The 486,342-nt window shown below is 39.0% G+C and overlaps 14 protein-coding genes and 4 long non-coding RNA genes across 29 annotated transcripts; 11 read left to right on the plus strand and 7 right to left on the minus strand.

Moving 5' to 3' along the window:
* Window positions 1-16,864: 16,864 nt before the first annotated feature.
* On the minus strand, window positions 16,865-35,752 carry kiss1ra (KISS1 receptor a). Its single transcript, XM_031733576.2, has 5 exons — window positions 35,481-35,752; window positions 29,524-29,648; window positions 20,730-20,865; window positions 20,391-20,629; window positions 16,865-17,382 (listed from the first exon to the last, which is right to left on the minus strand). The coding sequence occupies exons 1-5, from the start codon at window positions 35,731-35,733 to the stop codon at window positions 17,002-17,004; spliced, it is 1,134 nt and encodes a 377-aa protein (XP_031589436.1). The 5' UTR covers window positions 35,734-35,752; the 3' UTR covers window positions 16,865-17,001.
* Window positions 19,178-23,768, plus strand: LOC120434245. 3 transcript variants are annotated; one of them, XR_005609015.1, is made up of 4 exons: window positions 19,178-19,203; window positions 20,411-20,483; window positions 21,885-22,058; window positions 23,526-23,768. It is a non-coding gene; the product is annotated as an uncharacterized LOC120434245 (long non-coding RNA). The 3 variants fall into 3 exon arrangements; XR_005609016.1 differs by lacking the exon at window positions 23,526-23,768 and adding an exon at window positions 22,558-22,955; XR_005609014.1 differs by lacking the exon at window positions 23,526-23,768 and having other exon boundaries at window positions 21,885-22,548.
* A 32,812-nt stretch (window positions 35,753-68,564) lies between the features above and the next one.
* Window positions 68,565-79,961, plus strand: atp6v0b (ATPase H+ transporting V0 subunit b). The gene is made up of 8 exons (XM_031733588.2): window positions 68,565-68,859; window positions 69,649-69,697; window positions 71,468-71,551; window positions 72,761-72,838; window positions 73,020-73,089; window positions 73,274-73,325; window positions 75,107-75,297; window positions 78,130-79,961. The coding sequence occupies exons 1-8, from the start codon at window positions 68,775-68,777 to the stop codon at window positions 78,154-78,156; spliced, it is 636 nt and encodes a 211-aa protein (XP_031589448.1). The 5' UTR covers window positions 68,565-68,774; the 3' UTR covers window positions 78,157-79,961.
* Window positions 79,962-81,110: 1,149 nt separating this feature from the next.
* On the plus strand, window positions 81,111-295,377 carry b4galt2 (UDP-Gal:betaGlcNAc beta 1,4- galactosyltransferase, polypeptide 2). 2 transcript variants are annotated; one of them, XM_031733580.2, is made up of 8 exons: window positions 81,111-81,529; window positions 112,594-113,610; window positions 187,556-187,674; window positions 189,414-189,530; window positions 242,950-243,137; window positions 251,108-251,230; window positions 278,397-278,501; window positions 289,597-295,377. In XM_031733580.2, the coding sequence occupies exons 2-8, from the start codon at window positions 113,265-113,267 to the stop codon at window positions 289,745-289,747; spliced, it is 1,149 nt and encodes a 382-aa protein (XP_031589440.1). In that variant the 5' UTR covers window positions 81,111-81,529; window positions 112,594-113,264; the 3' UTR covers window positions 289,748-295,377. The 2 variants fall into 2 exon arrangements, with proteins under 2 accessions (XP_031589440.1, XP_039457584.1); XM_039601650.1 differs by lacking the exons at window positions 278,397-278,501; window positions 289,597-295,377 and adding an exon at window positions 254,365-254,887.
* LOC120434122 lies at window positions 164,115-176,897 on the plus strand. Its single transcript, XR_005608955.1, has 3 exons — window positions 164,115-164,183; window positions 176,522-176,565; window positions 176,811-176,897. It is a non-coding gene; the product is annotated as an uncharacterized LOC120434122 (long non-coding RNA).
* Window positions 295,378-295,943: 566 nt separating the features above from the next.
* Window positions 295,944-300,355, minus strand: zgc:113531 (uncharacterized protein LOC541359 homolog). The gene is made up of 3 exons (XM_031733583.2): window positions 299,441-300,355; window positions 298,433-298,562; window positions 295,944-298,158 (listed from the first exon to the last, which is right to left on the minus strand). The coding sequence occupies exons 1-3, from the start codon at window positions 299,795-299,797 to the stop codon at window positions 297,968-297,970; spliced, it is 678 nt and encodes a 225-aa protein (XP_031589443.2). The 5' UTR covers window positions 299,798-300,355; the 3' UTR covers window positions 295,944-297,967.
* Window positions 300,356-300,471: 116 nt separating this feature from the next.
* ccdc24 (coiled-coil domain containing 24) lies at window positions 300,472-320,097 on the plus strand. 2 transcript variants are annotated; one of them, XM_031733582.2, is made up of 10 exons: window positions 300,472-300,548; window positions 302,493-302,654; window positions 306,876-307,063; window positions 312,129-312,245; window positions 312,345-312,449; window positions 313,978-314,032; window positions 318,212-318,269; window positions 318,588-318,684; window positions 318,911-319,059; window positions 319,201-320,097. In XM_031733582.2, the coding sequence occupies exons 2-10, from the start codon at window positions 302,505-302,507 to the stop codon at window positions 319,905-319,907; spliced, it is 1,626 nt and encodes a 541-aa protein (XP_031589442.2). In that variant the 5' UTR covers window positions 300,472-300,548; window positions 302,493-302,504; the 3' UTR covers window positions 319,908-320,097. The 2 variants fall into 2 exon arrangements, with proteins under 2 accessions (XP_031589442.2, XP_031589441.2); XM_031733581.2 differs by having other exon boundaries at window positions 318,911-320,097.
* A 2,386-nt stretch (window positions 320,098-322,483) lies between these two features.
* On the plus strand, window positions 322,484-338,418 carry LOC116315329. Its single transcript, XM_031733601.2, has 26 exons — window positions 322,484-322,633; window positions 324,147-324,228; window positions 324,331-324,460; window positions 324,689-324,856; window positions 324,949-325,086; window positions 326,458-326,609; window positions 326,973-327,076; window positions 327,463-327,655; window positions 328,420-328,548; window positions 329,084-329,227; window positions 329,341-329,476; window positions 329,859-330,009; window positions 331,330-331,466; window positions 332,185-332,296; window positions 333,518-333,581; window positions 333,668-333,871; window positions 334,216-334,361; window positions 334,452-334,570; window positions 335,196-335,317; window positions 335,413-335,510; window positions 336,077-336,213; window positions 336,571-336,695; window positions 336,840-336,985; window positions 337,337-337,439; window positions 337,535-337,671; window positions 337,818-338,418. The coding sequence occupies exons 3-26, from the start codon at window positions 324,331-324,333 to the stop codon at window positions 337,930-337,932; spliced, it is 3,210 nt and encodes a 1,069-aa protein (XP_031589461.2). The 5' UTR covers window positions 322,484-322,633; window positions 324,147-324,228; the 3' UTR covers window positions 337,933-338,418.
* A 783-nt stretch (window positions 338,419-339,201) lies between these two features.
* On the plus strand, window positions 339,202-342,008 carry LOC116315305 (protein THEM6-like). Of its 3 annotated transcripts, none has more exons than XM_031733571.2 (3): window positions 339,202-339,302; window positions 341,003-341,510; window positions 341,594-342,008. In XM_031733571.2, exons 2-3 carry the CDS (start codon window positions 341,007-341,009, stop codon window positions 341,699-341,701), a joined length of 612 nt encoding a protein of 203 aa, XP_031589431.1. In that variant the 5' UTR covers window positions 339,202-339,302; window positions 341,003-341,006; the 3' UTR covers window positions 341,702-342,008. The 3 variants fall into 3 exon arrangements, with proteins under 3 accessions (XP_031589431.1, XP_039458332.1, XP_031589432.1); XM_039602398.1 differs by lacking the exon at window positions 339,202-339,302 and adding an exon at window positions 339,737-339,829; XM_031733572.2 differs by lacking the exon at window positions 339,202-339,302 and adding an exon at window positions 340,321-340,432.
* Window positions 342,009-343,895: 1,887 nt separating this feature from the next.
* LOC116315307 (protein THEM6-like) lies at window positions 343,896-346,355 on the plus strand. Its single transcript, XM_031733574.2, has 3 exons — window positions 343,896-343,978; window positions 344,503-345,007; window positions 345,152-346,355. Exons 2-3 carry the CDS (start codon window positions 344,507-344,509, stop codon window positions 345,257-345,259), a joined length of 609 nt encoding a protein of 202 aa, XP_031589434.1. The 5' UTR covers window positions 343,896-343,978; window positions 344,503-344,506; the 3' UTR covers window positions 345,260-346,355.
* A 1,873-nt stretch (window positions 346,356-348,228) lies between these two features.
* LOC120434167 lies at window positions 348,229-352,016 on the minus strand. The gene is made up of 4 exons (XR_005608963.1): window positions 351,954-352,016; window positions 351,502-351,629; window positions 350,919-351,406; window positions 348,229-348,334 (listed from the first exon to the last, which is right to left on the minus strand). It is a non-coding gene; the product is annotated as an uncharacterized LOC120434167 (long non-coding RNA).
* A 1,334-nt stretch (window positions 352,017-353,350) lies between these two features.
* Window positions 353,351-362,003, plus strand: LOC116315316 (E3 ubiquitin-protein ligase TRIM47-like). 2 transcript variants are annotated; one of them, XR_005609169.1, is made up of 8 exons: window positions 353,351-354,052; window positions 357,528-357,623; window positions 357,774-358,007; window positions 358,473-358,632; window positions 358,729-358,836; window positions 359,324-359,434; window positions 360,322-360,414; window positions 361,573-361,597. XR_005609169.1 is itself a non-coding variant. In XM_031733584.2 (7 exons), the coding sequence occupies exons 1-7, from the start codon at window positions 353,453-353,455 to the stop codon at window positions 361,638-361,640; spliced, it is 1,359 nt and encodes a 452-aa protein (XP_031589444.2). In that variant the 5' UTR covers window positions 353,359-353,452; the 3' UTR covers window positions 361,641-362,003. The 2 variants fall into 2 exon arrangements, 1 of the variants encoding a protein (XP_031589444.2); XM_031733584.2 differs by lacking the exon at window positions 359,324-359,434 and having other exon boundaries at window positions 353,359-354,052; window positions 361,573-362,003.
* A 257-nt stretch (window positions 362,004-362,260) lies between these two features.
* Window positions 362,261-366,711, plus strand: LOC116315303 (E3 ubiquitin/ISG15 ligase TRIM25-like). The gene is made up of 7 exons (XM_039602799.1): window positions 362,261-362,918; window positions 364,224-364,310; window positions 364,416-364,649; window positions 365,614-365,773; window positions 365,884-365,931; window positions 366,020-366,079; window positions 366,158-366,711. The coding sequence occupies exons 1-7, from the start codon at window positions 362,334-362,336 to the stop codon at window positions 366,682-366,684; spliced, it is 1,701 nt and encodes a 566-aa protein (XP_039458733.1). The 5' UTR covers window positions 362,261-362,333; the 3' UTR covers window positions 366,685-366,711.
* Window positions 366,712-366,745: 34 nt separating this feature from the next.
* Window positions 366,746-375,725, minus strand: eef1da (eukaryotic translation elongation factor 1 delta a (guanine nucleotide exchange protein)). 3 transcript variants are annotated; one of them, XM_039602804.1, is made up of 8 exons: window positions 375,600-375,725; window positions 371,938-372,061; window positions 370,349-370,384; window positions 369,450-369,528; window positions 368,503-368,597; window positions 367,952-368,140; window positions 367,465-367,659; window positions 366,746-366,890 (listed from the first exon to the last, which is right to left on the minus strand). In XM_039602804.1, the coding sequence occupies exons 2-8, from the start codon at window positions 372,052-372,054 to the stop codon at window positions 366,852-366,854; spliced, it is 750 nt and encodes a 249-aa protein (XP_039458738.1). In that variant the 5' UTR covers window positions 372,055-372,061; window positions 375,600-375,725; the 3' UTR covers window positions 366,746-366,851. The 3 variants fall into 3 exon arrangements, with proteins under 3 accessions (XP_039458738.1, XP_031589445.2, XP_031589447.2); XM_031733585.2 differs by having other exon boundaries at window positions 370,349-370,387; XM_031733587.2 differs by lacking the exon at window positions 370,349-370,384 and having other exon boundaries at window positions 375,600-375,724.
* Window positions 372,074-375,197, minus strand: LOC116315302. The gene is made up of 3 exons (XM_031733569.2): window positions 375,184-375,197; window positions 374,202-374,236; window positions 372,074-373,763 (listed from the first exon to the last, which is right to left on the minus strand). The coding sequence occupies exons 2-3, from the start codon at window positions 374,213-374,215 to the stop codon at window positions 373,160-373,162; spliced, it is 618 nt and encodes a 205-aa protein (XP_031589429.2). The 5' UTR covers window positions 374,216-374,236; window positions 375,184-375,197; the 3' UTR covers window positions 372,074-373,159.
* Window positions 375,726-382,663: 6,938 nt separating the features above from the next.
* Window positions 382,664-430,024, plus strand: ghrhra (growth hormone releasing hormone receptor a). The gene is made up of 13 exons (XM_039602803.1): window positions 382,664-382,839; window positions 383,602-383,710; window positions 406,607-406,714; window positions 409,209-409,309; window positions 409,705-409,802; window positions 410,088-410,220; window positions 411,761-411,914; window positions 418,346-418,406; window positions 418,533-418,602; window positions 421,415-421,509; window positions 425,581-425,710; window positions 427,388-427,429; window positions 427,662-430,024. The coding sequence occupies exons 1-13, from the start codon at window positions 382,732-382,734 to the stop codon at window positions 427,806-427,808; spliced, it is 1,356 nt and encodes a 451-aa protein (XP_039458737.1). The 5' UTR covers window positions 382,664-382,731; the 3' UTR covers window positions 427,809-430,024.
* LOC120434553 lies at window positions 411,702-413,772 on the minus strand. The gene is made up of 3 exons (XR_005609170.1): window positions 413,720-413,772; window positions 412,946-413,018; window positions 411,702-411,901 (listed from the first exon to the last, which is right to left on the minus strand). It is a non-coding gene; the product is annotated as an uncharacterized LOC120434553 (long non-coding RNA).
* Window positions 430,025-433,094: 3,070 nt separating the features above from the next.
* On the minus strand, window positions 433,095-462,084 carry LOC116315306 (pituitary adenylate cyclase-activating polypeptide type I receptor-like). Of its 3 annotated transcripts, XM_031733573.2 has the most exons (16): window positions 461,764-462,084; window positions 458,667-458,836; window positions 454,014-454,107; window positions 450,079-450,189; window positions 449,883-449,983; window positions 449,706-449,803; window positions 448,032-448,164; window positions 446,677-446,830; window positions 444,461-444,521; window positions 443,345-443,414; window positions 442,941-443,032; window positions 442,194-442,277; window positions 440,270-440,399; window positions 438,704-438,745; window positions 437,089-437,321; window positions 433,095-436,369 (listed from the first exon to the last, which is right to left on the minus strand). In XM_031733573.2, exons 2-15 carry the CDS (start codon window positions 458,706-458,708, stop codon window positions 437,118-437,120), a joined length of 1,416 nt encoding a protein of 471 aa, XP_031589433.2. In that variant the 5' UTR covers window positions 458,709-458,836; window positions 461,764-462,084; the 3' UTR covers window positions 433,095-436,369; window positions 437,089-437,117. The 3 variants fall into 3 exon arrangements, with proteins under 3 accessions (XP_031589433.2, XP_039458736.1, XP_039458735.1); XM_039602802.1 differs by lacking the exon at window positions 442,194-442,277 and having other exon boundaries at window positions 433,095-437,321; XM_039602801.1 differs by lacking the exon at window positions 442,194-442,277 and having other exon boundaries at window positions 433,095-437,334.
* Window positions 462,085-486,342: the final 24,258 nt, after the last annotated feature.

The following is a 486,342-nucleotide window of genomic DNA, read 5'->3' on the forward strand; positions in this document are numbered from 1 at the left end:
TTATTTCCACCAGCTCATATTTGATCAGTGTAAAAGATTAAAAAAAATACCCCCATTTCATCCTGATCGGGTTATGCCATCCCACTGCCCTTTTGTTTATGTTGTGGCGGACTTCAGAGCAAAAAAGGTCGAGTGTTTATATGCTGACTGGGTGTTTACGCTCTCCCACACGTTCTTATCTGAACAGCGGTCTGTTGAAATCAGTTAAATGTGGAGCTCATGTTTGTTGTGTAAACTCTTCTGTTTTTTTTTTTTACATACAGTCACATTATACATTTCATATTTATGCCCCTCCTGCTATGTTAGCTTTAGTCAATTAAAGTGATTTGTGCCCGGACTTCAAAGTATTTTTTATTTGACAGCATGTTTTGTTGATTCATGATACAATAAACTGTTAATATAACAGCAAACATTCAGAGCTGAAGATACTTTATAGTGCATTTCATTTCTTTCAAATGGAAAATCTCCAAATAACAAAAGTCATTTGGGGTCACTCGCTGAGAAATGACGCCTCGGTGACTGTATGCGAGCTGCAGAGTACAAACAGAACGGCACTTTTTACTGCAAACCAAACGTTAAGCTCACACTCGCGCCGTTCACGTATCTTTGTGTGAGCGGTGTAACGTCTGTATTTTGGATGGCGGCCGTATGCCTGGATTTATTAGAAGATGGCAGGGGCTGTTTAAAGGGTCAGCCTTACCAAATTGCTAACAGTCTCACTATAAGCACATTTACTTTATATACCCACGGGTGAAGGAAATGAAATTTGAAAGCACTCACTGATATGACCTCTGCTGCCGCTCCAGAGAAAAATGAAATTATGTTTTGTGAAGTGTTTGCAAATGTTTTTCATTTTTAAGATTTTCAAACGCAGCAGCAAAGCGCTGCTTGTAAGAATGCGCTCACTTGATATCACTTATGTAATAATATTTTCCAAATATAATTTTGTGACCGACATCTTAGCTGGTTAGATATATTTCAAATCCAGATGTTTTCATGTAATATTTTTTAATATTTATTTTAAACATTATATACATTGATGTTTAGGCATTTCTGAAGCAAATCCAGATGAAGACGCTTCCTCTTACAGCAGGTCTATGAAAAACGGGACCTTCATTTGAATGGTGAGGCCGGCACAATGAAAACAGGGTTACAGTATCTATGGCGGTTGATCTATTGTGTGCACTGCGTTTTTAATACACTGCATTATAATCACGTTGAACATGCCCCAGGTGACTTGGCTCAGATAACCTAACCCCTCTAAGTGCATGCAATGAAAAAGGAAAAACATTGCTATCATTACTTTCTCTATTAACACTGTTAAATATGCAGAGACACCATGTTTCAGAATAAAATGCCTGGCTGGGCTTGCTGCACCAAGAAGACCATTTGGTTGTGTCTTACACCACCCTGAGGTGAACCGTTTAAATTAGTGTGTGTGTGTGTGGTCACTCTGTGGAATTTGAGTGCACCACAGAAAATCTTTGTTTCCAGGTTACGTATCTCAAAATCTTGACTTTTACTGACTCAAACTTCAGAGTATGTCAAAATTTTAAGATTCCCAGCTCAGAATTTTGACTTGCGGATATATTTTTTCACAGTGATGGAAACAAGCTTGGATAAAAAAGACCCGTATCTGCTTCTTTCAGCTTCTTATTTCAGTAACTCTAAGGGTACAAGCCCTTTCATAACTGTTTGTATTCTATAAATTAAAATTATATATAATCATGTATAAGTATTATTATTATTGACACACTGATAAATGCTTTATAATAATGCACTGAGCTTATAATATTTAGTCACAGGATTATCTCTACCTGCAGCTATAATAGAATTAGTACATAATGTAGTGTAGTTGTGTAATTACTGTTGTGTAATTCATGAGTCACCGTTAAGTTAAAATATATATTTTTCAAACTTTTCACAATTGTACTTACATTTTTCCCTAAAATCCCCTAAAATCTTTTAAGTATGTATTTATTTTTTGCAAATTTGCCCACTACTTTAATTGTTCTTATTAAAGCATAATAATTCCATTTATGTAATTCTGTATGTTTAAAATTTAGAATTTAAAATGTATACTCTAGTTTTCAGTTTCATGCATTGTATAGGAAATATGTTAAACAGTTAGACTCCCTATAAAAACATGCGTTAAATGATTGACTATACCTTTAAATATCTCTTCTTAAATCTGACATCATGGCATCATGGTCTTAAAATACCACTCTTGCCACTGGCACTCCTCTACAACCCAGTCATTTCTTTTAGCCTCTTAACTGCCAAATAGAAGAAAAAAAAATCTTCATTTCTGCCTCCTCAAATTCATTATTACTTGAAAGTCGACACCTCAGCCGGGGCACACCGAGAACAACGTGTTCGACACGTCTTTTGATGTAAAATACACCCAGTGTATCAAATTAATGGCAACTAAACAAATGAAGCAGTTTACAAAGACCACCCTGATGAATTACACAAAACGGGACATACCTGCAAATGAACAGTTACAACTCGCAAACACAAATGAGCTGTGACAGAAAGCTCGAGGAGAGAGCACAACGCTGGATGAACCCAGATAGTGTGAAGTACTTTCTCTTTCTCTCACTTTTTTTTCTGTTTTCTTTTTTCAATCGCACACGTTTGGCTCTCCACAGAGATTTACGGACATGCTGCATTTCCTCCTCACATACTTTAATCTTAGGTATCACCACTAAGCGCCTAACAAAGCCAATGCCAACCCTAACCTTCACCTGATTTTAACCTTAGGCCTAGGTTAACCCTTGGACAGGCTTGTAAAGTGGTGTGCGTGTGTGTGTGAGACGACTGGCTCTGCTCTGATGTCAAACTGGTTCTCACGCAGATAGTTGTACAGGTATATGTGCACCTACACACACTCGTCTGATCTGAGCTCAGACAGGCGTGTTTGCACTAGACAGAGTGGCTGCATCTTAAGTGTGTCTTGGCACCATCACTAATCATACCTGCCCCGCTCCAGGTGGCTGGGCACCTCCTACAAACTCACACACACACACATATATACGCACACACCGTATCACAGTATGGTTACCTGTCTCATTCAAGGGCAACCAGGAGGGATTTACGAGGGATTTTGTGGGTGTGAGCTGATTGTTAATAAAGATGTAACTGTCACAGTATTATTTTCTCTTTTGTCTCATCAGCGTGATTTATCCATGCAGCATTGTTCTGTTTGTGCATGTTTGCTTAAGAATATATTCTGAACTTGTGAACGTAATGGAAGTCATGACCAGTGGATTCTTTCTCAGCTCCACCTTCGCGCCAGCGTGATGTGAATGCTACACCCTTCTGGGTCAGGATGGACAAGCAGTGTAGACAGCAAGTTAAACCTTCACAGCCAACACAAAATATCACCACTTAGCATTCAGGGTGTCAGATGACAGAGACAAATGGGGGCAAGAAATCTTTTTATTTAAACGCAAGTAACAAAGTGACTGAAATATGAATAAGATGGCTCAATATTTTTAGTTTTAGAGATTCACAAACTAATTTTTAACCACTGAAAAACAAACACTAAAAAACACAGTTTTTTAGTACAAAAAGTACAAAAATCTGATACTGATAACATGCTATTATTCCCTGTGTAAATAAAGAAATACGCTATTCCTTTTTTTTCTAACTAACTATAATTGACAGCATATACAAACAATAATATATTTCCTTTAATGCAAATTCTTTATATTCATGATAAAATCAAACTTTCTTTAAAAAAGTAGTGAGTTACAGAATCTTCGTTCATTCATAAAGTGATCTGTTACTGAAAAGAGATACAAATAATGAGCCCTAAATGAATTGCTTTACACCCACCTTTACTTTCCACTTAGGTAGTTTACCTCACCAAACAAAGGAGCTGCAACACATTAATATAACTAAACAAGTGTACTTGTATCAATATCCAGCATATTTCGAAATTCACCACATAATAGGAGATTAATCCTTTTCTCTTTTTCACTTGTTGCTCATACCGAGGCTGCTGGCTTGTGGCTGGGTCTGGGCTCTGGATAGCTTTAGCTGCTTCCTTGTTAGCTACTTCAAACTGGGCACGTTCAGTTGAGTAAAGGTCATTAAAGTGTCTAATTACGTTTGTTGTACAGAATTTGTGGGGAACTTTGGAGAACTTTGTTTCTTCCTCATTCACAGTGAGGATTTTGGCTGAACAAAAGATTGGTAGCATTCTCAAAGTCAAGAGTGTCATTTAAAAACCAGAAAATCCCACCACTCAATCATAAATCTAAAAATCTCAAAATACAAGAGAGAGTGATGTATTTACTTGTATTTTAAAAAAAACATAAACAACACAGGCTGTTGGTTATAAATTGCTACCCAGTCATGTGCAACGTGTTGAAGACGATGTGTAACCCATCTGCCACTGGGAAACAAACTTCACTACAAGATATGTAAAGCTAGTTCAAAGTAATGAGTAATATCAGAAACTAAATATGTATAAAGATGTAACTGTAAGCAATTTCAAGCTGAATTTCTGTTGAATTGCTGTGGCTCACTTCCTCCCACCAGGGGACCCCAGCCCACTATTATGCAACTATTTGTGCAGGCATGACATGGACTGGCTCATACTCTGTTACATGTGAGACTTAATGGCTAATCATCGTCCTAGACAGAGTATGCAGAAAATCAGCCAATTCCAGTCCCTTGCTTGTCGATCAGTGCATCTCTACTACACCAGTGTTACCCTAAATTACCAACAATTGGTCAGTGCAAACAAGGAATTCAAGCTAAGACTGACGTAAACTTTTATATTAATACAGCATGGGGCTGCTGCCCTTTTCTTGAAATCCACGCAATCAGCCAGAAGGCAAATCACTGAGGCATTAAGGACATCTTCTGCTCTGAATACAAAGAAACAAGAGTAGCTGCAATGTTATACATATTTATGGCATACAGAGGACTTCAGACAAAAAGACATCAAAACTGCCTGGAGAAGCTCATCTTCCTTAAGGTTATTCGAGTCGTTCTCAGAGGCTTCCTGAATCCAAACCTTGGCCCTAAATGACCAAACTGGGAAACAATGTCATGACTACTATCGATAATCCACAGTTTTGATAACTGTATTTTTTTGCACTGAAGGAGCAAATATGTGGAAACTCGAGCAAATAAACTCCAAAGTAATGAGCCTAGATACTATTAGAAGTAGTGAGGTCTGCCACAGGCTGCGATTTCTTAAAAACAGAAAAATGTAATGTTGAAATGTGTGCAGTTTGGTGAGCGGCTTCCCACACCTGCATCATTTTAACCATATATGTATATTGTGCTTGGCAGGCCTGTCATGCTATAAAGATTTTACGAAATTTTATTTCAGCAGGGCGAAAAACTTTAATGGAGACATAGTTTCTCTGACTAATTAGTAATTATTAGAAGTCACATACTCTTAGAATAACACTGCGGAAAATATGCAGCAGTAAAGTTTCAGCTCACTATTTAATTACTTGCACCCACTCTACCATTTAATTGCATATACAGCAGCGAGTCGACGGTCTGTAGTTCCTGTAATCAAATTGACTTTTCCCCTCTACATGCTGTTGTGTGTGTGCTATAACAGGGTAACGGGGTCAGCGGGGGGCAAACAACATTCGTTTTCAGCTCAAATAAGCAAGGCAAATCAATACAGTTCACTCACACCTCTGCACTGCACTGCTGGGCCTATACGTCACACAAACAGACAAAACACACACACATATTTTTTTTTTGTTTATGTGCTCGTTGCTCCATTTATTTTTAGACCAGAGGCAGGATATTTAGTTTCATTAAACATTCCAGCCTCCTTGATTTCCTTTTCCCCTCCTTTTTCCTAGTGTTCCTCCAGCCCCCTCACCAATCTCTCTCCCACACACACACACACACACACACACACACACACACACACACACACACACACACACACACACATACACATACAGTAAGTCCCAGGGGCAAGTTGGTGGTGCTGGTGTTGGTATGGCTTCCTGCTAGTGTTGTGACGTGAGGCACTTGTGCTCACTGGTAGAAAGGCCTCTTTGTATACAGCCGTCTGCCTCGGCGCTCTTTCCACCACTGACAATTATTTTCCCCTCCAACCTTCAGCTGACTGCTTGGTGTGTTGAGTCACCGTCATCATTCGACTTCATATATGAGCAAGAAAGACTGAAAAAGACATAAAGAAAGAAGGAGAGCTGCGGGCTTAGATTTCAGCAGCTGTAACGTTCACAACTTTAAGTGTGACGACGACTCCAGGGACTCACAAACTGAGCAGCCTCAGACATTTTGGGCTTATGTGTTGTATTTATTTTGCAGTGTCCAGGCTGCTGAGAGTTATATGACTTTCTTTTTCAATATATCTTTTATTTTAGATGAATCACAACACCATCTCTGCATGAGAATGAAAATCTTGAGTATATAGGACCCAAATTTAAATCTCTCATTTGTGTCCAGTTGCTCCATTACACATCCCAGGCCCCGTCTCACGCCCCCCACCCACTGGATGATCTGATGTGGTTCTTGGGGCCAGAGCAGAAGCAGTGGTGTCAACAGTCATACATGTTTTTCTGCTGCAATTCAAGTGAAACACTATTTTTCTGTCTTCACAAACACACTCGATACATGCTCAACAGTTTTCTTCCAAAGAGCGTGAAGCACTGCCAAGAAACCATACCACGGGTCATTAGCCATCTGTCAGACATCCTTTTTTCTCAGTTTTTCTCACAGTGATTTGCTGCTTTGCTACCAAACGTCTTTCCTCAAGTGAGTCTGACTCTCTGTCTCCCTCTTCAGGAATGACAGGTTTCTCTCAGGAGATCATCGCACTGATAATTGCGTCACGCCCCTCTTGGCTCAGTGGTATCTCTGACAGATTCTGCCTTAAATATTTTTGCTGCCTGTTGGTTTAAATTTACAGCTGCATTCCCATCATGTACCGCAGAGGTGAGGACCTCCAATGATGGAAAAACTCCCCAGCTTTTTGAACGAGCTTAAATATGGCACCGCCACACTCATCCTGGTGGCAGGGAAGAGACTCGAGATCAGTGGTCCTAATAAGATACGCCTCTCTCCAAATTCCCGCTGCGAGAAAGGCTCTGACCTACCTGATGCTTAACTCGATGCAGCCCATAAATTTGAGCGATTGCTATTGATTTTGACTTATCTCCGTAATAAGATCCAAGCAGTAATTTGTCATGCAGGACCACGTTTGGTCTCACGCTGCAAGAAAAATATTGCAGAGAGAATGCACTTCACTGTGCCTCTCTGCATCCACTATAGGTAAACAGAGACCCCTTATGAAAATAATTCATAATATAAAACTTAAAAGAAGCCTTGAAGAGACATATTTGTTTAACCTAAGTGAGCCCTGAAACCTATGAGGGATGTCACAGGTAATGAGTGCTTGAGCATGAGTAGTATAACCAATAACACACTTTTTATAAAGGACTACTTGGTACATAAATAAGAAGTCTCTGGTGCTCTCTTTGAGCTAAGTGAAGGTCATCTTATCATATCTCGAAACACTTTTGGGCGCTGAGACTGACTCAGTAATAATAAATCCAAGGGCACATTTGATAAAAGTGTTGCTATTACTACAAAAGAGCTGCACTGCTTGTTTTTAAACAGAAACCTGACTTAATTTTCAAGTTTCAGCTTTCTAATCAGGTCATCAGAATGACTTTTGGAAAAAAAAAAAAATCTTTTTCCTCAAACTAGACACCCTAGACACACGGCATGTTTTAATATGAGCCTCAAACTTTTCATTTAAGCATATAAACATTATGAGTTACTAAATCGCTGTAATGTAACAGAGTTCAACAGGATTAAAAGAGTTGAACTAGCACTTTTATTTTTTTTTTTTGTAATAATTTGAAGAATGTGTCTGATTGCTCCCCATATCATATATCTTGATGTGGTCTCTCCTGTCATGTTATACTTTCCTTTAGACCTTAGCCAAATGTATTTTTTAATGGATTTTCCACACATAAAACCAGACCGTCACATTCAGTCACACCAAATCATGTCTATAAGAAAAAAACTATGAAAATGCTGCATCATCAAATGGCAAAGTAAACGGGAGGAAATCATTGGTTGCTTTTGTCGCTATACTTTAAGGAGGGAAGACATAGGGGGAAAATACTTGTTTGGAAGAAGTTTCTTCTTAACAGCTGAATCGATCTGTCGGCTTTCATTCTTCTACAGATCTTATACTGTGTTGTCAAGATAGCGGAAGTCAGGCACAAATGGGAGTTTGAAAATTTGATTGATTGTCTGTGTCTTCCCTTGTGGGTAGTGAATTACCTCTGTTCACAAAATGAGCCCTCAGAAGTCATTTAGGCATCAATACGACTCCACTTAGCAGGCAGCATAGCAGGAAAATAATGGCCGTGTCAGTTTGACATTAACATAATCTTTATGCTCTACAACATTTGCGGTTTAATGTGAAGTGGTGAGGCTACAAACAGGTTGGTAAATAGAAACTCACGAGCCTCTCGTGGCTTTTCCTCACTGTTGGGGTAACGTGTTCCAATTCAGAAATTAATTTCCTCTGGGAGCTGAACGTTGAGCCAGGTGATATTATTAATCATGTAGTACCGTCTGTGTTATATTGAAAGGTTGGTCAACAGCTTAACACTTTTACAGGCTGGATAATGTTACAGATCAACTTTATGTTTTTGTTTACTTGCTTGAAAAGCTGCTGCCAAATGAAGCGCTTTAACACAAGTGAGGTTTCTAAGTTGAAGGAAAGCACACAAAAACCTAACAGGAGCTATTTGTCAGTTGCAGACATGGTCAGACTGCTAGGCAGGCAAATGGCGGGCAGCAGGGATGCTGGTCAATAATTTACTTTTTAGGTTTTGGGCTGTTGAATGTTCAATGTTGAACTTGAATATTTACTTTTCAATACCAAATGTTATGTGGACGACCTAAATTAAGACATCTATTCAGTCACCCACGCTGTATCACCTTGGGTTCTAGCATTAGAAAGATAGGCTGTCATTTGCAAGTTATATTTAAAAAAATGCATTTTTAATGCAGGTTAAGTAGTTTTTAGCGCATTAATACAAGTGAAAAATGTATAGGCTTTTCAGACTATATGACCGCTACCCCTTGTTGGTGAAATCATACTAATAAAAACAGTGATTGGAGAAAGCGTGACAACCAAAATTATTGCCGTCTTGTTGCCTTTAAAATTGTTGCTTTGAAGTTGGGGACCAGGTCTGCAATCACTTGCAGTCAGTCGATGTCTTCAAAGAGATTTTGGAGCATCGCAACAACAATAAAATAGCAACAGTAAGTGTCAGGGGTGGGAGTTGGACCCAAGTGCAGGACTCAGAAAAAAGAGAGGTAAACTATAAAGCAGCTTTATTGTTGAAACTTTAACTAAATACAAAATAATGCAGGTAACAAAACAATGTAAACAAAAACTACAAGTCTAGAGGGAAAACATACTGCAAGGTAAGACACGACCATAAAGGAGAACACAACAAAGGATAACGGGAGACTGAGAAGATATGTAGCACAGACAGGTTGAAGAGAGAACAGGCAACAGGTGGGTTGCAGGACTTGACTTAATACAACCTTTTAAGTCGAGTCCCCTAATGCAAAGATATGCATTACAGTGCTCATGGGTGCACACAGACTCAAACTGATTGCATATTGGCAAGCTCTAGTATAGTTAAGCATGGAATAAGTGACCTTGAATCCTCCCTTCGTTATGCTGCAATAGGTGTAGGCTGCTGGGGTCTTCCCATGATGCCCTGAGTGTTTCTTCTTCACTCACCTTTTTCACTCACTGTGTTTATGCACCTCTCTGCATTTAACCATTGGTTGTTATTAATCTCTTCCTCTCTTCCATAGCATGTACTTGTCCTGTCTTCCTCTCCTCACTCCCAACAGGTTGTGGCAGATGGTCGCCCCTTCCTGAGCCTGGTTCTGCAGGAGGTTTCTTCCTGTGTAAATGGAGTTTTTCCTTCCCGCTGTCACCAAAGGGCTTACTCATACAGGGTCATATGATTGTTGGGGTTTTCAACATTTTAGAGTCTTTACCTTATAATATAAAGTGTCTTGAAACAACTGCTGTTGTGATTTGGTGCTGTATAATTAAAACTGAATTGAATTAAACTGATGCTGCACTGATATTGACAAATGTCTTGCTATGCTGCCTTTTTCTAATTTAAAATGGTGTAGTGCACAAGTCACAGAGGTAATCTAAAATAGTCACAGAGGTAATCTAAAATAGTGTTGTCTGAAGTCTAGGTATGTGTTCAGATATGCTGTAAGAGAATCCAGCAGGGTGAGTGCATGAGAGTGCATAAGATTTGTCCTAGAAGAACATATACAGTACATACATGTCGTGTGACCTCTGTGTTCCAGCTTTAGACCTTTTCAGTGAATCGTGCCTCCCACATTCTGATTGCATGCTGTTTCGTTCAACCTTTGTTGAGATTCATCTGAAAATAAGATGACTAAAAGCCACCTGTCAGTTAACCTATTGCCAAATGGACCAAGGTCATCATGACCAGCTGCAATGATACACAGAAGGCAGATCTGTTAGTGGCTGTTCTTACATTTTTGTTGCATCTGAAAAGCAACAATAAACTGTTCTTCTGTGAACTTTTCCATTAGGACTGACCTCTGTTGTCTGTACTGGAAAGCTATAAACTAACCAGACGCTACCGCTCCTGTGACATTTCAATCTCTGACATTTGAAGATAACGATTTTCTTTATTATATTCTTCAGACCATCCTGCGGTCAACAGTTAATGGTCAGGTGATGAGCAAATTTGGAGCCCTTCTCTCACCACAGCAGCAGTGATTCCTCTTCACATTTTGGGGGCCTTAAAGTCTATCCAGGTTATTTATAGGAAGCAGAAATACCTGTACCAAATTTTATGACAATCCATCCAGGGGTAACTGAGATATTTCTGAGAGGATTCAATGTGGTGGTTTTAAGAATCTGCCAGTGCATTGTCAGGACAAAACAACTTTATGACCTGATTATTTCTGAGTCATTTACAGGTAGTGGTAGACTGCACATCAGGAGCACTGGTGGCCTGATAGTTATTTTCACCCTGCTGTGAACTGTCAGCTTGTTCAGTGACATTGTAGCAAGCAGTATTGAGTTGACAGACCTTTCAGACCTCTCAGGGGTGACGGATGTGTGGAGACTGTTTGCTCTTCTGTGTGCATAACAGACTTCCAAAGAAGCCACTTTGCAGCCTCTTTCTCTTTCACTCTCTCTGGGTAAGACAGTCAACATGCACCCACTATATAGATAGATGATCAATAAAACAAGAAAAAGTACATTTGGAGGAGAAATGCACCAGTCAGAGACCAGGCCAGTCCATTTATGGTTATAGAGTCTCTTCACCCCTGTAAACTTATATGTTAATTTGCTAATGAAACATGAATTTCACTAAGCATTACTGATCAACTGATATAGCATTAATATTATGAAAAGGAATTCTTTAGGTTAGGATGATTCTGTAGTGAATATCTGACAACCAGTGTTGAGTTTGTCGGGTGACAAAGAAATGCTTCACTGTAGTCACATGACATTTATCAGTAACACAGTAATGTAACACATTACTGTACTGAATTCAGTTGTAGTTACAGTTATGTCATTACTTGCGTCACAAAGGTTCTTCAGTTATCTGAATGCCAAGCAGATTGGTGTTAACATTAGTTTTATTTTGACTGCATAAAAGGACAAGAACATGACGGTAAAGTGCAAACTGCATCCAGGACAGAAACAACTGCATTATAATGCTTACAGAACCTCCACTCTTTAACAAATACCTACATGCTAATGTAAAACTGACCCGAGCCCAGCAGTCAAAGCCTGAACTCCAACAGGTAACACCAGCAGTGATGTGACGCTCGCCCTAAAATCTCTTTGTGCTTGTTTGTTGCTGTCTTTGTGTTCACATGTGAACACTAAAAGATAGATCATATTTGTAGCTTCATTAGGATGGAGATTTGTGTTACCATGTGGAAACGTATTCAAGGGTTCATATTCTTAACTGGTAATTATGTGACAATATGTTTCAGGCCATTTTATGGAGTAACAAGAAAGTAATGTAACAATAACGTAACAAATAAATAATAAGTAAAAACGTAACGTACTGCATTGCATTTAAGAAAGGTAATAATCAATGTGATAGATTCCTTTTTTGAGAAACGACCCTAACACTGCTGATAACTGTAAAGAAGCCATAGGGTTAGGTTATAAAATTGAGTGGCCTGGGATGATATCAAATTCCCAACCTAAGTTATTGTTTCAGTCTGGCCTGGGCTAACCATGCCGGAAGATCAAATCGTTTTTAAAAGGGAGATGTGATCTTATAAACTGAAAATATGTTAAATATGTATATATATTAAAGATTTAATGTGTCTTCAATACTTAAGAGGCAAAAAAACCCCAAAAACCTTTGTCAGCATTTATTTTTTTTCTTGCTTGTCCTCTAATCTTACCTGCAGGTAATTATTTTACTAATTTTGCTAATTTACTCACAACACAAGCCAATAACCTGTTCTTCATTTGTTTAATGACCAAAGAAAACAATGTTTCCAGAAGCTGTCCGGTACAACTGTTGACCTTCTATCTTCTAAAATTATACAGACACTACAGCAACATCTCTACAGTATAGAGCAATGCATGGCTGGCACCAACAAAATGATTAGATTCAATGTTTTATTTACATTACTACCTCTGTTCAAAAGTTAGAATTAATCTCACTGCAGGCAGGATTCTTCAAAACCCTGAGAAATTCTGAAATCATTTGTTTGTTTCACTACAATCATTTCTTTAAACAAAGCAGCTTACAGGTACATCTAAAGCTGAACATATTTCATTGCACAAAACAGTTCAAGCTGAACCCAAGCAGAATATATTTTTCAAACCAGACAGACATAAAAAGTAACAATCTCATGAGAATGTGTGCAAAACATTGCTGCGCAAAGGAAAGAATTAAAATAATAATACCATGAAAAGTTTTCCATCATTTAACCTCAGACAAACTACAGAAAAAATTTAAAATACAGGTCTTTACGCTTCTTTTTATATAGGATGGCTCAGTGTCTTCTGTCTCTACATAATCCAAGATTTCACGATGATTTCATGATGTTGGAGCTCTGTGGGCTCTGTGCTGCAGGATTTCTCGTTTTTTCTTGTCAGTGAAGAGCTTTCATGCCTCGGCCTGCATGTTTGAAGCCGTCAAGGCTGCACAGTGAATTACATCATGGTGTGGTATAAGTAATGAAAATTTTATTCATGACTTTTGCCTTAATGGATATATACATTCATGTGGAGGATTATTAAAGAGCAATATGCAGCCATTAGGCAGAACTCGAACATGTTAAGACATGTTTTAGAGCAGTGCTCATGGAAATCAAATGCCTCACAATGCACTCCATGCCATACCCCTTTTTCTGTTCTAATTAGTGGGTGACACTAAGTGACACTTTCTTTAGTTGGCTGCTTTTTGTACAATTTGAATTGCAAATGGAGGACTAATTACTTGCCGCTAAAACAGTGCAGCTCAAATTGTTTCAACAAAACTCAAAGTGCTTTTTTTAGCACGAGTACAAACACTTTGACACACGGCTGCAAGATGCATGTTCTGCTGTGTTCTACTCTATTCTTGCAAGCATGTAATTAGCATCTACTAATGACCAGTATAATGTAAGGTTACATTATCTATAGCTGCATTAAGGTGGACATACTGCAGTTCAACCTGTGTTAGAAAAATGTTCCTGCATGTTTTTTCCCTAATTAATGAGAACTCTCGATCAGCCATTGATGATTAATAAAAACACTACGATTTTCATTTCAAGACACTTTGATGTGATTCAAAGGCAGCCTGGGCGAGAAGTTCTGCATTATGTATAATTCGAATGAAAATTGCATAAACAGATTTTCTGTGGGTCACAATGGGAGTCCTGATTTTGAATGTCACTGTGTGGGATGTGCAGAAGAACTGCATCCAGACAGTGAAGCGCTGACAGCAGCTTTATAGATTTATTAACTATGATAGGCTGCATTTCTACAGCTGCTCCCTCATCAGCTTCTTCTTCAGAATGCGCTCTCACAATGGAGCAGGCCATATGGGTCGTCTCCGCCGCTGGGAATTCAGTCTGTCTGACAAGATCGTGCAAGGGTGTTTTTTTCTGAGAAGATGTAACAACTGATACCACTAACGAAAAAAGCAAAACAAAAACTAGATGCAGTGGGCGAAATGTGGATGCATGCTTGTATTTGCCTGTGTACATGCGTGCATGTTTCTATAGTGTTTGTGAATGCACATTTGAGTAAGGTGTGAATGTTTGTGCATGAGACACAAAAGCAAAGTAAACACTGTCTACGCTTCACTGACTATAACCCCCGGCTTAGCCATCACACCACTCATCATACTGCCAGCAACGGAAACGTCCATTCAGCTAGATTTTGTTTTTTTTTAAACAAACAAAATAGCACAGCTTTAACTTCTGTTGCCTCAAGAAACCATCTGATTCCCTTGTATTTTAACTTATAATACCATGGATGTATGTAGTAACCTGTAGTGAAGTATATAAAATTGATGAATCTTTGTGTTGGTCATGTGGATCCTGATCCATCACACACAAAAATTAACAGAAGTGAGATAAACTCGTAATTTTTAAACAAACAATTTGATATTTGAGGAGTTTTGCATATTTGCTGTCTTCCTTAGAGATTGATAAGAACCTCAACACGGCTGTATGATAAGAGAGCTGGTGAAAGCTGACAAATTTGGCATTACAGTGGTCAGCGTACCGGTATGAGGCATTCATGGCTGTTTGTTTAAACAGTGTTGTCAAATGTGTAATAACAAGTATACCTCGCTACGCAAAATTCGTGAGTCACCCCTCATTTCTTTATATTTTGCTTCCAAGGATTCGAGCATGAAAAAGCCAACTAACTCACTATTGTGTCAACACATAACAGATATTTTAGTAAAGAATCCATTTAAAATTTCTATATATGGGAACTTTGCTACTACCTGTAGCAAAAACAGATCAATTGTTCTCATTTCTTTAGTTGAATCTATGACGAATGCTAAAGATAACACAGGTTCACAGGCATAAAATAGTCTTTTTTGCACCAACAAGGTAATTTCCAAAGAACTATTAGCTGAAAACTTGCCATATCTTGCAATGGTGTTTGGTGTGTTCTGAAAACTGAGAGTTAGGGCAGAGAAGAAAATAAAAAATTGCAGACCTGAAAAAAAGTAGAGTCCTATCATGTCCTAAGAAATGACCTGACAGAGGACATTAAAGAGATGCATCTGACCCTTAAGTTGACCCATCTACTGTTCACTGAAGCCTCATTAGAAATGGTCTAAGTGGAAGGGAAGCTGTCAAGTAACCATTACCAAAGTGTGTCTACAACCGTCTGTAAAACATTGCGGAGACTTTCTCTTGGTGTGGTGCTACATTTCAGTCAGGGGTGTTGGGGATCTTGTCAAAATTGATGCAATTATGAACAAAGAAAAGTATTATCAGATATTAATCCGCTATAAAGTAACACCTGACTGAAAACAGCTTCATTTTTTCATCTTTACAATGATCCCAAACATGCTGCCAGTCCATTCAAAGCACACTTCGATAGAAAAACACACAATGAAACACCATCAGTCATGGATTGGCCTCCCAGAGCCTGGACATCAACACTATTGAAACAGTATGAGATCATTTTGACAGAAAATGGAACAAAAGGCAGCGAACATCCAAAGAAGTGCTTTGAATGTCCTGTGAGAAGCCAGGAGAACTATTCCTGAAGACTACTTAAAGAAATTATAAGAACGCTTGCCTCAGAGAGCTCAAGCTGTGGTCATACCAAATATTGGCTTTAATTTTGTTAGAATTGTCCAAACTTATTTCCATGTATTTTTCAATAATTCTCTGCAACTATTTCCGAATTTCCTATCAAAATATAAAGAAATGAGCTAGTCTATAAAATAGAAAACTACAGTCAGGGGGTCAAATTATGTAGCATTAACACTGAGACTGAAATCAGACCATCGGCGCCTTTTAAACAAGAAATTAACATGTGGTACTTAAAATCAATTCAAAATTTGAAAACAGCACTCTGGTCATTCAGGAGTTATGTTCTCTAAGGATTTTCTAGTGAACACTCACTGGTTTAAACATCAAGACATATGTAACCTCAGAGGATTTAGGGATATTCTTTTTTGTTTGACTTTAATCACCTTGAGCTTCATGGTAACAAAACAGGAGATTGCATTTTCACCTTGACATGAACAAAGAAACTCAATAAAATGTCAAACTGTACCTTTTGAACATTTACACAGTGTCACAGTGTTCGCTGTTCCTCGGAGTGACGCATACACGAAGTGCTAAATTATTCTCTTTTTCTCCAACGAAGACGCAAATGTCAACCACATAAAAACTAGCAAAAAAAAAAAAAAAAACAAGCCAACTGACATTTAGTCAAGAGCGTTAAATTCAAATCTACATTCAGTGTTGTTTCATTTCCAAAACATCATATTCGCATATGATATCTATAATCATTACTGTCCTCAGTCCAGTTTATTCTAGTGCTGCAGACCTCATCAGATCAAACAGGGATTAAATGCCCTGCCTGCAGCTTTCAGGCCAAACGCTCCTCTTTTGTCATCTGATGTGTTCGGCTTTGTGTTATTCAGACCTGGTGTTTGGCAGACATGTGCCAGCATTGCCAGCCTTGGCAGTTGGAACAAGTAAAATACTGTGCCAAATACTGTTAGTGCCCATCTGTTTTATGTGTCTGAGTTTCCCCACATCATTTCATTAATTAGTTATATTCACTGATATAAATACATCCCGGCTGCCAAACAGTGTCTCTTTCAGATCAGTTGCTCTTTGAGGACTTTTACACAATGAACTCATGACTTTTATTCATCACTAGTGTTATTTTTTTCAGGGTTCTCATTAGAAAACTGTCCCTATCCTTCTTATGTTAAATGATCGGGATCAGTTCACCGCGTTATTATTGTTGCCTTCCTCCGCAGCAACAAACTTAATCTCAGCATTGGCAGTCCTTGAAGCCATGCTGCTGTCTCTGACCTTGTGCTTGAACAGGAAGGGAAAAGTTTTCCTGAAAGACTTTTGGAAACTAGCTCCCATGAAGCCATAAACTATGGGGTTGACAGAGGAGTTGGCGTAGGACATGCAGTTGGCCCACGTCTTGATCTTGTATGTGGCGTAGTTAGGCTGGTAGTTAGGATAGAAAGACTGGAAGAGGACAAAGATCTGGATGGGCCCCCAGCAGATGGCAAAGAGAAGCACAATCACTACCACCATCTTGGAAACTTTGCTCCGGATGCTGATTGTTCTCTCAGACAGGAGATTCACCTGAAGAGACAAAAGAAGGAACCCTCTTTGTAATGTTTTTGACAATATTTAGAATATGTAACAATGTTACCAGAGTGATAACAGTCAATCAAAGTTATCAAAAGAAAGAACTAAAGGACACAGAAACGCTCCTTTGGGTAGCTACAGAAACTCTTATTAGAGTAAGTAAGAATGTAACTTCCTCAGGACCTAGAATAACCATCAGTGGTTGCCAGGTGATTGCGCTTTTTTTCACTTGGTGACTCGGTGAGTAAGTGAGGTTGAGCAACACAAAGTTCTGGGCAACCACTACCCTGAGGTTTGTTCCTGTTAAAAGGGAGTTTGTCATTCCTACTGTCACCAAGTACTTGCTCACAGGGGATCAGATAAAATTAAACTGAATCATTGTAACTGGAGACTCAACTCATCCGGTTGCCAGTTTGTTGTATCCTGGTAATACTCAGTTCATTTTGAAGATAAAACTCTGACCTGCAGCAACTACATCACTGTTTCTGTGGACATTTCTTAATTTCTGTTTCAAATCTGTGACGTTCTGGCTGGACACTGAATATAAGCAGTGAATGAGATTTTCTCTTTATGGTGATTTTCTGTGTACATAGACTGCATCAGATCCACAGGTTAGCGGTTTTCACCGATTTCACAGAGTTAATTGGTGTATTATCGCAGATAGATTGCATGTAATCAGTAGCGGTTTTAGATACGGGCGACACGGGCGGTTGCCCGGGGCGGCATCGTGGTGGGGGGCGGCATCAGGGCATCGGCAAAAAAAAATAAAAAATTGCTCGTACTCATGCTGCCCCGACATCATGCCAGCGCATATTGGGGATGGCATAGGCACCGATCGGTTTTCTATCGCCCAATTGCTGGGAGTAAGGGCGCCCTCCGTTTGCGGGGTACGCCTGCTGCTTGCGGCACAGGGAGGAGAGGGCGGGGCGGCGGGGGGTTCTCTGGCTGGCTGGAGCAGCATCTAATAACCAACTCGCAAAATAAAAACAAAGCAACAACACAAAAACACCAGACATTATGATACAGACTTATAATTTGCACCGATGTTTTTCTATATTTCCCTCGGGATGAATAAAGCATAATCAATCAATCAATCAATACACGAAAAGTGAGCGCGAGAGCCCTCGGCCTGCTCGCTGCTGAAGTCAAAGTAAACTTTATTGTTATCTCCGCTACATACAGTCCAGTATAGAGAGAGACGAGACGACGAGGCTCCAGTTACAGCAGTGCAAGTAAACGAACAATAAATATTTAAAAAAATAAATATACACTTTAGGACCAGGAGTAAAGGGATCAATAACAATTTAAAATGTATATTTTATATTTTGTTGATTTAAAGTCTCACACACAACCCGTTTTTAAAGTTTAAAAAAAGAGAAATGAAGAGGAGTGTAGCGACTTCCACAGTCGCTAGAGGCCGGGGGACTGAGCCTGCCTATTTGCCTGACGCGCTGTGAACTTTACGCAATAATGCGAGAGGTGGAATTGCTTGCTTGTTTATTAAAGTGCTTGAAAAGTTTACAGAGCAATGTGATCGGCTCGCGATTCAAACTCTTAAAACATCACAGGCTCTAATGCAACAAGGGGAAACTCGTTGTGTTGCGGTCAACAAAAAATACAGCTACCCAGCCCTGCTCTGTCAAAATCAAACCAGTGAAAGACAGACTGACAACGCCCTCTTAATGTCACCGCTACCACCCACGTGACTCCCGTTACACATCACCATAGCAACCAAACAAATGAAAACCCAGTGATCATTAAAATTCAATACATTTAATTATGGCTCCTACAAGGAGAAACGAGCAAAAGATACAGGTAAGCAGATGTGTCATTGGATAATGGCAGGTCATGTATCCTAAAACATTAAGAATCAGAATACTTTCTTAATTATGTGGGTTACAGTTCCTCCAAGAAGAAATGGTAAAAATAGTTACAGTAACAGACTAAACTCCAAACAATATATACAATAATATAATATTAATATAATAGTAATTAGTCAGTGTCAATTGTTGATTTGTCCTGTTCTCATTGTATGACGAATTATGATGTCTGTTTAGTAGCCGTTTGCATACTATATTTTCTCTGTCTTCATATGTGTGTGTGTGGGGGGGGGCGCCAGAGGGAGTGTTCGCCCAGGGCGCCAAATAGGCTAGGACCGCCACTGCATGTAATTGCCAGCTTGACCCCTTTAGTGTCTTAGCAAGTCGATTCTATCTTGTTGTGGTTTTATTTCATGTATTCATGCACCAAAGTTGCTTTAGAGACAGCAACTGACTAAGAGTGGTTGCAGACCTCTGTCATGCTGGGTCACCAACCACTACTTTTCCTAGTGTGACTGTATTAAAGGCTATATTTCCCCTTGAAGTTGTGAATACTTTGCAACCTTGTTATCCATTGATATTAGGGGATATTTGTTTGCTCTCTCTTTCCTATATTGGTGGAAATTATTGATCAGGGCATTAGTGCATAAAAAATCACTCCCACACTGAGCGAGAATATTTGGCTACAAGCTGCAGATGTACTTGTTTGTGCTCATAATTGTTTTCTACCTTATCCTGTCACACTTTTGATATAACACCTGTAGTGATGAACATTACTCCCATTCTGTTCACAGCAGGTCTATCTGCTCATGTTCCCAAAATGTAGTGAAGTGTAAGATCTCTTTGTGTTGACACAAAGGCAATAATTTGTCTTCCTGTAACACTCATGTGCAGAAGTTGCCAGTTATAATGCAGTTGCTCTTTTTTATGAATAGCTTCCACATTGAAAAAGGAAGCCACAATAAAAAATTATAAAATAAAGAGTTGACTGCAGCCACTTTAAAGGAGTTTTAAAGCACATTTTCAAAGACGGGGACATGAAGAGAAGAGAAGAGAAGAGAAGAGAAGAGATTTTAAACTTTTAATTGGCTGAAAATTAGCAGCAGCTGGTGACAGTAATATCTCTGTGCATTAGTGGCTGTGCACTTGTGAAGCCCAGGCCGATATAACGCCTGCCCTTACCTGATAATTATTGTCTACAGGTTCTACAGTGGGCTGGCCAACCCTCTTAACCATCAGAGTGTAGCAGAAAGAGATAGTGAGCACAGGCAGCAGGTAGGCAGCAATGAACTGGTACAGGATGAAAGCCCTCTCATGCGTCTTAGAGGGAAATCTCTCCATGCAGTATTGCCTCGGGCCGTACCAGTAGCCCTCCTCTATACGCTGGTACATTAAAATTGGTGTAGAGAGGATGAAAGAACCTGAAGAGGAGAAACATGGTTAGGTGAAATGATGGCATTTTAAATTTTATACATATACGCAACTATTTTTAATGAGTCAGTCGATAATGACACGACGTACCGATCCAAATGCAAATGCTGACAATCATGGCTACTTTGGGGGTTCGGTGCCGAAGAGATTTCAGGGGGTAGACTGTCACGTAACAGCGGTCTCCACTCATAGCAGTCAGGGTGATGCAGGTGGCTTGCACCGTCACCTAACAAAGGAAGACGATGCTCATTTCACTTACATGTAAATTCAAAGTGCTTAACGTAAATGACAAAAACATGAAAAGATAATAGAATAAAAGATAGATTATGAAGCTGTCTTATTCAGATTAGTTTGTGTGAGCAAAAACTGTAGTTTTGGAGAAGAAAAGTGATCATGCAGAGATTATTTTTTATTATTTTATGAAATAATCAAATATTACTCAGAGGATGGGATAATCGGGGGTCACCTGACCATGAAACAGCTTGTGAGTCAAATTTCCAAATAATTTTGACCCACTGAAAATGGGGGCTATGTATACAAAGGGATGTAATTCTTAAACTGTTAATACTTTTGTTAAATCCCTTGAATGAAAGCTGAAAGTCTGCACTTCAGCTGTGGTGTACAGATGTGAAATTACAAAATGTGTCACTGTCCAAATAATAATGGACGTGATTCTAGGTACATAAGCTATTGTGCTTTAGGAAAGGAGAAGAAATATTATTTATGACTCTCGGATGTTTAACAGTACAACTGTGAACCAAGAAAATTGAAAAGCAGAAATATATTTAATAAAGTCTATTTAGCTTGACTAACAAAAATAATAGCTTTAGACAGCTGAGTCCTCACTCTGCTCCATCTGTGCTGTATAATGTTACATCACCCACAAGAAAGAAGAAAAACAACTAAACAGTGAGTAAGCATACAAAGGGAAAACAGGCTAGCAAACAAAAAATGGGGAAAATGACCAAAAAATAAATTAAAATGTAATCTTTGTAGTCTACTTTCATAAAAGATATCCAGGCAGTGGTGGTGTCTCAAAGAAAGATGCCATGGTCTGATTGGTCTAACAGAATAGGAGGGGAAGAAATTGGCTTTACACTGGATCCATTGACCAAACAGAGGTATTAAAATGCAAATGCACCTGAAATATATTTATTTTAAACAGTCAAACATACAAATTGCCATGGCCTCCAGGATCTCTAGGATGTTGTTGTTGTTTTTTGCTGTTTCACCATTTCTCGCCAGGGCGGAGTCGGACTATGCTCCCCACCTCTGTCCTCGCCTACTCAGCTCTACTCACCTGTCACCCATCTGCTGTAATCACTCACCTGCCAATCATCACGGATTATTACCCTGTGGAGTCTGCTCCCTTGCTGAATCGTTGTGCTGACTTGTGTCAGTGTAGACCCGGCTTGGCTAGTGAGTTCCTTGTGTTTCCTAATGCGTCTCCCTAATCTGTTCTTCTTGTGCAGACTTCTCTATCCCTACCTGTTTCTCCTGCCCTGTGGACCCTGAGTGGGTGTGAGTGAGTGTGAGTGAACTTTCTTGGATTGGATTTGGAGTTTTTGTGACTCGTGGACTGTGTGAAGAGGAGTGTGAAGGTTTCCCTGCCCTGGACATTCTCCCCCTAGATTCCCTGGAGCCCCCTTTCCCTGCTGCTGTATATATTTCACCTGGTGTGCATCTGTAAATAAACCCCTTTCACTTTTCACCAGTTTTGAGTCCTGCACCCAACTAACTTTGACACAAATGTGTTTCTTACAAGAGCTCTTACAGTGTGCTGCCAAGCTATTAGAGGAAGCGCTTTTCTTATAGTGTCTTGCAAGCTTGTTTTTGTTTTTTTGTTTTTTGCTTTATATTTTAATCGCTGCTCTCTAGAAAGCAGACGTTCAAGCAGCTTTTTTGTCCTTTATTTCAGACTCCCTCTCCAGTTTTTACTAATGAGCTTGCATGCTTTTAAGCTGCAGATCATTCAGGATGGTAAAGAGCGAGGGATAGAACCGGAGAGGACGCGTACAGAGGAAGTGCAGAGGTGGCAGCATTTGTGATGAGTGTTTTTCATTAGCATATGAAGCAATCATCCAATTTCATTTTTAATGGAGTTCAACGATGCTTGATTCAATTAAACTTGAGCTAATCAGAAGAATTGTAATTGAAGACCAAATATAGAATTTTACTCGCACATTAAAGTTTGACAAACTTTTCCATCTTACACAAAATTAAAAATGACTGCATTTAATCATTACTTATTATTAACCTCTGGCTCTCATCCACAGTGTGCCTTTTATCCTGTCTTCCTCCTCTCACTAACAACCGGTTGCAGCAGATGGCTGCACCTCCCTCAGCCTGGTCCTGTCAGAGGTTTCTTCCTGTTAAAAGGGAGTTTTTCCCTCCCACTGTTACCAAGTGCTTGCTCACAGGGGGGCGTTAGCGTTTAACTTTTCGGGGGGGGGGGGTTCTCTATATAATTGAAGGTTCTTACAGTATAAAGCACATTGAGAAATTAAGTGAACTGAATTGAATCAATATTTCCACTAGGACTTACAGTTGTAGTGTTCTAGAGTAAAAACAAAAGGCCTCAAACAGATGCTTTTCTTGTTTTATATGCAACTGTGCATTGATGTTCAATGGAGCAGGATGACACAGAAAGCAAGCCAAACACTTTCTACCGTCTTTGTTCCTTTTGGATACATCACCTCTGTGGGTCTTAGTGGGTTGTATGTAGGCAAACTAATCCACTTTTGTTTTGAAATATGTGGAGCAGGGTGAAAAATGAGGGGTCTGGAGTTCCCTCTATGCTCTTTTACAATTAGGATCTAATTTTGTCCCTCTTTTGTCTCTGTGTCTGCCTCTTTCTCTCGCCACCTCTCATCTGCGACATTGAAGCCAGCACACATTACCCTCCAGAGGTTTCGAGCATCAGGACTACAGGATTTCAAAAGACATGATGAGAGAGAGAGAAAGGGGTCATCATGAGTTCAGTGTTGAGGCGGCTGAGGAAATGGATACCATTTTTCCTATGTTTTTTTTTTTTTTTTAAGATGTCTGGTATATTAGTAGCACATCAGTTCAATTCATAATTTCTATTCTACTGTAGTTTTATTTCTTTTTAATGACGGAAGAAAATGAGGGAGGAATAAATAATAAGAATGTCTTTTCTTTAAGCTTCCTAATCTTTTTTATTTATTCAGTCTAAACATGGTAATTAAAATCATAGGGCTACACGGGGGATATTCTCCTGACATTCAGCCATAAACTTCAGATAACGCTGTTTACATCAGTGTCTTAAAGTATTTGAGATCTGCAGCCTTATATTTATATATAAGATACATTTAAAGGGACAGCTTACTTTTATTCACCTGAAAAAAATCATCAATACCAGTCCTTTTTGTGATTTTAGCTTCTCAAATATCCATCTGTCCATCAGCTGGGGCCTGTGCAAAATAGAAATAGACCAAGAGGCAGTTCCACGCCCTTGAGAGCTCACCAGTTCATCTCAGGGTTCTCATAGAGACAAGCACACACTCTCATATCCACACCTCAGTCAGTGTAGAAACACCCAGAACTTAATGTGCATGCCTTTGGACTGTGGGAGGAAACCACATTAACCAGAGGGAAACCCCTGCAGACACATGGAGAATCCCACAGAGAAACGCCCAGCCAACAAGGAGGTTTGAACCCAAGCGGTGCTAACCACTGCACCGCTGTACCTCCCAACAACAGTTTTCAGTATTTTTTTAATCTTCTCCAGATTTAAAACACATAAAACGTCTGAAGATCACATACAGCTTGGAATTATTCAAGAAAATAACAGGCAAAATGTTGACTAAAGTCTGTCTGTGAAGTCTGTGAAGAGCTAAAAGTTGCCTGCAGAGATCTTTGATTTAACGTAATCAATTCTCCTCTCAGACTAATCTTCAGCTTGGTAATAACTGGACACGAAAATACATCCGCTAATTAGACTGGAAAGATGAAGGAGCAGTATCCCACCCTACTAATGTAATCTTGCTTCCTTAATTTAGTTTCAAACAGCACAACAGGGCAGAACCCTCTGATGAAGCGTGATGGTATTTTTACACAAACCTTCTCCTAAGTGGGCAATAACACGAAGTAACTAACAGGTGCTTTACAATACTTGCTAAAGAGACAATGTGATTATTAATATGCATGCTTAAAAAAGCAGCTAGTTAATGGGTAAACACGTGCATCTTAATATAAAGTGTTACCACAATATTTACCTACAGCTCAATAATTATCCAAAATGCACCAGCAGCAGCTTTTTGTTAAAAACAGGAGCTTAAATCAAATTACTGTAAGAACAGAACAAAAAGAAATTCATGAATCCAATTATTCTTTTGATCCTTTACCATTATTAAAATTATTATATAGTTTTTTAGTCAACTCTCTTTAAACACTGTTTTTTCTTTGGGCTGTTCCAAAATACACACAGTAGTAAAAGAGAAACTGTCTGTCCTTGAAATTTCTCACATCAAGGATAAGATCAGACTGATACCAAATGTTCTCTCTCAGAATTGAAGGAAGGAGTAAAAGGCAGCAATCACTGTCTTTGATTCATTTGATGGGGAAAAAAAGTCTTCCAAGAACACAAGTAAAAGAAGCAAAAGTAAGAGATGACATGCAGCTCCTCGCTTTTAAAGAAACGGCGTGTGTCCCTGAGCCGTTTACATCTTTAGCCGACTCGGTGCAGGTTAAATTAAAAATCTGTCAAATAGTCAAACATCAGCCAGTTATCCGTGCACGTATTAAACACATACACCTGTCTTTTTCTCATAGCTGGAGATCAGAGTGGAAGGGTCATTTTCAGGAAGGGCTTTTGTCACATGAGGTTCAAAAGTGGAGACTGCTGAGCTTTAGGTTGCTTAGATAAGCCCATTTTGCTTATTTGATGCCTAATCACCCCAACTTATCTGAAGCCTGGGTTGATGAGTAAGCGCTTAAATATAAAAGACTAATTAAACTGCAAAGCACACTCACCGGCCACTTCATTAGTTACACCTTGCATGTACTGGGTTGTACTGGTATGTACCCTTTTTGGTGTGGGTCTTGACATCTTGGCATCTCACAGTTCTAATACATGATGGGATTCATTTCGCCACATCCCAAAAGCCATTGTCATCATGTGCAAGAAAGCAGGTGGAGATGATTTGGGTACTTTGGTCTCAGGTTTAAATCCACCACCCACAGTCCAAAGACATGTGGTTAGTGGGTTTGGGTTAATTTGTGGTTTGGAATTGGTGAATGTAAGTGTGAATGGTCGTCTGTAACTCCATCTTAGCCTTTTGTGAGACTTGTGGCCTGTCCAGTGTGTACCCTGCCTATCACCTTATGGCAGCTGGGATCGGCTCCAGGCTCCTGGATTAGATAAGCGAAAGAAAATGAATGGCTGGTTGGATGGAATTGGTATTGAGCAGTAATCCTATAAAGCCCTTAGACATTCCCTGCTATTCTACAATATAACTGTACTATCTGACAAGCAGTAGTTGGGTAATCTGTCATCACAATCCTTTAACAGAGGCTGGATGTAAACACAGCAGGAATGCGTCACCCACTGTTTCCCTTCGGCTGTTTTTTTTTTTTATTGAACTGTGGAAATTTTAACACACTAATAACGCTAACGGCTCTTATTTCTTGGAGAAATTTGAGAGATTGAGGCAAAGAGAGCGGTCACTTCTCTTATCTCGTTACAGTCATTAAAAAACCTAATTACCTTTCTCCCGTGAATGCAATAATAAATGATGGTAGGCTAGCTTAATAGAAGCTGACTTGAAGGTTTCGGATGAGAAAATGGTTGTCTGATAAGAGAGGAAAACGAGACAGACAGTCTTGTTTGACAGACACCTTCTGCTTTCAGAATAAAAAGCTTGGACTTAGTCATCATTTGGCCAAAGACACGCTCACAGACCATGTACCCTGATTGTTCACATCCATTAATCAAATCATGCCTACTTTTTTCTTGACGTTTTTTTGAGGCCGACATCTAAGAATGTGAAAGTGTTTCTTTTTTAAGTTTGACAGAACGTCCCCTGCATGTCGAATGAGATGAAATTTAGTCAAATCGCCCCACGAAATAGAAAACTAAATACATTTGCTGCATACTTTATCAGCCTTTGATATTGAACATAAAAAAAATATTGGGGAAAGTGATTTTGCTTCTAATGACAAAGTGCTTATTAACTGAACAGGAGCTGTGGGTCTCTCTGAGTGATTGTATCTGGTTCGCGGTTGACCTTGTCATTAGAGTAGTCAGAGAACTGGTTATTAGTGCAAGGCTGAGTGTAATTAAAGCGTAGCCACTTAAGATCTGACTACACGTCTGCTCGTTGTCAGACACTATGCATTTAAGCTTGTTTTTAACATCTTTTCTCTTTTCTGAATAAGCCGGGTGATGCTAATGTACATGTACCTTGGACAGCCTCCCCTCGTGATGCACTTGTACAAGGAAAGAAAACAAACATGGCACATTCAAAAATTTCCACAAAAAAGGGAAACATTATCTTAAACTGGCCATTATTCCTCTTCAGTCATCTCTTTGTGTAGCTCTGCATCACTCACTGTGCTCCAGCTGTTTTTAGATCCTAACCCCTGTAGCTCTTCAATATAAGTCCTGTGGACCTGATACACTTCATTTAACTCAACTTCTATTCTAGCCCTACTTTCCTACATCTCTCAGTTTGTTGATTTGTGCTGGATATACACCGATCAGGCAGAACATTATGATTACCTGCCAAAATAGCCTTGGCTAATCAAAGCAGGGATTCCAATAGAGCCCTGAAGGTGCGTTGTGGTATCTGGGATCAAGATGTTAGTAACAGATCCTTTAAGTCCTGTAAGCTGAGAGGTGGGGGCTCCATGGATCAGATTTGTTTGTCCAGGTGGTACATATCAAAGTAACATCCACATAGATGGCAGGACCCAAAGTTTCCCAGTAGATCATTACATAAAGCATCACACTGCCTCCACTGGCTGCTTCCCATAGTGCATCCTGGTGTCAGGTGTTCCCCAGATAAGCGATGGACATGCAGCCGGCCATCCACATGATGTAAAACAAAACGTGATTCATCAGACCAGGTCACCTTCTTCCGTTGCTCCGTGGTCCAGTTCTGATGCTCACGTGCTCATTTTTGGCACTTTTGGCAGTGGATGGGGATCCGTTTGGGCACCCTGACTGGTCTTTGGCTGAGCCCCATACGCAGCCAACTGCAATGCACTGACATTGTTCTATCAGAGCCAGCATCATCTTTTACAGCAATCTGAGCTGCAGTAGCATCTGTTCGATCGAACCACACGGGTCAGCCTTCTCTCCCCACGTGCATCAGTGAGTCTTTGCTGCCCTGTCACTGGTTCACCACTGCTCCTTCCTTTACCACATTTGATAGATGCTGACCACTGCAGACCAGGAACACCCCACAAGAGCTGCAGTTTTTGAAGATGCTCTAACCCAGACGTCTAGCCATCATAATTTGGCCCTTGTCAGACTCAATGTTTAAAATCCTCGTTCCCATTTTTCCTGCCTCTAACATTCTTCCTGCTTCAGTGTATCATGTGTTAGTGTATCAAGTTAGATATTTCCCTCGGGGGAGGCTTTTGTGCAAACTAGAATTAAAAGAGAACAATTATCAACTGCCTGGAAATATGATTCCAAACAAAAAGTATTTCTGTCTAGTGAGTGCAAAACTAGACACTTGATATGTTAATGGTGTTTGTAGCTATTTGCACTTCTACTAAGTGGCAGAATAGTTTAGTAATATTCTCCAACACTGAATTCACAGGTTGTTTTCACACAGTTTTCATTAGTGACTATGTGTCAATAACAGATGAGTTCAAAGCTGAATCTGACTGATTTGGCACCATCTTATTATTAGCCAACAAAGTCTGACGGATGACACTTTCAAGTTAAGGATTGTTGTGCTATTCCATCTACGTTTCCAAATGTAGAGTACCACTTTTACAGTGCAGCTGAAGCCATGACAGGTAGCTTTTGTCGTACTGTCTACAGGCCATTTTCCTTTTTGTTTCTTTAGGTGGTTTGTCTGCTGCACAGGCTTTTAGTTGTGGGTTGTTCCATGCATGAAAGGTGAAAATGGCTTTTTACCCAGTTTGCAGCTCCTCACCGTCAGTCAGGGCCTTTGATAATTCCAACAAACGGCAGCTGTGCAAACCTATTTTATTATGACACTCTGAATATTTGTTATCCTTTTTTTGGCTTCTCACTAATCAAACAAAACAACTGAGAGGCATTATTGATTTAAGTGGCTGAAATCTGATTTAGATATTATGTTCCCTTAAAGGGTCCCACGAAAAATTATGTTTTTTTCATTGGCACGCGGTGTTCAGTAGCCCCTTTAAATCTTGATTAATGTCTGGCTCTATGGAAGCATCGTATCACGTAACATTTTCATCTCCTCACTTAACAGAAGATTCTGTTATTCTCTTTTGTGTCTCCTCCTTCTTGTGACTGATGCTGATTACTGTTATTATTCTCTGTCAGCTGTGTATGACACATCTTGACACGTTTGACTTTTAAAGCTGCAGAGTTCGACCTACTTTCATTGTCATTTTTGAAGAAACTATATAAAGGCAACAATGGCTTATTTTGGATTAGCTTTCTTGAGAACTGTAATTTTATGAGGATGAACTGTGACCACCTTCACAGGATTATATAGATTGATTTTTCTGTGACAACGCCGAGCTGGCTCACTGTTCTCATGGGAGTGGGAGTGTTAAAGCCCTGAGTGCTGTTACTGTGAGAAAAGTTAAAGAATCCAAGATCATTTTAAGGGAAGTGTTGAAAATATAATATTCACATGAAAGCACATTTCTGAGCTGAGAAACAGAATAGTTGAAGTGGTTCAAAAGATATTACCTGCTGCAGAAAGGCGACAAATTTGCACATGAAGTTGCCAAAGATCCATCCAGGGAGGGGGTAAAGGGTGGCGGTGAAGGGGACGCAGCACACCAAGAAGATGATGTCAGTGGCAGCCAGGTTTGCTGCACAGGGAGAAAAGATAAGGCTGTATTTGATGAATGTTGTACAGTCTGCAGAACAGTGTTTAACTGAAAACGCTTGGAGGCAGTGGCATGGATTCTTCAACAATCCTGGAAAAAGCGAAGGACTTCTAACTATCATCCCACCTTTCTTCTTTTGCATAACAAGTCTTTTTAAACTGTCTGTGGCAAAATTGATATAGAGGCATGCAGTCCTGTTTGCAGTAACACGAACTACTGGAACCAACAGCAGCATTGTAAAGTTTAGTGCAATCTAATGCAAGTTTGCAGTCTCGCAGGCGTGTACAGTCATGGCCATCCAAAAAGGAAAAGTTTTCACAGTCCTGTAAACATTCTGATAAAACTGAGTACATCCTTACTGCTTGCATAGGAATTAAGAGGATAAGCAGCAACCAGGTGCTGCTATTCAACACTCACTTGATTAAGTGATCATCAGGACGTGTGACAACCTCTATAAAAGCTGAAGTTTTCACAGTGTGCCAATCTGAAGCATTCAGGCTGTGTTGCCAGGAGTGGGCACCACAACAAATTCACCCCAAGGTCAGATCATGTTAGAAAACCCAAGAACTACATCTTGAACTCAGTTAGCATTTTAAATGTTCAAGTCCACACAATGCAATTAGACAAATACTGACTAGATTCAAGTTGTTTTGAAGGCTTGCCAGATGACGTCTTCTCTACAAAAAGAACAAGGCAGCACAGCTTTTTTTTCCTTTTTTCTTTTTTGCAGAGTTGTATCTGAAGAAACTACAAGACTTCTGGAATAACATCCTTTGGACAGACGACACCAAAGATGCACATGGCCACATCTGGCAAGACCCAAAACGCAGCATCAGCACAAATACCTTATTCCAATTGTGAAGGATGGTGATTATATTGGCTTGTTTTGCAGCTGCGGGACCTCGGTACCTTGCAGTCATTGAGTCAGTCATGAACTCCTCTGTATGCCAAAGTATTCTTGAGTCAAACACAAAGCCACCTGTCTGACAGCTAAAGCTTGGCTAAAATTTGGTCGTGCAACAAGACTGATCACCATGAAATCATGAAATGCTGTGGAGGGGCTTTAAGAGAGCTGTACATGCAAACCTCAATGAATTGAAATAACGTTGCAAACATGAGTGAGCTAAAATTCCTCCACAATCATGTGAGAGATTTATAAAGAAAATTAATACTTTAATTTATTGCTACTAAAGGTGGTTCCACAGGTTGGGGTTTTGCTGTATTGAGTCATTTAAAAAAATGTTAATTCTTGAACACTAGATCAGCTTAGCAAGTTTTCATAATCCAAAATAATCTTTATGCTGCACCGTGATGCAGCACACAAATTTATTTACTTTCTGACATAAATCAGAATTTCTGGCTCATATAACAAACATATGCACTGACCTTAAAACACATGCCAGAAACAGGAAAATGCATAAAACTTCCAATTTAAAGGTAAGAAATATAAAACTGGCACATTTTTTCCGGTACTGATAGTCTGCTTCAGAAGGAAAATGTATTTACATGATGATGCCTTTAGAAAATCAAGACTCAAGCTGTTGCTTGACTGCCGGCAGGTCGTACAGTACACCTACACACACACACACCAAGCAGAAGTTAGAGCATAAACCTTTATAGCCCGCTTCTGGTGTTGTCTTCATTTATTCATCATTCCAATATGCCACACACTACTTCCTTTTGTTTTAGTTGATCTAATCATGGTGTAGCTACTGGACCATTATGTCGAGAGGATAGGCAGATGGTGCAGGCCCTAATGAAATGTTGCTGAATATTAAGCTGTTTCCATGCTGCGGTCTTGAGGTATATTATCCGACATGAAATTCTTGTCATATCCACAATGCACTGTGCAAAGAGAGACGCAAATCATTTCTGCAGTAAATCGCCAAACTGCAACATTTACACAACAAATGAGCTCATTTCTGTGAATGCCTGTGACAAGCCATTTTTGAAATTATACTTTGTTTGTTTGTTCTGTGTGCTCATCCAGTAAATCAATCACCTTTGCATTTCTCTTCAAGCGACAGTAGACATCAGCTCTAGCAGACGTGCTGACTTAAACAGTAAAAAAATAATCACACAGGTTGCAAGTCTCTCTGCTTTAAGGACCAGATGAGGTAGCAGATCGGAGCATGATTGGAACACTCTTATGATTTATGTTACTTTATTTGACACATTGAAAATCTGTGCAACTCTCAATATAAAATATTTATGCATGTGTCCATTGTGCCTGTCTGGCTCGTCTACAAAGGAGCATATCATTAGTGTCCCCTCACTGTAAAAGCTCCACACTTCCTCAGTCCCAGTGGAGGTTTTCTTTCACAGGCATTTCTGTGATTTGTTTCATTTGCCACACAGTACCAAGCACTTACAGTGGGGGGAAAGAGTAATTTGAGCCCCTGCTGAATGTGTAAGTTTGTTGACTTACAAAGAAATGAACATTCTCTGATTTCTAATTGTCTCTCTCATTTTAATGGACAGACACAGAATGACAGAATGATTTGCATGTTATTAAGTGAAATAAGTATTTGAACCCCTAAAAAGCGGTCAGAATTGTGGATCCCACTGATTGGCTGTGTACCACATCAATCAACCAATTAAAGATATATTCCCAATCCCAACTCATCCCAACCTCCTTCCCTCAGCCAGAACACTGAAGATGGGTTTTCCAGCATTTAAAAAAGGCAATCAAGGCAACAAAGGGGTGACTAAAGAAGAAGCACATAAAGATGATGGAGTGGCCTATCCCGTCTCCAGACAGTCTCCAGAACTCAGCCCTGCAGAAAATATGTGGAGGGCGCTGAAGCTTCCAGTTGTCATGTGTTGGCCAAGACAGCTAAAGGATTTAGAGAGTTTTTGTAAACTGGTGACCAAATACAAGAAAGGTCTTACTGCTGTGGTTGTCAACGAGGGTTTCCCACCGAGTACAAAATCATGTTCTTCTCGGGGATCAAATACTTATCTCACTAAGTGGCATGAAAATGAATGTATAACTTTTATGTAATGTGTGTTTTTCTTGAATTTTGGTTGATATTCTATGTCTTTTGAAAATGAAGCTACCATAAAATTGGAGACGGTTCATTTTAAAGTTACACCTTCGGCAGAGGCTGAATTATTTCCCCCAGTCTATCTTACTTTATATGACATTTAAAATAAAATATTTACACTCATGTCCTTTGGGATAATCTGCTTGCCTGTCTGCCTCGTCCACTTCGAGTGCATCATTTGTGTCCCCCAGCTGTAAAGCTCCACACTTCCTCAGTCCCAGTGGAGCTTTTCTTTCACAGGCATTTCTGTATGACTTGTTTCATTCTCCACACAGTACCAAGTACTTACCCACTCACACACCCTCACCACTAATGATATCGAATGCCACTGACTTTGTCTGCTTCATGATTAATTCGTGTTTTTGCAAAACAAGTACTTATATTTTGACTTTTTCCTCCATCTCACTCAACTTGTCATGTCACTTCTGAGCTGTTTCAGGCAAAGTTAACTGTTACAATTGTGACAAAGCACAATTAAACACTTAGCATTACATAAATCATGTGGTTTAAATGTCCACCGAAGCTTTGACTACACTGGAGACAGCAAACACGTAGTAAGAAATCTTTTTTCTTTGATTCCTTTCATATCATGAATCCCCTGAGCATTATCTGCTAAGAAGAAAACCTTTTGCAAACACGCACAGAAAAGGGAAGCAGATTTTAAGCTACGAGGTCTACTGAACCATGAAAACTGCTTGCTTGCAGAAATTAATAATTCCAACCTGTATGCAATGAGGATCCCAAAGCACCTCCAACAGATCATTATTATACCCCTTTAATTAGATTTTCTTCTCATAATGTGGATGGTCTTAGAAATAATCTGCACTCAGTTGGGACTCAGGACATGTCTGAACACCTGCACCTTCCATTAACGTGTGTTTGTCTCATTTGTTTTCATAAGTACAGTTAATGCTGGCTTTAGTGTGAGTGCAAATGCCTGCTTGGCTGAGTTGACGAACCAGCAAAAAGAAATTTCACCAGTCAAATCGCAGACTAAGCAATAATAATGATGTACTTGTGAAGAAGGTGATTCAAATGAAGGGTTAACTTCACAAAAGAGCAGAGGTATTGTAGCCGATAAAAACATCAGCAGCGTTGTTTAATTAAACATCCTTATCGACAGACTTAATCTGGTGTATGGCTTAAGCAGAAAACCATGCATATGTGGTTATCTTTGAAATCTTGCCCTGACTTGATTTTCTTGCTGGTCATGTAGGGGCATTGCAGTCTGGGACATTTAAGCATCCAAGCCCCTGGTTTCGTCTTTCTTCTCAGCCATATTCACTGCAGTAGTGTCTCATTTCCCAAACTGCACATCCTCAACTCCTCTCCTTGGGCGGTAGTCCCTCCCATCAGAGCTGAGAGTGGAGAAGGCGAGTCAACAGGCCTCGGAGCGATCACGTTCAAGCAACCTCAAGTAAATAAGACATCTGACACACTGTAACACACACTGGAAAGGTTTGATCATATTAAATAACAGAAACAACACAAACAATGCCTCCTCTCTCCTTTGTCCACCGTATTCTTTATTTTAGGACTTAAAGCATCATTCAGCATGGCGTTTTGTGTTTGACTTCCGGGTCACAGGCAGGAGGACAGAGGAAAGTTTTGTTGTGTGATTGTGTCCCCTGCTCTCTCCCTGACTCAGATACCACCCCTTGTGTCCTGTGGAGCCAGTGTACAGCTGTCTCCACTTGGCAGTCAGCACTGGCTACTGCACTGAAGAGAGGACTTGGCTAGCCCAGTGCTGGACCAGCTTGGCAGTGTTATATCAGTGAGTGGTTCTGTTGTGTCTCTTGTTGAAAGGAGAGTGTACTTTACATTTAATGATCACACTTGGCTTTTTCCAACTTTCCAGATTTGCCGCTGACTTTCTTTTGTTTCAGTCTTTTGGCACAGCGGATTTGCCATCTCTTTAATTTGAATGTTTTAACAACATTCCCCTCGTTTCCCTCCCAGACCCCCAGCCCTTTTTTGTGGAACGCAGCATCCGCTGAATACTACCTGTTGCCATGACCTCGTCCTTCATAATGTTTGGTTAATGGTAGATGGGAACACACCTACCTCCTTTTGCCAGCATTTTTAAAATTTCAAATTTACATTTAAAGGTAGATTTCAGTTTTAAGTTGATGTCTCTCGAGGATAGATATTTTTGCTGTTAAATGAAACACACTGAAGTAAAAATATAATTCATGATTTGCTCTTTTGTATTGATGAATTTAATATCATGAATCCTTGGAGCTTTATTTGCAAATAACCTCTGCACATAGCCACAAATAACTGATGTATATTTCAAACCATGAACCACTGAGTGAGATAAATATTTACCGGTGCAGATAAATTTTAGATTCCATGTTGCACTGGTCCCAAAACAGCAGATAATTATTTTTAAAAAATGTTTAATTTGCTCTTGAGCAAAGAAAGACATTTGCATTAAGTTAAAGGACACGTTTGAGCACCTGTCTTTGTCGTTAATAGTTAAAGTGAAATCTTTAATCAGCACATACATTTTCCAATGAGCTGTGCACTCAAACTGTCAAATGGATATTCAGGGAAATTGCACTTAGCTTTCTTGTGATCCCCATTTGAGCATGCAATGAAATTTTACAGGATAAACAAAAGAGATGTTTAATAACATAGCTGATGGTTATCTACCTCCTGTCCATGTGATTCACATCTCCTGTGCTTGAATCATTATCTTCTTCTAGTCTTTGTCCATTCACCAGAAATCATAAATACAAACTTGCACATGGAAGTTTTTGCTTACCTATGTAGAAGTTGGTTGCTGTCCTCATCTGTCTGTGTTTTGAAATGACATAAATGACCAGAGAGTTGCCCACCAGTCCGACCAGCATGATGAGAGAGAAGAACAGAGGGACCAGCCAGGCATCCGTGAAGAAAGGATGCTTGTCTCCTTCCTCCTCCTCATCGTCCTCGTGTCTTCCTAGAGAGAAGTTTGTTCCGGATCCGTTGATCCAGACCTGCTCGGTGGAGTTCCACAGCTCCTCGGAGGAGTACATCGTGACAGGAGAGGGGGAATAATTGTGACGGACGCGAGCGGGTAAGTGAGCAGGTTGTATGAGGTCTAGAGCCAATTTGAAGAGAGAGAGTGTGCAGTATGCAGTCCTCTCTGCCCTCAGGCAAAGAAAATGAGAGAAAAGCAAATAATAAGGAGGGAAAAAGTCTGGCAGGAAGACTGCATGAGAGAAAAGTTCAGCAGTGAGAGGTCTATGGGGTGGCAGATTGTAGGAAAAACACCAGATAAGAGATGAGGCAAAATTGAAGTGAATAGCAAGCAGTTTAATCAAAGTGAAAAGGGTAGCAAGGTAAATTAAAAGGTGGAGGGATGTAATTCAGGAGAGAAGGGGGTCAGGCAAGATGGAAAAAGACTTCTTAAGCTGCTCAAGTGTCGGGACCCAAAGTAGGATCATAGTGAGAGAGAAATTATGTGAACAGGTCACAAAACAATAGGAGGTGAGCAGGAGTGGATAAAGGGCTTCTTTTCTTTGAAGCAGGTTGGATGAAAACTGCCACTGCCAACACTGCTGAGCTTTAAAGCTTGCTGTTTTTCTGACTCGAGAGATAAGCGCCCGTCTCGATAGCCCTGGGAAATTATTAACAACCGAGGTTATGCTGACAGGCAGACGGATGTCTTCTCCAAGCTTGGTCATCAAATACTCAGAAGCAAACCCAGTGTACTTGCAACTCCCTTTTCTTTTCTTTGAGTTGGTTTTCAGCTGATTTGTCCCCACTGTTCCACTTCTTTGTAGTAAGGTCCACAATTCAATCCATCACCTAACCTTCCATCCAGGGATTTTCCTTTAGAGGAAAGGATAGTAACTTGACTAAAAGATAGAATACAGGCTAGTAAATGAGTTGATATTTGCTCTCTAACCTTGACAAAACTGTGTCTGACAAAATGGTTTGTTTTTTAAAAAAGAACTGGGAACAAACAAAAAACAAACCTCATGCATCATCTGCTGTGCATCCTCTAAGCAGAGCTGAGTTGAATAGAAATCACGCTTCGCGGAGACGGCAGCGAGCAGAGTGAAAGAGGTGCTTGCAGCTTTATAGTATGAGCAAGAACGCACAGACGCAGTGGGAAGAGGAGATACACACGCACACACACACTGAATCCGTGTCAGTGTGTTTTTGTGTGGGTTTCTACATGACTTTGGGATAAATAGCTGATGTCAGGGTCTCCTAGCAACGTTATCCCTAAATCTTTTAGTAACAATTGCCAAAAACACCCTCCAACTGATTTCACCGTGCTCCACGGGGAGTTACAATAAGATAGCATTTTAAAATACCTTTACAGAGGCAGAGCTCTGACAGGAAACACCAAGAATATCACTGTTTGGTTAAAATTACCAGCAAATATCAAAGAAGCCGTTTCTAAAGATATTGATGTTAAATTTCCTAACCATGTGTTCTCTCTGAGGACCATCTATGGACAAAATCCCTTTTATTCCACACCAGAAAAATAAATTATCATCAGAAAAGATGAATCTGCAAATAATTTACAGATTTTCCCTCTCACTTAGCTACAATCTGGTTATCCAAAGGTTTATTTTCAAATGTAAAACTGGGTCTTAAAACGTCATATTTGATATGAAAACCTTTTTTAATGTTAAATCCTAATGCAAGCAGTGTGACAACCAGTGATAACACTGTACAAATTGCAAAGCTAATGAATCCTCCAAAGAAAACACACCACTGATCATGCCAGCAGGACTGCTGCCCAGTACAAATGGACAATTTACAAATCTACATTATGCACACACTACTAGCCCAGCATGCACTGCCAGATGCAGGTGCTGCTGTCTGAAGCCCAGGAAACCCAACCATGCCAGGCTTGAAAAATGCTAACACGTACCTGGAGAAATAGAGAGGCACACAGGAGGCTTGTCACCCTACGGGGGAAAAGTATGATTCACCTCATATCTGGGAGCACTATACACACTATAAATTGTTGTTTCCACAGTTTCTGATAAATTGAGTCAGAATGAACAGAAATGGTCTCATTGAGATTATTCTGAATCCCCCTGGATTTCTTGTTACAATCCAATTGAATAAAAAACTATTCTCTAGTCTTCTTCACACAACTGGCATTGCTCATTTTGGAAAGGCTTCAGTGGTAGCTGTCAGTCTCCTGAGGAGTCTTGGTGGTGGTCTCTGGCTCACCCTTAATGTCTCAGTGAAATGCAGTATGATCTGCTACCAGTGTGAACAAAGTGTAAATTATTTAAGGGAAGAAGTTTGAATACTTTAGGGAGATGAAGAAAGTAGGCGGAAGTACTGAGAGACTATGCAAAAGGGGTTGAGAAAAAGATTTGATTGGCAAGACTGGAAAGGATGTGCTGCAGGTTATACAGATGGTGATGTATCATCAAGTGAAGAGAGTGTGCTGAGAAGATGAAGGGAGTACTTTGTGGAGCTGAATGAAGAAAATGTGCAAAAATGGGGTTATGGATGGAGGACAGTTAGTGAATTAGGAAGTGCAGAAGTGCAGAAGAAGTGAGGGCAGATGTGAAAACAATACAGAGTGGAAAGGCAGTTTGTCCACATGACAAACCTGTGAAGGTGTGGAGATGTCTAGGAGAGAGGACACAGTCCTAGAGAGTGAGGATGCTTGAGGAATGAAGAAGAAGCTTACTGAACAATAGCAGAGCTGCACCAACTACTGAGGGATAAAGCCGAAAAGCCATTACATGAAGATATGGGAAAGTTAAGAAAGACAGGTGACATTCAGGGAGCAGCAGTTTGGCTGGATAGCCAGACAATAGCTGAATAGTGTTGCCCACACACACACACACACACACACACACACACACACACACACACACACACACACACACACACACGCACGCACGCACGCACGCACGCACGCACACACACACACACACACACACAATCAGACAGGAGAGAGAACAAGAAAGCAAATTAGTGTAGAGACAGATGGAAAGGCAGGTTGACACAGAAGGACATGGGGTCCATGACAGAAACAGGGAGGGAAGAAACAATAACCTGCCAGCATGTGAGTGTAATGACACCACAATTACAGCGACCACTTGAACACGCAGCATCAGCCTCTCAGGGATGCAGCTTCTCCAGCCAGCTGTGTCCACATCTACAACCTACTGGCCATCTTAGAGTGAGGCAGCAGAGAGCTACACTACTATGCTAACCTCCTGGCCAGGTGTTCATTGTGTTTTTGTTAAACATGTTGTAAAGTGACACCTTTTCGATGCTTTGTCATCTGACAGCTTAACAGGGAACCTGAAGCTCAGAGAGCACAATTGGAGTTCTAGGAAAAATACAACAAGTACAGTAACATAAAATCTAGATTCCCCTCTTTCCCTGATAATAAACAGTGAAATTCATCTTTCAGTGCTGCTTTGAGTACAAATACAGGCAGACTTTTATTTTTTTTAAAAAGAGTCTTCTGAGCAGCCATTTGGTGTGTTTGTCTAATTCATGCATAACTAGGGCCAGGTTAATCAATGCTTGTCATCATTTATAAAAGATTTCAGGCTGTAATTGCAGTTTCAGACATGAAGAACTGCAAAACTGCAGAGGAGTTACAGTACATCAGTGAAAAATAATAGATCTTTGGGTGTCAGTTATCTTTTAATGACCCCTGTTAGCCTTTTTCTTCATTTTGTTTTTCTTCTATGACCTCCAAAGGCTGTTAATGATTCACGTATCAGTGTAATTACACAAACTTCCGAAGCAAGTCTGAAAGGAGCATGAATGATCTAATGAGTAGGAGTTTGAGCATTATTCTTGAATTGTGTGTCCTCTAAATCTGAGTTTATCCAGAGTAACTCAAAGCTCCTGCTGCTTTGTCTCCATCAGAAGCTGCTGTGACCGCCTGAGGAGAAGCCTTGCTGGTGCTGATGACTAACGATTCATGCTAGTAAGAACAATACCACAATCCCAGCGCTGGTGCGCCTAAATGCAGCTATTTTTAATGTCGTTAGTTACATAAGGGGACACTTTGGAAAGTAACTTTCAAATCGTTTAGAAATCGCTTTAGAAAGTGACTGATGTCCTACTTCTGAACATTTCATTTGGGCCTCAGTAAATAATTACAGTGAATTATTACTTGAAACCATCTCATTTCAAGCATTGTTATTACATGAAAACAAAAACAATGATGCACCAGAGTAGCAGTAAGCTGCAGCGATAAAGGGACCAGACAACCACAGGTGAAGTGGAGCCTCTTGTCAGATCAGGTGGGTGTTTCGTATAGTGTTCAACAACTGCTCACCAATAATTACTTGTACAGCGTAAAAGAGGAAAACAATAAAACAGATTTGATTTTATTTATTTCAATGTTGACTAATGGTGATATTGTAACAATAAATCACTGGAGCGTGAGTCACCCTCAGGGTCTTGAATTGCGTAGAGGAGCCTCTGAAAGCAAGACACAAGTTAAATTGGCCTGCTCAAATCCAGTTCTTAAGAAATGTAATTTCCTGAGACCCTGTGGTCGATAAATAAAGGATATTGAAACTGTTTACAGAATATTAGCAATATTAAACTGAATGCCATGCACAACAAAACATGCCTTACGGCTGATTAAATAAAAATGTTGCATTATGAAAAAACAAAAGGTTGTCTGCATTTTTTGTCTATATCTCCACTGTATGTGTCTGATTATGATGTTTACTTCATCATCATCATCATTATTTATAAAGCACTTTAAAAACAACCACAGCTGACACAAAGTGCTGTACATTAGATCTAAATGATACAATTACATAAGATATAAATAAAAGCCAAATAAAAGAAGAAAAAAAGTAAAATAAGTAATTAATTAATTAATAGATAGATAGATAGATAGATAGATAGATAGATAGATAGATAGATAGATAGATAGATAGATAGATAGATAGATAGATAGATAGATAGATAGATAGATAGATAGATAGATAGATAGATAGATAGATAGATAGATAGATAGATAGATAGATGTAAAAATAGCAGAAGGTGGCCACATGTCCCTTTGAGTTTTCAAATTCATTTGAAATTGCTGATGTATAACTCCAGTAGGACGAATATAGGATCCCGTTTCAAATAGACATCTAATATTTCCTCAGGTTTGCAGGATTATTTGCTAGGATAGAATTTTGATCCAATATCACAACAATAATCAGTCAAACAAGAAGATCCTGCACACAAATCCACACGCTGCTAGAAACATGGAATGTGGACATTACATCTTGCAGATGTTAAAACAAACAAACAAACAAACAAACAAACAAAGGCACTTCATGAAAATGTATTGCTTTTTTAGTATATTCACAAAAATTAGACCCGTGCATAAAAAGCAATGAGAACCACCTCTGTGAGTAGTATGCGAAATCTGTATTATTTAACTGTCAGATATTAATGACTGCTACAGGACATAAAAGGTCTCTAAATTATTTAAAATTATCATTCAAAAGGGAAAATCATCTGTAAGTGGTGTGGTTTTAAATAAATGGCTTGTTCCAGCAATCTCTGACAAGCCCAACCTGCTGTCACATGACAATCACATCATATGCAGTGAAATTTTTTTTAATAGTTAAAAGAATATTTGAAGCTAAATATAACTAAGTTTTAAAAAAAAGCCAGTGGTTGACGTCTCCTCCATGACTCCTGCTTAATTCAGTTGAGTCTAATTGGTTAGTGCCTGCTGTGTGGGGAGTGAGGACGTACATGCAGGCACAGGGGCTTGCGTCATCAGCACTTTGACTAATCTCTATGAGCAGATACCTGCAGACAGCCTTTGGCTGAAGCACTGCAGTGGGTGGCTAGATACAATATGTATTGTAACTATCACTCAAACAGTTCTTCATGGCCAAAGTGAAAGTTTCAAATATTCACAATGACATTCTTCTTTGGACAAATGTCACTTTGGGACCAACAAAACTGTCAAAATGAGTGCAGACACATGGCACCATGTACATTACATATTCAGTGTCCACCAGGAAGCACAGATGAAAATGTCTGTCCGTATGTTGGCCACAATCCATTTAAAAAGCCTCATTGGTCAGACTCCATTAACCGGCACTCTAATAGCTGGAGTTTATTTTATCTCCGCATGATTTCCAGATGGATAATTTAACAATTTTCTTTTTAAAGTGCTTCATTCTTACCTATTTTCCTTAACTCGTGGCTAAACATTGGCACTATGGTTTTGCTGTGGTGGCTCTGAGCTGTGCTTGCTTTGGGGCAGTATCTACACTGTTTGACATTCCAAGGGCTGAGAAATTGAACTTTAGGATCCATCAATAGAAGACGACGGGGAAGAAATGGAAAGCGAAGAGAGTAAACTGAGACAGTGGGGAAGAGGGAGTGAGACAAGGGGAGAATAAAAGAGCAGAGAGAAGTGAGGGGAGTGAGAGAGGTGAGAGGAGACTGAGGAGAATAAGACAGACAAGCAGTGGAGGTGCACAGGAGGAAGGTGGCTGACTTTTAATGGTTTCCTGCAGGATTGTTTTTTGAGCTGAGAAACACCAGCAGCCTGCTGATAAAGGTCCGAGAACAAATAACACAATGTACAGAGAACAAAATGTGCACTAAGAAGTCTTTTCCATAAGGCTATAAATTAATGCCACTGCATGCATTTGTATTTAGCTTTCAGCTGTCTTGTATGTTTCTGTAACTTCATCCAGAACATGAGTGAAAGGAAAACCAATTCAATTAACTAAAACATGAACTATTGATGGACCTTTAATCAAAGCTGCACTAATCAATAGTTTTACATTAAAAATAGATCAGAGAATAATTATCCTCTGTATTCTGCTCATGTATTTAGCACCTAAAATGCTGCTTACTTGTCTCCACAACAGAGTGAACGGTGCAAATAAATTCTTATAATGCATCATGTTTCAGCATAAGACAAATTAGGCACATAGTTGCACATCTGTAAATAATAAAGAGTAATAGGATGCTGACAGATGTAGATCTGCTGCTGCACTGAGTATTGCCTATCTGCTGTGTTGCTGTCTTGCGTGATTGTCAGCCAGTGTGGAATAATGGAGCTCGATGACTATGGTCTCATAATGGCTGCTGTGTTTATGTATTTTTTTAGGTCTATGAATAAAATACACAGGTATGCAATCATCACATAACAAAATAAGAGACTCTGAGCGACAGTTGTGGTAACATACGCTGACTGTGTCCTTCTGACCGTGACGGGAGAGAGGAGAAGACACTTTGTCACACTTAAAATTTGTAATCATTCAGAAGGACCACCACCTGCCAAGTGCTGCGCACATCCCCCTAGTGCCACCACAACACATCTGAACACTGGGGTCTCCTGTGGTGTCTCACAAAGTGTCGTTAGCAGGGGAGGGGCCTCCACAGATTGGGTTCGGGGACTCTGTGGTATTTTCTCCTCTTTTCTCTGTCTCTCTTTACTTTCCTCATTCACAGCTGGAGTTGTGGGCTGGTGTTTCCTCGTTGGCTCGCCTGTGGGTGGAGCATCTCTTTCCCAGGCTCTCTCGTCTGCACTTTCTCTGGTAACTCATCCGCTCATGATATTTAAAGGCTGATGTTCTCCACCAGCTTGTTGTTGTCGTTATGCTGGTAGTTAGGCCTCCCATACGTCCTGCTAGTTTTTATGTTTCTGAAACTCTGCTTTCTCACCTGTTCTTCAGTTTCCCACCCAAAACCAAAGGGACAAACCGCAGTTTTCTTCAGATCAATGTTACCCTGTGTGGTTTTACGGACACCCAGCCGGTCGCCGCTACTACACAGGAAAATGCTTACCTGTAACTCACCTGTGTGCCAACTCTCCACCAGATCCCTCTCTCTCTGCCTCTCTGGAATCTCACCTGCCTACCAGATCACCTACCCAAGGTGCAAACAAGCAAGGTCTCAAAGTCAAATCACCGCTAAATCTTATCATACCCACTTCAGCTCCTGCTAACATCTCTTCTTCTCTCCGGCAGAAGCTCCTGCTGAGAAACCTCCCTCTATGTCACCTTCCTTTTCTCAATAAAGTTGTTCTTATTTCATAATAAAAAACTGTAACACTGCTGTCAGTCTCCTGAATGCAGCTTATGCTTAAACATGCTGCTGTGCTGTGTTCCTTCAGATAAGTAGTTTTCGTCTGTGTGGGAGGGTGCAGTGTCCTGTCTGGGGGAGTTTGCTGCTATCAGGCAGCCCCATTACCTTTGAGCTTTGTCTTCAAGAATTCAGTAGGTGGTGCCTGTGCATAACTTTCAGTGAGTGCCAGAATGAAAGTATGCCAGCAGTTTGAAAAGCCGAATTGTGTAGAACGAAAAAAATTCAACACAGCCAAGCTCTTATTGAGTTAGCTGGCATGAAAAAACCTAAAATACCAGTCAGAGATGTCGGGTATCACCTTGGTAGTTATGAACTTCGTTTGTTAGGCTGAGCTTTCTGCTTCCAGCTCTGTGAGTTGTTTCTTAAAAGTGGATGTTTTATGAATCACATGACCAGAGATGGGCAGTAACGCGTTACTTGTAACGCGTTACTGTAATCTGATTACTTTTTTCAAGTAACGAGTAATGTAAGGGATTACTATTGCAAAAACGGTAATTAGATTACCGTTACTTTTCGTAGGAACGCTGCGTTACTGCGTTACTAAAACCGTGATTTTTTTGAGAAGCGTCTCATGACAGTGGCGTGAGCGAGTGCGACGTTCGTGACAACAGCTGTCTGCAGATCATAATATATCGAGTGCGGGACAGAGTGTAGCATGCAGCGTTTAAAGCGTGGAAGTACTGACCTTATTTTGAGTTTGAGTCCATAAAAGTGACAAAACATTAGTGTCCGTTGTGCGTGGGAAGAAAACTTCTTTTACAGCGAAAAAACCCTAAACTTCCAAGCAAGCGCCGAGTGTACTACGACGTAATGTGAAATTCACAGAGAAACTCGCGGATTCTTCCACTGACCGCTGCAGCACACCTGCACCAGGGTAAACCTCCTCCGCCTACCCCAGTCCTGCTTTACAGGTGAAAATAGAGCAACAGGACCGCTAGTCTTTGATTTTATTTATTTTCTGCTGTGTTTTACTTGCATCTATTTGAAAGAGTGAGTGTAAACACAAAAAATATTTTATGTGCTGGAATGTGCAGAAAATAGGTTTAAATGTTAAACAAATTTCTTCCAGTCAGAGAATGTTGCATATAATTTAATTTTGCTTGATGCATAAAGTTAAAAGATTAAAACTAATAAAACAAGTTTTAAAAGAGACTTTTCCATTTGATTACATTTTGTATGATGGATTATGCAGAAAAAGTAGAATTGGGCTGAAAAATCTATCGCTTTATCACCTATTCAGGTTGTAAATCGTGTTTTTAAAAAGTAACTAAGTAACTAAGTAACTAAGTAATTGATTACTTTTGAAAATAAGTAATCAGTAAAGTAACGGGATTACTTTTTGGGGGAAGTAATCAGTAATTAGTAACTGATTACTTTTTTCAAGTAACTTGACCAACACTGCACATGACTCTTCTACTGCACACAATGTTCTCCATGCATCCCCCCTACTCCAATCAGACAAACGATCACGTGATGATGATTAAATGGTGATAAAAATCTATAAAAATATAAAAACATAAGTATAAAATTCAACACTGCAGCAACAAAGATCCTATTAATCCTGAAGAAAATTGATAACCCTGGGATTTAGCACAGAAAGCAAATTATTAGAATAGTCAGTTATTTTAAGGCTGTTGTTTCTAACATGAGTCCTGCTTATTACAGCTCTGAAACTTTAAACTGGATGTATTTAAATGTTAAAGGTTACTGTTCAGCTGTTTACAGAAAGAGATACAGAAAATGTCTTAGTTTTTTGCCAGATGAAATTAAAATTAATTTTATTGACTAAATAGGCATGAATAGGTAACCTTGAATATATCAAACATAAATGTGGTGCTTCCAGATGATTTTAAACCAAAACTCTAAATATAACCTTCTCCCAGCCAGGTCATGTGTTCAGCAAAAGTTATAATGGTGATTTAGTCAGGTAAAAGGAAAGCCACTTTTATCTCACAAAACCCTGACTTTAAGGTCAACTTAGCTAAGCCCGTAATGTTGGCTGGTAGTACGCCCCTCTGATGTATGTAATTCACTTCATATGTCAGTGGTTAAAATTATTTATTTATTCCAAGATTTTTAAGTCCTGCAGCCGAAATTTAAAGCTAGAGACCTGCTGTTGGCTCAGACTGGCCGTGCCTCCCTAAAGTGTCTTTACATTAGCACTCATAAATAGTAAGTTGTCTTTAGTACATAAGTACATACATACATGAGGCTGGCCTTCACACTAAGCCTATTAAAACTTCTACATAGTTTAATGACTGTATATTTCCTGGTTTTGCTGTTGTTATGTTAACAAACTCCTTCCACGGATAACTGAAAGCCCAAACAAAATCACCTCTGTGTTAATTCCTAGCGCTGGACTGTGTAATGCAAGCAAGTAAATAACATATCCAAGGCAGCTTTCAGTTATCTGCTTTTTCTTAGCCTGACACTGGCAGTCAGGATAATTGGTCACATGAAGCTAGTTGCTAAGTTGCTAAGTGGTCCCAGTCTAGCTATGAGTGCATTCACATGCCACAGGAAGCATCTGATCAATCAGAAACATGGATAAGTCTACTAGCAGCAGAGCGGCTGGTTTCACAAATGAAGATAAAACTGTAATTTTACCCCAAAATATGATGAGGTTACAGAAATAACACAGACTGAAGCCAACACAGCTGCTGCCAATGAATCAGCAGTATGTCTGTGACAGGAAATACACTGCACAGTAGGCTTGTATAGTGTTAAAGGCGCTGTGTAAATGTGCATGCACTTTAAACATGTTGGTCATTAACACTGGCAAAGAGCTGATTAAGATTTTCCTATTTGAGGACAAAAAAGAAAACAGGCAAAATGATGAAACAAGACAACAATTTAGCACACTTTTTCACTTGTCTGAGGAGTTTTATTTGGAGGGAAAACTGAAACTGTGCACAGTGGCCTCTCACCCACCCACTTTCTGTGAAAAGCAGCAGAAAGTGCTTTTTCAGTTTCTCATTTCAGGACTCCATGGGATTTACGGCACTCTTAACAGCTGACACTGCCTATTCACGGTCCCATAGGAAGTGCCACTGTGTTGGAAAATGGTGATTGTAGGGGTCCATTGCTCGAGAGGGCCTGCAATTTTCCCAGTAGAAGCTCAGAGGGATCAAAAATCCAAGTAACAAGCAAGGGAGAAGATATATTAATGCAAATGAATGCAAATGTAACTACTTAAAATATATATATTATATATCCAGATACAGCCGAAAACCTCACCGCCTTGTTAAAGAGTAAGTGGGGAAAAATAGTGAGCTAGCACAAAAAGAAGAGCGAGGCACCAGGGTGTTGACCAGGTGGTAACACGGCTCTGTCAGGTTTGTACTCTGGCTGCCTTCGCTCAGCAATGATCAGTTAGTAGAAGGTCCCAATTATTGGGTCACACTCCATCAAATGTGCTTATCAGTAGGTGGAACAGGCTTGGAAATGCCCCCATCTCTGGAAAGGTGTGAAGGGGAGCAGTTCTGATGGGATGTACGGGCCCTTTGTGTCTGGTAATTCTGAAACTTTCTGAAAATGCTGATCAGGTATGCAAAGCTATTTCACACATGATTAGCTGTACAGAAATGAGGGACGGAGCCAGGGTTTGAATTTCTCTTTATAGCTCTTTTTTCCTCCTTTTGAAACAACTGTTTATGTCTTGTTTGTGTGATCAGTCGAGGACGACACTACGAATGCCTTTCACGAGTGACAATCTGAAAATGTGCCTCGTTTTCTCCACATTTAAGCAGTGTTTCATCTCCACCTTCAAGTGTAGCTGTTCAGAATTTTGCTTTTGGTTTCTGACTTTACAACCAATTCCTGATTTTTTGCACTTAAATCAAATATTAAATTGCACTCTCGACTTCGCTGCCACATACTCAGAAACAGATATAACCCATTTTTTTCGTAGGTTTTCTTCATCCACAGTAAACACGAGACACTATTCATGGATATTTATATTTATAAAGGTATAAAATATGGATTTAGTGTAATTGCTGTGGTCAACCATGTGTGTATTGACCTTGTACCCAACACACTGTTTCTGACTTTAAATAAAGGAGGTCCTCTGATAGTGTGCGAGAGAGTGAAAGAGTTTAAATTTTAAATTGCGATAGACAGTATAGAGTTTGTAGTTGAACCTCAGATTCAGGAGGAATAATATAGATTTCCTTTTTTTTTGTGGAACACTAGATCACCTGTTTATAGTCTAGAGCAGGGGTGTTAAAAGTAAAGGCCGGTGGCCAGAACAAGTCCGGCAAGGAAAGTGCTTTGGGAAGAAAATGAGGGCATACATTTTGGACTTTTAACTGTATTTTCATAGATTTTACAGGTTTTCCTGCTGATAAGGACCTCAACCATGACCATTTATATTACACCAAAATAATAGATGAACAAAAGTTCAAGAAGAAGAATATATTCTTCAATATCTTCTACAAAATCTCTGGGTTTTTTGTTGTTGTGTTTTTACAATGGGTCCACAGTAAATTCTTTCTTTTCTTTTTTATTTAAAAAAAGGATATTTTCTGTGAATAACTGAAAAGTTCTGTTTTATAAATACAGGACAGTATTGCAAATGAGCTACCACAGCTTTTTTTTTAAGATTACACATTCTCAGATTCTCACATGCTGTATGTGCCCCACAAGGTAAAACTAGTTTGACATCCTGCTCTGGATATTCATGGGTACATCGCAATTTGTTTGACAAGTCCCTGTTTGTTTTTAAGATCTTGATAAGGCATTCAGGTTTCCTGTGGTGAGTGCTTCGGGAGTATAGGGTATTGGGCTTGTTGCTTTGGGCTATTCGGTCCCTGTAAAACCATAGTGAGATCTTGGCCGGATGTTGGTAAGTCAGACTGACAGTGAGCCCAGAAAGTATTCACAAAGGCTCTGAATATAACGTATATCCTTTTTAAAATGAATTTATTTTAATGCATTGAATTAAAATATTTAATAAACTTTAATTACTTTTGGAATAATACTGTAACACAACAAAGTGTGGAAGTAGTGAAGCACTGTGAATACTTTCCAAATGAACTGTTTATCCAATCGGTGTCGGGCTCTGCCAGGACTGCTTTTTGTCAGAGATTCTGTTCGTAATTTTTCTGGACAGAATTTCTAGATGCAGCCAAGAGGTGGAGGGCGTCACATTTGGTGAGCTCAAGATTTCGTCTCTGCTTTTAGCCGATGATGTGGTTCCGTCGGCTTCATCAACCAACAACCGCCAGCTTGCATTAAGACAGTTTGCAGCCAAGTGTGAAGCAACAAGTCTGAGGCCATGGCTCTCGGTCAGAAAAGGCTGGAGCGCCACTTCAGATTGGGAATGTTTGGATGCAGAAATGTGTGAATGATGTTAAACGTAACAAGCAGATACAGCACCAACTGTTCAGTTCAATTTAAATTAAAACCGACATTTCTTTTTCTTAAACACACAGAATGAGCAGAAATTATGATTCCTAAAAAAACATTCAATTCATTTCAATGTATTTCACTGAGTACCAGTTATTTAATTCTTGCAGTATCTGTGTGATCAAGCATAAAAAGCATTGTGTTACATCCTCCAGTGCTCTTTACTCCTGGTTGTGCGAGTTTTAATGATTATTCTCAGAGCTTTATGTCCTTCAGTTATTTTTAGCACTTCACAGAACATGTTAAGTGTAAGGTGCAGATCTTTACATGAGAGATATGTATGTGCACTAAGAAACTATTTATAATGAAGGAAGCACAGATGTGTTTCTTTGTACAGTCATTCCAACACCAGCAGATTATTTTGCCATGTGGTACAGGTACATAACACTGCGTGAGGGTGGTGTGTTTCTGCAGTTCTACACAGTGTACGTGCTCTTCTTGGGACCTACAGTGTTTTAAACAAAAAACTTTCCTCAGCTCTATATATAGTGATAGGACCCTAGGGGCATGGCTTCTGTCTTTGTTGATCACACACACACACACGTAGGTAATCAACAGGACTAAGCACTAGTGAAAGGCATGATAAATGACAGAAACATGTATGCAGCTACATAATCAACCTGTCTCTGTATAAAACAATTCATCATAAGAATTATAATCTGTAAGAGTACGAACAGAGCAGATGACAGAGTCTAAACTGAAGAGTCTGCTCTACGGTCTGCAGTGGTTGAAACTGTCTACCTTTGTTTATTCTCTTCGTGTTAGTACTCACAAAGGAATGATTCAGTGCCATTCAGACTAAACACAAAGACCTCAATACTTGCATCTCATCGGCCAAGCATAAATAACTGTGTGCTTAATACGCTGCTAACAAAAGGGCTTGTTTGGTTGTCAAACTGCATCTGAAAACATTTCATCCCACACTTTTCCAGCCCTGGAAATAACAGGAGTGTCTGGCAATTTTTAGAGTCTTTCAAAAATCTGACAACAATGACATTTGTCATTTGTCATGTATTAAATTATCATCTAGGTTAAAATGAGAAAGTAGTCATCTTAAATGCCCAGCCCATTTTTTATTTGTTACATTTCAGATTTTGCTCCTTAATCCGGTTAATAAAGGAATATCAGCCTTGATCACTCCAGCTGATTCAGATTAATCATGAGCAGTAAGTGCGTCTATCCAACATAACCGCCTCATATTTCTGCTGCAGACAAGGAGTAAAAATACAAAACAGCAACACTGCAAGTGTTCCGCCTTTGTGAGACGCCTTTGTGGTTACTTGATGTTAAAACACATTTGACATTTTTTAGTTTATGGTCTCAATCACTAGTTACAAGTTACAGTTTATTCATTAGAGCATGGTACATTTACATCCCATTTAAAGTAAATAGTAATAATCAGCTCTTTAAACCAGCTGTAAGAGCAGTCAGTTTTTACTTTAGAATTCAAAATCTTTTAGCAAGGAATGAAATTATTTAACCGTGCCATGGTATATTTAAGAAAAGCTCAAACTTGCTTTAAACAACTGGCTTACTGATATGCCTGTAATTCTGAAAATGATCATTTAAACTGTATGAACGTTCTGTAATGTTTGGCCTTTCCACTTAACACAACTAATTGGAGGCTTTTAATCCTCGTAAGGCAATTTGTGCTCAGGGATGCACATTAATTATATAGTGAGCCTGATTCGGATTCATTATGTAGCTGATTATCCTGATAAAATATGGTGAAAAATGGCACAAAGACACTCTTGATGAGTTTACACATCCTTGAAATGTAAAGTCAGTCAATTGTGGGCCAGCAATTCTTCTTCTTTATAGAAGAAGTTAATGATTGCGGTAAGTAACCAGCGCAGCAGTGCATCTGTCCCCAGGCAGTCATCACAAGCGTAAAGGAAGACTCCCATTGACGCCCATTGAATCAATCATGACTGATGGAGTACTTCACGGCATCACTGCCTGCTGAAACCAACAGTCACAAAAGTGCAGGAAGAAGACAAAACTGACAATAGAGGCTGCCGAGTCTTCTCGTGTTTCTTGCAATTAAGGTTTGTCCCTTTTGTCTGAACTTTCACAGCAGATTCATTATCTGCTTTTATTCGTGTATCTCTGCAGACACTCGTTTTTTAATGGCAGCACTTTTTAAAAAGCATTTTTAAAACAAGCACATTGACATCAACTAGGCAGATGGCAGGCAGGTGATGGCACAGAATATACACAAATTAATACTAGGATGATAGGATGCAGTTTTACAAGTACTTGAATAGCACTTTTTGAAAAACACGCGATGATCCAAAAGATTACCCATTCAACAAGAATACATTTACACGGAACATTTAAGCTTTAACATCCCAGACAGATCAATACCGCCAAGTCCTTTGTGCCTGCTGTTCTATAACACCAGCACTCAGATTGATGATATATATCGAACAAGTGTCCAAGCCTCAGGGAGCCCATAATTGATTACCCTTTCAAAATATTTATAAATGATACATGATATGCAGTTCGTTACAGTATTTATTTATAATGGTGACTTGGTGGTTGATTATACCATCAAATGTGTGGAACAAGTTTATGATTAAACACAGGTGAGCACAATTTCATTTGTCAACATTTACAACTAGAGTTTCTCCAATTAGGTGTCAAAGACCGCAGCTAGCAAAGAATCAAAGCAACTTCTTCTCAGTTTAGTTCAGTTTAGTTTTATTTATAAAGTACAAAATAACAGTTGCCTCAATGCACAACTGTTGTGAATTGCTGCACTGTAGGAACAATCAGAAAGAGATTTTTAATAAGCAAAAAACCTTTAAAAAATTAAAAATATTGACCTAAAGACTGATTTAAAACAAAATTGCATTAAGGACAATGTGTCAATTTGGAGCTTGTTTTTGATGATATAAGATATTTTTACAATTATAATTCTTAATGTTAGGCATAAAAGTCATACCAAAAACAACAAAACAACACGATGATTCAATAGCTCAGAACCACATTTTACAGTGTAGTTGTGACTTTTCTTAACAACATCAGTTCAGTTCATTTGCCTTGTTGTTGTTGTTTTTTGTTTTTGCATTTCTTTGTCCACAGCTTTCTTAAGGACTGGATCATTGCAGCACTATGATTCCTTTCCTTTTCAGCCATTCTGTTATAGATTTGCTGCTGTGCTTGGAATCATTGTCATATTGTATGAGTTGGTGTGGGCCAAGCTTTAGCCATTGCACATATAGCCTCACATTTGACTCTAGAATACTTTGGAAAAAAGAGGATTTAATGGTGGTCACAATGACTGCAAGGTGCCCACGTCCTGAAGTTGCAAAACGAGCCCAAATCATCATCATCCACCACAGTGCTGAGGTGTTTTCCCTGATATGCTGTGTTTGGCTTTCTCCAAACATAGTGCTGTGCATTCTGGTCAAACATCTTCACTTTGGTCTCATGTCCAAAGTACTTTGGTCTAGAAGTATTTTGGTTTGTTGAGATGTAACTTCCTATCCTAAGCCATGCTGCCACAGTCTTTTAGAGTGAGTAAGTAAGTAAAGTTTATTTATATAGCACATTTCACAGACATGTGTCACAAAGTGCTGTACAAGAAAGGTAAGAAAACACAATATAGTCATAAATACGTCATAAAAACCCTGGTCTAACTAAAAGCTTTTTGAAATAAAAATGTCTTTAGCTGCTTTTTGAAGGTCTCCACCGAGTCCAGACACCGTAGAAATAGAGGAAGTGCATTCCACAGTCTGGGTGCAACAGTCCCCTCGAGTTCTAAAACGAGTGTTGGGGACCACTAAAAGGTTTTGATTTGGAGAGATGGGGCTTTCTCATGAAGCTTGAGCTTTAACGTTTAATATACTGAAGGGTGTACAGTCTGAGATGTAGCTCTTGGGTGTGAGCTACATAGATACTGTCTTAACCATAAGACAGTTTCTATGAAAGTCAATACTAATCATTCTGCCTGAACATATTTTTATGGTTTACTTATTTTACAAAAGGCAAGAAGAGAAAGAAAACCGAACAAGAACCATTTTGACAGGTTTTAACTTGGTTATGACTCACTGGTTGGACGCGTTATAGAGAGGAGTGAAATCATATCACACTTGACACTGAAACTGTCTTTCCTGAATGGAGAAAGTGTGACTGGCCAACAGAAATGTACCTGGATGCTGAAATACACCGTGATGGTTCACTGGCACACAGTCCAAGACAAAACAAGGTTTTCAACATACTTAAATTGAAAAAGTTTTGTATTTACCTCAGCCGAGCGAAGGAATGGACAAACAAAAGGCCCGATTTGAACAGAATAATTCATTCCAACTTACATGAGCACAGCTGATAAACCATTAAGTAATGTAAAAACATGTTTTTTTCAGCCTATTATTGAGACTCTGTGTACTTTTCTAAAGATGGTTAATTTGTGTGGCTGGGAGAACATGGATGCATTATTAGGTCTGCAGAGGAGAACTGCATCTGCAGCATCCACAGACAGAATTACACAGAACTGTAATTCATGTGCACACAGTCGGGATGAAAGCTTACATCCTGATTAGAGCCTAATTAAACCTAACTAGCAATACTGTGTACCTTATATCCCCAACAGTTGGTTTGTATTAAATATTAATATCATAGCTCATTACTCAGTCTTTTTTTCTAAATCTGGATTCTGTAAGATCTTTATAAATGTACAAACTGTAAAAGGCAAAACACATCCCAGAGAATAACAAGGTATTAGTGTGCATGTAAACATCCTCAGTGGAGCTTAGTTAATGGAGCTTGATGATTTTGAATGGAACATTATGCTTTCTGTCCTATCTCTTTTATTAACCCTTGGTGTTTGTTATCATCTTAAGAAGGCCCGTTTGTATTTAGAGTGTGTCTGTGTGACGGAAACGAAGTGGGATAAAAGACAGAGACTGGATAAGAGATCATTATGCGAACATAACGTGCTTTCTCCAATATCAAATGCATCACTCGGGACTGCTTAGTTGTGCAGTGGTCGCTGTGATTTGCTTTTTTATTGTTTCGAGCAGCTTTACCACCTGAAAGAAAAACATAAAGGAAGAAAGATCTTAAACTAATAAAAAAAGATATGTTTTGTACCACTTAACCACAGTTCTGGGGGTCTTAAAAGTAAGATTTAGATAATATCAAGATGATGGTTATTTAACCTGATACATGTGTGCACTCTGTAGGATTGGTTTGGTTTTTATACATATATATATTTATAGCGTGTACATAATCTGCTTCCATGGCAAAACTGGAGTCGGTTAACTTATATTTGACAGGCATGTGGAAACAACCCAACACAAATAGGCCTTTTGGTTATGGCTGTTTTACAGAATACTTAGGTCTGTGTAAACACATTTATAGACACAAAGGAGCTGGGGCCACTGATAGGGAGATTTGTGCTTTGAATTGGCTTCAGCCATTTAAGCCAATAAAGTAATGCCTTTCTGGTTGCATGTGTAAACGTTATTGCTGATAGGGTCAGTTATGAAATAACAGGAGGTTCTGTTTTCATGATCTGTTTTCAATCAGGAGGTGGGGGGTGGGGGGATCAGACTGTTGTCCAATAGGTTTGTATTGTGGAGGAAAATCATTGGTGGGGGTTGGCTGGGCCCTTTCTGTACTGACTTTTCAACTTCCTTGCATTAGTTTTCTCCAGGGACTCCTTCCCACAGTCCAAAGGCATGCTTGGTAAGTTAATTGGTGGTGCTAAATTGCCCTTAAGTGTGGATAAGAGAGGGAATAGTTCTTTCTTTCTCTGGGTTGTATGGGCTCCAAGCCCACCCACGCCCACCTGGTGACCAGGAATTGGATAAGTTGTTGGTTGAAACGGATGGTTAAACCAAGCCGTTACACAGTGTGTTCAGATGCTACAGAGGAAACTTAACCATGTCACACATATTGTTGAGTCGTTGTGCATCTTATTTTAAATTCATGGAAAGCAGCAGAAGGCTTAAATCTAGAAAAGGCTAAAACACACACGCACACACTCCTTTTGCACTCTGGCTAACCCACTGCATCACCATATTTTACTTCCTATGCAGATTCTCACACAGTTTGTCGTCTGAAAAGACCTGTGATTAGCCAGTCTCGCTTGATTTTCTAAAGCCTCAAAGCAGAGCCTAGAGGAGGTGCAAGCACCCGGTTCCATCTCAGACCCTTTAGAATATGCTGAAAGGTTATTAAAGGTTTTTTTGTTGTTGTTCACTGACTTTAAAAATATGATGCTAAAGTCCAGCTTTCATCTTCTGCTGTAGTAGCTTCCACATCTCGGTAAAAAGACTCTCCACAAGATTTTGAATCTGGGAATACCGATTTCTTTTTTGCTACTCAGTGAAAAGAGCAGTGGTGAGGTTGATGATAATGGTTAGACTGACAAGTGTAGTCTAAGTGAGGTTAGACTGATACGTTTAATGGGAACAGGGTGTGTAAACAGGCGGTTGTTTTCATTAAAGCTGGTCGTCTCAGCTTTAAGTGTCAGTGTGAAATACTTAGGGAGATTAATCAGCAGAAATTGGATAATATATTCATAATTCTTTGTTTTAATGTATAATTATCTGGAAATTACTGTGTACTGGTGCAGTGGGTAGTACTGTTGCCTGACCTGGGATCTTTCTGTGTGTACTTTGCATGTTCTCCCCGTGTCTGTGTGGGTTTTCTCTGGTACTCCAGCTTTTTTCCACATACCAAAGACGTGCATGTTAGCTTAGTTGTTGATTCTAAATTGGCCATAAATGTGCATCTGAGTGAGGCTGGTTTTCTGGTCCTTTGTGTTAGCCTGCTGGTAGACCGCTGACCTGTCTGTGATGTAGACACCTCTCGCCCTATTATAGCTGAGATAGACTACGGATGGATGAATGGACGATGGATGTTCCTTTTTGACTTTAGAGGAAGCTCTTTATACCTTCAGTGGTAGGAGGTCCACCACCACGCTGCCATTTTTTTCCTACAGTCAGTATAACAGATGAACTTTGCCAACTTCACCCACTGGATGTTACAGTGAAACCACATGCTCACTATATAAGGACAGTCATAGATGAGCATGACCAAATTCTGATGAATCCTCTTTCTGAAAATGAGGATATTTTACCAAATGGACCATCCAGTATAACCTGAAATTTTTAATCAAGCCCACATAGTCATGAGGAAAGTGTTCAATGACGTGAGGGAGCTGAGGACCATTTTCACAGGTGTTGCCCGATACTGGCTATTTAAAGGAATGCAGATTTGATGTACTTCTACACTGACTTCACTTTTCAGAAACTTAAACCATCTTTTAAACTGTCTATGGTTTCATTACAAAGTTCTTACCATTCCCCAGAATGAACAAAATGTTTAAAATATGCTTCTACTTACCACTCAAGTACCAATTTTCAAAAATCTCTTCTGCTAAAATGCCAAAAAGTATATAAAGTCACAGCGAAGATGATCTTTAAATTTTTTGGATTTCAAATCTCATCACTTCCTCACTGACCAAAAATCCTAACACACAACCCCTTTGACGATAGTTATGGCTGGTCTAGAAGAATAAAAATTGATCCTGCAAGCTCATTTGTAATTAGTCCAGTGTAATGTGTTAAGGACCATTTGTCCATCTGGCAATGATCAACCAGTCTGAGTTGTGCTGAGAGATCTGCAATCATTTTTAAACTGTATATTTCAGATGGGTTGTTTTCAAGTTTTTGGGACATTTACATCATCGGTATGATGGGGGTTTTTTTCTTGAAAAACCTGAGGTATGCAATCAGACACATGCCGTGCTACTGTGCCACATGTTTATTTGTCAGGAAGATCAATAAATGATCCAGTTAAAAAAAAAAATCTGAGCCTGAGAGACGTCTGTTTTGTCTGATTTCATGAAGGTAGACCTTGCTTACAAAACATTCTACATTTCTACAGAAGAAGCAGAAATTCAGTGTAAAGAAAAGAAAACAGTGGCAACATGTCAAATGAACAATTTTTGTCATCTTTGTTTCCTCAGCATTGAGAATACAGTAAATGTTTCCCCATAAGACATCTGAGTCTTCTGGAATGAATCATAAATATAGCAGTGTGTTTAGGTGGTAGGTTCCAGTAACCAAATACACTTTTAGACACAGATCAAGCTGATAAACACATTTTCAGGGTTTCAAATTAATGAAAATGTCTTAGAAATGTGTCCTTCTACTTGCATGGAATACAGCTGCCAAGAAGATTTTCTCCTTTGTTATATTTGAATAAAACTTTAATAGATTTCATTCTTGGATGGCCGCTGTATTATTCCTAACCAGCTTCATTCTCTTATTAAAAGGCTGTACTGTTGCAATCCAGCAATGCTTCACAATGAGTCAAGAAATTACTACAAAAACCGGTGAATGCGACTAACATGCGTTAGTTAAACGAGGTCTTACATGTTGCAGGTAAATTCTTTTTCTTGCATTAAAATTCTAACATGGAGCAAAGGTCTTGCTATTTAATTTGTGTCCAGGGTAATTTTAGCACTACATTTTAGAATTTAAAACAGTAACGGGAATCAAAACACTACTCTGCTGGAGTTGAACAGTGCTTCAGGTCCAATAAACCAACTAACCACTGAAAAAGAAGAAGAAGAAAAAAAGAACGAAGGCCAAAATGACCCTGAAGGGTCTAACAAGCAAAATGAGACCGCTGTGTGTTAACAGAAGACCTCTGAGTCAGATTTAAACTCAGCACATGTGTCGAGATGGTCAATTCCACAGGCTCGCTACTGAAACTGAGCAGTTCAATAATATTTACGCAGTCTCGTCTCATTCCAGCATACAAACTAATGGCATCGATTTTTCATCACATTTCCAACTGCCTTCATTTTTAGTTATTAAATTAAATGTTAATAAAAAAGTATCTTTTTGGTGCCTCAATTAAACATCCCTCCTTTTTGTTCCTTTAATCTCTTCAGAAAATGCAAAAAGATTTTATTTCTCTCTATTCTGCAAACTCAAGGATGTTCAATCTGTGTTGAAGTACATGAGGAAACTCGTACTCCCTAAGTGAACAGACGTGTCTGAAACCAGAAGTTAGCGGCTCGTGTGGTGGCACAGCAGAGAAGTGTTTGCTCTGGATAATTAATAAACAGTATGGTGTAACAGCGACAGCATTAAAGACAGCTACAAGTGATTTATCAACAGCAGCAGCTTGATGAAAGACACAGATTAATCTAAAACAAAATTAATTTTTAATACCACTTGGATATGTTCGTGCTGAGGAAAGAAATTAGAAACCTCTAGACAAGTAAAATATTAAAATTTAAGTATTCATAAGAGCTCCTACCAGTAATAATATGTAATAATACATTGTGACTCCAATTTACATGAGATATATTCCAGTGAGCTCAATTTTTACATGTTAGTATCTGTATCTAAGTCACCCAAAGTTACAGTATCATGCAGTCCTGGGGAAAAGTTCTAAGGTTTTATATATCAGGATATAAAAATTACCCAGACCTAACGGGTGGGTAAATACAACCTCAGACAAATAATAACACACGACATATTACACTGTGTCCTTTATTTAACAAAATCTAGGCCAAAATGTAGACGCAGTGCACCCCATGATTGGTTGCTTGTAGAACTACATTTAGCGGGAATTGCTTCAAGTAACTGATTTCTGTATGATTCACATCATTGTGGAGGAATCTTGGCCCATTCCTCTTTACAATGTTGCTTTAGCTCATTAAAGTATACGGGCATTTGTTTATCCACAGGTCCCTACACAAGTCAGGTTACGGTCTGGACTTTGAAATACTTTGATTCTTTTCTTTTTCAACCATTCTGTTGTAGATTTGCGGGATCATTGTCGGTGTTGCGTGACCCAGTTTTGGCCAAGCTTTAGTCTTGGTATACAGAGGAGTTGATGGTCTACTCTACTCAATGACTGCAAGGTGCCCCAGTCCTTCAAATCATCACCCCTCCACCACCATGCTTGTGTCCTTTGTCTGTCCAGAGGTCATTGTTCAGATTCTTTCCTTATCCTGGAAATGCTTCCAAACCAGCCATACTTGTCCAGTTTTTTTTGTATATAAACTTTCATGAACTTTAACATTTAAAACACCAACTGAGGTTGTAGAGTCTGAGATGTAGCTCTTGGGTTTTTTGCAGTTTCTCTGAGCATTGCACAGTCTGACATTTGGGTGAATTTGCTGGGAAATCAACTCCAGGGAATATTGGCAAATGTTTTGAATGTTTTCCACTTGTGAATAATCTGTACCTCTGTAGAATTATGGGCTTCACATTGTTTGGAAATGGCTCTATAACCCTTCACAAATTGATCGGCAGCAACAATAACTTCTCTAAGCTCACTGCTGAAGTCATTTTTGTCTTTGGAACTGGACACACACCTGAATGCTCTCAATCAGCAAACTGCCAAAACATCTGTTTTATAGAGGTGCTCACACCTGCTGATAATTAGTTAATCAAGTGCATATGATCAGCAGCACCTGGCTGCTACTTTCCCTCTTAATTTCTATAGAAACAATGAGTCTGGGCTTAGTTTTGCACAAACTGCTTCACATTTTGCCTTATTTTTTGATAAATAAACAATGACACAGTGTAATGTGTTGTATTTATCCAGGTAAATACAATCTGTTAATCACCAGATTTTTATTATGTTCTGTAAAACATCAGAACTGAGAAAATGTATATCTTTTTTCTTTTTTTTTTTTACCATGCCTGGATCCTGGATGTATATGTCAGATATATTAAATGCACAGAAAACAGATACACATTATATGTGAAAGCACTGTGTCGTTAAAGTTCTTTTTTGCTTATAGGAGTCAGCTATGAAAATCTGCAGCATAAGTCCATTTGAGCTGAAAGACTCCATTCCCCTCGCTTCCCTGTTTGTTATTGCTGTACGTCGCTATGTCAACCAGCCTAACGAAAAGAAAGGGGCTAGTAATGTGACGTCTCTGTCTAGTAAAGGGGGCGTGTTCAAATGAAGCCCTATCGAGGCCGGTTATCAGAACATCACGTGACCAAAGATCTCTGAAATGACGTCGCTGAGTTATGTGATTCGAGCTGTGGAAAAGACGCTGGAATTAGATTTTAGCGTGACTTTTTTGTAATTTATTTATTGTTTTATATTCCTTTGTGCACTTTGGGAGGCCGGCATAAATAAATGACTCTCAGAACCTCTTCTGACTACGCCCGCCTTTGTTTGTGAGCAGTTTATGACAACTTTTGTTTAAGTCTGACTCAAGTGGAGGGCCGGTTACTGAGGCAAATATGTGTCTGTTTCTGAAAGTTCAGCGCTTATATACTTACTGGTAAACTTTATAAGCCCTAAATATCGTTCAGAAAAGTCACGTGAGCTACACTAATCTCAGAATTTGCCTCTCGTCTCATCTCCTATTTGTAAAGTTTCTATGTGGGGGAGGTTTTCTGTCTATTTATTTTTTTGCTACCATCATATTATTCCTAACTAGTTATTGTGTTTTGTTGTTTTTGTTGTTGATCCTACCAGGCTTTCATTTAAAAAAAAAAAAAAAAAAACTTTGGCTTGTTATATTTAGAATTTAGCAAACTGGAATATTTATTAAGTAAATATTAAATTTATGTAGGAGCTGGTGCTGGTCTCCCTGTCTCATTTATTATTCATAGAAAGGGTCTGTTTTGTTTTTTTGTTTTTTCTTGCTTGTCCTTGTCAGAATGAACAAAGTTAACACCACCTTATTTTTAATCGACACTACTCAGACTCTCATTACACTAATATGATCAAAGTGAATAGGCAGGATTGGATATGTTTTAATTGCGGTTGTATTTCCCAAACACTGTAAAACACATTAGTTTGTGGTTACACTGTGGCTTTTTCCACAGTATTATTCTATTTCAAGTGTTGTTGGTTGGTTTGCATTTTAGAGCCTGAAATGTCTGATTCAGTAGCACTGATTTCCAGAGATGTGAATTGTATTCCAATGAGACACATGCACTTTTATGCCATTTAGTTAAAGTTCAAGACTGTTGAGACAAAAAATGAACAGGACAAGAGAACCTGGCAGATAGGGAGTAAAACCTTGCGCAAAATACAAAGTGCTATTTTTGATGCCATATTTAATGCATGAACATGTACAGTACATGTTTTGGCAGTTTGCTGGTCTGGAGGGTTCAGGTGTGCATAGATACAATGTCACATTCTTCCTAGTAGTGGGTGTATCAGCAAATTCACCCCAAGGTCAGATTGTGCAATGCTCAAAGAAACTGCAAAAAATGACAGTACAATTCAAAAAAACACTGAACACGTTTGGCTTGTTTGGAAGGGTTTCCAGGAGAAAGTCTCATTTCTCAAAAAAGAAAACAAAACAAAACACAGCACTGCTTAGGTTTGCAAGGTTGTATCTGAACAAACCATAAGACTTCTGGAACAATGTCCTTCAGACAGAGAAGTGCAGCTTTCGTGCTAACAGTAACACTTTTGGAGAAAAGCGAACACGGTGGTGGAGGCGTGATGATTTGGGTTTGTTTTGCAGCCACAGGACCTGGACACCTTGCAGTTGACCATTAACTCCTCTGTACACTGAAGTATTCTAGAAACAAATGTGAGGTCATCAGGCCTTACATTTGTCCGAAAGCTTGGACGAAACTGGGGTATGCAACAGGATAATATTCTTAGAATATGTATAATAGAATAGCTGAAAAATAAAATAATTAAGGTGTTTTAATGGCCCACTGAACCTGACTGAAATCCTGAGGCAGAGCTGTGCATGAGCATATGCAAATTTAAATGTGGTACAGAAGAGTGGACAAAAATTCCTCCACAACCATGTGACAGAGTGATGGAGTCATGCAGGAAGCAATTGTTTCAAGTTATTGCTGCTAAAGGTCATTGAACAGGTTACCAAGTCACGGGGTATATTAAGTTTTTCACAGGACATCACAGAGTCCAGTAAAACCTTTATGTCACATGACTTAGAGTACTTAATTTCTACATTTTTGGCTTAGCTGTTGTTAAAAAACAACGATAGAGTGTAACATATTTCACAGTTGATCTGAGGTTGTATTTACCATGGTTTAAGGCTTCTTAACGACCAGATGATCTTTATTATGTTATATTTAAGTGAATAATAACATTATTTGTCTGTGGAGGTTTTCAGTCATCCAGGTCATTGTAGTCTAAGGAGCTTGAAAAGAAAAGCATCTAGACTTCTTTAAGTTTCCTTGAAGATGTTTAACCTCTCATCTGAGAAGCTTCTTCAGTTCGTTATTCTTTCTTTCTTTCTTTCTTTCTTTCTTTATTCTCAGTTTTCATTCATCTGAGGTTGTATTTAATTTATTTTAAGACTTACTAAGACTTACCAAAGTATTTTTTTCATTTTATCCTGATATGTAAAACCTTACAAGTGAAGGAGGCTGTACTTTCTGTAAGTAATTAGTTAATAGTCCACACATGCTAAAATCATGGTCAGGAGTTGGAGGGGGTGAAAATCATTTTGTTTGGACTACTTTAAAGGAGAAATCATGATAACATGTCAGAAACTGCACAAAATGTAAGCAATTATAAAGTCCGGGCATTTTTAGCAATTTGTTTTTCCACTTCACAGGATTTTTGTTGGATAAGAACAAAACATCCCGGGGTTATGTTAAAAACGTGTTCAACAGCTGTAAATAAACATAGAGTGAACTTTAGTATTCCCAGTTTCAACAGCTAGTACTAAACCTTCTCTCTAGAAAATGATGCTTCTTGCATGCTCAATGCTACCATATAAGTAGATTTCTGGGAGAAATAGGAGTTGTTGTTTTTTCCCTCATAACTTTCATGGCAGACACTGTTAGAAGAGGCTTTTTATCTTTCAATGATTACAAAGCAGTCTCTTAAGCAGCATTAAAGTAAAACATTTATAGATCTTAAATGAGGAGAAATGCAGAATGAGGCTTTATTTTCTGCTGAAAAGAAATGTTTTAGAGATGTTCACAGATTCAAAAAGTAATGCATTCCACTTTATTATAATCAATCCAGGGAACAAAACCAGACAATTGAAGTTCAAAAGCCTCATTTCAGGGGAAATGCAGTGGTAGCTTGACAGTTAAACACAATGGTGATGATACAAAAGAGAGGAAACAGTTACAGGTTGTAGCTGCCTCCCCTGTATACTTGGAAAGCTGGTGTAATTAAGTTGGCTTCAGGGTCTCTGGCCCTCATTAAAACCCTTTCAGATATGTGATAGAACGGCTTTTATTGGTGACTGACTTTTTTGGTCTCAGGGATGAAATCTGCCACAGACTGTCCAGAATTATAAAAAACAGGATGGAGACAACATCCTCAGAGGTGATACGCACTGTCTGGAAGCCCATGCGGAAATTAATGAAAAGGGAGAATCAGACTTCTGAATTGCTTTTGGCTCCGAGCTGTCAGTCACATGGAAAACTGGTTTATGGGGGGGTTCTTCTTTTCATGTTGCTGAGAGACATGTTTGACATGACACACTTTATGTTATCACACATGCAAATGTCATTTTGTTATCAATGGGGTAGCTTCCCAAATCTTAGCTATAGGCCTGCTTTGATGGAGTTTGTCATAAAAGCACACTTGATGTGCAGTTCATGCATCTGCATTTTAATGAGGATGAGTCTAGAAGAGTAACAGATAAAGAACTGGTGGCTCATCACTAAAAAGAAGTTCGACATTAATTCAAAAACTCCACATAGAGATATAACTGTGCTTCAATATTGCATTTTGATAGTTTTTTGAAGATGTATAGCTCAATAAAAAAAAGTATACAGATCAGTGAAAATAAAAGAAACAATTCAAGAAAAATAACTTTTATACATAATGAGTAACCCAGTGTCATGGCATTTTCATTTGATGCAAGGTTGGTTTTTTCTAAATTTCACAGTAGTTGAAAAAAACAAACAAAAAAAGGATTACTAGGATTAACTTCAAAACTTCAAAACTTTCATTTAAGGCTTTGGTGATATATGCTTCATACGTTCTTGTATACTATTGTATTTCAGCCGAATCACACAGGAAATCTTTTATACAGTTCTAAAAGGATGAGCAGACATACCTCAACAAATAAACCTGGAGAAGTCTGGTGTATATTGAGAGTACACTGAGAGCATCAAAGCACAGTGTCTAGCTTTTTCAAAGAATGTAAGAATTAGTAATCTGTGGCAGAACACTTGCAACAAGGCAGATAGTCCTTGCAAATGGAAATGTGTTTTATTTTATATACATATGCACAATACTGTATACAATTCTAATAAGTTTGAAGGTCAGTATTTGGTATGACCATCTCTCCCCTCTGGGTAGGCCAGTCCATGACTGATAGTGTTTCATTGTGTGGTTTTCTATCGAGGTATGTTTTTACTGCATTTGAAGTACGTTTAGGATCACTGCATTGCTGAACACTGAAAGTACTGACAATTTTATTTTTCAGATGTTACTACATAGTGGATGTGATGGTTCCTTTCTGCATTTATAATTCCATCCAAGTCTGAAACATCTTCTTTTGTCCCCCAATTGTTTAGCTCCCTCAATTTTTGCCATGCTAATATATACCAAGTTTTCAGCCAATAGATCTTTGGCTTTATATATATAGTTTTATATATATTGCCAATATTTATAAAACTGTGTTATATTTTGCATTTTTTGTAGATTCAACCTAAGAAATGTTGTGCTTTTGCAACAGGCTGCTAGAAGCAATGTGCTTGAATATACAACTGTTAAATCTGTTCTTTGCTAAGTATCATGTGTGAATGAAACACCAGTTGGAGTTAAGTGCCATTTTCATGCTTGAATTATTTACAGGTTGTTGTTAAGTAGCTTAGCAAACAAATGAAGTTTCAAACAGGCAATGAAGTGTCTTAGTGTTGTGTTTCACTACCGTGTGCTATGGGAACAGCTTTCCTGCCCCCTGGCCTTGATTTGACATCTTAATAGAATTAGAATAGAATAGAATAGAGTAGAATAGAATAGAATAGAATAGCCCTTTATTGTCATTGCACATGTCACAGGTACAGGGCAACGAAATGCAGTTTGCATCCATCCAGAAGTGCTTTAGCCATGATATAGATATATTACAATATATATTAGCAATAATATAGATATGTAAGTATATTACAGAAATGGGTCTATTATGGTATGTTATAATGTACACGGTATGAAGTATGTTATGAATATGCTATAACTATAAGTATGTACAGGCTGTAGTGAGTACAAGCTATGTACAAGCTATGAACAGGATATAAATATGAAAAAAACTATACAGAATATGAAATAAAAAAACTATACAGAAATATGAGATATACAGTTATACAGAAATGTGAACTATGCAAGTTATAAACAGTTGTAGGATTAAAAATTATTGTATGTACAGAATGATTATTTACACAGAACTATACAGCAGTGCAGTTAAGATAAGTGAGATATGTGGATAATTTCTAAAGAGGCTATATAAAGTGCTAGTGGTTGTGGGTGTGTGTATGTTCAGTCCATGAGTTTAACGTGGGTCAGATGTCAGGAGGCAGAGTTCAGGAGTCTGACAGCTGTGGGGAAGAAGCTGTTCCGGTACCTGGTGGTCTTAGTCCGGAGGCTCCTGTAGCGCCTCCCAGAGGGCAGGACGGTGAAGAGTCTATGTGATGGGTGACTGGGGTCTTTGATGATTTTCCCAGCCCTTTTCAGACACCGCTTCCTGTAGATGTCCTTTATGGCAGGAAGTGGTGCTCGGCGATGCGCTGGGCAGTTTTCACGACCCTCTGCAACGCCTTCCGTCCGAGGCAGAGCAGTTCCCGCACCAGACTGTTATACAGTTGGTCAGGATGCTCTCGATGGTGCAGCGATACAAGTTCACCAGGATGTCTGAGGACAGGTGGTTTTTCCTCAGCGTCCTCAAGAAGAAGAGGCGCTGGTGAGCCTTCTTGACCAGCTTGGAGCAGTTGGTCGTCCAGATGAGATCTCGGAGATGTGGACTCCCAGGAACTTGAAGCTGTTCACACACTCCACAGCCGCCCCTTAATGTGGATGGGTGGATGTGGGTCAGCATTCCTCCTGTAGTCCACGATGAGCTCCTTAGTCTTCTTGGTGTTAAGCAGCAGGTTGTTTGTGTCGCACCACTCAGCCAGACGATCCACCTCCTCCCTGTAGGCGGTCTCATCGTTGTCACTGATGAGGCCAATCACCGTGGTGTCATCTGCAAACTTAATGATGGTGTTGGAACCATCAGCAGGTCTGCAGTCGTGGGTGAAGAGGGAGTAGAGGAAAGGGCTCATCACACAGCCTTGTGGTACACCGGTGTTCATTGTGATTGTAGATGAGCAGCGGTTATCCAGCCGGACATGTTGGGGCGGTTGGTCAGGAAGTCCAGTAACCATTTGCAGATGAGGGAACTGATGCCCAGGTCTGTCAGTTTCCTGATGAGTTGTGAGGGTGGATTGTATTGAATGCTGAACTGAAGTCTATAAACAGCATTCTGGCGTAGGTGTTGTTGTTGTCCAGGTGTGAGAGGACAGAGTGCAGTGCGATGGAGACTGCATCCTCTGTGCTCCTGTTCTGGCGGTATGCGAATTGGTGGGGTCCAGGGTGGGGGAGACAGGATTTGAAGTGTGACCAGCTAAGACCAGCTGCTCTAAGCACTTAGTGATGATGGGGTGAGTGCTACTGGGCGGTAGTCATTGAGGCTAGATGGGTTGGAGTTTTTGGGTACCGGGACGATGGAGGTGGATTTGAAGCAGGCCGGTACCACAGCGTGGAGCCAAGGACAGACTGAATATGTCTGTGAGCACTCCTGCAAGCTCCCCAGAACATGCTCTGAGAACACGCCTGGGATGCCATCAGGACCTGCAGCCTTGTGGACATTGATCCTGCTCAGCACCGCTCCTACATCGGTGGGGGGAGAGAGTCAGAGGTTGGTGGTCTGGCGTCATGTCTGTTTTGGTTGTGGTTGTGGGGTTCCTCGCTCAAAACGAGCATAAAAGTTGTTGAGCTCGTTGAGGAAGGAGACATCAGAGGATGTGGGGAGGGTTTGGTGGTCCTGTAGTCTGTAATGGTCTGGAGTCCTTGCCACATGCGTCAGGGGTTTGAGTTGGAGAAGTGTTCTTCTACCTTCTTTTGTAATGGTGTTTGGCTTTTTGATGCCCTTCTTTAGATTAGCCCTGGCTGTACTGTAGGCGTGTGCATCTCCTGACCTAAAGGCGGTGTTGCGGGCCTTCAGGAGGAGACGAACATCCTGGTTCATCCAAGGCTTCTGGTTGGGGTACATGGTGATCCGTTTCTGGGTGGTGACACTGTCTGTGGTTTCGAGATGTAATCCAGTACAGATGAGGCGTACTGGTCCAGGTCTGTGTGGGTGAACATATTCCAGTCTGTGTTTTTAAATCTGTCCTGAGCACTGCGTCTGTCCCCTCTGGCCACACTTTAATTGTCCTCACAGCAAGTTTCACACGTTGGATGAGTGGTGAATACCTAGGTGTGAGGAACAGGGAGAGATGGTCCGATTGTCCAGCCAAGTTGGAATAAACATGGTCTAAAGTCTTGTCTCCTCTGGTGTGGCAGGAGACATGTTGGTGGAATCTGGGGAGGACTGTCTTTAAGTTGGTGTGGTTGAAGTCGCCAGCAACAATAAAAGCAGCCTCGGGGTGTTTATTCTGGTGTTTGTTAATGGCTGCAGAAAGTTCTTTCATGGCCAACCTAGCATTAGCGTCAGGGGGGATATACACTGCAGTGAGTATGATAGAAGTGAGTTCTCTGGGGAGATAATAAGGTCTGCATTTGACCATTAAAAACTCCGCATTGGTGAGCAGTGACTCTCAGTAGTAGTGGAGTTCATGCACCAAGCATTGTTAATATAAATGCACAAACCTCTAAGTACTGTAAGAGGAAAAATATGTAACATTTATCCAAAACACAACTGCTCAACATGTTGGTCCCAAATCTCCCATAATTGTTCAGATGGTATCAGGTGATTACAAAGACCATAACATTTCCTTCACAACATTTTTGCACTTAAAATAATACAGTGTACCTCGTGGTCTAAGGATGAGGTTATTGTCCTGCACAAGTCCTATCAAGATAACTATATTTAATTATAGGATAAAGATGCTCAGTCAAATAGACTTAGTATTGATTGGGTTTTTCCTTTATAAATAGTGTACACCGCAGTCTTGTTGCCTTTGTGGCATATATATTTCAACAGGGACATCTATCGGCCACTGTGCGCGCTGCAGTTAACACTCCAGTTTTGTATGCTATCTTCGAGGATATTTATACCTCTTTTGGCTTGTTTGGCTGTTGTTTTGTTTTGTTTATACTCTAGATCCAAGTCTATATTTGTGTAAATTACGGTGGAATAATTACCGAGTAAATTAAACACAAAGAGTGCTTTAAACGCTTGTTGCAAGACGGCAGTGGGTAAAGTAAAAACATAAGCGAACGCAGCCCTCCCTCCCTTCCTTCCTGGGTCACATGCTTGTCGAGCCGGATCAGCTGACATCACCCAGCTTCTCTTTTTGATTCTCTTCTTCCTCCATCGACTGATAGCGCTTCGTAAAACTGCATTATATCGCTACCTGGGCTGTACTGGCATCAGATTTGAAATTTGGGCCAAGTATATCTTGCTAATCCAGCAGGTTAACCCGGTGGGTAGATGCTACTAGAGTGGATGATGAACGGACACGCCATTCTTTACACGGGGGTCACTTTGGCCTTCTGGAGCACCATACTAATCGTTGGTAAGGTTTTATTTTACAGGAAAATGCCTAATAATAGCAAACTGAATGAATGAAAATATATATTTCATGTAATTTGCAGTAATGGTTGTGTACTTAATTGTTGTCTCTTCGTGACATTGTGATTTTTTTGATATGTTTGATAGCTGTACTTCAGGACCTGTCTAAATACTGGGGTACTTGCGGCTCTGGTCGATAGGTTAGTTAGCACATGGAAAATTGATTTACTAATACATGATAAGAGGAATATATGAAAACCCAATTCGCTGTTGAATAAATTAAAAAATCGCTGTGTGCTCACATAACATAAACAACACGGTTTAAGTTAGCATCTGGCTAGCATGCTGTTAGCTAAGGGTAGTTAGCTTACAGCGTTCTCTCATAGCAGAAATTTTCAGAGGTTTTAACATTGGATGCTAGTGACTGTATTTTATTTTGATTAGTGTCACACCTTGTATGATTTGGAAATATTTTAACATGCTAGGATCGCTTTTCTTATAGTAGTTTGAAGTCGTCTGTTTGCGCCGTGCTAAGGTTAGCCGTCTAGGTGTTTGTGTGTCCAGCTGACTGTGCTGAGTAGGAACTACAGCGGTTTTCACGTGAGTGTGAGTGAGTGGTCACACCGAAGCTGCAGCTTCTTTTAGAACATAAGTGTGACTGTGTTTCACGCAACCTGCAAAATACACGATTACTCACGCAGAAATACACACGCGTGGACTAAATGGCTCATTTTTAAAGTGTTACCGTGTTTTCCACAAATATGCTTTAAAATGACCGTCACTGTTTCCACAGGGATCTGCTACACTATATTTGACCTGGGATTCCGCTTTGATGTGGCATGGTAAGTATTCTTTGCACACAGCTGCTGTCTGCAGGTAAAGATTCATATCTACTCTAAACTCATTAGTATCAGAGGGATAAAGTTAACGTGCCACACCATTATTCTATAGGAAAGAGTTGTTGAAGGTAGGTTAAGAAGAGACGTGATGATCAGTTAGTAGTAGTATGACTTAATGCTGAGAAAGAGCTGTACAGATGTTTGCTTTGTGACTGTTGATGGTCAGAATGAGGTTCACTGTGTCATAGTGGATCTCGAGAAAGCATATGATGGGATGCCAAGAGAGGAACTGTGTACTGCATGAGGAAGTCAGGGTGGTGTAGAACATGTTTTAGGACAACTAGACAGTGGTGAGGTGTGTCTGGTAGGAGTGACAGATGGCTAAGGTGGGATCAGGGATCCGCTCTGAGATCCTTCTTGTTTGCAGTGACAGATGAGGTCAGACAGGAGTCTCTGTCGACTAGAATACATATGAGTGAATGAGAGGGAAATGGGTGTAACACTGAAGAGGTAACAAAGGTCGATGAGTTTAAATACCTGGGATCAACCATACAATGCAATGGAGTGTACACAAGAGAGATGATTAAGAGAATGCAGAAAGGATGAAGCAGGCGGGCAGGAGTGTCAGAGGTGATCTGTGACAGAAGGATAGCAGCACAAATGAAAGGGAAGATTTACAAGATGGTAGTAAGACCTTTTTTAAAAAAGACAGGTGGCAGAGTAGAAGATGTTAAGATTTTCATTGGGAGTGACCAGAATGGACATGATTAGAAATGAGTACATCAGAGGAAAAGCTCAGGTCAAGCAGTTTGGAGATGAAGTTAGAGAGGCAAGGCTGAGATGGTTTGAAAAAGGGGAAAATGGGGGATATATTGGACAAAGGATGTTGACTATGGAGCTGCCAGGCAGGAGGAAAAGAGGAAGACTGCAGAGAAGATTTCATGGATGGAGACATGCAGAGGGCTGGTGTAACAGATGAGGATCCTAGGGATAGGGTGAAATAGAGGCAGGTGATCCACCTAAATTGGGCAACTGAAAGAATTAATAAAGTGATGATTTTTGACCTTGTTTGACATCTAGTCTGTTGTTTTAGTTATATTTTTTTAAGTGGTTCCACCAGGAAAAATATAATATTGACGTTCTGGCCAATTAAAGTTATAAAACAGCACTGACTTTTCCCACATTGCATCATTTTAAGTGTACAGAGACGTGCCTTACAACATAAGCTAGTGTACGTTGCCTGTTTCCTCTTTGACAGATTCAGGGCCCGCCTTTTCCCTTTTTGCAGAGTGATAGTGAGGCACCAATCCGTTTCACTTGGCTGATCAGACATTTTCAAAGATACTTTCACTTCCAACATATAAAAATTAACAGTGATTGTGTCACTTTGTTTTCAAACTTACTTTTACTATAGGTATAATGCTAACCAATGGCTCCCTTAAAATCTGTTTTAAAGTACAAAAACAATACTCATAATGCGTTCAGTACATTTATGCTGTAAGTGAGCCATGGAGACATTTTTTTGAGGTCTGTCTGTACTTTCCCCAAACAAATTTGGGATGTGAAAGAAACACCCGTGCATGAAGTGGTTTCCATCTACTACTTGAAGAGGGCATAGCTTGGATTTATCCACTACAGTTATTTATTTTAACAGAGTGTTGAGAAAAAGGTTCGACGTTAAAACAGAGCGTACGTCGTGTTTTTAAAAGGTATTGCAAACAATGATGTTGTTATAAAATTGAGCCTGAGTGAGCTTTACTTCTTTACTCACAGGTTCCTGACAGAGACTTCTCCTTTCATGTGGGCCAATCTGGGCATTGGTTTGGCCATCTCGTTGTCTGTGGTGGGAGCTGCCTGGTAAGTAAGACTTCTTTAAGTACATACTACTGTCCATAGCTGGCTATGTTTGATTAGAAAACATGAGAATAAGTTTACACAAAATGCTAAACTCTACTGTCAGTTGTCTTGTTTCAACATAAGAGGAGTAAAAGGAAAAATGTGCTGTTCCCTAAAACCTTTGACCTTACTTTTTAAAACAACAGGTGTAAATGTAGAACTGTAAAGTCTTAAACTGTTTGAAAGGGAAAATAGATGTTTCTTGTTTTGTTTTTGTTTTTTTTAGGATATTGTGTTCAGAGTTTGTGAAATAATAAACTGCAGAAATTACACATAAAATGCTCTAAAAAGACTGATGTTTATAAAGGGCTTGTAGCCTCTTCTAGTCTCACTTATGCATTTTAAAACCACATTCACCCACTTAGACCACACTTTATTTTATGGACTTTATGCACCTATATATTTCACACACTAATAACGATCCGTTTTTTCGGGGCAGTTTGGGGTTCGTTATCTTAAAGAAGAATTCAAAATGTAGACTAGAGGACTCGGGAATCGAACCACAGATCTTCTGAGAACTCTAACTGAATTCCTTTGATATAGATTCAGCTGCAGGGAAAGGCCAGCTACAGCCAGTGGTCTGTGGGAAAAACCGCCACCTGTCGATCCACAGGTTGCTGGATTACAAAATAATTCCTGTGTTTGCTTAATAATTTTGATTTGCACACTGAATAACTTATCTCTTCTGCATGAGATTGTCCTACACATTCCTATCATTTGAAATTAATGAGAAATACATCGTCTTATTTGTTTCCACACACATTACCTACAAGTCTCTGGGCTGGCTGCTTATTTTGGATCAGTGTTCAGAAGATTTATTTTCATTTAATTGCCTACCTTGAGCTCCTTTTTATTGTTTAGTATTTTATCCCATTAAGTGCATTAGATGAAAAATGTGCTGCCACTGTGTGTTGAAACGGATCCTTTTTACCTTGTTTTTGCATCATTACAAGTCTTGAGTGCATTGAAAACCATTTGGATCACAGAAGATGTGTATTTATACTACGTGTAAATGGGTCGTTTTAGAGTGAAGCTGAATAATGGTAGTCATTTAACTCGTGCTTTGTTTTTATGCTTCTCCTGTTTCCATTTATATCGATTGTTGACTTTTCTGTAACATTAAAATGTTTTTGTAAGTGATGTTGTTTTTCTTTCCGTTTGTTTTCCCAGGGGGATCTACGTCACTGGCTCTAGCATTATTGGTGGTGGTGTCAAGGCTCCACGAATCAAAACCAAAAATTTGGTCAGGTAAGCCCCGTCAAAGAGAGCACTTGTCTGTTTTGTTCCCGTCAACAGCTATACGTGGCTAAGAAGGGCATTCAGTGAATTATGGTTCCATCTAGCACCAGTAACATCAGTTTATTACTGCAGGTCCAAAGCAGTGTTTTGCAGAGACGGTGACCCTTGCTTATTCTGTTTCTCCCTCTAGCATTATCTTCTGTGAAGCTGTTGCAATCTATGGAATCATCATGGCTATTGTCATCAGCAATATGGCCGAGGTAAGGAACAAGTTTTTGATGATTGAGGAAGCCTTTTTTAAAAACTCATAAATAATGCAAGGAAGGCTGCACAGAGGAGAGCGTAGCCTTGAAATTAAGCTGCAGTTGTAAGAGACAAAAACAAGTGAAATGTCATTGTAGAGCCTGGAATAAGGATTCTGAAATGATTTATTTCGTCTTACAGAACTTCAGTGGAACGACTCCTGAGACTATTGGGGCACGAAACTACCAAGCTGGTAAGAAAAGAGACTCCTGACTGAAATAGGAAATTCCCACTTGTAATTCTAGGGTTTTAAAAATAAATAATAATAACAATAATAGAATTTCAGCCCTGTTTATACATAGCCCCCCATTTTCAGAGGCTCAAAATTAACTGGACTGACAAGCAGTCAGTGCCCAGGTGAGGCCTGTGCTCTTTTAATTTCATGAAGGACAAAAGATCCAGAGTCGATTTCAAGTGTTGACCTTGTATTTGGTAGCTGTTTACTGGAGATCTCAATATTCTGTTCAAAGAGAATCTATGCAAGCGAGGGTGTCATCATTAGGCTGAAAACAACCCCAAGCCAAAATAAACATGTCATAGACGGAAAATTTTAGTGGCCAATTCTACAGTCTGGTTGATTCTTAAAAATGGTAAATGGACTGGTTCTTATATAGCGCTTTTCTACTCTATCTGAGCACTCAAAGCACTTTTACACAACTTGTTCATTCACCCAATCACACCAGCACTTTTTCTAAGCACTTCCTGTCTAACATTCACACATCCAATCATACTCTGATGGATGCATCTGAGAGCAGCATGGGGTTAGTATCTTGCCCAAGGATATTTGGCATGCAGGCTGGAGCAGACTGGGATTGAACCTTCCGGTTAGTAGGTGACCTGCTCCTGAGTTACAGCACTGAGCCCAATGCACTGACCAGCTCAGCAAAGGTCAGGAAGGTCTCACAAGAAGTGGATGATCACAGAATTATTTCCATGTTTAAGATAAACAGTGTACCGGTGTTACAGTCTACAATCCAGACATACCTTTATGAATATACAGAGGGTTTACAACAAGATGCAGGAACAGGAAGGTCAGAAAACAACTAAAAGAGTCTGCACAGTTGTGGGGGAAAATATTCGTTGTACAGATTAAACTAAGATGAAGGCCTATCAGATGAATGTGGTGGTGTGAAACTGCTCATGATCTGAAGCATATCACATTATCTGTCAAACAGTGTTATCAGTGTTATTGCATGGCCACGGGTAACTAATACTTATTGATGATGTGACTGCTGATAGAAGAAGCAGGATGAATTGTGAAGTGCACAGGGTTATACCCTCTTCTCAGATTCAGCCAAATACTTCAAAAGTGATCGAACAGGGCTTCAAAGTGCAAACGGATAATGACCCAAAGCAAACTGCAAAAGCACCCCAAGAGTTTATCAAAGAAAAGAAATGAGATATTCTTCAGTAGCACATGCTTGAGTTATTCAGTACAAAACTGGATGCAGAGACCCACAAACGAGCAGCAACTAAAGGTGGCTTCTCAGTTCTAGCCTTAATGAGGTTTCCTGCAACGGACTTTTATCAAAATATTAAAAACCATCCTTACATTTAAAATGATAAAATGACAAAACTGTTAAAGTGGTAAAAAATGTGTTAAACCTGTGAATGAAAACTGAAAGTCTGTACTTTAATGACATATTGGTTGCTTGATTTGCTTGAAGTCCACTGTGGGGATGCACAGATTTGAAATTACTAAAACCTTTGGACCTATACTGTTGACAACAGTAAAGAAAAAATGTTTGTTGCATTCACTACATAAATGTTTAGTTTTTATATCCATGTTTTGAATAGTTTTACAAAATTTAACAGATACAGAAACTTAAATATGTTGACTAACTGTGAAGATGCTTCACAATAAACTCTTACAGACTTATTTCAGAATCAAACAGGGAGCATGAATCTCGTAGACGACTCCATTGTGAGTTACTCAGGTTGAACTGTGACTCATTTTGTTTTCTGTCCTATTAGGTTACTCCATGTTTGGAGCTGGTCTGACTGTGGGCTTTTCCAACCTCTTCTGTGGCATCTGTGTTGGCATCGTGGGCAGCGGAGCCGCTTTGGCAGATGCCCAGAACGCCAGCCTCTTCGTGAAGATCCTCATTGTGGAAATCTTTGGAAGCGCCATCGGCCTGTTTGGTGTCATTGTAGCTATTCTGCAGGTAAGTACGGTTTTTTGAAAGCCTTTACACTTCATCTTTTGCCCCACAGGAGGAAAATGGGCACATAGCACAAACTGAAGTTTTTAATTTCACTTTAGTTATGATTTTAGGTGAGAAACTGTCAATCATCACAATCTTATCATAAAGCTTTATCGGTTTTAGCCTCACTCTAATCTGAGCAAGGCTAAAACAGTTTTTTCTACAGGGTTCGTACGGGTGCTTGAAATCCTTGAAAGTGCTTGAATTCTGATGTCCTCTTTTCAAGGTTGTGAAAGTGCTTGAATTTCAGATGTGGTGCTTAAAAGTGCTTGAAAATGTAACTTATCAGATAGAGAAATAAAATGAGTCACAAAAAGCAAAAGCAATTTTCCCTCGCCTGGGCTGCCTTGCGTCTGTTTTAATATGTGACCCGCCTCCCTCGGACAGTTGGGGATGAGTGCGCTAACATACCTGTAGGTTGCTGTTTTAATGCTTTTAATGTTTTTAATGATGGAAAACAACAATGGCGGAGTTTGCGCTCTCTGGTCGCATGATAGGTGAGTCCTAGTAAATAATTTTCCAGTACGCGACGCGTACGTTACACATGCTATTTAAAAAAAAAAAAAAGATTATTATTTTGCTAGCTGTCAAACTCGCTGGAGACATGATTGAAATGCACTGAGTGTGATGCAGTATGGCAGCGCTATTATGGAATATACTGTGAACTTAGCTAACATTACTTAGCAGTAATATGAGTTAATTTACTGAAGTGAAAGCTTTAAACATTAGCCCGATACATAACTAGCTAACTTAAGGCTTTCTGATTAACCCTCTGGGGTCGACGGACCCAGAGTCTCCATTTCAACTTGGGTCAAATGTGCGGACTTCAAACTATATACCAGTTTTTTTAAATTGTGTTGATAGGTCACGTAAAACCAATGTTTTTTGTTTTTTGTTTTGTTTTGTTTTGGGGGGGGGGGGGTCTGAATACAACAGTGGCGTTTACTCCAGGAAGAAACGGTAAAAACTGTTTTTTATGGAGAGCGCTAGCAAACACGCTTTGCTTGTGAGTGAAAAAAGAAAAACACTCCTTCCCTATTGGTGGGAAAATGTACCATGTCGACCAATCAAAAAATGACACGGCAACATGTGGTATTTGGTTGTTGGGAAGAGAGGAAGAGAGAGAGCGATAAAAGAGAGAGTTTTGATACGAGATTTGTGATGTTTGTCGTGTTTGGAGTCTCAAATTAGTGTGTTGTCTTGTGTAGTTAGTGTGTGTAGTGTAGTAGTTTTGTTTTGTGTGTCAGTTCTACTAGTGAACGTCACAGTTGCTGCAAAAAAGCCACCAAAGGCAGGTTGCAGTGTAAACGCTGAGTGACACACCTGCTGTCAAACCTGCAGGTTTATCCCTGTGCTGTTCTCATCTGTCTTATAGTGACACAAACTATGTTTTGGAGTTGCATAAATAATTTGTGTGCCTTCTTATTTGATGCAGAGCACCTGATTGTTCTGTAAATAGTTTTAAATGGTTATATGAAAAAACGTCTGAGCCTTGGCTGCATTTTTAGGTAAATAGTACCATATAACTTTGTTGTTTGCAAAACTTGTTCATATTTTTAAAAAATGTCCAATTTCTATTACTAAGTTGTGAAAATGATTCCTTAAACATGCTTGTGGTTTTTACAGTCAAAAATATCACTTTCTACTTGTATTTTAAATTTTGTCTGAATTTAGATCAATTGTACTGACACATTATGTCAAAATGAGATAATACAGATTGGCAAGATAAACAGTTTTAAAGGTGAAATATAGAGGCCAAATCAAAAGTAGTCGAAAACGGCCAATTATACCCTGGACACCTGAGGGTTAACGGCTAAAGGCAAAGTTGTCACCAAGTACTGTTTATATTTGTGTGTATTGCTGCAGCTTTTTTGAGTATTAACTTGGTACCTTTGGGTGAAATAATGGTAATATGAGTGATCCATATGGTCACAAAGAATAGCCACTTGTTTCTGTGCTACCAAAGTTCCCCGGCTTTCATTCAAAATATGTTTATCGCCACCGACACATTAAACTACTTAAACAGTCAGTCCTGTTCTCCATGCCTGACTGACTTGATGTTATTAGCACAAACACTTTAAAGGTGATCATTTAGGACTTCAGCAATAATACACACAGCAATGTAGTTAGCAATAAAACAGTTTTATTGGGAAATAACTTAAAAATTAAGATGTGCAAATGTGAACAAATCAACTTGTTAGAGATATTCTTCTCCTGTTGAAAAAAACCCAAAAATAAAGAAGTCTAGATATTGATGTTTCTTTCCTGTGTGCCAAAAAAAATAGGAGACAGATGTTTGTTTGTTTTTTAAGTGAAATGTGCTTTTTGAGTTTATACACTAAGTATAAAAGGTGACCGTTCCTTTTGCAGTATTTTTGTGTGGTGCTTTTTTCTGAGTCCTAACAAAAGGGGAGCTAAGGTGTCTTTTCACATGGTCTTACTGAGGTGATGCGAATTGAAACATGCATTCTTTTTTGGGGGACGGGTAGCGGGGGTGCTGGAAAAGCTTAAAAACGGATCTTGAAAGTGCTTAAAAGGTGCTTGAATTTGACCCTGAAAAAAGCGTACGAACCCTGTTTCTAAATATGTGATATAATTTCACGTTTTTTAACATTTATTTCAGTTTACAATTTTTTTTGCAAACTTTAAGTTTTTAGTTTAGTTTTGGTTAGTTATAACAATCTTTCCACAACATAGTTGTTTAGACAAAGGCCCAGATTTTGTTGCAGAGACTTAAAAATTCTAACTCGTTACAGTAAACGTTTATAAAAACTGCTTTTTGTTTCTCCTCAGACGTCGAAAGTAAAGATGGGTGACTAGAAGGTGCATTCAAACGCTGAGAAGACAGAGACACTGCTGAAACAAAACAAAAAAAGATGGATTATTGTGTAAATACATCGTAAATTATTTAAATGTCTCTATTTGCCTGGTATTTTTTTTTTTTTTAACTACCATTCATACAAGAGTTAGTGCTGCTCTTAATTCTTAACGGAAGAATGAAAGTTAAAGAAAACAGCATATTTTGCATTTTATACCTTTTTTTTTTTCTTTTCTTTTTTTTTTCCTGTAAATCAATATACAACATAAATGAGTGAACTCTGATGATTTAGCCTGATGAACAGTAGAAGTAAACGGGGCAGTCTGAAGAGCGGCTGCATGGACAGATTGACTCTGCAGGAGAGGTTTACATCGATAACTCTGTTTAATTTGCATCATTTTTATCTGACCGCTCTCGTTGAATGGTAGCTAAAAATTAGACTGGAGTATTTGAAAATATTTGTGTGTGTGTTTTTGTGTGTGTGTGTGTGTGTGTGCGCGTGCAGGACATGTGATCTTTTTTTCCTGTGAAGCATGAGGATGTTTGTCATTGTGTTTGTAGCCTGGTCTGTCAGATCTGTTTCTTTTTGTTTTTAATCTGTTCTTTGCTGATAGGCTGATGGTCCTAACGCACACAGCAGCCATAATACTGTATTTATCAGGCTTCCTATTGTGAAAGTAATGGGAAATATGTGAAGTCTAAAAATTGATTACTTAACTGAAATAATCACTAAGGTTAGGTTGGCTCAGTGGGAGGTCAAATATGGTAAAATCACATACAGATTTCCTGCAGTCTTTAAAAATGTCTTTAAAAAAAGAGTCTTGCAGTCGATCCTTTCCTGTAGTTAGGATGTAGGATATAGTGTTTGCTTGAAGTAAAACAAAAGAAGTCTTTTAAGAGACCATTTGTTTAAAATGTTGTGCACTAACAAGGAAACGCACACACAACCCCCCCCAATAATACGCTTCCATAAAAATAAAAAAATCCAATTGATATCCTGGGTTTTTTATTTTATGGTATTACTGTCATTTAGTAAGGGTCCCAAACTCTGACTCTGTTGTATTTGTTGCTTCATGATAATAAAACATCCAAATTTTACACCCAAATTTTCGTCCACATAGCTTCATATGACCTTTTCATTGAAACTTTTCTTTTGAATGTTAGTTTTGTCTTGTGTGAAAATGTCAACTCTTCTCATTTATGTTCAACATTCCTTAAAGTTTCAATCATTTATTTTTTAAATCTCAGTTGTCTGTGGGTAGATGTTGAAAAGCAGCCTTTTGGATGGTGTAACTGATTATTTTCTAAGCTACCAGTAAAATAAAAGTGAGTTTAGCCTAAAATGAGAAAATGCTGTAATGGTGGTGTGTGTGTAAACATAGCATAGAAACGTCTTATGTTTTTGATCATCATTCCACAGAGCTGACAGACCATGGGTTTTTTGTGAATTGTGTCCTGTTTTTGGTTTTTGTTTCTTTTGTTTCTTGAAATTTTCCCTCCACATACTCAAGAGTTTAAACACTGAAGTAAGTCTGGCCTCACAAAGGTGTCGGAGCAGTGAGATGGTGTTTGTGCTCATAAATGATAATAATCAGATGTGACTCCAAGATGCCTTTGGAGAACCAGGCTGTGTACCAAATCCCGGGCTTTCAGTGACTGTAGATGGTACTGTGTGTACATTATGTTGATGTGATGGTGACTTGGAAAATAACTCAGTTTTCAAAATTGTGTATAATAAAAACAGAATCTGATTTTTGTTTCTGCCTTCATAAATGTCCTTGAGGAAAATAAAATGATTCAATCGAGATCTCTGTTTTTTTCTGTGTGTTTGTCTTCATTAAATGTGAGTGTATTGTCACCCAGGCCAATAAAAAGGCTGCTTTACTCTTTGCAGTTTGCAGTTGTTTCCACTAGATGGCCCTGAAATCCACAACATCTGCGTTGATTAAACAGCTGCTGAAAACTTTCTTGACAAAATAGTTTTTTGTCCTGTTAACCTCTCAGCAAATCGTTAATATTCATCTTGTTTGTGCAGTTTAAGTCTTATGTTTTCATCGCAATGAAAGCCTTATAATCGTCGCGTAATATACTGTAATATTTTAAACCCACAAGCGCCTTACAATCAGTTTGCTGACCTCTAAAATGTGCCCATCAAAGCTGATTTTGAAAACAAAAACAAAAACTGGATCCAATAATCTTCTCGCTGGTCTTCCTCTGTTCCTGAGATCTTCATCATCAACATCTTTTGTCCAATATATCCAATATCCCTCCCCTGCACATGTCCAAACCATCTCAGCTTTGCCTCTTAAAAAATGTCACCAAAGTGAAAAATAAAATACGATTACAAGTATGTAGTAACATTTTAAATAGACCATGTGGTCAATTAAAGTCTTTGAACACCACAATCTAAGTGTCAAAAAGAAGTAAAAAATAGAAAACAACAACAAAACAACCTATTAAACTTTGGATCTTTAGAGTTAAAGATAATCTTGTAAAAGGTCTCTATTAGGCTAAACACACGTGGGGCGGAGTTAGCCTGTTTGTAATTGTCTAACCTTTAGCAACATTTAATTTTGTTGTATTTATACGGTAATACCGAACTTGTAGAAAATGGGTTTAAAACAATTTTTAAAGGGTTTTAACAAAATTGTTGTTGTTATTATTTTACTTTATTTTTTGTGGTATATAACTGTCTCTCTGTAAATTTAAATTTAAATTTAGACCTTATCACTTTTTTTAACTTAACTTGCATTGGGTATCGTTCAAAAAATCTTACAATTATTATTTTGCTCATGACTGCAGTGTAATAATAATAATAATTATAATAATAATGATAATAATAATAATAATAGCTGGCAAAAGCTGAAAAGAGAAAAAAAGCGAAGGAAAAGCCGGAGCGCTCAGGCTTCCGTAGGCAGCAGGAGCGAAAGGACCTGCTTGCTGCCACATCCCGAGAGCATCCTTTCTCTGCTTTCTTAACATCATCATCAAAACACAGCGGGATGACGGGAAATCACGAGCAGAGCATCTCTCTTCTTCCCGGTTTGCGGTAGAATATCGTCAGCGCTTGCGTTAGCGTTTGACTAGCGTAATGCTACAACATGAAGCTTTTTCCCTGATGAAGAGCAGACATAATAGCCAGTCTGTGGGAAAACAGTGTAGTTATCCCGAGCAGAGTCGAGCTGAGCTGAGCTTCTAGCTTTTTGTGTTTTCTTTTTCCAAACAGATTTTTCAAACTAAACGCTTATTGAGAGTTTTTTTTTATTTTAATTTTTTTTTATTATTTTTTTCTCTCTCCCTTGGATGATGTGAACAGTTAGTAGTGCTCCAGCAGAGAAGATGCACAGATACAAGTATCCGCCTGACAACATCAAGGTAGGTGCTCCATCTGCTTTCTGGGATGCATTGTTTCATAAAGCATCGTTCACACGCTTTTTCCTTTGTTGCCATTTGCACACTTAATTCCGCATAATTCCTGCAGCTTTTCAGCATTTCACTGAGTTTGTGGGTATTGTGGAAATATTCTCGCAATGCAATGCCCCTTACCCCTCTTTTGTTATCATGCACATTCCCACAAACCAGAAGCATCTTTACACCCGCCATACTAGGCTTCACTGAGCCTCCCATCACTGATCTTCTACAGTAAATGAACCATCTCAGCGTACAGCATTTCTGTTTAGTTGGATGGGCTCCGGAGCTCTAAAAATCCACTCTGAAAGTGCAATTTTTTGCAGAATTGCCGGTGCTGTTATAATAATATCTCGTGCACTGGTAGCGTTACACTAGGGGAATGTGAGTGAGGAAGAGGAGGAGGGGGTGTCTCCATAGCCTAACTAGGCGTTTTACACAGAAGCACTGGACCTAGATTGTAATCCAGTCTGACATCTCTCTCATGTATGACACGGTGTCTCTTTAGTGCTGCTGTTACAGACCCTATACTAGCCAATGAAGTACAAGTACCAGAACTGCAGTACTTGTACTTTTTAGTAGTTTGGTGCTGTATATTTAGGCTTTAGAAGTACTTATTTTTAAATCATGTTCAGTTTAGTCTACAAGTGACACATGTGCTTGACTTCAAGGCTATTTTGTTCCTGGATAAACAACATGTTAAAATGCCGGAACAAAGTTAGATTTATCCACCAAGATTTCTTCACACCTGAAGAAATCTTTATGTTTACATAATAAACATAAAGTCTACTGAGTAAATAATACACAAATGATTTATGTGTTACATTTTAAAAGAAAGCTTGCTTTTGGTCACGTCATGCAGGCAGTTTCCCTGAAGCTTTTTTGGCGGAGCACTTGTATAGAGTAGAATTACCCCTTTAAGCGGTAGTTTATCACTGTTTTGTGAAAGCATCTTTTGACACTCGGTGCGAGCCTGTGACTTTACTCAAAGCTTATCTGATGGCAGAGAGGGGACTGTGGCACTGGGACGTTTAATTACACTGGACAGGGTTTTCTATGTCTCCACCCTCAGGATATGAAGATGTAAACAGCAGAGTAGTTATTTAGAAAATGTCAGAGATGAATCAAGAGGGCCGGCTTCTTTTTACTACTACAATATGAATATGAAGTATGCATTCATACAACTGGTTATTTTTTTGGTAGCAGGCATCTCTACTGCACGCGCTGACACACACTAACACACACACAGACACACACACACACACCTACCTTACTCAGCAATGGGATAGCATTTCCTGTCTGACCTGTCCCATGGTGTGTCAGAAAGAACAAAGCGACCGCGTCCAACATGAGGTTGCTTTTTTTTCTTGAAACGTCTGAAAAGCAAGAACATTTTGAGCCACTGTTTTACCAGGTTGATAAGTTAAAGTGAATTAATTTATCATTCACAAACATAGGTAACGTACACATAATAATAAGCAGATTACTTTCTCAAACAACTGACAAAAAAATAGCCTGATATCTAGAAAAATCAACCCTTTGCACTCTTGAGTTTCTTTATCCTGGCACACACAAAAGAGGAGGGAGGACTAAATCGTACCTGTATGTGTGTTGAATCAGCAGAAACTATATTAAGTGAGAAAATAAGCAATAACAATTATTTGCAAGCATCACTGCCTGAGAGCGTCACTGCGTATATTCTACTGTATGCTGAGCTGTTACCTGCTGCTTGATTTTTGTGTTTTCCTTTTTATGTAAATAGACTTTTCTTTGATAAACTGATGCAGAAAAAGTTGCAAATTGATGCATAAAATTCACCTCAGCTCAGGAAATGAAGTGTGTGATGCTCAGACATCCCCACTTTTGTCAGCACCAGTTATTCATCATTAGTGGCTGAATAAGTCAGCTGAATAGGCAAAATGGAATTAAGTCATAGCATTTGCTTGATATTTTATACTTTCTGAAACCTTTTTTATGGTTTTACTACCTCTTTAGAGTTTTTTTTACAGGTGTAAAAACTATTAACGGGAACATTAAAAAGATAGATTTTCAATTGTTTGAATTGCCAGGTCACAGATTTCGACCAAATCTGTTCAACCTAAACAGGTGACATGGTGTCGACAGGTGAATGGATTTTCTTGTGTATCTGTTTCCTGAGTCCAGAGTAACATTTGCTTTCAGACTCTTGCTTGATTTCTTATGTATATTTGATATATAAAAGGCATTTTTCTTTTCAGTCAAGAGCCTCTTGTTAGCCTCGCTGGCTGCGGCATGTTGCATCACTGTTACAGTGTTTGGATCAGCCTTGCGTAAACACTCCGAGTTTTTCTATTTTTTTTTATTTTTTAATGTCCTGTCCTGCGTAAAGGAATTTGCGTCTGTTTCCAGGAATGGACAATAAGCAGGTTACGCTGCCACAGATAAACTTAATCCTTAATGTCTCTTACAAAAACTCTACAGAATGAAGCAGTGAAGAGCGGGCAGCTTGTTTCACGTTGGTAACCTCTGGTTCACTCATTATCTTCACCTTTCCGATTCTAGCTGCCTTAACAGCGACTGCTACTGATTCATTCTTCTGATCGCTCTTTCATGTTGGGATTTGTTGTCATGGGAACTAATCAGGCCATTCCAGAGTTGCCGAAGGGGGGAATTCAGAGTGTGTGTGTGTGTGTGTGTGTGTGTGTGAGTGTCATTTGTGGTCTATTTTTTTTTCTTTTTTCTTTAGGGAGTAAAGTAAAGGTTAAGTTATCATCTTTAATTTATTATTAAGTATTATCTTCCGTTATATTCAGCCTGTGAGGACAGCACTGTTTGCACGAGTGTCCCTGCGGACTGAGAGGGTGTTAAGCTCATTAAATCACAGTGTCCTCAGTCTCAAATATGATCGCTGACCATAATTTTTTTTTGCACAGTTTCTTGCATCTCTTGCCATTTAATATAAGGCACAAATTGCCCCGCATAACCATGGGGGGACAGTGCTGCTGTTTCACTGAACACTTTGACCCTTTAGGGAGGTGCTTGGCTGGTTGCTCGGCAACCTAACAAAAATGCTCTGGAACAAACAATAATACTGCAATTAGAGATTAGCAAAGAAACGTTTGTGCAGATTAAAGAAAGCCCAAATAACTCTCAAATATATATTTATATTTTTGATGATTTTGAATATTTATTGAAGTATTTTTCTAAATGATCTTCCGAAGTATTATTTCCAGCTGAACTGTCTCTTTCTCTTCTATCACAACGAGTTTCAGTGTGCTGAGCTGCACTACCCGCGCTGTTTATTCCATTTCAATCAAACTCCTGATTGTTTTTACCCTTGGTGCGATTTGTTTGGACAGATATGAACATGCTAATCAGATTTGGGTGTGGACCAAAACAATTGCATCAAGACCCTTTGGAAGAGGTGGTCTTGGTCCAGTTCCCAATAAAGCGGTTCTTTTACAGTGAGAATATAATCTCAAATCCGACCCAACTAATAGGTGCAGCAGTTAGCCTGCTGCATACAGTTTTCCCTAAAGTATATCCCAGATAAATCCAAATGTTTGCAATAACTTTTCTATTCTCCAGACTAGTCTAAAATTCCTTCTTCCTGTATTTACTTTTGTTCCTCATCTGGGCAATAAGCAAAGTGAATGTTCTTACGTTGTTTTTAGTGATACATTTTGGTTTGCTATGGGTTTTCTTGGAGTTTTGTCTGTGCAAAGATAATAAAGGTGTATGTGTGAAACTCTCCAACTATGGAGACATAGTTCTGGACTCTTTGACTCTTTACTTTTTGGTTTTAGACCTAAAGAAGCTTCTCGGATGAGAGGTGATCTTCAAAAAAAACGTAAAGAAGTTCAGATGCCATGCATGACAGAAAGCATACTGTATGATGCATTGTGTGCAGTTCTCACTGCGCTACACCTCCTCTCTGTCTTTTTTTCAACATTTGTCTTATTATCTCGGGTTGAATAGTCTGTTGTTTTGCTGTTGTAAAGATGATAACTGAAAAAGTTGAAATTGTGTAAGATTGCACTGTTCAGTTTTGTACTTGCACTTTGCATTTGACTGTATGACATATGAAAGTCTTATTTTTGAGGACTACGTGTCTGGTTGTCCTGATGGACTATGGTCTCTGGAGATTAACTACGGTGAGAGTGCTTTTAGTTCAGTTTGGCTTCCATTATTGTATTGATTTTAAATGGTCATTGTTATCAGATTTGTGTTTAATTTCATTTGCTTGGCTATAGTTTCTTGTTACACAGACAAGTACGCCTGGAGAGTTGGCCTCTTACCTCAGCTCTCTGTAATGAATGCACGTATGGGGAGCATGCATCATTTCAAAACGAGAAAAAAAAAAAAGACCAGAATGGTGCTTCTTCCTTCTGCTGCCTTGATTTTAAAATAGAACTTACTTTAATTGTAATTTTGCAGAGATGCTAGATTGTCTCTTCTCTTTCCTGCATAACTTTCTGCGTTGCTGGTTGTTTGTGTGTTTGAAAGAGTGTGCTGTATATGTGTCGGATATAGTAATGACTGACATGGAGACAGGTGAGCCATTTTCAATTTTAGGAAAAGAAACTAAATACTTAAAAAGAACAGCAGACTAAAAGTAGAAAAAAGTCAAACGGAGCCAAAAAGGGCAAATGTTATGATTCCATGTCTTTTTTAGCTATTCACCTGATATTCTTCCACTTATGGTCACTAGTTATGGGACTCCAAACCAGTCATTACCCAAAAGCTCAAAGTGTAGCAAGAAAATACCCCCTCGCCACTGTCCCACCACAAGGATTGACCTGTGCTTTCATGTTGCCGCCATCCAAATGTTGCAGCAGAGATTGAGACTCATCAAACCTGGCAACATTTTCACTCTTCTGTTGTTCAATTTTGATGAGCCAGTGGGAATTACAGTCTCAGTTTCCTGTTGTTAACTGGCAGGACTGGCATGGTGTGGTCTTTTCTGCTGTAGCCAATCTGCTTCAAGGTACAATGTGTTGTGTGTTCAAAGATGCTTTTCCCCAGCACACATGCCACGTGGCCCACAGTGAGCAGCCCACAGAATCCTCTCTCGGGGGCCCAGATAGACAAAACTGCTCTGGACATGATTGGGGTAGCCTATATGGGTAAGTCCATATTGGGGTTGCCCAAAGGAACTCCATGTAGGTAAAAGGGTAAAAGGAAAGATTCTTATATAGAACTTTTATACTCTACTTGAACACTCAAAGTAATTTATATAACATGTGTCACACTCACACAAGCAGTATCGTGCTTTCTGTCTACCATTGAAACTCCAGTGAACACATTAGGAGCAACTCAGGGTTCAGTATCTTGCCCAGGGATACTTTGGCATGCAGACTGGAACAGCTAGGGCTCAAACTGCCAACTTTCCAATTGGTAGATGACCTGCTCTATCTCCCCTTCCCACACGGCCCAACAGCTTACCCACAAATGCCCAATCTAGACCCCAATGGGCATTTTTACTTGCTCTCCATATCTTGGTCATAAAATATGGTTATTTATGTTACTGTTGCCTTTCTGTCAGCTCAAAGGAGTCTGTCCATTCAGTGTCAACAAGGCATTTTCACCCAGAGAACTGCTGTTATCTGGATATTTTCTATTTTCCGGATTATTCTTTGTAAACTCTGGATATGGCTCTGTGGGACAATCCCAGTAGATCAGACCAGCTCAGACCAGCCCGTCTGGCACTTACAACCATGCCGCGTTCAAAGTCACTTAAATCACCTTTGTTCCCCCTTCTGATACTCAGTTTGAACTTAAGCAAGTCGTCTTGACCATGTCTACATACCTAATGCGTTGAGTTGCTGCCATGTGATCGGCTGATTAGAGATTTACATGAACAAGCTGATGAGCAGGTGTTTCTTACAAAGTGGCCACCGACTGGCTGTAACGATACTCCATAGTGTTTGAAGAACAACTGTGTTATCCAGTAACTAACAACAGATTTCCTTTCACTTAGTTTCTTAGGTTTATCCTTTCCTTCTGTTCAGTGTGACTACAGACTCTGTTGTTTGTACATGTTGTTTTCTTTTGCACTTAAAAAGAATAAACGCCGCTTTTCAAATTGTTTACAAAATCCAAACACCCAAGGACACAGGTTGATTGGAAAGTGGTGGCCTTAAGCCAAAAGTCCCACTAATGTTTTAAGCCAAAAAGACACTCATTTAAGTAAACTGTCTTTAAACCCCCCCTCACCAAATCCTCATCTCACTCCTTCTGCCCACAATCCCTCTCGCAGTGAAGCTTTCCTTCCGCTGAAGCACTTCATTTATTTCTTTGCTCTGTTGCCAAATGAGCAGCTGGATCAGACAGTGAGGGGGGGAAGAAAACAGAGAAAGAGGATGGAGAGGGAGAGAGAGGGAGAGAAAGAGAGGGAGATGATGATGTTTCCAATGTTGTCTATGCATTGTAACTACAGACGGGGCTTTGTTGTATTTGCATAATGCGGGTGCAGCCCTGCCTGCTGAGAAACAGTGAAAAGCAGCATCAAATACTTTTTCCCACTGTGATATCTCATTGATTTCTCTGTTGCTTGTCAATTTCATCTGGAAAAACAAATTTACGAATATATGAGCGGGAGTGGACCTTTAAAACAAAGCGGCGCGCTTGTTCTTCGATGGGAGACAGCAGGAAGAGGAGCAGAGAGGCAATGTGATATCAGACTTTTAAACAGTTCAGCCTCCTTGAGATCAGAGACAGCTGAGAGGCAATTTAATATCCGCATGGGCAGAGCTGAGAAGAGGAAGTTTTAGACAAGAGAACACTAGAGTTTTGTTCTGATTTGGTCGGCTTTTATTCCCCTCTGTTCAACCTCGTCCCACTCAGCTTCTTTCATCTTCTTCTCTCTTTTTTTTATATATTTACCCGGATCTGTTTGTTCTATTATGTTTTTGTTGTAGCCGGGGTGCAATTTATTTTACGCTCCAAGTAAAAGTAAAAATCTCATTGTCACAATATTAAAATAGCTGATACTGATCCATCGTTCTCTATTCCATAATCTCAAATTGGTAATTCTATATTAGGCAGTAAGGATGCTTTAGAGTCATGTTACTTAGAGGTTCTGTCAATAGCTTTATTTATTTATTTATTCATTTATTGAGGTGAAATTTAAAAGAGTAGATAATCATCCCTCCATTTATGGACTTTATTCCATCTCTCCTAGGAGAAAAGCCGGGATACACCTGGATAGGTCCTCCAGGGACCGCCTGTCTGCCTGCAGGGAGCTCTGTTGTCAGATGGAGGCAGTGTATGTGGTACAGCCGGTCTTTGGGCCACTCTTACTCGTGTTGTTGTTGATCTGTTAGCCACCAGCTGAGAAAAGCAAAGTTATAACGTACAAAGTGCAGAAGTAAAACTGAGTGTCAAAAACAATGAAAAGTACCCACTGCAATCACTCTCTGTGTTTTTCATACTTGATTTTTTCGTCTTTAAAGTTTTTTTGCAGTTCTCCCGTTGCTGGTGAACTCTGCTATCGCTATCGCTATTCCTGTGAGGCGACAGTGCTAACCACTCTACCCTTTGCCACCAGGCTAAATGTAATTTTTGTTCCACCATTAGAAAAAAATAATATATGAGGCAAGGATGTGAGAACTGGACAGTCTTATGATTAAATTTAATTAATGGATGCTTAACGTTTAGCCAAAGAAGTGGCCTTGCTCTGGGTACCTCCCTGGTTGGTGTTGGGTGGCAGGTGAGATTAAGGTAATGCCTATCACAAAACACAATGCGTGGCCCAAACAACTGAGAAAAACTCTATAGTTCACGGGAAACACAACCCGGGTGGGGTTGCTACATGCTACATGCAATAATTTTAAAGTGTGCCGAAGTACAAGCAAGAATTTATTCACGCAGATGTAACATGGAAATAAATCAAGGGAGATTTGATTTATTGTGAATCTCATGATCTTAATTTAATCATAATAAGATAAATAAATAAGATAAAAATGTCCTTGACATCCATCTGTGGAACCATAATTCAGTCATTTGTTCCACTAGTTAGTTTTGTTCCACAGATTTGGATTTGGTGTTTTTTAGTGAAATTATTAGTTGGATTGCGATTAAATTAGGTAAAGACAGTGCAGTCACCTTCTTAGGATGATTTGCATTTATTTTCACGATCCCAATTATTTATTTATTTTTATTCAGCACCTCTTAGTGTTTCATATTGATCGTAAATTTAGCTGTAAATTTCTGGCTTTCCTCTCAGCCTCAGCTGTGTGAAAACCTGCTAAATTAAGATGGTGAACATGGTGAACTTTTATTTAACCTATTAGGATTGTCATTGTGAGCACATTAGCCTGCTGATGTTGCCATTTAGCTCACAGCATGACAGCTTCTACAGCCTTACACAGCCACTAGTGTAGTTGTATTATGGAGAGCTGGATACTGTATGCCAAAGATAAGGCCAATACTTTTGTACCTTCTGTGTTTATTTTGGAGTTGAGTGGCCTACTGCAGCCTCCCACTGGATTTCACTCAGTGTGTAGACTAGGCACAGGGGAGGTTATTAAAAAAAGCCATAACACAAGATTAAAAGCTGATGTTGTTTATAGTTATAGGTGTGCTTCACAAGTTTCACAAACTAAATATTTTTTCTTTTTATGTTTTTATTACATAGGTAAAATATATGTTGGGCTGCAGGGGATTTTTTGTTGTTGTCGTTATTGTTTTGTATACCTCGAGTTGCTACAAAGAAAGACTGATAAAGTTTTAGACTGGAAAGTTTTAGAGATAGTTGATACTAGAGGGTAAATAATGAGATAGCTAATATAGTGCAGAAGTCTTGAGACACTCCTCTTTTCTTTATATTTTGCTACCAAGGAGCAAGCTTTCTTGTTTTGTTTTGGGTTTTTTCTGCCTTTTTTGAAGTGGTCTTGAGGAATATTTCTCCAGGCTTTCTGAAGGTCTATCAAGGTTTTTCAAGTGTTGTGTCTATACACAACAGAAAACTTAGCAAAGAACCATTTTTACATTATAAACATACATTATATACATTATACATATACATTATATTTTACACAATTCTTGAGTCGAGAAAGATGATACAGTCTGACAGGGATACAAAAGGGTTTTTAGACCAACAAGGTGATACCCAACAATGTATTAGCCAAACCCGCAGCACATTTCAGCTTTATGTGTCTTTAAAAATTTGAGGAAACTAGACAAGTGGAAGACAAAAGAAGAAGTGCTGAGACTAAAAGGCTATCTATTACATACAGCAGGTGAACAGTTTTTGAAAGTCTTGTCTGTAAGAAATGGGAAAAAAAGAATCAAACAAAGACCTGATGCAGGACCTGAGAGATGCATCTGACCCTTCAGTTGATCCATCAAGAAGCCATTCTTAAGGAAGGGAAATACAAAAGGCTGAGTTATGCCAAATTACACAAGAACTCAACTGAAAATCTTGGCAACATGTCTGATTGAGTAATAAATCTAAAAATTAGAAATATTTGGTCTGAATCACTATCAATATGTATGGAGAGAGTTACTGTGAGGATCTACATTAAAACATGGTGGAGCCTCTGTTTGATTTAAGGCAGCATTTCAGCCTGTGGTGTTAGGGATGTTGTCAAAATTATTGGAATTACAAAGACAACAAAGTACCATCAGATCCCAAACACAATGTAGTGAAAGTATACCTGGATAAAAAAACACCCAGTAAAACACTATTAGTCTTGGACTGGCCTCCCCATAGCCCAGACCTCAATATTATTGAAGTACTGTGGAATCATCCTGACAAACAACAGAACAAAGGGCAGCCATCATCCAAATAAGAGCTTTGAATGTCCTTCATGAAGCTTGGAGAACTTTTCCTGAAGACTACTTAAAAAAATGACGGGAAATCTTGCTTTAGAGAGGCAAACTTTCAGCGTTTTAGCTGTTTTGAAGAATAAAGGTGAATAAGACGGACTTCTCAGGTGACTGTACAAACTTTTTTCTTTATATACTGGATTTCCATTTATGTCAGCATGTTGCTTGAATAAGTCTGTGCACCAATTTCCTATTTTTCTAGTAAAATAAAAAAATGAGGGATGATTTTTGCATAGTGCTGTATTTTTATTCATTTTAAAGTGTACGATGAAAACATTTAGTAAATGAGATGCTGATAGTGAGAGAAAGGCCAAGATCCAACAGTATCGCTATCAGTCCTTGTTTCAGTTCTATTATTTCCACTATTCATCCGACCCTTAATCTCTGTCACTCTCTCGAAGCTCTAAAACTTCACTCCTCGAATTTCTTAGTGCGTGTTGTAATCGCAGGTAAAAATAGAGGCCTACATATCTGCAACAATAAACATCTGTCAAAGTGACACACAACACTGTATAAGTCATGAAGAAGTGCCTTTATAAACCTAGCTCAGGCTAGACACTGTTGTCAGTCCTACCTTCAGGCAGGAGAACTTCGTGATTGTATGACAGCTTGTACATTAATAATGTAATTCACATTTGAGCCTGGACTTATCACAACCATAAGGTGGGTCAACTGTAGAGTTCTCATGTGACATTGTTCTGCTGCAGGCAGAGAAATATTCTCTTTACCTTTTATTTTCTATTAAATACACCGTTTCAATGAAAAGATCATAAACATACAGATACAGTGTTTTCATTTTGTGAATGACTTGATTTAATTAACGGCTGAGTAGTTGCAGCACTTTACTTCAGGGTTAGCAGTATATTTATGAATTGATGATTATGATTTTCCTGTAGCTTCATCTTTGACTATTTAATATGCTACATGTCAAATAACAGGCTTCCTGAGAACAAACAAGATGACACCTGATGTGTAATGACATTGTAATTACACCTCGTGTTTTTTAGAAAATTAACAAAAAGTATAAGAAAAGTGTATTATTATCATTATTCTGGTCATTTGTGAGCAGTTTGTGTTTTTTTCAAGAGTAATGTTACTATGCTGATGAAGAAGTTAATGATGCGCTGATTGTGGATGTACTTTTTCACTAATGATTCACTTTGGATTCGCCTACCTTTAGATTGTTTTCTTTTTGTTATACCACTCATGAGGGACGTAGTATGTGAGATGAACTCTGTGAACTTAAACTGAATGAACTTTGCTGATGAACACCGAAAGGTCATTGCTGTGTTGACGTGGAGTGGCTGATTCACCCATGATGTTTTGTCATTTCCCATCATGACAGTGAGGTTGAAGCTCAGTCACTGAGCTTACGTGCTCTCAGACAAACTGGGTTTGACTGGCTGCTTGATCCTTTGATAAAACTGAAAGTGACCTTTAACGTGTGCACATGTCGGTTGTTTCACTAATGATGCTCAAAAATCAGGGGTTTGAAATGGACAAAATTACATAAACAAGAACCGTAAACAAAAAGGCTGAAATGAAGTGAGAAGTTGGAATGTACCACTCCTTGTTTTAGTTTCTCATAAAGTCCCAGATTAAGGCTGGATTATGGTTCTGCCAGCTACTAGAACTAGAACTAGAAACAGCAGCAGCCTACCTTAACAACTCTGTCTGACCAGCATTGAAATACAAAATTTAAAAAAATAAAACAAAACTCCCCCAAAACCTAGTTCTCTTCTTTTGTTTTTTTGCACTTTCGAACAACATCTTAAAATATGTCACATATACTTTATATTTACTGTGTGATCATCACACAATGTAACATTGGTGTTGCTCTTAATGTTATTTTGGTATTTTCCTATCTACATTTAAAAAAGATCAGATTTTTTCGGTCATTTTTATTATGATATTTAAAATTCAGGTTTCAGGTACCTTTCTGGGTATTGGTATTGACTTTGAAATTCTATTATTCTCACAATCTTATATCTCAGTATATATTTTTATGAGCACATCAGTCTGCCATAATCTTAATACAGTATTTGCATTTTAAATATGCAGGTGTACAGCTAGTGTTTTGGTTTTTTTTTAAACTGCTGCAACAGTCATTTACCACATCTGGAAAACATAAAGTATGACTGTCACTGTCTGTCACTTGGTGTTCGCTCGCTTTGTGGTATAGTATCACTTCCTGTTCCTGCTCAAACACAGTGGTGTTTCTGAGTAGCTTTTCTGCTTAGCAATTTAATTTAAATCTTTTGATACATCCCTTTTTCATAGTATAATCTTAACGTGCTTCATCTGAATCACCCTTTCTGTGTACTCACTACCTAATTTATAGCCAAAGTATTCACTCACTGTCTCTTTACTGTTTCGCTAGCTTAGCTTAGCTCGTAGCCGACTCGTTAGCACCATGGCTACTTCACCTGTCCCTCCTGCACTTTCCTGCTCATTGTGTCAGATGTTTAGTTACTCCTCGGCCTCCTTTAGCAGTAATGATACCTGTAATAAATGTAGCATATTTGCAGCTCTGGAGGCCAGGATTACTGAATTGGAGACTCGGCCGCACCCTTCATTCACCCGTAGCTAGCCAGGCCCCTGTAGCTGGTGCAGCCGAAGATAGCGTGAGGCCCGCTAGCTGTTCCCCGGCAGACCCCAAGCAGCTGGGGAAAGAGGGCGGCTGGGTGACGGTGAGGAGGAAGCATAGTCTTAAACTGAAGCCCCAGGTACACCACCAACCTGTTCATGTGTCTCAACTTTTTCCCCACTCGGCGACACATCCGCCGGGGTCAAACTCTGGTAATTGGTGATTCTGTTCTCAGACATGTGAAGCTAGAGACACCGGCAACCATAGTCAATTGTCTTCCAGGGGCCAGAGCAGGCGACATTGAAGGAAATTTAAAACTGCTGGCTAAGGGTAAACGTAAATACAGTAAGATCATAATTCACGTCGGCAGTAATGACACCCGGTTACGCCAATCGGAGGTCACTAAAATCAATATTGAATCGGTGTGTAACTTTGCCAAAACAATGTCGGACTCTGTAGTTTCTCTGGTCCCTCCCCAATCAGACCAGGAGTGACATGTTTAGCCGCATGTTCTCCTTAAATTGCTGGCTGTCTGAGTGGTGTCCCAGAAACGATGTGGGCTTCATAGATAATTGGCAAACCTTCTGGAGGAAACCTGGTCTTGTTAGGAGAGGCGGCATCCATCCCACTTTGGATGGAGCAGCTCTCATTTCTAGAAATATGGACAAATTTATTAAACCCCCAAAATATGACTATCCAGAGTTGGGACCAGGAAGCAGAGTTGCAGTCTTACACGCCTCTCTGCAGCTTCTCTCCTCCTGCTACCCCCAAAACCCATCTCCATTGAGACTGTGTCAGCTCCCAAAAAGACAAAAAAAAACAAACCAAAACCAGCAATAAACAACTTAAACACAAAAATCACAAAGAAAGAACAATACAGTATCCACATCTGAACCAAAGAGTAAAACAGTGAAATGTGGATTATTAAATATTAGGTCTCTCTCCTCCAAGTCTCTGTTAGTACATGACTTAATAATTGATCAACAAATCGATTTACTCTGCCTTACAGAAACCTGGTTGCAGCAGGATGAGTATGTTAGTTTAAATGAATCAACACCCCGAGTCATTCTAACTACCAGAAACCTCGAAGCACAGGCCGAGGGGGCGGTGTGGCAGCAATTTTTCACACCAGCCTATTAATTAACGAAAGACCAAGACAGACTTTTAATTCATTTGAAAGCCTGATGCTTAGCCTCGTCCACCCCAGCTGTAAAACTCAGAAACCAGTCTTACTTGTTATCATCTATCGTCCACCTGGGCCTTACACAGAGTTTCTCTCTGATTTCTCAGACTTTTTATCTGATTTAGTGCTCAGCTCAGATAAAATAATTATTGTGGGTGATTTTAACATCCATGTAGATGCTAAAATGACAGCCTCAACATCGCATTTAATCTGTTATTAGACTCAATTGGCTTCTCTCAAAATGTAAAAGAACCCACCCACCACTTTAATCACACTCTAGATCTTGTTTTAACATATGGCATAGAAACTGAACATTTAACAGTGTTTCCTGAAAACCCTCTGCTGTCTGATCATTTCCTGATAACATTTACATTTACAATAATTGATTACACAGCAGTGGAGAGTAGACTTTATCAAAGTAGATGTCTTTCTGAAAGCGCTGTAACTAAGTTTAAGAATATAATCCACCCACTGTTATCTTCTTCAGTGCCCTGTACCAACATAGAGCAGAGCAGCTACCTGAACGCTACTCCAACAGAGGTTGATTATCTTGTTAATAATTTTACCTCCTCACTACGCACGACTCTGGATACTGTAGCTCCTGTGAAAACTAAGGCCTCAAATCCAAAGTCCCTGACTCCGTGGTATAATTCTCAAACACGTAGCCTAAAGCAGATAACTCGTAAGCTGGAGAGGAAATGGCGTGTCACAAATTTAGAGGATCATCATTTAGCCTGGAGAAATAGTTTGCTGCTTTATAAGAAAGCCCTCCGCAAAGCCAGAACATCTTACTATTCGTCACTGATTGAAGAAAATAAGAACAACCCTAGGTTTCTCTTCAGCACTGTAGCCAGGCTGACAAAAAGTCAGAGCTCTACTGAGCCAACAATCCCTTTAACATTAACTAGTAATGACTTCATGAACTTCTTCACAAATAAAATTTTTATCATTAGAGAAAAAATTACCAATAATCATCCCACAGATGTAATATTATCTACAGCTACTTTTAGTACCATCAATGTTAAGTTAGACTCTTTTTCTCCAATTGATCTTTCTGAGTTAACTTCAATAATTACTTCCTCCAAACCATCAACGTGTCTTTTAGACCCCATTCCTACAAAACTGCTCAAAGAAGTCCTGCCATTAATTAATTCTTCGATCTTAAATATGATCAACCTATCTCTAATAATCGGCTATGTACCACAGGCCTTCAAGGTGGCTGTAGTTAAACCTTTACTTAAAAAGCCATCTCTAGACCCAGCTGTCTTAGCTAATTATAGGCCAATCTCCAACCTTCCTTTCATATCAAAAATCCTTGAAAGAGTAGTTGTCAAACAGCTAACAGATCATCTGCAGAGGAATGGCTTATTTGAAGAGTTTCAGTCAGGTTTCAGAGCTCAGCACAGCACAGAAACAGCTTTAGTGAAGGTTACAAATGATCTTCTTATGGCCTCTGACAGTGGACTCATCTCTGTGCTTGTCCTGCTAGACCTCAGTGCTGCGTTTGATACTGTTGATCATAATATCCTATTAGAGCGATTAGAACATGCTGTAGGTATTACAGGTACTGCACTGCAGTGGTTTGTATCATATCTATCTAATAGACTCCAATTTGTACATGTAAATGGAGAGTCCTCTTCAGACACTAAGGTCAATTATGGTGTTCCACAGGGTTCAGTGCTAGGACCAATTCTATTTACATTATACATGCTTCCCTAGGCAGCATCATTAGAAGACATAGCATAAATTTTCACTGCTATGCAGATGACACGCAGCTCTATCTATCCATGAAGCCAGGTAACACACACCAATTAGTTAAACTGCAGGAATGTCTTAAAGACATAAAGACCTGGATGGCCGCTAACTTTCTGCTTCTTAATTCAGATAAAACTGAGGTTATTGTACTCGGCCCTGAAAATCTGAGAAATATGGTATCTAAGCAGATTCTTACTCTGGATGGCATTACCTTGGCCTCCAGTAACACTGTGAGAAACCTTGAGTCATTTTTGACCAGGACATGTCCTTCAACGCACATATTAAACAAATATGTAAGACTGCTTTCTTCCATTTGCGCAACATCTCTAAAATTAGAAATATCCTGTCTCAGAGTGATGCTGAAAAACTAGTTCATGCATTTATTACTTCCAGGCTGGACTACTGTAATTCACTATTATCAGGAAGTCCTAAAACTCGCTGAAAAGCCTTCAGCTAATCCAAAATGCTGCAGCAAGAGTACTGACAGGGACTAGAAAGAGAGAGCATATTTCTCCTGTTTTGGCTTCCTTCATTGGCTTCCTGTTAAATCCAGAATTGAATTCAAAATCCTGCTCCTCACATACAAGGTCTTAAATAATCAGGCCCCATCTTATCTTAATGACCTTGTAGTACCATATCACCCTATTAGAGCACTTCGCTCTCGCTCTGCAGGCCTACTTGTTGTTCCTAGAGTATTTAAAAGTAGAATGGGAGGCAGAGCCTTCAGTTTTCAGGCCCCTCTTCTGTGGAACCAACTTCCAGTTTGGATTCGGGAGACAGACACTATCTCTACTTTCAAGATTAGGCTTAAAACTTTCCTTTTGCTAAAGCATATAGTTAGGGCTGGACCAGGTGACCCTGAATCCTCCCTTAGTTATGCTGCAATAGACGTGAGGCTGCCGGGATTCCCATGATGCATTGAGTTTTCCTTCCAGTCACCTTTCTCACTCACTATGTGCTAATAGACCTCTCTGCATCGAATCATATCTGTTATTAATCTCTGTCTCTCTTCCACAGCATGTCTTTCATCCTGTTTTCCTTCTTTCACCCCAACCGGTCGCAGCAGATGGCCGCCCCTCCCTGAGCCTGGTTCTGCCGGAGGTTTCTTCCTGTTAAAAGGGAGTTTTTCCTTCCCACTGTCGCCAAAGTGCTTGCTCATAGGGGGCCATATGATTGTTGGGTTTTTCTCTGTATTTATTATTGTGCTATCTACTGTACAATATAAAGCGCCTTGAGGCGACTTTTGTTGTGATTTGGCGCTATATAAATAAAATTGAATTGAATTGAATTGAACTTTATTTTAAAACGTTGGTTAGCACAAAGACTATAAACAGGTGGAAACAGCTAACCAGGCTCAGAATAAGTCAAATAATAAATAAATCACCATATTCCTACCAGGACCTCTAAAGCTTACAGACTATTACGATTTGTGTGTTAATCCTTACAAAAAAGAATGTAAAACACGTTAGTGTTACAGGGGATTATGGGTTTGTGTGTTTCTTAAAGTCAAGAATATTTAAGTACTAATTACATAAATCAATTTATAAAATAGCCATACATCCATAGATCATAAATATGGACAAGGTGTTTGTAGGAGAACCTACAGTTTGTGAGTATTCTAAATAATATAATGCGATCAAAGAGAAATAGCTATACCACTGGAACTAGGATTGTACATGTAAACTCAATCAGTGAGAATTTGTTGTTTTTCTTTGACTTCCTTTAATGATAACGGAAGAAAGTGGAAGTCAGGTATTTAGATCTCTGAAATATTTTACCTTAAGTTCAGTTTTTTGGGGGTTATTATTATGCATGTATTTCATGATCAGACAATTTTAAAATATTGCAGCAAGCTATTTTCTTAACTCTGTGCAATATGTTGTATTGTTGCCATCATACCCTGCGTCTTAGGGACGTGACCCAGATCCTTCACAATGACAGTGTGTTCTCTGTCGCTCTATTTCCACCATCTACCCCTCCCCCCTCTCTCTCCCTTTTTTTTTATATCATTCACTGGTTTTAGATTTCATCACGGGGATCAAATTTTCAGCAAAGACACAGCTACTCTGTGGTTTTCTTTGAAAATTGAATTATAGTTTTGAAAAAGCCTTTTTGGTTGACTTTAGATGTGGTGCAATACCTCTGACTGGATTCCAAATCTGTAATTTCGTCAGATATGCACCTTTAAGTGACCTCCTTTTGTGTGGTGTGAATGAAAGATTTAGCTCCTTTTCCTAATACATGAGACTCACACTGTACAGGCTGCTTGTGCCAAGCCATAGATAACTTCTGTCTGTCTCACTGTGTGCTGGTTGGTTTGTGGGAGATGAACTTGCCTACAGCAAGATGTGTTGGTGCCACGAGAGACCTCTGAGGCTCTATACTATTAAGTGTAGCATGGCTAATTCATTTTTGATAAGACTGAGAGGGCTGACTTGTAGGTTAAAACTCAAGAGGCTGGAGGCTCAAGAGGCAGAAGCGATGGAGGGTGGAAGAAGAAAAGAGAGAGAGACACTCGGACTGTGATCTTCATCCAGCTTTCATCCTGCCTTTACACTCAAACTTCACACTTAAACTTAGGCTTATTTACCTTTGAGCGTCTTTGTTTTGAGTCGCAGTCAATATATGAAGAAATATAACAGCCCCGAGTTTTTATGACCACTTGGGGGCAGCAGAAGCAAACTGTGAGGTCAATAATTACATATTTAGGTTGACATGGTGAATTTGTTAGTAAATGGTTTCTTATTCACCCACTTTCTGGAGCATTTTCAGGTAATCTGATGAATGAGCTCTAGCTCTTTTTGTGCTCTGCCTAGCTCAGTAAAACACCTTGTGCATTAGTTAATAAAGCTGTTTGCCAGCTTTTGTGAGTCCACGGTGGTTTTATTAAAAACACTTAAAAAACAGCAGCCTTCTGCAGTTGAAAATGTGAGAAGTGTCGGTGCAGTGGGGAAAACCAGAACAGTGAAGTTATGGCCTAGAAAACGATGACTTTAAATTTGTTATTAGAGAAAATGCCAGATGTTAAGGTTAGAGATCAGTTAACTAAGTTTAGAACTTCAGACTAAAAACAGTGCAAAAACCTAGCCTTGTACTATGAGTACCAAGTAACCTGATATACTGTATTGGTGTCTGTAAAAAACAACCCCCAAATCTTCTGGTTCTAAGCAGGAAGTAGGTTTTTCCTGGCTTGGTTTTCATTTGATTCATGACTTTATGAATATCTTGCTGGACGTGTGTGTATCCGCTTGTATGTCTGTCTTTGTAAGAACCAGTGTGAACTTCAAATATTGGGAGTGAGGGTGTTTTGGGCCGTACAGAACTTTGTTTTTGTTTTAGGGTTAAGATTTGGTTTTAAGTTTAAAAGTAATGTATTTATGATGGGGTGAGAAGGTGAGTCATGCATTATATCAATAGGTTTTCTAGTACAAACTGTAAATGTGTTTATGGATGTGTGCAGTGGTGAAAAAGCTCTCTGCTGGGAAAAGAAAGTCTTATTCTTTGTTGCATTAAATCAGCTATGTACCGATGAGGCCTTCAAGCTGAAAGTAGTTGAATCGTTACTTAAAAAGCCATCACTTGCCCCTGTCTTAGCTAATTATAGGCCAATCTCCAACTTCCTTTGTTCATGTAAATGGAGAGTCCTCTTTACACACTAAGGGTAGTTATGGAGTTCCACAGGGTTCTGTGTTAGTACCACTTCTGTGCACATTGTACACGCCTCCCTTAGCCAGTGTCATTAGAAGACATAGCATACATTTTCACTGCTATGCAGATGATACCCAACTTTATCTATCCAGATAACACACATCAATTATTTAAACTGTAGGGCTGTCTTACAGACATGACCTCTAATTTTCTCCTTCTGAATTCAGATAAAACGGAGGTTATTGTACTCGGCCTTCAAAATCTTAGAAATGTGCTATGTAACCAGATTCTTGCTCTAGATGGCATTACCTAGGCCTCTAGTAACACAGTGAGGAATCTTGCAGTTATTTTGGACCAGTTTACGTCTTTCAATATGCATATTAAACAAATATGTAGGGCTGCTTTTTTTCCATTTGCACGGTATCTCTAAAATTAGTAGCATCCTGTTCTGCAGAAAAACTTGTTCATGCATTTAGTACTTCTAGGCTGGACTAATGTAATTTGTTAATATCAGGATGTCCTAAAAACTTCCTGAAAAACCTATAGTTGATCTAAAATTCTAGTGCAAGATTACAGGCAGGGACTAGAGAAAGAGAGCATGTGTCTTCTATATTGGCTTCTCTTCATTGGCTCCCTGTTAAATCCAGAATCAAATTTAAAATCCTTCTCATCAAATACAAGATCTTGAATAATAAGGCCCCATCTTATCCTAAAGCCCTCAGAGTACTGTATCACTGCAATAGAGCACTTCTCTCTCAGACTACAGGATTACTTGTGATTCGTAGATTGTTTAAAAGTAGGATTGGAGGCACAGCCGTCAGCTTCCAGGCCCCTCTTCTGTGCAACCAGCTCCCAGTTTGGATTGTTGCTATGACTTGGCGCTATATAAATAAGACTGAATTGAACAGATAATTAAAAAAATAACTATAGCCACTTTGATGACAAAGAAAATGTTTTTATGAGGCAACAGTGAGAGTCCTCTATCTGTTGTCTGCCTCATCAGTTGGTTAAGATGAGTATATAAAATAAACTAAACAAGGCATACAGCCTGAGGGCTGCACTGAGAACATCTGCTAAAGAGCTGGAGACTCATGATGCTGGGAGCGAGTGTGTATGCGCTTGTATGTCTGTGTGTGTATGTCTTTGTGAGGACCAGTGTGAACTTCAAATATCGGGAGTGAGGACTTTTTGGGCAGTACAACCTTTTTTGTGTGTTTTAAGTTTAAGACTTAGTTTTTGGTTTAAAGTAAAGTATTTATGATGAGGAGGTGGGTCATGCATTATATCAATAAGTTTTCCAGTACAAACTCTAAATGTGTTTATGGATGTGTGTAGTGGTGAAAAAGCTCTCTGCTGGGAAAAGAAAGTTTTATTCTTTGTTGCATTAAACCCTGTTAGAAATGATCAATGGTGATTGGACTGACGGGAAGATCAAGGCGTGTATACAATACGATCTCATATCCTTAATTTATTTGATATGTTCAGCTCAATTATGGCAAATGGATAGAAGTACAGGATGTGGAGAAGAACTGTTTCAGATGGTTTACAGTACTGTGCAAAACTCTCGATGACACCCCTCATATCTTTATATTTTTATTGTAGGAGCCAGACTTTTTTATCGTGTTTAAAATGTTTTGTCTTTGTTGTTGTTTGTTTTTGTTGGGTTTTTTTTCAAATTTGAAGCCACTTCACACTGACCTTTTGAATTATTCATGCAATAAAAGGCACCTCTCTAGGGATGAATCAGTGTTGTGTCTACACATAACATACATCTTACCAAACAGCCCATTTTAATTTGTATCTTTAGGCACTTTGTTACTAGCAGCCTGTTACAAAAACACATTTTTTCCCTATGTATTTGAAAATGGAAGAAAATACCAAAAGTAATTCTTGATACATCTCAGCATTGTGTGTCCCAATAAACTATCTGCAGTAGATGAACAGTGAAGAGTGAAAGTTGGGCCATCTACTGTTCACCAAAGCCTCATCAGAAACGGTCTCAGTTGAACGGTGGCTGTCAGGAAGTCATTCATAAGGAAGGGAAACCAGGAGAAAGGGCCAAGCAATGCCAAATTACATAAGAACTGGACTGAAAATCAGAGTCAACAGGTCAAATGGAATAATGAAACCAGATGCTTGAAATCATCACAAATATATACAGAGGACGTCAGGAGAGAGGTACAACAGCGAGTGTCTACAGCCATCTATAAAGCATGGTGGAGGCTCTGTCATGATTTTGGGCTTTGGGCCCTTCAGACAGTGGTGTTGGAGATCTTGTCAAAATTGATGGAACTGTGAAGGCAGAAAGTTATCATGAAAGTTTTGCCCACCGTGAAGTGTCTGATTTGCAACTGCTTCATTTGCCTATCATGACTACAGAAAATACAGAATTCTAAATAAGTAGTGATGTTTTATTATAATAAAAATAATCATTATGGCCACTTTGATGACAAAGAAAATCTTTGCATGTGACAAAAATGGCAGTCCTCTATCTGTTGTCTGCCTCATCAGTTGGTTGAGTATATAAAATAAACTAAACAAGGCATACAGCCTGAGGCTTTAGCAGATGTTCTCAGCCTGCACTGAGAACATCTGCTAAAGAGCTTGAGACTCATGATGCTGGACGTGTGTGTATCCGCTTGTATGTCTGTCTTTGTAAGAACCAGTGTGAACTTCAAATATTGGGAGTGAGGGTGTTTTGGGCCGTACAGTTGTTTTAGGGTTAAGACTTGGTTTTAGGTTTAAAAGTAAAGTATTTATGATGGGGTGAGAAGGTGGGTCATGCATTATATCAATAGGTTTTCTAGTACAAACTGTAAATGTGTTTATGGATGTGTGCAGTGGTGAAAAAGCTCTCTGCTGGGAAAAGAAAGTCTTATTCTTTGTTGCATTAAACTCTGTTAGAAATGATCAATGGTGATTGGACTGACGGGAAGATCAAGGCGTGTATACAATACGATCTCATATCCTTAATTTATTTGATATGTTCAGCTCAATTATGGCAAATGGATAGAAGTACAGGATGTGGAGAAGAACAATTTATTATTATAGCTTGTTTTCAGTTTTGAAGGACCTTTTGAAAGCCTGAAGAGTTATCACTTTTGCACTACAAAAAATTGCAAGTCTCTCTCCTTGAAAGCAAAACATCAAGAAATAATGGGTAACTCGGTACTTTATCTGCCCCTGGTGGACAGCTTTTACTTACCCTAATATTTCACTCGCCATCTTTCTATCCTTCTTGAAACTTCCATATGTTTCAGCAAGTTGAACTTGTGTCCATCCTGATGTACCCTCAAGTTTGACTCTCACTGTAGCTCAGCGTTGAATACAAATTAAAATGTTCTTTTTCAAATAGTTTTTTTCCCCACGCTATCTAACAGTGAAGGTAATTCCATGTTGGATTGTGTGTTACTGCTGCACCTCTGAAACGCATCTGGTAGGAACACAGCTTGAAGCAATTAGAGGTGTGAGGAAGGCTGAGAGAACAGGTAGAAGTTGTTGCAGTGACAACAGCGATTGCATGTGTATGAAGAAGAGAACATCCAGGGGTTTTTATTATGATTATACAAAAATCATGTTGTGGTAAATTATATAAAATCACCACAATCGGGTTGTACTAGTAAAAAGTAATCTCAGTGTTGTGTTTAAATAATCCTTTTTTATGATGGGGTGTTGTGTTTGCTATGCTTTTTTTATCTTTTATTTTTATTTAAATTGCAACATTGACTCTTTAGTTTTATTTCATAAATATTTTAAACAGTGGATTTTGATTTTCATTTGTTAACATGTCACAGAAAATTTGACATTTTGTTAATTTTTGGTAACCTACACTTACACCTGACACTGACATGCAAAGCGTAGTTAGAAAATAAGCCGTGTTAACTGCTCACTCTTGCACACACGGCCCTGTGCTGTGAGAGCACTCGGGTGAAGGACAACGAAAATGTCACTTCTCACATTTTCGAATGAAATAATTGATGTTTGAAAATAACATTCCTTTTGTCTTTTTGTGGGGAACGTGATGCATGGCTGCATTCTGGAATAACCGACAAGTCAGGATGCTTAGTTTGAAAGTGGCACGGCACAGTGAAGACAATCTGCTAAAAAGGAACAGACAAACTATCGTGTGAGTCAAAGGAAGAATTTAGATATCCTCTCATTTACACTCAAACCACTCAAACTGACATTTATCAAATCTAAACCCTGCTCTGGGACTAAGTTTGGAAAATCATCACATTTTAAATTCCCTCTGCACTTACTTTTGACCCTTCGTTCCTGAATATGGTGTAACTGAGTCTAACTTCAAACCACAAATTTCCCATCGGAGGTGACCAGTGGTTAACGGCGGAGAATAAAAAGCAGGTCTTTCCTCCAAACTTTGAATTGGTGGTTTATTGTGGCTCTCAACGTTTGGATAAAGACATTCATCTGAAACTGTGCAACAGTGATGTGATGTTTTGTTTTGAGTTATCTCTTCGCATTAAAAGCCCCCTGTTCAGTCAGAGACCATCTCTCCTTCCAGCATATGCTTGGCCTCTACTTGATGAATTATGTACCCTCACAAATTACCAGTCTTGCCACCCGTCTGGCAGCCAATTAAAATTTTAAGATACAGATGTTGTCGACATTCTGCTAGCTTTAGTTGGCACTTCATCTAAATGTGCTTTTTGATATGTGTGTGTAGTGAGTGTGTAACATTTGAAAGAGGAATCCATTACGTTAATGTGACAGAACCGGAAAATTAAAGAAGTTTAGTATCTTGAAATTCCTTTAAAGGCTGCCAACGTTAGTGTAGCCACACAGAAAGTTTTAACCTCGTCTCGTACCCATCGATACATTTTCTTCTGCTCATCCGTGTCACTGGGGCAATAGTCTAAGCAGAGCTGCCCACACCTCCCTCTCCCCAGCCACCTCTCCCTGCAGCCAAGAGACATGTTTTCCCCAGCAAGTCGGTTTGTGCCAGCATCTCCTCCAAGTTGGATATGCCTGAAACACCTCACCTAGAATGCATCCTAGTCAGATGCCCATGCCAATCAGGTCCTTTCGATGTGGAGGGATAGCGACACTACTCTGAACCCCTCCTGAGTGACCTAGCTCCTCACCCTATCTCTCGACACCCACCGTTTCTGTCTGCAGTCTCTTTTTTTTGGTCACTTCCCAGAGCTGAAGCCCATAGATGAGCGAGGAACGTAGATCGACCAGTTAATCAACAGTTTTGCTTTCACACTCAGCTCTCTCTTTACTACAATAGACAGGTGTCTGATATATTACAACTTAATGGCTTGACTGCCACAATCCCTGATTCATGCATATTTACTTATTTCTCTCTTTATCTTTCATTCATGTTCTTGAGTCTAACCCCGCAGCGTTTCTGTGCTAAGATGACATACATTTCCAGTTACTTCATGGGTACACATGCAGTTTGCTCTCCAGTGTGTGCCTTTCTTTTGTTTTGTATATATTCCTCTTGACTGTACACACCTCTTCTGTTTGTTATTTATTCCTGATGTCTTAACCATTTATATTTTTCTTTACTCATGCACAGTTGCCGTGGACCACCCATAATTCCGTAGTACATGTACAATGACAATAAAGGGCTATTCTATTCTATTCTATTCTAGGCATTACTCTGGGCTATAAATGTGTACATGAATAGGTCTCTTGCAATGGCAGGCACCAAAGTGCAATAGCTAAGCTCTACAGTATTATTTAAATGTAAATTTCAGTGTTGCATGTGAAAAGATTAACAGCTGAGCATTATAATTCAGAAATTAAAACTATATATATAGTTTATAGTATAGTTTTTTCTTTTTTTAATGACTACCCACCACTGAGTTTCACATATGCATATACATGCTTGTTTTGTATACTTGCATATGTGTCCACGGAAGTGCCAGCACAAAAATATCAGCTTCAAATTATTTACCCGTTTTAAACTGTGTGGATAGGCCAAGTAAAACCAGACTTGTGATAATTAATTTACAACAGGCTTTTTGTGAATACTTTCTTTGAGTCAGGTTTCTTCTGATTCACTGCTCCTCACAAACTTAAGGTTGGAATGGAAGGTGGGGCTACTGCTCATCTGCCTGAGATGAACATATTACTCAGGTACTTCTTTAAAGAAAGGTCAGTTGAGAGAAACGTTAGCAAACAAATATGCTGATGTCTAAATGATTTAGCACCCATGAACTTTATTTTGTACCCCACGTGAGAGAAAAAGCACTCATGTGTACATTATTTACATTGATCTTTGATAAATGCTGTACAACCCGTCATCCAGAAGAAAACAGAATCTCAATCCTGGCTCCCCAAATCATACAGGTCGAAAACAAAAAGAAAACCTGTGTGAAACTGAACACTGTAGTGTACTTGTGCATACACTGTCCTTGTTATTTGAAATTTTGGACATGTATAACACAAGCATCTAACATTGTGTCAGTATATGTATATATAACATAAGCTGAAGGAAGGTAGTAGTCTGATTGGCTGCGTATACTGTATATCTAATGAAAAGCGAGTTCTGCTTTATTGTCCCCCAGTAGTTGTGGTATACCGCTCTACTGATTGATACCATAACATAGAATTCAATTTCTGTTATGAATAGGCCCTTTGGAAATGGCTGCTGTGCCTTCTGTTACTGTTGCTGCTGTTGCTGACAAGGCTTTTCAAAATACAGTTTCTAAATTGCACAATAAAGTGTTACTACCCAGGTGAAACAAGAATTCTGAGGTCTTTATATTCTGATACCAAATCATTCTTCAAACAATGAAGAATGATGCTAAACAATTTTTAGCATTGAGATCTAATTTGGAACTGCATAAAGTTTGCTGAAAAGTATTAAAGGTTGTTGGAGCTGATATCTGGCGAGGCATAGTGTTAAAAGGGTAGCGTTGTACCAGTGGTCTGTATGTACGTCCATTAATCCATTTTAAATGACAACGTTCAAAGTTCAAAGAAAGAGAGCACGTTGTACTTGCTTTATTTAAATAACTACCACCTGACCACTTACTCCAATCATAATCATGTAGTTGTACAGTACATTACAAGATGCTATTATCATTGGTACTTATCCATCCATCCATCCATTTATTTTCTTAATCACTTGTACAATTCACGCTTGCAGATAGCTGACATTAGCTGAGATATGTTTCAACCCAAACAGGTTGCCAGGTTACCATATGTGTAAAACAGAGAGACAGTCATTCACACTCACATTCACAGCGACTGCCTATTTAGAATTACTAATTAACCTAACAAGCATGGCTTTGGACTGTTGGAGGAAGCATTTAAATCCCATACCTAATGCATATGATTTAGCCTGTAATTACACCAGTGAGTGGATATTGTGTTGTTTTTGGAATTAAAAAAAAGACTCAGGAATGTATTTGCTTTATGAGCCAGAGACAACTTATGGTACTAACATCTCTATTAACATTTTAGCAACGTCACAGCAGAGGTGTTGGAAGTTTGCCTTTCTTGAACGCATCTCTTAATCCAATAAGCTTACTGTAGCTACACCCTCTTTCAGAGATGCAGTATCATAATTAATCCACAACCCATTTAACAGTGAGTTGTACTTTTTGCAGCTTCACATAGAGATTAGTGAACCTGCTAATCTCCAGTAAGAGACAAACTGTAATAAAAACTAGCCACATTGGGCCAAACCTCAGAGAAACTAGAAGCCATAAGGCAGAACACTGGGTCCATGACTGGCCTACAAAAGTGCATTGACCGATCACGTGGTCATTTATCATTTTCACCTGTCCTAATCATTGTTTTCATTTCCAATCTCTTTGACCGTCTGTGGCCCATCCCCTCTTTGATTTCATTATAGCAGAATTGGTGATCTTCATGTTCCCCTCCTCCTCATCTGCAGTATCTTTCTCAGCCTTGAAACTTAACAGAGATGGAAACAAGCAGTTATATTCCACTTCACATATTTTAACAGCATTTCTCTGTGGGTTCCTTGGCAGACGTGATATGATCAGGGACTGTTATGAAATTTATTGCTGCTGTTAAAAAGGGAGTTTCAGGGATCCTTGAATAAACTACACAAACTACATAAAAGATCTATGTCTCTACCTTTATCTGTCTCTTCTCTCTCTGCCTGCTGCATCGCCATACTCTGAGATTTATGAGTTTTAGAGATGTAATTAATTAATTCCTGGACATCTTATTCCTCCCTAGTTTACATTTACATATTAAATTGAAGGTGAGCACTTTGTCTGCCATCTATGCAATCTCTGCTCCCAGAGAGAGAGATAGATAATAAGGGCTGAGTGGGAGAGACAAGCGCTAAAAAGAGGCCGAAAGACACACATTTCCTCTTTTGTTTCGCTCTGCTGACCTTTTTCAAAACAAACTTATACTTCTTTAAAGAAAAGTCAGTTGAGCGAAATGTTAGCAAATAAATAAGCCGATGTCTTGATGGATTTAGCACCCATGGACTTTGTTTTGTACCCCACAAGAGAGCAACAGCAGTGATGTGTACGCTATCTACATTGATCTTTGATAAATGCTGTGCAGCCGGTCATCCAAGGGAAAACTGAATCTCAGTCCTGTCTCCCGATTTATTTCTTTTGTTTTGCTGCTGATGATTTTCAGTAGCGCTACACTTGACTCTCAAATGCTTTAATACCTGCTCGACACCAGTGGCAACCTTTTTGTCCCTGGGCTCTGCAGCTGAAGCAGAAAATGGGGCAAAAACTCTTCAGTCTGTCTGACTGATTATCTGTCTGACTGCCTGACTGCATGTTTGAAAAATTTACCCCGATACATTACGTGCCGGCCTGTTTAGCCACTGAAGAGCAGCACGACTGGGAACTAAATCCTAGCTCGCACAAGCATTATGGTGTGACTGACATGCAGTGTCCGGGTCCTTCGGTCAGCAGAAATCCATCTCATTAACTGGCAAGTTGCGCACACTCACACATTCGCAGACACATCATTCACACACGCACCCTCGAGGCTCGGTCTTGGCAGTTTTAACACTGCTGCCCACAGACAAAAGGCAGCCAGCTTTCGGACAGGCCACGACTATCAGCTCAGTCACCCAACATGTGTTGAAATTTATTACATTTTGCCTCAAGAGTCAGCATCAGAACGCAGAGTAAAGCAGATGGTACAGCATCGTACCCAAAAGCCTGGAAACTTTGTCAGTTGGACAGGTCATTATTTGAAAATTTCTGGCTGTAAAAGTTTTTCTTGTAGAAAGTTAGAGATCTTTCTTTTTCTTCCATTTTATAGAAAGAGAAAACAGTAGAATTCAAAAGAATACAAACATAAAACTCAACAAAATTGGATCCTGTTTTAAAGCCAATCTCAGGATGCAATATATTCCTACTGCTGAATTCAGCAGACCATTTAAGGGGGCCACAAAGGACAAAACAAGTTAGGTATAGTTTTTAAAACATAGTGGGGTTTAGTCAATGCTATAATAAAATAGTATGTATAAAATTGTACATCTTTTGCCTTACAAAGCTCTAAATATCCTATGGAAGTGTGGGAGGAGTGAATAACATACAGCTACCTAACTGCTAAAATACACACTTAAAAATGATTCTTGGCCCTCGTAAACATGAACCGATAATTTGAGTAAAATGTTACTTAAATATATCAAATCAAAAGCTTATTTATCCAAATATTTAATCAGTAAAATATACTTGGTATAAGCTTACCAATCAAATATATTACATTTGATTCCATTTAATGTAACATTTTAATTTGTACTTACGTAAAAAAAGGTTTTTTTTTTACATGTCATCAAAGTACTGTTTAGGGAAACATAAACATTTATGGGAGTGCAGACTTGTCTTTTTGGATTGAAGCCTTTTTCCAGGAAAGGGTTTTCCTCTTAAGGTCTTTATACACAAGTCATATCATTCAGAGAAACCATTTTGCCTTCCCTGCCTGCCGCCGCATGGATTTTTTACTAGCCATGTGTGCATTCGTCACAGCGTGAAGTGCTCCAACCTCAGCTGAAGTTTGACTGGACAAATTACTGAGTGCTGCACTGTGCTCTGCTTAGTGCAAGCCATTGGAAATAATGGCTTTCAGAGCACAGCAGTGCCTTTGTCATTTCCTGTCTGAAAGCCTCATTAGACTTGAAAGGATTAGTTGCTCAATCAAGAGAAACTCAGTCAGATATGCTGATAATTAATAATTCAAGTAGTTTCGCTTGTAAAAAATGACAACTCATTTGCAAACTGAGAACTTTAGATGTTTTTTTTTATTATTTAATGTTAAGTTAATGGCCCTGAGTTATTGTTCAGCCGAAAGAGAATTTCCAAAAGCCATCTTGTGCCTTTGGAAATCACTGTGGTCATTTTTTATTAGAATCATTTGATGACATTTCAATGACCAGTTAGTCACCTTGAATGAAATTGCCGGATTTAAGTTCTGATTTAAACCAATATGCATCTGAGTAAGTAATGTTTTTAATGCCACATGTAAGTTTTACACAGGTTTCTACACTTACTGGAAACTAGTAGGAACACCAGTTCTGGTTTGGACTCCCTATTGCCAGTGCAAAATGTAAGCATCAGCCCATCTGCTTTAATGTTTGATGTGTTGTGTGTTCAGAGATGTTCTTCTGCACGGTTGTAACAATTATTTGAGGTATTCTTTGCTTCCTATCAGCTCAAAGCAGTCTTGCCATTCTCTCTGCACCCTTGTATCAACAAGGCATTTTTGCCAAGAGAACTACCAGTCACTGGATATATTCTCTTTTTATTCTCATTTTTCAAGATGTCTATCTACCAAAGTGGTACCTGAGTGTATATGTTGTGTTGGATTGGATTTTAAAAACTGACATGGTCGCCTGGATTTATTTTGTAATTTTGGCTCTGAAATGACAAAGTAATTCTCATCTTTCAGGAACCATTTGAAATTTCTCTCTAGCCCAAAATGGTTGAGGAGCTGGTAATGTGAAGTGCACATGGTTTCTGTGTCCAGTCAGCAGTGTGCTGTGAATGCTTTGTGCTACAGTAATGCTTATCTTCTCTTCTTTACAAAACCTTTTTGTCTTTAGCACAGATGCTAACATAGTTACGGCCATTTAAAGAGCACTTGTAAAACGAGCCCGCCGGACAGATAATTAAAAAAAAACAAAATTCCCATTTCTTTAAGTGACGTCTTCACTTAAAGATGGTCTTGCTTTCGCTTGTATTTGAAGACAGAGTTGTTAGGACAACAATAATTTTTCCAGGTATGCAAAACCTCCTCTGATTGTCTAGTGTGCCTGTCTTTTTAACCTGTAGAGAAACTATGAGCTGATATTCACTCAGAATACCAGCATTCATAAACAGATATCTATTACTGCCTCTGTGTTTCCCTCGAATTCTTTTTCTTTTCATCAGAAAGTCTCGTGCCTTTCAGGGTTTTTATCATCATCTTCAACCTCATCTCCTCCTTTTCTCTCATTGATTGGAAAAGCTATAAACCTTCAGTACGATTCGCCTGTGGGAATGCTCTAAGTGCTCCCTCTCTCTCTCTCTCTCTCCTTTTGCTCGCATGTTCATTGCATTGTGTATTCCCACTTGCCTTCTCATTCTATCATAAATGCTTTTTAAATCACTTGACTGGAAAATTGACTTGGCATGTCAATTTGGCTGAACCGCCCCAGTCAAGGCTCGGTGTTTGTTTGCGCCTGTAGATGCTTTTATTGTTGATTCTGTTTTTGCCAAATCCTCATGTGTACTTCTTTCTCTGGAGAGAGAGAACTCCTAAATTTATTTCACTGCTATTAAACCAGGCATTTCAAATACGAACAAGGTCACAGAATACTGCAAATGCCAGTGGAAGATCGATGATGCCCAGTTTGATTTTATGCAGCGAAAAGTCACTGCACGGAGTCGAAATGCACAGCTTCAATTAATAACACTTCACCTGTTCCTGTTTAAATAAGAAGCCAAAATATTAATGTTATTTAACAGCACAAAGCCATTATTTTAATGAAAAAAAAAGATTTATTAGTGTAATTAAAACAAACTTAAGATGATTTGGCTTCTTCCTAAAGTATCTCTTTCTTATCTAACTTCTATCTTCCAGGTTGCTGAGGCTTTCCACATTTAACGCTGTGAGACTAAAGAGGACCGTGTTCACCATCCAACAGACATGTGAGAAGAGATCAACCCAACAGACATGTCAGCTGACGCTTTACACGTTTCTTCTTTACACTGATGAACGTCTGTGCCATCACTGGTATCGGCACTTATTTAGAGGTTTGCAGCACTAGCTACTGAAGTGGACTGCCTTTTAATTCTGGCATCAGCCATAGTTTGATATTTTGATGATGGCCAACTAAACCCTTTACCACATTTCCATATGAGTATGTTCACAAAGCCACCTTATTTTATAGTGTAAATTGATCTTATCCATGCTTTTCACCAGGATCAAGGAGTGCTGTGATAAATAGAAACTATAGCATTTAGTCCTTTTTGTCATGCAGGGAATCTCAGGACATGCCAGAAACAAGCTGGCAGATCACATTTTGGGAAAAGCAGGCGTAGGTGATGGTGTACCTTGCCCCTTCTCATCAGTAATCCCATGACCCCTGCTGAAGTCAGATAGTTGAGTATGAACTAACCACATGTCCTCATCAGAGATCTAACAGTAGCCTGATTTTACCCACATGTCCGTCGGGATGAGCGCATGCCCCTAACCTGGCCACGTCAGCGTTGTCGTGGCTGGCCGTCGCAGGACGGTCGTCTTCCTCTGCCATGACCCGGCTGATGTTGGGCCGGACTCTGGAGCGCATCTGTAAAGGCGTGCTGCTGCTCTGCCTGCTCCATTTCCTCATCATGATGATCCTGTACTTCGATGTGTACTCGCAGCGCTTCGACCTCTTCAGTCGCTTTAACAATGGCCGCAACGGATCCAGGAGCAATGTTAGTGGGGCAGGGAGCGGACATCATTATTACTATTACAACCTCTCCAGGCCCAACACCACATTAGCCAGCTACCTGGCCACAGGCGAGCAGCTGGTGCCAAGTGTGCAGCCGGAGAACACTCAGACACCGTCTCCCAAACCACTGCCACCGTGTCCTGAAAACCCGCCTGGCCTTGGTGAGTAATAATGTCCCAGACTTCTCCTCTGCTTCCCTCGCTTTTTTCCAATTCTTTTGTAGTTACAATAACATAATGAGTTGTTTTCACACACACACACACACACACACACACACACACACACACACACACACACACACACACACACACACACACACACACACACACACATGTGTTTGAGAAAGAAGGAAAAATGTGAATTGATAGACAGAGCGAGAGAGACCCTTAATATGTTTTCACAGTTTTTCTGTGTAGTCGCTCCTCACATGTGCATTATGTACAACACGTAGATTTTTTGTCTTTATTGTCAAGCTGTTGGTGGTGACTTTAAATATGGTGGAGCTACCCGGGAGAAATTTCACAGTTGCCTTTAACAGAAATGTGGCATTTAAAACAACATTCCTGTCTGTATATCGTGTTTGTCTGTGACACTTCCTCTTGGGAGACGAAACCATGGGATCTGACGCAGCGGTCTGCCGATTCTGCTTTATCTGGTCTGTCTTTGTCATGTAGCCAGCAAGCTAACTGTAGATAGACAGGATTCTGCATATATCAGGGGATGTCTTGTGAAAACAGCGATGACACGAACAGATGTGAAGCAGACGTCTGTGTGCATCTCTGTTTGATCTGACTTTTAATGCAAAATGAATCTTTTGAAGATGTGAATTTTTTGGCTGAGAACAAGAAAGATTTAATGATCATATTTTCTAGGAGAAGCTTTTCCCTTGTAACTCCTGCTTTTACTATAATATGTGTGGACTAGCATTTAGCCTTTGTTATGCTTGCACTGTACTCTTTAGTTCCTATTACAACTCACTTTAGCTCAAGTCAGATCTAAGTTACAGTGTACACAAGTTTGAGGTTTAATTTTCTGCTTTTACAGTTCTTTCTCATTTAGCTTTTTCTGATAATACATAGTTTATTTATTTATTCTTCATCCAGTTTGCTTGCACTGTATACTGAGTAATTGTATAACTAAACCAGGAGGATTTGCACATCATTCATTAGAGTAATGTTAGATGCAGATGTAGTTAGATTAGCCTTCGATCGGAGCTTAAAGCTGTGTAGGTTCTACTTTATATTCTGTAAATAAATGCATCTCCAATTAGCAAAAGAGCAAGTGTAACCATAATTTTGTTTTTCTGGGTCAGCCTGCAACATAAAATGGATTTAATGTCAACAATTTACAATGTGGTATTTCAACCTTATAGACTCACAGTGGAGCTATTAACGGAGATTCATGCAGTGAGACACGTGAGCTGACTTCTGCACAAACACACAGCAGCACAGATGAAAGCGGAGGGTGCAGGTATGGGTAGGTGCAGGATCAGTTTTAAAAGAGTCCTGCATTTTTTTAGTTGTTTAGTGTTCTTAGTGTTATAATAGAAATGTTAATATAATATATAAAGTAGTAATGTTTCTTGTAAGGCAAATGTGTTAGAAAGAGAATGTGGGCTCATTACCCTGAAACTTAAAAAAATGGGAAGTCTCTATCTTAACATTATTTTAACCCCATTTACTCAACCTAGTTAGTTAGCAGCTTTGGTTTCTTATGGCTCAGTCACAGTAGAGTTAAAACAGAGGGGCAGGCTCCTTGCGAGAACAAATTACTGTTTGCCTGGTGGTTGCATTAAATGTTTCTGCTGTCAAATACTAAATGCAAGTACTTGTAGTGATTGCACAAGTGGTGGGAGGTAACCAGTCACATAACAACTGTGGTCTGGTGACTGGTCGGACTGTCTGCAGTCATTTTCAGACAGGTTGTCTAAGGTTTGCAAATGTATTTCTATAAATATCAACAGGTTGCCAGCACTTTGCAGTTGATCTGAATCAGTGTGAACCGATGTGCACAACCTGTCTGCGATCTGTCCCTTTGCGATAGAGGACTCGACTGAACTTGTTGCCAGCTATCTGTCATTTTGTAGTTGAATCTCTATGAAATGGGAATTTCTGTGTATGTACATAGCAAGTGGTTTGCTACAGCCACAGACTTGTAATTTGTGCTGATTTTTCATGGTTAATTGCTACCTTGATGCCGTTTAAATGCAAACTGATAGCAGACTGACTCTATCTTATTTCCATTTTATCGCCACGTTGCCACACTAAAGTCAGTTTAAGGATGCCATACTCATTATCTCCATTTTTAAAGCAGTTAATTCAAAGCTAACATGAGACCTTCATTGAAAACATGGTTACAGTAATTTTTGTCATGTTGAGATCATAAACCGCTGTTTTCTCTAGTGTAACTGCAGAATTATCCATCTAAGAAAAACAGAATTTAAAAGTTAAAAAAAGAAAACTGAAACTCAGTGAAGAGATCGTCTGATGGGAAGACGGCTTCTTGGTTCCCAACCTTCTGACTTGCATATCAGTGAATTCAGTTTAGAGCCAGTATGTTTTTTAGGAGACTGGCCGGGTTGCCCTGTGAATGCACCGTGGGACTGTAAACAGTGTGGACTTCGTAAGACTTCCCATCGTCAGCAAAAAGATTTTAAGACACACATGCACACACACGGAAGCAGTAACGCTTAGACGAATAACTTTGGGAATAGGTGGAAAATTTTCGATATGTATGTAAAACAAGCTGCACAAAGGGCACCTTCACTTGCTTACACACACATATCATCATTATGTATCCACCCAACAAATCTGAGGTCGATAGAGTCACACTAAGCCTGGGGTTCACTAAATCCATAATTACATAGTGGCCACACACTTACTTCACACCCACATGCAGACACACACACACACCCTTTCTGTCATGAATACTTACTGATAAATAGAGCTCAGGAAGGAACTCCGACTGTCATTATTTCACATTAGCTAAAGAAGGCTTGACCTGCAATCTGAGTGCTGCTTATCTCAGCATCGTTCAATTCATCCTAATGAGTCAAAACAAAAACTGCTATTAGGCTCAGCTCTGTTTGAATATTTACTTTAAAGTCCCTTTCCTGTCAAAAAGACTAAGGACTATTTGTTGTGCTGGTTGTTGGATGTTTGTTCTTCACTATCCAGTTTCATACGGCAACGTTTCTTTAAAATCATCATCATCAGAAAGAAAACTTTCATTGTGCTGAAAGTCAGTCTCAGTTTAAGTGCGTTAATGTGTCTTTTTTGTGGTTTCTTTTCTTTCTTTGCATATTTGTTACACTTACTTGTTTTTGATCGTCAGCCTCTATCCTCTATCATTCTCTGTATTATTGTTGGGTCTTCACCTTACAATATAAAGGGCCTTGAGGCAACTGTTGTTGGGATTTGGTGCTATATAAATTAGATTTAATTGAAATCAACCACATTTTAAGTTTAAATATAAGTTTAAAAAAGCTATGATCTGAAATACATCACTGTGACAAATATTCAAAAAAGAGAAATCAGGAAGTGGGTCAACACTTTTTTGCAGCACTCTGTTCATACAGTAAAAACAGACTTTTCCAGCAGTTTTTAAGTTTTTATATGAGAATCTTCTTTTCTTCATAGTTCAGTGAGGGAGAAAGAGTAGGTGGACTTTTTAAATATTTACCCTGAAATGAAAATGTGTTATTTGATATTACTCTTTTAAACTTGCTGTCTTTCATGTGGTTTAAGTTAAGCCTGCAGTTCAGAGAAAGGTAAAAAAAGTTTACTTTTCGTTCTAAACTTTGAATGGAAGCAGTTGGTTTCCACTTTATGCAAACTCTTTATTTTTAATTCTGTTTGTAATCGATGTTTGTCTTTATCAGGTGTATATTTATTATAATTACGAGTTAAGCATTGAGAGTTTTAGACTGTGCACATAGTCACAACGCAAAAATTAACACTGAACAATGACTAAATGTATAGAGACAGTTTAATTAGTGAATTATGTCACTTTTAATTAGTGCTGGATCGCACCCTTTTCTTCCAGGAAACATTGGCGGTGATAGTTTGGATTATTTTGTCCTCCATTTCAAAGTATTGCCCTAAATCCCGAGTTGCTGCAGCCACACAATCCTGAAAATGAAGTTAATATACAACATTGTATATTTATATTTCTTTTGTTAAAAAACCTCAAAATATCTTCAGGTGAAATAAAAAAACACGTCTCTTTTTCTTTCCCACCTGTTCCATTTGTAAATGAGCTTAGTAAACTTAATCCCTCGTGAACAGTGGGGGGTGGGGGAGTGAACATCTTTCTCTTTTTTTCACTGATTGCTTTTCTCATTTGATAATGAGGTTTGTAACGTGCTTTGAAATTGGGAGTGAGAGATAAAGCTGTCAGGCTGATTTGTCTGAAGCTGAGGTTTGCTGATTCCATTATTTGGCCTGGAATTGGCTGTCACTGACACTGGATTTGGCATTCATACCAGGCACAGGTGTACTCTTGTAGCTTATCTCTGCCTTTTCTCAGTGATGAAGTGGCTGCCTTGGGGCTGTAATGAGCAGGAAGGCATAGAAAGACTGAGTGAGTCTGTTTTTCAGTCACAGGTGCACAGAAAGCGTGAGAGTGATCTAATGGATGGCGGTATGATGGTTTGTATGAAGTACGACAGAAAGAGAGGCGGGATGGACTGAAGGAAGGAACAGCAGGTGGAGAGGTGAGGGGGTGTAGAGCGAGAAAGGGAGATGTTGGACAGTGGTATACACAAACACACACACACACACACACACACACACACACACACACACACACACACACACACACACACACAAACTCACATAGAAAGTGAGTGAAAGGGGGGAGAAACAAACAAGCAAGTCCTTGGCTGTCCCACAACACCAGCTGACAGGTGCTGCCTGTATGAGTGGCTAGCATCCACAGTTTATATCCTGAATGTGTGCATTTCTGTTTGTGGCTGTGTGTTTGTGTTTATTAGGGTTTAGCTGACTTGTGGATTTGCAAACCACCAGTTCCTTATGAAAATTCTTATATAGATATTAAGAAAATGCAGATTAAGGAGTTCACGTTTGTCACTTAAATGCAATTTCTCTGTAAAAATGAAGAAAAAATATGTGGATATAATATGAAAATCAAAACACTGTTTTTTAGTTCACATGTAATGTTTTTGGTTTTGAGTATAAGTGAGAGTTGATGGTGAGCTCACTTTGATTCTTGTCTGTATTATTTTAGGATCTTTACGTTACCTTAAAGCACCTTGAGATGACTGTTGTGATTTGGCACAAAAAACAAGTCAGTCAGGTTTTTGTACAACATGTACGCTACTTGGCCCACTGATGCCTGGTCTGTTATTTGAGCCTGTTGCTATGTGGTAACTATGCAATTTGATAACATCATGTTATGCACATGGCATGTTGCCGTCAGGATATTAAAGTGACACTATCTCACTATACGTGTTACAGGTGACTAAATCCTAAAGTCTGGTAATTGGCGAGAATTTCAATAGACTGAAATATGACATCTGACAAATTAGTAGGAGTTAACCTGAAACTTGGAGGCTGTATGTAAGTGATGGTTGTGTAAATGAGGATGAATCTATTTACACTAAATGCATTTTTTAAATTTGTAATTATGATGTTTTTTATAATAACAAAATTTAATAATAAATTAATCTTTTTATTTATATTTAAGATAGCTTTATGGTCTTGTGCTGTATTTAGTTTTCTATTTTTACTGCTTTTCAATGCTCTTCTCTTCTTATTTATCTCAGTTTCGCCACTGATCTTTTTCTGCTGCTTCTTGATTATTTGATGAGAGACTAGCCTCAGATTAAAAATAGGTGTCTTTTCGCTGCATATTGATATGCACTGTCACGTTTTTAGTTTTGATTTGTGGGTTTTAAATTCCATATGCATTTTTCTTTGTGCACAAGTTAAGTTCAGACAAGTTCATGTATGTGAATTCTCCTCACGTCCCTGCATTTATTCCTGCTATTACTCATGATGTCCCACGTACAAGACATGAGGATGCTTGAGCACACACCCAGACCACACACACATGCACTGAGAGCTCAGTGGGAGGTTAAAAGCTATTTCCCAGGCCTTGTTTTATTTGGATGCTCCATTGGGTTTTTTCAATCAAATGTAATTAGCAGGAATTAGCCATCTACTTCTGCATCGTGCAGAACTGCAGTTGATCCAAAACAGGATGCACCTGAGTTGCAGTTGTCCACCAAGACATAAATACTAAAGTCACTAAAATCTGCACTGTTAGCATCATAAACGTACAAATACAGACATTTCACTATGTCTTCCTGGAGGTAGGTGATTTAGTATTGAATGGCATGCCAGAATTGTAGTGGTATTGCCTAGCAACGGGTTTCTGGATATTGGTCAGACCATTAAGAACGGTGGATCAAGGACATTGGTACCAATACTTGCTACGTTTAATCAGTGTATGTGAGTGTAATTAATAGTTCTTTCATTTTCTTCCACAGTTTTCTTAGTTTCTCCTCATTTTTGTTCTATTTTAATGGTTTAGGTTATGTCATTAAGTTTTAATGTTTGTTTTTGTTCTTATTTATGCATTATGTTGTCAAAAGACCTGTTCTTTCTTCTTTAAATGCTTTGTGTTTCTCTACATTGTAATTTCCACATCTGTCTGATGCTACTTTTTTCAGTTTTTACTTGTCACATGACTAAAAAACCTATTTAAAAATTGAGAAAATATATTACTTTGTTAAGAATTTTTATACTTCTTTGTCCTGGATGTTGCCAGACAGCAGGAAAAGAGAAAGACCCCAGAGATGAGTCATGGATGTAGCTAAGGAAGACAAGCAGAGGGTTGGTGTGACAGAAGAGGGATAGTGTGAGATTAAGGCAGGTGGTCCACTGTGGCAACTGCTAAAGGGAGCAGCTGAAAGAGAAGACGTAGGTTAGCTCATTTACCTCATCTTAGTGTCTACAAGTACAGGGGGTTGCTCTATTTGATTTGCAAGTTAGTGCAAAAAAAGCTGTGAATCACTGAGCTGCTTAATGTAAAAAGACTAATGTAAAAGTGTTAAATATAAGCAGAAATCCTATCTTGGACAATTGTATTTGATTCATTTAGTTGCTGTCCGAAGGCTGGGACAAGGATTGTCTAACTGAGACCTTTTCTTTATATATTCTGCATCTGAATAGGATGATTCTTTGATGCATCGTAGCTGAAGAGTTTTGGGCATATCCTACATAGAGGAGGCTGTGGGACAGACATACTGGAGAGATTCTCAGCTGACTTGGGAATGCCTTGGTCTCTGGATGATTTGGAGGAGAGGCTGGGGAGAGGATAGTTAGTGCATATCTGCTTAGACTGCTGCCCCAGCAACCTGGATAAGAGCGGATGGATGGATGCATTACTAACATTAACATATAACCCTCTGAAGTTCTTTGTTCAATTTACCCCATCAAAATGAAATAAATGTAAAATGTTTTCCATTTGCTTTGTAAATAACAATTATTAAACAGCCTCAGGAAAGAACATGTTATTGCCTATTATATTCATACTGATTCATTTTTGAATGGTGAGATGTGATCTGTACAACAAAAGGCTGGATCAGTAGATCTGCTAATGACTAGAGATGGACCGATCCGATATTAGGTATTGGTATCGGTCCGATACTGACCTAAATTACTGGATCGGATATCGGCGAGAAATAAAAAATGTAATCCGATCCATTAAATATCAAAAAAAACACCTCACAAAACTTGCGACACGGCGTAACTCGGCTCATAACCGTAGCACGTCGGAGCAGTGTGCGTCATGTGATAGAGCGGCTGTGTGTATTTGTAGCCTCGCTAGCAATCCAGCATTTCATCTCCGAGGAAGTTATCCCAGAGAGAAGTAAAGCAAGTGTGTAAGTTCATCTCTGAATGTTTGTAAAGCATTCCCACGTTAAGCTTAACAACCGATATATGGAGCGACTGCCTCTCTCTCTCCCTCACCTTCCTGCTGCTACTTCAGTCGTGAAACTGATCAATGATCAGCTGATCGGCTTTTCTGTCTCGAGTCCGTCTCTCTTCTTTGTTTTTGGCCCACTTTGCACCAGAAAGAGGAAACCAGCGGCGGAACAACAGCAGCACGTTTAAGCTTGATAAGCTGTTGTTAGAATTTATTTAATATTACTTTCTACACCAGGATCCTTTTCTACGTAGCTGACGGCTGGTAACTGTGCAGGGGCGGATCTAGCAAAGTTAGCCAGGGGCCGATAGGGCATTAACAGGAAAAGGGGCACAAAGACATACTTTTCTTTCTTATTCTCATTTGTCTAGCTTTTAATAAATAATTATCTGAATCTTACACCCAAAGTTTTAATCTGATGTAAAATGTATAGAAGTCCATTACTGTATATAGTAACTGTTAAGTCTAATATACCCTAGTAAGCTATAGTACTTTTTCCTTTGGGAAGGTACCTTCTGTGCAGTCTGCAACTCTGTTGAAGAAAGATGTTGAATCTATTTCATTATTCTTGAAAAATAATTTGTTTCTGTGCATTTTTTTTCACCCTGCATCAAATTAAAGTTGATTACATCAATTAAGCATCATGAGGTGGAGGGTGGGGGGGTGGTTCCCCATTTTTTTTTTGCTGGGAGTTTGCAACCCTATTAGTTAGGTTGCTTAATATTTCTGCTAAGTACTCTTTAGAATACCAGAATAGGGAGGATGGAGTAGGTTTAAGTTTATTAGATTGATCAGTATTGCTGAACTATGAAATATTTTGGGTGCAGTGTATTTTTTACATGCAGGTATAACAGAATAGCTTTAGTGTTGTTGTTTATTTAAACTTGAGTATGAACTTATACAAAATGCAGCAAGATATTAAAAAGTTTTATTGATTAAAAAACACACTATATCGGATTCATATCGGTATCGGCAGATATCCAAATTTATGATATCGGTATCGGTATCGGACATAAAAAAGTGGTATCGTGCCATCTCTACTAATGACACAGAAAAATGCAGAAATTGAAGATTTTTCCATTCAAATTCTTGAGCACCAACCCAAACATCAAGTTAAAAATTCAATTGAGACACCATATTAATTTGTGAAAAAAAGTTAGGGTTAGGTAACCCACATCAGACCTCTGCTGTGGTCATAGGAATGCCACCACCTTTGTACCGAGTGTCTGCTCCCTCTACAGAAGAGAGATTCAGGAGATCCTTGGAGTATTCCTTCCACTGGCCAACTATATCACACTGAGGTCAACAGCCCACTATGCCCACGACTCTTTACTCTGCTCTGCAGTACAGCTACAGACACTCTACAGAGAACATGGCTTAAATGAGATGGAATTGTATATGTCATTTGAAACACTGATTAGATGAATTCTGGTTACATCCAGCGGAGAGTGCTTATATGTGTTTGTATGCATGAAATAAAACAGATATAAAATATAGATAGAAGCTTATAAGCACTATTGAACATGCAAAAATGCACAATCAAGCATATTTATAATAACTGACAAGCTCAAACTGTTTGCAGAAACAAATACATTTGTACATTATGCAGACCCCCTTTCCCACTTCTGAACCACAAATGCTTATTTTATTCATAGCCAGCGAGTAATTTCAGCAGAATGACATGTCCCTTGTAACTTTGACTTATGTATGTCCACTGTGGGGAAAGCCCATCAGGCAGGCTTGAATAATTTTTCACCCTCCCTCATTTTTTTAAAGCCAGGTTTGAATCCAGGGAGGTCCTTATGCCCTTACCTTCCTGCTGCTCAGTGAACAGTGGGTTTGTAGCACAGCATGTTTTATTACCTTTCTCCTACATTTTTAATGGAGGGTTTAAATAGAAATGCTTAGGTTTAGAACAATGCCCTGTGTTAGCACAGTCAGTGGAGCTCTGGAAACATACATTATGTTTTTTAAGTAAACCTTGCAGGGAGACAAAATTCTTTTATACTAGACAATTTGATCTGACCTGTGAGGCAAATAAAAGATATGAAAGAACCCATGAAATGAATAATTCTCCACACGTCATCATCCTTTGGATTAAAAGGAAGAGGAAATAATAGACTCAAAGTTCCTTCTGATTGGTCGTTCTTGGCTGTTCACATGTTTATGTTAAGGTGACTGTAACATCATGTTTGGATGAGTCATAGAGACTACACAGAAAAGAACTGTAGATGGTGAATGTGACACTTTAGAAGATTTTTGTTTTTTTCTTAAGTAAAACCAATGTGCAGTGTTTGTGGGGATGAAGTTGCAGTGAAATCATGGGATGATTAGGATTCTGTAGATGCTGATATATGTACTGATTTTGTTTATTGATTAGAGGTTACCAGTCCAGCTTTTTCCCTTTCTTATCTGGATTTGACCTGCAGTACACAATCATTCCTTAATGTCTGTTCAATTTCAGACGTAAGGCCGTTATACACCAAAAGCATTGGGTAAAACCAACACATTATCCTGAATTTTCCAAGTTTGAGCTTGATGTGTACCCTATAAAAAACCAATTGAGTTGTGTTATTGCAAAAAATTTGTCCTCGTTTAATGCACTGTGAAAAAAATGGAGTTTACATCAAGCAATAATGAACTGGTGTCTGATTTTACTAAACCAAAAAAGGAAGAAACAGAGATTCTGAGTCCATCCCATTCAAGAGAAAACAGCAGCAAGGAGAATTTTATGGTTTGATCCAGGAGTTGAAGGTGTATCATGATTGCTTTCGTGCATATTTTAAAATGCCAGTTGGGCAGTTTAAGATCTTGTTGGAAGAACTGGGACCATATCTGAAGAAGCAGAGAAACCATTTCAGAGAGCCAATTGTGAGCCGTTCTGTGACACAACAACAATCAAATGTTCCGCCATGTTGGACGCTTTAATTGTGCTCCGCTACAATCTGAAAAAATAAATCTCGTAAATTCGTCCTGCATAAATATGGATTCAGTGTGAACAGCTGCATTAATAGGAGAAAAAGGGGAGTCAGAAAAAAGATTTTTAACAAATGTAATATTTGCATAGATTTTACACATCTGGTGTGTAAAGGCCTTTATTGTGATGCTGGCGATTGGATAACTTGTTTTAAGCTTTAAAAATTTAGAGTTAACAGCCATGTGGTGTTCCTCTGCTTTTCCCTGTCATTTCTCCTTATTAAGGGATTGATAATGTTATGACGTTGCTACACTGAACACTTCTAGATTTATTTTTGTAACACTAGCAAGAGTTGCCTCGAGGTTAAGACTGTTTCTTGTGGTCGTTGGGTTGTTTTTCTTTTTTCCTCTGGTCTGTTCCATCAGCATTGGATCTGTAAGGTTGCACAGAAGCCCGTGCACCACCTGCTTTCGTACGGTGGTCTAAAAAGCTGCAGAATTTTATAACATTTTTCTTGTATTTTTCTTGAGTCACATGATTCGTTGCTTTTGGATGGTTTGTTGAATTTTTATGCAGCAAGAGATTCTGATAGGGAAATTATTTTTGTTTGTTTCTCTGTAGCCTGCAGTGAACTATCAGACAGACAAACAAAGGTGAGGGTTTCCAAAGACTTAGTTTCGCTCAAACTTGACTCACTCAAAGCTGGAAAATCATCACTAAGAAACATTATCATCATCATCATCATTAACATCTGAAAATAAGACACTGTGTCACAGAGGAGCAATTCCAGTCATCATAATACAGAGTTTAGTGTCTACTAATTAAGCTATTATAGCCCTCAGTGGATTTTATAAAAAAATGAAATGGGCTGTAAAAAAAAAAAAAGTTGTTAGTGCGTGGGTGTTTTTTGTTTTATTTTTTGTTTTCCTTTTCGTAAAAGTTATTCTATCAAAAATAGGAAACAAGGAAACAGTGGAAGAAAATAATGCGATGGTTGATGATGTGTGAAAGGGCTGCAAGGCATTGTTGGTATTGATTTTCTTTTCTGTAAATGGCATTTTTCTCAAAGACAATGAATGACTTCAGTCTCATGTCAGGGTGGATGGTTGCGTTTGGATAAAGATGGAAAAGGTTTTTAAATCTATTGATACCAATTCAGTTCAATTTTATTTATATTGCACCAAATCACAACAACAACAGCTGCCTCAAGGCACTTTAAGATAAAGACCCTACAGTAAAGAAACCGAAACAATCAAATGACCCCCTTGAACAAGCACTTGGCAACAGTGGGAAGGAAAAACTCCCTTTTAACAGGAAGAAACTTCTGGCAGGAATCTTTCAAAATGCGGATCACATCTGGATAATAGGGTGAAGAGTTTAGATATATGCAGGGTCCTTCTAAAACTAAGTCTTGTAACTCTGCATCCATCTTGTTAACAGCTTTGGGCAAGCCATATCTGTAATGTCAGTGGTCAGAGGGACTCTTACATGTACAGAATTAAGAGTCAGGAAAAGTTTGGCAATCTTGCCAAAGAGATATGGGTTAAAAAGACCTAAGTTATACTACTACTCAAGATGTGCACAATTTCAGGACATAAAAGCTTCATTCAGGATCATTCTACAGTGACATTTCATTCACAACGCCCTTTATGGAAACAATAATCCAAAAAAAGTACACTTGCCTTCACCTTCAGTATAATAACAAGTAGAAATGCCTTTAAAACATATGAATTTGAACTTCATCAGTGTGCATGTATCAGTGCAACTGACTAGGTCATATGTTTCTTGGTTTGGCTGCTGATTGGCTCTTTGGAGACAGGTTCTTTCATCAAAGAGTTTAATTTCTATTCAGTATTTTATGAGAGCCTCATCCCTCTCTTATAGTATCGCTAGTACAACGTGTTTTGGTTCAAACATATATACATGTTACCATCAAATGATCCTTCATAAACTGTGTGTTATAAGCTCTTTCACATACAAGAGAGGTTTCTCACTGAGCATACACAGACGGTCATCTATCTGGTCTGCTTCGCTGTCACAACAACAGAGAGGTTAATATGATTAAAACCCATTATTTGGTTGTCTGATCCACACCAGAGTGCAACAGGTGACAAATTGAACTGGAAAATTCACTGGAATTTATATTCCACCAAACCAGGTGTTAAGCTTTGATCATCAAAACCACACTGAGGAACCTTAGTGGGGTTTTTTATTTTTCATGGTAAAAGTTTTTGACACATTTAAAACAACCTCTGCAAACAAAGTTCAATATATTTATCCTCGAACTCTCTTAAAATTTTTACTCTTCTTTGTTTACTCATTTGCAGTTGCCAATTCTAATTACATTGTGCTGCCTCTTATTGATAAAAAATGGCAGGAAGTAGTTAATGCCAAGCGCATTTTCATGCGGCTTTGTGTTTACTTAAACCGTTGAACCTTTTAAAACCTGAAAATAAGATTAGAGAACAACCTCGAGGTTGTCTTGTGTTTCCTCGCCTATCGCTGTGTTCATTAGGGAAGGAAATAACATCAGTCGAGTGAGAAAGGAAAACTGCCTGTTTTCCTCAGTGGTTTCAATCAAGCCAATAAACAAGGCTGGTCTCTTCAGAAACATATTGCTATGCACTCCCACACAGCCAGGAAGCTAACGCAGCCATGGCCGTGGAGGCAAAGGGCTCTTGACAACATAATGACTGCCATAACTTCATTAAAATGGCCCTGCTTCCGTTCCTCTGTGCCATTCATGTTTTTTCCACAGGACCGTTGTGCTGCGTGTGTGACTTTCATCCGCATGTGGATGCATAATTTATTTTCACTAGCCAGTTCTGTCTCTTCATCAGTCTAACTCCGTATTTATTCTTGACTTCCCTATTTTCCCATCATTATTTTTCTGTCACTGTCCTGTTTTTCTGATTTAAAACATGAGATGATTTTTGAGCTTTTACACAGTAAAATGCAAGCTGAGACTCACCTGCTTTGAACGGTGTAACAATAAGAGCTTGACTGTCTCAGCAGGCTCATCACCGGCAAAGATCTTTTTAATTAACAGAGGGCAGAATCACAGTTGGTGCTTTACCTACATGCAAGAATCAGACCAGGAAACGTGATGTGTAGCGAGAGAACTACACCGGTGGATTAGTCACCTCGTGCTTGAACTGCCGGTTTCAGGTAAGTGTCTATTGACAGGGATGAATAGCTAAAGGACAATAAATGCTTTTATGATGAGAGATTCTAGACTGCACAAATAACACCTGTGGTTTACACTGATTTCCATTACACCGCTGTGACCAGTGACTGTAGGTGCACAAATAAGCTTCATCATATTTATATTTAATCTGATTTATTCTAATCTGATGTTAAATTCCTTGATGGGTTGGCAACACCATATCTTGGTTATGTCCCTTCCAGGACACTGAGATCTGCTGACCTCTGTGTTCCAAAGACGAGACTAAACTGTGGAATGAGTTGTTTTTCTCGTGGTTTCCACTTTGCACATTTGTAAACTATGCCTTAAAACTAATTTTTATTCTTTGTCTTTCAACCAAGAGTGAGACTTGTAGGAATTCAGGCTATCTGTAAGGATAATTTTATCAATGCACATGGGCATGTGTCTTTTAATTTAAAATGTAACCCACTTTTTTATATACAGAACTTTTTAAATGTGCTTTATAAATAAAATTGGATAAATTAATTCAAAGAATGAATTCAAATAATTACCGAGGAGAAAATAAATGTGCATTATGTAATTGTTTAAACCATACAGTATATCAAGCAAAACAATCTCCATGGAAATATTTGTTTAGGTTGTAGAAAGTTGCACGTTTTCACAGTTTTATCACATTTTCTAGAACGAACACTATAAGATAAACATTAAATGACTGTTAAAATTATTTTACACCAAACTGCAAAAGCCAGCAATAAAAACGCGCAGAAACAAAATCGAATGTGCAGTAGAAAGCCGCAGATTATTTTTCAGTGTGCTTGTCAACAGGCGGATCTGTTTTGCGTCTGTGTATGTTTATACTAAATGTGCTGTTGCAGCCGTACGTCTGTCTTTGTGCTCTCACATTATACTGTATGCTGCATGTGTTTGTAGTGTTGACATGGCAATGAAATGCCTCCTCTCATCTCAGTTCTCCCAGTTCAGAATGACTATTAAGGTATGTGTGCTCTAACAAGCAAGCTCTCCAAGTGATAAATGACAAAACACGCTGCCTCCACACTGCTGTCATCTGGTAAAACACTGTCGGTTATTCTCTGTCACACACAATCACAAACACACTCGAGCTCACTGCTCACCTTCTCTCTCTCAATATCTCACTCAATTATTTCTTTCTCACCTGCCTCATTTTGCTTTTCTCCCTCAGATGTTGGACTGTTTCTATCACTCACATGTCTACACTGTAAGAAAAAGTCCTAATATAAAAGTATTTTACTGTGTATTTTACAGTTTTGTTCTGTTCTTCTAGAATATCATTAAATTTACATAAATAGACAGTGATTTCACATTTCAAATGTAAATTAACGTAAAATCACTGTAATGTAATAAAACATAATTTTCTTGTTTTTTAAATGTATTTGTGTGTACATATGCATATTTAGATTGTTAAAATACATTCACAAATGTATCATGATTTCACAAATATGTGTCCGTTATTTGAAAGATTGAACTGTTAAATTCAAATGTAATGCTATGGAAAAATATATGAAATGATTCTCATAAACTTTTTTAGCATCAAATAATTATTATTATTGTTGCTATTTAGGGCGATCGTGGCTCAAGAGTTGGCAGTTCGCCTTGTAATCAGAAGGTTGCCGGTTCGAGCCCCGGCTCAGACACTCTCGGTTGTTGTGTCCTTGGTCAAGACGCTTCACCTACCGCCTACTGGTGATGGCCAGAGGGGCCGATGGTGCGATATGGCAGCCTCGCCTCTGTCAGTCTGTCCCAGGGCATGCAATCCATTATTATGTAAACCAACTGTTAACTGTATATTTCTGTACATTTAAGTATTATTATTCATATTGCCACATTCATTGACCTTGTTTATAGGTAATTTCATTGTTTAATCACATTAAAATGTTCCTAATTTAATGTTTAAAAGCACTTGAAAAAGGCAAAATCCCATGTAAAATTAGGGCAACAAACTGTATTGTCATTACTGAAAATAACCGTGTTTTTATGAGAAAGTTATTTTCTGTTATTTTCTGGTATTATTTTGGCGCCACAGCTGCTGGAATATTACTGTTTTTCTAGGATTTTTTTTTTTTAACAGTGTACAAAAACAGCAAAATAAAGTAAATAAAGAAGATGAAACAAAAAGTAATATGAATATGGTCCTTCAGAAGAAAACAAATTATTAAGGGAACAAATAAATAAAACATAACAGTATTTAACATGAAGAATAAAAAACAGATCTACAGTGACAATAGGTTGGAGGTGCATCGCAGTGACAGTTTGGGGTCAGGTGAAGTCAATGAATAAACTGCAGAAAATGTCATTTCTTATTTTTAAAATAAATATTAGTCAACCCAATCTAAGCATGGAAACCACCTGCATACTTGGTGAACAACAGTTTACCGCTGATAGATGGTGGTGACTGTTTTGATTGGCTGCCAGGCTCAATGCAGTGGTCTGGGTTTGAGTCCAACCCCCGGCTCTTTCACCCCTATAATCTTCACTGCCCTATAAAGTAAAGGCAACAATGGCCAAAAGATAATGTTTCAAAAAAAATAAAAATAGCAGCCTTCTTCCAACTAGGAGAATTTAATGAATGAATTAATTAATTCTTTAAACATTCAGAGACCTATTGCAAATAGTTGTGTTGACCAACTGGTCACCCAGAGGTTAAATATGCAAAACCTCCAACCTCTGGGCAACCAAAGCAGTTGTTCAGATCACTTGATGGGAGCCAGACAATCACAGTTAGACCTGCACTGACTGCAGTCACTCTCAGACAGATTGGCGAAGGTTTGCAAATAGTTGCCATCTAATTTATGAACGCAGATAGATTTACATGTGCTAACAATCTGAGTCAGTCTTTGCCAACCACTGCAATTCACCTGTAATTTTTCTCTTTGCAATAGGGCACTTGACCTAATTGGTAGCACACTGGTGGTATTCTGGTTGTGTAGCACTAAGGTTGCTGAGAGTCTGTGGCATTTTTCTGTAAAATCCTTCAGCAATTATGTCACTACTTGTGGAGGAATGTGTGAATTTCTGTGTCAAATCAATGATGTTCTGACTACAAATTTCTGTATAGAATCAATTTCTGTGTATTTTGATGACAACCGATTTGTGACAGTTTATCGAAGATAAACTGAGTCAGTCTTATTGCCGTATCATCGCTGTGGTGCATTAAAGTTTTTTCGATATAGACAGCTGACCACAAATGGTAGTAGACCTGTTCCCCTAATAGACCTGTCTCATAGTGTGACTGCAGTAGGAATCTTTTGCTATGGATTTAGATTCAGTTCAGTTTTATTTATATATCGCCAAATCACAACAGTTGCCTAAAGGCGCTTAATTTGGGGTACGTTTTGATTGGCCTTTGCTATAGAGAATGGCAGTTTGCCTTCAAAGCTTTACACCAAGCAGTCATTCAGCAGAAAAGCTTTCTTTTGTTTTAAATATCTTTTTCAGTTTTCTGTTACAGCTTGGGTTGATTAAGGTGATAAACTACTAAAACTGATTTAAAAAAGATCAAGGTTTCAGTAAAAACAGTTTTCAACAGCATTAACAACGTTATAGAGCACCTGTCTGGCAGAAAGCTCTGAACACACACTCTTCATGTATTTAAACCTATAATACCACCGAGTGTCCTTCACTCCAACAGGAAACCTTCCTTGAGATGTTGAGAGTTAAAAGAATATTTTACCTGTAAAAATCAAGCAAAGATGATAAAGACGCTTATTGAACCCTGGATACCAGAATACTGAAATCACACCACAAATGACAGTTTTGTTTTTTTCTTTTTGTCAGCAGACTTAAAAAATATTTACCATAGAGAACAAGCAGGTCTTAGATTTCATTTTGTTGTGGTTGGCTCATCGCTTTGTAGCTGACAGTTAATTGCTAGTAGTCATTGCAGACTCTTGTTGTGTAAGCATCTGTCTTTTATATTTTGAGCCAGCATCATTCTTTGATTACACTGGACGTTTTTCAATGGCTTGCTGCAAAGCTAAGATTGGATTAACTTGTTATGTGCCCACTTTGCTTTGTCAACAGTTGTTTGGCCCGTCATCAGAACAAGTTGGCAAATTTCTTTGGCTTTTGCATGGTACTACCCATGGTGACCTCATGGCTAGTACCTTACTGAGCGAGTCTTTTGAATCTAAGTTGCATAAGAGCAATTTAAGAGCCTAACAGTCAGAATCAGTCAAAATGGTCTAGTGGACTTAAAGATGTTTACAGCAGGTCAAGCTGGAGTGAGTTGTTGATCAGACCTTCTTCTCCACATTTCCAAACAATCTTTTCATGTTTTTTCCTCTCTATGTTCAACTTTCGGTAGGAATTGGTCAATGCTGAGCCCTCAGCAACCCTTACCATGACCCTTGAAGTGTTCAGCATTGGAGCTTGCCTATCGTCAATGACTTGGAACTTTTATGAGAGGTTTTTTTTTTTTTTTTTTGACAAACAGGTTTTGTTTCAGTTGCACTTTCATGGTCACATTCAAGTATGTGATGCTCTTAATTCATGAAGGTTTGAAGTAGAAAAATAAGATAGCAAATAGGACCTGAGAAAAATGACTTTTACCAGAAACCAACAGTATTGCTGTGTATTGTCATGAGTCTTTTTTTGTTTTGTTTTTTATAAAGAATTTCTGACTGGCTAATATAATATATTCTTGTATATTCAATCAGATAGATAATCCGATTTTTGTGTTTTTACTTTTTCCTTGTGTTCGTTTCGGTTTTGTTAATGCGTGTCTTGGTTGTTGGTGTCTTTTTACTGTTATTTCTCTGCTGTTATTATTATTATCATTATTTTAGTTTATCCTTTGATTTTTCTTTCTCAAGGCCACCCTAAAACACAAAGCTTTCTGTACACCCTCACTATGAAATTTGTAGAAGCTATTATTTCTGGTGAAAATATAGTTTCCCTTTGAGTCCACTGAGTATTAATGGTTCTAGTGAGGGAAATGTAGGCCAACTAAACTCATTACTAATGATTTACGTGTTCTATTGTGAGATGTCTTCCTTAGTCTATGCCTGAGTGTTCTCCTTTAAACATTTGTAAATGTGGGACTATGTTCACAGCTGTAATACTTGTTCTTGTGCATATGTGTGTCCACTAACAGTGGATCGAAGGGAGAGATTATAGGGATTTTAAATGCAAACTGCTTCTCTGATTGGTCGCGGAGAATAATAAAGGGACCAATCTTTCATCATTGAGTAATGACTATCCCACAGTACCAAGAACGGCGTGTATGTTTGGGTGCCTGCAGATTTCTCTGGCTGTGTATCCTAAAGTGCAAAGATTCAAAGAACATGTTGGATTTGAGTGAATCACAGATGCACAGACCTGCAAGGTTAGCTTTTGAGATTCTTAAAATGTCCTGTGAGTTAGATACAGTTTAAAGCCGTTTATTTAGACTTTTAAAAGTGTTACCGGTTCATTTTTTGATGAGGTGTATGTATCAGTGCTACATTTGCATGAATCCAAGGACTCACAGTTTGACAGCAGTATGTTTTATTACTATAAAACTAAATTACCTGACATTTAGTTGTCTTGATTAGTATACAAAGTTGGTGATAATATAACAAGAGGTTTTTAAGTTGATCTTGATCCTGACTTCATTAATTAGACCACTAATCCGAGGTGAAAGCAAACACCAGGAAACTAAGAGCCATGTAAGCAATTAGTTATGAAGCTGAAAAATTCAAGCAATAATTTCCAGTCATCAGTGCTAAAATCTGTTTAGAGTTTAAATTAAATGTGCAACTAATTTGTTTTCTCCTTTTATAGACAGGTCTGTTCTGTTTCCCTTCTTCCGCCAGGATCTGATAATACCTCCCAAAATCTGTAAAAGCTCTCATTAAGCTGAGTGGGTGGTGGGAGACAATTGATTTATGTTGTTGTTGTTAACAACAGCTGATGACTCGGTTCAGAAAAACTTGACATCACTTGTTTGTCACCCAACAGCTACAATATGCATCAAATCATTTGTGTAGGTGATGATTTACTGTATGCTCAGTCTAGATGCACAGAATTTTCACACATGAACAGACTAAAGGTTAAATAAATAAAAGGTTTTTACCTCGAGTAGTTGGATGGATCACAAGGCCCATCTGGTGGAGAGTTGACTGCTTTGGTCCATTTCTTGAATTAATGCAAAGATTTGCTTTGAAATGTTGTTCAGACATTTATGCCACATGTTTGTGTTTTTAATGCCTCGATAACTTTCTGATTTAAAGGGATAAAATTTGGTACAGAAAGACCAAAATTTCCATGTGCAATACTTTATATATGAAAGTTATAGTTAGCAAATGATTGCATTAAATTAAGCCTATTTGAGTGGTCATAATCCAAAAAAAGAAGAATTCTGACACAAATACCACTGAATTTTTTTTAACATAACATTTGATACTACAAAGATCTAATCAGACTAATTCAATAAGAAACTGCTAGTGGAGCAAACTCGTGCAGGTTATACTTTAACATGCGGACAGGTCGTTACGGTACCTTACTAACATCATAAGCAGCACCCAGCTCTTAATCTAAGCCTTTGCACTTTTTCATACCATTTTGACACTAATAAGTAGGTACACAGATGTTACTAATGACATTAGTAAATGTTCTGCTGCATTTAGGCACAGGCCTTCAATTAATGTGATTGGTAACATCTGTGTTTACATGCTGTTTCACATCAAAATGTCCCTTGTGAAAAGTGACAGATTCAGCTGTCAAGGATATTTTGATGATGTTAATATGAAGTTAACAACTGATACTTGCTCACCTTGAATTCAGGATGCCTCTCTTTAGGACTTTTGATGTGTTTATGTGTTTTTCATTTAGCTTTCGCTGTCTGTAACTTATTTCTCACTCGTCCTTGAGCATTAAAACTATGTGTTCAGTTTCCCGTAGCGCAAAGTGGATGTGTTGGTTCACCTGCAGTTGCCACTGCCGTTCCTCCTGTTGTTGTTATTGTGCAGGATCTTTTCAGTATCTACTGCATCGCAGCTACATCTGAGAGAAAAATACTTATTTTGAGAATTTTAGATATAAATTTGGTACTTAAGTGATGTATTTTATGCCAATTATTGGGGGTGTGATAATGCTGCGGTTTACGCTGAACTCAAAACACTTAAGTAAATGTCAACTCTATTAGTAAAACTCTAGTCTCATTAGTGAAACTATGTAGAGTAAACTGATTATAATGTTAGAAGGCCTTTGACATGGAGATATACAGTACACGCCATTGTATGACAGAATATATGTAATATGCATAAAACTGTAAAATAAGGCTTAAAGTACTGCAGAAAAAAGAATCTCACACATTTATGCCCTGAACTTTTTTTTGATTAGGATGATATTAAAGAGGCTGCCAGAACACCAGCAGGAAAGAAACAGCACTTTGAAAAATCAAAACTTGTGTTCAGATCAATCACGGCACATCACGATGCTGAATCCCCTGAGCTCTCATGCTGTTACAGTGAGAGAGGATGAATACAGTGTGTGGGCTGACTTTTTGTCATATTCGCCACTCTGCTAGGTTAGTTTTTAATGTGTCTAAGTAGGTGGATCTCAGGATATTAAACAAGGGACTATCAGTGCCTTAAAAGATCATTCATTCACAGTGCTTTGTGCATATATTAATTAGCGGTGCAGAGGTTGCCGTTTCAGCCGCTTAGCAATGGAAATCTCTCAGTGTAACAACTGATTAGTGCCTTGAAATGATTCATAAAGCAAATGCTTGTGGGAAAATTACACCGACTGAACAGAAAAGGATTTATCAATATTTCTACCTGTAGGTCTATAATATGAAATAATTATAAGCCTGAGAAGCAGTACCACAAAAGACTCAAGACCTTTAATTAGAGGAGCAAGGTCAGAGAGCAGTTGATATAATATATGTGTAGGGGTATGCAGATTGATTCAGTGCAGTTTGGCTGTATCAATTCAGAGAAGCAGTTCTGCTACAGATTTTTGTTTTTCATTTTTTATCACTGAACATTCAATTAGTCTCTTGTAATGTAAGAAATTTTAGAACAATTGACAGCTGATGATAGCAGGAAATTAACTGACCTTATTAGTCTACAGGGCTGATGTTTATAAAGTCTTTATGCTGATGTTAGAGCTGGTTGGTATTGCCTTGAGTTTCATTAATTAGCCCACTAATCAGAGATGAGAGTAATCACTGGCATCAAGCAAACAGCCCACTATAATTTATGTGAAAGTGGATGGAGATATCCCAACCAATTCGCTGTTAATCCCTGAGAGTCAACATTTAAATATTTAGTCATAGAAATGATTATGTTTACCATTAACCCAAGAGCTGATTTCTTTTCCTTCTCAGTCCAAAGCAGTATGCACTCCTCCATTTCATAACTTGAGATGGTGGGCATTGACACTAACGATACTCAGGTAGGCTGTGGCGTTTCAACACTGGTCAGTTGAATAAGGAGAGCTCATTAGACGGAACTGAACATGATTTATGGATGTACATAATTTGGTACTTTAGCCGGTTAGAGTCCGATGGCCCGCCTTGGTGGAACGGAATCACAGCAGTGATCTGGAGTCTAGATGCTGGTGGTGGAGATGAAGATGGAGGCTTGAATGGAGCCAGCCAGTGAGAGGCAGTGATGGGGAGGAAGTGGGTTGCACAAAGGCTTCTGCAAGGGAGAATGACAGATGTGCAGTGAAATTTAAAGTACGCGGGGTGAATGCAGATTGGAATGAAGAAGGCTGGCAGAAAGATGACTGGACTAGACCACTGATGTCACGATCAGCTTGACAGCGTGGAAAAGTGGAACTGATGTGAATCTTAGGCTACGTACACGGGTATTTTTTGAAAACTCAGATTTTTCTATGCGTTTGCACCTTTCACAAACTCCTGCCAGGGGGGAGATTTTCGAAAACTCCATTTTTGCCTTTACGTGTGGACGCAGCGTCATAGGTGTGCGCCTTTTTTGACGTCACACTGTGCGCCACGTTATTGTTTCGGTGAAATGAATTTCTACAATGGCAGACTTAGACAAAATACTGTTACTGTTAATTTTACTCTCTGCAGTGTTTAACTGCTTACACACACAGTTACTGTCCCTCCACACATAGGACTCAGTTCTACTTCTATGCGCCATCTTTGTTTACTCTTTCCCACCCAGGCTTCGAGACTTCTGATTGGCCAACATTTCTACACGGTTAGGAATATATCGCCACCTGTTGCTTTGGCATGTTCCTGGCAGTGTTTTCCTTTGTGACGTGGACGGGATTATTTTTTAAAATGAAAACGGAAAATCTCAGTTTTCAAAATACCCGTGTACGTGTGGACGTAGCCTTACATTTAGCCGGCAACACCTGGGAAGCGGACAGATGTGAGACCATAGACTTCACTTGATACGAAGGGTTACAACATTACCACCAGTAGCATGCTGAGCTTTTGATAAAAGGCAAGATGGTTTATGTCAAACAACATGAACAGGCATGTGGTCTGCTGTTCAGACGTAAGCTATCCACCAGAGCTAAAATACATCTTGGAATGATGAACACAAATTGTCATCCAAGGCACAAACTTGCAAAAACAAGCTTTTAGGACAAGTTAAACAAGACTGAGTAACTTTATTTAACACAGCCTCAACTTTCTGAGGCAGCTTTCTGCTAACAACAAAGTACCTTCATATACAGTTAAACATTGATTCTTTGCTAAGTTGTCTGTTATGTGTAGTTTGATTCCTCAGACTGAAATCGAGTGAAAAAGCATCCAATAAATAAAAAAAAGAAAACTTTGAAAAACCTTCAGAAAACCTGGAAAACTATTGCTCAAGATCACTTTTAAAAAATAAAATAAAGTCGGGATCCTTGGAAGAAAAATATAGAGAAATAAAGGCTGGCTCAAGATTTTTGCACAGGACTGTAAATACTTACTTTGTATTCGTTTATTTTGACAGCATCCGAGTATAAAAGATGGCTGAAGCTTCTGGGTCTGTAAAATGAAGTCTCTTACTCGTGATTGCAAAAATATTTCCGGTGCTATAAAGGTCTGCCGTTGTAAACACCATTGAGTTAATGGTGTCACTCACTCATTTCAGGTACTGAATAAAAATTTAAGTCCATTTTGTAAATCTTGGTCATATTAAGTGTCAGAAAGGAGGATTATCTGGGATATCATTGGCTAATGACTGGTGGTTAACAAGTTGTTAGCAAATGAGCATGCAGTTTTACAGCCAGAACACCAAAATAGCAATGCCCATGAATGCTAAACTAGAATATGTTAAAACTATCAGTTACAGTATTTTAAATTATATGTCTTAATATTGACTGTCAAAAAAATGAATGTATTTATTTTCTCGGTACTGGATGTAATTTCTGTGTACAAAAGTTATAACATTCATAAAAGTACATGATGGGGGCAGGAAAAATAAAATTAGTATCTGTTACAATACAGCGCAGGTTAAAATTGATTTAATGTGACACCGATTCAAAGACTGATTTTAACTGGTTGATTCAACAGAGCTTTCCAAATGGAGTGAGTGAAAATCCTACATGTGGCGACTTTGACAAACTTAACATTTGTCTACAGTTTTTGTGTGCTCACAAATTGTTAATTGTTCATGTTATTTAATTCTGATTCACCCCTTTTAGCACATAAAGTCACCCCTCCACCGAACAGAGAGCAATAATGGAAACAAATCTGCGACAGGGTTAAAGATCATTGGCACAAAATGACCTTTAATTAATCCTGTGGCTTGTGGGATGGACACAGCAATTGAAGAAAGATTAGCACACGACAGAGGTGTTAAAGGAGGAAGAACTAGTTATATTATTATTATTATTATTATTATATATATGTAATGTTGGTTGCAGAAAACAGACAAAATGTTACATTTCTTTGGATGTGCTAATAATGTAATTTATCTGTGGTAAACTTTGTTATCTAAATAACTGAAACAACGAGATTAGTATTCATAAAATTTTCTAACAGTTTATTAATTCATTCAACAAGACTGACACTTACACTTACACACTTACACAAAGTACATAATAGTTGATATAACAAGGCAACATGTTGTTACTCTGAGGTATTTGATTGATGCTTCGGAAACTAACATAAATTTTGTTGGATTTGGTAAAGCTCAATATTTGTACACAACGAATGATTAATAAATTAAAGCTACATAATTGAATGAAATTTAACTGATGCATGTATGTCACGTTCATAGAACTTAATCAACAGACGTTAAGCAAACTTTAGTTTTTAGATGGAAATATGGTGGCATGATAAAATTACATTACAATTTAATTCAATAAACCTTAGACGTGGTTTTGTGGGAAAATCTCAGTAGAGCTTCTGAAAATCCTCATAATAATAATAATAACTGTGCTGTGAAAGTGTACCCAGGTAGCCAGTGGGTGCATGTACTGTTAATATAGATTCCAATCTTCTATATGCCATCTCTGCATATATTTAATTATTTGTTTTATTCATGTGTTGTAATGACTTCTTTAATATGGCATGCTGTAATTTTCTATTTTCCTCTTTCACGTCATTCTTGTCTTGTACATAATGGAAAACCGCTTCACATCCCACCCCATTATGTATAAGTGTGAACCCCCAGCACATGAATAGTTAAGACGCTGCCAAGCCCAGCAATACAAAAAAATTACCATTACAATTTAATTATGCATGCCAGAGTTAGAAGTGTGCACAGATGAATGGCTGTGGTGGAACATCATGACTAACGGATTAGCATTGTCAGAGATTTGATGTGGATTAGTTAAAAGGATTATTACTAGTTGCGCAGCACCGGCGGACTACGAATAAGGGGTTTGGATATTTTTGGAATTTGAATGAATGGCATGAGCACTTGCTGCCGTACCACTGAGGAAAATGATCTAAAGAATTCACATATGAATAGAAATGTCACCTCGTCCTACTTAATTCTATTTCTGTTGTGCTGCATGTGGTGTCATTGTCTTACCACCACCTACTGCAGACACTGTAGCTCCTTTAAATTTATACCCAACACATCCATGAGATCTTTTATCAAACATTGCAGTTCTACAACAATGACAGTTACACAGTGGTGATTTAAAAGTCTCATCCTAAATGATGTCAGTTTTAATTAAATGCACTTTAATGCCTCATGTTATTTGAAATAAGCCCAGCAAGATAGAATTAATTTGTCTAATGACTTTTAGAATATATACATAGATTTTATATTTGCACAATAAATGTTGAAAATTTATTTCATCAAATATCTACAATCTGGGACTAAAGGGGACTATTAGAATTACGCTTTTTATGGCTCAGTGCATGGAGACGTGAAGTTCAAACAGCATCATAATGGGGAAGAAAGAGGATTTATGTGACTTTCAACGTTGCATGGTTGTTGGAATGTTCCAAAGAAGATCCAGTACCCAGCTGTTGGCAGTTCTCTGGGAAATCACTGCATCAAGCTGATTGGAAGGTAGCAGTAATTCGAATAACCATGATTATACAAGTTTCTTGGCACACTGCACCCTTTACTACCAATTGAGCATTGTTTACCGCCCCCAACATGTCCGGCTGGATAACCGCTGCTCATCTACAATCACAATGAACACCGGTGTACCACAAGGCTGTGTGATGAGCCCTTTCCTCTACTCCCTCTTCACCCACGACTGCAGACCTGCTGATGGTTCCAACACCATCATTAAGTTTGCAGATGACACCACGGTGATTGGCCTCATCAGTGACAACGATGAGACCGCCTACAGGGAGGAGGTGGATCGTCTGGCTGAGTGATGCGACACAAACAACCTGCTGCTTAACACCGAGAAGACTAAGGAGCTCATCGTGGACTACAGGAGGAATGCTGACCCACATCCACCCATCCACATTAAGGGGACGGCTGTGGAGCGTGTGAACAGCTTCAAGTTCCTGGGAGTCCACATCTCCGAGGATCTCATCTGGACGACCAACTGCTCCAAGCTTGTCAAGAAGGCTCACCAGCGCCTCTTCTTCTTGAGGACTCTGAGGAAGAACCACCTGTCCTCAGACATCCTGGTGAACTTGTATCGCTGCACCATCGAGAGCATCCTGACCAACTGTATAACAGTCTGGTACGGAACTGCTCTGCCTCGGACCGGAAGGCGTTGCAGAGGGTCGTGAAAACTGCCCAGCGCATCGCCGAGCACCACTTCCTGCCATAAAGGACATCTACAGGAAGCGGTGTCTGAAAAGGGCTGGGAAAATCATCAAAGACCCCAGTCACCCATCACATGGACTCTTCACCCTCCTGCCCTCTGGGAGGCGCTACAGGAGCCTCCGGACTAAGACCACCAGGTACCGGAACAGCTTCTTCCCCACAGCTGTCAGACTCCTGAACTCTGCCTCCTGACATCTGACCCACGTTAAACTCATGGACTGAACATGCACACACCCACAACCACTAGCACTTTATATAGCCTCTGTAGAAATTATCCACATATCTCACTTATCTTAACTGCACTGCTGTATAGTTCTGTGTAAATAATCATTCTGTACATACAATAATTTTTAATCCTACAACTGTTCATAACTTGCATAGTTCACATTTCTGTATAACTGTATATCTCATATTTCTGTATAGTTTTTTATTTCATATTCTGTATAGTTTTTTTCATATTTATATCCTGTTCATAGCTTGTACATAGCTTGTACTCACTACAGCCTGTACATACTTATAGTTATAGCATATTTATAACATAGCATATTGGGCGATCGTGGCTCAAGAGTTGGGAGTTCGCCTTGTAATCGGAAGGTTGCCGGTTCGAGCCCTGGCTTGGACAGTCTTGGTCGTTGTGTCCTTGGGCAAGACACTTCACCCGTTGCCTACTGGTGGTGGTCAGAGGGCCCAGTGGCGCCAGTGTCCGGCAGCCTCGCCTCTGTCAGTGCGCCCCAGGGTGGCTGTGGCTACAACGTAGCTTGCCATCACCAGTGTGTGAATGTGTGTGTGAATGGGTGAATGACTGGATATGTAAAGCGCTTTGGGGTCCTTAGGGACTAGTAAAGCGCTATATAAATACAGGCCATTTACCATTTATTTATTTACCATAACATACTTCATACTGTGTACATTATAACATACCATAATAGACCCATTTCTGTAATATACTTACATGTCTATATTATTGCTAATATATATTGTAATATATCTATATCATGGCTAAAGCACTTCTGGATGGATGCAAACTGCATTTCGTTGCCCTGTACCTGTGACATGTGCAATGTCAATAAAGTTGAATTCTGTTCTATTCTATTTAAATACTATAATCTAACCATTTTCTGATGGGTACTTCCAGCAGTATAACGCATCATGGCACTAAGCTCAAATCATCTCAAACTTGAACATGATAGTGAGTTCAGTGTCCCCCACATCTCAATTCAAGCCGACAAATCTGCAGTAACTGTGTGATGCTATCATGTCAATATGGACGAAAATCTCTGAGAAATCTTTCCAGCAGCTTGTTGAATTTCTTGCCATAAAGGAAAAAACAGGGGTCCAAACCAGTCCTAGCAGGATATACCAGTCAGTATATTTTTGCACTATATTTGGATAGTTTGTGGCTGTAATGTGTGCACAGTTCTGGGCTTTCCATGCTGGTTTTCGATCCTAACTGCATATGATGTATGAGATAAGATAATTTATCATATCATTTGACTATTTGTGTTTCATGTTAGGTGTAAGGAAGAATAAAGGCCTCTCAGGTTAATAATCACCATAGACCAATAGGGGTTTTCAGAGGAACAGACAGAACAAATGAGCGTGGGGAGCACGAAACGAGCGAGGAAAAACGAAAAGATAAGTAGTGGAAGGTTGGGGGAGAGAGATGAGCTGATGATGAACAGATTAAAGTCAAATAAAGGAGGTGGTGTGGAGGAAAAAGAGGTGGGGGGATTCTGAGAAGAAAGGGAGGGTGGATTGAAGAAGAGTTTAGTATGCTAGAGGCAACAGCAGTGTGGAGTCTGCGGAGAAGCCACATCCTCTTTGGGATGAATAGATCCATTTAGAGGGTCAGGAGGACACACACACATACGCAGATAAGACGCTAAGTGGATATTTGTTCCAATTGATAACTACTGTGGGTTCATATTCACAACCAGGCTCTTTTCCCTCTTTAATGAGCAGCTGTATTACATAGAAAAAAGAATGAGAGTGTACACGAGACTCCCCTGTGTCAAAAAACTTTTAATTGGACCATTTCGTGGTGAGATTGTCAATTTAAAAAGTACGCATAAAATTTTGAGTTAAGAAAATTTATCTGGCAGCATGCCCACATAGCTTAATCTTCTTTTTCATCTGTTTTTAATATAAAAGATTCCATGTTACTTTTTTCTGTTTGGAATATTTTGCTTTCAGTCCTGTGATGCCATTTGATGATTCATCTTAATAGAGCTGGCTAATGCATCCGCTAACACCTCTATTCAGGCTATTAGGTGACTCACACAATGCCATGGCAAGGGGAAAGAGGCTAAAAGATGATTTATTTAACATGGCACTGCAAATATTTGGACAGCAACGCCATTGTTTGATGTGTCATCTTCCATATGCTTTGAAGGTTTGAAGTTTACTCAGCAGGTCAAACAGACGTCTGGCAGAATAGTTGGATAGCAGTCGAAGTTGTTGTATGAGCCAAAGATGGGAGAAAGCTGGTAATTGAGTAACTTTGAACATCTGCAGAGGAAATGCTGTTTGAGTAAATGTTCAGGATCATTTTGCAGGTTATGTTTGGGTTTCTTTTGGATTCCTGATTCTTTTCAACATGATAGCGCAAAGCAAAAAAAATCAGTCCATCCATCCTCGCTCTTCTGCTTATCCTTCTCAGGGTTGGGAGGGGACTGGAGCCTATCCCAGCTGTCTTAGGGCAAGAGGCAGGGTACACCCTGGACAGGTCGCCAGTCTGTCGCAGTGCTAACACATAGAGACAGACATTCACGGCCGGTGTCCTGCAGGTTTTAGATGTGTCCTTGATCCAACACAGCTGATGCAAATGGCTAAATGTCTTGAAGAATACGCTTGCTGTGCAGTTAATTCTGTTAATTGCTTACATTACCCAACATGCCTGTGGTCCAGTTTTGGTTTGTATAATTCTATAATAATGATTATCTGTCGGTTAATACATTTTTTTAATCTTTGTTTAGAATACATCAACATACTTGGAGCTGTTTTTGGTTCTGGTTGATTGGTTTCATTGAGGCAGTGTTGGGTATGACTGTTTTGGGGGGGGTTGTCCATGAAGAACATAAAGAAACTCACTTGTAAGCTTCAGAATTAGTTCAGTATACTGCATTCTCAAGCCAGTGAGAATGCACACAAAATGGCAAAGCATGAGTGCACAGCTTTGGTGTCATCATTGCCACCATGTCGTGATTGACTGGAGTTTACAGAAGCAATGCTATTGGGATGCGAGATGCTGACATGCATGTCAAACGTGTTGTTGCGGACCTGCATGCTTATAAGAGCGCAACCTCTGATCTAATTGGTCTTGGTAAAAATCTGACTGGACAGAGGTACTATTTGGTCCTCCAACCTGTAATTGTGCCATTCTTGTGCCAGCATCTTTCCCTGCAGCTGTTTCAGCAGGACTGTGCCCACTGCCAGAGTAGTAGAGCATATCCAGAGACTTCCTTGGTCAGGGTTGACTTGTTCATCAGAAGCAGCCACACCCAATCATCTCTGCACAGCTGCAGGCTGCAATCACCCATAAATGGAGAGCTTTTCCTCCATGAACAGAATACTTGCACAATTCTTGTGCAGATGAGTGATTGCTTACATTGCATCCAGAGGAAGGCATATCCTATACTAATTATCTTGTATATGCATACATTATAGTACTGGTTTAAAAATATATGTAAAACACAAACTTACATTTGTTTTTTGATTAGAATATTTTATATGTTATTTAACACTAATTACCATATATCTATGTGTAGACATATCAGGTTCAGCTTGCTTCCTGATTACATTTAAAATTCTTGAGGGATGAAGCTCTCCAACTTTTAGTTATGGTTTGAGAATATTTAGACTTTTCAGACAATCTTATAACGTTAAAAGCCTCCTGTGATTTTCACTGGTCCATTTCTGTCTTTTGAAAAGCTTTGCTAGCTCCTGTCATACTGCAAAGATTCTACTTGTATGCTGACCCGAGGGAATCAGCTTTCATAGCTGAGAGGAATGAGAGAAAAGCATGCTATTAAATGTGCCCCCAGTTTGTGCAGATATAGGCCCATTTTCCATTTCAGAGCTCATAATGCCCAACCCCAAGGTGCTTATGTCATTAAGCTTTAATTGTAGTTGACAGGCCATACTTGATACACACAACCGTCAAGAAAATTCAGGTTTGTCTTATAAACCGATTTGTGAGAGAGTTACATCAATATTAAAACAATACGTAAATAAATGAAACATCAAATCTGATAACAAGTTATCAGTCTGTTCTTTTTTTATTTATCCAAAACAAACCAAAAAAAACGTGCAGTTATTTAAGCAGGAAATAATCACCTCACTGTTGAATTTTACAGACTCAAAGTACTTGTTGGTGCTCGTTTTCTCTCAAGGTACTTTGTTCACAAGCATATTTAAGAGCTACAGGTGCTGACCAAAGTGCCGTGCATCTCAAAGGTAATAATAATTACATGTAAAAATAAACCAATAAGTGTCCTGAAAATATTAAATAAAACCACAAGTGAAAAATAATAATAATAATGCCCACTCTGTCTGGTTTTAACCTCTAAAAATACATTTTAAAAATAGCAGCTGTGAGGTCCTGATGTGAAGATGTAGGCTGGTCCACAATTTGGAATACAGTTATTTAAAAACAAATGAGTAACAAAATCAACTCTAAAACTGTCATGCAGTATGGATGATAATTGGATTTTCTTGCTTTTACTAGGTCAGGAGCCAGAGCCAGCATTATTTTGAAGCAGATGCTGTTGAATAAAGACTTCTACATGAGCCCAGATCAGAGTAATGAATAGCAATTTCAATCTTTGAAGCAAAGAACTGGTTTCACCTTTAGAAGTACATTAAGTTGAAGAAAGCTAACTTTGACTACAGTCTGTCATCGTCATGATAGCATCACAGAGTTGCTGCACATCCATGATACCAACCTCCCATTACACCACACCCACAGGTACAGGTAGAGATCTGGTGACTGTGGAGGTCATTTCAGTACAGTGGACTCACTGTCATGTTCAAGAAACCAGTTTGAAGTGATCTGAGCTTTGTGACATGGTGAATTAGCCATCAGAAGATGGATACACTGCAGTCATAAAAGGATGGACATGGACAGCAACAATACTCAGGTACAATACTCAGCTTAAAGTGTTGCTAGAAAATATTCACATACTATTACATCACCACCAGCAACTTGAACAAGTGATGCAGCACGATGGATCCATTCTGTCGTGTAGTTTGTGCAGAAATCGAGAGTCATCAGACCAGGCAACATTTTTCCAATCTTCTATTGCTTAATTTTGATGAGCCAAATAACAACTGTGGCCTCGACTTCCTGTTTGTAACTGACAGGACTGAGAGCCGGTGTGATCGCCGCTGCTGTAGCCAATCTGCTTCAAGGTTCAAAGGGATGCTTGTTCAGATGCTCTTCCCCAGCAAACACGCCCCACTGGGATCCATTCTACAGAAATCCCTCTTGGGTGCCCAAAAGGGCAAAACTGCTGTTGGCCCTGTATGGACAAATGCAATGGGGATGTTGGATAAGTGTGGGTTTGCCCTGCCCGCACAGCCCCACAGTTCACCCACAGCTCCCCAATGTTGGCCCACATTGGAATATTTTCTGGGTCTGCATACTTTGGTAGAAACATGAGGTTATCTATGTTACTGTTGCCTCTCTGTCAGCTCAAATGAGTCTGTCCATTTTCCTCTGACCCCTGGTGTCAACAAGGCATTTTCACCCAGAGAACTCCTGCTTACTGGATATTTTCTCTTTTTCTGGCCATTATCTGTAAACCTTAGAAATGCCTGTTTGGGAAATCCCAGTAGATCAGCAGTTACTCAGACCAGCCCATCTGGAACCCATGATGTCACATTCAAAGTCACTTAAATCACGAAATCTTGATTTGAACTTCAGAAGGTCACCTTAACCTTATCTACATACTGCACCTGAATGAACTGAGTTGCTTCTTTGTAACTGTACTATAAAATGTATATATGTACTATACTAATAACATGGCCTGTGAGAGTAGATTTGCATAGTTGGTGAATAAAGTATGTTCTTTTTCTAAAAGGTAGTGTAATGTGTTTGAAGACTTAGAAATTGTGGCCCTCTAGAGGATCCTGCATGTCTGTATAATAATCAGTCAAATGGAACAGTGCTAGTGTAAGGGAGGTAATGATAATAAATGGTTACTGTTTGTAGTGGTGATAAAGATGACAAAGAAGGAGTTACATAAAGTTAATGACACGTTTTATTCCTCATTTGAATGATGCAGTACCCTCAAAAATACATGTTTTCAGCTAAATGTGTTTTTCTTCGTGGCTCTTCTGTCAACAACATTCAAATATATTTGGAGAGCCTGAAATTCCACCAAGAAATAAATTATTAAAATCTAGCAAAAATTCTTGCTTTTTTTGTACTTGAACACAACCAATAAACACCACTTTCCTCTTGATATCTCAGCTTATTTGTCAAGTTCCTTTCCAGCCTTTTTATGTTGGACTGTATCTTTATGAGGATTTGGATTGGGATATGACTCCCCAGGGGTGCTGAATTACTGTTAGACAGCATTGCCTACATGATTAGCTGAAGGAGTGTACGGCTGTGTGATTCATCAAACCTGTTTCCATCCCCCATGTTGCTGCCTGAGTGCCTGAAAGGAAGGCAAGTAACGCTTCATCTGCTCTGGATGAAATCACAATTCATTAATGAAATGACAGGAGACACAAACGTTTCATCATTTCAGATCCACAACGGAGAAGATCTACCTCCCCAAAAAATTCAAACATGAAGATACCAGATCTTTTTTTCTTTTTTTTAGATTTTTGACTGTCTCAAAAATAGCAATTAAAAGATGACTTCTGTACCTGTAATCAGTATCTGTTCTAGTTTGATGAATCAAGAAGAAATTAACGTATAAGGTACAAAGCTGATGCAACAAAGTTTGGTGCCTACAGATGTATTATGTCAATTTATTGTCTTTTTTAATATATTTACTAAAAGTGTGACCATGTAGGGTTTTTGTTGTGAGGTTTGTTGTTGTCTTTTTTGTTGAAATGCTACAGTTGCCTTGTGTGGATTTCTCTTATAGTAGGCAATAAAGCAATCGCACAATACTTTACAAACAATACAACAGAATATCACATGCTGCTGCACACTTCTGACAATATGGATGTTGGGATGTCATTTTTAAAATCACTATATTTTGGAATTCATATTATCTATAATTCTGTGTGAAGTAGGAAGTCAAGAAAAATCTCTATATGGTGAATTAAAGAGAGACTAAGAGTTTTGACAGCCCGATAGGAAAGCAGTCACCACAAATTAAGTGTATCCAGGGTTAAGAGCCAATTTCTAAATGTAACCATATACTAACTCCAGGACACCAAATCCTGTGAATAAAATAAAATGTAAGCTAGCCATAATCAAAGAATGTAACACTCCTGCTGATCATGTGTTTCTACCCAGCGTGAACGGCTCTTTTCAATTCGCCTCAATGATGTTTTGAATGTCGAACTTCAATCAAACTTATGCAAGCTGCTGTAACTGGAGTGTATAGCAATTCTAATTAAGTAGTTTATTATGGCTGCTCCATCTTTTGGCATTCTTCCTTGAAAATATTTAAAACTGACCTGTACCACGCTGTCTGCTCTGATCTTCACTGCATATCAAGCATTTTGTCACCAGCAGTCGCTGTCTGTGGTATGTGTGCCTTTATGTTCAGCTTTATATAAGAGCACAGCCAATTCTTCCTCTGGAGATAGCCTCATTACCCACTCTGCCAATCATGCAAAGACACACATACAGGGATACAGCGCATACTGTAGCTGCAGACATGCTGTCATGCTTGGCATGCGCACAAAAACAGGCTCATGCATGTAAACACGCTTGCTTTTACAGATGCGCAGTTTGCATTTGGATCATCTTAATGGCGTAGGCACACACAGACACGCCATTGTCAGTCGACCTCAATTTAGCAAAGAGGTATTTTGGAGCTGTTCACTTTCCACATAATAGCTGAAGTCCTGAGACCCAACTTCCACTTTTACCCTCTTACCTTGGCTGCTCCCAGGGTCCCTTCTGTGTGTGTGTGTGTGTGTGTGTGTGTGTGTGTGTGTGTGAAAGTGTCAGCTAGACACACTGAGATCCAATTACAACTCCTCAGTCTCTCTTCAGTTACCTGTGAGAAGTTCATATAGGCCATTCTTTCTTTCCCCAAGACAAATGCACAAACACACACACACGTGCTCTCACACACAGACAGTGAAAAATCAATGCACTGAACAATCCAGATAGTTCCCCTGAGCTCTTGTAGGCTTCAGGTTCAGGTAGTTGTTATTTAAAAGTTTGGTCTCTTGTTAATAAAAGCTTTGCATGTTTGTGCTTTCCTTTATTTATTTCCTTATTTTCCCACCAGCTGAGATTTTTCTGCATTTAGTCTTAACCCTGAAGCATAACCAAAGAAACAAGCATTACCCCCTCATGACTTCAGGACTATATATATTCTTCTCGCAGGTAGAAGCTAAAGGAGCATTTAAACATTAGTGCTGTTGTTATGCTGCACTGTTGCATAATCTTGAAGTAACACACATAGAAGCTTGATGTTTTACTAAGCCTAATCTGAAAGTATATTGCTAGTTTTCTGCTTAAATTGAAGAACAGGTTTAATTTTCCTAATAACCCAGAATTCATTGCAAACATTCAGCCTCCTCTGATACCATGTGACCCCCCCATTTTCACACATGGGCAACAGAATATAAGATGCACATTAGCTGGCCACAGTAAAACTCCCTGAGCGATGCTGCTGCACACCAGTGTGGCAGCTCAGACTGTATCATCCTCATTACTGATGCTGGTTTATAATGCCCTGCCACGTACTTCTTTTTCATTACAGCATCTTTCAGATCTGCTGGCTCATACAGCTTTGCTTTGTCTCTGGCATAAAGTGGTAAATTTTCACATATTCTACTTTATTAGTTACTTTATCGACCTTTAAAGTCCAGCGCTTGTTTCAGCCTGTCTGTGGTTTAACTGTTTTTCCTTGTCTTATTCTATGACAGTAAATTTAAAATCAACCTCTTTGTGGACTAAAAAGTTACTCCAAAGTAGAATCCCCCCCAAAAACAGCATTTTCTCCAGTGGCCACTTGAAGTTGACTCAAAAAGAGAGTCAGCGCATATTGAGTCCTATGTTAAAACGGCCAGTTTCATGGAAGAAATAAACATGTTTATATCTGGTACAATAATGTTCTTTATAGCTAATTTCCTTCTACATAGCAGGCATTATTTTTAAATAATGCTTTGCAGTTCACACGTTTAATAAACTAGTACATGCCCATGCTACAGTGCCTAAATACAGTAGATATGATTGCGTAATTTGATGTAATGTAATCTTGATAGTTTAAACATCGCAATTTGGAAATATCAAAAGTTAGTATATTCTATGTTTGATAAATTAGATGTTCCTGATGTTAAATTAAAATTATATTGTGCTTTTATAGGATGACATGAGTCAGGAGTCAGCCCCTGTTAGAGTGCCTAAATTTATTTATAAAATTAATTTATTAATTTATAAAAGAATTTTAGCCTATTGGTATGTGGTTGCTAGTCAACATGATGACATCATAATATATCATGCATAATTTATGGTTTGTGAATATAAATTAGACTTTACTGTCATTAAATAATAGATGTTATAGGTGCATACATGGTATAAATGGGTCACCTTTGCCCATGGGTAGGTGGTTGCTAAGCAACATGGTGCATTAAAATATTTGATATAGATAAGAACCTTCACAGGCTCATTAGGGGTCTCTCTGATCTGAGCAGCAGGTGGAAATAGACACCTATGTATCTCCACTGTATTTATGCCTTTGACAACATTTTTTTATGCAATTACTTTACATTAAAAATATTGTTTTTTATTTATGTTAGCACTAATTAGCAGTTATCTATGTCTGTGTGCATTGTACCACTACTGTCTATGGATGCAGCTTGCTAATCAAGTTCCAATAATTAGCTCAAAACATAGTGTGCCACCCTGTTGTCCAAATAAATCACTTCTGACTCAAATCAAAATACTCAAGGCTTCAAAACAGGAGTGCATAGTAATAGGATGGAGTGGTAATCGTCTGTCAAGCTTACAATGTACTTTTTTAAATATAACTAAAAACAACTGTATAAATGAAATAGTTAAAAAGTTAAATTAGTGTAAATTAGTGTGTAAGACACCTGGACAAATTATTCTCATTGATATGAAACAAACATTCTGTTAATGTAAGTAACATTTCTTCAACTTCTCCTGCAACTATCAGTTTAAACTAACTAAAGATCATCATGAACTAATCAATACAGCAGCACCAGTTCCAACAACATATGCTCTCATCTCATCTCATCCCATCTGATCTCCTAACAAGGGAAATTAAAACTCTGTTTGCCCTTCATGCTCCAGTTTGGAAAGACGATCTGCATTAGGTGCATTTCATCATAATGACATCATCTGACCGTGCTTTGTATGAATGTGTCAGAGTAAATTAGAGCTCACATAACTAAGCAGTCATCTCAGAGATAAAATCAAAAGTTGAGGCAGTTTAATGCGCCGTATTCCTGAAATCTCTGATCTGTCAGAGCTTGTAGCTGCCATGTAGACAGTTTTTTTTTTATAGGACCTTATCTCTTTCTGTTTAAGACACCTGATACTCATGCAAATTATCTCAGCTGTATCTTGTACTTTAAAATATATGTTGTATCTCATGTCATCAAGTTTCAAGCCATTGTCAGCTGTTAGGGCGTAGCTAGATGGAGCGACTGCATCCAAACTATCTCTTAAACTGCTTAAGTTTTCTGTACCCCTGCCAACAAAATTCACTTTCCCTCCTGCTGGGCCTCGAGCCTTGTTTTTTTTTAATTTTCTGAAGCCTTCATGTTCCCTGTGGATGATCAGCCACTGTTGTTTGACAGTTGCCTCTGACATGTGCAACATTGTTTAATCTGAAATTAGCCCATAACATGCTGGCAGCTGGGGGTGGCGGTTGTTGTTGTCATATTAAAATTTTTACCACCATGAGCAGAGCAGTTCAGACAGCAGGTCCGGCTGGTCTGGCATTTGAGTTGATGAGAAGTGATAAAGCTTAATGAGTGCAATTTGGAAATAGCTTTCCAAAGCCTTCGATGGTAGCTAAAATGTAATATTGAAATTGGATTTGTTTAGAATTTAAAGTTTTAGAAATGGGCAAACATTTGTTCAGTGATAAGCACCAATATGTGCAGAGGACCTGCATCTCCTTTTGGGAGTCAGCCTACGGGTTCAGTGAAAGGAAAAAAATTATCTGCTGTATCAGTAACTGCGCTGTTTCTAGGAAAATGAGCCTGAATAACAAAGAAAATGAATAACTGGTCACTTTATTATCACTGCTGGAAAAATAGTCAAACAACTTCTTAGACATTAGGATGATAAGTTCTGATTACTTTCTTCCTACACTGAAAAAAGGCCATGTTGGATTTACTTGATTCAATAGTGGACATCGGTTGCACACAAATGTTTTGCTTTGGCAGAAACTTAAACAATTGAGTTCAATCAACACAACTTTTTCATATTCAATAAACCTGTGAATTTTGTGTTCATAAAACGCGATTGAAACATGTTTAGATGAAGTAAGTTGAGCTCTTGGAATATTTTAATCCTTCACAATTTTGTCATTTTATTTCAACACTATTCAATAACTTTTACCCCAATACTACTTGGTCACTTTAATACTACATGTTCTCTTCATATTATATAATGTTCAACAAAGTCTAGAGTCTGGTTACCATAAAAATTGAATGGATCTAAACAACTACCATCCTCCTATCTTTATCCTGGTTGCAGGGGGGGCTGGGAAATAACCCTGAAGTGATAGGTTACAAGGCAGGGTACACCCTGGACAACTCATAAGTCTATCACAAACAACCATTTGCAGTTACATTGACAGGTAATTTAGAATCACCAATTAACCTAACCTAACTCTAACAACTGCATGACTTTTAACTGTGGGAAGAAACCAGAATACCCAGAAAGAAACCAGTGCAAACTAGCCAGACTGTGGATTTGAACCCAGGATCTTCTTACTGTGAAGCAACAGCACTAACCACCATGCCAACAATCCAGAGTTAACAAAAGCAGGAAAGCTATGATTTCAAGGCTTGATGCAGAATTTTTTTGTACGTTTTTGTCCTTGACAGGTTAAACCACAATAAATAGTGATAGCATACACGTGGTGTGTGTGTAGTTGTCTGCCTCTTATAACTCCAGTGATTTTCCTGCAGTTTGACATCTCGTGCGATCTTGTGAATTTCATGAGTTCAGCAACTAACCACTCTGACTAGATTGTATCATGTCATCTCAACAAGAACAAGTTGTTGGATTTCATACAGATCCTTCATGATTTAATTACGTTTATAGAAACATGATATTATTGTGTTTAAATTACAAGTTAGACTTTTTTAATGTAACAACCACCCAATTTGCTCGATTTGACTGAGATGGATGCCTTCCTGAAACCACGATCCAAAGCGTACGAGACTGAAAGTTATTGACTTACTTCACTCGAACATGATATGAACAATTTAATCTAGCCTCTCTGCATATCATGTAGTTTCTACACTATATAGTTACACTTAACTTTAAAGCATGAGGCAATTGTGTTAAATACACGCAAGTTGCTTACATAAATCCAAGAGCTGGCCAATCCCTTTTTTTCAGTGTATTACTAGTTTAACTTGTTTTGTTGAATCAATTGTGTCAAACCTCTAAATATTCATTTTATTGTTATGCATGAAAAAGTAAAGCCATCAAGGTTTATATTTGACGAGCTAAAAAAGCTCATGTTTTAAATTTGAATGACATATGAATTTAAAAAATGGCAATGAATGGGTTATTTAAATGAATTTCATATAAATTAGTATATGTCACTCAACTAATTGCTTTGAATTATGTTATGCATTTTCCTCCCATTAATTAGCATCTATGCCCATGTGTGTTGCATTCACAGTCCCCAAACAGACTGCTTTAATTAAAAATAAATAAATCAATCAATATATATATATATATATATATATATATATATATATATATATATATATGTACATAAAATTGGTTAATCAGCTAATTGCTTCCACAGCAATTCCCATAAAACTATATACACAGACAGGTTGCCTTTACAAATTCAGAAGCAAAAAAGAGTAAGACTGTCTTATTGCTGTCACTTTATGTAGGTTAGATATGCACAATGTTGTGTGAAAACTTTGTATTCATTGGAAGTATTTCCATCTTTCCAATAAACATGAGCCTCACATGTTTTTAGGCCATGTCTGCACCGCACTGCCATCTCCTCCTAAAGGAGGACTTAATGTGTCAAGTAATTTGACTGTTTGCATGATGCAAAAAATAAAAACGAAATCCAAAAAAGCAATGTAAAAAAGCACAAAAAAGCACAAAGGCTGAATATGACATTTTTATATTATATTATATCAAAGATTTGCAATTGCACCGTTCGAAAAACTTTGGAAACCCAGACTATCGAGAGGGGTGGTCATTTGAAGCTCTCCACATCATCGCAGGCAAAGCTCAGGCTGCCAGGCTGATTAAGGCCTCATTTAAATATAAATGCTATATACTGGACATCTGTTAAAGCCAGTACATTTAAAGGATTTGTTGGCACCCTCCAGGCACCCTGTTAAAACCGTCTCTTTTGATGAGCCCTTTAAAATTCAGCTGAGTTGTGGATAAAATGAGTCTTTGTATGAGTGTGTGTTAGTGTGGGTCAGAGGAATAAAAGGGTGAACTAGCTTTCGAAACAAACCGTAACATTTGATAGACCTGCAGTTTCTGTTATTATTATTTGTTCTGTTTTTACATCTCTGTTTTGTTTAATGGTTATTTTTCATTTTTGAAACCAGTAAAGACTACAAAATTTTTTTTTTTTTTGTAGTCTAAAATGTTAGACCACTAGCGCTTTTCTTGATAAACGATGTAATGCTTCTTAATGACAGTGAATTCAATAATAAAAACAATAACTGACAGACAAAGATAAAACTCCCATATTGAGATGTTGTCTTTTTTATGATCTGTTTTATTCAAACATTCAGCTCATCGACTGACGTGTTTGTGTTAGAGAGTAGAGAGGAGATCTGAAACGACACACACAGATGATATGCCGGGCCTTGTGACATTATTATGATCTTCTTATACATTTCATCCAGCTTTAGGTAATTAAACTTAATCTTTTTTATTCATCCTGTCTGGCTGCCCTATCAATTCTTACATTTATGCAGTAAGAAAAACAACAACAAAAATATGGGCTGAACCTAAAGATACAATTCTTTATTAAAAAGTCATTTTAAATCACTGAGAGGTTGCTGGTGGGCTGTTTATTTTTAATGTCACCATGTATTTTGTTAACTGGACATGCACAGACTGAAGTGTTAATATTGAGTAACCTACTAATATTATGGCGACATTAGCATAAGCATTCATATCATTTAAACTAGTGTAAACATTCTAGCCTATGGAACATAACTGATTTCACAATGGTCATAGTAGCTGTCTTAAAAAAAAGTAGAAATTAAAGTAAATAAATAAAAGGCAACATATATTTAAAAAATAGCAAAGCAAAGCATCTCCATCCTCGACACTTATTTCCTTTTTTTATCAATGAGCTAGACTGGAGCTATCAGGGCACTAGTTGCCATCATCCCATGTCAGGGATATAAATACCCACGAAAATACCATAGCATCTATTAGGTAGAGCAAAAAACTGTATTTTTAAGTAATGCTGTCCTTCTGGCAACTTATCGTCATATTTTTTTGTCAGGGTTCTGGGTCTTTGTGACCCAGCATTTTGAGTTCTTGTATTTTTATATTATGGTTTATGTTCTGAGTCCTTGGTTGTACTGTTTTGATTATTGTCCCTTCCCTAGGTTTCAGTTATGGCTGTCAAGGGTTTAGTTCTTAGGTTTTGTGTGATGGCTTCCCTGTGTTCCGTGTTGTGTCTACTGTGCCTTTCTCTCCCATGTTTCAGGTCCCTATGCTCTGTCTCCCCAGTCTGTTAAGTTTACATGTCTAGAGTTCAGTCGGTGTGTTTCCTGTTTTACTTTGAAGGTACGGGTCTCATGTCATTGTTTCTAGTTTTGCTTCCCTTGTCTCGTCCAATCTAATTACTCTCAGCTGTGCTCTCCTTCTGTGTCTCATTTCCCTCGTTATCCCTCAGTGTATTTAAGTCCTGTGTTTCTCTTTGTTAGTGTCGTGTCCTTCTGTCACAAAACGGCTGTGTGCAGGCAGGAAAAGGACCCAAACAAAAAGCTCACCGAGACAAACGTGAACTCCAAAACACTGCTTTATTGCAGGTGTGGAGGTAAAACAAAGAACAAAACTAAACTGGGAAACTAATAATAACACACTCATAGAAGACGCAGGGAGAATAAAACACAGCTATGAGGGAGGACGCGAAAGTTAGGAGTGGCAGAAAAGTATGTGAGGGTGGTGCAGGACATCAGCGATCTGCTCTCAGCCCTCTATTGTTTCCCTGGTGATGGACAGGTTGACTGATGAGGTCAGGCAGGAGTGCCTGTGGATTATGATGTTTGCAGACGACACTGTGATTTTACGTAAGAGTGTTGAGCAAGCAAAGACAGTACCGTAAGTATCAGTACAAGTATTTAAACAAATATCTAATCCAATCATTTTAATATCGATGTCAGTATCAACATTTTTTGACAGCCTTAGTAAGAATAGACTACAACACTCGTAGGCCTATCCTGCCCCCTTCTGTTCTGGAAGAATTGCAGCTAATGTACTGTAAGTATATGTTCTGGTGACATTCCTACTCTGCTTCTGTGTAAGATTGTAACTTTATCTGTAATGTGAGTATATTCCCTTTCCCATATTGCTGCTTACAGGGTTTGACTACGCACAACAAGCATTCAACGCGATATAAAAATTTCAGGGATCCTTTTGTGGTGTAAAAAAGTGTAGGAATTTGCTTGTATATTGTCTGTTGAGAATAAAATAATGGCAAGCTGGAATCCTTTTCAGCTTTCTTTTTTAGTTTTGGTAAATATGAAAGATTAAAAAGAACATTTAAGAAGCATTAAAATTTCATAATTCCAATGGTAAGACTTCTCTATATACTAAATTAGCCCCAAAAAGATGATATTCATCAAAATATACATCCAAAAAACTTTTGTTTTTATTATGTGCTTGAGAGCTTTGTCACTTTTGCTAAAAATGACTAATGTTGGCTTTCTTGGGGCTCAACATATTGGCTTAATAGTAGCATTGTTTAGGCGCACTTTTTGCTTCCTTTTAATATGCTGCAGAACAAAGGCAAAGTCCAAATGAAAGGGCTTACAGTGCTGCAGGGTTGACGTCTCTGTGTCTTTGAGATATTCCCAATTTATGTTGCATATATTTGGCAGCATTTTAAAAGGCACCATATTTTCCCCACTATTGTCATGGTGTTCAATGCTTTTCACATATGGCCAGGTCTACATTGTTCTGCAGTGTGGGCAGGCAGCAGAAGCTTAAGTGATGATTTGTCACCTCGTCCTACGTCTCATTGTGCTCTATATCTCTCTCTATTGACAGAGGGGCTGGCAGATTTAGCTTCACACATAATTTAAACCTGACAAACAGCATGTTGTAATTCTTGAGGTTTTTTTCATCTTGGCTGTAGATTCACCTGCATACATGTTATTATTTATTATTTTTCAATCATTTTAGGGTTAATATTGCAGTATTAAAGCAGATGTTTGTGTTCTAATCTCTAAATAAAAATGCTGTGGGATGAGAAATATTCTCCACTTAAGCATGTGGAAACCATCCTATCACTGCAAAATGCACTGAGCACTAAAGGATACTGGATCTAAAGGATTTTTTTTTTCCCAAAAGCTGTTTTTCAGGCTATTGAGAGAAGATCCAGTGTGGTATATTACCATGGTACCTGTATTTAGGTCACTGCTTTGAACTGTAAAATACCTCTCTTTCCCTCTGTTTCACTCCTGTGCACGCATATACTGCACATATGTACAGCATACATACAGATTCACATGTGTTGTTTCATGCCATGGGGGGATAGACTCTGTGGAGGCCTCCCTGAGCGGTAGCTCCAGTAATCAGTAGCAACAGCAGCAGCAGGCAGGATGAAACTGTTTAAGAGTCTTAACCACAGTTCCAAACCAGTGACTGTATATACAGAATATATATTCATAATCTGCAGCACCATCCCTCTTCTTGTCTTGCATTTTGTGACACAAACCATGAGCAGCATCCATTCACCTGTAAAATAAAAGTTGCACTATTGGAAATTTGTTGATTTCAGAAGTTTCACTGCTGTTCCATGGACAAGTTGGACACTTGCAAGCTACAGGTGAGTGTGGCAGTCTGGTGGCAACCACAGAAATCACTCACTAAGTGGTTGGGGAACACACATCTTTTTTTCCCCGTTACTGAAGTCTTAGTTGACTGATCAGTGAATGTAAGCTGTCGGTGCAGCATAATCACACTGTCTCACAGCTGCACCAGCTGACACTCATTATCGCATACAGTAGATGGAAAACGTGATTCTTCATAAATCAATCAAGACAGACCATCCTGCTGCTGTAGTTACTAGTTGGAGTCCAAACATATTTAAAAATAGTCAAAGAACAGTTCTAGACAATAGTACTGCTTATCAGCACTTATTGTAGGATGAAACATTAACTTCTTCCCTGCTTTTTGAAATTCATAGCTTCAGTAAGAGTGATTGAGCTAGAGTTGAGTGTGACAAACAGAGCAGGGAATCCAAAAAGTGTGGAGACATGTACCACAATGTTGGGGTTTGGCTTCTCTGTATGTTTTATGATTTTGCATTAGGATGAAACACAGAGGATAAGAAGGCTACTGAGTTAGCAGTTTATTTACACATTAAAAAGGTGCCACGGGGCCAAAACTAATAACAGATGCTACTGAGTTATAACTGAGCTAAATATACTGAATTGAATAGATGATATTTAGTTGAGGATGGAATGAGACTGGGGCTCTGGACTTTTGGGCTTGGGACTTGTCGACACGCGAGCCAAAAATGTCTAGTTTGGAAATAATTCTCGTTTCCTCTGCTCCAGTTAGGCAGAGATACTGGATGAGCCTTGTAGCATTTGGACTGGGACTTAGCCATCTGTGTGTGCAGCACTGTTGTTACTGTGCCATGACTCCTCTGCCTGAGTCTGCATATTGTCTGCTCTGGTGTATTGTGTTCTGGTGCTCTGTGTTGCCTCATGTATCTTTTCTACAATCCGGTAAATACAAAGCTTTAAGTTCAAACTGAGTTGTGAATAATTAAAATCAAATAATAAAAGAGCTTAATTCAAACAAACATCCAAAGAACTGAAGCAGACCTGCAAAAATCAGTCATGTAGTTGATCGAAAGAACATAAACCCAGTAATAATTTGTTAATTAAAAAGTGATAAACGTTTATTTGGTTTCCGCTTGGCAAATGTCACTCTGTGCTGCAGTTATTTGCCAAGTATTTGTGGCTTTTTCAGCAAAAAGTAAAAGCCCAAAGCAGGATAAGAGATGCTGGTCAACAACGGGTTTGTTGATAAAGGTGAAAGAAGGTGGATTTGCAGGCTGACTAAGCCGTGCTTTGCAGTGAATGCAAAAAGTGGAGCGGAGATGGAGCAGGTGGTCAAGCAATAGAGTCAGACTGACAGTTGGAGGTTGGAAGTGAACTTGACAGAAGAAGAGTGGGCAGGCACACTGATGAAGTCGAGCAACCGGGAAGGCCGGGAAAACTTTGACACTGAGAGAATCAAGTTAACACATGGAGAATAAATCATCCAAGTCCCTTCAGACGCTGCAAAGCAAAATTTTGTTTTGGGACTGTACACAAAACATTGACTTGATTTGGGTGAGACAAAGCAGTCGAAAACGTTTCTGTTTTTTTTTTTATCTTGAGACCATCGAGAGCAATAATAATGTCAGGGTTCCTATAAGATGAATTCACACAGTTAAGAAAATAAATACCATCTTGTGCACTGTGGCTGTTTAGACAGTCCATTTATGATCTCTCAGCAGTTAACTTATACTCAAGATAAAATACTCAAAAAGACTAATGTGCAAAAATGGTTTTCATCATGAAGTGAAAAGTGTTTCCGTGCTCGCTGTGAACTGCGACTTCCTGCTTGTTGACACCCTGCTATTACATAAGGATGATTATCTGTCATTTTAAGTAATCCTAGCGAGTATCGATATCATAAGCTCCTTAAAAGGCTACAAACTGTGTCCACCGCTGAGACGAAGCATATAAATTGTGAACTGTGTGCTCAGCTGTATTTATTCTTCAAAATACAGGAAATTTTCCCCATTTTACTTGGAAGGTAATGAGGCTGAGCTTTTATTCATGGACCGACAAACTCAGATTTTCATTTATAACAGTCTACAACATGAATTGAACAGAGGGAGAGAGAAAAATCTCAGAGGATTGGCTGTAATATTTTAATAAAACTTAACCACCAAAGTGTGATTCTGCTAATGTTGAACTGTCGAAAGAGAGGGAAAATTAAGCAGCAGCATAACTACTCGAATATTGTTTTTCTTTTTTTTTCTGTTTTGAGTGAAGCAGCATATCAAATATGAACACCAGTGACAGTGTGGTGGATGTGATCCTTGCAGTTGGGCCATGTAATCCCACAGAGAGACTTTCACTGAGATAAAACTGTCACTTCTGCCAGTCTCTTTGGCAGAAGGAATCCAGCTGGACGAAGCTCTGAAATGTAATTTAGCTACTTGCACACAAAAAAAGTTATTAAATTGTGGAGTCAAGAAGCCGTGATGGCATATGGAGGCTAGCAGTTAATTTGAAGGACTGCTGTAGTTTTTCAAGGTTAATTAATTGTATTTCACATCATAAAAAGAACGCATGATAATCTGGCATATATGATCACACCAACACTGCGTGGTTGCAAAATGATGATGCCAACAGTACACAGTTCTTCTTTTCTTATTATCATTACTAATAACCATGAGTCCATCCATCGATCTATTTTCTTAATCACTTATTCAACCTGGATCTAAAGCCCATCTCAGCTGTCACTGGGTGACCAACACAATGTTATTATTATTATTATTAGTAGTAGTAGTAGCAGTAGCAGTAGTAGTAGTAGTAGCAGTAGTAATAGTAATGCATTGCAAAGGTGTTGTGTGCCCAACCTCTGAATTGCAAGGTGGTTGCACAGGTTGCCTGGTGGGAAGCAACCTGTCTCCAAAGAATCACAGTCTGACTCAGTCAGCAGTTGATTTGCCATCACACTGCAATCAGTCCGACTCTGTGCCGATAAGCACAACTCATCTGCGATGTATCTCTACAGTAGGGAACTCGTCTGAACTGGTTTCCAACTGATTGGATTTTGGTTAAATTCATATATTAAAGAAAGGCTGTGGAGTGTTTATATCATTTTGCCATCCTGCAGTTATTATGTGACTATTTGGATTTCTGTTTCAAATCAATTAGTTTTTGATTAGATTTTTGGTTAGTGTGAATTTCTGTGTACGCTGATGGCAACAGAAAGCAACAAATCAATGATTTATCAAGTGATCGCCATGTTATCACAAACAGACTGGATGCAATTGTCAGCTTAACCCCTTCAATCACCAACTGATTGCAGAGTGATTGCAGAGTGCTTCTGTCTTTTTGCTGTTTAATGGCTGTCCTGATGCACCAAAGTCCTTTTATGAACCGCAACTGACTGCAAGAGTTTGTAGACCTGGTCACCGTTTTCAAAAGCAACCATTTCAAAGGCAACAAGATTACAAGCTCATCGCTCACATTTGCAATAATTTGGTTTTGTCACGGTCTCCACTGTTTTCACTAGTGTGTCTGTAGCATTAGCTGTCTTACCTCTAACTGCTCACAAATCAGGATATCCTGGGGTTAGCAGTAGATGACCACAACTAACTAAAAAATTAAAGCAGATTTAATTGACTAATTTAGTTTGTGGGTATTTAAGGTGTTCAGATTTTGAGTAGTCGTTCATTTATACTTTAAATCTTGTCATTTGCTCGCTTGTCTTTTATGTAACGCTTCTTGTAATTTTTACCCTCTCCAATCCCCTTTTACTTTATTTTCTTGCTTGCCGGTCTCATTTTCCTTCCATCTGTCCATCAATCCATCCGTCCATCATTTGCAATGCAGTCAGTGTCTGCCACATAGCTTATCAAGTCTCGCAGAGCTCGGGCTATGCTAATGTGGAGCTTGTGCTGACATAAACAGTCTGTGTTCCCTGTTTGCATGGCTTAGCAGACAAAGAGTGATGCCCCTTTACCAACCTCGGCACATGTCTGGCATCTGTTTTCCTCCAACCTACAGCTCTGGTTTAGCTTTTCACATGAGTGGTTACATTTCCAGTCCATATGCAAATGTTTCTCCACTAACTGTTTATAAAGTGAAGAAAGCCTCGCAGCTTTAACAAGTTCACTTCTGTGTCTAAATCTGTTTAGCTTTCCTTCAACAAGACCCTGCTATTTCCTATTTGTTTGGACTCGGCATTAGCCACAGTGACCCCTGTTTACAATGAAGTCAAGCTGTCAAAAAGCTTTATGCGACACCAGACGCACTACTAAAACAAACAGCAATATCCTTTTGCTGCAAGATTTTACTGAATGATGTATTCTAGCAGCGGCACATAGCAGCCGGGCCTTTGAATATCAGCCACAGAACACCTGCATCAGCAAATATGTAGCAATACATCACATTCAGATTTTCCTTCTTGCTGATATTACTTTCATGGAGCTGCCTGGGATATTTTACACAACAATAGAAACTTGTTTCTTTCATAATGCAGATGACTGGCTATCTGAATCAAATAACAAGCAATACAGGTATAAAAAACAGACTAATATATATGTGTGTATGTGTACATCTTTTCTTAAATCCTTTCTGATTTTCAAATTTTTGCCTCGTGTTTCTACTTTTCATATTTTTTCAGTTCATGGAGTGCTGGCTGTCCATGAATTAATGATTTTTTCAAAATAAGGCTACAATGTATTCAGCAAGTTTCACATGAACATTTTATTGCATGTGTTGTATGCATTCAAAGAAAGTACAAGAAACAATATTAATAATTCATCCAAATCATGAGAAGGGAAGAAGAAGAAGAAACAAAAGGAGCAAAGTCTCTGATAAACAAACCCTCTCACTGTGTGTCTGAAAGGAGTTTTTGTGCTAACAAGAGGGGCCCGAGACCTGCAGGCTTTGTATTCAGTGAGCGGAGCAACTGTAGCTCAAAGCACAGAGGGCAGAAAGATCAGATTGCCACGAGATGTGCTCCTCTCTTATCCTCTCCTCTTCTTTTATTTCTCACTTTCTCCCATTTCTTCTCCTCACTCTGCCTTCTGTCGCTCTTATCCTATCCGCAGCACAATGATGATAAATATTTCAGACATGGCTGTCCAAATATATTCACACTGATTTCCTGCTTGATAAAGTTTTGGTCATATTTTTAATACAAAAAGCTGTGCAGAGAAAAATCGTTCGTGAAGCACATTTCACAGAGTAAATTAAGGCCCCACTGTCAATTGTGGCACTGTCAGTTACAAATGGGAGAAAGTTAAAACTTTAAAACTGCTCTAATTAATTGTGCTGTCAGTAATTATTTTTTTTATAGATTATTTAGCAGAAAAAAGGGATATCGTACTTATAAAAATAAATGGATTAGTATGTAATTATGTCTTCCAACAAATTAAGAGGCTTTCATGAACATAAACACAATTAAAACATTAAAAATATATAGGTGTGGGTTTTAATGTTGTTTTAATGTGGAACAACCTCCTTTCACATTTTTCTTACGTTGCTAGAGACTGGCCACATACATAAAATAAAGGAAGAGGAGAGAAGTTGTAGGCATTCACGTGCCATGGTGGGACATTTACATTTGTATCTTTATCTTAAGACTGAAGATATGAAGCACCATTAGAATCTGTAAACAATAACAGGAGCTGGTTATAAGCTAATGTTAGCTCAGCAAATGCTAGGCTCAAGTATCCTAAAAATCACACTCTTACCTTTGATAAATAAATAATAAATAAAAATTACATTTTTACATTATATGCGAGTTTATTCATGAAGTTTTAGAGTCTAACAAAGCTACATTCACTTCAAAGACAGTAACAGCGGCTATCGTCCACTAGCAGTGCCTAACAGCAAGTAACTGTGGCTAACGGAGGCTAACAGGGGTAAAAATAAGTTTTACCAACAGAAAAGTTAAGCATAACCTCAGTGTTTCTATCATTGATCAGAAATGACCTGAATCATTGATCCCTATCACACTTCTTTCACAAAGTTTTTACAGCCTCTTCCACAGTGAAAAGACGCTAACATTTCTCACTCATCATGGACAGCTGAGGTAAACAGTGGACTGACAGCCTTCCACAGACAGGGAAAAACGGATATGGTCCAAACGGTAGCAGAAACATGGCGGCAGGCCGCGACCTTTATAGGGTAAAGTTTAAATGTAATGTTTTTGATCTCATTTAGCTGAATAAAATGTATTTGTCCTACAGCGGCCACTGTAGCTAGGATTATGCACTTTGGAGGATATTGGATATTGTTCATTAACAGTAAATCTAGTACATATCAAATGTAGTTCAGGTATTTAGCATCCAACCCTGCTCTGCGATGCATTTTAGAGTCTTTCAGCTCATTGTTTTGGTTTTTGCATTTTACTGTCATGATGCATTTCTATAGCTATCAACGGTGCCATTTCTAGTAACTGGTTTCAACTAAATTCCTCTGATAAACGGTCGACTATAGACCTGCTTACTATCAAACTGCGAGCAAAATTCAGCACTAGTTGGAAAAGTTCCAGATATTTCCCTCAGGAGGATGTGGAGACAAAAACAGATTTTAATGGAGAGTGAGTATTATATTGCACCACAGCTTCTGATGAATGCTAATGGTGCTCCATGTCTATTAGAAGAAAAAAAGAACTAATTATGCAGCCCCCAAGTGGCCAAAAGTGCAGATTGTGCTGCATCAATTGTAGATATGTTTCCATCTAAAAGAGCTCTTTTAAATTATTCATAAAAGGAAAAAAATTGCCAGTAAACTCTCATCATCTTGGAAATTATTCACAGTGTATATTACATGATACAAATAGATCTTAAAAGGAAGTGATAGAGAACTGTTTCTGTTACTGATGTATTTTGTTTCCTATTGATTATTGGGGCATTAAAAAAACTCTTTCATGTTTATGTTTAGGAAACTTTGGTTATGGGGTGGGTCTCAGTCGTGTAAATTTATCAAATGAAACGCAGAGTGAAAGCTGTGACTGTTCCCTAACTAACCCTAAACTTGTACAACATGTTGGATACCAGACCCAGCGTCCTCCCCCCACCATCACTACTGTGCGTATGAGAATGGACAGTGATTGTAACAAATGCTGCCAATGATCAGAATCCAAGCAGCAATTAAACCTCATCCAAATTGCGTTTGGCAAAGCAAATTACTGGAATCTAAACAGATTTGTAGGAAGCCAACGAGTATGTGTAGTGCTATTACGATTTCTCAAGAGGAAACAACAAGATTAAAATATTACACTGCATTAAAGGAGTGGCAGCAAGCTCTTCTGTTACTTTGGGATGTCACTGCTGCTTCAGAAGACATTTAGGGGTTTGGGAGTACATGGAGAGACAGAAGAGGTCGATTCAGTCCACAGAAGGAGAGAACGGGTACTTTTTCTTTTCAAAATAAAAGGTGATTTGATTGAATTTTTCCACATTTTCTACACTTTTTATTGCATGTTTGTATATGGGATTATGTTGGTGCCTAAAGTCTCACTCCACATTAATGTACATTTCAACATAGTATGCACGAATCACAGGTTCTTTCGAAAGGTGGCATCACACCAACATGGTGGCAGCAGAAAACGCACTCAGGTTTCCAGAGGAGAGAATAAAGCCAGTGGAGAGCAGATAGAAATATCAGATTACTTGGAGAGAGCTCCTCTCCTCTTTGTTTCCCTCTACCTCTGAATGGCTGGAGATGAAATAGCATGTTGAGCAGAGAGGAGAGTGCAGCTGCTGATGGAGAGGAAACAAAAGGAACCTTCTGTCCTTCCTCTCTCCCACTCCACCTCTTCCATGCCAAATGGGTCTCTCTCTCAGTCGCTGGGTCGCCGTCTGCCCCACCTCCTCCCTCTTTCCTGTCCATTCATTTTTATCAATCTTGTGTTATCGCTTTCTTTCCCTCTCTTCCACTTTTCTCAGCTCTGTACTTCTCCTTCTCTCACTCCCCTACAGCTTTCTCACAATCCCTCTCTTCTTTCAGGACGGTCAGAGCACTCTGTTGAAATCGGATCTGTCACTGTGTCTTTGGAGACTGATAGAGTCTGGTTGCCAGGGGTTTCAGCCCAGCAGAAGAGCAAAACTGCAGTTACATCAGTTAAAAGCTCTTATTTGAGCCACAGCCAAAGTCCGAGCGTGTGCGTGCGGTCGTGTAGGCAGTTATTTTGTGAATGTGGCTTTGAGAGACTTTCTGCCTGTCTGTGGATCTGCTTACATCCTGGTATAATAATTATTTCTATAGATCTTAACTTTCTCAGCTGATTTGAGTGCAGAATGTCTGGCCTGGTCCACAAAGGGACTGCTGCTGGAAAGTAAATGAATCCATGTTTCTGTGTGATGTGGTTATCTTTTCTGAGCTGCACTTTATGAGCGTCATTGCCCTTTAGTGGAAGTGGCTGCTACAGGCGGACTAAGAGAACCGCTGCCCAGCCAGGAGACACGTTAGGCAGACTATAGAGTGAAGATGCCCTCTGAGCTAGCATATCAACTTATCTCTACAGTTCCTTGGTGAAATCACACACAAACACAAGTTCACTCAAACTGTGTACATAGTAAATGTGTTTTGCCACTAGTTGCATTTTTTTCCCTGCCAAAAACTTTATTTACCATTTTATATGATTGCTCATATATCCAGCTCATATACTCAGTTATCACTGTTCCAACTGCAGGAGAGTAGTAAATGAGGGGAAGGCTGCTAGGCCTCTGTTACAATACAAATTAGGCTCCATGAATTTGAAGATGAACATCCTGAGCCACCCCTCATTTCTATAATAGTTTGCTATGAAAATGGGAAATGGGTGGAGAAATGTATTCAAACATGTCAAAACATGCATGGAAATACAGCTTGAAAATCAATATTTGGTGCCACCACCTTTATTCTTCAACACAGCCTAAACACTCTTAGGCAGCTTTTTTGTAATTTCTTGATGCAGTCTTCAGGAATAGTTCTCCAGGCTTCTTGAAGGACAATCAAAGCTCTTCTTTGGATGTTGGCTGCCTTTTGTTTCATTATCTGTCACGATGATCCCACACTGCTTCAGTAACGTTGAGTCCTAGGATCTGGGGAGGCCCATCCATGACTGATGTGTGCTTTTCTATCCAGGTTTGCTTTTAAATTGGCAGTGTGTTTGGGATCATTGTCATGCTGAAAAGCTGTTCCCAATCAGATGCTTTCCATGTGGACCAAAATCTGACTGTACTTTTCTGTGTTTATAATTCCATGAATTTTGATGAGATCTCCAACTCCACTGCCTGAAATGCAGCTCCAAACCATGACAGAGCCTCCACCATGTTTTACAGATGAATGTAGACACTCTCTGTTGTGCCAGTCTCATGTACATACTGATGATGAATTGAACCCAAAAATTGATAAATTGGATTTGTGAGTCCATAAGATCGGTTGTCAATGATTTTCATTTCAGTTCTGTTATAATTTAGCACACCACAGCCTTTTCTCCTTTGTTCATTTCAGTAAATTTAAAGTGTGTAAAAACTCACTGCTAAATGTCAGTAGATGACTCATTGCAGTCACGAGATGCTGAGATGGACATCTTGGTTGCTGGGCAAGGACTGGACTGAAAATGAGTGAAAAACCAGTCACAATCTGAAGAGAAACTTTGAAAGGCCTTCAAAAAACCTGAAGACCACTTTAAAAAACGTACAACAATGTCTGGCTCTTTGGAAGAGAAATATGAATAAATGAGGGCTGTACCGCACTTAATCTGTTCAGTATCGCACATGCACACGTAGAGTCACTAGTTGCTGGGATGATTTTATTATGAAGCTGAAAAAAATTTATGAAAGGTAACTTTTATCCTATTCTAACAAAGGTGAGCGTTCATATTCAGAGCCTACTCTAATGCGAGAGGATAAAAACTATCAGGTAATTAGGTTAGACGCTTTTGCACGCCACTGTATACATCAACTCTTTTTATTTGATTTTTTTCATTCTCGTCATCTAAGAATAAAAAAAGCCGCAAACATTGCATGCAATACAGAAAATAATTTACAGCTAATATCTTACGTACAGTACAAAAGCACTGTGGAGTGAAATATTATGTCATCATGCTCATGATGATCAAATATTAAGTTTTAGTTTGATTTCAATGAAAACTTAAAAATAATTCAAAACAACTAGTTCCTCACTATTGGAAAATATTAAAATCTGAATTTTTATACGTTTATATGGTTTTTTTGTATTGCTGTAACTTCATGATAGTCCTATTAGCTCAGACTGCAGTGATTTCGTGATTGTATTTTCTTCTGTCGAATCAGTGTTTGCTGTGCAGGGCACAACGTACAAGAACAGGAGGTGAAAATAGCTCATTTGTTATGAGGGCTATGATATATTGCTATTGAGCGGTTCACTCGTGCGTGTGTGTGTGTGTGTGCGTTCTTGTGAGTATATATCTGTAATTGAATTGGCTTAGGTGTGTGTTTCTTCAGAAATGAAAGGAATGACACGTTGTCTCTTCTCATTCCTACAGATAGATGATATATATCATCATCGGCTGCAGACATGTTTATACAGACACACAAGCTGTGATTTGTGTGTGTGTGTTTGGTGCTGTAAATGTTGATACTTTGTGTTATTTTGCTGTGAACATCATATGCCTCTGTACAAGATTATAGCTGTAGCTGATGATGAATATAAATTGGACCGTGCCTGTTCCAATCTTTGTTATTTGCTGGCATGTAAAATCATTCAGGTTTAATAATTGTGACTGATATTTGTGCGCTCTCCAAGGCAGACGTGGGTATATAAACACCTTTAAACTTCTCTCTCCTTGAGTTTTCCCTGTAAGCTGTGCCAGCATGTTGCCCAGGTTTTTTCCTGCACATAAAATTGCAACCTGCTGTTTGTTTTGGTACATGACCCTGAACTCAATCAGTGAATTGTCTGTGTATTTTTACGGTCATAACTAATGCTCATTATAAGTTAGCACTTCACCCTCTTGGTCGTGAAGGTTAAAGCTAAAGCTGGAGCGTCAAAATTCAGAGGGTCATGTCATGGTGGCTGTATTGATCTTTTATATTGTCTGACATTTTAAGTAACTCTCATTTTTAACACTTTAACTAACAGTGGTTTGTTTTTTTGTTATTAACTTTGAAACAGCATTTTTACAAATTAGTTAGGCTGCAGTCACACAAGCTTAGGGGCCGGTCGACACCCCAAGCAACCTCTGGTCATTAGAGAATAACATGTATTCCCCAACATGTTGCAACTTTTCAAACGTGTTGGTTGCAAGGCACAACTTTTACTTTGAAGGCAAATGTTTCCAGGGAACTGGGATTTATGCTTCGGTGGGAAATCTATGCTGCAGCTATGTCATAACTACAAAACCTACAGTGTAACTTCACATGCGCCTTTCAAGAAATGTAACTACACATGTTGGCCAATGACATTAGTTGCAGATGGCAACTAACTGGCAACTGTGGCAATCTGCTTGTGACCAAAGCAATCACTAGGAGGCTTTTGGTGCTGCACCTCATACCTCTTTGTGATTGATTTTACCAAGCAACTCCCAGCCACCTCCAGCAACAACTGGCCTGCTGATCAAGGAAAACACATTTTTCCCTAGTGACCCGCGGTTGCCAGGGTGTCTCTGTCTCTAGGCCTGTTTGACTGGGGCCACGACAACCTATTGCTTGAGTTTATATACTCCAATGCATGTGCTGCAGACATTTCTGCAGAGACTGTAAGTAATAAGGAAAATACTGTAATAAATAATAAAATGTAATAAAAGCCTCTATTAACTTAGTCATAGTTTGGGTTTTTGGGGGGTTGCCTTAAAATTTCATGGCCAAGAAAATGAGTTTTGGTTGAGGGAACATTTTCACAAGGTTTTATATTAATAAAAGTCGAGTATAAATGCTGAAGGACTACAAACAATCGAAACAGGTTCTAAGGGCAGCTGCTGAGCTCTGGTTTACATTGCTGGTAAAACATAAATAATTAACGTGCACAGGTATGCTGCAGGTGATCTTTGTTGAATAGGAGAAATTTACCATGTTTTATCCTAGAAGTCAGGGTTATAAGAGGAGAGAGGAAAGCAGCATAGACCCCAGGTGTGGGAAAAGTCTGCACTAGCCTGTCAGGGCCTCCGGCTGGGTAAACACCACCAGGTGGAGAGATTGAAAGCATTACCTTCTCCCTTTCACTCTGTCTCGGTTTTTCTAACGGCCTGCATTTTCCTTCATACCTCAGGGTGTTTTCAGCCACCCTCTGTCAACTCTCGGTTTTCCTCTCTGTCTTATGTGCACCTCCACTGTTTTATTTCCTGTTGTGAGTTGGGGCCATGTACTCTTTAAATGGCTCATTTAAACTCATTAGCCTCTTTGCTCCATATCCATTATAAAGGATACCCATTACTTATTAAAATCTTTTTCTTTAAGTCAAAATAGCTCTTATTAGGCAGAAAGGCCTTAATCTGATTTCCACAGTAATTTAAAAACAGTCACTGTATGGCTTTTAGTGAATCTGTTATTCTATTTTAGGCTGCCAGTGTTTGAACAGATTAAGGCTGCTTTTAAACGAAGAATATTTGATCTTACTATTATACTATATGTAGAGCCCCTTAGATTGTGAATAAATGTTTGTATAGGCATAAATGTACTGTAGAACAGGTCAACTAACAAATCAAACATATGAAGCAATCCATATTTTGGTTCAGAAGACATAGCTGATGAGTTCTGCCTATACCTCTGCAACATTTAGCACTAGCCACCATCCACCACAATATTGCAGACAGATCAGAAAATTCACAGGTGAGCAAATCCAGACATATCATACACATTGTTTAAAGCCAGTAAGCTTTTTGCAGAGCAAGCAAAAACTAGGGCCAAGAAATTTTTTTTTTCCTCCCACAAGACAGTGGGAACCAGTTTAATATATCTGCTTCCTAAACAATCCCTGAAAGCAGGGAAATATTAATAATAATAATGCCACCCTGCAGCTTTAAAGCAGCTTTTCTAGACTCAAAAAGGATATGGAGTTAGGAAGCTTTCTCCGGCAGGCCACATGCTCCTTGTGAGCAGCAAGGAGCTTATAGGAAGTTGAGTCATGCAGAAATTCAGAAAATACTGTATAAGTAATAATGCTAATTATAATAATAAAAATGACACTCTAAAAATCTTGTTCTTACACAGAAAACTCAATTTTCTACTTCAACTATTTTCTGGGGGAATTCATGCATGACTTCCTGTGGCTCCTAATTATGGTGATGCACTCCGGAGTAAACGAGGGTCTGACTTATCAAGCTGCTTTGATTCATTGTGCTGCTGCGGCTGATGTAGCTGGGACCGTAAGGACAAGCACAGATGACTTCCATGGTAGTTTTTCACTGCTTGTTTCACTAATTGAGGCAACTTTAAAAAAAGGAAAAAAGAAGCCATATGGTGCAAAAACACAGTAGCTGTTCTGTTCTTTTCTTGATGCTGCAAGTCATTTAAATTTAAACATATAGCTCACACTTCACCCCTCCATTCATTAAGTTATTTTACAGCTAATGTAATTACAATAGAGTGTAATTCAGGAAATAATGAGCCACAGCAAAACCACTTTTAGAGGTCAAATTAAGTTTTCCTTTTTTCAGTGATGTGATAATTCAATGAAAAATAAATATACTTCTGTAGGTTTTATTGCAGTTTTTTAAGAGGATACCACCAGACTTTAAGATATAAATAACTTCATATGAAAACTGTGTTTGTGTAAAATGAAAACTGATTTTCATCTTCATTCTTTTTTCCTGCCTTGATTCAATAGAAACAGTAGGAAGTTAATAGAAAATTATTCTTTTTATTAATATTATTATTTGTAGTAGTATTAGTATCATTATTTGGATGATTAACAATTATGTCCAGAGTTTGATGATATTGATGTGGTGGAAATAATTTAGTTATAAACTATTAATTAATAGTAATAATCTGCAGATTCATGTCTTATTTGGTGCCTTGAATTTGGTGATTCTTTAGCGTTGCGGTCCCCAACCTTTTTTGCGCCACGGACCGGTTTATGTCCGACAATATTTTCACAGACCGGCCTTTAAGGTGTCGCGGGTAAATACAATAAAATAAAACCAATACCGGTACCACAAAAAAGAAGATTTATTCATAACACATGGGAAAAGACCCAGGGAAACCGGGTTAAGGCAAAAAACGATAAAAAAAAATAACAATAAAAACCCTGAAAAACATAAATTTCACACCCGAGCCTCGACTCTCGTGGCCTGGGGGTTGGGGACTGCTGCTTTAGAGTGAACATTGGTTTAATTTTCAAAAACAAGTTTCAAACTTTTTGACAAAATTTTGAGATAATAACTCAAATTTTCTACTTAGCTCTGGCTGGAAATTTACTTTTTTTTCAGTGGCAGCAAGCTTCCATACAAGGCTGTTTACACACTGACCACTCACCGAGGATTAGAAACAGGAGGGAACGAGACTCAGGTGAAAGCAATCAAGCAATCAGACTAACAGAATCAGACAATCAGTAATAACAGAAAGTAATAGCAGAAATTAAATACTAACATCATAATACCACCAGTCATTCCAAAAAACCTCAAACACTACAATTAAACTAAACTTAACCTAAACCGAACCCAAATTCAGACATATTGATTAAACATTCAAAGCTGTAATAGTTACGTAGAATGATTTTCTTTCTCAAATTTTAAATGTAAATATTTCATGATTATTCTTAAATATTCTTATGAGCCCTCCAACTGTTTGCCCATCTGCCACCTTGCTCTTTTCAGATCGGCATGACTTTTTGATTGATGTCTGTGCGCATTTTAGTGTGTACGTGTGTGGTATGTGATTTGAGTCCAAACACAGTTGGACGTATGTGGATGGCCTTTAATGGTGATGGACAGAAAAAAAAGAAATTCCAGGGAGAAAAGAAGGAAAGAAGATTAAAGCTGAGGAAGATCAAGACAGACGTGAACACGGGGACACTGATACTCTCAGATGGGTTTAAGTGTGTCTGTCTGTAGGTGTCTGCGTGTGTTTCCGCACACATACATACAAACGCACACATCCGTGCAAGAAGTGTCAAAGCGTGGCCTTCAGAAGTGTCAAATGTCACATTCGGCTCAGCTAGAAATATTTACTTGACACGACCTGCTCCATGAAAAAGAGATTTACTTCTTTCTCTGTTTAAAGTACTGCTAAAAATACTAGCAGCTCTCTGTGCATTTGCTGGTATTTGGGAAACACAGTTGATCTAGTAAGACTGACACCTGTTAGGATTTTCACAGCTGAGCCAAAAGGGGTTTTTTTGGGTTTTTTTTTTAATTAATTTAGTGAGTATGAGTATGTCCTCAGTTGAAAACACTTCCTTTGTGTCTCTGAACTTCTTTATATATGTGTTGGATATATTTTTTTCAAAATAGTCCTACGTGTGGGAGAATTATGGTGTGGATGTAGTTACAGATTATAATTTACACTGTGTCCAGGACGTTATTAGTGTTGGATCTCAAGGAACTAGAGGCACAGCCAGATTGTTATTGAAGTGTTCAAATCATAAACACTATACATGCAACTCTTAGTTACGTTAGCTTGCAAATGCTGTGTATACTGTTACTATGGTGATGGACTGTAGATGACTGCAGCTGTCTTTTCACATGAGCCTGCATCTATTAGAGTGAATTTTGTTAACATGCTATTGAATAAAAGCTTCTTCTAAAGTGCCAATCACGAGATTTTGGCCTGGGCTGATCTTTTGACTCCCGTTGTTACCGTGGTAGCAGTACATCTGGCTTAATATTACAGGTCACGACTTCTCTGGGCAGCAACGCAACCTCTTGTTGTTTTTAATAAAGAAGTCATGCAATAATTGGCTCTTTTCCAGCATTCTGTGAGCAACTGTGATCTTTTCATGCTGCACACGGCATGAGTCCACAAACAGCAGGGCACAGTGAAAGCAGTTGGTCACCTCCCTGTGAAGCTGGAGGTGTGCAGCCTGTCACCTGCAGCGCTTCATCTAACAGCTCGCTCTGGCTGCTCCTTCTTGTTTCATTTCTCTGTATTTCAAATGAAATAATAAATGCAGCTTTGATTAACAGTAGCAGGGAACGCTTAGCTCACTGACAAAGACACTGCGTTTCTTGTCATTAGTTTGTAATCAGAGTCATCTCTTCCGTCGCCAATTAAATGTTTTAATTCATAAAACTGCAGCACAAGAAAGTGTTCTGTTTGCTGATAATAGATTTTGTATGATCAATCGCTGATTGGATTGTATCCTCCACTAGAGTGCCTGGTAATGTTGAGAGGAAGATTTCAAATTAAAACTCGTGGATTTAAAAATACACAACCTCTTGAATTGAAGCGAAGGAACAAGCACTTGACAGGAAATCATTATTGCAAGAAGAGGTATTTCATATTTGACATCATGTTCATCAAAACATGTAGACTAAATCGATGGTAGTTTCTACGCTACTAGTTCATCTTCAAGGTCAACCAAGGATAAACATTATACCACCTAAATGATCTTCTTCCTGTGTTTGTTCTCAATACTCACAAAGTCCTTGCAACTAGGAGCCTGTCATGGTGTGGTTTTTATGTTTATTTTTGGTTGTTTTGTTATATCATTTCTATGTATTTCTTTATTTTACTCCAATAACTTTAATAGTTTATTTCTTCTAGTTATTTGTGTTTGTACAGATATTTGATCCTTTAGTTTATTCCAGCCTCATTTGTGTCTTCTTGTGTTTTGGCTTTCGTCTCTATGTGAGTCCCATTTAGCTATTTCCTGTTTAATTTGGTCATTCCTGTTTCTTGTGCCTTGCTATTAATTTAATTTCCTTTGTTACGTTCTTAAAGCTAATTCTTTTAATTAGTTTCAGCTGTGTTTTGATACCCTGGTGTTTCCATGCTCCCTGATTACCTCCTGTGTGTATTTAAGGCCTCGGTTTCCTCCTGTTCCTTGTTGTGAGTCATACTGGGTTCCTGTCTGTCCTCCCTTCTGTGTGCTCTGTGGAATTTATGGTGTTTTTTGCTGCCTTTTGGATTACCTGCATCACCTCAATAAGGGTTTGTTTATGAAGTCTGCATTTGGGTCTGCAACCCTTGACAGGACGAGCAATTTAAATGAATAAAATGGCCTTCCTTTGATTGTAGAATCCTTACAGGGGCTTAGTCTTACTCCTGCCTGCAATATAATAAAGTGTCATCTTTCTCTGTGTGAAGAAATCAACATTTGAGAGCTTGTGAAAAGTTTTTGTGCAAGATATTTTATAGCCTTGGAAAGAGAAGACACTCTGGTCCTTTTTTTAGTCTTTTTGGCTTAAAGTTTGCAGGACAGTGTAGCTCGTCATCTATGTTAGTTTGGCAGCTACTATTAACATAGACATAAGGAACTTATAACTGAGTTAGGGGACAGAGGATGTCGTATTGACAGGTTAGTTAGTTCAAATAAGTTCCTGTGTTAACAAAGCAGGATGCTGCAGAGGTCTCCTCTTTAAACTTTTTGACTCAGTGCTGTGTTTAAATGGAATGACTGGTGCAGTGGTTAACACATTTGCTTAACTGTGAAAAATCCCTGATTTAAGACCAGGAGGAGAGACAAATCCCTGCATCACAAAAGGTGTCTGGGATAAAAGTCTGCCAAATCAAACATGGCTGTTCATCTACTGTGAACCTACTGTGAGCTGAGAGAATGCTTGCATAGAAAGGGATAGATACTGTATGTTTTCCACATCATTAAACATGCAGATACTCTCTAAAAAAATAAAGTGATGATTTTGATGTGATCTCAGTGTTTTCAGTTAGATTTTAGAAAAAGTTGCTTTTAGCTGCTACACGTTATTTCACACCTCAGCTTTGACTTAAACTCAATACTCAATAATTATATATTTTGCCATTTTATTTTATTCCTGGATGATGTGTCCTGGCATCAGGAACAGTTGTGTCTGCGTTGTAATTCTCTGGCAGCCTGATTCGAGCTCCCTGCACCGTTTCATGTCTGTCCCAACGACCACTCCAAACACAGTGCTCTGACAGTTTCATGGCCTTGAAGTCATCATGACTTTGGCTCTGGTTGTTTCGGGATACTCATTCTTGTTAGTAGTGTTGTGCATGGCTGTGTGTGTGTGTCGAGGTCAGCACATGTGCCAACTAGCACGTCAGTGTGCCAGCTGGACAGTGGCAGTGGGACCTGTAGTTGTACTGCCAAAAACACACACATATGCTTATACAAGGGACACATGCTGGCGTGCCACTCTTAATTCATCTGCCAGTCATGCAGATTTGATATCGAGCAATAGGGAGAATAAGCCAAATTGTGCCAAAACAACATTTGGGGAAAAGTAACACAAGAACACTTAGGTTTCTGTGATTGGTAGTGAACATTTTCACTGTGCCTGCGTTCCCTTGATTACTTGAAATAGGTTAATTCCAGATTAACAGGATAATGATAATCAAGTTACATTTGTATAATTGTCTGTCTAGAACAAGAGTTGAATGATTATAAACACATTGCTTTGTCTTTTCTTCTGATAGAGGAAGACTTACAGTTTTCAGGAGTTCCAGGAAACCTCAGACGGGTGAGCAAGTTCAGCCTAGCTAGCTAGCTTTCTTTGAATTAGCTAACTGTCAAAACCTAAAACACCATTCAAAGACTACGGGGATCAATATAGTGGTTACTAACATCAAAATTACTGTTTTGACTAAAGTAACCCCGATATTAAATGGGATAAAAAGAAACATTCCTCCCATATGTGCTTCATACATCACATTTTTATTTTACACGAAGTGTTTATGCAAGGATTCTTTCTCCCTTATTATTCAGACAGATATTACTTGCCACTAATTAAAGGATCATTCTGTTAGCAAGAGCAGTCCAAGTCTACATCCCTCCGCCAAGGCTGAAAATTCCCTCCATACCAAGCACAAACTGAGATTCTGGATCCTGGGTACGGATTACTTTGTGATATTTTTGTGAGAACATCAAATCTCACAAATTTTTATTTCAATTAGGATTTAATATATTTATTTGTTAGTAGTGAATATGTGGAACATAATGTCTTGCTAAGAAAAAAGAATGCGTGGCTCCGACTTGAAAGGTTAATCACGTCTAATTTGCACCAAACCCCCACCTCTGGTCACATTTTCATGCTAATCCATCTGCAACTTTTTGATTAATCCTGCTAGCAAACAAACAAACAGAGAAATGAAAGCAATCACATGACCTCCGTGTTAATTAAAGGCTGTTGTGATGAATCAAAGAGGCAACAACAGGGTTTCTGTATCAATTGTAGCGCACTAGTCTCTGTGTTATAATGTAAATGGCTCTTGATATTTGGTGTATGACAGCCTGTGACACAGAGGAAATTACAAAAGCAACAACTACAGTAGCAGAACTGCAGTGCAGTCTGTGGAGTGGTGTTGCTTAGCATCTGGCTCACAGGCTTACACGATCTGTCACTCCCCATCACTTTGTGTTTCCTGTGTTATTACTGTTTTCATCTTCTTTCTTTTTTTTTGTCTGTGTTTGTTCTCCAACTGCCGTCCTTCAGCATCTGAACCTGTATCGCTCATCTTTCTGTGCTTTTATTTTCTTACCTCTATTCTTTCTTATGATCTTTTTGTTTGTCTCTTTTCTCCCCCCCTGCCAGGAAACGTTGTTGTGTTACATGCATCCTCCATCTGTTTCATGCACCCTACTTTCAGCTTCTTCCGTCTCAGAGCAAAAACAGTCAGTGAACATACTGTGCGCGTGGATTTGAGCCATTAAGTGTTTTTATTTTTGTTTTTGCTTTTTTACTTTGCTTGTTTGGGTGATGATCTGCAGCTCTGCTGCTGATAATTAGGACTTTACACTGATAAAAGTATTGTTACGAGATGTAAGAAACAGCACTACAAAAAAACCCCAACCTTTTGTACAATCAGTACTTGTATCTGCAGCTTTTCACACTGTAATTACTTTCATCAGCCTGCTTAAAATTCACGCTCATTAATGAAATCTCTTGTTAAGGCTCGTTTGCTTACACATTGTTTTTCTTGCATCACACCAGACGGTAAATAAAGAAAACATTTCCTGATGAGGAAAAAAAATCTCCCAGTTCACGGCTGCTAACACGTCTGAACATGAGAGCAAAACAAATGCAAAGGAAGATGCTTCTGGCGGCGTTTTTGTTTTTGATTATACTTCATGACAAGTTTTAGTAGAATTGTGAGAACAGATAAAATAAAGGATGCGTGTAAAATAACTTACACATATCCAAACTTCTTAAACAGCCACATTCAGTCCTGCTTATTATTCAGCAAGCTCTCACTTTTTATCATGATACTGCTGAAGGTGTTTTGGGGTCCTAACTGGTTTATTGATAATGTTCTCAGTGTTTGTCCTTAGATAATATCGCACGTCTTCTCTATGATACAGCATTTCTCAAACTGTAAGCAGGCTTCTCTGGAGCCACTGGGGTTTGAGCAGCCAATGGCTAAAATGTTGAGTAAAGCTAAGCAGAATAAATTTGATTTATGTTGAAATAACAGCAAACAAAAGCTTCTGTTGCCATCCTGGTGGTCTTTATTGCACCAGATTTCAGCTTACCTGTTTAATTTCTAATGATTGCTAGAAGAAAAGTGGAGGGTTTTTTTGCTTTCTGACGCTGCTTTTATGCTCATTGCTTACACCCTGCCCTGCACGGCAGACATGATACCACATCTGCTGGCATGTAATGCCACTTTGGTATCACTTGGCCAGTCATGCAACCCTCGATTTTTGTACCACTGCCGCCACACCTGGGTTGAAGACAGTGTATGATCGTGTTGGTTTTTACGGCTGTGTTAAAGATATATCAGCTCAGAGATTCACAGATTATACAGCGGGAGATGTTGCAACAGTTTGAAAACTTGAAATTTTGTGGAAAAAACTTTGAAGAAAACACAGAAAACACAAAGAAAATACTTTCCAGTTCTGACTTCTTCTCTACTTATATCAGCGCTGATCTGGCACTTGGATCTCACGTGTAGTTGGACGGGTCTAAGATTTGGCAGCTACGCAGATGTCTGCACAGTCACCCCACAGTTTACTGTCTGTTGGTGGAATTTGCTTCACTCAGACCCGAGTCAATCCTGACTAACCCGCAAAAACTATCATCCCTGTTTAGCTTGTGGCCTTATGTTGGATTTATACTCGTATAGTAAATCTACTCCATAGGTGCGCCGTAACCCCAAACACTTCTCAAAACCTACACCGTAACTTTTCCTGAAGCGTATGTCATAATTTATGCCCTAACCTGACATGCACTTGCCTACAGATGTAAACACATGTGTTGATGCAGCCCAGATGGATCTAAATGCTGGCTTTGGTCCTAATTTAAGCTCCATGCTGGAATTTGCGACCGACTTTTTCCTTTTGCTTCGTTGTGCGCAGGTTTGAGACTTTGAAGCACTCATCAACCAAACAAAGAGAACATTTACAGCACGCCTGTTTCTGAAATCACTGCATTTTTTATGTCCCTCTAATGGCTACATTATATTATATATTCTGTAGGAAAGTATTAACAGTATTTCCTGGCATTTTTGAAGCACGTTATTTTTTTTGGTTTCAAGACAGCAGTTCATTTCCCTGCAAAAGATAAGCTCAATTTTTTTTTCTCTCTCTCTGTCTGTCAAGGTCGCTTGGAAATTATTTCGTCTTGAAAATTCTGTCTCTTGTGGTCTGACACATGCTGTTTGAAAGACAGCGGCAGAACATCAACCTTTTTTTAATCCAAAACAGTCCAGTTTCACATTATCCTTTGCTTGAGATTCATGTTTTCCTTTTTGTCTGGTGGATTTCATTTTCCAGCAACATGACTTGCGACAACAAGGCTATCAGTTTGTGAATGCTGTAGCTTTCTCTTCATCCTTTTGTGCTTGTTGTTGGTGCGGTGTAAATACACCACGGTTAACCCTTTATCTCGTCTGTTTGGGTGCACGCTGGGTGTTCTACATAGATACACACCCACACGACCAGATAATGTGTTTCTTGCATGTCGAGGAGATTCTCAGATACCTGTAATCCTCTGATCCAATAAATTTACCCGAACATGCAGACACAGAAACACGGGCGGGATTTCACAGCTGAGCATAGCCTTTGCCATCGATGATTTTCACAATCCACAGTAATGAGTCTTGGAAGAGGGTGTAAAATCACTAACACAAGGACAAAGTGTGCTGAAGATAAACAAAATGAACGCTATGTTAGCAGAAGTAGGTACCTGACGTGAAGACTTGACTCTTTCCCCTTTTCTCTCCTCCACACCCATTTGTACCTCGTACTCTTTTCTCTCTTTCATCAAAATAGAAAGAATCGCAATTATGGCCTGCGCTCGGTGGAGGCACTTGTAAATGATTCAAAGAAAAGCGATTGAGAGAGTGGACAGGCTAATAAGATTCAGAGAGCTGAAAGTCTCTATTGTCACAGAGTGTGTCAGTGGGAAGCAGGAGGGAGAGGAACAACCTCTTCCTCCAGCTTTCGCTCTCCTTTCTGTCCTTTTTTCTTCTCATTTATTCACTTTCTCTAACTTTCATTTCCCTCCCCTTCCTGAGGCCAAAGAGCCAAACTCAATTATAAACTCAGAACTGCTCTCAGAAATCTGACCCTGGCGCTGCTTCAGTTGTCACTTAAGTAACACAAAGGCACAGAAACTCTCAGAACAGGGCTGCTGATTAACAGGCAGCCTGTCGTACAGTTTTGCATGGTCAGATGGCCCGACCAGTGACTCTGTGAGGACAAACCAATTCACAGCCTTATTGACACGAACTCATTCTTTAAGAGAAAGACAAAGAAAGCTACTGAGTCAGTGCGCAAGGGTATCAAACTGCTTTTATTCACTTTATTAGCCTTTTGCAATCAGCTACATAAGAGTAAACACAGGATTAAACAAGTTAATTGGTTTTCATTGATAATTTATTTGTCAGATCCATGAAAATCTGTTATATTTTGCATGTTTTGTTTTCCTACAAGAGCCCAGTCACACAAGCTAGCGATGCTCAGTAACCTGGCGGGGGAAAAAATGTGTATTTCTCTTCTTATATCTTTATATCTGATGGATATTTATTCAATTTTTGGGTCTTATATAAATGATTGATGTTTCCACCATGTCATACAAACCATTAAACTGTAATCATTCACATTTTGGTCATGGCCATTTTGGTCTTCTTTTTGCTTGTTTTGTTTTTTGGCAAACTGTCCATTGCAAAGAAGCGCAGCCTTGCAATGATCTGTTTTATTCTAAAGAAGGTCAGAATTTACAAAATGTGCATCATATTGTATCCTGTAAGATAAAATGAGCAATTGAGACCATAAAGTCAGTTTTCTCATACCCTTCTATACAATCAGACTTCTTTTTTAAACCACAGTTGTTAAAGGTATTTCTGCATTTTTTTTTATACACAGTCTAGATAGACCAGATAATAAGAGAACTCTGTTAGTATTCTAACTAATATTATAGGTATCATAGACATGCAACCTTTACACCGTATGTAGCAACACTGGGGTCTGTACGGGGTCTTGGCAGAGCTAGATTAAACTGATCTGTTTCATCTTAGGGCCCACGGATCCTAGGTTCAGTGGAGGGGGAATAGGAGCAACAATGGCAGGAAGGGAGGAAGAGAAAGGGAGTGCTGTGGCTAATATTTCATTGGTCTGTAAGCTTTGATGTGTGAGTTATGTGGTGAGAAGGGCGGTCAACAACATATTATAGAGAGGAGAGGAGCAGAAGCTCGGAGTACGGACAATCTGTGAATGGATGCCACGTCACACAAAGCCCTCAGAACCAACAAAACACCTGAGTGCTCCCATTTTTACCCTGTTTCTGTTTTCTCACCCTGTGTGTGTGTGTGTGTGTGTGTGTGTGTGTGTGTGTGTGTGTGTGTGTGTGTGTGTGTGTGTGTGTGTGTGTGTGTGTGTGTGTGTGTGTGTGTGTGTGTGTGTACTTACACTGCATCCAGCCTCAGGTGTGCTCCCAGTTTATTGTGTTGTTACATGTCCTGCTAATCTAATAGCTCTGCCGTTTGTTTCATTACGGTTGTGAGGGGAAAATTTGGTTGTCATATAGAGTGTGTGTGTGTGTGTGTGTGTGTGTGTGTGTGTGTGTGTGTGTGTGTGTGTGTGTGTGTGTTATGTGTATATATCTGCAGACAAAGCAGTTCTGCATCCCCCAAAGTGCAGCAGGTGTCCCAGATAGAGTGATCAAAGAGTGTGATTATAATGTATTACTGTAATATCGTCACTTAGATAAGCATGTTAGGGGTCTGTGGCTGTTGCGTGTGTATCTGTGTGTTAGATAATTCCACTGCTATCATTGTACAACACATTACTGTCTGTTGAAGTCTATTTTATACGCAAACCTGCACATTTCTGCATCACACATGCACAAACACAAAAATGCTCTCTTTCTATTATTTGTGTGTTCTGTGCCGGCTCGACACAGTCTGTATATCTTTAAAAGTTTTCCTCTACCTATGTCACCATGCTTTTTCAAGATTACTGAATTGTACCTGTACATTTTCACCATGTGGTAATGACAATGGAAATTTATTTTATTTTCTGATTATGTTTTTAAGCTCTTTCGATATCATGCTTTATAAATCTCTGAGACAAATCACCCCTCAAATATCCAGATCTAAATGCTGCAGATACCGTTCTGTGCATTTTAGCAGTAAATCAAAGACAATGTGCATTAATTAGACTGCTTTTGTTGACCCTTGCAAGCCACTTTGGACCCCAGCTTCTAATCCATCATCAGTGTCTTGTTTGTTGTCATTCATTACCTACTGTGTGCTGTTTTGGTGGTCTTGATATTGCTCTTAGAGCCAAACCACCAACTTTAAATTGCTACACATGAAATCCTTTTAACAAGTGGTTGTGACCAAGAGGTTCTACACAATGCTCATATATACAATATACATGCAATAGCCACATTGTCAAGTATACCTGTTCAATTGTTCATTAACACAAATACCTTATCTAATCAGCCCATCACGTGCTGCCATGTGCATTTAGATATGGTAAAAACAACCTGCTGAAATTCAAACTGGGCATCAGAATAACAAAGAAAGGGAACTTTGAACGTGGCGTGGTTATTGGTGCCAGATGGGCTGTTCTGAGCACTTCAGAAACTGCTGATCTACTGGGATTCTCCTGCACGTCCATCTCATGAGTTTACAGAGAATGGTTTGAAGAAGAGAAAATGTCCAGTAAGCAGCAGTTCTCTGGGTAGAAATGCCTTGTTGATGCCAGAGGCCAGAGGAAAATGGAAATACTGCTTTAAGTGATGGGACGGCAACAGTAACTCAAATAACCACGTGTTACAAGCAAAGTATGGAGAAGACCATATCTGCTTCACATGAGCTCACCGAAATTGGACAACAGAAGATTGAGAAATATTGCCTGGGCTGATGAGTCTTGATTTCTGCTACGACGTTCAGATTGTGTGGCGTAAACCGCATAAAAGCATCGATCTATTCTGTCATGTATTAACAGCTCAGGATGACGGTGTAATGGTACGAGCACCTTAATAGCAGTCGAGTATAGTTTGCAACAATCCTCAGGTAGGCTGTGGTGTTTAGACCGAGATGTACCTAATAAAATGTCCAGTGAATGTATACATCCCAGTGTTTAAACAGTTCATATTTGGAAATGTAAAGAAGGTGAAGTTGAAATTGTAGCAGTATCAGTTTGAGTCACACTTGGACCAGCTGTGCTGCAATGATGTTAATATATATTTATTGGGGGGATTTTTTCCCATAAACCCCAGCTTCTATCCTCAAGAGGAACAACTAAAACCTTGCCCAATGTTTTCTTGTGTTTTCAGAAAACCTAATACACAGTATACTATGTTATGCTACATCCAGTAAGCTCCCCGTTTTGTTTTAGCTGTCTGAAAACTAAGTTTGGGGAAAAAAAAAAATCAGAGAGAGAAGATGAAAACACCATGTTCCACTTTCTGTCTCATTAGTGTGAGAGAGGGAAGGAGGAAGAAAAGACCCGAGTGTGGAGGGGATGGAGGGCGATGGGTAGAAGTGGTCAGGGGCTGCTGGGACTGTTTGCATTCAGCTCTTGTGGTGTGATAAAGAGGTGTGTTATGGACACGTAACCTTGTTTCCATTGATTACACTCCTCACCTGCACGGTGTTGATTGGAGCAGACCTCTCAACACGGAGCTCATGCATCAATGTTAAGCCCATTATCGTCTAGTGGGCTTCTCTGAGCCACACCTCTCTTTCCTGTGCTCTGTGATGCTGCGAATACTGTCTGTTCATACTCACATAATACAACACAAGACACACCTTGGCCACCAAAAGTATGTTGACAGTAGATTGTATATTTACTGTGCAGTAAACATACTTTCAGATGGGAATCATACAGTCCATGTACACTGATGCATAATCACTGGTGTAGCTGTAATTATCTAAATGTTTGAGAAGTTCCAGTCTAGCAAAACTTTGTGTTGTACTGTCGTTTCTCATCACTTACCTGCTCTGCTTTAAGCACTCAACACACCAATGCACTCCACCAAACACAGTCGAATCCCTCTCACATGTACGTTTTTGATGAGTTAATTTTTGTAACTGTCTGAAACTGACAGTCCAACGTTCACAGTGATTAAGCAGGAGGCAAGACGCTCCCGGTAAAACACCTTAAATGGGTTTTGCGGCGAGACTGTAAAGTGTGCACCCGCATTTCGTCTTAATCCTTTTGTTACGACCCGGCTCATAGCCGCAACATAAAAGAAGATGGATACCGGATTGTGGGTGAGAAGAGGCTTTATCTTAAAATGGACAACCAGGTTAGCTAAAAATGGCTGGTGCCACTAAGGCAAAAACAACAAAAGAGAGGGACAAAATGGTGAACGGAGAACTAAACTACACTGGGAAAACTAAACTACTGACCCTGAACAGAAACACAAACCTGAACACGAATAACAGCGAGCAGAAAACAGATGACGGTTGGGCAGCAGGGAAACACACGGATGAGACACGGTGGATACACAGACGGACCAGCCAGAGAAAAAAAAAAAAAAAAAGACAGAGGACGCGACTTAAATACACACAGGGAGATTGCACACAGGTGGGGAACACAGCTGGGAATAATCAACAAGACGAGACAGAGGTAAAACTGAACACACTCACATGAGACGCAGACCTTCACAATAAAACAGGAAACGAGAACAAATCCTTAAACATAACATAAAACAAAACACTGACAACATTAAATCGTAACACTTTCTAAGAGGACAGACCTTTTCCGTGGCCTTCAAGCGTAGCCGCTTTTAAAACATGGTTTCAAACGGTTTCTGGAAATTCCCTTAATTTTTTTCTTGTAGTGTTGTCGAGGAAAAGATGGATGGATTTTAGATAAATTCAAAGCTTAAAAAGGTAAATGGTTTCGTAATAAACAACCATCTGAATAGTACAGGTGGGATGATGTAGTCTAAAATTATGTCGTGGTGATGTAGGAAAAAAATAAAATCAACAGCAATGTTTTATTGGTGATTACAGTTTGAAGGCAGCAGCATTTATACGTGTAAGTAAATGAAGGACGTTTTCCATCCTTCTTGTCATCGATGACAGACTACCTAATTCAAAGTGTGAAGTCATTGCCACAAGGTGCCAGCAGCAGTATTATAGTGCAAAAGCGACACAGCAAGTCATATATAAGCACAATAGTATTAGTTTCAATGGGAACTGTAACTCTTTAACGCCTAAATTATAAAATAATTGCCAGAAAATTCAATTTTGGGGGGGAAATGGGGTCTTTATTGAACCTTCTGCTATTTCTGTGAATAATTAAATATGAATTTGCATATATGAGTTTTAATTTGTATCAGATTTGGTAAATCTGGCACTTTATTGCTTAAAAATGTATTGTGCGACTTATTTAGGTTTTTCAGTGGGAAAATATCAGATGATGTAAAAGTCTCAAAGTAGATAACATAACCGCTTAACATTTCAGTAACTTAAACTTGTAACTTCTCAGCAGGTGCACAACATTGTCACATAATAAAATTAACATTTTTCAGTCTGGGTCGAGCTTTTTAACCTGTTGTTTACGGTTCTGTTTTTCTGCAGTCGCACATCATCATGCTGCTCGTGTCTCATCATCTGTCCTCGTGTCCTGGTTGTACTCAATGGTGGGTTTTTTTGCCTCAAGTGGTGAAACAAGTTTGTTTTTTCCACCATTGGAAAAATATGCACTAAAACTGTTCCCTGTAGTTTGTTGGAGGTTGGTTTATTTTGTGTACTAAATTCTCATCTGAGAATCACTTGCGGCTCTTTCTCTCTGAGACGTCTGCTTGTCTCCTTATACGAGCTAGGGAACGTGGGAACTTAAACACATGGTGCCACAATATCAGGTAACAATTTACTCCAGATTTATCGTGTACGAAATGATATGCCACGGCCCTGCTGAAGTTTTTTTTGTGTTAACTGTGAGAACAGGTTAAAATACTTCATGTTAATGGTAGACTGTAAGCTTTTCATGCCAAAAATCTGAAAGAACAAGTCAGAAATATAGAGATTATTTAAACAAACATAAGAAGTGCATTTTTTCGTGTATTATTTTCTTCTGCAGACTGAAACACATTTGATATTGTTGAAAACATTCATGGCTGCTCGCTGTGCTTCTCTCCTCTGTAGTGCAGTGACAATGTTCACCGTAATACAGATAATGAAGAACGAGTCACCGACTGTCCTTTTTTTATTTAAAGATTTCAGTCACGTATACATAAACTGCATTAAGATACATAAGCAGGGCTTGTTTTTGTTGCCTTAAATGATAAAAATCATGTAATACTTTTATTTAATACTACTTAATATTTTGGGTGAATCAAATGATGCGTGATGATTTGAGCTAATGAGTTCCCGGCCACTGAAGAAAGACATGCACTAATGAGTGACATTTTGCAGTTTGGGGAATGAGTGCTGAGAGTCTGGTTTGTTAAAATGAGGTCCGTGGTTGCGGGGCTTTGGTCGGAGCCCAAACAGCGAAGCTTGCTCGGGTGTTTTAATGATGGTGGTTCTCAGAGCAAGGGGCTGGATTTCTCATCCAGGCCAGAGATTTAAAGCATATCTTTCTTTTAATTTGGTCTCATGCACATAAACACACTTGCACACTGATAGTATTTGACTCATCAGTACTCAAAGGATTGATTTGCAGAGATATAACATACTGTATGATGTGGGTTTATCACTAAGCTGCATAATTACTTTCCATGTGTTTACACATCTGACTTCAAAGTCTTTGTTTGTTTTTTTTTAGGAGTATGGGTTTTCCAAAGCCTGTGCATCTTATTAAATGCTGCATTATGCAAAAAATATCCCTTGAAATCGTTATTTCTGCACACATCACTTTGATACACGTATAGTGTTGCTTTGAAGCTAAAAGTGTTTGCTCCGTGTCCCTCATTCCCTCTCTTGTTTTCTTTTCCCCCTATCATGTCTTTTTTCTTTCACTTCTTTCACGCCCTGTCTAGTCTGTTACCCAACTCATCCCACTAATGCTTTTCTCTTCACTTTCTCTTTCTCTTTTCTTTTCCTCAGTGGGGCGTTTGTTGATCGAGTTCAGTTCCCAGATGACGATGGAACGAGTGCAGAAAGAAAATCCCAATGTGACCGAAGGAGGCCGATACACGCCTCCAGACTGTCGGCCCAGATGGAAGGTCTGTAGATGCATCGCTATTTGTATTTCACTACATTTGAATAAACTATATTTCACATTGTAAATATATTCTAGCAGAAGTCAGTTTCTCCCAGTATAAAAATAAAAGATGAGATTTAGTGCCTGATAAAGTGCCTGAGACTTAGACGAAGTCACAGTGATGAGGTACTAAAACAAAAATGTTGAAATAGACAAAATTATGAAAAGCTAACACAATACAACATACCCAATTAAAAATAGTACAGATTGTTATTTTATTTTTTTATGAGGCGTTGGCTGAGAGTTCATAGTTTGCATTGAAGGCGGAGAATTGTCTGGAACCTCACTGAGCGATACTGAAACTTGAATAAGTGTGATGCAAGACAGAAATAGAGAATGTTCTCCTTCAAATTAAAAATCACGTTTTAGCGCCGTAACAAATGCGTTTTAAATGGTGCAACTTTTATTTTGAAGGTGAAAGTTCTTCGTTTGGGCTCAGTGAGTGTTTGTAGAGGAGTTGACAACCTTGTTGCAAACTACAGGCAACCGCAGCAGTTTGTTTTTTGGGTTTTTTTGGTGCCCCAATTTCTATGCAAACCTATATTTACCCTTAGCAACCAACTGGTGAGTGAATACACATTTTCCCAAGTAACCAGTGGTTACCAGGGGATCACCATCTGGTCTCCAGGTCTGCATGACTTAGTCCATACTATAGCCAGGCTTTCTTTGCGTTACCTTGTTAAATAAAACGTTAAACCGCAGTCTGAGATAACTGCTTTCATATTGGGTGTTATCAACTTTCTCTGTTAACTCAGGTTTTCTGCTTCAGGGTCTCTGTGAGCGCACATAAAATGAGGTGCTTGATGCTTTCAAAAAGAATGGGTGATACATTTTATTTCATAGCATTTATAGATTTTCTGACAGCCAAGGTAACACTGGTCAAAACTAACCTTTCAAACTTTAAAGTTAATATCTTTATTTTACCATCTGTTTGTTCCTAATGTGATAGTTGTATGTTACAGATTTGAACCTTTAAACATTACAGGCTACAGACTCACCTTTTCTTTACTGATTTAACTTTGATTGATCAGCTCTCTTTTACTGGCGTTTTTCTGGATTTAAATTAACAAAGACAAAAGAAACATTGCTATATTGGTTTGGAGGGCAGCTTTTTTGAGAACTTCCTAATTTCAGCATTTTCAGTGTTTGACTTTCTCCTCTGCATGACACCTCTTTGAGTTCCTGGGCAATTTCGGTGCTCAACTATACAGAAACCAAGGTTAGCTTTCTGCCAATCTTCATCTGAACACAAAATTACCATGAACTCACAGAGGAGATTACGGTTCAACCTTGGACACCTGAAAATGACTCGCTTCAAGTTCAGAGACACGGCCCCTTAATTTGTCTCAAATATGTGATGCCATTGAGCTCTGCTTACTTGGCGTGCTTTATTCATTATGGATAAGAAGCAGCTTTATGTTCACTGTGACATTAACAGGAGCTACGGAAATGACAATTCACTTGTGTAAGAGATTTAGTTGGTGTGTGTTTGTGGTTATTCCGTTTGATTCAGTATATATTGTGTCACATTACAAGAACAGTGACCTCAAGGTGCTCAAGGAAAACTTCCATTTGAACAGGAAGAAACCTCCAACAGAACCAGGTTCTGGTAGTGGCAGTGGTTATGTCTGGGATATAATCTATAATAAATCTACACATTCAGTAATGAGGTAATGAGCTGAAACTGTCCCTGTTGTGTAGGTGGCCATCATCATCCCGTTTCGTCACAGAGAGAATCACCTAAAGTACTGGCTCCACTACCTCCACCCTATTCTCAGACGCCAGAAGATTGATTACGGCATCTACATCATCAACCAGGTAGGATGTGACCTGGTGGCTTCTTGGTGTAGTGGTTAAGAAATTTGCCTTTCACATGAAGGATTTCTGGTTTGAGACTGTGAGGAAATACAAACCTCAGGAGGTCACAAGCCAGGATAAATGTGAGAGTGGGCATCTGGCCATATCAAACATGCAGATCTGTGACCTCCTGGGAAGCAGCTGAACAGACCTCCCGTTTATTTTTAACTGACCAGCAGTTGCATATTTAAGAGTCTGCAGCTTCATGTAAGTTTGAGAGAGAAACAGAAGAGACAATGGAAGAAAATTGACGCTGATGATCTGAAACTGAAAGACAATGATTTGTTTTCCATGTGAGTAATTTATCAGACTATTAATGAAAATAAATAAAGGTGGGGTTATTTTTTGTATGTTTAAGTTTCGGCTTAGGTCAACAGAAAAACAGGCTATGGACCGACCTTGCTATTGCCAATAAGTTGCTGACTTCTTTGTGTTTCTCACTCTGTTTTCATTTTCATAAATGAGTAATGAAGTGCAGCTCTTCATTTTCTGATTATGTATTCCTAAATTTATTTTAAAGGAGGAATTAATTATTTGTTATTTATAGCTGTGGGATGTCTATAAATCACTTGTTCAAACTCTAAACTGTTCATTCTAAGCATGCCAGCAGTTTTGCTTGATAAATTATATTAATGCTTAATTAGTTATTATTATTGATCCGTGGACTGATTATTCACAATACTGCACTGTGAGCAAAAGTCACAATCTTGAATTTGTGGTCATATTCCTGGTTAAGTTCTGGTGTGAGCGAAAAAAACAATGTTTTTAACTCTTTCCCCTCGATTGGGGATGACTCTTCTGAACTGAGTGGTTTCTTTCTTATTTCATTGCTTCTCATTAGGTGTTAAAGTAAACATATCACAAATATTTTGGTGGGGTTAGGTTAATTGATATTTCTGAATTTCCCATAGGTATGAATGGTTATGCGTCTCTGTGTGTTAGCCCTGCGATGGGCTGCGACCTGTCCATGGTACCCCACCTCTCACCCTGTGGTAGCTGCGATAGGCTCCAGCCAATGGTTAAGCAGAGGAGAATGCTCCGAGAGCCTGACCTGTAAAACTCAAAATACACCATGACAAGAGCAACGAAGTACATCTGTCTTGTATTAAGCTGTAAAAAATAATTGGAACACAACATTAAGTTTTTTAATCTATTAATACAGTCAAATTCATTACTGCATGCAACCGAGAACAAGTCATCTTCCAGTCCCTAACGGCTGCTTTCCCCCCTCTTACATCCCAAACTTCTTCATCGACTGTCTTTAACCCAAATAACAGCCCATCTCCAGAGCAACATATTTACTTTCACTCAGTTCAGAAGATGGATTTTTAAGTAATATTGCGAGAGTGTGTGACTCTGTGGCGAGAGTAACTCTTCTTCCACATTATGGATAATGAGCTCTCTTTTCTGCCCTTTTGCTCCCTGTGGGCCTTGTGCAACGCCTTAATCACTTCCCCTGTGGAACAGGCCTTTGGTTTCGCCTGCCCTGCTGCGCTCTGCTCTTGATGTGGCTATGTTCCAGTGTCTTACTCCTTTGCTCTCGTCCTCTCTCTCTCTCTCTCTCTCTCTCTCTCTCTCCCTTACAATTATGCGCACAAACACACACACGTAAACACACATATTCTATCTGAACGGTTTTTAATCTTTCTTATATCAAAAGTAAAGCTGTTAGTGAGGGTAAGAGCTGTTAGAGTGGGTGCAACATCTGAAGCATTTTTAACCTAACCTCCTCCTTTCCTTCCAGCCCATCTCTCATTGGCATTTCCATCACAAGACTGTAAATACTTTGACTTCACCTTCAGTTTTATCTCCGGGCGATGTTGCAGGCACAGAAGTCTTATGTCATGCAGTTTCTGTCTATCTTTTGACTTGTGATTGTTACACGAATCTCCTTTTTTATGTTTTGTTTAACTGAAAAGTTGGACTTTTTTGAAAAAGCGAACATGTCATGAATAATAATAATGACGACGACAATGAAAGTTTCAGTGTTGCTAGTGAATCTAGCTTCCCAAGTTTGGTCTGAAACATAATCATGCTCCTTTTTTTTCCTCTCTATTATCTCAAAACCTCTGTTGATGCTGCCGTACAGTGACCCACAGTGCTGAAGAATTAAGCCAATGCATAAGGGCCAAAGTCTGCAGTTAATCAGAAGCAAGTTTAGCTCCTACAGCATAAAGCTTTATAGCAAAAACAAACACATTTACTGCCTAGTAGATAAAATCGTTTTGTTCTGTAATTTCCACTTTTGTAACACTTCCACATATTTAGAATGAAACTTATGAGTTTAAACTAATGCAAGTTTAAACATGTGTGAATTATCATTATCCCCTCCCATTGCTGGGCTTCACCTAGACTAATTAAATCACTGGACTTGTCAGGTTGTCCAGTGATGTGGTTTATTTGGGACTAATTTATAAGTATGTTTGTCAATTCAGTTCAATTCAATTCAATTCAGTTTTATTTATATAGCACCAAATCAGAACAACAGTCGCCTCAAGATGAGGTGAAGTAAATACCCTAGAGTAATACAGAGAAAACCCAAACAATCAGGTGACCCCCGTTAGCAAACACTTGATGACGGTGGGGAAGAAAAGCCTGATTTTAACAGGAAGAAGCCTCTGGCAGAACCAGGCTCAGGCTTTTATCTATTAACCAGTAACTTAGTACTTCATCCACTGGTTACTTAAAGCTAAAGTTATAAAAACTGAACCTTCAAAATGAAGTCCAGTAACCAACCAACCAACCAGTCAACAGGTGATTTCATGTTTATGTCCATCTTTAATATACAGTCTATGATTCTATCTGGTCTAATATTTTGACTGACAGCTGATCAGCTGATTCATTTTTTTAAAAACTCGACCTCTGATTAAAATAAGAGCTCCCAATCTTCATTCTTGAGGCTTCCACAATGTTTGTCTGAACAATTCAATTGGTAACGTTGTTTCTTCCAACTATTATGTGTTTCTGTTAAAGAGGTCAGTCAGGACACATGAGTGCTCTGATTGCTGGAACACCTCTAAGAAAGTCACAAGAAAAGATGCTAAAACGAGGCAGAGATGAGGAACAAGCAGGCAGATTGAGTGGAAGCGAATCAAAGCGACAGAGGTGGGACTCTGATGACAAGAAGCCCTGATGTATCTGACACGGTGGGCGATTAAACCTTTACACCCGGCGTCACTTTCCAAAAGGATAGTGGAGAGCACTTTGCTATCATGCTCGCTCAAGTGTTGAAAGAGTGAAAATCTGTAACCTTTTAACACGGAGTTAAAAGGTTGGAGTGGGGGTGTTGCACTGGTGTGTGTGTGTCAGGGATGGAGGTCGTGCTGTGATAATTTCCACCCTCCGGGCTCATCTTGGCTAACAGAAAATGGCTGTCATGTCCTTCGAGTCAAAACAGGCTTTTTGTGGAAAGAAGGCCATGTTTGGTGATTAAAAGTATGTGTCACTCACACGCACATTCAGCACTGTGCAAAACACCCCTCATTTCTTTGTGTTTTGCTAGGAAAATGGGAAATAGATGCACTGATTTCTTGAAACATCTGCAAAAATAGATGGACATGCAATATATGAGGCAAAAATTTTGTTTGTACACTTTTAACAAGATCTGAAAATCAATATTTGCTGTGACCACCTTTATTCTTCTACACAATGCGTCCTTTTTTTTTTTTTAAGTCATCTGACTTCTGATCTCAGGCTTCACTAAATCTTCAATAATGTGCTCTGAGGAGGCCAATACATGACTTATATAGTTTCATTATTATTGTAGAGCACTGTCATGTTGAAAAGTGAAGCTCTAGATAATCAGATGCCTTTCAGATACTGTCGCATGGTGGATGAATATCTGATAGCACTTTTATGCATTTACAATTATAGAATTATGACATCGGATACATATCCCCAACACTGCTGGTAAAAATCGCATAAGAGTCGTGCAATCACTCAATCAAAAAAAGATTGATACTCGCTGGCTTTCTTTGAGCACCATATCCAGGCTTTTACTGTGAAGAACTTTTGTCAACTGAGGTTATTTTAAATGTGCTACACAAATACATTGTTACTTTATTTGGTTCATCTCTCGGGTTAGGTGCTTTTTTATGCTTGAATAATTCATAATAATCAATAATCCACATCAGTGTTAAGTGGCTCAATAAACACTCCTCATAAAACGATCTATTACAAGGGCAGGACTGAAAGTGAGTGAAAAGGCAGCCAATGTCCAAAGAAAACTGTGAAAGACCGAAGAAAGCATGAATTATTGCAAAAGATCACTTTTAAAAAATTACAAGAAAAGCAGGCTTCTTGGTAGCAAAATATACAGAAATGAGGGGTGACTCAAGACTTTTGCACAGTGCTGAATATGAATCTTAGTCCTTCAAACAGATATTATATAACCTCTTTATTTTATTAAAGGTCAGCTAACAGATAAGCACTGGAAATACAACCCTTTACAATCACCAAGTCTATTTCACATCAGTGGGAAACAGGAAGGCTGTGTTGTCTGGTGTGATTTTCACCTACAGAGTTTAAGCATCAAATTTGGCCCAAGCATCCTCACAAACATCATCAGCATATATGCTCACCTGCCTGTTTTTAAGCACACAGAGCAGTCTAGTGCAAGAGTCCTGCAACAAATCTTACTTTCACAGATGTCATAATTTCGTGTTTTTGTTGAAACTGCAGCACCACAAGCCACAGGACTGAGTGAACCAGCAGCTAATGAATGATAGATGTATTCTCAGATCAGATCGTATTTTGTACATTATTGTTCATCATTTAAATAAACTTTTCAAGCTTTTGAATGTTGTTGGCCTAAGAAAATCTGTTATGTCCTTCATTGCGCTTCATTTACACAAAGGAATTTTGATCTTTTGGAATTAAATTAGTCCATTTATCGTCGCATATCTACTCCAATAATAACCATTTATCTGTAACTTTGCAGTCCTCTCTGCTGACTGGAAACATTTTTTTAACCCACCAGATTCTATATGTTTAGAATATTTCACTACAAAACACATTTCAACCTCCTGCCACCTCATAGCGGTGACCAGGTAGGAGTGCTGTGCAAGAGCAATGATTTATCCATAAGAGCAAAAGTCAGAGGTCATTTAACTTTTCATAAACTTAAGAGTGGTTTCCCTGCTTGCTGCACCATGTCACTGCCCTCAACTGAAAATTTTTAAGCAGCTATCATCTCGCTCTGAAAAGCGGTGGTGCAGCTGGTGAGGTACAGTGAGTAGGCGTTGCAGAGGGATCATGCGGAAAGTGATATAGCAACCTTGCTGTTCTGCCCTGCTGCTCTGTGTCCTCTCTGCCTGCCGAGGACCGGGGCCAATGTTTGTTTGTTGGCCATCAGCTCATCGCGTAAAACTGGAGGAAAGCCCAGAGAGAAGCAGAGAGCGGGACAGAACAAAAAGAAAAGAGGGTGAGAAAGAGGGTGAGCGACAGAAGTGATGAAGGAGGAAGAGCCATCTGCTGTTAGGACTTTTTGTAAGAGCTTAAGGTCACTTGAAAACTGGACATATTTATGTATTTCTATGAGGAATAATCCTGCATTAAAATCACACCGAAGCAAAAATACAAATTCTAAGCAAAATCACTATTAAAACCAAAAGCACTTATCCTGCAGAACAAATGACCTCTGTGACTGTGTGACGTTATTCAGCTGTTAATACTAATGCACCAAGCAATATTTTATTGTTGATGTCAAGTTAGCTTTAGTAAGAGTTATGTATAATCTAGTGGTTCTCAACTGTGGCGTCAGGCTTCCTCCTAAAGGTCGTGAAATAAATATGTCAGATTTAAAATTTGTACTTAAGAGGAAAAGGAAATGTTCTGCTACACAAGACTGTCTTTGGACTTTTTTCTGTTCTTATGTTACTAACATAAGAGTAATTTTATATAGATTTAGTTTTTTCTAACAAAGCTTCAGGTAGCCAGCTGAGATGAACCACGTGAGGCTCCAGAGCCTCAGGTTTGCAACCCCTGACCTTGACATTTGATTAGCAGCTCGAACTTTAGCAAGACATTACATTTTCATAGCTCACCTTGTTATGAATGTAAAACTGTATGCCAAATGGACTACACCTTTCAAATAAATGTAAAGCAAATAGAGTAAAAATGAAGAGGTAGAGTAGAATAAAATAGAAATAAAGAAAGTTCAAATAGAGATATTCCCACTGTTTGTTGTTTGCATTCACGTCTTCACCTCAGCTCCAGCAGTGTCCGTCTCTGAGTGGACACCAAAGGATCAGGAAGGATTAAACGGTGTGTATTCCTGTTTGTATTTGTTTGGACTTTAAAGTGAAGGTCACATTAAGGCAGACTAGACGGTTCGTTGGTCTGGGAGCAGCCAGACAGGCAGTGAGTGTGGGTTTATAGTGGCTGGTACGTTTCACCGGGTGACATTTGTTTTTTTTGTTTTTGTGCTTTCATTTCATTAAATTTCAAGAGAGCAAAAACTCGTATCCATCTATGCTCGCTGGTAAATTTGCCCATAATCATCAGTCGCTTTCCTTTTTGTCTTCACTTTTGTTTTGAGAGTCCTGAGTTTTCTCGACTTTGACTCTGCCAAGTCACACGTAGAAGAGGACACAGTATCCAGTCAGTAGTATGGTAAAAATTAAAGATGACATACATCGATTATAGCTGCAGCTAATTTTCATTATTAATAAGGTGACATTTTTTGGGCTGTAAAATGTCAGAGAATAATGAACAACATCCCTCACTTCCCTATTCATTCAAGAAGGACTGAACCAGTTTCATCCATCAAAGTGTAAAGACCTCTAATCATATCAGAGGATGATGTGGAAAAAAATGTACTAATTTTAATATAAAAAGTGCAATATCTGCTTAACTGCATCAAGCGATACAGTGGACAACAGATAAAAATGCTTTTAAAGTTTAAACAAATATGTTTCTTTCTTTGCTCCCCGCCATATGAAAAATGCTAGCTCATTTTGGTGCCTGCAACATGCATCAACATCAACATGTCAAAGTTTGGATCGGGCAACAAGACGCTGAAAAAGTAAGCAGTAATAAAAAGAAACTGCTGGAAGAACATTTTGCATTTGATTTTTTTTCTCAGTTCCCGGATTCATACAGACTATAAGAGGATGTCTATGTAGCAATAAGGTCCTCAGGTGCCACTGCATTATAAACAAGCATGGCTCTGTCATGGAAATCACTGCACAGGCTCAGGAACACTTTTAGAAATCACTGTGTGAACATGGTATACCGTGCCATCTACAGATGCAGGTTGAAGCTCTGTTGTTCAAATAAGAAACCACATGTGAACATGATCCAGAAATGGTGCCATCTTATCTGGGTCTATGCTCTTTTAAAATATATTGAAACAAAGTCGAAAACTGTTCTGAGGTTGGATGAATCAAAATTTCAGGGTTTTTTTGGAAAACATGGACGCCCCGGACCACAGAGGAGAAGGGCCATCCAGACTTTTATCAGTGCTCAGTTCAAAAGCCTGCAGTAATGTACCTCCATCATATGGAGGTACATTAGTGTCGATTGAACTAGTGGCTCATCTGGACATCTAAAAAGATTTACACAGTTTTTGGAGCAGCATTGCACCCATCCAGATGATGTCTTTTTCTAAAAGTGATGCATATTTCAGCCAAACAACGATGAACTGCAAACTCCAGCTATTAGTAGAAGAGTTCAGGTGCTGAACTGCCCTGCCTGCAGTCCAGACCTTTCAATATCTGAAAACACTTGGAGCATCACAAAAGAAAATGGTACAATTTTCTATATATTTTCTATGTTCAATTGTGAATAAAATATAGGTGCATGAAATTTGCAGTTTTTGTCTTTATTTACATTTTACACAGCAGGCTAACTTTTTTAAGACTGTGGTTGTATTTAGTTGTTCTTTTCTTTATATACTTGGAAGGGGCGCAGTTGAGTGAGATATTTGGACATAAGGGCTTATAGTCTTGATCTTATAAAGTTGTTGTTTGCTTGGGCTTTGCATGCATGGTTAATGCACTTCAGTGCTTCTCTGCTATCCGAACTGTAAATGTAAAAAATAGAAGGAAAATGAAGAAAAGGGAAATATGTGCAGCTGACCATGGAATAGGATATTGATCTTATAAAAACAACTGTGTTCCTTTTCCTCCTCCACCTTGCCCTCCTGCAACTTTATGTTCCGGTGTTTGCTGGAGCGCTGTTGCTCTTTTGAACTGCACTAATGTTCTCGTTCGCTCCTGTACCCTTAGACCCCATTAAGTCCCAGGTGCAAAGTGCTTGATGCGATAGCACTTGCCTGCGCTTTGATAAATTATAGATTTAGCTGCAAGGTTCTTCTCTTCTGTCCTGAAGTTTTCAGAGAGCTAGTTGTCAAACATAAAAGTAGCAAAATGTACCATGTCTACATGACTTTAGGTCTAGAGATCCACCTAAAGTGGATCGTAGTGAGACGCATAAAAAAAAAAAATCGAATCCAGAAAAATATCAAATAAAGAGAAATAACCCAAAAGCTTTTTCACGTTTGCTTTCAGACCGTCACTGTCTGTAAAATTAGTTGATCACTGGCTTGGTTTTTAAGATTTCATCAAAGTAATTCAGTTACAAGCACATCGAGTATCACTGAGTATGAAGACATCTGATAAATCTTCGAAATCTAAACTAATGTCGCAGCCCGAACAAGTAAAGACTCAACGTGACATTTCCCAAAGTAATCATATTTTAAAAATCGCCTATTTTCATTAACCTTTTCTTATAGTTACTAGGTAGTTATTTATAATCACCAGGTAATGAGTCATGATTTATTTTCTTTTGCGCATGCAGTGTTCTTCTTTAGAAATAAGATAGAATTATTCAAATTATGCCACCATTGCAGATTTTAATGTTTTGTAGAACAAAAATGTTTTTTGGGGGGTTTTTTTTTAGCCTTTTTGTGGAAAACTTAAACCATCCGAGCTTCTACAAAAGAAAACGTCTCAGTCTTAGTTCCCCCAATTTCTTTATAATTTGCCAAACTGTGCGGTCATAAAAGGAACAGCTGCTACTATTTTGCAGGTGTTCCTTTCTCCAATTTTAATTGTTTTTACATTCAAATCATGTGATGTTCATTGAAACAAATTTTTCTGAAGGTCTATGTTGCACCTGCCTGTGTGTTTACTTAATGCGCACAGACATAATTTGAAGCCTGGTGCAACCATGAATTCAAATTTTTGCATTTTAGTGATGCATAATTAAATGTGTGGGTCCCATCACATCAGTTTCTGCTTGAATCAAGGAAGCATTAACACCAAGCTGTGGAGACAGAAGTAAAACATCAAGCTAAAGAATAATGTCATCTTCACTGTGCAGTACAGTTGTGAGGCTTTTATTTTGCTTCTGGAGTTTTGTTTCACTTTTACACTCCGTTGCAAGTTCAAGCCATTTTTATTGTCCCAAATGGCCAATGTGAGCTGCAGCAGGTGTATAAAATAAACAGTGTTTCTCGTAGACACTGGAGTAAACAGTACAAGAAGTACAAATACCAAAGGAAGAGACTTGAACCTAGTTTTAGTATATACAACCACCTTTCTGGAATTACAGACAAAAGTACATGCTGATACACACGATCGATATGATTCATATGTCGCCATCATTTGAAGAGTTAGTAGGAAATGCAACGTACCCTGGAGTCATCAGAAATCCTCCCCCCGGTGATCCAGCTGTGATTTATCAGAACAAAGCTTTTCTTAAGGGAGTCTTTTTTTTCTCCCCAAGGAGTTCCAGCTTGGTCTGAAATTCTACCTGAACAGGCCACCTTAAGGCCACCAGGGTTTTGGAACATATTGTTACCATATATTCCTTACTGGAAAAAAATCCCAACTACCAAAGCAGAAGTTAGCGTTGCAGATTAGATTGCTAGTAAGGTGGCTTGGGCACGCAAGTTTGTGAATGCAGTAACTCAAGAACAAGGCAACATAGGAGCTTGGGTCTACTGGGAGGCTTAAAGCAGGGGTCTCGAACTCCAGGCCTCGAGAGCTGGTGTCCTGCAGGTTTTAGATCTCACCCTGGGTCAGCACATGTGAATCAAATGATTAGTTCATTACCAGGCCTCTGGAGACATGCTGAGGAGGTCATTTAGCCATTTAAATCAGCTGTGTTGGATCAAGGACACATCTAAAGCCTGCAGGACACCAGCCCTCTAGGCCTGGAGTTTGAGATCCCTGCCTTAAAGGTATTCTTTTGGATGAGAGGTGAAGAACCTGAAAAAGAAGTCCAGCTCCCTTCAAGTCAAGATGCCTTATACTGAAAATACGTGACTTGTCAGCAGCTTTTAGAAAGCTATTCGGCTGCTAGTAGGTTATTTCAATTAATTATATGCCTTTAAGACTACTATTGAACATCTTGCCAAGGCTGTTCACTGATTTCTCTTAAAATATGTGTCAGTTTAGCGAATTGCTAAAGAAAGAATCACTGCAACACAAAATGCATTTTAAGCTTTAATCAGTGAAATGTCAGCCAAGCTGAATACAGTTATACAAATAAAAGTGGTAACATTCTTACAGTGAGTTATTTGAAGCAAAACTACTGACACACCTGAAGAGGAGAGTTTGATCTCTTCCTGGTATTCTGACTTCTTGGCAGCAAATCAGAAGTTGCATGTCTGTGCAGGGAGCTGGATCTGGTGACCAAGTTTGAAGACTTGATTAACATTTAACATGACTTGATTAACATGGTAATTAGTATGTTCAAGCTGTTGCCCAGGATTGGTGTCTCCAGTTGCCTTTTCTGCTGCTGTGCCTGACTGGACCGGCATCTCAGTCTTTGCTCCAATCAAGCTGCGCCAACAATTGCACCATCTGCTTACTTGGGCCGGCTGTGATTTATTGTGCCTGCTGATGTGCATTGTGGTTGTGGTTGTTTTGGTCACTGTTTTCTAGGTTAGATTTTACCTTTTTACTTGCTGCTGTGGTTACGTTGCAGTAAGTTTTTACTGATGCCTTCTTGTTTTTGCTTAACACATTCGCTGCACCTTGACGCTGGGCAGGGGATTCATTTTTTACCACTTGGGTTTAAAGGTGCTACTCACTAAAGATTATTGGTGTGGTTAGTTGGGTAAGATAGAGGAGGATTTTTTATTTTTAAGACATCAGGCAGGAAGTACAATATAATATAAAAAATTTTTATTTCCTCATTTTAAATAGCACTCATTGTCTGTTAGTTCTTTTATTGTTTATAAAGACTTGTCATTTACTGAGAAATTATAATTTTGGCTTTACCTCCTTCTGCCTGGTCATTAATGTTATTTCCCTTCCCCTCTAAGCAGCTGGGGTCATAACAAAGCTCAGCAGCAGTTCTACGTTATAGAAACACACAGGTGTACGTTAACAGAAAGACAGAGAGGACAAAACACTGTAAAGTTGTTTGGGTTTTTTGTTTGTTACTGTTTGATTTTTTTTTAACAGTAAAGATGATATCTAAGAGGTATTTGGCAACAAAGCCATGTGAAGCAAAAAAGTACGTTATCAAATGCACTAAAGTTTCAACTTCTAGTAGCATGCCATGCACCTGGGTGCTACTTTATCTGCTTTATCTGTTTCTACCTTCATTTGAATTAGAGAATGTAGCGGTATAGAGGCTAGCCCAGATGTGGTGTCAGGAAATCAGTGTCAGACCTAAATCAGCTACTTTTTTAAAGTCAGATAAACAACAGAGATGCTTACAGGCTTTTGGTTTCCTCATATAAACTTTATGCGTGACTGGTTGTGTTGACTCTCTTTTAAAATCATGTTGCTGATGTTTGTTAGTCTTTGAAAGCCTGAAATCACCTCTTTCTTTTCTTTTTTCACCTCCACTCAGGGCTAAAGTATTTTGATGTTTGAATAGTGGGCCTTCACTGTTCACACGTTCCACTGCAGATATCAGACACACAGCCAAACTTCATAACCTTGCTACTCAGAGAGCTGAGAACAGCTGTATGAAACCTTCTAACTGCTTTGACAGGGCCTCGTTAAAACGGCCCGAAAATGTCACTCTGGTTCAGACCCATTCGGTGCTCTGCTGTTTCCCCAACAGCGCTTACCTCAGTCTCTCGCTGAAACCGTCCGGAGTTTGACTTCATTTCCCTGCAGCACACAGAGCTGACAGAAAAGGCCAGATAAATAAAAGTTTTTATTTTTTCCTTCTTGCTCACAAAGGTTGTGGGAGAGGATTAATAATGCACCTTTAGTAGTGGAGAGGCCTTGGATCAGGTGGTAGAGCGCGTTGTCCACTAATCACTGGCTTCGAGGGTCTCTGACCCCTCCAGCTGCCACAGTGTCCTGGGGCAAGACTCCAAACCCATAGCTTGCCTCATTGGCTGCAGTGAGTGTATGTTAATAAATACATGTCTTACATATTTATTAAAAAATGCAGTTTAAAAATAATTATATTCACCAGTTGTTCATATCCATTTCATACAATATTACTTGTCCTGTTATTTCTGTTGGTATGTTCAGATATTCCACCAGATTAGCCATACTCTTCAGAACGTCGGTTGGTCTTATTAAGCGTTGGTCTTATCAAGAAGATCAAACTGTCAGCATTTGTAAATAAATGCAGTTCTGGTGATTGTTATGACCACTAACCGTCAGGTAGATCCATCATTTTAAAGGCAAATCAAATGCAAAGCCACAGCACAACTATTTTTAACATTATAGGGCATAACTATTAGTTTTTATGGTATTCTTTAGAATAACACAATCACTTTGATTACATCTGGGAGACTGATGAGGTAAACAGAAACACTACTTCACTGCTGTTTGATTAAACCGCCTGTTCGATTGGCCAGGACAGAGCGTTGCAAGACATCGCATTGTGTTGTGAAGTCAAACAAGGTTCTCCTGTGCAGATGATATCGCTGCTTTTTTGTGACTTGAATGAGTTTACTGCATTTATTTTATCTCTATTTAAACAAGGCCACATATTTAAAGCTGCACTTTGCTTCATTCTGTCTTTAATTATTGATAATTAAATATTGCATTAATTATCCCGTTCAGACAGTTGACTCTTTTTTTCCCACGGAGCACACATCAAATGATTGTCCAGTATTGTGTTTTATATGCGCTACTGTGACAAAGTGGCTAGGACAGAAATCATTTTGCCATTTGTCACTTGCATATATTGTTATTTTGTGTTCTGTCATCCTATAGTCCATCATAATGCTTTAATGTAAACATAGCACATGTAACCTTGGCTCTACATACTATCCCGGGTCTGTTTGTAGTAGCATTGGTTATATTCATTTCATCTGTGCAAATTACTTAAAGCTGAATGTCACTTCATCACTAATTCATTCAATTTTTCATTTGTTTATGTAGTTTGGTTATACTTACCATTGGGTGTTCCTTTGAGCAGGTCCTATGTGTAAACCAGGTATGTGGAAAGGGCCGCCCCAGTACTTCCTGATTTTATAGGATATGATGTCACTGGTCATGTCAATTGGGTGTAGCCAAATGAAGGGGTGTTTCTTTTGTGTAAAATTGTTTATTTAATTTAAAATAACCTCATTAGTCAGATTAAGTAAAGAGACTGACTTTTCAAACTGTTTAGTTGGGTGAATGAGTTTGTTAAGTGGAAAAGTGATTTTGTTCCTGTTTCTTTGTCTAGACTGTGTTATGTAGTCTACCCTGTTTTCCCAATGGTAGGGGTTAATGAGATCCAGGTGTGAGTGCAATTCTGTATAAAGCAGGTGAGATTTTGACTGAGAGGTTCTTATGTTTGTGATGCAAATTGTTGAAGGCGACGCCAGAAAATAAAGAAGACTTAAAAGAAACTTGAACCGGCCGCAGATGCTGTCTTTCTATCATTTTACATGCTGCTCATGTTATGCTACTTCACAGCTACATAATAACTTCATTTTTGTGCAGGCCATTTCTGCAAAGGATTTAAATAATGCCGCTACTGTCGAGGAAACACGAATAACAATCTGATTTCACTCAGGAAATCAGTGTTAATGTAGTATGGATATGACCCACATGCAAATCTCGGGTAAGTGACCTCAGATAGAAAGATACCTTTCAGTGAGAGCTACTTCAGTAATAACTATCATAATAACCCACAGGTTTTTAATATTCTGCAACCTTCTTGTCTCTTAATGCATTTTATGACAAAGGCAGGCATACCTATTTATTTATCTCTCTGTCTCCTCTCTTTGTTTCCTCCTGCCCTGCCGCTGCACTTCATCTTTTGAGCCTACTACTCGCATAAACACGGAGACGAGTTGTAATAATGTCAGCAGTATTAGAGATCACCGGCGGGGATAAGACCATTGTGTAAAACATACTGTGGTGAGCTATGAAGCACAAAAACTAGACAAGGGAGGAAAAAATACTGTTAGTAATAATTGCTTAGAAAATTGCTTCAAAGTGCTTCCCATTCATTCGTGTTTCCATCTAATGGCTGTGCAGAGATCAGTGAGACATCCTGTAACTTGGACTTGTCTGTGGTATGAGAGGGCCACTTTGTTTCTTCTCTCTCCTTCTAGACAAACCTTTATCATTAGTTTGTGCGCGCGTGCGCGTGTGCGTGCGCGTGTGCGTGTGCGTGCGTGCGTGCGTGCGTATTCCCACTTCTCAAGCACATCAAGTTCTGCAAACAGCGTCTCATTTGCGTGACAGGGTTGCTTGTGCTCCAGCATGCCAGATGAGGCTTATAAGGACACAACAGTTTGCATTAGTTGATGAAAAGCTGCTAATGCACATAATTATTGCACATTAATGTACCGCTTTTGCTTTATTATGCAATGTTTGATCATCAGATCTTAATCGTGATGCTGCAAAACTGAGTTTATTACCTGAAAACGGCAGAACTAAGCAAAACTAATCTGTTACAACAAAGATGTTACTGCTTGTAGTTTACATGGAAGACGTGTCTGCAGACTGACTACTGAGCGGTAGTGAAACTTGACAAAATGCAATACATTTTCTCATAGTTTCGGTGCAGCACAGTAAACTGCACATCTTTGCAGTGAGTTTCACCTAAAGACTTCCAGCAACCAGTCACCAACCAGATGGGGAATCGCATTTATCCCTAGCTTCTGTGGCTATGACCTAATTTCTTCTACTGTACATGCACAGAATCTGTCTAGGTTAATATTTCAAAGGTTTTATAATCTTTTCAATCACATAAATTAAAGTTCTAGATTGTCGAGCTGCCTGTTGTAGCGACTCATTGTGGATAATGTAGCAGCTGAAAGTGGCTTCTGTCGAAGTCCTTATTTATCAAGAGAGAAAATGCCCTTCTTTTTAAAGAAACTGAGATAAGGGGCATAAATCTTAATAATTAATATAATAAATATTTTTATTATTATTTATGAATAAAAAGTACTCCAACTAGAAGCTTTCTGAAAGTGGGATTCTCTTGTCATTGCAGTCCCACTTAAGTTTGAAAACCTGCTAATAAGGGAATATTTTTGACTCTGTATTCAAACTGATTTATGTTCATATTTCTATACATTAGAGGGAACATTTACAACAGACCACTTGCCTCTTAATTTTAGTATTAATTCATACTTTTGTCTTTAAAGATAACATGAGGGTTACTTCGTAGCTCATCTCACTGATCCTGACAATGTTGCCAGGTGCAGTCATATCATGGAAAAACTTTGAAAAAAAGTAGTTGTGATCTGTTTCCAGGACCTGATAAACAGCCGAGGATGTCGGCTGTTAGTCGGGTGGTTGGCAGGTTGACTACTGTGTTAGAAGTGCCACCACTGAAGCACTTGGACAGCACAGGTCTTTCCTCTCCCACATCAGATTCCCATCTTTATCTGCTTAGTTAGGTTTTTGGTGACAAACACAACTTGTTTGTCATAGTTTGCTGTTGGGTTTTTCACACCTGAGCTCAGTTATGTTGATTGGGCAGTTATAGAAAGTGCTGTGCACACACCTCACAGATGGGCACTACAGGACACTGAGATGAATGTCAGTACAGCTTAACTGCACCATCATTGCTTATCAATGAAAAGCAGTCCTAAGCATTTTTCAATGAAAGAAAAAGAGGAAGGAAAATCGGCTATCAATCCCAACATGAGGCTGTTACACGCTCAGCATTTTAGCTTTCAGGAAAGAGCTGCTATTACTCCTAAAACAAGACCAAATTTGTAATAAATTCTCAGTTATTCTTGAGTAGTCTGCAGGTTTATTCAGGTTTAAACTCAAACGTAGAGGTGGAAGAGACACTTCCACCTCAATAATTCTTTATGTAAATCACAAATTACAACCAAGTTGTAGCTTGTGGCAGCAGCCTGTGCATTAGTCCCACCCTCCAGCAGCCATGCCTGTTCCACCTTCATCCCTGCGATCTGCTGAATGCTTCTGAAAAAAAACTTTGAGGCAGTAGTTTGACATCAAGGACGGTGTTTCCTGTGTTTGTGATGGATGTTAAAGCGGTCAGTAATGCAGCGATCGCATGATGGGCCACGGGATGTGGTGTGATAGCTGGTGTTACATCAGGCCATCTAAAACCGCCTCTCTGAGCCGACTGACCTTCAACTTGTTTATTTTTGCCTTTGTGCCAGCAGCCCAGCAGCAAGGAGAGGACGTCTGGGTAACAAGAAAGGCATTCGACATCTCGATGAGGAAACCCATTCGACCGAAGCGCCATGTTAAATCCACTAGGAGAAAAACAATCTCTGTCAATAGCAGCTAACACATCTTTGAAAATCATACGTATTGATTTGGCAAAATGAATCTGACATTGTTCTCCTCAAGGTCTCAGCAGGAGAAGCATGTTGTACTCTGAGGATCGGCACAGCAAAAGCTTCCTTCTGAAAAATTAAACAAGTGGAGGTTGGACTGTGTGCTGGGAAATGGAAGCAAGCTGTCAAGATATTTGATATGACCTTCGATCCCTGTTTTTTTTTTTTTTTCTGTTATTCTGCATTTCCTGTGAGCGTGTGTGTCGGTGGTATGGCTTTAGACAAAGAGAAATAAGATGGAAGAATGAAAAAATGAAATTAATTTAATATTCGAGAAAAAAAAAGTCTGAATATGTTCTTCGTTTTTCATCTTTTGTGCACAAAAAAAAATGGAGTAACTGAATTTTGTATGTAGTCTGTTGAGGAAAAGGGTTTGAACAGTTCCACAGTTACTCTGATATTCAAAAAAATAATCCTAATTTCAATGCATTCAAGGTTTTTAGGTGTTGAACTGATCTTTAATGAGCTCTTTCAGACATGATTTCAGAGTTAGATTAATTTTGCTGCTAAGCGGAGAAGATGCAGATCTGAACTGTATCCATTGCTCTTCAATCCTGGGAAATAATATCAGAAAAGACAAAGGAAGCATGTTATAAAATTAACAGTCTGATTCTTGCTTTTCAACTTCCATAGCATAAACTATACAAACATTTAAAATTGCTGTGAAAGGATTTGAGGTAGAAAGCAGGCAGGGTGCAAGCTCAGAAGTTTGCAGGAAAATTAAACTTGTTGAGTAGTCAGATGTTCTCAAAACAAGATAAGAAAGATCAACAAAGGAGATAAGATATAGAAAAACAACAATGTTTAAAGACAGCTGAAAGTTAGCTTTGACCTCATATTTAGCTCCGTCTCCATCCATCCATTCATTTTCTTAACTGCTTTTAAAATTTAGGGTTGCTGGAGCCTATCCCTGCCATCAGGGGGGCAAAAAGCAAAACTAGGTGATAAGGAGAGAGCAATGATCTGTGGCCAATACCTGCAAAACCATTCTCTTTATGGAGGTTGTCTTGTTGTTGCCTCTCCAGTGCACCTGTTGTCACTTTCAATTGCACCATAGCCGATGAAAGTGATTGATGGTTTATGTTTCTGAAAAGACAAAAATGTCCTTTCTTCAAAAGTAGTCTGGATTATATTCATAAATCCCCCAATATCCCCGTTTCCCATCCTGTGCTCCAGCTAGCGTGGCTCTAAGCTTATCCATGTATGGATGGTGGGATGTGATGTTAACGTGTGCAAACACCCATCACTTCAAAAACTCAGATGTAAGTGGGATTCTCCTGTCCATCCAATCCCACTCAAGCTTGAAAACATCCTAATAAGAAAAAAAAACAACTCTGCATTGGAACTCATTTGTATTCATATTTTTAATACTTAAAAATTAACAGACCTTATGGTGAAATAACATTGCATTAAAGAGGCTTGCACTTTAACCTTTCCGTTCCATTCAGTAATTATTGTGCTTATTAGCTCTGCAGTTGTGTCATCTTCTAAATACCAGTGGCGCTCTCCATTAGAGTTCAGTTCAGAAGCAGAAGGAAAGCTTTGCATTCGTTGCATCAGCTTCCAATACTTAGACCATTAATTAAATCTAATGATAGGTTGCCAGCCACCCACAAGCTGGTTGCTGACAGTTGTTGATAAAGACATTAAATTATGCAATAAATGTCTGTAGCTTTAAAGTGAGACATGTCCTTATGCTGAAACATTTTCATTCCCGTTTCTTTTTCACTTTTTTAGCAGATTTTTTTTTTTTACATCGATATTTGGCATAAACTGATAGTAGAACACCAACAAAAACAACTACAAGAGTGTAATCAATTGTGTAATCAAATTAATAGCAATAATTAGTAGCAAAAAAAGGTTAGAAGACAGAACGCAATAGAATAAAGTCAGATTATTAAAAAATAGTTTCAATGAGAATCTCAACACAAGGTCTCATTTAAAGGAGTCTACAGTGTCAGCTACACATAGAGACTATTCCAAAGTCTTGTTGCCACAGACTGAAAGCATCCTTCCATCTCTAGTCCTCAGTCTCATATGAGGAACAACCATTAGGATAAACGGGATAACTAGTGTGGAGCTAGTGTCCATTTAGTATTCTCTATGCAAGTATGAGAGTCTTAAAATAAGTCCTATAATTTACTGTGAAAAGATGTATGGGGCATAAGTTATGTGTAATGTGTGTTTAGTAGAATGCGTTCTGTATCACTAGGAGGTGTGAAAGAGATGATTGAGCTTGTAAAAGGAGCATTGCAGGAATCTGGGGTGAGTTCAGCTCAGGAAACTCAAAATGTAAAAATGTTTCAGAAAGTAAAGCAACAGGAATGTGAAATAGATTTTATATAAGAGTCAAAGACCATAAAAGAATCATATACTACACCGAGAGTGTGATTGCTGATGAGCAGAAAGAAGCAAGCCCTGGATTGATTCTTGGATTTATTTCAGGAGGAGCTGTTATGGTTGGCTTCAGTCTTGTAGAAATTAAAACTAACGTAATTCTTGGAGAGCCAGTCACTAATCTAGTGACCGGTGTGCAGCATATTGAGCTGGGAAAGCTTAAATGGCATGTATTGCTGAATGTCATCTGTATAAAAATGATCAATAATGCCACCTAAAAGAAAAATGTAGAAAGAAAATAATGATGAACTCAGGATTGATCCTTGTGGAACCCCTCCGATCAGTGAAGCAGTGATAGAAGGGAACATGCTCACCCAAAAACAGAGAAGGTGCTGTCAGATTAATAGGAAAACCAGTCTAACGCAGAGCCAGAGATACCAGCTAAAACCTTAATCCTGTTAACATGCTGTGGTCAGCGTTACCAAAGTACAATGAGTCCAGAACAATTCCCTGAATCAGATGCTATTAAAAGATCATTATAGACCTTTAAAAGAGCAGTCTCAGTGGAGCGCTGCTTTGGAAAGCCAGATTGAAAAGGGTCAGACATTTTTAATTTGAATAATAAGGATCTGAATGGACGTTCCACAACTTTTTTCCAATCATTTGCTAATAAATGGTAATTTTGAAGTAATTGCAAGTGGAACCTTTATCAAGATTAGATACTAGAGATATGACAAAATGGCAGCTGTAACATTGTACAGGTTCACTGTAAAAGCAAGGTGCTTTGCTGATAATTGAAACAGGAAATGGAGTCATTACTGGGGTAGAAATGGGAAGGCCAGGAACTTTCAGCTGGTTAGACTCTTCATGAACTCAGGCGACTAATCTGCATTTCCAGCCTCTGCAGCATAAAAGAGTATTTTAAAGAGAAGAACAGTGTGTTTCCACAGCCTTTAGTTGTTTTAACAAATGCATAATCAAAATGTTCCGTTGTGCTGTTTGGTTTTTAGTCATCTCACACTCTGCTGTTTTGGTCTTCCCACATTAACCAAAGTCAAGCAACAGGCTTTGGTTAGTGTTTGTTTTCTTTTCTCCTTATCATGGAACATAACTAATAGATAATTTTTTAATTGGTAACTGTAATGTGATTAGTAAATTCATGTGGAATAATGCTCTAGATTACTGTGTTTCAGACACATGTGCTCCCCTTCTTATAGTATTCATCGGCAGAAATGAAGAAAAATGTTTTTCTGCTTTACTGTGTGTTGCTCCAGCAGCCTGAATTACTCCAAAAAACGAGGTATTTCTACTACAGACTTCCCTCTGTGTGTTTATTCATTACCTGTTGAAGAAATTCATCATGTGTGTGCCCACAAAGGCAGCATAGCATGCTTTCTCGCTCATATTGCAAACGCCCCAGCACAATACTATAACAAATTAGACTCACACCTGGGCGTGGAGCAGAGCTAATGGGGAGTTAAATCAGGAAAAGCACCTTGACCATTTCTTTCACCTTGTAGCTCATAAAGACATGCTGCAGACTGAAATGTAATGTTCACAGTGACATGCGTGTACATACAGAGAATAAGCGCTGGGGTGCAGATTTGTGGGAAGGTGTCTATTTCAGCAACTTGCAGCAATTTAAGTCGGTTTGGCAGTTGCGAAGGGAGCGAGCATTCGAACCTGACTACTGTGTTTCACAGCCTGATGCGTCTCTGCTCTTCCTGCTGCCCTTTTTCTCCTGCGCTTTTCTGTACATTTCTTTCTGTACACTCTCCCTGTTCCTTGTCCTTCTTCACCTCATCTTTTCTCCTCGCTTTCACCACCTGGCAACTCCCAGAGAGACTGTGGTGGCTGCTGATGACTCAGGGGAATATGTGTGTGTGTGTGTCGGAGGAGGAGGTAATTCAGGGAATCATTGGCATTCTTCCTCATCCTCCCGCATGATGGATCACCCAGCTGGGGAGAGACCTCATAGAGCCCGAATAGCTACAGAACAGTACTATCGGTCCATAAAATGAGCATTTTAATAAACTAAAAGAAAATATTTGGAGTTAACATACAAAAAATATCAGCAATGTTTGTATGTACTCTTAATTTAAGATGCAGAATACATTACTATGCAAATTGCTTGACTTTCTCATCATTTTTTAAAGTGCTCTTGAGCAGTAGTTCTTCATGCTAGCTGAATCTCTTTGGACATTGCCTGCTTTTCACTCACTAATTATCACCCTCATTGTTTGTTTGTTTGTTTGTTTGTTTTTCAGCCAGGTTCGTCAAAGTAGTATTTTTGCACTACTGGACAAGTGGAGGACAAAAATAAATAAGTACCAGGCCTGCAAAAGTATCGGCAGATAATGAACACTGAGAATGAAGACTGAGGTGTTATGAAGTAATGAATCCGAATTTTTAATTTTTGGTTCAAATCATCATCCTTGTGTACGGAGAAATGTACAACAGTGAGTGTCTACAGTAAAACATGGCGGATGCTCTGTCGTATTTCTGTGGTGTTGGAGATATTTTTAGAATTGAACATAGAAAATACGGTGAGATTTTGGACCACATCTGGCTTCATTTTTAGGCAGGACAGTCAGTTTACAGGCAGATGTGGAGGTGTAACTAAAACAGGTGGATGTCCTGAGTGCAGAACTTTCTAAACCCACAGTTCATCAAAGTTTCATGGTTCCTCATGGAGATGTTTTTTTCCTGTTTAATACAGCCGACAGCAGGTAATGATTTAAGTGCAGGGCTTTCAAAAGATGACGTGAGCAATAATGGAAGATGACAGTGAAACAGAAATAAAACATTTATCTATTATATATACCATTATTCTTCCTGGAGATAGAAAATCCTCTCTTGACCCCAGCTGCCACAATAATCACACACTGCAATCATTTATTGAAAAACTAAATTTACTCAAAAGTTTATATTTAATTACAGACAAATCTGACCAAACCGATATGAAATATTAAAAAAAACACGTAAAAGACTTGAAATGAGATTAATAATATTTTTTTTTAAAACTGAGAAAGCTGCAGAGGACATTATATTGACAGATGTTATTTTACTTTTAGCTTATTATTCACAACTTACAGTACGTCACGAGTGCAAGTTAAATTTTTTTTAAGAACTTAATGAGATTTTTCATCCCTCTTAGTTTAAAGATTGTCTGCGTTTTCCCTTCAGGAGTGAACGCCAATGTTTAAAAATCCACACTTACCGATTAAATTAGGAGGAAAGATTATGACTGATGAGCTTACAAGAAACTAATCCTATGCGCCATTCAGAGGATATACAAAGTTTAACAATGCAAGTTTCATTCCTCTGAGTTTTTTCTCCTTTTCCTTTTTTGTTTTTCTTCTAATCCAATCAGAAGATTTACTTGCTTTTTAGAGAATAAAATCATATAGCGCCTGTGAGGAACGTTTTATATCGCGCATCATTTCGGTGCTCTCAGAAAAACAAGATAAACGATGCCCAAAGCAAAACTTCAAATTGGATTAATGCTTATTTGCTTCCACTTTATATGCACGCAAAACTATTGGAAAGTTTAAAAGAGAAATGTTTAGCTTACCGCCTGATAACTATTTATCCATGAACGCTTATGTTTCTGCCTTTCTCAGCCCACATGTTTCTGTTTTATTTTTATTTTTTGAGTCATATGTGATTAAGACACATTTCAAGTTAAGCTGAGATAAAGACATTTCATATGGCCTTACAGCACTTTCTTTCCCCCCGAGCTCCCGCTGCCACGTACTGTGCAATCCTCTGAAAGATCCTAATTTGTGGTAAATATGCACTGGGGAGAAGGAGGTCACAGGCCACGTTAGCCCGCTCAGTGGGAGATTTCTTTCTCCATCCCTTTTTATTATTTTTCCCTCATCATGTGCACGACCTTTAAAACGTAGCAAAAATGAAGGGCAGCTTCTGTTGGGGGTTTAATTATAAACAGGCCCAAGGTCACATCCTATCACTGAGGGCCTTTGCATATTATTCAAGGATTTGAGGCCAGTGGTGTCTGGGCAAAGCGATACTGCGAGTGGATAAATAACGACACATCGTAGTACAACAGTGAGAGAGAAAAAAGAGGATTGCTTTTTATCTTAGGTGCTTTAAATCAGGCCAGTAGAGTAAATAGGCTGTCCGGTCTAGTGGTTTGGTTTCAAGCTTGTGTACAGTATCCAAATTTAAAAAATTCTCTCAGTGAGGCTAAAAAAGAAGGTTCTACTACTAGGATTAAATAATTTAATCCTCTTATGATCAAACCAATTCTGACTCTGTGACTCCAAAACAAAGATATTAAATCAAATCCATTAATCCACTGCAAACAAACTTGGTGATTAAAAATCTCAGGTTCAAAAGTCACTCTGACTCTGGTTGGATCCTCTGGAGGCTGCTATTTTTAATTTCATGGTTAAAGTAAATTGAATTGTTTAGTAGATGTTTCTGGAGCTATAAAACACTTTGCACCTTCTGCCACAGTAATATTTTAACAACGAATCTGTGACGCTGGAGGAAAGGAATATGTAACCATTTATTTAATGGTTATAAATGATACAAAATGTGAATTATTCAATGCTTAAAATGAGTTTCTTCTAATTTCAGAACCTCATTCAACAACAGATGGTAAGCTTGGTTGACCAATTCAGGTTGAGATCTTAATTAAAAATGATCTTAAAAGGATATTAAATATATTGTTGACCTTACATGACTAACTTGGCTGTGAAGTCATCAGGTCAGGTGCTGATTTGTTCTGATCTCTCAGTGGAGGACTGACCCTTCAGTCTAGGCTCTAAAATCATAAACTAGCGGGACTGCAGTACAAGTATTTGTTTACGCTCAAACAAGCATGCAACCTTATAGTTCTTGGTTACCTTCACCAAGGAGCTTGTGTTTTTAGTAGCATTTGCATGTCATTCTGTCTGTACACACGATAGCTCAAAATGTTTTGAATTAATCCTGTTAAAACTTTGTAGGGGCGACGGGTGGGGTCATGTTAGCAATCCATTCAAATTGCCTTTAAGGTCAGCTTAATGATTTATTTGTTGAAAATGGACAAAAACCTTATAACTTAGAAACTATGATTCATACAAGTGCTGTCTGTGGTGGCTTTCATAGAAAGCACCATATAAAGATTTAAAATATCATGTCACATTTGACCTCTGACCTCTGCTTAGAGGTCAATACACTGAACTGAGGGTCAAAGTGATAAAAATTCTATATAGAGCTTTTTAAAACCTAGGTTTCTGACTGCCAGTGTTCGTGCTGACAACATATACAGTAGGTATATGTGATGTGATGGAGTGACACAGGGAATTCAAAAATATCATGTTACTTTGGACCTCTGACCTCTTCTTTAAGGTCATTTGGTCGAAGTGTCATAAAATGTCTTTTATATTTTAAAACTATGGATAAAAGTATCCAGCTGTTTTTGTATTTGGTAACATTTAGAAAATAAGGCTGGTATATGAAGTGTCTAAATATCAAATTATATCACACTTGACCTCTGACCTCACTTTTACATTTCATATATTCTGTTGCCCATTCCCAAAAAGTTGATTCTGTTCATCTTTAAAACCTTTAACGGATCAGCACCACCGTACATATCTGAGCTGCTGTCGCCATATGTTCCCCTTAAGCTGAGGTCCATGGACCAGCTGCTCCTGGCATTCACGAAAAAGCCATCATATTATAGCCATAATATACTAATATGTGGAATGATCCCCCTGTCCGTGTTAGGATTTTCCCTCTCACTACCTGTTTTTAAAATATCTCTTAAAACTAATTTTTTATTCCTTGGTTTTTAACTCAGGATGAGATTGGCATGCTCTTACCTTCTGTTCATTATTGTGTTTTGTCATCGTCTTATTGGTTTGCTATGTGGTGTTTCTGTTTATCAAGCAATTTATCAAATGCTTATTTCTAATTAAAGAAAAAAAAAAGTGCCTTATAAATAAAATTGGATTGGAATCAGATTGAATGGGACCAAATTGTATTTGACACGTAACCCTATTAAATATCTGTCATTATCAATGACAATAAAAGTGAAAAATCGCGTTGTTGTGAAAATTTAAAAACACTGTTGGTTTAATTTCTTCTCCACAATGAGTGTCAGAAAACCTTTTCAGGGCGAATTGATGTCTATATAAACAATAAGTTTACAATGATTTACTCTGTCATCAGGTATATTCTTATTCCTGCTGCTGAAAAACTACAAAATGTTCGAGCTCTTAAGGCTTTTATTGTTTGTGGTTTGTCCAGATTTTCCATTTTTAGTCTTCAGCAGCGTCCCAACCTGCTGCATCTGAGCTTTCTGTCTCCAAATGTCGTGGAAACAGTGGCAGATTGAACTCAGAAACCACTGTGATTTATTTCATGCTAAAAAGCTGAGTCTCAAATCGACTTTGACTGATAATCAAATAGGAGTGCATCATTTTGACTATATTAAATAATCTTTTCAGTTTTGCAAACTCTCCTGAGCAGAGATTGTTTCTCCTGCTACGTATTCTGAGAAAATACCTTCAAATGCTTAAAACTATGTTCTTTTCCTTAGTTTTTTCCATCTGTTTGGTATTCTCGTTTTCATTTATGATCTCCAACTGCATGGGATTAATTAGGCTCTGAATGGATCGAATTCACTCCCCACATTTTCGAACATATTGAGACACAAGCAGGCAGATGGTCGCAAACTTATTTCTCCTGGCATTCTGATCATATTCCAAGACTCCAACCCTACTGGGACCAGTGCTCTAATTTTCTACATCAAGTTTAATAACACAAGCTTCTTCAACGTCCACTTACAAGGTGTGAAACGGCCTGGAAAACACTGGAGCGGCTGACCTTAATGACAAGCTTGTGAATTATTAATTGAATCACATTTGGTGCATTTACATATCAAACTGCAGCGCATAGGAATGTATAGCTGATTTTATGAGGACAAAAAAAATAAGGTTGGCTCATGATTTCCGGTCGGGAGCTTGTTATTGTAGATTGATTCAAAAGTGGGTGTCCAAACCAGTTTATTTAATAAGTTCCAGTTTATCTTTCCCCAAACTGTGCTAAATATTCGTAAAAGCAGCATGTGAAACGTCTGCCTCTCTCTCATCATTGCAGGAAATTTGGACCACATTTTTTAAAGTCCAGTACCCACGGGGGATGGTGACATTTATCTTAAAATAACCTTTCGTCAAACGGCCTTCAGTATCTCACGGCACTGGCTCAGTCCTATTTGGCTTATCATATAGACAGGGTATAATGAGGACAGCAGATAGGCGCGCGCTTAAGGAGGCGCCTTAAAAAGCCACAAAGATCCAGTGGCATTGAATGAGCTGCTCTCAGTTTGTAACGAGGTGGAACCAGGTTTGTTTAAGGATAAAGGCTGGTTGGTGTGTGCCTCGCTTCCTTTTTCTTTAGAAAAATTACAGATTTTCATGTGGTAGCAGAGAAAAGCTTTTTTGGTGACATTTCAAACTGAATTTGTAATATTCTTTCAGGTAATTTGTAACATTTTCACGGTTTTACCAGCTAATTCTTAGCGCCGCTCTATGATTTTCCTCTCAGCGTGTATTTTAAGTCAAATTTTCTGTGCAAGTAGCTGCAGAATGACTGTTTTCAAATACCCAGGTCTGCTGTAAATGCTGTACTGCTCATTCACTCGTCAACACTCTCTCCTTTACTGTTTCCTGTTTTATTCATTTTTCCTTTTCCCCAATATTTTTCTTTCTTCCTCTAGCTAAACTTTTTTTTTTTTTACCCCTCACCACAGTCTTCATTATTGGGTTGGTAAACTGATGTTGATACCTGGAGTTCAAAGTCCAACCGTGACACTTGACTGAACAATCCTTTAGGACATTTCGGCACCCTAATGCAACTGTCGTCTCATAGCTGAAACACAAAACATCAGAGTGCAGTGGAGCTTGTGTGCAGCTCGTTGCCGAGCGCTCCTCAAACTAATCGAATCACAATGGGGTACTCCCTTTGAAGGAGCACGTCAGTCCAAGAGAGATATATGCCCAGCCTAGCCGCTGTGCAGTATGGAGCATCTGTTTGAGGTGGTTTATGGTTCAGCTGACTTATTTGAAACTAGAGACTCTAGCAGGTTGATTGTCCATACAAGAGAGAAGGTGAAGCTCACACCCTGACCGACAGTACCCTACTGCAGTCTGCAGACATGAATTTCTAGTGTAATATTCCAGTGCATATTTCATACACTTCTTGGTATATATTTATCTGTAACAAAACGGCCCTGCTAGGGCCGTAACAGCTGGTAAAGAAAAACTGCACTGTGATGTCTTCCTTAAACTAAATTTAATTCTTTGACCTAATTTATCATTATTTTGTTATACAATCAGCTGTTCCAGCATAGGCATAGAGACAGACACTCTCTGGGAAACAGTTATCTTGTTTATCAATTCTTTTCATAACACTCATGGACAAAATTTCAAGGTAAAGCCAGGGGACAGGTCAGGTTCAGTGTTCCTGTTGGCTTCATCAAGCAGTAATCTCCATCTTGCAGTGGAGCACTTTGCAGCCGAACGAGAAGTAGCTGGGACGAGAATTAGCACCTTGGCGTCCGAAACCATGGTTCTCATCTGGAAAAGAGTGGGATTGAGTTACTCCCTCAAGTGGAGGAGTTTAAATGGGTATTGAAGTATTTAAGTATCGCTCTCTTCATGAGTGGAAAAACAGGGTGGAAGATGGACAGATGTTTGCAGTGACATGGATGCTGTAGCAGTAAAAAGAGAGCCACAGGAAGACGAAGCTGTTGTTTTATTGGGCCAGCTACATTCCTATCCTCACCTGTTGTCACAACACACTGGACTGGGTAGTGGCTGAAAGTACCCCTAGCCGGTTCTGCCGGAGGGTTCTTCCTGTTATAAGAGTTTTTTTTCTTCCCACTGTCGTCAAGTGCTTGCTGATAGGGGTGTCGTCTGATTTTTGAGGTTTTCTTTGTATTATTGTAGTCTTTGCCATACAATATATAAAGGACATTTTCGTTGTGATTTGGCTCTATATAAATAATGTTGAATTGAGAAGTATAGGATTGTCAAGATGGGCTTACTCCAAGGGGTGTGTGCACTCAACCGTTCATGAGACGCTCAGAGTAGAACTGCTCCCCCTAGACATCAAAAGGAGACAGTTGAGGTGGTTAGGGCATCTAACTAGGACGCCTTCTAATTGAGGTGTTTCAGGAAGGAAACCCAGGGATAGACCAATGATATGCTGGAGAGAATGTCTCGGCTCGCTTGGAAAATGCCTCTGTTAGAGCTGGAGGAGGCTGGAGGCTGACTGAGAGGCATCTTTGCTTAGACTGCTTTTGCAACCCAGATATGGGGTTGAATATGGATAGGTGGATGGCTTGGAGATAATCATTAATGACTGGAGTTAATCCATGCAGACAATCTGCATTATATAATAATACTAATACTACTACTACTAATAATAATGATATGACAAATAAAATCAAAATTGTCAGCACAGAACCAACTCTCTTTTCTCAAACTCGATTTATGTGTGGTTTCTTCCTGTCCAGTCTTAGTGTTAAGTTGCTGTCATAGCATGTCGTCGCCTCACAGACGTCCCTGAAAAAAAGTCTTAACAGTTGCTGGCTCCACCCCCTGCGTACATCCGTAAACATCTGCCTCCCTACATGAAAGCGTCCTTCACCAATATTCTGTGATCAGTTGAACTAAATGATCTTATGAACCTCCTGATTAAAGAAACATTTGCATTTCACACCATATGCATACAGTAATCCATCCCTCTGCATCTGCAGCTCTTTGATCATGTGCCAATCATAAAAGTTGATTTCCATCATCTGCATCATTACATCGCTGCTCTCTAACTCAGCAGATGAAGTGAGCTGATTACATAAAGAGGCAATAAAAACCACAGATTTCTCTGAGTATTTTTTTCCACTCTCTTCTAAGCATGTGTTTGTACTGTAGTGGGGTATTTTGATGTGAGAAGCAAGAGTCTGCTTAGTTATTAAGCACTTGAAGGTTCTTCAAAGCAAGCTGAGTGGTGCTAAATGTCTTTATTTTAAAAAAACACTGAGAGAACTTGAGAATCACAATACTTAACGACATGAATGTGGTGAAAAAGCCAGTGTAGTTGCACAATGATGTTTTACGTGCATAAATGGACAACTGGTTGTTGTTTCCTATCAATCAAAGAAAGTAAAATTCAAATCAAAGTTATATCCACCCAGAGTACATGCTTTATTCTCGACTCAGAAGTGAAATATAACAGTTTCTTTTTTCAAAACTCTGTATTTATTAATAGTTGTTTCTGATTAAACATTTAGTATTTGTGTGACAACAACACTAGTTGAACAAATCCCCCAAGTAGCATCTTCAGTTTAATTGCAAAAGCTATTACCAAAGAGAACTCTTTTTATTTGGTTTAGATTTACCACTTTATGGTGGGCCCTTGCTGTTACTCTATGATGATAAAAATCTGCTCTTCTTATTTTTTCCCTGCATCATTACCTTTAATACACATAAGCACACACTCCCTTCCAGACACACATACCATTCCTGCTGTGCAGTAAGCTGGCTGGCCAAATTCTGGGCTTGTGTGCCCCATGGGGCTCTATCCTCGCAATGCTTAGTCTGAAAACGGTACCTCTGCTCAGCGCTCAGCTATGACAAGGCCAAACCACGGGCATATCACTTTATTGGATGATGGAAGAACATGCTTTCATCTAGTTATGAGTCAAAGGTTAGTGCCTGTGATTCAGTTAAAAATAAATCTTCTCCCTCTGACTGCTTTCTTGTTGTGACCTGTCTTGGTATTTTCTGTAATAACCTACAGCTGGATGCATATTTGTTAAAAGGGCAGCCATTCATTTGAACAGAACAGCATTTTGTATAGCACAGCGCACACAACCGTTGATCCTAAAGTAGTGTATCCTCCGAACAGAATGTAAACAACGAGCTTTTATAGTGGTTTCCAGTGATTGCAGTGTTCAGCTTCAGTAACTTGTTGTAGTAACGGTTGAGGAAGAGGTTGAGCATGCAGCACCTTCAACCTCTGGGTGAACACTTTCGATCACAAGGTGATTTCACAGGATGCCTGATGGAAACTGTTGGGAAATCAGTTTTACCCCGGTTCTTTTTTATTCCTCGGGCCTCCAGAGATGGCACCGGACCCAGTAGTCATTTTTACAAAACCTTTATTCATCTTTATTCATCTTCATTTAAGCATGCACTTCTAGAAGGGAAGACGAGGCCGGTGTCCCTCTGCAACAATCTTCACCTCTTTGTTAGTTACACCCAGCTTTATAGCAGCGACCCCATCATAAATCCCCCACAATGTGCTGCAAACTCTGTGTCTGTGTCTATGTGCACGAGCACGTGAGTGCCTGTGTGTGCGCGTACCCGCGTGTCTATGTGAGTGCACGTGAGTGAGTGTGCATGTGGATGTGTGAGTGTATCAGTTAAAACACTGTGGGTATGTGTCTCTTCCTAGGGGTCATAAAAAACCCCTCTCCCTTCCAGACCACAGTTATCAAGTTAAATGTTGAGACCCCCACACAGGTATCCTCTGGGGAATTTCCACTCAGCATTAACTCCTCTTTGTCTTACTTTCACAGTTCAACTGGGGAGGGTCTCCTAAGATCTACTCCTAAGTTCATGACACAGTCAGACCTTTATTTATATCCAGGGCAGTGTCAGTGTCTCTACCATAATTCTACATTCTATCTTAACACATTTCTAAACTCTAAAACAAACTAAACATTCCTACATGTCTAAACTCTAAAATAAGCTAAACATTTCTACAGAAGTAACCTGTCACTAAACAATTGTATTCTGCCTCGAACTAACCAACTGTCGTCATGACAGAATAGCCAAGGTGTGCAAATTATTTATAAAGGGGAGAAGACACAAACCTGACATCAGGGGGTCAGTCCCAAGCCGAAGTTGCATTAGGAAGGGAAGCTGGCTGTTCCTAAGGGGTCGACCGATTGGGAAATAATGGAGCAGCTGAAAGTACTCTATCTGCAAAACTAATGACACTGTCTCAGACTGAAATGATGAACATAGCTCACCATCTGATGCACAAACCTGAAAGTAGTTCTAAGTAGAGCTTCACAGAGCTTCTACTAGGATTGTTTGGTGTTACAGGTCCTAGTTTTAGCATCTGCCATTTGGTGTAAATTGTAACCCTAACCCTTTTGCAGCTAATTTTGCTAATATAACATGAAATGTCTTTGTTTCTAAAGAAAAGCATTGTAAGGTGATTGAAACTCTCACAGCCTTGTTATTAATTCATGTCACATTGCAACATTTTCTGCCACTTTTGACCGAGTTAAAATGAAAGAATATAAGACTATAACATGGACAAAATTAAATGCTGTATAAAAGTAATTTTCACAAAATATATTTGAAAAAAACTGAGCAATAAATGGCTTTACTCGTGGTGAAAGGTTAAAAAATGAAATCATATAATGCAACAATCAAACACATACAGAACTTAGTAGCTCCTTTGGGTCACATACAAGCAAAGAAGGTACGGATAGATGTACACAACTCACACCAATCTAAATATTCAGCAGACGTTATCCTGCATATAAAGCTTTATCATCCAACATGCATGCTCCACATCAGCTAAACACTCATCTAGCTATAGAGGCATAGAGGTATGAAACCCTTTGGCCTTCTGCAGACATCAAGCTAACGTATTAGACATAATTCACTTGGATGAAATTCAGCTGAGGGCTGTAAAATTTATCTATAATGATACAGTGCTTTTAGACCTCTCATTCCCAAAGCAGCCATGTTGTTGACCCCAGCTATACATGGCTGTGAATAATATAGGGCAGCCTTAACGTCTCAATAGATCACGCTGCATATCTCTGCAGACTACATCCACCGCACATTTGTTTTAAGAGTCTGATTTATGTTTCTTTGCTCCGTGAGGACCTTATCTCCATCCAGTGGAATACTGATAATAGGTAAAGCAAATGGCACCTTAATCACTTGAAGTAAAAAAAAGGAAAGAAATGGGGGAGAGGGGGGCGTCATGGTGATGCAAACAGCTGGTATGTCTTAAACTATTTTAATTAGAGCACATTTATGACAAGTCATGTTACCGAAAGACTGATATTACTCGGGCTCTTTTTGCATCCCTCCTTTCATACCACTAATTAATAAATCCTCATTGGACATGTATTGGCTCTGATTAGGTCTTCATACACCCTCACACTTACAGCTTATGGAAGCTTAATTTATTTGTCTATAAGTACTAAGACTTTCACTGGCTTCAAAAAGTAAAAATGATACTGTATATGAACATATGGACTTCTTATTTATTTAAAATGTTGGCTGGCAAAATTTGGAAGGAAGCAGTGCCAAACAGTTTTATTTTTTTTTTAAGATTGAAAGATGAGAGGATGTGAAAAACCCACACTATAAAAAAATTCAAATGTCTGCTGCCCAATTAGTGACCCTTTGAACAAAATAATTAACGAGGTATCTTCATCATCCATAATTATTAACAGTTTAGCTGCTGACACAGGACAGGCAGGCTAAATGAATCTCTCTGATACTAGATCATCTGTTTCTGCTGTGTGTGTGTCAGGATTTCTTCACATTGGCGATTCCTTCAGGAAACATGATTTCTCACTGCTGGCCCACCTTTCACGCTGACAGCATTAACAGTAAGTTTTCATGCCACTGAATCCTGAAGAGCTTCAAAGTTTGAGTCTAAGAGTGAGACTAAAGCTCTAATATTAGACTGACAAACATGAAGATGCTTCACAGGGTTTTCACTGACTGGTTGGCTTTTCGTTATAAAAATTACCGCAGAGGTTTGAGACGAATCCTGAGAGGAGCCCCACGGCAAACGTGCTCTTGAACAGGGTGCTTCAGGAAATGCGATCTCCCGTAAATGGTAAATGGACCAATTCTTATATAGCGCTTTTCTACTTGAGCACTCAAAGCACTTTATCATTCACTCAAGCACTTTTTTCTAGTGATTTCTAACTAAAATTCACACTCTGATGACTGCATCAGAGAACAACTTGAGTTGTTGGATTCAGAATATTACCTGAGGATGCTTTGGCATGGAGACTGGAGCAGCCAGGGATCGAAGTACCAGGCTTCAGATCAGTAGATGACGTGCTCTGCCTCATAAGCTACAGTCACCCCGAAAGCATGCAGGTTTAGTCAGTAAAGAAAACAGCTGATCACAAATACCAAGCCTCACTAAACCCAATCCTTCAGTTCTATTCAGCCTTTTAACATCTTGTTTAAATTTGATCTAAAGGCTGATTTGTCTGACTACAAAGAAAAATGAAACATTATAAACCCATAATCTTAACATTTGTTAAGCTAAAACTGTTTGCTAATACTTCTATGCACACACAGCAGAAACAGACCAGCATTGTGATATTTTGATATTAAATAATATATCAGGTTACGCAGCCATCGAGAAGGGTCGGTAACCTCATGGCAACAGATCGCTAGAGAAAAAATGTTTATTCCCAAGTGGTGTTGAAACTGTGCCTTTTGAAGTGCTGGTTGCAGCACTAAGGCGCAGAGTTGTTACAGTTTTGTATTCTGCAATTAGTTTCTATTTTTATTTCGTGCTGACGTCTTTCTCTTTAGTTTCCAGAATGGAGCTGCTTATTTTATTATTGGAAAATGTTTCATTTTTATTCAGTTCATCATTAGTTCAGCGTTAGCTTTGGTCGTTTTAAGTATCATAGTATTTACAGGAAAGGTGTTTTTAGCAAAAACAGTATAGCTATTAGAATATAAACACAGAAAGTAGAAACACAGGTTTGTAAATATCCAAAGTCTAAATAAAAATGTTCACTACAGTCAGTTTAGTTATAGTTAAGTGTATTATCCTCAGTAAGGCAGAACTTTGAAGGTAAACTGTTTCACTACCCCTCAGCAAACAGTTTGGGAATGATTGCAGACAAGCTGGTGTCTTCCATGCAAACTCTGGGCAACCACACCAATCTGCTGCCAACCAAAGCAATCACAATTAGGTTTTTGGGGCAGCGTCTGATTTGCAGCCAATTTCTTCCAGTAACAGCCTGCAACCTGTCTGACATACATATTTAGTGACCACAGGTTGACTGGGGGTGAGTCACCCATAAAAAATTTTTAATATAATGAGAATTGTTTATGCTATATAATGTAATACTGTTTACTTTCATAGTTGCTCTCTTTCCATCTACAGTCTGAGAGTGCTAACATAATGAAGTGTGAGATTGCTCATACACTGTCAACCACACCTCAGATGTTGGCTCTTAAACCAAAACAATTGAGGCTAAAATAGAGTTCCATCAAAGTCAGCCACATCGCCTCATACATACTGTAATCCACCTGTAGCATCTCTGAAACCTTGAACCTTTTTTGTCATTTGAAACTCAGCTGAGAATTGTGTCGAAACGCGCAGTGAAGCGGGAGGAAATCTGTTGATTTTCGACGCAGCACGTTTTAAAGAAACTCTCTTTTTCACGCTTTCCTACTTTCATTCACCAGAAACAATTCCAAGAAGAGAATCATTACACCATTATTAGCTCGTCTTATGACTGCGTGTCTTTGTCTATTCACTCACTGAGCAATGCTTCCGGATTCTTCCGGTGAGATTGGAGATTGACTCATTCCTTATTTGCTTGAGTAAAAACTCGGGCTGAGCAATATCTCAAAGTGATGGGGAAAGAAGAGAAGGCTCAGTCATTATTAGGGTGAGGCAGATGGCGTCCCATATTGGTCCTGATGGGAAATGGGGAAGGATGAGTCATCTCGAGCTGTAGGTTTGCATGTAATCCAGCCTCTGTGTGTTTGTGTCGTACCTGGAAGAGCTGTATAGATTTAGCCGCGACTGATCAGGAGAATAGAGATATGATGAAACATCAGAGCAAGAAAAAAGTTTCTAATTTGCTGAAAGGTTACAGAAATTTGACCTGAGATTTTAAGCATACAGATTAAATTAGTATACATGTCTCTCAGTTAAATTCATTCGAATATGACAAGATCACCCCTCTAACAGGTACTCGTCTCATATGGTGGCATTTCACTGGAGTTTTGTAACTAAAGGTGTCGTTGGAGTTTTTTGGTTTTTTTCTGTGGAAGCGAGCAGATTTTTCAGTCTTCATCCTGCTCTGCACAAGTCACCTGCTTAGGTATGAAAAGACCTTTGATTGCCTGTAGGCTGTCATCACAGGCAAAACCTCAAAATAGAGAACATGCAGGAGTATTATAGTCCTTTCAGACAACTTGAAATGCCTGAAATTCTAATGATGCCCAACAAAATGTTTCCTGTCACTTCTAATCATTAGCAGCATAAATTGTCGTAACACACTGTGTGGTAGGCAAGACTAGACCAAATGCAGGACTCAGCATTAAAGCTGGTCTTTAGTTTAGACCTCTGAGTTTACAGGACATAAAGCAAACTAAAGCAGGAACTCAGGAATATTAAATCAGGTGACAGGGAAAAGTCCAAACAGATGGATCACACAGCGAGAGGGGATAAGATGACAATGACATGACAAAGAAGTAAGAAAACTGAGGGCTCAGTTATACACAAGGAAATTAGGGAGATTAAACACATCGGGGAACACAGATGAACTAAGTCTGTCTAACGAGACAGGCGAAGGAAAACTGAACACGATGCACACAGAACAAGTGGCTGTCACAATAAAACAGGAAATCCCTAACGCTGAGACACGGACACAGTGACACGACAGAGGCAAGAGAGAGACAGAGTGAAAGAGGGAAACTGTTTCAGGGAAACACAAAATACTGTCACGGTCAAACCCGACACCGTGACAAAAATGACCCCACCGAGACCGTCTGGAGGAGATGATCTCGGTCAAGTTTCAAATAAACTCTAGCACGGTTTGTTTTTGGTGAAAATGTCATGTGATTTCAATCTAATCCAACTAGCAGGGCCTTGCTGCTTTTAAAACATGTTTTCGAGTCACGCACTTCTTTTCGTTATTTGACATTTGAATGGGTTTTATTTATATTTAATGTATCTTCATCCTTTAGTTCTAGTTTACACTACTTTATATCAGCAGTGGTTGTTTTAAAGTGCTTTATAAATAAAGATAGTGTGGTATTGTAAGTCTGAGCTAAAAGGCTTGCAGTAGCAAGGTTTGCTTTACATTCTGGGATATGACTCAGTATTATAGACATAGAGTACACAAACTGAAGCAGCTAGCCATAAGATGGATGGAAATCTTTCATTTTATCTACTAGCCCAGAAAACACCAGCTTCTTCCTGTGTTTATGTTTGTTGCTCCTGCTCCAGACCCATCTGGCCACGAAGCGCAATGAACATTTGTACTGATGCATTTTGGTTTCCAGAACCACGAACGGATTCAGACCAGAGTAAATGAACTATAGGTGCAAAAATGCACTGAGAGGCCGTAGAGAGTGCAAATATTGATAAAATATTTGTGTACGATGCAATGCACAAGATACCAAGTACTTTCAAGTGTTATTTACCTCTTTTTGATAAATTTTTACCAATGCTTCTAACGCTCTCATCAAGCTTGTGTGTAGTGAAAGTGGTACCTGCTGCACTGTGGATATTATGTTCCCTGCAGTAAAGGTGTTTTGGAGGAAAATAGTTTCCAGCTGAATGTGTACTAAGTGCCCTTGATGCTGGAGAGCCCAGATGTAATGAGGAGCTCTAGGGCTTTAATGCCCAAGAGAGAAAGGTGCTTCTGGAAAGCACACCTCTTTTATTTTGGGGATTTTTTTTTTGTTTTGCTTTGTTTTTTTTTACAGCATCACAGGGTGTTAGAATCAGAGTCCCATATGTCTGTGAGAGCAGGTCTGACACAGCAGGTCAAAGCTACAAGTCACAGCAAGCATCTGTCCGTATTTGTCAAAATGTCAGGTGGGTTTGATTCTCATCCCTTCACCTCCCTGCCACTCTCCTTTCGCTTGCCAGTCCCACATGTCAGGTGGTAACTCCTGAGTATAGGATCTGTTTATGTGTGTTTCTTGTTACTAGACCATCACAGTGTTTTTTACTCACAACCAAAGCCCCATATGTTTACAAGAGCAGGTCCATATGGCACAGTTGTCTTAGTGAGGACAAGTTTGAGGTTTAGTCCATCAGAGTGAGGACATTTCGATGTGTTAGTGTGTCCATGCATGCGTGTGTGCATTTTCTGCACGAGTCTGCTTTTTCTCTGAGTGACACATGTCAGCCAACCCCTACAGGGCAGCTCTAACCTTTGCTGTCATTTCTCTTGGCAGCTACTCTGTTATTATCATCATCATATTTTTCTTTTCTCTTCCTCTCCCGCTCCCTTTATTTCATCATTTCTTCTCTCTGTCAGACTTCCTCTCTCTTTCTTACCCTCGTCCTCTTTGGCTTAATCCGTCATGTTGATGAATCTGGTTCAGTGCCAGTCATTCTTTGGTCTGCTCACTCACTTATACTGTCATCGCAGGGCACTGCTAACTGTACTGTGGTTTGTCAATCACATGGTATTTTTATGTTTCACCATATTTCCGCCAAGCTAAATGTTGTCTGGTAATTTTCTTGGTGTCTCTGCAGGAAAACAAATCTAGCCTAAATTGAATTACAGCTTAGGTCTCACAGAGCCAGGCAATCCACAGAAAAATGTGCATTCCCCGACTAGCTGGCGAGTGGTAGCGGGCTGTAGACAGGTGAAATCAGCTGCAAAGGGAGTGTCGCACCAAAAAAGACATTTTTGATTGCTTTGGTTGCCAGGAGATTGTCACGGTCACCTACAGTTTGCACGAAAATGCCGACTTTTCTGTGCTCACCAACTGCCCAGTGAGCGGTAGTGAACCTTGAAAACATGCGACCGAAAATGTAAATCATTTGTTTTCAAAGTAAAAGTTGTGCCTTACCACTGCAACCAACTCGTTTAGAGAGGATCCACTCTGACTTTGAAGGTCAAACTTCCAAGTTTCACTACTGTAGTTGGCACTGTGCTTGCATACAAGTTGACTTTTGTCTTTTATGCAAACTACAGGCGACCATTTTTAATCTGCTATTGACCATTGTGTTCGCAAGGAGGCTTTTGCAACCCCTTTCACCTAATAACTTCCAGGAACCACTCATCATTAACCTAGCTAGCCACTCACAAGTTTCTCGGCCTGCAAGCCTAAGTTAACAAGGCAGAATCATTGTTTTCAAGACATCTAGTTTCCCTGACAGAGATAAAGAATTAAGATAAATATCCCATAAGTATGAATTCTAGAGAAAAGTGTGTAAATCTACCTGTTAATTTACATTGTTAGCGGTGTAAAAAAAGACAGTCAATCTTTGGGATGCACGGGTTCATAGTCTGATGATAGAACTGATGTCACATGGACCTTTTCTAAATTGCAGATGCACAAACCAGGAGCTGGTGTTTACAGTGTACATGTCAGAAACAGCTTCTTATGTACACATTCAGCAGATGAGGAGGAACATTGGGAGATTTAGATTTAATGTTTTATTACAAACACTCTCTCCATGGTTGTTTTCCTGCTTTTTGGCGATGACTTTGTAGCATACAGGATCCTGAGAGGTTTTTTGGGGGGGATGGCTAAAAACAGAAAAGTTGGGTGGTGTAATCCCAAAACAATGAGCAGAAAGAAATGCCAAGAGCTGAAAATAACAGCAAAGTCAAATGATAATTATTTGTGTGTGAATTTGGGGTCACACTATCCAGTATTATTTTATCCATTATTAATATGATAATTTTTTTATTCGGGCAAATTAAAGGAAGGCGGAGAGCTGAAAAATATTCTGGAGCAGCTGAGGGACTTCTTTGACGTAGTGTGATCTACTTTTTTGTTCAGACTTGGGATCATTTTGGCTGTGCCAAATATAATTCATGATTGTTTGAGCACTGGAGGAATGGGACTTTACGAGGAATCAAATGTGTCTTTTTTTTTTAACTGATTTGAGCTCCCTGTTTTAATTTCCATTGCCAATTTCGGCTTTGTCCTCTTGAGGATTTTTGACCTTTGCTGTGAACATTTCGAATGATTTGAACGTTTAATTAGGAATAAAAGTATAACACTTACTTTGTGCCAGATCGAGGGAAGAATAATTCTTATTTCTCAGTCTCTTTTTGCACATAAAATATACCAAAAAAAGAGTACAGCATGTCCTCATCTAGTCAGAAATAAAAAATATATAGTGGGGTGCAGTTTGACTTTTGATTTCCATATGGACGACTTGGTCCACATTTCTGCAACAAAACAACCAAAAGTTCCTGTGCGGGATATTAGAGATGTGTCCTGTATTTATTTACCGGGGAAAAAAGCATTACCTGCTTCATTGTTTCGGCCCGGCAGTGTAGCGTATCATCGCCGGCTGTCGTGTTGATGTTGCCCTGATCTGCGACTATCGGCTACTGTGACGGAATCGTAATTGAATTGCCTATCGTGGCCCGGCCTCTCACTTTATGTGGGAGCTCCTCTGTGTCAGAACTGCCAGAAAGTCATTACAGCAAATTAGTTATTCTGGCCCCACGCCAACTCTGTCACGCTCTTCTCTCCTCAGTCTTTGTGTTCTCTGCCAAGCTCTCATAAAGCAGAAAACACACTGCTGCGGATATGATTGAAGACTGTAAGGTTATGAATTAGATATACATAGGCCGGCCATGTTTGTGTTTCTGTGTGCATGGCTGACTGCAGTATCTAATCAAGCTTTGATGAGCTTCCTGTTTCCCAGGTGGCGGTGAAATGAAGGGATCATCATCTTTTATTAAGAACGCATGGCCGAGTGCATTTAGTGTTCATGCAGGCTCTAATGAACATGGTAGCTCTCTTTATCATTCTCTCGCTTTCGTCTTTCTCTCTCATATGTACTTTTTAAATAATAATTTAGTGGTTAATTCTGTCAAACTGTCACTTTTTAGCTTCAGATTTGAATCTTTGTAGATTTACCACTTAAAATGAATAATGTTTAAACAGTAAATCCACTTCACATAGAGCAAATAAAAGCACCCGCTTTATAGCTGGCAGCGCTCAAATTTGAAGAGTTGAAATGACGGCCGTTCACTAGCTGATATTTTTAGCGATAACCAGCTCGTTAATTAAATGAGCTCAGTGAGTGACTGAAAGCAGTGTAACAGGCTTTTTTTTTTTAATGTTTCACATGTCTTGTTTTATGGATACAGCCAACTGGTCTCAAGCTAAAGCCATGCTCACCAGAGTGAAACTGTGGAAAAATCCACTCACTGGCCACTTTATTAATTACTCCTTGCTAATGCTAAGTTGGACCCCTTGTGCCTTAAATCTTCATGGCATAGATTCAACAAGGTGCTGGAAACTTTCCTCAGAGATTTCAGTCTGTATTGACATGACAGCATCACACAGTTGTAGATTTGTCAGCTGCACATCCAATATGTGAATCTCCTGTTCCATTAGATCCCAAAGATGATCTTTTTGGTTGAGATGTGGTATCCATGCAGGCCATTTTAGTACACTGAACTCACTGTCATGTTCAAGAAACCAGTTGGAGATTTTTTGGGGCTTTGTGACCACGGTGTGTTATCCTGCTGGAAACAGCCATTAGAAGATGGACACACTGCTCACTACAGGATGGACATGGTAAAAACAGTACTCAGGTGGCATTTAAATAATGCTCAACTGGTACTAAAGGGCCAGGGTGTGCCAAGAAAATATCCTAAACACTAATACACCAGCACCAGCAGCCTCAACTGTCATAGCTTAGTACAGCAGGATGAAACCATGTTTTTGTGTTTTTTAGATTTCGAATCTCGTAACAGAGCTTGAGACTGATCTAACCAGGCCTCAGTTCACACTTGAGTCTGTGTGAACTGTAGCCTCAGTTTCTTGTTCTTAGCAGTGGCACCCGGTGTGGCCTTCTGCCGCTGTAGGCCATCCGCTTCAAGGTTTGATATGTTGTCCTTGGTTTTGCGGGAAAATCCCAGTAGTTTCTGAAACACTCAGACCAGCCTGTCTGTCACTATCAACCATGCCACATTCAAAGTCACTTAAATGACCTTTCTTCCCGGTGCTGGTATTGAGCAGTTCATCTTGTCAACATGCCTGAATGCGTTGCTGCCATATGACTGGATGACTGAGTAGGTTGAGTATGTATAACTAATAAAGTGGCTAGTGAGTGTAGTAATTTGGATTGTCTAACATCATGTTTTTACTGGAAATTTACAAAAAGTGTTTGTAGTGTGAAGACTAACAAGTGTGTTTGGCCTTTGTAACATTTTTAAGCTAATTAATTTTTCCAAAAATACAAAAAAAGATGAGTAAGCTCATGCTCGCTCATTTCATTCCAGCATGATCACCCCTGTCCTGAAATAGCAATAAATAATAACAATGTTAACCTTTTTTACATCAAAGCAAGTAAATGTTCTTTTGTACACTTGCACTGTTTTTTTTTATATAAAAAAATCAAACACACACACACACACACACACACCCACACACACACACACACACACACACACACACACACACAGGAAAACTTGAGCATGTTCAGCTAAATCTCCATTAAGTGAGATAAAATGAATTCTCTGTACATCTCCTGTGGTTGCTCTTTCCCTGCACTGGTCGACTGGCCAAATAATAGGACACGAGTCCCCACCTACGTGTCTCCAAAGGAGCCTGAAATCCTGTCACACTCACTTGCGTGCACATAGACACTTGGAGGTTGTGCATGGACTTACACACACGTACCATTCAGAAACACCCACGTTAGGTCTGACGATCTGCTGACAGACATCCAGGCAGAGCACTGATTGTACCTTAATCCCTCTCCATGGCAACAACAATAGGTGCGTGTGCAATGACCAGGTTCTGGGAGAAAGTTACAGTATATATTTGTCTTCATCACACACGCACACACACGTTCTCTCTCTCTCTTTCATAGAGGCAGCAGCACTGGATTTATCTGGTGATACTCAGATATGGCTGATAGGGTTAATTGGTTTTCCGAGGGCATGTAGGGGGAGAATGGCTGACACTGACCAGATTACTGCAGACACACCAGGGAAGACCTGCCAGAGACAGACAGAGCAAGGAGCCCGAGAGGAGCAGAGAGAAAATAAATGTAACTGATGACCCGAGAGCAGGAAGTGCAGGCAGTTGGAGAGGTGGAAGAAGATTTACCTTTCTCCCTTTAGAGCTGAGAAGTCAAAGAGTGAATACAAGAGGCAGTGAAAGCTGTGAAGTTAAAGCAAAGTTTGAGGGCAAACAGAAGCTAAATTAGATTGGATATGGCAAATGTTAATTCCCTTAATTTCTTTCGTTGTTATTGTATTGCTGTTTTATATTGTATTTTTCTAACTGAAGGGCCTGAAGGCATTTTTAATTAATTATCCTGCCGCTTTATCTGAAACCATAATTTCACGCTATATTGAATTGAGTTTGGATGCAAAGTGTTTGAATTGCAGCCCCACCATTATATTGCATCACTTAACTAAGCAACTTTTCCCCATTAAAGGTGAATATCACTGATTTTATACTTTTTGGAGAATATTATGTGTTATATAAATATAATATAGAAGTTGGATTTGACCACAGTCGTGCAGATCTAGAGTCCAGTCTGCAACCTCTTTGTAACTCTCTAGGGAAGAATGTGATTCCCCAACCAGCTGGCAACTGGTTGCTGGAAGTTGTTAGTTGGCATTGGTTGCAAACAGGTATGTTGTTTTGCACATGACACCAATTGCAAACACTCACCAACTACTTACCAAATGGTAGTTGAACTGTGAAAAGTGCAATGGAAACCCGAAACGAAGACCATTCACCTTCAAAGTAAGCGCTGTGGCTTTAGAAATATGTTGGTTGCATTTTGAAAGGCATCACTTTTACTTTGATATTCTGTTTTCATCACATTTTTTCATGTTTCCCTACCTCTTTGTGGTTAGTTAGCGAGTGTTTGCAGACAGTTCAGCATCGTCCATGCAAACTACAGGTGACTGTGGCAGTCTGCTAGCAACCAAAGCATTCACAAAGAAATGTGTGGTGCAGCACCATGTCCCTCTCTTAGACCGATATTACATAGCAACAGCCAGCAACCACTCCCTACCCAACTGATTGGGAAATACACATTTTTCCTTAGCAACTGGTAGTTGCCACGAGGTCGCCAAGCTGTCTCCAGGCCTGTGTGACTGAGGCCTTAGCTGACTTGTTTTACCTACCCCTTTACCTCTGTTTATAAGACTAATACTTCAACACTATAACTGTTATTAGTGTAACGTGCCATATGGTAAATGTCAGTTTACCATATATAGCAAGCATAAATTCACAATATGAAAAACATATTTCTGCTTTGCTGCATCTGTTAAATGGGCTGCAATGCTCTTTGAAGGTTCATTAACTGGTTGCTCTGGATTTTTTGGATCTGGTTATGTGATTCTTACCAGCAGGAGTTTGGAGTTCGCCCAGTTGCTGTTTCATGTTAAAACTCCATCTGCTCCCCCACCCACCGGTTCCAGGGTGGGCCTTGCTGGCTAATGTGGTCTATTACCATCCTTGGTGCTTAGCTATTGAGATTTTATTGCATGTCATTCCCATTCCCACTCTTGCTCCATTTCCTGCTGTCACACTATTAAAGAGAGGAAAAGTTCTTCTACAAACTTTTTTTTTGAAAACATACATTTAAATTGAATTAAAAAATATATAATAATTAAGGGTCATGATATGTATTTATGTAAATAAATAAATAAATATCGGGCTTATATTATTCTTAGTGTTTCAGCAGCTTTTTGACTGTTCAGCAGATAATGTCCTTATACATAAGAATAATTTACATTAACAGATTAATTTGATGACCCATGACGGGTATATACAGCTTCAACAAGTCATTCAGTTGTTAGTGTAAGGTAAAAAATTAAACACTTATAAAATGACAGTAGGGACTCCCACAGAGGGGAAAAGACAGGGGACATCACAGAGACCGTGACTGTATGAATGTTGTTGCTGGGCGAGAGTGGAAACAACTCTACTCTACCTCTGCCTCATGGACTGAAGTGGTTTTAGTGTTGGTGGGTTTTATTCTAAACATGCTTTCAAAAAAAGAAGAAAAGATTGTAAGTCCTTATAATTATTTCCCTTTAAAATGCTTTTCTTGATAAGGTGAAATTTACAAAATGACTTAGTGTATTAAAGGATTTAAGCTATGTCAGCAATAAATATCCAAGAGCTGCACCTTTAACTGTGTAATATTTACCTATTTGAAAGGATGTAATGTTTTACATTTGTATAATTGAGCAGCAGGTTTTACAGACATGGTAGAGAAAATTTATAGATCTTTAAAGTGTGAAATCTCTGAAAGCAGCAACAAGTTCCTCAACTGAACGATGATATTGGACGTCTGAAAAACGTACTCTACCCGTACTGAAGCTAAAAACAGACTGCTGCCACGTCAAAGGACTAGAAATGTGTTAAGAATCAGGTTAGCTGACTGTCATGAAGGAGTCTGACTTACTGAAAAGAATATGGTCTGTGCAAAAAATAACACATTTTCATAATCTTAAATGTTAGAAAATGGTGTGTGAAGGCATTTCACTACACAGGGTGAAGGATTTTAGGTGTGGATCCTACGCAGACGTGCTAGCATAATAAAAACAAATGGCATGTAGCCAAATTTGTCACGACTGCGGCGGCAGTCGTATGGGGTTGAAGGGAAAAGGACCCAATCACAGGCACTGACGATGCAATGAGTGAGCTTTATTTACCATCAAAATACAAAACAGAAACCAAACCTAAGAACAAGAAAATCCTAACAAGAATTAACCTGAAACATAAGATAATAATCAAAACCAAAACCACAGAGTCCACAGGCTCAGGACCATGACAAAACTGGGATGATGCATGTAGCATGCTGATTGGTTAAAAGTGGCTTTGAACAGGAAAAGGAGTGACAGCTGAATTCATCACAAAGAAGGAGGAGCTAAAAAAACAAACGTAAAAAAGCAGCATGAGAATCACAGACAGTGACTACAAGGTACATTTTTAACCCTGACACACACACACACACACACACACACACACACACACACACACACACACACACACACACACACACACACACACACACATCAGCTACACGTCACGTACTTTTAGCATGCACTAACCACAAATTGTATTAAGAGCTTGCACAAATGAACCACGGGGTCATTTTCTGGCACAGTAGTCATGAAAGTAGAGATCCCATTCGATGGGTGGGTACACGCGGATTTCTAACAAGCGGGACAACTCAGAAGTGCACTGAGCTTTCAAGACACCTGGGATATAGCGACATGAATTTTTTATCAGAACTCCGACACCAGTGGTTTCTCACAATGACTGTTTTCTTCGGGTTTGTTGAAGTGATAAATTATCGATTTCACAAAAGTTGACAAAGCGCCGCAGGTGCTGAAAATCTCATCACTAAAGATTTTGATGCAAAGCGGCTTTTAGAGGCATTGTTAAAAATTGCTGGAATGTTTATCACTGTTGGTATTCCACATTGTTCCTTAAAGCATGTTTTGTTTTGCAATCATCCCCACCAGTCAGGACTGACTAGACACACAAATCCTGCCTGTCTCACACACGGGCACACACACACACACACACGTTACAGGAAGCTGCCAACAACCACAACAGGCGCTAGAGTTTCCTGCTGGCAGTCACTAAGCCTCTACAGTGAAGTGACTGGACACCTTGTCGCTAGATGATGAGTGTTTTCCTTTCAATTACCCCACCCATTTTTTTCTGAGGCAGCCAGTGATTTACCCCAGCGGTTCACTTTCCCAGCTGCTGCTTTGACTTTATCCCAGTTACCAATCACACACCGTACAATGAGTAGCAGTCATCTCTGCAGAAGCTACCTCGTCTATAATCTAGTTTATGTGAACATCCTGTGTCCAGTTTACAGTTTGAAACTTTACTTTCTTTTGGTTTATTTTCACCTTCTTGTGGCCTACATCTGTAAAGATGCTCTATTTTATAGTATTATCATCAAGTAACTAAAACCACTAAGGAGATGACTGAAGGTACTAAAATTGGTTTAAGAACTGTCCAACGCATTATTAATGGATAGTGGTGAGCCACCGACGTCATCATCGAGGAAGAAATGTAGTCAGCACAAATCTTGATTGACGAGAAAGAAAAGAAAAGTTGTTGTTGTTACAATTAAAGTTACTAAAAGTATCCACTTTTGGTATGATATGGAGAAATCCAAATATGACAGGATATAAAAGGAAATTAATCCAAATAAATCTCAAGCAACATTTTCAGAATGCAGTTTTCCATATTTACATTTCCACTCCACGTTTGACTGATTCAGTTCATTAGTTACATTTACACATTTAAATAAGTAATGAGTAAACACTGGCTCGTAAATGATGCTTCTAGTTATTTGTAAGTGAAGAGAGCATTTAAAAGTTTTGATTTTATAGCGATAGCTTCTCCTTGAGTGCACTTATTGCACATCACCATTGATCTGCCAGATTACTGTAATAATACAAAAATGTCAGCACACAGCACTCTTTTGGCAATTACTCCACAATTACCATACAGCGAACTAAAGAGCCTTTTGTATGTACACAGTTTACTAAACGGTGAAGAGCTTCCCTGCAAAACAAACTCTGTCACAGTGACTGCTACCTGCTTTGTTTTTAAGTTTATTTTTTAAAATACGGACGCAAGTGTCAGAAATAAGCACACATGCAAAACACAAAACTTCAGTCAGAGTTAGTAGATGTTTTCAAGCATCCAGCCAGATGAAATTCTATCTTGGGAACTTCTTGTTTACTTTTTTTTTTTCAATATTCCCTCCAAGTGTGAGCTGAAGAGGTCTCAGCAAACTGAAGAAAACTATTTTCGTGGCACACATACTTGTCACACTTGTCAGTAAACTCATTTACACAAGGCTGAGGCTGCATGCCCACATGCATATGCACGCTGTATTATGTAGAGCCTGATCAAAAATTAATGGAGCAGAAATGTCCTTGAAAGTTAAAAGATGCCTATGAATTTGCAAATGAGGAGCCAAAAATCGCTCTCCGCTAAATTGGAGTACCCTTTCTGCATTTCACCCTGTAATTTGTTGATTTGTCAAATATTCACACATGAATGGTTTCGCTGTCCCCTGTGGGCCACTGTAGGCAAATTGTGGCTGCACAGTCCTTTCCAGTGCATTCTGGGTGAGAAAAAAAATGAAGACAGGTTTTGGTCAGAAAGCAATAGCCTGAGGAGAAAACATGAAAATGAGGCCAGCAGTAGAGGAAAATACAGCATCAAGACAAAACAAAACAAGAAACAACAAAAGCCCAAAAATGGAGCAGAAGGAGAAAAACTGCAGCATCTTTCTTCATATGTTGTCTAACCATTTTTTAAATTTTGAATATATGCAATAAAAAACACCTTCTAGGTATCTGTTCTTGCTTCAGACATGTCAAATCTGCACCCATCAATCCCACTGCCTTTGTTTACCTGCAATGCTTAAGTGTCCTGTCCACTGCAACATGTGTAAGTTTTATTTATTTACATCCTTCTGCAAACTCGCTTATAGCATGAAGTGATTAGTGAAGACGTAGAGCACCATGAAGCGGAGTTGATGGGAGTTTCCCACACAGATGTCTTCATAAAATAATAAACAATGACTGCAATAATGCTTAATGAGGTTAGGAGCACAAAAAGAAGGGTGGACTTTTTGTAAAGATATATGAGCTGATCTGCTGGGAAAAACACAACAATGCCTGACAGCTCTTTGTGTTCTTTTGCACCTCTGTTTGAATCTCATTTAGTCTCCTACAAAAAACATACCAGTGGTTACATTTTAAGAAAATTGCAGGTTGCAGCACAAAAAAAAGAGAATGCGTTTCTTAAATTTTTAGCAGAAGCATGTAATTTGAGAGAGACAGAAAAACTTAATTAAAACAAGCAAAAAAAGAAAACCACGGTATGAAACAAAACATGACATGTATCATGATACGTGACAACCATGCAAAGAACCGGCAAATGTCCAAAACTTCTTAAACTTTGGAAAATAATTAATCAGTTTTTCAAATTTTAAAACACCTGCTTTCATCTCTTCCAAACACTGATCCTGCCCATCCTACCGTACGGCTCTGAAACCTACACCATGACAAGTTTGAGGTGTTCTAAATGCATTGTCTACGACAACTCCTTGGAGTTTCTATAAGTGATCACATGGGAAACAAAGTCACTGGAGACTGTTGCCAGCAGCAACCAACCGGCGGTGACCAAATACGTCAACGTCAACTTCAGTGGTTTGTGCACCCAGTCAACTACCACACTAATTACAGCCTGCTCGTTGGCACATCAAACAAAAATGCCAAAGAAAACATGGACCAAATAGACTGGGGACAACTTAAAGGGCCAACAATTTGATCTCGAGCAAGCTACAACCAGTGCCACTGATCGAAAGTCTTGGAAGAATGTCACTTAGAGAGCTTGACATCCTGCAGCACCCACAGTACACCACAGTCGACCACCTGGACCAGCTGCCAGCTAGGACCCAAAGAAGAAAAGGACATTTTAAAACTTCTACATTAACATGAAAAAACTGTTTTGATTTATCTATCTTGTCTATCATTTTCCTATGATTTAACTTAAGGATGTCAAATTGTGTCGATTCTTTTAATTACTGTGGCTACAAATTGAGAAATACATTTAAAATGTAAACTTCTGATAAAACTCCACAAGGTTTATGAGAAACCATTAATCAATCAAAATCCATACAGCGTTACTGCCACAGGCTACAGACAGAAAAGTTCCCAGCATCATTAAAGGGGCAAAGGTTTGGCCCCTTAGACGGTCAGAGTGGACTCTGTGTGCGCGCCTTCTCAGTGGAGAATTTACATTGCAATGCACCAGCTACGCATGCGCCCAGGCAGCCGACATCAAGGCGATTTCAAAAAAGTATGACAGGAATGACTACTCGGCCATCAGGTCTCCAGCTGTCTGTGTCAGCAACCAAGAATAAAGGCTCGAGGCATGTGCGACTGCACTAAGTAAAGTTTTTCCCCTCAAAGCCGAGACAAGGAATTGGGACAAAATAGCGCCCTCTTTTTATGCAGAACTGCATTTTTCTTACATAGCTCTGAGAGATATTTGCAGACACTTAAGACAACAGCGGAATATTGGAAAGTCAGATTGTCCTTAATTGCGTCATTGTTTGCATGATGGTTAGGATTCTCGGTCAGGGTCTTTGTACTGTGTAACAAATAATATTTGATATAATATTAAATGTTGTAACAAATGGACATCAGACACCGAAAAAGTATTCTGGTTTCTTTCTCACGTCACATGCACATTGTTTTCCTGCTCGTGTCCACACATTTGCAGTTACAAAGTTGACTTTAAATTGGGATGGCGTCACATTTTAAAATTGCTTTTCTAGCCTCTGGGAAGGTCTAAAAGAATGTGATTTTAAAATTAATGAACAAAAGAGTCACACTTTTATTATATCGTTTGGAGTTGCAATGTCTTCTGCTAATGTTGGTCTATGGGGAGAAATTGCTTTTGAGCCATTGGGGACTTTTGACCATTGGGACACATTAGTTGCAAGCCAGAGTGCCATTGCAATATTCAGATTTCACATATACATACCTTGGAAACCCATGCCATGAAGTTCCTAGTGCACAGTTTTCATGCTGATGTTAATGCGAAAGTAGGTTTGGAACTCAGCAGTTATCGAGTCAACAGAGCGTTGGCGACTGTTGGGCACTCAGTGACCCCGCTCTGTAACTTCACACAGTCTGCTGCTTCTTAGTTGAGTTGCTGTGGTTCCTAAAAGCTTCTGCTTTGTAAAAATTTCACTTAGAGTTGATTGTGACAAATCCAAGTGGAAAGAAATTTCACAAACTAACTTGTCACAATGGTGGGAGTCAGTGAGCTCTTTAGATGGGCCTGTTCTTTCACTAATGTTTGTTAAGGCAGACGGTGTGGCCAGGTGCTTCATTTTATACACCTGTGGTAGTGGGATTAGTGTGGCCCAATATTATTGTCCATACAGGGGGTAGTTGGTTGTAATTTTTCAGCTAGCTCTCCTACTATTAGTGAAAGCAGTACTTAAAAAATGCACAACAGTTACACAGAGCACACAAGCTGTTGTAGTATCATCTGTATTCTTGTTTCCACTCTTTTCCCCTTTATCATCAGCCTCTGATCTGTCTCCTGTTTGTTCCTGGGTTGTATTTTGCTCTTCTGACCTCATACGATATGGTTCCGACCTAATAAACCCACTGTTGTTCAAAAACAGGCAGAAGCCCATTTTAGCTGATATTTGGAGCCCCGGTGGATTTGTGACAATAGATTTTTTTTTGTGTTACCTGCACGGACGGATTATGCTTTCAAATCTCAGGTATTAGTGGGCTTACCACGGGGATTACGCTTTGTACTTGATTCACGGTCGGTTCGAACAGATAATGCACCGGCATAGAGTCTACCTGCAAAGACAACAACGACAAAAAAAGAGAAAAGTGATCAGAAGTTTTTGACAGACAGCAGATGCATTAATCATCTCAAAGATTCACCTTGCTGTCAAAAGTGGGTGGTTTTCTCTTTTGGCCAAGGATTGCGTGACTGCAGCAGATTTGTAACACTTTTTAATTTTTCTGCTACTTTGTGTCCACTTGGGCATTATTGGAAGGCCTGTTTATGACATGAATGTGAAGCTTTGCACTTGGCTCAAGTCTCATTAACATAAATTGGTATTCTTGTAACATCTTGGAGACTTTGCATAAGGCTTCTTTAAAAGACTCATATTTTAGTTTAAATAGAATTTATTTATTTTTATCAACTTGTTGCTGTAATGTGTTTAGCTAAAGCGAGGTACTTATTTTACAGGTGTGTCTGTTACAGTCATTGCTTTTTCTATTTAATGCCAAAATTGCTATTACAGGCATAGCCCATCTCTTTAGCATCTTCAAATTACTTATCTGTTGGCCCAGATAATAGTTAAAAACCCAAATGAACACCAGCCTTAGGAGAGAAAATCCTCCAGTTTAGAGCCACAAAATTCAGGCAGTGATATTTGTCACTAAGCCATAATTAGGAAACAGTTTTTTGATATATGGTTGTAATTTCTAGGGCATAAGGTTAAATTGATCTCATCCCTCTGTCTCTCTCAGAAATTATGATCTTTTGCTTCCTGTCTGTATCAGGTTTTTGCACTTATGGCAGATGAAGTTGCTGACCCAACTAGAGCTTTAATTGTTGCAGTAAAGGCTGTATTTGCTCCTGTTAAGAAAAAAACGAGCTTGAGGCAATTTGTTCTAAAATAGATGTACTAGTTGTAGACCAAGAGTAAGGTGAGGGTTTCCTGAGGGGGAACCATCTTTATGACTCAGTCTCGTACACCAGTTACTGACAAAACAAATGGTTTGGATTTTTATTTCCCCTTTTTGATGGCACATTTCTGTCTCCACTCCTTGACTCTTCTTCTTCACTGTAGTTCTCATGAAAGCTGCAAAAAAAAAAAAAAAAAAAAATCCAAAGCATTCTCGAGGTTGATGGACTGCCAAAGTGCCAAACAGTCTCAGGTTGCAGTAACTTCTCTTCTTGCTTGCTGACCTCCCTGCTGCTAGACAAGGGCTTGGACTTTACCAAGCTGTTGCAGAAGGGTTCTGCAGAGAGAGATATACAGTACCCTCTACACTATTGAACTGTCATATATATTAACCTCAACTATCTCACGCCGGTATGCTGCTGGGTAAGAATTTATCTTAGCCAAAGTGTTGAACCTGGGCCATGGATGTCTGAAAAATAAATGCACTTCACTGCAGCAGCAGGGTCTCTTAGGGTCAGCGAACACATCACTTCATTCTGTTTGTAGCATTAAATTCAGACTAACACTGCAGAAACTAAATATTGATGTTTAGCGATGCTCTCAAGCGTTACATGTTTTGATGAAAGGAAAAGAACATTTCAGAAAGTGTTAAGAAATCAAGAAAAGTTGCGCAAAAAAAGTAGATTGATCAACCGAATGGTCAGATTTATCTCTGAAGTCTTTTGTCAGGTTTGTGCTGGATTTTTTCTATTTCCTAAAGACATGACTTTAAGATAATTAGTTGCCTGTAAATAGCTTCTAGGGCTGTCACTTTGTCTTTTGTCCTCCCCTCTTCCAGTTTCCTCAAACTGTTTGAAGGACACACTGAACACCATGCAGACATATTCCAAGTTTTTGGCTAATTGTTAAATATAAACTTTCTGGTACAAAAATATTATTTCATGTTTGTCAAACCATTGTGTCTGGCATTTTTTCATAAATTCAACTAAAGAAATGTGAACAAAATTATGCATGAGAGTGAAAAAGCAACCGATGTCTAAGGAAAAACTTAAAAAAACCTTTAAAATTGCCTCAGAAAACCTGGAAAACTATTGCTCAAGACCAGTTTAAAAAGACACTATATGGCTCCTGGGAAGCAAAATATAAAGAAATGTAATGACTCAGGACTTTTGCAAAGTATTGGATTTTGATACATATGTTGCCAGTTTTCTCTTGTGTGTTGTTTTGAGCTTCACTTCCTCCCCTGTCTCATTGTCTTCCCTGGTCTCATGTTACCTTTCTGTGTCAAATCCCCTATCACTTGACTATAAAAAGCCCTGGTTTTTGGCAGTCTTACTTCCTGTCTTGTTCCAGTTTATATTCTTTTCTGTAAAGTCCCTTTTGTCCCAGACTTTTGGGTTACTTCTGCTCCTTGCATCTTTGGACTTTGTTTTTGGAGATCAGTTATTAAAGCTCGCTTTTGGTCGTGAACTGTGTCTTCCACTTTCTACAGTTTGTGTTCACAACACCACAATCCACACTGTGTTTTTACTGTTGTATTTATCAACAGTAAAAACATTATTACTTCATATACACGTTCACACATAGCTTGAATCAATTTCACCCAAAAATAAATATATATAAATATTTAAATGGAGTTTATCTTTTATCACAGAAGCAGATGGGCTTCGCTGGTTCAGGCAAATGATCTTTCCTTGGGGTCAATAAACACATCAGCTCATAGTGGATTAATGGAAGAAAAACACCTTTGATTTGAGCCTGACCTCATTTGCTACAGCCTGAGTCATTCTCTCTTTGTTTATGATAAAAGTGCCTGTAGCAGTTGTACATTCAGATGTTGTTTTCATTCGTATAACATGTGAAAGACCAGATTTATAACTTCAGGGGCCTTTACTCCCACTTTAATATTGTTTTATAATACTGAAGAAAAATGAAAATGTCTTATTTTATATATGGTCTTCTTTTTGTTTCTCATTTCTATGACACAGTCATTTTAATAATGTACATTTGATCAGAAATTCATTGCCTGTTTTCCTGACATTGCATATCTTTGTATCCTTACGTGCTTGAAGTTTTTAGGCTCATGTCTTGATGTCAAATTCTCCTTTGTGTGTCTTGCAGTTGGGCGAGGACACGTTCAACCGTGCTAAGTTGTTGAACGTTGGTTATACGGAGGCTTTGAAGGATGCAGAGTATGACTGCTTCATCTTCAGTGACGTTGACCTGATCCCAATGGACGACCGCAACCTCTACCACTGCTACGACCAGCCGAGACATTTTGCCATCGCCATGGACAAGTTTGGCTTCAGGTGATGGAATGAGATCCAGTTTCACCACTCGTTTGTCTGAAACACTGACAGCCCACACATGCACACATATAAACACTGATGATGGTCTAAAGGATTGTAAGACTGAAGGTTTTATTTTTCAGGTGGACTCTATACATGTCTGCCAACTCCAATTATTGTTGTACATCACTCTTATACGCCGTAAATACATAGAATTTAAATCTGCTAGTTCCTGCCTAACAGAATTTCAGTGATCCCCTACAGCCTTTGTTCTGACAGACAATCGTGAAAGAACAGTGTTTAATTTGAGTAAATCTCATTATACTTTGAATCCCTTGTCTGCAGCCTTAATTAGTATGAAAACTCACCACAGTTCACTGCTGCCAAGTTTGATCAGTTCGTACTAACAAGAGCACGTTTCAGAGTGTAACTAACGAGTTTGGACTACAGCAAGTGAAGAGACCTTTGGTAACTGTGAAGCCTTTGTGCAAACTGAATTAGCTGGATGAGCCTATTATCACATGTTATTACCGTTTAAATACTGAATTACTGTCTTATTTGCCATCGTTACTTTTAATTGAGTCATAGTAAAGAAAATGTATGTGCTAAACAATTGTTAGATTTTAAAAAAATATTTTCCTAGTGAAAAATTAATAATTTAGTCTCAAATCCAAACTTATAGGGGTATAGATTTTCTGCTTTGCCTCCTCTTGTCTAATCACACAATTTATATTTTTGGTTTTTGGTGTTTCTGTTAGATAAAATAAGGAAATTAGCAATGATTATCATTCAGTGTAGAAAATCTAATCGGTATCTTATAGAACTTTATGATAATGCAGAGATAAAACAATCATCAGGTATTGTAGGATGAGGACCCAAATGCAGACTCCAAGACAACAACATAAAAAATTAGAGGCAGCTAACTCAAAATAAGCCCAGGAGGTCAAAGAGTGAGGACACATGGGAAGTTTAACGGACTCTGTGGCAAAGACTTGGAGGAAAGACATGACTATTTATACACATAAGGTTTTCAGGGAAATGGAGACACAGTAGACTCAGATTGAAACCAACGAGAAAACAGCTAAAGCTCACCAAGAACTCAAAACTCCAAATAATTGACACTAAAAATGACACAGAAGAACAGAGGGGAGGTTAAATAACACACAATGCTAGAAACCAACTAAATAACCCCAAAAAATATAAATAATCCCAACTACCTTTCAGAGAAAAAAGGTAATATTTAAACAGTCCAGCTAACTAAGTATGAACTAACACAAGAATTCAACGCACAGAACATATCAGGACCCAAATATATAAAAAAAAAAAAACAACTCAGAGATTGGCTAGAAACTAAAATACACAAAAAATCCCACAAACCCAGCAGCAAACCTAACAATGGGGATCAGTAACAACACAAAAAAGAAACATAAAAATGAATCCACATGATGTCAGGTGTATGTTTAAGTAAAGGTTTATGCTCTAAATATGTTCATGTATTTTCTTAGCAGTTTATTCAACTTAGGCTCCAGTTATGGAGGTCTTTAACTGGTCTGGTCTGAAACCATAGACAACCACAGGTCACTAGACAAAAAGGTGTATTTCTTGACTGGTTGGTGAGTGGCTGCTGAAGGTTGTTGGCACTACCTACATGTAGGTGAAATTCATTGCTCAAGGTATGTAGTGTTGGCTGAAAACGTCTTGCGATTGCTTTGCTCACTAACAGATGGTTGTGGTCACCTACCCTGTGTATTTGCAATCATTATCCCACTGCTTGCCAAGCGGTAGAGAACCTGTGAGACACAAATGACAAAACGAAAGAGTTCAACTTCAAACTAACACATTTCAAAATATGTAAGTTTTGTTTTGAAGGCAAATACTCTGAAAAAGTGCAATGCACAAGTTTCACTATCATGTGTAGAATAGCTGACGAGTGTTTGCAGATAAGTTGGTGTCATCCATGCAAACTTCTTCCTACATGGCTGGGGGATAGGAAAGGGAGAAAGAAAGATGAAGGAAAAGAAAAACAGAGGGGAAGAGGGACAGAGAGAAAGGGCACTTAAAACAGTGTGCAAACCTGGAAACTATTGTAGGCTGCTCACAACCAATGCAATCAGCTCCCAAGAACTGCCAGCAATCTGTAGCAACTACTTGTTAGCAAGTTAGAGAACATACATTTACCATAGTTATCAAAGGTTAACAGGAGTGCAGACAAGTCTGTAGGCCTGTGTGACTAGGGCCTTTGTGTTTTGGGGGGACTGGAGCCAGCTGTCATAAGGCAGAACGCAGGTAAACCTAGGACAGGTCACTTGCTCAGTTAGAATTACTGATTAATCTATCCGATGTGTTTCATTGGGCACTACGTTTCTAATTTCTAATGCAGGATAACCCAAAGAGGTCCAGAGCCCTGAATGGCTGGGTCCTGTTTAAGCATCTTTTTGCATAATGACACCACACCTGCCCTCAATTATCTAAAAGCACAGGAAGTATTGATGAATACTCTAAACATGGCCAGTGATGTGACCTGACCATCCAAAAGCTGTCAGTCCACAAGAGTTATCCTACTGAAAACCCTCAGGGGCTCCTGCAGGTCCCTGATATAGTGCTCAATAAGCTAATGCTATCTGGCAACAAATACAATGCAGGTGGTAAGAAGGGCTGAAGCTTACATTTCTTAATAGCAATTAATCAGTAAAGACTTAAAATGGTTTCATTAGGTTTTTTGGCTTCTCTGAAATAAAGAAAAGGGCATACAGTGAAAGGACAGCCTGGAGGTGAGAGTGACTGGAAGGTCAGAGAATTGATTGTGGTTAATTACTTATGTTAAAATGAGATCGTTGAAGAAAACTGATTCCAAGGTCAGCGTGGTCTGAATCAGCCTATCAGCTCATTTGTTCAGTACTTCAAATTTAAGCATCTAAAAAGTTCATAAACTTCTAAGCTGTGCGAGAAAAAATGCAGCAGACTTCAGTGACTTTTGAGCACATTTTTAAAGTGAGTACCTTTTAGTATTTTGGCCCTGTCGTTTTATGAAAGCAACTTCAGTCATTTCAAAATGTAAAAGGAGCAGACGTTTCTGATAAATGGTGGAAATGGTAAAAACACTAACAGTGAAAGTCAGGTCACATTAAGTGCTACTCCATTACCTTAGCACCTCAAAACACCAAACAGCTCTCTGAGCAGAGTGTGTCACCTTGAAGTCCATTTCATAACTCTGACTTTTTCAAAAGCATTGCACAAATTATGTGCTGGAGCTCCAAGAAAAAGGTTCAGAGGTTCTTTAAGCTTTTTCATATTTCTACATAACATGACCTGACATATCAGAGTTTCACTAAATTCTTTAGGTAGAAAAAGAGAACCTGATTTAACAAATTTAAAAGTATATATAACACTTTTATGTGACCCTGTGCATTTTATATCAGATCAAAACTGCAACTGATTAAATGCAAAACAGTAAATTCAGAAACAGACGCAAACAAAGTCCAACAGAAATACAGAACAATAGGTATTCAAGGAATAACTAAGGTTGCCAGACAGGAACAGACTACAAAAACAAATACACCGTACAACACAACCATGAACTCTGAGGCCTGAAATATAAACACGAGGTAATCAGGGGACACAGGCAGTGATGATGAGACACAGCTGAAATTGAAACTGAAACTTTCTTGTCTCTAAACAAGACAAAGAAGTAAACCTAAATATAAGAGAGAAATTACTTATAGAAAGGGAATAACTGAAAACACAGAATATAGAAAACTTGACACAAGACAGGGAACAAGAGCTCATAAAAGACAGACTGTAACCAAGACTCAAAGCCTAATGGGAACTGAGAGCACACAATACAGGGAAAGACTGGAACAATCAATACCTAGAAATAAGAAACCGTAAAGGCTGATGAATAAAAGAAAATAAAAGCCTGAGGAACGGCTAAACTCAACTACAACTAGCAAGGGCAGCTAAGCACTAGAGGTAAATGCTAAGGAAAACAAAGAGATACATTATAAGAAATAAGCTTACAAGGAATCAAACGGAATATGTTTAATGATAACTCCAAAAACTCAGAATTCCTTGGTGTAAAACCCAGGACCATGACACAGGTACCGTTTTCTCACATGAAGTGTGGGATGTCACTTCACTATCTCTTGAAATTAATTGCTGTTATAATTCCAAATTAATTTCTAATTAATTTCCCTTTGATGAGCAGTGGCTTTCTCGTTTAGCTCTTCATATTTTAAGCTGGTGGACTCATGAATTGTAAGACAGCCCTTTAATTACTTAGAAATTACCCTGGGTTCCTTAGTGACATTGCAGATTATTATTATACACCTTGCCTGTGGGGTCTTTGTTGGTTGACCCTCCTGTGTCACTGTGTCGGGTTTTTCAGATTCATTCATTTGCAAAAAGTTTGTCTGATTGTAGATCGGTGGATTCCAAACTCCTTTTAGATGGTTTTGTAAACTTTCCCAGGTTCCTGAGCATTAACAACTCTTTTTAGGTGGCCTCATTTGCACCATTCAGGCTCAGGTGTCATAATAGATCTGTATTTCACACGCATCTGATTGCCTTTCCATAGATGAAAACACTGTTTTTGTTTCCAAATTAATACCGATTCCAAAGTTTACATAGTTTCCCCCACTCATAGATGAGCAATATTGGGTTTTTATTGACTTCATTCAAGAAAATATTTATTTATTTAAATTTTAGTTCTTCTTGGGTTCACCTCATTGGATGACGTTTTAGTTCATATTTATGCAGAAATATGGAAAACCTTACAAACCTTTTGTGGATGGGAACATTATGAGTGTGCTACAGTATATTTAAAGAAACTACAGTTATGTTTGTTTATTCAAATGCACTGATCTAATCCTGAAGGTTTATTAGCACACTTATTTCATGACAACTTCACACATTCAAGCTATTTGAACATTAGTTTTACAACTCATATATTTCTCCCTAACATTAATTAGTAATTACTGAATAATGAACTCGGATGCACAGTGGTACACAGCACAACAAGGGGATCCTGGGTTTGAATTCATTGGACGGTTGACCCCTCCTCTGTACGGAGTTGCATGTTTTGTGTGGGATTACTCCTCCCACAGTGTAAAGACATGCATGCTCAGTTAATTGGTGGCTCTAAATTGGCTGTAGAATATGTGAATATGAGCATGAACTGTTGTCTTTCTGTCTGTGTTAGCCTGAAACGGTAGACTGTCCAGTGTGTACCCCATCTTTTATCCTATGAGAGTTGAAATAGGCTTTTGCACCCTTTTAACCTGAAGTGGTTAAGAAAATGTATGAATGGATTTTTGCGTGATGAGAAAACTTTCAGAAACTTTAATCTACAATTTTTCATTTTGAACTTTGCTTAAACCACTTCTCCCAGAGTATTAAAAGACTAGTTTATAATGAACTTGGCTTCATGGATATGTTGTGTAAGGATTCAGGAGACTGACTGCCTGCCTCTCAGTGTAATGTAGAGAGCCCTAGTGCTGCGGATCAGAGCCAGAAGAAGCTCAGGTCAGACAAGGAGTCTGGAGTTTTTAGAAGTAGTTAGAAACACAATTTATGGCCTTTTGAGAGAATTGCTGTGACTGTGAGCTCTGATTACTGATGTGTGTTTCTGCATGTTTTCATGTCGCAGCCCCAGAGTTATTGCTACGCAGACGTGTTGTGTTTACTGCCACTGAAGAGGAATTAATCTCGTTCATTTACAATGTCATTTTCCCGTCGGCACTCATTAGGCTTGCTAATGCTAACACAACCAGCAGCACTGTGCGACCGACCGGGCCCGACACGATCAGCTGGTGCTTTTCTACTGGGGCGACAGCTGCTACCATTTATGGGTGTCAGCATACGCCAAAGTGGTACCTTTGTCGGAGGAAGGGGAGCGTATGGACTGGAAATAAGATGAGTGATTATGATGGAAGCAGGGAAGCCATACCGACTGGAGTCTGCTGATGGTATCGTGTGAAGTTGTCAGTTCAGTGTAATTTAAAAAAGAATTGGCAGAACTGTCCCCAGAGTTTTGTTGTCTTTGTAGGAAGATTTAATAAAAACTTCACTCCTCCCAAAAAAAACATGCAGTTCGGCTCTCGCTCACTCTGAATGTTTTGCTTTTCTTTTTCTTCTCCCTCAGCATGTGTCCTTTTTAAGCAGACACACACCTGACCATATTGTTGCTGGGAAAACTTGTGTTGAAACATACGGTCTCATTAGTTTTCACTTGTCATCTTTCAACAGGGAGCTGTCATAACTTTTACAACACTGTAGAATCCACACACACACACACACACACACACACACACACTGCCCTTTGGTTAGACTCCAGGCACCTGTCATGACATTTCCAACCGATGTCCGTTGGACTATTCTCGTGTCTTTTGAGGAAAAATAAAACTCTGCTTGGCTCCCCTATCAACTGTCTACATGGACACACAAACACACACACACACACCTATATATATGTACAAACAAACATACAAACACTGACTACTTTATTAGCTGCAACTTCCTAGACTTAAATTCTTCGAGGCATGAATTCGAGGGATAATTGAGATGATTTGAACTTTATGGCCAACGCATGCTGTATTGGCAGAAGCAGACATCAGAAGATGGGTACACTGTGGTCATAAAGGGATGAAAATTGTCAGCAACAACACTCAGGTAGGCCGTGTTGATGCTCAGCTGGTATATTTAATACATAATCCTTTAGAAATCCAAAATGTGCCAAGAAAATATCTCCACACCATTACAACACCACCATCACTACCAGCACCAGGTTGAACCATTGATACAATTCAGGATGGCTCTATAGTTTTATGTGTTTTATACCTAACTCTGACTCCGCCATGTGAATGTAGCAGCAGAAACTGAGCCTCATGAGATCATCTTTTGTCAAATTTTGGTGAGACCCAGTCTCTTGCTACTGTAGCACATCTGCTTCAAGTTTCTACATGCTGTGCATTCAGACTTCAGTCTTCTGCGTACGCTGAGTTAATCTGCTCAAAACAGTCAGGCCATGCTCCTCTGAAATCAAAAAGGCTTTTTCACCCAGAGACCTGCTGCTTACTGGACATTTCTCTTTTTCTAACCATTGTCTGCTAACACTAGAGATGGTTGTGTGGGAAAATCCCAGTAGATCAGCAGTTTCTGAAATACTCAGAACAGCCTGTCTACCACCAACCAGCACGCCATGTTCTAAGTCACTTAAATTACCTTTCTTCCCCCATTCTCAGAACTTCAGCAGGTTGTCTTGACCATCTCTATATATCTAAATGCATTGAGTTGCTCTCATGTACACCTGCACAGGTGTACCTAATAAAGTGACCGGTGCCTCTAAAGCTATAACTAGCATTATAGCTAGAATCACCATTAAAGAAGCTGCAGAGGTCTTTATTTACAAATATATTCTCACCCGTCTTTACACTCGGTCATTTCATGTCGCCTGAGTGGATTATATACGGATGTGGATTATCCACTTACTGTAAAAAGACTCCCATTAAATTATCCACTTAGAGACCATCTAAGACAAGACACGGTAAGAAAAGATCTCATAGCCTGAAACAAACTGAAAAGATTTTATTCAAATGTAAATTGCGTGTCTCTTAAGCAGCGTTTGAAAACTCCTCTTAATGCATCACATTATCATGTATTGATGCCGCCCAGGACTCGCTGTCAACTCATTGAAATTAACAGCACTGAGAACATGCACGTACACAAAGCTGATCTTGAGCTCTTATTAGACTTTTTTTTTTCTCTCACAAACGATCTTCGTGCCATAAAGCGGCGCAGTGAACTTTGTCAAAATACAGCCCTTTGAAGCTGAATGTAACATTTAGCCACCGCCAGTCTTTCTGACAGCTCTTGTTTGTTTATGTAATTTAATCGACGTAACATATGCATTTCAAATATGCATGTGCAGCCTCTAAAATGTAAAAGTATATTCTTGTCTCATCTGTGCCATCTCCTCCCTTTCTCTCGTCGTGCAGGCTGCCCTACGCAGGTTACTTTGGAGGTGTTTCGGGTCTCAGTAAAAAACAGTTCCTGAAGATCAACGGCTTCCCGAACGAGTACTGGGGCTGGGGAGGAGAAGACGACGACATTTACAACAGGTATGTGTGGACGGTTGAGCTCTGCCTGTGATTTTCTCACCATTAAAATGTGTGGTTATCCTTGATAATGGAACTTTTCTGCAAAGGAAGGCAATTTATAAAACCCAAACTAGACTAAATTATTTTTATTCATGAGTAGAGGACAGAGTCTTCCATCTGTCAGGTTTACACTCAAACTGCACCGCACATTCACGTCCGCGTCCGCACACGGATACGCTCTTTTATGTGTTGAATATGTATTATTTATGCCACTACTGGAGACGGTAGCGGCACAGTCAAGTATCTCGAATGCAAGTGACGTTGAAGTTCTTCATGGAAGAGGTGATTTATTATAATTATTCAGGAGAGGGAGTCTGATTAGCAAATAAATTAACCTTTTGAAGCACTTCAGTCAGCTTTTAATGACTAGCTGAAGTTCACTAATGACATTTCTGTGGATGTTGGCTGAAATCAAATCTGGGAGAAGAATATTCATTTGACAGCTCGACAGAAAGATGACTTAAGACGGGACTATTAGCTGAATTTATCGTCTGCTCGGGAGGTTGTTTGCACTGAACTTTGTTTGATTACCCGGTGAAGTGATGATCAGACTATTAACAAATGACAGCTACAGCAATGAACCCTCATCTGTCTGTGGTTGGTAAAGAATCATAACAGCTAAACGCAATGCATAATGATATACCATAGAAATAATGAAGCTAACTAAACACAGGACCTCTATCTCTCCCTGACATCTTCTCTCTTAGCACAGATTAGCTCCATCAGTCACACAAACAAACCCAAAATGTCAGTTTCTTGTTTCTTAACAGCTGAAATGAACATATGAGATGGCAGATTAACTCCAAAAGAAAATATATTGCAGTCCCATAAGCAGATGCATTTGCATTCAGAGAAGTGGGCACAAATGCACAGTATAATTATAAACACACGGGGTTGCATACTCACAGCAGGACGTTCCTCCACAGACACGATGCCACCTTCATCTCTATTGCATCTCCTCCTCTTCTTCTTCTTTTGTTTTTCCTCTCTGTCTTTCTCTGTGTCCCGCTGTCACGCTCACAATGTGAAGCTTATCTTTGTCCTCTCGGAGTAATAGCATTATAAGAAAACTGAAAATAGAGCAGTTGAGAATAGTGGTTTTTGAGGATGGACTGTGTCAGCCAACACAGTATTAGAAGATTACAGCTGTTTGTCAGCATCTGGCTGGATGTGATAAAAGAGATCAATGTGTGCTTCACTGAACGGTTGTGTGTATAGGTCTATAATTATGCACCAAAAGTTAAAGTACTGACTTTTTACCAGAAGATAGCTCAACCTTACGATTGGATGCTGCAGATTTTTCTGGAAATATTTTCTCCACTCCAGCTGAGCTATTTTGGCTGCTATGAAATGTGAAGTGAAGTGCTGTGCATATATCATTAAACTGCCAGTTAAGAAAAGAAAACTTTCAGACACTGAATTCTGCACTCCAAATTTAACTCAGTTCACACTTGCTCTTACACTAAATTACTTAAGTTGCCAGCTCGACAGCAACATTTTCCACCAAACCAGAATAAAAAATGCAAAATAATAATATTTGCTTTACTTAAGGCATGCCAAATACAAGGAATCCTCATATTAAGATGCTTACTTGTTAGTGAAATACAGTGTTTGTACACAAAGAATACTGGCTGATATATCAGTCTGAATTTATTACTGACAAAGAAATCTATATCAGAGCTGGCATCTGCACTTGCCCCAAGATACCAGTGTTGGCTTGGCTCTACTTTACAGCCTGTAGCCTCTTTTAGGATATTGCTTTAACTTCTCAGACCAAACATGTTGTGAACCATATGGATGCACTCATCCAGATAAAACTGTAGACAGCTGCTGCCAATTCAGCAGAGTCAGGTCTGTAATAAGTTCAGAAAGCTGAAGTAGATGTGGTGAATAATGTAGAACTTATAGCAGTTAAAGCCCCACTGATTTTTCTTGGGAGTTTATGGAGACCAAAGAGGGTGTTAAAGGGGTAGTTCACCCAAAAATTCAATTAAGATTCTGTTTCTCTGACCCGTAATGCTATTTGCTATTATGTGAGTTGCTCCGTTTTGGAGATATTCACTCTATAAATGTCTGCATTGTCACAAATATAATGGCATTAAATGCCTATCAGCTCAAAGAGTCAAAGAAAAAGAGCGAAGACGATGCATGCAGACACAAAATGAGCAGCATTGTCTTTCCATAAATCCTGACCAGATTGCTCTAAATAATCTAAACTTGTGAGCAGTTTCTTATGACGTGTATGACAGTATGACGACAGTAAGTTGTTTCTGAGCAAGACAGAGAATTTTAAATCAAATAATCACAAGATGTGAGTGAATTGCAGACTTTCGGCTTTAATTCAAGGAGTTTTACAAAAAGGTGTAATCAACTGTACAGGAATTGCAGACATTTTCACACAGAGTCCCCTGTTTTAAAGGGGATTTAGCAGTTGACTGATAAACTGGTAGGTTTGGGTGGGTTTATTTCATGTTAAAGAGGTGCAAGTGTCATTGCCAAAGTCCGCAGATTGTTTGCAGCAAGGCGATGGAGCATCTCAAGGGTCTATGGACTTTAGGCAGTCATCGACTACAAATGAGTTTCATCCAAGTATTAAAATGAATCCTGAAATTTAAAATTGTGTTAGTTTGGCCAATAACTTTTTAGCCTCTTGATATAAGCCCCTCCTCACTTAACCGGCAGTATTAGCTATGTGTATACTTCTTTTGGTTGGGAGAATAGAGTGAAAAACTATGAAACACACCAAGGTTTTCGTAGTTGAATTACTGGGTCATGATTTCTGGAACGAGGCATAGCTGCTGAGTTTTCCTAATGTTTATTTGGGGCACTTTGACCAGCACAAGGCCAGTGCCATCAGGTTTCATTATACTAAAGAGAAGACATCTCTACAGCCACTATCTACAAAACTTGGCAAGTCACACCAGGAACAGTCTACAGTAGATCGATAAAGAGCACTACAGACCAGATGAAAAATATGGTAATTTGATTATGGGGTGAAATGTCTCTTTATAAGGGCACAAAATATTGACTGTATATTCATCAGATGACCAGAAACACAATCCCAAATTAGACTTTCTGTCTTTTTGCCAATGCAGTGACAAAATGGAGTTCGTGCATCCTTACATCACACTGCAACATCAGAACAGGGAGTGAGTTGGATGAAGTAAAACTGATTGGCTAAGTGTTTGATGTTTAATGCCTTTAGAAATAATATAAACTTGAGGCAGGATTTTATCCTTTAGATAAGATAGTCCCGCTGCGATTTCCCTGAGAAGGATCTATAAGTATTACTCTGGATGTATTTTACATTTTATCTGTTTCCACAGTGTGTTGTAGTTTACTTTTCAGCTGCGGAGGAAACTCCAACAGTGCTGTCCAATAAACATACAGTAGCTGGAGGGGTCGATTCGTACGGTGTACAGTGCTAAAAAAAATTATAGAAAAAAGACTGACTGGACACGAGTTAGAGTGAGTTCTCACTGACCTTCCTGTTTATTGTTTTCTGTATTTATTCTCTATTTTTATTCATTAAAAATGCTGCTGTCAGGGACAACATGTTTTTGTTTTGGGTTTTTTGCTGGAGTTTTAAATTTTTGTATTATATTTGGATCCACTGTGTTTGTGTAGCAGATAGTTCCTGGTTGATTTCTTTATGATTATTTTCTCAGTTTAGTCTTTAGTCTTTTTTTGCTACCTTTTGCAATCTAGTTTCTGTTTGTGGTTTGAGTTTTAATTAGACTTATTAGACTCTGTGTTAACCTTCACCTTATTGCTTCCTGTTTTATTTTGGTAGCTGTTATCTTCTGTGTCTTGTTCCTGTTTTACTTCCCTTGTCTTGTGATCCTTGATTAGTTTCAGCTGTGTTTGGTTCCCCACACGTTTCCTTTTTCTTTATATTTAAATCCTCAGTTTACTTTTGTTCTTTGTTGTTATTCTGTCTAGTCAACTTGTGTGTTTCCTGCTTGTTCCTGTTTGTGTGTTCCCCGTATTCCTTATTCCTTGTTAAGTTTTTTGTTTCTTTTGAAATTTAATCAGCCTTAATAAATAGCTCACTTGTTTTCTGCATCTCTGCATCTGGTTCCTCACACCTTCAATCTGTAAATCATGAGAGGTACTGTAAAAAGCCTCAAACTCAATAATTATAAATAATAATAATACTTATTTTAAATATTATTTTTATTATTAATACTCATAATATTTGGTATAATAGTATATAATAAAAAAGCAAATACAGCTGAGCCTGAAGGCTGGGTAGTGCTTCACTCGAAGGCTCACATCTCCTCCCACCATTCACCTTCACTTTTCAGGGCTGGCTTGTTTTAGAGCTTTTCACAGAGTAGGCTGAAGGCCCTGAAAAATGCCTGAAAACACATTTGGACAAGCTATTGAAAGACTATGGAGTGTGGATATTGCAGTGTGTGCACATAGCTGAGGCTTTTTTAAAACCAAGTAACAAGTTTCTTCTTCAGCTTTTATTATGGAAGATCTTGTTTTTTAGCAAGACCTTAGTTGTCCCTGTCAGTCCAGTTACTTGATCCACACTAAAATATATCATATTAACAGACGGAAATGTAAGTTTCCTGCTGGCATTGGTGAGCCCCTGACCTTTCCTCTGGTTCCACCATGAGGTTGACATTTGTGGATTCGTGTGAATTGGCTCAAACACTGTTCAATCGATTGTCTTGACATTTGATTCACACATTTAGAGTACCCACAAGATGAATTGTAATAACTTGGGTTACTTCCTTATTTCATTTCGTGAAATCTTAAGATCAAAAGTTTCATTTGTATTGTACTTTACAAAGACTTTGGCATTACCATAAAGTTTATGTATAAATATTAAGCACTGGCTGCTAAACATCACCATGTCAGGATGGTAATGATACCATTCAGCTCGAAACACAGCTGCATCTTAACCTCAGAAATGTGGCTCTGCTCTCACTTTCATGGCAGTTGCCATTTGCACAAACTTTAACAGCATCTAGCTGCTGCATTCAGAGTACAAAGCAAGGACACAATGCAGGAGCATCTCCACTTTCAGGATCAATATCACACACTAGCAACAAGTGCTACAGATCATACATAAACCATAAAATAAAACCCCACCATTCATAGAAGAGTGCAGAAATGTCAGCAGTGGTTATGGATAGTGTCCAGCTCAATGTCAACTATTTGCATTTATTAAGTATGATCACAGTGAATCTTCCTCAGGCTGAGATTTGGGAGGTTTATCAATGATGGCAATGTGGCTTTATGAGCACTGAGCAGCACCCGCCCTTTTGCACATGCACCACCCAAAGGTCAAGTGTGTGGTGGTGTGTTAGCCTGTAAGATGAATGCACTGCCTGAGCATGTCTTATCAGCTGTCGGGATAAAAGGAAAGTCAGGCATGGCTTGTTAAAGAGGACGCAAAGGTACAGCGAAGACCTTTCTTTACCTTTACATTGTTTTTCAGTTTAAGAATAAAAGTGCACACAAAATGGAATAAGGTGGTAGTTAGTAGTAGTAGTGAAAACACAGGCCTGCATGGTTCAGTTCTGAGCAGTGAGCAAACAGGGTGGTTTCCAAAATAAATAAAGATATGTAAAAGGCAACTTTATTCCTTGTTTTTTTTCTGTTGGCAGCAAAAAAAAATTTACAAAAGATTTATTGTTCTATCAACATTATTATATTATCCTTAAACAGGACGTCTACACTGGACCTGCTGACCTTTTATCAAATTTGGACATAGATTAAAGATTTAATTCTGTTTTGTATTTAATCTTTAGTTTCCAACTGTTAAAATTCACCAAGGCTGCAACTGAAGGAATAAAAAATAAAGCTGGCTTTTAAACATTAATGTAATCAAATACTTGATTATAATCCACCAGATTCTCCCATGTCTTAGTGATAAAGCTTTGATATTGATAAGTCTGTCATCTCACACAGTCGGCATTTGGGCTTTCTTTTCTGGCTTTAAATACGCTAAACTTGATAAATATAGAAGATCTTTTCCAGTCTTACTGACTAAAGCACACACTTTTGATAGTATATTACTCTACAGTGCTTTTCTTCTCAAGCACACTCACTCCACTGATTTGATCTGCAGCAGCTGTGTTGCTTTCAATGTGTTTAATGTCTTCATATTTTTCCCATAGTTCTATTATTCTTTGTAAAATCAGCCGCTCTTCTGCTGATACATCCGTCCATCCATTCTGTCCTGCTTAGCCTTATCAGGGTCGCTGAGGGAGGGCTGCAGCCTATCCCAGCTGCCATAGGGCGAGAGGCAGGTTCAGGGACAGGTTGCCAGCCTGACACAGGCCTGACACAGAGACGGACAACCATTCCCATTTACATTCACACAATCAGAATCATCTTTATTTTAACAAGTTTGTGCACACAAGCAAGGGATTTCACTCTGGTTCATTTTGCTCTCTCGATACAAAAAAGAAAGTTTTTTTAAATAGTCAATTTTAAATAGGCATATAAATATATACACGAGCAGAACATAAATACAGAGAGGTTAAACAAGCTACAACTGGACATGAGCGATAGATATAAATAGGCTGAACATGTTGAGCCTGGCAAGATGTTCATGTTGACCACCCCTTCCTTACCTGTGTAAATGGTACGGTCCATGCAGGTGCATGGGATAGAGTAGCAGAGGAGAGAGGAGGTGGTATTTTATCTAGTTTTATTTTAGTTCCTTTGTATTTGGTCAGATTCCCAGTCAATTACATTTTTTTGTTTTCTTTCATTAAGACTTAATAAATAAATTCCACTTTTTTTTGCACATATTTCTGCCTCAGTATCTGCTGTTTTAGCATCTTCTGCTTCTAGACAGTAGCAGCTGCCCCTTGTTTGAGGAGGGGGATCTCAGCAGGACAACAAGTATCTGAAGCTGAAAGGCTTCTAAGAAAGCGAGCTGTAGATGCAGCAGGGAAGGATGGATCTCCAGCTGAGTGAACTAAAAGGCTGGCCAGTTAAGTCTCTCAGGATTCAGTAAAACAACTGGAGGAGTAGGATAAAGGGATGAAGAGATAAAAGAACAGGAGTACACATCAGAGTGTGCAGTGTCCATGAAATCTGCCTCTGGTTTGTTAAAAGGAAACAAAGGTCATGGGTATGAAACGTGTAAGCAGTCGATGTGTCCACCAATCTCCATGTGCTCTTTCTTTGAAAACTGCTCTGGAAAGAGGAGCATCAGCTAAATGACTAAATCACTCCTTTATACTATCTGCTCTCTACTCCAGCACCTTTGCTTCACTGTATTTTTTTTTCCTCCTCTCTAACCCTCCAGCTCTTCACATCTATTTTTTTCCTGTCTGCCTCTCTTCTTTCCCTCAAAGTAATTTTCCTTTCTTTATCCTGGTTTTGATGCCACGGGCTGTGGCCACTGCCTGAAACGGGTCCTGCTTGCTTAATGCCAGCCCGGGGGAACTAGCTGTCCCTGCTGCTCAGTGTGGCCTGAGCCCGTGGCAGAGAGGGCACATGCCACTTGCACAACTGTCAGTACCACTTCCTCCTTGGTGGCTATTGCTGAGAAAGAAGAAGAGAGAGGGAGTGTTTTCTTTCCTCACCATCCTCTCACCCTCTCTGAACATCCAGCATTAGCCTTAGGCAAAGACTGTTCCTATCCCAAGGGCTTGAGTGCAAGACCAGCCTTCACCACACGTGCAGACGCTCACTCTTTCCACGCACCCTCCTTCCCTTGCCCTTTCCCCTTCCTCTCTGTAAACCTCCCAGCGGTGGCTTTCATCAGAGCCTGAGCCAGCATCATATGCACATGCGGCACAAGGACGTGCGTGTTTCTGTGAAGTCTTGACAATGGTGTAAGAATCGGGATATTTTTCGCTCAACACTTTGAGCAGCCTTTGATAAGTTCAGTCACACGTCTAGGTTAACAAGCTGCTTTCACCCTTGGGTCAGGTCAGCAGCAAACATCAAGTCTTTTATACCTTTTTCCCAATTTCCCTGATTTATTCTTGGATCATTGTTTGACTTTGTTTCGTTAAACACACACGAGACGTACTGATACAAGTATATGTCAGTAAACTGATACCTAAAGATACACCAGATATTTGCACAAATACTTAGGATGTTGTTTTTTAGAGCCTGACTAACTTAAAGGCCAATATATCGGTATGGATTTATAAAGGAAGATAGGTAAAAAATAGAGACGGGAGAAACACCCTTCAACTCGTGCTATGACTGTTGATGCTCCAAAGTCTGTCCACCAGAGGGCACTCTGCAACTTCCCTATCAGCAGCGTGTGTTTGGAATTGGCCAGAGTGTCAGTGAGTAAATAAATAACTAGACTAAATTTAACTAAATTTATCAGAATGTCAGATTTTTAAATCACCAAATATCGGTATCAGTTTTAAAGTTGCTGTGTCGGCTGTGCTCTAGTCTTTTTGTATTTGATAATATGAAGTGCTCTTATTTTAAATGTGCGGTGAAGTAATAAAAAGACATATTTTTGGGGTCTAGAGATGGCCGGTACAATAATGAAGTGAGTAAGGGCATAGTTTCAATTGTTCATGACGCAAATCTTGTCTTACTAATGACCAAGAGATGTAAGAACATTTCCCCACACTTCATTCAGCAGCTTAAATGTATGTGCAGTAGGAAAAGAGACTATCAAGCATATTGATGGATGGATAGATGGACGGATGGGTCTTGTAAGAGTACATCGACTTCACCTCAAACACCTTCACAGTTTGTGAAAAAGATTTCTTTTCCCCCCACCATTCGTGAAACGGCGATGCAACTCTATAAATGCTTTCAAGGACCGTCTGTCCAATAGTGTGTTATTATCCCAATTTTCTATATTATATAATGCCTTGCCTCCTCTACTTCTCCAGCTTTTGACTTAGCTCCAGTTATGTGTTGTGAAAAATATGAAGAGTGCATTTTTGCTTAGCGAACAAAGAGTAAAAAAAAAAAAATTCAGTTTATCAACTTAGGGGTGACTGCAATAAAAGGAAAATGTCCAAGGTCCTTTAAGGAATTATGATAAATATCTTTTAATGCATGGCTGACAGCCATTTTTAAATTTTCCTCTGGTTTGGTAATTCAGTTATATATGCTCCATGGACAAATTAAAGCATCCACAAGGCTTGGCAGGGAGAACAAAGAAGCCCCCTGGGAAAAGAGAGAGTAAGCAGGCACATTTTTCTTATCATACGATACTTTCAATGTGACAGTCACAGAACAGAAGTCAACGCGACACGGTAGAGAGCACCTGCTTGATTCTAGAGTTGAATCAATGTAGGGTGAAAGCAAGGTGACGAAAAGAAGCCGCAGCAAACAGAAAGAGCTACATGAGTGTGGGGGCAGCGATGAGTATAAACCAGGTCAGCTGGCTGATGTACATCCAGCAGCAGCTGATATTGTAATCTGTCTGAACTAATGTCCTGTGTGATTTTCTGGTGTATTAACTGGAAAAAAATTGCTATGGAACAAAGAAAAAAAACTTGCCCTATCTATGGTTGGTTTTTGCCATCAGACATGTCATTTAAAGGCTGCTCGAGCATGAGGATGGTGCTTCTTACAGCCTCAGCATTGTTCTGAAATCACATTGCAAGGACTTAGAGTCAGCAGATCTGTGCCTCTTTGGAGTCTCAATCCCCCAAACCACTGACAAAGTACAAATCCTAGGAGGTATTACTGATGCCAACCTGTATTTTTATCCATCCATCAGCAGCATCAGTGAAACAGCTACCAAATCTTCTCAGAAATATTTTAAATATCAAATATTTTTGCAAGCAGGAAACCATATTGCCCTTTTTTATATATATAAAGTCTTTTGACTGGATCATAATGCAGTCTGCAACAAATTGATGAAAGTTCCAAATACTCCAAAGAGCTTCTAACGGTGCGTTCACACCGAACGCGATAGAGGCGGCCAGAGCGTCAGGTTTACATGTAAAGTCAATGGAAAGAGGCTGATGACACGCGATTGCGCGTCCGGCGAAAATTCTGAAGCAGATTTGCGTCGCGAAAACGCCAAAACGCCTGAAACGCGCGTCAGTGTAGCGCGTCTGGCGCGTTTGACTCGCGGAAAAAACCACGCGCGTGAGTTTTTGTGTTGCATTTTGTGCATACGCGTCTTTCGCCTCTACCGCTCGAGTTGGAAAAATTTGAACTCCAGCGTCAAGTCGCGCCGCGTCAACCAATCAGGAGCCTGGTGACGTGGCTGTAACCAGGTCAAAGGGCAGATCAAACCAAAGCCCTTCATTCTTCATTCAGTATGGAGGAAAACTCATCAACGCAGTGGCTAATCGTCCAGAACTATACGATGCTAGCTGCTACTTCTACCGGGACAGGAATAAAAAGGACCGAGCTTGGAGGCACAGAAGTGAGGAGATCGGGCAACCTGGTAAGTTCATTTGTTCTTCTTTTTAATTTTCAGACTGACCCGATGAAGCCGCGCTAAAGCTAGCAAGCCCGCCTACTGTCCCGCTATTTTCCCACTGATGTACAAATACCGTTCTGGTTTTATGCATGTTGTCATATAGGAATATATTGTTTATTAATAAACAGCACACAGTGGTCCCGCTCATCCGTCACTGCCTCGCTTTTTCGCTGATTTTTCATTGCACCGTACAGCATTGCATTCTGCAGCCTGATTGACAAATCTCTCCTCCGTGTCGTGTCTCCTGCGCTTGCCAAATTGATCATGTTTGGTTTTGATAACCATCACGTCCAATAGAAAAAAACAGCACAAAAAAACACTCATAACTATGACCCTCATTCGGAAATAGACACCTGCACCGGGAGGAAAAGGAAAAGGCGCACGAAAGTGGCAGGCAGATGAAGACAAACGCGGCATAAAAATACTTTTACGTTTTGCAATCTACAAAGGTTTGCACTTTGAGAATCAACTTGTGAGAACTGTGACTAATGTTCATGTGTGTGTGGGGAAAAAAGTGTATAACGTGCGTGGCGAGGGGCTAGTTATTCTGAGAACCCCTGCTGCAATAAAACAGGGACCACTGTATATACTTTCTCTATGATTATTGTATTCAACCTGTTAACAGTTAATATTGTCTTGATAGAACCAACTGATTCTGCTGCAGAGCATCCCCTGTTGCTTCTCCTGGCTCCCCAGTCCCTGAGCTCCTGCTGCTGCACCCACAGGTATGTACAGCAAGCACTGATAGCTTTTTACTCGGTGTGGGATTGCCCTTGTGATCACCTTTACTAAATATCTACAACTAATCTGATTATATCCTGTTTTGTTTTTCAATGTTGAAATTAAAATCTAGTAGCAGCCTTCTCATTTCTTTGTGTTTTGTGCTGTGTTTTACACGCCCAGAGAGGAGGACAGCTCCGAGGCAGATGAGGGACGGGTCCCAGGGACGGTCCATCGGCAGTGGAGCTGGCCATCCTGGTGTCCCTGAAGAGGCCACGCCAGTCTGCAATGGAGCATTTCCTCCTCAGCCTTGTTCCTGCTCTGGAGAGCAGCTGGGTCTTTTTTTTTTATTCCTGTCTCTCTGTAAATAGTTATATTTTATATATTTATGTTTAATGTTTTTCTCTGTGAGAATTTTAATATTATTTCAAATAAATTTTTATAATGACTAATGTCTCAGTTCTACTACACAGCAAATGTTGGCACACGACTTGACACATGTAGAATTTATTTCATATTACACTAATGACAGAATATACTAATACAGTGGGATGCAAAGGTTTGGGCAACCTTGTTAATAGCCATTATTTTCCTGTATAAATCGTTAGTTGTTACAATAAAAATGTCAGTTAAATATATCATACAGGAGACACACAGTGATATTTGAGAAGTGAAAAGAAGTTTACTGGATTTTACAAAAAGTGTGCAATAATTGTTTAAACAAAATCAAGCAGGAGCATAAATTTGGGCACCACAAAAAAAGAAATGAAATAAATATTTAGTGTATATCAATGTGTGTGTCTCCTATGTGATATATGGGGGCCTTTGTCTGGACGTGCTTCCCATCCAGAGCTCCACAGCAGAGAGGAAGTTCCAGCCCTCCTGGAATCCCTCTGTGATGGACCGCCAGTCTCCAGGTGAAGGCACAGCCATGAAGTCGCCCACTAGACAGTCCCAGATGGGCGTCGCTACCTGGGGGTGATCTGGCACACCGTGGACACACCGACTCTGAAACTGAACGCGATGGTCCTGAAGGAGTCCCCGGTGGCAAGGAACCTGGACAAAAGTGTTCAAAATTAGTATTATGTGTACTGCAGTTACAAAATACATTATTCAAATTCAAAATACTTTTGTGATGTCAGATTTAAATTACAAAACATAAATCTTACATAAAACATTTTCTAATTATAAGGATAATTACATAATATATATTAGATATAATATAAAACAGTCAGTTGTGTTTTGTTTTAACTTTACCATATCATAATTTGATTGGTAGCAACTTTTACCACTACAGTGAGCCAATCACTCATAATTCCTAAACATGTAAATCAGGCAGGAATGAAGTAAGACATTAATAGAAATAAAGAGTTGTATGTTGACATGTAGCCCTTTCCTTGCTTAAATCATTAATATTTTTGAAAAATTAATCTGTGATAAGACATAGCTTATCAAGATAGAACCATATAACTAAAGATGAACCAAACTGTTCACAATTTTATCTACCTCTCAGTTTAAAGAAAGGCTGGTGACCCCTGTTATAGAGTCTGACAGCTGCGAGGATTACATACAAATATTCATCTATACCAGAATTAAACCAGGTGTAAATAAGGAGTGAGTATCACTACAAAGATTAACCCACAGTGGCCCTTGTACCAGTTTGATATCAGCAAACACAGAGAGCATACACTGATAGACACCACAGCCATGCTATCAATGCAAACACTGATAACAGCATAAATTGAATTAAATCGGGACTTGATGAGACCTTTCAAGCATCACTAGAAATATTATAAACAGTCGTCTCCATACCACAGTTTACTATCAGTAAACACCGACGGCATTCATTGATAGCATAGCACATCCATGTTAGCAGTGTATAAACGATAGTTTAGCATATTAGCACAGGTATCAATAAAGGACTACCGTATTAAACACTTTTACTAACCGCAGAGGCAGATGGACAGGCGCTCTGCAGGTGGGATTGAGCGCCTGTAGTTGGTGTCTAGGCGGGCGATGCTTGGACCAACGCGGGACAGCAGGTCCTCAAACTGGGCGAGGAAAGACGGCGATATCGCTGAAATCGGCTGTCATCCAGGCGCAGCTCCTGGAGCAAGTGGTGAAACTCACCAAACTGCTCACCCGTCTGGAGGACTTGATGGACCCAGGTACGGCGAGGACGTCCTTAACGCTGCTGCTCTGCTCTCCACAGTAAATAGAAACGCTAGCTCGACAGCTGCCGTCTAGCAAAGATACTGTCTGGCACAACTTCCTCCCACATCCCTCCCACATTTCCGGTTCACGCGCGTCAAAATATGCAATTTTGACGCGCGATGGATTTTTCTTGGACACGCGTTCGAGGTGCGAATGTGCACGCGTCAAATTAGGGGCGTTTGGGGCGTTTTCGCTCGCGCCTATCGCGTTCGGTGTGAAGAGATTATATTCGTGTAATTCTAAAAACATCTCTCTTGGCTACCTGTTGATTACAAAACTGGTTTAAAGAGTTTGCTTCTGATCTTTAAAATACTTAAATATGTTGACCTGTGATATACTGGCGGCATCCAGTTTGCAAACACAGCAGAGTCCTTTTACAGCTGGGGTCTCTCCATAAGCAAAAGAAATAAGGACAGAAGCCTAAAATAAATGAAGTTTCCTCCAAAAGGAGTTCTGTAAGGGCGCCAGTGTGCTTAGCATAAAGGTTAAGCTCTACCTTTGTAGCAGTGCGCTTTATCCGAGATGAATCCTGTCATTAAAAAAATAATAACTCATTCATGTATCTTAACCAGAAGGTCTCCATTAGTCATTTTAAACTCACATTTTTATGAATGTAGTCAGGTTGGATTAATCTTAACAAGGTGATATTTCAGGGATTGAAGTAGATTCTGAATAATGTTGCTGATTCGTTAATGAACCTTAAGAAATCAGGTCTTTAGTGTTTTTCAAAATTCTTTTTTCTGTTGCTGCACCTTTAACATGTGACATAAACAGCTATTGTATTTCCGTATATTTGACACCATTTCAGTTTTTCCAAATTAAGTTTGGTTTCTGAGAAAATGATGCGTGTGTTGAAAGAGGAAGACAGATCTGAACCTCTGTGGGATCCTTAGATTTCCATTGCTTCCACTAAGCCATGATACGTGACCTTCCCGGTGAAGTCGCAGTCTTTTCGAGTTTCGAAACACAATACGTTCAACCGTGTCTCTGCTCTTTGTTGAATTGCATCAAAAAGAACTATAAGAGGGATGTGCCAATGAAAGCTGGAATCACCAAGGGATAGCAATGGAAAATATACTGAGAAAGAAATTAGAAGCAAGTGCAGCAAGTGGAAAGGAGGAGGGAGATGGAAGGAAGAGAAATGAAGCATTTAGTTGGAGGTGTGGTCCAACAGTGCAGTCACAGTCAGAAGCTGCTGCTATAAGAAATCTACATGCAAAGAAGCAAAGCTACAAGGAGAAAATATTCTGTGAGCCCGAGAACACGTTGAGTGTTTTAATTGCATTCAGTTAATAAACCGAGCGTAAATATTTCAGAATTACAACAATAAATGACTTTTTTACATTTCTAACCTTTCAAGTGTCGATATTTTAAGTGTTTCATGGTTTTTTTTCTCCAGCGCTTTGCGGTAATACTCACATCAGGAACATCATTCTCACAACTCTTAATGCAGTTCTCAAACCATTAAGGGCATTTCGCATAATGCAGACTTAGTTGTGCAAAAGACACTAAAATAAATAAATAAAATTTCAAAACATGCAAAGTTAATCACTTCCTTTTAACAACTTTGTATGAATTTTTAAGACCAAATCCGTGTTTATGTTTGCGATTATTTAATAGTCATTGCTTTAGTTAAGTTCTGGTTATTGGTTATGATTTCTAGTGTTTAGGTGTTTCTGTGCCTTCCCTCCTGTCACCTCATCCTTGTCTCTACGTTCATGTATTTCCTGTTTTACTTTGACAGTCTGTCCCATGTCTGTGTATTCTGTTTTAATTGATGGGCAGTTTTACTATTTCTGGCCTTACTCTTTGACACGTATTTGAAAATACTTTGAATTGATTTGATTGAAAACGGTAATGCAGTACTGGACAGTATTAAGGAAAGTGAGAGTTGTGAATAAAACACAAGTTGTTATGATGAGTTGTTAGATTAAGGTGAGAAATGCATCAATGCAATAACAAAGTAGTAGACTTCATTAGAGTAGAGCAGTGAAGTATGTGTAGAAACAGTAGTGTGTACAGAAAAACTACATTACATAAAATAACATTTAATCAATTTCAATTGTTGAATTTTTCCTCTTTCCTCTAAAATATGTCCACTGTTGAAGCTCATTAATTTTTCCTTATTTAACTGTTAGTTTTTTTGCACTACAAGCCCCATCTCAGGTCATTGTGCATCTAGTCAATTCCCCATTAGCTTCCACTGCATTGGCTACTTGCCCATCTCCCCAAGATAAAGCTAACATCTTCCTACAACAGTCTGGTAATGATAACAAATCGGGAGGACATAGTTTATCTAGTACACATCCTCACGTGTGTCTTAAAAAAGCACTTTTTGAGTTATCTCTACGAACCACGCTGTTATGAAACTATCATAACTAAAAAAATTGAAAAAAGCAGAAGGCCATTCGACAGTTTTCCCTCTCGCAGCACACAGATGTGCTAGTTCTGAGAGAAAAATCTTTTCTCTTCCTCCTATTATCACCCACTCTCTGCTGCACATCGTCCAACCTGCACCACCGCCACCCACTCCTCCTCTTCCTCTCCCAGCTCATTTCTGCAGGCAGAAGGAACTGAGGCAGGACATCAGACTCAGCTCCCGTTTCTACTTCACTCCATTGCACTAGTGCAATTAACTCCACTTGTGGGAATAAGAGAGGAGAGCTGCAGACATTTCTGATTAATCCAATCAAACAGGTCTATGGTGCGTGGGTTCGTGCATCTCCTCCGTCCAGAGTGCTGCAGAGCAATGAAACTTTTCAAGACAGATCTCACTAGCGGACAGATATCTTTGTTAAGAAGGGAAAAGTGTTGGATAAGACATAAAATTAGAGCTTTTTGGGTGGTGGCTCTGGTAGTTAGGAAGACTTTGCTGCTTAATGGTTTCACAGAAGGAGTACAACTGTAACTCAGCTTATATGGAGCATTTTATTCCACTTATAATTGGTATAATTGCTTGATTTCTTTTTCATCAAGACTGATTCTGAATAAAAGCTGTTGAGGTGAATGCTTTCAGTGTGAACACTGAGGCTGAGATGAGTAAGATCATATAGTGACCCTGGATTACTTGCTGCAAAGAAGAAAATGTCCATTTGGTCTGTTCTTGTTGAAATCACTTTTTTTCTTTCTTTTGTTTTTTTACCTTTTTTCTGGGCTGTGCATTCAAGCTAGCCTGGCCTGGCTTTAGGAGCGGGCCCAAGTTTCCGGCTTCTGAGTGAGAAGCAGTTGAGCTGGGTCCATGGACTTGTACTGCGGTGTCTTCCAAGCCTAGGATCTGTAGCTTTAGCAGAAATTAATATTAATCTGACTGGGCCACTATTTTCTGGTTTAAACTATCCAGTTTGTTTAAGCCTGCTCACATCGCAGTCTCAGTTCTGTTTTAGACTCACAAGTGTGTGACCTGATGTGGTTTTCTACTGTTGCAACCCATCTGCCTCGAGGCTGCATCCCGAGATATTTTTCTGCTCGGTTATAAAAAGCCATTATCTAAGTTACTGTGTACTGCCTTTCTGTCATCTCCATCCATGCTGCCCATTTTCCTCTGACTTTCCTCTAATCAAAAAGGTGTTTCTGTCCCCTGAACTGCCGGTCCCTGATCTTTTCTTTTTTCTGAATGAACTCTAGACCGCCGAGGTCCACAGTGGTTCAAAAAGCACCCATACCAGCTCATGTAGGCCCGACAATCAAACCCAGTTTTGGCTTTGATATGAACATTAGCAGACTTTTCTAATATTTTATCTACTGCTGCGCTGCCACATGATCGGCCGACTGGGTAATTTCATGAGTAACCATCTATTACTAAGAACAGTTGTTGTTAACTTGAAAGGAATCGAAAACTGAACCTAATTTGTGAGTTTATGAGAACTGTATCCTTCCAATCACATCAACTATGATTCCAATCATAACAGGACTTGATAAAGACTTGAAATAATAGTAAAATGGATTTTGTAATTTATGTCAATCAAATGTTCCGTTTCTTTTTATATTCCTAATTAAGTTTTCAGTGAGTGTCAGGTATTGAATAACTGACTCAGTTATGATGAATATGATGAATGTTAGTGGACTGTTATGGAAGAGAGCGCAAAACAGGTCACAACCTTGTTTTGTTAAGCTCAATATTTTTTAGTTGTATGAATAATTATGAAGTTATTCATCCATCAACTCATTTTCCAAACCTGTTTCCATGTAGGGTCACAGGAGGGTTGGAACTGGTCCCAGATGATTTTGAGCAGTGGGGTACACTGTGGAACAGGTCCATTACAGGGCTAGCACAGAGAGATGGAAAAACATGCACACTTATATTTATATCTGCATCAAATTTCCAATCACCTTGCATGCATCCCGTTTGCATGTGAGAGGAAAATGGAAGAAACTATACAGGTGACGGTGCTAGCCACAAAATCAGAAACTGTTTATATAATCTCATCATAGCACAATGAATCTTATAAAAGCACTGTGGCCTTCTTCTGTATTTTTTTAATCTGGCTGCTTTCGGTCTTTGCACTTGAGTCTCCAAAAAAACGTGCTGTAAGTTCCCCCCGAGTGGAGAATTCTTCAGCAGCCACCCACCTGCTGTGTTTCAGTGGAGGTGGCTGTTGAATGTGTTGTCTCTGGATTATATACACCACACAGAGCATGCTAAAGCTTTCCTTCCTGCAGCTCCGCTGTATCCTCACTGTCCTGTTCTTTCTTGCATAATAGTCACACTACGCTGTCACACTGTGTTACTGCCTCCTGCCTGTCAGAGCCGTGGAAAATATTCACTGTACTCATGTGTCACTTGAGTGTGTGTTGGTGTGTGCGCTGTAGCTGATTTCTTTTCCTTTGGTCAAGCAAGGATGCAACTGCAAAAATAGAGAAACGCTAGTTCATTAGTTAGTATGCAAATCATTAATCCACATGTGCATGTATAAGCATGCAAGGTCACAGCGGCAGTGGAGGTTTCTTTTAGACATTTATAGCTCTGTGTTGCGTCACACTGTACCAACCCTGAACTTCATTTATCTAACAGTGTGTGCTGGCGTTAAGCTGATGAATGTGGGTATGTGTGGAGTTATAACAGCTGCTTTTGCTTTCTTTCTATGTGTGTGCCTTCCTTTTCTGAACGAGTGTCTTTGACCAGCATTAATCATCATGCAAAGTTTCATATTGACAAAATGAGGAGCTAGAGAGCCAGCCCACCCTCAGGGAGTGTTTCATGATGAAAAGAAGATTTTGAAAGCAGGCAGGGAAGGTAACAAGCAGCGATACGATGATGTAGCAGAGGATTTCTGAGCAGCCCTGATGCTATTTTACACAAGCACGCTCTGATCTTCTTATGTTTGAGAAGCCAGCAAACAAAGCTTAGCAGTGCTTCTGATCAGCTCATCACACACACACACACACACACACACACACACACACACACACACACACACACACACACACACACACACACAGAAAAGTTTGGTGTAATTTATAGAGAAGTGTTAAACAATAGCAAATGTAGTTTAACTGGAATACTGGGGGTGTATGTTTAATTCATAATACTCATATTCATAACGAGTGGTCCTCACCTGCATTCATCTACTGAATCTGTTCATTTGGTGGCAGAAACAGGTGCCTGAAAACTGAAGGCTGCCTCCCATTCTACTTTTCTCAGTGCATGTTGGGAAAAGAGTGAACTTGTCATGGGGTTTGCTAGATGAGGACCTGATTGCAGGACAAGGTCCATTTGATGACTATAGAAAACAACAATCCAACAGGAGAACAAACTGACTCTAAATAGGCTGGAAACACACAGAGTTGACAAACTAATAAAGGACAAAAGGAAGCTGACGCTATATATACACAGAAGAGTAATCAGGGCAGAGTGGAGAGAGCTGGGAGAAACGAGACAAAAACTAATCAAGATAATCAAGATAATGACAAGGGAGGAAGTCAAATTAAACATAAGGCACAAGAGACAAATGATTATCAAAATAAAACAGGAAATGAAAAACTGGAACACTGAACACAGGAGAACTTGGCACAGGAGGATAAAACAGAGGAAACTAATAACTGAAAACTGAAATTAGCCTACAACCTAACAGGAGCACAGAAATAAATCCCTGAACAATAAACAAAGCAAGAACAAAAGAGAACAACAATAATCTGAAAGTCCAAAACTGAAACCCCAGAGCCCAGGACCTAGGATCATAACAGAACTGAATTAAATCAATCGAATAATTTATCCACATTTTGAAGTAACTTGCTAGTAGCTCAGCTGGATTTATATTGGGTAGTGATTCAATTATTTAAATTACTTAACTGAACTTTTTTGGATAAAAGGAAATTTTGCTATAGTCTCACATGTATATTTTGATTTTGATCTTATTTTAACAATCTAAGTGTGACTTAAAACTAAGCTGTTAAAATGAAGCTTTCCCGTAACTATAACAGTACAAAACAGTCATTCTTATTATCAAAGAATGTAAGCTTTGTCTTCTTCTTCTTCTTCTTCTTCTGTTCTTCTTCTTCTTCTTCTTCTTCTTCTTCTTCTTCTTCTTTTTTTTAGCTTTTTTAAATTGTATTCATTTAAACAGCCATTTAGATAAAGGAGAGCTCAGATTTAAAAAAGTCTGATTATGCCTTCACACTTCTTAAAACATTCACATGGGACCTCTTTATATTTAAGGATTGCTTAATTATATGGTTACAGTTGCTCCAAGACAATAATAACAGTAAAGGACTGAACTAAATTTAATAATACAATACATTACAAATTTACAAACTATAAGAAATAGCTCGATTACAAATATCCAGTATATTACAGAGACCTATATGATTGACATTTTACTCTAAACTGTAAACTGTAAAACTTTGCTATTTGTTATTCACTGTAGATGATGTGCAAAAGGGTGTAACTATTGCACTGTGTACTGTGGATTAGATGGAAGAGTCGTACAGTGGCAGGAATGACTTCCTGTGTCGTTCAGTGGTGCATTTGGGTAATCTCAGTCTCTCACTGAACATCATGCAGTGGGTGGGAAGTATTGTCCAGCATCGTCCTTATCTATCATTTGCCTCTCCGACAGGGGGCCTAAGATGTACCCTTAGGTAAACTGAAGGGGATCCTGATGTGGCCTTAAAAAGAGGCTGTAGCCGGTGAAGGATGAGTCTTTCCAGGGTGTGTATGGCGTGGGAAGTCAGTGCCACAGGCCTGTAATCCTGGGCCCCACTGGGACGTGGCGTCTTTAAGGAACGAGACATGACGTCTTCCACAGCACTGGGACCCTCTGCAGACTCGGAGTCATCATTAACAGTTTATGAAAGACTCCACAAAGCTGGGGGACACAGGCCTTTTCATCCTAAATAAGGGTGTCATACTAAATCTTAGTGTTATTCATTTATATTCTTCCCTGTTGCTAAAATGTACAGGACACTGAAACTTAGTTGTTTAGCTTGTTGGGTTCATTTTTGTTTTTTTCTCTTTTGTAACTGAACTTTTTTCATGAAATGCTCCATCTTCGGCTTATTGTTTTAGTTTATATATATTATTTAGTGCATGCGTAGTATTCCCGTTTTTTTTTTTCCACAAGTACTGTATTAAAAAGTACAGTTTAAGTATAATTAAGGTCACATTTATTCCACTTTACACCAGAGAGGCATATTGTCACTGCATTTATCTTAAATCCCTTCGAAACTTCTCAGAGGATTAATTTTAATGACAGGTCAAGACCCACGAGGTGAAACTGCTGAATATTTTATGAACACTAAAGGCTAGAAAATAGTACAAAATAATTTCTGCAATAAATATATCAAAATATGACTTCTTTCTTCTGTTATTTATCATGTCATGACCCCTGAATTTATGATTTTCCTGTCTTGATGGGGCCAAGGCATATTTTGGGAGCTACTTGACAAAATAGAAAAATATTTAATCTCTACTGTATCAAATACTTCAACATAACTCTACTTCACAACTGCCTCACAACAGTAAAATGCTGCTTACACATTAAAGCATCAATCTGAATGATGCAGCATTTAATAATTTAGCCTTGAGAACTCTTGAGCTTTCTTAGTAAATAGAGCTGTTATTTTGTCCTTTTTCTATAGCAGGCCTCTACCTGCAACAGTTTTTATGCTGTGTCATCTATATTTTCACTTAAGGAAGTTCTGGGAGACTCTTCTGAAAGTACCATTACCAGTCTGAAAACAGCCAGCTATGAAGCTGTCTTTATGGCAAAGGGTGAAACAAATTGTTGATTTACTCTAAAATTCTTTCATGACGTGAATCTCTGAATATAAAAATAAGATGCTGAGATTTGTACTGAATCAGATGAAGGAGAAAGGATTCACCCCGGGCGAGCCTTAGCTACACTCTCTGCAGGGTAACAGGCAAAAAAAGATTATTTTAAAGACGCAGAACTATGCATAATATAAAACTAAGCTCAGAGAAGGACTGCTTTGCTCACTTTCAAACCCACACATTATTTGCACCATAATAACTCTCAAAATTATGCAAATGAATTCATGCTCACATGTGCACACACACTGACAAAGCAGTCATCTATGCGTGGCTGCTAAATCAGCAAAGTCCCTGAGATTTGAGAGAAAAATAAAGAAAAAGAGGCTAAGATCTCTTATTTAGTTTTTCAATGAATTTATTTATGGGGTTGTTTTGATGGAGTTTGGGTTTCTCTTACAGGCTGATGTGCTTTTGATGGCATGGTGCTGCATTCTGGGTTATTTACATTTTGCTAGTCTGTAGAGAAGATGAGAGGTGAGAAAGAAAAGGGAACGTGAAGAGAAGGAGATGAACACAGAGAAAGTACAGACAAGAGGGGGAGATGAGGAAGGGTGGGGGGGGAGAAAAAAGGTGAAAATAAGCATAATGTGAAGAAGAAAAATGCACAGAGGGGAGTGGCAAGGTGAAAAGAAAACAAGGAGTATGAGTAGGTGAAAGCCATTTTTACACATTCACTTCAGCCCTGTACTTTTATACACGTTACCCAACGGAGGTGCAAATGAGAAAGCAAATGTACTGTGCAATCAGACTGGACATTAACGATCTTTACCCTCACTTTCAATATTAGTATAGCACTGGTAATAGTCCAGGGTATTCGCAGCTATTGAGTGGTCATCCTGTCCTCTGCCTCGTGCACACTCGAGCAGCACCCTCCTCTAAACTAGAGATGGCACGATACCACTTTTTTATGTCCGATACTGATACCGATATCATAAATTTGGATATCTGCCGATACCGATATGAATCCGATATTGTGTTTTTTAATCAATAAAACTGTTTTTTTTAAAATATCTTGCTGCATTTTGTATAAGTTCATACTCAAGTTTAAATAAACAACAACACTAAAGCTATTCTGTTATACCTGTGTGTAAAAAATACACTGCACCCAAAATATTTCATAGTTCAGCAACACTGATCAATCTAATAAACCTTACCTAACTTAAAACCTAACTTAAACCTACTCCATCCTCCCTATTCTGGTATTTTAAAGAGTACTTAGCAGAAATATTAAGCAACCTAACTAATAGGGTTGCAAACTCCCAGCAAAAAAAAAAAAAATAGGGAACCACCCCCACCCTCCACCTCATGATGCTTAATCGATGTAATCAACTTTAATTTGATGCAGGGTGAAAAAAATGCACAGAAACAAATTATTTTTCAAGAATAATTAAATAGATTCAACATCTTTCTTCAACAGAATTGCAGAATTCACAGATGGTACCTTCCCAAGTACTATAGCTTACTAGGGTATATAGACTTAAGAGTTACTATATATAGTAATGGACTTCTATACATTTTACATCAGATTAAAACTTTGGGAGTAAGATTCAGATAATTATTAATTAAAAGCTAGATATTTTAAATGAGAATAAGAAAGAAAAGTATGTCTTTGTGCCCCCTTTTCCCTGTTCATGCCCTATCGGCCCCCCTGGCTAAACTTTGCTAGATCCGCCCCTGCACAGTTACCAGCCGTCAGCTACGTAGAAAAGGATCCTGGTCTAGAAAGTAATATTAAATAAATTCTAACAACAGCTTATCAAGCTTAAACGTGCTGCTGTTGTTCAGCCGCTGGTTTCCTCTTTCTGGTGCAAAGTGGGCCAAAAACAAAAAGAGAGATGGACTCGTGACAAAAAAGCCGATCAGCTGATCGTTAAGCAGTTTAACGATTGAAGTAGCGGCAGGAAGGTGAGGGAGAGGCAGTCACTCCACATATCGGTTGTTAAGCTTAACGTGGGAATGCTTTACAAACATTCAGAGATGAACTTACACACTTGCTTTACTTCTCTCTGGGATAACTTCCTCAGAGATGAAATGCTGGTTTGGTAGTGAGGCTACAAATACACACAGCCACTGTATCACGTGAGGCATACTGCTGCAACGTGCTACGGTTATGAGCCGAGTTACGCCGTGTTGCAAGTTTTGTGCGATGCTTTTTTGATATTTAATGGATCGGATTACATTTTTTATTTTTCGCCGATATCCGATCCAGTAATTTAGGTCAGTATCGGACCGATACCGATACGTAATATCGGATCGGTCCATCTCTACTCTAAACCAAACAGTATTTCGGGAAGAGAGAAGGCTGTTAGCGCTAACTGTATACTGTTGTTAGCTGCATTTGAGGAAGAGCAATTCCCTGACCTGATTCTTTACACATTTTCCAAAGTTAATGTGTGGAAATACCTTTAGAGATAGTCAGGAGGGAAAGGAGTGGATATGAAAAGAGGTAGAGATTGAGTTAAACTGATAAATCAGTAAAACTGAGTTTAGCATCAGTGCAAAGAGTGCTGACTGCTGTGACTCTATCCAGTCCATAAAAAATTCACTTCCCTCTGTAATACCAACTTAACTGAAGACACACATTTGAGAAATGTAGCTTTTTAATGTGTATTTTCTACTGAGGGCTACATGAGAAGAGGAGGCAGTTAGCTTAGCCTAGCTTAACTGTTGGAAAAGCTTAACGATTGGAACAGAGGAGTTCAAAAGTATACACTTTTATAAATTTGATGAAAACACTTTAACAGGGCTACACAAATAAATGTTTGTTTATATAGCAATGTCTAGTGGCGCTAAATGTTAGCGCTACTAGGCTGCAGCTATGGTTATAAAGCAGTTAGCTAGGTTTTAAATTTGGTCTTTTTATTGAATGTTATTTATTTGTGGATATATATCATAATATCTATCGATTTTGCCTTCACATAACCGCTAACCAAATTAGATAAACTTGTCCTCCATTTTGAACAAGTAGCAGTATAGGATGAAGTAAATCAAGCTCGTAGTTTGCAGTGAACATGTCCACTTATATGCAAATACTCTGATACTCTTCAAAACTGTGCTTAGAAGGAGAATGTTTGTTCTGTTTCTGGTTTGTGTTGCAGTTTTTCAAGTTTTCCTATCGCTTAACTAGTAGTTAGCGAGTACTGACAGATAAGTCAGTTATCACTCATGTCATACACAAGGAACTTGCTTACCAGTTGGGGAATATTTATACTATAGAGCTTTTTAATTGGTCTCTTTTTGTTTAAAGTTAAGCCTAATATTTAGCTCCATACATCAGCCTTAACTAAAATTTAGAAAGTAAAGAAAAAAAAGTGACTATAGCTACATATTTTCGCATTTTATTGAGTCACTAAAGTGAATAAATTGAATTTTCAAGTCATTTTTGTGGGGTTGAATAAATTCACCACTTCTTAACCAAAGATATTTTTATTATAAAATGTGTTTTTTCACCATGCCAATTAGATATGATTCTTTGACACAAAAGCACTTCACAAAGCACCGACTTTAACCTTCAGCAGACTGTGCAAACATTTGGAATCAGCTTTTAAAAACTCAGGCTAAGGTAAAGAGAACAAAACTGAAGGTGAGCGTAATGAGCAGATTCAAAAAGAGAAAGGTATGAATAAGGTAAACGAGGATATAACAAGGAGAGGAGAAGAAAAAAGGGAAAGCTCTGCATTGAAAGTCTAGAATACACGTGAAGTTGCTGCGGAGCAATATCAGGCATGGATGATTTTTAAGACAAAGAGACTGCACAAATCAGAGCGTTACAATAAATAAGAATCGCTCATTCAGTATCCGTTATGCCGTCTCGGGTATGAATATCAATGTCTCTGGAAGCCTCTGGTTTTAAACTGGGCTTTATGTGGAGCAGAGATGTTGTTTGTGTTGTCCTCACCCCATTTGCTGTTGCATTAGATCTAAATCTCTATGCCGATTTGGCCCTGTGTTGAATCTTAGTGGTAATACAATGTTACCACTGTTTCTAAAAGTTCTGATCCCACACTTTACAGGGAAACACACTGCTAATGCTCGCCTTATTCCCAGCTGATGTCCCCAGAGCTCGAGAGTGGAGATTGATTGGTTGGATCGTTTATGTTTGTGGTATACAAGTATCATTGCTGTGTTAGTTTTTAGCTTCCTTTGTTTTGCAATGTCCTGTCTAGGTGAGTTATGTCCCTTTAAGGATGGGACTAAAAGTTCAATGTGAAGGGCAGTAGAAGTCAAAATAGCCGATACACCATCACAAATTCTTTCCTGTTAGCAAGAATACTCAGTTATTACGAGATATGTATAGATTTAATGTGTCTTATAGCAATATTTTAGCACAAATATTGATTAGCTGTACAGTCCGTTAATAGAGTTGTCAGTTGCTGTAATGATTTTTTTTGCCCTTGCTGGCCTTGAATGGACCCAGGGATACCTAATGAAGACCATAGCAGATTATAAACGAACACAACATTACATTTCTGTTCTCATATTCTTATTCTCCTTTCTTTTTTCTTGGTCTCTGCAATGTTTATCCAATTCTCAGTAGACTCACAGAGTAGCATTGCATAACTACCACTTCTGAGGAACAAAATTAACCTTTTCACAATTTTCTCTATAATATGTGCATCACAGAAGTGCACATATTGGGGTTCGAAAGTTAATTATTTGGTTGCAAAAGCTGTCAGAAAATCAAAAAAGTGCGTTGTGCAGTAGCTCACGCGGCTACACGACAGATCATCGGAAATAAGGGCCTTTCTCTCAGTGCTGCTGAGCGTTTGGTGTGACAGATGGATAGCCAAAATCCACGATTCTCCAAAGTTCAGCTAAAGCTGCAGTAATGAGAAGCTTCAGCTGTTTGACAACAAACACACATGAGACTGAGTCAGTGGGAACGCCACGGGGGGATTTTGTACTAAAAAGGCAAAATTAAGCAGCCGCATTTATTGATTTGTTTTGAAGCAAAACATTTGCTCGCTCTCACTATATGAGGAATTCCTGCTTTTGTTGACTTTCTATTAATATAAACACAAGTTGAACATATCACATTTTATTATTGATTATTTTCATACAACTTACTAAATGTGTGGATTTCCAGCTTTTCTGTTGTGTGTGACAAACATTTTTATTATTTTCGTTTACTATTCATTAGGTTCGAGCATTTAAAACATTATTTCAGGGATTAGATATATGAACCGGATATTTTAAAGGATTTTTTTCTCACTTTTTGTACACTAAATAATTTCTTCTCACAGCAGAAGTGCTGTCATTTCAGGCTTCGGCTATGGGAACTTGTGATTTCCATAAATTGATTCTCTTTGCTGTTGATTTAATAAAATAGCTGATAGATGAAATAAAAAGTTGCAGCCTCGCTATATTTCTTCATTAATGTGTTCTCCCTCTCCTTGTCTTCCAGCTCTGTTTGTTACAGTATTTTCCTCAATAATCAGCATGTTTTCTCTCTCATCTCCTCTTTGGCTCAGTTTGTTTCCTTTCTTTCTTTTCTCTAATAGATTCTGTTCTATCTGCATGTGTTGCAGGATCACTCTGAATGGGATGAAGGTGTCTAGGCCAGACGTTCGCATCGGCCGCTACAGAATGATTAAGCACGAGAGAGACAAACACAACGAGCCCAACCCACAGAGGTACTGCATCATTGTCTGAAGTCGTTCTCCGGCTTTATATTCGGATCGATCGCGCTGCTTTTGTTTCACAGCTACTCGGTTCAGACGTGTCTTTCTGAATTTTTCATTTCAGTTTGAAAGAATTATGATTGCGTGGCACTGCAGAAGTCATCAGTGGCATGGCTTTATAATTAATGTTTCCTACAGTGCAATATACTGCTCTGAAATGTGAGGCAGTGTTATGGGCAGCAGTGGGTCTCCTGTTCACTGCTGTCGTCCACATTATCCACTGTCACTCTGTCCAGTTTTGCAAGACTTAAATGTTAAAGATACTTTAACCTTTAATCAGAGGTGTTTAAATGAGGACTTGACCTTTATTTTTAGCAGTTTCTAACACCGTGCACATTCACACTTGGGAGTTGCCTACAACTGATAAGTACTGCAGCTTGTCATAAGAAACGGTGGGCAAAAGGAAAATTGCTACCTTTGATACACCTTAGAAGTGTGAAAGTGTTTTAGAAAAGACTTAACTTTATATATTACTTCACCAGTGGCATCTTTACAGCCTGAGTGATGCAGTTTGGAGCAATTAGTTGTTACTCGCTGAGGAAAGTCAGAGAAAGCAAAATGTCTCTGCAGCACCACAATACTGTTTTTGCCTACTTGGTGAAGGTCAAATGAGGCTGATCATTTAGTGCCAACGTTTAGATATAAAATAACATGTTTGATTTTTCTATACTATAGTGATTTCATATCACTCTTAACCCCTGTGAAAACTGTGATCCAGGGAAATGTACACACTAATATCACCGTACTGTATATGCAGTACTGTGCAAAAGTCTTGCCCCTCTCAGTTTAATATTTACCAAGAATCCAGAGGAGGTTTTTTTTCGGTTCTCCAGGCTTTCTGAAACTCTCTGAAACTCTTTCAGTTTTTCTTTGGCTGCTTTTTCACTCCTTTTCACAGCCTGTGTACAAGGTGATTTTCAGAAGAATTTTTTAAGCCACTTATTGCTGACCTATGAATCATTCAAACACAAAAAGGCACCTAACTCAAGGATGAACCAGTGTTCGTTCTACACATATTACACACTTTAGCAAAAAAACCCATTTTTTTATTTGTATCATTAGGGCACTTTGTAACGAGCACCCTGTCACAAAAACACATAATTTATTCCCATTTCTTCAGTTGAATATACAAAAGTGCCAAGCACATCAGTTTGACAAGTATGAAATCCTATTTTTGCACCAAGTTGACTCCCAAAGAGTTATTTGTCATTCCTGCCTGTGTTCTGAGTATGCATTTAGGTCCCCCAAACTACACTCAGTCTGCATAACCTTTGGTATGTTGTGTAGAATGTCTTTAAAAATTTTGAGGAAACAGGACCAGTGGAAGACGAAAGAAGCAGAATCTTTAAAAAATCCTGACATGGGACCTAAGAGAAATATCTGACCCTTCAGATGATCCATATACTGTTTACTGAAGCCTCCTCAGAGATGGTCTCAGTGGAAGGGTGCCTGTCAAAAAGCTGTTCTTAAGGAAAGGAAACGGGTGAAATAAAGTCTCAGGAATGCCAAATTACGCAAGATTTGGACTGAAAATAAGTGACAACAGGTTTTATGGCGTGATGAATGCAAATTTGACTTTTTTAGTTCAAATTGTCATCAATATGCGCGGAGGTCAGGAGAGAGGTACAACAGTGAGTGTCGAGAGCATTCTGTAAAACACAGTGAAGGTCACGACTTGGGGCTGAATTTCAGTCAGTGGTGTTGGATGGAAATCATGAACATGAAAAGTGCCATCAGATTTTGATCCACCATGCAATGAGTCAGTCTGAGGTGCAGGTGTAAACAACAGGAGTGAAATGTTTTAATCATAGTAGGACATTAAAATATTTAAGCAATAGCCCGATGACATGCAAGAAGACAAAGTGGCATGTTAACTAAATAAAATCCACGTATGATTATAAATCCTTGTTAACTGTATTGATTGAAAGTAATCTAATATTAGTTAAATAGTAATATGAGCGTTGTGGCTCATATAAGTGCAGAGAATCCTAGATAGGCCTAAAAGTATCAGATGACTGAACAAAATATAAATAAAACAAACCTCTGAAGCTCAACCTTGGTGGTCACTAAAAGATTGTGAGATTTTTAAATGCCAAGGACAAAACACTTTCACTAAACCAAAAATTGCTTTTCAGAGATACGGCCCAGGGGCTTAAATGTTGCTCTTTTGGCTACACCCATTTAAATTGCTTTTCAGACAAATGCGTAAAAAACTTCCCCTATAAGTGTGTTATTTTATGGTTTGATGAATGAGACCCAATATGCAGAGATGAGCCCTTCTAGACACATTAATCACCAGGAGTATAGCACCTCACATTAAGCTGCTTAAATGTGGATTATCACTGTTTATTCTCCTCTAAGAGCCCCCGTTTTCATGCCTGAATAGACTGGGCAACGATGCCTCTCAACACAAAAAATCAATAGCTGCTGTGGCTCCGGCAGAATGGAGACATAGTGAAATCTGTTGTCTCTTCCAGTAACATTTTAGTTTGATCTCATGTGACGTTATTATGTTTCACCATTCTGACAAACTGTGCTGCCTCATGGTTCAGAGTGAGGTCTGGTTTAGTTGTAGCTCCTAAATTGGTTTATAAGAAGATTAAAAACTGCTGGCAACAAGAGCCATGAGTGAAAGAGTATTGACTGTGTTTGCTGGAGCCAGACAAATTCTGACCAGCTTGATTTGAATTTTGAAGATAGCCTGTGAGCACTGCGTCTGATACATTGTTAAAGTTTTTGTTTAATGAGCTAGCCTGAATGGGATCAATAGCTCTTTTTACAAGAGAGGCTTTTGTACAGCTTGTGAAAAAATTACAAACAGCAAAACACATCAAAAACAGTCACAGAGCTCTGAAAAGGTGCTTCATAAAAAGTTTGGACAATATGCCAAGGTCAGTCTAAACTAAAAGAAAGTTTCACAAAGGTATCTTCGAGAATTATTTTGTAATCAAAAACTGAATTTGAAAACTTTCACTTTTTTTCTTCTTTTAAAATAAACTTTAGATAAACGTTCAAAGCATGCATTCTCTGGGTACTACGGCTTTCTCCTTCAGTCAAAAGATATGCTTGTTATTTTGGTTGGATTCTAAAATTAGCTGTAAGTGTGGATGTGAGGCTAACTGGTTGTCTGTCTCTTAGCCCTACGACAGACTTGGGGCCTGTCTGGTTTGTAGGGGTCTACCCTGCCTCTTACCCTACAACTGCTCGAATAGCCTCGAGCCCCACCACGAGCCTGAGCTGCAAAAGCTGAAGTGTTGGATTAAGTTTTTATTTTTAGCTTGTTGGTAACTCATTAGCTAAAAAACAAATCAAGTCACAGCTATTGCACACCTTTAATACTTTCCTGTACGTGACAAATTAAAGGAAATATGTTTTGTTGGTTTCCATCTTCATATTTTTATTCTCGGACTGTCCTAGAGCAGCTTTGTATGAGTCACAGTTCAAAATAATCCTTCCTTATCATAAACTGCAGCTCGGTGCATCCGCTTAGTTCAGACCTGAAAGATGCCATTTCAGCTCCTCTCCCTTTAAGGTCAAGGAAGACATTAAAGGGAGAGTTTCAGCTTTCTTCTGATTGGCTGCTCAACACAAACAAAACTTTGAAGAACACATGGGCGGGTTAATTTTTCCACAGCCAATGCTATGTGAGGGAGGTGACCTCATTATGGATTTCTGCTCTGAGACAAGAGTTAAAAAATAAAAAAAAACACAAAACCCCTTTGTCACTGGGTTGCGCAACCCCCAGGCTGGGCAACTCCCCACTTATTCTTCACCTTCTTCTTTGTCACACCGACCCTCTGCATGTCCTCCTTCACTACTGCCTTCACTGTGGTCGCCTTCTTTTCTTCCTACCTAGCAGCTCCACCTTCAATATCCTTTGTCCAGTATATCCACTATCTCTCCTCTGCACATGTCCAAACCATCTCACCCTTGAGTATCTAACTTTGTCCCCAAACTGCTCAAGCTGAGCTGTCTCTCTGAGGTACTCACTTCTAATCTTGTCCATCCTGTTTACTTTCAGCGAAAATCTTCATGTGCCACCTCCAGGTCTACCTCCTGTCTTTTTCTTAGTGCCACTGTCTCCAAACCATACATCATAGCAGGTTTCACTACCATTTTGTAAAAGATCCCTTTTACTCTTGCCGATATCTTTCTGCAGTCACTGCTTTCACCTCTGAACTGCTGCCTTTTCTTCTCTCTCGCTGTCTCTTAACACGTCTTCCCCGCTTTCTTCTTTTATTGTTTTAGGCTAACAGTAGCACAATGTCCACCAGCACCCTGTTGGCCACAAAGAGGGTCGTTGTTAACCCAGGCTTGGACCGATCCTGTATGAAAATGACACATAAAGAATGAGAAATGCTTCATTTGGCCAAGATTTTACGCCCTTCCTGATGCAGCCCTCCACGTTTATCTGGGCTTGGTACCGTCAATAGGAATACACTGGCCACATCATTTAAACTTTTCTCCATGTTGTTATGAGCATACACCATTGTAGCAGTATATGACTGAAGATAAGAAAAGCATAATAGGCCCCCTTCAACATGGAAAAGCTGAACTCTTGTCTCCTGCAGTAAGGAGATCTGAGGCATCTGTCATGCGATGGGGAGGTAGGATTTGACTTCACTTGTAGAGGGAAAGGTCACTGCAAACCCATACAAAGCTGTTGTCTCCTCTTAACCTTAAATATGTAACATGACTTTTGGTCTTTTCTTAGTTTTCTGTTTTATTAAATCTCTTCCCTTCTTCATGCCAGTCTCCTATTACAACCTGCAAGGTAATAAATAAATAAACATAAAATATAAAATCACCTGAAACAAAATGGAGAGATTTTTTTTCATGCTTCACGTCTCCAGAAGTAGAGATGTCAGACATCCATCTAGATGTAGTTTAACTTCAAAATTAACAATCTGTCCTGGAAAATGGCAGCAGGAACCTGAATGCAAAGATGTCTAAAATAACCAGGCCTATTTAATGTGTCATCTATCATTGTTTTGTGTATGTGTGTATATGTGAAAGTGTGTTTGACTCAGAGAGAAAGATTCAACGATCCCTCTGTAATTGCCTGCTGAAATGACACCGTTAGAAATAGGAGCCAGCTAGGTCAAAGTGGTCTAGTTGCCTTCATCAAAATCAATAAATCAGCCAGTAGACTGAGAGAGAGAGGGAGAGAGTGTTTGTGTGTGCACACACTCGTGCGTGTGTCTGATTGATACCGTTTTGTCGTTTTCCTCCTCGTCTTGATGGTCATTCTGGACTCTATAGACCATAGACCACACTTCCTCAATAAGAGGTGACACCAACAGGGACGCTATTTATTTGAGGTCGATGCATTATTCATAACTGTGGCGAGGGGCAGAAAATAGCCGCCTATTAGTGAGCGAAAACTTCATTTTTACAGCCCTTCTGGACACTCATTATAATGTCTCGGAAATTTTGGCTTAAAGGATCTGTTTGAAAAGAAGCAGGATTTGGGCTTAAATAAAGCATGGCAGCTTAGAATAATCAGGAGGCTGTGAAAGGAGAAACGGCCACCTCATGGCAGTGTTCAGGCAGTGTGGGTGAAGGGGAGAGTGTTTTTCTCTGTCCTCTCTCTGCTGTATCTGTCTTTGGACATTATATTTAATTCACTTTTCATCTTCTCAAGCCAGTTTTGCATTTATTTTAATTTACTTTAAAGGGTCTTTTTTCGCCAGAACATCTAATGGTTTCTGAAGAGAGCGTGAAAAAAGGCAGAAACAAGGAAATAGTTGTTTGGTTACCAGAGTGAACCCTGTTCTCTGAGACACATCGAAGAAAACACAGCAAGCTAACATGTTCACAATAAAAATGCACATTTGCTGTTTTGTAGCAGATTTATCAATTACTTCATCATCTTACTTTAGCATGCATCCGATGATTATTGCTAAACCCAAAGTGGCATTCATAAGAGGGCAAGAGTGCATTTGCAGCAAATCTCTGAACATATTTCAGTCTGGACCAAACTACCAATTAACCAACACTGCCACCTAAAATTTTTATTCAACAAATGGTTGGCAAGTGGTTTCCCCTTGTTGGTGAGTGTTTGCAAACATATAGGCATGTCCCATACAAAAGTCGAGCGACCAAAACAGTCGGAAGGAAGGTGTTCGGTGCAGTATCGCATACCTCTGGAACCAGTTTCACTTGGCAACAGCAAGCTACCTTTTGCAACCAATGGTTACCAGGGGGTTAGTGAGTGACTTGTAGGCCTGCATAACTGTGGCTTCAGTAATTGATTTTACAGAAATTGCCAGCAGCCACTCTCAACCAGTCAGGGAATACTTTTTTCCCTAGCAACCACTGGTTGCCAAGCGAGGAGCCAGTCTCTAGGCTTGTATGACTGGAGCCTTAAGTAAAAAGTCTCAATACATCTGTTTGATTTTGCAGAATGATCTAACAAAACATTAACAGCAACACTGTTGTTAATTTTTGTCATGGAATAAATCTGTAATTGAGGTTTTGCACACATGTGACAATTAACAATGTAAGATCAACTTGGCAGACAAAATGATTATTCCCTGATTGATTGTGTTTGGTTGCTGGAGGTTGACAGCTGGTTGCTGGGAAAATAATTGCCAAAGCCTCCAGGCACACAGACCAAGAGACCGGTCAGGGACCATGATCGCTTTGTTTGCTAGCATATAAAGTTTTACCTTTTACCATAAATTTCTTAATTTGTCAGTTCTTTAGTCCAAGAGATGATTTGGGGATACTTGTTGAGAGCTTTCAAATGATATCACATACCCAGAAATGTGGCAACCAATAAGGTGTCAATGGCACAATAGGATTCTATACTGGGAAATATTCAAAAATTGATAGAATATCATAGATAGACTACCTTTAAACCATTTACATTGCCTTGTTCTGAAGTATATCAAGGACTTTTTGGTTATTGGGCCCTTATGTGCCGTATATATATTCAGCGTGTATGTGTGTGTGTGTGTGTGTGTGTGTGTGTAATGTTTTATTTTAAGGTTGTTCTTGCAGAAGCCTGCCAATTACACTGATAAACTAAGCTTTTGTTTCCGCTTTTTGTCTTCAGGTGCAGAGTTTCTTCTCTGTTTAGATTCAGATTAATGATTGAGCCTTTTGGGAGAGTTTATCTGGAGTACCTGCGTAATGTCCAGCTTTTACCAAGGGAAGCATTGTCTTGACTGTCTGATGAATGTTTACTATCTCCTCTGCACACATGCATTCACATTAACTCGAACATTCACAGGAGTCCATTCTCTCGGCTTGTCTGAAATGCTGGTTAGGCATAGCAATGAGATGTTGGGCCGATGGATTTAAGAAAGAGGAACATTCATCACAAGCTACAAGTATCAGTTAGAGCACACACACATACATACACCATTTGTGTCGGGCAAACAGCATTGCAATTGAATGAGATGCACAGCAAGCTCATTCAATATGCCATTCCTTTGTTATCATCCTGCAGCTGCAGAGGGTGTTTGTGTGTATTTGGGTTGATATCTGTATGTGTATGTAACCAATAATAACCAATAACTAATAATTACATTTAAAGAAAAAAGTAACCTAACATCACTTTAAATTTACAGTTTTATTCATAATACAGAAGAAGTGGGAGGTAGTTCTCATTTGCTAATTTATTACTGAGAGACTAATAATGAGAGGACTGAAAAATTCTCACACCTGGGTAGTAACTATTAGCTTAGCTGTGTAGCTAGCTAGAAACAGCTAGCCTACATCTAAAAGGGATAAAGAAAATCCACTTATTGACACCTCTGATGCACACTAATTAATTTCTTATATATGAATTACTTAATTTCATCAAAAAAACAACATTTAAGCAAACAACAACATTGATCTTCAGCTGGACTGTTAGCATTAGCAGCTAATCTGCTTGCCAGTCCTGTGAGCTCTTGTAGTTTATTATGTTACATGACTTGATAGATATCTTTCTAAACTATGTTTGTATTTGTTATATCTAACATATCTTATCTTAATTTTGATTAGATTAAAAGATAATTATGATATACTTGGGTATTATGACGAAATTATATAAAATACAGTAGTTTAGAAAGCTTTAGTGTTTCTTTCCTATAGACTCAATAAATAAATTAAGGTTAAGTAATTTTCTGACGGAGGACTGATTGTACACAGATCTAAGGGTACTGAAAAAGAAAAAACACCCTTAACCTCACCTCGATCTGTAGTTGTTGCTGTGCTGTCAAAAGCTAAGTACACCCTTACTTCTTGACCAGCTTACTGGTCTGAAGCATTCAGGTGTTTGTTACCACAATGCCACAATCTTCCCAGAAGTGGATGTCCCAGTAAATTCACCCAAAGGTCAGACCTTGCGTTGCTCAAAGAAATTTTTTATAAGATACATCTCAGTTCATGGCAGTTACTTGTCCTAAATTGGGTCATACAGCAGGACAATGGTCCCAAGGACAGCAACAAATCTACAAATGAACAGAATACAATCAAGTTGCTGTAATAACCCGGTCAAAGTCTAGATCTTGACCTGAGTAAAGTGCTGTCACTGGACTGTAAGAGAGCTAAAGAAGCCTACAAACCTCAATGAACTGAAGCAGCATTGTAAAGAAGAATGGACCAAAAGTCATACAGAAAACAACTACTTCAAGATATTCCTGCAAAATGTGGTTCTTCAAAGTTATTGATATACATTTTACTTTTCGCAGTACTGCATTAGAGTCCTGTAAAACCTTTCTTTTTTGAAACCACTGTAGGTGCTCCAAGGACACTTTCCTTTAGTCATGTCAAGCATGAGATGAAATGAAATGAGAGCATTGTCAGTACCTGCTGCTTCTTTCTGGTTCTTTCTTAAGAAAGAACCAAATGAGTTACCCAAACTCTCAAACTCTTCCTTTAAGATTTTTTTTTTTCAAACAAGGTTAAGTGGGCCAACTCAAAATGTGACACTAGAGCAAAATAACCCTGATTAGCTGGCACGACAAGCTATTGTTGAGATTCTTAACCAGAAATGTTTTCCTGTGAGACCCTCAGTGGAATTAAAAAGGAGCTTTACTTAGCCCAGTCAGGACGTCTGGAAATCAGGCTAATGAATATGTAACGAGGATGTCTTTGTCTCGCCCTCTAACTCTATAAAGTAAGTCTTAGAGCTTTGAAAGGATACATAAAGTAACCTACAGGGTGTGCCTGTGTGTGTGTGTTTACATGCATCTGATATTCTTTATACTGAATGTAGGCAGGGATTGTGTTTAATATTCTTCATATGATAGAGTCATCCAGAGATTTAGCTTCCCCCCCTTCATTCGCTTTATTTTTAATATCAGTATATCTCCGTCCATCTGTCACACCCAGATATGTTTATCTCATCGCCTATCTGTCCTTCATTTTTCTTCCCTGTCATCCAACCTCCGTTTTACCTTAAACACACTCCCATTCCTCTTCTGCTTCCTTTCTCTTTCTCCTAAACGAATTCCCCCTCCTTCCAGGTAAAAGTGCCGTCTTTTTGTAGAAGTCAGAGAACACGTGATTCTATGTATATGTTACTGTAGTGTATATTGTGCAGCAGGAAGATGCTTGACAACGTTATTTTTTTTCCCCAGCTTTCATTCATGCCAATAAAGATTTTTGATTTGATTTGAGAGAGACAGAATGCAGGAAGAAAAGAGAGATCTTTGCTCGTCAGCTCTGACAAGGATCTGTAGACTCACTGGTCCATGTCGGACTGAAGTGTCATCTCCAGTTGCATGTCCAAGCATATCATTAAGAAGACATCTTTTGTTGCAGTCAGTTACGGCTGTCTTTTGAAAACTGAGTGTGGAGTTCTGGGTGTTTGCACACATCAGCTCTTTCTCTGCTCAGAGACCTACTCGAAAAAAAAGAAAAAAAGAAGGAATTTTAAGACAAGAGTGTTGTAAACACGCTGGTAGACACTGTGGCCTCATTTCCATTCTGAATGCCTGCAAAAACTCATGCTACTACAAGGGTGACAGGCGTGTTTGTGTTATGAATCTGTTTTAATGCCAAAGGTTGCATCACATGCTGAACTGAGGCTCAGCAGCCGCTCTGTGTAACTGTCTGACACACTGTGTGAATTATTTTCCCCTCTTTAATACCAAAATCAGAGCGCTTTCTGATGTAACTGCTGAATCACAGCCAATGGGAAAAGATATCCCGGCATAAGACCGACAAACCCAGGTAGATATTATAGATCATCCTGTTCTCCGAGTCCCTGTGCTAGGCCACAGCACCACCTGTTGGTCACGATCAGCTTGGTGAAGAAAATCAGATACTCTATTTTCTTAACTTTTAGGGAACTTTATCCAATAGACATCAGGCTCTTTTCATCATATTAGTTAAATGTGCACTGCAGCACATTGCAGATGGAGCTCATGCATGTTTTTGAAAGTTTAATCTTTTCTAATATCTGTTTTTGTTTTGTTTTTATTTGCCTTGAATGCTTTCTGGATTGGTTTTATCCCCTGTCTTTAAGTTATTTCTAATCTGTGCAGTGTCCTCTGCACAGAATATGATCTTTTGTGTATATTTGTGCATTGCATATTGCATTTAAATGTGCGCCTGCAAAATAAAGCAGCTGTGCTCTGTGCCGCCGCAACCCAGAATTGGATTAGAGGATGAAAAATGGATGGAAAAATTGACCAAACTTGGCACAACTTTCAGATGCAGTTTTAAGGGTTTGCAAATATACAAAGGTTATACACTGCTCTTCTTTTTGACTTTTTTATTATTAAAAACTTGCACTGGAACCTACAGCTAGGCCCTTTTTTCAGTTTTCCTCAGTTTTTTCTTTGCTTAGCAGTGTGTCAGGTTGCTTTTCTTAGAATAAAAAAACAGTTGACAAGAAGAAACGATTGATTTATATTTTCTCGTTGCAGCATTGCTGTAATTGTATCCGAACTTAGGCTCTAACCTGGTACTTGGTACTTTTTATCTGGTACTCCTGTTTTTGTTTTGTTTTTAACTTACACTGAACTGAATCTAATATTCTTGATTGTCTCCTTCATTTCCCGCTCTCTCCCTCCCCTTCCTTCTCTCTCTTCATTTCCTCCATTAGATTCAACAAAATACAGAACACCAAGAACACAATGAAGAAGGACGGCATCAGCTCGCTGACCTACAGACTGGTTCAAGTCAAGAAGTATCCTCTGTACACGAACATCTCCGTGGAGATCGGCAAGCCACCACCTCGGCCCATTAAGGGCTAGAAGATGTGAAAGAGAGAAAGTGGACGATGTGGGGGAGGATGCATATTAACTAGCCTAGTGAGAGGAAGATGTGAAAGAAGAGAACTTAAAGGATGGAAAGAAAACTGAGAGTGTCTCACAGGCATCTGAAAGAATATGAAATTGAAAATAAGAGAGCAAAACTTGTCACAAGCACATCATAGTGTCTCTTTCTGCCTCGTTTCCACTCTATTCAGCTTGATATTTCTCTCTTTTAGGACTCAGGCTCTTTCCACCAACAACTTCTTGAAGCAGACAGTGGGCGCTATCACACCTGTAACAATCAATGACTGCAGAATGCATAACTTGTGGACCAAAGGTGGATTATCAGTGGCGTCAAACTTAAGTTTTCCTATCAAACTGGAGGGCAACTGATGGCATGTTGACAGCGAGCATTGACAGGAACTGCTGGTGTGTCACGTAACACTTTCTTAAATGTTGACGATGGATTTCTCATAACATCTTAAAACTGTCTCCATGAGAAAAGATACGGACTGTTTTCATGCATACTTTGAAAATGCAAGAAAGAATTAACTCTGTGCGCATTAACAGCCCGTGGAGGCAAGCTGTAACATTACCACAACATGCTGACATGCAGTGATGAACTGTGTTACTGTATCTAACGGCTTGCATATCAGAGACATCAGCGTCTCTTGCCCTGTGATGCTAACAGACAATTTGCTTTGGACATTTTCGTCAGGGAGTCACTTGTTTGGATCTAATTACTCAATCAAACCCTCTGCTATCAATTAATGAATGTGTATTGTGCCTGCATCTACAGCAGAAGACTCAAATGAGTGCTGGTGACACATGAACACGCTGATGAAACACGTTTGTCAGCCGCTACAGACGACCGGGAACTCTCTTTTTGTTCTCTGTTTTTATACATATATATGAACTTAAAATCTGGAAGCAGAAGCTGACTTGTTGAGAGTTTTGCAACAACAGTAAATAAACTGAAAGGATGAAAGGGTTTCTCCTGTATGCCGTGTACTGAAACTATCTTGGGAGAGCATTTGAAATCAAATGGAGGAACTGAAGAAAGCAGGTCTGATACATACTGACAGCTCAGTTATGATTTTGACCCCCTGCAGCACATAAGGAGATTATACTTCTGGAAACTTTTTTTTTCAGTTTATTTTGCTAATATGCACTTTAAAGTCAAAGTTGAGCTAATACTCCTTTAAAAGATATTGGAAATTTACCATATTTTCTGCACATACAGTATTCCCCTAAGCTCCAGACACCCACTGGTGTTGGTTTTCTTTTAGCTAATGTCACTGTTAACGCTAAATTTGGTTGAAAAGTGAGGGGGTGAAATTTGTTTTGTTTGGATGTCTTAAAAATGTTGCATTTGGTCCAAAAGTGAACGTTTTATATCAAATTTATCACATAGACTAATATTACTGGACAACCTGTACAGATAGGTCCAAAATTTGTTGGGCAAAGACACATTTTGTCATTTGTATACCACCACAGTGGATTTTAAATCACCCAATCCAGATCTGATTGAACTGCAGACGTTTTGCATTAACCGTTTAGGAAATTCAGGCATCTTTATATACCGTCCCCAATTTTTCAAAGGCTCAAAGTTATTTGGAAAATTGACTGAAAAGCAGTTTCATGGCAAGGTGAGGTCTGTTATCTTGTTTTTTCACAAGTGAAGCAGACATGGTGTCTAAAGTTGCAGCTCTTCGAAGTAATTTCAAATATGATGCCAAGAGAGATGTAAGTGCAAGTGAGGGAGACCATCATTATGTTGAAAAACTAAAATAAAGCTATCAGTGACACAGCAAAAACTTTTGCCAAATCAAAAGTGTGGCTCATTCTTAAAAACAATGGATGCACTGACCAGCTCAACTAAAGTGAATGATAACACGGATGTTAAGAAAAACAACTTCTTCTAATCGTCTAATCAAATCAAGAATGAACTCACGGAGGTAATGGTATCATTGTCAAAGTCCACAATCATGAGACGACTTCATGAATGGAAATACAGAGGTCTTATAATAAGGTCTAAAACCCCTAATTACACTTAAGAAGTGAATTGTAAAGTGTACACACTATACTCTCTGCTCAGATTCAACCAAAGTGCAAATGGATAATGACCCAAAGCAACCCAAGAGTTTTTCCTTTAGAGGCAAAAGAATTAGAGATTCTTCAATGACCAAGTCAGTGACCTTATTTCAGCCCAACAGAGCATGCTTTGCAGTTAAATACAAAAACAGAAAGCCCCACAAACAAGCAGCAGCTGAAGGTGGTTGTAGTAAAAGCCTAGCAGAGCATCTCAAGCAAGGAAACACAGCATTTGGTGATGTCCTTGGGTTCTAGACTCCAAGCAGTTATTGACTGCAAAGGAGTTTCATGCAAGTATAAAAAAATCCTTAAAATCACGCTGGTTTGGTTAATTGTTTTTTTGTTTTTTTGTTTGTTTGTTTTTTAAAGTGGATGCAATTCCTAAACCATTAATGCAAAACTTTTGTTACACTCCTTGAATTCAAGCTGAAAATCTGCACTTCAGCCACCTATTGATTAAAACCCACTGCACTGTACACATAATTGTTAAAAATCTAGTCTTTGTCCAACAAATTATGGACCTAACTCCAAGTGTGTATACACATGTAAATGATGTTTTTATTCTCACTGTGTGTTGCATAGTGATGGTATTTGTGTACACCTCTGGAGAGGCTAAACACATTGTTCCAGCATGCTGGAGCAGCACAGTAGGAGCAGGATAAGCGCCGCAGCCTCATAACGAGAAGGTTTCGTGTTTGAATCTACTCATCATGGGAGGAAGAGCGTCCTTTCATTTTTCAACCAATTTTAGACAATAAAGGGACATCAATCCATTGATCTGAGAAGACTGCTGTTCATCCTTTGCTTTTTAACCAAATCTTGATGTCGTTCAGACATCTGGCAAAATTGTCTCCCGACGTCATCCCGCCGTCTTTTGAACAGGTTTTTGCTCGGTGGGATGTCGAAGAAATGAGCTGTCAGATATGTTTTATGAGAAAAAAGCAGCGTGAATACAAAAGCTGACTCTTGTAAGATTTACAAGCAGCTCCATGGGCAGGACAAGGTGAAATAACTCTCAAGGTCTCTTTTAAACTTACAATGTAACTTGGTAGTCATTTTTTTTTAGTGTCACAATTCATTAATAGTCCGTTGATACTATTAATATGCCGTTTTATCTCTCTGCTATCTCTCCTGTCAATCGTTTAGCAGGAGACGATCATATCCGGACGGAGGAAATTATAAGGTGCTGCTCTTTGGCTGGTGGAAATTGTTAATTTTAGGGCAGTAATGAGAAGTTACAGTTTGAGCAGTATGACTGACGTCCCTATTGCTGCTTCAGATTTTATCAACATCAGCTGTCAAGCCTACATGCTAAACGGTTTCATCACACATTCAGATTTCACAAACGATGGGCTAAATTAATCCTTTTTTTTTAAAGTTCTGGAACTTTTTGTCTCATGTTTACTTCTGTCATTTCTTCCATCACCGCATTGAAGTCTTTGACTGTTTTGTACTTTGATGCTTTGCTTTTCTTCTTCCTCTGTTTTCTTTTTCCTGGTCTGTACTGTCAGTGTTGTTATTGTTGACGCCTAAACGCCAAACTGATGCCTTTAGAAGTGATGTGTGCTAAGGGGAAGGGAAGGTTATCTTGAGTTCTTTCTTTTGGGCAAAGATGACGCGATAGAAATGTGTGTTTTGAGATTGAAAATATTTAAATGTTTGTTTCGGTGCAAAAAGAGAAGAAAGGATTTGCAGTATGTTTTCATGAAAGTGGCAGGGGGGTTGCATAAAGTCTTGCGACTGCAATTTGAACCACAGAGAACAATTTGGGGCTTTTATTTTGGTGAAAATCGAGCACCGTTGGCCTCCTCTTTGGTTAGCCTTGAGGCAAAACTGTTCCCATCTGTTTGGCTCTCTGTTATCTTTGCCTCAAGCCTGTTGGAAGGTATCAATGCTCTTTTCTGCACACACACACACACACCCGAGCACACATTCATTCAAACTGTCCCCCCCACCCCCCCCACCCCCACCCTCGCTCTTTTTCTTTTTACATCATCTCCCTTTTCAATGCCTCTTCTTTTGTACTCTGCCAGTTTAGGTTGTTTGTGGCAATGGCACGCTGTTGTGCTTTGTGATGGACCCACTTCAGGCGCAGCCGTGCCTCACAAGGGTGCTTCGACTTTCAATAGATATTGACAGGGCCTCTCTTTGAGTCTGTGAAGTCCCGGCCACTTACTGTATCTCCATTTTCTTCTTTCTCTCTTTCTCGGCACACATCCCCATCCTTGTGTCTCCCTTCTTTTCATGTCCTCTTTGCATGTCGTCATTTTATTTTTCACTTTTCACCCTCTCTGTGCTTTGATTCTTTTTTTTGTTGTAGTTTTTTAAGCTGTAGTCTCCTGGTGAGTTTTTGTGTTGTCAGACTGCACACAGGGGTCAACAAAGATCCCTTCTCTAAAGTGTTTACAGCTCACGCAGTGCAATATTACAGATTCATTCTCCTCTATATCATGTTCTTCTTTTAAGTCATTGTTGAGGGATGTGGGATGACATTTTAAGACATTTTAATGCAGTCATCATTTTTTTAAATTTGTCTTATAAACCTGTTGTGTTATATAAACATAATCAAAGATTAAAGGTAGATAAAATGATGGCATCAATATTTTCATCATTCTCGCCATATCAAAGGGACAGTGCAGCAATTTAATGTGCTTTGTAAAGTTGTGGCCACTCAGGCTAACATATCCCAGCCGTGCGGTTAGCTTTAAAATAGAAGTTTAAAAATCTTTCATAGAGTTGGTAAGTGCAATTAGATATTTTGGGCAGTCAAGAAAAAACCCTTTTAAAAATAATTAAAATTACTTCCCTGTTTACCAAAAGGTTGATAAAGAATTTGACTCATATTCGCTGGGTTCATTTTGCATGGGCTTAAAATGTTGTTGCATGCTCTGCCCTTAACTGTGAGTGGGTTCAACATCTTTTAAGTCACTTTGAACTAGAGTTCAAAACACAGTTCCAGCTGCCTCGATGGCAAAGGCAGCGGGAATTCATGGGAATTGTGGTATTTCAAGCCACGCCTAAAAAAAAAAATAGACTGAACTGTAAAATTTGTGGAGTGTCCCTTTAAATGTAAGATCAATTCTTCTGGGAAGCCTTTATGAGATGAGTGAGAAGTTGACAGAAAGTTGAAAAAAAGGTATAATTTAAAGCAGGAGAGGGATGGGTGCAGTGCAGTGTGTATAAAATGTGGGTTAAGGATGTAAAAATGAGCAGAAGAAACTTTAGCATAAGTAGTATTTGAAAGAACCACGAGGAGTGCTTGATGTTTCTTGTTGGACTTTTTGACTTTTGAAGCTGTTCCAGCTGTCAGGTAAACCTGGTGGTTCAACTATTCAAAGCGCTTTTTTTCTGATACTTTTTTTTTTGTTCATCTGCTGCTGACGGCAGACGGGACTTTCAGGCCTGTGGGTGTTTTTAAAGATTTCCTGTACCTGTATGTTTTTTTTTTTCTTTTTGTACATTGAATGTTGAAAATGTTATATCTTATATAGAATGCATTAAGTCATATCAAACCTACTTTTTCTATACAATCAATAAATCTGCAGTTAAAAAGATACTGTGATGATGGTGTTTTTCATGTTTCTTTGAATGTTTCCTCTTGATCTCAAACAGCCCAGTTGAACTTCTGCAGACTTTTTTTCCTCTTTTCTCTCCTGAGTGCTTCTTCTTCACCCTTTGTGTGTTTTTACACCATTCTGCATTTATTCATTAGTTGTTCTCTGGCTCTATTCCTATACTCTGTTTGACCTGTCTTCCTCTACTCAGCCCCAAACAGTCACGGAAAGTGACTGCCCCTCCCTGAGCTTTGCACCGCTGGAGGTTTCTTCCTGTTAAAAGGGAGTTTTTCCTTCCCACTGTCACCAAGTGCTTGCTCATAGTAATATAAATAAAACTGAATTGAATTCTGTCCTCTAGTTACAGCGACAACACCAAAGCCTTTTCGTCCTCTTGTTGTTTTAGTTTACTGTTCTTTACTGTTTTGTTTTTTTGTTTCCAGGAAGCTGCTTGTTTCCCATTGTCAGCAGAAAAGCTCTGCAGGGGCATCGGGCGGGTGTCCTCACAGACAGAAGCACAGTAAATGAGTCACTCAGAGTAAAAAGAAGCGATTCAAAACAGACAAGTTTAATGGGCATGAAAAAGGTGTTTTAATTTGGAGAATTTTTGCACATTTTCTCTGCACACCTGTATGGATTATCAAAAAAGGTATGCAGCGTCACATCACATCAGTTCCCTTCATATCAGCCAGTAAATTGAAAGCTGCACTTGTAGGAATTCTTTCATATTTTGTGAAATCCAAACACAGCGTCTGCTTATTAATGATATTTAGCTACAATGGATCAATAGCACTGATGCAGGCAGCAGCAGCCTGAGATTATTATGTAATGTAAAGGCGGTAAACACAGAGTTTTAAACTTGAAATCACTTTTGTTTTTTGCTATGGAACGTCCCTCATGACCAAAGTGAGAAATGATGACAAATTACAGAAGGTAGGCCTGCTGCCTATCAATGTTTCTATAAAAAAATGACAATATACTTCATGCTACATTTCATTCTGAAAACAGTAAATCATAATTTTCCACTTGGAGAGTGTAAATAATGTAGAAGGTTGTTTGTATAACAGCTACACCTTCTTTCTTGAGAAAAATGAACAAAGCTGCGAGTTACAGATTGTTTTTTTGTTCTGCTCTACAGTGTACATGTACAAATAACATTCCCCTAAATGAAACCCTGCTTTCAAATATTACCCTTGTCTACAACTACTGTACAGTCATATATCAGGCCATACCCTCATACATTATATTTCAATTAGCATGGAAATTGAACTACAATATTTATAGAACAGACACAAAGTTGTTTATTGCTTCGTTCTGCTGTTTCCTAGTCTAAATCGCATCACAGTGATGCATGCATTTCACTGCTGCATCAGCTGGTGACAGGTCAATTATCATTTCTTGTCATCCAATAATTATATTGGCTTTGTTCTGATCCTTGAAATACCTCCTTGGTCCTCCCCAAGGTCTGCAATAGCCCACTCATCTCTCTCTCTCAGAAAAACACCAATCTTGATAGGAAGGCCACTACTCAAGGGTCGTTTAATTTACTTGTTCCTGTTAGATTTGTTTCATTAAAGATTCTTCTGTAATAGTGCAGGTATTGGGAACAAGTGTTGGAGTATTTGTTGTCCATTTAAAACAACATTACTGGAACCTAATTTTGGCTTTTTGCGCTCTTATAATTCTCAGCTAGTGTCCTTTCAGTGACAGCTTTAGTGTTGTTTGTTACACTGAAATGTTGGATTAGGTATCTTTGTCCTGTTGCCTAAGGTACAATGCTGTGCAAAAGTCTTGAGCCACATGTCATTCTTTATATTTTGTTTCAAAGTAAATTGGTCTGAGCAATAGTTCTCCAAACTTTTTCTTTGGACTGTTTTGGACTGTCTTTGCTGTTTTGATTATTTTTGGAAGGGGAGGTCTTTTATAAAAAAATTTTTTTTAAAAGTACCTAACTCAAGAGATGAACCAGTGTAAGAGAGATTAGATAACAGACGATTTAGCAAATTTAAAATCACATGTTTAGGCACATGATACAAAAAGTATCAAAGTTAACACAATCTGAGAGACATAAAATAGTATTTTTGCACCATCAAGGTGCGAAGGTCCGAAAGAACTTTTAGCAGAAAACTTGTCATATTTTGACATTGTGTGCAGTGTGAACTTAAGAAATTTGAGGAACTGGACAAGTGGAGGAAAAGTGGCAGTCCCAAACAAAAATCTGCAGCAGATGAACAGCATCTTAAAGTCCAGCAAAGACCTGACACAGGACCTGAGAGTTGTATGTGACCTTTCCGCTGATCCATGTGTTATTCACTTCTTGACAGATACCCTTCCACTGCATAGTACAAACTCTGTTTTTGCCTCTTATTATGTATTTCCATGTGTGTTTGCACAAGTTTAAATAAATCTATGCAGCTATTTCCCATTTTTCTAGCAAAAAAAAAAGAAAAAGAAAGAACTGGTGGCTTAAGAGATTTGCACAGTACTGTACAGTACATTAACGTACTGCTTCTTTAAACAACATGTATTTTAAGAAATGTAGAGCTCTGACAGTCTACCTGCTGACAGAGAATCAGTTTTGCTGGGTGGGCGGCTGTTCAGGTTTACAGTTTCTGAGGCGGGAACAGGTGGCGAGGCGGTTTCCCTCCCAGTAACCAGCATCCTGGCCGTCGTGACAACGACACTTGGTGCAGGAGTCAACCCAGATGGGCTCTCCTGCAGGAATCACTTGATTGCGTGATGCATCAACATAGCAGTTAGGACCTTTGGGGAGAGGAGAAGAAGAGGTAATTGGAACTTAACAGATACTACACATAATCAGTCAAGTGGATGGCATTGTGTAACCACACTCATCCCTATTTTAAACCAATTTTCAAAAACAAAACAAGACCACACTAGAGTGGGTCTAAATGACAACATTTGAAAACGATGCTCATATTATAAAAAAAGATAAATGTCTTGGTGTTCTCTCTGTGATGCCGTCTGTGACTGTTTTTTTTAAACCTTCTACTTTTATTAAACTGTGTTTTTAACATACCCTCCTTGCATTCAGGGCAGCACTTCCCAGGCTGATAGACAGGGTTGACACATGGTGGAGGCGCACAATCTGCCACAAGACAGCGGGCAATGCCATCACTGTCACAAGTGCACTGCTCACATTCTGATGGCTGGAAAACACACACATTGACACAAACACACACATACACTGAGACCCAGCATGGATCATTTCCTAATCTCCTCATGATGTAAATGCGGGTTAGTCACTGCTAGCAAGCAGACAAATTATGTATAACGGTATCCTTTTTACTAATCCCTCCTCATACCAGCTCAAAAGGGGGCGCCATTTACCTCCAATTTACTGCTGCATACTCATTACATACAAACAGATATCTGGTTTAGGCTTTAGTATTCATCAAAGCTCATCCTCATTTGGTTCTGACACATGCATTCAGGGACAACGATAGGGAACAATGGCTGCACAAGTGGGCGGCATGAAACAGACCAGAAGACCCAAAGTTTAAACACCAACTGGTGCGCCCCTGTGTTACTAGAATGTCTCTATGATATTCATATTATTTAGATAATAATTACATTTCAGAGCTTCTATTAAGTGTTATTATTAGTGTTCAAGTCATTCTTTCGAATAATGTATTCTTATAATGTTCTTGTACACTGTTATTGTTGTGATGCATTTACAGTACAGTACAGTTACTACAGCTTTGACGTCTAAAAGATTTACTTAAATAATACTATTGACATAAGCGCACTAAGGTGCTTCATTTTAGGATGACGATGCTGACATTTTCACTTGTAGGCCATTTTCTAAATAGTTGCAGCTACTTTAGTTTTGTAAGGATAGTACTCAAACTATTATCGATGGACGTCCCAACCAATGCACACCTGTAACCCTCTTACATTTTCTTCAAAGCCTGATGATTCACAAAATTATATTATTCGCCAAAGTAAATATAGAAAAGTGTAAAAAAAAAAAAAAAAAAAAAAAGGGTTTCAATAGGGTATTTTTATTTATGTGCCACTGACTTACCTGGAAGTTCTGGCCTAGCTCGTACACCACACCTCGATACTCACACCCAATTTTTTCGCACCTGGGGCAGCAGTCGGTGGGGTAGTGGCTAACGTGGATGCATGCAGCTGGGAGAGAGGTGCATTCAGTGCGGGCACACACGGAGCCCTCAGCGGTGCACTCACATTGAGTGCAGTGATCAGAGTCCAGGAAATACCATTCTCCCACGTAGTATATGCTGCCATTGGCCTCGCAGGTGCTCTCCTGCTGTCCAGCGACCGAAAAGCCAAAACAAGCCTGCGCGCAAAGTACGAGTGCCAGAAGGACCGTGCGTATCCCGCGCGCTAAGGAAAGGCGCTCTTTCACAAGCTTTTCCATAACGTAGCTGATTAATCAAAATGAGTAAAAGTTCTTCAGTGAAGCGAAACTTGCACTGTAGTCCTACTTGGGTTTAGTAGACCGATCAGCCAAGATTTGAAAAAATAAAAACCTTTTCTTCGTTACATTGTTAAAAACAAAAACCCCAAATCCTGAACTTCTCCACAGCGGTCTGCCGGGTCTGCGCACACTTTTGCAAGGCAAGGAGTCCGGAAGGGAGTGGAGGCTGGGAGCATGAGGGGGAAAGTTTCACTGCTCTCATCAGAGTATATGCTTGCCCTTAACGTTACTAAGCTGAAACCTGTCCCTCCCCTAGTTTAACACGCACGACTTCAGACTCCTACAAGAGTTCTCCGTGGCCTTGTGTGATACTTGAAGCCTACTGCACCTTTAAATTTGCTCTTATTGTGCGTTATCTGTTTAGTCTTGTATTTATTTTTATTTTACAATAGACCAAGTTTACCTGGATTTAATGTCATACATTTCGTCATCCCACCATGTATTTTGTTTAGTGCTTTATTTTAAATTAAATAAACTCTTAAGCCAATTTTAAATAAAACGAATTACAGGATTTGGCCGGCTTTTGTAGCTAAAAGATAAACTTCTAGACCACTCGAACAGGTTGCTTGTTTGAGTGCAGTCTCTGTGTTAACGGTTCAGACAAATCTCGCGATATCTCTCCCTAGCAACTCAATTGTTGTCCTTAGATACCGTAGTCTCGCAAGCTAAAAGCACACCAAACATCGAAAAGGTGAGCCTCTCTTCCTCTTTGGCTACAGTTTAAAAGTATTTTTTAAAACACATTTGGTAAGTAGGTTTCACACAGCGTGTTTTTTATTGTTTAGTGTTAAAATGTGTGTGAAACTACATTCCACAGGCTTAAACGAGCTCCTACTTTCTGCTCCTGTCAGTCATTTTCAGGACTGTGGCTAAAGTTTATTAAGTCAGCAGGCCCGTTTGGTTTGAAACATGGCAGCACCATTTGCCAGGAAAGAAAATACTGTGTAGCACTGCTGAATTAAGCACTTAATTACATAACGATTTTTTAATTTTATTTTGGTGTTATTTATGAAAATGAAAACAACAAGCAACAAAAGACTGCAAATATTTGGCCAAAAAGGTGTAGCCTGAAGTTTTAGCTTATTACCCAGTTTGATTCTTCTACTCTGTTCCCCTCCTACTTATAAACTACAAGAAATTACTTAAATAGAAGCTTCTAACAAAGTGAAGTAGGCAAAAAAAGCTCAAAAAGCAGCACATCATGTGGCGATCTAAAGCAGGGGTGTCCATCTCCAGTCCTCAAGAGCTACCGTCCTGCAGCTTTTAGATGCATCCTTGTTCCGTCACACTTGAATCAAATGAATGGCTTGTTACCAGGCCTTTGCCAAACTTGATGGCATGCTAAAGAGGTAATCCAATCATTTGATTCAGCTGTGTTGGAGTTGGGATGCATCTAAAAGCTGCAGGACAGTAGCTCTTGAGGACTGGAGTTGGACACCCCTGATCTAAAGAAACAACTGAGAAACAAAGTCATTGACATCTTTCAGCCTGCAACAGGTTACAAAGGAATTTCTAAGGCTTTGGGATTCACAGTGAGAACATTATTCACAAATGAAGTAAACAATGATAAACCTTCCCAGGCCTACCAAAATTACTCAGAGAGTGCATCAATAATTCATCCAGGAGGTCACAAAAGAACCCAGAACAATATCTGGATAACCACAGGCCTTATTTGCCTCAGTAAACATCAGAGTTCATGATTCAACAGTAAGAAAGAGACTGAGCAAAAATGCTGCTGATGGCCAGTCTCACATTTGCAAAAGAACCCCATCTTGATGATTCCCAAGTGTTTGTGGAAAATGTTCTGTGGACTGACGAGCCTTTTGGAAGGTTTGAGTCCTGTTACATCTGGTGTAAAACTAACATAGCATTTCATAAAAAGAGCGTCATACCAACAGTCAGACATGATGGTGGTAGTATCATGTCTGCGGCTGCTTTGCTGCTTCAGGACCTGGAGGACTTGCTATAAATGATGGAACCATGAATTCTGCGTTCTACCAGAAAGTCCTGAAGGAGAATGTGCAGCAGGACAAAGTGTTCTAGTCAATGCCTGGACTTGACTCAGATTGAGTTGCTGTAGCATGATGAAAAAAAAATCCTCCACAATAACGTGAAAGGCTCATTCCCAGTAATTGAGAATGCTTGTTTGCATCACTTGCTGTCAAGGGTGTCACAACCAGTTATTAAGTTTAGGGAACAATTGCTTTTTTACACAGGGTTTGGTTAGCTTTATATGTATATATATGTGTGTATGTATATATATATATATATATATATATATATATATATATGTATATGTATATATATATATGTATATGTATATACACACACATATATATACTTTATTACATATCTATATATATATATATATATATATATATATATATATATATATATATATATATATATATATATATATATATATATATATATATATATATATATATATACACACACACACACACACACATGTATATATATATATGTATATGTATATGTAATAAAATTTGGTTATCTGGAACATTTAAATATTACAAATATGGGGGGTATAAAAGAAATCAGGAAGGAGACAAATACCTTTTCACACCAGTGTATGTTGTTATGTTCCACAATAATTTGTATTCTTCACTCTTAGATTGCCATTCACATGCAGTCACCTGATGAAAGCCAGGTCTGGGGCCCTGGCCAGTCCCTATGGAGCCTGATTGCTGAACATGTTTCTGAGTCAGAGCTGCCAAAGATCTACACCGCACTGGGCCATTCCTTGGTAGATGTGTACACGGACATGCACACTGAGGTGAGAGGAGTTTTATAACTCCAGTGTTTGATGTCTTCTGTCTGCATACAGTACCACAACACCTGGTTTGTAAGTTGGAAGGTCCCTCTTCACAGTCAGCAGATTGTTTCATCATTCATATGGTTTTATTTCTTCGAGGAATTCACGCTGGGTCTGTTTCTAGCAGGATTTACCAAAAGTACTACCACAACTTCTGCAAGAATTTCCTTTCGGGCAGAAGCAAATCAAAAAATTGCTCAGCTAAGCATTCCTAGCCAAACAATTTAAGGACTCTGGTTTAAGGCTGTGTAAGTAGGTTAGTTTTGCTGCATATATTCATTACTTACAATTCCCAGACTCCATAATAAAAGTGAAATGTGGGTTAGCTGGCACAGCGCCACAATGAGATCCAAATGTGAGCCAGACAGACTTCAATATTTATTCCAGAGCAGCTAAACTCTCAGACCTACAGGGACTTGAAATGGCTCACAACTCATTAAACAAGCACATTTAAAATCAAGACTGAGGTGAAAATGTTCATTAAAAGAGGAAAAGTTTTGAGAAGAGTCAAAGTGAAACATGTCGGGGAAGAAACTGTGACTTCTTGATACTCATTAATAAAAAACTGTGAAGAACTGAGAAATGTAATTATATATTCATTCAAATTGAAATATCTTGTTCCAGCTTTCATACTGTGTGACTGTGATACAACCACTGAACCAAAGCTGTGGTAAAATATATTTCTATTGTCTGTCCTTTTTCCTTTCTCAAATAATGAGTTGTTAAAAAGCTTTTTTTTTTCTAATAAGTGCATCTGGCTCTGTGGACATTTTTGCCTCAGACATGCAGACCCCTGATTTGAGACAGCAGTGCACTCCATGAGATGGATAAAACCTGTGTCAAATCAACTCGTGGATCCATCCACTGTGGCGACGCTTGGGAAATAAGGGATCAGTCGAATGTACCTTCCAAAAAAAGTGCAAAGTCAGGCCATCATATGTCTTCTTTTTCCCTAAAAAACAACCAGACACCTCAATAAAGAAAATATAAAGAAAAATAAAGAACTGGAAAAAGAATTTCTAATGAATCTATGATCAGCTGACTAAAGAAATAAGTGAAAGCTGAAACACTCAAATGACAGACCTCAGACAGACAGTCGTGTTTTTGCACTTAAGATCAAGTTTGTAGGCTTTCTTTTCACCACCTTCTGAGGGACAGAAATTTCTCACAATATGAGTCTCTTACCCTCCATCTGCCCTCCTGTCTTTCCTCTTTGTTTTGCCACTGTCCTACCTTTTTGACTCAGCATGCTTGGCTGTTTATTGTCTGGCCTCCTCCAGTTGCTGAGGTGTAAGTGAGCAAGGCAGTGAACCCAAACACCTTGCAGTGGCAGCTCTGCCACCATTTGGTCTGTGTTAATGAATGAATGAGAAACACTGCAAGGTGCTTTGTAGAGCCTCTGAGGTTAAAAGTCACTACTAAATGCAGACCATTTACTCTTTACCAGCTTCTTTCTTCTGCTTGTTTAGTACTAAAATCATTCCATGTGTTGGTCAGCCCTCCTTTCCATACCGTGCCCCAATGGTTCAGTCACTGCTTACACAAAAAAAAGAAAAAGAAACCACCTGGATGTAGTTTAACTCTGCTCTCGAGGCCTGCCATGTAGATGCTGACCACATATAATATTTGTAGCAGTTTCTATGTGAAAACCACACATGACATGCAGGTACTCCTTCTCACTACTGCAAAATAATTCAGCATATGCACAACCCCACACACACTATGTACACACAGAAAGAAGCTCAGTAAGCTGAGTCACTCAGGGGGTCGGTATAACAGGGTTAAAGAGGCTAATCCTCAACTGTTGATAAGACTGTTAGCTACATATAATTTGACTCGACTGTGTGTATGTGTGCGTCAGCTTTTTTCCTGTACGCTTGCACGCGTATGTGTGTGTGACTTTGAGTATTGCTCTGATATTTCTTCATCTACAGTTCAGTGTGTCTGACTGTAAAGCCTCCAGGTGGAATAACAGACTTGAGGCTTAAAGCTCTGAGAATTTTTCAGGAAAAATAGAGCAGAGAGGGCCTTATCTGACTGTCACACAAGTGCATTCAGGTTTTGATTCAGTCGTTACATTTACTTTAGGATGGACCACTTTCATTTTTCTCTCTCTGGCTCTCTGTCTGTCTTTTCTTTCTCTTTTCTGTCTATGTTTCTCTTGCAGCCACATAATGGCTTCCATTCCTCAGTGAGCCACTGTGAAAAGTAATAGCAGATCTGCAGGTGTCTCCTCCATTCCTCAGCGCTGCCATTCCTCCCTCCATCAAGGCCCTCATTGTCTAAGGCGGCAGGATCAGAGAAAATATTAGACTCTCCCTATAAGGCACGATCTCTCCCTGAACTCTCACTTTCACTCTGTCTTTCTCTCTTTAAGCAGAATGAAATCCATCCCCAAGTTAAATATTTTCAAAAACCCAATTTAAGTAGTTCAGCATAACTGAAACGTTTCACCGGTGTTCCCTTGAAATAGCTCTTGGATGAGATCAGCACCCTAACTGCTGAGGAAAAAGGGAAAAACATCCAGGGACAACTCATTAGCCAGTGAGCCATGAATCCTTTAATATAAACACCTCAACACCTAAAGGCACATGGCGGAAGCTAGTGTGTTTGTATGTGTTCACCAGGATTAGGGTGTAAATGCTGGCGTTGTGAGAGGATGTGCACACACATACATACACATGCCAAGACCAGAAGTGCTATGTTTAATATCCTTCTTTTGAAGTAAACTCTTTGCAACATGACAGAAATGATTGGCAAGCAACAGGTGTCGAGGTGCTAATGGGATCCAGACTTCACTGAGGCACGCGCATTCACACGCGCTACAAAGAATAAAAAAGTTCTGGGCCTCAAAATGAACAGAGCTGTTTGTCTAATTTCCAGCCCAAGACATATAGTAGCCCGTGTGGTGTGAAAGCATGCTAACGGTGTGTGTCGTTTTCAGATTTATATCGATTTTTTTTCTCTTTTGTCCCTGTGGATGTAGAAGTTGTATTTCTTCCTGTTCCAAGAAGACTGTCAACTGTGCACAACAGTTTACAGTAAACAAGCTCTTCTTGCATCAGTGACAGCCAAGAAAATGTCTGCTCCTTGTAGTATTTAGTATTTGCACTGTCAGTGGAAATATTTATCTGTCCCTCAGTTTAACAGATTCTTTTTTCTGTATAGAACTTCTGAGTCACTGTAAGGGAAACTACTTGTATCCTTACATTGAGTAAATACTAGTAAATTACCTTTAAAGTAACTAGCAGGATATTTTTTGTATTTGTTAACGACTGCTTTCAATCTTAATAATTCTATGAATACAAACGCTATGCTGTTATTTTCATATGAATCAGTATAGAATTATGGCTTACTCTTCTCACAGTTTATATTTTTCACACGTTGTTTTCGTATTGCTGACCTGAAATAACTGTTATTGTTAAAATAACTGCCTTCCAGTCATCCTTAGGCAGGAAGCTTGCCAACAAAGTCAGTATCTGGAGCATACTCCATGTGGACTCGACTAAGAACCAGTCCATTTACAAATCTGTGCATAAATTGTGTGTATGAATATTTCATGCTCAAATGTGATTTATCAGTATTATCCTACCTGAATTTGACCTAAGAACAAATTAAGGTAATTTAAACACAAGTCTTTAAAATTACTACTACTACTACAACTACAACTACTACTACTAATAATAATAATACTACTACTACTAATAATTACAATAGTTTTCATTAAAAATGAGGATTTTTCACTTGGATTTTTTTCCCTCTGTGTTTTTTTCTTTCTTTTTTTTGGTGGTCTTTTTCATTTCAACTTTCATGTCCAACCTTTTTAAAATTCTGCCTCATGTGAGCCTCTGTTATTTCAGTTTTCTCCTGCTTTCCAGCCTATTAGCTATGCAGGCTTCTGTCTTACATCATTGTCATCACTTTCTCTGCTTCACCTCCAGGTGGGCGTGGGCGTGTTGCAGTATGCAGATTGTAACCAGTTTGCACAAACCTGTTGTTTCAAAATGAAATTGATTTACTAACTTATGCACGGTGGTAACAAAATAGGCCGATGGGTGTGTTTCAGAATTCTCATGGTAATTTTCCCTGCACACTTGTATTTTGCACCAATTACATTTCCATGTAGATATGAGTAAATGTGGGACTTTTTAAACACTTGTCTCACTGTGGTACCTTTTGCAGGCAGAGATGTGGCACAAGATGTGGCAGGAGAACCAGCGAAGTGGAAAGCACGGCGGTGGGGAGGGGACCCCGCTCCCACGTCTGCAGGGTGCCCCTCTAGCTGACCCCCCTGCTATGAAAGAGCTTTTGAGAGCTGAGGTCAAGATGTTACTACAGACTCTCAGAGAGAAAGCCAGCAGGGCAGGAAGGTAGGTGTAACATCTCACATACTCAGAGCAACACTGCTGGACATGCTTAATGAATTAGTTATGGTGCTTTTATTCATCAGTCTCTTGTACACCTGATGCTGCTATAGCCTTGAAATGCATTTCAAAGTTTGGAGAATAACTTGATTTGTTATCTTGATAATGTTACCATCTATCCACTCTAGCTAGAGCCTGTCCCATCTGTCATAGGGTGAGATGTGAGGGTACACCCTGGTCAGGTCACCAGTCTGGCCCAGGACTAGGTGACAATACACTGAACATTTTCTAAAGAAATTAAAACCTGTATTAGTTTTTTTTTGTCCTGACTTTTTATGCCCATTTTATACATTTCTTTCTTTCCCCTGATCATTCATGTCTTTCCTGTATTCACCAGCCAATAGGTGGGCTGATCAGATGAGTTAAGACCATGGTCTCACACGTTTTACGTCATTTCTCCCTCCTGACAAAAAGTGCCATAAAATGCTACTTTGTGTTCCCATGTCGGTTACAAATGGGATGGGAAAGCAGAAGGACAAAGGTTTTTGGAGACGGGAACTGGTGTGGGAATTGAGGAACAATAGGACAATTATAGGAGCGAGACACAGTGATAGATGACTGCAAACACTAGACTTGCACTCAGTGCAAGCTCTGTCGGATTGCAGATATGTTTTACTTTAAATGGGAGCCAAATACTCATCTTCAAAATCTTGTGAAAAGTTAGTATAGAATTGCAACAACTTTGAAGAAAAAGAAAGGCTGATTGATATCCAGTGAAGGGCTCTCAGGGAGACAGCTTTGAGGCTTAGTACTCTATATCTCCTTTATATGTCATCAGGGAGTTATAAGCTTCTCAAGAAGTAGTAATAAAACTTCCTAATTCCTGTTTTTTCATCTTTTTCAAAAAAGTTTTACAGCTAATCGTACAACGCAGGTCAGAGATAAGCTTGTAGCAACTGGCAATTTAATGACATGCATTAAAATACTCTGGAGAATGTCATAAAACCATTGGCAGAGCAATATTGGTTACCAGCACTGCCCTGCATTCTCACATTAAGACATAATGCCTTTGTGAGGAGGTGTGTGTGAGAGACTGAGACTATATATGTTTAAGGTAGCAACTACCCCAGCAACTTGCAGTTTGCAGCCAGGAATGCTGCCGCATGACTTCTCTGGTTTTGCTGAGGCCTTTTAGGACATAAGATTGATTGCTCTCCGCTTTGTGGCTTACCATTTATTGCCTGTCAATTTGTGCAGGCTGTTGTAGGCTGGAGGCAGCTTTTTATTCTGTGGGTTTCTGTGGACCTTTAAAAAGTCGTGAAAAGCCAATAATCAGAAATTTAGGCTTTAAATTGCACTTGATTAAAGGATTAAGAAGTTTAAAAAGTTTATTTTAAATAATTGGTGTGGTCATTAAAAAAACAACCATAACCTTAAGAAAGACGCCAGCAAAGACCTGCCCTGTTTACAGTATAAGTATCACCAAAGTCTAACCTGATTGCCACCCAGTCTGCACTAACAGCGTTAGCCAGAAAGCTCACAGGTATTTAAATCACAATGTTGGCAGAGGTTCAACCTGGGAGTCTTTCTGAGCCTGTCCTTTTTTTTAATCTGATATTATTTTAAATATAATTCTTTGCGTTTGGGCTATTTGTTTTAAATTATGGGTTGATCTAATATATATATATATATATATACATACATATATATATAATTAATCATGTCTTTGAAATGGTAAAAATGCCATAAATACTGACATATCCCCAAACCAAATAAACAAATGTAAGAACAAAACTTATTTTGTGTGTTTAGTAGTTAAAAATGCACCGTGGAAACAGGTATTAACATCTGAGTTGTTCAAACTTGCAGTAACCTGTTTTATCACTGTCTATGTGTGATTGGCACACAGTTGACATACACAATAAGTTGAATATTTTGCAGGTATTTTGCTAGACAAATTAATCTCTGTATACGATCTACGCTATATGTTCAAAGTATTGGGCCACCTACACATTTAACCTACAGGAGCTTGTTTGACAACCAGTTGTTAATCCAAAGGCATTGATATGGAGTTGGTCTCCTTGTTACTGCTATAACACCTTCCACTCTTCTGAGAAGGTTTTCCGTGAGATTTTGAAATGTGTCTGAGTTTTTGCCATTCATCCAGAAAAGTACTGTTCAACACAGCCTGGTTCAGTATTGGTTCCAGTTCATCCTAAAGGTGCTTGTTAGGATTGAGGTCAGGTCTCTGTGCAGGCCAATCAAGTTCTTCCACACAAAACTCATCCAACCATGGATGTTACTTTGTGCACTGGAGCATGATGGGGCAGAAAATGGCCTTTCCCAAACTGTTAAAGCTGGAAGCATGGAATTGTACAAGATGTCTGAACCATTAAAAATTTCCTTTACTGGAACTAAGGGCCTCAGGACATTTTCAGAAAAACATCCCAATTAAAGATATTTATATCATGACCATAGGAAATTATGAAAATGACGACTGTACATCGTGTTGTCAGTATGAATATGAGTATTTCACTCCACTTGTTCTCCACCAAACTTTACAGTCAGGCAGGTAACATTCTTCTGGCATTACATGCTGCCTGATAGAAATGTGTGATTTCACCACTTCACAGAACACATTTCCACTGCTCTCAAGCTCAGTGGCCGCGTCCTTCACACCACTCCATTTCAATGCTAACATTGTGCTTGGTAATGTAAAGCCTAGAAACCAGTGCCATGAGGCTTCCAGCACACAGTTTGCATACTAGAGGTTTGTGATGTTAGATGTTAGATGTTAGATCCAGCACACTGTGCTGATGTTAGATCCAAAGGAGGTTCAGAGCTCTGCAGTTACAGAGTCAGCAGAGAGTTGGCGACTTTTACGCACTATGCACCTCAGCACTCAGCGACCCCGCTCTGTAACTTTACGTGGTCATTTACTTCATGGGCGAGTTGCTGTCGCTCCTAAACGCTTCCACTTTGCTGTAATACCACTTACAGTTGATGGTGGAATATCTAGGAGGGAAGAAATTTCACAAACTGACTAACTGTTGCAGCGGTGACATCCTATTACAGCACCACGCTCGAATTCATTCATCCATTAGTTGAGAGATATTTCAGTCTTGATCAAAGTTAACCAACAGACCAGCACTGCCCTCCGCTGACTGGCTGTTTTTTTATTTTTTTATTTAAGACTTCCCCCTCCACAGTCTCCTACTGAATCTAGTTCGTGGATCAAAAGAAACATAAAATGTTACACTGGTGCGTGTTATGACAGCTCAGTTGACAGGGATTTATTTTGAAGCAATCTTAAAGGGATTTTTTTTACAGATGGTAGCAAGGCCTGATGTTTAAGCTGACAATCCAATATCCATAAGGCTACAGGTCTGATGCCCAGAACAGCACAGTGTCTTATTAACGTGTCACTGAGCAAGACACAAACTGAAGCCTCGCTCGCTTGCACAACACAAGTCACTCTTGTAAAGTGCTCTGGTTTGGATGTAAATGGATTATAAAAAGTACCATTCAGACCGAGAAACGAAGCCTATTGTTATTGGCTGGGAGGGAATAGTGCCAAAAAAAGGCATTGGTGCCACACAGACTGTGCCAGCACAAATCGCCTTTTCTCTTTGAAGTTGGCTTCTGTGTAGTTGTTGACCTTGATGCACGGTACTGTGTGTGTGATCCAGGTCTTTGATCGTTCAATTAGGCTAAGTCCCAAGTGCATATCGGCTGAATGGCTTTCAGGAATAAGCCTAACACACACTTCTCGCTGATACCACTTTCACTGTAGAGCTCGACAACCATCTGTTTAATTTATTATGCTCTGTTGGCGTTAAAATTGAGAATCCATACATCAAGGTGTGGACCTCTCATACAAAATATTTGTACCTTTAAAAAAAAAAAAAAAAGGTTTACTAGACATTTACCTGACACAACTGGTTTCAGCAATAGTTGCTGACGCAGTCGGTGCTGCATTTTTCTGTGTTTGAGTCGTTTGTATGAGGCTGTGGGGGTGGGGGTGTGCCTTGTAAAGCTGACTGATTTATCTTGTAGGCTTCCTCCTGTGTGGTCCTGATGTTCCTACCATTCAATCTCTTACACATACACAAACACACATAGATGCATATCGTTGCCAAATTTGCCTAAAAACATGCATTTTCTATCGCGCAGTGACTGTGAAATTAAGCAGAATGGACCAGACAGAGAGCCTCCTCCCCTGCAGCTGCCCCTGTGGTTTGGCTTTCTCCATGAGTGAAGAAGATTTAATGCTGCTGCTGTATAACTTTTCTGCTTTGAGATATATATGCTTTTTAAAGATAACCTGTGGACATGTTTTAAAAATGTAATTCAATAAGAAGATATCATTTGGAATAGCAGAACATGATTTATTGATATATAGAATTCAATTAAGCTATTTGGCAATTAGATTTCAAAGACCCATCATAGCAGAACAGCGTCCCACCAGTGATAGTAAGTAGGGCAGGACCCCCTGGAGGGCGGTGATGGTGAAGATGAAGGCTTGGATGGCGCTCTGAGTGACTCGGGTGCTGTGGAGATGGGGAAGAAGTGGGTTGCGTGAATGAAGTCTGATACATTCTCTCTTTCTGAAGTCTGAAAGAGAGAATGACAGAAGAGCACTGAGGTTTAAATTAAACAGATTGGAAGCTGATTGGGTTGAAGCTGGCAGGCAAGAAGATGATTGGACTAGAACAGTGATGTCAGCATTGAGTTTTGACAGCCTGGGATAGTGGGAGTGATACAAAGAATAGACTGGCAGGCAAAAACCACCAGTGCAGATGAGTGCTTACAGATCTTTCTTACTGAACTTATGCTCATGCTTCATTATATTCTTAACACCAAACAGCACATTCTACCACAACTTTTCTCACTTTTCCAACCAGTATTACTGCAGTGTAGCTGTCATGCTGCTGAAATCATTAGCAGATCATATGAAAAAGTGCAAAGTGCTGGGATACATTTTCAGCCTCTTTTAGGTAATGCAAAGGATTAAAGCACTGTGGAAAACTGCAGAAAAGCAAAGGCTCAATCTGTGGCTTTTTTGTATTAGCGATGTTGAGGAGCTCCTGCATCGGTACAAACCTGAGACTCTAAACTACACCCTCGGCCACCGAGACAGATGTTACACTAACTGCACCAACCCTGAAGATACTGACAGTGGAAGCAGGTTAGTAAGAGCCCAGGCTTGCTTACTTTACTGAGATTATGCAGAACTTGATAAAGTCTTGTAATCTTCTGTCTTCAATTCCCACCTGTTCCTCTTTAGGCCAGACTCCCGCTGTTCAGTCCAGTCCAGAGCTGAAGATGAGATCGAAGCAGTGAGAGGAAAGCTTAATGTCACCGAGATAGACCAAGTGGTTGATCGACTCAGGTGAGTTTGAGCCATGTTAAGGATTTTAAAACCCTTAAAAAAATTTTGTTAAGTGTTTGAATCAACTTTGAACTGGGTCATTTGTACCAAAGGGAATATTATCATCTGAATGTACAGATCTGCACTACTTTCAGACCTTTATTTGTTAAGTTTTTAAATCCCTCAGCTTTTCTGTTTGTGGGTCATTTGAAGTGTTCACATGTGGTTGTTGTTTGAAGCTGCAGTAGTCTTATGTTCACCGTACTTGGCACCAAATAGCAGATAGATGGACTTAGTGACAGTCTGTTAAAGCTAAGAAGCTGAGGGCAAGGCATCAAAACCTGAAACGAGGCTCGAAACAACGCTGAATGTTGCTGGGTATCTGTGGTATGTGTAAGTAAGCAACATTGATGTCACAAGTTCTCAAAGTTACAGAGTTAAACAAAAAACAAAACAACTGAAAATCTTTTAATGCTAGTGAAATGATTTTTTTAAAGAGGCTCAGTGCTTGCTGTGAATCCACAAAGTCTGCCCTTCAGGGTCGAATGATTAGAATTTATTTACAAATCCGGCAGTATCGCCCTAATACATCCAGATTTTAATAAGCAAATACATTATCACACCTTCCTATAAAGAACCTTACAACACTTGCTGTGTTGTCATTCATTACCTTTTTGTGTCAATATAACATATTGTTATTCGGATTATGTTGTTCGGAGAAAGCACTGGTTGTATTGATCAGTCTTCTGTGAAATCAAACCAGTCTGTATGCTCTGTTTGTTTATTGTGACCCCTAAAATCTTTTTCCGTACCCTTATATATGACCATGTACTGCGCCATCTACACACCCATCTTAGTGGAATAACGTAAGGGCCTACATGCGGTCCAAACTGGGAAAGAGCACAGTTCACACTGGTACAATAGTTAAAGAATGAACTCTTGTCCTGGTTTTTGTAATACAGTCTAGCAGCGACACATCTTGCATATAATTTTTTTTTGTGACTGACTCATTCATATTTGGTCTTTGTAACTCTGAAAGTCGGAGTTTCTCTGAGTCCTCTCATTTCCCCCCTAATTTCCCCCTCAGCCTTCCTCTGTGGCTTTTGTCATTGCCCTGCCTCCTTCACGCTCCATCCCTCCCGCGTTCCTTCCTCCACCCCTCACTCTGAGGCCCACAGGGCAAAGCAGTCGCTGGAGCTACCTTAGAAAAACGCCTCCCTCCCTCTCTCTCTTTCTCCCATTTCCTGCCTAGACCAGAACAAAAGGCCCCATTGTCAATAAATGGATCCCAGACCCGACCAGAGCCAGCAGAAGATTCTTTTTCATTTGAAAGAAGTGAATAAAATCTACTACGGTTATGTAACCAGAGAAGGGCAAAGATAGGGAAGGAAAAGAAAAATAGGACACCGTTTCCTCTGTACCGTATGAAAACTGCAGAGGATAAACTCTGAGCAATGCACCTATTCTGCTGTCGCTGTCTGTGTGTGCTTTTCCATCATATTGAAACTGATATTCATCTGTCAGTCTGTCTGTCTATCCATCCATGCAGAGCTCTCCTAATAGGGGAATGTGAAGAACTGACCAGACTGGTGAAGCATTTAAAGGTAAGAAGATCAGGATGGAACAGCCACCTATCAAATGAATGCTTACTCAACCTTTTTTTTGTTAGTTGCCAGTGCAACACTGATGAAAATCCTACAGTTATTTACAGGTGACTACACCAAAACAGCTGTGAATTTTACACATCAAAACAATCCACGAATTAAGAGCATCGCGAAGTACTGTGAGGCCAGAATAATATGTGCTTTATCAATATGTAGCATAATCTGTAGAGTAGGGATTTTCTTCAGGTGTAATTTTTCCTCTTAATCCCCAAAGTGAGAGTTTACCTTCCTCCAAAGTTTCTTCAGCTACAGAGAAAGAATCTACATACAAAATAACATTTTTAGCATTTAGCATTTTTCGAGCTTGAGTTGTTTGATCCATGTTCATCGTTTCCATTACACTGACTTCCTCGTGCGTCAGCATATTTTTAGCCTGAAAGACAAAAGATATGTTTTCCCTCTTAGTTTCAGTCCCTTAGGCAGTCCTGCTAATTCTCTTTTTGGCGCTGAAGCCCAGCCAAGGCGAACATTTTCACAAATCAACATGCATGCACGCTCACAAAAGCCTGCAAAGCCTCAGTCTGAGCTTGTATTTTCCATTTTTTCAGCCAAGAGTAAGATCAATCTCCTCCCAATCAGTCAAACAGCATATAAAGACATTTTCACACACACACACACACACACACACAAAACCCAGACCACTCGATCTAACTAAACATGTACGTTATCACAGAAACAGAGTGAGTTTAGCCAGATGTAGGACTTTTCTGCTGCCCAGATGTGGAAGTTATCTCTCTGTACACTCCTTTTGTGTCTGACCGTCTACAAGTGTTACATTGCCAACAGCTTCTCTTGGAAATATTAGAAACCTAAGCAAAGAACAGACACTCAAGTTCACTGCATGTTTCCAAGGACCCAGCAGTGGATGAAGTGTTGTTGTGCCTGAAGCACGAACAGCTTCTTAAATTACTCAAACACTCTTGTGAGGCGAAGATGCCATTAAAAAGATAAACAAAGCGGGAAAGGTACACAATGTTGAAACCCTCATTGAGCTTTTTATTGTTGACAAAACCCCGTGTAAGAGAGTAAAGATAAAGAGGAAACGTGACCCAAGCATGTCTTAGCTTTAAAAACCTGACAGTGGGAAGTTAATTGTAACCACTTTTCTTTGTCTTAGATCTCATTTAAAAGAGATTGCAATCAGTGCCAGTAAGGAAATTGTTTCCTTAAGCAAGTGTCTGCTGTCTGATGTGCGATTGGCATGAACTCACTGTGCATGTTCAGTCACAGATGTGGGGACCGTGTTGGCCTTACATTGTGCAAGTCATCATTACCTTATTAAGAGCGAGTGCTTCAGATCTTGGAACGATACTCTACACTGGCCTCAGGATCTTCTGTGTGACTTGTTAGATTATTAACAATTCTACAATCTCACCACATCTGAGGCGGTCATAAAGGAATCGACAGTGAAGATTTAGAAGTAGTTCAGAGACTTGTGTATATTTTTCTTTAAATCACCAATTCTCTTTCTGTGTGTTACGAAGGGGAATTCAGATTCTGCTCCAAATTGGAAGACGTTATGGAGAGGCAGAGCTAAGCAGGAAAACATTTGAATGTTCAAGTCACAGTTTTAGATCATAATTGTTAACCTCTGTTTTGTTCCAGGGGCTGCTTTTAATTTGTACATTTTTTTTGGGGGGGGGGGGCTTTTTCTTGTTTACGTAATCAACCACATGTTCTAAATGCTACGCCTGTCAGCCAGTAAGCTTTTTACCACGCACAGCTGAGGTTTCTATTGATTTAGAGTTATTCAGTGCAGTTAAATTATATTGTTTTTAAAACAGCTATTAAACAAAGGCATACCGGGCATATAGGGATTGTTACAGTATGAGCTAATTGCCTTTTTAGTGCTGGATGTAGCGGCCAATCATAAAATGGTCCTAAATACAGTCATAATGACCCATTTTCTCCTAGCAGGAGGGAGGCTTGTATAGTGACTTGGGCCAGCACCAAACAAACAACTCTTAATGACAGTAGTTAGGAGGAACTCACACATGTGTATACACACCTCTACAGATCCTTTTTTGAGTTTACTGAGTATAAAACCGTAGTATCCCATTACACTCGAGCTGTGGAAAATATGTAAAAAACATCCTTACTCTAAAGTAAAGACCGCACTGTCAGCACAGGTTTACACACAATTTTACATAATCTGTTAATAAGTGAACTTTTTCTTTTTAAACCAGAGGAATGGACACTAACTGGTAATTAGGAATCATCATGACTCTCCTCACAGCTTTATTACTTATTAGGTCACTGATCTCTTCCATCACAGTCTGACTTTGGCTACACTTTGAGCTTCACACATGAAACTTATTTGTTCATAATAAATAAAGGCGTACATCTCAGTGCAGCCTGTGATATGTAGTCTAAACATCACAGTCAACTTTAACTCACTGCTGTCATAGGACTGGAGTCTGTCAGTGATTTCATGATTTATATGTTTTTTATTTGAACTTGGCGCTGATGGATTAATCTTTGTTTAGATGCTAAAAGAGACCACAAAAGGTGCTATCAGAGGTGCTGCTGCCTTTTAACTTACATTTTATTTTATGTTGTTTTATTAAATTGCTAGCAGCCCTGCTCTAACTCAAAGCTGAGTAGAGTATTATTACTTCATTATGGCGATGTATTTCTGACAATACTGACTTTATAAAAGGTATACTGTGTAAAATGTGATTAAAAATGACCTTAATATGTCATCCTAAAAACATCTAAACTATCCAGTTCTGGTTAAACTAGTGTAGCTTCTCCACCAAATGCTACAGTCTGGCCAGAGCCTCATAGATATGCAAGACAAATTCAAGAATTCCTTCACAAATGGTGATGCAGTTGCTCCAGGATGGAAACCTTCACCAATTTGTAAGAGTTACTCCACTCAGTCTGAGTCGGCCAACGCTTGCTTGTAGACAGGTTGTCAAAGGTGCAATGGGCTTGCTGTTGAAAGTGTTCACTACAACTTCTTGTCTTTGCCAAATGAGAAAGAAATTCACTCAAAAATTAATTCACCAGGAGACAACCAGTTTTTCCTAGTCACAAGGAGATTGCTGGCCTATTTTTACTCTAGTGTGACTGAGCCTTGATAAAACCAACTTATATAAGGTGTTCCATCAGGAGTTTTTTTTTTTTTTTTTTTCACTGCTTGACCAGCTTGATCAAGCTTGACAGAGCCATCTTAAAGAACCACCACCTCAGGTTATGAAAAGATGGCTGTCATACCGCTTTGAGCTGGATTTTGTAGAAGGATTAAGCTGCCAAGGAAGTTGCCGTAAATGTGCGTTGTGGAGAGGCGGATTTGGGTTCTCATGTATCAGATTAATCACTAAAACATACAGCCTTTCCTAAAATACCACCAAGTCTGCACTGTGGTAATGTGTTTAAACCCCACACGGACCACACAGGCTATTTTTGGAGTGCGTGCGCTTTAGAGTTGTTTTAGATTTCAGTCACTTCTCTGTCAATGGCACCTCACATACTTTGTCTGTCGCTCTGAAAGACAATACTGGAAGGTTTGGGTTTGAATCCCACTGGAAGAACAGGGCAGAGTATGTGCTTTATCTGTCAGTCTCCAGGCCTGTGGGTTTATGTGGGTCTGTCTGTGTTTGTGCATGTGAGCACGCGTGCATGTGTGTTTGTGTAATAGTCTGCGGTCACTATAAAGACTCTCAGTATTTGTGCTGCTGTAAAACGAGCAGGAGGCTGTGCCAGTCTCTGGTAACAAACACATCCACATGAAGACACGTTTTGCAATCAGGTCTTTGGTTTTGTGAGTTTCAGACACACACACAAACACACAGAGCACTATGGTTTTCATTTGCTATGGATATCGACGTTTGAAGCCAAATTATGATGGAACACTGCTGCTCAGTCGTTTAGCGGTTACACACATACACACATTCCTTCTCCTCCCGCTGTTAGTTTTATCCTCTTCCCTGTTTCTTTCCTATTTCCAATGCTTCATCTTAAGCATGTTTAATACACTTATATCCTATTTTTCCAGTGAGTCCTAGTTTGGTGCCACAGTATTATGCTAAACACTGCTGCGATGAGGAGTAGAACTGCACAGTTAACATGAGCTCTCAAGTTTCTCTTTTCTCCTGTGCTTTGTGTTTCTTGCAGGCAAACATTAAACAAAAGTGTCACAGCGGACTTCATAAATCTGAACCTTCACTTGCAGGTTAAGTCACATTTTTGGCATTTGCTGCCATCTGCTGGCAAAATATTTTGTCCAACAAGTGTTACGTGTCTTTATTTGAGTTTACAATTTGAAACTGATTCCAAGACATATTTATGAATGTAAAAGTGAGCTATGCAGGGTCTGTCTTATGCTGATTAACAGGTAGTTCATAAGTACAAGGAGGCATTCAGGGATTAGTTAGGATTGACAGGGACTTACATTAATGTTTGTAATTAATAATCACAATATCTCAAAATAGTTTTAATCATATTTGAGACCATTTCATATCTCACATATGTTGTGTTTGCATATTTGTAGACCTGAGAGAACTTAGAGGAGCTATACAAGTGGATTTGGAGCTCAGCCCCTTTCTGTTCTCACCTTCGTCCCCTTTGCCTGCAGAGAAAGGTTTCAGGTTAGTATGCATTATTTTTATTGACAGCTGTGTAATTAATATTAAAATAGCTGCTTCACTTTCATTGCTTGTTTTTGTCTTCTTATTCCATTAAATATTTTGAATGTGAACATGATGACGCTTTTCCTATAACACCATCTGAAAAAATACCTTCAACTGCTTCTTTTTGTTGTCATTGTGAATGAAAATTCCCTTAATTCATGAACTTCTGATTCCTTTTCCACAGACTGCCAGCAGCGCAAAGCTCAGAGAGTCTGAAAACTTTATCTCCTCCATCAGTCCTAAGACCGCATCCACCTCCTCCTCTGTCCCCTCCTATACCCAGGCCTCCAGCTAGACCCCGTCTCTCTAAGATGTCAACATCCAGGACTCACGGTCAGCATAGAGTCACATCAGCTTTTAATAAGTCAAGCAAAACACCTACCTGCAGCACTGCTGACACATCTGGGCATACACATGGCCTCCTCACCACTGACCACATAATGAGAAGTAATAACCAGTGCGGTTTTTGTCCAGAACAAGACAGTGCTGGTCTTTCCTGCTGGGCCCTGGATTCTACTGCTTATTTTGAAGTAAAATCTGAGAGAAACTCACCCCTCCACAAAACCCATTTATCAGTAAACTGCAGGATTCACAGCCAAAGCACAGAGTGTGAATGGTCACCGCAGAGGGAGAGAAAGAACAGCCCTGCATGCAGGCCAAAAAACATCAATATCACCCCGTCACCTGTTCCTGCTCCCAGCGGTCTCTGTAATGCAGGCAGCAAAAGTACTGACCAATCTGTGGCAGCGAAATGGAAATCAGGTATTCAAAACAGGCAGCAGGATAGTAGCTGTGAAGGCAGTTTAGAATCAGCAAGAGCACAGTCATATGCTGATAGCAGGAGGAAGATGTCTGAGAATTCAGTCATGTCTGAAACTTGGAGAACTCCTGTACAGACATGCAGAAGGAAGAGCAACGGTGAGACTTCTAGAAATTTAAGTGGTCCCTTCAGGAATGATGGCAAAGAGCAACAAAACCTGGGGGGCCAGCGTGCAACACTTTGCCCCTCTTGTTCTTCAACACCATGCAGTCAGCGACCACCAGCAAAGATTAATGAACATTTTTTCACCTCTTCAAACAAACCACAAGGGGGAAGCACAAGTCAGCCAAAAGAACCAGCAGAGCCCCAGTTTCTCCAGAGGTTTCATCAGCCAGTGCCTCCTACGAGAGTACCAACTTAGAGACGACTGCTACCTGAGGGGAATGGTGTGTCACAAGGAAAAATAAAGTTAGCTTGTAGTTCTGATGGATATTCTGTGTCTTCTAGTCATTTATTTCCTTCTCTTTTTATTTTGTATTTCCAAGCTGGATGAGTTGACAGTTGCAAAGAATGTTTTACATGATTTGTAAGGATTCAAAAAATAATAATGACGGTGCAAAAGTCTGGAGTCACCTCTCCTTTCTTTATATATTTAGGTTTGAATGCCCTCTGTATTTTCATTAAGGTACTTTGCTCATACAAGCTGTCACAAAAACACATAATCTGTTACCATTTCTTTTGTTGAGGTAACACAGTTTGACATGAAATAGGATTTTTGTTTAAACTATATGATTCCAAAAAGTTTTTAGTGGCAAACTTGTCATATCTTGTCATGGTGTGCAGTGTGTTCTTAAAAACGTGAGAAAATTGGAAGGGTAGCTGTCAAAAATCCATTCTTAAGGAAGGGATGGCAAAGAAAATCTGCTGTATGCCAAATTACACACAAACTGGACTAAAACTCAGTGGCGATAGATCTTATGGAGTGATGAATCCTGACAGTAGCGGTTTTAGATACGGGCGACACGGGCGGGTGCCCGGGGCGGCATCGTGATGGGGGGCGGCATCACGGGCATCGGCAAAAAAAAAAAAAAAAAAAAAAAAAAATGCTCGTACTCATGCTGCCCGGCGGCAGCCAGCGCATATTGGGAATGTCATAGGCACCAATCGGTTTCTATCGCCCATTTGCTGGGAGTAAGGGTGCCCTCCGTTTGCGAGGTGCGCCTGCTGCTGCGGCACAGGGAGGAGAGGGCGGGCGGCGGGGATTCTCTGGCTGGCTGGAGCAGCATCTAATAACCAACTCGCAAAATAAAACAAAATAAAAACAAAACAACAAACACGAAAACACCAGACATCATGATACAGACTTATAATTTGCACCATGTTTTTTCGAAATTCAATACGCGAAAACTGAGCGAGAGCCCTCGGTGCGCCTGCTCGCTGCTGAAGTCAAAGTAAACTTTATTGTCATCTCCGCTACATACAGTCCAGTATATAGAGGCGAGGCGACGAGGCTCCAGTTACAGCAGTGCAAATAAGCGAACAATAAATATAGTAGAGTAAGAAAATAAATATACACTTTAGGACTCGGGGTAAAGGGATCAATAACAATTTAAAATTTATAATTTACAGTTTGATGATTTAAAGTCTCACACATAACCCGTCGAAAGGGAGGGAGACCTGCTGCTTCAAATAGAGCACATTTCATTCATAATGTTGTAAATCCAAGCCCATTATGTATTCATGATTTGAATCCTGGGTTGTGTGAAATCCCAAAAATAAACCCTAGACAAAGTGAATCTGTGAACTAAGGTGTAGGTCTATTAGGTTATGTTGTGGTGATCCTCGGGTTGAGGGATGGGTGTTCATACTGGAGTGCAAAATTAAAACCAATGGAAGATGGACAAGAAAAGTTCAAAGCCATCAGGTGCTCAGTTTAGAAAAAGAGAAAAGAAGAGGAGAAGAAACGAACAAATGATACAGGTAAACAGATGTGTCATTGGATAATGGCAGGTCATCCTGAAACAATCAGAATCAGAATACTTTATTAATCCCTAAGGAAATAATGTGGGTTACAGTTGCCCCAAGAAGAAATGGTAAAAATAGTAACAGTAACAGACTAAACTCCAAACAATACATTATGTTACAGATTTTAATATTAATTAGTCATTGTCAATTGTTGATTTGTCCTGTTCTCATTGTATGACGAATTATGATGGCTGTTTGGTAGCCGTTTGGATACTATGCATACTCTCTCTCTCTCTTCATATGTGTGTGTGGACAACAGTTTTATGTTAATGTACAATCCTTAACATGTTTTGTGTGTGTGTGTGTGTGTGTGTGTGTGTGTGTGTGTGTGTGTGTGTGTGTGTGTGTGTGTGTGTGTGTGGGGGGCGCCAGAGGGAGTGTTCGCCCAGGGCGCCAAACAGGCTAGGACCGCCACTGAATCCTGATTTGGAATTTTTGGTTCAAAACATCGATAATTATGGAGCAGCTTAGGAGATAGAACAGTGAGTGTCAAGAGCCATCTATAAAACACAGTGACCATATAATATCCTGTTCCTACGCAAAGGACTTTCTGAGCTTCCATCTCGAAAATGACATGCTCAAAATGAATAAAAATGAAAATGAGTATTTCTCTGCAATTACAAACTCATTTTTTTAGCATATAACCCCTTAAAATATGCTTTAGTTCACATTTTAGTCCAGAAAATCAGTAATCAGCATATAAATATCATCTGTGCGAAGCTGTATGCTTCTAAAGTGAAACTGTGAAAAATTACAGCACTTTTAATAAATAAATGTCCAGGCATTGTGCAGTTTGTACAATTTTGGCAGACTTTGGACACAATATCTGAGATGATTTTTTTTAGCTATTAAATTCCAAAAATTATTTAATTTCATTTACATGCCGAAAATGGTTGTTGTTGGTTTTTTTATTTTGTTTTTTAATATTTTTGTAGAATTAACCACACGTTCACATGCAGGGGGGGTTCCACCAATCAGAAGTTGCAAGGCCAAAACCCCACGTGGCCCTATAACTACGCCTAAAATGGCGGATGATGGAAGTAGCTCGTGTTAGCTCCGCCACTATCAGGAGCTACAGCAGCTGTCGGCTACCGGTGAAAAACAGCAAAGGAAACCGGTCCGGTAAGCGAATTTCTCTGGTGCTCAAGAGGACAGCGTATATGGGAAGCTTGCGTTTTTGTGGTCTTCTTTTGCGGCTGGTTCAGTGAATTTTGGTCAGCGTGGTGAAACTTAATGTTTTGGAATCAGTGCGAACAGCTAGCTAACCAGGCTTTGTTTTCCCTTTTACAAAAAGTCGGGAGAATTCGTGGCACGGTTGTGTGTTTAGCGGACTTTTGCTCAATGACATAACTGCTAGTTTAACCCTCGCTTGTTTTCGCTGTGTTTGGTGGTTGTAGAAATGGTTTGCATGAGCATTTAGCTGGGGTTCTAAGGTTTCTGTGGCTCCCACACATGTAGATATTTACATAAAAGACTTAAAGTCTTTGAGGGTTGCATACGAGGGGCGCTGGTGCTCAAGAGGACATCTGAAAAGCATCTGGTCACCAGTGACTTTGTTTATTAATACGACAGTGATCCCAAACACAGTCAGTGCAGTAAAAACATCACGATATGAACAATTGGACACTATCAGTCATGGATTGGCCTCCCCACAGTCCAGACTTCAACATTATTGAATCAGCATGAGATCAGCTTAACAGATCAGAATAATAGGTAGCCAAGATCCAAAGAAGAACTTTGAATGTCCTTCAAGAAGCCTGGTGAACTATTCCTGAAGGCTATATAAAGAAATGAGAAGAAAGCTTGTCTAAGAGAGGTCAGGCTGTGTTGAAGAATAAAGGTGGTCGTCCCAAATCTGGAATTTCAAACTCTTTAGAGATGGACGCTCTCTGTTTTTTGCTTTATATACTGTACTCCCATCTTTGCATGTGTCAATAAATTGTTGCACCTATTTCTTATTGTCCTGTAAAAATATGAAATAGAAAAAATGACGAGTGACTCAAGACATTTGTACAGAATAGGTTTAAAAGAAACTATGTATTTGCAGTAGAAGTCAATGCACTCAATAAATAATGAAATACATAAAAGGCTTGCCCCTGCAGACTAATCCTGTTTTAGACTGACCTTTTCCACATATATAAATACCAATATAAAGTCATTAAGAATGGCATTAGGAAATATATGAAAAAATGAAGGAATAAGGAAATGTGAACATAAAGAAATAGCCTAAGGAAGAAACTCGAACATTAGACAATCATTTATAACTGTTAATTATGTACTTCAGTCATGCTCTGTCAAATGCAGTTTCAAAATTGTAGATTACCTCTCCTTCATAAAATATATTCAAATTTTCAGTGTTATCAACCAAGATAGGAAGGATCTTTGCAGGGCACATGCTGAGGTCAGTCATCTTGAACTTCTTAAAAAGAAAGGTCTTATCAACAATCCCACCAAACCTGGGGTCGTCAGTGTTTGTTTGTTTTTTATTCAGCATACAGGAAATTTTGAAACTCCTCTATTTCCCCCCACTCTTCTGAAATCCATGCTCTGTATAGTTCAATAAAGTGTCGAATACAATAACTATTTCTCCACTGCTCACTAGAGACATCCCACCTCCTTGGTTTCGTTTCCTTAGGTTTCACTTTCACAAAGACCCCTCCTCCAACTACAACTAGGACTGCACAACTGTTCTTCGTGGTCTTTGGAGTTGGGTCAAGGTAAGATTTCCTTCTCTTTTTTTAACTTCAAGAATTACTTAAGACCACTCTGCAATGCACTTATATTATATATTATATTATAATCTACTGGTCTTTGTGTAGATGGGTGCAATCTTCAACCTACTTGAGCAGCACAGACTGGAGTCGTACTTCAACCAGTTTATTCAGATGGGTGTTAAAGATGAAAGAGATTTCCTGGATAGTGTGACGGAAGACGATTTAAACAGCATTGGTAAGAGTGCTCAAAAGCAAAGCTAGGATTTTCAGTTTAGCTTTTTCATTACTCAAAAAACTAAAAAACAAACATGTTAACAAAAATAAAGCAGCACACTTATGTAAAAGCAGATGAATAGAATCAACCTTTTGGGATTTACTTACCTGGATGATTTAGCATGCATCGAGACATGAACCTTTAAGTAAACTTAAAGGTAAAGCTGAATTTATTTTGTCTCTTTTCCAGGTTTAAGTCATGTGGAAAAGAATCGTTTTGCAAACATGAAAGACTTCATTCAAAGTCTCCAAGCTCCAGAATGCCAAGTCTTAACTGGCAGACCGGTGCAAAAGTCAGGGAAGTCGTTCAGTCTTCAGTACACATACCCCAAATGTCCTAAACCAAAGGTTATTTCAGGTAACAGGAACACATCTTTTAAAAGCTATCATCCCTTTGGCATTATTACATATGGGCATGGAGGTGAAATGTTTAATATTTGAATGCTACAGATATGGATCCGGCACAAAACACAATTGAAGACATAATGTTGAGGATCTGTCACCTTGAAAATGTTGGAAACACCAAAGGGGTTTGTCTCTACACAGCAGATGGGATGCCCTTGACAGATGATCCCTTCTTCAACACATGTGAGTCAGCAGTGGAGCAGTAAATGATTCTGTTAGGTCTGTTTAGGTTTTGGACCCTTTTTTTTTGTTTGTTTGTTTTTTTAAGTCAATTTTCACCATGTACCAAAACATGTTTGTTATATTTACGTGATTATTATGAGTCCAGACTTTCATCTGGGGCTCAAGGGATTAAAAAAAAAAGTACTGCAGAAACTTTTAAGGAATTGTAGCCACTTTTATACACACTTATTTTCAGGTGCTTAAAAGTGTGCTTGTCCAAAAATAACAAACTATATTTAGGATGAATCAAGTTAGTCTCAAGTCTGCCTTTTAAGTAATCTTGCCAGGCCATCAGAAATTAGCAAATTATCTGCGTTTCCTTGTGATCCAAACAGATGAACACTCGAAGTTAGCAAGAAAAGCTGGCTTTAGGTGAAGGAATATATTGGTATAAAAGTGAAAAGTACCAAAATTGTTTTGTAACAACTAAAAGTAGACAAACAATACTGCTATCACCCTTTAATCATAGTGTTTGTCTTATAATGTTAGTTTAAAACCAAACCCCTACAAACACTGCAAAAGTATGAAAATGAAGGTTTTCTAAAGCTACCAGCCATCAATATTTCAGGAAGACTGGAAACTAAGCTTGAAACTGCATTACAAGCTATAAAGAAATCAGCTGTGGTTACACATAGACCTCAATTAGCAATGTTTTTACATACATTTTACACTACATTTTTCCAGTCATGCAAATTAATATCAGTACTAAATAATGTGGGGGGGAAAACATGTTATAAAGCATGTGGATAAATGAGAAACAACCACTGTTTTACAGAGTGATGGATCATAATTTATTTTAAAGAGAACTACTGACTGTGTCTGATTTCATAGCCAAGTGCTCTATACTTAAACAGGTAATAGGCAAGCTTTTTGCTTTAACTATTTAATTATGTAAATAAGAATTACAGGGTGGCATTAGAATTCTGACACCATTGCAGTTTGAATTTGTTGCCTGCAAATCTTGTTTTCACTCTGTAGTCTGTTTCTAGGTAAGAAAAGTTAAATGTATTAAATTAAATGTATTATTGAAACAGGATTAGTAGGAAACAAATCTTGTGTATTATCAAAATAAAAGCAGCTTTTAGGGTAAAACTTTTAATTGCATGAAATATTGGGAGAGTTCATTTACAATCTTGGATGAATAGTTTTAAGACAGGTGGTGAGCACCAGGAGTTTCTAAAATGATCATGATCATATGAGATGATTGCACTTTAATACATATAGATGGGAATAACACTTTTATTTATGTTTTTATTTTTTTAAATAACCTGTAATTATTTGTGTTAACTGTAGGTCTGGCACAGTTATTCATTTTATTGTCTTCTTCTCGAGGGTCTTTGAGCGACAGACACATTGAAAATGGAGCTGTAATTTATGCCATATTTACGCCAAAAGAAAACTTGACACAGGCTCCACAAATGCCAAGACAAGAGTCTGGGAAGCCCTCTGGGACAGATGTCATTCAATGCCACATCATGCTCAAGGTACGTTTTAAAAACAGTATGCTGCTCAAATGAGGATGCTGGGAACTGCTAGCAAATGAAACTGGCCAGTCAAATTTCATATTATATGTTTGTGAGGAATAAAATAGCCAGTAATGATTTCTGAACTCTTTTATTTTGTTCAAACAAAGTGGTTCCAAGTAGCATCTGAGTTTCTCCATTTTAAAAATGACGGAAAAATATACCTTAATAAACAGTCACTGGGTTGAAGAGAGAAGAATGAAATACAAGTGAATCAATTATTTTTATTAATGTATAGTTTATTGTTGTAAATGTCAGCCTCCATTTTTAACATGTATGTAAAGTCATAATGTAACTTAAACATATTTTTCTTTACCTGTTAAGGGAAACTTTGAGATTATGGTGAATTTGGACACTGACACAATCGCAACTCTAAAAGTGATCCTGTCAAATGCAAGTGGAATACCAGCACATGTCCTCCATCCCAGGTAAACTTCCTCACAAAAAAGTGTTTTTTACCCATCAGCCGTAAAAGGCTGAAATAGTGTTGTCATCACCTCGCTGGGCGGGCGAGCGGGGACAACCTGGTTTGTGAATACAATAACTTGAGAATGAAGCGATGTAGGACATTGAAAGTCATACCATAGGTAGATCTACTAAAAGACCTCAACTTCAAGGTCAAGGTCAGAGGTCAAGTTTTCTCTTAATTGCAACAAGCAAGTCATCTAGGATTTTCAGTCATTTACTAGAAAACCAAGAGTAACATTGGTAGACACCAGTATTTTTGTAACTTGTTACCCACCTCCACATTCACACGCTTAAAATCTTAGCATTGATGAGTGCTTCTGTTCTCTGGTGTCCCTGTTTTATTTAGAGGTATTCATTCTGATGCTAAGACACTCCAAAAGTGTGGAATCTCTGAAGGGTCAACTGTTGCCTTCGCTCTGTCCTCTTTTACTGAAGAGACTCCCCTTGATGAAACTTTCTACATCAATGATGTCGTGCCTTCAGTCCAACAAAGCCAGAAAGGAATCAGTGTGTTCCTGTCTTCTCTTTATGCTGTTGGGGTAAGCTGTTTTATATTTAACACACTGTCCCATATTGTCCCATTGGCTTGCTATCCTATGAACTTGAACTTTATTTATTCATGCCTAGCCTGTCTTCAAGCATGGTTATAGTCTTTTTTTTGTTTTTTGTTTTTTGTTTTTTGTTTTTTTGTTTTTGTTAACTGCTAGCTTATCTAATGAAAAACATGCAGCTACACCCGAGACAACCGATAAGATAAATGCACACAGAAATTTACATGAAGTCTTTACATTCAGAGTCCAGCCATTGGTGAACCTCAGAAATCCCTCCACAAATAGTGATTAGGTTGCTGCAGGACAGCAATTTAACTTCAAAATTGCATATAGGCTCTTCAGCATTGCTTTTATGGAGGAATATAATATAAATGCAATACAGTTGTTATTATTATCACTTTACTCATCCTGTTTGTGACAGTTAAAATAAGTAACATTCATATAAGAAATAAAATTGTCTTGTGTAAACTGTATATGGTGTTAAATAGGCCTATACTACTGTACTTCGGTCATAAGGGTGATACTTCAATTTTATGAGGTGGCGCTCACTTTGAAAAGTTTGAGAACCACTGTCCTAAAGGATCCAATATTAACCCTGGAGAAATAAACTATGTGGGTTCTTTACTGTGCACTTTGATGACCTGTGTTCACAAACTAAACAGAAATGTGGTTCATTCATTTAGCCCATTGTGTTTAATTTTTCTGAGTGGCATTAACCATGTTTTCAAATATTTCTGTGTATTTCCTTGTAGAGAGACCATTCTGAAATAATCCGGAACAAACTGATAGCTTACATACGAAAATTGACGGGATGTAACCCCCTCGCCCAAAGTTTGCATCAGTTACTCTGCAGGAATGAAAGGATGACCAGGAACCAGAAGGTAAAAAGTATGAGGTTGTGTAAGACTTGTTACAGTTTTAGACTTCAGTCTTTACTATTTTCTTCATAAATAGAGAACAGCTGACATACTGCTGCAGTTTTAAGTCTTTGCACCACTGGCCTCACTATCCTCCAACAAATCTGGCATCAGACTTTTATGTGACTTTTTGCATGTTTTGTCCGCTGATTTTAACACGGCAGCTCTTTGCAGGCCACCTCGCACCTGCTATGTGGTGATTTAGGCTGTAAAACATGCAACATTTTGAATATATTGTAATCTTATTTAATTTGTTTATTTAAAATGATATTGTCATGATGGTAACTTGTGATTGAAACCATCTGAAGTGTCACAGTATTCCTGAATGTAGAGATATGACATGCCTGTTTCCATGTATGTGTGTCTAAAGCCATCTTGATTGATTTTACTCATGCAGGAAGCGCGTAAAAGGCTCATCGCTTGTACAATATATAACTGTGATTTACTCGCTGCTTAATTTGCATGAAAATTTTGTCGTGTACTGAATCATTTCTTGCAGATTGCAGTTGTTGAGGGCTTATACATGCTCTTCAGGGAGTTATTGCCCCAGCAAGCAACACAGCGAGGGAAAAAAGTCATAGAGGACCAGGATGTCTTTGAGAATTCATTGTACTGCTGGGCACATCTCCTTTCAAAAATTAAGGTATAACTGAGTTTAATTTTGAACAGAAGCTGGTCTTTAGTATTGGTGTTAGTATTATGTATAGATATTATCTCTGTAGTTTAAATGTATCATACTTGGCTCTGTTTTGACAGAAACAAGCATCAAACCATGAAGTCTATGCTCCCATCTCTCTCGTGTCCAAAGATGGTGACCATTTCTGCGAACCTGTCAGAGTACCTGGAGTACCAGATGTCTTTGAAAGGGCGTACGTCCTTCAGAAAATCAAAGGTTCAAAATGCACTGAAAGAGTTTAAACTATAAAGTTTAAAGGTTTTAATGTGGCTTAATAAATGCAGTTGTTTTAATTGTTGAGATTGTATTTGCTGTAATGCTAGTTTACTAATTACTTTGCAAATTCAAAAAATAAATAAATAACCGGATTTGACAGTATAAAGCATCCATAATCAGAGCCTTTAAAGGTAGATCCTCCTTCAGTCAGGTGCAGTGATAGTTATGTATTATTATTAAAATTTAAATTATTTTAAAACGAAATCTTGTGCACAAGCATTCCTGCATAACCAGATGCAAAAATGATATTTTGTTAGAATTTTTAATAAATTGCATTATGGTGGTGAATTATGTGTTTCTGGCTTCTTTTTATTTTGTTTAGATGGAGAGAAAATTCCAAATTGCACCAAAGAGCCTTTGCAAGAATTCTCACTACAGAGAGCCACTGACGTTGAGAAAATCCTGCTCAGCATTCCTCGATTTGTCCGAACGTATCCTCTCTGGACTCACCACGACAAGACATCTGGTCAGAAGTATGTGTCACTGAGTTATTTCTTTCAACGCTACTAAAGCAGATTTTCTTTATTTTCTGTTAGTATAGATGATAAACCTATGCACAGCTGAACAGTGACAAATTATATACTTCATTTGGTTTAAAGTACATGCTTGGTCTGCTGGTGGTTTTTAAATGGATGTAAATTCAATACCATTCAATTTATTATGAATTCTTGATTATTCATTCATGATTTCTTAGTAATACAGTATTGTCCAGAAGTCTTAAACCACCACTTATTTCTTCATATTTTGCATCCAAGGAGCCAGACTTTCTTCTAATTTTATTTAAGTGGACTAAAGCAACAGTTCTCCAGGATTTCGAAAGGTCTTTCAGATGTTTTCGTTGGACATTTTCACTCATTTTCAGTTCAGTCCTTGTACATCACACTTTTCAGAAGAATGGTATTTTTTGTTAAGCCATTTAGCACCTATCTATGCATTTTTGAAGCATAAAACAACGCCTAACTCAGTGGATAATTCAGCTTTGTGCCTACACATAATACACACTCTAGCAAAAAACAAATACAAATAAAAAAAATAAAAGTTAAATTGTATCTTTAGGTAATTTATTGCTAGCAGCTTGTCATAAAAGCATTTCATTTGTTCCCATTTCTGTAGTGAAATGTGTAAAATATTCCAAAGATGACACAGTTTGACATGCATAAAATAGTATTTTTGCACAAAAAAGGTAACTGCCAAAGACACAATAACTGAACTCTTGGTGTGTCTCAACATGGTATGCAGTGTGTCCTTAAAGAATTTGAGGAAATTGAACAAATGGAGGACAAAAAAGGAAATTAAAGGCCTAAAAAAATGTCTTCAGCACATGTCATGTCCTTAAGAAGTATTTAAAAAAAAATCCAGCAAAGACCTGACACAGGACTTGAGTCGGCACTTGAGTTGATCCATAAACTGTTCACTGAATCCTCATCAGAAGTGGTCTCAGTGGAAGGTTGGCTGTCAAGAAGCTGTTCTTAATGAAGGGAAAGAAAAAAATGTATGCCAAATTACTCAAGAACTGAACTGAAAATCAGTGGCAACAGCTCTTATAGATGAACAGTGTCTAGTCTACACTGAAATATAATATGCAAGCAGTTGAGGTTAAAACATGGTTTTGAGTTAGTTGCTTTTATTATTAATTATTATTATTTATTAATTACACATGTTAAGCTGGTGTCTAGGATTGTCTCAAAGCCAGTGTAAACAGGCTGAATAATGACTTGTTTTAAATCAGAGGGTTTTTTTGTTTGTTTGTTTGTTTGTTTGTTTGTTTTTGACTAATTCATTGAATGAAACAGCTTTCAGGTGAATATTCAGTGGACTTTTGGCAGCATGGTGGAACGTTTGAAGTCTTTCCCTCGCCTTAATGTGACCCCGCCTCTACATCTGAAGGATCTGGGACATTATCAGAGTTGCCTTGTTCTACTCAGTGAAGGTATTTCACACTATTCCAGGCTAAATATTCACATCTTTCAGTGAATCATCACGTTTATACCTTACAAACACTTGTGTCATACAGCAGATGCCACTGACTTGTCAGGTTTTAGGCCACAGATGTGTTCATTTTGCAGCAGTCTAAGTCTAAATGGAGGAGTATGTTCCACCTTTGCTTAGAATGCCTCTACTGTTGCTCCTGTTACAGTAGTACTGTTAATCACTTTAAATTAAGTGGAAAAGGAATTTCCACCAGTTCCCTTACTTTGCCTTTCACCTCTGACATCAAGTTTTGTTTATCATGTGTGTTGAGAGGCGTTATACTTAACTTAATGGGGCGACCATGGTTCAGGGGGTTGGGAAGCTCATCTTGTTACCGGTTTGATCCCCTGCTCTGTCTGTCTTGGTCGTTGTGTGCTTGGGCAAGACACTTCACCTAACGCCTACTGGTGATGGCCACAGGGGCCGATGGCGCGATATGGCATCCTCGCTTCTGTCAGTCTGCCCCAGGGGAGCTGTGGCTACAACTGTAGCTTGCCTCCACCAGTGTGTGAATGTGAGAGTGAATAGTGCAATTGTAAAGCGCTTTGAGGGTCTCGAAAAGCGCTATATAAATGCAATCCATTATTATTATTATTATTATTATTATTATTATTATTATTATTATTATTATTATTATTATTATTAATGTTTGCTTTATTTTCACATTTCTCTGTCAGATAATCTGGGCATTTATTTGCATAAAAGCAAAAGAACAGCTGATATGATCGATGTGCGCGATTGTCTGGATGGAGAAGTAAAAACGATGGATTTAAACTTGCTAGCAGCCAAGTGAGTACCTAAATCAAAACAAAGTGGAGTAAACTAATGAATATAATATATACTTTAATACATGCAGACTGCTGGGGGCTTCTATGATAAACTGAGAGTTCTATTTCAAACATTCGTATTGGTGTCTCACTAATGGAAAACAATCTCTCAGCGTTGTCCTCAGAAGCCTCTATGTCATTACTTCAGCCAGCATTGGCTGGCAGTCGTGACACTTGCGTCAGGGAGGGGCCACCCTCCTCCCTATAAAAGGGTGTGACGCAGCATCACCCGTCATTCAATTTCCTCTTCTCCCTTTTAGAAACCTCATCTCTCCTGACTGTGAACGTGAGTGCTAGCTTAACTGTCCACGCGAGCAAGCTAACACCTTGGTCACCGGGTGCTAGCACGGCTCGCGTTTCCAGTCGCCTACTTTTCACCACAGAGCCAGGTTAGAGAGTGTGTTAGCTGCCACCACGCACCCAGCACAACAGCTAGCTGACCAAGGTAACTGTCTTTGCTACACACGGTCATCCAAGCCAAGTAGCACAAGTGCTAGCCACCACACTAGCTAGGTCATACTAGCTCACCATAGCTACACCATAGCAGGCTGCAAACCGCTGCCCAGAATTTGCCCCTGGGATAGAGGGATAACTCTAGGGTCACACTCAGGCCAAATCTGGCCTTTGGAGAAAAGGATTTTGGGGCACAATGCACCCCATTGGAGCTGGAAGCTTTTTGCCCTTTTTGCCCTCCTCCTTTCTCCTCCCCTGAACAGGAGCGTCTACATGCTCTCTGTCCAGTTAGGGCTTTTGTACCTATATGTTTGTTTCCTGGGCCAAACCCCCCTTCTGAGGACACCGCTGAGAGAGCGTTCCCCATAGTGAGACACCTCACTCATGTTATCAGAGATTGGGGGTTACAGAATAGAGTAACCTCAAGTTTCTTCTTCACTTGCCTCTTTTCACACGGTTGTGTACACCCACTGTCACTAAGTGTTTGCTCATAGGGGCTTGTTTGATCCTTTTTTCTTTATCTCACAACACCTTAAACACCTACTGTTGTTGTGATTTGGTACTATATAATAAAATTCAATTGAATTGAATTGAATTGTGGATCTTGATCTGCATTAAAGGCACAATCTACCCACCCAATAACAGGAAATTCACAGAGTATGTGATGCTTGTTTTGTGTTAACTGTGTAAAGCTATAAAGATTGTGTGTTTTGGGGTTTTTTTAATACAGCACTGGCGACCACAGAGACGACCAGTCATTTGTTACAACCAGAACTCCAAATGAGGCAATACTGGTGAGATCTGGGAAAATTTTTTGTTGTAAAGGAATTGAATCAAAACATTTGCTAAACAGTTCCTCTTCCTGACTTTATTACTTTAGGTACTGATCGATACAAGCTCCTCGATGGAAGAGGAGTGCTACGAAAATGCAGAAATAAAGAAAATCAACGCTGTCAAAGAGCTCTTTGACAACTTTGCCACGAGGAGCATGGCGTATGATTTCTATCACGTCATTGGTCTTGTAAAGTTTGACTCCATGGTGAAAATGCTCCACACATTCACAGAAAATCTGGAGAAGTTCAAGGTGATTGCAAAACATTCTGAGGATGGAAGGCTTTCCTCTGGAAGTTTGTTACCTCCACTCAAGAAGAATTTTATTGCCCTCTATATGTAAAAATTGTGAGGTGGTATTATGTGTGAGGAAATTTTGGCATACTCAGAAATAACTGAGTTTTAAGATACCTGATCAGTAACTCGAAGTTTTGATAGAATAAAGCTAGAAAATAAAAATTTAACTTGGGTCAGCCTGGCAACTTTTCCCCCCATTTTCCAGTAAATAAATAAACATGCTGTAAATAAACAACTTGGTCGGTGGTGCTAATATAAATTTTTTCCTTGTCGCCTTTTTGGGGTTCTTCTGTTTTTTAGGTCCACACACGTAACCTTGAGGCGAGCGGATGTACTCTGCTGTACGACGCGCTACGACGTGGAGCTTCAGAGCTGGAAAAGGTCAAGGCGAGCTTCCCAGATTGTAGACTCCGCATCCTGTGCCTCACTGATGGCAATGATTCTGGGTAAGTTTCCCTCTCTGCTTAAGTTGCCTTTGATCACCCATCAATTATGTTTTTCTGGGGCAGCAGCTGACTGTTTTCATCTTGCCATAGGTCCTTTATGGACCCAGCTGCTGTGACAGCCAAGCTGCTGAAATCAAACGTCACTGTGGATTCAATCCTTCTTGGAAATGTGGAAAACACCATGCTCCATGGAATCAGCAATGCAACAGGTAAAACTATATATATATATGTATAAAATAATGCACAAGTCTCTGCCCCTAAAAGTAAAAAAAAATCATCCTTTCTTTAAATTAATGTAAAAGCTGCAATCTGGATGCATTCTTTAACCAGTGTACCATCTGCAGGCTTGGACGTTGTGAACTGTTTGCTATCTGCGTAATAGCTGGACACAGCCTGACTTTAGGAAAACAGTGAAATTGTTAATGGGAACCTGCAGCTGTTTAGAACTGGAATCACAGAAAGCAAACCTGTAAACGGGCACACATGGAATCAACTTTTGGCCCATTTTATTGGACCTTTGTGATTTCATCTCAACTGCTTTCAGGTTTTTGTTTTTTTTGTTTTTTTCTTTCTGTGCTTTAGTTCTATAATTAGTTAACTGAACATGAGACATTAACTTAGTCTCTGCAGTATTTCTGGAATTTGTCATTATTTTCTGTAAATACATGTATCTGTATATACAGTGTCGTCCTAAACTCTGACTTATGTAAACATAATAAAGTTGAAAAAAAAATTGATGCCAAAAAGGGCCAAACAGTGACTTGTGTTTTAATAATTATTTTTTTCTTTCTTTTTTTTTTTTTTTGTTTTTTGATATTTCAAACCCATTTACAGGTGGCTGCTGTTTCAAACCACAGACAGTCAAAGACGGTCTGAAACTCTTTGAGATCGAAACAGTTCTGTCTCTGGAGCAGAGGAAGCCCAAGAAAAAACTTGACCCTTCTTCCATCACTGAGGTCGGTTTATAGTCTGCTTCAAAAGGAAATCTAATCACTCTTTAACTTCTTACATGCCGTCATATGTTTATTATATTTTTTTTCATGTTTTATAGGGAATACTTACAAGCATGTTTGCTGCTCTGGGCTATGATTCATATCCAGAGACATCCTTGCCAAGCCAGATAAACAGCAAAGTGACTGTGACAGAAAGGTGAGCGGCAGAAACGCCCATCCTGTAGAAGCTAAGAACACAGCTGATCAAAGAAAATGAGTTTCTTCAGCTGTTAATGAAACAATTTACTCTGTCTGCATGTTTTATCTGTCCAATATAGTTTTGTTCAGCTGTCCAAAATATGAAGAGATTCAACTTAGTCATAGCTCAAGACAAAAAGTAGTCTGTTTCCACTTGTAAGACATCAGTAAATGTCAATTTTCATGCAACTACTTTTTTTTCCAGTGTAGTTATAGATTACTGCAAAATCTTATTTTTACAAGGTTCTGGCACCCAGTTGAAGCACCGCCCAACAGGACAGGTACTGCATCAGGCGCCATGGAAGCTGGGTTTTTATTTTTAAAAATGTGTGTAGGCTTCCTGACAAAAAGCATGTCATTGAGCATAAGTTTCACATGACAGTCTAAAATATTTTGTTGATTAAGACTCAATGCCTCCTTAGTCTTGTCCTATATGAATAGTGATAATTTTGACTTTTTGTGGTCCTTTTTTATTACATTCATTCCTTATGAAACATTATATAAAATGCATTCAATTCAATACAGTGCTCTGAAAAAGAAGATTCAGGAGGCAAAGGATGGTCGTTTCATGGAGAAGGACAAACGTATCGTGGAGGAGCTCAAGTGCCTGCATTGTGACCCTCATCCTTTCTTTAGAGTCTATCCATCAGAGTCAGACTTAAGTAAGTAATGTGGTCTCTTCCCTGACCTGTGTTTGTATTGCTCTGTGTATTTTATTTGATCTGGGCTGCCTTATAGACCCATAATATCAGTGTTTTCATTGTGATGCAGCTGATGAATTCTTGCTTTGTGGTAGATCTTTATTCTGTATTCATTGGGAGATTTGAATGCTAATCAAACAATTAAATGGAAAAAAATGAATGCAGCATCTTGATTACTTATTAGGGATTTGTGTTTGCAGTCATTGTACTGTTGGGAGCTGCATAACAACACTTTCTAGGATCTGTAGTGATTAAAACTTGATTAAAATGATGAAATCCTTGAATAGCAACAATGTTTGATTGTTTTCTGATTTTCAGCATTCTGGAGGATTCTCATGCAAGGACCTCCTGACACACCATATGAGAAAGGAGTGTTTGAGCTGTACTGCCAGTTTGGTCCTGAGTACCCAGTGAAGCCTCCCCTCATTCGCTTTGTCACACGTGTATCCTGACAAAATACAAACAAAAGCTGTTTAGACATCTACAGTGTTCATATTAAAATGGTTTCCAGTTATTAGGGTAATATAAAAGTGGTGATTGCATGTGTGTGTTTCTCGTAGCGAGCATTTATCTTAACACAGCGGCAGGTGTACCACTGCAATGTCAACAGTGTCGGCCGCATCTGCCACAACATATTTGATCGCAGCTACAATGCCCACATCACCATGAGGGACATATTTGATGCTGTGTATGGACTCCTCATCATCCCTGAGCCTGATGACCCACTGGACAGGTGAGACATGCACAACTTTATTCCTGTATTCACTCAACAGCCACTTTATTAGTTACACGTTGCTAGGACCAGATTTGACCCCTTTTTGCATTCAGAACTGCTGCAATATAATCAGCTAGTTATATTGCAGATGTTTTTGAGTATTTGATACAAGTTAATGATATGGATGATGAGCTGGTGTTCAGACCGAGGTGTGAGTTTTAGATGATCTCTGTGAGGGAAATGTGTCTCTAAACTGATAAACAGTCTGCTGAATTGTTCTGTGATTCTTGTAGAGCTTACTTTTTTCAGATGCTATTTCAGACCCCAGACATGAATACTTATATTTGCATATTAACCTTTTCCTGGAAGCATTTTAGCCGAGGAATTCCTGACGAGCCGCGAGACGTACGAACGAGAAGCCAGAAAGCACACGGAGGAACATGCTGGAAAGTCAATGGATAGCATGGAGGAGGTGAGTGAGTGAACAAAGTATTTATGGGATTTTTCTGTTTTATGTAAAAGGTTTTTTTGTGATCACATTACTTTGACTTATTTTCCTTTCTAAAGAAACTGGTTGATCCTGTGCCAGAGTTTATACCCCAACATCTGATTTGTCCTCTAACCAAGAAGATGTTTGTTGATCCTGTGAAAACTGTATATGGCACCGTGTATGAAAGGAAAGCCATTGAGGAACACCTCAAACAGTGAGTTCAGGGGTTAAAAGTCCTCATAAAGTTCCAAAAGTTGCCTCACAGTCTGTTTTATTAGCATTTTTTAACTTGCTTTTGGCTTTTCACTAAATGATCAGGCAGATTATGTTCTAGTGTTGTGAATCTCCTCTCTCTTCCAGACACCGGTATGATCCGATGGCTGGCCCAGGAAACGAGCTTGAAGCGAGTGACATGATGGCGGACAGGGACATGAAGAAAATGGTGATGGATCATCGAGCTCGCCAAATTCAGTGAATGTGGAGGGAACAGACTGGCTGAAGATTAGCTAGACTTTTATAGGGGTTTCTTTTTTTCTTCTTTTTTTCTTTTTGTCTCAGCTTGTTGGTGGTGTGGCGTTTCTATCACACAAGTTCTGAACAAGTTACCAAGTTAGTGAAGTCTCAGGTCTGTTTTTCTATCCATTTCTGAAAATTTGTTTATAAAGGACTCTGAGCACTTAATACAGTTTTTATTCACTGTTCATTGCATACTTTTATAGAACTTCTTCTACAAGAGCCAAACCAGACTTCCTGTATGGGAAAGTCAAATATCGTAAAAATTTCAGCTGCATAGCCGCTAATATAAACACATGTTCAGTTCAGTTGATTGTGCTGTTCATTATTTGACCAAATTGCTTGGTTATCTTCTGTTTTTGAAGTGATTAATAAGAGTTCATTGCAATTATTGTGGTTGCGAATATATAATAAAGTATTAAAATGAGTGATGGCAGATTTTCTGGTATTTCTAGCTCATTCTTTTATTCTTACTAATGTTCCAAATTCAGACTAAATTCTTAGGGTGTTGACAGAACACTATATAGAAGGTATGAAGGAGTTGCACTGTATCTTTGTGGATTTAAAGAAAGCATGAGAGGAACTCTCTCCATGAGGAAGTCAGGGGTATTTTTGGATTGAGGTTATTACTCTCTGCAGGCCAATCAAGTTCTACCACACCAAACTTGGTCAACCATGTCTTGGAACAGGAAGGGGCAAATCCCCAAGTTGTGAGCATGAAAATCTCTAAAATATCTCGGTATGCAGAAGCATGAAGAGTTACTTTCACTGGAACAATGGGTCTGAGTTTTAAATATTAAAATTAAAAGAAAATTTCAATGGTCTCTGACATAAAAGCTGCATTTTTTTTAAATTTATTTGAAAGATTTGCTAAATTTGCAATAAAATTAAGGTTTTAAAAAGCTTCTTATGAAGTTTCTTCTACCACCATGTTTGCTGTTGTGGACTTCTGTTAAGTGTAATAGGTTAATAAATAACCAATCACCGCCGCCATTTCCTCTTACGTCACGTCTAAATGGCACGAAGTGAATCACTAAGGCCTTCAAATTAAATGTCAACGAGGTTGGAAAAACATTGAGCACTTAACATCATTGAACAGTTATAGGTCATTTTAAAACATTAAGTCATTACACATTAAGCTGTTTAGTTTTAAGCCTGCTTACGTCCTTTTGGGTTGAATTTTTAACGCAATATTGTAAATATGCTTTTATTTTGAAGGCCATCACCGGAAGAGTTTTATCCGCGTTCATCGCTTTTTGCTTTACTCTTGCCCAGCGGTCTGTGTTGTCGACTCGACAGATTTGAGTCTGAACAGGACAAAGCGGACAGCAGGTGAATACTTTACCTTTTGTAAAGCGTAAACACGTTGACGGTTATTCGTCTTTTTCCACTGGCTTTTACTAAAAATGAACTTAATACCCGCACAAACAGGTGTTTTTACTTAGCCCACCCCGAACGTTGGTCGTAACCTTAGTTTAATCTGAATGAAATGAAAGTTATGTGGATGCGGTGATTTCTCGTCTATTAGTTTTATTAGTAGTAATGAAATGTCACACAAACCTTAGCTTTGGTAATCATATAGGTAGCACTGAGGATCAATGATAACTAAATTACATTAAAATCTAAATAAAAGTATCAGTCTTTTCATTTTCTCTGAGCTGCATGTGCACTTAAGACGTGCGGCTTTTGCAGAGGCAGCCTGTCTTTCCTGCAGCACCGGTTTATCCTAACGATTTGTTAAATCAGTACACAGGTGTTGCGAAAGTAGAAACTCATTTTGAGAACAGGGTACATCACAGCGGATCTGTAGAGATTCCCCATTTGCCCTTCATAATAATGGAAGAAGTGCCTCCAGAAAGGTATGGACACACAAACTCTGGATTAAGCTGATTAAATCACAACAGCATGCTGCAGGGAGAAGAGGCTAAATATTCACTTGTGTTTCATGAAATAAAAAACAAGTGAGAAATAATCATCTTCATTTTAGGAATTTGTAAATAAGTGTGAAATATGTAAACGTTTAAGCATAAGTCACTCTGCTAAAAGGGGAAAACGAGGATCCACCTCAAGTAATCAGCTGCAAATAAATTCATGCATATTACAAGTCAATACCTACAAAGATAACAGGCTCATTCTGTCATCTACTTACTTACTAGTAGTAATACTGTCTTTTAATTCTGTGAAAAACCTAAATACACCCCATGACTCAGTAGCTTTTCAAGCCAACTTTATCAGCAATAACTTGAAGTACTTGTTTTCTGTATGACTTTATCAGCCACTTACATCATTGTGTAAGGATTTTGTCTTCTTTTCATTCTTTACAATGTTGCTTCGGTTCATTTGATTCTAGAGTACTTTGGTATACAGAGGAGTTCGTGGTTGAGTCAGTGACTGCAAGGTGCCCAAGTCCTGTGGCTCCAGGATAAGCCCAAATCATCACCCATCCACCACCGTGCTCAATGGTTGGCATGTTAACAATCGAGCACTATAGTTAATATGCTAACTGAGGCCTGTATGGTCTGAGATGTAGCTCTTGGGATTTTCTTTTTTTCAGTAGACCATGCAGTAGTCAGTTTCTCTGACTACTGCATGGTCTGACCTTTAGGTGAATTTGCTGGCAGATCCAGCCCAGGAAAAACTGTGGGGGGGGGGGTTTCAACACACACCTGCATGCTCCAAACCAGCAAAAATCCCCTGGTTTTACAGGGGTGCTCTCACTTACTGATTAGGCACATTTGATTAACAGTACCTGGCTGCTACTTACCCTTTTCATTACTATGGAAGTCGAACCATAGTAGCACCCTGCTGGACCAGCTGGGTGTTAAACGGTGAACATACACTGAGCCCGTGTTTGACCCTAAATATTTTATTTATTTTCATTTCTGTTTTTGGACTAAAATGTCTGTCCGTTGAACAGGGGAAACACTGTCTGTCTTTGGTTATGCTCATTATTTGTTAGGCTGACTTGTCTTTTTATACATCTCACTTAATGACCATATTAATACTAATAAATATTAATGTATTTTCCCTAGAGAGATGTGGTGGGTGCTGTGGGTGCTCGCCATCTTGCTGGCTCTCTTCTGCATGGTGGATGTGTGGTACTTCCTGCGGGCCGCAGCGGTCATCCTGCGGGCCTGGTTTCAGCCTCCAGTCTGGGACGTCACAGCGGAGCAGGTCCTAACAGGCCGGGTCACTCCCCATGACATCGACATGTGCCACATGAACAATGCTCGGTACCTCCGGGAATGTGACTTTGCTCGCTTCTCTCTTTACATGCGTAACGGCGTGTTTAAGGCTGTGCGGGCCCTCAGAGCTTCAATGGTGGTGGGGGCCACAACCATTCGTTATCGCAGGGCTCTGTGTATCGGAGAGGGTTATGAGCTGCGCAGTCGCATTGTCACTTGGGATGACAAAGCCTTTTTCCTTGAGCAGAGATTCGTGTCAACAAAAGATGGCTTGGTGTGTGCCGTGATGTACTGCAAGCAGAGTGTCATACGCAGCAGCCCGGACAAGATTCTGCAGCACCTGTGCAAAAGAAAGGTAAGGGAGGAAACCACACAGATGCATGAGTTACAAACATAGTCCCTCTGAATAACATTGAGCTTGTGTTTTGCACGCTGCAGGTGGAGTGCCCTGAGTTTCCAGAGGATCTTCAGCACTGGGTCAACTTCATCTCTGCCAGCAGCCAGGCCCTCAGGGCTGAGAGTGGCCTGGAGGAGAAGAACAAATAGAACCTTTCATGGGCAGATATTAAAAGTGGCTTCTTTTGAGTCAGCCTGTTTACAAGCCCAGGAGGAAAGTCTACTCCTATTCAGAATCTCTTCACTTGAACACACTTGTGCCTGCACTTTGTACAGCAAGCTTTAGATTCCAACATTTGCAGATATGAAACACTTGATTAACAGCACACTACGTTATTCTGAGAGGTTGACAGTTATGGTAAAAATAATAATAATAAAATATTAGAAAATATAAGTAATACAGTTTTATAAGGTGTGTTATGATGTGGTATGACAGCAATAAAACAAATTCAGGAAATTGGTTTGGAGTTTTTACTATAACCGAATGGGAAGCAATTAAACTACTTTATATGAGAGTGTGTGTGTTGCAGTGTGAACAGGTGTAGCAGGGAATTACATCATGCTTGAGTGATGGGATGATCACACAGTTTGCATGATCAGAACCGCCAGGACACATCAGCCTTTGTAACATCCACAGATTTCATGTAAAACTCAAAAAGTAAGCTGAAAATTCAGTCAGAATGACTGTGTCATGAATGCTGCCTGGACACTGAGTCACAAAGCATGTCACAAACACTTCTCATGCACATGGCTGACTGGCGGTTACAAATAAGAGATACAATGTCAGGTTTTCTTGATGTGAAAAATAAGACTACAATAAATCAATTCAAAACTTTTCTCACTTTTCATGTCACCTATAACCTGTACAATCCATCCATCAGTTCACCCCCACTTATCCAATTCAGGGGGGCTGGAGACTATCTAACTACCATAGGGCAAGAGGTGGGGTACACCCTGGACAGGTCGCCAGTCTGTCACAGGGCTAACGCCAAGAGTCAGACAACCATTTAAACCTATGAGCAATTTAGAATCACCAGTTAACCACTATAACTGCATGTCTTTGGACTGTGGGAGGAAATCTGAGTACTGGGAGACTACCAATACTTTGTTGAAGCAAATTTTGAGTTAATACCATTGAATGTCACAAAAACCTGGCATTTTAACAGGGCTGTGTACACTTTTTATATCCACTGTAAACTAGAATTGGTTCAGAGGTTTGTAACAGTGGGAAAAAAGTACCCGGAAAAGAATACACTATCTACACTATTCATAAAAGTGTAGATAAAGTCAATCCAGTGCATTGTTACTCTGTAACTAAGGTGCCACGTGTAGACTAAGTATCATTATTGGCCATAAGCCTTACGTATCTTAAACTTTTACAGCCTATCCCTTTTTGTCCTGTCTCTCCCCTCTCTCCAACTGGTAACAGCAGATGGCCGCCCCTCACTGAGCCTGGTTCTGTTGGTGGTTTCTTCTTGTTAAAAGGGAGTTTTTCCTTCCCTCTGTCACCAAGTGCTTGCTCATTTGATTGCTAGGTTTCCTCTGAATTATTGTAGGATTTTTACCTTACAATAAAAAGTGTCCCAACAAAGAAGCAAAGCTACAAACTATGAGTGAAGAAAAATATTCATTGCAATCAAAAATAATTTTAAAACATAGTAATTGAGATGTTGTTGTCTACTGACAAAACAAACTAAACTAAAAGAAATATTTCTAGGAAATATTCTTAGCTTTAGTCTTGCCTTTTGAGGATTTGATACATACATTTGTTGAGACTTGGATGAGTCACATTCCTCCACAAAGTGCTGTGTTGTAATTACTATTCTGAATCTCTGAAATCTACCTGACAAATATCCTCCATATTATATTAATAAGACTAAAACTAACACTGAACCTACACAAGCATTCTGAGACGATGCAAATTCAACTGAAAGGAGAAAGCTGCCTAGGAATGGAAACTGATTAGAAAATTAAAAAAAAAAAAAAAAACTATACTAACTCTCGTACCATAACATTTAATAATAAAAAAAAAGAAACATTAAGTAGTTTTATTATTATTAATATGTTTTCATTTACTGGCAGTGCTATGTTTAAAAAGCAGCATTTTGTCTTATACAAAATAAACAGTAATTTCTAGTGAATGAAAGGGTGCACGGATGTATCATGACCGTGACCTTACATACCGTCTCTGTGTTAACCAAGGTTCAAATGAATAAATTAAGATATAAAATAAATAAGTAACTAAATCACGTGTAACTGTAGTATCGCCAATCCCTGGAAAACGCGAAAACGTTTTCGTGTAACCATGCCGACAGGTCAACCAATAAGGCTTCTTGTCGTCATACACCCGGAAATTATGTTCATTGATTCTACCGGTTTCTTCAAGTTGCACCGCTTTCCATGATAGCACTTTCTTCAGGACGCACAGTGAGTTCCACGGGCATTAAAAGATACTTCTGCCGCCTGTATGGTTGACGCTTAATGTCTGATATGGTGAAATGAAGTGTAGCGGCTGTGCGAGGAGGCTGTGCTCGCTTTAATTCCGAGGGCACCGGCTGCTGACAGCTAGCGGCTAAGCTAACAGATTTGGCTTTGACGGCAGGCTGCAGCCCGTTCATTTTAAAGGAGAAGCGTTAGCTTTACAATCCTCTCAAGGTTGAATCGACTGCTTGTGAAAATGTGCTGCTTCTGTATTTTTAGCCAGGTTAATTTCAAGTCAGTGTGAGGAGGGGAACACTGATCCCTTGTTTTTTTCACATCTGCACCGTCATTGATGAGGTCAAAGATGCATTTATTTTAATCCTGAAGGCAATCTTCAATTTAGACTCTTTAAATATTGCTTATTTTTTTATTAAAAAAAAGATAATGACTGTAACATTGCAAATAAACACGTTCTTTTCTAAAAGCTTCAGTTGTCATTTTTGATACTAATATTTGAACTATTTCTCCAGAGAGATGTTGCTGTTGGCGTTGGGTGCCCTCCTCCTGCTCTTCTGCAGCCTGGATGTTTGGTACTTCCTGCGAGGGGCCCAGGTGTTCATCCAGGCATGGTTCCAGCCCAGGATACGGGACATTTTAGCCGAGCAGAGCATCGAAGGCATGGTCCTTCCACATGATTTGGACTACTTGGGCCACATGAACAACTCTCGGTATCTGAGGGAGTGTGACTTTGCGCGCTTTCACCATTACATGAGAAACGGGCTGTTCATGGCCTCACGCAAACTGGGGGCGAAATTGGTGGTAGGGGCTTCTACCATCCGGTACCGACGCTCCTTGGTCTTCCGTGAGGCTTTTGAGATTCGGACCAAAGTTTTGGGCTGGGATGAGAAAGCCTTTTACTTGGAGCAGCGTTTTGTATCCAAGAAAGATGGCTTCGTCTCTGCGATCATGCTCTGTAGGCAGAATGTGGTGCACTGCAGCCCCGAAACGATCATTGAATTTATCTGCAAAAAGAAGGTAAGGGAAGTGGCGACATCATCCTCAAAGTGCTTCCGTTCAGGAGTAGAATCCACAAAATCATCACATTTTAGTATCACAAAACTTTGAGTATTATTGGCTGATTAATCAATTTTATTCATCTAACACTTTGTCCGCTTATAGATCGAGTGCCCAGAGTTTCCGGAGGACCTCAAACACTGGATGAACTTCATTGCGGCCAGCAGCCAAGCCCTGAGAGCAGAGAGTGGACTAGAGGGAAAGAACAAGTGAAGCCACACCATGACGCTGCGTATCATGAGTGTAGACACATTTCATATCATATATAGCATTGCACGCACATATACATGCACACAAACACCTAAACATTGTAGAGCGTTTTAGATGACCTTCAGAAGTATCTCTGTTTTGGATAAATCCTACCTGCTGTGTATTTTTGTAAGACGTGAAGTTCTTTGACCCGAGGGGAGCTGAACATGAAAACTTGAACTGTAAGGTTTCAAATGCTCAGTATGTAAATGGATCACAATGGCGTTTGTAGCTTTACCCTTGCAGCTTATTCAGTAGTTGACTGTAAGTAGACCAGCATTACACATCTTCATTCTCATTCAGCAAAATCCTCTAACCTCAGAATAAGCATGTAGAGCGAAATGTAATCTTCCACTGATGTCAATGCATGTTTTGAAACAACCAGAATATTTTTGTGCCTGTTTCTAGTAGTTTAGAACGCGTTATAACTTTTCACAAAAAAAAAAAGACATGGGTGTTATGAAATACTTGAATGGATATAATGAATATGTGCTTTAATTTCCCCATCAGTATTTTGCACAAAGTTATTATTAACCTAAGGGAGAAAACAAAAATTCTTATGAGGGATGAATATATCGGTGCAATGAAGAATTAAAATACCTGCTTTTAAAAGGACAGCCCCTCAATCAGGCCTGCGTGTGATTTTATGAGAGCGTGCTTACATTTTTGATTGACGGGTGTAACGAGCAAACACGAGGTTGCTGGCAACTTTTCGAAACCTGCAACGCACAATTACCAATGAATGTCTGAGTGATGTTTGAGTCCACTGAGGCGGTCATTTGAAAGATGTTCTCATTAACACATCAGAGTTTTTCCTTTGTGACCAAAGTAATGTACTGTTCTGTGTGAAGGAAATCTGATTTTTTAAGATGTCTAATCTGTTTTATTTATGTTGTTAATGCACTGATCACCAAATTCTTTTAAGTTTGAAGTTATACATTCTCTGTTTATGTCCCACCTATTTATGATTAATTGAAATGTATCAAACTTTATTTATTGTGTTTGTTAATATTTAAGCGCATTTTTTTTTCAATTAAAAATGCTCTGGAAACTGTTTGGGTCACTGTTTTTGTCTTTGTGAGCAAGGTACACATGCAGTTTGGTTTGTAGAACTTCACGGGATATTTTTACAGGTAATGTACTTAATTTATTTTAAACAGCCTTTAGGTGATCATTTAACAGTTAACGTTTGGCATGTAAATCTAAAATTTCTGACTTTCTGAGTTTTTCCTTTGTTGTTCAGAGCTGGAAAAGCAGCATTTGCAACTTTCAAAAACCATAAGTACAGGGCTGTTATAGTTATATGTTTAGATGCTGTAGCTTTATGTATTTAATTTTTCCATCGCCAAATCTTGTTTTTACAGGAAAAGATTATTTTTACAGTTTTAGTCACTACTATATTTGTAGATAACGAGTCCAGATTAAAAATGTGATCGTCAAAGTAATGATAGGTATCCATTCAAAATCCTTCCACGTGAAAGTGCCAACAATTGTGACATTTTAATCCATTTAGAAAAGTCTCGCCTTCAGTGACCAAGGACCCAAGGATTTACAGGCACAGGTGTAATTTCCAAAATGTGGGTTTCATTATACTCCAGAAAAGACAAAAATAACGTCAAAAATACACATCACAGAAATAAGCTTTTTAAATAAATAGGTGGGCTCACAAAAGAAGTAATTTAAACAGAACTCATAGCAAAATATAGCTCAAAAAACCTGACCTTTCCAAATGAGAGACAGCTCAACCAACGGTGGGAAGTACAAATACTTTGCTACTGTACTTAACTAGAACTTTTGTTAATTTAAAGTTAAAATTCATTTTTTTCCAAAGAAATAATTAGCGCAGTTCAGTGGGCTACACACTGAACTTGAAGCATAAAAGCAAAGTATCGATCCAATCGTGTTAGTATCGATCCGATACCAATACTAGTGTTGGTATTGATACTATTGATATTTGGATCGATCCGCCTACCTACACCTACTAGACAAAAGAAAGTAGTATGACCATGTAGGCATAACTCCGCTCATCTGTGAGGAAACATCTGAACAATTATCTGTGTAAGTATGTTATTCTAACATAATATGTAAAGTTGGTAACAGTATGTTTTTAGAGATTTATAGAGGCAATGTTGATGTGCATTCTTTGCAGCACTAGAAAAGCTGCAGAGTCTGGACTCAGATCTGCAGCAACACCTTCATTATTATTATTATTGTTTTTTATTTTATTGCTTTGATGATGATGTTGTTTATGTTGCCATTTGTAATATTATGTTTCTTGTTGTTAATATTATTATTATCATTACTATACTGATTCTTATTATTATGTTTGCTATTGTTATTATTGTTAATGTCATTAATAGTAATAGTATTATAGTTATATTATTATTTAAGTTATTATTATAATTATCATTACATTTTTTACATATGTCACTTCTTCGTATGGAAAGGCCAAAGTCTTGATGCTTTTTTAATTGTGGAGGTTCAGGTGAATAAACATTACAAAACATGTTTTTGTTCTTTTAATCTTCCCGATGACAAAGTTAGGATTTAGTTTAAGGCTATTTGCAGATTGCAGATAAGTGTGTTGCATTTGTGCAGTGGTTACAGTGGTGGCACTTATTAGACTCTGTAGGCAGTGCACCAGTTTTTCAGGGTCCTTTTAGTTGCAATTGTTGCAACCACTGTAAATGTGACACCATCATAGAAAAGGTTTATTAAATTAGGAGAAGAAAGAGAACTCTAATATGATGGTTGCATACCAGCTGGACCATTATAATAACATTACATCACATGAGTAACTTCAACATGACAAGATTTCAAGGACTCCAAGAATGTTCATACAGTAAGGATAAATAAAGGTTTTTATTGTTTATTATAAAAAAGAGATTTTACATCTCCAAAGATTCTGCAATATCAAACCCTCTGTCTGCTAATATCACATCACCTGGGCTGAGGAAGTCCAAAAAACCCACTGTTACGTTTGTCCGATGATTTGCCACCCAACTCTTCTTTGTGGTGTGACACCAGCGGGATATTTCACTGTATAGCAATGTTTGTAATTAGAATATGTTTCTGACCTTGCTTTCAGGTTTTTAGGTTTTCAATGTAAATTTCAAAGCAGTCAATAATACGGGCACATCTACAAAGACCATCTCAATATCATGGGCATTGACAGCTGTGTCAAGTGCAGGGACCAGGTCCTCTTGGCAATTGAAACTGAGATCTTAAACAAACCATGGAAGATTCATTGTCACTGTAAAATCTAATTAGTTCCCAGAACAGTATTTATTGTTCAGTCACAAGTGCTGTCTCTAGTTTAAACAACACATTTGTTTTGCATTCAAACTTCTGAGTTTGAATGCAAAACAATCTCCCCCTCCACACCAGTGTTCTCAGGCACTGGTACATGGTTAGTGTCAGACATGTCACTGTCCTACAACATACAGCACGGCCCACATTAGAAATGATGTATATGTAGACCAGTGATGGGAATTAGTAACGCCGTTACTTGTAATGGGGCCGTTACAAGTAATGCAAAAAGTAATGCCGTTACTTGTAAGGGGTAACACCATTACCCCTTACAAGTAACGGCATTACTTTTTTCAGTAACGAGTAATCTAACTAATTACTATTCCTATCGTTACAACGCCGTTACCGTTACTAACAAGAAAATGCGGTGCGGTTGCGTTACTGATTTTTAACAAACAGACGGTTGAAGCTGTGTTCAGCTTACCGCACCTTATATCAGTTGCACGCAAGTAGCTGTCTATGTAAGTAACTGGGCGCTACAGCTTTAAGCAGCTGCGCGCGCTCCCGCGGATGGCAATCACTTTCTGGCTGACGTTCACTTTTTGGCACAACACGTGTAGCTAAGGGGGCAAAACAATCGCATGAGTGCTGCTGTTTGACTGGGGAAGAATAAAGTAGTCGTGGTAAGCCAATCACATGACCATCTCAAGATGATAAAGCAACAGGGTGATATATACCAGTTTTTAAATTGTGTTGATAGGCCACGTAAAACCAGAGTCATGATAAACAATATATACGCGGAGGTTTTTCCTGAATAGTTTCGTCGCGTTTAACGTCTAAGGACAGCGTTAGCAAGCACTCTCTGCTTATGACCAAAAAATAAAAAAACAAAACAAAAAACAGCCCGTTTGTGTAGGTGGAAAAATGCACCATGTCGACCAATCAAAAAATGATATGGCAACATGACATTTGGTTGGTTAGGAAGAGGGGGAAGTTTTAGGAGTGACGGCGAGAGAGAGGGAGAGAAAGAAAGACAGCAGAAAAAGAGAGCGAGTTTTGAGATGTGAGAGATTTGTGACGTTTAGCGTGTTTGGAGTGTGTAGTTAATGTGTTGTCTTGTGTAGTTAGTGTGTAGTGTTGTGGATAGTTTTGTGTTGTGTGTCAGAACAATGAGGCGACTGCTGTCTCCAGGTAGAAACAGGAGGGGTGATACACCTGCTGCTGTCAGACCTGCAGGTATCAGGCTGTGATGTTCTCCTTTATAGTGGAGAGAAAATATTTTTTTGGAGTGGCACAAATAATTTGTGTGGCATGTTATTGAATGCAGAACAGCTGATCATTATGTAAATAGTTTGAAATGGTTATTTTAAAAAGGGGGTAAAAGGTAAATGGCTGCAAATAACTTTGTTTGCAAAACTTGTGCATATGATTACCATACCATTTATATTTGCATTTAAAGTTATGAAATATGATTCAATAAACATGTTTGTGGTTGTTACAGTAAAAAATATAACTTTTTCTACTCAGATTTTATGTTTTTTGTCTGATTTTAGATCAATTGTGTTAATACAGTATGTCAAAATGAAAACATAACTGTAAATTCAGACACGTGAGGTTGTGCTAAAAAGAATGATACCAAACAAGGCAAAGTAAATAGTTTGTAAAGGTGAAATGTAGAGGGAAAATCAAAAGTGGTTAAAATGGTCAATTATACCCTGGACCCCAGAGCGTTAAACTTTTTTTTTTAAAGTAACACAATAGTTACTTTTCAGTAATTAATTACTTTTAGAATCTTGTAACTCAGTTACTAACTCAGTTACTTTTTTGAAGAAGTAACTAGTAACTATAATTAATTACTTTTTCAAAGTAACTTGCCCAACACTGTCTATATCTGATCTCCTCTACTATGTAAATACCATTATAGTTTACTGTCGGGCAATATTGTAATATATCATCTATATCATATTGAAGTTTTTGGGCTATCAATTAGATGTTGAGAAAATTAAAATGATAGGATGCATTTTTTGTGGTCATAAGTGCATAATTCCTGTTTCAGGAGCCTAACATGTACCTCTCCGCTAGTTTTGATTCCTCAGCTTTTTACAGTGTATGAGAAATTATAGGACAGACAGACAAAAAGATGTTGCGGTACACTGACTTCCATGCAATGCAGAACTATACATGACCAGTATAGTTTGTGACAGAACGATAAGAGAAAGAGTTAATGACACCAAAGTTTAAGCATTAATAACTTAACTCAGTCTGATAATCCTTTTTTTCACATGTGTGCTTAATCCTTTATGAAACTGATCTGAACCTGCAACTACAATGATCCAGGGAAGAAAGAAAGAAGCAATACTTCACCCATGCTTACATTTAGATCAGTCTCCTCCTTTTCTGTGATGTCACAGTCAGCAGTAGTGGTGGGGTTGATTGGCTGCTGCATCCTGCTTTCTGCAGCTCGGTCCTCTCTCTGCTTGCTGAATTTGTCCACTAGCCGAGTGTCTTTAGAGCGTTTGGCCCGCATCACCTCACTCGCTGGTGTCTTACTACTGGAGTTGATTTTGAAGATGGTCTATATCAGGAGAGAATTATGTGTTTCTTTGCTTATTAGAATACTGCATTTCATCAGGACAAATCAGACTATAGGCTGTGCCACTTCGGCACAAGTTTGGCCTTGGAGGGGAAGTTGTAATTGATGACATTGTCCAGCAGGGGGATGCCTATACCACGAGCAGCAACATCAGTCACCAGAAGCTCCATGGCTTTCCAATGCACAAATTTCCCAATATTGATCTTCCTGGCAGTCTGATCAAGGGCACTGTAGACGTAGGCACACTCTAAACCTTCTGACGACAGCAGCTGGACATCAGAAAAAAATAAGAAGTCAACTAAAGCTCTAGTTTTTAAAACAATATTTAACATTCTCACAAATCTATGCTACACTGTTATCTTACCTCCTTTAGGCTCCTTTAGGTTTGGTGGCAGCAAAGACCACTGTCTGTTTCTGAGGCTTCACTACGTTCCTCAGGAGGTGGAGCAACAGAGCCGACTTGTCATCCACACACAGGTGGAAGAATGACAGCTGATGGAAGTTAGAAGAAATAAAAACATGCTCAAAGCCATGGAAACATCCAGGTGACTATAAGGACTTTTGCTTTGGGCTTTACATTTAAATCATTCAACATTTCTGGGAGAAGAATACAAAATGTTTGAATAGCAAGTGTCTGAAGACAGATCACCAAGTAGAAAGACCAAGACACTGACACAGAGGCTGATTTAACATAAGTTAGCATGTAGATGCAATAATCCTGTACTGAGGTTGTAAAAAATTAATGCAAAACCTTCCATCTAATTTCTCAGATTAAATAAAAGGTAAATAAAACAAAAGCAACTTCTGCCTTTTTACCTTGATCTGATCACTGAGCTTGGAATCCACATCCAAACAAATCAGTACAGGTTCTGTCAGGCCTGGGAAAAAAGTTTGTATACACCGGTGTGAATATAATTAGGATTATTTGCCTTTAGACGCTAAAATATATGAAAGCTGGGTTGAATGAATATGCTTTATGATGAGAAAATAAGAAAAACTTACACCGTGGAGGGTTAACTTTTTTAGATTAACCCAGTGTGTAAAGAAAACATTACCTCTTTAGTTATACACAACATTTCATAAAATAGACTGGAACATATATTTGGGATAAAAGCAAATACACTACCCTGGTTTTAATCAAATTTACCAGATAAATTCCATCTTTTTTCCACATAAAACCAAACAATTTTCTGATTTTGTTCGGTACTTAATATTGGTTTCTAAACAAAGGACTGCAAAATATTAATAACTCATTGATTAAGTTTGCCCAGTGACACACTTTTATAAGCCTCATTTTAATGGTCCTTTTAATACAAAAATAAAGATCTTATTTATTTCTAAAACTCCCTTTTTGTATGTAAGTGCATGAATGGCTTTTATGCCCCGTTATATCTATGATGTGCTGATTGTGAGTTCAATGGACAAGATAAATTCCACAGGGTGTACATGCTTATCGTACATGTACATGTAAATATACAGATACAGTGAATAATAATATCTGTAAATACATCTACGGTTCATTTTCTAGAATATAATCGTGTTGCAAAGCCCAAAATAAATATTTGTAGATGTGTGTGCAGACTGCGTACAGTTATTCCCATAGTTTGCTAACTCCCGAGTATAAACGCTATAAATGATACAGTTTAACCAAGAGTAACGAGTCTCTGTCGAAAGTACAGATATTTGTTTAAAAATCTAGGGAGTAGATGTAAAAAGTTATTAGAATTCAATTTAAGTACCCTTACTTCTCCGTTAGATAGACAGTGAATATATACATTTATACAGATTACAAATTAAACGCCACATATGCGAAGAGAGAGAGAAAGAGGGGGAAAAAACAACTCAACTATAATAGGAGACGTGATTTATCTCAGATAAGGAAATCAGTGGGTAGGTGCTTTGGAATATTATATTTTTTATGGTTTATTTTTTCGAAGTAATTTTAAAGACTTTATATATAATTTAAATTCGTTTAAGAGAATAACCTAAATAACGTTATAACACAGTTTGCAAAATCGAACCAAATGTTAGATTGTCCCTAGAAAAAGAATCAAGGATTGATGAAATATTTGGTTTTGTCCATTTCTGAACATCAAGCCTGCGTGTCTGCAGTACGATAAACCTTATTTTCGCCTCACTCCCGCTCCGTGCCAGGTGGTGGCGGTAAAGCACCCATTCGTTGTTTGCCGACCGTCGATACAGAAACTGGAAGTAGTACTGTTAAAGCCCTCCGTGGCCACGCTCCCTCATTCACTTCCTGTAAACAAAGCAGTAGCTGTTTGTCACTGTCTAGCTGTACTTTGGCGTTTTCAACGATGGCTCAAGGCGGGCTGCTCCTGGACAAGGACCAGTTCAACTGCTCCATCTGCCTGGACGTACTGAAGGACCCGGTTACTATACCGTGCGGACACAGCTACTGCTCGGGCTGCATCCAGAACTACTGGGACCAGGACGACTACCTCGGGGTTTATGTCTGTCCGCAGTGCCGACAGAACTTCAACCCGAGGCCGCTGCTCGCCAGGAACACCATTCTGGCCGACGTGGTGGAGATATTCAAGAACACGAGACTCCATGACGCCGCGGCACCGACAGCTGGCCGAACTTTTGCCGAAGCCGGCGACGTGGAGTGTGACGTCTGCATCGGGTTGAAGAGCAAAGCGGTCAGCTCCTGCCTGGTTTGTCTGGCGTCATACTGCGATGATCACGTTCGGCCTCACTACGAGTCCTCAGCCTTCAAGAAACACAAGCTGGTGGCTGCCTCCAAGCGGCTCCAGGAGACCATTTGTCCGCGACATGACAAGCTGCTCGAGGTGTACTGTCGGACCGACAAGCGCTGCATCTGCTCCCTGTGTCTGACCGACGAGCACAAAGGGCACGACACGGTGCTGGCTGAGGAGGAGATACAGCAGAAGAAGGTAATCACCTCACCTGAAATACACAGGCGGAGGAAGCCTCCCACACGGAGCTCATCATAATGTGGGCATTCCCTTCTTTTTCTGAGGCTGAGTTAACTGCCTCCACAATGTGCTGTCTGGAGTGTTTCCCTGATTTAAAACCCCAGTCTGCCCCTCACTAATATCCCCATATTATAAAAAGACTAAACGTAACACTTAAACTGATAAAAAATTAAAGGGAAAGAAAACATTTTGACACAGTTAACTAAATCTTAACTATTGCAAACTGCCAGTGGAAGCAATTTTTTTTTTTTTTAAAAAGGTAAGAACCTTACAAGTAAAAGCTCCCTGGTTCAGTCCCTAGAGGAGGTGCCAGTCTCAGTGGACTACTCCTACATAGTGCTTTTCCACTCAGCTCTCAAGACACATAGAAGTGCGAATAGGTGAATGAGGCATGTTGTATATCTGTTTGCTTGCCATCACACACATTCACACTCAGATGAACTGATCGAAAGACAACTTTGAGGTTCAGTATCTTGCCTACTTTGACCCTGCAAAGGATCGGACCACAAGCCTGACCTGCTCTACCTCCTGAGCTACAGCCAGTCCTGATCTCTGGGGTTGTGTAAGGAAGGGTGTCCAGTGTAAAAAAAAAAAAAAAAAAAAAAAAAAATCTAATACAAGGGAAAGAAGTCTCTTCTTTTTCCAGATGCTTAAAACAGAAGTATAAACTGGCATTAGAATTTATTCAATGCTTTTTCTACACTAAAAGTGTTCATATATGTATCACGGCTGTCAAACATAAGGCACAGGTGGCAAAATTGGCCCACATTGTAAAATGAGTTTGACATTCCTGATATAGATTAAAATGTAACTAAATGAATCTGCGGATCACTGAATCGTCTGAATGAAGAACTACAGCTTTCCTCCTCTTTGGACATATTCTAAGCTTCAAGAATGTATCGCATTGTTTATTGTTCTGACTAAGTTTCCTTCGTATTCAAACGTCACACCGCAGTTAAATCTGCTGCACTGGCTCCCCATCATCTGGTTTTGCCTTTTAAAGCGCTGCAGGGATGGGCATCATCGTGCAACCCCAGCAGGTCCCTGAGGTCATGTGATCAGGGCCTGCTGGCTTTGCAACATACAAAGCTGAGAACTAAAATAGGACGGCGCTTATGCAATAGTGACCCTGAGACCCTCTGGAACCTTCTCTGTCTGAGCGTGAGGTCTGTGCTTTCTTTTAAAAAAGCAGTTTTTTAAACTTGCTTTTGGGTAACTTTTTGTTTCTATGTTTTAGCATTTTTGTTGAACTTTGCAAATGCTGCTACATAAATAAAATCTTAATTACTTCCTTGGAGCTTTTTTCTGTACGACTGTAGTCAGGGTTTAACAAGTCTAAATACTGCAGTGCAGCTTAAAGGTAAACATTAAAGTGAATATAGTCTTTTTCTCATATAAATATACTCCACAGATGCAAATGTGTGTTGACATTTCCAACATGCACTTTGTCTCTTAAAACCGGCTTTTAACAGTGGACTGAATCCACTCCAGAGTCAACAATGTGTCTTTTTTTTGTTTCTTTAAGTGAAGACCTTATCTAATCCAGGGGCCCGATTCACAGGGGGACGAAAATAGTCTAACTGTTAAGATGCTTTAGAGAAATGGGGCAGAAAAGACGCATATCACACACACACACACACACACACACACACACACACACACACACACACACACACACACACACACACACACACACACACACACACACACACACACACACACACACACACACACGGGTAAAATGAAAAGCTGCAAATCCTATAATTAAAGACATTTGAGAGGCTGGAAGCTGCGTTGAAATGATTATCAAAGTGGTTGCCATGTAATTATCTTTAAATCAACTCATTGTTTCACTAATTTTGTGTTGTCTATTCTTTAATTTTGAACCTCTGAATGTTTTATTAAAGTGCTGATTTTTGTTAATCAGTTGCCATTTGTAGGGTTGTATTCTACCTTACATCAAATGTGAGAAAGTCAAATTTTCCAGAGTTTTCCAAAATAAAATAATCCTCAACTAAAGGTAACTTTATCTGTTCCTTTATAAGAGAACTCATTTATTCATCTGGTATGGACATTTGCTTGTGTACAGAGGTTGGGTTTGTGTTTCAGTCCTGAAGGCCCTTTTGTGTGTAAGATGAACATGACAACCATTGTACCACAGAGCCTCCTATACATGAACAAATATTTGTCCTCATTCACAGCAGTATAAAAATCAATGTGACCAAGTGTTAGGGTGCTTTAGAGAGGAAGAATGTATTTTCAGCTGCTCTCTTGTCACAGCCGCAAGCGCCACATGTTTGAGTTTTACACCAGACACAACCCCAAAGGGACTTGTGTCTCCAGCTGGAATCAAACCAGTGCCGCTTCACTTGCTGAGCAAACCACTAACTGATGGAGCCACTTGTTAAGATGACTTGGAGAAACAAGGAAAAAAAAGAGCAACCAACTTAAAAATATTTAAAATGACTCCAATAGATCAAAAGAAAAGCTGCAAATCTTTTCCTATTTATCTCACCAAAATAAAAAGAAAGAAAAGCGGAGACCCTCATGTTAATTTGACATGCTGTAATTCCAAATTGATTTGGGTTTCTTCCTGGAATTGACCAAGGGTTTTTCCATTTGATAGGCAAACATAAACCACTGCACTATGGAGACACTGCTTGCATGTTCAAATAATAGTCATGCAAATGAACATCATTTAATTTCCTGTATATCTGTTGCTAACTGCTGCTGTTCACTATTTTTTAATTGTGAACTGAGCTAATGATTGCATTTTAAAGGTCTCAGTGGTTTTCAGGGTTTTGTTACCGAGTCATAATTTGTGATACAGTTTTAATGAGGAAAGCATTAAAGCAGATATCTCAGATCCTTTGTGTTAAGAAGATCCAACGTTCATCACTGAGTGTTGCGGTGTCTTTAAATCACCACATTATCTAATCTAGAATACATTTTCAGCTTGATCCACGGTAGGACCAAAGAGTTTAACTGTAGACTCGTCAGAGAAATGGAGCAGAGATGTGAAGTTTAAAGTTTGGGTTTGAAACGCCTCTGGAGTTCCTCAGACCTGGTTTGTGGGTATCTGTGTGGAATAAAAGCAGCAAAGAATTAAACAACTGAAAGATTTCATAATAACTTTTAATTATCCCCAGAGTCTCTGTGATCTAATCTAACTTTGTCAGAATTCTTTTTTTATAGACCTGGTTAAATGAGGTGTAGATGGTAAAGCAAACTTTAGATGCCTTTCAGTGGTTTTACTTTCATTCTGAATAAATTTCTTTTCTTTTTTTTAGTGTTTCAGTTTGAGTGACAACTGACTTCAGTCTGTGCACAGGCCCAGTGTAGCAGGAAATCTGCATAATGTAGCAAAGAATGAAATGCATCTACTTTTGTTCAGTTACATGACTTTTTATTTTCTATTTTTTATTTTCGTCAGAGGCAGCTCAATGAGATCAAGCAGAGCTCCCAGCTGAGGATTCAGCAAAGAGAAAAGGAGGTGCAGGAGCTGAGAAAAGCCATTTTCTCTCTCAGTGTAAGTGCTGATGTTCAACATCTCACTGTTGGATGGTAAAAATGTCTAATCTTTTTAATGTTACATTTGCTATTTTATCAACTTTTGAAGGTTTTTGTTGGTCTTTCTTCACTCTTTGCCTGGCGTTCTGTCCTCTGTGTCTCCCTCCAGCGTTCGGCTCGTGCAGCAGCCGAGGAGAGCGACGCCGTCTTCTCTGAGCTGATTCGGTCGATAGAGCTGAAGCGCTTTGAGGTTAGAGAGCTGATTAAAGCTCAGGAGAAGACGGCCATCGGTGAGGCGGAGAAGCTGCTGGAGCAGATTCAGAAGGAGATCACAGAGCTGAAGAAGAATGAAGATGAATTGGATAAGCTTTCCCACGCTGAAGACCCCATCCATTTCCTTCAGGTAGAACAAGAGTTTACCACACTCTCAGGACGTTGGCTGTAAAGTGTTTTACTGTGACGATATGCTACACAATGAAAATAATCCCTGTTTGTAGGGAGTTCTTAAACTTAACTTAGGAATTTCATAAACTTTTGTCACATCCAGACCCTTTCGTAGATAATCTTTCACTACTGTCATCCCAGTCTTGGATCCTGGTGCCTTGTTGTCGTTGACCAAACCATTTTATGTCTTGTCTTTTGTCATGAATGACACCCCCTCCACTGATTTCTGTTACTCACCCTTCCTTGTTGTGTTCTGTATAAATAGCATGCTTGCAAACGGCTCTGCGTCAGCTTACCTTCCTAGTCTCTATGTTGCTAAGCCCACCGTGTGCTGAAATATTCATAAACACACCGCCACAGCAAAGTCTTGGGAAAAAAAGTGGTTCAAGTTTTATCTTCACCACTGTTCCTGGTCTGTATTTAGAGCTGTCAGTCCTTCCACGCTCCACCTGTGCTGTCGGCTTCGCCGTTGGTTACATCGGACCCAGACTTCACCTTCTGCCCGGTGATGACAGCTGTGTCAGATTTTAAAGCGCTTCTGCAGGAGGTGTGTCAGGACGGATGTGTCAGCATTTATGAGAGAGGTAGATATAAAGATTTGTATCACATTTCAGTTTTTGCACCATAAATGATTCTGTTGACTGTCTGTTGACGTTGTTCTACTTTTTAATCTTTTACAGTGAGAAATATAGTAATTGTAAGGAATCCAGATCTCGCAGTCCAGTCTGACTGCACGGTGGTGGATCGAAGTGATAATCTGGGAGCTGTGCAAATGGAAGCAGCTGCATGTGAGTGTTCATGTGTGTCATATATTTACAGCTTTTATTACCAGTTTTTAAACAGTGCAGCAGTTTTGGTGGTCGGGGATGATTTTTAGTCATCTTAAATCACTCTTTTAAATGAAAATCACCATGTTCAAACATCTATCTGCACACAAAGCTCAGTACATTTCTTTTTTCAGGGTTTTGTTTAATGTAGGTGCTGCCTGTTGCTCAGACTGTACAGACTGTGATTTAAGGGCATTACACACCGAGCGTGTTGCAAAAAGCGACCTGAAATTCAGAAAATTGTCATGTAAGAAATATATGCACCAAATTAGTAATTTCCCTCAAAAAATGTATTTTTGGGGGGGGGCAAAGCACAAACTGAAGTCGACATCCTGGTTTTTCTAAACCAGAACAGAAAGAAAAGGAGATTGTGGCAGCAGCACTGAGAATTTCATGGTTTGATCCAGGAGCTGAAGCTGTATCACGACCGCTTTCATAAATATTTCAGGATGTCAGTGGAGCAGTTTGAGCTCTTGTTGGGACCGCGTCTGACGAGGCAGAGAAATCATTTCAGAGCGACGTTAGAACAGCAGAGCAGCGTGGTAGCTGTGTGTCTGAGGTAAAATAGGATTGTTCTACTATGTCCATAGGTCCCGTATGCTTTTTGAGCTATGAGCACATTTGTTGCCAAATGCAGTGTTCTGATTGGTCACATCTGTTTATTCGAATCCGAACAATCAGAAAAAGTCGAGCTTGGTTCAAAAAAATAAATACTGCAAATTTGTCCAGTGAAATCCATCCAGAACGGCTGCATTAAGAACAGGTGAGTCATTTTTAACATATGAAATAGTCACACGGATTTTAGGCGTCCGGTGTGTAAAAGCCTGTAGGGTCATTTAAATAAACCTCCCCTGGCAACAGAGTCACACACCATTAAGATATTGAACATTAAAATGTATAATTTACTGATTTCAACAACTCTTAGTTAATAAATGGCAGTTAAAATAAAGAATATCTAAATAATAACATATCTAAACAAAAAAAAATAAAGTAATATAATAATTGGGTGATATTGTTGTATACAGCTGGGAGATACTGACAGAAATGTGATATAAATATAAAAGAAGTTCATTCACTTTATCAAAAGCTCAGTGGTCTACACTGATATTTTTCATGTTTGGTGTAACATGAAAACAAAATCAATATTTTCCTGTTTTTCTAGAAGGAATTTGCCTTACAACAAACTTAAGTAAGACCAATATAAATCCACAAAAAACTCTCACACATCACCAAAAACATACTAATATGAAATGTGAATTTCTATCCTGATAAAATTCTGTTTATTTTCTAAAAATTTTAATTGTGAAAAATAAGACATGTTAATCTGACCTCATTATCTCACAGCAGAAACTGTTTGTTTAAGTTGGCTTTACTGAATCTGCAGATAAAGACCGATACCTGAGACTCTGTAGTAACCCTGTTTGTTACCTGTCTTTGTTATTGCAGTGATCCCTTCGCCTGGTCTAGACCAAAGTCACGTGAGCCCTCTCAACCCCTTCCTCACTCCAGGACCTCCAGCGTTTTCCTTCTCACCATTTGGTAACTACAACATTTAAACAGTATTTACTGCGTGTGTGTGAAACCCACTTAACTTAAGCAAACCACATGCAAATCTTTCCACTGATATTATTGTTCTAGTGTAATAAAGAAAGAAGCAGATTGAGTGTAGATGTGCTTAAAACCGCCAGTGTTGGGTGTCACTGTAAGCAGTGCTCTCATGTGGCTGCACAGCACTCCTAGTCCTAATCCCAAGCTTTGATTAATGGGAGGGTTGTGTCAGGAAGTTATGGAAGCTCATTTCTGGCACTAAAAACATTCATGAGTTACAATTTAGATTTTTATTTCAAAGTTTTTCTTTAGGTATCTCGAAACTCTGACTTGCTAACTCAATCTTCTGTGAAAATAACTTGAAATTTAAAATTATTTTCTCAATTTTTAGTTATTTTCTCATAAGTTTGAGCTGAAATTTTCACTGTTTTCCAGGAGTGGAAACAAGCTTCTATATGATGGTCCGATATTTAAAAAAAAAAAAAAAAAAAAAAAAGCAGTAAAAAATAAAACGTGGTGAACCTTTGAAATAAGGGATGAGCCAAAGCACTTTGAGATAAATCTATAGCCACGTGACAAATCTGATATAATCTTGTAGAAAATGTCAAAGTAAACAAGTAAAGTTGGACTGTGTTCAATGCTGGCTAATTGATTGCTGCTAAGTCAAGTTTTTGGATTGAACATTTTGATTAAAGCTTAAAGGCAGGCAGCGATCGATTCACTTAATCTAAGTTCTATTAAACAGCTTCACAAAATGAGAAAAGAAAAAAACTCATAAAACTTCAGAAAACAATGAAAAAAGAAAATCAATCGCTTCCACGCTGCGGGACTTTGGTTTTTATTCATATTGTTCCAGAAAAGCTTGTTTTTCACCAACTGTAAAAACTTTTTTAAAGTTGGTGAAATACACACGTGCTCATTAGTCTTTTTACGTAGCCATTGTTGTTGATCATCATTCTTTGTAGGAGGTTCGATCCAGTATTAAGCATCGGTTAAGCAGAAAATTAGTACTCCAGCCATCTTTAACCACTTTACCACTTCCTCACATTTCAAGCTAGACTCTACTGGTATAAGTTGTGGTATTTATTTGTGCTAAAGACCAAAAACAAAATAAAAAAGATTTCTTTCTTTGTTTCCTTCTTTCTCCAGGCTCTAAATTCTCCTCGGGATCCAGACATAAGCACCCTCCACGACGTGCTCACCCCAGGAGGAAATAAGACTTCTTACGGACATCAGACTTCACTTTCATACACTCACACTGATGAATGTCATTATACTCAAGTGCTCTCCACACACAAAGCCACACTACCACTTGTAATTGCTGTTTTTTTTAAATTCTGCTATACTCAAATTTAAGCAGTGTTGGGAAAGGCACGAGGAAAGCATCTGTGAAGATCGCACTGACGATGTATTCAGCAGCAACAAGCAGGACTGACTTACTGCATTTTATTTCAGTGTTAGATGCTTTTATAGGTATATTATTTATTTTTTTAACCCTGTAAACCTCTGTAAACAGTCATATTTGCTTCAATGATAATGTGGATTATGTGACATGCTGACATTAAAAAACAATCGCACTACATTTTCTCACGGGTGGTTTTTGTTTACACATCAGCTCTGTGACTAAAACGCTGACTTCAGACACGAAACAATGCCGTTTTCCAGTACAGCCTCATATCAGATTGTATTTAAACATGATCTCACAGGAGCTTCCCTGATGTGGGACCTGGAGGCGTTTTTACTGTCAGGCTGGTCTTTGCACAGGCTCTCTGGGACGGCCCATTTTCTTCTTTGCTGGCTGTGATTGGAGGCTCCAGGGTGCAGCAGGTGAAACCCGAGAAGCTGCTGTCAGCACACCTGTGAACTACGCCCATCTTTGCCTGTTCTAGTTTCAGTCGAGAGTGCAGGAAATGGCAGCCACAACTATTTCTGTAGAGCAGGACCAGTTCTGTTGTTCTGTGTGCCTGGAGGTGTTAAGAGACCCGGTGACGATCCCCTGTGGACACAGCTACTGCCTGGAGTGCATTGAAGACTACTGGAACGGGGCCAAGCAGAAAGGTCAGTGGAGCTGTCCTCAGTGCAGGCAGGTGTTCAACCCGAGACCCCTCCTGAGCAGGAACACTGTTCTGGGTGAATTGGTGGAAAAGCTTCAGAAAACCGGATTTCAGGCCGAAACTCAACAATCCACCAAACCAGAGGAGGTGAAATGCACTTCATGTACGGGGAGAAAAAGCAAAGCCGTGAAGTCATGCCTCGTGTGCGTGGGGTCGTACTGCGCCTCTCACCTGAAAGTACACGAAGAACGCTTTCGTGGAAAAGGACATAAGCTGATCCCACCTTCGGATCAGCTGAAAGAGAAGCTGTGCCCACAACATGATAAGTTACTGAGGCTGTACTGTCACAATGACCAGCACTGTGTGTGCTCGCAGTGTGTTAAAGAGAGCCATAAGGGCCATGAAACTGTCTCCGTGGTGGACGAGAGGGCAAAACAGCAGGTGGGTTTGAACATCTTTTTAAAAATCTTTTCTGAGTGGATTTGAAATTCAAATGTGCACTCGACCTTGTATTGGCTTTCTAAGACCTTTATTTAGACGGAGCTTTTACTGGCAGCACGAATTTGGATTTTAAGGGAAACTTGTCAGGATTTACATATCAAATCAGTACTTAGGGTTAGTACTCCTCAGTCTGTAGAGCTAAATGTTAAAGACAGAGAGAGATGAGGAATGAGAAAGCTGTTCATGTGAGTTATTACTAAAAACCAGCAAACAAAAGAAATCCTCCTTATTGACCTTCAGTTAAGGTCAGCACTTACATGTACACAGTAAATTTAAAGCTATGTATATGAAAAGCCCCTCCCCCCTTTTGTTTGAAACAATTGACCAATCAGAGGCTGTTGAATATTTTCCTGACAGATAAGGTTCTGTGTACGGTCAATGATGTATGCTCAAAATACTTAAAAAAAACTCCCAAAAAACAACAAAACAAAAACTAATAAACATCTGTCCCATGAAGCTTTGGGAATACTGAGCCAAATAGCTGCCATGTAGTCTGTATGAAGAAGTCTATGACTTCCTCATAATTTTCTATTGTTTATTTCATTTTAACTAATTTAAACAATTAAAAGATGCTGAAGTATCTGTGAGTACTTCTGTTTTTTAAGAACTGTAACCAGATCAGATACTACACCATAAAAAATTGTGTTTTTCAGGAAAATCTTGTTCATACAGTGCTGTGAAAAAGCATTGTTCCACTTCCTGATTTATTTATTTTGCATATTTGTCTGACCTACTTGTTTGAGATTAAGTAACTGTTCCTCTCGTTAAATCATGAATTAACGACATTTTTTGGAAAGCGGAGTTAAATATCACTAACCACACCGAGGCTTAATTACTGCCCGAACTGTTGAGTCAAGAAATCACTTAAATAAAACCTGTGAAGTAGGTTAAGATTGTCTTTAAAGCAACACATCATCCCACAATCTAAAGAAACCCCAGAAAAGATGAGAACAAAAGATGAGATATGTGTCACTCTGGAAAAGGCTACAAAGTCACAGTGAGAGCCATTATACACAAATGAAGAAAACTCAGCATTTAAAATATTGAACACAAGCAGAGTAACGTGTGCTTTGGTCCTGCTGCTGTATCTTGGCTGGAAGACCAAAGGCCTCCTACTGTACTGCCATCCTTTGATTTTTGAAATCAAAACTTTCCACCGTGAAATGCAGCCGTGAAAAATTATTCGCCTAAGCGGCACAGGGGACTGCTCCATGTGATTGATATTCATCTTTTGTATTCTCTTAGAAAAAACTCCAGGAGACCTCTTTGAAGTCTGTGCAGAAACTGAAGGAAACTGAGAAGGAACTAAGATACATAATCAGATACATCAAGGTGAGTGCATTTCCACTCCAGGAGCTTTAAAATGTGTCTTTGTCAAAAGTGCAGTGTTCCAGTGAATCCAGAGGAGCAAAAAGAGGACACTTTTATCTTCCACAGCACTCCACGGAGGCTGCACTGGAGGAGAGTGAGAGGATTTTCTCCAAGCTGATCCGATCCATCGAGAAACAGAACAGCGAGGTGAAGGAGCTGATCAGAGTCCAGGAGAAAGCAGCCGTCAATCAGGCTGAGGAGGAGCTGGAGAAGATACAGAAGGAGATGGCCGAGCTCAAGAGGACCGGCGCTGAGCTGGAGAAGCTTTCTCACACCGAAGACCACATCCACTTTCTTCAGGTGTGAAACACAAGTTTGAACTAATAATGTGGGAATGATTGACTTTTGTATTTAATCTAACCACAAGTCTCCTTTATGAGGGAAACCTTCAAACCTTTTTGATATATTTTGCTGATTTGGGGCCCTGAGGCCAGAAATAGGGTTTTATAAATGCGCAGTCTGCTCCGTTTAGTGTTCCCTTACCTGTTTTGGCTTTGGATGGTGAGGGAAATCCTAATCAGGTGGAAGGCAGTGAGGTTATTTCCCATTTTACTGAAGTCTAGACAATTTACTTTCACTGTTCTTCTTAAAAATTAATGAAATTAATAACATCTATAACTTAGTACACTGTAATTTCTATATGTACGTATGAAGTGAGACTTAACTGAGTATGATAATAATCCAAATGACATGTGTGCTATCAGCTTTAGCTACTAACACTAAAGTTCATTCATCGTCTGTTGAAGTGTTTCCAGGATCTCCTGTTAACCAAGCTAACTGAAGCTTAGCATGAGAAAAACTGAAGTAAAAAAATCAAATTACAAACTTTAAAATTCAGAAGTTTAATACTTGCAGTGAACTTCAGTCCCACATCATTTAGCAAAGGCACTTTGTTAGGTGCCTTCCCAGAAAGACTCCCGTATGTTTACGGATGCAGAACTATGGAAAAGGTCAAACCTGCCGACTTCTGCTTTCCCCTATTGGATCCATGTTAGCACGAGTAATGTTTGAACTGCAGCCAAATGGCCTATTTATCAAACACATCCAAAGTATTCAGCAGTCACGGGAACAGTTTCTGGTCACGATAACATTTAAATGCTTTGTGTCCTTCTAATCCTTTTTATGAAATGAAAACAAAAAACCTCTCTCTTTAATTATGGCCTGGGCTGTAAGTGATGCACCACAACTGTTCTGGGGGCCTTCCTTGTTTACTTTTACCTGCTGCGTTTCTATTCAAATGCTGTTGTGTTGAATGTTTTTGCAGAAGTGCAAGTCTCTTCACTTCCCTACAAAGTCGGTGGAGATGCCCAGCACTGATGCGCTTCATTATTTGATGTATAAAACCACGAGAGGGGCGCTGGTTAACCTGAAGGATAATCTGGATGAAACACTTCAAAAAGAATTCTCCAAAATATCTGAAAAGGGTATGTTTACTTCACTTCTCATTGCAAAAAAACACAAATAAGGAAACCCCCCCCCCAAAAAAAAAGATTTACAAAGAAACCTCAACCCCTTTCAAAATTTGCATTTTCAGTCACTTTACTGAAAGAAAGCAGTAAGAACAACTCTGAAAAAACTAAAGGTGAGATTTACTAACCTCACACACAACAGTAACTTAGAAAACATTCACGTAAGTTTAATTTAACCCTTTTATCCTCTAAATCTAACAGTTAAAGATGCTGACATACCCTACAACTTAGAACCAAAGATGAGAGCAGATTTTCTTCAATGTGAGTACGATCATTTATAAAATCATACCACCACCATCAAATACACTGTGATCTAGCACACGCTTATCTTCTGTCTAGATTACAACGATCTAATCCTGGACCCGAACACTGCCAACTCTTACTTGTGCTTCTCTGACGGGCGACGAGCGGTGACCACGCGCGCTGACCCGCAGCCCTACGCGGACCACCCAGACCGCTTCACCAGCTGGGCCCAGGTGCTGTGTAAGGCTGGGATGGCCGGACGCTGCTACTGGGAGATCGAGTGGACCGGAAACGGAGGGGTTTCCGTCGGCGTCTGCTACAAGAACATGAGCCGGGCTGGAGGAGGGAGCGAGTGCAAGCTGGGGCACAACTCTAAATCGTGGAGCCTGGACTGCTCACCCACAGCCTGTTCATTTCAGCACAATAAGGAGAGCATGACTATCAGTGCCCAGTGTGCTAGCAGAATAGGAGTGTATCTAGATTTCAGGGGTGGGACTTTATCCTTCTTCAATGTTTCTGATGCAATGGTTCTGCTTCACAAAGAGAAGACCACATTCACGCAGCCTCTATACCCTGGATTCTGGGTGGGGCTGGGCTCTACTTTGAAGCTGTGCTCAATTTAACATGTGAAGACGGGCAGAATAATTCATTTCAGTGAGAATAATGATGAAACTGAGGCAGATGTTTGTGCTCAAAGATTTGCTTTTCTTTTTATTAACCACACACACACACCCGAAGCAGCAGCAGCAACAACAACACTTTGGTGGAGCAGGTGAAGGGCTGGTGGAGCTTAGATCTTATTGAAGGCAGCAACATCGACACTCTGGACCTACAGAGGAAGAAAGAATTGAATGTAAAGTTAATAGCATAAATATGTTGCAATAATTAAGATTTAATGTAATGAAAGCCATTATTTAAATAAAGCTGTTATACTTATTAACTTACAAAACTGGTTAAAGATGCTTTTTATGATGAGCGAGTGAGAAGTCTTCACTAAATGTTTACTGCAATATCTGATTTCTGGCTTTTCCCACATTCTTGCACCAATGTTTAAAAAGTAAAATTAATTACGCCCGAGCTTACAGAGCAGAATAAAGGATAAGGATAGAGACATGAATGGAGAGTTAACAGTCCATAAAAAGGAGGAAACCACCCCCTTATTTAAAAAAAAAACAAAAAAAACAACACCTTATTAGAAAGGACTTAAGCATTTTTAGAGAAACCTCTTTATATTTGTGTTGAGGTGAAAGAAGGGAACCATTTCTAATCTGAACACTAGCATGTAAAACTCTCGTTCAGCTGCATTGTGCCAACTGTGGCATAAATGTAACCTGTAGCTCAGCAGATAAAGTTAAAACACGGCTCAACACCACAAACTTCACACCTCTGTGATTGTTACTTACATAGTCCTCAAACTTGGTGATCTCCTCTTCCAGGATGTCTGTGCCAACTTTGTCGTCCTCAACCACACAGTTGATCTGCAGCTTCTTGATGCCGTAGCCGACTGGCACCAGCTTGGAAGCTCCCCACAGGAGCCCGTCCATCTGCACCGAGCGCACACACTGTTCCAGCTTGGCCATATCTGTCTCATCATCCCACTAAACACACATGAGACAAGGGGAGACAAATACCAACCGCGTTCAATGACACAGCTCACATTACAGTTAAAATGTATTGCTTAAAAGTTCTTTATATACAAAAAAAAAAAAAAATATTAAAAAAATTAAAACAATCCTTACAATTACAAACTAGTTAGTTTGCAAGTGTTTTCAGGATTTACCAGACAAATACTTAAACACCACAAATATCAAATGTATCAAATTAAAATTTGATACTTCCACATGTGGAGGTTTTTTTTTTTTTTTTTTTAATCTTTCAATAGATACGTACGGGTTTGACATCCAACAGGATGGATGACTTGGCAATGAGAGCTGGTTTCTTTGCCTTCTTGGCTGCGTAGGCCTCCAAGCGCTCCTGCTTTATACGTTCTGCCTCCTCATCTTCCTCGTCGCTGCCAAACAAGTCTATGTCATCATCATCGTCACCATTTTCCACTTTTACCTGTTTGACTGGAGCAGCCTGGACAATACAGATGGAAAAATAAAGGGAATAGATGGTGTATTTTACAAACAGTCCTAGTCCATGACTCAAAACATCACAGTGAAAGGCATCAAGGAAAGGAACTTCAATAGATTATGTGCAATGAGGAAGAAAGGGTCCCTGGTACAAGATATTTGAATAAAAATACAATCACAAACAAGGTTTAAGAAAAAAAAAAAAAAAAAAAAAAAAAGGATTAAAGAAATGACTTCAAAACCAAAAGTGTGATCTTCCACTGTACACATGTTTCTCTTTTGATTAACATGAAAACTTGAATTCAAGTAGAGACAAGATTGTGTAGACGTCTGTTTTAGAAGCTATGAACATCTCACAGCATCTACCTTTGCAGCAGGGATGGCTGCTGGTGCTGGGCTCTTCTCTAGCACAGTCACTCTGGACTCCAGCTTCTGCAGGGCTGCCCTCATCTCCACCACCACTACACAAGCAGACATGTCAGAGTCAAACACATGCGTTTGCCACTTGGGGGCAGCAAAAACGAGCTTAGAATAAGGGCACATCTCAAGCTGGTATTTATTGGTTAACAGGGTTGACTTTAACACATTCAGTCCCTTTGTGCCATTTTACAGTCCCTCACCGGCCTCTCCAGATTTTGCTTTGAAATTATCCGTAGTCTCCTACATTTTTGTAACAGTTATAGGCGAATTGATTGTTTAGTAGCCTTCATCATGGATGTGTGCACACTGCAGACAGATGTATGCATGTAAGAAAAGACTGAACCTGTCAAGATGATTAAGTAAACCCTTTCAATAGATTTGCACTGAATGCAGTTTTTTTTGGTGATTCAGATTCCAGACACCTTTAAGGTCAACCTGCTAATACTGGTTTTGGTCGATTTTATTCATAAAAGCTACAAACTGAGAGGCCGCTCAACCATGGGGGTTCTTTTTTTAAAAAGTATTTTAAAAGAAATCAGTGGTTTTAATTTCATGGAATTAAACTTTTGACTTTGTGTCCTCATCGATCTGCTCATTAACATCATTGCAATAAGCAGACAAACTACAATTGTTGTGGTCTGCGTCGTAGCAATGTGCACACTTGTGGACAGGCAAACATCTGGCTGCAGCAGCTTGGCTCATTGTCCTGTGACCATTCATGGCAGATCAGCTGCAAACTCAACTGAAGGAACCTCCAAAAAAAACCTGATCTTGAAACCGTGCAACACGTCTGACTGCAGCCCTGCAATATGTTACTACGAGCAGCTCTTTTATAATGTCATGTTGTATTTCGTTAAAATCTTGAACACGTGTATTATAGTTTAAGCACAAACCTTTGTGCAGGGTCTGGTTCTCCAGCTCCAGGCTCTTCATGCGTGAAACCAGCTCGTGGTCTCCTGCATGTGAGGATGACTGCGGGAAGAACGCCACAAATTAACACCAAGAGTCACACTGCAGGACAGCAAAAATGGCAAGAAATTCAATGCATTAACGCACAGGTCGAGAACAAATCCAAGGCTGATGTGAAAAAGCAAGCGAAACCAAAACACATGCAGGGGTACAAAAAAAACAAAGCAAAAAAAAAAAAAAAACAACAACACCCAAAATGCTGATTAGAAATCATCTCCATGTCCAATGAATTTTGAAGCAGAACAAGATTGCTTCTTTCCCAGTCAGATTGATAGTAATTCATCATTAGCCTCCAGCCTGTTAACAAAGAGACTGAAAGCAGTTTGCTTTAAAATGGGAACAGAAATACAACACTCCTCTAACAAACAAAAACAAAAGTATGGTGACTGACAGTATAATGAGATCAGCTCTCTTTTCCATTAAATTGTCAACTGCCTTTTTAACCTTCTGCTTCCAGTCTTTAACAAAGCTGTGAGGCTCGTACTGACCTTCTCCAACTCTGGAACTCTCGGAAAACAGTTTGCTTCCAAGAATCATTAGCAGTTTGATCAAAACTGATAATCACAACTATAATCATAACACAATATCTAGAATAAATGAAATCAGCTTTATTAGAAGCAGTCTAAATCAATTATATTGACAGAGATATAGAAAAGGAAGCTGGATGGCGAGAGGTGGTGGAACAGGATGAGATACCATGATGTTGTGATATGAGTAACACACTCCAGGTCAGTCAGCAGCAGCAGACACAGCCAGCACCGCTGTCTCATTCATGCAGCATTCCCAGCATTGCCTGAGCAGCAAAGCTGTGCGACCGACTTACGTTTCTGTGCCGCCGTTTCTGCTGGCGACCTTTGGCCTGCTGCACGCCAGTTTTCACCAGCACCCGGTGATGTAAAAGGTAATGAGGGGGAAAGATGAAAACAACAGGAAAAGTAGAAGATGTAGGTACAAAGAGAGAGCGATATTTTACAATTTATTGGGATACTACTGTCAACTGGTGCTCATGTTTACATGCACGAAAGAATAAAAGCAGACCAATTACAGGTTGTCCTCCTTACTCCCCCCATGAAAATAAGTTCTTATAAACTTCACCTTAAACCAAAGAAATATAGTACTGTCCTTTTCCCCCCACTTATACTAAACTCTGTTTGAGGAACAGTAATGGAAAAATGACAAACACAAACTTTGTATTACAGTGAAAGAAGTTACCATATTTGTAAGTAACAACTGTAGCCTGATAACCAAAATAGTTCATTTTAATCTTGATCACTAACTTTAGATTTTTAAGAAAGAATCTGATTAATAAAGTAGAGGAGGAACAATTACAGAAAGACCCGTGCAAGACCCGTTTTTGACAAGACGTCATCGTATACTGCTAGCAAAACATTAAAAAAACCACTGATGATGATGAGAATATTAATTATTCTTATTATTTAAAAAAACAAAAACAAAACAGGTACTACACAGCATGTGAATGCTCAATATGGACTGCACAATTAAAATGTTGCCATTTACACTTGAATTCCCCATTATGACACGGTGAACATCTGCAGTTCATGCACAATGTGGTACTCACTGTACATTTTCCTAGTGGATTTAGCAATGTCCTGCATGATGGCATCATCTCACCTAACACGCAGGCATGTGAGGGGAAAGAGCTAATGAAGAAGCAGTCAAAGACAAAGCAGTGTGCAGGACTGACAAAAGTTGGGCGACTGGTTTAAAGGGTTTTTCCCCTCCTTTTTCCTTCTGTAAACTAGAGGCAAACCTTACAACCTTAAAACTTGTCTTATCTATTTGCATTTGATGTAGCAATACAAAAGTTACAGACTCTGGGAGCAGACCTGAGGGTACACGAGCCTGGCACGATGACCTAACCAGCAGCTCATGCTGCAGACGTCATTCCCCCCACACTTGTGTACACCAAATCCTGAGACGTGACCTTTCATTTAAACTTTTTCCAACCTGATGCAATAAAATGCATTGACACGTCTACCTGTGGAGACCTCAAGCAACATCAGTTGTAGAGATCTATAAATACCCTCGGCACATAAAACCAAGACTATCTGCATGTGGTTCTTTTCATTGTTTTCCCAGCATTATGTAGAAACTCCAAGAACTGCTGCAGCAGCCTTGAGAAGATAAGACAGCTGCCAAACCACCTGACCCCTCTTGCTAGTACAAGCCACTTCTAAATCGAGAGGCTTAACTCGCATGGACACAGCTGCTCCAGGCTGCCATGCGCTGTGACGGACGATGATGTAACTACTGCCTGAATCAACAGGACACTGTCAAAAAGGGAGCTGCACCGCCACAAGATGGTCAGGCAGAATAAAGTAAAGACTAGAGATTAAAAACCTCTAAAAATGTTTAGCATTTAAGAAAAATGGATTGATGAAGTTTCTGTACCTGCTGCTGCTGCGTGGTGGGTCCATTGACTCCCTCGTAGAAACGCTTTTCTGCCTCGTCGTAGCGGTTTTTGTCAAACCAGATGCTTTCTGTGGTGAGGCAGATCAGTCCACTCATGTTGGTACTGAAGAAGAAGGATAAGAATTCATGAGAGATTTGGCAATTCAACGGAACAGTTTGACAATTTATATGCAAACCAACAAGACAAGAATTTTAGGCGTTACAGCCAAACTGCTGAGACGGAAAGCAACGTAACAACTTTGACAGCCGTTCGAATGTTTTTGCTGTATTACAGGTTACAACAGCAGGAACTATAGGTGAAGTTTTACACTGCAGTTCGTTTCTCCCCAATGCTTTCAGCTACAGCTGTATATCCAGTAAGATGACAATAAATGGTAAATGAACGGTTAAATGAAACCTATGATTTACCCCCGTCACATTCAGCTTGTGAATTACTGCAGCAGTCAGTCATCAGTCTACACACTCACACAAACAGAGTTGCCTGGTCTGCAGAGTCTGGATTACTGAACAAAAGGCTAGTCACTGCCTGCCAACACCCCCCCTTACACATACCATTACCCTTGAAAGGGGTGAAATGTATACAACTAACTTGGGCATTCCTTTCTAGACTACACCTGACAGAGTTACAATTGAAAAGTCAAAGAGGGGAAAAATGAAAGAAAGCACAGGCATTGTGAATCCATGCAGCACTCCTCTTTATGAAATGAAGAATTTCCATTATGAGAATAAGTTTAATGCCAATTATCTCCTGTTGTAAGTCACATGTGAGTCCCAACCCAACCATCCTGACATCGTCTGGAGTTCATGTGTGAAAACAAATATGGACAGGCACACAAGGGTCAGAAAGGTGATTTTTTTTTTTTTTTTTTTTTTTTTTTTTTTTTAAATGTTCCGAATCTAAAAATAAGTGTGACACTAGCAGCTGGTAAATAACAGGGTTGGGAAAAGCAACCGTGGCATTTTACTGTATTGAACAAACTTGGAATAAACCCATATTAATATACGTTGGTGCCATATGCTGTACATGCCCACTTGCCCTCAACACACTTATTTTCAACCAGAAGGTCTATGTATAAAATAAATAAAAATGTAAAAAAACAAAACACCCCCCCCCCCCAAAAAAAAGGATACAAGTTAGCATAAACAGCCAACACACAGAAAATAAGTGTTGTTAAATGAGCCAAAAAGCACACGTCACATCTCATTCCATGTCAGAGGTGTCATACTTGTCCCGTTTGGGCTTGCTTTCCGTCTCAGAGATGCCCCTCTTCCTTGGGTGTGGCCCCCTGCTACCTTTGCCACCCTGCTCTGTCTCAGAGGAGGTGCGATTGCGGCCTTTGCCAATCTGACGGTGGGGCGTACCAGAGGCCTTCACTGTGGTGACAGAGGGTCCTTGACCCTGCTGTTGACTTTGATTGGGTCTGGAGTGAGAGAGCGAGAATCCTCTGGTGTTTGGGCTCCGGGGAGAGGACGACAGTGGTCCACCGCTCTCGACCTGATCGTGAATATTGCGGTTGTACCACACTGCCTCTGCCTGCAAACCCTGCAGCACGGGGCTTTGACCATACGAGCCACTCGCCTCCACTGAGGAGCTCAACCATTCCTCTTCAGCCCCAGAGCTCTCCGACTGGGACAGACGAGTGTGACGGCGCAGCCTCCCAAACTGGACGTTGTCTCCACTAATGATGCCCCTCTCCAGGGCAGGAACACTACCCTGCCTGAAGGCTCCCATTGGTACAGCGTTCTGAGGGGCTCTGCTTTGCTGATGATTTTGACCAGACTGATCCATTTCTTTACTCGCTTGTCTTTTTTGGATTGTTTGGAGAGAAAAGAAGCAACAGGTGGAAACTAGAGCCATTAGTTCAGCGTGAAGGTGGTACTGCACTCGAACTCACTGGTTAGTCATGTGGTCTTGATCAATAGGTCAATTTCCAAGTCGTCTATTTACATAAGACTTGATGAATAAACCGTTTATGAAATCATGCACAGAAAGGCTACAAACTAGACCTATCTCACACTGGACAAGCCATGCTGAAACAAACCGGGCCAAATTTCAGGTTAGGTTTTGTGTCCATTTCAAATCAAGTTGTTTATTAATGATTTAAGGTGTAAAAATTCAGATAAAGACAGATATGCTGTAAAACTAGAAAAAGTCCACTCCCGTTAGACACAGCAGGACAAGAAAACACTGTTTATGCATTAAATGAGACAAAACAGTCATTTTAACTCCGTTTGTAGCTCACCTTTTCTTTGGCATGATGGGGATAAAGTACAGTGCCTATTGCAAAATTGGATATTCAAATAATTCATTGTTTACTCAAAATTCATGCCTAAAACATCTCAAAACAAACAGACAAACTTGCAGTCACATGGCAGGTGCTCAGTGATCGGCCACAAAATTAAAACCACTGGCAGGTAAAAAAATGAATTAAAAAGGTCGCCTGCTTGCAGTGCATTGGTACACTGGGTTTGTAACATCCACACATTCAAGTGGATGTTACTTTAACACGTAAACATCATTTCAGACCAAGCACACCCTACCAAATAACAATGACAGTCCCTCAAGCAGCACAATGCACACTACTCTGGAAAGGCTTGAGGAACAATAGAAAACCCAAGGTGTTGACTTGGGCTCAAAACTTAAAGCTAAATACATCACCTACAGCATGTGTTGAAACAAGCCTAAATCAGGAGAAGCTCCACCTTAAAAGGACTTGGAAGCCGCTGCCAGACTCTGTGGACAAACTAGCTCTGGATAGAGCTGGTTTTAATATTGAGGCCGATTATTGTAGTCTCATTTGACAGTTTATTAGGTACATCTTCTTAAAACAGGTACAGAATTAACCTTTAAGACATTTTCAATGGTTAACCATCATTTTAAAGGATGTAGTTTGATCTTAAACAATTAGTTCTGACAGTACTCTCTGCACTCACTTTCCAAACAAAAACCAAAAACATGCACTTGCACAAACTTTTCAATGCTAATGTCTTTGAGTTTTGCACGAAAAAGGGGAAAATGATTTAAAAGAAACTGATTAGTGAATATTGAGTCGTTGACAAAATACTAGAAACATGTTTAAGAAAAGAAACACGTATAAAATAGTATAAATAAATCAGTTCCAAACTGTCAAATGAGTGTTAACTACTTTAATTATCACCAGAATGCAAAATCCAGTGCATGCGTTAAAGTATTAGTTGAAAAGTAGCCTCAACATCGACACTCACCTTGTTAACTAGAATACAAAGCTAATGTGCAACAGAGAAACAAGAGAGCCTCTTAAATTCAATGTAATATTTATGATTTAATATTAAAAACCTTTGTGATAAAGCTATAGAAGTGCTAACTAAAAGGGGGGAATCCCAAAAGAAAAGTACAATTCATGAGCAACAGAAGTCTCTAACTGTGATGTATTTCTAATTAAAGTAGCAGCAACGACAGTAAATATCACTGATGGCTTACGCCGGTTGCTTGCACTCCCTAACATTAGCCAAAGTTTCTAACTGTACCACCAACTTGTAGTTCAGCTGACCACGTGGCGTTAATAAAACTTTAATTTCCGAATAAGCTGCAGAGTTAACAATCATGTTACTTTTAAAAAAAATGTTCCAGATGTGAAAAAACACAACTTTAATGTACTTACTGTTGGTTTAATTCGACGTTTTATGACTAAGAAGAAGTCCTTTAGCGTGCCGCCTCGGCTGTAATCCGACGGTAGAAGAGGACTCGCATTAACAGGCACCCTCTATTCTTCAGTGGCGGAGGGGGGAGGACGTTAGCGTTTTAACGACTTTAACGATATTTTAAACGCTTCTCTAACTTTTATATAAAAATAACATAACTCAAAAACAATGAATGAAACACGCTGCAAGTTTACTAATTCTCACAATAAAGGGAATTGACTTTTTAGCTAACATTAAAGCACAAAATTGGTAGAATCCATTTTGGCTCAAAGACTTCATTACCCATGAACCTCCAGGAACTGCACAGCAGAATACGGTAGCTGTCAGTTGTCTCAGTTTACTGATGTTTTGGCAGGCTGTGCCGCCTTCCTCAGCACATTATCTTTTATATTTACTTTAAAAAGGTATGCAGTTCTCCCCACCCCTCCCCTATTTATAAATAAATAAATAAATAAAAGCAAAAATAACTAAAATTAATTACCCAAATATATTTTCTTGACCTTCTCCCTCACCTAGAAAATATATAATATACAACAGTTTAGACTTACATTATTATTATCATTATTATTATTATTCTTGAGATCAATGCTGGGTCGCATTGTATTTTTTTTTTTTTTTTTTTTTTTTTACCGAGCTTTATTTAATATATTCTACTTTTTAAGCTACTGTGTTATAGATTGTGTCTAATTTTTGGTTGGTAAACAAAGGGATTTCCCAACGTTTGCTGTAAATAAATTATATCTTATGTTACCTTACATTATTATTGTGAATGTGTGCATTAGCATCAAGATTATTCATTGTTTTAGAATATTATGAAAACTTCTTAAATAAAATAAAATTGTTCATTTAATTGTTATTCTTGTGGTTATTGTTGATGTTCAAAACACATAAGTTTTATATAATATATAACAAGTACGGTGTGTTTTAAGCCATAAATCTTTATTTATTGTTTTATTTTTTGAGGAACATTAAAATAATTTTACACTCCCTACAGGTGAGCTTTTCCACAGTTTGATTAAAAGAACTGAAGTTATAATACTGACTTGAAATAATAATAATAATAATAATAATAATAATAATAATAATAATAAACCACTCCGTCTGGAGTAGGACTCAAGCTGATGAACTCAGTTGCTTTTTGGATCCTTAGTCCTCAGTTATCCTGGTGAACCAAAATGTCACTGTTGGAAGAGAATCAGCATTCAAGATGCTGTATATAGCTCAGGCTGATTAAATACAAATGAACTCTTTCATGTGTTTCTGACCTTCATTCCTCTTTGATCTCAGGTGTTCCTGGATGCTGTCCAACAATATTACTTCGCTGACTGCCTAATATGTTCTTCTGTCATCAAACCTCCTCCTGTCCTAGTTTCGTGTTACTTCCAGTACTTGTGATGTCAGTTGACGATTTTTGCATTATTTATATTCCATATTCAAGCTGCACAGCAAGTGTCTGCTGGGGTCTGTTCCAGAACATACTGCTTCATACAGCTGGCCACAACATTAAATCCACTGACAAGTGAAATCAATGGCACTAACAAGTGTAAGTTAAGATCTGAGTGATTTTGACAAAGGTCTACTTGTGATGGCTATAACTGGGTCACATCTTCAAAACAGCAGGTTTACTGGACGTGTTCCCAGTGTGCAGCAGTTAGCATTTTCCAGAAGTGAGCAGCTGAAGCAGTGACAGGATCACGGACACCCGAGGCTCACTGATGTGTGCAGGGAAGGAAGGCTGGCTCGTGTCCCCATGCTGACTACACACGGTGCCTACAGTGAGCATGTGAGCATCACTGAGCGATGAAAGAAGCCGGTCTGATGAATCACATTTTGTTTTACACGCCAAGCTGAGTAAGCATTGTTCACGAGGGGGAAGAAACAGCAGCTGGGCAAACGATATGGGAAGATGCAACACTTAAGAGGCAGCACGATGCTCTGCTGGTGCTCGTATGAATGTTACTTTGTCACAGACAATAACTTGATCAGCATTCCCCCACAGTAGTGGCCTCACTAATTAGGATAATGTCCTGTTCCACTGCAAACATTACTCAGGAATGGTTTGAACATCACAGAGAGTTCAAGGACTTACCCTCCAAATTCCCCAGATCACAGTAATGATTAAGCTTCTGTCGGATGTGACACAAGTTTTGTTCTTCGAGGCCCAATTTTGCTACTTACAGGACTTAAAGCTGCAGGAGGGAGAAAAACAATATGTGAATGTTAATTGAAAGTCAGTCCTCCTGCAGCTCTCCCCTCTGTTCTAAACCACACCAGCAGACAAGCACAGATTTCACTAATGCTGCTTAGCTTCACGCAGGATTCAAACTGTTGTGTTTAACTCATATACCATCTCACCTCACAGCTCACTAGTTCTGGCCTAAAAAAGGTTAATGTCTCCTTTTAGAAGCTGCATTTTTAAAGCCTGACAGCACAGCCTAGAGTGGATTCAGTGAACTTAAAAACAATATATTGAAAGGTTAACATTAACAAGATCTGCTGCTAACATCTTACTCCCTGAATCAAGGACAGCTTTATACTTCTTATGGAGTTCTTGCCATGATGGATTAGAACATTTTGGCAGCAAAAGAGGGACCTGTGCAATACAAAGCAGGAGTTTTGCACGATAAAGCAGATCTGTGTTTACTTATGAAGTTAATTTGGAGCCATCTGTTTGCAAAATCAAATAAATAAATCTCTTATCTGCCATTTGTTCATATATTTAAACAAATAAAGATAAGATTGATTGTTTTGGTCAGAGGAGGATGTGACCTGGATGGTGGCAGTGGAAAAACTGATTTAAATGCTATTTTAAGCTCCAAACACGCGACTTGCATTCTTGAATTTCTTGAATTAGTGAATGTTAGTCTTTAAATTTGCAAAATAAAATTTCCTTTTGTTTGGATCCTAAAGTGGGAGACTGCTGCATATGGGTTTAAGATAAACAAATCCCACACACACACCTGCATTAAAAAAGGGGACTGACTCCTCTGGTTATCAGATGCTCAGCTGCTTTATGGCATCCTTGCAACATAAAGATTGGCCTCCGCAGAATTGAAACGAGTGATCAAACAGGCGATGTCCAGCCTTGTTGAAATGCATTGTTTGAAAAACAAGTAATTATCCACCAGGCAGCACAAAAACCTTTTGTTGCCCAGTGTGTGAACAGGTAACGTGTTATAGGATCACCATTATGGGAAACCCGTGCCGAGGTGACGCCCTGATAACGTGTGACGTTTTTGCAGAGACATTTGTTTTTCAGTTTCACACCTGGAGAAAGATGAGAACCTTCACGACGCCCCTCTATTGTTTGATAGGAGCTCTGGTTGCAGTGAAATGTTCGATAGATTAATCACTCGGTCGCTCTGAAAGCACTTCAAGGCTGAAACCTATATTCCTGTTCTTGGAAAGCTACTCTTTAGGGGAGGCTTTGGCTTTTTTAGCACTGCACTGCTCCACATTCACACCTGAAAACTGTATAGGGTGACCCCATTTGAAAACCACCTTGAGCGTTCCAGTATAGACTGCATTGTTTAAAGGCACAAATATGGTAACACTTGAGTTCAGTCAGTTAATTTCTCAAAATCATTCTGGGTACTTTAACAGCTGTTCTTTAATTGCAGCCACATTTTGCAGTCCTTTACAGTAAATTGATACATTCATACTCTGCCAAATTATATATGTCACTCTTTCTAAACAGAACATGATCATGTAATGCATCAGAACTAACCTTGCATTCATTTATATACTCTCATCAAAGGAATCAAATCATGGATGATAGTGAGACTCTCAGTACTCTGCGTATTAACTCGCTTTTGTTCAAAGCCTGTTTTGATGCAGTTTAAATTGATAAAACATATGTCTCGCTTTAAACAGGAAGAAAGCAGCGACAGAATGAGACTTAGTGTGGTTTACCACTTAGGGTGATAGTGTTGACCTGTTGTTGTGAGAGGGAGATGAGCATTATTTTCTGAAGGAACATCTTTATTGCACTTTTACTGTGCTTCTTTTTCCCCAACAAAGAACACCATAAATTCCTGCTCAGAGCAGCTCCGAGGCCAGATTTATCTTCCCACTTAGCCCCAGATTTACTATGTGGTCATTTCAAAACACAGCAAGCAACACAAGTGAAAACATTAACATACACTACCTTAGCAAATTGTCAGGTGAAAGCTAACACTACTGCTGCCCCATCCGGTTTCTTCATCCAAAAACTTTGTATTCAAACCAGTGTGTGTGTCAACTTGGATTTTTTTTGCTCATCTTTAACTCTAATAATTAGGCCTGAAAATTTTCAGTCTCCTCTACTTTGGAAATTGATGACAGAGTTGTAATGAAAAACATATTTTTAATAACTTTTATTCTAACAGGATTTTCGGGCAAAGATCATGTGAGTCATTTTTTGAGCATGGGGAACTTCCAGAGAGGAAACGGCAGGTAAATATGTTTGCAGCAGATTATTTCGCCAGAATTGTTAACAAACTTGACTTGAATCCCTACTTTTGTTTTCTTTATGATTGGCAGTTGGTTTCCAGAAGGCCGTGCCAGAGGAGAGTGGGCAGGCAGGTGAGTTTGAAGGAGATAAAAGCAGCTCGGATTTGCAGAAAAATCCTTCCTCTGCAGATCAACAACATGAAAGTCTTGCAAGTGACTTGAGTCCAAGCTTGGTGTGAGAACAAGGTCAGGAAACAGAAGGTACACTCAATAATGGATTGGATTGCATTTATATAGCGCTTTTCTAGGCACCCAAAGCGCTTTACAATTCCACTATTCATTCACTCTCACATTCACACACAGGTGGAGGCAAGCTACAGTTGTAGCCACAGCTGCCCTGGGGCAGACTGACAGAAGCGAGGCTGCCATATCGCACCATCGGCCCCTCTGGCCAACACCAGTAGGTGGTAGGGTAAAGTGTCTTGCCCAAGGACACAACGACCAGGACAGAGAGAGCAGGGGGATCGGACCGGCAACCTTCCGGTTACAGCTGAGCTTCCCAATCCCCTGAGCCACGGTCGCCCCACTCAAGAACTACTCATGAGTTGAAATTCAAGTTACTGCTGCAAAGGTGACAACAACCAGGTGAAGAGTGAAGGATCTGGCCACCTGTCCAGGGTGTACCCCGCCTCTTGCCCCAAGTGGGACAGGCTCCAGCTTGCCTGTGACCCTGAATTGGATAAATAGAGGAAAATGGCTGGATGGACGATAGACAGGTATGGTGGCTGGATTGAGGGCAGGACACCAAGGCCTGACTCTACTCCACATGACAGCAAAAGAGATAGCAGGAGATGAGAGAGACAGGAAGTGAAAGGTGCAGGCCTGCTGGGACCATGATCAACAGCGACTGTAACGCCAGATCAGAGAAGCAAGTAGAAACAGCTTAACAAGCTGATGGCTGTCTCTCACATCAGGCTAACTGTTAATTACTCATATTTAACAACTGTTGGCACACCTCTAGTAATTTCAGATATACTCAAATCAAACTGCTCATTGTTTAAAAAGATATTCAGCCCTCCAGCCTCAGGTAATAGCACAGTTATCACCATTTTCACAGCTTCCAGAAGCTCTGATACCAGAGACTTTCTAAATATGGGAACTATGACTCCCTGGCTCACAAGTCCAGAATCAGTAGAACCCTGTAGAGCTGTAACCTTAAAATGTAACACTGATGAGATGAAACAAATGTTTTATTGTATTTGATAGAATACAGGCAAAGTTCTGGTTTTTATTTTTACTTTTGTTTTTGACATTTTGCTTATTGCAAAGTACCTCTCTGTAAGGATGGGGAATGCCACAGCTCCAAAGACCACTTTACTGCGTTTGCCATTTAGATTTCACACATCAAAGAGCAGCAGCAGAGAATTTCTGCCAGCAGCCACCTGACAGCACTCATCAGGGACCACCCCAACCAGCTCCTTCTTTCAGACTCATGTACAATTTTTTATGCTTTGCTTCCAATGTGCTTCTAAAGTCTGTTGCACTTATCATTTAAAAAGCTACTGAGCGAGCGTGTCCAGTTTTAAGTCGTTAACCAACCTGTCAGCGGACATAAGCAGAGCACCAGTGTTTTCTCCAAGAAAAACAAAAGGAGACTAATTCATTTTATTTTCAATTCTCATGTATAGTCAGTAACATATTTGTCAAATTTCTGCTTTCTTGCATGAAGCAGCTTTACGTGAACACCCTCTGCGTAAATCAGTTTTGGTACAACTGGATTAACAATAAGTAAACTGGCTCTACAGTTTTATATAGCTCCAAATCAGAGTGCCCAAACCCCCATTTGTGTATACTACTCAACCGTAAAAACATAAGTGCAGTATTTTTGTGTTCCTTCTTCTGAAAAATGCTAAACCCAACCCTTACCATGAAAGCAATTTAGCAATATTTAGCAATATTTATTGCTATCCATCCATCAAATGCCCAAACAAGCTGAAATGGCATGGCACCTATGCTAATATAAGAATACGTACGGTTACATACTGCTTATTTTGATTAGAATGCGTCATCATTTTTGTGTGAGCATCACAATTGTTATTAAAATGTGTGACTAGTAAATTTCTAAATGCTTGACACTTGTACTCGCCCCTACACACAGGCGCCATCTAATAATGAACGTCGTTTAGTAGGTCATGATGTCTTCTGTTAATAATTAAATGATATGCCTATTAGCCTGTGTACAAGCTTTTTTTTTTTTTTTTGACACATTTAGGCTGACTTTTGGCATCTTAGTAATAAACATTTACAAAATATAAAAACGTGACTTGAAAATAGGCCATTGGCTGTTTCTTTGTCTTGTTCTTCTTCTTTTTATTTATTTATTTTTAATATCTCGCACCCCCACTCCCATGTCTCTGAATGGCGATATTCATTCATCTGCACACAGCAAGAGAGAGAGAGAGAGAGAGAGAGCGAGCGAGCGAGAGAGAGAGAGAGAGAGAGAAGCTTTCCTCTCCCTCAAGTTTCCAGCTGGCAGGGAGAAATAGGTTGACAGAGTACATGCTCGCACCGAGGCTATAAAGAAGAAGTCAGGCTTGAAGAGGCGGAAAAAAAGAACAAATAAACCTGGATTTGCGCTCTCATCGGCATCCGGTGAGGGATATGAAGAAGACAGATAAGAACATGGAAATGAACTGTAAGGGTTTGAAAGGACGACAGGGGAAATTTGTTGTCCTCATCTTTTATCTCCAGATGTTGTCCAGCCCCGTGGTGAGTGGCATTTTGATTCTTTTATTTATGCGCACTTGCCGCAGAATCTTCCTGTCTGCGCCGAGGTGCCGTTATCCACGAAGTGATTAAAAGCTGCTCAAAGTGAAACAAAGTCCCTTTGGTGTGAGCATTTAACACGCAAAAACGCTTTTAATTAGAAAACGATCTTCTCAATTACGCCCTAATGACATCTTTACTTTAATACCCCTTTTCACATTGTCCTCTGCCTTCTTTCTCGCTCTCTCTTCGGGGCATGCAGCAGACCTGAACAGCAAATGTCCTCATTAAGCTGGAGGCGCTAATTAGCGAGGCTCGCGACCGGCATCCATCAACCTGCGTCTTTATCAATCAAAGAGCAAATCAGCAGGGAAAACGTGTGTGTGGTGGTGGTGGTGGTGGGGGATACAGTGATGTTGTCATATAGATCGGAGAATGAATTACCAAAAAACGGGACCTGTTCTTTAATATGATTCTAATTCTGGCTCAAAATGTCAACTTGAATTAACTTGTAAACATCAGGGAACTCACGCGTAAATGTCGTTTATCCTTTCTAGAGTGCAGGCTCGTTATCTGCTCTAAAACTATGTCTGTTGTTGATGTTTGTTTAATAAACTGCATTTCACTTCCAAGTCGCCCCCCGACCCCCCAAAAATTGCTGCACCGATTGGCACCATAACTCCATCAGGCTCCAAGCGAAAGAAAATCAGCTTCTGCACATGTGTCTGCTTTCCTGCAGATAACTTAGTTGGATCTTATTTTCAGGCCGAAGCAATTCATCCGGACTGCGCCATCATCTCCCAGCACCTGAGGGCTCGTGAGATATGTAGCCAGACGAGGAGGAGCGAGGCGCAAAACCAGACCGACCACAGCGGTGGGTTCGCGCGCGGGTGTGTGAGTGTGTGATGCTGCTTTGTGTTTCTGCAAACACGCAAACACTTCAAGAGATAAGCAAGAAACGTTGGCGCACTGGGAGAGGATTTTAATAGACTGGAATGTGGGCTGAACTAAAAAAAAGGAGTTTTGAGATGGGCCGGGGAGTGAAAGGTACAACAAAACGCGTTTTTACGCTCACAGAGGAACGGCGCAGGTTAAAGTTTCAGCTCTTTGCAGTTTCAGCTGGTTTGGTTGGATGTCTTCTTCCTTTTGCTGTGATATTTGCGTCTTTGTGAGAGGCAATTTGCTTTCAACACGCAAAAAAAAAAAAGAAAAAAGAAAAATCTTTGCCCGTAAAAAATGAATAAAATCAAAGGTTTTTCATTTATTCAAATAATTATTCATTGAGGAAAATATGCTTAAAAAACCTTAAAGACAATGTGACAGAAAATGTACCAGCGACCATCACAGCAACTACACAGTTCAACCTCTGAGGAGAGGCCATGGTTTTAAAAAGGTCTGAAAGGATCAGCTGATTAACCCAATTTTACTTTTTAACCTTATCAACCATCCATTTAAGCTTCCGTAGATGCTTTCTTTCGGAAAACGATCACAGTAATGGGTGGTAAAAGTTCATATGTCCAATGCAATAGAATTAGCAACAGAAAGGACTGTACGCATTTAAAGTGACAAAACAGACAAAACAATATAGAATCTGATTAAAATCGAATTATAATATAGGATAAAAAATACATAAGCGGCTAGAATACTTTGGAAATTCTGTACAGTTGCTGCAGTGAGAACACAATACATTTAAAATAGTGACAATTAATTCACTTGTATTGTCTGTACAGCTTTCAGGTACATTTTGTGTTCCTTGCTCATTCTACTGCATTAGAATGCAAGAACATCTTTAGTTTTTTACCCCTCCATATAATATGATATTCCTACTTTTACTTATGTAAATGTTACTGTTTGTCATGTGATAGTATATTAAGAAGAAGTACATCAAAGTAACGTAGACATTAAAACTGTAGTCTGTTTATTTGTAGCAGTTCAGCTGTGTTAAATTGAACTTATTTTAAAAGGCTGAAAATGCCAGTAACACTGGAAATTTGTGTTGGTGCACTACTTTATCTCCATAATGACCTTTTTCTCACTCTTGTCACCTTTTCTTCCTCCTGGTGAGGCCTCACCTGCTCATTCTTCGAATGTGACTCACTCATTATTATTATTTATTCATTTTTTTAAATTAATGAACTTCCATCTCCCCGTGCACTTTAATGTCTCCATAGCAGACATTTCATCAGATACTACCCTAATACAACAACAACCTAAAAGTTCCCTTCTGTGAGAGTGATGAACTTTAACATTTCCAAACTAATTTGATCTTAATTAACGGTTAAATGGCACAACACATCGGTGCAAAGTTGTCATCTGCTGCTCATTACTGAGATAAATGTCTGTTGATAAAATGTGTGTTTGTGCCCCATTTGCATAACAGCAACTGTGCAGATGACATGTGTTATCATGCAGAGACAGAACCCAAAGAGGCATGCAGATTTGAACCTTATCAGCGGCTCACTCCTAGTGGTAAAGGGCCCAAACAGATGTTACATGACCTGTACCAGTTTGAAATGTGACGCCATTAGCTACAAATTTGAAAGTGATGGTTTGATTCCATCTAATGCCTGTTAACACTTATTTGTATTGACAGTTTAATTTGTTAGTTGCAAAGAAGTGCTCTGTGCATCGCCTGAAGTCCTGCAGCAGTCTGAACCTATAATCAGCTATGATCCAGCCAAGTATAGGTTTTATCACATAGAAACGTGTCTGTCTTCTAAATCCAAATTGGGAGCTGGTTGCACAGAAATGGGCCTGATAGCTGAAGGCTCTGCCTCCCATTTTACTGTCAGAAACTCTAGAAATCACAAGTACGCCAGCAATCTGAGAGTGAAGTGCTGTAGTGTGATAATGTGGTACTATGAGGTCTTTAGGATCTGACAGGGCCTGATTATTTAGACTTTTTATGTAAGGAGAAGCACTGTAAATTCAATTCTGGCTTTTACAGGGAGCCAATGAAGAAAAATTAATATGGGAATAACACAATCAAAGTTGGTTGTGGCTCAGGTGGTAGAGCAGGTCATCTACGAATCCCTGGCTGCTCCAGTCTGCATGTCAGATATCACTGGGTAAGATACTAACCTCAAGTTTCTCTACAATGCCCCCGGCTTCATTCGGATATAGCTGGATATCATCTGCATAGCAAGGAAAATGTATGCAGTGTTTTCTAATAAAATTTCCCTATGGAAACATGTATGATGTAAAGGATACTGGTCCCGGCACAGAACACTGTGACATTTTGTCCAGAGTGCCCATTTACATGCTCTCATCTGTGAATTGAACTGTTTTGTCTCTTGTTTTAGTCTACATAGAAAGATAAGTCCTTCAAGTTTACGGACCTTTAAAATCTTTAAAAAAAATACTGTTGATTACTATAGAATTTAAATTTTAACAATACTCTAACTTTCTGTCCCATCATCACGGGAAAATGTATATTTGTCCAAACATAAATAAGAGCTTTCTAATTTACAGCTTGTCATTTTGAGTATGTTAGCATGCTGATGCAACAACACTCAGCTGTTGAGAAAAGGTTAATGGGGTAGGCAGGTGCACTTTTGATGCTGTTGGAAATGATAGGATCAAGGACCGCGCCATCATCTAAAATACAATACTTATGTAATTTCCATTGCTGCGTTACTTTTATCTTCTGAAGCGTCATTAATGTTTGAGGGTTTTTTTTCGTTCATGTTCTCTTCGTTCTTCTCCCCCGGAGAGGTCCTTTGGAGCATTTGGTGAAACATTCCACACAGCAACTGATTTCTGTAATCATATTAAGTTTTTTGGGGGGTTATGCAGCATTATAATGCATTATTTATTTGCATAAACAACACATTGAAAGAGAAAACAATTAAATATGCCCTTTTCTTTCTGGACACTTTCACAACAATCAGGTGATTTTGGTTCATGTGCAGGGAGGAGGAAAATGGCAAAACATTTACATTTTTGATATGAAGATTACTTTTATTTTTGTTGCACATAAGGACAAGAGGGGGATTTATGACCAGGGTAAGACAAATAGATTATACTGGTAATCCAGCATTGGCTATGTGCAAGCATCTGCACAGACAGCATGCTAAAACCAACAGTTAAAGAGTGATGTTAAAGCTGAGTGAATGCTGATTTCAGCCCAGCAGCATCTTCAACAGGTAACAATGCATTAAATGCACTGGAAAGAAGAGGAATAAAAGTCAGTAGAAGCAAGACAGAATATGTGTGAGAGTGAGAGGGAGACAGGCGTAACAGTGATATCAGCAAGAGTGTTAAAGGAAGGTTTACAAGATTGTTGTGAGACCTGCTATGATTTGGAGATGTCGGCACTAAAAAAGACAGGAAGCCAAGCTGAAGATGTAAAGGTTTTCATTCTGAATGACTAAAATGGACAGAATTAGAAATGCATACATCTGAGGGACAGTGGACTGATTAGGTTAGACAGGCAAGGCTGAGATGGTTTAAACATGCGCAGAGGAGAGATGGTGGATATACTGGACAAAGGATGTTAAGGATGGAGCTGCCAGAAAGGGAGTTAAAGAGGAAAACCACAGAGAAGTTTCATTGATGTAGTGAAGGAAAACATGCGGAGGGTTGGTGTGACAGAAAAAGATGCTGGGGATAGGGTGAGATGGAGGCAGATTATCCGCTGTGGCGACTCCTAAAGAGAGGAGTTGAAAGAAAAAGAAGATATCTTCAAATGCTGTAGCAAGGGCATCAAATATATGTCAGTCTTTTATGCATCTCTAAGTCAGCACAACAGAGGATCTCTCAAAAGATTGAATTCATTCAAGTGACACCAAGTTAGCTGCATCATCCGGCATTCTAGCAGTCCTCATTATTATCCTCATTATTTCCTTATTATTTCTTTTTTCAAAGCTTGTCAGGCATTAAATGAGTTGCTTGTGAGATTGAAATGACAAATATGATTTTACTGAAAAACTATATAAACAAATACATATGTACATATATGCATATCATCTGCTGATTGGAAGGTTGGTGGTTCAATTCCCGGCTCCCCCAGTCTGCATGCCAAATATCCTTGGGCAAGATACTAACCCCCACTTGCTCTCCGATGCATGAATGTATGTTAGTTAGAAAGCACTGACAAAGCATGGACAACAGTGCTGGTGTGTATGGGTGAATGCGGTGTGTTGTATAGAGTGCTTTGAGCACTCCAGGAGAGTAGAAAAGCGCTATATAAGAATCGGTCCATTTACCATTCATTTCTCTCATAATTTTCATAAATGAACTGACTGTTTGCAACTGATGATGCTATACTGAATTTCAGTTTCAGAATACTTAACAATGAACCTTCTGCACATTTTGAATCTTTGGTAAATATATTGGTGAAGACAGGGCTGGACTGGGACAAAAAATCGGCCCGGGCATTTTGACTAGAGACCGGCCCACCAGGTATTATAGGAAAAACCATAAATCCTTTGAATGAAAACAAACGCTGTTGTCACAGTGATGTACACTGTCTTGTTGGTATATATGTATCAGTCTAATAAACTTAAACCTACACCATCCTCCCTATTCTGGTATTCTAAACAGTACCCGAAAGTAGACTGCTTGGTCGAGTTAACCTCCTGAACTATCTACAACACATGGTGAAAACCTGAAATTAAGACAGAGAAGACTAGAGGTGAGACATGATCATTACTGATTACTGATGACAGATTTAGATATATTTTCATAAACCATTCATTTGCCACATCAATAAACAGCATGGCAGGGCAAAATATTTTTCTAACATGGCAACCTTTAAAAAGTGAAAGGAAATAGAAAGACAGGTGAGAAAGAATAAAACTTAATTGACTTTTTGATGGCATTTTAAACACAGTACAGAATCTAGAAAATGTGGGGAAAATACTGGCATCATATACAGTACTTAGCTACTTCTGAAGAAATTATGATGGGACCCTAAAAAATTACTATGTACAATAATGGATTTGTATACATTTTACATCAGATGAAAACGTTTGTTGTAAGATTCAGATAATTATTTGTTAAAAGCAAGACATTTTAAATGAGAATAAGAAAGAAAAGTATTTCTTTGTGCCCCCTTTCCCTGTTAATGCCCTACCTGCCCCCTGGCAAAACTTTGCTAGACCCGCCCCTGCACAGTTACCAGCTGTCAGCTACTCAGAAAAGGATCCTGGTGTTATTTGTCTCTCAGAAACAGTTCATAACTTCCTTCAACTCATTCATGTCACCTAAAAGGTAAACCTGTTTCTCCATCACCTGTTCAGCTCTGATGATTCAGTAAGGACATCTCCTGGTTTCATCTGCATGTTTCCCTCTCACCAGATATCCAAACCGACATCATGACCAGCAGCTTTTACAGCTGTGCTCCAGCAAACATCAGCTGATACTAGAAATTAATATTAAATAAATTCTAACAACAGCTGTTTAAGCTTAAATGTGCTGCTGTTGTTTAATGCGACATCCGGTTTCCTGTTTCTAACGCAAAGTGGGCGATAAACAAACAAGAGAGAAAAGCCGATCAGCTGATCATTGATCAGTTTCATGATTGAAGTAGAAACAGGAGAGGGAGGGGAGAGAATGGGAGAAGAAGAGGCAGCTTTGCAGCAAAGACACAGAATAATTCCAGCTTTGTGTCTTTTTCATTGTAGCTGAAGTCCGGGACAAACTGTGTTCCTTTTCACCTCAATACTGAAAACGCATAATATTTACTCTGAATACCAGAAGATTCCGTTTTTACAGGACGGTTGGAGACTCTAATAAATAAAATAAATAAAGACTCTTATAAATAAAATAAGATAAAACAAGTTCAACATCAATAATATCATAGCACCCACCCAGCAGTATATAAACTCCGTCATGCTAGCTAGTAAGCAGTACGACGAGTTATTGTAACTGACTGTAAAAAGTCAGCATAACGAAAATAAACTCCACCTAAACTTGGTTTATATCTGACCCAGATAGACTGCAGGTCATAACTTCTTACCTGAAGTTCAGTTCACTGCCTCGGGTCTCTGCTCCTTCTGCGTTTCCGTCATCCACCTGCCAGCGTGTTGCATCTGCTGGCCTCCACCACTTGCTAATGTTACTGAATCTGTGGAAGCTCCGCAATAGCCTCCACCAAACAATTGAGTTATTTTTACACATTTCCCAGCATCTGGCCAATCCACCACCTTTCAGTGTTTATACCGTTACGGGAAAAAGAAAAAGAAAAAAAGAAAAGAAAGGAAACCATCGGCCCATAAAAACGAAAAATCACCATCGGCCCACCGGGCAAATGCCCGGTGTGCCCGATGGCCAGTCCAGCTATGGGTGAAGATGATCTAATATTGAACATAATCAGTATAATTACAAAATACAGCAATACAAATACAGAAAATAAAAAAACTATAAGTCTGATGTGGGATTAGTAGGGATGGAAATTTAGTGATTCAAATTTTATTATCGACATCGCTTATCGATTTGATTCCTTATTGATTCTGATTGATTCTTATGTACTCCAAGGAGAAATAACTACTCATTACTACTCATTACACTACATTTGCATTTCTCTGTAAAAATGACCTGAAATGCATTGACTCCTAATTTAACAATATGAACCATTTAACAATAAAAACCTAAAGGCTTCAAGTTCTCCCACACAAATCCGTATCCCATTGAATACACGGTCGCCAGAGTGATTCTACTTTTTGAAACATGAACAGGTAGAAATGCGGGCTGCAGCCAAGCTTCAGTTTGCTACCTGCTGAAGTTTAGGGTCTGGCTGTTGGGCTGGGTTAGGCATTCACCTAGCTTTAACTTCATTCTGGGTTACTGGCTAGCTTAGCATTAGCATGCTGTCTGTGGAGATGCGTACAAAGAACCAAAGTTGTGTTAGCAACATAACGCAGCTGTTATTGTCCTGGATGCAGTTTTCCGTTTAACATTTCGCTCTTGTCTTATAGTGCAATGAAATATCAATAAAATGTCCAGATCCACGCTGCATCACCAATTTCCTCCCCCACACACTAAGTAAAATCAGCTGATTGTAGCACAAGTGCAGTGGGAACCAATAAACAGGATGAGTAGACAAGCAGAATAACAATTCCAAGGAAATGAACTACTGGGAACCGGTTCTCTACAAGATTCCCATCCCTAAGAATTAGAACTGTTGCTTTTAAGGGAATAACTTTTGCCACTGCCACAACATACTCCTTACACAACCACACTCAGACATACGGCAAGCATTGTTATATGTCACCCAGAAAAAAAAAAAGTGTGTTCAATCAATAGATTAATTTTCAAGTCGCTTTTAAAAGCAATCTCATAACAATGAATACACTCATTGTCATGGTAAGCTGTGTGGAAAGCAGGATGAAAGACCCAAATGCAGAACTCGTACACGGGAAAGTAAACTGAAAGTGGCAGCTTTATTTGCTGGGAAAAATAATCCATAAAATAAACTCACAATAATCAAACCGAAACTAAGAACTAAAGACTGTCTCAGTTTTCTAGCTTCCCAAAGAAAACTAAGAACACAGAGGAAACACACAGCAAAGAGGGCACAACGCAACAACAGACAGAGGAAAACACAGGGCTTAAATACACAAGGAAGTAATGAGGGAATGAAACACAGGAGGGGAGCACAGCTGGGAATAGTCACACATAATGTGACAAATGGGAAGCAAAACTAAAGATACTGAACATGGGATAAGGACTATCGAAATGCAGACAAGACACTTTAAGACTATGACTGGGGGAATGAAAACAGAGACAGGACTAGACACTGAGACATGGAGACATTACTGGCCAGGGGAACAGAGGGAACAAGAAACACTGAGACAAGAGTAACTAAACGTAGACCACGGGGAAGACACAGAAACCAACAGACCCAGGACCATGACACTCATGTTTTCTAAAATAACCATATGTGGGGCCAAAAGTACTTGTTCTTCATAAATATACTCCAGTGTGTCCTGCTCTAGAAGTAGTAAGTCAGAGGTTTCTATTGCAAAATAAGATCATGTGATCATAATCAACCATATGTGTACAGTCATCCAAAAAGACAAAGACACAAACAAACAAACAAACCAAAAAACATCTGTTTGCACAATAAACATTAACATTAATAACACTGAGAAGTCAGTTCAATTCATGCTGTATAATAAATGAAGATGTTATTGAGTCGCTGCCTCAGCGCTGCTCTGGAAATGCTCATTTGTGTCCAAAGTTATTTCATACGTCACTGTTAATCCTAAATGGGGTGACATTCATGGCTAAGTGTATAATACTCTGGAGATGTCTGTTAATCAAAGCCTAAGAATAGATCCCTGCTCAGTGTGGGTTAAAACCCTTTTGATCTGAAAGGAAATGTTTAAAATGAATCATCAACCTCTTGACATTTCAGTTAATTGTAAACTCTAGCAGTTTATAGAACTCCAGAAGCACTGGGGAATAAAACATTTCAGCTTCTGAGATGATTGTTTGCAATTCCCCCCGCAGTTGAACACAAAGATGTCAGAAACAGTATAAGTTTCCATAATTTGGGGTTTTGGCTGCACTCGCTCTGGCTTTTGTTACATGAATGAATGAGGACAAATGCAAAAATCCTTAACATAGATCACATAATTGTGCCTCTTTCATTGACACCTCTAATCTCAGGCTAAAAATGAAATCTTTTCACAATCATCCAACCCAGTTGTCACATTGCTCTAAGTGTCTGTATGACTCAAGCCCAGAGATCTAAGTTTGAACACTTCCAAGCGGGAACTCTCTTATGGGAATTATTATTGCACCACTTGAGAGACAGCAAAAGTTTAATTTGAACTTGGAAGCAACACAACATGTATGAGGAACACAAAACAGCTTGAGGTAAACAACTTAATATAAAACTTGGTGCATATACAGTTCAAAGGACCTGTTAAAAAGGCCTGTGGAAAAAAAATATGGAACAGAATGAAGAGTCTGCAGTCTTCTGACAGTCCTGTGAGAAACATGGACAGGACAGGATTGTAAGTTGTAAGCTGCAGCTAACGGCAGTGTCATGCTTGAAGTAACTTGTATCACACTCTGTCAGAGCTTGTTGAAAATCAAAAGGTTTTCATACTGTTCCAAATGGCCACACTTAACGGCAGTGAAAAGTGAGCTGTCGTAGAGAGTGGGGATCCATTTATCCATCCTGGGTCTGCATTTAGGAGGTGCCCAGGAAGCATCCCAGTCAAATGCCTCCTTTGACCTTGAAGTACTTGAACTCTCCAACCCAGAGTAGACAATTTACCCTTTTACAGCCGAAAAAAGGGTTTTCTCACCTAGGAGCATGTTAAATATAAAGATTGTTTTTAATACTTTGATGAAAATCTTTGTGACTGTTTCTGTTGTAGATTCCAGCACTAAATACTATATTTCCTCTACCAGGCTTTTGGCTGAATCAGAACAAAGAGTAGAGCCCTGCACACTTCAGATTTCATCCTGCTACTTCTATCAGCATTCACATCATCACCAGCTCAATGCATAACCATGATATAATATCACATCCATGATATTTGACAGATAATGTTGGATCCTTCAGATTATAAGCTGTTTATGATCTTCTCCATACTTCTCTCTTCCCATTATTCTGTTACAAGATGTTTTTCAGATCTGTGCAGGCTCTTTCAGATGGTTTCTGTCAGAATGTAACCTGGCCCTCCTGGCCCTCCTGGCCCTCTCTGTTTCTTTTTATAAAGGTGTCCCTTGATTGTACACTTTAATGCACATGCCTCCTTGAGAGTGTTCTTGACTTGGTTAGAGGTTTTGAAGTTGTTTTTCTTAACCATGGAAATAAGCCATTATTCACTTTAATTGTCTTCTTTGGTCTTTCGGGGCTTGATGTTGTTGGGCTGGTCAGTGCATTAAATGCTTTCAAGAATGAACCAGATTATTGATTTGGCCACTCTTAAATTTGTTCCTGATTAGTTTATTTTGTTTTTTCAGTCCAATGGCCAATTGCACCAACATGTCTTTGGGCCTCATATTTCAAATTACACTGAAAATCTGTACAACACAAAGTCAACACTTCAGATATCATGTCTGCTTCAATAATCATGAAATTCCATGAGGGAATAGGCACATTCTGGCCATGAAACTGCTGGTCAGTCACTTGTTGCATTCATTTTGAGCCTCTGAAAATGGGGGACTGTGTGTAAAAATGATTGAAATTCCTAAACAGTTAATGCAAAAATCTTTAATCTGTTGAATTAAATCCTGCAGTCTGCACTTCAATCACATGTTGGTTGTTTGGTTTCAAATCCATTGTGGTGGTTTGCAGAGGCAAAACTGCAAAGATTGTGCCAAAGATTTGTCCCAGAAATTATGGAGCTAACTGTAAATGATGAACCACTCACTTTTTAAGTAAAATGGATTAAAAAATTTTTTTACACTACATGGTCAAAAACAGTGGGCAAACCTACACATTCCACCTACAGGAGCAGTTCAGCCTTCAAAACCTATGAAATGAAGCTCCCAGTGCACAGGTTTTGTGCTGATGTTAATGCCAGTGGAAGTTAGGAGCTCTGCAGTTGAGTCAGCAAAGCATTGGGGAGTTTTACTACTCTGCAGCTCAGCACTTGGCCACCCCGCCATTTACCTCTACGTGGTTTGTCACTTTTGCTGTCTTTTCTAAACATTTCCACTTTGCAATAATATCACTTACAGCTGATCATAGAAAATCTAGGTCGGAGGTCATTTCACAATCTGGCTTTTCTATTTACTTTTCCTGTTACAGTACCACGCTCAAATTGATAAGCTCTTTAGAAGGTGGTAATGGGATGGGAAACACCAGAATTAGAAGATTAAGAGGTGTGGTCCAATACTTTTATCTGATATAGTGCGTTTATACCGAAACAATCCACATCTGTAACCTTAAGACAAAAGGTTGATTCTGTTCATCTGGACGTAGCATTTTCAGTGGGAGAAACGTTTCGTCACTCATCCAAGTGACTCCTTCAGTCTCAGCTGACTGCAGGTTTCCCCAATCTTATAAACAGTACATTTGCACAATGACTGAAACTAGCACCACTGAATGAACAATTGGCTGAGAGGTCAGTTTCTTGATCATTAATATGCAAATTGTCATGACCATTGATCAACAACCACTAATCAAAGACCATTGATCAATGGCCATGAGTACCATTTACAAAGAGTTGGGGAATGGCTGCAATCACAGCATTGTAAGATGGCAAAAAACGTACCCTTAGGCCTCCTGCTCAGTTCCAAGCTGGTCTTTCCCTTTTAATCTAAGACACTTCATATTGCAAAACTCTGCAAATTAGTGGTGTAGAAGTACGGAGTGGTTAAAAATAAAGTAAATTTGTACTTACATACATAAATATTTGAGTGGATTCATGCATTTCATTACTAAATTGCTATAATGTAGTATTGGCAGTGGGTGCACTTCAAAGCACCCACATCTGTTGTTTCCTGTCTATAGTAAGCCCACGTGCTGTCACTGTGTCAGGATATGCCACTGTCCTAATTCACACTGTCATCGTGCACCAAGTCTTTAGAAAAGCAGCAATTTTAGCACATTTGGTTCCCATTTTGGCATCCTCTCACTGCACCTTTACAGCTTCATAGAGCTTCTGTATGGAGCCTTCAATATGTGGTACAGGTACAACCAACGGGAAAGAGTGCACTCTAATATTAGATATGTCTGACTTTTAATGAATTTACCTGCCGCTTTATATTGTAGCAAGTTGATTTAAATTCAACCCTACAAGCTGCTAGAACATTTTTGCTCTGCACCTGAAATTCAGTAATTAAATCAGGTCTCCCTTCAGCTATTCTCTTCTTGACTGTCAACAATGCTGCAGCTGAGAAAACAGATAGGACTGCGGTTTGGGTTTGTTCGTTCTTTGCCATGAAACTGAATTATTTTGTAACTGTTCTCTTTGTTCTGTAAGGATTAGACCTCTCTGTGTAAACCTGACGACGATCCTCCCACATACAGTGTGCTTAAAAAGACATTTCCCTCTCACCAGATTTAAATTTGAGAGATCCAGTTTTGTCTATAATCAGTGAGAAATATCCGCAATCTTGGAGAATGCATTTTCCTAATCCTTGATAACAATTTAGTCCTTGTATAAATCCTTTATTTCCAGCAAAACCCCAGCAGGTAGTTAACTGCAAGCTTGTATCTACTATGTAACCATTGTTTTTACTCAGAACTTTACTTTAATCGCCTTATCAACAGTAGATCCCCCTCACAACAAGATGCTCTCGACAGGGAGTGGTTTGAAAAGCATTGTTTCTCAGGCTGTGATTAATTCTGGCTTAGTGTGGATGGAAAGCCACGAGAGAGGAGAAGAGGCTCTTTTATAATTAGCTGGTTTAGTGGAGACATAACAAGCTTTTTTTTTAATCTATTTTTTTTTTTGCTGCACATATTTGTCTTTAATAAGATTAATTATGGTTATTTTGCTTTTAAGTACCACAAAAAGCATGCAAGCTTTATCCTGGAACTGTCACAGACAGCCAAAGGGATCCAAAAGCAGATTGGGGTACAGATGAGAACAGTTTATTACCAGGTTTGCGGTTTAATTATATTTAATTAGGGTTGCCCAGAGATTGTGGTTTGCAGAAGGTAAGTGTGAGTGAGTGATCAAAGGTATGCTGAATTAGCTGAGCATGAGCCGGCTGAAAGAGGGAGTTGCAGGATGAGGTTAACTAAGTATGCAGCTCACTGAGCGGTGCAGAGCTGGGCAGGAAAGTTTGCATATTTCCGACCGTATAGTTGTAGTGCAATGGGAAAACAGCTGCCAAGGGCGAGGGGAGATGTACACAGGGCGCCAGTCCACCACAGTGGTGTTTCATATATTCTAGTTCAAAATTAAGGACCAAGTTTTCCTCTCCTCTCACTGTTGACTAGGGTAGTGTCCTTCACCATACCAGCAAGCAGCTAAAAGTGGTTGCAGGGACTAACTTCTGTATAGATTAAATTAACTAAAGCAGAGGTGCAGGATTACATACAAGCTTTATTAAGGCATTTGCATTTTTCTAAAGAGAGAGGGGACCAAAAATGTGGCAGTAGAAGAAAAGTAAGGATATCAGAATTATCCAGTGGACATCGCAAGTGTTCTGCATACAATTTTCAAGACAATCCATCCAGTAGGTTTTGAGTTATTTCATCCCAAAGAAAGACTGACACTTCTAGTCATAATGGAGCCAACAGATAAAGGCATGAACTGTAAAACATGCAGCGACTGTGTGTTTGGTCGTGACGTGCTGTGTTAAAACAACCCCACAATTCATAGCGCCAACCCTTGAGATACCAACTCACTGAACAAACAGTGAGTGAGATGACAGATGATGTGAAGCATCACTCCACACAATCCCTTTGTCATTTCGGAATCCTCGACTTCAGGAACATCAGACTGAGTCAGCCTGACAGCGACACAGTCCAACCATCCAGGGGTCTCTGCAAATAACCGTGCACCCCTGTTTCACTATCGCTTCCCAGGGTTACGATGGGTTGCAGATTATCTGATTAGATGAGTGCAGTTGGTTTTGTGGGACAGAAAAACATTGGTGTAAGAGTGCATAATGGATTAGATATGGTGGCTTTATACAGATGAAGTGAGGCAGAGAGAGAAAATGGGAATTTCACTCTGACAGAGTCACCGCTCTGTCTCACATAAATGTCAGCAGCCATAACACGGGTTAAAAATCACCTGCAGGGCTCATGACTGAGCGCTGAGCTGTTTAATCTACTTTTCTCTTGTTTGGTATCCGTGACATGACATGCTTAAATGTCTGTTAAAATAGAGTTATTATTGTGACTGAGGAATATTGAAATGCCTGTATCTACAATAATGCTGTGTAGGCGTTAGAGAATCTAATTCGGGATTTTGTACATAGAGGACCATAACTGTGCAACAGAAGACATTAATGTCTAAATAAACGGCGGAAATTAAAAAAAAAAAAAAAAAAAAAAAATCTGTTAATTGATTTACCCATTTTATTGCACAATTATTTATTAAATCATAAAATGCTATATTTCAGTGTGTGTTCCTGACTCTCCTGGTCCTGGACCCAGAGGATTTTATTTTGTTGTGTTTTTCCCATTAAATTAATTTAATTCCAATTTAATCTGCAGTATTTCAGTCTATTTATTACTGCTGTCAATGTAACATTTATGAACTTCATTCAAATTTAACCAGTTCAATTATAAACTACAGTGTATAACCACATTTACAAAAATGTTGTATTTTTCTAAATGAATAGGCCCCATAGTCCCATTTTTTTAAATTTTAGTTTTAAGAAACTCAAAGTCAAAAGGTTTAAAATTTAAGTCCCCATTTCACTTAGCACCATTTGAGCAGCTTTGCAATTTAACTTCAATATTTAATATGAAATAACATAAAAATGTATCAGGTATACTTTACTGTTTTTTGCATTTACATTTTAAACAAGGTCAATATTCTTAAATTATAAATGAAATAAAACCACTGCTGGTCTGCTGGTATTTAAACACAGACTTCTCTGGTGGATTTCGATGGCTTGTCTTTAGCTGGGCGGAGGTGTTGACAGACAGATTTGGATTGCCAGTTTATTTATTTTATTTTATTTTAATTTATTTTTTAAATTAAGGTAGCTAATTCAGTTTGCAAGAACCCAGAGCAAGAAGGGCTGATAGAAGGGTGAGAAGACGATGTCTGCAGTTTAGGAAAATTACTGACCTCAGCTGCACAGACAGCAGACTAAAAGGACATCACAATTTACAGTTAAGTTTAAACGTGACCCAGTTTGGAAAGCCCTCTTCACAAGATGTGAATACACCTTACCGTGACCTTTCCTTTCCATGTCCTCCAGTTGCCTTTCCAATGTTATTTACAATTTGAATTTGCCGTTTCCTAACCTCTCTCTCTTAAACTAAATCAAACAGTAAAGGACAGGTTAACTTTTAGAGCCTGTTTTATAATAATAAAAACACAGAAAGTGGTTCCTGCGATATTAAAACGTTTCTTCTTTGTGAAGTTTCAAAGTAAGAGTTGGTGTTATGCTATAGTAGAGAGAAGAAGAATCCAGCTTTGAGGAGAATCTGATAATGCCTGACCCAACTGAAAAAAAAAAAAGATCGTAAGGAACTGAGGATGCATCACAGCAAATTTTGGCTTTGAAATTGGGATGTGAGAGAGCAGCAGGTCAAATAGAGGGTGGGCGGGATGCAAGGGGACACCTGTTCTTCTCAGCTGTGGCTCCTGAAGGCCAGCAGCAGCTTCTGGTCCAGGCTATTCTTCCTTAGGACACAGAGTAAGTGTAGTTGCTGTTGGGTGTTGGTGTTGTGGGTCCAGATGAGATCAGCTGAGATGAGGGTGCCCAGAAACCTGAAGCTGTGTCAGGGCGTTGAGTCTCGTGACCCAGCAGTTTGAGTATACAGTGTTTTTTGTGACTCTAATTTTAAAAAGCTGGTTTAAGTTCAAATTTCACAGTTTAGCCTTGAGTTTAGTTCTTTCTATGCTTGGAGTTTTTCTTGTCTTTGCAGTTTATAGTTGACTATTGGGTTCCCTTTGTGTTCTCATCCTTTTGCCCCTCGGTCTCCAGGTCCCAGTCTTGTTGTTGTGGCTCGTCTCCCCTGTCTGCCATGTGCGTTCATGTATGTCCTCCCCAGCCGATCATGTCTCCCTCTCCCTCTCCCTCTCCCTCCTCGTCCCTCGCTCCCTTTCTCTCTCTCTTCCCCTCCTTGTCCCTCTCTCACTGTCTCCCTCCTTTTCCCTCGCTCACCCTCTCTCCCCTCTGTGTCTCTCGCTCCCTTGTTCCCTGGGACCTAATCACCCCTCAAGGATATCTTCAATATTAGTACAGGGGAATTTGTTGTACAGTGAGCAAACATCACAAAACCATCAAGCAAAAGGCAATAAATATAGAGAAAAAGCAAAATTTAGCAACATGGTAGGAACATATGGAAGAAGATAGGAAGAAAGGGAGAGAGAAAGAAAGGATTAAAGGGAGACAAAGCGAGAAGGAGAGAAGGCAGAAGGGAAGGAGGAACATTGGAACTGAGGAAGAACGATAAAGAATAAGACAGAGGAAGTGAGGAGGAAATAAGAGAAAAAGATGGAAGGGAGGGAAAAAGAGGTAAGGAGAGATGGGGAGGGAATAAAATGGGGGAAAAATAGGCAGGGAGGGAGATAGGGTTGAACACAGGAGATAGGGAAGAAGATAGGAAGGTACTGAAGAAGATAATGAGGGAGGAACCTCAGGAGGAAGATAGGAGGTGAGGGAAAAATGAGGGAGAGAAGAAGATAGGGTAGCTGAGAAGGAGATAGGAAGGAGGGAAGAAGAAAGGGAGAAACAGAGCGATGAAGATAGATTGGAAGGAACATAGGGCTCAAGGAAGGAAGGTAGGGATGAAGATACAGAGAAAGGACGGCCGAGAGTGTCACGGCGGGGTGCGCCGGTGTGTTTGTTAGAGCGGACCCAAAAGCAGACACTGGAGGAAGGAGCTGGTTTGCAAACAGAAGGCAAGCCTTTATTTTGGCTGAAAACATGAAACTATGAAACACCAAGAATAACTATGAAAAACTGTGACGAAACTATGACTGACTATGATAACAAAACGTGACTCAGACTGTCACTGGAACTGTGACTAGATGACATGAGGGAAATTGGCAGACGTCCTGACAATGAACAGTAAGAGACAAAGGACATAAATACACACATCAGGTGATCAGGGGAAGTGGAGACACATGAGAAAAACAGCTGACCAGGATGAACATGACAGCATTAACCAGGCAGACCAGACAGATAAGACACAATAAACAACAAGGGGAACTTTAACACATGGGAAGATGACCCAAAGGAGACCTACTAAACAATGAACAATAACTACAACTAAGGAACCCAGGATCTAATGCCAAAAGGACTAACTATAAACAGTGAATATCAAAATACAAGAAAACACAAAGCGCTGGGTCATACGACCCAGGACTGTGACAGAGAGTTAGGGCTGAACTTGGGGATGGAGGGAGAAAGATAGGTCGGGAGAAAGGAAGCAACTGAGGAAAATAATTAGGAAGAAAGAGAGGGAAATAGCTAGGGAGTGAGTAAGAAAGGAAGAGAGGGAGAAAGCAAAACAGAGAGAGGGAGGGCATAAGATAGGGAGCAAAAGCGGGAGATTTGGAGGGAGTTGGGGCAGATAAAGGAAGATACAGAGGGAGGAAGGGAAGAAGATATAGCGGGAGGAACATTGGGATAGAGGAAGATTGAGAGGAAGGGGGGAAAATAGGTAAGGAATGAGATAGGGACAGAATAAATGGGGGTAGAAAGGCAGTGAGGGAGATAGGGAAGAAGACTAAGAGGGATGCAGATGGAAGAAAATTAAGGGAAAAAGGATGGAAAGAGATAGGGTTGAACAGGGAGGGAGCTAGGTAGGAAGACAGCAAGTGAAGAACTGTAGAAAAAGATGAGGGAGAAAGGGAAGGAAAGAGGAAGATAGGGAGGGAGGGAGATAAGAAGAAGCGAGAAAGGACGATTGAGAAGAATGAGAAAGTTAGGGGGTCAAGGATAAAGGAAATCTTTGTCCTTAAAGGGCAATTTGTTGTACAGTCAGCAGAAATCCCACAACCATCAAGCAAAATGCAATAAATATACACAAAAATAAAGAAAAAATGAGCAACATTAACATTAAGAACACAATGAGTAGATAAAGAAGAAGATGGAGGGAGTGAGGGATGAAGGGACATATGGAGGAGGACAGGGAGGAAGAAGGGGGGAGATAAGGCAGGAGGGAGAAAAAGGATGTTGATAGTCTAGTCAACAGGATAATTTGTAATGCTTCTTTAATGAGCATAATAATTTTCAGTTCTGCTCTTGTAATAGGTAAAAATATGTTTCTATTGATACATTATAACCTTTAGAAACAAGCGATTTTTTCTGTATGTGTAGAAATCTCATTAGCTTCATCTGTTTGTCCACATACTCACATCTTTGCTGCCCTTTGTCACTTTTACATGATTCAGTAGCTTTCTATCATACACTGGTTTCTTTTTTCTCATCTGTTCTCTGATGTAATCCCACAGGCTGCCTTACTGTTTCTGCCTGCTTGTTACCTGAAATCACAAAGTTGGGAAAAATAAGGAAAAGTTTACTTGGAGATAAATTATCTGAATTTTAGGAGCGTGACCACGTCTTCGAACACGCCCTTTCCGGTTCTCATCTATATATGACAACCCAGTTCTACAAGCTGTTCGTTCTCGTTTTCATGCCCCAACCTCCGCTTTTCAGTTCTTTCACTTCTTCACTTCTCATTAGTACATGGGGATCTGCCAGGCCTGGGAGCTGCCGCAAGTCCCCTCAGAGGCCTTCCCCAAACCGCAGCTCAATTCATCTTTAAGCCATTCGCCTTCATCTACTAAAAAACGCTGTCAAACCTAAAATGGGGACGTGGGCCCAGCTAGAGAAATATTTTAAATGGATTAAACTGTCAAGAACCAAGGTTTACACGCACAGATGGGACCCAAAAGCAAACTCAATACGAAATTCACGGGAACTATGTACAGATTTATTTCTTTAACATAAATGACCAGGAACAACCAAGGGAACAAGAATATAACTCAAGCCGAGGAAACCGGGAACTGAAATGCCCTGGGAAGCCGTGATCGGGATCGTGGGAAGATGCAACAGAAAGGGGAAACAATTACTCGGACGCAGGAGAACGGAGAGTCAAAACTAAACAAGAATTAGAATGCTGCGGCTTACAATCAGAGTCAGACCGTGGGGCTCGGAGGGGAGGGTGTCCGTGGGAAAATCCTAGCAGGGAAAGATGGAGACTGAGGGAGTTCTCTCGCACGCAGAACAGGCAGGAGGGCGTAATATTAACACAGGTAACAAAATACCTGAATAAACTCAGAGCTTAGGAGACCCAAGCTACCACCAAGAGTGACTAACGGACTGGCGTGGAGCAGCTGTCCGCACTGGGTGAAATAGTCCTGCTGCAATTGCCTGGGATGGAATACAGGTGTGATGCTGATGCCCCAACCCGAGGGCGTGGCCACCGAGGCAACCCGAACACTCCCCGGATACTGCTCCGGGGATAATGACATAAACTATTAGACTACCTTTTTAAATGACCTGATTTTGGATCACGTTTTTGTTTTTTACCGTATTTTTAAATGGGTCCCGCCCATGGACACTAACAAAAACAAACAGGCACAAAACAAACCCTGATGGAGTCATCCAGGGAGAACTGAGAGACTCTGGGAACAAACTAAGAATAAACTAATCAGCAGTTTGTAAACTGGTGCTAGGGCAGATTTTAATAATAAACACATCTTTAAAATTGTCAGTTTTCATCAGGTTCTCACATTAATTGCAATTACAACAACAACAACTTCCAATTTTCTGGTTTGGAGCAGAAAGAGACCTGCAGACTAGTTTGTCCTTGATTGTTGGCGTGCTTCTGAAGCGGATTCCTGGGGGTTCAGTAAAAATCTCTCATAAAGTATTATTACTCTCAGCAGTTTCCCATTTTTTTCTTTCTAATGTTTTTGATGCTGTAGCATGCGGCAAAGTAAGGTTTATGAGCTTGCACTTGCTGTGGTTTAGAGCTGATCAATTTGCTTCTCTCAAGTGATAAAACTTTGTTATGAGCCAGTGTGAACACCTGAGATTTATGTCTGTGCGAAATGCTGCTGTCATAGACTGGACTCGGGAGTCCTGATCACAATGTCTCAGTCTCACATCCTAAAAGAGAAGGTAATGAAAACTGTCTGCATGTTACATGGGGTTTCAGATAGTCCTATTTCTGATGATTCAGGTTTGCAGGTATCCTTCATTGTCCTCTGAAATCCATCCAAAAAGTTAATGGCCTGTAGGTAATAATCCAAGCTGAACTTCAGATTTTCATTCAGGGGTTTTCTGTGCCTGAGAAATACAAACATATCATCGGTGTGTCTTCTGCACCGCACAGTTTTTTGTTTGGAAAAATGTTAAGTTTCTGCCATTTTCCTATTAACAGATATGTACAGTAGATGGAAAACATCCATCCATAGCTGTCACCATTTCCTGACTTAGTTTGTCCTGAAAAAGTATTATTTTGAAGAATCCACTCAGTGAGTTGCACAAAAACATCACTAGTGGACATAAGGTCAATCCGTCTGCGCCTCAAATAGTATCTTAAGGCCATCGGACCTACATCATGTGCTATATTACTTTTTATATATCTAGGTTATCATAAAGTGGAATTCTAGCAAAGAACATGAAACCCCAAATTGAACAAGCTCACTGAAATGAGTCACCAGATTTGAGTCTGGTAGTAGAGCACCTTGCAGATTTGTCAATAAAAACTTATATCTTAAGTGACTTAGTTGCTTATTTTCTCACATACAGCCTCTGGTACACTTTTCCCTTTGTCAGTCACCAGTTAGGAAAGTATTTATTACATCAAGGGTCACAAACACAATCGAATGAATGGCAGCAGTAGGACAGAATTTGCCTCACCAACATCCTGCCGAGTGCAGAGCAGTAATCTCCATTTCAGATGCAGGCGGGCTGTGTTTATGTTTTACTCAGAAATCACTCTAGCCTCCGAAACTGTTTTATGTTCCTCGAAGTTTATGGTGCCTGAGGATTTGATACTTTTTTCTTTTTTTCAGAGAAGAGATTTCCTGCTTAAAATGCATTTGACATTTATTTTGATCTCACCTCAGCCTTTGGGGTAAATGAAAAAAAAAAATCTGCTTACATTGCCTTTTTAATTCATCACTGCTGTTGACATTTATCCACGGTGCACTGAGATGACTGCAGATATTTGGTGCAGCACACGCACCATTTATCAGCACAATTAAAATTGATCAGACAAGCTACTCCATCCAATCATCCACTTTCTCCTGTCAAATCTGTCAACTCGATGAAAAATGAATTAGTCCATTATACACCGGCGAGTAATCCGCGGTTTATATAGAATGTATTTGATGAAAAAAAAGTGAAAGCTTTTAATGTGGGCCAATCACAGCTACAAGACTCTGGACGGGACTTGTCAGCTGGTTTTATGTATCACTTTGGATTTATTAGGTCAGGATTAATATAAATACCCAATTTTAATTTTACGAGAGTGAATATGTGACTTGGCAATCAGGTCACCTGAATGTACTGTGTTTGCACATGAAGGCCTGAGGTTTAAATGCGTCTGCGCCGTTCTTCATAAATAAAACAGCAGGATGTATGTCACGCTGCAGGGAACTCTTCATAGCATTGCTGGAGTTCAGGGCTTTTTGAAATGTACTCAGTCTTTCATAAACATGCGAGATGCTGAGGCTGTTGACGGACGACTGAAAAGCATTAGATCTCATTTTTCCTTCGTGGTACACATAAAGACACCAGATAATGTTGATACGATAACAGAGATATTACAAACACTGATGTAGCAAATTGTGTAATATCTACATAACTTATTGGAGCTCAGATTCTTTTTTCAAATGTATATTTATTATTTACATATCTAGTATTTCAACTGTATTTCTCAATTTTTTAAAAATTGTTTTTAAATGATTATTTCTTTTACTTATCTATTTTATATGTGTATTTTTCTGTTTGACATCTGTTGTTGACAGTAAAGGATACATTTCATTGTACAGGGAAACATGTTTCTCTGCTGTGCATATGACAATAACTTTGAAACATAATGATTGTGCTTGATGGCGAGGGGATCATCACAGTAGTTGCGAATCATCCCGGATGGCACAAAAATGTCTGAAACAAACTGTAATGTCAGTTTAATAGTTGTGGAGGTATTTGTGATCAAATGCGGCAATGGGGACTAAACACACAAACACACAAACACACACACACTCACACACAATCAGAAAACACGAGAAGGTTTTCAGACTCAAAACAAAGTTTGCTTCCTGTTTCACAGTCTGAGCCCTGAAGACGAGAGAGAATTGAATAATGACTCGTTGCCATTTCTCCAGATTGGTGTGACAGATTGAGCGCAGCAGACAGAGCTAATCAGCTGAAGATAATTAATTAAAAGTCAAGCATTGAAAATATACTCAAGTCACATTCAGAATAGTCGTGTTTTAATAGTTCAGTTTTACAAATCTCAAGCCACATTTCATTTAAGATTAGACTTAAAACTCTTCTTTTTTTTTATGAAACTTTATAAACTTGATAAAACTGCCCCTCCCTGAGGCTGGTTCTGCTGGGTTCTTCCTGTTAAAAGGGAGTTTTTCCTTCCCATTGTCGCCAAGTGCTTGTTCATCCCGGGCTGACTGATTGTTGGGGTTTTCTGGGGTCTTCACCTTGCAATATAAATATATTGCCAATAACTTTGTAGTAACTGTTCTTGCAATTTTGTGATATATAAGTAAAACTGAAATGAATTGAATAGTGAATATTTTGTTCATAAGGGGCCAAACTTTCGTGTAACTTTTAAAGTGGTCTTTAATAAACGTTTGTAGATGTTCAATAAATCACTGCACCTATTTCCCATTTGTAAACATATGAGGGGTAGCTTAAGACTTTTACTGTATATTTTGTAAAAACTGTGATTGGCAAAGCTACTAAGTGAAGCTGTAAATGTTTGCATAAATTTAGTGAACTTGACCTGTTCTAATTACCTATGAAGTTTAAAATATAAGTACAAACTTTTAGGATGCGGTTTGTGGAAGTAGAGTTATTCTCACTAAAGCTTGACAAAAGAGATGTTCAGCTTTGCAGCTGGATTTTGCACTAAATCTTGAGCACCTGAGTGTCTATACTGTCAGAGCATCAGAGTGTCAGCATTGTGATAGTGTTATTAATAACTTTCTGCTGCTTCTCCCTCTGTCTCTGTTTGCAGGATGTAAAACAGAGTGGGATGAGATCGGGTGCTGGCTGAGAGCTGAGGTTGGGCAGGTGGTCAATTTGTCCTGCTCTGAAGTCTTCCAGCATTTCTCCAGCAATCAAGGTTGGTTCCTGCACCAGCCTCAGTGAACACAGAAAAGCACAGATCCTCATAGCCAAATCATCTGATCACCAGAATTGCTAAAATAATATAATGTAAAAATCAGATTCTTGGATGCTGTGCTGTCGCACCAGTACTAAGTCTAATTATCTTCACTGGATAATCAGCACAGCTAATGCAGGCTGGAGTCACTGCTGGAGAATCATAGAATGTATTATTCATGTATGTTTGTTGGCAAGAACACACACACACACACACACACACACACACACACACACACACACACACACACACGTATATATATATAATATGCTCTAGGATGTTTTTGGCAGAAGTGGTTTGAAATCTTGTCTGCAGGGTTCATTCATCACAATTTGACATCCTCTTAGGCTGCTGTCTCCTCGAAGAAAGTCCTTGTGACACCATGAGAAATAAGTTCTTTCTTAATAATGGGCTGTTGCATTTACCAGTTTTTATATTTACACATACGTGTGTAAATAATGCACATGCATCCACGTTAAGATTTTTATTAGCTTTTTCTTTGGTTAAAACAATTACATGCTTTGCGACTATTAAACTGGTCCTTACAGGACAACAAGTAAACGTTTAAAATGACGCGCACAGACAGAAATATTGATCTGTGCACTGTTGTATTGTTACAGGATCATTAGCGGAGGGAAAGCCACATTAATTAACAAGTAATGCTCTTTCCTCCTTTACCTTGATGGAAATAACGGCTCATTATGATCTGAATTGCTGATCACCCAAACAAACAAGAGGCTTTGCTTTCAGCTGCACAGTTTGCAGCATTTGGACTCCAGTCGGTTTCTGTTTGCTCAGAGGAAATAATGAACAAAGAAAAAAAACCTCCTGTCATGTATTTTTATGCATCTTTGTTCTGCTAAACAGCAATTCTGCTATTACCTATGCGCTATCTCTGGCAAAGACATTTAAATACACAGTCCCACAAATACCAGATGACTTTCTCCTGTCACCCGCTGTATCCAAATGAACTTTACCTAAAAGCAGACGTCAGTGGACATAAAAGAATAAATCATTTTTTGACTGAAAGGACGATGGACCGAAATAGTCTCAGAGAGGAAATACTGGTGCAAGTGTACCGGAATGATGACTTAAAGCTTGTAGGTTAAAGCAAGGAGTGTAAAGCAATTATGATTCAATATTTAATTATAAAGGAATTAATCAGCTCATGGTTTCACAAGCATTTTGCAAATTTTTAAATATTCTTATTTTTTTCCCCTTCACACAGCTGCAGGGAAGCATATCATTTACTTAAAGTACGTCTCTTCGATAGGTTTACGTGAAAACACTGCTGCAGTGTGAAAATAGGCTCCCCTGAGCTTATGAATGAGGTTCTGCATATTGTTTAACTGTCCAGCCAGCAACTTCTGTTCAATCTCACAGTGTTGCTGTTGGTGACAGCAAGCGGATGTCATTAGTCAAAAATCACCGTACACTGCTGCTTTGTGCTAAACAGCAGATACAGTCTCAGAAGAAAGCACAGTGGAGACTTTAGAAGATAAAGAGTCAGATATTTCCAAAAGAAGTTGGAAGAGACCAAAGTGAGCTTCAATAGACTGAGTAGAGGATTTGCTTCAAATGTAAAGGAGAAAAAGAAATTAAAAGATGATAATGGTGTAGCAGTTATTAGCCCTGAAAGATAAAAAGGAAAATACACCTGCAGAGTTTCAGTAGGTTTCTTCACTTTTCAAGAACCCTAAAAGTTAAACTTGAACAAAGGAGCCAGGGTGTAATTTCAACAGCATTTCACAACAAAAAGGGACGTGAATAATTTTTATTCAGGTAGATTTAAAATAGCTCTTATTGTCAGACAGTTGTGTTGTAAAATGTATGAAAATGACTAAAAACCAAGACAGAAAAGGACACTTGGCGTAACAAAAACAGCTTCACTGAGCTTCTAAACCCGGGCTGTCAAACAGCCTGCAGGTCAGAACTAGCCCATCAGACTGTCCCACTGGAGGGATTTGAAAAGTGCCAAAATTGTAGAGAAAGAGGGCATTTAGCAGTTTCACCCAAACATCGTGTTGAAAGCTAAAGGACAGGAGACTGACTGAACATTGTTGAGATCTCAGGGTGTTCATCACCATGTTTTGCAAATGCATGGTGCATTACATGTGAACATTTTCAGCAGGTAGTTGTACGTCTTTATAAGAAAGAGAAAATTTGAAGGTGTTATTTATAGGTTCCCATGCAGTGGTTATGTGACCCATAAACTGAACTGAAATTGCAGCTTTCATTCTTAACAGACTGAAAAAGTGGCTCCAAGTGGTTTGCACATTCCCCTTGCAAACAAAAAGATCCCCGGTTTACTCCTGGAAGGAAACACAAATCCTTTTGGGGTTGTGTCAGGAAGGGCACAAAAAATAGTAAAAGAACAACATTCGTATATTTGTGCGATTGAAACACTTGAAATTAACTGTCTCCTTGCGTTCTCTCTTTGGATTCCCCACATTAGGGTATGTTTACAGGAACTGTACTGCTGACGGTTGGTCGGAAATGTATCCACCCTATGAGGAGGCCTGCGTGTTCAGCGATGACAGCGAGCCTGAGTCCGAGGTATACGGACATGTGGTTGTAATCATGCCAGTCAATGAAGGATGAACATATTGTTTCTACTTCCTCTATCGCTGTTTCCTTTTTATATCAGAACTATTTGTAGTTAGCTGTGAGGACTTTTGTTCCAGGAATAAATGTAAACAACTCAGGGGAAATTACAGGTCCTGAAATTGTTTATATATTTGAATAACTACACAGTTTAAAGTACATGTTTTTCAGTGTTTTAGTATAATTACCACTTTTTGTATCTAAAGCTTAAATAAATTATTATTCATTCATGAATCTTAGAAAGAAAGAACCCTTGAAGTTGCAGCGATCTGAGTCAGACTCACAGCTTCAGACTTTTATTTTGATATTTTTCTAAACTAACAGTTTCTCTGTTTCCCCGTCTCCAGACGAGTTACCTTTATACCTTCAGACAGGTTTACACCGTAGGCTACGCCACGTCACTCATCTCCCTCATTACAGCCATCGTGGTGTTCGCAGCCTTCAGGTTAGACCAGAGCAGCACACACCACCATCTGCACCCACAAAAGGCCAATAAAAGGGAAAATTTCTATGATGCCGACACATTCAGGATTTGTGTGGTTAGGACCGCATCTTATAATTTTAGGAAAATATGCATATATTCAGATGATAAAGCCTCAAAGAGTCTTTGTAGTACTGAGGATTATGAATCATCTTACACATGCAAATTCATGAAGTTGTTTACCTTCTTCTTCCACCTTATGAAATATTAATTTACATGCAGTATATGCTTTACGCTATTGTTACGCAGGAAGTTCCGCTGCACCAGAAACTACATCCACATCAACCTGTTCGCCTCCTTCATCCTGAGAGCCAGTGCCGTCTTCATTAAAGACACCGTGCTGTTTGCTGATGAGACCTTGGACCACTGCTCCATGTCCACGGTGAGGGGCTCTAATTGATGTTTGCATCACAAAATAGATTCCCACATGCTGTGTGATTGAGTTAACAGTGGAAACAGAGAACGAGGAGGGGAAGACACGTGGCAAAACGATGAGAGGGAAAATCCTCTCATTAGACTGATGAAATCTTTTAGCAATAATTTAAGATTTTTTTTATGGTGGAAAAAAGAGGTTTAAATCTACGACAGACAGACAGACAGACAGACAGAGAGAGAAGGTTATATATATATATATAACCGTAGGAATGATCTGAAGTGGTCTTTATGTTAGTGGGGTCTGAGGGAGAAGGAACTCTGTTGGGTCTGTAGTGTGAAATGGAGTGGGTGTGATGGGTTGTCCATGATGGACAACAGTTTGTCAGTGCCCTCCTGTCCCTCTGTGACTCAAACGCCTCCAGATTGTGGCCACCGATTAATTTGTTGTTCCTGCTGGCATCTCTGGCACAGATGCCACCCCTCCAAGCAGACAACAGCACTTGCTGCTAAAAATTGGTTTTGCCGTTTTGCCTCAAAGGAACTGAGGTTCCTCAAAAAATAGAGTCCATTCTGTCATTCATGTGAACACCCTAGTACCTGTAGCCGTCCACTGCTTCAGTCACCCATCATGCTAATGGGCTTAGTCACCGGAAATCAACCACCATCTCTTTTGAGTGGCTGACTTTCAGAAGGAGGTGGTTTTCTGCCAGAGTACTACACATAGCTCTTCATCACCTCCCACTCCTGCCCTGTCCCTAATACATCCAACCACTGCAGTGTCATTAGAGGACTTCTGCAGGTGGCACGATTCATTCATGTGCTGGAAGGCAGAAGGTTATAGAGTGAACAGGAATAGAGACATGACCGTCCTGTATATATTTTGTATCAGGATCTCCTTATATAGAAAGTACTGAATATGCTTTTTTTGCATGTGTGTGTGTTGGATTTGGAGAATAGGTTTGTTTCTTTTTTCATGAATTGATTTTAAAAAACAGCCTTTGTGGTTGTTCTTTATTGCATGTTTTGGTCGTTGGTCTCTGTGTACATGCGTTTTATTGCTTTCTTGTCATCTTTGTTTTTTTTTTCTTTTGTGTATCTTTTGTGCGTTTTTTTGTGTTTTTATCTTTGTTTAGTTATTGTTTGGTGCTGGTTTTACACTTTTTGTGTGTTTTTGTGGTTATGTTCTGTAGCTCTGCTTGTGCACATCTTCCTGTTGGTTTATATCTGTAGATTTAGCTAATTTTGTGTTCCTTTTTTTATTGTTTTGTAAATGTTAATTTCTTTTGCAAGTCTTTTCAAATTGTCATTTTGTGATTCTTTTTTTTTTTAATTTTTGTTCTTTTTTTAATTGGTTTGAGTTCCTTGGTGCTTATTTTGTATTTTTTGTACTTAATTGACTTCAGTTGAAGTTATAATAAAAGTAGTATATAAAGTAAAGTATATAAAAAGTATCACTACCTTCCCTTTTATTACACAAAAAGATGTATTTTTATGTTAAATAATGACACATCCAGTTTTTCTACCTTTGTTTTGTTTCCTCTCTATAGACAGCGTGCAAGTCAGCTGTGGCTTTCTTCCAGTTCAGCATCCTGGCCAATTACTTCTGGCTGCTGGTGGAGGGCATGTATCTGCAGACGCTGCTGGCTCTGACCTTCGTCTCACAGAGGAAATACTTCTGGTGGTACATCCTGATTGGATGGGGTGAGTAAGAGTGACTGAATTTGTCATTACAAAAACAATCACACACTGTAGTTCCAACACTAAAAAACACAGAATAAAATGTGACCCACAAACAGATTAATATTCAAAAGGGTTACCTTCTAAAATCATTTGTTAATCATGATCAGCTCTAGTGATAAAGCAAACACTGGTGAAATAGAGACAGGGCCATAAAACATAGAGGTCAATTGAAAGGGGAGATGCTATAAATACGATAGGAAAACTTCTGTTTTTGATACAAATAAGCTCAGTTGTGGATGCAAAGACAAACAAATTGCTTTATCTGAAAATATGCTTAGAAAGTCAAACAACTTTTTGTTTTGTGGTTTTGACTACTGAACAGTGTGTTTATTGTCCTAAACAGTCAATTAACTCCTTTTGTCCTTTGTCTGTGTATGTTTATATTAAGTCCCATGATTTGATGTTTTTGCTCACATTGGAATATTATCAATTTGCACCGACATGTCAAATGGGCAAATTAAAATACAGGTTTCCTTTGTTTCTGTGTACAAAAGCACAGCCTCTATAATTGTGTTACACAAATTAATACAGATTTTTAGTCTTTCCGAATTAGAAAATTCAGAAAGACTAAAAATGTAATTCTCCTAGAATTAAATGGGATTTCATTGTGTTTCACTTACAAATGGGTACAAATTAAAGTTTTTACAGGAAAGAAAAAAATATTTTCACTGCAAGTAATTTTTAGTAGTGTGTAACTTTGGGTAATTTAACAGAAATCCAAATAAAATTTTCCACAGCTTGCACTGTGCAAAATACATTGAAATTCAATTGAATAATATGGGAAAATACGCTTTGTTAACACCCGTATGATGTTAACTTGTTAAATGGATTGCAGCATTTAAAAACAAATGTTTTATATAGGCAGGGAGAGATTGGTTTAAAAAAAAAGGCATTTCACATACTATCTATTTAGTGGTACTCTTTAAAAAACTAACACTGTTGAATAAGCAGTATTCAAGAAGGACAGTGAAAGAGGAAAATGTAATAAATACCTTTAAAAAATGTAAAAATGCAAAATTGTGGTCTACAACAGTGATTGGTTTTCTCGCTACATCCCAGATGTGTCTGTGTGTGAGAAAAACACTATAAATGATTGATTTGAATGAGCAATGTTTTCAGACTTGAAGAGACTGTACCCTTACAAACAGGATGCCTGTGAACTTAAAAAACGGAAAGATTTGATAAATAATTGAATCGGTGTTGCCAGGTAAAAGTAGCATTGAAGCGTCAAGTCACACAAAAGCTACCTCCCTACATGTTTTTTCTGGAACTACACTAGCTGATCATCATGTAGCCTGACGAATACAAAACAGCAACAGCTCATCTAACTGTTAAAATATCACATGTCAGAGCCCATTAAAAGACATAAAAGTGATTAAAATAATCATTAAAATATATTTTTTGCTAAGCGGAGAAATCATAGCAGTTAGCATGTTAGCTGCTAGCAAATATTTAACCAGTACTAGCAAGCCACTTTGACCTCCACACACAGTACTGCTCATGTTATACAGTAACTAACTAGCTTACACAACTACACGTTAAAAAAAATAGCCAGTAAAACATCCAGAACTTATCATTAGCTGTATATTTTTGGTTTGTTTCTCCATTTCAAAGAAGCTCTCAATGGTTTTCTGAAGTCCAGACTAGTGTAATCCAGTGGAAATCATCGTCATCATCATCATAATCGTCATCATCTCTCCAGGCAGCCAGCCCATTGTTAATTGTGCTTATGGCTAAGTTCTTCACTTCACTCACTCAGGTCTCACTCTTCATTGTGTCTGACACCATCATCGGCCACATCTGCTCAGTGTTGCCAACTCCTCAGTAAGGAAAATCGCTATTGGCTGTCCTAAAAATCGGTAGAAGTCGCTAAATGATGTCATCGCCTAATTTGCATAATTGGTCATGCTAATGTAATTGTAACCTACCTACATTGTTGGAGAGAGAAATAACATTGTGGAAGAGACATAAAGTGAGTAAAAAAAACGTCCTAAATGCAGTTAGAATTTATTTAGAACTACAAATTAAATTTCTTTTAGCAATTATTGTTTTTTAATGTCACAATTCCAACCCTGCTCCTTTATCCGGGATTGGACCGGCAAAATGACCCGAAATTGGCATGTGTGTGTGTTTATTAGTAGTTTTAAACCTTGTGATCCACAAAACAACATAACAGTAAAAGAAGAACTGACTGCGTTACAGTCAGTGCGGGAGCGGCGGCTTCGCTCATGCGCGATTCATTTGCAGTTTGGACACATAGGTGTGCACATCTCCCGCCCTGATAGCACTGGGGGGAGGACTATCCTCTGCCTGTGAGCGCTTTGGCACGGGTGAGGTGCACCGTGCCAAAGCACCGCTGCTTGTTGAGAGTAAGAGCGATACGCGCTTTCACGTCAAAAAGTCGTCATAAATAAGTCTCCAGTAAAATGACCTGTATTTATATAGCGCTTTACTAGTCCCTAAGGACCCCAAAGCGCTTTACATATCCAGACATCCACCCATTCACACACACATTCACACACTCACACACTCACACACTGGTGATGGCAAGCTACGTTGTAGCCACAGCCACCCTGGGGCGCACTGACAGAGGCGAGGCTGCCGAACACTGGCGCCACCGGGCCCTCTGACCACCACCAGTAGGCAACGGGTGAAGTGTCTTGCCCAAGGACATAACGACCGAGACTGTCCAAGCTGGGGCTCGAACCGGCAACCTTCCGATTACAAGGCGAACTCCCAACTCTTGAGCCACGATCGCCCCAGTAACACCAGAAAAAGTCGCTAGTCGCTTTTTAGAAAAAAAGTCGCTAAGGGGGTCTGAAAACTCGCTAAATATAGCGACAAAGTCGCTAAGTTGGCAACACTGCATCTGCTAAAGGTCCTGCAGCAAACATGTCAGACTTTTACTGTCTTGCCAGCAAATGCCTGAAGGACCTGTCAAAGATTCACTCATATTAACTCCTTAATGAAGAAAAAGTAAAAAAAAAAAAAAAAAATTGACTCAGACTGAAAGTTATTTACGTATAAAAGCAAAATGTGTCAAAATCCACTGAAAGTTTAATAAATAAACAAATGATATTTTTTTATTCTAAAACATCAGATCTGAGTAATGTAGGTAAAGAAATAATTTTCAAGAACAAACAAATGTTTCCATCGTTTTGCTGATTTAAAGTCAAGGCGTCTTGTTGCTTTTCCGTCTCTTGTAAATGATGCTGCTGGAGAATAAGTGCCATCAGTTGCACATTGTGATGTGCTCAATTTAATATATTCAGCTGCAGAATATGAGATAACAGGGGAACAGTATGAAAACCCCTTTCAGTGCCTTAAATGGATTAACCCTTTAAAGCCTAAATTATTCCCAGAAAATTATAAATTTTGAAGTGAGAGAGTCTATTGGACTTTTTGACAAAAACATAATATTAATTTGACATTTATTTTAGAATTTATTTAGAATTTTCAGGGGAAACATTTAAACTGATGATGAAGAAGCCTCAAACGCTTACAAAAACTCATGTATGTAATATAAAGCACTAGGTGTAAAGTCAGTATTATCACACATTATCTTCATATCTGGGTTAGAAATCTATTTCTACACAAGAAGTGAGCCTCCAAAATCCTGGTAGCAGTTTATTTAGGCAGCAGCGCAGCCCTATTATTTTCTCTCCTGTCTTTTGTTTTTTTTCTGAGCTTTCTATGGATGTTTTGAGAGGTTCCCATGTTTTCTCATCCCTTGTTCCTAAGCCAAGTGTTTTCCATTGTCTTACCATTCCCATCCCACTGTCTTTTTGTTTTGTTTTGTTTGTTTCATGCTGCTGTATATTTTCCTATTCAAGCCTGTAATCTCAAGCGGTCTTAGCGAAGCTCCACCGCTCCTGTCAGTCTTATATGGTTCCTGTTACCAAAATGTAGCAGCTTAGTCCAGCCACAAGGTGAGAAACAGCAACACACTTACCTGAAACTTTTAGGCGATGTCCAGCTGGCAAAACAAAACCTTTCATGCCAGGTAGGTTTTTTAAATCCTCCACTGCATTCCAGTGCAATGCTGCATTCACACACGGCTGGGATATTTCTGATAAGGCGATGAATGGAATTTATGGTAAGATATAAATGGATCTGACCCTGAGGGCTACAAGCACGCCGTGCCAGCGTAATAAAAGAAAAGGTGGGCCATCAGCATTCAGGCAGACATTATTATGATTTCACGTCAGGTCTTGTGAGCTGTCTCAGTTGTAGGTTGTTGTTAAAGGTGTTCCACATCCAAACAGTGAGTCACGCTGAGCAGGACGCTGTAGCTGGCAACTGCTGCTCAGCTGCTTTGACAGGAAGTTAAGAGAGGAAAGTGAAATCCTCCACTGCTGTCGATCCCTGCCGGACATCAGTCGATTCTACATCTCGTCTGGGAACTTGCACTTGAACCGTGATAATTTTTCCAGCTCCAGTTCACAGCAGCACCGCTTTATAAGCCTGAACTGCTAATTTTAAAAATGGAATAGCACTGAATTCATAGGCATGAGACAATATTAAATGTCATTATTAATAAAATAGCAAAAGTTACACCAGGTAGCTTATCTCTGATTAACAACCACCTTAACCTTTTGGAAAAGATCCCTTAATTATAAGATTAGTCATAATTACAATTGTGAATGCTTCCTGGGGCTGTGCTTCAAAGCAGGTACAACATACTCAGGATATCTTTTCCCTATCTCTTCTCTTACCCAGACATCAGCAATCAGCCTAATCAGTCACACAAAGGTGGTTATAATTTCAATAAGTCAGTCCAGATGTTACACCAGAGCTTCCCAATCTAGCTGCAAGGGTGGTTCCCTGGAAGAGGCGGCAATGGAGGCATCTGACCAATCAGTAATGTGAAAGGTTTACAGAGAGCAGAGTGACTGATTCTTACCAAGGAAAATCAAACTATAATATTAGAAAAAACTGATTAGGCACATAATACAGTCTGAAAGCAATGGAGCGCAACCAGTTCAGCTCCTGAGTCATGTGAGTGGAGGAGCGCTGTACAGTAGTGCAGTATCAAACATGCACAGCAAAACTCCAGTGTTAAATTAACACTGGAAGTCTCTATGAGTCCACACCTCTGAGTGTTAAATATAACACTGTTGAGTGTTAAATGAACACTTTTGACAGTGTTATATTTTTTTAAACTCGTCGGTTTTGAAGATTAACAATGAGACTAACACTGAGCAGTGCTGATTTTCTAACACTGGAAAATAACTCAAAATGTTAGAAATATTCCAGTGTTGAAAATCAGCACTGCTCAGTGTTAGTCATTGTTAATCTTCAAAATGACGAGGTCATTACCAAAAATATAACACTGTCAAAAGTGTTCATTTAACACTCAACAGTGTTATATTTAACACTCAGAGGTGTGGACTCACATATAAATACTGAGCCTCTCCATGTTAATTTAACACTGAAAACCTGTGTGCACTTTAAGCTCTCTTGAGCCAGTAAGGAAAGCTGGCAAAAATGCAGACTGTATAAGCCTTATTAATATCACTTGTTTATCATTAAGGAATACATTTATTAAAGTTTAGGAAACACAAAGACTTTAGATCCTTTTACTATCCGAGACATGTTCTGGGAACGTTTACACAGTCTTTTACATAATCGATTAATCTATAGGCAGTGATTTCACCTGTGTAATGTTGAACATGACCTGCAGCCAGAACGTGCTACAGGAAGCACAAGTTACCATGGCAATGTAACCTGGTAAGAAGAAGAAAAATACAGAATCGCTATTACTGAAAACCCAGGATTTCCCTATTTGCCTTATTTTCACCCAAGAATTAATGCACAGCAGTTTCAGTTGTTGATAAAAGGATGATTACTTAATAAATTCAGCTATTCCCCCAAATTATCATATTTTATACCTGGACAACAGATGTTGGGTTGGTGATAGATTGCTTGTGATATTCTCTATACAAAGTTAAAACAATAACAGCCATAATAATGCTTAAAAAATGAAACTACACAGTTGAATATGTGAATATATGTAAATATTTTTGTCCTGAATGTTTTTACACAAAGCACCTGAGGTGTGTTTACGTGTGTGTACACGAGTGGTGCTCAGACTGTACCCACGGTGGCTCTGATGCGTCTTATCAGCTTCTTTCCGGCTTTACTATCTTGCTCTCTCGTGTCTCCTGCTTTTATTCTCTGTGTGCTCCTCTTTTTTTTTTTGGCATGAAACAGATGCAAGTAGCACGGGAAAAAATTATACACAGAGTCAACTTAATATTTTCTATGCTTGTCAACATTCCCATAAAAATAATGCAGCAAACAGATGCGTTTGGTCTGGAGCAATGTTCGGATTGATTTTACTTGACAGGTAAACAGAGCATGCATAATTAATTCCTGCCCTTACGTTATAGGGCTCCCATCTACAGTTCTCATACTGTGGGTTTTGACCAGATTCTTCTATGATGACAGAGGGTATGTTTTTACTGTTGTTATTTTCATATAACTGAATTTTATTTAAATCAGCTTACCAGTCCATGTTAACTATTATATCTATTTTTGTAGGTTTAGTATTGCACTGACTTACATTTGGCTTTACAGTTGCTGGGATGACACAGACAATATTGGCATCTGGTGGATTATTAAGGGACCAATAACAGCCTCACTGCTGGTGAGTATAAGAGTTAAACACAAGTACCTGATAAACTTGCTGTGCCTGTCTAGTTTTTTGTTTTGTGGTGGCAGATTTACAATTAAAATTTTATGAAGAAGTTTTAAACTAAAGTGGGATTCTTCAGGCAGAGGAAGTGCAAGTTTGTGGCCCTTGGGGCAGTGATCATGAAATATTAAACAATTTACCAGCAATTGTTTAAAATTTTAGCAGCTTGTTAAGAAACATGTATTGGTGGTTTTGTCTTTTAAATCCTTTGATGTCAGATTTTCTTTTGTAAAAGCCAAAGGTTAATAAATATTTGCCAACATACTGAGAGACAGAAGTTGGCAGAAGTTTTCTTGCCAATCACATTTGTTCCTGGCACAAGTTTAACTAGTTAATTAAGATAACTTTACTTCAGTGAGTTGGTAGAAATGAAAATCTCTGGCAGCCATGATTTCAGTTAACTGAGGTTGTTTACTCACCTGTATTTTTTCTGGATTCGGTCAACTTCCAGACAAACTCCAGAGTGGTTAGTTTATAGTAAGGATCTGATCCAACCTCGAGCCGACCCAATTTCCTGGTGTATGCTGCAAGTTTGAGTTAAAAGCCTTCCTGCATTCTTTACATTTTGCATTATGGGATGCAACAGAGTTCTGTATACATTCAGAGTACATTTTTTTCCTGAAATATTACCACGATAAATATGATAAACACATTAATTTTCCACGTAATCAACTAGTCCAGAACATAGTATCTTTTTCCTGTATTTACTTTTCTTGCCTCAGACACATTTGGCTCATCAGCGGAGTGAATGTTCTCGTTTGCAGTGACACATTGTGGTTCGCTTTGATTTGTCTCGAGTTCAATAGAAATCACCTTTATCCTGTGATGATGCAGGATTTTAAAATCTTTCATTGCCCTGTGATAACACTGAATGTGTATTAACCAGTGTTGGGACTAACGCGTTATTAAGTAACGCGTTACAGTAACTACGTTATTATTGTGGTAACGAGCACGGTAACTAGTTATTATGCCAAAACCAGGAACGCGTTACTCGTTACTGGGATTTAGATAGGCTCGTTTACTCGTTACTGTATGGTGGATATCGCGGAGCTTCCACAGATTCAATAACATTAGCAAGTGGTGGAAGCCAGCAGGTGGATGAAGGAAAAGGGAGGCAAGAGGAGAGACCGAAGCGAAGCGGCCGTCCGTCCGCGTGTCAGGTGAACTGAACTTCAGGTAAGAAGTTATGACCTGCAGTCTATCTGAGTCAGATATAAACCAAGTTTAGGTGGAGTTTATTTTCAGTATGCTGACATTTTCGTATCTGCGTGCTAGCTAGCATGACGGAGTTTCTATACAGATGGGTGGGTGCTATGTTACTGATGTTGAACTTTATTTTGTTCATAGGTTAATTATTAGAGTTGCCAACCGTCCGTAAAAACGGAATCGTCTCGTATTCAGAGAAAATATTATGCGTTTCGTACTGAGGTGAAAAGGAACATAGTTTGTCCCGGACTTCAGCTACAATGAAAAAGACACACAAGCTGAAGCTGCACAGCTGCCTCTTCTTCTCTCATTCTCTCCTCTTCCGTTTCTACTTCAATCACGAAACTGATCAGTGATCAGCTGATCGGCTTTTCTCTCGTTTGTTTATCGCCCACTTTGCGCCAGAAAGAGGAAACCAGCGGATGTCGTGTTAAACAACAGCAGCACGTTTAAGCTTGATCAGCTGTTGTTAGAATTTATTTAATATTAATTTCTAGTATCAGCTGATGTTTGCTGGAGCCACAGCTGTAAAGCTGCTGGTCATGATATCGGTTTGGTTATCTGGTGAGAGGGAAACATGCAGATGAAACCAGGAGATGTCCTTACTGAATCATCAGAGCTGAACAGGTGATGTAGAAACAGGTTTACTTTTTAGGTGACATGAATGAGTTGAAGGGAAGTTATGAGCTGTTTCTGAGAAACAAATAACACCAGGATCCTTTTCTAAGTAGCTGACAGCTGGTAACTGTGTAGGGGCGGATCTAGCAAAGTGTTGCCAGGGGCCAGGTAGGGCATTAACAGGGAAAGGGGGCACAAGGAAATACTTTTCTTTATTATTCTCATTTAAAATGTCTCGCTTTTAAAAAATAATTATCTGAGTCTTACAACAAACAATTGATAGATTGATACATATATACCATCAGAACAGTGTTTCATCACTGTCACAACAGTGTTTATTTTCATTCAAAGGCTTTATGATATTTTTCCTATAATGGTGGGCTAGTCAAAATGCCGGGGATTTTTTTGTCCCAGTCCAGCTCTGTATGCAGCTCATCTGCAGTCTGGTGTTACCTACATATTACCTACATCTTCCTATTCAGAAGGCAGAATTTCCAAGTTCTGAGTACAATCAAAAGCACCACGACTGCAGTTTTTGTGTTGGATGTAAAAGCAGGCTAGAATCATATGGCGGTCAACAGCACGGTCCAGGCGTGGGATTTCTCTTGTGGAAATGTGCACATTATTTTCTCCTTTCTGTTGGTAGGTGGCACAGTGCACTTGTGGCAAGTAAGCAAGCTAGAAGACTGGCAATCTTGCTGGGTATCCAGTTACGGAAGCAACACATTAACAAGAGAATTCTGAGTAAAACCAAAGTTACTTTCCTAGTAACTAGTTACTTTGAAAGTAACGAGTAACTTGAAGTAACTGAGTTACTTTTTTAGAGAAGTAACTAGTAATGTAACTAAGTTACTAATTTAAAGTAACTTACCCAACACTGGTATTAACTAGTGTGTATCTGATTTTGCCATTTAGGCCACTGTACATATTTCTCTTCCAGATCAACATAGTCATCTTCGTCAACGTCATCCGGATTCTGGTTCAAAAGCTTAAATCTTCTGCCATGACTGGGAACAATGACACTGGACACTTTATGTGAGTCACGAGGAGAGATTATCTCTGTGGGACAATGTGGGACACAGTGTACAATGTTGTGCTAGTGCAAAATTTTGTTATAGCTGGTTTTTAAAAATATCATGCAACAGATCCAGATTAGTTGAACTGTTTACATGTGGCTGTCTGCACTTGTGTAATCCCTCTTTTGATCATAATTAATAGAAGAACAGTCCTTCTTTCTTCTGATACAAAAAATAGAGAAAAAACTGCATCGACAAGTTGCTTCACTACTGCCTATTTATTGAAGGACAGCAATATTCTGAAAAGTCTTTATGCATTTGTGTCCTGCAGGCCACAAATTCACAAGACAAAACATTAAACAAAAAAAGTCAAATCACATTAATACAAATGAAAACTTTTCCAGAGAGAAAAAAACCCCACTCAAAAACACCTGTTCTGTTTGTTCATCATGGCAACAACAGCATACAAGCCCACACAGGACGTGCACTTCTAGCACCCGGAAAGCACCTGGTTGAAAAGCAGGAAACTTTCATCTGACTCTGAAAAAATGACTGGTGCTAGTTTACTGCAACAGTCTGTTGAACTTCGTGATTGTGTTTGCTGCACAGTGCGGTAAATGCTATTTATTTCAGCCACTATTATCTTTTCATTCATTTTCTTTGGTTCAGAGTTTAAATGCTATACCTCCTGACTGTAGCTAGGTAACTAGATAGAGTTTGTCACCTAATAATCAGAAGGTTGGTGGTTTAATCCCTGGCTGCTCCAGTCTGCATGCTAAATATCCTTGGGCAAGATATTAACCCCAAGTTCCTCTCCAGTGGGCCCATCGGAGTGTGGATGTGTGCGAATGTTAGATAGAAAGCACTTAAACATAGAAAAAGTAAATGGGTGAATGAGGCAAGTTGTATAAAGAACTTTGAATGCTCAGGCAGAGTAGAAAAGTGCTATATAAGAACCAATTCATTTACCATATAAATTGGAATATGTGAACAGTTTGATTGACATCATAAGGAGCCCCCAATGAGACGGCCTCTTCTTCTTTCTCTTATTGGATAAGAGCCAGGCTTTGAAAAGTGTCATTCAGTGTTGATTTATGAGATGTAAGGAACCAATCAAAATGCTGGACATTGTCTCAACATATGCCCCTCGTAAAATGGGACATATGGTCTCTCTAGTCACAAGTTATTGATGTTACTTATAATAGCTTTGATTTAATAAAAAGCGTGCTGCTCCTTAATAGAAGCTGTAAAGTAGTAAATTAATATGAAAACCAAAAACCTTTAGGGCAGAGGAGTCTGGACTGCTCAGCAACTGTGGAAGGCTGTTTTAGCTCGTGAAAATGAGATTTGATAATACGTCTCAGCAGGAAACCTTACAGCTGATGAACAGATTTCTGATTGTGAGGAAGAAAAGAAGTAGCTTGCACCAGTCAGCTAATGCAGCACTCCAAAGAGCTCTGAACTTACCCCAGTGTTTCTTGTGTGATGTCAGGAAATGATGAAGAACGAATAACCTATCTGATAAATTAGTTTCAATATCCATACATCTTACATAGGATGCTGAATTTAATATTAGTGCTATTTTGATAAACCATCATTTTAATAATCTGTAAGTTTAAAATTTAAACACTGTACAAGAATGAAATTTGATTTCTTACAGATTACATTTGTACTTTTAAGAAATGTCTTGTATGACTGAAAAAATAAGATCAAAGCCACACTTCCCCCCTCTGATGCAATCTCTTTCAAGCTTTTTTCTTTTTTGGATTGGATATGCTCTGTGAGTTTGCAACTTTCACCGTCTTTCTTTGAAGCCTGGATGTGATCCAGCACATCACAAGTATAGGTTGGAATAAATTGAACCAAATTCACACAAATATTTAGTAACAAATGTAAATTCTGTGTATTACATTTTTACAGACATACATTGTCCCCATAAGGTTAATCCTTTTTCACTTTTCACCAACGTTTAATCTTGTTCTCTCATGTGGATGGCAGTCGTATAACTTACTGAAATGTCTCAATTACTGGAAGGGTTGAAATCTGGTTTTATCCAACTTATCCAATCGCTCAGAAACTCAATACATGTAGGAACGTAGACTTGGTCAAGATGACCTGCTGAATTTTAAATCAAGCAGAATGAGGAAGAAAGGTGATTTAGGTGACTTTGAACGTGGCATGGTTGTTGTCAGATCAGACAGGCTGATCTGACTGTTACCTAAACTGCTGATCTGCTGGGATTTTCCCACACAACTAACTCCAGGGTTTACAGAGTGTGGTCAGATAAAAAGAAAAGTTCCAGTGAGCATCAATTCTCTGGCTGAAAATAACTTGAAGAAGAAGAAGACTTAAAAAATGTGCCCGGTCTGAGTCTGAATTTCTGTTGCGACAGATGGTAGGGTCAGATATTTACAAAAAATAAATGATAAAAACAAGACTGGCTTATGACATAATAACTTTAATAAATCAGGTGAGGTAGTGGCCTCACCTCACCATAGTGGCCATGCAAGATGATCTATGCCCTTGATAAGTTTTAAGGGAAAAAAATATGGTTTTGGTTAAAATAGATCCATCGGCAATGTGAAATCCCAGAAATAAAAATTTCTCCCAATATCATAATTTTTAGAACTGTACCATCATTGAAGATCAACCCCATGAGTGTCTAACACCAACAAGTGGATAAATGAGATAAGTTTGGGCATCACTTATGGAAAGCCATTATGTATGTCCACACTTTTTTTTTTATAATATGATACAACCTATAGCTCAGCTGTGAGTTAAAAACATCATATGCAGAGAAAAATGGTTCAGCATTGATAAAGCTGAGCTTTAAATCATTTTCTTGCACTAAACTCTCTATAATGCAGTTGGATAAAAAGTAATTTATTTTAACATGTAAACTTTTTGCTGGGTGTTAAGTGGAAACTGCTAACTGAGACAGTAGTATGTAAGAAGAGAAGGGGAAGGGGAGCTGTTTAAATCCCTTGACAAAAGTTTGAACGGCTTCTTACACTTTAATATAATATATGCATACATGAATCTACTGCAGCAGCAGTGAAACCCTGCTTCACCTGAAAGAATCCTTCCTTCTCTTGACATCTGGCTGGTGCACATTTGTGCTCAGCTGAATTAATTTAGAATGAGAGCATATAAAAATAGCTCCAGATTCCAGAAATAGATGTTACCTACTTTGACGTGCGACAGGATTGTTCCACCAGTTCAATGAATGTTTCACAGGATTAAAAGCCCCGCCTGTCGTAGGAACTCAAATTTGATTCAGGAGGAACCTTGGCGTTCACACAAAGGCACAAATTATTCGCCTGAAATAAGCTGATAGCTCCCCCCATCTTTAATCTTTAAGCAGTTGAAGCTGTGATAATATTTCTGATTAGAGCTATTTTATGGTTTAATTTGACTATCTAGATGACTAAAACATATACTGCAACATCCTCATACATGTTAGTGTCACTGAGGAAACTGAAATGAGAATAAAAAACACACACATGTCAGTTGTTAGGATAACAGCTGTCTGTTGATCTCTGATGGACTGGATACTCTTGTGAGTGGATCTGTACCCAGCTAGGTTTTCCAATCTCAATAGGATATACAGAAAATTAAATGATGAAGAGCGTAAACATGATACTTATCTCAGTGTCTTTTGATGATGAAGCAGATGTTGAGTTGCTCTTTTCAAACCGCATTACTTGCGGCAAACTGTTTCAAGCAACAAAATGTCATAAGAAATTAAATGGCAACATTTACATGATATTTAGACATCAGTGATATGAGCTGAACTAAGCACAATGTGTTCAGGTTTTGTGTTTTGACATTTTAATCTTTTCCACTGATTGGCCTGATGACGATGTTGTTTTAAAGGTCAGTGTAATGAAAATCTGACACCACCAATGTAGCTTTGATGAAACCTGAATGACGCATTTAGTCTGTCTGGCATTTGAAACTTGTACCTCTGACATGACTGAAAGTAGCTGACCATACTGGTAACACACTGTAATCTTCCAAAGTGTTACATGATTATCTGGACTTATTTCTAGGGTTTCTTTTTTCATTCCTTTTTTTTTGCTTCACTCAGGAGGCTGGCAAAATCCACCCTGTTCCTGATTCCTCTGTTTGGGATGCACTACACTGTATTTGCCTTCCTGCCTGAGAACACTGGAGTAGCAGCCAGACTCTACATCGAGCTGGGACTGGGCTCCTTTCAGGTATGAAACAATAGACTTCAGAATCACAGTTCACAAAGAATTGCTAAAAATAAATAACTCACATTTCTCAAGTTAAAATTCTTCCCAGCAGATTTATTTTCCTTGTCACATGAGAAGCACGGGTGTTACTAATCTGATTCATCATGGAATTATTATTTATACCTGTGTATGCACAATAATAACTAAAGCTCATTAGCTGAAGGCCTGATGAACTTATGTGATGGTGAAGTGTCTGCCATCCATCCCTCCATCTGTTCCTTCTCCTGTCCCTCCACAATTCGCTGAATTCTCAACTCGATCGTTATATTTTAGAGAAACCTGCGCACACTGATCACCTACTATATCTTCCAATTTATCCAAGTTATGCGCAAAGTTAAAACAGGAGTTCACAGAGAGATAAAGCTGATTAGCGATCCCATGTAGATATGCAGTTGTAGTTGATGGAGCCAGGTTACGGAGAGAGGTGATATCAGTTAGCAGCAGTATGGGTTCATGTCAAGAAATAACACTATAGACAAGATATTTGCTTTTAGAGAGTTGATAGAGAAATATAGAGAAGGTCAGAAGGAGCTTCACTGTGTCTTCATGGATCTAGAGAAATCATATGATTATGTGCCCAGAGGGACTGTGGTATTGTATGATTATATCACCGAGGTGCAGTAGGAGGCATAGTGACACAGATGAGTTCAAGGTTTGGACTAGGACTACATCAGGGATCAGCTCTGAGGACCTTCTTGTTTGAAGTGGTGATGGACAAGTTAAAAGCTCACAGTGTCACCTGCCTGATGTCATCTATGATGTTTTCAGGTGACACTGTGATCTGCATAGAGAGTAGAGAACAGGTGGAAGAGCGGAGGTATGCTCTGGAGAGAAGAGGAATGAAAGTCAGTAGATACAAGACAGAATACAGGGTGCACAGCAGAAGTGAAGAGGAGAGTGCAGTCAGGGTGGAGTTGGTGGAGATGAGTGTTGGGATGATTTGTGACAGAAGGATAGCAGCCAAAGTAAAAGGGAAGGTTTACAAGATGGTAATGAGACCTGCTATGATGTTTGGTTTGGATATGGTGGCACTGACAAAAACACAGGAGCTGATCCTGAGAGTGGCAAAGTTGAGGATGTTAAGATTTTCATTGGGAGTGACCAGGATGGATTAGAAATTAGAATATCAGAAGGACAGCTTGAGCAATAGAGACGCAAGGTTCAGATGGTTTGGGCATATGCAGGAAGAGTAGATTCATATGAATATGTGGCAGAAGAGAATACTAGGAATACTAGATACTAGGAGAAATGGAAGCAGATGATCTGTTATGGCGACCCCTAAGAGTGGCAGCCCTTGCTGGCTGAAATAATCACTGTCATATATAACTACTCCATAAAAGTTTTGTGCATGTGTAAGACTATAACTATGTGGAATGTTGACAATTATGCAGCACAAAATGTATCCCATAAACATGATCAAAATGAATTAACAAACAACAATAAATCGACAACCGAATCACTTGTTCACAGCCTGCAGCTTCATCCTGTTTTGCTTGTTTGTTCTCTGAAGTTATTGTGATGCTTTGTGCAATTAAGTGTTAGCAACACAAGTCACTGTTTTCCCTTAGGCGGACTGTACATGCAATCAGTTCTTACTCTTATGATTTTATCTTGAAACAGATGTCTTTTTTGTTGCAGGGGTTTGTGGTGGCGCTTCTTTACTGTTTCATGAATGGAGAGGTAGGCAAATGGAGGGGAAGCTTGTGTAATAAAAAAAAGTCATACAAACATTTATCATAAATAGCTGCCCTGAGGTAAGAGATATTCTTTGGAGTGAAAACCTAAAACACATTTTTTGGTATGGGTAAATGGCAGCATTGCAGAGACATTAACCACTTTGCTCAACAGGTGAACAAAAAGCCTAGACATCTGTAACTTTCTGCAATTTCTATTTCCATGCATTTGTTTGCAGGTCCAAACAGAGCTGCGGAGGTGGCTGTGGAAGTGCCACAATCAAAGTCATCTCACACCAGCTAAGAGAAGCATCACTCAGATCACAATTCGGACTCATGGGGGGCTCGGGCTGCCGGCTTCTAGTGGCAACATCTCTTCTGTATGATTTCAGAGATCATTAATGAAGAGAATGTTTTGCAAAGGAAAAGGAAGGGGAAAAAATGAATCAGTCCTTGGAGCTGAACATGGTGATGACATTAATTCAACAACCCCTCTGTAAGAACAGGTTACCAGAATGAGCACAGGTGAGTGAGGAGGAAATGTATCAGGATGCATTATACTGATTTCATAAGCAGTTGTGGCTGCAGTTTAAGGATGGTACAGCACACACTTCTCATTTGAAACACAGCGTGCTCTTTCTTGCACCGTCTCCGATGGTGGTTGATTTGCAAGGATGTCACGGTGCCACAGAGCAAAGAGGAAAACCTGGGGACAGAGCTGGCCCTGAGTTAATGACTGAGCAAAAATGTTGAGGAATCATATTTAGCATTTGCAGACACATGACGACAAACCTCAGATGTTAATTTGTCTGCTATTTTGAGTGTGCGAGCATGGTGACATTGCAGTAATAATGCTAATAATAATGCTAATAGTAATGCTAATAATAATGCTAACAGTAATGCTAATAATAATAACAACAATAATTATTTTATTTAAAAAATGGAGTTACAAAATTCCTAGTTTGGATGAAACCAGATGTGTAATGTACATGTCCAAACACAGTCAAACATCTTACAGTACATTCACTCCTGCATACACACATTAGAAAAACAAGAACCAAAATAATGGGAAAAGACTAAGAAAATGTTATCCTACATAAAAATTAGGTTTTAACCGTCATTTAAGACAAACCACAGATTCAGCTGACCTGACAGTATTAGATGACAGGGTCACCTCCAGTAGAAACAGAACTGGACATAAGGGGAGTATGGTGTCACAGTGAGGAACTGAGTGGAAAAGCAGTTGGTTCTGCAGCAGGAGGAGTGTAGAGAAGCTAAGTGCTTAGCTTGTGTAGTGATGACAGACGAGAACTCCATGGTTAGCTCATCCTTCTTCTTCAGTTCCTGCTTTACCTGGCGGATGTCATCTTTTAACTGTATGTATGCTGGCAAGCAGTGTCAACACACTGCCATAATAGTGCTTAATAGCTGTTGAAGGTAGCAAGCACTTAGCAAGCAGGCTAAAAACAAAACAAGGAGCTAGGCTAACATTGACCCCACCTAATAAAGCCACCAAACCCGGTTTCAGGAAAGATGTCAAGTTGCAGCGGTGACAGTAACACAGTAGCAAATTGATCCAAAGGAAATTACTAAATCCACCAAAACACAAAATTCAAGAAAAACTGGCCTAGAGGCCAGTCAGTGACTGCCTGGCAATTACCGGTTAGAAGGAAAAAAGTTTATTTCCCAACTAGTTAAAAGTGTTTGCTGGAGGTTAAACAGGCCTATAGATAGGTCAGTAACCACCTAGCAACCCCCTGTTTCTAGGGAAAAATGTGTATTCCCCAACCTTTTGATTGCTTTCGCTGCTAGCATGCTGCTGTGGTCGTTATTTGAATGAAAGTGATTTGTCTACAGACGTTGTCTAGTTAACCCCTTTTCCCATTAATACCTACTCGGATTGACTCACCACGACTCACCACGTCTTGACTCGGATCGACTGGTTTTCCATTACAACTGAGTACCACCTAATGTGCATGGTCGTTGTTATAGAAACAGGGCTGTGCGTCGATAAATAAACGGTTAATGTATGAAATGAACTCTACAACAAAGGTGGACATCAAGGCAAGAATATACCTGCTGCTCAGTCTGTGCTCAGACTTGGGGACCATGGCCTTGTTTTTTGTAGCCATTTCCCCTCGTTGCTGGGTTTCAAAATAAGTGTTTTGGATTTTCGTGAATGGGACGCTCTCATGACTCTTTGAGCGATGCCCCTGACCAGCCAATTGGTGGCATGCAGTCTGACCGCGTCACATTTTAGCACATGCTCGGTTCACTATGAACCCTGGCCAAGCAGGTGCTATTTTAGTACCTGGTCCAGATACTATAACCTAATAGAAGACCCTGAAAACCATGGTGAACCATGGCAAGTCAATCCGAGTAGGTTCTAATGGAAAAGGGGCTTTTATCTCAAGCTGTAGTAAAACTGTGAAAAAAAAAAGTGGAGACTGTGTGTCTGCAAAGTATAAGTTGTGCCTTTTAAAAAAATGTGGGCCGCAGTGTTGAAGCTCCTTGTTTAGACATAGAAATAGACTTTATTTATTTCACACTGGGGAAATTCATATTTTACAGCTGCACAAGGGTCAGCAAGATCATGTAAGTAGAGCCATATTAGAGAAAAAAAATCTTTGCATTCAATTACACCCAACAGCCTCCAGGAACCACTAATGACCAGTTGTCAAGTGGTTGGTGTTTTTCATCAATAGTGAAGACAACTCTTGAGCAATGGGCTCATGACATGGGAAACCTCAATACAGACAGCTGTGGAAACACTGGATTTGGGAAATCGCTAACATATGTGAAATAGTTCTGTGCTGCAAGGAGCAGGAGCAGCCTATGCTGGAAACTTTTGAAGGACCACTCAGGATCTGTGCGTGCTTGCTCACTTAGCATTTCACTGACTGAAATATATATTATGTATATCTATATATAATTGTTTAAATTACTGAGCTCCAGAGAGGCCAGGACAAGCATTTTGCATTGCCATTAATTACATACATCATGTACATCATGTCTTAACTTATTATTTTGATGATGAGCCATTGGATTTGTGAATATTTATTTGCTGTTTTCCACATATTTATGGTGTTGTCAGATGTGATAAATCATGAGCATTTGATGTACTAGTAGCACTTAAAGAAATACCAAATTTTTAAAAGAGTGCCTGGCATTTACATGATAAAATGTCATAAAATGGTGATGTTTAACAAGACTGGGCTGGTTACCCACACTCTGACAATGGTCCAAAGTTACAGCACAATAAAACAGAGCACCTCTTATTTGTGCATTCAAGTGCTCCTCAGGTGGTCCAATTTTTGGAGTTGGAAAGTCATTTTTCAGAGTTCTGTGTGTTCATGTGCTTTTACAACACTTCCTCACCCCAGGGTGTCAAATTATGCCTTTCTGTGAGATGTGCCTGGGGTTGCAGAGATGCACAAGATGTCTTTTCAGACTTTCTGTGTTGTTGTTCCGACTTCAGGGGACGTTCACGTGAATTTTTTAGTATGTGTGCACACAAATGTATATTGAGAATTGTACAACCATTAAGCCTTTGCATTTGTAATTATGTAATTATTTTAAGCAGCAGTTTGTTAGATTTGCTCACTGTAAAGACTGGGAACAGCTTGCTTAACTATATTCCCTATAAAGTAATAGTTCATCCAGCATCTCTGAAGTTAAGTTTGGTTTAACTTCATATGCTGGATCTCAGCCCTTACATTTTTTTAAGGCTTTTATATTCAGCAAAGCTGCAGACCCATTAGTGTACAAAAAGCTGTACAGTATTGCAAGTGTATTTATTTTTTTCAAAACAAAAATAATTCACTATACAAGATCTGTAACACAAAGATAGTATCAGATTAACTAGACACAATTGACATCAAACACTGTAACAGTGTACCCGTGCATGTAATGCACAGTAATAGATGAACCATTTGTGGTTTTAAAAGTATTCAGTGTTTACTTTTTCCATCTAAGAATAGGATTTCCTTTCTATTAGAATTTAAACCAGGACCTAAAAAAAGCACATTTTCTCCTTTCACCAAATACAGTGTTGGACCTGAAGCCAAACCTCACCTTCCTCAGACCCTCTTTATTCCTCAGACCTAAAAATTCTGCCTATAGGCCCTACTTGCTCGATTCATAATGAATGTAAAACACTTCCTGTTGACACAGCTGATATCTCAATGATCCTACTGAGCCCTTCTATCCCCCTTTCTATTGGCCTAATAAGTAGATACAACTTGTATAATACTATTTTATTTTATGTATATATGAATTAGTATTATATATGTTATACAATATATACAAGAAGCTATACACAATAAAATGGGATGAAACTTTTATCAAATAGAATAATTTATAAATCTTAGGAAATGTAAAATATAGAAAACTGTGAAATATAACATTAAGCTTTGGTGGTTCTCCTCATGAACTGGTACTCCAATTAAGGTTACAGTTTAATGCTGCTGAGAGCAAACGTTTTATTTTTTGCCTCGAATAAACACAATTGCCCACAATAACTGGTAAGAAATATTTTCTGTGTCTTGGATTTGACTTTTTATGTTTTTTTTTAAATAAAACATTTTATTTTAAACTTTTTTAAAAATTATTTTTAAGTCCTATATGGAGCAGAGGACCAAAACTGGTCTTGAACGCCTATGTCCAAAAAAACCTTAGAATAATAATAATTAACATTTATTAACAAGCACCCAGTATTATCTGTTAAATCTGGCAAAGTCATACAGTTAATGTGGATGATGTTTTAGACATTCAGGAACAACCCAGGAACCACAAAAGCTCAAAGCTCAAGCCTGGAAACTGCTGAAACACCAGCGTCACTGTTCACAGTGAAGCCAGTATTACATTGCCTTAGCCTGATTAGGTGCTGATCAAGAAAGAAGCCCCTATTCCAAAATTGCTGCCTTCAAGCTTGGCTGAAATTTGCAGCTGCACATAGAGACAAGCAAATTGTCTTCTGGGGAAAACTTTTTATGGTCAGATGAGATAAAGATTGAGCTATTTGGCCACAACAGCCAATGTTTGGAGGAGCGTGGTGGTGGTACTGTCATGCTCTGGGACTGTTTTGCTGCCAGTGATACTAATACATTTAACAGAGTGTTTAGAATAATGAAGTAGTACTACCTCCATATTCTTCAACATCACCTGAGATCAACAGCTAGAAGCTTGGACATAGTTGGGTGTTCTAACAGGACAATCATCCTAAACTTGGATCTGGTTTTGGAATGAAGAGAGCAGGCTAACATTAAGCTTGTGAAATGACCTTTTAAAAAGCCCTGACTTTGACCCTGTTGAAAATTTGTGGACTATACTTAAAGCCAAGTGATGCCAGCAAACTAACTAATTTAAATGAACTCTACCAATTCTGTATTTAATCAAATATTAGTGGCGATGTAGGTATACCTTTGAGCTTATATGTGTACTTTTGACCTTGTGTGGATAATTCTTATTTTTTAAAGTCATTAAAGATGGATACTGTACAATCATTTCATCCTGGAAAAAGAACAGTTCAAAGAAATCATTAAAAGCCCCAAATTACCATGACATTCACACCCATGTGTACGTAAACTTCTTACACCACTAGTAAATGTAAGTAAATCTTCCATCTTTGAATAAAGTTTGAAATGAATCACACTCTTTGCAAGTACAACAACTTACCACCGACAAGTTTATTTTGCAGTCAATTTTACACAACTGGAGACATGAATGTTGGACACCAGAATGCTTGTTACACATGGCACACTGTCACAGGTAGAACTTAACTTTGATGAAAGTTCATAGATATTTTTTCTTTATTAAACTGAGAATTTACATATATCTAAATGCTTGTCATTACATACACATGCATACAGATTACAGTCTCCAACTTTCAAACACAGACGCACGCACACACACACACACACACACACACTGAAAACTGGTACATAAAGAAATGTACAAAATCACAGCCACAAACACTACAGGTCTTAGTCAAGAGGTCCACCTGTGTGCCAAAAGTATGCATACATGATAAAGAAAAGACATCATTTGTACACTATGGCAAATTTATAGCAGGCAACATTTAAGAGCAGCTGAGCGACAACAGTACATTCAGTTCATTGGCAACCAAGACTTAACACACACTCAAAACGTCATAAAACCGGCTCAACAAGCACAACCGCCAAAGTAACAGCATCTTAACACAGAGATATGCCACATAGAATAATTACAGTCAAAATATTTTTTTTTATCAGATTTAGAAACACTCATTTATTTTTTTTTTTTTTTTTTTTTTTTCAGAAAGTTAAATGAGATTGATGCTAAAAATGCTGGCAAAAAGACAAGATATTAGCTTGCTGTTCAGGTAGCTTATTTAGCTAAGGGGGGAATCTCTTCTTGTAAAAAGTCACTTCCAGCTAGTAGAAATCTACTAGGTATGGGAAACAGCCTTTTAGGATTATTCATAAATTATACATATTGTATTTTTGGTCTGGGCATAAAATAGGGAGTTAAATGAGGATCAGAGGCTAGCTGTTTCCCTAATCACTGGATGTAGCTTCTTTTTCTAGCATACAGATGTAAGCGTGTTATTAATCTTTTATATATCTCTCTATATAATATTTTTTTAAAAATCAGGGTTTCTCTTTGATACATTAGTTTGTTATAATAATTCTAAAATAAATGCAAGAAGAGGTTTGTGAAAAAGCAGTGTGGTCTCTTTTAGCCAAAATTTAGCTAAAAGCTACAATGCTCAGTTTTCCTGTAGTGCTAAGAATCAAAACAAATTCTCCAGATTTCCTCTAATCTCACAGTATGTTTAAAAACTCACACAGTTCACAGTTCACTAAAGTGAAGGGGAGGAATTCGAGATATGGCATGACAAAAAAACACAGATTTTTACATTGAAAAAACAAAACAATGTTAATTTAAGTTTTAGTATGGACATCAAAATGTTGGGCTTGTCAAAAAAACAAATGTAAAAGAGAATAAAAATATGGGATATAAGCATCTCTATCCCCTATCCTACATTTCTAAACATGAGCAAAACAGTGCCTGTCAAATTTTCCCACTCTCCGTAACATTTTACTGCCACCCTGTGGTAGACAAATACACAGCACAGAAATGGTCAAGGAGTCATTTTTACTCTTCTTTTTTTCACATACAGTAACAGCTTTGAGACATGGTCGTTTACATCTGAGCTGTTTAACACTCAGAATGACGGCTGGTGATAGAAACACTTAAGCAGCAGCAGAGTGTTTGTGTTTAAAGTCACACTCTCTTACACACTTTGTGTTTTGTCTGTTGCAGTTGTTCCACCTCTAAAAATCTATTTGAATAAAATCATCTCCCCTGTCTGTTTTCCTCACTCTACTGTCCACAAGCTGCAAAGATGATGCATTTGATATAATGTTACTTTTCAGAGGTTGCATCTGATTCTTGTGTTTTTTGTCTTTCTCTAGAATGAGAGACTTTGTTATGCATCTCCCACTCTCACTTCTTATGACACTACATTTATGGCACTTAGACCAAGAACGCCACATCACTCAAAATAATGAAATCATACATTAGAACCACAACTATGTTTTATGCACAAAAAAGCATGTATACTGTACATATAGTCACTTTACATGGCACCATTTCATGGAAAATAAATATACATCCTTATCTGTAAAGTATCATCAATTCATTGTTCAAAGATACTACATTCTTACAATCCAACTATGACGGTACATAAAATAAATATGGTGAAAAAATTCTTTTTGTTTACATCATTTCACATTTTATTCTATTAATTAATTTCCCCACTTGTACAATTATTGTTTCTCAGCCTGTTTGTTGCACAAACAAAACAGAAAAATGAGCAAAAATCAGCGATTGTCAAGAGCTGTCACATTAAAGCATTTAATGTTGACTGTTACACCACTTGTTGTTTATTTTTTGTTTTGAAGCCATTTATGTTTCACGTTGCTGCTAAAAAGAAGTGTTGTAGATACATCATGGTTGTAAACCAAGAGATAAATTAAATAAATAAAAATTATGGAAAACTACTCAGCAGGACTCTTTTTACACTATGTGTAAGTTAATAAACTGACAATGATGAGAAATTCACCAATAAAGTTTTGAGACACACAATGGAAAAAAGCATATTTTTTTCAATCCACACTAAAATCCACCACTCTGTACATTCTTTGAAATGACTCGCTGCACCTTTAGATTACCTGTAAAAATGTAAAAATGATAGCTATTTGTGACCGACTAGGCACTTTGGAATATGAGTGTAGGATGGTTAAAATTAGAGTAGGAACAATTTATTATGGCACAATGGTCTCAAGCTCGGAGGAAAGAGATCAAGAGACAATGAAACCTGGTATGTTTAAGAGCATGTTGACAGTGGGATTCTCTCCCCTACAATAAAATGATGTACATTTAAACTCATGGCACTATGAAGAGCTTTGGGTGAAAGCATCCACTATATAGCACATGTACTGTTTATGTTCACAGTCTGCAAAAAAATCTGTCTGAAAAGGGAAAAGGAGACTCGAGCTCCACTAGTAGAGCGGCTAAAGGCTCTAGTTGGTTCAGATAGTAGGTCAGTGGTTCCCAACCTTTCTGATCTGTAACCCCTTAAAACAAAACTAAGTCAACTCAAAACCCATCATCACAATCTGTGAGGACAGACTGCTTATTTTAAGCATCAAGATGAGGAACTAGAAGGAAAAACAAACCAATATCAATGTCCACATTATAGCTAACATCTCACAGTCCCTCTAATTCAATCTAATCTTGCGATTCCCAAGGTTGAGAAACACTGCTCGTTCACATCTCTTTTATATATACTGTATGTGTTTTTATTTTTCATTTCATACAAAAAATAGTCCAGAATAGAGTGGGCAGGATCTTCTGGGTCCTCTGGATATGGGATGTAGTCTACAGATCTGGGCTCCAGTTCCTTTTATTTGAAAAGGTCATAACAATACTGTGTTATCCTAAATAAAGAAATTCTGATCTAGACACTAAAAGTCACTATTTACACAATCCATGAGTTGTTTTTTTTTCTTTATATATAAGTTATATTTTGACATACTCTGTACTTACGGCTGAAAGTAGAAAATGTTTAAATTCAAGACAAAACATTTAAACAATGAGCATTTTTTACAAGCAAGGCGAACGTTTGGTTGATATTTAACTTTGGGCTGTAATGAAATCCAGTCAGGCAACCAGTGTGGCACTTTGAAGCACATTTACTTTACACCAACAGCCAAATATGACCCCATACTTTATATCCAGCTATTTATTTCTTAAAATGTATTATTATTATTATTATTTTAGTAGTGTGTCTTGTGGCACCATCTCCTATTTGAATGTAAATAAAACAATAAAAGGGGAAAATATTATATAAAGAGACTTTAAATCAATAAAATGTAATTTAAGTTATGCAAAAATATTAATTTTAACTCATAAATCGTAAAAAAATGCAACCTAATGTAGTCTAAGGTAGTGAGATAAATTAAATATATTACTTCAATATTAAATTATAAAGACATAAAGTCTCCAGTAAATGTTTTCAGAAAGATTCATTTTCTCAAGGTTAATTAACTACATGCAAGAGGTTTGAGGGGCCACTTTGGTCTGCTCTGGTTGGTCTGATGTAGGTAAGTGGAACGGCACCTTGAAGTTGATTCTAGCCAATCAGATGCTCAGGTCGGGAGGCTGATGTTGGCGTTCTCCGCCAGCGGGCTCGACATGCGTATCTGCGAGCTGCTCTTGCTGAGGATCGATAGCTGAGTCCCGCCGTTCACTCCACTGCTGGCCAACGAAGGATGCCTCTGCTGCTTCAGGTCCACAGCAAAGTACCGGTTCACCGTCCAGCTGCGCCATTTCCTCTTGATCTCCGATTGCACCTTCAGGGAGAAACTTCACAAGGTCATTTTTAATGTACTTTAAGCTGTACCAGCTCCACGAAAAGGTACAGTAAACGTGAGGTTTTTAGAAAGAAGAGTTTACCAACGTGATCTAGAGCATTTGAAAGACATGCACACATCCCAACTTTTTTGGATTTGGGACTGTAATATAACATGGCTTTTATAATAGATAATAATTCCAACGTTTTATGTATCAGGACATTGTATTAAAAAAATCTGGTTCTTAGCAGGTATTAAAATTAAGTAAATATGAATAATGGAGAAGTTGTGTATGAAAAACTATCCATACCTTTTCCGCTTCCAGAGGAATTAACAGTGTAAGTAGCAGGGAGGTACTGATAATTGAATGACCTTAATTATCTGATAACCAGATAGTGTGAGCACCTCTATAAAAAGACATATTTTGACTTTTCAGGTTTGCGCGTTCTCCGGAGGAAAGACATTGGCAACCATCTTAAATAAGCAATTGTTGCTGCTACTCAATCTGGAAAGGGTTATAAGGTCAACAATCTCAAGTCCATCATTCTACAGTGAGAAAAATGATTCAAAAGTGGAAAACAACCAAGACAGTTTCCAATATCCTTAACAAATTCACCCCAATGTCTGACCATGCAGTGCTCAGAGAAACCGCAAAAACCCCAAGACCCAGCATCTCTTTATGGATCTCAGTCAGCATGTTAAATGTTAAAGATCATGACAGTACTATCAGAAAAATATAACAAATATGGCCTATTGTGAAGAGGAAGCCTCAGCTTAGTTTTTGCAAAGCTGCATCTGAACAAACCAAAAGAAATCTGGAACAAAGTAGATTGTGTTGTTGTTCATCTGTAATAAATAATTTTCGAACCTGGTAAGGACAGAATATTTTTTTATTATGTCCTGATATATAAAACGTTAGAACTGAAACACTTCTTAAGATTCTTATTTAAAATTAATTTATTGTTTAAATTGTAGCTGATGTGATCTGGGGAAAATATGCAAAAAGGTCATCAGTTCTCAGAAGGCACACTTTTTTCAACAGTGGCCAGTATTTACCAACTAATGCTTTACATAAATATAAAATAACTCATTATATTTTTAATATTTCTTACACTATATGATTAAACAGACAGATGCTTCTGCATCACTTGCAGATGCTTCTTGGGAGAAGTTATACTATCTGTCCTCATATTTGCTTACAACTAAAATATTGTATATTATACACAATTTATTAAATGGTGATAAAATTTATATTGAGTTATATTAATTTGGGTAGGATTATAAGCACAGAGATTCATCCTGAAATTGCAAGCACAAGAAATATTATAAAAAATATTATGAAGAAGTGAGCGTGTATATGAATAAATAAGGGGGAAGCTTACCTCTCCATTGAGGAAACAGTAGAGGACAGCCACCACAAAGCCCTGAGGAGGAGGATGGAGAGAAAATTGAAAGAGAAATGAGAGAAAATTAGCTTGAGATTCAGCTTAATCTAACTGTGGTAATATATACATTTAATATAATCAAGCATCACTTATAACAGCTGTGCTATATATGTATAGCACTGATGTTATATGCACTGTAAGAGAAAAGAAAGAGGAAAACTGACTTCTGCTTTTGCTGTGCGCATCATACAGGTTTCTTTAATATTTGGGATGTTGAATGTGTATCAAAGTACATTATTTGGCAAAATTGGCCACCAGCAGTTAGTTTTACCTAAAATTAATGGTTATATTTACATCTACCATTTTGTTAGTGACCAGGCTGATAAGACATATCTGCCACAGATACCTGTGTAAAGCATTATCTCACTGTAGCTGTTAAATGTCTCTGTCAGTTTATTGCCAGCTAAGGTGACCAAGGCCAAACAAAATGCATGACAAAAAGCCATAATTTTTTTTTTAAATGAACAAAACCATTGTAAGGTTTGGCATTTTATCTTTCTCATCAAATAAATACAATATGCATAAAAGAAATGTTCAACTGTTCCTGAGAAGGAGCACTTCCTGGATTCAAACTGCTTCTGTTTAAGGTGTTCTTTAAAAAGGATATACATACGCTAAATCCTCAAAGAACTCCAAGGCACTTTCTTTTCAAATAAAATTTAAAATGCCTTCTCCCTTCACCCTTTCATGATTTAGCACAAAATAAATCAAATGCAAATGAAGGTAAAGGGTTAACCCGCACTAGGAAGATGATGACAGCCATGCCTGCTTTTCATTAGAAAAAGGACAGACTTAGAAAAGCCTATCATGAGTTCTCAACTTTAGAAAAATAGAGCCAGTAAAATTGTGGGCCATTGTATCTACATGTAGCTTTACTTTAACAGCAACAACTGTCTGTAAACGTGTTCCTCAGTGTGCTGTCAAAAATGTAAAAACACAACAGAAATTGACTACCTAGCATGTTAGCTGATCACCCCCTAATGGCATCTTATTGGATGAAACAAACAAAATAATTTAAGATGAGTCACTGAAGATATATATATTTTTTCATCATTACTGATGCTGATCTTTCACTGATAAACAGATTTCTTCCTGGCATCGGAGACAATATAGAATAATTGTTTCCATTTATTTTATCCTTTTATAAATCCAGTTTAATTGCTGCAGGGCTCATTTTAACGGCATTGTGTTTAACTGCATGTAGCTTTATAGCATTTATTTGTTATTCTTACTGCTTAATGTGCTGCCCAATATTACTTTCACAGTTTCACAACTGCTTCCAGTAAAAAGGCTTTATGGGGTATGTACTTAGCTCCTCTTCACTTTTCATAGCTGTTGATAATGACTGCAGAAGATAACTTTGGATATTACTAACACATTCCTTAAGAGCCTCTTGTATCTTGTATATTCAAATGATTTATTGTCCCATTATGTTCTCTCATTCATCATCTGGCATCTCTTCTTTAAGTAAAACTGGATGATGAAGGAGCTGCAGGAGCGTACCTGGAAGGATCCAAGGCCCAGCTCGAACACAAGCCTCTCCCTCTTGCTGACATCTTCAGGCGAGAAGGCGAACACGGTGTAGTGAATACCAAAGAGAGGGATGAGGAGGAGGGTGGAGCGTGCCAGACGCCTGAACACACAACAACAAACAGTTTAATGAGATTGAGTGAGACACAAATCAAAGTTGTTTTAATGTGGATTTGCTGGAGCTGGTCAGGCGACGCAAGAGACGCACTGCTGATGTAACGCTGTGCCACATTTTACTACTATACTGTTGTTTAAATGTTTCATTAAGCCGCAAATTTAAATATATATTTTCTATATTAATCCTCAGCTTTGTATAAAAAAGAGGATTTCCTTAAATAAATACTTAAAGTGTTCGAGGTAAAGGCTGGTGGTATTCTGTATTTTTCTTAATGTCAACAAACCCACTGAAAAGACCAAAACCAACAATAAACTACTTTGTTGTAGTCTAAAACCCCTCATTTCTATCCAGTATATATAAAAAAAGATCAATGATGTACTCTGTTTTTAAATGAACTTTTTTTAAACAAGCACTACAGTTTATTTTCAATTCCACATACACGGCCATGCATAAATAAATGTTCTAAATCGCCTAAAAATTGTACTGCTTAGCCCAGTTTTAGTGACTAAAAATCAGCATTACCCAGCTGTTTAAGCTCTATAATATTAGGTCAAAAGTAGTTGACTGGATTTGTTGACAGTCAGAAAGATAGAATAGCACCACACATCCATTCTTAACTTTACGATTGAGGTTTATTTTAATGTATCAGTTCTTTTTAGGTCAAGAACGCACTCAACTGCCGCCGTGTTTGATACTTTATGGCAGTCACATGAAGCTGTGTCATTACACTGTGGTGTGTATGATGGAGGCAACAACACTGGCTGACGCACAATATCAACGGCACAATACAGACAAACACTTGGTGGACACAACTGTGCAAAACAGTGGTTTCTACAGTGCGGTCCAGTGTCGCCAGGGGTCCTTGTGAAATAGTTTTACAACTAGAGTTCGACTCGTTTTCTTGCTGAGAGTTACAGGAGAAGGTCGCCCTGTTTATCTGTCCACTTAGTGTGACGCTAGCTTAGCACCTAAAGTGGAAATGGAGAAAGTGCACGCTGTAAAAAGTAATCTCTAAAAATATATGTGATGTACCGTTTTGAAATGCAGAAATTTTCTACATACTGTTTTTTCTTAATATAAACTTGCACTGTTAAAAAAATTATCATTTTTGTTAAATAATTAAAAAAAAAAAATTATTTTTTTAACAGTGCAAGTTCAGGTAACAAAATCTTATATATTTAGATATATCTAAATCCTCACAACTCATTATTTAACACATTGTCTATATTTACCTGAATCTAAACCTTTTTTTGACATTTTATGGTTTAAAAGCGTATAGTGTTGTTATAGTGTTTACTCTTGTTTAGCTAATAAAAAGGTGTTCCTCCTATCATCCAACTCTGAGCAAGAAAACAAGTAAACAATATCCCAAAATGTCAAATTCTTTTAAATGTTTTATCATAATGCAAGGAGATATGCAAGTAATAGCAACTATTATAATAAAAAACAGCACCAGAAATATAAATCTAAACAAACAGAAATTAACTTTAAATGAGTCCTTTCATAATTTATTGATTAGAACATTTTCAAAAGCATGAGCACTGATTAGATTTGTTCTGTTTTGTGAGTGAGATAATGCATTTCTGAGCCTTGACAGTTAAAAAACCCCAAAACTTTAAGAGCCCCTGGTGTAAGATACAAACACACACACACACATGCAGTGAACACAAGACAGAAACTCTCTCTCTCACACACACACACACACACACACACACACACACACACACACACACACACACACACACACACACACACACACACACACACACACACACTTACAGTGTGATGGTGGATAACTCTGACATCCTGCACGAATGCTGAACAGCCTGTGTGGGCTCACTGAAGCATTTCTGAGCACAGCTGCTACACAGCACAAAGACAACACACAATACAACAAAGACAATGTCTTTAGGGACACAGACGCACAGTCTCACGCTCACACACATCTCCACACTCGGTCACGCACACTCAGGTCTAAGCTGCAGAAGACAAAAATATTATCTGCTGGGCCTCCAAAGATACTATCCGATGGGAGGGGAGCAGGAGTGATGTCTGGATACAGAACAACTCCATAATGAGGTTCAAACTTCCTGACACTGGGTTCTACAAATGAATCTGAAATTTAAAAAGAATCTAGGCAGACATATCAGAGGTTATCACTGAGTATTACAAAAAAATGACTAGATTTACATGTTTGTGCAACATATGCATTTAATATGTTAGCATGTCTCTATAAAAATATCACCCAGCTTTTAGTATACAGATGATACCTTTTGTAGGGTCAGTCGGTTGTAGGTTTTGGTCTTTTTGGTCTTTTGATGCTGGTTTTGGGATTTTTTGACAAGATGAAAAAACGTAATAGTGGCAGCCTCAACTTAAAATTCTGAATCCTAGCTCTGTGAGCAGCATGGTTGCAAGATCTAGACAACTACAGCAATCAAATTTATTAAAGCATTAATTCATTAATTCATCATCCAAATTTTGATATTTCTGAACTCACTTTTAACCCCACTGATTGTAACTTACAGGTAAATGCTCGATTCATTTCCTCCGATATCAGGCGACTGCAGCTTCTGGACCAGGATCACGATTATTCCAATGAAGAGGACGAAATTGATCTGACATGAAACAGAAAATATTGTCACTGCAGTCAGTTGAACATTAGGTCTCTCCCTACTCTGCTCTGCTTGGTTTTCTGTTGCCTCAGGAAGTAGTGAGCAGAGGTTGCTGGTTGCCGTTAAAACTTGTCTACTCAATCACACGCTCGTCTATAAAAAATTATTTTCCCTTTTGTTTCACACCACATTAGGATAGATAGGATTTAAACTGGGGCCACTGTAAGAAAGCCTTTGACATTTAGCTTTTGCTATTGCAGGTGAGCAAGTTAATGACAAAAGGAAAACTAAATGAGCAACCAGTAAGTGTCATACCATTATAGATGCCACCACAGGTCCTTTGATCACCCACCAGAGGGCAGTGTTCTCATTCGTATCCCAGCATCTGGAGGCCAGCAGTACATTTCAGTAATCATACACCATGCTTCAGACATTAGGTAATGCATAACCTCATAGTTTGCCAAACAACAAGCCAGGTTTCAATTATAATACACCAAATAGTCAAATTAGTGAGGAGGATTTAAAATGAAAGGAAAAAACTCAATAACTGAGAATGAAAAACTGAGTAACAAAACTTCGCATAATACTATCAGATGTTTTTTGTTTTCCTACACTCGTATTACATCACATATTGTTCTCAAGAATGATGAAAAAGGATGCAATAACAGAGAACAGAGGCTTATTAATGTACCCAGGGAGAAATTTCATAATGGCAAAACATTATCAGTATTGTCATCAGTATTTTGTTAATAAGAATAGCTAAAACTTCTCATGTAAACATCACCAAACCTCTGTCAATATCAGTTAAGACACTTACATCAATTATATTCATTAAAAATTCCTTAATGACAATATATTATAAAAAAATTGATTGTAATAAAAGTAAAAGAGGTTTTCTGGCCTGTGTTGCTAATAATATGAGACCTGTGTTTATATAACAGCCCTGACGGTTCTTTGTGATCGTTAATGAGCAACTAGTTTCACATGTAAAAGAATTACAGGTGCCAGTGTTCACACATAAAAGAGGCTCCTGCTTAAAGGGCACCAAAAGCAAAAAAAGATAAAAATCATTGTAAAGGTGACCAATATTATAATCTATTGTAACATATTATCCAACAATTTATCTAATAATGTGTAATTATCTAATATAATATTAGAAGACCAGTATTAATAGACACTGATGGACAATGTATGATTTTTACTCCATGGCTCTCAAGTCCTGTTTGAAATGTATTAATAATAAATCAAATATTGGTTGTTTCTAAAATTTAGAGCATAACTAATAGTAACTACAAAATCCAATAAATATTGTGTAATATAATGCATGATATCTGCTTCTAAATTACAGTGGAAGAGGACTGTAAAGCAGCAAAAAGATTATATGCACTTAGTTTCAGTGACTAAAGGTGGGGAAGAGGAGTTCAGACATACCCAGTGTCATGAAAATGGAGCCTCAGAACAGCCCAGACAGTCACACAAATTGTGGGAGTTCCTGTAATCAAGAATAAAAAACAGAAAAAGTAAAACAGAAATAAAGTGCACAATGTTAATGTGACTGCCATAGTTCCTACTAGTCAAATCTCGTCTTTAGACATAAACATAAGCAATCAAAAGGAATCATCTGATTTCAAAAGGCTATATTTTTAAAGTAATGAACAAATTTAAAATACATGTATATAAAGTCAAGGCACTCAATGTTTTTCCCTCCAAACGGAGGCCAAGTCCAAGTCAAATATGTTTTTGCAAACATGTCTGAACAGCTACCGCTGTTGTTACAATACTTACCTGCAACCACGTGAAACTATGTGTTTTAATCGTTACTGGTGAACGGCCTTGTAATTAAAGCACTTTGAAATTGGATGATTCTTTCTAATATACCCTGTATTAAAGGCCACAATCACAATCAGCAGATGAAAGTGATTAGCGTATTTCCCTGCTTCAGCTTTGTTTTGCCAATATTTAAATCATCCATCCATCCATTCGCTTCCGCTTATCCTTTTCAGGGTCGCGGGGGGCGCTGGAGCCTATCCCAGCTGTCATAGGGCGAGAGGCGGGGTACACCCTGGACAGGTCGCCAGTCTGTCGCAGGGCCAACACACAGGGACAGACAACCATTCACACTCACATTCACTCGCACATTCACACCTAGTGGCAATTTGGATTATCCAATTATCCATTATCCAATATTTAAAACAATTAATGGCAAATTTCACTAATCTCTCAAAGGCAAACAAACAGCTATAGTTTAAACAAGACCTCAAGCAACTGAGAAAGAAAACACCACTTGCTTAAAAAAAAAACTTTTATCAAAACTATACAATGCAGAAGATATCTGTTTTTTTACTGTTTATATTCCTTTTTTTCTTTTACTTGAATAAAAGGAATTATAATGTACAAAGAATGGGCTGATAAACAAAATTTTAAATGGTAACCAGCACAGATTTTAAAATTCACAATCTGATTAGTAACTCACTCACTGGCTGCTTCATTTGGTACAATTTGCTAGTATTAGGTTGGATCCCCTTTCGCCTAATGAACGTCTTTAATTCTTCATGGCATGGAATTAACCAGGTACTGGAAACGTTCCTCACAGATGGACCAGAGTCACAGAGACTTTGGTCCATATTGACATGACAGCATCACACACATCACACACATTTGTCATCTCATCATCCATGATGATAATTTCTCGTTCCACCACATCCCAAAGGTGATCTGTTGGACTGAGAATTGATTACTGAGGCCATCTGAGTACAGTGAACCCATTGTCATGTTCAAAAAACCAGTTTGAAATGATGGAAGAGGCCATTAGAAGATGGGTGCACAGTGGTCATAAAGTGACTGACATGGTTAGCAACAATACTCAGTTTAAACAATGCTCAATTGGTACCAAGGAGCCCCAAAATGTCCTCCCCAGCATTACACCACCAGTAGTGTCAACCATTGATACAAAGCAGAAAGGTCCATGCTGTCATGTTGTTTACACCAAATTCTGATTCATCCAAATGTAGCAGCAGAAATTGAGACTCATCAGAATGTGAATTGTTGCTTCCTGTATTTAGCTGACGGGAGAGGCCCCCAGTGTGGTCTTCTGCTGCTGTAGCCCATCTGCTTCAAGGTTTGATTCAGAGATTCCCTTCTGCATACTTGATTTATAACAACTGTTATTTGTTGTCTTCCCATCAGCTCAAAGCAGATTGGCAAATTTTCTTCTGACCTCTGGCATCAACACGGCTTTTCTTTAGCTCAGTGGACCTTTTTTTTTTTTTTTTTTTTTTTTTTTTTTAAAACATTCTCTGTGAAGCATCTAGAGGTGGAATATAGGAAAATCCCAACAAATGAGCAGTTTCTGAAACAGTCAGACCAGCCTGTCTGGCACCAGTAACCATGCCACGTTCAAAGTACAGTAACTTAAATCACCTTTCATCCCCATCCTGATGCTCAGTTTAATCTTCAGCACATCATCATGCCTACATGCCTAAACGCAGTGAGTTGCTGCCATTTGACTAGCTAGATATTAGATATTTGCACTGATAAACTGTTAATAGGAATAGAAATAGGAATATAATAGTAATAAAATGGCCAATGAGTGTAATTAGTCACCACTTTATCCCAATAATGATAATCAAGCAAAAATGTCTACTTACCCCACCCAACAATGGTATACCAGTAGAAGTAGCGTCTCTCGGGAAAGAAAGTCTCCACCAGCAGAGTGAAGAGATACAGACCTTCAATGAACAGCCAGAAATAGTTGGACATGACACAGTAATGGAAGAAAACCATCACTGCTTTACATGCCACCTGCATATGAAGACACATTAGGAGATAAGTTGTGATTACCTATCTGTATGAAATGATTATTATCTTAGAAGATTCTGTACCAATATTAATATAAACAAGAAAAATAATCTTCAAAATTTCAGTGAATTATGATAATCTTGTTTCTTCTGCTCTAAACAGAAAATTTGTGTTTAAATGGTCAGTCTTTATTCAAAAGCAATAGACCCCAAATGTCAGAGTGACATTATCCATGTAAACAACAAGGCTACAGCGCACCGCACAGGACGGTAATAACCCTAAATATTTAGCACGACCTGATGAGCTAACATGCAAATGATCTCCCCCAGCAGCAGGAGCGAGTCACCTACATGCCAGGCGAAGTGTCATGTGATGACACTGTGTTAATGACTAAAGTCCATATACACTGTGGGGTCAACCAATTACAGGACTGATCTGATTCTCTGTACCGCCATGACAATGACCTGCGATCACCATGGCAACAGTGGTAAAGCGTTTGAATTCAGAAAAAAAAAAAAGAAACAGAAAAAAGGGCAAAGTAGCCATTGATATGTTAATAAGACTCTAGCAGAAGATTTCCACTGGTCTTGCTAAAGCCATTAGCGCACCTAATTAGGTTTATTTATCATGGCTGCTTAACAATAGCAAACAATGTATTCTTATCAGACAAAGGCTAAGAGCTTGTTCTGCATTTGTAATCAGGGAGTATTAGTCATCTAATAGCATGTTTGCTTTTTGTAAAATTTGCATCTGATTGAAGTTCTTTCAAAGGTGAACGGCAAACAGGAAACGCTGGAGGAGATGTATTTCTCAGGCTTTCTCAAGCTCTCGCTGTATCTCAAACAAAACAAGCCTGGCCATATTTTTTTATGCCCGTTTTCTTTATAACCTGATTGGCTGGATTTTGGTGGTACACCCAATAAACCAGGAAATGTATTTTACTGACTCTAGTGTGCACTTATTTTGTCAGAGCAGGGATTGTTTAGAATATTAAAGGCTTCAGCTTAAAACAATTGGTTTTAAATGAAAATTAATGATCTAATTAACCTTGGAAATTGAAAATTACCAATTTTTCATTAATCACCAAAACAGCAGTCATAATTGCTTCCCCTGATTAACACCACCAGCAGCGGGTGAAGTTTGTGTTATGGCCTCTAGATGCCCACATAGTATATATATATAATATATGGTTGTTGTTACTGACTGTGTCCACGAAGCAATGGTCGCTGTCTTCCTGAGCGTACAACACGCCGTCCTTGATGAAGACTGAGATGGCTCTCAAGATGAAGGACACAAACAGATTCATGTGAATAAAGTTCCTGGTGCAGTGGAGCTTTCTGGAGAGATGAGAAAGGACATAAACACATCTTTATCTTGTCTTTACATCTGTGCTCTGTTTAACCCTTCGAGCTCCGCATTGATTTAGAAATTACCACATGAAACCTTGTGGAATTCACTCCGAAAGCCTGTTCTTGCACTAACTAAAAACCCCTGAATGTGCTGTGTTTGCAAACTTAAAAATGCTGACGAGCTTTGCTCTAATAACAGATAAGGGCTGGTCCCAGAACAGGGACCTCTAAGATAGAGACATGTTAAAACTGCAACTGGATATTATTGGTGTCTTTGAACCTTAAGATTTATGGTGGGGCGGCTTTAAAACAACCACTGCCACACCCATCTGGTGGTGCATTAGGGAGGTTTAGGTTTGACAGTTTCCCCCACACACACACTGGCCATTTGTGTAGCAATAAGAAAGTAAAGAGAAGTTTGCATTTTCCTCTTAAGCTCAAGGTTTTACTTTATGAATAACTAAACGCAATCCAATAAATGCCTTTCAGAATAAACTGTCTATAAAATGTGCATCATTACCCTTCCATGATTCCAAGCTTTTAGTCGGTGAGTAAAAACAGGGTGAATTTTAAAGACTCATGGCTGTCATTAAGCCTGTCATTGAAACTAAAGGTATAGAGCCAAAACCTAAAGAAACTAAAGATATTTATTTTCCATGAATATACATAAATATAATGATTTATATAATGATCAAAGGTTTTAGTAATAATTTATCAAAGTACAATAATCTTCTCTTGTTGGACTAATGATATAGATTTTTGCTTGAATGTTTGATACAACAAACACACAAAAAAACTATTTTTTAATAAACTTTGTCACTCTTTGAGTTTGTTATGTAAATGTTTAAAAAAATTGTGAACTTATTTTTCCTGTCAAAGATTGATTTTCTAGTCCATCAAAGTTCCAACCTTTACCTATAGTCATGGGATCTGAGCAATGACAGAAATAGTGAGGTCACAAATACAATGAAGTGAAATGAGGTTCCTCTGTAGGGTAGCTAGGCCTGAACCTGTCGCATACATGGACAGCTGTGGAGACATCACAGTGACATAATCAGCTCTGTTATACTTCTTTGAAGTCTCCTTGAAGTTCACTGCCTAGGGTGCATAGTTGGTGCATTGTAATGTAAAGTCTCCACGGATGAGTCCTAAGAAACCTGGCAGAGACAAGAACATCTGCAAGGACCCTCATGCTCACTGTCTAAAGATGAAATTCATGTCACCAAGACCCAAGCGGGCCCCAAAATGCTTTTATCAAAGTCTTAGAGATAAGTGAGGAGCTCGGACATCTGAAGGGAGCTCAGAGTAGAACTGCTGCTTTTCTGTGTTTGAAAGGAGCCAGCTGAAGTGGTCCAGGCATCTGGTTAGGGTCCATATTGGACACCTTCTTTTGGAGATTTTCAGGGCATGCTGATCTGATTGAAAGTGTTGCTGGGGTGAAGGACGTCTGGAGTTGGATTAGAAATGGCTGGCTGAATGAATGGATGGATGGATGGATGGATGGATGGATGGATGCTCAGAAAGCTCACCTGAACCTGCAGAGAATAACCATGGCTGTGGTCAGAGACACAAGCGACGTGCTGTAGCCGACTGTGTAGAGGGCTTTGACTGATGCGTAGTATGGATCCTAATGGAGAAAGACAGAGAATGAGTCTGTGTGCTTGATCTACATGCCATATGGAATAAAAAGATCCACAAAGCCTTACAAGTTTGGTAGTGTTGTCATAGAAGAAACAGACTTCCGCATAGTGAGGAAAAGGCTCTGACCATCCGTACTCAGTACAGTTGCGACTGACCTTCCCCATTTCTGCAAGTAAAAAAATATGCCTGAATAAAACTGCGCTGAATGAAAAAAAACTTGATGTTCAAATAAGACTATCCAAATTTGGTGTTGCCACTCACCATCTTCAGGTACCGTGTAGTCATGAAGGAGCTCCGGACAGTTAACCTCCACAACCTCCCCAACATTGGCTGCTTGCCAGCAGGTAAGATTGTCCCACATCCAATCACATGCTGACAGGCAACGGAAAGGAAACAGAGCAACACATGTGGTGAGTGTGAAGCTCTTTTTGCTGGAAAAATGCAAAGGAAATTGTGCAGACACTAATTAAAAAACTAAGAATTCATGAAAATGAAAATGGTGGTAAAACAGTTCAGTTTGGAAAGATATCTTGCATTTTCTTGGCAAAATGATAAGAACCAAGGAAGCAACTTTCAAATGTTATGGCCTCTCTTAACCAATCTCATTTTATTACTGACCAGTGTTACTACTTGACTAAAATGAGGCATTACCCCTTTGAAGAGTTCTTTCTCCACATGCTCCAGACGGCTCTATTATAGCTTCTCAGACACAAACATTTTAAAGGCAAACGAGCTAAAACAGCTTGTTTCAGAGAATGGACAAACTGAACAACTGTACAAAGGCCCAGTCTAGGTGTGAATCATTTAAGAATAAAAATATGAGAAAAATATACGAACTTGAAATGATTGCAATTGGTTCCCTGTAGTCTTTTAGCTCCATTTTTGGTCTCCTCCAACTCGTTTAGGAAAATTCACGTGGCTCTTTAGATGCTTAATGATCCACTGTGTTCACCAGCTGTTTTGTGTGTGTGCTGTTGGACTCAGATCATGTACGATGTGTTTTCAGAGCTGGTCCTTTACTGCCTGCTATGGCAGAAAAGGACCAGCTCTTTGAGCAGTGAGCGTTTGGAGGAACAGTGAATTTGTGAGGTAAAAGTCAATAAAGCTCTGATCTGCTGCACATAACTTCATATTCACCTTTTATTATCAATGGATATATTTTTTAGTATATAAGCATTAATTATAGCTATTTTAACTATGTGTATTTTGCACTATTCACCACCTTTTATGCTCTAAACGTAGTCACTGGAAAGACCATTAAAGAGGATGTTGATGAAGGAGGTAGGCACAAGTACCTGCATTTATTCACAAACATGTACTGTCAGAGCAAAAATGACAGATTTTGGTTGGTCTAACATTTATCTGTGCACAGACACACCCTTGAGAGTATCAGCCCTCGCTGTCAAAAGAGCTGACAAACGATTCCTGTCTGACCAGCAGCAGAAAAAAGCCCATCATTTCACACTGTAGGGCTGATGCTGTTTTAACAGTTTGTATTCCTGTGGAACCAAAAAACACACTCAGTGATCAGGAATAATGTCAAAAACACACAAAATCTGGAAACTGTAAGGAAACAGAACTATTCTATTGTTCTCCATTCTTGCCTGAAAGGATTTTCCCTGGAAATCATTTCCATATGTTACCCTGAAAAATGTGAATAGAGCAATGGGAAAGGGTGACAGTATGATGCCCTCCCTGGTTTGTTTGCCTTTTTCGCAACTACATTGTCTTTTTGCAGGAAAATGGTCAATGGTTAAGTATAGGTTTTTGCAAGCTGTACCTTATAAAGGAGCAACTCTTAAGGTTTTTGCAGGTTTAATGTGATACAGTTAATTCCCCTGGTGTCCCAGTTGAAGCAAGCTGGAAGCAGCCAATTTCTTAGCTCATTTCCATTTACTGGTTTCTGCTTTGTTTTTTATCTTCTGCTATTCATCTTTCCCAATGCTTGACTGATGCTCAACATTTTTGTTTTTATTCTATGTGTTGGTTTCACAGTTTTAATTTCTGTCTGTCTTTCTCTCGGCTCCCATCTCTTCTCAATCGTTCCCCCTTTTTTCTAGTTTATGCTCGGGCGGTTTATAGTGCTGCAGAGGCAGGCAGAAGTCTGATTTGTGTGCACTTTGAGTGTCTTTGTGACTGGGGGTTATCTGTTCATGTGCATATGTGTGTTTGTGCATGTGTCCGGTGTGTTTGCAGTGCTTTCTCTACTCTGCTTGGCTCTCTAATCTGTTTTGGTTCTGTCTGGTGAGCCGGACACAAAGCCAATTACCTTTTAAAGGGCAAATCTGAGCCAAATGAGCTGCACTGAGCTACAGAGGTAACTGGCTTAATAAAGCTCCCTGTCCCTATCTCACGCAAAATCTCACAGTATGCTGAGTATTTGCCGGGCTTCAAAAATTCAGCATACGAAAATCACACGTCACACATTCTGTACTCTCCATGTAAGTATAAAATACATTTGTACAAAAACACATGGCTGGATTCATAACACTGGTATAATTTCATTTTCTGAAGCAGATTCGATCAACTGGTTTGACTTCCCAAAGGCCACGGCAGTATTGTCAACCATTTGCAGTGCAACATCCACAGATAATTAATTTGTAATGAAAGAAATCTCGGATTTCTGCAAACCAGGCAGTTTTATTTCCTCACAAATGATCTACTGTCAGCAGAAAACAGGAGGATGGCTTCTTTTACAGCGAGGGGAGGATCAGTTAAAGTGTCAAGACTGGCTATTATGTGCTACTGCAGTCTAAAAACTGAAAGTCAAAAACAAAAACAAACTGTCTGTGTTGCAGAGCAATGAGGGAATAAAATAATAACAGAACGCCCAATACAACAAATAAAAGTGTGATAAATTAAAGATGCCCAATTTGACCTCCTAAAGGCCATAGAAGTGTTATCAAAATCTGCACAGTCCAGCATCCACAGATAACCTATTTGGAATCAACTGAAATCAGCAAATCATCTTAATTGAGAAACTGGAGACTGTTTTTGTTGATATCAGTTAATTTTTTATCAGTTTGTTTAGAAATCAATTTTTATCAATCAGAAAAAAATCCTTATCATAACAGCTTTCCTATGCTTTGTCTGACTTGTCGTTTCCTTGTTCTCATTTTTCTCTTTGCTTTTTCTCAAACCTCCATGTCGGATTTCTGCAAACCCGGCAGTTTTATTTCCTCACAAATGATTTGCTGTCAGCAGAAAGCAGCAGGACGGCTTCTTTTAAAGGCGTGGGAGGAGACAGGGATTGGTTAAACGTTCAAGGCTGGCCAATATGTGCTACTGTTTGTGCTACAAAAAAATTGAAAGAAAAAATAAACAAACTGATAATCTTTAAGAGGACTGAAGGAATAAAATAAATAACACAATGCCTCATTTTAATCATTTAAGTGTGAGAAATTGTGCTCACATTTGCTTATGAATGACAGCTCTACTTTACCACCTCATATTGTGCAAAGACAAAGCGAAAACACTCAGATAAAAACAGACGAACCTAATGCAGTTTGCTGTGCAGCACACAGGGAGACTACAGGGCCGACCTTTAAATCTACAGATGAAAAACGAGCTGACCTTACAGCTCCTCTCCTCCTTAAATTTGTTATCTTACGCTCTAAATCTTTTACATTTTCTTTTTTGTTTATTTTTTTTTTCATGGATCTGTGACTGTCGCCAAAGCCGTAAGTCACAGTGCAGTCTGGGATTTGCAGTCTGCTGCAAAGATTTCAAGCAGCAGGAGACCTGTAGCAGTTGCTAATGAAAACCACAATCCATAGCCAAGAAAATAATTGTTTCCAGGGCCCACATAACAAGTTTCCTGTGGGGTTTTTTTTTCCAGAAAAGTGACGTGGATAAAATACAAAAGCAACTCAAGGAAAACATTTTTTTCTTTGCTCTATATGACTGGCCTTTTGAGGTAATGCATTTGCAATGTGAATCAAAAATACAGCTCCATTCATCTTTCATCCTTACATGTCCCTGTATGACCTTTTCAAACATGACAAATGCCAGATCATTGAGTATAAAAACAAGCCTGTATTCCATTAATTCCCATTAAGCTATTCATGACTTTCATCCGCAGATCTGTGTTTTTGGAGCTGACCAAGGCGTAGACCATGTAACCACAGGAGCACAGATATGAAAAGCAGCATATGAAAACGTTGCATACCCACACTTGGGGACGCATCCTCACTTACCATATTCTTCTCCATCTGATTTGTGCATTGCGATCCTCTCCATGCATTTATCATGTTCACGCTTTATTACGCAGTGCCCAGACTCGGAGGCCACCTAAAGAAAACACACACAAGCGCACACACTGATGTGGGGAGACTCGGGAAATATAGTCCACATCAGATGCATTTGACTAGAAATACTCTGTTTGCTTTTGGTGTGGGTGCTCTGCAGAAGACCATGTCGTCCACTTGCTCACTGTGAATTATCAGGATAATGACCTGTGCTATTCTTATACGGGTGCAATTGGGTCTCTGCTAGGGAGGTGGCAGGATAAAAAACATGTACTGGAATGCCTGTGCTGGACATTTGCATTCTCAAGCGCACCTCTAACCCAATGAAAGAGATGTTGCTTGACTGTTATAATAAGACCTATTGTAATAAAACATCCTCTTGTCTCTTATCCATTTTGTCTAAGAGTAACTAACTAAATTTGGGAATAATCTTCTAACACAACCAGGGATTGGGACAGTGGTTCCAAAATTATGGTCCTTCAGACATCCTCTGCTACCCACTAAAACCAAAGCCCATTAAAAAGGCACACAAAAGACACCACAGTGGAGTAAACAAGATATCATCTTCCTCCATGATGCAGTGAGGAAAGCTATTTACTCTCAGGCAGTAGACTTACAGTATGTCTGTCAACTTCTCTGTTGATGTACCCGCGCACTCTCCCTTAAGGCCAATCTCTATTTTGCACCTTTAGCTTTCTTGCAACCCTTCCTTTGCTCTCATAGTGAAATGATAGGTGTAATATATCCCAGCCCTCTGAGCCATGGCTGACTCATCACTCTATCTCCTCTTCGATATGAATTCACTTCAGGCATCGGTACTGAGATAAGATAGGTCATCAGCTGACTGTAAAGATGTCCTAGGACTCACTTCCTTTCTTTATCTTTCAGCACAAGAGCAGAATTTTGAAACACTCCAGGAATGATGTGAAAAATTATTAGAGCTATCCGTTCTCTGGCACATTACCATTTAAAGGGCAACAGTTATTAAATGCAAATAATTTCTCCACCTCTCTGTGATGGCAAAAAATAAGCAAGCAAAAAAAGCCCCACTTCTTCATGTTGTCACAACCGTTTGGTATTCTTCAATAAAACCAGTGGAGTGTTTTAAAGAAAGACCTCTCTGTACCCATCGCAAGCATCCATGTTGCTAAGCAGCAGGTTACCAGCCAGGAGTCAGCACACAGTGTAGGCAAAGATTCAGAAATGAGAAATAATTGGATGCAGATGACTAATATCTGTTTGGCATGAATGCAGACAGGCCTGTAAGATGACAATATGAAATGTGCTGTTCATTCCATTTCAAGTTACTCACCTGTTTTGTGCATGTGTGCATGTGTGTATATGAACCGTTTCCTGTTCCCAAATAAGCTTTAAAATTGTATTTCTGCATGAAATAATCCAAAGATGTAGATATGACTGTAGTAAACATAATGTTTGCAGGCAGTGATGATTACTCAGAATGATGTTTACTGATTCTATCTGCAGAGTAACTTCAGTAAGGCTAATACTTTATGAAAGCATTGCAAGTTCATGCTACAGGAGTTTATTTTGTTATCACTCATGCTTGAGGACATTTTTATGTGAGTGCATGATACCAGAAATAATTTTTAGAAATAATTTTTCCAGAAATATTTTTTTGGTGTCTAGTGCTGTGTGCTGTTGGTGTCAGTAACCTTCAGCTGTAATTGACAGCAAGCTAACTTAAGTGCCTGAAAATGTTAGCTTGCTAAGCTTTCAAATAGTTTTATCACAGTTATACATCTAATGAAAGAGATCATATGAAATACAGTCAACATATGTGACCTGATCTTTAATCAAAATGCTTTTAAGCTGATTATAAAGCAGTGCCTACACTGTAACAAACTAACAAACAAAATACAGTATAATGTGCTGTTTTAAAATGAAAATGTTTTTTTACACATTTACCGATTATTATTTACAGAAACTTCTGTTAAAAAATGGAAATACAAATGTAAAATGTACAACTTAGCTTGGAGATAGTGTACTGGCAAAAAATTGACATTTTGGAGACTGTTTGCTTTCAAAGTAAAAGTTGTTCCATGTGTAAGTTACTGAATATTTGTAGAGAAACATGAAAAAGAAATGACAGTCAACTGTGGCATTTTTTTGAGCGGTACATTTTTAACCTCTGATTGTACCCAGTAAGAGCCAACCACCTCCAGGAACCACTGCCAACCAGCCAGGGAAAAGACATTTTTCCCTAGCAACCAGTGGCTCCATCACGTCCACACTGGCAGACAACTCTTAAGTTATATGTGCAAGACATCACATGAGAAACCCAACAACTCCTTCTTCCCCACTGCTATCAGTCTCTTGAACAGCTGACCTATTTTAACAGTAATAATGATTTTTGCACATATGCAGGTCATCTTGCATATTAAGCTCATAGCTTAATATCTATTTCACACTTAAATTTTGTCTTTATTTATTTATTTATACTGTTTGTATTTTATCTGTTCTATTTCAATTTGCATATATTAACGGGCATCTGCCTGTGGACAGCAAAGAAAGAATTTCATTGCACAGAGAAATGCTTTTCTTTGTACATATGACAATAAATGTTTTGAATCTTGAATCTTTGAATCTTGGATCTTAGTTAACTGTTTAATTTATAGCTTGACCAATATTTACATTTATGATTTAAAATGAGAGATCGCTAAGGCAAAACCTACAAATATACATAATGTTCATGGAAATATACATAAATACAGTATCATAGTTGTTTAGAATTGAAGGATTAAAATGACTGCAAAGTTGTTTATGCAGTTTTGTGCGAGAGAAAATAAATGTACAACGGAAATAAAATATTCAGAGATGTGTTTTTATCCAATAGCTTTAGCAGTATCTTTCTGTGATGCAAAGCTCAACAGAAGTAAAACTTTTTGGTTTACTCTGCTACTTGGTATCGCTACTTTAATCAGAGCTTCCAAAGGTACTGTACTGTAGGTCTGCCATTTACATCAGTTTGAATTGACTACAGCCCTGCAGTGTGGCAAAACAAAACACGCCTGCATGTGGTATTTTGACTAAACACAGGACAGACAGCATTGTGAGTTTTCCCTTTAGCTCTGTTTTGGAGTCTTAAACTTCTGGGGGCAGTAATGCTTTAATTTGACTTCCCTAGCTAGTTGCTAACTTTAGCACAGCCTACACTGGATTTTCAGAGCCTTTTTTTTTAACAATACTGTTGCTTTCTGTAATCTAAACCCACAATATTAGCAAGAATTTCTACCCACTTTAATACATCCTAGCTCTAATAGACAAAAGAACGTGCTTTACGCAGTTATTGAGTTAATGGTTCTTAATGATAATATTCATGCTAACATTAGCTTCAGATGTTGTTAAACCTTGGTACCTTAAAGGCTTTTGTGATGGGTTTTGAGGCCACAATAAGACAGCTAATATTCTGATTAACACCTTTTTTTAAGTTCTTTTTTTAAATGTGGAAATATCAGTATATAATGTGAAATCAGTATTTTTTAAACTTGCTGGTAGAACTATGAGCATCAAAATTTTTGTATTTGATTTTAAAAGACACATAAAACAGGCCCCATGACTAAGCTGTGTAAAAACACAGGGCTCATCAGTATATTTTAAGCGTGCTTTTTAATCTCTGCTCCCTGTAACTCTTCTTCTCTCACACAGATGTCTATCCAGATATGGCCTCCATTCTGAGGCTGCAGAATTCAGTTTCCCCCCTCGAGGCTATTTTTACGAGAGCCAGATAACTCAGTAGCACCCACAGAACCACACAACACAGATAATAACTCCCATATGACGTCGCAGACCACCGGCCCACCGTACAGACCCATCGGACACATAATAAGTACATCACCACAGACATATCTGCCACATCAGTCGCTAAAGGTCAGCCTTAGATGGGCACTGTTCAAAGATGTCAGCTGAAGAAGCACTTCACATATGTCAGGGGGCGGTGACTTGAAGGTTGGAGACAATGTTTCTGGCTGCAAGGTCGCTTTATGAATTCATTTGAGTCACCATCATCAGCTGGCACTGCTGCGAAACTTTTACTAGCAGCTACAAAGGCAAAAAGAAACCATCATCACGGAAAGGACGATATTAACTTTCAAATAACCAAAAGCAATTTCTACATCTGTGTGGTTTAGCCAAGGAAAGAGCTGCTGTGCTGCATCAGTTCTCTGAATATAATTCCTCCCACACACCTTGCACAACTCTTCCATTCTGCTTTTCATTTCAATGAGACCACAGAAAAGTGAGTCACGGCAGATGGATGGGTAGTTCTCTGGTCAGTCAGGCCATCTGTTTTTGTGCTTGCCTTAATGATGAGCTGATCCTGAATCTGTAACGTATGCTGATGTGCTGTGCAAGGGGGTGATTTCCATCCTTCTACTGCTTGTCACAAACACATCAGCAAAAGTGTGGATATAAAAATAAACCAGGCTCGAGCTGAGGAACAGGAGGGTAATAACAGAGGCCTAAACATACCCGTATGGATGGATATATGCATTCCAATGCTCCTGATCACCCGCACAAGCAAACGCACAAACAAACACACACAAATCTGGACAACATACAGATAAATGCCCAGAAGCTACTCACCAAGGGCAACAGAAAGATTGCAGTCAGCAGGAAGCCTCTCATCGTCCCCTGTGAAGTGTTTGCATCCAAAAGGCTCCTCGCTATCTTCGTGTGTGTGTGTGTGCCTGTGTGTTTTCAAAGGGATGCACTAAAAATGCTCCCCACAGCGTCACCGTGCTTCATCAAGGGCTCTGAAACACAGCACACAGAGAAAAAACACTAGAAGAAGAAACAACAACCATCACTCTATTAAGTTTTTCTGAATCATAACAAGAATCGCAATGTGCAGATGCACGTGTGTAACCTAATAATGTTACTGCTGCTAATTGTGGCAACTAAAATGGTTCATTCTTAAGAGTTTCTGCTTTATTTCAAGCGCTGACGTCACTGCTCATGTCAGATGAAGTGAATGAATCTGTGTAAACGAGACACAAAGCCAGAATGACCTGTAACGTCATCTTTGTAAAAAAACAATATTATTTTTAATTTTTTCAAGACTTTATTCAACAGACTTTAAATCACAGTGTGCTTCTAAAGACTGAAAGAACTGTTTACTATAAATATAATTAGTGGTTAATTTAATGCTAATGTCTAAGCCAAATTACACTGAAATGCTTCCTGATGCCTTTATTCATACTGGGTTGATTTTATAAGAGTTACACAACAGTTTTTGGACACTGTGGCATCTTTAATTTTAACCTTTATTCAAGGCAATCTTTGGATGTTTTATGGAGGAACTCTATGAAATAATTTGGATGTTTCCTACACTTCTGCTTTTAAAGGATGTGTTTTATTGTTCCTCTGTGTTTCTTTCATCTTTTGATACCTTCTGACACACAGCACTTACACTCACTTACACTTACACAGCTAAACTAGTCTTGCTTAACAATGTGCATGTGTGACACAATGAGAATCAATTCTGTCATCAGGTATTGTTTCAGGTAACTAGTAACCCTGAAGAAAAAAGATGATATTGTCACTTAAAAATAGAAAAAGAACAATTAGATGTGTTTTTTTGTGTGTGTATCAAAACAATGAATTTAAGTAGTTAATTAACCAGCAGCTTATTTTAGATCAGTTGTCAACTCATATCAAATAATAACAGGCGCAGCCCTTCAGTGCATTTCTGTACATTTCCATCAAACGTTGGATTTTGTTGTTTGTCTAAGCTGTGTAACATGAATATAAACAAGCAAAAAAAAAAAAAAAACAACCCTGATCTATACTGCAGAGCACAACTTGACTCTCATACTAGGAGACATCACACACATAAGCAAACACAGGCCTTCAGTGGGTGTGCATCATTTGATATTTTGTCTCTAAAGCACCCCACACTTTGATTAAATCACAGAGGCAACATTTTACTGAGTAAATAAACAACAGAAAAAGAGATGTCATCATCTATTCACTAAATTAAAACATGAACATGGGTTTGTGGAAGACAAATTGATTTCCAAAAGGCAAGAAATTTGGAAGATTCCTCTAAATTTCCTTTAAGATAATAAAATTCATGTGCCTCGGGTCAGAATTTAAAACATCCCCCTCCCGAACCTCCCTGACTTCATGTCTTACTCATCCGCTCAGCCTCCTGAAAACACAATGATTCACTGCTAACACAAAACACAGCAACACCAGAAACACATAACAAGCACACAACCAGTGAACCAGCAGAACATGCACACCTTCTCCTAAAGATAATTCATGCACACATAGAAACAAATTCCACTCTGCATCCCCTCCTTCTTGTACTGAATCCAATTACCTCTAAAGCATCTCTCGGATGCTTTATCAAGTAACAGGACAGAGTGTGCTCAGAGGAAAAATCCAGAGATACAGAGGAGGAAGACATATGTCCAACAGGGCTGAAAGCAAACTTTCGGGGTGAGCAATCAAACCGAAATGCACAAATAAAACAGGGACGGGCAGATAGGTACGGGGACTGGAATGATCGCTCCGCTCTTTTTTTCCACACTCCATCTATTTAACCCAAAAGCAGTCACGCTGCTCTGGGCTTCAAATGAAGTTAAAAACGGCCTTATGTAGAGCAAATCAATGTCTCTGGTCCTGAGAAAGCTCTGGTGCAGAAAACAACAGACGGGCAGAACTATCCTGAGGGCGAGAAAGCCAAGAGAGTCTTTGCTTCGCTCAGTACTGAGTCACCAGGAAATATTGGAAGGTTTGCAGCCATGGGACTATTCAGGTTTATTCACTGCATGAAGCAGAAGACGAAGCTATAACAGTTTTTACTCACATCTGTTTGGCACGGATGTCAACAAAAGCTGAAAAGAAAACACTGGGAAACACATCCACTCACCAAGATGTCAATCAACCAAAAGACTCTCTCTGTGTTTGTGTCTATAAGCAGATGCATGACTAAAACGAGAGAAAATCTGAGACCCAGTGCAGATTCATAAAGATTTATGTTCACTGCAAAGGGAATTTTACAGAACAGTTCCCTCTTCCCTGTATGTGCGTTGAATTCCCCAGAACATTGTGTTGCATCAATAAATCATTTCCAATTCAAAGCGATCCCGATAGGACCGAGAAAACCGCGTCCAATCAACCCACTTCCAATGCCGTGAACGTGTACCGCAATTCAAAACCTCCACAAACATTCAATGAATGTTCCTCTGCCAAAGCACAGAGGTCACATGGCCCACATACCGCGGATGAAGCCTCTTTGCCTGTCATTTAAATCACAGCTCGCAAAACGTCAGTTGATTTCTATCATATCACAGGGAGAAGAAATCAGTCTACACAAGACACAGTAAGTGACATTTGCTTTCTCCTTCGCTAAACCGCACAGAAGGGGCGATTTTTTTGTCCTGTCTTTTTCCTTTATTTCCACATTCGCACATCTTTAACACATCAGGCATGTGTGTGACCTTCGCTTGCACATGTAGCAGGAAAAAAACCGTCAGCCTTCCCCTTTACTCGGCACGTTCACTTGAAACGAATTCACTGCTTCCCATTTTTCAATAAAACACACACACACAGCGTTTTAAAGACCTGCAGGCTTCAGCTGAATGCCTCCTTAATTCACCAGTCACATCGAAAGCCACAGATGTGAGTGAAAGCGCGCCGCGTTCGCCCCGGAAAACAAGTCAAAGCAACTTACCGATGCCTAATTTTCACCGGCGCAAATGTCTACACATGGAGCCATCGGCATTTACGGTTCTGCGGCGGTGTTTCTACCTTGTTTTCACTCCTAAGACAGTTATAAAAAAAGCCCGTCCTGGGAAAAAAAATAGACAGGTGCCGTTACTGCTGCTGTTGTTGCTGCTGCTGCTGCAGGACGCACTCGCCGCTTTGGCTGCTGCGGCACCACGACGAGGTGGAAGAGGAGGAGGATGAAGAGGATGATGATGAAGGTGTCAGTACCTTTGGGGTTCTCGCCTCGTCAGACACGCAGAAAGCAAAGTGAGACAGCTGTTTAGTCTATAAGTGCATCGATGCAGCGCGGGGAGGAGACAGATTTTCAAAGTCTGGGATGTGCTGGAAGAAAAAACATCCTCCTCACGTCTTTGCGTCGCGTGCGTGCGGGGGACTTTGTTTCCAAAAAGAAACTACTCATAAAACTCTGACATTTGCGCCTGCGCCTTTCAGACGCTCCAGAAGGTACAGGGTCCGGTCCCCTGCTGTGCGCAATTTGTGAGGCACTGAGTGGGCAGCGTGATGTGCGTGACTCACATTTAGTCAGAACTTTAACATCTGAATTCTTGCATGTGCTACTTAGAAAGCCCAAATTGCATGCTGGTCGAGTTACGACTGTCAATTGGACTCCAAAAGGCGTGGCCCGTAGAGGCCACTGTGGCCCGCTGGCGATGCTGTTTACTTTCAGGACCACGGACAGCACACACAAGAAATCGCCGCAGGGAACCAATGAACTGAAAGCAACGCCTTCAGTCAACCACGCGACCTTTTACCAGCAGCTAAACAAACCTTAGGTATCAATATTAAGCTGCTTTAATTAAATCTCCAGTTGAGTTTCTTTGTTGGGATCCACACAGGAGAGCAGCCAGACGAGTGAATTACTCAAAAGGCCAAGAAGAAGCAGTTTCTGATTTGGAAAACAAGTCAAAAGGCTACAAAGACATGCAACAAGATGACCAATACTTTAACCCCCCGCACAAAATTACATTCAAAACATGCAAAGTGTCAGTATATTGTGGTTGCAAAAGTACAATTGAGACAAAACTACAGAATGAAAAACCACAAACCTGTATCAACAAAGGCAAAGAGAACTAAAACCAGCAGATGCAAAACAAGTGAAACTGGATACAAAGTAACATCATAAAACATCAATATTGAAAAGCAAAATGAACAGATAAAAAGATACAAAATGAGCAAAACCAGACACTCAGCAATAAAGACAAAAAGCTGTCCCTCCTAGTCTAACCACTGCAGCAGTGGGTAGATCTGGGACAACTTTTTGGGTGAGATCAGTCAAGAGGCTGGTCAGTTATGCAAAGCCGGGAACGAACTGGCGGTAGTAACTGGCCAGCCCCAAGAACCGCCTCATCTCTTTTTTGGTTTTGGGACATGGGCAGGATGCAGTGGTTGCAGTTTTATCCATCTGCAACAAGAGGAATTGACGTGTGACAAATTGCTACAGGCCATATGGAGAGGAGAAGGCCCTCTGCTACTAGCCCTTGGTTAAATCCAGTGTTGTGAAAAAGCAAGCCATGCCTAACCAGTCCAGGAGCTCATTGACCTAGGGCATCAAACTGTGACACTTCATTCACCGTGCGATAATCGACACAGAACTATATAGACCAATCTTTCTTCACCACAAGAACCACTGTGTGACTCTTCTATTACTGCCAGCTTTAGCATTGCAACCAATTCCCTCTGAACAATTTGTCTCTTATGTTCACGTAACTTGTAGGGCCGTGAACACACCGTCATGCCAGGGCGTGTATCGAAATGGTGCTCAATGAGACTGGTGCGACCAGGTAGGGAGGAGAACACATCTGTAAAATGATGTTGCAATGCAGCAACGTCTGCTCCTGTGTGAGATGGTCATCACAATGGAGGGAGGGGGGAATAGTGGAATTTGGCACCTTTGGCTCCAACTCTTCTCTCCTTCACCTGGATCACCAGAGATGCAATTTCAGCCTCTCTCCATGCTTTTAGGAGGTTGAATGTGATATATCTGTGTAGCTTATCCCCTGTCCAACCGTACCACCTCATAGTCTAGGTCCCCACTGGTCGTGTGACCACAAAGCATCCTTGTCAATTGGTGAGTAACTTTGAGCTAGAAGATGGGAGTACTACAAGCACAATACGTTTTTCAACTCCACTCAGGACACCACACACAGCCATCCCATCAGGTCCTGGCATCATACTCAAATAGGAAAGACATGATTAGACGATGGTGGTTAGCTGTTCTGGTCAGCCTCCCCTGACACCACACCCTGAACCCAGTGCTTTGACAACTTGGAAGAAAAATGTGTCACCTATTTGGAGTCACATAAAGCAGCTATTTATGCATATTATTTATGCATATTTTTCATACATGAATTAATTCTGCATTGATTCATTGAAACAAACAAAGAAGCTTATTTTTATGCTCAGTTTAAACCTTTTTTTAAAGCTGTTTCTTTAACCTGCCAGAATCCAAGGATATAGGCAGTTTCCAGTGTTTTGAGTGCGGCTCGACTGAGACATGATTGATCACCCAGCATGAGGCTTTTGATGGGTTGGCTATAAATCAATGAAGCATAAAAAGTATTAAATCCAGAGAACCAAACAGGAAATAGAAAAGGCCACATTAACTGCCTTGAAGACACTCGGCTCTATCAAAATGTATGAAATAGGGGTGGGGGTGGGGCCCATGAAGAGCAATGACGCATGCCTCCCTCTGTTCCTGGAACATTTTAACACTGTTACTGGACTTGCCTCAAGGAGAGACACAGAAATGCTCCCAGTGAGACAAGTTCAGAAAATCTTCTGTTATTAAAGTCAGAGATTTGTGGAGTGTTGTACATCATAGCACGTGAGACAATGATTTTAGCCTTGTTTCCATGGCAAACACGGATTCTACCAGTTACTTTCAGTAATTTGGCTTTCCAGTTCTCTATTAACTCGAGACCAAGCAGCAAAGCAATTGCAGAATCCTACTGCTGTGATAATTGCCTCTGTGTGTGAGCAGAATAGCAAGGCAAGAAGAAGATAAAGCTGCTTGTGTTTATATTTTTTTTCTAAAATATCCACATTCTTAGAGTCTTTCAGTGCAATTACTGCACAAACAGTCAGTTTAGGGTTTCAGGCATTCAGTCATGGATGGTAATGGGTACTATAATAGAAATGTGTGTCTGTGTCAAGGGTCAAACCACCAACTCTGGATATAAAATAGCCTCTAAACCACAATGGTAACCTGTGTGTTATATGACACTGGTGTTCATTTTATCCAAATAAAAATCCTAAAACACAAAAAAGAGAGACAGAGATAATTGTGATTTATTAAAAAATACTATGGTATTAAAATATTTTCTAAAAGGTTGTGGAACTAATATTAATCAAGCTTTAAAAGATTTTCAAGAGTGAGTGACTTGGGTTTTTCTTTTTTTTTTGCATAAAACCACATTTTTCTCTCCTCTCTGAAAGATGATTTAAGATGTTGTCATTTGTAACCTGAACGCCTTGACAACTCCATTCATAAATTCAAATAGCTGATGCTTAGCAGATTCATGGCTTACCATGCTAATTGTCTTAGTTTAGCCTGTTAACATACTGAAATAGACTTTTTTCTTTTAGCCAGTGCCACAGAGGATCATCTACCTCCATCTCACCCCATCTCTATATCATCCTCCTCTGCACCAACCCTCTGCATAAATGGGGAGAAAAATGCTAAGATGTTGTAATTGACACTAAACCCAAAGTACAGTTGAAAGTAATTGGAAGGCCATTATATTTGTAGGTATTTGGTAATAACCAGTGTTACTACTGATCATCCCAAAGGGCACATGAATGCCTATACATAAAAACAACAACAAAAAAACAAACAAACAAACATCATCCTACTAGAAGTAGGAAGTACCAAGTTTAAGGAAAATGAAAGGGTTCAGTAGGATTTGACCAGAGGGCACCTTAAAAGCCTTAAAAGGCAATCCAAATAATGGTTGTTTACTCATATGGATAAATAAAGTTGGTAGCACAGCAATAAAACTTGCAAACAAGTACACAAGTGGAAGGTGCTCCACATGGTCTACTGCCAAATATAACATTAAGCATTACATTTTACACTCTGTCCATTTACACAGATTCAAGAACATCCCCAGGAAGAATTTGCTTCTTTAGTCGTGTTATTGATATAACAAGTGCGTACGCTCCATTGGGCCGCCACTCAATGGGGTTCACCACAGGACTTCTCTCCTACTCTGTCTGCCATCATGCACTAATCAGACTATTGGATTGCCATGGAGACTCATCTTTGACAGCATGTGGGAGGATAGCATCAAGTGGTTGAGTGCAAAGACCACCTATCCATCTCATCGCTGAGAGGACGCTGTGGGGAACCAGGCAAGACCTCCTCCTAACTTCCATGCCATCTTCATTCTCCTCCCACATGTCAACCTCCCACAGAGTGGCTCACATGGAGGGGATTAATCAATCAGCTATGCACATGAGGCAAGGCAGGGAAGGAGGAGGAAAACTATCCCTTAGTTATGCTTCTTGGCGATACAGTGCCAAAAACACAAACTTTATAGAGCTTAAAAACTTGACAATAATTAAAGCCTGTTTGTAGCCATAATGCAAGCTAGATGGCTGCCTTGGACAGCATCAGAGGAGCTTCAGAGAAAAAGGCTAGAACTTCAACTATTCTTCTTTTACTCCTTTGTCGTCTGAACATTTTTCCACACTTGATTCATTCAATAATTTGTAATTTCCTAATCCTAACCAAAAAGAGAGGCAAAGGTAAATTAAACAGTAACATTATTTAAACTTCATAATAGCTGTCCAGCTAACACAATGCATGGATAAAAGCACTGGGCCACCTAGACATTACACCATGGAAATCCATGCAATGAAGCTCCCGCTGTATGGTTTTTATGCTGATGTTAATGTCAGAGAAAGTTTGGCGCTATTGAGTCAGCAGAGCATTGGTGACTTTTATGCATTATGGCCTCAACACTAAGTGACCCTGCTTTGTAACTTTATGTGGTCTGACACTTTGTGGATCCGTTGCTGTGGTTCTTAAATGCTTCCACTCTGTGATTATGCCACTTACAGTTGACCCCTGGAAAATATAGAAGGGAAGAAATTTCACAAACTGACTTGTTGCAACATTGGCATCCTGATGGGGAGATGGAGCGTGAATCGGACCAGTAAGTTGGTGCAGCGTCAGCAGTAATGTGGGCATTGAGCTATTGTGGTGAAGAGAGAGCTGTGCCAAAAGGCAGTGGTTTCCTCTGCAGGGTTGCTGAGCTCAGCCTTAGAGATCGAGCAAGGAGCTCAAACATCCAGTTGGAGTGCAGCTGCTGCTCTTTTATGTTGAAAGCAGCCAGTTAAGGTGGTTCGGGTATCTGATTAGGATGCTTCCATGGCAAGTCCCTTTGGAGGCTTTATGAGCACAATGAACTGGGAAGAGATCCCAGGGTATACCCCAAAACCCCCTGGAGAGACTATATTTCTTGGCTAGCCTGGAAATGTCTCATATCTCCCAGGAGGGACAGGAAAATGTGATTGGGGGGAAGGATGTCTGTAATACCCTGTTTATCCACCATGACTTGATTTCAGAAAAACAGAAGAGAATGGACGGATGGAATCAAATAGATAACAACTGTAAGGCTTAAAGGTTGGGTTATTGGAGCGTGGCCCAAAGAACTAGCATTTTCCACCTACTGATTTTGAGTCTCCTGTACTTAAGATTTTTATTTTTACTCATCATGCATCACAGTCTATCTGTTAGTCGAACCTTGGATTCAGGAGGAGCAATGTGGTTTTCATCCTGGCCTGGTTTCAACGCTGGACGAGCTCTTCATCCTCTCAGGGCTATATGAGTATGTGTAGATAATGTAAACTGTAAAACGGACTAGGATGCCTCCTGGGTGAAATGTAGTCACCTTTGCCACTCACTATGTATTATACACCTCTACATTTAATTATCTGTTATTATTATCTCTGGCTCTCTTCCACAGCATGTCTTTGTCCTGTCTTCATCCACTCACCCACAACCAGTCGCGCCAGATGGCCCCGCCCCTCCCTGAGCCTGGTTCTGCTGGAGGTTATTTCCTGTTCAAAGGGAGTTTTTCCTTCCCACTGTTTTCTTTGTATTATTGTAGGGTCTTTATCTTTCAATATAAAGCACCTGGAGGCAACTGTTGTTGTGATTTGGTGCTATATAATTAAAACTGAACTGAATTGAACTATAACAATAACACCCTGAAATTCAGTGAACTCTAGAAAAATCCATACTTTCACAACTGTTTGTAAAGGCAGACTAAATGGCTACATTCAGTTTTGCTGATTTTATACACCTATGGCAATGAGAAGATTACAGAGTAGTTATAAACTTGACACATGTTAAATTTACCATTTATTAATGATGGTTATTGTAATGTCTTGTGCTTGATTTAGACTTCTGTGGTGAATTTATATAGCTACTATGACTCAAGTGGCTGAAACTGTTGCCAGCATTCATGCCTGTGCTGCTATGTCGGGGGATGATTCCTAATTGTACGAGGAAATATATAAACATGGGGGAAATATGTTACCTCCAAAAAAAGTGACCACAACAAAGAGTCATGACCCAGGAGCGAAAAAAGTCCCAGCATTTTATTTGTTTCTATCATGCCTGGCACTGCTTATAAAACCACTAAGTAATTAACACATAACAAACCATACACAAGCACGAATGCTGGCAACGACATCGGCCTCTTATGTGTAGTCGGTTGTCAGATCATAGACTCTATAAAGATTGACTGTAGGAGTTTAAATCAACTATTACACTGAAGGTTACATTGTAATGGTTTCAAAAAGGTTTTGTGGTTATGATGTACCTACAGTGCAGACTTAATACAAAACTATATTTCCACACAGTATTCCTGTGGATAGTGAGTACAGGGATATGGCAAAAGAGATTTCTTTAATGTTAATGCTGTAATCTTTATTTTCTATAATAATATGCAGAATTTTTAGAAATCTCATTTTATGAGTTTATGTATTTAAAGTCAGCTAATCTATAGTGTAGTAAGTACTAAGTGCTACTACTAGGTTGGTAGGTTTCACAAAATTTATAAGCTAAGATTCACACAAAAGGAACGCTTGCAAAAAATGAAGAGAAAATTATACATTCTTAATGCAAAGTTAAAACAGAAATGTCTAGAAAGTGCATGGTTAACAGTACAATGAACAGAAAGACTGGATCATAAAGTATAATCCAGACATTTATAAATGAAAGTCTTACCACTAGCTTGAGGACACTGATGTGGGCAAATCAGTTCCTGCACAAATAATCAGAAACAGATCATGTTTGAATCACAAACAGACACTAATAATACATTGTTTCATATCAGTCTCATGACAAAAGGTAGACTAAGTTAGAACAAAGTCGAGTATTTATATGAAGTCTCTCTATAGTTGATGACATTTAATTGTCACAACATCATCTAGTCTAAGTCTCTCCAGGGTGCCAATGGATGTCTTGCACAGGGCACTAAACTCTTTGGAAAAGTCTTAGTAATTATCATAAACAAAGACAGTTCTGCCAAGGTGACTGGCAACTTCAACTGGTGTTTCCTCTACATTTACATTATATCTTCACAGGACGTCTGTTGGGTTGGTTTATAGCACAGAAACGAGGGGAATGAAGAGGAGGAAGACTGTTGATCTTCCAGCACAGACGGAGCTAAAGTTTTCTCAAATGGCAGATGGTGAGATGAGCAAAAGGCTGAATAAAAACTCAGAGTTCTCAGTTATGAGCTCTCACCCACTTATTAGCTTTTAACGAGAAATGCATGCAGAGAAATGCCAGTAAGTTGGAGGGAGCGCCACAAGAGGCATGGCTTATAAAGACATGAGTGAAATATCCGTCTAAATATTGGCTAAGTGGATCAGTAACTTTTAAAATGCTCTTAAATATAGCTACAAAACAGATATCATCTTGTAAAAACAATATAACTGAAGACGTCATAAATAGTAATTTGGGAATAATATACAGAAGCACATTTTTTAAAACATACTGTAGGAACTGTCGTGATATCTGATCGTCTTTCCGAGACTTCTTTCTAAGCAGTCAGCGTTAGTATGACAGCACAGGGCCTGGACCTCCAATTTGTTCCTGACAAGATTTTTCAAAAGCTCTGAATTGCTTTTAATGCGAGGCTGGCAGTGTGGATTGACTTCTCCGAGGATGTGGATATAATTGCAGGTTGTCAGAGAAAGAGAAAAGCAGCTCAACAAAATGTTCTGTAATGGATGACATGTCGTCACGAGGCCCTTTCACTGGTGTGGGAGAAGAGAATGACAAATCACCCAGCAGACGTCTCGGTAGGGGAGACTTTGGAGTGTTTGTGTGTCTATGAGTGTGCATGCCTGACTGCCTGTTTCCAGTGCATTTGTTAATTGTTAGTCTCTGTGTTCATTTCCACCAGTAATCACTCGCTGATCAGTAGGAATCAAGGGTATTATGCAGAAGTCTAGACAAAGAAAGACAATTTGCAGCTACTTTATCTTTTCTTTTTAAAACTACAGGATACAAAGACATGACAGTACCACAGATCAATCTGTGCAAGTAATATTATTCCTACAGAGTGCTTTCTCAACCTTTTGGTTTGAGACCTCCTTTAAAGCAAAACTGTGTTTTATGACACACATTGCGTAACTGAACACTGACTTTTAGCTTGTCTTGATTTGAAAACATTTAAACTCGAGTGTGAAACAAGTGAAATTAGCCTGTAATTTAGTTGACATTTTGACATTATGTTAATATTTTAATGAGACCTTCCAAGCCATTGGTCTTAAATTCATGCTGCTTCATTTTGATGAAATCACACCCTGTTATTCATACTGCAGGTATTTTCACAGATAAACTCAGATAAAATTTCTGGACATTCAGGTTAGGATTGATACTACTGTTGTTCTTATGCACATGTAGCACAGTCACACTGCTCACTTACCCACCGCTATATCTAAGATGCTTTAAAGTTACAGTGTGTATCTGCTGTTAGCTGTTGTTAGCCTCTGTTTGTTGCTCTTCGGAGCATTAGTGACACTTTCTTTCAAGTGGATCTAACATTGTTGGAAGAATAAACTCTGATGTAATCAGAGGGAAAATGTAATTTTCCCAAGCCTAACATAGTGTTAGCTTATAACGGGCTGTAGTTGTTGTTTAGCTAGCTCATTGTGTGCTGTCTGGACACAGGAGGATCATATATCTAACCTGCTGAAAATAATTATGACAATATCAGGAATAAAGAAGTATTTTTATGCATATTTTTATGTGATAGAGCCCTGATCTCACTTCAGTCAGTGACGCAGAAGAGAATTTTCACTTCTTTGTTGAAAGGGAACCCTCTCAGATATGAAAACATTAGTATGAACTTTCATATCTCATGAATTCAAATTTACTTCCATTGTATGCAAAAAGTTTGATTCTCCTCCACCTTTGGTGTACTACGTGGCCAGACTCTAGCCATGTGATTTGGTGGAAAACGGACCTCATCTCAATAGAGGAACGCTAAATAATATTATTGCATTATGAGCTTGCCACGATGGACTAGATTTAACCTACTAGCAAGACAGAAAAATACATAACAACTATGAATAGCCTTTTCCTCTTTTAGCTGCTCCCTTTAGGGGTCACCACAGTCTATCATCTGCCTCCATCTCACCCTATCTCCAGCATCCTCCTCTGTCACATGAATCCTCTGCATGTCCTCCTTTACTGCATCCATTAACCTCCTTTGTGGACTTTCTCTTGTCTTCCTGCCTAGCAGCTCCATTTTCAACATCTTTTCTCCAATATATCCACTATCCCTCTTCTGCACACTTCCAAATCATTTCAGTCTTGCAGCTCTAACTTTGTCTCCAAACTGCACAACCTGAGTTGTCTCTCTGATGTAATCATTTGTAATTCTGTCCATTCATGTCACTCCCAGTAAAAATCTTCAACATCTTAAACTCTGGCACCTCTCGTTCGGCCTCCTGTCTTTTTGTCAGTGCCACCGTCTTCAGATCATGCATCATCGCAGGTCTCACTACCATCCTGTAAACCTTCTCTTTCACTCTTGCTGCTAGCCTTCTGTCACAAATCACCCCTGACACTTATCTCCACCCACTCCACCCTGCCTGCACTCTCTTCTCATCTCTCTTGAGCCAATGTTGAGATTTCAGCATGCAACAACAGCTACCCAGTCTGCAAAATATAGCACACGGGAAATGACTAACAGCAGAGACCAGAGAAAGTAAATGACGTCAGTCAGGCAGGTCTCAGGCAATAAGATGAAAATGGTTCTCTGCTGGCAGTGTGTAGGGAGCTACAGGCAGCTCTTCTACCTGCAGGGAGCATCTGTTGCCAGGTGGAGGCAGTACTCAGAGTATGTGGCACGACCGGTCTGAACCATAATTGCCTCATTTGTGCTGTTGTTGGTCCTTCAGCAAGCCACAGAGAACAAGAAGTTATCACAAACAAAGAGCAGAAGTGAAACCAAGTAAAAAAAATTAAAAGTGTCCATTGCAGCAATTGTCTGTACCTCTCATGCAGTATTTGTGATCTTTGATTTTTTTTTATCCTCTCCAGTTTCTAGTGAACTCTCTGGACTCTGCTATTGCTCTGTTCTGCCTCAGTTATATCAAGTAATCAGTATTCGAGTTATGCACCTCTCCATAAAGTTTTTATTGTTAGTGGCAGGCATAGGGAGAGCTACGTGCTGTAGGATTTATGGAGAACTGCACTGGAGCACATTTGTGTAGGTTGAAACCCCTCCTAGTAGGCTCTCACTGGGCAAATATCTACGCAAAAGAATACAACCATGGTACTACAAAACAGGAATTACAGTTTCTCCGCTTCAAGGCAAGCAATTCCAGCAACTATAGCAATGAGTGGAGGATACTGTTGATTGACTTAAGACAGAGTAGGAAATACATTAGAGGGTTACCTAGGCAACTGGAGTTTGGAACGTCAGCTAGCAGCCAGCGACAAAACAATGCACGATGAGCTAATCACTTCCTGTGCAGATGCCCTTGAAGAGTTTTTAAGTCATTAATGCTGCAAAACTAATGCAGTAGACGATCCCTTGTTTTGATCTGTGTGTGACATGAAGAGCGTATCGCTTCCCCCTTCTAAAGTAGTTTACTTTCTTTTTTCTGTTCCTGCAGCATTTTCCTTGTAAGAACACGTTTTGTCTATTTAGTTTCAGCATTTGTTGAATTTCTGGAAGCTCGACTTGTTTTCATTGATGTTTGTGCTTTCTGTCTTGCATTTGCTTTGTCCCTAGGAGCCACTGTACTTACACACAGCTTTGTAGAGTCAGGTTTTCATTACCACCACATTCGCTTTCGTAAAACAAAACCAGCAAGCAAATCATATCAATCAGGCCTTCTTTTGTCTTTTGATACATCGACAGTATGAAAACTTGCATGTGTTTTCTTTGTATGAAGATCATAAATAACCCGAGGCCGTGTCTTTTCAAAGCCAAAATACATAACCTACACCATGAGGGATGAATTGGCTCAAAACTCTGTTGTTCTACTGTTGTTATAGACAACATTATGTGGACCATCAAAGAAATTAGTGTGGTTATGGTCAATTGTGTCTGTAATATGCCAGAAAATACAGCAGACACAATCTGCTGCTCATAATAACCAAAATTGTTGTTTCATCTGTTGGAGTCGATGTATCTAGGTACAGTTTCTCTTGTGAAATGTAGGTAGCAAACAAAGAGTTGATGTTACAGAGAAACAGGACAACAGAAAAAATTTGATTTTCATCAAACCACAAACAAAAAGGAAATCATATGATGGTTTTTACCCAGAATTCAATTTGGAGATAGTTTGGGTCTAATATTGTATTCAGTGCCACTCTGTTTATTCTAAAACAGTGTGGCACTGATGTCTTTGTTTTTACCACTATGACTTTTATTTCTTAGTCACTGCCTCGCTAATGACGGCAGGCGACAGCATTACAAATGAATCCAAATGGCCTTTCGCAGGTTGTGTCTAAATTTAATGGTTTGTTTGCAAAATTATGCATCTTCTGTTCACATTAAAGCCCCATTCTGTGAACAATCATGCTAAATGCACCTGAATCCAGACAGAAGCAGAAATTATCACCAGATGATGACTGTCATCAGCTTTTCTTTCTTTTTTTTGCGCTTGGCTACAGTATATTAAGATTTTACCACTTGGATTAGAGAGGTGCCTGTTTCGGCTTCTTTTTCATTCTAAACATTTGCCCAACATATTCTCAGGATTCAAACCCTCCCGTGAGCCAAGATTTGCTGCATTAATCACTATGCAGTTGCTCAGTTGATTAATGGTTCCACATACAACGTAGTAATCACTGTCATCCTGCTTTAGATAACTAATTATAAGGTGAGTGGAAGCCAGCTGCATGACCTCCAGGCTTTGTTCGAGCAGCTGGAGGTTTCAATGCACTACAATGACCATTTGGCCTGCACTGATGACTGAGATCTAATGAGTCTCTTGAGGCGAGATTACAAATGTATTACTTAGTGCTACTTGTTGGTGATCCATGAGAAATTCATTTTTAGTGGATTTGTAATTAAGAGATTGATTTCAGGTTGTTTAGCCTCAGAGTGATTTCCCTTATTTTTTTTGTCCATGTTATTGGGATTTACTGTTACACAGATAAAACTGCTTTTTCTCCCAGTCTATTCATACTAGTACTAGCTACTCAATAATAAAGCGAAAACATGACTCAATTTTTTTCTGCAAATTTACTAAAAGTTAAAAAACTGAAATCTGTTCCCAAGTTTTGCACACGTGGACTCTTCCTGGCAGATCCTGTCAGACTGGATGTGATGCATGTGTGAACTGCAGTCTCCAGACCTCTCCACAGATGATCTAAAGACTTTGACTCGGCCACTCAAAGACAGTTAGAGACTTGCCCTGAAGTCACACCAGCCTTGTCTACATGATGTGATTCACTGTTGTGCTGATAGGAAAACTGTCACCCCAGTCTCAGGTTGCTGCACTGTGAAGGTTTTTACCCCAAGGACCTCTCTATATTTTAGTGCATTCATTCTGGTTTAAATTATGAAAGGTGTCCCTGTCTCTGCGTTTGAGAAGCACCACCCAAAAATGTTGCAGCTATCACTAGTAGTATGTGATATTTAAAATTTTCGTATTGATCCAATACCAAGAAAAGACAGGGTTATCGACATATACTGAACTTAGAGGATAGCTACAAAGTATTGATCCTCTTGTACTAATATTAATCCAATACCAATACCTGCGTTGGTATTGATACTATCGATATTTATTGATACAATCCACCCACCTCTAGCTACCACAGTTCTTTAATATCTGCTTCTTAAGTGATTATCAGCCCAACTTTTGGGTCGTGCTGCATTCATTGAGGCTATTGTTGTTTTATTGTGTAATAGTTTTTATCTTGTTTTAATAAATATAAAGAAGGCCACAGGCTCACAGTTTGCCAGAAACTAAATAACTGAAAGCTCCAGAAAAGAATCTTTCTCAGATTGAATAGGATGTTATTGAGGATAAGAAGCTCAAAATCACAAATTGTTCATAGAGAGTCATCCAAACAATGCACTAGAATATTAATGACTAAACTTGAAGTTTGAATTTATTTTCAGTGTCTTCTTCCTGCCATGTGTGGTCATTTCTCTCTGTCCCCTGGAAATACTCACTTTGACATTTACTTAGGGCAAAAACGTAAACCTTCAGCCTCCATCTTTAATGTGCTAATGTTTTTATATTATCCTAACCATAGCTCTGTAGTTAGCCACCAGGTAGCAGACTATTATATGTCAGCTAGCCTAACTTCAGAAACCAACAAACATCACTGCTGTTTACTTTGTTGTTCTTCATTTATGTCCAAAGTGACAGCAGAGCTCTACATTTAAGTTTTTTTTTTCAAAAATCCTTCAGTCAGAAAGTGGTCTATATCAATCTAGATAGAAACTAGCAAGCTAACTTCCTGCTAACATCTAATTCTGCTAAACCACGAAAAACTGTTTTTGATGGATGCCTGAATGTTAAACTTTATTGAAACACCTGAGAGAACAGATGATTATTTGTTCTCTCAACAAATAATCAGAACACTGAATATTTATTGGAGATGAAAGAATTTGGATTGCTTTTAACGCTCAGTGATGCCGCTGCTTTATATTGACAAATTCTAAGGAAACTCTTGTGTGTCTTACTCAGAGTTGCTTCCATCTAGCTAGTCTACTATCAATGCCTCATTAATAAAGTGAGCTGGTGAGCTGCAGAACACATTTTTGCTAGAGTGATAGCTTGATTCTATATTTATTAGATAGAGAGATTGTTGTTAAACTTTTTAATGTGGTCTTTCACTTGAATACCATCTAGATTATGGGGCCTTTAAAAGGTGCAGTCAAAAAGCTCAGTGACTGTATCCATAAAAGCAAAAACCATACCTAATCTAAAGTTGGCTGTTAGTCATCTTGCGCAGCAATGCACCACTCCAGGGCTCCTGTCACGCCTGGAGCACTCACTGGAAGTCCTATTTAAAAAGCGCATTAAACACCATCTGCGTCACATGCTGAATATCCTACACTGTATCAAAAATTGGGAGAAGAGCATGAATTCACAGGGAGCCAAATCTGGTGAGCTAGGTGGGAGGGAGTAACAGTTGTGTTGGTGCCAAAAATCTTGCATACTGTCGTGTCTTAGTTTGAGTTGTTCTCCCTCAGGCACCTCAGGATGTTATAGCAGTAGACTGCATTGGTCTGGGAGAAACATTCATGGTCTACAAATGAACCTCAAGAAAATCTGGCACTGCTGGTGGTCACCCCTCTGATCTTTCTGGCTTTGAGATAGCAGAACAATCCTCAACACAACGGTTGGTAATCTATTAACAGAGATCCTCAGAGACTTTGGCGGGGTACAAATTGCACTTTCAAGAGATGAAAAACTGTGTGTAACACAGGTCTCGATGCGGATCAGGTGATGTCACATGCAATCTTGACTCATGAAAGTTACCAGTGGCACTAGTTGAATTCCCATGATCCTTTGTGTTCAACAGGCCTCAAAACCTTTTTGATCATACTACTTACATACACACTTTACTTAGCCAAACATGGACTCCAGCTAAAGTTTTAACAACACATTCCGTATGATTAAAGCAAATGTTATTTATTTTATCCATTTAAATCTACAACTGGGCAGCATGGTGGTGCAGTGGTTAGCACTGCCTCACAGCAAGAAAGCCCTGGGTTTGAATCCACCAGCTGGGGCCTGTCTGTGTGGAATTTAAGTGGGCTCCCTTCTGTCAAATGTGGGTTCTCTCCATGTATTCTGGCTTCATTCCACTGACAAAAGAAATACATGTTAGGTTACTCTGGAATGACTATAGCAGGGGTAGGCAACTCCAGGCCTCAAGTGCCAGTGTCCTGCAGGTTTTAGATCTCACACCTGAATCAAATGATTAGTTCATTACCACCGTCTGGAGAACTTAAAGACATGTTGAGGAGGTAATTTAGCAATTTGAATCAGCTGTGTTGGATCAAGGACACATCTAAAACCTGCGGACACCAGCACTTGAGGCCTGGAGTTGCCTATCCCTGGACTATAGGTATTAATGTGGGTCTCTGTCGATGTTTTAGCCCTGACCTTTCACCCTATCACAGCAGGTCCTAGTGGAAGTGGAAGAAAAAATGGATGTAATAAATTGGCAACTTAACAAAGTCAAGGGGATCCAGAATAATCACTTTGATTTGAGTTTTACTTAAGTTGACGAATCACTTTCAGAAGTTCCCATTATTCTTTTAAATAATAAGCAAATGTTAATGCTAACAGGCTAAATTAATATGGCAAACAGTCTAAACAAAACCCTGCTAATCACTGCATTAGGATCTCCAAACTAAGCTGTGCTCAGGTGTTGAGGTGCGAGCATTTGCAGACTGTTCTCTTTTTTATGTTGCCAGCTCCTGCAGAGTTAATCTTCTTGACCCATGTGGATTTTTTACATTTTCAGCTTTCCTGAGCTTTTTAGAAAAAGTTCATTATTAATTACTGTCTTTTAAATCTTCGCATAATGAATCACTTTCTTCCTGTGAGATATTAACACCTACTCATTTTAATGATTTATCTACACACATCCTCATATGTATCCTAGGTAGTTAAGTACTGGATGTCTATTGATTTTATTATCCCCTTACATGTAAATTTAGACTTAATGGACTCTTCCACATTAAACTTAATAAAAGGGTTCTTACATTAGACTAAAAGCTTCTTTCTGCTTTTGACACAGAGGCTATTGGTCTGCTTGATGCATTTCTTTTTGACCATGAGTCTGTTGTTTGAAGACCTTTCACTTGCTAATCCTAAGACTTGATACTTTCTCATCACGCAGCTGAACTTTGATTCTGCAGTTTAATTACAAGAGACATTCTCCACCACAAAGGTTATTTCAGTCAGGATGGCATTCTTTCAGCAGTCTTTGTGTATAAATCCTGGACTGTATTCAAAGTCAGCATGCAAAAACATAATGACCTACCTCCTGACAAATTATCAAACTGAAAGAGAAGCTGAATGCCAGGGAAAAGCAAATGAGTCCAGTTCCTCAGAATAGCTTTGAACTTGTTGCCCGAAAGCAGTTAATTATGCGAAATTAGCTCATTAGCTTATCTCCAAACAGTCTAATTTGGGGTATAGTTTATATATATTTTATATATTTTTGAAACAGAGATCCATTAGAATTTCAACCTTATACAGATTTCAGCTTAATTCAGAAAGCTGTCATCCAACAAAATTCAGCAACAACTGAAAACAACAAATTTTATGGTTTTCAACTTGGAAAACAGTGAAACTGTTTGTTTTAGCACCAGGCAGTATCATTTATTACTTCTTTAATTATACAATGCAGATTTCTGCTAATTACCATATTAATATGCATCCAACGGGTTATCTATACCAGATACAATCCAAGTATGATTAAGAAGCATATCAAAACAAAGCAGTTTTAAACAGGAGCAGATTTTGGCAGCAACGCACTGTTCTGTATGGATGTGGCTCCCACAGCTTCAGAAAAATCAAGGCACAAAATTCCCAGTTGTCATGGAGACAAAAGAATCTGAGGTGCTTTGTATATAAACTACTTGTTGGTAATGTGCAGAACTGAGATGTCAGTCTCTTCCGTTAGATCTCTCAAAAGATAATAAAACAAGCAAACATGATTTAGAAAGTAATGTAAGAGTCAAAAACCCTGGTTCTTTGCATCTAAATGCATGTTAATACAACACATAAACACAGACTCTGATCAAGAATCTGCAATCAAGTATCTGATCCCTTGCTCAAAGCTTGAGTCACACTGCAACTCACAGTTCTGTCAGTTAAGGAGACCAGATTAAAATGAACCCCTTTGCATGTACAAATGTACAAGCAGGAGGCAGAAATGGCTCAGAATGGCTGAACAGGACCTTAACATGAAAAGCTGTTTTTGTGGCTTAAACTGCAAGAACTGCAAAAGTATGAAAAACGTAAAATTGGAAAATGTTCATCACATCAATAAGAGTATCTGCTTGTTTACAAACTCTGAACTCTAGCAACCTGATTAGCTACAAATTGCTGAAGATAAAAGTTGGAGGGTTATAACGTAAAGGTATGAAATGCAAAGGTCACTTTGAAATCTTGATCTTCTAAACCTTTCAGATCTGTTGGCTTCCTGCACAATTGTAATAAAATAAAATAATTAAATGGCCTTTCTAGGATCTAAGAGGGGATCAGGCCAATGTCAGTCACTTATTTAGCTACTGGAAAGTAGTTCATAGCTAATCTAATATTATTCTCAGCTGTTCATTCAGCAAGCCGAGTCAACCCTGTAGCTATAATTGGCTCGACTCATAAAAGGCATTAATTTTGGATAATGGGTGTGTAGGCTAACTCAGACCAGTCGCTGGATATGTACCTGCTAGTTAGCTAATACCAGGCAAACTCTCAAAAAAAAGCTAATGAACTGCTAATGTTTCATTTAATTAGAGTGCTTTTATTATATTTTATTTTGAGTCATCAAGATGCTTTTGTTTTCTGACATGCATCGAGTTTGACATCAAGATCAAGAAATAAACTTGGCGTGGAGAAATGAAGTTGGACAGTGAACCATGTTAAAAAGCCCAAATCAAATTACCTACCTGTTAAATTCACAATGACTGGTCCATTTCTTACAAAATCCTATAATTTTGTGTAATTGGACCGATGAGAAGCATGAAAGGTTGGAAGCACAAGACAAACTGTACTTGTTTGGCCAGCTAAAAGAAAGAAAAGAAAGAAAAGAGTACTCCAGATGGCAGAAAAAACACATTAATATGGCTGTGACTAATCTTAAACAACATTAACTGAAGAAAAAAGTCACTAAAGCTCTTAGATAAACATTCGAAATGAAAAGTGTTATAATAAAAAGCAAAGTTGTCAGTTTACCTGTTGATCTATATTTCTGCGCTCGCGTATGGTCACGAGCAGTCTGGGTAGTGCAGTAATGAGATCATCGATACAAGAGTCGGAAATGAGTTTGCTTTAAAGGGTGGCTGGCTTCTTCCTTAATGATAAGATGAGGAGTTCAATCATTTCAGGGGGATTCAGGGCAGAGATGCTACTTTTCCACATCAAAAGGAGCCAGCTGAGGTGCCTGACTATGATACCTCTTGGCTGCTTCCTGAGTGAGGTGTTATGAGCTGGGAGGAGGTCCCGGGGAGGAGGTCCCAGGAAAGCCCCATGACATGCCCGAGAGATTACCTCTTGGCTGGCCTGGGAACACCTTGGTATTCTCCAGGATGAGCTGGTGGAGGTGGTTGGGGAGATGGAGGTCTGAGCTTCTCTGCTTAGGCTGTTGCCCCCAATGTATTTTAAATAGGGTGTGTCATTTTGAACATTTTAAATTCAGACTACATGGACAGAGACATAGATAACAAATGCAAGTCTGTGTGTCTCTTTTAAGCACACTGAAACTAAATGGCAGTAGTGTAATCAAGCTCACATGTTGCAAACAAGAATGAATTAAACATTTTATAATACAAATATGGTATAATTTTCTCTTGAGGTTCTCCTAAAGAACATTTTGCCATGGTACTTAACAAAAGTTTAAGCCAGTCTACAATTTCTCAGTGTCATACAGTATGTGAAAGCTTGTACGTGATACACGTTTGGTTCTAGCCTGCATGCAAAGACATTATTAGGCATAACATATTTTCTAAATGAGGAAATGTACCACAAATGGCATCAGCCCACAAGCATGTAATAAGTTTCGTCCTATGGACATGCACACACAGATGTTTGGCTTGGATAGCTGAAGAAAAGACATGCCGTGCAATTCTGAAGCTTAGCGATGCGAGCAAGCATGAAATGTTTGGCAGCCTGCGATGAGCACAGACTCTGGTGAGCTAAGACACGGCAGAGGACAAGTAAATCAAAAGGGGCTTTAAAAGCACAAAGTAGTATGCATGAAGAAGTTTAACAAAGGAAGTAGCGCTGGCTGTGTGCAGAATCCATAATTATGAATGGTTAAATACATTTTTAAAGGAGTACATGATAAGTGTGCTTCGAAGTAATGCCTACATCAGAGCTGAGTGCTACACAGTTTACACTGTTCAGACAGTTTACAGTTTAAAGGTCACCAGAGCAGAGACTGTCTGTCCTGACCTCATCTGCTGTGGCTGAGTCATGTTACAGCAACTCCAAGCAGTTATATAGAGGTATATACATATATATATATATATATGTATATATATTTATGCTTGATTAAATTTTAAACACAGTCCTAATGAACCCCTGTGGTCCTCACACTGGGATGAGCCTATTTTAATAGCAGAGGTCTTTGGGGAAAAATATACCTTTTATCAGCATAGATCACTGTCAGTTTTGGCAATCTGACTATGAGATAAAGAGATGAAGATTCAATAATACAGAAACAGTTGGCACAAAGTAGGCCTTTTCTTCCTTGTGTTGATTTTTATTGTTTAGTCATTTAGACAAGCACACTAGAAATCACATGAAACTAAACTCGCCACACTTTGTTTCACACAAAAATAAACGTCGGAAAGGTTTTTCCCCTGACTTTACAATGTGTTAATCCCAAATATTTAGCATGGCAGCCTGATCTTTGGTAAATGTGCCAATATTTAGGAGTAAACACTGACTGTGGGCTTATAGTGCAGCTTTGCCATGTGGCTATGAGGAAACACAATGACATTAGGGCATGTGGCATAATAAACAATGCAGCAGTGCAATTACTGGCTTATAGCTTAAATTGAAATGACGCAGATAGAGACAGCTGGTAAAACTATTTAGAGTGACTGTACAAAGTAAAAATAATTATGAAGCTTTATATGTTTAAGTGTATCGCAATGTGCTCTTCTGATTCTTGAACAGCTGTGGATCTAAAATGCATGTCCAAAATAGCAAACTTGAAAAGGGGGAGAAGACAGCATCCAGAAACACAAGGGGCTGTAACAACACAGGGCTGCAGACTGGGAACATTTACAAGAACAAAGAAGGTACATTCGGACATGACTATTTATATGATATATAAACTGAGAGCTGAATGGGTGCAAGAAACAGGACACAAACAACACACAGGTGAAAGTAATCAAGACAAAAAGACAGAAAGTAAAGCAAAAGACAAGGTGCTACAGAAAATCATCTATCAAAGTAAATCCTGAAACACACTATAAAAGACACATGGGACAGAAGACCCACATTAAACATGAAGGCAGAAAGAAGGGAAATACAATACAATACAAATATAAAAATACAGTGCAACACATAATTACTAGTTGTTACGAAGGCATACAAACAGTAGTAGGGTATGTTGTGAATTGTGGATGGATAGATACTGGATGGACACCAAAGCATCATCTGTCCCAGAAGTCACATTGCTTTATATAAGTCATGACAGTTATCATAAATAGACCTTTTTCACTGCACACAAATTTGTTGTGTCTTGATGACTTACAGCTGTATGTACTATCTATTAACTGTTGTGTCATTGTTGTCATGGACCTGAGTCTTTGACCCACTTTATTTTCCATTCGATGATCTCAAAGCCTACCAGGTACACTCCACAAAATGCCCAATTCAGCAAAGGAGACATCAAAAAGTATCCTGCAATTTTTTTGTCACTCTCAGTACAGTGCATGGGGTTTTATGGACAAAACTGGACCAAATCTACGCTCTTTTCATGTAATGGCCCTTTAATTGTTTAGACTTTGTGAATGTTATTAGATTTCTGGTTTATGTTACAGTTTTCAGATGATGCATTTTCACATATAATATGTATTCCACACAGACTTATATTCACAATGTCTCACTTTCCTTTAAAAATATTAACAAATAATCACATGTTTATTCCCAAAACAACCCCCAGAAACAGTGAAACCACACTTATGGCGCTACAATTTACAGCAAATTTAAACTGGTTCAGTACTCATCAGAATTAATGATCACTATCTGTGATGTGAAAGCTGAAATAATGGCAATCTGTGGCAATCAAATCAAAGCACATGTACATTTTTCACCGGAGCCATTCAATCAAGAGTCCTTTTCATCAGATTGTCATGGCAACTTGGGGCTCGGCGACTTGTGTGTGATTCAGGATTTAATCACGTTGTGGGGACCTAAATCTGCTTCTCACAGACACATTACTGGGGCATTTCTGCCTTATAACAGGAGAAAAACAAGACCCCAAAATGTAAGCCAAATTAAGACCTGTTTTAAGATTGTGGTAAGATTCAGACAAGTAGCAGTTTTAATAAGATACGATAAAAAATGATATGATAATACAATGAGAAAAAACTGAAAGTAAAATCCTCTGAAGTTATGGATACAAGAAGTGTGTTTTACAGGCACCAGGAAATGCTGGAAATTTCCGATGTCACTAGCCTTCATCATTTCACTGATGTGAATGTTCGACAAAACATAGAAGCCGTGATGAAATAAGCAACGCTCTCATCTGTCAGACCTGTGCAGGTTGAATTTGAAATTGGGTGCTGAGATGATTTGAATGAAAAAAATGACAAAGGGCAGATAACATCAGAAAATAGGAAACAGACAAAGAGATAGATAAATAGGATGAGTGGATGAAAAAATGTAATAAAATAGATGGAGGAGCAGATAGGTGGTTCCTTCTTCAAGTGAAGTTGAGGTATGTTATGTTCTCAGCCCACAGGAGACTTTTTTGCCTTTTTTCTAAACCAAAGTATGGCTCAGTCGGATGGTGGTCCTTGGTAATAATCATTTTGAGTTCATCAAGAAAAAAATAGGTTTATGTTTCCAGCACCTGAGGGATTGAGGCCAATGCCTCTGGTGAGAGCGGTGAGATGGAAACTGTAAAACTGTGGGTGGTAAAACCAAAACAATGAATTGAAGTATAAGTTAAAATGTTTGATGCAGTCCAAGAGTTTCAATGGAAAGATTTTAATAAAAGAACCATAAACCATATACAGCCATGGCAAAAAGATTTTACACAGGATCTAACAAAAATGATCTAGTCTTTACCAGGTTTTAAAATTAGATCAATTATAACCCATGACATCTTACACTGTTTTTTTTTTTATTTGACAAAAGCTAAGACAAAATATAGTAGCACTGTGTGAAAATTAAGTACACCCCATAGTTCAGTAGTTTATAGAGCCACATCTAGCAACAATCTGCTTTTCTTTCATCAACCTTTCCCAGTTTGGGCAAAGCTTTAGCTGTCAGACATCTAGTGTCTTACATTTGACACTAGAATACTTTGGTATTGAGAAGTTTATGGTCGACCCAATGACTGCAAGGTGCCTAGGTCCTGTGGCTGCAAAACAAACCCAAATCATCACACCTCCATCACCGTGCTTGAGGTATTTTTGCCAATATGCTGTGTTTGGTTTCCTCATGATGTGGTGTTATGCACTATGGCCAAACATCTCCACTTTGGTCTCATCTGTCCAAACAACACTGATTAAGTCAGTGTCATAAGTCTTGTGCTTTGTTCATATGCAACTTTACAAACCTAAGCTGCTATGTTCTTTTCAGAGAGTTGCCTAGCAATGCTTCCAAACAACAGTGTTTCTCTAATTGTATCGTCATGAATGTTAACACATAACATGCTAACTGAGGCCCGCACTGTTACTGCAGTTTCTCTGAGCACTGCGTGATCGAAACGTACCAGAGAATTTACTTGGAATTCCAGTCCTGGAAAGATTGGCAACTGTCTTGAATGTTTTCCATTTGTGAATAATCTTCCTCTGTGTAGAAAGGTGGATTCAGATTTTTTTGAAATGACCTTCTAACACTTCCCAGAATGAGTAGCAATAATTGCTCCTCTAAGATCACTGCTAACCTTGACACTGTGTCACTACATCTGAATGCTCCAGACCTGCAAACTGCTAAAAATGTCTGCTATCATGCGGGTGATCACACTTACTGATGATCAGTTAATCATAAATGCATTTGATTAAGGGCACCGAGTTACTACGTAAGTCGAAGGTTGTATTTAACTTGACCCGCAAAGGACCAGATTATTTTTATTATGCATTTATATGTAAAACCTTTGACTATAAAGAGAGAGAGAGAGAGTCATGTACTTTTTTAGCATCACATATCATCACTACATGCTTTGATTAACTAGCATGTCCAATTTTTGCCTCTGCTTTTATTTTTAATAATAACATAAAAAATAAAGTAACTATAGTGACAGCCATTCTTGATGTTCAAATAACTGCATATCTAATCGGTAAATGTCTAAAAATGTATTTCAGGAGCTTCACATCCTCAAAAAGAGGATAAAAATAAAACAGGACAAAGTGAGCTGAAACCCAAAAGTTCATTTTCTTCAAAGCTTGTGACTTTTGAGAGGTGAGGTTTTGATCTGGAACCATAGCCAGTCCTGTCCTAACCATCTGCTCTGCTCCGAGGGCCGGGCTGCTGTCATCACATTCTGCCCCCAACTGCCCTCTTGTCCATGTCTCACACGCGCACACACACACACACACGCACACACGCCAACACGCACATAATCTCTCCTCTCTCGTTTTTTATACGAGCACACGCATACGAGCATGTGCGCGCACACACACACACATTTTCTCTACTCTCGTTTTTTTATTCCTCCTCCTCTCCTCTTGTTGTCACTCCAGCTGGTGGTTTTCAGTGAGGGCTGTCAGATGCTGAGCTCCCTGATGCGGAGGCGAGGAGTGAGGAGAAGAGGACGAATGGATGAATAAAAGATCACAGGGCAGCTATCACCCTATTCTGTTTTCCAATGAAAGGAAAAAGTCTGACGCAGATGCACATGAAATGAAAAATGCCACAGCGTTTTGAGACCGTGTGAGAGAAGAAAAGCTTGAGCAAGAACAAGTAATCAAATATGTGCAATTTCAAAAAACAAAAATACTTTAAAGTTTGCTCTTGGGTCTTTTTTGGGGGTTTTCACACGTGTTGACTGTTTTTTGGGTTTTTTTTTTTTTTTTTTACATTTGCACACATTAGTGAGAAGGAGTTATTGTGGACAGAGCAGTGCCCTTTTTGACAGGTTGTCCTTGGACTTTCTGTG

This window comes from Oreochromis aureus, linkage group 18, assembly GCF_013358895.1.
Source record: "Oreochromis aureus strain Israel breed Guangdong linkage group 18, ZZ_aureus, whole genome shotgun sequence".
Classification (NCBI taxonomy): Eukaryota; Metazoa; Chordata; class Actinopteri; order Cichliformes; family Cichlidae; genus Oreochromis; species Oreochromis aureus.

Coding starts and splice junctions, on each gene's coding strand:
- kiss1ra (XM_031733576.2), bottom strand. CDS start 35,733: ATGTACTCCTCCGAGGAGCTGTGGAACTCCACCGAGCAGGTCTGGATC. Junction 20,866..29,523: donor TTGTCGCCTTTCTGCAGCAG/GTAATATCTTTT, acceptor TTCCTTTGTTAG/GTGACGGTGCAAGCCACCTG. Junction 17,383..20,390: donor CTGTAGACAATAATTATCAG/GTAAGGGCAGGC, acceptor TTGTCTCTTCAG/GTGAATCTCCTGTCTGAGAG.
- atp6v0b (XM_031733588.2), top strand. CDS start 68,775: ATGCTACTAGAGTGGATGATGAACGGACACGCCATTCTTTACACGGGG. Junction 72,839..73,019: donor AAAACCAAAAATTTGGTCAG/GTAAGCCCCGTC, acceptor TTCTCCCTCTAG/CATTATCTTCTGTGAAGCTG. Junction 73,326..75,106: donor GGCACGAAACTACCAAGCTG/GTAAGAAAAGAG, acceptor CTGTCCTATTAG/GTTACTCCATGTTTGGAGCT.
- b4galt2 (XM_031733580.2), top strand. CDS start 113,265: ATGACCCGGCTGATGTTGGGCCGGACTCTGGAGCGCATCTGTAAAGGC. Junction 113,611..187,555: donor TGAAAACCCGCCTGGCCTTG/GTGAGTAATAAT, acceptor TCTTTTCCTCAG/TGGGGCGTTTGTTGATCGAG. Junction 243,138..251,107: donor ATGGACAAGTTTGGCTTCAG/GTGATGGAATGA, acceptor CTCGTCGTGCAG/GCTGCCCTACGCAGGTTACT.
- zgc:113531 (XM_031733583.2), bottom strand. CDS start 299,797: ATGGAAAAGCTTGTGAAAGAGCGCCTTTCCTTAGCGCGCGGGATACGC. Junction 298,563..299,440: donor AGCTAGGCCAGAACTTCCAG/GTAAGTCAGTGG, acceptor TGTGTTTTCCAG/CCATCAGAATGTGAGCAGTG. Junction 298,159..298,432: donor CTGCCCTGAATGCAAGGAGG/GTATGTTAAAAA, acceptor CTCTCCCCAAAG/GTCCTAACTGCTATGTTGAT.
- ccdc24 (XM_031733581.2), top strand. CDS start 302,505: ATGCAGTCACCTGATGAAAGCCAGGTCTGGGGCCCTGGCCAGTCCCTA. Junction 302,655..306,875: donor ACACGGACATGCACACTGAG/GTGAGAGGAGTT, acceptor TACCTTTTGCAG/GCAGAGATGTGGCACAAGAT. Junction 312,246..312,344: donor GATACTGACAGTGGAAGCAG/GTTAGTAAGAGC, acceptor GTTCCTCTTTAG/GCCAGACTCCCGCTGTTCAG.
- LOC116315329 (XM_031733601.2), top strand. CDS start 324,331: ATGGGTGCAATCTTCAACCTACTTGAGCAGCACAGACTGGAGTCGTAC. Junction 331,467..332,184: donor CCTTGTTCTACTCAGTGAAG/GTATTTCACACT, acceptor TTTCTCTGTCAG/ATAATCTGGGCATTTATTTG. Junction 336,986..337,336: donor CCTGATGACCCACTGGACAG/GTGAGACATGCA, acceptor TTTTCCTGGAAG/CATTTTAGCCGAGGAATTCC.
- LOC116315305 (XM_039602398.1), top strand. CDS start 339,807: ATGGAAGAAGTGCCTCCAGAAAG. Junction 339,830..341,002: donor GAAGAAGTGCCTCCAGAAAG/GTATGGACACAC, acceptor TATTTTCCCTAG/AGAGATGTGGTGGGTGCTGT. Junction 341,511..341,593: donor AGCACCTGTGCAAAAGAAAG/GTAAGGGAGGAA, acceptor TGCACGCTGCAG/GTGGAGTGCCCTGAGTTTCC.
- LOC116315307 (XM_031733574.2), top strand. CDS start 344,507: ATGTTGCTGTTGGCGTTGGGTGCCCTCCTCCTGCTCTTCTGCAGCCTG. Junction 345,008..345,151: donor AATTTATCTGCAAAAAGAAG/GTAAGGGAAGTG, acceptor GTCCGCTTATAG/ATCGAGTGCCCAGAGTTTCC.
- LOC116315316 (XM_031733584.2), top strand. CDS start 353,453: ATGGCTCAAGGCGGGCTGCTCCTGGACAAGGACCAGTTCAACTGCTCC. Junction 357,624..357,773: donor AAGCCATTTTCTCTCTCAGT/GTAAGTGCTGAT, acceptor GTCTCCCTCCAG/CGTTCGGCTCGTGCAGCAGC. Junction 358,633..358,728: donor TGTCAGCATTTATGAGAGAG/GTAGATATAAAG, acceptor AATCTTTTACAG/TGAGAAATATAGTAATTGTA.
- LOC116315303 (XM_039602799.1), top strand. CDS start 362,334: ATGGCAGCCACAACTATTTCTGTAGAGCAGGACCAGTTCTGTTGTTCT. Junction 362,919..364,223: donor ACGAGAGGGCAAAACAGCAG/GTGGGTTTGAAC, acceptor GTATTCTCTTAG/AAAAAACTCCAGGAGACCTC. Junction 365,774..365,883: donor CTCCAAAATATCTGAAAAGG/GTATGTTTACTT, acceptor TTGCATTTTCAG/TCACTTTACTGAAAGAAAGC.
- eef1da (XM_031733585.2), bottom strand. CDS start 372,054: ATGAGTGGACTGATCTGCCTCACCACAGAAAGCATCTGGTTTGACAAA. Junction 370,388..371,937: donor CCACCACGCAGCAGCAGCAG/GTACAGAAACTT, acceptor ACTGGCGTGCAG/CAGGCCAAAGGTCGCCAGCA. Junction 368,141..368,502: donor CAGCCATCCCTGCTGCAAAG/GTAGATGCTGTG, acceptor TGTATTGTCCAG/GCTGCTCCAGTCAAACAGGT.
- ghrhra (XM_039602803.1), top strand. CDS start 382,732: ATGAAGAAGACAGATAAGAACATGGAAATGAACTGTAAGGGTTTGAAA. Junction 406,715..409,208: donor GCATTTCTCCAGCAATCAAG/GTTGGTTCCTGC, acceptor TCCCCACATTAG/GGTATGTTTACAGGAACTGT. Junction 418,603..421,414: donor CAATAACAGCCTCACTGCTG/GTGAGTATAAGA, acceptor TTTCTCTTCCAG/ATCAACATAGTCATCTTCGT.
- LOC116315306 (XM_031733573.2), bottom strand. CDS start 458,708: ATGAGAGGCTTCCTGCTGACTGCAATCTTTCTGTTGCCCTTG. Junction 449,984..450,078: donor CTACACGGTACCTGAAGATG/GTGAGTGGCAAC, acceptor TTTTACTTGCAG/AAATGGGGAAGGTCAGTCGC. Junction 438,746..440,269: donor TGGGCCTTGGATCCTTCCAG/GTACGCTCCTGC, acceptor CCTCCTCCTCAG/GGCTTTGTGGTGGCTGTCCT.